Below are 539,264 nucleotides of genomic sequence, written 5' to 3' on the forward strand. Positions count from 1 at the left end.
CCTCCACTCCTTTTCTACCCACTTTCATTCACTATTGTTCCCGTTCTCGGGGGATTTTTTATTTTTTTTATTTTTTCTGTGGGCCTCTGCTGTGGAATACTTCTTCTGTTACTACAACTCTGATCCCTGCATTATTGGAGGATACAGCTCTTTGGTGGAACCCAGGGGCCCCACGTGTATTTAAAATAAGGCAACTGGGGTTATTTTTGATCTTTCCTGAAAACACGTAAGATGAAGCAGAGATAGACGAATGTAAAGCAATTGATAATATTTCTGTTCTCTAGAAAGGAACAGCCTGAAATTGGAAGCATGTTTAGATTTCAGAAGATCATAGTTTAAAAAAAAAAAAGTTGAAAATAATAATGTTCTCTGGGCTGTTATACTGGATGATGATGATGTCTGAAGAAGGCACTAAACTTGGTGTAACAACCACTGGAATTAAGTTTAAAGGAATTAATTTCTATCAAGTACTTTGCAGCCTGGCCATTCTTGGATATTTAAGTGCAAGCAGCTAGTGTTCAAGTCGGAGTATCTACATGGAAAAAATGTTGCCTGAACTTCAGATAGCTGCTTCACCAAGTATCACTGCATGATTAGCACTTCATATCCCTTACCCATTTGAAAGGTAATTGTGTTTGATAGATAATTCCCATGTATAAGGTAACCATAGCCTCAAACAAGCATGGCTTGGATCCAGCAAAGCACTTAAGTACATGTTTAAACTTAAGCATGAGCCAATCCCATTGACATAGGTTGAGTTCAATAATGCTACTCACAGGCTTAAGTACTTTGCTGGATTGGGGCCTGAAGTCAAACTCCAAAGGATGCCTTATCCCTGGAGATGCTTATTATGGAAAGTTTTTATTGTTAATGCTGAGGTTTTAGTATTCATATTGAATTTCAATCCCTTTTCATTTTCTCAAAAAATCTTTAAAAGCTGTTCCTTCTCCCAGCTGCCTGTTTTTCTGACTTGACCTCCTGTTATCTTTTCTCACATTTTCTCTTCCAGGCATCAGTAGAACTCATTACTTTTAAACAGCTACAGCAGTTTTGTTTATATGGTGCTTAAAAGAAAGTTTGGGAGAAAGAAACCAAGACCATCCCAGCATACACCGAGTACAGATGGAAATCAGGCAATTTCTCTGAGGTCAAGGACTTTTCTGAACAATAGGGAAGTGAGAAGAAAGATGCTAAGAGTTATTCTTCATGTAGACCTTCCCACTAACCCTCTTGAAAGCTTCAAGTCACTTTTATCTGACTTGGTTCTCTTCGCTCTCTCTTTCCCCTAAACTGTTGTGGATGCTGTAGCACGAGGGGTACCGAGATTAGATGTTGATGCTGGCAAACAGCTCGAGGCTTTTGAGTGTTACTGCCACTCAGCAGAGAGAGCGTAAATAAGAACAGAGGGAGAATGTGCCCACTGTTACTAAGGCACCAAAATTAAGCTTTGATCAAACTCTTGTGGTAACTATTTGCTTGATAGGATGAAATAGCTTTTGAAAGTTATCCTTTGAAACTAAGTTTTTCAAGTAATGGTGTTTGTTTTTTTGTTGTTTTTTGTTTTTTTTTTTTTTTGTAACCCTTATTTCCCAGCATAAAAATTAAAATTTTCAGAGGAGGGAGAACCAAGAACACTGTCTGATCAGTAGCAATTCCAGCAGCCAGGGGGAACAGAGAAAGAGAGAGGAGGAGAGCTGCGTTTTCCATTTTCATTATTCAGAAAGAATTGTGGTTAAGCAGATCCCTAAATGTGAAGTTATCAGCCAGGTAAGACGGAAAGAATTGCGTACTGTTCCTTAGTAAAAGTCAGACAGCTGGGTCTTAGAGCACAGGAGTGGCACACAGAGCAGGAATGAAGAACTGAAGAGCTCTTCAAGCTGGACGGGGTGATTCCAGTTCAGAGTAGTCACTTATAGTCACTTATAGTAGACAGCAACCCCTTCGTATAGGCATGGTGGTTGGTTAAGAGAATAGAAGAAACTGAGATGATTGAGGTGTGACCATTGTGCTCTGGGTTTCTTTTTCTTCACACGGGGGAAGTCAGCTTCCCCATAACATAGCTCATGCATCTGGCTATGTGCAAATTTTCCATTTTCCAATAAATAAACATTCTTATAAATAAGTCAGTGCATGTGGCACGCTGTGGTCTGACACTAGCTGTGAATAACAAAGACAAAAATAAAGTTGAGACTGAGAGAATATCCTCAGAAACAAGTCTAACCAACGTAAATCTCAACAGTGATTTCAGGATTAACAGGTGGGTACAGTGTGATCTTGTAAGGTTGTTTTTCCTCTTCAAATAGATAACGTGATTGCAACAAATTTGGTTTAATACTCATAAAAGAGATTAAAATGGAGTGTGTGAGTATATTCTGTGGTTGGATAGTTCACAGGCCAAAGCCATTTGAATGTATTAAGTTGCCTGGTTTACTCGTAATGATTTCATCCTACATTGCACTGTTGCAGTCAAGCTGTATTTTATTTTTTTAAGCTATGTGAACATTCACATTTCATACCTCTAGCCAGATAAAAACAGATGCAGAGAAGTGTTTTCTGTTGTGTTAGTGCAATGATTTAAGAATGTCATACCTTCTCAGTCGTATAATTAGCAAGTGGTGCCTTTTCTAATGGTGTATCTAAACCCATTTGTAAATGAACAGGCATGTTTGAAACAGCATAGTAACTAAACTGAGAAAAGCACCCACCTCTATAAATGACACAAAGGAACAAAACACTGCCCCTTCCTTTCTCTCGGACAATGCAAGTGATGTATATGAGGCATGTCACCATTTTGCTAGAAAGCAAATAATGCTCAAACATTCTATTCTAACTATTCCTTAGTCATTATTGATGTATGCCCTTAATCATGGGGCAGTGATCTGTGTTGCCAAGCAGTTGGTGAGGGCCGAGTTTTAATCTAATTCTAGCACAAACCATTCTTCAACTGACAGTATCTTTAGCCTTCATGTCCCAAAAATGCAAGTAAATGAGAAAACGGCCAGTGCTCTGTTAAGATGTGGTGATATCCTGTATCATATGCTAGGCAGGTTTGCAACTGTTAAAGAAGCCATGGACAGTTTGTGGGATTGGGAATACATAGAAATCTGTTCCTTGTTCTGGTCAATTACACTGAGCCTGTGCTGAGGATGCATCCTGGGCACGTGTGAGAAAATAATTGCTTATTGGTGCTCTCCAGCTGGATGTGGCTGTTCTTCTTTTGCTCACTTAATTGCTGCTTCTCTGTAGATGAAAATCAGACCGCAGATGATTGTACACGAAAAACTTTTATGGCTGTTTCAGGGCACAATGTCTCCCTTCACATTTGGACTGCTAAAGGGAAGACATGCAGAAAGTTTCCACTCTTACATTGCCTTCTTATCACAAAAGACAAATATAGCCTGGGGAAAGCATTCCGAGACAGGCTACTTACAACCACAAGAAAGCATTGGGAATGATTTCAAATAGGAAGGGAAACTTGAGTCTGGGAATTGTGCCCTGTGTAGATGGTCATGACATGCTTGTAAGTGATATTAAGTAGGAAGGCAAAGCATTTGTGCCCGCATGCAGCTGACCAGGTGCCTACTGAGGAGCCATGGACTAGGCTGAGAGGTACCTGGCACTGTATGAGTATCATAGAATGGCCTGGGTTGGAAAGGATCTTAAAGATCACCTAGTTTCAACCCCCCTGCTCTGGGCAGGGTTACCAACCACTACAGCAGGCTGCCCAGAGCTGCATCCAGCCTGACTTCGAATGCCTCAAGGGATGAGGCATGCACAGCCTCTGGGCAACCTGTTCCGGTGCCTCACCACCCTCTGAGTGAAAAACTTCCTCCTAATTTCTAACCTAAATCTCCCCTGTCTTACTTGAAAACCCTTCCCCCTTGTCCTATCACTACCAGCACATGTAAACAGGCATTCCCCCTCCAGTCTATACACTCTCTTCAAGTACTGGAAGGCCGCAATGAGGTCTCCCCGGAGTCTTCTCTTCTCCAAGCCAAAAAAGTCCAATTCCCTCCACCTTTCTTCATAGGAGTCACAGAATCACAGAATTATAGGGGTTGGAAGGGACCTCAAGAGATGATCAGATCCAGCCCCACTGCCACAGCAGGTTCCCTAGAGCAGGTTGCCCAAGTAGGCATCCAGACAGGAGAAGGTAGGTGTCCAGGCATCCAGAGAAGGAGACTCCACAACCTCCCTGGGCAGCTTGTCCCAGTGCTCCGTCACTCTCACCACGAAGAAGTTCTTTCTCATGTTGGTGTGGAACTTCCTTGGCTCCATCTTGTGGCTATTGCCCCTTGTCCTGTCCCCACACACCACTGAGAAGAGGTTGGCCAAATCCCTCTGTCTCCCACACCTCAGGTATTTATATACATTGATGAGATCCCCTCTCAGTCTTCTCCAGGCTGAACAGCCCCAGGTCTCTCAGCCTTTCCTCACAGGGAAGATGCTCCAGGCCCCGTATAATCTTTGTGGCCCTCTGCTGGACTCTTTCCAGGAGATCCCTGTCTTTCTTGTACCGGGGAGCCCAGAACTGGACACAGTACTCCAGGTAAGGCCTGACCAGGGCAGAGTAGAGGGGGAGGATCACCTCGGATCACCTCCCTTGACCTGCTGGCCATGCTCCTTTTAATGCATGCCAGGATCCCACTGGCCCTCTTGGCCACCAGGGCACACTGCTGGCTCATGGCCAACCCGTTGTCCACCAGGACCCCCAGGTCCTTCTCCTCAGAGCTCCTCTCCAGCAGGTCGTCCCCCAGCCTGAGGGTGGGCACTATTCCCTCATCGAGGTCGTCGATGAAGATGTTGAACAAGACCAGACCAGCACCAACCCCTGGGGAACACCGCCAGTCACAGGTCTCCAGCCGGACTCTGCGCCGCCAATCACCACCCTCTGAGCTCAGCCAGTCAGCCAGTTCCCAACCCACCTCACTGTCCACTCCTCTATCCCACACTTTCTCAGCTTTGCTATCAGGATATCATGGGAGACAGTATCAAAAGCCTTGCTGTGAAGTCAAGGTAGATGACATCCACTGCTCTCCCCCCATCTACCCAGCTGGTGATGCCATCATAGAAGGCAAGGAGGTTGGTCAAGCATGACTTCGCCTTGGTGACTCCATGCTGACTTCTCATAACCTTCTTCACTTCCAATTGCTTGGAGATGGCCTCCAGAACAAGCTGCTCCAACACCTTTCCATGGACAGAGGTGAGACTGACTGGCCTGTAGTTTTCCAGATCCTCCTTCTTGCCCTTTTTGAAGACCAGAGTGACACTGGCTATCCTGCAGTCCTCAGGCATCTCTCCTCTTCTCCAGGACCTTTCAAAGATGATAGAGAACGGTTTGGCGATCACCTCTGCCAGCTCCCTCAGCACATGTGGATGCATCCCCTCAGGGCCCATGGATTTGTGTGCATTGACCCCACTCAGATTCTCCCAAACCACTCCCTCGTCAAGCAGGGGGGAGCCCTCCATTTCCCAGACTCTTTCTCTTTCCTCCAGGGTCCAGGAGTCCTGGGAGGTAGTCTTTGAAGCAAAGACTGAAGCAAAGAAAGCATTTGATATCTCCACCTTCTCAGCATCCCCCATTACTAGGACACCCTCCTCCTTCAGCAGGGGACCCACATTATCCCTAGTCTTCCTTTTACTTTTTGCATACTTAAAACCTTATTATCCTTTATCTCCTTTGCCAGCTACATCTCCAGGTGGGCCTTCCTCGTCACATCCCTGCAGACCCTAACAACACTCCTATACTCCTCCCAAGGGGACAGGCCCTTTTTCCACATTTCATAGACCTTCTTCTTCCTTTTGATCTTCTCGATGAGCTCCTTGCTCATCCACGCAGGTCTCCTGCCCTCCTTCCCCAATTTCCTACTCTGCACCGATCCTGAGCATGGAAGAAGTGCTGTTTAAATGTAGCCCAGCTCTCACAAGCACCCTTGCCTTTTCGCAGTCTAGCCCATGAGATATCCCCAGGTAGGTCCTGGAAGAGGTCAAAGTTGGCTCTCTGAAAGCCCAGGGTAGCAATCCTACTTTTTCCCTTACTCTTCCACCAAATTCCATCTTAAACTCCACCATTTCATGGTCACTGCATCCCAAGCTGCCCCCAACCTTCACATCCCTAACAAGCCCATGCCTGTTGGTAACAACAAGGTCCAGAAGCACCCCCCACCTCGTTGGCTCCTCCACCGCTTGTGTCAGAAAATTATCTTCAACGCATTGTAGGAACTGTTAGGAAAGGTGCTGCAGCCCTCTGATCATCTTAGTGGCCCTCCTCTGGACCTGTTCCAAGAGTTTCCAGAATTACAGCACAGAGTTTTGTTGCGGACCCCATCATTAGTTAGAAGCTCCAAAATTAAAATTTTCAAGGAGCAACCCTGTGAGGAGTCAGTTGTTTGCTGTATGGAGATACCTATATTGTTGCTTTAATTTCTTGTTGACTCCTATTAAGCATCCTGCCATTTTTCTTTCCCCATGGTCCTCACACAGTTCCCATTTTTGGGCATGTTGAGCTGCTTTTTTCTAGTGGTTTGTGGGTTTTTTGGTGCAGTTCAAGTGGAGCTCTGCTGCAAAGTTGGTGTTTAATTCTCGAATTAACTAATCCTCTTCTCAGGAACTCTAGGGGGGCGCTGAGCATGTCTGTCAGATGGCAGTTTGTTTTCCTGTGACACAAGGACAAATCCTAGGTGTTGACTACATTATTTTTTTTTTCTAGTTCAGTGGCTGGACTGCTTAATGGAGTCAGTGGGAGTTAATGTGAAAAGAAAATGTTTTCCATAGAAAAATGTCAAATCCCAGGTGGGGAGGGAAATGTTACTGAATGAAAAGATTCATTTATTTCATTCCCTCAAAAACAAATCAAAACAGAACACACTATATTTAGATTATTTTCCTCTTTGTTTTGGCAAAAAAAAATAGTGATTGAATGTGACCCGAATATGCAAATAGTTTTAGTTCCCTTGATGCTGCATGTTTTTTGCCCAATTTTAGTATTGTTAGCGTACACTGATTTAAGGGTTTGATATTCAGGTTTTTTATAAATTTGTGGGCAGGATCTATGGACATTTAATGGCAAAAAATATTTTTTTTCCTGCTGTTGAGGGCAGAAAGTAGTACAAAGTTTCATTAACAGAGGAAAGTTTTGAAGCTATCATTTTTTCAAAGTTATCTTTTTTTCTTTGCCAAAAAAAACGCTTGATCCTCTCAAAAGAGTGAGAGCATGAAGATTCCCTACCCAAAGCACAGATCTCTGGCTTTGATCTGGCATCTGGATTTGATGGCTGAGCCTGTGGAACCATTTGGCATAAGTGAGGACACCCAGGACTTTTCTGCCCCGTAACACTGACACAGAGCACGGTTAATTCCATGCATAGCCTTCAAACCTATGGGTGTAGGTACAGTGCTTTGCTATGTGTAATCGAAATGTATTACTCCAAGAAATAATGAGCTTCGGTTTAAAATCATAGAATGATAAAGGTTGTAAAAGACCTTCAGGATCATCTGGTCCAACCATCATCCTACTACCAATGTCAACCACTAAACCATGGTCCTAAGAAATACGTCCAACCTTGCCTTGAATACCCCCAGGGACGGTGATGCCACCACCTCACTGGGCAACCCGTCCCAATGCCCGACTGCTCTTTCTAAGATATTTTCTCCTAAGATAATTTCTCCTAATCCTTTCTAAGATATATTCTCCTAATTTCCAACCTAAACCACCCTTGGCAGAACTTGAGGCCGTTCCCTCTTGTCTTGTCAATAGTTATATGTGAGAAGAGGCCAACCCCCAGCTCCCCACACCTTCCTTTCAGGCAGTTGTAGAGAGCAATAAGGACTGCCCTGAGCCTCCTCTTCTCCAGACCAAAAAAAAAAAACAGCTCCCTCAGCTGCTCCTCATAGGACTTGTGTTCCAAGGGCCCTTCAGCAGCTTCGTAGCCCTTCTCTGGGCACACAAAATCTTCATGGAAAAAATGCAAAACAATAGGAAAGATTCTTATTAGCTTGGGAGTTAAATTACTAACTAAAAAGTAATTTTTTTTTTTTATTTTTTTTTGTATTGTTCAACTCCCTCGAGCCTCTTAAAATACAAAATGTAGTCTGCATGTGTGCTGAACTGAAGAGGAAGGCTTTCTGAAATGTGACTTGTAGGCCCTTGGCAATTAATTAGCGGTATGATAAAACACAGTGGGGAATAAAGTCTTGGCTTTACAGGATCAAGCTTTTCTGTGCATACTTGTGATTTATTTAAACAAATCCACAGCAGGATTTGTTGCTGTTTTAAGAGCTAGAATAAATGCCGTATTGCAGCATATTCAAAGGGAACAGTGCAAAACCTCATTAAACTCCAATGCAGTTTTTTCTTTTCATTATTTTCTCATACATTTGTCAAATAGCTGCACAAGAGCAATTCCAAACCCAAGTCTGAATCAATAGGTCTAAGTTTTTCTCTGATCGTTGTGTCAGTTTTACTGGATAAATCTAGGATAACCTGGGCCAGTTCCCAGGTGGTAGATAAACAAAACTACTAACTACAACTTGAATGTGCATAACAAAACAAAAAATGTTTTCTAGTCTAAAAAGTCAAGAGGGGAACTTCATTTTGTTTTCTAAAATCTTTAAAAAACAATTTAAAATTTCAGAGTAGTTTCCGGGTTTGGAAGAGTTTCTAGAAAGGCCACTGACTTTTAGCCCTATTATCTTTCAGAAATTAACACAGTTTATGTATTTATTTGTCACTGCATGTGATTCTTGTCGTATAAGCAGGCAAAAAAAAAATCTTTTATATACAAGCATCACAAAGGTGCTTAACTAAATCAGTAACTAAAATAACATTTACTAAAGAATACCACATCAGAGCCAATACGTGAGTTGTTTATTGGCATGAGATACTTCACGGCACTAAACTTATTCTCCTGAGGAAAACACAACACTTGTATTACAAGCACAATACGGGGACAACTAAAAATATTAACTGCTTAAACGCTGGAAAATAAGTTACAATGTGATCAATGAGACCATGTGGAAATTCTACACTTACATCAGATTCAGTATTTTTTAGCTCAATTTAAAATATTTTCAAGTGTTGAGCACCAACCAAGCTAACTGAAGCTGAGGTACTTGGTTACTCTCCAAAAAAAAGTACAGGAAGAATCAGAGCTGTAGGTGGAGTAACGAAGTGGGCAGGTAAAAGGAAAAGCAAACCTTTTATTGAAAATGTTGGCTTTTTTTTTTTTTTGGAATGAGAAGTGGATGACCATGATAGAGAAAAAATACGTGCAGCTACAGCTACAAGATGCTGGAAGAGTATCGAAGATCTGGTGTATGTTGTATTGCAATAATAGAGTATGGGTTCCTAAATAATTGGTAAAGAAAATGGCATCCTGTGAAGATCAGATGGAGAGAAGTAGCGTTAACTGTCCTTGCCATGTAGAAGATTGGAAACAAAATGAATGTTTGAGTCAGTAATATGTACACCACTGTTTTTGGTGATGTAACAAGTGGGCACAGGAGAGTACCCATTCAGTAATTTAAATGGAACTTCATGGCATACGCATAAAAATAAGCTGTTATAAAACAGGTATCTGAGTATTTCCCTAACGTCTGAAGCTCATTGTCCAAAAATGCTTGTGCTTTGTTTTCATTCTGAGATAGATCTGCTTACTCATACATTCTTTCTTCATTTTTAATGACAGCCAGCAATTAAAAATTAATAAGGTTTATTTAGGGAAAAACAACTGTTTCTGTGAACTTCTGCACTATTACTATTATGCCAATACACTATTTTTAATAGCAGTACCTTAGACAATTTTTACAATTTCATTTGCTTTGTTAAATGGTGTCTTCTATGAAATAATAGAATGGAGTTCTTTGTTCCACAAGAATAACATAACAGTTTTCTCTGAAGGCAATTTTTTCTATTTTTTTCCCCCTCTTAACCTTTCCAAATGCCTTTGTGAAAGGGATTATTAGTTTCATCCTATCCATGTAAATCATTTTTCTTCTCTATTTCTAAGAGCATAATTTAATAGCAAACAGAAGTCATAGATCAGTACATCTTGCTTAGCAGATCTGAATTGACAATAAGAACGTTCTGTAATTAGTTTTTTTCTGAGTAAGATTTCCTCTTGATACTTGGTCCCATTTAGGCCTTTGAAACACACAGGAAACTAAAACTTTGCTGCCTGATGCTGAACTTCTATGCCTAACTAACTAATTTCAAATATGGACTCAGAACTTTCAAAAGTTTTTTTGTTTTGTTTTGTTTTGTGTGTGTGTGTGTGTATCTGCTTCTAGATGCAAACAAAAGCAAAAGCCTGCACAATGTTCTGAAATTGTAAAGCACAATTTTTAGGGATAGACCACTTCTGCTACATAGCACTATTGACAAAGAGAGGTCATTTCAAACCAGCTGAATAAGAGAAGCAAAAAACAAATGACAAAGGTAGGAAAGAAAAAGGAAAACTTTCTCTCCAATGAATATTCTCATTTGATAAAAAACAAGTATCAATTTAATGGTTGAAAACTATTAACTTATAAATTCTAAAGTGTCAATAATTAGCTGGAAAAAAAAAAAAAAATACCTGTCTGCATCTTGCAGACAAATTCAAATTCCAGGGCAAGCATAAAACCATATTTTTCCTTTAATTGAAAATATTGCCATGTCTGTCTGGAATTCAAATAATCAAGGTGTTTCCAAAGTATTTCCAGACACCTACTGAATATGCTGGTTGCTGCCAAGATCTAACTTGATTTCTCATTTCTAATAGATGTGTTGAAACCCTGAAGTAGAAAACTGACTTATTGTAGTGTTGTAATAGGCAGAAATGCGGGGAAAGGTCTAATGCTTTTTTTTAGAAAAATAAGGTTGCATTTGCAATGTGCATGACAACACCGTATGCCTATGGTCTAGGTTTGGATTTCTCATAAATACAGTTGTCTACCTCTGGGTCTCTTGTTCCTTTGCCTTTTCTGTACTTGGAGAAATACTTCTGCTCACAATGAGCTTCACAAAATTGCAACTTTAAGAAGCAACCCATTGCTCTGTAACCTGCTCCAAGGCTCAATGGACATGGGACTGAGAAAGATACCTGGGCTAAGTAGATTCAGTCACAGAATCATAGAATAGCCTGGGTTGGAAAGGATCTTAAAGATCATCTAGTTTCAAGCCCCCTGCTCTGGGCAGGGTTACCAACCACTACAGCAGGCTGCCCAGAGCTGCATCCAGCCTGGCTTCGAATGCCTCAAGGGATGAGGTCAGTCTCTGGGCAACCTGTTCCGGTGCCTCACCACCCTCTGAGTGAAAAACTTCCTCCTAATTTCTAACCTAAATCTCCCCTGTCTTACTTGAAAACCCTTCCCCCTTGTCCTATCACTACCAAAACATGTAAACAGGCATTCCCCCTCCAGTTTATACGCTCCCTTCAAGTACTGGGAGGCCACAATGAGGTCTCCCCGAAGCCTTCTCTTCTTCAGCTAAACAAGCCCAGTTCCCTCTACCTTTCTTATAGGAGAGGTGCTCCAGCCCTCTGACCATCTTAGTGGCCCTCCTCTGGACCTGTTTCAAGAGCTCCACATCCTTCTTGTGCTGGGGTCCCCAGGCCTGTACACAGTATTTCAGGTGGGGTCTCACAAGAACAGAGTAGAGGGGGACAATCCCCTCCCTCTGCCTGCTGGCCACCCCTTTTTAAATGCACCCAGGACATAGGTGGCCTTCCAGGCTGCAAGTCCTTCTCCACAGGGCTGCTCTTAAGTTCCTCTCCCAGTTTATATAAATACCTGGGATTGCCCCAGCTCAAGGGCAACACCTTGCACTTGGCCTTGTTGAACCTCATGAGGTTCTCATGGGCCCACTCCTCCAGCCTGTCCAGGTCCCTCTGGATGGTGGGATGGTGTCCCTTCCCTCTGTTGTATTGACTGCACCTCCCAGCTTGGTGCCATCTGCAAACTTGCAGAGAGTGCATTCAATTCCGTTGTCTATGTCATTGATAGAGATGTTGAAGAGCACTGGTCCCAAGACTGAGCCCTGAGGGACACCACTTGTGACAGGCCTCCACCCAGACATAGAGCTGTTGACCACAACACTTTGGCTGTGACCAGCCAACCAATTCTTTATCCACCTAACAGTCCAAATCCATACCTTTCCATACCAAAACCATACCAAAACAGTTCAAATCCATACCTTTCCCATGCAGAGAGAAGAATTCAGCGAGGGACTATATCAAAGGCTTTGCTCAAGTCCAGGTAGATGATATCCATCGCCCTTCTTTTGTCCAACGATGCCATCACTCCATCACAGGAGGCCAACAGATCGGTTAGGCAAGATCTGCCTTTGGTGAAGCCATGCTGGCTGTCTCAGGTCACCTCTTTATCTCGTGCATGCCTTAATATGTCTTCCAGGAGGACGTACTCCATGATCTTCCTATGCACAGAGGTGAGGCTCACTGGCCTCTAGTTCCCCTTTCTCCCTTTCTTAAAAATGGAAGTGATGTTTCCCTTTTTCCAGTCACCAGGGACTTCACCTGACAGCCATGATTTTTCAAATATGATGGAGAGTGGCTCGGCAACCACATCTTCAGCAACCACTAAACTTAAAAAAAAAAATCAAACTTTTAGAAGTAATTTCTGAAGTCAGTGAATAGTTCTTTCACTATTTGTGAGTCAAAAAGTAATTGGCATTTGATGCTATAGTGAGCAAAAACAATATTAGTCCAAATTCACAATTCTTAGATTTCACTGTTGTTAGAGCAGGCACAAAATTGAGGTACTCCTTTCATTTTTGTTTGTTTGTTTGTTTGTTTTGTGTTTTTTTTGTTTGTTTTGTTCTTGTTTTTTGTTTTTTTGTTTGGTTGGTTTTTTTGTTTTTTTTTTGTTTGGTTGGTTGTTTTTGTTTTTAATGTGTGCACATCCGTGTTTGTTGCTAAAAATTTTCAGTTTACCAATTTCAGTTTACCAAAAGTTTTGATTTTTTTTTCACTGTTGGTTTGTTTGTTTGTTTTTTCCAGGATTTCATAAGTACTTAATTGTAATCCGAGACTCTTCCCCATTTCATCCATCACCTGTCTGCTCAGGTTGCCAACACATTTCTGATGCCGTTAGTTCTTTGGTTGGTGCACGTCTGTTGTAGGACCTGGATTTGAGACCGTTAAATACTTAACTACCATACTAATTACTTAATTTATGCTGCATTTGAAATCCATTTCAAATTCCAAGCTATAGAGTCTCCTCGTGGTTTGTTGTTCAAGAAATACGTTTTTAAAATATTGTTACTGACACTTTGCAGTAAAGGAAGATGATCCCAAGGTTCAGAGAGAGTGCAGAGGCTATGGATCTGAGTTCTGTTCCTGCATTCCTTTGGAGACTTCAGCAAACCATTCGGTTTCTGTTTTTAGCTCTCCAGCCCCAAGTAAAGGTGATGATGAGTCGTCCCCCCAGATCTAACCCCATTATTTCAGCCTAGAGTGTAAACTGTCACGAGAAACTATTTGTTTCTCTGTAATACAGAGCCCTTGCATTGCTTAGGGCCTCAGGAAATACTAAAATACACATAATTTAAAAACTATCTGCATGTAAACTGCACATGCTGTTTCATTTATTAAATAACTGTTAGTATAACAGAGATAAGCTTCACCAGAAGCTGAGATATAGAATGGGTTTCATCCAAAACTTAAAATAATTATAGTCTTTCCAGTGTGGGTGCAACTTTGTTTGAAATGATTTAAAAATACATGTACACATTATTTGGCTTGGGATTTGGCTTTTAATTATTATTCTTAATCAAAATGCTGTAGCCCAAAAAGACCCTATATGCTGCATGCAGACAATTATTTTTTCTTCCCTCTTGTCTGACAGCAAGATCAATAAAAGCAGCATGATGAAAATACAGTAATTTTTAGGTCTATTAACGGAGCTGTCTGTCTTAGAAATCAGATGGTCTATCTTTTCTGTTGAGCATTCACAGCTAGATCATTAAAAGAAAGACAAGGGAACTGTACATTCCCTAAAGGAAAATGTTTACATTTATGGGGTCATTTCCCTAAGAGCATAATGTTGATGTTGAGCCAACATGTAGCTTTTGCACTTTGAAGAGTTAGGCCTGGATATATGGATACATATGGATATATATTTATCCACCCGAGGGTGTTGAGGGAGCTGGTGGATGTGGTTGCTGAGCTGTTTTCCATCATCTATCAGTGGTCATGGTCATCTGGAGCAGTCCCAGATGACTGGAGACTTGCCAATGTGATGCCCATCTATAAGAAGGGTCGTAAGGAGGACCTGGGGAACTGCAGGCCTATCAGCATGACCTCAGTGCCAGGAAAGGTGGTGGAACAGGTCATCTTCAATGCAATCACACAGCATGTGAGGGACAACCTGGGAGTCAGGGCCAGTCGGCATGGGTTCATAAAACGCAAGTCCTGCCTGATCAACCTCATCTCCTTCTACGACCAGGTGACCCCCCGGTGGATGAGGGAAAGGCTGTTGATGTAGTCTTTCTAGAATTCAGCAAGGCCTTTGACACGGTCTCCCAGAGTATTCTCCTGGAGAAGCTGGAGGCCCATGGCTTGGACAGGTACACTCTTTGCTGGGTTTAAAACTGTCTGGCGGCCAGGCTCAGAGAGTAGTAGTGAATGGAGTGAAATCTAGCTGGTGTCCAGTCACCAGTGGTGTTCCCCAGGGGTCGGTGTTGGGGCCCACCCTCTGTAATATCTTTACTGATGATTTAGATGAGGGAATTGAGTTCACCTTCAGTAAATTTGCAGACAACACCAAGTTGAGGGGAAGTGTCAATCTGCTGGAGGGTAGGAAGGCCCTGCAGAGGGACTTGGCCAGGTTGGATTGATGACAGTGGGATGAGGTTCAACATGGCTAAGTGCCAGGTCCTGTACTCTGGTCACAACAACCCCATGTAATGCGACAGGCTTGGAGCAGAGTGGCTCAAAAGCTGTGCAGAAAAAAAGGATCTGGGGGTGTTGGTCAATGGCCACCTGAACTTGAGCTGTCAGCATGTCCAAGTGGCCAAGAAGGCCAACAGCATCCTGGCTTGTGTCAGGAATAGTGTAGCCAGCAGGGAGGTGATCGTCCCCCTGTACTCTGCTCTGGTGAGGCCGCACCTCGAGTGCCGTGTTCAGTTTTGGGCCCCTCACTCCCAGAAGGACATCAAGGCCCTGGATTGTGTCCAGAGAAGGGCTACGAAGCTGGTGAAGGGCCTGGAGCACAAGTCCTGTGAGGGGAGGCTGAGGGAACTGGGGGTGTTTAGTCTGGAGATCTCAGATCATAGATCATAGATCATAGATCTCCTCAGCCTATGCTTAGAAGCGTAAGCCAGGTGCAGACAGCACACTGCATTTTTCTTCTCAGTATTATCCCCCAGAATTATGTTATTTAATTTGTTTTTGTTTAGCCTTGGCTCAACTGAGTCTAACTTCTACTCAGTGAAAAAAAAAAAAGTTAGATTTGAACTCATCATGGGGGGGAGAAGGTGAAGTATAAACGTAACAGCAGTTTTGGTTATGATGCTGAAATCTCTGCTGAGGACAGTGTGGCAGCTCTTTACAAGACTTAATCCCATAACATCTTCACCATAATGAGGAAAAGGCCGAGCTGACGAGGCTTAAAACCAGATCTGCTCCTCGCAGCCCGCGGTTTCTGTCAGCCCTGAGGCAGCGCCCGCTCGGACGCGGCTCCAACCCTCCGAGGGCTCTGCCCAGAGGGGCACCGAGCCTGAGGGGACAGCCCTGAGGGGAAAGCCCGGAGGTGGAAGCCCTGAGGTGAGAGCCCCTTGGCGGCCGCCTCGGCGTCCTCCGAGCCCTCCCAGGCGAGGAGGGGCGATGGCGGCGGGGCGGGGCCGGGGCGGGCCGGGCCGTGAGGGCAGGGCCGGGCTGGGGCCGCTCGGCGGCCGCCGCCAGGTGCGGGCAGAGCCGCGGCCGGGCAGCCCCCGCCGGCCCCGGCTGGATGTGCGCGGAGGCGGCGCTGGGCTGCGCGCAGGGTCCCGCCATGGCCCTGGCTTTCTGCGGCGACGAGGGCAACTCCACCGCCTACAACGTGGACCACGGCGTGCTCAACAACGGCTGCTTCGTGGACGCGCTCAACGTGGTGCCGCACGTCTTCCTGCTCTTCATCACCTTCCCCATCCTCTTCATCGGTGAGTGCCGAAACCCGCCCGGGGGGGCGCAGGGCGAATCTTCAGCAGGAGCCGGGGGAGAGGGAGGAGATGCTCGGCAAATCCCCGCTGCGGCTCCCGGGGAGGCGGAGCGGGGCTGAGGGAGGCTGCCCGGCTGCTGGGGCTCGCTGCCTGCAGTGGGTTCGGCTTGGGAGCCCGAAACTGGGGCTGCCGGTAGGTGGCCCCGTGGGTTAATGCATCCTGCAGCCGCCTGTGGGCTTCGCTCAGCCCGTGCCACAGCTTCACGGGGGGTGGAGGAATGTAAGGTTGTCCCCTGGTTTGTTGGCTTTGCTCTGTGTGGCAGTGAAGCTTCAGGGACACGGCTCTGAAAGGATGTAACAACCGTGTGTAACAACGCGGCACGCTCCTTTGTTACACCTGGTTTTCCTGCGTGTGTCGGTTTTGTTGTAAAGGCAGATCTCACTAATTTTCTGTTCCCGTTTAGGATGGGGAAGTCAGAGTTCCAAAGTGCACATCCATCACAGCACGTGGCTGCATTTTCCCGGCCACAACCTCCGCTGGATACTAACTTTTATCCTCTTGTTTGTGCTGGTGTGTGAGATCGCAGAGGGCATAGTGTCTGATGGGTGAGTGCATGTCCGCTTTCCAATATTACTGAGCGTTTCGAAACGATTTCAGTCTGGGTATTGTCTCCTTGTTTAAATTGCCGTCTCGGCTATATTCCTTGTGGCTATAAACATGTATTCTGTATTTCTGGTGATTAACCTACTGACCTTGTATCAAAAATTCCACAGACCTTGCCAAGTACGCACAATTGACCTTAATCATTTTTAGTTCAGCTTAATGACAATATCTTTCCAAAGAGTAATCAGAGTTAAATCCTAACAACTCAAGCAGATGGTGACATTTTCATGATACATTTCATGTCCAAGGACCCAGTCCCACAGTCCTTACTCAGGCAGAACTCCCATGTGCACAGTGGGTCATGACATTTCCCTGCAAGTTCAGCTCTGCCCCTCTTACAAAAAGGAGTAGATTTGATGGGTATCATCGTCTCACCTGATAGTTTCTTCTGAGGTACCATTGATGTTTGTGCAGTACATCTAGTCTGTAATTTCAAGCCGGGCAGCTCACAGTTTTGATGGAAAAGATTTGGCTACCCAAGAATTAAAATGTGTTAGAGCCTTCAATGGATCTGGTCAGTACTGATGGTGGCTTGATTTGAGTTATAAAGTTGAAGCTCTTCATTATATAGAACAAAATCTCTCTGTTAAGCCACCTATATAACAAGTATCCACCAACCAGTGTGAGAGGCACTGCAGAATTCTGTCGTAGAACCTGATATCATTATTATGACTTATCTTAAATATATATAAATAGAATGTTTCTCAGTGCCAGGTTTTTAAGAGTTTTTCTCATGCTTATTTGGGATTATCAGGGTGTGGGAGGCTCAAAGCAGCATCTCCTGCCTTGAGTTTTCTGTTTTATTTTGTTCTTTAGCAAACTCTCACATTATGTTTATTTGCTATTTAAATTGGCTCAGAACACTGTTGTTAAGTGTCACCTGACAAGAATCAAAGCTCCTAGCTATACAGGGGGAGTGCCAACCCACAACTGTGCTTCCCGAGCACTCAGCAGGCTAGCAAGTGCAGCAGTGGATAAAAACAGGTTTTGAGACTCGCCAGCTTTCTAAGACCAAAATGTGTCATGTTGGTAAGACCTTTTGACAGTGACTGGTTGTCAAAGTCTTTTGTACCTCTGCAAAAGTCTTTTTGCAGGAATACGTGCAGTCTGCTGCAGATAAGCTCATATAGGGGAACTCTAGCAACTTAATTCTTGTCTGTGAAATAAATTTAAAACTAAACCAAAACAACAACAGCAAAACACCTCCCACTCCTGCAGTGTTACCTTCTGAAGCCTAGGGTGTCTGAGCTGTTCTTGTTACTTGTTTTTGCCTGCCAAGAATTCAACCCTGTTGTACAAAGAAACCTGTCGTTACTAGGAATTCAGAGACTGGAGAGTCTTTTCTCATTTTTCTGTATCCTCGTTAAGTCAATCCTCACTGTTAATAAGAGGAGTTAAGTGTTTATGCCACAGGTTGTCAGCATGGCTCCAGCCAACTGTGTGGAATTCGCTCTAGTGTTCATGTGAGGAAAGTCTTCCCTTTCCTAGGTACAGACACAGGAGGTGGCCCTTCTGAGCTCCGGTGGATTTGATGTTTGGGATATTCAGCTGTAAGTCAGGTGAAGTGCTGTGATGGTCTCCAGCTCCCTGACTGCACAGCCCATTTTATCTTTACAGGCTACACAAAAGCAGCTTTTGCTGCAGCATGAGCTTAGCCAGGGATGCTAATTTATTTTCCATCAGGCTCAGAGGACAAGGTGTGAATTTCCCCAGGTGTTTGTGCCCTACAGACTTCCTCTTGGTGCTTCTTCTCACTGAGATGGATGGGAGATGGAAGAAATTGTACCTCTTGACAGCACAAGACGCTCTATTAATTTTGTGAAAGGTGGAAAATGGGAGGAGGGAAGAGGAAGAAAGCATGATTTTTATCCCCCAAACTTTTTTATTTCTTGCCTAATCCAACAACACTGGCAAAGAGTACCCCCAAAGGGCTTAGTTGGAAAGGTCCCATCTATTGCTTCCTGGAAAAAAATGTCAGAGGTTTTGCTTTATAGGATAAAACTTCAAGGTATATGATTTTTGTTGTAGGTTTTATTTGTTGGCTAGTAGTTACTGAAAACAGAACTCACTGTAAGTTCCTTGCTGTTGTGCTGTTTTTTCCCTAAACTGGAAAAAGAAAAACATTTTCACCAAATGTTTCTATAGAAAATCTTGAGCTCTACTGTTGGTTGTGTTATCTATGTATTTTGATGGACAGCTCCCAAACTAGTTTAGCTGAAATTAACTTTCCTCATTTTGGAGCTGAGCTGCTTATTCTAATTTAAACAATGTTCCAGTTGATTTCTGTAGGAAATAAGAGTATGCACTTTTCATTTTTAGCACAGGGGAAGAATTCAATATTTAAGTAGGTGATTTAAGAGCTTAAATCCCATTGAAAATTGGAGAACTTTACTTCCCTAACTTCCCTAAAACATTTTAGAAAATCCGATCTCAGTGCTGCATACAGGAAAAAAATAATAAATTAAAAGGTAGACATTTAAGTAGCAAATATTTGATTTCAATTGATGTTCACTTTTTTTCTTCTTTAAGGGTTTCGGAGTCCCGTCATTTACACCTGTATATGCCGGCTGGGATGGCATTCTTGGCAGCCATCACGTCTGTTGTCTATTACCACAATATCGAAACATCCAATTTCCCAAAGTTACTGATTGGTACGTTTTGCAGCTTACTAGATGTGGAAGTGTGACTGTGGTGGTGTTGTGCATGTCTTCATTCTGTGACAGCTCACTGCGGTCTCGGCACTAACTTGTATGGGGAAAAGCTACATCTGTGTGCTGGCCTGCTAATTGCCGTGGCCAGACTCAGTTCTGAATAATAATGGAGATTTCCTGAAGCAGCTCATTATTTACAGTACTTCTAGCTTCTTATAGGGTGGTCTGATTTTGTTGATAACGAATAACACAACTACAAGAAAAACAATTTCTATGCAGGTGTAGCAACTTTTGTGGTTTCTCATTGGAGACTTTTTTCCTTGCACTTTTCTCTTAAGTAGCATCCTTTTTGTCTTTTATGACCAAGTGGGGTTAAACAGTCACGTTTTGATTAGTCAGCAGAGCCCATTTAATGCCTTATCAAAGCTTTAGATGTTACTTTTCAGGGAAGCCTTGCTAGCATGTTACAGTTAAGTACAGAAAGCAAGCAGGCTTTCTGTTGTGTTTTGTGGTGTTTTTTTTTTGTTTGTTTCAGATGTATAATGCAGTGTTTAATAATTTAGTGTCACGTTCCTGCTGTTAGATCACTGTGAAGAGTAGCACAAATGTAGAGTTGGTAGTTGATTACCCCTTTTTACATAATCTCTTCCCTTTAGAGATCTCTCTTGTGATAATTCTGTTCTTTATTTAGAGTGCTGATGCTGGATGAGCTCTGGACAAGGTTGGAATAATAATCAGAAATACCAATGAATACTAACACTCAGGTGTTATTGGTGCTATGTAACTATGGTACTAAAGTTAATCGTTAGGAATTTTCATTTTGCAAGAATTTCCAAGGAATAGACTCCTTTAGAAAATCTAATCTTAGTAGTTTACTCTTAGGCAAAAAAGAAATCTAACTACATTATTTACTATTTAGTTAATCTGATTTGAAATTTAATCCAGGGTCCTCATAAGATGAGGGTCTTAATTATTTTTTTTTTTTGCTTTTCGCTGTCATTTGTTTGTGAGAATACTGAACAAGCATGTTTTTAAGTCTCCATTGTCTTTTCTGGACTGTACAAATTTTTGTTATGTAACCCTGAGGATCACCATCTTTCAGTGTTAATTGCAACTACTTTGTGTTGACAGTTGAGACCAGGCAATGACAACTTTATATAAATTAGTCCAGAATGAGATAGTTTCAATTATTCTCGGCTATTAAGTGACTCGAGTGCAGCTTAGCCCTGAAGTAGCTTTCTCATAGAGCCTAATATGAATAAAGTAAATGGAAATCATGAGGAAAAGTTTAAGGAAACTGAAAGAGGTTTCTTCCTTAGTAAAATGTTGCAGAGATCTAATATTCCACACCCACACAGAAAATGACCTGGTGTGGCATCTGCTGCTGCTTCAAGCATTAGTGAAGTTCCACCTAATTGCAGGGCATCATGTGCCTCAGCTGGAGGATTGATGCCTACAGCTGCAGATGGTAGCAGTATAAAGCAGCAGGCTAACTGGAAGTGGCATAAAACTAAGGCTCTTTGACAAACAAGCCTCATCCAAAAATTACTAAATTCAGTGGAGAAACTCTTTGTTGATGCAATGCAGAAGGTCCTCAAAGGTCTGTTCAGTAACTTTAGTCAGTATAAAGTTTCTGATCCTGTGAAACTTTTGTATTTTTTGTTTGTTTTTGAAATCTTTTTCACTCTCTGTCTTAAAGAAATCAAGACCATTTGTAACTCTTCTTAAACAAGCAAGGGACGGATACCATAACAACTTTGGGGATTAGAACGTTCCTTTGGGGTATGTGAGAAAAGGGTGCAAAGTTCCTATGCTGATCCCACCTCGCAACTTTATGCCCAGGCTGTTGGCTATTTTGAAGTAGTCATTCTCGTTATCTCATATCAGAAAAGCTGACAAGGTTTAGAGTTATGCTTTGAAGTGAATGATTGAGTCCAGGATCCCAACTGAGTGTCCATTCCAACTACTGTAACACTGTTGATATGATCTGAGTCAGGCTTTCTCTGTACGGTTTTGAACTATGAAATAACAATGGGACTGAGTTTTTAAGCTGACAGGGATAGTAGTGTGGGAACACTACTTTTTTCTTTTTTTTTTTTTTTTACCAATTTTAATTAGAACACTGACTCAACATTCATGACAGTAATCTAGTTTGCTAATTTAAATGCATCTTAGTATTATAGTGAATGCCTTTGGAATCTGTTTAAAGTGGAACTTTGTGTTATAATGCTCAGTGCACAAAATTTTTCTCTGAACATACACAAAGATTAGTTAGCAAATCCCACGTGGGATTTTCCACATCTTGGGCTTAATCCAATAAAGGTATAAAACAGTGAGTTTTACATTGCCAGATTTTCGGCAATCTGGCACCCAGGTGAGAACCTTCAAACAGGTGGTATGGGTTGAGGTCACTTACAGAGTCCAAGAAAAAGAGAGGTCTGTTAGGCTGCAGACATCTATAATAGATCCAACTTGATGAAATAAACTGAAGTATACCCCGTGTGCTGATCTCTAGGTAGCATGGGTCAGTGGAAGTTATCAGTGACAATTTTTAGGAACTCTCAGCCAATACGCATGCATCAGTGAGATGATAAAAACTCAGCTTAAAAGAAAGTGGTGCCATACGTATATTTTTGGAGGAACCTTATCTTGAAGAGCCTGTGAACATTCACCACGTTGGGTTGTATGTACCTTCAGTTGAAACAGAGAAGGTAGTTAGGGCCAAATGCTTTTAGGAGGTAGGACAGTGGGAGATCTGTTGTCACCCAAGGATGTTGCATTTGGCACCTTCCAACACTGATTAGACAAGTAGTCATTTCTAAATGAATTCTCTAATCAAAACCCTTGGTCATACAGACACTTATTTAAATTCCAAATAGGAGAATGGATCCGCTAGTTCTTACTTCTTCATCCAAGAGCTCTACGTTGGAATCACTTGGCCTGATTGGCTTTTAGGTATCCTCTGCTGGTGCAAATTTTTAGCATTTGTACAAGTAATACCCAACAGGAACTCCAGTACTGTTCCTTTTACTGTCCTCATTTAAGTGAGAGTTTTGCAACAGATTTCCATAGAAACAGAATTAGAAGACCCCCCGCAACCCAAATCCCATGAGGACTGTCCATGCTGAATTTGGTTTGGCTTGGAAAGGGTAGCCCTGCTCTACATCCCCACAGGGCTTCCTAGGGTACCTTAGAGTAGCTGGAACACCACACATCATTTGGGGTTGTGCAGGCTGTTGACAGTTATCCAAATTTGTAATCTAGACTTGTAATTGCTAGTGTCTTGGCTGAAGACTTTCCCTGGTGTTGCAGCAAGACACTGAGAAAGCATATCAATGTTTTTCTTGGCAGTTGGAGCACATTCCATCTGTAGCGCCATGGCAAGTACAGCAGCAACAAAAAATTCATGTGAAAGAGCATAACCCTATAAGCTATTTCCTTAAGAACTGGGGATGTGAGGTGGCTTACAGTGTGGTGGACGACATGGAATGCGTTCCCAATCACCAGAGCTTGCTGCAGGGATAACTTATCTATAACTGACAGTAGCACGAGCACTTCTAGGCCTCCACTGAACTTCTTGTCTAAGAGTACTGCATTCAGCTCTAATGTTCAGGACCTCGAACATAAGGAGAACATGGACCTGTTGGACCTCGTGGACCAGAGGAGGTCCACGAGGATGATCAGAGGGCTGGAGCACCTCTCCTGTGATGACAGGCTGGCAGAGTTAATGTTCAGCCTGGAGAAGAGAAGACTGCAGGGAGACCTATTGCAATCACAAATAAAGGGGACCTTCGAGAAAGCTGGGGAGGGACTCTTTGTCATGGGGTGTAGTGATAGGAGAAGGGGTAGATGGCTTTAAACTAAAAGGGTATATTTAGACTACTCATAAGGAAAAAAAAATCTTCACTCAGAGGGTGGTGAGGCCCTGGAAGAGCCTGCTCAGAGAAGCTGTGGATGCCCCATCCTCAGAAGTGCTCAAGGCCAGGCTGGATGGGGCTTTGTGCAGCCTGGTCTGGTGGAAGGTGTTCCTGGCCGTGGCAGGGGGATTGGAAGTAGATGGTCTTTAAGATCCCTTCCAACCCAAACCACTCTAGGAGGAACTATAAAAAAGTAGAATTTTAAGAACATGACTTCTTCCTTGTGCTTTTGTATCAGCATTATAAGTTACATATATGGAGTTTTTGTGGTACAATAGAAATGAAGAGCAGCAGTAGTTTGGAGAAGATATTTGTATGTCTGTTCCTGCATACACACCAGAGGTCTGTAGGGGGAATAAGGTCGATTTTCCCTCAAGCCAAATTTGCAGCAGTCTTGTAGTGTTAACCCAGTTTGAATTGAAGAACATCATTCAGACCCACCTTCCCTTGCGAGACAGCTCTCTCCCATGAACTCATCATGTGGATGCATGTTTACAACAGATGGAAATTTCCTTCAGCAGATAGCACTTTGTGAAACTTACCAAAGATCACCGAATCTAATGGGAAAGGAATTTGGAACAAACATTGTCTTAATGTTTTTGTGTCGGCAGAATTGAATTAGGCTTCTGTTTTGACAAGAGAAAGGCCACTCTAGTTCTACATATTCATGTTGCATTCTTTTTGAATGACTATTTATTAAATATAACTATTGTATATTTGTGCAAATGTGGAGCTGATTGACTTTTTTTTTCCCTCTTTACAGCATTGTTATTCTACTGGACTTTAGCTTTCATAACTAAAACCATCAAATTTGTAAAGTTCTGTGATAATGGGGTTGGATTTTCTCAGCTTCGATTTTGCCTCACAGGACTCCTGGTTGTTCTATACGGAATGCTACTAGCTGTAGAAATAAATGTCATCAGAGTGAGGGTAAGTTAGTACTGTAAGTCCCTGTTCTTTTTTTCATCTTACTGGGTACTTAGTATGAAATTCATCTCTAAAGGAGAGGGAGAAAATCCAATTAGAAATATATTTGAGAATTAAAGATTAACCTAATTTTCTTAGGTCATAACTTAAGAATGTCAGACTCCACTGTAGATAAATTAAGATGAATTACATGTGTTTTTAAATGTCTATTATGATTCACAGTTTCAGTCATCAGAAATTAGTGTTTTTGAAGCAAGGAAAGACTGGGTGAAAGTAATCATCTGCTCAAAGAGATAGCCTTAAACACAAATAGCATCTCTCATTTTCCAGGAGACAATCACAGTAACTGATTTACTGGAGCAAATAAGATTGCTATTTAGCCTCCCAGCTATGTACACTTCTGCCTCTACAGTGCCTTTAGTCATAATCCGGACTGAGAGGTGGCTTTGGAACCTGCTGGATGGATAATTGTCCAAGTTCTTGCCTTCACCTGTCCCTTGCTTAATTGTGTGCGTAAAATAAACTTAGTCTCAGGAGGGAAAGAATTTTTTCCATGTAAACCTTATTGCTCCTTTCTTGATAGTAGTATATGATTTGTTTCCAGTGATGCATTAAGAGACATAAATTGCATGTGTCATATACTTGTTCTTTTGTGATTTTTGTGTGTGTTTGTGCCTGTATGTTTATTTGGTAACTTAGGACAAAAATAGGGCTAATAGCAGTTTTTTTGTTTTTTTTTTTTGCTATAATACTTTTGAAATAAGTGCAGTGAAAGCCTCAGTGCTGGAAGTTCAATATTTGTCTCATAAATGAAGAACAATGGACTGTCTTGTGGGAAAAGTGAAACAAATACAGCATCCCAGAGAATTGCTCATAAACCTCCTTATAATAAAACTGCAAAATTAAATGAGGTTAGACCATTGTGGAGTTATAGGCCACAAAGAAGAATAAAAAAGCTCAGTGCCTACTGTCATCTTTCTTATTTTCTGTTTGTTTGGATTTAATTCTTAAAGGATGTCTTCGGTGCATAAAATAAAATAGCCAGAAGTATGGATTTTTTTCCTGCATCTTGTGTCTGTGCCAGACGTAGGAGACACAGGCTTGTTGCTTCAGCTGCTACTGTAAGGGACTGGGATAAATGGAGAGCTGGCCACTGCTGTAACAGGTGGGGGAAGAGGCAGAGTTGGGGGAAAAAGTAAAAGAAAATAAAGGGGAAGGCCTCTATGCAGCAGAAATGGAAGACATTGGCCTCAGCTTTTTTTTCATAAATCAGACTGATTTATGTGACTCTGAGTTCCAGCTCTGCTTTCTCCTTTCCATCCCTTGTTCCTCTAAATGTTTGTTCCCAAACACATCACTGTTTTTCCAGGATACGAGAACTATTTCTCCAGCTATGGATGGAGGGAAGATAGCATTGAAGTATATCCAGAAATCTTACTAATATCAGTATGGTTTAGGTACAGTCATGAGTAGACATTGAGTGAAGTATGTGACTGAGCCTCACCTCTGTGCCCAGCAAGATCAGGGAATAGATTGTGGATGAGGCATTGAGCAACCTGGTCTAGTAGGTAGTGTCCTTTCAGTGGGGTTGGAACTATAGGTGATCTTCAAGCCCCTTTCCAACCCAAAATGTTCTCTGATTTTATGTCCTGTGTTGTGCTGTCTGGCACAGAACGAGAGGCAGGGTCAGTACTATGCAAAACGTAAGGTGATTTTTTTTTTTCCTGAAGTATAAAAGTTTGTGCCCTTAAACAAAATGATATGAAACGTTTAGGATTATATATTTTTATGCTGGATGCTTCTTATCCCCCAGTACCTCAGGAAACTGGATTGCTGTATTAGTCGAATTTGAATGCTGAAATTCCTTGAGTACTTCTGAGAAAGCAGTTCTCAATTCACTGATTATCTGCTGTGTCCTTATCTCTTATCTATACTTTGCGGACTTATTTTCTACATGTTTAGTGTGATTCTTTTGGGGGATTTTTCTGAATTTCAGAGATATGTTTTCTTCAAAAGTCCTAAAGAAGTTAAACCTCCTGAGGATCTCCAGGACCTTGGTGTTCGATTCCTACAGCCGTTTGTGAACCTGTTATCCAAAGGAACATATTGGTGGATGAATACATTCATCAAGACTGCCCACAAAAAACCAATAGATTTGAAAACCATAGGCAAGCTTCCCATTGCCATGAGAGCTCTGACCAATTATATTCGCCTTAATGAGGCTTTTGAAGCACAGAAGGTATGCAAAGCATGGAATTATGTCACTCTGTTTTCTCACTATTTACATTTTTCATTGCTTCTTTATGCTATGAGCGTGATATAAAATTGAGCAAGCAGATATGCAAACCAAGTAACCAGTAACAGAGTTTTCCACAAAGAGATCAAACCATTTTACAAATAATGAATTTTCTCTAAGCATGCAGATCAAACACATTACTAGTTAAAGGCATGTAAAATCCATATGGTCTCTATTATGATGTGGAAAGTAATTATGGACTGTACTCACTAAACACCATTATCATTCTTCCTAATAAGACCCTGGAACCATTCAATTACGGAGTCAATATTAATGAGGTCTCGCAGGACTATTTTTCAATGTTATTTCAGTTACAGTTTGTCCGTAAGAGAATTCAAGGTCTGAAACTACTTCAGCTCAGATTCTGCTTAGTTTTCAGGTAGGAACTTAGTGAGAAGCCTTTTGCAGCCTATCTAAAAGAGTATAGCTTTTCAGTCTCCGTGTTCAAAAGAAAACAAAATCAGTCAGTTCCCTTCCTTTTTTTTTTCCTTGTTCCCCCAGCAAACCACAAACAACACACTTAACTTGATCCCTACTAAAGATAGGAAAGAAGTAACAGTTTCTTCTTGTGAAATGGAGGAGAGTACAAACTAATGCTTTGTTCTGACTCTATAAAAACAAATGGAAGAAAAATTGTAGTTCCTGAGTTCTAGCTCAAAGATTGCAATTACTGTCAATGAACCAAAGCAAGGGAAAAATAATTTCTCATACCTGAGGTTTATACATAATATAATCCTTTTACTATATCTGCTTTTTGTATTCTGGACAGAACAAAAGGTCACCATCTCCACAAGGATCCAGATCAATTTGGCGTGCTCTTTGCTGTGCTTTTGGAAGACCCTTACTTCTCAGCAGCACGTTCCGTATTCTTGCTGACTTGCTTGGATTTGCTGGTCCCCTCTGCATCTCTGGGATTGTTCACAATGTTGGGAAAGAAAACAACACCATCCGCCCACAGGTACTGTCTGTACTGGGTCTGGATGAGACAGAGTTAACTTTCCCCACAGCGGCTCCTATAGTGCTGTGCTTTGCACTTGTAGCTAGAACAGCACTGATATCACACTAATAATAGACATTGAGCAGTGCTGCCATAGTGGCAAGATTAACCGTTTCCTCCTTTTGCTTCCACATGCCCTTATCTCAACCCATGAGCCTTTTTTCATCATTTTTTCCCCTCTGTTCTTTTGTGGGGGGGGGAGTGAGAATGGTCTGGTAGAGCTTAGTTGCCTGTATGAAACCACCACACTGTCAAAATGCTGTTACAAAAGGAGTCAAAAGAAGCAGTACTAAAACTATGTATTATCTTTCCTCAGTAAAGAAAGAAAGCAACTGCAATGTATTTTTGAATGCTGGAAGAGATAGCACGTGTGTCACCTACTGCTGACAGTCATACCTGGGTGATGAACAAAATGTGTTACCTACGCATGTGGTCAGGCTTGGGGTTATTCAGGAATATAACCTTGTTCAAGGTAGTGGTGAAACATGTTCAGAATCTCACTAGTATCGTAAGTAGTTTACGTACAGCTGTGACTAGAGATTTAATCAAGTATGTGAGTAAGTGCTTTTCAAAAAAGGCAAAGTGTATTTTTAAGAGGCTTGGCTTTTCATTTCCAGAAATGAGGGATGTCTAAGAGGATTAAAGTAGGCTTTTATTATCATGATACTGATTTAGCCTGGACAAAGAATTTCCACTTGTGTCTCTGGGCAGATTGGTTTCAAAAGATCAGCTGAAACAATTATTATAAAGGTGCTATTTAATTGAAGGCTCCACAAGAAACTTCTTGATTAATAACAAATTAAAAGCATTTAAAAAAAAGTTCAGGAAGCCTCTTCTCAAAAAGTAAAGTCACTCAGGCCTCATTTTTATGAAAATTATCACTTTATTTTTGCAACTCACTTATTGTTTGATGTAAGATTGATCTCTGAAGTCTGTTGACACCAGTGGAAAGATGCCCATTCACCCAGGTACACTTTGGGTGAGGTCCGTTGAAGTAAATATTGAAAGGTGTTGAATACATTGCAGAAAAATTAACAAAAGCTTCAAGCTGAAATGAATTATTTATACATTTTGCAATCTTTATCCTAATATTTGGAGACTTCAATATAGCAAGTAGATCTTATGGAAACTAGTTAAAGCAGGAAATTAAAAAAAAAAAAAAAAAAGACTCTGTAGGCTAGAGGCTACACTGTGGCAAAGTACTACGGAAACTTTTGAGCTGCTTCTTAATAATTTGTTTGGCATGCTTATTGTTTCAAATGAATTTGTACCAAATCTCTACTAACAGATTACCCTGTTATATTTTTCTATTGAAGCATCAGCTAGTGTTCCCCTGTTAGAAATGCTCAGGTCTGGTCCAGATAGGCCCTGAAAGGAGCCTCATCCTGCCGTGGCATTGCCACCATGTCTAGCTAAGTGGTAGCCTCATGGTTGGTGTAATTGATACCATTTGGGGATCGCTTAACAGTATTTGGTGGTGGTGACAGTCCCTGAGTGACAGTTAAGGGTGTATTTTCCTTTGGATAGGAGGACTCTGGAAAGGCATTTTCTTCTGTTTTGACCTGACTTACATACAACATTTTCCTGTTAAAAGGCTAATACAATTTTATACCTGAAAGGCTTTGTTGAATTAGATGAAATATCTTTCTGTAATTTGCAGAGGCTTTCTATTTGAACTGCTTGTAAATCGAGTGGAGAGAAGTCATAATGAATTTGTATCTCTCAAACAGAAATTCTGCCTATGAAACTGAAGGCAAAGAGATAAATCATAAGATATATTTGTTTTATCCTTCGGGTCCTTTGTGACAGATAAAAACTGTCATGGAGCTGGAACTCAGATCATGTGGGTGTCGCAGGCAGTATTAACTGCTTTAGTTAGTGCCACAATTAGTCAGAGCACGACAGCATCTTAAATTCTGTCACTCTCTTCATGTATATTTATAACTCCAGTATCAATATTTATGGCCACCCCTGGAACATTCCCATGGCATTAACTTCTGAGTGTCAACCATTTCACACCGAATAAGAGACTGACAGAATGATTACGTTTTGCTGGTAACATCTTCCATGTCACAGTGTTAGGATTGGTCATTTTAGCATTAGGTATCTGCTGACATAACAGATTCAAAGGATACAACAAACCTGCAGAATCATTTAAAAAGCTCTAGAAGGCATAGGTCCCAGTGTATCAACACTTTAGACTGTGGGAATGAAGGGTCTGTAAGTATTTATAATAGTGGCCTTCACTCAGCCGTTTACTGGCTAGAGCCTGCTGGTACTTTAAGAAGTGATATTGTCCTGAAGTCACCAGGAAGGTGGGATACTGAATGTCCCCAAAACCATTTTTTTGAAAACAAAATGTAGTTCCATCAACTTCTCGTGTTTTTTGTCTTCTGTTTGAAAGGTTCAGTAGATGTTCTGTTATCTCCTTATGTTTGCTGCAAGTGTGCTTAGCCTGTTATTGTAGCCTAGTCACAAAATGTTCATCGATTTTGTAAACTATAATGGCCTAATGCTGCATGTGAAACTTTGTAGATGTCTTGGGGAAATGTGTCCCTGCCTGTGTGATGGTTATGTGTATATGTGCCAGTCTTCATTTTCTTTCAAGCTGTATACTAGGATAACAAGTTCGTTTCAATTTTCATCCCTGCTCCTTTATTGTGTAATGTTTTAGTGTGAATCAGCACTGCACCAAAATCTCACTGCTAGAAGAACATGTTTTGTCAAAATCTGATCATATAAAAAATGTTTTTTTAATATACAGTAAAAAAAAAAAAGGCAGTATTAGCTGAAGTAATTAGCAGTACTAGCTACATGCATATGTAGGACAGCATTAAAATTGTGCTGGGTTAGTCTCTGCCCTTGATACAATACTACACTTACTAACATGACAGCAAAGAGAGAGGATATCTATCAGTCTTCCAGTGTTGCAGTGATATATGTTGTTCTTATGTTGTATGCCACTCTCCTCAACGAGCCTGTGTTGAATTATAAAGAAATCCCAGTGAAGGACAACTGAAATAATAGTTGGCCTGAGAAAGGGTAACTCAGAGGAGAGATTCTCACTGTTGAAAGTTAAGATATGATATGGCCCCAGGCATAAATTTACATCATGAATGCAAATGATGTCATGTTAATCCCTAATGTCCTTTTTTTTTCCCCAAAACTCTTGACTTTGCAGTTGTATTTTGTCTTTCAGTATCTACATGCTGCACAAGAAACAACAGGTGGCTTTTGAAATCGTGCAGTATACAGCCATCAAGATGCCTCCTAATGTAAATAGGAAGCATTTGCATGAAGAAAGACAGAAATGCAGTCATAATTACTTGCTTTATTTTGTGTACAGCCTTGGTCTGAATCTCAGCAGTTTGTAACAAATAGCACATAACCAGGAAAATAGATACTACGCACATCTGTGCTGCATAATAGAAGTCCCTTAATAACTTTTTAGTTTCTCCAGTGTTATAAGAGTTGACTGCAGTTCATTTTGAAGTGCCCAGATGTTTATGGAGAGGGACTGCTTGGTGTCCATGGATGATCTCCTATGCACCTCAGCAGGCCGTTAAGGTGATGTGGAGACAGGTCAGAGTAGTTTGTTCTTATGAGAAGTGATATTCTTGTGTGAGGTGGGAAACACCGTCAGGAAATTTGTGCTGATTGTGTTCTTTAAAGTGTGCACTCTTCTCACAGAGGAAAAACAAGGGATCTTTCTAAAAACTGTTTTGTTTATTATCTCATTTACTTGTTGCAAAGGCAAGCATACATTTCTCTTCTTTTAAGACTGTCAATTACCATACTGTTGTCAAGGGGATAGATAGTGTCTGTCTTGCAGCAATGGCAGCAGCCATCACGAATATCAAAAGATGGAGTAAAAAGACATGGAAAAAGTACCCTAAAGCTCTGTCTTCTGAGGAAGATGAAGTGATGTGTTACCACTGCAAAAAGAACTTGCCCTTCCTCCTTTTACGTTTGTCATTTGCCCTGCTCCCATTCCCTCCTTTGATTTAGCTCTGGCACGCACCAGACACTTGTGGTCTGACTTGGCCCATTAAACTAAAAGCTCTCAGTGCGTGCTTTTTTGTTGTGTTGTTTTGTTTTTCTGGACTGATTTTCTTGTCAGTAATTTGAATTGGCTCTGGGATAGATCCAATAAACTCCCAAGCTAGCAAACAGTAAGCAACAGAAGTGTGCAGCCTGGAGCAACCCAGGTGCAGTTAAGGGTAAGGAGAAGCCCATTTCTCTTTGAGCTGGCTCACCTCGTCTTGCAAAACCACAACTTTTAAAACTAGGTTTAGCCTCTGTATTAATTTGTCATGTGGGATTTCTATAAAGAGTTGATAGCAAGGTCGGTTCTGATAAAATGTACAGGCAGCGAGTGTTTGTGAAATGTGATCTATTAAATGTTATAGCAGTCTTAAAACATTCAACAGCAAAGAAACTGTCTAGGCTAGAAGTGTGCTCAGCAGGAAAGTAAATTGCAAAGAAGCCCTCTGAGAGGGAATAGAAAGAGATGGCTTACACCTTTTGCCTTTAATGGCAGCATAAGCAAACAAAGTTTTGAAGGAACCAAGTGGAAAAAGGGGAAGGTAGAGACCTTTTTATTTCAGAAAGCTTCCCCAGGTGAGCCAGGCTCTGAACTAATTGTTGCACGGAAGGTGTCTGCTTGTTAAATATAACTTGGAATAAATGCATTGCTGTCCTAGGGAACTATTGACATGCTTCAAAATGCACTCCAGCGATCTCATGAAATTCCTAGGAGGTAAAGACCACGAATAAACCAATGCTGAACAAACCTGTTAGATGCTGCAAACCAAAATAATGTGTGTAGTTACAGAAGAATGGAAGGATGAGTTTTCCACCAAGCTGTGAAGGTCATTTTAGTGTTCTGTATCTTGAGATGTAAAAATAAGGAGACAGATTTCCCTGAATGAATGTTAACTAGTCCTTTCTGACAATTGGCAGTGCATGGCATTAGCAAATGATGATACTGAGTTACTCAGTGACCTAGAATTTTGGAAGGATATCAAAAATCCTATAAATGTAATTTTGCATTTAAATGAAGCTTACCGAGTTGGCACATTATATGGCTGTCTCATTGAACTGATAAATGGTGAGGTTTCAGATCACGTTTGAGAGTGTTTTCAAAGTAATAAACTGTGGTTGTCGCTGTTTATTAATTATGCAAAACTGGTAATTAAATTACAATTGCACGTAATCCTAATTTTTCTCTCTCTCTTTTTTTTTTTTTTTTTAGACTAAAATTCTTGGTGTTTTCTTTATTTCATCTCAAGAGTTCCTGTCCAATGCATATGTTTTGGCTGTACTCCTATTTTTTGCCCTTCTGTTGCAAAGGACATTTCTCCAAGCATCGTACTATGTTGCTATTGAAACAGGAATCAACTTGAGAGGTGCAATACAGGTAGCCAATATATTAACTAGCCAGTTTTCTTACGCTCACACGTGTATTTGTGAATATATAACTGTAGTAGTTCAATTCTGTTACAGAAACTGGAAGAGTTCTCCTGAAATAAATTCAATGTAGACGTTATCATTAAAGATTGCATTAATGTAGACCTAATTTCTCTTTCATATGAATCTTATTTGAAGTTTTTGTAATTACTTACTAATATTTAACTGTACTTTGGGCAAAGGATAGGTTGAATTTTGAGTGCTTGGAGTAGTGACTTGTTCTATGGGTCATGCCCTAGAATAACCAGGCACTGAAGAGTTTGTAATTACTGAATATAAGATTGGTAAAATGGAGCCTGTAATTCTTCCCCAACCACAAACAGATCAAAGTATGTAGTATACAAAGATCTGTGCCTGAAAGATGAATAAATAAGAGAATTAGGTGTTAGGTTATAATGCAGTACTGCCAAGTGCACTGGCTGAAATCTATCCTTTGACAGCTTGAAAGCTAGCTGCATGTTAGCAGGGTTTACCCCCTGAACTGCATAAATCCTGTGAGAGTCTTGAGATGGCTGGATGCTTCCAATAGCATAATTATTTAATCATCTTTTGATCATACGCTTGGAAACAGTTGTCAGCTGCCAGACTTCTAAATTATGTCCGTTGGTTGCCTCTATTAGAGTGAGGTAGAAAATTTCTAAAGAAATAAAAATTTGACCTAAGATATACACAGCACAAAACATATCAAGCAGAAGTGCTGCAACTAACTGAAAAATACATGGACCACAGCAACTAGAAAATGGTAAAAGGGGAATTGCAAGAAAATGGTGTTACATTCCCATCAGTTTTGCTTAGGCGAAGCTGTGTGTTCTGTGCCCTGTGTATTAGATAGAGGCTCAGTTGTACCATTCAAATCAGAAAATTTCTAGCCATCGTTCTAAGCAGAAGAATTAATGTTAATAGCAGTCTTAGCGCCAGCATTTATAGGCAAATTCTTTTTTCCTAATTTTTTTCAGTTTTCTTTAAACCTTTTTACCTGTTTTACCCCCTTGTATACACCTGCACCTTTTCCATGTGCCCAGTATGACTTTATGCATCGTGAGGGCTGGTTGATATTTACCAGAAGACCCTTAATCAGGGTGCCTCCTATCAGTTGTCTCATGACTGTAAAGCATTGCTGGGCAGCCTTTTCCCAAACAAGCTGGTAATAGCACCCCTTCATTATTGCATATTGTGTAATTAAGTTATTTTTTTACATGGTGCCTGTTCTGTACTGAGGTAAGTAATTCAGTATAAAATCAGTGCTGTTAACGTTATTTGCCTGTGAATTAATATTTGCAATGGGACTGGGCTTTCTAGCCAAAATGTTACAACACTCTCAGCCAGGAATATAGTTTTGAAGTTGGATGAGGCCTAAATCAATTGCCAGAGAAAAATAAAAAGGATTATAATATATTGACTATTAAATATTGAATATAATTATATAATGTTATTTTATTAACACACAGCAAGTGCACTCTGTGGCATAAGTTATGGGTATTGTTCTTGGGCCAATTGGGGAATAAAGTCACTATACTAACAATTTTTGATTCATCTTCCAGACGAAAATATACAACAAAATTATGCAGCTTTCAACTTCAAACATGTCTATGGGGGAGATGACTGCAGGCCAGATCTGTAACCTGGTTGCCATAGACACCAACCAGCTGATGTGGTTCTTTTTCCTCTGCCCTAACCTTTGGGCTATGCCAGTACAGGTAAGGAGACTGAGCGGTGTACCTTTTTGTTGTTAATGTGCATAAATCTGTAATGATGGTTTGCTTAAGAATTTTAGGAAAGTAAATATATCAGAGAACTTAAAGAACAGATATAAATATCTAGAAACACATGCAACAAACTTCATATTTTTGACAGAACTCTAAGTATTTAAGATTGTATTACAGTACTGATCTTGACTGCTGCCAAACATAGTTTACATTTTTAACAGGAATTTATAATAGTTCATATTATTCCAGTTCATTTTGCTTCATTTGCTCAGAGGAGTTAACTGGAATATATTACAGTTGTTTGTCCTCTGAATCCCAGTAGAAGAGGTAACAGAAACAGTAGTAGATTTAAAGATAGGATCATTTAGAGATGGTCCTTTGGACCAAGTGGAAGAAGAAAAAAAAAAAAAACACAACGCAACAACCTCTTTTAATTATTTTCCCTGGATTTGGCTTTTTCCTTAATGAGGAAAATGCAGGGTAAGTGGCAAAACAGGACCTTCTTCATCGTCAGTGACTGAGTTTTTGAACATGTCATTTTCTTTTGTGTAGCTTCAATCTTTGGAGAGTATTCTCTGCAAAACCAGATAGTGTCCTCTTTCCACCTGGAAGTACTAGACAATGACTTCTTTTTAAACTGTGCTTTTTTAGCCTACAGTTTGCATTCACTCTACATGTGTGAGCTATATATCACTATACCCATTAGAGTAGAAGATTCAGATTACAGTCATATTTTTACAAGTCATAGTGTGCCTGCATTTATACAATAAATGCATGTATTTTTCTTTCTTGTGCAGAATTAACTGCGTTGGGGCATAGACCTGGAGACACATTTCCTGGAGACACTCATATTTTTTTTTAATACGGCAGTTCAAAACGTTTTAATACGGCAGTTCAAAACGTTTGACTTTCTAGAGTTGAAAGAGGCCGATGAATATAGCAATTACCAGCAGATGTTTTTCAGAAAGAGATTTGATCTAGGTTTTTAGCATCAGGATGCTTTCCCCGAAATCATGAAGGGGAAAAAAAAATAAAAGGAACCAGTTTATTTTACAGTGGGGAAGTGAGTGAAAAAAAGCGATATTCAAGTAACATATGCTAATATTAATTTCTAATTGCAAAAGAGAAGACAAGTATAATGAAAAGAAACTGATATGAAATGTGGCTACAAGCTGACAGCTTGTTAGTACTAATCTTGTTATCAGGCTATTTTTTGTCCCTTTACTATAAGTCCCATGCAGTAAGAAGTCGGTGAGTTACATGTATATACTGAAAAAATGCTAGGAGGTATTTAGAGGAGTCCACCCCTTTAAAGGTAATATTTAGTGTCCAGTTATCCCCTGTGCTTTGTATCCCTTGTAAAGATGTTAATCAAACAACCTATATGGGAGGTACCAATGTCATATGGGCTTCTTCCAAGATCACTAGCAGTTCAGTGCAGGGAGAGCTTCAGTGTAACTGAGAATTAAGCCAGTTTCATTGCATATTCTCTAACAACATTTTGCTCTAATGTGCCAGAAGTCACGGACTCATAAAGATTTCATGACAGTCTTGTGAAAATATGATTATATTCGCATTAAAATTCACCCTGCAATGCTCTTCAGCAGATCAAGATAATCAGTGTCAGAGTACGCTCCTGTTTTGCGGATGGCGTATGCATTGCAAGATACAAATCAATGAGTCATGTTGTTTGCAAAGTTTTCTCCCAAACACACTTCTGCAGCATTCATTCAGTACCCTGTTTCATGAGGCAGTGAAATTACTGGAATTACTGGATATTTCATAGATGGTAAATAAAAAGTTGAACAAGCTTCAGTATTATTTAAAACAGACTTAAAATGGTTTTGTAGCTCATCACCTATTAGTATTTCATCATCTGGTGTGAATTTTGTATTTGTCCTTGACTAGAAGACTTAGTCATTGATCACATTTCTATGCAGTCCAGATAATTTGAATCCCATCTTTGCCGTGGCTGGAGTCAATAGGAACTTGATCATTGCCTTAAGTTTCTGTTTGAAGGTCATTGAAAACAATGAAAAGGGGCCCGGGGATGCCTATGAATTGAAAGATGTCCTCGTTAGGTTTGGCTCAAACCCTGAGAGCAAAATGAGGCACTGTAAAGGCTTTTCCCCTCTCCATTTTATAAACACCTGTGTTTGATTCCATTGTGATCATTTTTTTAAAGGTCCAATGTTCTGATGTCTTGGGTTCATTGGCAGGGACAGTGCACAGTGGTAATGAAAGGACATCTGTCAAAACTGGCCACAGAGCAGTTTGTCTGACAGTATTTGCCACCTTCAATTAAACAAAAATCTACTGTCTAGTGACTTTTTTTATTTTTAACAACAAACAGGTATCAGTGAGTTTCTTGTTCCAGATATATTTCTGGCAGATAAGAGCATTTGGGATTTTGATGAAAAGGAAGCAAAATGTTTAATTGCACAGTTGTTTAAAAATACAGTCATTACCTTCTCAGAAATATTAATTTAGAGCCTTCCCATCTGTCAGTTACTGTCCTCTAGCAGTTAGAATATTACCACTTACTGGTTATTCTTGACTGCTGTGTGCATCTGACAAATACGGAATCATTTGCAGAAATGTTTATAGGTTTTGGCAATTTTCAGATATTTCTATCTCTGTACTTCTGTTGAGAATACATTTTTGTCCCACACATGATGAATATATTACAAAGGCTTTCCCTTTTCACTATATGAAAAAAGATGCAAATGCGATCATTTATAAGCTATTGAGAACGGATTTTTTATTGCAAAGATTGATCCTTTCAATAGCCAGGATGGAGAAAACTAAAGCCAAGTGCTAGCAAGTCCCTCCAAATCCAGTTGCCAGAGTAGCTTTATCCTTGTTTTTGTGAGAAGCTGAGATTCTGTTGAAACAGCTAGTGTGTCCCATAATGACCTTGGCAATCAACCAGCAGTGGGGTAGCAGTAAAGCAGAGAGTCACTGTTCCATGTTGACTTTGTGTTTTTGAGCATCTGTTAGCTGCACACTGTTCAGTGCTTTCCTGAATTTTGAGTGCCTGAGTTGTCTGCCCGTGGCAAAGCAGTTGGGAATGAATATCTTGATCTGTAAAGACAATTCCTGTTCTGGAGGGGAGCTCTGCCAGGGCTCTCTGGTGGAGGCCTTGCATGTGTTCATTGGCTTTACACATTCATGAATTTCCTAACTTCACGTGGAAGCAGATTGCTCACTCACTCGTTACAAAGGGATCTTTAAATTACTGTTTAACCTTTGCTCTTCCTAGATCTGCACTGTATGTACAGTAGGACTTTGCTTTCATGATGCCTCATATTTCCTAAATAAATACTGTGACTCATTGTAAGAGTCACATTTCAGTTTAGTTCATCTGCAGATAGTCATCAAAGGATTGTTAAGAAAAAATAGCTTTCTCTGTTCTTTTTGAATTCACAAAAATGTTGACATAGAAGTGGGTAAACTATGGACTCTGGTTTTCTTCATGGAAGCACGCAGTTCCCATGAACATCTGTGGGAATGGGTGACTGCTGAACTTGATGACGGAAGGTAGTGTTTCTGGGAGTGTTATGTGAGTATGCAAATGTAGCAAGAGTAGTAGATAATACTTTAAGGAAATTCTGTAACTTACCTTATTTTTAATTAAATTAAGGGAAACAATATATGAAATTAGTTTTCTATTGCTGTATCTTGTCTAATTTATTAGCTTATACTATATTTTACATAATAGTGTCAATGCTTTAGGTCATTCAGGAGTCAGATGTTAGGATAGTTAACATCAGTAGTTTGCACATCTTGTTTGCTGCTTATATTCACTCTTTCCACCCAGGCTCTGACCTGCTGTCTAAATTATGTATTCAAAGTCAAAATTTTTTTCTCAAACTGCTTTTCTAGCCTTCTTTAACATTCATTGCCTGTCTGGTGCTGTGTGTCCTTGAAACAGTTTCTTTCGAGTTTGTTGGTGTTTATTTGAAGTGGAGGTTCTTACTGATATAATTATGATGTTCCTTTTTTTTTCTCCTCCGCAATAATGTCATGAACGTTGAAGAAAGTTAACATTTACAAAATATCAGTTGCATTTCTAATGGTATTTCATATCAATTTTTGTAGTAAGCAAAGAACATTCCTCTGTGGAATTCCAGTGTGTTGTAGACAAGTGTGTTCTGATCAAACTGGGAGAGGTATTTGCTTGTCTTGGTGTAAAAATACTTAAATGTCAAAGAAGGGAATAAAACAAATCAAAGCAAATGCATGCGATGTCATCTGGTCAATGGGGAAGAATATTTAATAGCAGCTGCGGAAGGAGTAGCCCAATGGCTTACTTGGAAGCATCTTAAAAATAAATTTTATTTCAAGTTTTCTTATAAACATACTTATTTTTAAAATAAAGTTACTTCACTTAGTTGTGGGAGTTGTTATTGAAGGTAAATAGAAGGGTGTATACAAACCTGTACACCCTTGTCTGCTATTCATCGTCATGGGGATTCCATGAAACAGAAAATCCCAGCTAGCAGTTCACTAAATCCCTTGCAGTGTGATTCAAGTCACAGAATCCACAAGATGAGGAGGAACACTCTAGGTGTATTTGATCCTTTGACAGAATATCCTGGCTGATCAAACCACACTGTGGCAGTGATGCAGAGCATATGAGGTTTTGGGGTAGGGTTGGCTGCAGTGGTTGTTCTTGAACGTGCTGCACAGTTACCCTGTGATTGCTTTTTGTGGTGCATACACAAAGTGAAGTCATCCCAAGTCTTCCTCTCACTTTTTCTCCCAACAGATAATTGTAGGAGTTCTTCTGCTCTACTATCTTCTAGGAATCAGTGCCTTAATTGGAGCAGCAGTAATCATAGTACTTGCACCTGTTCAGTACTTCGTAGCGACAAAACTCTCACAGGCCCAGAGAAGCACATTGGTAAGTGTCTTCACACTCACACATGATATTAACATCACCTCTGATATTTATGCATTGGCTTGTGTTTAGAATTGAAATGATATCAAAGCCAAATTACAAAGCCAAAAACTGGTTCTCAAATGCTTGATGATGCTCAAGAATGTCAAATGAAAGAATGTGTAAACATGATAAGCTTAAGCAGTAAAGATCCAATTTGGGGTTTATATTTTTCAGCTAGTTTATGTTTCCTTAACAGGAAAAAACTTAAGATCTTTCTAACTTACAAGTGTAAATGGTCAGTAATCGTTGACTGAAATGGCCATGTGCAGCCAAATGATGCAGAAATAAATGAGTCATGCAGGGCAGTCTGTCCAAGTAAGTATGAAGTAGAAAAGCTGCATCTGACCTCAGATCACAGATACGTCACAGATGTGGATATCTATGGAAGTGGCTCATTTAATAACTCTGGACAGTCCTAGCTGTCCCACAGCATGCTGGTGAACTTTGAGGTCCACTAAGTCATGAGCTGTTCCTTGATCCCTCACTTGACTTGTCTGTAACTTGTAGAATTGCCTGTAGCAGTGCTGAGAAAGTTGCCTTGTCCAGCTGCTCCGAACCTTTTCCTCATGCTCAGCAATTGTTGCACTGCCCAGGAAGCTGTACAAACCTGTAATGATGCTGGACAACAGGTTTTGCTTGCTGAAATCTCTTCTTAAATAGATCATGGGTGGCAATGTGAAATTTGTACGCCATCCTGGGGGGAAAGTATTGCCTTCACAGGTATGCACCCTTCTAGACATTTAGACAGCATTCATTCTTGTAGCATCCAAGCAGACAGTCAGCATCACCTAGAAATTCCTGTAGATGGGAGCAGTGCATTTTGGTTGGACTGTCTCTGCTCTGCAGGAAAGCACAGCACAAAGATCATTGCATTAACCTGAAAACTGGAAGGAGGATCACTTCACCAGTGCTCTGTAGTGCCAGAGCCAACTGGCCCTGCGCAGTCGAGGCTTCTTATAGGATCCCAGTTTCTTGCTATTGCAGCCTTGCTGCTTTGGAGCCTGACACCATTGTTTCCACATCATGGTAACTGGGGTAGAGCAGTGTGTCCAGTTGTACCTTGTCTGCTTGTTCTGATCTCCTCTGTACATATTGAGTGTGCCTATTAAAAATCAATGTGCTGAGCTGTAGAAGTCACGAGAGGCTTCTTTGCAAGTGATCAGAAAGCTGACAGGAATAACATTTTCGGTATAAGTTATGTGATTTAGAAGGAGGTGATTACAGACCAACTGGCTTTTCACTCAGCCTCCTGCCTTTGCAAGGTGAGATTCACCAAAGAAGTGTAACCCTTGCAAAAAACATCAAAGCATCTTGAATGGACAGAGCATCTCTCCATAGTAGAGAACACTTGACTGATTACAAGGGGCTGCATGCAATTTTTGTGTGATCATTACGTTTAATGGCCAGGTGCTCTTCAACTAAATGTGTATGTAAATGTTGCAGGAGTACTCCAATGAGAGACTGAAGAAAACGAATGAGATGCTCCGAGGCATTAAGCTCCTTAAACTCTATGCTTGGGAACACATCTTTCACAGCAGTGTAGAAGAAACCAGACAAAAAGAAATGACTAGCCTAAAGTCGTTTGCCCTTTATACCTCCATATCCAGTAAGTCTCCTCCCTCTTTCTAATCCACTGTTCAGCTGAAGTGCCACTGCATTATTAGGTGCTAATGAGTTTACCATTTCTCTGTTGCGATTGTTTCAGTTGCTCTAGGCTCTGATTCCATACTCCTCACTTTCCATTTAGTCAGACGCTCCATTTAATTCAGTAGAATTTTGCCTGTATAGGAAATACGCCTAAAAGGGAAGGTCAGATTAATGTTTCATAGTATTAGCTTTCTCAAGAGAAGCTTTTAAGTAACAAGTGTTTTACAGGCTAGCTCCACCCAGCGATCTTCTCCTCTATAACAAAGCATTCAGGAAGAAGCCTTTGCTGATATTTATCTTTTTACCCTCCTCCTGCATTTTGCACCATACTATATAGCACAAAATCATGTGATAGAAAATGTCTTTGCGTTGAAGCTCCAGCAGATGGTACTTACAACTTGTTACTCAAAATTCGGATTTCTTATGAAAACAAGTGATTCTTAAGGCCATTACTATGTACTAGAAAGGAAAATATGACAGTGCTGGCAATTTCATCTTTCCAAAACTAGATTTCTTCCTTTGTCTAATTTCAAGCTGCTTCAAGGCATTTATCTTCCCTTTTAAAAACATCTAAGGCCAGTTGAACTCTGTAATTCAGCAGATCAAATGCAATACCTCTATAGTTTCTATTGCAGTACTTCAGAAATAATTAGTCAAGTCATACTGAAGAACACTGTTGATATCTTCTATAAGTTACTAATGCACTGGAAACTTTAACAAGAAGTATCAAATGCTATAAGCTACCTGTACAAATACCTTCTAGACTAATAAAGGAGATTTTTCCTTAGAAAAGTAACTTCCAGTCTGGTTAGTATTATTTGATTACATTCACCCAAGAGGTATGTAGCTGACTTCCTTTCCTGCCAAACAGTCACATGAGTAATGTACTCTGAGGGCAAGATCCTGTACCTGCTGAATTTGACTGAGAATAAGTTGAGGTTTTCATTGACTTCTGAGACCAGATTTTCTCTCTGGGGAACCTGAGCTTTCTGTGCTTGTGGAGTATTTAAGCATAAAAGAGAATTTAGCTGAAGTAGATTATACATGTATAACGGTAAACTGTGTTCTACACCCAGAGCAGGGTACATGGGCTCCTTTTGTTTGCAGGGCTTCACATTGCATTAAATCCTATTTATAGTCAAAGCCACAGGTTCAGCTGTAGGACCAAAGGAGCTGTACAGTCTTATTTGTTTTTTAAATCCTCAGAGTTTCATTTGTAACAGCTAGGAAAAGGCATATTTATCCTAACTGTACTGAATATTCTGTAAAGAAATAGTGACATGATAAATAAGAAACTGTATTATTCTACACAATTCTGAATACATACTATTTGAAACTATTGAAACATTCTACGTTTACATTTGCATTTTTATTTGTAATATTTACGTGTCTGTAAGGCACCACAGTTTTTCAGCTGGGGTAAACCAGTACTACTTTATCATATGCACATCATTTTGGCTTTTAAAGGTTTTCTCTAATGTCAGCCTAGGAGTTCTTTGCACCCTTTTGTCTGTAGCAGAAGATTGACTGGTGCTTACAAACTTGCATGTTAGTGTAGATTTGTAGAAACTTGCAGATTAGTGTAGAGATCATAAATACAGGAGAATGTGCTGTTATTATTATCATAAGTATAAATGGAACGATAGGCATAATCAGCACAATGTGTGCTTGTTGATATAATAGTAAATTTAAGATTTCTTTTTTGTGATTAAGATAATGCCAGAAGGTGACCAAGATTTTGCAGGAAGGCAGACGTCCTAGAAGAGTAAGAAAACAGGAGAACTTTATGTATTTTTAAGTGCCATTTTGAATGGGCTCTGGAAATCTTTTTAAGTATATTTAGCTATTAGCATGAATGGAAGAATGTGGTTGGATCTGCTTCTATTCATGAGGAACAGATTTGTATTGGATTACCGAAAATATACCTACAAATTTCAGAGCACTGTTGGCTAGACCACAAGAAAATTCCATTTCAAGACAGCATGAAATTTGGATCTCATCTGCCTCGCCCTTGTGCCTGAATAGAGATTGTAGGTGTATAAATTGTTCATATGTACTAAAAGAGCTGTTATAGAAATTTGCAGTCATTTTAATGAAATGTACCCATCGGAATCAAAACCGGATTACAAAATTGATAGTGATAACCTCTTGAGTTTCAACAGTGTATTCTTTAACTGTGGCCAAGAAGACTTTCATTTTTTTTGCAGTTATTATTAAGATTATCTTATGTTCAGCTCTGTAGGTTTATGTGTAAGGGTATATATTCAGGAAAGGCAGAGAAAGCAAGGAATGGTTTTCCTATTTCTGTAAATTTTTGTCTAATCTGTCAGAAAGTAAGGAAATCCAGGCTTTCTCACAGGAAATTGACAGTAGTTACTATTCTAAATGGTTCACATATCTTACAGATTTTTTTTCTAGTTTTCTATCTGCCTTTTCTAATAACAAAGTACTTTGGACAGAATCTAATTGGGGAAAAAAAAATTTAGCTGCAAAATCAATCCATTTTAGAAATTATTTTATTATACTAGACACTTCCATAATTGAAAACAAACAAACAAAAAACTAACTAATAAACCAGAAATTCCAGTGGCTCAGTCAGTGCTTGTTTACTTAAAATAAGATGTCCTTGGATGTGCCTGTGATCTCACATAACAGCAAGATTCAGATCAACTTCTGGGGAGCCACCAACTGACCCATGCTGTCATAACCACAGCAGTCTTTGCCAACCCTACAGTATGTTTAATCCCTCCAACTTCATCTTTGGAAGGTATAATCTCATACTGCCAGCAGAAGAGCAGGGTCCTTCTCTTGGCAAGTTTATCAGCTTTGGGGTTTTCTCTTATTTGATACACACATAAAAGAGAAATCATGTACTGCAGCAGCCTCAAAGGCAAACCACAAATGCAAGGATTTAGTAGAATTAAGAATTCCACAGGTACAGGCAGAGAGTTTTTGTTTTCCAATCTTCCTATGCTGTAACTACTTAAAGTTTATACGACGTGTGACAACTCTGCAGGAGAAGCTGCTTTGTATTCCAACACAGAAAAGAACATTTTTCTCAGAAAATTATTAACATTTTTCTAAGGTGGGTAGTAAACTATGAGTTTTTAGGCTTTAATACATGTTTGTCATTCATAGAATGGCTCAGGTTGGGAGAAACCTTAAAGGTCATCTAACTCCAAGCCCTCTGCCATGGGCAGGGATGCCACCCACTAGTCAGGTTGGCCAGGGACCCATCCTGCCTGGGCTTGAACACCTCCAGGATGGGGCATCCACAGCTTCTCTGGGCAACCCATTCCAGTGCCTCACTACTCTTACAGTGAAGAATTTCCTCCTAATATCTACTCTAAATCTATCCTCTTTTAGTTTAAGATCATTCACCCTTGTCATATCATTATATACCCGAGTAAAGAGTCATCCTTCATCCTACATCTTTTTTATAAGACCCCTTTAAGTATTGAAAGGTCACAATGGGGTCTCCTCAGAGCCTTCTCTTCTCCAGGCTGAACATCCCCAGATCTCCCAACCTTAAAAGTTTTCAAAAGGGAAGCTTTTACCTCAGGAACCTATGTATAAATACACCTGTGTTTTCAGTCCCATCCGTCAAGGAATTAGAGCTACATGAAATAACAGACCTATTGTATTTATACTTGAATTGAGTTTACAACTACACTACAGGATTTATTAATAATATTCAAAACGTAGGAAGAAGGAGTCTTTGACAGTATGTTAAGTTATTTGTGGAGTTTGTGCCCAGAGAAGGATGGTCATACATTCCACTAGAAGTATTTGTGGGCCAAATGATGGCACTCCACTTCAGATGAAGAAACCAGCAAGTGCTTTTCCTGCCTGACCTTTGGCTATATCTGACAGCAAAAGAAGAACAGGCAAAGGTGGTTTGTTTGTTTTAAAAAGTGACTAGTCTCTTTCTTTTCTGCTAAACATGTACTGATCTTTTAATTCTGTCTTATCTATATATTCCGTAGTCTTTCTCTGTATTGTTCACTTCGTGGAATAAAATTGAGCAAAGGTCAAAATGAAAGGATGGATGGTTAGATAATATTCTCACAATGTGACTGAGTGGACAGCAGTGTGGGACAAGACCATGATTCGGGTTCTGAGTCAGGCTTCTACTGGGGGAGCTGTTTATTTTTGTATTGTCAACCCATATTCCTGCCCCATCTCAAAGAGATCCCTGTACACAAATTTTATTTGCTTCCTTCTCCCCCCTCCATCTGTTTAATAAACTTGAAATGCAATAGTGTATGAAGAGCTATAGTAGTGAATCCAGGGCACTGTAACAAATGCTGTTCAAGGGCAGGGAGGAAACTGGCTCGTTGTCTGCATTTTAATAACACAAGGCCCAGCTGAAATTGAAATCAAAGCTCTGTCACACTTAGAGTTAGAACCTGTATCAGTCTCATGAAGGTATTAATAATCTAAGTAGCCAAGCCTGACAAAGCAAGTGTAATTATGCCTAACTAAATGGAATAAACCACCTAGTTCAACTCTCTATAGCCTCAGTGTGTAGAAGCGCAAGGTCCTGCACAGGTTTCCAGCTTGAAGTGTGCTAGTGTGCTCGGAGTTTCAGCCTTCTGAGCTAATGTGCTTAGACTGATACCTAGTTAGCAGCTTGAATTAGCTACCTTAAAACCAGCCTAAATGTGGCTATCTCACAATCTGTTAGGTCCTTCTAACAAAATAAGTTACGCGCACAAGGTCAAAAAATAACTTGGTGGAGACTGATGTGCAAGCCCCTGCAGCTTTGCCCTTACCACAAGCCCATCTGTTCCTTAGCTGAACTGGACTCTAGCTCTATCTCTGTAGCTGTGGATCCATTTTCTCTTCTGGAATAAACAGTCCAAGTTGTCTGCCAGACCTCGTATCAGCTCAGCATTTTTGTCCGCCGTGAGACAGAGACTTGTGAGTGCCCCACGCCTGATCTCTATGTGAGCTGAGCACACTTTAAAATGCATAGGTTGGTCATCTCTTCTAGGGTGCATTGCTGGGTTCTGAGTAACTGAAGAGCAGTTGGGTTTTGAGGTAACTGGAGAATCAAACTGTAGGTATTTAAAAGAATGCTGTGTGTAAATAGTTGTGCATTTTTGCTATGTTAAGCATAGAAAATATCATTATAAGACAGTGTTAGTTAGTAGTATTTTAATCTTTATCTTGGCTGAATGGGAATTGTGTCTAAATGTTCCTACATGTTTTCCTTCACAGTCTTTATGAATGCAGCAATACCAATTGCAGCTGTACTTATAGTAAGTATGGATTTTTCTAAGTAACTTTAATTACAACCATGCTTCCAAGTGTAAGTGATGTGGAAATGAGGAAGAAGAAGGAAGGGATGCAAAGCTCCTGCACGTTTGCAATTCCTCTGGGAGAGAATGGAAAAAGCCTGTCTGCAACCAGTAACAGCAAGGAGCATGAAGCGCTTCTCCAGACTGTTAAGAGAACAAAAATTGCAGTTCTTAAATAAGAGACATTGAATGAAATGCTTGTGAAATGCAAGGTCTTTGTGCATTTCCTTTATGGCTAAATGCTGATGATAACGTCTGTATCTTTGTAGACATTTGTAGTCCACGCTCATCTGACAAGAAAGGCTGACTTCACCCCAGCTGTGGCATTTGCCTCTATCTCCCTGTTTCACATTCTTGTGTCTCCGTTGTTCCTGCTCTCCAGTGTGGTCAGATCCACTGTCAAAGCATTAGTAAGGTGAGAACTGTAAAATGAATGTCTTTGTTCCCATCTCTCTGACTTTTGAAGCTATGGCTATTGTTCCGTCATCCAATTAAAAATTTAGAAATAACATGGCACCTATTTATCAGTGGGTTTTGTAATTTGCTTCCCTAGCTTTTGCCATGTGCGTTGCCCTTGGTTGTAGCATGCAGGCTGGTTTCTTTTGCTGGTGCAGTTGTCACAACCAATGTTTTATGGCCTATGGCTACTGCTTTGTTACGTGGAACAGGCTGAGATGTGCCGGTACCACATGCAATGCGTACGTGGTAACAAAAAAGGAGGTGAAAGCTTACTGAAGATTTCATTTTGTAACTTACCCAAATGTTTCCACCCACATGAAGCATGTAGAAAGGAAAAAAGATAATCCTAGAAGAACCTGTATTTCAGTGTTCAGCAGTGCTCTCCCACCAACTGTCTATGTGAGAGATGGCCTCTTGGTCGAGAGTTAGACTTAAAAAAACAAAAACAAAAACAACAGAAGCCAAGCCACAATGCTGTAGACACAAAAATTGCAATGTTAAGTGTAGGAGTAAGCTGATGACTAAATGTCTCTTCCAGACTGGATGAATTTTGACTCTCTTATGAGCACATTAGCCTGCGCATACAAAACCTGAAATAATAACCAGTACTTGAGTCTTTTTTTTGGTATAACTCATGTTTCACTGGAAGTTTTTCTTTGAATATCAGCAAATCTGTGTTTAAAAAAAGAAAAAAATCCAATACTTTCCTTATTCAGTGTAACCCTACACAACTGATAAGGAATGAGGAGAGAGTATGGGCTTCTTACTTTATTATACCTACTTGTGATCTCAGATATAGCTTGTCCAAAGTATGGGGCAGATAGCTGTATTAATTGCCTAGCTTAATTGCGTTTGTGTCACTTTGGAGATGTAAAGGAGACTACAGCAGGAAGCTGATATTGCCCTCACTGTCTAGAAATTCCCTGACGGTGCAAAGTCACAGCTGCATCCTCTCTCATAACACGTGTGAAACCTGAGAGCATCAGTGGCTGGCAGGAAACATTTTGCAGGCACCACGGTTGTCCCTAGAGCCATGGCAAATTGTCAGGCAAAGATTGCAGCCAGTAAAGTATCTGGGGGCCAATACTGGTAATGGGCATTTATTTTGGCTTGTGTAAGGATTTTTATTTTTTTTTGTCAACCAGTTCTGTGCCTGTTAATGCCACAGTATCAATGCCAGAACAATTAGTATCAATCAAGTATTAATTGTTGCTAGCCATGAGTGATTCTGCACTTAGTTTCTTGTAAGCAGGCTATTGCCCTGGCATTTGGAATGCAGGCAGGAGCCCCCTAGTTAAATTTGTGTGACAAAGCTGACACGAGCCCTGTCTTCTTGGCTATCTGTACCTGAGTAGTTCACTTAGTGTTCAGAGTGCATTGCTCCCAAGTGCTACTGGTGCTGCTCTGCATGGGTCTTCTGCATACCCCAACCTTCGGTGCAGTCCTTTGGAAGCACGCGTCAGATACTTTCAACCTGTGCAAACACGTGCTTGCTTAAATAGCTTGGGAAATGTGAAAAAGCAAACAGATACTAAAAAGCTGTGTTTGGGCCAGTTGAGTACAATTAATGTTATACCTGTTGTTACACCTTGCTGCTAATAACTAGCTGATCAATAGGATCAGATAAAGGTAATCTAACTTTACAAAGCCATAACTGAGCTTTTGTTAGGCTGAGATATTCTAATTGGTTTTAGCAAGCGTTCAAGACAACTTACCCTGTGCTGACAGAAAGGAAGCAACTAAGTGAAGCAGCAGATGAACCAGAAGTGGAACCCGCATGCAAAAGGATGTTGAGAGTGTGTTGCTGGCTTTGCATCTCAGGCACTTCACAATCACTGCTCTGTTACCGTTGGCCAGAATCTCTGATGCCAGCTGCTCATAAAGAGAAGAATCTCTACAAATAAACTTGTCAGTGTCTTTTTATCCATACATATGTGCCCAATTGAAAAGCATCATCATGGATTGCCACTGACACTATTGGAACAACACTGGGATTCTTTCCAGTGATAGAAGAGACTTAAAGCTTATGTTCTACATAGGGTCACTATAAAATTTCCAAGTTATGGGGTTAGGGTGTTCGCTTCTGTTGAGAGAGGGAACTGCTGAAAAGCCTTTATGAAGGTAAGAAATTCTGTTCTCTCTGAAAAGTACTTTTAATACATATTTGTGCTACTGAAAATTTCAGCAGCCAATTGATGTATTTCTTAAATGTGAGGTCTTCAAGGACAAAGACTACAGTGTACAATTTCCCATCAGCAAAGGTCAAGTAGCGAGAGTGGCATTATATATTTTACTGGCTTTAATATGAAACTGCTTTTTCAGTCAGCTGTGCAAATAACTGTGTTTTAATCAATACCTCTAGTGGGTGAGTTAAAAATAAGTTCCTCAGTGGAGATACTGGAATTCTGGTGAAACTGCTGTGTCAGCTGGAGTTCTGCAGAGAACATACTTGTTTTTTAATTATTATTCTGTAAGAGTGTAGAACGGTGTGACACCCTGAAGTGCGAGCTGGTGCCTCTAACAAACAGTTCTCTCTCGCAGCTGTAAGTCACTGCATTCCTTCAGTGATAGCTACAGGAGCAGCAATATTGGATTTAAGCAGAGAATTAGGCAGAGTGCTTGCAGGGAAACGTCTTGGCGTTTTGAGTACAGCCACCTTGCTGCACAAATCAAACTATCCTGCGGCTTAATAAAGGTATTTATTAAGGTGTTATAAAGGTGTTTAGGTATGCATGTTGCAAGAATATGTTGGATGTCTTTTCTTCTTCCTTTTCTAGATCCTGGAGCAGATACAGAGAGGGCTTTTGTATCTGATCTTTACAACTTTAGAGCAATTATTCAAATGTCAATGTAGTTTGCCTGTAAAGAAAGTAGGTGCAGCTGCATTCCAATCCCGTGTAGGCAATAGCTAAACCATCATTTGGTCCATTTAAAGACACTCAAAATGTTCTGTTAAATGTCTGGCTCGTTGAACAAAGAAAGTCAAGATCATTCCTATCCCCATGTCCTAGAGCTTTGTGCAAATAGGTAAGAGTATCTCTGAGGCTTCTCATTTCTTCTTTTAACAGACCTTAACATTAAGAATTTGTGGTCCAACATTGGGCCTGAATTACTTACTCCTTACTTAATCCTCGGCAAATCCACCCGCAGTGGATTGACAGAAAACCTGATGAACAAATTCTTCCCCAGGAAGGCCCTTGCTGCCCTCAGTCTCTGCTTACAGTGCTGTGGTCCAAGCACTGCTTTTGCACCAGCAGAGCATCCCGTGAGGCTCTCAAAAGAAATTAAATCTCCTTCGGAAGAAGGAATTCCCAGTAGAGGAAAATAAATGCTGATTATTAACTATTATTTTTTAACTCGCATACAGACAGGCAGGCAGATTGCACTGTGCTGCGGTGGCATAGGCTGCCTGTTGCTTTCCAATTAGCTGTAGGCTAAATATTGAAATCAGTTATTTCAGTCATCCTCTATAAATTTATTCTTTAAAATTTTGGGCCTTCCATCACTTTATAGTTTTGAATACTGATAGTTAACTTATTTGCAGCTAATTGAGCCTCTTTGACACTAAGTTCAGTGTTCAATCCACTTTACAAATTTCATTTGCTTGCCCTGTGAGTAGATTAGACATAAATTTTATAAAGTCGGGTAAAGAGATGAAAGTGATGTTATACTCTGTTAAATATCATTAAAAAGGCACATTATCTCTTAGTTAATTAAATGTTAAACAGCTTGGGAAGATTTTGTACATTCTTCTTTGGGGCTGCTGTTAGCATTCCTTTTCTATCTCATGTGTTGAATACTCTTCTGTTAAGGTATGCTCCTTTTTCATGTTATCTCATACACTTCATATTCCTTGTAAAGGATTGATTTCAGCTCATGGCATACAGATTTCTTCAGATTCCTAGTGTTTGTTCAGGAGAAATGGCTGTGCAGTACTTTGGTAACATAAATGACATTAATTCTACTTCTGCACATCCACTGCACTCCACTTCTTCAAAACCATCTTTGGCTGGGGCTAGTCTTTGTCACACCAAATACCTGACAAAATCTTGTGTAATTTATCTGGTGGCATCAGAAGAGGAAAGACCTGAGAAGCATTTGCATAAACCATGGAAGAATCATAGTCCTTAGTAGGCAACAGAGCATGTTTTGTCAACTTCTATGCAGTAACATCTCATGAAACATTTTCATAGACCTGTAACAAAATGGAAACAGATAAACCACACAGCAGACAATGGCTGAAGTACTTGAAGGGATTCTCTGCAATAAACATTAGAGTGAACAAAAGTTTTGCATTCTGGATTGAGCTGTAATTCTGTTTCCCTCTCAGTGTGCAGAAACTGAGTGAATTCCTGTCAAGTGAAGAGATTGGAGAAGAGCATGATAAATGTCCAGAGCTAAGAAGTGCAGATAATCACAGCAAATACCAGGCAGTGGTGAGTAATAATGTCTAATTGCAGGTGAAGTGGGTAGTCGTGTGTACCCAGAGTAGTTTTTCTGCTTTTCTACTTCCTTCTGATTATTTTATGCAATTGCAAAAACTCATTTCAGTACCCTGTACTACATAGGTGATAACATGACTGCTCATGTTTAGGGCACTTTGCTGGTACCGCCACCACTTACTGTGTATTTTTGTCTTTCTGGTTTTTCACAGCCACTCAAAGTTGTTAACCGCAAGAGGCCTGCCAGGGAGGACTGGAACAGTTACAGCTCTCATACGAGAAGACCAATTAATATCACAGAAGCAGATGATTTTTGTGTAAAGGTGATATGAAGGTCACTCTAATAACAGTTACTATGGCTCATTAATAGTCACTTTTGTATTCTGATAGCCGAGTTTCAAATTCAAGAAGGAACTTCTGACGTGAAGCTGTCAGACGCTTGTACCAAAGATTAATCTCACCTTTCTTTCTATGCTTTCCATTCTCAGAACTGCCTGCTGGCCTTTATGTTGTGATTAGTTATGTATATCCCTCTAGATTTCACTCAGCAAATTTACACTGGCAATGTTCACATTATTAGCCGTGTTTTCATGACAAGAATTTCCAGCTTCTTTGAGGAAAAGTTAAAATTGTCGATGCCAGTTGGAAGACTGATATTTTTGATTATCTGTAGAAATGGCCAGAAATAATAAAAATCCTGATGGCTGTTATACAGATGATGCTGTTTATTTAGGAAGTCTACTATTACATTTGCATTTCTGGCACAAAAGAATGAATAATTCAGTTTCGTGGGTCTAAGTGGGACAACTGGTTAGTGTTTCCAGGGTTCTTTGGAGGCTGTTGTCTAACATCCTGCTTTGGTGCGGGAAAGTGTAAGGGCTATTGATGTTGGGTGGGGAGGAGGAATAGACAGGTAGATCAAAAGATCAGCCTGGAGTGATGACAAAGGAGGGCCAGAGCAGTAAGCTCTGAGGATGGTATTTTTAAGACCTTGAATATCTGAGGACCAGATATAATCTTTGGCTCCATCTGCTGACATCATTGTCACCGGCTGCACTTGGGGCCAGCAATTCTGCAGTTATTGGGTGCTGTCTGTCTGCAGTTTATTGCCCCTGAGGGGGCACTTTTTGAGAGGGGATTCTCTGGCTGGTTTCGTTAATCTAGAGGGAGCAGTGCAATATTTTCTTCTGCTTATTCTTTCAAGTTTGTTTGTTTGTTTATTTTTTCCAAGATAAAGCCATCATTTTTTTCTCCAGTGGAAGTTAGCTCCAGGGTAGGATAGAAGTGTCCCATTCCACTCTTTTCTCATGTCAAAAAATGTTGTACCTTATGTTGCTGGAAGGCTTTGAGAGCTTCAGTGCTTCTGAAAAAGCGAGAGAAGAGAATGCTGTATAAATACAGATCTGTAAAATTGTCTCCTCTCCCATTTTTCACAGTATCCAGTGGAAATCTCCAGTTAAAATCCTGAACAGACCTGTGCCTTGTTGGTAGTCTTTTTAAATAAAAAGATGGCTTATATCCAAAGAATACTACATCATCTGAGAATCGTATCAGAAATATAAAGGAAAATATTGTAATAGGCAACAACATGCAATTTTTGAGGACAATTCTGCAAATCAACTCAGAATGCAGACCATATAATTGTGTTATATACTGCGACGTGTCTAGACTGACATTCAGTGCTTTGCAGAGTGCAAACCGTGGTCCTGTATGTAATTTAGTCATCATTTCACTTATTTTATGTGCCCACCTTATGAATGACAAAACAAACACTAAAGATCAACTTTTTCCCCCTTTTCCACAATTATCTTATTGCTGTGCTTTCTTGAGTTCAGAGATTGTTGCACAGAATACAGACCTCTAGAAAATCAGTCACTTGAAAACCTGTTTCCTTCACTGAGTAAAGGCTAACTGCTCATAATAGATGTGTCTTTATACCTTTACTAAAAGAAAAAAAAAGTCAGTCTAACGCTGGTTTTCTGTTTCTTATTTCTCGCCATCTTGGCATAGATCACAAATGGATTTTTCACTTGGACGCCTGAAGGTCCTCCAGCATTGTCCAACATTGATATCCGAATCCCCCAAGGTACAAAATGACATCAGATATACAGAGTAAGATGCTTTTTCACAAGCATTTGGAAAATCCGAAGCTTATGTGTGTTCCCCTCTCTTGCAGGTCAGCTAACGATGATTGTAGGACAGGTTGGCTGTGGTAAGTCATCTCTCTTGCTAGCCATACTTGGTGAGATGCAGAAGATCTCTGGCAACATATTCTGGAGCAGGTAGTACTATTTAAAAATTCAAACTTGAGTTGAGTAGTAATGCACAAAAGACCAAAATTCTGTCCTGGGAACCTGGTTTGGGGATCCAGGATTTTATAGGTGCACAGGCAAGAGGAAAACAACTTACCCTAATAGTAGGAGAGCACATCAGAAAGAACCCCCTGCCAGGCTCAAATGATCCACCCTTTCCTCTTGGTGGAATAGATGCGCATTTGGCACTCCAGCAATGTTACGTGCATGAAATCATACTTCAGAAACAGAATTAAGTATCTGAAATGTTGTGCTGCTACAGAATGGCATTTCTACTTTAAGGCTTGAGCAGCAAGATTTTGAACAGCACTGTTAAGAGGCACCTCCTCACTAGGAGAGGTCCTTGGCTGTGCCTCTAGATGTGTGCTCCATCCCAGCACAGGTCTAATACGTGAGAAATGGAGAACATTTTATAAGTGGCAGTGATCTCAGGATATACCCCCCACAGGATCATCCTGCTTAATTTGACAAGAGGGAGATGGTCACGTCCTTCTCTCCTTCCTCAAGGGGACACAGCAGCTGTGCTCCAACAGGCAGATATAGTCTGTACTTCTGTCTAACTTTTGTCCTGGCCATGAAGGGAGGAAAAATGCGACTAAACTCCAACAGCTGTGCTGCTAGGGCTTGCTCTTTTAACCCTTACACTAAATGGCAGATTGTATAATGTATTGCAACTCCTGTATGTATTTTCTGGGAATTGCTGCCATCTCTAGCCCATTGTCTGATCTTTACCTTCTGGGATACAATTATTTGTTGATAAAGCTTGACATAATCTGCTTGAATAATCTGAAATTTATGGGTAATCAGCAATTATTTGTTGGTAAAGCTTGACGAGGTGCAGACGAATCTAGAAAAAGAATTTTATTTCAAAATGAATGGGAAAGAAGGAATGGCAACAATACAACCCATAGTTACTCTGATGGACAGAGGGGTATTGTCACCTAATGTTTTCTGCACTGATTTTGAAACAATTCTCAAAAAATTCCTGGAATGCTTGTAAAGATATTATTTATATTCAGCCTTCATGGCTAAGTCAGTCACCCAGCTCAGAACTACGCACAGTTTACTAGTACAAGGGAGGAGGGTCTCCCGTTTTATAGGTGGGGGAAATGAAATGTAGGAAGGTGACCCCTGTGGCTTGCGAAAGAGAGAAGAACAGATGCCAAAGTTCTGGAATAGGGAGATGTACCCATTAAAACAAACATCCCTAAACAGAAAATCAGAATATGGCTAGGAACAGTACAGAATCCCTGCAGCCTTATTAAGTGAACTAATTTCATTTCAGCAAGGCTGCAATTTTTTATAGATGACATAACATGATTAAGAAGTGTAATTTGAATGTCTGATGCTAAACTAAAACAGATGACATGATAGTTCTGATCAGACTGTGTTTTTAAATAGCATTTGTTTAGAAGCATGTGTTTCACAACAGCGTAAAGGTCAGAATGGGTTTTCCTATCTTCTGTGTGTGCCAAAGTATCACAAGGTAAAATTCAGTTCTTATCACATTTGCTTTGCTATCTGTCAGATAAGTGTAAAGGGACTTGCAGCTGAAACAATCTTAGCACTGTAACTGCTGGCTGCACTGGGACAGATTATTTTTGTCACTTTCCAGAGCTGCTGTGATGTGTAGTGGTCTAATCAGAGTGATGGATGTATTCAGTGTAGGCTGCACACCTGTGTTGTAAAGCTGCCAGATGAGAGCTCCCTAATTTGATAAGAAAATACAAATGCCTGACCAGGTACATGCAACATTATCCCAGATCCAAGGCGAGTGATTTTATCAAGTAATCACCAAACCTTGTAGCCTTAGCTCATCCAGTAACATGTATCACCAAAATCAGTAAAATCTTTGTTATGTTTATTTCCTCAGGATGAGATAAGTGCTTAGATGTTACAGAATAGTCCCGAATTATTTCATTTCACATTTCCTTCCCCTTCCTTTCCTCCAAGGTCACAGCTATGAATGTGAAGGATATATCCTGCTGACATGTCACTCAGTGCTCAGGAAATCTGGGTTCTATTCCTGGCCCTTCCCTTGGTCTAATGGATAACCTTGGACAAGTCATTTCCCTCCTCTGTGCTTCCATGCTCTATCGATAAAATAGGATTAACTGTATATCATCTTTATTTGCTTCCTGTAAAATGGTTTATTTCAAAACCTTTAAAAATTACAGTAATAATTTGTTTCTGGACTAGGAAGTGGCTAATTGAAAGTTAGCAGTGGCTCATTTTTTATTGTATTTAGTTATTTGTATTGTAGTGTGTGCCTAGAAGATCCAACTCAGATTACTGCCCACTTCCCAAAGCAGGCTGAGAGCATCTGTGGCATAAATATTTTATAATACTGCTAGAGATTATAAAAATAGAGAAATCATTATTTACATTCTGAACGCATAGTAAATAGTATCGATTTGACTGGTTACTGAGTAAATAGTAGTGTACCCCATGCTGATTTCTTCTGGGTAGTATCACACTTTAAATAGTGCTAGTTCGAGTAGTATAAGATACTAGTCTTTTTGGAGTAAATAATATCAGAAGGTGGACCTAAGGGAGAAATATTTTGCTCAACATTATGTCATTTGTTTCTAAACAAAACATATGCACTCAAGTGAATCTGGAGTCCTTATAATGTGAGAGAAGTAGTAGATTCATCAAGGTTGTTCACAGTAGATGAACAACCTTCTTCCTTCTGTACTCAATGTGCAGTTGACTGTTTCCATCAAATGACAACATATTGAAGTGATCTTGATGCCTAAAAAGAACATAGATTTTTATAAAGATGCATCTGTTGGCGTTTTCAAAAACTTAATTTGATTTTATTTAAATGAATAGCTTGGTTCAGTACTCTAACCTTCAGAGCAAAGGTACTAGTGTGAGCTGGCTCTCATATTCTACAGTGAATTGAATTTAGATACAGTCACTGCTTTACTATGCATTAACTTTTTGGAAGTGTCTCAAACTGACTTTTTAAACTGTGGGTATAATTCTCCTGCCTGGGGATTTATGAGCAAGTAGTGCTAGCATAAAGTTAATGAGACTGTTCCCTTTAAAGCATGAAGAGCTGTGCTCCTCCTCATTTTGTTTATATCATTCAAGACAGATTTTTCATTCTTTTTCAATGGAAGCGATTTTAGCTTCAGTAATAAGGACGGTCAGTCATCCTGTCAAAGAGCTGCGTCTGTGAGCATCTTGGCACATGCCGAAAAGCAGCAAAACCAAAAACTGTTCATCCCTCAGACCTGCCCACGCTTCCTCACACAGACACAGCTCCAAAGACTAGTGCTGCTACAGCGTGCAGCATGCTGAAGTCATCTGATTTGGGCTTCAAACTAACCTGTTATAGGAACTGCAAAGGTGCAGCTACTGTCATGGAAAAACAGTATCACAAATTATCTGTTGGTTTTACTTGAAAATGTCATCTTTTTTAATGGAACTCCATTCTTATCACGTCTGAATTTTTCAGGTCTGTCAGCACTTCTAGGAAAGCACTTCTAGAGGTGATTTTATTTGTTGAGTCAAGTTAACAAGTTTATAAGGAAAAAAATCTGCCAAGTTTTTGACTGCTAAAATCAAGGCAATTTCTGAAAAAGGAACAGATGCTGTGCTGCAGCTCTGTGATAAATACTGTTTGCAGTCTGTGCACTAAGTGGAATATAATAGTTTTTCTTTCAGGGGCAGATTGCTTTTGCTTACTTAAGTAAACAATCTTTGCTTTCTGTTTGTGATGCAGCTGTACTTCTGACAGCGAGACGGGGGAAGATGTCAGGTATGGTATTATATGCAATTATTGGGCTTTCTACTAAGTCAATCACAGTAGAATCATAGAATGGTTTGGGTTGGAAGGGACCTTAAAACTCATCCATTTCCAACCCCCTGCCGTGGGAAGGGATGCCTTCCACTAGATCACATTGCTCAAAGTCCCATCCAACCTGGCCTTGAACATCTTCAGGGATGGGGCATCCACAGCAACTTTGTGCAAACTGTGCCAGTGCCTCAGATTAAAGACTTTCCTCTTAACATCTAATCTCAGCCTCCCCTCTTTTAGTTTCAAACCATTCTCCCTGCTGAAATCAGCAGAGGAAAAAATGTCATCTGGTGGTCTTTTTATTAACTTGATGCTAAAGTGCATGTCTTCTGGCCAGAATATTTTCTTGTGAAGCGCCAACTATTTTACTGCCTTTTCTTTGGATTTATCATCTCTTCTGTCCTGCTTAGCATGCTTTTCAGATTTGTTACCTGGCTGTCAGACTGAGTCCTGCAAAATTTTGTTCCCATCTGCCTGTAGACAGAGGGACTTTCATATGCCTAACAGCAAAATGTCATGGTAAAGGGTTCTTGGAAATCTCATAGTTCTTCCTGCATAAGAGAGACTACAGTTCATGGGCTGAGTAAAAGTGAAACTGTTTGAACCCATTAAGCTATAAAAGGAATATGATCAGAATTAGACATTCACGTGAAACCATTATGAGGATGTAAAACAAACAGTAAGATAACATAGAAAACAGTGTGGTAATCATATTAAAAAAAGAAAGGAAATATCAGACTATATGAAACAATTGCTTGCATTATCATAGAATCTGGGAGTCTTAGTCATGTTTGTTATATGCACTAGGATAGTGGTTTTGTTGCACTACCATCCTATAGAATATTTTGGTGCCCTCAGAATAGAGCATTTCGAGCCAAAATGTTGTGAGGTCTGGAGCATTTTCTCATAGGTGCTGAATACTTGCTGCAGTATTGTTTAAAACACTTGTCAAAACTGGAGCTTTAACTATGCTGGTTTTAGATCAATATCACGTAGTACAGAGCTTCAGCATACTTAGCAGAGCTTTATTTTTGTTACGCAGTTATATTGTTGTATTTTTACTTACAGCAATAATAACCTGTGTTTATCTTCTGTAGCCCAGAGAAAGAATCTCCTGTTGAGATGGAATTCAGGTATAACTCTTTAAAAACTAATGTGAATAGTCTTCAAAAGTGTCTGCTTGTAATGAGTTGCTCCTCTTTAGAAGCCAAATGGTTTGTCTCTGTCTCTGTGTACGCAGCTGCCATGAGATTTGGGAGAAGTAAAAACAAGCAGGTGACCCTTGCCATTTAATACTGGCAAAAACATATGATTTTGAGTCATTGTTTGATACCAGAAATTCATGAACTGTGCAAAATAATCATGATAAAACTGTAGTCATCAATCCAGCACACATAGGAATGGCTTTGCAGTGTACTATTTCCTCCATCATTGTAACTTCATTGAAGTGTGTCTGTTTTCCTTTAGAAATTACCAACATTTCAGCCTCGTTGCTAGGTTTATTAAGGCACCAAGATACACACCCGAATGTCCAATTACTAGTCTTTTTTCAGTGATCTTGAATACATACCGAGCCTCCTGGACTTACAAAGTGAAACGTGAAGATAGATCAGTAGCTTCAAACAAGCAACCTTAACAATGTTGTCTAAATTAATTGTAACAATGTTGTTCTAAATTAATGAACTGGGTTGATCCCATCAAAACACTAATTCTCCAGGGAGCTTAGGGAAGGTTTCCTTGCTTATTCTAAGGTTGGATTTTGCCATCCGTCTCTTTGTGATAATTAAGAGGCTATGGTCATTTTATCATTTGTTATCAAAGGAGAACAATTACAGTCCACTGATAAAAATATGTTTGTTTATGCAGCCCAGAGGTAAGAGACTATTACTTGCACCCGCATAATAAATTCCTTGTAAGTCTTTGTCTGCTAAGCCATTTATTTGCATGAAGTCTTCTGAGCGCAAAATCTTCGGTAGATTCATGGCAGGCTTTCAGAGAAAGCGTTGCACACTCCATTTCAGAATGTTTTGTTCTCTGGACGTTTGACACTGTTTATTGTACTGTTTCAGTAGAAATATTGTTTGGCTGCCTGTTTACTGTACGAAGCACTGTAGATGTGCTGTGTATTCCTTATACAACCAAGCACTTGCAAGCTCCCTATTTATGCCAAAATATGACCTGCCCTGATTATCCAATTTGCACCTAAGATTATGCTAGATGGGTTTACTAAATTCTAAATTTTTAAACAAATTCTGGCAAGTTCATTGCTTGTTCCCAAATTCCTAACAGTAATTAATTCTCACTGATTGCCTAAAAGCAGAATTTTAGCCCAAGTGTGAATGATGTTCCCAGCCATTGTGCTGGTTCTCAGCAGGGAGTGCATCTTACAGGTAGTACCTGTATCTTTGCTGAAAGGAAGAACACATTTTACAAAACTTTAAAAACTTTTTCCTCAAAACTTTGCTAATATTTTTCAAAAAAAAAAATTAGATGTAACTTTTCAATCACTTTGAGAATTAATAGTAGCAAAGGCACGGTTTCAAGCAATAAAAAGAAGGACAAGGGAATACATGTTCGTCTTGGAATGCTCAAAGCAATTTTTTCTCAATCACTGAGATGAGAATTTCATACTAATTGAAAAAATGCTTTCCTCCTGGGGCAGAAATGAATGCTCTTTGAATTAGATTTTGAGACTACAGGCTGGGCTGCATAGGGGATTTTTTTTTGTTTGTTTGTGTTTCGTTCTCCTGTAAGAGAATTTATAAAGCATAATTAAATTCTAATGAGCGATTGGATATTTGAACTTGGAAGCACGCTACCAGGATAGCATAACTGTGTGTTCTTTCAGGTCATCAAAGAAAATTGGATCCTATAATGGTTTCTAAGCAAACTTGGTGAAAACCTGAAAAAATGAGCAGGGCAAGTGACCTTAACTCCTGATTTAAAAAAAAAAAAAAAAAAAAGATAAATAAAGCACCCGGTTTGTTTTGTCAGCTCCTTGTTTGAATTGCATTCTGGTCCAACTAGACAGAGGCTGCTGTAATTAATGGCTGTCTAGCAGACAAAGGCTATGTTTGGGTGAGAGGTCGTATCTTTTATTGGATTAGCTGATATAGCTGGAAAGAAACGGGATACACTTTAAGGCATATGATCCCTCTTTTGGCCCGTTTATTTGAGAAACAGTGATATGCCAATGGGTTTGTCCATTTTGTCCAACAGTATCAGTTGCTCTAATTAAAAAATCATGCCTTTCTCCCAGCTCTGCCGTTAGAGGTCCTTGGTAGCATAGATAGCCACAAAAGCACTGCTACCTCAGGAGTAGGCAGATACTTCCTAAGTAGCAATAAGAATAACACATACGAAATAAAACGTGCATGGGGAGATCCTGTTGGCCATTCTCTGGTAAGTTGTTCCTTTTCATGGTACATGATGGGGGCAATTCCACAAGGGTAAATAGCAAACTTTTTTTTTCCTGTGCTCTCTTTACTTGTCTTCACATAGACATAGAAAAGTGTTGTACATGGAATCCTTCTGACTCAAGTTCTCCTCGTAGTGGGGAAAAGAAATGTGTTTTGGGGGAGAATTGCCTTTGCGAATGTGTGGAGTTGTTATATTTTTTTAAATACCTTAAAATATCTTTTTTAAACACTTCTCCTGAAAGGTGTTGCCTAAGTAGTGATTTTTATTAGTCTATCCAAAAAGAGCTGGGATTTAATTTTTTTGTCCTGCCATCTGCATTGCTCAAGAAGCAGGTTTATGGAGCTGGCCTCTGCAAAGCCCACTTCAGAGCAGAAAATGGGGGAACAAACTGAAATTCAAAAGAACCAACTCTTGAGATAGGTGAACAATTGCAGTATTGTTCGAAATTGTCCTAAAGAACAGAACAGAAAGGCAGCGTTTTTAAAGATTTAGTACAAATTTCTTCCTTTACAAGAAGAATGGTTTCTAATTACCCCTACTGCACTGTTAAGCTGGGAACTCCTGGTTTGTTTGTTTTTCCAGGAAACGAGGATCGGTAGCGTATGCATCACAGAAGCCTTGGTTGCTCAATGCAACAGTGGAAGAGAATATCACATTTGAAAGCTCTTTTAACAAACAGAGGTAACAGGTTTCAGCACTGTTATGTGCTTTACTTTTCTTTTAGCTAAATAATGGTGTTGCATACTCCTCCATTCACACGTGGGTCTCCATCTCACTCCAGCATCCAACATAATCCACCTGCTGGAACACAACAGAAGACCCTGAGGCCTGGGTGGTCCCCCTTTGACTGTGCTTTTCTTAAAGGACACAAGAGAGAGGGTTGAGACTCACTTGACCTTAAGCATGGAAGTGTTTTCATTTCCATATTTGCGCAGCATGCAGTATTTTCTTTTTATCCCAAATTGACAAATTTTAACTTAGAAGAATATTAATGGTGTGAGAGTGGGAATATTGTTCCTTAAGATTTCTACATCTGGTGTATCACGAAGGACTGATGGGTTATCTTTTTATTTGTAATTGACCAAAACCATTCTAAAGGATTCAAAAGTTCTTGCTGGTATTCCATTCCGTGCCCCCACCCACCACCCTAGAAAGAAGTTGGTTACTGTGTATTCACATCCTACGCACATTTTTGTTTGTTTCTGTCGTCCTTGGACATAGAAGCAAGAAAGGCTCTGGGCAGAAAGAAAGTTAAATGCTAAACAATAAAAATTCACTATGGGAGAAGTTGTTCTTGTTTTGCCTGGTTTTAGCTATTAAATGTATTCAGCTGGGAAGCTGACCTAAGATGCTTTTTCTTAGCCGAAATGGTATTTACTTGCCTGCGATTGAAAGAGATCCCATTAGAACAATTAGTGGCTAACAAACACGTTTTCCACTGTGTGATTTTTCCAGCTGGTTAATTTTTGTTCCTTTGCAGGTAGGAAATGTGCTTCTTTAGCAGTATCTGTGTGGATTTTGTGTTACCTTTTTTGTTTCCGCAGGTACAAAGCAGTAATTGATGCTTGTTCCCTCCAGCCTGATATTGACATTCTCCCTCACGGAGACCAAACCCAGATTGGAGAGAGGGTCAGTAAACAACTACGGGCTTCTATTTTTGTTTTAAATATGTAGAGTTTTTTTATTATTTTGTCAAGTTCTTAAAATCTTACCGGTTATTTGGCAACAAAGGTAATCTTTTAGCTAAGTGTACGTTTGGGTCATTAGTCTGAAAGCTTGTTGCTTGGTAAACATAGAAACACTGTCATTTATGTGAGATGCCATGATTTAAATGTGCTGCTATCAGAATGTTTGACTAGTTCTGCAGACAGTGCATATTTTGGTTTCTTTGTGAATAACCTAAAAATAAATAATTCATCGATTTTTTAGAGCACCTTCATTTTAAAAATGGCAAATTGTTTAATAAAGAGCAAACCAAGCCTTATCGCGTTGGGGAAACTAGAGCGTGACGAGAAGGGAACCAGAAGTCACAATTCCATAAGCAATGTGCTCTAACATTTAGCGGCACTTGCACACACACAGAACCAAACCTAACCAACAGCAACCACCAAGGATACGTTTCCATGAGTAATCTCCACACTGGCTACCATGTTGATTTGCCTTAGTTCTAACAAATTAATTGTGTCACTAAACAAATGTGGGTTTTGGCAAAAAGGGTAAAATAGAGGGGTGAGAAAAAGAGGCAGGGAGCAGAGGTGGTAGCTTCTTTAGCAACAGTATTGGCATATGAGAGCTTAAGGTGCTTGTGAAGCTGCGCCCGGATCATAGGAAGGATAAGTAACTTTTAGCAGGGTGGTAGCAGGACTAAGGGGACAAAACAAGTGCAGTAGCAAGCACATAATGTTCATCGCAGCGTGGCCTGATCTCACAGCTCACAATGACTGGCCATAGTAGCTGTGGTACACATACGGTATACAATGGAACTAATACAGTGTGGTGAAATAGAAGCATAAATTAAAAATAGGTTAGTCAGACTTCAGACTGGAACTTTTGAGTAGAAGGTTAGTTTAGACTGCCTACAGAACATCTATGCTGCCTACACCATTGTGTCACCGCAAGCCATTACACATTTCCCACCCCCTGTTATGTATGGAGCTCACAGTCCTCTGGCTTCTTTAACAATTAGTATACTGTGCTCCTAGCTGAATTGCAGGCCCACATTTCTGAAAAAAAAAATCTATTTTTTTTCCTAGATAATTCAATCAGAATATGAAAATTTTGTTGATGTTTTTATAATTGATTGATTGTGGTTTTTTTTCTTGCTTATCTCCAGGGAATTAATCTGTCTGGAGGGCAGCGCCAACGTATCAGCGTAGCGAGAGCACTTTACCAGCAGACAAATGTTGTGTTCTTGGTGAGTAGGTGCCAGTATGCTTATGCTGCAAACAGAAGCACAAGATGTAAGCATTTAGAGTATTTCATGGATAACACACACTGAACATTGTGCTTCACTGAGCTGAGCTAAATGCCCCCTGTTTATTTTATAGCTGTTGTTAGCTAGACTGCAGGTAAGAAGAATTTTGCAAATGCTGCAGACAGGTGGATATTATCATATAAATTGAAATGTTGATGCTTTCCCTCTCAGTCTGTTGAAGTTTCTTTTTGAGCCTTGTGCTTATTTTTTGTTACCAAAAATTTAGTAGTCTCAGCAGTATTTATAAAATTCCTAAACCGTCTCAGGCGTAAATTAATGTTGGCCTGTGTCAAAGGTGTTTCCTTTCTGCAACAAACTAAGCTTTATTCCCACCCTGAACTGCTCTTCGTATATCCTGCCCAAACTTCAATAGAAGTACTAGGGAAAAAGGAGTGAGAGCAGTCTCTAAAAGGTAGGTAGGAAAACAGATGCATCCTACGCAGTCTCTACTAGTGAGCTTGCTGGCTTTCCAATTAAGACTTCCTTCTTTAAACACTGTTTTCAAGGAGCTTTGAATCCAGCTTTTATGACAACCAGACATGAGAGTTACATGGGATTAGTTAGAAAAGCCACGCACATTTGAAGTCATACCTAAAAGTCTGGGAGGTTACGTAGAGCTTTCCCTGTAATTGGGGTGATCATGATGTGGTGTTTCACAGGCAGGGCATTTCAGGCAGTGATGAGAACGCAGAGGCAGAGAGCAGCTGGGTGCTGCAAGGGCTGGCATTGGACCCTAACTTATTTTTTTCCATTGTTGCTTTACAACAGAACTTCTGTACAGGACACTCAATAATATCATAGTAGCAGACTCTCTGATGGTTTGACAATATAAAAGCATTTACAAATAAGCTTATTTTTCCAGTTAATCGTTCAAAAATAATCAGGAATCCTGTATATTAGTACTTAAAAACATGTAGTTATTTTAAGTCATCATCATTTTGATGATGTCAGTCAATGAAAGAAGAATTTATCCAAATTCAACCCTACATTTTCAACAAACACCTGGACAAAAGAAAACAACAATTGATTTTTAATAAATTCTAGTATTAGCATAACATAACATGAAATACTAATACTAAGTAAATCCTACAGCCATTATCAGTAGTGCAAGCAGAAACAATGTCTTTATAATTTCATATAAATAGGATTAAGTAAAAAAAAAGTTTTATAAAATGTAGTACAGATTCGTTTATTCCTAAATTAATTGCATATTCATTGCTTTAATAAGATGAGGGTAATATAGGCAGAAATCAAGTATCTGAGCAGGATCATCAAAGAGACCAAGGTTTTTCCTTTTGCGATGCTTTGTTAATAGATTTCAATTATATGGATTAAAAAAAAAAAAGTAATCAGAAGGAAATACGTATAAAGAAAATAAAAATCTGCTGTTTGTCACTGTCCCTGAAGCAGTTTGGGTAATATCAGGGCATGTTGCTCCATTGTCTTCAGTCTAACAGAAATCACATACTGCAGTTACGTGGGCATTTGAGAGGAGCAGTTCCCAGAAGGGCTCAGGAAATCATGGCATTTACACAGCCAACGTTACTGTATGTCATTGTGCAGTACTTGCTGTGAAAAGGACAGCTCAAGGTCTGTTGTTAGGTATCTTAAGAAAACTGCTCCAAAGAACAGTTTTGATCTTTTGATAACCTCTTAAAATTTCCTATATTGATCTAACTGGTTTTACTGGTATTAAAATCCATAAGATCCCTTAAATCCTATAAACGTTGACTCCAAAAGCTGGCCTGTTTTCCTCATGACAGGATGATCCATTTTCTGCACTGGATATCCACCTGAGTGACCATCTCATGCAAGAAGGGATCCTGAAAATGCTACGGGAAGACAAGCGCACTGTCGTGCTAGTAACTCACAAGCTGCAGTACTTGCCCCATGCTGACTGGGTAAGAATGCTTTTCCCTTTTCTTTTTTTTTTTTTTTTTTTTTAGGAGGCAGGAAAGTGTCACAAATATTTCTGCTACACACAAGGCTCTCACTTCCACTTTCTACCAAGTGGTAGTTTAGTGAGAAGATGTCTTGGTATAACCCAGGTCTTTTGAAAGTTAGCCAGGGGGGTTGGGGTGCCATAATTTTGGAATTCCCATTTTACAGAACACCTAAACAGGTCTGATTTTCCTCAAACTGATACTTAATAATCTCATGAAAATGGGCCACATTTAAAATACATCAAGTATCCAAAAGCAATTCTTATATTGGAAAACTTTTCATCTCAAAACGGTGAAATGTTGTAGTAACATAATGAACTGCCTCTGGCTGCGATGTTACTATGAAGTTGTCTGCGGTGTCACAGAAAAAGGTGCTCTGATGGTCAGTGTGCTGTTAGGGAAATTCAAGGAAAAAGAGTACTTCCATGCATTTGGTAGCAGTAGATAACAGTAACGACTACTTGCCTTTTTGTATGTTGACAAACTTTTAAGAAATGGTTATTCCTCAGGTGTTCTGTTAGGTTTCTTTGTTGTATGTTGTAGTTTACAGAAAAAAATGAGGGTATGCTTTCTTAACACTTTGCTGTTGCAAATGTCTAAGATGAAGTAAATCAGATAGGATAAGGCTGTTTGGTTTGTTGGATTTTTTTTAGTTCTTTGGTTCACACTGGCCTTGTACTTACTTCCCCTGCAGTTATCTAGCCCATATCAGAGGTTTTCTTGCCCACAAGGATTGATTACTGCAGTTATGCCTCCTAGCAAGGATTCTCTGTCATCTGCAGCTTGCACAGACTATAGCAGCAGTTATTCTGTCTCAAGCAATAATCATATTTCAGCTGCTTTCTGTTCTTCATATTGGCTTGCTGTAAAGTTGCAGATAGACATTAATCTTGCTCTCGTCATGTTTTTGGTGGGAAGCATTTATCCTTTATGGTGTCTTCTGTGACCTTGTCCCTCAGAATGAGAATTCCCTGTAAGAATTACTGCTGTTCTCAACACAGTTCTGCTTTTGCTGTTAGCATCTCTCAGAATAAAGGAATTTTCTGTCTTCCTCCCCTGCATTTCAGGTTCTGGCTTAGCTTCCTCTTTTTTAATTGTCAGCATTCTTTTTTTCAATATGCACAACTGGGGTATTGTGTCAGCATAATCTTTTTAATTTTCTTTTCCAAATGTCAGATTTATTTCTAGGTGCTCTTGTTATATGATATACTCAATGAGAATGTTGTTGTATCTTCTAACTGGGTTTCAGTAATGTGTTACGAAATAAACTGTTCCAAACAGCTTGTAGGATAGGAAAGGTTTGCAGTAATCAAGTTTATAATTAATAATTGCTTATTAAGAGAGAGTTCGGTGTTTTTTTTCCAAAGCAAAGATCTCATTAAGCCTTAGAAAGTTTTACGCAATGTGGTGCAGGAGGAATAATTTATTCTGTTTTATTTTAAGGAATTCTAAATAAAAATATCATCTGAAATATGTGTGATGGCCTCCCTAAAGCTTCATAGCAAAATCCTCAGAAGAATTTAGGGTCCTATTCAATCAGGGGGTTCCTGAATAAACAGACCACAAAAAGATCCATTTGCTTTTCTTCCTTTCCTCTGGTGCAAATTCTCAGCAATAAATGGAATATATTTCCTTTTTTTTTTTTCTTCCATTGAAATTTCTGAGTTTCCAGGGAGAGAGAAAAATAAACACTGTATTAAACATTTTCTAATGATGTCACATGAGTTTACAATCCACACGCCTCATTTTCCAATTCTCCTTGTCAGATCTAAAGTTAAGTCAGTTACATTACGTGTATAATGTGGTTGCACTGATATAAACCTGGAAACCACACCCTTCAGACTTTGTCTTGCATATATAATTATTTTTTTTTCAGACTGTGTCTACCATTTATGCTTTTAAAAGCTTTAGGGATTCAAAATCCCTAGCTTTTCCTTATCAAGTCCATGATATCAAACAGACGGTGGAGCCAGCATGCTCATATCTAATTGCCTGAACGAGGGCAAAATTTATTGCACACAGCGTGTTGCTAAAAGCCTTTTCCTTTTAGGAGGTAAGAGAACTCTAAAATCTTATCTTGCTAATGACTTGTATTTAGAAAGAGTAATGGATTCTCCTGTCTGCTGAAGAGGACACCATTCTTCTTTTTTCTTACTTAAAAGCAACCTTCCTTTCAGAAAGTCTGGAGCGCAGGAAGCTTCTGGTTTTGCAGCACCTTAAGTAAAAGGGGTAAAGTTGAAAGATAACTATCTGTTTTTAAAAGACTGATTTGTTCGTAGAAGTATTCTTATAAAAGAGAAACTCTGTCCACGCACAACATATCCTTAAAAGAAATAGAGATATATGTGACTCCACAACTTCTGTTTTTAACTTTTTAGATAATTGCAATGAAGGATGGCAACATCCAGAGAGAAGGAACGCTCAAGGACATTCAGAAATCTGAGACTGAACTTTTTGAACACTGGAAGACACTAATGAATCGGCAAGACCAGGAGCTGGAGAAGGTTTTTGATGAGCTAGGCAATTAACATTTGTGAAAAAATGTGACAGGTTTTTTTTTAGGTTGAAAACATTAGTCAGGATTGACATTCTGTGTGTGATTTCTAACTTAGTATGAATGTACTATTACTGTTACCGTTTCCTTTATCTTTTATTTAGTAAGATAAAATTCCTGCATCTGGACTTCTCACACTTCCTTGATATTTTTGACTCTGGCCTATTCTTATAGTGAAGTCCTACCAAAATATTCCTGTCTAAGGAATACTAAATTGGGCTATTTTAGGGGAAAAGCATTGGTAATGTGTGATACTGACAACTGTTTCTATAAAATACACTTGAATTTATGTTATTAGGTGAAATTTTTCCAGATGTGCTTGTAATAGGCCCTCCAAATCCCAAATCTCTTTAATACTACAACACAAAATTAATTAGATGTTCATCTTAGTTCTTTTAATGCAGGGATATCTGTCCAAGTTAGGAACCCAAGACTCTGAGAGTGCTGGGACTGACAACGTGAAATTAATGTCAGTTATATAATTTATGCCCTTTGGTTTTACATAGCGGTGGGATATCAGTCACTTATGACTGCCTTCTGTAAGATTCTCACTACTTTTAGCTGATGTTCTGATTGAAAAGCTTTTTCACGGTTAGTAATTTTTTGATTAATTCTCTGGTTGAAAGCACACTAGCCCTTCCTTTTTTAGGAGACTATAATTGAAAGCAAAACTGTTCTGGAAAGAACGAATCTCCGGAGGACTATGTATTCCCGGGAAGCTCTGCTGAAAGACGATGAAGAAGATGAAGGTAAAAGGCCATTTAGGCCCAGTACCAATTTGTTACTGTTTTACAGTTAAATTATATTGGAATGAATTAACAACTTGTAAACTGGCAAGAGAATTGTTTTTTAGGTGGGTCATGAATTGTAAGAGTGCTGTATCCATTGAGTTTACGTCTAGACTACAGTGTTTCGAACATTCAGAAGTTGTAGCTTCTGTCAAACTTCTGAGGGTTTTTTATTGTACTTGAACACAATTTGGTAACAAGAGATGAATTAACATTGAATAATTTATGTTGGTATGTTGGGTGAGCACCAAACCTATCAGTAGCTGAGCACACTTGTTTAAGATTTTACCTAGAAAAAAAAATGCATTTCTTTAATCAAGTTAACAGTTTTAAACTGAAAAAACGTTTTTTTGTGTCTTGTTACCATGTATTACTACTAACTTTAGCAAAGTCATATGTGTTTGCCTGAGTAAATAATTTCATTTTAAGCCATTCTTTATCTTTTATTATAACTCATCTTCTGTGGCTGCCACTTGCCAGTTCCAATGAAAGGTCTGTGAGAGTAAATAAGTGAGGTTGTACTTTTTTTTCCGGCATGTTGCAGAAGAAGTAACAGAAAGTGATGATGAAGACAACCTGTCCTCTGTGCTTCATCAGAGAGCAAAGATGCCCTGGAGAGCCTGTGGAAAATACCTCAGTGCAGCTGGAATCCTCCTTCTGCCACTGCTGGTTCTGTCCCAGCTGCTGAAGCACACGGTGATGGTGGCCATTGACTACTGCCTGGCACAATGGACCTCAGACGCCATTTCTGAGGAAAAGAACCCAGAGATGAAAAACTGCTCTCAGTGTGAGGTATGTCAAGTCTCTTTCACCTTTCTTCTGTGACTTAACCAGTGGTGATCTCCCACTGTCAGAATCTACTCCAAGGTTTGTATGCAACACGCTATATTCCACACTGGAGTGGCTTTATTGCTCAAAATCATTTTGAAGGTTAATGCATGTTTGGGAACACAGTGCAATAAAGCTAACAATTAAGTTTTGTTCATTGTTGTTCTTCTGTTCTCCTACGTTTTCATCATTTGACTGATTTGCCTAGACCTTGGACTCTAAAGTGATTTTGATATTGCAGCTCTTTTATCTTTCTCCTGTACTGCAGCATTCTCCCTGCTATTCGAGTTTTGGAATATATGGTAAACCAGATTTTTATGATAAGCACACTATTTTGGTTATTCTTTGTGTGAATTTCACATGGAACTGATTCTGGTGTTACCTAGCAGGGTACTCTGTATTTACAAAGTAATAGCAGAGGGTTTTTATTAGAACTGGGATTGCTTTCTTTACAGGAAATTAGTGCCTCCAGTAATCTCGCATGAATGTTTGGAGGTTTTTGTTTGATTTCACTGGAATCATTCTTTTCATCTCTAAAAGATGTTTTATTGATGTTGGGTTTGAATATGAAATTAATATTTCAAAATAAAACCTATTGTATTCTATTTTCTTTCAAAGATGAGACCCAATCCCCAAGCTGTAATAAATGCTTCGAAGATGTGTTTTGTTCCTTCAGATGAAATTACCAAAAAAAATCTCAATCTTTTTTATAGTATTCTGTGATTTTAAATTTCTAATTTCTCTCATTTTTCATTCAAGCACTCCCCTCTCTGAAGGATTAACAAATTGTGGTTTAACATGGGTGAAAATCATTGGCAACTTAATTTAGGGAAGATTTGGGGAAGGTAGAAGTTTTTACTGCTTGCATTATTTTTCAGTTCTGCATTTGTGTTTTTACAGTAATTTTAAAGCATAATTTACATTGAATAATTGGTAGTTCTTTCTTTGTTTTTTAGATTTTCAACCATTCTCCTTATTCAAAAATTTTCAGCATTCTCTGTTGTCTTGGAATTGTACTATGTCTTGTCACATCCATAGCAGTGGAGTGGACTGGCTTGAAAGTCACCAAAAAGCTGCACTCTTCTTTACTAAATAAGATCATTTTGGCACCAATGAGGTATTCTTCTGATTATAATACAAACTGTATTGTAGACGTTCTGTATTCCTTAGTTCAAGGCAATCTTTCTAAGCACCATTTTTAGTATGAAGCGACTCTGAATCACATGTTATAATGCATCATTGATAATCACCAGGTACCAAACTACGGAGCAGTTTTGGAAAATGGTTCCCAGGCTGTTCAAGTTCCTGGACAATAAGTCAAGTGCCTCTCCTGTCTGACTGTGACTTCAGATACTAACTTCCTAGCATCTTTCATTTCTCTTTGCTGTTTTTAATTAGGGAGAAAACACAATTATTGATGAATATGTTGTACAGTTCACACGGAGTGTGCGTCATAATCTTAATCACTGGAAATATTTACTGCCAGGCAATGATTGTGCAAGCCCATGAAAGATAATGAGCTAGACAAGTGTCATCACAGGCATCAGTAGTGTACGCTGGGATTGCACAGATAGCAGTAAAGGCCTTTGTTGTCCTGCATAAGTTTTATTTCTAATGCTGTCACATTAAAGTTTTAGCTTGATTCAAACCTGCAACTGTTACTGAACATTAGGAAAAAGACCTTCTTATTTTTAAGCTACCAATATTTGACCCAGAATTCATGAAGGAAGTATAAATATGGAGAATTTTATTGCTTTTTAAAAAACCTTCCTTTTTTTTTTTTTTTTTTTTTTTTTTTCAAACTTCAGATTCAGCATAAGCTATTGGACAGTTAACTATAGAGCAATAATGAAGTTTGTGTTTTGCATATGCAAATGTAAAGGAAAGGCCTTTTAATGTATTATGCCAGGAGTTGTTCTTATGCATTTCTGTTCCCAGAAAAATGCAAGACTTGCAATTGAATTTTGCTTGTGCTTTTCATGAACTGAAGAGTGTTCAGATTGCAAATCTGAAAGTATTCTGTTCTATGCAAATCACACGATTACAGCTCTTAGGCAGTAAAGGGAGCTGAGGCGATGTTTGCTGTTGTTGGGGTACAGTAAAACTGCCATTTTATTGGAAACCCATGGTTAACATCGAAAAATAAGTAACTTGACTGATTGATTGATTGTGTCTGTGGCACAGTGCACAGCTTAAAAGAGAGAAAAAAAATATTTTCATGTCAGTACTGTAACCTTTCCCGTTCATTGTCTCATTTCAGGTTTTTTGAAACAACACCTCTGGGAAGTATACTGAACAGATTTTCAGCTGATTGCAACACCATTGACCAGGTACTGAATAAAAAATTCAAGCTCCCAAGGTATCTTATTTTTCTCAGTTTGAAAGATTGGATTTTCATTTCTTAAGCTGCTGAAGTGAAGTTTACTGATGATCTGTAATTTTTAATATTATATCAGTTTGCATCACAACTTTCTAGGTTCAGGATGAATTCCTCATCTTTAAATGCACATAATAAGTGGAAAAAACACTTATTTGATTAAGATGCCCTGCAGGGGCCTTGCTTAATTTTTTTCAATCTCAGTGAAAAGGGAAGAGAAAGTAGATCAATATTAATATCCTCAAATTAAGAGCATCTACTTTTTTAATGAGTGGGTAAACATATTAATTTGAGACATATGAGAAAATGAAATGAGAAAAAGGTCTGAAATATTAATGAGTAAAATTCTAATTGCCCATATTTACCGCAGACTGCACTGCTTTCCCAAAGCCAGCAGTCAATTCAGAAGCAGACCTGTGTGTTCAGTGTTTCAGATCCTTTTTTTTTCCTTGTGTTATTAGGAGACCAGTACATGAAATAATGTTAGTTGATATCTTGATATGTTATGCGTTTATTTCTCTGTGTGCTTCTTTATCTATCTAGCATATCCCTGCTACCCTGGAGTGCTTGAGTCGCTCCACCTTGCTGTGTGTATCTGCTCTTGCTGTCATTTCATACGTCACACCGATGTTTCTCATTGCCCTGGTTCCCCTTGCAATCATGTGTTACTTCATCCAGAAGTACTTCCGAGTCGCATCACGGTAAGGGCACAGACCATTGTCCTTCTGGGAACTGAAACGTCTGCAATGCACAGTTGCAGAATTGCAGTGCTAAGGAACTTTACATGTATTTTTACATTTGGTCCTGTCAAAGACATGGCCCTGTCTGAATGCAAGCCAAATCCACTGTAGTGAAAACATGTCATTGTACAAGTGCCTTCTGTCTGCAGCTCTTCCAGCAAACCTTCTGGTAGGCAGGGGCAGGGTCTTCGTCCATGTTCAAAGTTTCTTAGATTTCATGGAACACAAAACAAACAAAAAATAACGAAACAAAAAATACAAAATATTCTGTCCTCCCCAAGGGCTGCATGATGGACACGTCCAAGGAAATGTGGTGACAGAGCAGAGAACGTGGTGTTCCACCTGCCCATCCAGGTGGAAACAGAGGTCTATAGAGCCAGGGAGAGAGGCTGGAGAATGGAGCATTACCTTACCCTGCTAGTAGTACTGCCCATGGTTCCCAGTGGCTCCTGCATGTAGGAACATCCTCACTTGTTCTTGGAGTCTTTGAGTTTTTAACAAGTTGAAAATTTTCTGACATATCTGTGAGTTTCTCCTCCTATGGTTGTGCTACTCCCCACATGGTAGTGCTCAACAAGCCTTTGCAGCAACACTGCGTTTTTTCCTTCATCTCTGCATTGATCAAGAGGGAGTCTTTGCAACCAATTCTACTTGCTGCTAGAAGGACTTGAGACCAAATAGAATTTCACCCAACATGTGCTTCCAGTGATTTGATGGAAAAACATGAAATTGAGGAGCAAGTTCAGTGCAGGTTCTTATTTACTGAGTGTGTAAGTTCTGTTGTTAGCTCAGTGTGAAGTTGTGCTGTCATTTGAGGACAGAGAAGGAACAGTGAGGAATTTGCATTCTGCCTTCTTCTTAACTGGAGCTGTCCCATTAAATTCATATTCAGCGTAGAACCAGAATCGTGTTTAAATGAATAAACAACTGAATGTAAGACATAGTAATATAGGAGAAAGGAGGGAAGGCGGTGAAGGAAAAGACCTGTTCAGAACTCCAGGGTCATGTGCATTAAAATTTAAACAGAAAAGTCCTCCTGGGGACTTCATTTCCTGCTGAGACCTGTAGCACTTTCCTTCAAGGCATCTGAGTGTTACATATATAATTACAGTGCTGATGTTGTTCCCTCTCACTTTCTGAAACTGCTCCGGGAGAATAACTGCACAACAAGACTGATTTTTACAAAATTATTTTCATAACCCTTTCCAGGGATCTGCAGCAGCTGGATGACAGCACGCAGCTACCATTACTCTCCCATTTCTCAGAGACTGTTGAAGGCCTGACCACCATCCGAGCCTTCAGGTATAGTTGTATAAGAAAACATCTATCACCTCACTTCTGAATATCCATCTCTGAGGCTGTTCTGCGAGTGTGTAGCTACAAGAATCTGTCATTTGGATCATCTGGAAATCCACAGTCCCAAAAGCACTAGTAATGGAAACTGTGAAATGCTAAGGACCTTTACCACTAAGCATTTTGCATGTAGAGGAGTTACTGTAGGACAACAAACTAATGTGTGTCAGCTGCCCTGCAGTAAATCTCCACACAGTCGCACGCAGCCTGAAAAAAACTTTGTGGGCAAATGTGATTTAAGAAGCTAAATTGGCTTGCAATTACCGCAGCATGCGGTGTGGCAGACCTTGTGTTTGGACAGTTTCCATGGAACAACTAATATGCAGCAACGTGTTATGCCAGAATAATTTGTGTATGGGTCGATGTCCTGGTAAGATAAACTGTGCAGGCTAGCAACTTCAGAAGCCACAGGCACACCTTAAGTTATTTTCCAGGTTGCTAGCTGAAAATGTGGTTGTTTATATCTGTTTTGAAAATATGTGACTCGGAGACACGGTCTTTTATCATCCGTTTTGATTCATTTTTCTGTCTACATAAGATCACAGGAGCAGCCTACGAATACCCGATGACATGCCTGGGTTGTGGATCTGAGTTACAAAAACGGCAGTCACACTGACACCAGTACTGCTGAGCTAACCAGATGCTTTCTTTGCACTAGTGCTATTCTCGTCTTTTCCAGTTGACTCAAATGCAGTCAACTGTCTTCCACACCCATCTCATCTAGATGTCTACACATTCTGCCAGTTAATACTGTTACTGTTCTCTCTGTGAAACAGGAATATTTATTCTTTTTAACCTATAGATCTTATTTTATAATAGAAGTCATGCACAAAGTTATACTATTCTTAAACAATTCCAACTGGGATATCAGGAGCTCAATAAAAGAATAACCGGTGTAAAATCTTGTTTCTTTTTGGCTGAAGATAGCTGCCTAAAGAGTGGTAGAACAGCAAAATTCCAATTTTAATTGCTATTATTATACATTTAACTTAAGTGCCAACATTATTCTCTAGTTTGCAGCTATGTCTGTGTTCACTTTTAAAGATACTTAATTTATATTTTAATTGTTGCTTTTCTCATTTACCCATATAAGCTTTTACTTTATCAAAAGGATCTTTAGGGTATTACGGCTGTATATTTTCAATTTTTAATATAATAATACTTAATGCTATCTAGCTAATATTTTCAGCCATTTGGACCTCTTGATTCTTCCTGTCACCTTCAGATGAATTCCTCTGTCAAAGAATTGTATTCAGTGCCTCTTTTTTTCTAAAACCCTGCACTAAGCCATGCGTCTGACCCAAACAGCTACGTGCTTTCAGTAGGTTCTGTATTCCATCTGCCTGCCAGCCTCCTGCATCAGCTGGTAACCTAGCTATTTTTAGGACTGTGAAGCTTTTGAGCTGCCTAACATATTAGCAGGAGTGGAGTTCAGACTTGCTAGCTTGAGCATCCCTAAAAATAACACTAATTCAGGAATCTAGTCGTACAGTTAGGAGGTGCCAGTTGTTCCTGAAGTGTCCTTACTCTTGGCAATTCTCCATCCTGCACTTACTCAGAATGCATAAGGGAAGAAATGTACCAAAAAATCCAGAGGGAGATCAGAAAGACAGCTACTGCTGCAGCTATAAATACACCTCACGCAGATGCCCAGGCCTGATTTATAGTTTGCAGGTGCTCTGTGGCATTTCAGAAAGTACTGGTTGGTGCCAAGTAATTGATAAATGTAGATGTGCAAGTTTCTGCACAGACTGGGTTGTATTCGGAGAGACTGGTAATCTGGGGATGTTTTCTGAAGAGAAACACTGATATTTCTGCAGTACCCCCCCAACAGTGGTAACTCTGCCTGCACTGCCTTTCCACGTGCATGCTGATGCCTGACTCATAGCGCATACCTCGCATCCTTTAGGGCATACCTACACCATGTCACGTCTCATGGTGTGGAGATCCCAAAGTTAAACATGACCGAATGGGTTCTGGAAGCAGTACAGCCATTTCTACATGGGAGAGTAATTAGTCCTGAGGAAAGGCAGGGATCGCTAGCTCTGCACTGGGTGATGCTAGTGCATCACTTTCAGGAGCAACCATTCTACGCCGTGCAAACACACCAGCATGGTCAGAGCCAGCCCTGGCTTCTCAGAGCCATTTTCTATTGCATACAGCAGACATGGCTGTTATGTCTTGGCACATAACTGAGTTGTCAGCAGCTAAATTATTTCCACAAAGTTGCACTTCCTCTTCTGAAAAGCATAAATGATTTATGTCAGAACTTTATTATACTGTACTCAAAAGAAGGATTAAGATACTTTGTAGTGGACAAATCGGAAAGCATCTCTAAGCTGCGTAGTTCATATTAAAACATTGTCACATCTTTCTTTCATACCAGTATACAGGGAGCTGAGTTTATAAATAAGTACTGCTTGCTGCAAGCACAGTATCAAAGGATGTAAGTAGGGCAAAGTTTATAGAGAGGTTAACAAGTTCTTTTAAATTTTCTAACGTAATAGAGGGGGGAAAGGGCAAGCTTCTGGGTGCATAAATTAGATCTTCAGGCCTTCGAGCTTCTGTTGCTACCCTGAAAAAGGTTTCTGTGCCACCCTTCTCCTTTATTATTAGGCATAATTATTGACACACTTTATTAACATCACATTAATTCACACCTGTACAAATAAATAGGCTCAGCTAAAGGAGTGACTTGTATGCCTGCCAAGATCTCAGTCTAAATACATGTAGCTGGGAATCACTTTCCTTATCTGTTATGTTCAAGGCAGAATTCATTCATGCAGTTTTTATCATGAGTATAAGTGGGTGCAGATCCTCTATAATAAACTGTAAACAGAAGTTTTTACCATTAATCTTATGTTGTGTTTTGTGGCTAGCTCATTTGTGAAGAAAAAAAAAAATGGTTCTTTCCACTCTGTTACTTTTTGTTGCACCGTATGCTTGGCCTTTTGTTTTCCAAAGGGCTCCAGTCATTAGTAAGAAGGACAAACATGTAATTAACACTAGGGCTGCCATTACCAGAGGTACTCTGAGTTTATGCTTTTAAAATGGTTACAATTTCTAGGCACTACAGTAGTATACATTTTAAAACCTTAGCTTATATGATAAACTGAGAAGAGGAACTACGTTCTGCACGTGCTAATACTTCTTTTCACAAGTACACGCATGTGTTGCTTCTCTTGGTTTTTGGTTTGGTTTGGTTTGATTTGTCTTTCTTACAGTTAGTACGTAGTAAAAAGCAATTAGAAACTGCCCCCTGTGAATCAGAAGTCCTACACAGAGTTTCATCAGCACAATAACTTCCTTTTACTTCTGAGGGCACTTTACATGTGTCTAATACAAATCTGTGAGCAATGTCACTCCGAACTACTGACAGGCTGACTTAAACCTGTGTCAAACTCCCCATGAACACAGGCCCCCCAGAATTAAATATTATTTTTCCAATATTCTAAGGCCTGACTGTTTTCTGTTGTTTTTGTTTGTTTGTTTTTTCTTCTTTCAGGTATGAAGCTAAATTTCGACAAAAGCTTCTTGAATACACAGATTCCAACAACATTGCTTCCCTTTTCCTTACAGCTGCTAATCGATGGCTAGAAGTTCGCATGGCAAGTATTATTTATTTTTTTTTGTATACACTGTGAATTGATTTAACTTCATTCCAAGCAATCTGATGAATTTACCCATAGTTATCCAGCCTCATCTGTGTTCTGAGGCTATACCTTTGCCATGGATGGATGGATGGATGGATGGATGGATAGATAGATAGATAGATAGATAGATATCTGTACTGATCATATGCCCAAACCATCCAGAAAACTGAATGCAGTATGAATTTTTCCTGTAGCCTGCAACTGTTCCTCCAAGACAGGAATAATTATTAAAGGTCATATTTCTTCCTTTGTGCATGGAGGAGCGATCGGAGAGTTGCTCTGGCTGTGTTGCCAGCCAGAATGCATTTGTGAGACTGTTAGTCACTGCAGGCCTTTGTGTTGTCAGTCCCCCAGGAACATTTCAACATCGCAGAAGCTCCCTTAATAAGCAGAAGGATGCAGACAGGTTTTTGCCTGTTTTGGGTCATCTGAAGGATGCTAAACATACTCAGTTGCTCATTTCCTCAGAATGCTTAGAAAAATGGACTGGCATAAAATAATATTTAATAAATATAATTATTTGAAATTCAGTCAAAGAGTTTTATCTTGTAGATGATGACGTTTGTACCAGGCTTTGATAGCTACAGGTGCAGTACTGCTGCTAATGGTAATGTGGGCTCTTTTTATGTGCGCTCAGAGTAAGTCACAGTTTGTGTTACTCCACCTCATTTTGGACTCCATGTTAGCTGATGTCTTTTGCTACTTGAATTCTGCTAGTGAACATAATCAGATTTTACTAGTCTTACATGTTCAGTCACAGATGATCTGAAGTCTCAAATTCTAATACCTGTGTCACAAAACAGTACAAACATAGCAGAATAACAACTTCCCTCCAACAAAGTTCATTTTCTAGTCTGTTACATAATTTTACTCAAAGTCTTGTCTTTGAGAAGTGAAATCACTAAAGATTTTAATTAAAGTGACAAAAGTCCATCCTTAGTAGACACAATCCAACTAGTAGTTACGTGCTGTGCAAGAGCAGCTTGTCTGAATAAATGTGATGGGAGCCACCCAGAAGCAACTGCAGGGTCAGAGGAGTTATGTAGTGTCTTCTGCCTCTATTTTCAAACTGTGCAATGGGTTTGGGTTTTGGTATGCAAAGTTATGAGAACATTTTGATCATTTGTAGACTTACAGTGATGGAGCTTGTTCATATTCCTTCAGGAGTACATTGGAGCATGTGTGGTACTCATAGCAGCTGTCACTTCTATTACCAGTTGCCTGTATAAAACACTCTCTTCAGGACTTGTAGGCTTGGGACTAACCTATGCTCTTATGGTAAGAATCTCAGGACCCTTCTTGTCTCTCCCAAACATTTTTTTGTAATTCTTCAGGGCGCAAAGATGAACACGAAGATCGAAGGTGTCTGTGTATCTATCCATGGGTACCGTAACATCACTGAAACCAAGTGTTAACTTCAATTTCCATTCAGTGGTTGACATATTTGAGAGTACTCTTTTTCATTTTCTAGATAAAATATTCACAGAAGCAGTAGTTCAACTATGTCATCCACATATTGCCAAGTTGCATCATATTTTTATAACGTCTTCCATTGTGAATAACAATATTGTTTCAGTGCATCAGTCATAATTATGACCAAATACATCATTCCAGATTGTCAAACCTTTTTAGTTACCAAACGATGTCTTTCTGCTTGTCTTACTGTTTTCTTTCCTCTTTGCTGTTGGTAGATCTCCATAGTATCAATCTCTCTGTGCTTTGCAGTCAGGAAATGTAACCTGAAGTCATTGCTGTCACCCTGTTGATGTGTACCACACAGTTCTTTCATGACTTCAGCTTACTAAGGCTGAACAAGTGTTCGGGAATATAAGGTGCATGCTGGTCGAATGATGCAAACTGCTAAAAACCTGGAATTTAGGAGTTTGTTTGCTTTACATCAGGTGTCTAACTATCTGAATTGGATGGTTCGTAACCTGGCTGATATGGAGATCCAGCTGGGTGCAGTGAAAAGAATCCATGGCCTTCTCAAAACAGAAGCTGAAAATTATGAAGGGCTCCTTTGTAAGTGCAGTTTTGTGCAGCATGCAGAGAGAGCTTGCTGAAATACTAATGATTTTGCAGTCTATTACCATGAATAACTCAGTAAATTACTTAATGAGATGATGAATTCATCACGAGAGGGTGGTTGTATTTGTTCTTCTGTGCTCCTGGTACAGCTTCCTCGCAGATTCCCCAGAACTGGCCAGACAGAGGCGAGATCCAAATCCAGAACCTGAGTGTCCGATATGACAGCAACTTAAAGCCAGTGCTGAAGCATGTCAATGCCCACATTTCTCCAGGACAAAAGGTAAATAACTGAATTGATTTTGAAAAGCTTTATAGACTAGCTTATCATAGAAACCACAGACTAAGGAAAAAAAAAATAAAAAAAAACCAATATTATATTTTAATGACTGAATTACAGATTTTTTTTCTCTAAAAGAATGTATTGCAGTGGAGAGGGATCTGTGGGTTTTTTAGTTTGTTGTGCTTAGGAGTCTGTTACAATGTGAAGTTAGAACTACACACCACTTCTTAGTATCCCAGCACTCTGCTGTCAGCACACAGTGATGAAAGAAGTGACAATGACCCCTTATGTTAGATCTACTTTCCATCATTCCCATGTGGCTCCCCTGCAGTTATTCCCATCTTTGCTCTTCTGCCTGGTTGTGTCTCTGTTCTATCAGTTTTTCTCCTCCCTAATCCTGTTTGCCTGTGTCCTTCCTGCTCAACAAGGCCAATTCCAGATCCTAAGCTTTGCTGACCGCACTGACCAGCCCTCCTGCTGCTCCTCCGTGTCACTCTCTGCTTGTTTCTGTACATAGGACTGGCCTTGATTTATCCCTAAATGCTCAGACCTTTAAAGACAAAGACTGTAATTTGGGATGCTGTTATGGCCAGTACAGTTTGACTGAACTGTCAGGAGTGCGGGATGATCACGTAGATTTGAATAGTATCTCCATCCTAAATGTCGAATACAAACACTGTCCATTTCCACTCACCTGATGTTCATCTTCTTTCTGTGTCACAGATCGGGATCTGCGGCCGAACAGGCAGTGGAAAATCCTCCTTCTCTCTTGCATTTTTCAGAATGGTTGACACTTTTGAGGGTAAGATTACACTTTTTTGTGTTGCTCAAGCTTAGCTCCTGAAGGTGCGTTGATACTCCTTTCCTGAATAGCAGCAGCTTTGAAGTGCACTTCTTGAATCGGAGAGATGCTCTCTGGCCTTGTTTAAGTACGGTGTCATCTAACAGCTGTGCCATTGACTCGCTGGATCAATAAAAATTCTCACTCTACATAACAGAAGCAAGAGTTCAGGAGTGACAGGAGACAGCCTTTTGTGCTGCTAAATCACAGCAGTAGGAGCAAAGTATAAAAGGAGAAAAGCGTTCAAGGATAAGCAAGGATCTGCACACAAGGCATAGAGAGGATTCACTGGGTCTGGAAGACTCCTCCACTGGGGATGACAAAGCCAGACAGTTGTACTTGAAGATAAACTTTCAAAGTGCTCAACAGTAATTTGGCTTTCTGAAATGACCGTTTCCCTTGGTAACAAGTCCTTAATCAAAGTAACCTCTTACCTTGTTGTTTGCTACATTTTTATTAATGGTCAAGCAGATAAGTGGTGTGTCTAACCATTCCTTAACATAGTACAGGTCTACCTCACATTCTTCACAGCTGAGCCTTAGTCTTTGGAGAATTGTGCCAATTGTGCCAAACAAAACTTGTTTCATTAGTGAATAAAGGGATTTGCAATTCAAGGCCTGTTCCTGCTGTAATGTATTGCAAGCTGAAAGTGAGCCATGTCTTTGCCAGCAGCTGTGTGGCATGATAAACAGTCCAGCAGACTCTCCATTTTCTTTTGAATAGGAAGAATTATCATTGATGGTATAGATATCGCCAAGCTCCCCTTACAGACGTTGAGATCCAGGCTGTCAATCATTCTCCAAGATCCTATTTTATTCAGCGGAACAATCCGGTAAGCACTGAGCCCTAGCAATAGAAAAATAATGACGATCTGCATCATCCCACGTCATGACTTTTACAAAACTGCTGATGCAAACTGTTTGGTTTTGGTTGCCTCAGTTGGAGTAGGCAGGATCGCTGCTTTCTGTCTGTGCTTTCCACCTGCCACTAGTGGGGTGCTCCTTCCCAGTGCCTGCGCCTGGGCAGCACGCTGTCAGCAGAAGGAACCAGGGAGCAGAACCACTGCGTCAGGACTGGGTTGTCAGTTTAGCCCACCAACAAACACCCCATCAAACACCCACTCTGCACTTACTGAAACCGTTTTTCTCCTATGTGTTTTCGCTTCTGTCTGCCTTAAAAAATGAGATGGAGAAAATGCAGACTCAAAATAATAATAATAATGAATAAAATAAATAAAAATTAAAAAAGTAGAAAAAGAGGAAGCAGCAGAACTACATGAGAAGTACTGCAGGACTTCTAGAGTGTTTCATCTTGGAGCCTCTATCCTCTGTTGCTTTTCTAGTCTTTGAGATATTCTTTCATCTATGAGATCAAACGCCTTGTTTATGCTTTACTTTTTTTTTCCACCTCTACCTTCTTCTTTGAGAAGATGATGTAGTAAAAACCATGGAAAAAAGCTCCGTGGTTTCCAATAAATGTCACTCCCTATCTCAGTGTCACTTACCTTAGAAAGGAACAGTACATGTATAATCTTCAGTACAGTTTCATCACCTGCAGCTATGGTTTCTATAAGAAAAGTCATTAGAGTTCACTGAAAATGATAGAGGTTTCTGCAGTTTGCTGACTTGAAACTAATACAGATCCCAAGATTATCTCCTGAACTTCCCTGAATAAAGCATGATTCATTTATGTCAGATGACAAGGTGACTGTGTGCCTTTGTTTTAATAATTTACCTATTCAAAAATTTATTTCAGGGCCATCATTGGTTACTCAGAGCACATACAGTAGCAGTAAGCATTAAAAACAGTGTCCCATACCACTGAATCTTTTATTTCTGATGATCATTCTGTGTATTAATATGATATGAGATTCATTGCTATCAATTTGGGGCCCCAGCAAGCACAAATAACATTCATCTGTTCATAAATCCAAGATCTGTTCAGTCGTAGTGAAGACTTGCATTTCATAAGTCATTATGAAGCTTGACTCTTCTGTTTAGCACTTCCTTGTCACTAAGGGGCAAAGGGACACAGTGGATTTAAAAGGAGAGATGGCAGAATGAGAGATGTTAAACGCTGCCCAAGTCTGCTAAATTCAGTGGATTTATACCAGGAAGAGATGGCAGGTCATTAGTGTGTGATTCCTGTTATTAGTGGGTTTGTTTCTGGGCACACCAAAAGAAGAAATACATTGCAGAGGTTGATACTAATTAATTGTCTTGAATTGCATCTAACTGTAGGTTTAACTTGGACCCGGAGAAGAAGTGCACTGACAGCATGCTGTGGGAAGCACTGGAAATAGCACAGCTCAAGCATGTGGTGAAAGCGCTACCTGGGGGCCTAGGTAATGAGACTTCCTTCTTGCGAAGATCACATCTGCTGTTCACAACAGAACAGCGTTTCACACTGCCTATTTATTAAAAGGCAGTTGCTGAAGGGAAACCCTCTGAGGTTTATGGGAGGTGACAAAAAGTGCTTGCCTGCAGGCAAAGGCGCTAGATCCATCGAATTCCCTTACCAACTGCACCCGCAGGGCATAATCCTGTTTCTGTTTCAAATTAATGGTAAAATGGTTTTATTTCAGTATGTCTTTGCTATGATTTATTGTGGCTCATGAGTCTGGTGAACTCAGATAAGACGTCAGCAAGTCAGGTGTTATCTAGAATATGTTCTTCTGCATTTTGCGATATTCCATTGCATAGAGAGGAATTCAAAGGGGGAATGAAAGTTTAAAGGTATGAATTATTTGGTTATGCAAAAGCAAGCAAAAACTTGCCAATGAAGATGCACACACACAAAACCGAAAACCACAGCCCCTTAAAATGCTAAGTTAGAAAGCCTGAGAGTAAAGAAATGATGGCTGCCCCTTGGACGGTGATGCAGTGCCCTAGACTGCACGCATCTCAGAGACACTCGCTCTTGAACATCCTTAGCTACTTTGATGTCTAGTAGGTATAAAGAACATAGCGAGAGAATTGCTGGTTATTTTGAGCAGCAGATATAAGGAGACAAAACTGGGCCATCAGCAGCTTCAGAGGGTAGGAAATGTTACTTTGAAAATCTTTATGCTGAAGGCGAGAGAGATGCTCCGCTCTGATCCATCCCTCTCATCCACACCTCACAAATGATGTTTTTGCTGTATCCTTTCCAGACGCTATCGTTACAGAAGGGGGTGAAAATTTTAGCCAGGGCCAAAGGCAGCTCTTCTGCTTAGCAAGGGCCTTTGTGCGGAAGACCAGCATCTTCATCATGGACGAAGCCACAGCATCCATTGACATGGCAACGGTGAGTTTGGAATGTTTCCAATTTCTTTTTTTCTTTGAGGGGGAGACAAATGTTAATAGGAAAAGAAAACTGGAGAAGATGATTGTCTGTGCTGTAACACGCTTATACAATATTTATTGTAGACTTGTTTGTAAGTCCAAGTAGTTGTGCATCATTGCAAACTAGTCTAAAGTGCTCTTAAATTCCCAGAAAAAAAAAATATTTAAAAGTTATTATGGCATTGTTTGCTTAAGGAAAATGAAGTGTGTTATTTTCATTGGCAGTTTGATTTCCTAAAGCAAACAAAGCTTTGGAAGGTCAGCTGCAATGGTCACTGAAGGGTAAACTGGCAAGCAGACAAGTTTGCCCAGCATGGTGGACAGGACAAGTCAGGAAGTTGGAAGTCTTGAAAGCAGGGTCAAAGACATAAACAAAGACATACTGGTTTATTGCATTAATTGCCTGAAATTGCTAGACAGAGGTTAAACCACACAATAATAGCACACTGCCTGGATTTTAGCCAAACAGAACAGTACGTTCTTAGGATTTTTTACTTGGTTATGTTGTTATGAGAAATGTTTCGGTGTTCTTCATGATGACAGTAGCCTATGAGTGAATAATGTAATTGGAGGGCAGTTATTAAAACAGTTATGATTTTTAATTCTGTAAAATGTTAGTGTGGTAAATGTCAGCACAGTTGGGAATTACACTGTACACAGCCCAGTTAAAACGCATTTTGAATTTTGATGTAGTAAGGATATGGTTCATCCCTTGGGATATGTGTCTAAAGAACAGATGACAGCAAACGAAGGTGTCTGTGCTAGTGGCTTGTAAGCAGTCTGGTACACAACATGTTTCCTAAACAGGAATGGATGAGTACTGCTTGAGTGAGAACTACACGTTAAAACTATCATAAAATCTCCTTCGCTGTTAAATATGCCAGGATCAGCACACTCCCATGCTTATCCCTGCCACCCCATGGGATTAGAAGTCCCCAGTGTGCGGGGACATGCCTGGACTTCCAGCAGAGCGAAGAATGTACTGCAGAGGTGTCAGCAAGCATGCAGCCTGGCAGCTCCCTGAATTTGTCTTTAATTTACTAAACTGTAAAACTGAGATCAGGATCGTGGGGCTTTGGGAGCCAGAGTGCAGCTCATGAGCACACAGCACAATGGCACAGAAGCCCAGAGGCAACGCAGGTGGCAGGAGCAAGCAGGGCTAACTGGGGACCACTGACTTAAGTTCTGATATGGGGTTGATTTTTCATTTCTGCAACAAAGGATGTAATAATCGGTGGTTATTTAAGCCTTCTTCAGAGTATCTGTGTGCCTACTGGGTAACTTCTGTTCTATGAAAAGCAACAAATGGTTTCCTTTTTGTAGGAGAACATCCTCCAGAAGGTAGTCATGACTGCGTTTGCTGACCGTACTGTGGTTACAATAGCAGTAAGTACAGTCTCTGTGAATTTGGCCATTAATCTTTTTTTTTTTTCGTTGCAGTGTTTAAGCTTTCTTTTCCATTCTAAACTACTTTCTTATTTAAAGATACATAAAAACAGTTTCCTAAATGTGCTGCTGGGTGCTAATTCTGATTACCTGCAAAGGCATACGAGTTTGTGCTCTATTTTCGTTTACCCATTTTAGGCTAATTTCTAATATAACGCAACTTTGACTATTGTGAAATATAAGTTTTCTCAAGCTAAAATAATGATTTAACTAAGAAAGAGTAAAATTACGTGATTAGTTTGTCACAGGATAGAGCAATTTTGTTTCAGTATTTAAACAAATGAAGGAGAATTTTACTGACTTCTAAAAACCACTCCATCCCTGTTGACAGTGACTGAATTGTGTTATCATTTCTTGAAATGATAACACAAAGATCTCAAGTATTTATAAATAAAACTGTTTATTGACCTGAATCAAAGCAGTTGACTTGACAGATATGTCAGAAGTAATACATCTCATTGTCCTCTATTTTGTAAAAATACACATCTCAGGGAGCTGAAATACAGTAATTTTGCTTCTTACTATTTAAAGATCAAGCATAATGCCAAAAATGTATGGTCAAGAATAGTACAGCATCTTTTCCTTTACACTTAGCAGCAGTCTAACAGAAAACCTGATTTACCTCATGGTATCCATTCATTGTGTCTTTGCAAGAAAAGCAAAGGAATAATAAGCACAAAATTTCCTTGTTTCTCTGCATGAAAATACTGAGTTGCACTGCATTTTGCATTTGCGTATCTTTTTGTTTAGGGATGGGCTGAGGAAGTTTTGTTTATTAGCCTTTCGTTCTCTTAGTTTTAAACCACACAATTCAAGCAAACAGCATTTTGGAGTAAAATTGAAATGCAGAAGGTGGGTTTGTATTTGAAATGTTCTTTGGTAGAAAGAACATTTGTTGTTTGTCCTTAGGAACAAAAGTAGTATTGGGTCTATGTTACCATCTATGTTACTCTACCAGGATGGCAGCACTGATTGTGCTCCGACAAGGGCAGTGAGTATAACAGGAATGTGACATTTCGGTCCCCTCCCCCTGCCTGTGGTCTGGATAAATGTCACATAGAGACTGCAGCAGCCGTGTGACTTGTAGATGCCATCAGTGATTATTTTATAGAACACTTGGCTAGAAAGCCACAGAAGGAAATGGAAGACTTGTTTTGATCCTGAGAGTGCCCAAAATCAGATTGAGAACCTTATGGGTGAAGAGTTATTGTGTAACAGGCACCATAGCATTCTGAGATTAAGTATCCCTGCAGGAGTAATACAGACCAAGAAATGCAGTGCAGTTACACTCACCTTTAAAAAGTGGAATTCTGTAAAATGAGGAGGCTTGCTATAATTTACTTTAAAAAAAAAAAAAGAAAAAAAGGAAGCAAATGATATGATGGGGATCATGAAAATTACTGAAGGATTTTCTTCAAAACTCCTAGAGCCAATGCATGCTTTTTATTAGGACAGGCTTGAGTAAGGGTAGAAAGAAGCAGATATGGCTAAACAAATAAAGAAGGCTATGAGAACCAAGGAGACATTCTTGTAAAACCTGAACTCCTAGCCAAATGAAGAAAACAGAAATGATCAAAAGCATTATTACATAACAGATAACAGTACATAGCAATTGCAATAAGGCAGGCCAACAAAACAAAAAAAAAAGCATATGAAAGCAAGAAGGCATTAAAAATGATAGCGAATCCCTTAAGCACATCAGGAGCAAGAAACCCATTGGTTTGTAGGGCCATTTGATGTTGAGTACATGAAAGGAACACACGGGAAAGAGAAAGATATTGCAGAAAAACTAAATGAATTATTTGTAGTATTCACTGTGGAAGAAACTGGGGAGGTTTCTTCCCAATCAAGTAAGTTAATCAAATGTTAGGGCTTACTTGAAAAAGGATAAAGAAGAAAAAAAAGGGGGGGAAAATATCATACGCTGTATAAATTCATAGTTTGCACATACCTTGAATACTGTTTGTAGTTCCAGCCCCTTCATCCTCAGATCGACACATTGCAACTGAATAACGTTGAGAATTGCAGCAGCAGGGATGATCAGAGGTGTGGAGCTGCTCCTGAAGGGGAGCAGCTGAGTAAACCAGGCCTCTTCTGCCTTGAAAAAGGACAATGTAAGGAAATGTAAGAGAGAGGTCTGCAAAACAGTGAGGCAGGAGGGGGCATGACTTTTTTCCAGGCTCTTTTCAGTGGTGCCCAGTGCCAGAACAAGAGGCAATGGGCACCAACTGCAAAGGGCAGGAGAGGTTGTCTGGACGTAGGAAACTCTTTACTATGGGGGTGCCAGGGCAGGGATGTGGATGGAAAATCTTTCCAAGGGATGTGGATGGAAAATCTTTATGAAAATTCAAGGGGAAACATGGGCAAGGTCTTAGGAGAGACATCCCTTCAGCTTTACAAATGGACAAACCACTCCGGGCTCAGGAAAACCCTTGATCTAGAAGCACTCTGGGACTGGGAGAGTACTTGAGAGCAGTAACCCATATGCTTGCCCTGTTCCCACTCCTCCTGGCTGCCTTATATGTGTATTTGAATATCTACATGGATCTTGATCTTTGTATTTGGCTGCAATATTTGCAGAGTAAATCAGGATGTAAGGCAGGATAAAGTCATCTTAATCAAACTTGATGGGAAGATTAATTTCTGGAAGGCTGTCTTATCCTGAAATGTGCATGTGGTAGGTACACTGAACTGGCATTTTATTTGTTTTCAGCACCGCGTGCACACGATCCTGAATGCAGATTTGGTTATTGTCATGAAGAGAGGGGTTATTTTGGAATACGACAAGCCTGAGGTTCTGCTAGAACGAGAAGACAGTGTATTTGCTTCTTTTGTACAAGCAGATAAGTAGTAAAAATAAGCATTTTAAAGTAAAATTGTATTACCTATTTTCTAAAAGTGTAAAATACCTGTAAATAAATACTATTTCATAATAAAACAGAGGTTTTCCTTTTTTAATAAAATGAGCTATTTCTCCATCTAAAGTATTAATGAATTATCCATGTACTCTCCTCTTTTGTATAGTACTATTTTTTTTTATTTTGCTGCCAAAGAATCCTGAAATATGGTTAACAGAACCTCATGTATGAAATACGAGAGGATACACGTCAAACAAAAACCTAGCCAGCATGGACTTTCTGTGTAACTCATAAATCTCTCTTGTCATTTTATTACCATGTTATTTTTTACGCATCGTAGCCCTGCTGTGGATAATGCTTATTACTGACTAATGCAGAAAGAAATTATATACCAAAGGTATTTCTGGAAAGCCTGTATCTCTTTTAATCATATGACTATGTAAAGCTTTAATATCTAAATATAAAGTCTATAAAACTTTTTATTGCAGTTTATTGATACTGCTTGTGTCTCTTGGTCTCTTCTTTAATACCTCTAAGAAATTAATCGCACCCTAACTCCCTTAGTCTTTCTTAGGCTGCCTTGCCTCTCCCCCAGCTGAATCACGTATTGATTCCCGAGGGCCAGACTCCCTCCCACATAGTGAGGAAGGGAAGAGGCCGGAGGCTGTGATAACGTATCAGTATTTAATGCACACTATTTCCAAAGCGCTGCAGACAACAACAATTCATCTAGAAATTATCCTTCCAAGTCTGGTAAACAAAAGGTATTAAACCTTGTCCTGTAGCTCAGAGCCACGGGGCCTCGACTCATTCTCTCCTAATTTGACATAATTCACCCACTGTCACGCTGTTTCTAGATTCACTGTGATCCTCACCCACATATAAGATAACTTTTAAGCACTGAAATTATCCTAATTTAGCTGGACAACTACTTATTCCCGTCCAATCAATTAACTGTGGCAATCATTCTAGGAGTAATTAATGACTAAGCAGTGAGAACGTCAGTGACCCAGTGGAAGATTAAGATCAATTTTTCACTGGTATTCTTTTTATAGCATTTTCTTTCACATCCCTTTTTGCCTTCCCCTATTTGAAGAACTCAAAGCATTTGGGGAAAGTACTTTGTGGTGTTTTGTTTTTTTTTCTCCTCTCTTTAGCCAGCTAAATTAATTTGAAATCTATTTTTAAGAATTTAGTTCCTAGAGGCAGACATCTCCATGTTCTCATGGGGTACCAGATATTTTTAATGCGTTACTTCTCTTCTAGCACTGCAGCAGAAAGCAGAGGAGAGAAGAACTGCTGCTGTTTAAGCAGTGTTACCACTTCTCCGGGGGGGAAACAGTTTAGTGATGGGACTGAGTAGCTCAGGTTGGGCTCGGTGACCTTGAAGGCCTTTTCCAACCGAGATGATTCTGTGATGCTGTCACTTGCACAACACCTAAGGGCATTAAACTCGGGCCAGAGAGCGGTTGACCACCAGGAGAGTGTAGCTCGTGCTACACTCCTGGTTAAAGTGCAGACGGAAAATCTGTTCACGCAGATAAAATGCATAAACGCTTGTCACGGCCAGCTAAAGAGAGAACAGGGGTAGCTGGAGACGTCTGGGAATTGTTTTGCTGAGTAGCTTTAAAGAAAAAATAGCTGCCCCAGTATCAGTGTATGTTCACCCTGAGACACCAGGCATCTTGTGAAAGCTAGGAAAGGAGAAATTCGACACAGGTGACTGTATCCTTCCAGAGCAGCAGAAGGGCACAGTGAGCGCCAAATAGGTTCCTACTGCAGCCACTGCGTGTGCTGCCTCCTAGCTGCCCAGCACCAGCCTAATGCAAGAACTCATCCCATAAAGACTTAGGAAATCACCACTCCACAGGACTTACCTGGAAAGGGCTGCAAGGGAGCAAAAGACACAGCGCATCATGATTTTTGGAAGACCATATTAGATCTTGAAGTTATAAAACATGATTGCAAAGCGCAAGTGACTTTGTAATTGGAGGTAGGTTTCCATTGTAAATGGGGCTTACATTTCATAAGGCATCACTGCAGGACAGCAGGGTATGAGAGTTGGTTGGTAGCCAAAGATTATACATCTTTTTCACGGCATCACACCACCAGATAAATGTGTGAACGCAGAGGCCTCTTAGCTGCCACTTGGACAGAAGATATTTTATGTTTCCTCGGTGTATTTTTATCTGTTTATGTGGGGCCAAATCCCAGAGAGTTTGTGCTCCCTAACTCCAAAGGCTTGGCGTCTCAACAGGGAGCAGAAGCCATATCTAAAAAGATTATTCAGTGGTGGGAGGTGTAAAGTCAGAGAAGGTGGAAGGCTCGCTGCTGTTCCTGAGTCATTAAACCTGCTACTTCGGGTTGGCTGGTCCAGAAGTCCCTGTTGAATCAGGCTCACGAACATACAAAGCACGGCAATACCACGTTACTAAGCAAAGTGTTGCACTAGATGAGAAGAAGACAGCCCAAGAGCAGCCACGTGAGGATGGGGAGCTGTCACATCCAGACCCTATTTCTCCTCTAGCACAGGGCTTGGCTCAGTCCCCAGGATGTCGGCAGGATAGGCTGCCCCTGGCAATGCAACCATGGCTTGTTGCACCCTGCTGCCTTCTATAAAGGCTTCCACTACACAAACATCTTTTTGTCTTTATCCCCTTATCTCACCACAGCCACTTCATCCTGGTGCACTCATTTCTACGGGAGTGCTGTTTTCTTGGAAGGCCAAGAAGCACAGTGTGCCTGCTACGTTAGCCCTCTTCCAGCTCTGCTCATGCCTTCCCCTGCAATTCTGACTGGCCAGCTCTGAGCTCTGCTCTGTTTCCCTGCTCATACAGCGAGGGCATTTGAGAGGCTTAGCTCAGGTTAGGCTAGCACTACATAACCCTTGAAACAAAGGTCTACTTACACAGGTGCCAAACAAATTTTAAGTTTATAGCTATAGTAATATCTTCTTGGTAGTCTTTAAATTAGGGAAAAGCAGAAGAAAAAAAGTTTTGAAATGTAAAAACTATTTCATGGGTGGACAAAATGTACCCCGCATGATTCCACACTACAGCCTTCAAGTGTGGGTTTGTTCCTGTGAGCCCAATTTGCTCAGCAGCTCTTAACACAAATATGTTGGCTCACACCAAAGATCTGTCACTTTTCTCCTTTAAGTATCTGTCACTTGATCCACAAAGACAGGGCTTCTTTTTGTTCTGCTTTAGAAATCCTCCAGCAGAAGCCACTTGCTTTCCTGTTCTATCTAAGCTAACAACTGCTGGATAGGAAATGGCGAAGGAAAAGAACGTAAGTGGAAGATGACAGCCCCAATAAAGAACAGAAGGGGAAACAAGGAAACACCCTTCTAGCACTATAGAGTTCAGGATTCCTAAAACCAACAGGGTGAACATGTTCATGCAGCACTCCTTGCTGCAGTAGGCTGCACAGGTCATTCCTAGCACCAGCCCAGGAGGCAATTCACCTTGCTGATACATGTGCTTTAAAACACACTGCCACCTTAATGCATTTTTTTCATTCTACACTCACGTAGTTGCCGCCCTCTGGAGGAAGAGGTACAGAATAAGACAACATCGAGAGAAAAGTAAGAAAAAAATTGCAGCAAAGGCATGTCTATTTCCATCTCTGTAATAGAATGACGTGCTACCAGCAAGTACTACTACCTGATGGTGCAGAGCCTCTTTATGATCACTTCGGAAATGCTGGAGCTGCCCTCAGGTGGAGAACTGCACTTTTCAGAAGTAACGTTTCAGATTTCTTTCTAAAAATTAAAGTACAAAAGATCATCTTTAAAGTTAAATTGTATATACAAACCATGTACTTGGAGCATTTAAATTTTAGCCTTTTGTTTTGTTTGGTGCAGGTGGCATATTCACAGCAAGAACACACACAGTGTCCAGCAGAGAAGACAATACAGAGAAGTATCTTTGGGCAAGTTCAGCAGCCTGGCAGCCAGGTTCCAGGACACCTTGTTGTCATTTCAGTATTATTTATCAAAGCAGCAAGAAAGGTGACCCAGAACAAGAGAAAAAGTGGAGTATTGGGAAATCAATCCTGTCAGGAAGAACGTTAAGTGTCCAAGGACACGCAACTAGTCATAGCAAATAGTAGTAGTGGAAATAGCCTCAAATAACAGTGAGCAATTAATTACAAGCCCTACAATGCCTGCTTAGAGACCTCAGAATGATTGTGTAGAAAACACTAATTCTGATATCCCTTAGGTAGGCTACAGTTCGCAGCTGGTGGTGGTAAAAGTTGATTCCAACCTCCTCACCTGGCTAAAAACGTTATCCAGAATATGCCAGGATGCTTTAGCAAACCTACAGCTTTGGTGCCTAGGCTGAAATAGAAAGAAAATACTTAAATTAGAGCAAGTAAACATGATGGAGAATATTGATATTTAAACAGCATGACAACAACATCGGAGTGTTTTTAGATAAACGATCTTGACCCAAAGACGTATCACGTCAGTCCATCAGCTCTTTGGTTCGGAAAAACCTGTCTTTAGTAGGGCTGAACAGCAGATTTCATGAGTGGGAACGAGCCCTTTACCCCCAGGTCTCTTTAACCATTACACCCCCAGCCTCGGCCCCTTCAGGCAAGTTTCTTCCCACTCCCTGCCCGAATCTCTCATTAGCCAGAAGCTCACCGCACAACGCATGGGCAAACCGCAGGAACCCCAAACCTTTTTTTTTTTTCCTTTCTGAAGAAGATTTCACCTCACAGAGCTTCCCCCGACCCCCTTCCCCCCTCAGCTCCCGCTCCCGACCCGCCATCGCGGCGCCCTGAGACAAACACTGACAGAAACGTCTTTGGCGGGGGGGAGGGGGGAACCGCCCGCGCCGCCCTTCCCTGAAGTAAACCTGAGGTAAACCTGAGGTAAACCTGAGGTAAAACCTGGCGGGGGGCGCCCCCGAGGCCGCCACCGACCGAGCCCGGCCCCACACGCCGAGGTCCCCTCGGCGTGTGGGGCCGGGCTCGACCGGTGGCGGCCTCGGGGGCGCCGCCTGGCGGCCCCGGTGCCCTCCCCGCTGCGGCGGCGCCGTGCGAGCCCGTTCGTCCCCCGCCCCCGGCGGCTGCGGGAGCGGGGCCGGGGCCGGGGAGGCGCCGAGCGGCGGCTGGGCGCTGCGGGAGCCATGCTGTCGAGGAAGGGGATCATCCCCGAGGAGTACGTGCTGACCCGGCTGGCCGAGGATGTGCCGGAGCACGCCCGGTACCGAGCCCGGGAGCGGCGGGCGCGCTTCGTGGGGAAGAACGGAGCCTGCAACGTGGCCCACAAGAACATCCGCGAGCAGGGCAGGTTCCTGCAGGACGTCTTCACCACGCTGGTGGACCTCAAGTGGCCGCACACGCTGCTCATCTTCACCATGTCGTTCCTCTGCAGCTGGCTGCTCTTCGGCATGGTCTGGTGGCTCATCGCCTTCGCCCACGGGGACCTGGACCACAGCACCCGGCTGCAGCGGGACCCGGCCAGGGAGGGGGCGTCGGACGGCTTCGTGCCCTGCGTGACCAGCATCCACTCCTTCACCTCCGCCTTCCTCTTCTCCATCGAGGTGCAGGTGACCATCGGCTTCGGGGGCCGCATGGTGACGGAGGAGTGCCCGGCCGCCATCCTGGTGCTGATCGTGCAGAACATCGTGGGGCTGGTGATCAACGCCATCATGCTGGGCTGCATCTTCATGAAGACCTCGCAGGCGCACCGCCGCGCCGAGACCCTCATCTTCAGCAAGCACGCGGTCATCGCCCTGCGGGAGGGCAAGCTCTGCTTCATGCTGCGGGTGGGCGACCTCCGCAAGAGCATGATCATCAGCGCCACCATCCGCATGCAGGTGGTGAAGAAGACGGCCAGCCTGGAGGGGGAGGTGGTGCCCCTCAACCAGATCGACATCCAGATGGAGAACCCCGTGGGGGGCAACAGCATCTTCCTCGTCTCCCCACTCATCATCTACCACGTGATAGACAAGAACAGCCCCCTCTACGACATCTCCCCGGTGAACCTGCACCACCATGAGGATCTGGAGATCATCGTCATCTTGGAAGGGGTGGTGGAGACCACCGGCATCACCACGCAAGCCAGAACCTCCTACCTGGCAGATGAAATCCTCTGGGGCCAAAGGTTTGTGCCCATAGTGGCGGAGGAAGATGGGCGATACTCCGTGGACTATTCTAAATTTGGCAACACGGTGAAAGTGCCCACCCCTTCGTGCACGGCCAGGCAGCTGGAGGAGGACAGGAGCATTATGGACACCATGCCGTTATCCCCAAAAGGCACCATAAGGAAGAGGTCCGTCAAGCTAAAGCCCAAGTTCACCATCACCGATGAGCCTTCCTGATGCCTCTTGTGACTGGGAAACTCTGTTAGGGCTTTGTGTCTGAAAGATCTCATAAACTCAAAACACTGAGGTGGCCTCTGTTGCTTTTTTTAAAATTCAGGTTGGTAGAACAAGGTATGTTCTGGTGTTATTTATTGCGGGATAAATCTAAAGCTAATTATATTTTTTTAAAGGTGCAAGAGATTTCAAGCAGCACTGTATGAGTAGGAAAATCATGATCTGCAGCTTTAAATTTCAGTTCAGACTGTCATATTCAGTTGCACGATCATTTTGTATTGATTAATCTGTGGGTAATTACACATTTTCTCAAAAAATAAATGTATATTTATTCTCGGAGATTGCAGTACTTAGGGTCTTGCAGTGTATGTCCTACAGTCGGTAGATTTCAACTGTATTTTTCTAACTTGAACAATCAATATAGCAAAATAAAATAATTAATAAAGTCAGCTGAATTTAAATGACAACAAAAAGGTCAGGCAGTGCTATGTATGACATAAGACCAGATCTAGGAATGATCGTGCTATTACACTCTATGTCTTAAAGAAATTAAGTGCCGGATTTACTTCATCCATATTGTATTGTATGGAGCCACTCCTACCACATGCAATATGAAATGTATTTGAATATTTCATTTTGTTTATTTTAAAACCCTTTACACTTCCCGAATAAAACATTCAAGAATACCTTTCTGGACTGTATATTTCTGATAGTAAGCAATGAGTTGCCTTTAAAAAGAGCAGCAGAACTGAGATTAATTATAAATAGGAAAAAATCTGTATTGTAATTGTCTAAAGGGAGAGGTGGAATGTCCCCTCCTTCCACACACCGAGCCACACAGCAGTAGGATACCCAGTAAAAAAATTAATCTCTGCTTTAGGTCAGAGTGAATTCTGTTAGATAATCAGGGAATATAAATAGATATTTTAGCTGAAAGGGCAGAGCTGTATGCTGGAATATAGCTGCATTCAGTAGCAAAACTGCTGTGTCCTTTCCCTTTTGTGAAAGAAGCAGAGGTTTTCTGCTTAGGGACAGGAGGGATGTGCGAGACAACGTGGTCACTTCAGAGATGCTGTGTCACAAAAAACTACTGCAGAGGAAATGGTTTCCTCGTTTAACATCCTGACCTCTACACAGCTGGTGCCTGCCGTGGTTTTTAGTTGAATTCAAGAGCAGGTGATTACTGGCAAAGGTAAACGAGCCATGTTCAGCCCATCAGTTCCACTAGGGCAATAGGAGCGATTGCCCTTAACAAACTACAGCAAAAAAAATTAGGTTGGATATTAGGAAGAACTTCTTTACCAAAAGGGTTGTGAGGCATTGGAACGGGCTGCCCTGGGAAGTGGTGGAGTCACCATCCCTGCAGGACTTTAAAAGATGTTTAGATGTAGAGCTCAGTGATCTGGTTTAGTGGAGGGCTGGTTAGTGGTAGGTCAGAGGTTGGACTCAGTTATCTTGGAGGCCTCTTCCAACCTAGATGATTCTGTGATTCTGTGAAATCCTCTATCTGGGGATGTTTGTAACAGCAGCAATTTTATTTCTGTGTTATTAGGGGACAGCAGCAGCCTTACCTACATTATGCTATTAACAGGGCAAGCTGCCACTCAGGTAAAAAAAGATACTGTCCAAATAAAACCTAAATAAGCTTTACAGAACTGATCTAACAGCTGGTTACACAAGTTGTGCAGAGATGGTCACCAAATCACCACTGAACTGCATTTATTTAAGTAGTTCCTAGTATCAAATTCTTGTGTGTTAAGCAGTTCATAACACACTCCTGGTTTGTAGGAGCAGTAATATGGATGCTTTTTTAATGCCTCATCAGTGTAAAAATACAACAAACATTCAAAAAAATCACAAAAATCCTTTCTGACTATAGAATATTTACAGGCATCTATAATCAAATGAATATTGGGGTAAAATTACAGATTGTTTTGAAATGATAAAATAGCAGTTATATTGTCAATATTTACCTATTTCAGTTTTATGAAGGCCTGTGTCAGCATTATCAGGCTGCCAGTTAAGTGAAGAAATGTCTGGTTTCCAAATGCCCAACGTGCTATTCTGTGTACAGCTCTTAAAATGTGCTTTGTGTTTCCCAGCAGAAGGGCACTGAAACTAGCATTAGCAAGTAGTTAGCAAGGAAAATGGAGAAAGGCATATTTTACATTTGTAATAGTAAAAAATCCTTTTTTTAAAAAAAAATAAATAAGGAATTATGCAATGCCTTTGATTACTAAATTTCTTCTCTGAGTCCAATTGACACATTATTTTCCAGCTTTCCCTTTTTCTGCCTCTGTTCCATCACCCACCCAAGGAGCACTTAAAGTAGAGCTAATTGCTTCTCCTAGACACCTTTGTTCCTCTGAAAGTTCGTTGTTCTTTATCAGCTGTCACAATACTACTGTTCTGTTCTTACAGTCATCATAGATAAAATTTTAGAGGTGGCTTTCCAAGGACTTGAAATCATTGGCTTCTCCTTAGTCTCATTAGTGCCTTCTATCAGTGTGTAAGATATATTCGATGTTGTCACCTAAAACCTCTTCAGATCTGATAGTGTTTTAAAGCTCTCTTCAAGATTTGACCTATATGTGAAGCAATTTCAGCAGCACTGCCACGCGACTATTTTCAGGAACTGATGCAAGCCTCCTTTTCCCTGAGGGAGATCTGTGCTACAGAGAGGTAGACAATTTTTGTTCACTGTGAGATGGGAAGGGGAAAGATGGAAGGAAACAGCCTGTATTCGTTGGGCTGGTTTCAGGACTACCTTTTAAGTCACTTCTTTGACAAGAATCTGCCTAATTTTCTGAAGTCTTGCAATAAAAAGGCACCGCAATATTATGAAGAAGGCAGGGTTTGTTCTGTTAACATCACGGTAGCTAATTATCTCAGTCAGTTTGTTGGTGACTTTGAATCTCAGGATTCTTGTCATTTTAAATTGACAACAAATTCCGTTCCTTCATTGTTTCAATATTCAAAAGTATTTCAGGGGCAGAACAAAGAAGAAAAGGGAATGGTACTTCTTTGTACCCTTCGTTTTGCCATTTACAAAGCATTTAGGAATCTGAAAATTTTCTTAAAGTTGCATTTATGCTGACCACCCACAAGCTCTGTGGGAAGTGTTCTGAAGAACTTGCTAGCTTCTGACGTGGAAAAACCCTCATTCTTAGCTGTGAGTGAATGCTTCATTTTCTGTAGGTGAAGTTCAAAGTGAGTGCTTGTGAATTCACTCTCCTAGACTCACTGGTCCCTTATTTAGGGTTTGGTGAAGCCAACTGTGTCCATAAAAATTGCTTTTCATGTGCTCTGCAGTCTGGAGACTGTTATCAATTTATACTCACGATTCACACTGTTTGGTGCATTCAGATTGGAGGCTGATAAGGTGTTTGGATGGACAAAAGGATCACAGAGCTCATTAATGAGAAATAGAGGCTGAAGAACACTGATGTTATTTGCCATAGTTTTAACATACATGCAGTGACTTCTGGTGAGAACATAGCCACTGAGCTTATCAGTTTCATGTTGCATTTCCTAATGAAATGAAGCAACATACGGGTAGGAAATTAGAGGATAACAAGGGCTGATTTGCACTCTTTATCCCCCAAGGCGTATGATAAATACAGTATTACAGCAGTGCATTTCAGCAGGAAAGCCTCGCTGCAAAACAGATGAAAACCAGAAGCGAACTCAACAGGCTGCAAACCGAGGCAAAGGAGGGTCAGGGACACAAAGTAAATACACCTGAAATCCACCAGTGACGTGGTGGGAAGACGGCAGAGACCTAAAAGGTAGATGTGTGAGGCTCATATAAAAGCGTTTAACAAGACCAGGGCTTCCATACCAGGCAACAAGGTCAATGTCAAAATTCAGGCTGCCCTGTAAGGCAAGAGTGCAGGCCGGGCACGATGGGCATTGCTCAAGCTGGTGGGTAAATATTGCTGTGTGTCGGGCAAGGTACCAGCCACGCCACAGCCCTTCTGGGAGCAGTGTCAGGAGGGCTTTCTGGTGCCCGATCCTTGTGGTTAGTTACTTATTAACAGTTAATAATATCAAATTAATGAGTAATTAATTGTCCTCTGAAAGTTCAGTTTGTTTCCTCATGTTTTCCTTCCTCTTCCACTCTTCATGTCAGGCACCCCTACTTGATAATGCTTGCAGGCCAGCTGGCACCAATTGCTTCTGAGAAGAAGGTTCAGAAATCTTGAAATCAAAAAGATTGAAGAGAAGAAGATTCAGAAATGCTGCATTTTAGGCTTCCTGGTTACTGTTGGCACACACCTTTCCCTCTTCCCGCCCTCAGAGTCACACTGGTGTTGCCACTGAAAGGGGAAGAAGGATCGATGCTCTTTGCAGTTGATGCTGCTGTGCTGCCCTGCGTTCATCCAGGGCCAGCTGCCACATTCCAAGCCGGCATCTCAAACTCAACAGCCCTGACCCAAAGCTCCTGGCAGGTAACAGAAAAACAGTGGGTTTTTGGGTCAAAGGCTGTAATCTGCTGACCTGCTAAAAGCACATGCCGCAGCAGCAAGGTGGATTCAGTCAGTACTGCAGGCCTCACTCAGACAAAGTTGCTGTAGAGGTGAGGAGACCCTTGTGTAAGGAGGCCTTGGGTAAGCTGGAGCAGGGCGGTTGGTGGGACGTGTGCTTGGCGTGGCTGGTGGCTTTCTAGCTGCCTGTAACAAATGACTCAGTGTACTATTTTTGATTCAGCAACGGGAGAAAGATACGTGATACAAACCTCCACACCACACCCCCCCTCCCAAGAACTATTAAAAGAGCAGAAGACATTCTTGAGAGGCTGAAGATACCGCTGCATCCATCCTGCTCACAGCCCCAATTTAAAAGTTTTCTTCCAAATACTAAAACCCCTGCAGCTTAATGTCCCTGACTTACTGAGTTTAAATACTGATTGCAGCTCCATGAGAGGTTTTCTAATCAGCTCCTCTACTGTAGCAGCCCTAAACCAGCAACCCCATATGAACTGGAGTGGAGCCAGAGGCCTCAAAACAGTGGCCCTACAGCAGGAGATCTCCATTTTCCTGTAGTTGGCAAAGAGAGGGTTGGCACAATGTATAAGTGTTGCTATAATAACCAGTTATTGAGCAGAGCCAAGGCATAGAGAGGGCCACTGACTACCAGTGGTAGCAGTATGAGTCCTTGACTTGAGGAAGTCTCAAATCAGGCTCCCCTGTTACATCATGAGCCTTTAAATCTGAAAGAGTTTGTCAGGGAGTTCATTAGCACCAGGATTTCCTTCTTGGTGTTGAGCACTATTAAATTGGTGGGAGTATGCAGCTGACCCAAACAGGCCTTGATGGTGTTTCTACTGCTACAGCTGTGCTGTTCCCCAGGGTCTGGGTTAAAAGTTTGCTTCCCATCCAGCAGCTCCTGAGATCTTCTTGCTGTGTCTTGTAAGTAAAAAAATATATATATATTTTTTGTTCATTTCTTTTTTTTCTAATGTGAGTAAATATGGATATTATACTGCTTGTATAAGTCTGTTTGTTGAGGTATTTGAATGCTCATGACCTGGTCTGAGATCTGTTTGTTGAGCTCCTGCTGTCTCCCAGAGAGGTTGGGTGATGGGAACAGTTTTTTCAACATCTTGCTTTTTCCCCTGATGTTCTTTTCAGCTGTTGGTAGCTCTATTTTAGCCTTAAAATTTGAGGGGAAAAACTGCCATTTTTCCCCTCAAATTTTGAGGGGAAAAACTGTGACCACAATCATGCAGCTTATAAGGCGTGTTCTTGTTTTTTATTTATTATTACTCTTGATAAATTCTTATTCCTCGGTTTGATTTTTCTGCTTATTTTGTTCATTACTGTATGGACCTACAAAGTATGTCATTTCTGCTGTGTTCTTGAATAGCTTAAGGGGGGGAAAAACAAGTTCCAAGGTGTGTCGTAGGCCTGTGGCCTGCAGTCAGAACTTGACCAATACTACCATTCAAGATATTTCTGTGGTATCACAGGTCTTCCTACAACAGTATCACAGAATTTCTAGGTTGGAAGAGACCTCAAGATCATCGAGTCCAACCTCTGACCTAACACTAACAGTCCCCACTAAACCATATCCCTAAGCTCTACATCTAAACGTCTTTTAAAGACTTCCAGGGATGGTGACTCCACCACCTCCCTGGGCAGCCTGTTCCAGTGTCTAACAACCCTTTCGGTAAAGAAGTTCTTCGCTGGAGGGAGTCTGCTTCCTTTGTTAAGTGGAGATAGTCAACTTTATATATAGACTTCATCCAAAGCTTGATCATCAGTAAAAACGTCATATTTGAGACTACATGTATATCTCTTGCTCTGCTTTTTTGCTGTGAAAATTGCCCAGGAGATGAAACTAGATCTGTCCTCATAGTCCTTATTTGTTACTTCCTTCTGAGTTGGGAATGGCTCCTTAAACCAGCTACCAAAACCCATGCTGTTTCTGTTCCTGCCAGATATGCAGCGCTGCAGTGTAATACACTCACCAGCCTTTGGATATGTAATGACATATGGTATCTCTGAAGTGCTTGATGCTTCTTGGCTAGAAGGACCAGAATTTATGTTTTTCTAATCCCTTTTTTAAGAAAGGGGGGAAGGAGGGGAATAAGAGAACTTGGGGGGGGAAAAAAGGCAATCAAGAAAAAAGGAATATTTTATCTTGTCTCTTGTGTCTCTGGTAGTATTTGCCTTGTGAGAAGAAAATCATGCTCTGGACTGATCTTATTGAAATGGCCTTTTCAAACTTTGTTCCATTTTAAAGCTAATACTTGTTCTTTACATGCTCAGTGTGACCCTGATCCACAATCAGAGATAGTTTATTAGTAGCTTGTTAAGAACCTTTTAAGTGCTTCTACAAAGCAGGAGGAACTGTAATGATTTACAGTAGCAATAGTCTCTTACTGAGCTATTGTAAAGGGAGTTAATGTGTTCATAGAAAAATCTCCAATCATGCTTTAAAAAGTAGTGCCAAATTACCACCAGGCCACAAAATATTGAATAGTATTTTCTCATTCCCCAGGTTTCAGTCATCGCTGTTTTTCACATAGACTCACAGAGAAACTACGCTGAAGTATGTTAAATTCAACAGATGTCTACTGACTAAAAACCTGGATGCAGTTCAGAGAATGCCTGCTTAAAACGGTGTGCTGGCACTTGCAATTCATTCATTTTCTGAAAGGGGCTTAAGTGAAACCAATACCGATAGGCATTAATGGAGAGGTTTGATTTGATCCTTTATGAGCTATAGGGGAAAAGCTCCATCAGTTTCATTCCTTGAAGTTTAAGGAGTGGCTCTACATCATTTGGTACATAACTGTGAGATGGAAAGTTCAATGATTTCCACATTATTATGACATTATAGAAATACTTGAAAATGTGATCTTTTTTAAGTAAGACGCCAATACCTTTAATAACTCTGGGGAGCGCTTCATCCCCTTATCCAACTGCTTTAAAAGAAGTTTAAGTATTTGCAAACTAGAATCTAGATTTAAACTAACCTTTGAAAGATAGCAAATAATAAAACAGCTTACCTGCAAACTTGAGCTTTCTTTGTAGTATTATTTCACTGGATGAATAACCTCTCACCCTAAGGTAACAGCTGTATGCCTTTGGAGGGAGCTGTAGTTTACTCATCTTTAAAAATGCAATCCACTTTCTCTGGTGTAACATTATGAATCTTCTGGCAACACAAGCACTCATCTCGGGCAGGCTGTTTCCAGCCTATTCGCCATCAGCTCCTCCAACTAAAATATTCTGTTCCTTACCTTGCTGTGAAGTCACAGTCAGAGAGCGCTCTATTGTTTAGTGCCAAAGTAGCTGAGAAGTAACCCCAAGACAAGGGCATGATGCTAACGCTTCTCAAGTATAAAATCTAAAACCAATATTATTTTCTCAATACTAGAATATTACAGCAGGGTAAACGTGAAATTAGGTATTGGACTTGAGAGGGAAAACTGAAATTGTTTCTATGAGATGGGGTATCTTGCAGAAAGCCAACTGGTGGTGGAATGGCTGATTTAAAGATATCAGAACATCAATTTTTGGCTCTTTTACGTGTTTTTGTTTGTTTTTTAATCAGCCACTTTACCCAAATTTAATAGTGGTAAGTAAACCACTTTGAAATATAGCAATTTGCAGAAATAAAAAAAAAAATCCAAGCTTAAATTCAACCGTTGTTTATAGCTGTTCATTGGAACTTCTGTGAAGTCTCAGTGGCAAAATAACACACCAAGAGAACAGGTCTGCTGGAGCTCTGTATGGACTAATTCAATAGCTACAGCTGAGGTCTTGAATCACACTTGCACAGTGACTCATAAGTTATACTCTCCTGTCCCAAATGGTTCTTTGCACCTGAAACAAAATTACTTCCCTTCAAGTTAAATCAAATAAAATTCCTTTACAGGGAAAGGAGGCAAAGATGTATGATACATACCTGGAAGTCTTAGCAATATCTTTTTTTCGTTTTTCTTTTTTTGTGATGGTTTTTCCAGGGTTTTATACATTACTTGTACATGACTTTGAAAGCGACAGTTTTTGCCAAGCATAAAAGCTGTAGGAGCTATCTGAAGCACAGGTTTTAAGTGGAAACAGCCATCTGAGTTGCCTGGTAGCTCCTGGCTGACGTTATCCTTGATTATATCCTCCTCCAGTAACCGCTGGGTTGGAATCACTTCACAAAGACAGGTGTTTTTTGGACTCCGGCTCACTCAGCCTAAGAACAGTATCTGTGGCTTTTAGAAAACCTACATAATCAAAAGAACCAGATACAGTGTTTGCTAGTGCTAGATAAGCAGATAAGAATGTGAAAAGGAGGTCAAACTCATTTATCAAGCTCTTCACAGCCTTGGTGTTTATATATTTGAGTATTTATACAGGAAGCACGTTGCGGTCTCACTGAGGAATACAATAAGCATGAGATGTGATGTTCTTTAGACAGCTTAAATACTAACGTCTAGTCCTCTATATAAGAGCATGAGATGTGATGTTCTTTAGACAGCTTAAATACTAACGTCTAGTCCTCTATATAAGAAAGTGTACGTGTAATTTAGTAACTAAACAGCTAGAGGGCTTCTGTAACAAAATGTGTAATTACATGTTTTCCTTGGAATTTAATCTGACTTATGACATTTGTCAGCTAGTCCTTCTCACGGTCCCCCAAGCAGCTACACCAGCACAACTGAAAAGGTGCTGAATTATGGAGTGTGAGCACTTTCTCTGCAAACAATCTACTTTCTGGTAAAGTATCAGTGTCACACTATTCAAGATATCTCCTCAGGAAAATACTTCATAAACTCCAATAACTATGCCTTTCCCATATTTTGTAAGTTTCTTAAAAACTCTTAAATCTTTTCAAGTCTGGTGAAGGGATCTGGCTCCGTGATTTCAAGGGGAAATACCGATACTGCAGACACTTGAACTTCCCAAGCTAGCTCTAGTTCACAAACTCAATCTGGACCTCCAGCTAGATTTAAATATGCATCTGGATTTTATTTATTTATTTATTTTTGCATGCATTGGCTTGCAAGTGCAGAGCTGTGTAGGTGTTTCAAATCGGGAGAAAATGTGAATCAGACCTGGGTGGGATGACTTTTTATTTTTTAACGCTTAATTAAGATAGCTTGTGACAAAGCCTGTGAAACTTCACCAGGAGTAGCGCTTTTGCTCTTCCTTAGCATCAGCCATCTTAAAACTCTGTGCTTCTATGGATGTAAAGCTGGATGGCCAGGACATAGCCACCTTCTCTGGGGAAGTGGTTTCCAAATGTCTTAAATAGCATCTACCAAAATGTTTTGCATCCTCTTAGTTTCTGAGGAAAATGACCATCTGTTAGAGAATTGAGTGTGTGTGCTATGATGATCATGTAGAAAAATTCCTAGTGTTACTAGGAGCTATCCTGTGTGATCACACAGGTACAGTTGTGTATTCATGTGAGGGTGTCTGAGGTAGAAGAAAGGATTGTCACAACTCTGGGCTGAAGAAACACCCACCCTTGTCACAGCAAGATAAAAATTTGGGAGTCCTAAAGTGGACCATGGGGCAGGAAAAAAACTTGTTTTAACACAAGCTGTAGTCCTACCAATTTGTAAATCCAGACAGCTACTGTCTTCCAGAAATTAAATGATCTCTTTCACATGTATCTGTGGATCCTTCTGATCTTTTAGCAGAACTGCTGCTGCTCTTTTCAGCATTACATTGCATGTTACTCGGAAAGTAACCCTGCGCCCTTCTCTCTCGGGGATAACTTTTCATAAAATGACTTACTTGTTTAGGATGAAAGCCCAAAATCTGGAAATTCAAAGCAGCTTCTTCCAAATGCTTCATTTCTACACTTCCTTTGAATGCTACTGTTTTTGGAGTAACTGTAAGGGGATTGAGGGGAAGAAGAAAGCCATTTATTTCTAGATGCACGTGCTATTACAATGAATAGCAAAGAGAAATAAAGGCTCAGTGTTGTCCCTCTCCACAGGAGCTACCTGCACCCTGCATGCTGCTGGCAGGGCTTGGGAACTGAAGCGAGGTCTAAATCAACAGAAATCTTAAGTATCCGTAAACACTGTGAAGACAACGTGGCTTATCAGTGAGGAAATGAAGTTGTTACAAGCCAAGGCAAAAGCTTCCTAAAAGTTCTCTACTTGCTCAGCGTAATTTTTCTCACTTCAGCCATCTTTTTTTTTTTTTTTTTTTAAGTGCTATGTTCCATAAGAAACAGACGGCTGCATGTCAGCCCTTGCTTTCTACAATTTCTCTAGCTGTGGGCAGAAAAAAGGAAGTGTGTTCTGGCCGGTTTGCTGTTAAGCCATGCCCCCCACAAGGACTGCTGTGGCACCTGCTCTCCAGCTTGTCTGGAACATCAGCCCTTTGGGGAAGGACATCCAGGCTGACATACATGCACTTAAATGGTTTGGCTTCCTAACAGCTGAGTTGTGTCTGTGAATAGCAGAAGGTGTGGGGAACAGCACTGGGGAGTGGGAATACCCATGGCTGTCAAGGTAGCACCCAGCAGCATGCTATTAGTCAGTGCCGTGGCTCACACCACCTCTAATAAACACTGCTGCTGTTTTGCAAAGACAGCTGAACCCTTAACTTGCTGAGAGGCCTCTCGGGAGATATTTTCTCCTGTCACAGTTGTAACCTGACTGTCCTTGGAAACCTGGAAACCTTAATCCCCCTGAAGTCAGGTGAACGTGGCTAGTATTTTCTGACTTTGCATGTCAAGGTCACCTTGCTGCTCTCTATTGTGACTTCCTTGTTATGGCCGAGTTGCATGGAAATAAGAGTCAGTGAGCCTGTTCCTCTTCACGGGCAGGTGGTGTTTTTGTTGCATTAGTGGTCTGTAGATGTGTGCATATGCTAACTGAATCTTGGATTCATGCAATGATGACGTAGGAGTTTTTACATTTAACACTTTCTTATATGTGAGAACATAGCAAAAAAATACACACTAAGACTATAAATAGCATATGCAATTAAGTTCTTGATAATTTTGTAATGCTCGGTCAATATGAATAAGTGAACACTTACAGCAGGTTTTCCTTCTTCCTTGCTAAAAAAATGCATAGAGTGCACTTAGATAAATGTAAAACAATTGTAGTTGAAAATGAGCTGCAGTCTTATGTGTACTAAGTAGCACAACACTAACCAGAGATGATTAAACTAGAGAAACAGGAAAACTGATCATAAACAAAAGGCAGGCTTTGATCACAACAGCCTACTCTTCTATCCCAGTTCTTATATTTAACATAATGATTTTACTGGTTGGCTTTGCTGCCCGTTGGTAACTGTTCTTCCATGGGAGCTTCTGAGCCTGAATGAACTAGCTGGCTCTGACATATACAGCTCTTAAGTTCAGAATTCCTGAAGGGAAAAACAAAAGCCAATATGGAGAGAAATAAAAACCTTACCAACTACCTCCAAAGCTATTCCTTAAGCAGCGTCAGGAGTGACAATGACTTGGCATCTGTTTACTCCTGCTGTATTTTTGGCAGAAATAGTGCAGCATTGGATGTTATATTTATATATTTATATTGCACTGTCTGATGTGTAGGCTTCTCCTCTGGAAGGACTCCGGTTTTTAGCTGTAAATGTAAACAGTATCTTCTCCTGGCTGCTCTCTTGGGGTGTCTAAAACACTAAGTGACTCTCATATTGTTGATATCCAGCTATGGTGTACTGCACTTGGAGATCAAGCACAGCATGGAGATGTCTGTTTTCAGGAAGAACATCATTATCTCCGTGCTCATTTCCACTTTCAGGGGCTCTTCGTAAAGGAAATAGCATATTGTAAGAGATGCATCCTCAGAAAAGGGCAAAACAAAAAGCCCTTTAGAAACGCAGCATTTTTTATTTGGCTCTTGAGGGATCATTCAGTTCTCAACATCCTATTTTATTATGCCACCAGTCTGCTCTACAGCTTGTTTTTAGGAGTGCTCAGTAATCCTTGTCTTAGACTCCCTCTAGCGAGGAAATGGTGTGCAACTGTAAGCACTGATCATGTGAGAAAGCGTTCTGCTTTCTAACAGATGTTGTGGCACTTCCCCCTGGCACTAAATGCACTGGCAAGGTCTGTGCAGTCTCTAGTATAGATGCAGGCTCAGGAGCTTCACTCATTGCTACTAAAGTACCTAGTGTCTCTGTGTGGCTGTGGAAATATCCGTACATACAGGTTTGTGTAGAGTTCTATGCCATGGCTGAATAATTCATCCTCTCCTGCTAGATGGGCTCTGAATTCATGCAGCAGGGTTTCCTGGTGTGATGCACAGGGTGGAGGGCTGCCTGCATCTATCTCCAGCCTACTTTTTCCAGTGTCATCGGTGTTATGGAGCACAGAAACTGAAGTCCTCTTCTTAGTGCTCTACTGACAACGGTTCTAGGCTAATGAGAAGGTGTGAAATGAGGTATTAGAGAGGAAAATCTTATACACACTGTCACTTCCTGTAACACAGAAATGGCTCCGTAGGCAGATTCCTAGAAGATAACTCCTGTGAGCTATTGTGTGTTAAAGGAATGCATACCTGAATGAACAGAAGCTGTTTGAAACGGAGGCTGAACAGCAGGCACTGTGTAGGCATTCAGACTGACAGCCTCTTGAAATGATGGAGAAAGTGCAAAGAGTGGAGAGGTCAGCACTGTAGTGCTGCTCCCTCTCCGTATTTGTCACTGAAAAATGTACAGTATTTTTGTGGAGGGAAAAAAGTCCTTTTCATCATTATTTTTTTACTTTACCACACAAGCAAGCATGCAGGCTGTTGAACACAACATCAGATAGTGTAATTTCAAAAAGTTACTTTTGAACACAAAGGGATTCTGACAAGTATCACTTTTAAGGCATTAAAAACATAGGGGTAACTGTAAATTGTTTTGGTAGTTGCTATCTGTGGATGCGTAAATTATGGGACTCAAGCTAGTTCCCCATTTTGTAGTTGTAGCAAGTTCATTTTTAGAAAACACTTATCATAATTTGGCTACTTACTCTATTTTCAGATTATTTTCAGGACTAACTTAACTGTTATGATATGACTGCCTCTTAATAAGTAAGTAGCAGATATTGAGAATGCAAACAAAAACGTACCTCTAGGGCCAACCTTGATGACAGTTCCTGTTATCTGCTACCTCCTTTTTCCATATATTACGAAAGGACGGTCCTTAGCTCAGAGCTTCACTTCCTGGCAGAATGCCACCCTGCTTTTTTTTTTTATTATTATTATTATTCAAAATACATTTACAGAATGGAAGTTTCGTATGGTTGCATGTAGCATTGTGTCCCAGGCATCTCCCCAAAATACACATTGCTACAGCCATTCTGACATCCTGAAATGGCTGACACCTGGCTTTGAAAGCAAAATGTGATAGCAAAGAAAAAAATCTACAACAAAATCTGCTCTTAAACATTTGAACTTCTCTGGGCTTTCTTTGGAACAAATCAGATGTATGAGGTGTTCATAGCTAGAGTTTCTCATGACGTTACAGTTTTACTTGTTGGTTTTCTGTTTGTATGAATATAGAAAATTGAGCATTTAAATACATAATCAGTGAGTGAATAGATATTGCAGTGACACAGCTGGTACCCGTAAGAACAAAAAGTACTTAACTTCTTATAAAATCTTTTTTACATCTTTCCAGAAAGGAAAATGTGGGACAAGCAGGAAAGGCAAGTTGATCATACAGGCAAGATCTAAGCCACCAAAAGACTTTGTACCATTGCCCACAGACCAAAGCCTGCCCAGCCACGGCTGCCTGGCTGGATGTGCTCACCCCCTACACAAACCCTGTAACAGGAAAGGGAAACCATGCACAGTGTCAGCACCTTGAACCACCACCTGTTTTCCATTGGGAACAGTGTTGGGACTGTCTCAAGTCCTGCACTGGCAGATTTCCCCAAGCGGGCATGGGGCTGGCACAGCCCCTCCCTGGTCCCCAAACCCTTTTATCCCATAGGAGGAGGCAGGGCAGAGTGCTCCCTGTCCTGGTCACCACCTGCCCAGCAGCAGATGCCCATTTCTCACCCTTTGAAAATAAAACATTAGACGTCTGTCACTGCGCTGAGTTTCAGTTTAATCCAGTTAAAAACTAATCAATACAAAGTATTGAGTGGGGCTTTTTTCTACATATATTGCACTGAAAAATATGAATTTGTACACCACTGACTAAATCTTACCCCTTCATCCTCCTAGTGAAATCCCAGCCAAGTACAAAACCAACTCTTTGCATCTTTGTCTTGGAACTGGTGCCTGTATGAAGTTACATTCAGTTTTCTTCTAATCACCTCCTAAATGAAAAGTAGAGTACAGGTGAAAGCGCTGGTGCCCAAGGTATTCCAGTCCCTTGTTTCCGTGATTATAGCTTTCTATTTCCTGACTTCACTGTATTTTTTTTTTTTAACTTGAAACAGCTCCTGAGAAATCAGTACCATGGCAGAAACATGTTTTAAGTGAATAATACAACACTTTTAGTCTCTTTCATAAAAGAGAGAACCTAATTAAAAGAAGAAATCATCATTGAAAACAAGACATTTTAAAAAGCATCAAATCAGTTAAACATTTCGTGTGTAGGTGTGACTTTAACACACTGCATAACCTCTATGGCAGATGTTCCTTACAGTGAGATAACTCTTAGTTAAACTGTATTTCAGAATGAATCCACAAAACCAGTTTGACTGTATTGTGCTCAACCAGAGACACATTTTAGCTTGGGCCTGAAGAATGATGTCCTTCCTTCACACAGGAGGACTAGATAGGCAGTATCAGGTCAAGGTTGGCTGCTGATAGAGCAGACCTGGTGGACCATCTTCTGAGAGGATGTCCACTCAGTTCTCGCTATCTATGCAGACCTGTGGAAGAGGTAACAATGCATATGAAACTCTGAATTGGGCAAACAAACATGAAGCTGTAATTTGGGCTCTCATCTCAAAACCATCTAGGCAGCAAAATTAAAGTCTATTCAGTTAGGAGTTAAGTCACGTAAGTGCTATTGAGGACTAAGGCGTTGACTTCCACATAATTTTAGGGCAAATAGTTGGACTAGAACTTTGATTATTGTTAGAGATGAATCCAATCAAGAATTCTGAAGTTTAAAAAATGGACTGCTTCTACTTCTAAAAAAAAAAAAAAAACAAGGAGAAAGACTACATGTTTTGTTAAAATGCAAGCCTATTACTAAAATTAACACTGACAAGAACATTTAGGTACCAGACAGCAGTTGAAGGAAAGCTGAGCATTGCTTTGTGCTGAATGCACCTCTGTGGTTAGTTGAAATGTAAAACCAGAAACTCACTAACTCATGAAATGACAAATGAAAGCTCTGGCTTCTCGTAAGCAGCTGCTTCAATCCCCACCAACACAACACTGCAGCAAGCAGAAGATGAGTTCAGCACCAATGTTACAATGGTTCTGGGCAAAGCTCTCTGGATGTTTCAAAATAAACAGGGTAAGGGGAATATAATGCTCTTCTCCTATATCAGGGAGAGTCAAGTTTTTAATGATAGAAATGTAACAGATACTATGCTGAAATTGAAGCCTGAGCTGTGGCAAGCACTTAAGAGCATATACTGCATCACATATAGCCGCCTTCATTTATGAGGCAGTTGTAACATGAAGGAATAATTTGTATGGTAGAAATGGTCTCAGATCAAAGTTCTTAGTCCTTCATTCTCTACAAACGTCTGTGGCTGTATCACTCTTCCTTTGTGAACTTCCATGTGGGACAGGAAGAAAAAATTCCCTTCACCTTTTCCATGATGTTTGAGTAACTCACCCTTTTTTCCTTCCTTGCGCTGCTCCTAACTGTCGGGCTACAACCCCAAAGCCAGGGCCCTGCACTGAGAAGCGCTGTTACTCTGGCTATAGCTGTAACTATATCTGGGCCTCTTAGCAAACAGATAAAGTTGTTGAAAGGTATTTCAGTCTCCTGGCAAAGACATAATTAAACTGGTATTAGAATTACATGGAAGTAACAAACTGTGGAGATAGTGTTTTGTTTGTTTTTTAAACTAAATTAAAATGTGAACTATTTGCAAATAGAACAGCAGCAAAAAAAAAGTTAAAATCTAATTGCTTGAGTGGTATAAATAAAGGAAATGTGACATAGCAATTAAGATGAAACAGATAAAGAAACCTAATCTATTCTAGCAGTGAGTTCTATTACATTGTGTGAAAATCATGAATGTGCTCAATCCTGATGGAAGTATTAAATGTGTATGGAACATGACTAGCCTCTATCAGTCACAACTCTTTAGTGAAAAACTTCTCAAATGACAATACAAAATGTTAGTAATTGCTGCCCATCTCTTTTGAGTTTGCTTAAAATGTTTGAGTCTTATTCTGAAAGGAACATCTCTTCATAGTTTTCATAACACAGGCTTGGCCTCCGCTTCTTTGCTCAAAACCCCAATGATCTCTTTGACTGACGCTTGCTGTTAACAGGAAGGGAATTCAAAGGACGCTTGCTTAAGTGTGTGTACATGAGTTCAAAGCCAGCGTTATACAATCAGAACAATTCATGTTTAAAAAAAGACAGGGTTTATACCTTAGGGTAGTCTCAATAGATGACAATCGCATAGTTTTTCAACATTATAGTAAAACCCCCAGGTAAATCAACTTTTACAGTGGTTTTGTAGTGGCATAATGTTTTTTTGTTGTTTTTGTTTTTGTTTTTTTTGTTGGTTTTTGAAAAATTCTGGCTTACAATATGAGGGAGCTATCCTGGTTAAATACCAAAATCATACAATCTAGTAGCACCCTTGGTTCAGGACGTTTCATAAACTTATATCAGCTAACTGCTTAAAGACTAATAAGCGTTAATAGACTCTTACCAAGTCAAAAACTCATGTCTGAGAAGAGCTTTTTGAAGCATATGGTTCATTCTGAAAAAATCTGGTATTATCATAGGAGGTAGGATAATCTGCACAGAAGAAGACAGTGAGTCGTCTTCTGTTTTGCACAATATTTCCATCAACATAAAAAGCTTATGTAATAGCATGCAAAATTTTGAGATCAGCTGGCACCTGATGAAAGAAACAGGGACAAAAGCACTGTCCCGAGAGCCAGTTCAGTATACAACTGCCACACAGAATTAATCTTAACAAGGACGGTTCAGACCAATACACCCGAAGTTGAGTATTTCTTTTGAAGGCTTACAGTGAAATTTTCAGGCTTCTGTAAACATGAAAAATATTCAGTATTCCATGCATTTTTGTGGTGGTTGGATTTTAGAAAGTGCAAGTTTTCTAAAGGTTAGGCGTAAGTTTGATTTTTATTTGGTCTCAAGAAAGTAGTTGGTAGTACTGGAAATGGTAGACCTTCACCTATGGTCTCTGTTTCTCCCTACTTTGCTTCTCAGCATTTCCGGAAGGAGTTTCTACATAAAACAAGACTTAGCTTGATATTCAGCCCAATTCCTGTTTCTTCTCTGAAAAGATTCTGATTTGTGTCTAAACACACAATGGCAGATATCTCCGTTTTTAAGAGAAGAGTGCAACAGCTCTCTTGGTCACAAAAACCTTTAAAATTGTTTCCTCCTCCATTATATCCTCTGAAGGATCCCATTGTTGCCTTTCTCACTGATGGATCAGGAAGAAAATTAGTTTAATTTATGATTCAAGTCTGATTGATATTTAACCTATAATATTCTTAATGACTTTATAATCTGGGGAAAAAAATGGAGTTTGTTTCACTGATTATTTTTCCCCTCCCTCCCTACCTTTTACCCTCCCCCCAAAATAATAAAGATGCTATAAAGTTGAGGCACGAGTGGTTAAGGGTGAACTTGATCAGTTCTAGCAGCTGGTTCTTGAACATGTCCTGGTGGTAAAGGCTGATCATCTCCTGCAGGATGTTTTGGTGCATCTCCAACTTTGTGCTCCCCAGCTGTAAAACAAGAATAAAACTACTTACAACTCTTCAATTAAACTGGCCCCATATGTTGAAAGTATCAAAGAAAATGTTTCTAGTATTGTAACAATCAAATAAAACCTTATTTTTTGTTTGTAAATGGAAGCCAGAATTTTGTATGTGACTTAAAGCAAAATCAGATTGAGATTACACAATAGACTGCAAAATTACAATATTCAGTTTACTCTTAAATAGGTAGTTGTTTCTATTTTCTGTAAAGTGCTTATATTTGCATAACGCTTCAGCTTTTGGGAGATTAAATTGTTATTTCTAAAACATTACATGTTTATGAAACCTTTATTCCCAACGTTGGAAGCTTGGGAAAATATATAAATGACTTGTTCCTATATTTTACCCATCACGACACTGACAATCCTTACAATTTTCACCTTTTGCCCACCTTGGAATAAGGCTAACTTTCATAGTTTGGATTTCCTTAATTCAGTGAATGTGTACTGACTAGTTCTGGCTAAAGCAATGAAAGCTTAGGATACCTAACTAAATGTCTCTGCAAAAAGTTTTTACATAAAATAATACAGGTATTAAGAACAGTATCTGTTACAATACTGCCCTTTTTTTAAGCTTTATCACTATAGGAAGTCCCTGGGCATCTGCTATTACACAGTGAAATGTTAATGAAAGGGAGGCAAGGGGATGAGAGGCTCTCATAACTAAGGGTCATAAATTGAAATTAGCCACAGGCAGCTTTGAAACAAATCAAGATAAAATGGAATTGGTACTCAAACTCAATTATTTCTTGCTCTGCTCACAAAACTGTGTAACTTAGGGGTAGAATTTCAGGGTATTCAGCCAAGTGAGCTGTAATCACTGAATGTAGCATTTAAGGTTTTAAGTCTCACTGTTGGCCCTGCAGGACCAGTTAAGACCATCCAGTATTCAAAAGGCTGTCTGGATATAACCCAAAGCCTTATGTTTGAGATGACTATTAATTCCTTGAGCTGTACTTACAATATTAACATATGAACACGGAAGCCAAAAAGATGTTATTTTCAACCTTTCTCAAGGGGGAGGAAAAAGTTAGGATGCATACGAAAGCAGAGGATAAGAAGTGTTAAAATATACCTGACCACTTCTTTAGTCATCCATGATTGTATGCAACGATTTATGACTTTATCATCCTCTATAGGTGTTGAAGTAATTGGTTGCTCATGCTATCTAAAACTTGTCGTGTCATATTGTGCCCAACTGCAGCTAAATTGACCACAGAAGACAGACACATTGAAAGCATTTAAATGCTTTTTTTTTTTCCCTGCAGGCTTAGCCTGGGATTGCAATTCTGGATTACAATCTCAAATTTCAAGAGCTAGCAGAAGAGCAGGCAGCTTTCATCTGGCTGCCTAACTAGATAGCCATGAAATGATAGCTGCATCAACATCAGTTCTTGTGTAAACATCCAAGATCAACAGCAGGGTTGTACAATAACAGTGGAACTTAAATCACTGTAACTTCACATTCTTGCATGCTGTAATATACTTGATTTGAGTGGCATACACGAGGCGAACTACCTTTAGCACACCTATTTCTGCACTGGTAATGCAGCTATGGGATATCAGACAGACCTGGTCATTTTCGTGTCCCTATTCTACTCTGCACACTCAAATCTGAGCCTAAAAATAACATTATCTAGGATAACTAACAGGCAAAACACTCCAGTGAACTGCAATCCTTCCTCTCTGTCCATTTTATGCTGTTAATTAAAACTTCTGTAAAGCAGTTTCCCCCTTAAAGACAGTTTAATGAATCTCCCAATGCAGATCATTAAAACTCAGTATATTGAGTTTCAACAGAAAATATATTAATGACTCATATTGGAGATCTTAAATTTTGTGTGTCTGCATAGAAAGATACATACGGGGCTGGAACTTCAGTTCTCCAGCTGGTCCTGCAGGTGGATTGCCTTGCTGTAGTTTCTTTTGTTCCATCTGCTTTACAACCTGGTGAAAAAATACAAAACAAAGTTAAAAACTTCACTCTGACATCATTTTCTCTGATGTGACATAAGTGATTTACACTTCAGAGAAATATGCACAGTCGTCATGTAAAATCTTGGTTAATGGGCAAACTACTGAGGTGCGACACTTGCACTGTTTCACAGAAGGGTTTGGATTAGAAGGGATCTTAAAGATCATCTAATTCCAACCCCTCTGCCATGGGCAGGGATGCCTTCCCATTGACCAGGCTGCTCAAAGCACCATCTAGCCTGGCCTTAAACACAGGAATGGGGTACCCACAGCTTCTCTGGGTAACCTGCTTAAGTGCCCCACTGTCCTTGTATTAAAGAATTTCTTTGCAACATCTCATCTAAATCTACCCTTTTTTTCAGTTTAAAACCATTACTCCTCATCCTATCACTACATGCCCTGACATAGAGTCCCTTTCCTGCTTTCTTGTAGGCCCCCTTTAGGTACTGGAAGGCTACACTGAGGTCTCCCTGGAGCCTTCTCTTCTCCAGGCTGAACAATCCCAACTCCCTCAGCCTATCTTCATAGGAGAAGCACTCCAGCCCTTTGATTACCTTTGTGGCTCTCTGCTGCACTTGTTCTAATATATCCCTGTCCTTCTTGTGCTGGGGGCCTCAGAGCTGGATGCAGTACTATAGGTGGGGTCTCACAAGAGCAGCTGAGGGGGAGAATCTCCTCCCTTGCCCTGCTGCCAGTGTTGCTTTTGATGCAGCCCAGGATGTGGTTGGCTTCCTGGGCTGCAAGCACACATTGCTGGCTCATGTCAAGCTTCTCCTCAACCAATGCCCCCAGGTCCTCCTCCTCAGGGCTGTTCTCAGTCCATTCTCTGCTCACAAAGTACTTGTGCTTTGGATTGCCCCAGCCCAGATCCAGGACCTTGCACCTGGCCTTGCTGAACTTCATGAGGCTTGGCACAGGTCTACCTCTCAAGCCTGTCAAGGTCCCCCTGGATAGCATCCTTTCCTTCCTGCCTGAGCAAGTGACTGTTTACTTTTACAGTTTGCTATAATCTGAAATAATAGACTATGATGTGCTGCAGTACCAGTGTTATTTAGAACTCAGATGAGATTCATATGAGAAATCAATGTAGAGGATGCTCCAGAGCTGGGGATTGTCATTACCTGTTACAGTGTCCGTATAAGTATAAAGAAAAGGGAAAAAAAACTGTTCTCCTAAGTGTACCTGCTGAAGCTCTTGTTTCTGAGCCTGAAGCTGGTCATGTTGCCTCTGTAGCTCTTCCTTCTGTTTCTGAAGATCTTCTGCCTTCTTTCTAAGTTCATCTTCCTGCTGAGAAATGTGACTTTCAAATTCCTTCAGCTCATCCTCAGTGAAAAGCTGCTGTTGATCTAGTGTCTGCAAGAAAATACAAACATGAATACCTAGGCAGGAATGCACATCTATTTTGATTACATTATCACTGAAATTATTAGCTGAATCGTATAACTTACTGGATGTCACTAAATGACAATGCAAAGGGTTAGTATGCTTACTCAAACAGTAAAAATTGTTATTTCTCAGCTATTTTCCTCACACAACTCTACGACATATTTAGAGTTAGGAGAAAAAGATCATCTTGCTTCCAGCTGAGCTCTAATCCTCCCTCAGAATTGATTCATATCTTAAATGCCCATTTAACGTTTGAAAAAGCAAGTAGAAAATTTTTTAGACTCCACGAGGTGGCGTAAGACTTCCTCTTTGTATGTGGACCACAAAGATTACATCTGCATTAAATTAGTGTGTTACATTTTGTACATTACATTTTGCTAAGGCAAAACCACACACACATACTAAAACAAGACTGAAAAAAGGCAAAGGTCACAGACGTGCCATTTGGTTTCCTGGTTAGAGTGATGGTAATAATGCAGCATGTTGCACTTGGAACACATTCTCATTACCTCCCAACTATCTGGCTCCAAGAATTCTTTCTTCTCTGTAGCTCGCAGGAACTCTTCCAAAGTCACTAGTCGGTCCTTGTTGATGTCAACCTATTAGAAGAAGAAAAGTCATGCTCAACCTAAAGGATGAGTTTTGCTGGAGACAACGTCTAAAATCATTATGTAAATATCTTCACATTTAAAATCATTATGTAAATACCTTCAAGTACAACCATTTTATTTTTAAACTGTCCAATATTCAAATGAATGCCTACAACAACTTCTAAAAACTTTCCTCACACTCACACGTGGTTTAAAAAAATGGAAATAAGACTTTCTTATTTTACTTCAAAATTGATTGGAAATATATGTGTGGTTGTAGCCCCAGCACTAATAGCAGGATGTCTGACTTTTTTGAGAAAATGGTTTGTAGTTTTCTGGTAATAATTTTTTGATTCTGAGTCAGAGTAATCTCCACTGTTGGACAGGATAAAAACAAAAATGTCAGAAACCTTTAAGGGTAAGGGAGGAAATTACTCCCTTCACAAATAATAGGAGTCCAGGCTTGCTCCATTCCTCAGCCTTAAGGAATATAGTTGAATAGAGAAAAATACAAGTGGAAAAAACGGTAGATCAAAACATCCTTTTCCCTTTCCTCTGTTTCCTGAGCTTTAAAAAGAGAGAGAACCAACACTGGTATTCACTGCCATAAGTAATGCTTTTAGCGCTCTGGCTTCTGAAGGGATGAAGGCCAGCCATGTGAAAGAAGATATTGCTTTACTTGTTCTTCCCACAAAATCTTACCCTATTGCTAGGTGTAAGAGCATGTTTAGAGTGTTTGCTGTTTGAGAAAATTCACAAGGAATTTCTATTCTAATTTATCTGCAATGATGGAAGCTACAGCACAGTTTTTCCTCTGGAACTTCTTAAATAAAAATAAATCTAATCTGCAAGCATTTACATCAACATCTAGACATAGGACTTGAGAACTGTAGCTTTGTGAATCCTAGCAACAATAGTTTCATGTCCTTGCACTGTACTTAGACAACCTGTTACATCAGGAGTTCTATTCAGTGTAGCAGGAAAATATCAGATCTATTAAGTGTTAGTTCATACCTCATTCATAACGTGTTCTCTCATTCTCAGCCTCTCTTCTTCCATTTCAACCATGTCATCCTCTTCATTTTTCGGGTCATAAACTTTTTCTAGCTGAAATTCAAATGTATCAAATATTACTTTGGAGAAAGGGCTGCTCATTCAAATCACTGAGCATGTTTGGAACAGTAGTATGAAACACTGCTGAAAACATGAGTTCACTATTTTCCAAGTGTCTCTATAGGTATAAATCTCTTTTATGATAGTATTTAAGCAACAAGTAAGCCTGTCGTTATTGCTAAGGATTAAGTTTTCAGTGAATTCATGTGGTCTGTTGTAATTCAGTGCTTCAGACATCACGGTAAAATTGACCTCAGTATGCACAGACATCCTATATTTGACTCAAAGCAGGCAGAGTTTAGAGAACAGGGCAGAGAAGCTTTTTTTTTAATTGGAGAATGCCACTCACACTGTAAGCATTCAGGATATCACAAGACATATTGAGTGCCTAGCTTAATGGTCCATTTTAATTTGTGCACGCTGTCCTTCTGGTGAGTTCATGCTTATTTGCTTCTACTTATTTCTTATCTTTCCTAGCCCTAAGTAGTAAGTCCCCAGACTACTTATTTTTAAATTACAACACTGTAAAATGCTGGGGCATACCGGTCAAAAAGACTGCCATATAGTAGTATTGAAAAGTATTATGGAAGCGTACTATTAGAAATCTGTATCTTCAAATTTCACGTCTTCTACAATTTAGAGTAGGTTGAATTTATCACCTCGTATATACAGTGTATAGTATATTTACTCCCTGATTTGTGAAATCTAGAAAAAAATCTTTAGTTAGTTGCAGCTATAATGATGGATCTCTGAATGGGAAGCTGTGTTTTTTTTTTTGTCCTGCCATAACATGACAGAACCTACTGAAAAAATTAAGCCAAGGACCTTTTTTCACACAATGTTCCTTCAGGTCTCATCACTGTAGAATCTCAGTACATTGCTGCTACTCTGGGAGGCAAAGTACCATTAATACTTGTATTTTTACAGAGAAGGAACCAAGGCCTAAAGATGCTAACAGCTTGCCTACTTTATTAGGTGTCCATGTGCTCCAAACTAGCTAGACAGAAGTGAGGTGAAATCCCTGTATCCACTTCTGTAGTGCACAAGAGTCCTTCACTGGATGTATACATCTGATGAGGCAAATGAATTCATTTCAACTTTGTCAAAAATTTCAGCTTAAGTATTTAAGCGTGTGACCCTCTTTCTCTCTATAGGCTTATGACTAGCACTGAGCATGCACAGCTACTCAGCTTCAGAACCTCTACCAGGCTACAACTAGCCAAAGCACATGTGTAGTTCAGCACTGCAAACTGTACAGGTACAGCTGTTCTGCAGATTAATTACGAAATCTCATAACTAACAAGCTTGTAGCAGAGGAATACATGAGCAATACATCTCTGGTGTCAGAGTCCTATCTTTGAACTACTTTATTTTCCCTGCTCATATGTTTTTACAGTTGTGTAGAAACACGTAGGGTTCATACATTTCAACCTGAGTATTCTAATTCGTAGTCCAACGGCCCTATATGTACTTGGGGAAAATACAGACATTCTTGCAAGCGTTTTTTGAAACAAGTAAAGTTCCTGTACTTTTTTTTTTTTTACCTCTTTAGTAAACAGGGCTTCTAATTCTTGCTCATCCAGGAAGCCATCATTATTGACATCTAAAATAAGAAGTGTTGAAAATACAAACTGAGTATGTACAGAAAGTAATATATCTAATAGTTCTCTATGGATTTGAATATGTATCACCATATACATCCTATATAGATTAAAAATCACATTTAACAAGGTGCTGTTTTCGTATGTCAGTTTTTCTCTTCAGGTTTTTATCAGACACTGGCGGAACTGTATTGCTGGTTTTGGATACCTGTTAACCATTGGTTAAATACTGGCACATTCTCCCTAGTTGTTAGATTAGCAAACTGAAATAGGTCACAACAGGACTGCAACCAGTGTAATTGCCAGAAAATATTGCGGAGAACAACTTGTCCCAATTTTACAACTACAATGGTAAACAGATCCAGGAATAACATAAGTCAGTAGATAAACACTGTTAACAAGAAGGAGGACTCTCCAAAAACCAACAAAATGTTGTGCAAAATTTATATAAAGGTGCAGTGCTTAAGAAAAGATCACTAAAGTTTGTTTTGATGAACAATCCAAGAGGAGAATACTTGGCAACAATCCACCTTGTATGCTATGTTCTACTCTGAATAGCTATATTGTTACTGCTATCTGAAATTGAAAGGGAATGTCTATTTCAAGTAAGTGCTATTATGCAATATTTTTGTTTAATTGCTTCAAAGTTTTTGATACACTCAGCTTTAAGGCAAAAGGTTATTTTACCTACTGCTGTTTTATTAAGACTTGCATAAAATAGCAAAATTTTTCAAAAAACTACATTTCAAGATCTTTCTAGAAAGAAGGAATAAGGTTGAATATCTAAATATAATAAATATATAAATAAAAGAAGATAAAAGGTTAGACTCAAGCTAGACCATTCCTTCAATTGATTTCTCATTGGCATTAGTCAAATTCTTTGTACTGTTCAACCCTTCAGAGTCCAGTGCCAGGCAGGTTCTGCTTAAGGATACTTTATTATGAAGCATTTAACAAGGTCAGAATATAAGGTTACAATTTATACAATCGTATTTAAAACAAAACGCCTATTGAGATGCATACTTTTCCCTCCTATCATTTCATTGTTCTAATAGCAGACTGCTCAGAAACGCAGAGCAAGTATCAGGGAACATTTGGAGTTGTGCTTTTTAGGGAGGTCTTGAAACTACTTAAGAGGTTTGGCGCTTCTATAACCATTCCAAAGATAAGGGGTGTCTGGCACTCATCTGCTGAGGTGTTGAGAAAGCAGGTTTTCCCAAACACACCTCTGAAGACTTATTCCTAGAGCACAGCATGTGAATGTTTTAGTTATTGAGAGATCTGTGAATACCCAGAATTCCCTGAGCAATTACTTCTGGTTATTTGCTCTCTGCTTTTATGAGTACTTCAAGATTTCATTTTCAGCATTTAGACCCCACAGTAAACTTTCACACAATAACATAGCTATCTTCTCTATACATTTTGGATTCATTCAAATTGCTTGAGTTTTAAGACTTCTTATAATAATACAAACATGCCGGATAAATATCTTCAGCAGAATATAACAGCGACAACATTTGCTAATTAAATTAAACTAAACCTCTTACCATGTAATTTGAAGAATGTTTTGGGGTCGAATTCATTAGGATCTAGTCCATCTGCTTCTTCCCATACCTCTTTCAGTTGATCTTTGCTTCCCTGTAGATTGGTTACAAAGAAAACTATTCAAAAGATGATTAAGTGTAATTTTACTGCCTTAGCTTTGCAATACAGTTTCTCTGAAAGGCTCTTTTTTTTTCCCTGACTAGTCATGGTCCAAATAGAATTAATGGAACTTACTTCAATTTCCTTTTACACAAGTCACATACTTCCTTTAGACAGAAAGGCCCAGGGAAGTGGCAAGAAAGTGCATATTCTGGGGAAAGGAATGCTTGTATAATTAGCTATGGCCACACTGACTTATCTGCAAGCAACAGCTCAAGGGGGCTCAATCGGTTTGCCATTTCTAGAGAAAATGATGCTCTGAGTTAGTTCCTTGCAGGCCAAGTATATCATGAAGGCATTCCTACTGTTTCGAATACCCTTCTTGCCTCTTCCTTGTACATTTTAGTTTCTTTGTAAATAATAATTCTGCCAGCAAAGACTACCTATATAGGGAAAAAAAAGCAAGTACATATAGTGGGTTTTGTAATGTTCTCGGTGCTCTTCCCAAACTCTGCTCCCACATCAATAAGAAAAAAATCCTGCGAATAAAGAGGATTTTTCCTGTTACCTGCTTCCTGTTATTAGCTTTTTCTTACTGGAAAGGAAAGCTTCCTTACAAATATTTAAGGACAGACTGTAGCCTTACAGGATGGTGAACTTTAGGGTGATCTCCATGTTTTTTTTTCATCTCTTCAAATTTGGATTCTTCTCGCTGCCTCTTTTCTTCATCCAGTGTTTTTAAATACTCTCTCCTCTCGTGTTCTTTCATCATCTCATATTTCTTGAATTCTTCATGGCGGGTTTTATCATAATTCTCCAGGTCACTTGTAGCCTAAAAATATAGATATGTACACATGATTACGCCACATAATTACATTAACACATTATATAAGATTATGTAAAAACCCTGCATTGTTCAGGTCTGGGGACACAGCTGGTAATATTGCCATTTCCCTTTTAAACACAAGGTAGACCAGTCTGTGGTCCCCTTTCACACAACAGTGAAACATAAACATCTCTCTTCACTCCCTCTATTACTTTCACAGCATTTAATTTGCAAAGGTTCAATTGCTTAGACAACTTTTGCATCAAGGTATCCTTTCTCAATTAATAATAAATTAACTCAAGTTAAGTATGTGCTAATTAAGTACAGCTTCAAGTAGTATCATTAAGTCCTTGTTTACTGCAGCATAACAACATTCATAGCTTCCCCTAGAACTTAACGAGAACAGTGCCTCCATTAATAATGGGAGTTACTCTGCAGTAGTTTATTAAAGATTAAATCAACAAAGCCATTTATATAGAGAGAAAGGAGTGAGGGGAGAACTTCCAACAAGTACTTGTATGGGATTTAGAGTTGCACTACTTTCAGATAGGTCAAGGTATTAAAGGATGCAAAATTTAGGCTCTTTCTAGTGTAATGTACGCTGACAATAGTTTTCAAGTGTGCAATGGAGACAACTGACTTTTCTCTGAAACTGAAAACTGCATATCACCTTTACCAACAAAAAAAGTAGTACAGAAGAAAAAACACAATACCAATAAAAAACAGCCCAGAGTAGGTTATGTCTAGCACTTACGGCTTTGATCAGCATATCTAAGTCTTTAGGTTCAAATGTGTCAGGATTCTGATGGTTCAGGTGCTCAAATTGTTTAAGGAGAGCCTGATGGTCTATGCCAGTGTCTGAAAGAACAAGGTACAAATGTAAAACATTAAAATAAGGTTGAAAGCAAACAAGATCAGGAAGTTAAATACATTCACAAAGGAGCTTGTGCTTTGTAAGTACCTCAAGCTCCTTGAGGACTGAATTTTTTCATTATAAAAGTGTGGCTGCTACCAAGGTTTTTAACTGGTAAAGCTAGATAATAGTGTTATCTTAAACAGTGTATATTTTGATATGTTCTGGGCAACAATGTTGGCAAGCTTTTCCCAGATGTCTTAGTAAAGAATATTTGTTTTTTAAAAAAATGGAAAATATCATTTTGAACTTGTTATCCCTTGGTAAACTGTTTCTCTCACACTCAGTGCTGTATTTGTATTATCATAAAACAGTACACACTGTCTGGGGCATATTTCAAACATCATTCCTCCCTGGTGAGATCATATTTTTTTCTGAAATATATGCAACTTAGCCTGTTTATGAAACACTTTCTGGAAGTGTAATTTTAAGCTTTTTTTTTTTTTATTAAAAAAAAGCCCCAAAACCTGTTTTCCTTCATTCCTTATAAAGACAGAGAAACAACTCATTCTGTTTGACAGCATTTCCTTGCCACAGTACTGTAATATCTAAGAGTTGTCCTTGAATAAAGTCACCCAACCCCTAACATTCTTGCATCCTGTACTGGTCAGTTCAGCAAATTCTTGGTGCAAATGTTTCAAAATACATCTGGATCAAGACACAACATAGACAGGGCATATGTTCAAGTCTTGTGATTATTTTTTTTTTTTAAACCTAATCCATCTGAGAAGAAAGTTTTTTGTATTTTAACAGATAGAAGGCTAAGATATTACACGGTATTACATGGAGAAGATTTTTGCATAGGTGTGTAGATACAGCTGTATTTTATAAATAATCTGAGCATACAGTTATGCATGATGTGAAGTAGTCACATCATGTATACCTGTAGTTATAACTATAGTTATAACAGTAGTAGGGCCCACTACAAACTTCATGAAATATTTTCCCATTTTTGTTCTTTCACATTAGTAGTCATCTGAATATTTTGAACTGGTATAATCTGTTCTTGTTCTTTCTAAATGTAAGCTCTGTGACGGCAACAGAATGTATTTATATGCTTGATCTGCTGTAGGAAAGAACTATTTTTCAAAGCATGCTCTGTTAGTTACTCTTGATTTATGGAAATAGGGCTAGAACTACTTAGTTGATTAAATCACTAAAAAAATAAAGTATACAGTTACTACCAATATAACTAGGTATCATGAGCTGCTGTCAACTAGCTCACCGTGTCAACATGATGTTGCTGGACTACTTGCTTGCAATAGGAGCACGAGACCAAGCTCTCAGCAGCTAAAAGACCTCCTGAGAATGACAAAGCATGGGGGCTGACAGGTACGTGAGGCAATGCACTGACTCCTGTGGAGGTCTGGTCTGCACTGTCTAGCTACTGGTGGACTGCACTCTCTGCACTAGAACTTCCAGGAAGAGAAAACAAAGAACACAAAGGTTATCCTGAAGCTCTCGAGTAACTCTGTATCATTATTCATTAATTGTACTACAGCTGCACCAAAAAAAAAAAAACACTGGAAAGGTAGTAGTATTCTAAAAATACCTTCTTTCCCAAATTAATCACTTTTTTCCTGACATCCCCATAGACACAAATTTGTATACACATACTTTTTTGGCCTATTTACCATCTCTAAATTTGACTCAATGGAATTAGCCTAGAAGACAGATCCTTTTTCTTACAGTAGTTTAGATTGACACATTACCTATTCCATTCAGTGGGAGATCCCTTCCTCCTACTTGACAGCATTTTTTATGAGCAAGAAAATAATCTGCACAGACAAATTAAGTCCTATTTATTCAAGCTTCATTGTGAAAAAGTTTTGGATACAAGATCATGCAATCCATTATGATCTTTATTTAAGGACAACCAATTATCTTCAAAAAGTAATACCCAATAAGAATCTTAGATTTAGTTCTAGATGAAAACTTTAAAATTCTTCAGCAATGAAAACAGATAGCGCCATTTCCCAAACAAACATATACCAATCAGATTCTTGAGAAACCTGTATACTTTATTCTTTAAAAAGACATTGCATATGTTCAATCAATTTCATTAGCAAGTTAAAAAATATGTATTTTTTCAACCCAAATGTTCTTCTTTCATCCAAAACCTTAAAAAAGTCCTCAAAAACAAGAAAAATCATCTTCTGAATTTAAATGTTTAATGTCTGTTATAAACCTGTAATATAGTTCTTATTGGTGGAAAAAGGATTTTAAAAGAGAAAATGAAAACTTAACATTAACTGACTACAAAAAAAAATCATTTTCCACCTTGCAAAAACATTAAACATTCTGTCTTGTATTCTGAAACAGCCTAGTTAGTATATGTTGCTAGTTCTCAGTGAGTGATCTATAAATTGATGTGCTATAAAAGACTGAGAAAGGATTAGAAGTATCTGAAAAATCCACTGCCAAAATAAAGTTGTTATTTATTTAAATAGATGGCTTTTTTCTCCAGTTTCCTATCAAGATATATATTTACTGTCCCTTGGCCTGGTCAGAAAGGACACTCTTACTTTCAGATTATGTTTGTTATGTTGTCAACAAAGAAAGCATAGCTGTTACATTTTGGACACCTGTCCAATGCAACCTCATCTGTTAACCCACCTAGTTAAAATTTGTATTCTTACCTTGAACAGAATCCATTTTAGCTTTAATTAACATTCTTAATCTTGCCACCTCTTGTCGTTTCAGTTCATCCAGCCGTGTTCTCACATGGTGGCTCACTAAGTCAAGTTCTCTGCTTAGTTTTCCACTCTGTCAAAAAAAAAAAGTTATCAGTTATCGTTAAAACTAGAAGTAGCCTTCACAATTCCCATTAATCAGCAAGACAGCAGACTACTGTCAGTCTTTGCCAGTACTGTAGCCCATGCTATTAGAATCTCAAGTTCTTTTCAAAGAGCATATTCAATTTTTTTAAGCTTATAGTTGTAGAAACAGAGAATCCCAGAAGCTTTCTGAGAAGAGAATTTATAAACATTTTGCTCCCCTGAAGAGCAGAAGTGTGACCTTTCAGCAACTTGATGAGGTATTGCTGCTGCAGTGACAAATTGCTTGATCAAATGTTCTCAAATTGGTTCAAAAGGGCTGTGAGATAAACACACAATGCTGTATTCTCCATACATTTTATAACAGCTGAAAGACTTGGGAGATGATACAAGCGCAATGACAGCTGCCAGCATGTACTGCAAGAATATTTATCAGTCTCTGGAAATGGTTAGTAACCTTCAAGAGCTGCACTAGATGTAACACAGAAGAAAGAAGAGTCAAGAACTGCCAACGGCACCATGAGAAATTAAAAGAAATGCAGAAAGCAGTCCTCTCTGTCTGTCACTTCAGACTATGTCCCACCTGTCCCTTGCAGAATTTCTAGCTCAGAAATGGGAAAGTAGAACAACCACCACCTAGAGCTAGAAATTGAAACCCGTAAGACAAAAATGAACTGGAGTTTTGGAGATAGTGCTATTTGAATTGGCACAGAAGAAAGGACAGCAGTGGAGAATGCCAGAAGTCTGTTATTCTGGAATTTACACACAATGACTTTACCTCTAGTACAACTCTTCAACTTCCCCAGACTTCAAAATCAGACTTTCTTTTAATTCTTTTCCACAGTGTATCACTAATCAACATGACAATATCTTAATCTCAGAAGGCATATAAATCCCTGTCTGAATTAGTGTTCCAAATTGCTCAGCAGGAAAAAGCAAGTGATAGTTAGGCTTGCAGAGGTAAATGAACATACATCCTGGATGGAGTCTGAAACTGGATTTTTAGTGGATAGGCAGAAGGCAGAAACCATGCATTCAAGTCTAGATTTCATTTTATACTACGGAATATTCTTGAAGGAATAGAACACCTGCTGTCTCTTTACTAAAGGAAAAGCTCTAGCAAGAGCTGAATATCTCGGTAAATGGAAAAATGAGAGGAAATTTAAGCTCACAAAAACTAAGAGGAGTATGAAGGAAAAAGCAAAGAAAGATTACATCTGTCTTGCACAGTTCATGATTACGGATTTAATTAGACTCACTTAACATTATGTACCTACCTTTATTTCTTCTATGTCAGCAGTCTGGAGTTTTTCCCTGAAATGCTTATCTGTTTCCAAGACATCTATTACTTGCCTGAGATATTCATCATAATAAAGCCCTGTATCCTTCAAAAAAGAAGGTTACAGTTAGAAAAGAAAGAATACGCTACCAAGTATCTTACTTCATTCAAATACAATTATTAAACTAAACTCCAATTCTCAGCTACACAGGGATTAAGCTGTCCTAAATATCTTTCACTTTTCTGATCTGCATCGTTGCCCTATAGCAACTTACTCTTATGATTCATTTGTCAGTAACTGATGACAGAGGAGGAAGATATTTAACAATCCATGTCATATGCAAGCATCTGTCATGTTAATATAGCATTGTTTTCTTTTTTTTAAACAGTGCAATTAATTCATTACATGATTTCAAGAGCAGTTCAGAATAGTGCCTATTCTTTTCCCTCAGATGCAAAAGAAAATAGAGACTATTTGCTGCATTTCCTAGAAATCTTTTTAGAAAGACAGCCACCCCCAGTCTGCCAGAATCAACGACGAGAAGTTATACTTGGCTTTAATCAGCGTATCTGTCAAAAAGTAAGCAGATATTATGTCTGGGAAACATTTAACGTTAGTATGAGATTACTGAACCTGCACAGCTGAGGGCAGATGAACCAGAACTACAACCAGGACTTAACCTATTAGGTAAACTTTACACTAGGTCAGTTTATCTTCCTGTGGCATGCGCTCTCTTTATGCATTTTCCTGTGATGCTGTGGTACAAAAAAAAAAAACCACTCTCAGTAAGGGTAATCCAGTGGAAATAGAACTGCTAGACTCAATAATTTCATTTTGGAAAAAAAATCTGCTTCAACAAGAGTTTATTTGGCTTTCAGGGAACAACGGTATTGTTCAGTTATTAAAAGCTGAAACCGGAGATTTGTTTCTTGGAAAAACAAAAAAAAAAAAAAAAACTGCAAGTACATTACTGTAGTACATTGCGAAGTACTTTAGCAAGTACAAGATCTCCAATGTGTTTTCATTGAAGACGCTTGTAGCACTTACAAACACAGTATGTCTGTTGTTGAAAAAACTTCATACTTGCAAAAGCTAACTGTGTTCCCCTGATCAAACATTTTCCTGTTCTATTTGAAGCACTGAACTGGAAACATTGAATGGAATTTCCTAAGCCACCACTTTGAAAGAAGTCTCTGTGGAAAAATAAGCAGCGCTTCCTGTTGTAAACTGGGGAATTCATTCACTTTGCTACCTCACCTTTAGCAGCTCACAGAAAATAACTAAGAAAAGAGAACAAATTTAAATGGAGCCCCGCTACAGCAGATGGTAGACTGTTTGAAAATATCAGCTAATATTCATTTCTTTCCTGCATATAGCTCCAGTAAAAAACATCTAAATTTCAAGACAGAGGGCTGCTATAACCAGATTACTAACAATTAGTACAAACAACTTCAGAGGTTGGACTCGATGATCTTGAGGTCTCTTCCAACTTAGAAATTCTGTGATTCTGTGAACTTAGATTAATTTCATTATACTTACTGGATTTTCTATCTTCTCTCCTTCTACATGGCCTTCTCCTTTGACTTTTGTCTTATCTATGTCTATAGGCACAGCTTCCAAAGCCACTAAGAGACATGACATCAGCAGAATACATTGCTGGGGCAGGAGAGATAGCCTCTTCATCTGAAACGAGACCAAGTCACAAAAATAACATAAGTGATGTTATCATACTGTGCTGATTAGAATTCTTTGACATTCCTACATAGATACCTATAATAACATACTTCTCACGTGTTCTACTGCTCTCAGGGAACACTGGAACTCAAAGAATTAGATAGTGTTAATTGTTGATATGCTTTATTCATAAAAGTAGTATATGAAAGAAGAAAAAAATAAAAGGGAAAAATAGAGATAATATTCTCTCTTTTATTGGAGACTAGGCAATAGTTGAAGGTAAAAATACACCTACTTATCCAGCTTTTGTTTTATAGGCTTGAGAATGACAAGGATTCTCTGAAGCTCTTTTATTAATCATATCCTCAGCAAAAAGAATGTGAATGGATTCTGTTCAGTTATAGCACATACCGGTTGCTTTCAATTTAAAAAAACAACATCTGATCACTACCAGATGGGATGGCAGGATCTAGTGTTGCTGCCCCATTGAGTGTATTGGATTCAATGTCAGCGCTTGTCAGCTCCCCACTGGAAACTCAGATCAACTTGGCTTAGGTCGTTCCTAGGGACTTCTAGGGACATGTGAATTGTCGAGATGGGGATCAGCAGTTCAAGATGAGAGGAGTACACAAGTTCTGAGGAATTCTTCCCCTTGCTGCTCAAGAAAACTGATATGTAACGTGTTCAAATGGAACTGAAACTAAGGAATAAGCAAATATGTTGTTCTGCCAACCCTCATATGAGGGATCAGTAACCCCTAACAGAGATTTAGGATAGGCAACTGGAACTGTATCATCTTAAACTACAGTAGTCACAGAGCTTATAGAACAACAGCACTAATCAGACTGAATGCCACTGGATCTGCTGGCTTTCAGTGGGATTCATGCTTACAGGCAATTTGGGTTTCTTTGAAAATACCAGTCGTTGTAACTTCATGCTGTTATATGTAATTGGAGAGACTGGATGGTACCACAAATTGTTTTTGACATCTATTTGATGTGAGACACTGCTCTGGAAAAAAAGGCTATCTACTGCCCATCCAGCAATTTTGTTTCAGGTTGTACACCGGATGTTTGTATTGTGGCCACGTTGATACAACAGGCAAAAATAAATAAATAAAAATCTACAAGTACCATAAAAAATTAAGAGCAGAGAAGACAAAGTGGATAAACAAAAACATCTCCATCATCACAGCTGACTTTACAGACTACTTTGCCTAACACAGGCTTTCCAGTAGCACTTTGAGGAACCCACCTGTTTATACAGCCTGTGCTATAATGAGTACATTGGAAATACATTTATTAAAATAAAAAATTACCTAGTGAAGACAGAGTTACTGTATTTAGGTATCTTATAGTCCAAGACTATAAAAAAAAGTATCAAAACTTACCTCTATAAAAGCAGGTGACTAACACAAGTCAACCTTTAGACCGTCACAGTGACAGTCCAAACTGACTCACTGAACACGTTACTCTGACACGTACTAGTAAAGAGAAACCAGGCCCCTTGCAAAGTCAGCTGCAGGAGAAAACTGAGCATGATTCTCAAACTCAGCAACTAGAGAGAAGTGATGAGAGGCAGGATGAGAGAAAAATGGGACTCTGTTTTTTGTTCCCCGAAGTACTTTGTTATTAAGAGTTCATCCAAGGCCCAGCCTGTTATCAACTACCTTCAGCAGTTCCTGACTCTTGATAAACCCATTCCAAGGTGCCCATCCCTTTCCCGGCATTTTAGAGTAGATCTACTGATGACTGATGCTGACTCAAAGATGGGGTTTCCCCTGCAAGGACCAGGAGCCAACAAGTCAACAGCCAATCACAGTGCGCAGAAGGGGAGCGATGTCAATTTGGGCACTGCCATCAGCAGTACTTAAAGCACAGCAAAGATCTTCCTGCCCGGCCATGGTGGCCTTGCTCTGGCCTATCGTTACTGCTACTCTTCCTACTGCTATTTCACAGTTTAAGAGAAATTTAAATTTTACCAGCTGACTTTAATAATTCAATGGTTACTATCTTAAAGATAAACGGACAGAGCTATTGTTATGATTTGCATTTGGAAATTAAGTGATTCTAGTAAAAGACACATAGCCCACCAATATTAAAAGGCAGCAAAACTCTAGTCTGCTTGCATCACAAACAAGAAAACTCATCTTTCCAAATTAACTAAATTCTAAAATGATAAAGACATAAACAAATATTTATACTTGTAACACACAGAGAGAACTAACAATAAATGTAGTGCTCCAGAACTGACAAATACTGTAGTTTATAAACAAAGCCAGTATTTGGGAAGAAAACCAAGTAAAAACTTCTCTGAGTAGGAAGCGTTCAAAAAAAAAACAAAAAACAACTCTCTCTTAGTGAGAACTAAAAGAATGAGGTAATGAGCAGGAAAAAGAGCCACCAATGTACTTGTCTGAACAAAAAAATCCAATTGGAAAAGACAAGGAGTAGGATGTCTGCCAGCAACCTTGATCTCCCACTAAATTCAATCACAAATTCCTATCAACTCCAGTGGAAAAGAATCGGACATTTGGATCATTAACAGCTATTAGCTTTGAAAGAGAAGTACAAAATGCAGCTTCTAAAGCTTTACATGCTACTTCCAGCCACATTAACGCAAGCAGCAAAGCATGGCATTAGCACACCTATTTTACACAGCTGTTGGGTGATTATAATACATCTACTTTTTTACAAAATTTACTTTTCATTCACCTAACAACTCTTGCCCAGGAAACAGCATAGTTCTGGTACTGATATCTCCGTTGCTTTCCTGGCAAAGCAACAAATATGTTTTAAGAAGTTATGCCCACAGTCTGAAATAGGCAAACACAGTGATAGCAGTGTACAGTGCCTGTATATCTAGAAACTCAGCAGATAAGAAGCAGATGATAAGCACCGTAAATGTTACATTGCATGTTTGCACTTGCCACACCAGCGTGTACCATGATGGGTAGTGTAATCATAAATCCAGACCTGCAGAAAAAGCCTACCTATTCACAAAATCTGCTGCACGCCTGCTGTATCTGATATGGAAGTAATTAAACTTGGGTGAGAAATGGCGCATACATAAAAGATGATTGCAATATTCTCTACAGTCACAGCTATTCTATGGCTTCCTATTTTAATACTGGATTGTTGGAAATGTCAACAATCCTCATAGGAAGTGCTGCTTTAAAAAAAAAAAAAAGAAAGATACAATAACCCATTGATCCAATCCACTAATCCTCGTGTTTTTAAGAATGTTCTGAACTCAGTACTAGAATATTATTATATTACAAATATATCTGAAGGAGACAAAGCGCTCCTAGCAGTTTCAGCTAGCTGTCACCTCTGAGTGATATACCTGCATATCATTTAAGTACATAAAGACAGGGGAGTCCTTCCTTCTCACCATGCTTACTTAAATTCTTTTCTTTTGACTCTTGCATTTATTTTTCTCACTTCTAAATGAAGTTTTCCTGCTTCATCCTTTTTACATTTAGAAGTTGGGTGATAGAACAGCTTCTTTTTTCAGCTTCTCAGAAAAGACAGCATGCCTCAGCTGTGTGTAGTACAACATTTGCTGATAGAACCTTTTTTTTTTAAGAAAAAAAAAAAATGCTAAAAATACTGTTCGGCTGTTTTATTAAATGAGTCACTGAAATGCTGGGAGATCCTATGTAGTAACACAAAATATGAATGTTCAAGTGAGAAAGAACCACATACTGTTTTCAATGGAACTAGAGTTTTCTCTCCAGAAATAAGGATGGCACAGAAGCAAAACATATACAGACTGCTCCTACACATGCTTAGCTCTGTCAGAAGCAAAGCCTGAGAAGACAACTGTTTTTAATTCTAGTGGCAATATATTTAAAAACCTGTGTGCACGCAAATACACATGCATATTTATATAACACCCATCTCCAAGAAGCTAACATCATTGTTTTAGAAAACTAAATATCAGTGTCTATAAAGACACGTTACAAACTGAAGAATACCGAGTGTTAGTCTTGTTTTTAAAACTTGGTTGATTTTATCAATCCTTTACGTAAAGTTGTCCCAGAAAAAAAGATTTCTGAAACTAACATGCAAGCATAAACTTGTATTGAATTCAGTACATATCAGATAAAAATTCTTATCAGCTTAAAAGGCATATTTGAAATCGAGAAACAGTATAAAACGTAGCTTCCCATACTACAACTACATACATGGAACAAATACGACAGCAAACCTGGAATCTCACAAATTCATTTTGGATAAGTGCAAGCAACAATTTTGTCACTGCTGGCATAAAAACCAACCTCATTTCAAACATGCTACCACCTGCAACAGAAAGATTGCTTGTAAAAGTCTGCTTTTACTCTAACTTCAAAAGTTATTTCAGTTATTCTATGTGATCACCCACTAGTACACATTTTGCTCTAGTCAGCAAGAGATGACCATGCTAGAGTAAGCCTTGATTGCATCAGGACCTCAATAGCCTTTTTCTCCCCTTTGGTAAGAGAACAGAATATGGCTAACAGGATCAAATTTACATCTAATAGTACGGAGCCAGATTTAAAAATGTTTGGGCACTTAATGATAATTGCCTAATGAGATTTATTTCCATAACCTAATTCATGTTGATTTCTACACTTTTAGAAGCACAAGTGTACAAAAACATCTCACTCATATTATAAAGAACATAAAGCACAAGAAATGGAATCACAAAAATAGACTACACATTGCCTGAATTACCTATGAGGAAGACAAATATTTACAACTGTTCTAATAGGATGCAATTTCTTTCATTCTTCCAACTGCCAAACCATGCCTACTGCAGAACAAGAACTGTCCTTGTTGAAATTAACGTGAATTTTGCCTGTAATTTGCTTTGATTTGGCTTAAGTAGCTGGCAGTGGTTTCAGCTACAGATAAGCATAACCCCATCTGGAAGGCTTGTGTCCGGTACGCATCTTACAGGAGCTTCACAGAGATCTCTTCTGCTCACTGAGCAAACGAAAGGATGAGAGCACAATAATTTACTAGGAAAGCACCACTGTTGCAAAGGCGTTCAGATCAAGGCAACACTGATACAGGCTTTCAAGTTAACAGTATGGGATGTTATCTCTCCTTCTTAAAGCACGTTTGTTTAGTCAGTATATCACTATAAGCACGGGTCAATATTTTCACACCTCTGACATTTGAGTCGGTATTATAACATTTTACATTTTTTCTTACCTCAGAGAGCTACCGCTTTCCCTTTCATGATTACAGGTTAAGTTATGTACACATCACTTGGAGGCAGCTTTTGAAATAAAACTTTTAAGTACGCTTAAAATGTGTACTTAAGTACACTTTAAGTATGCTTAAAATACAAGCTTATGTTCAGCACCACTGCCACACAGCCAAATTATGGAAACTTTTTCTGGCTCTTATTCAAAAGCAAATCTTTTTGTTGTTGTTGCAGAGTTTCTGTTTCCTCAGTGAGCTTTTCTGAACACACCACAATAACCACCTGCCGCCCTGTGTTCCAGCATTAAGCCACATGCAAGTTTACATCGGCTGCCTACGCCAGATGCCTGCTCATCTAACAGCTGATGAAGTTTTAAGCAGACCAGCGGCCGGTATTAGTTTGAAACTCTGCGCTACCTCCCGTTTCAACGCCAATTAACCCGGTTAGAGGCCAACGAGACTCACGCTGCTCCCAGCTGCAGCACCCTGCGGCCCGACAGCCCCACAACAAGCCCCAGGCCGAGCTCGCCGCCGGGGGGCCGCGATGCTGAGCACGGGTCCCCCCCTCCCTGCCCGGGGGCCGTTTCAGGAGGCCGGGGGAAGGCGCCCTCCGCCTCACGCGGCCTGGCGGAGCCGAGGGGAACCGAGGGGAACCGAGGGCCCCTCAGCGGCCCCACCAGGAGCCCCCGGCACAGCCTGAGGGGAGGCGCGGCCGTTGAGCCGTTGGGCACGGCCGTTACCTGTGGCCGTTACCCGCGGCCCCTGACAGGAGCTGCCCCGCGCCGAGGCCCCCGCCCGCCCCCACCCCCCGGTACCTTGCAGGTGGCCGGCTGCTTCCGTGGTGATCAGGGGGGATCCCGGGAGGCTCCTCAGGGGCTGCGGGGCGCGGCGAGGCCCGGCACGGCGCGATACGGCGCGACAGAGCGCGATAGAGCGCGACACCGCCAGGCCCGGCACGGCGCGACACGGCGCGGGGTGGCGGCCCGACCGGCCCCGTTGCCATGGGCACAGGTCCCGCCCCCTCGGCGCGCGGTGATTGGCTGCGCCCGACCCCAGCCCGGCCGTCGCGGAGGGCTCCGATTGGACAACGCGATCCGGAGGGAGGGGGGGTGGGAGGGGGAGCAGGAACGTGGCGGCCGGCGCGAGGCGGGGCGGGTGGCGGGAGGCGGGAACGCGGGGGGGGGGGGGAGGGGGCGGGGCTGATGGCTGCCTCAGGCAGCGCGGGGTGCGCAGCCCCTTCGTGTTTTTTTTTTTTTTAATAATTTCTCACAGCATTTCACAGAAATGAGGAAAAATAAACTGTGTAGGGATTCGAGGAGTTCACGAGTGGTTCTTGGTAGCCGCTGGGTTACGCGTGTGGGAGGGGAGCGGGCTGCTCGCGCCTTGCCCCTCTGCCCAGGCAGCACTTACTGCTCCATGCTATGAAGTTAGGTTTTCCCACAACGTTTTCCACTTCAGAAACGGTTTTGTGGTTAGTTAATGTCCTTCAGTAGCTTGCAGAGCGTTGGTGTGGCACCTGGAAGCCCTGGACTCGACTGTGCATGAGGTCATGGGAGCGGTTCAGTAATCACAAATAATCACAAGCAACTTACTGTAAAAATGTAAGCAGCCTTTTTTGATGGCACAGCTGAAACAAGCGCACGATGACGCTTAAAAGTCCAGTTGAAAACGTGCCAAAAATCTGTGCAAAAAGAACCCGCAAGCTTGCTGCTCCGTGGTCTGTCTGGGAATACCTCAGTGCTGCAGGAGGAGAGCTTTGATTTCTTGCTTTCTTGCTTAAATATATATAAATATACACACGCACACAAAGGTCAAAGGTGCCGACTCCGTGGCAGAGGCCCAGTGTCGTCACCTGCGTGCTGTGGGGAGCGTTTGTGTTACGTGTTCTGGTGCCCTGCCATGGTGTCCCTGAGTGACATGGAGCTGCTGAGGACGCAGTCGTCCTTGCCTCGTGCAGCTTGGCTGAGTGTTACAGCACAGCTAGGCTCCTATCACTACTGACTTTATCAATATGGGATATGCCGTGCCTGAATGCAGGAAAATGCATCTTGGTGTATTCTTTGAGATTAAAATACATTCCTTCGCTTTGATGCAGTGACTAAGTTTGTTCTGTTATGCTTTCCTGCTTTGTGTCTATTTAGTTTCTTCCTCTGTTACAATTTACAAGATGTCAATGCCTTTAAGATCAATTCTACTTTTTCTGGCTTTTGCTTTTTAACCTTTTCTCTTTTTATTTAATTCCTTTGGGTTTGTGGGTGGGGGGATTTTGGGGTCTGTTTAGATCTGAGCTCCCCTGGGGTTGGCTACATATCATCTAAAGCTGTTTGATTGCTGTTTTAGGTGGTTTAAGAAATAGCCTTTGGGTGTTTAACCGTTACTTCAGTTTAAGCAGTCAGGAAGCTGCAAGGTCTGAAAACCACTTAGGATTTCGGTGTTGCAAGGGAAGTAGTTGATTTAATCTGAAATTGAGAAACTCTGTTCTTTGCGCTGGACATAGCATGGCAGAGCAGGACTGTCTTTGGCTATCAGTTTGTTGTGTTTTCCAGTATGGTAGTAAAAATAGGGAGAATTTGAAGAGGACTTCTGTACACAAGAATGCCCTCGATACTTTTTTGGTGTTATTCTTTTATTATCTTGTGGAAGGTTATTGATACTACGACTCCCACCGGTAGAGCATTAGGTAGTGAGATGTCTCTGATGCAGGAGTCCTAACTTCTGCATCCTGAGCCTTGCTCTGCTGTCTCCCTTGCCATTAACAGCAGAAAGTTTTACTGCTTCGGAGTAAAAGTGTGTAGAAAGGCTAACTTTTTAGCACTAGTTTCTGTTTCGGCCACAAAGTCAGATGGTAACTTCAAGGCTGTCCTGAGTAACTGTTGGTGCTGAGGATTTTTCTTCCCCACGCAGTTCTGTCCACCACAAGCAGCAGCAGTGACAGAAACTGTATTAAAACCATATCACTTCCCAACTGAACTGGGGAAAAAACACCTAGAAATGAAGGGCTGGGGTAATGCCTGTTCTCCGTGCCTTTCTGCCCGTGGTGGTGGTGTTATTGGGAAAGGCATGTTTAGCTAGCACAGCGTGTGGTTTCCTGTGACGTGTACAGGTACCTGCTAGCCACTGAGCTGCGGCTGCTGAAGTAATTCGCTCTGTTTCACAACAGCAGAGAGTTAAGAGACATAACCACAGGCCCGAAATGGCAATGAAGTAGTGATGGTAAATGTAAGAGTGTCATGGTTAAATGCCTAATTTATCTAGAATGGGGGGGGAGGTTTCTGTTAGCTTAGCGTATGGCCCATGCGTTTTCTTCCTGTGATAAACGTGTGCCTCGAATCTTTCCCAAGTTTGAACAAGTACAGTTCATGTTCTCAGTGATTAATACTACCCAGGTTTATTTATATGTGTGCACAGTTGGAAAGTCTGTGTCTAAATGTAGTTATTGGCTTAATTAGTTGATCAGTTATGGCCATATCCCGGCTTTCTGGATGCTTGCTCCGTTCCAGTTACGTATTTTGTTGGGTGTTGGCCCCTGCTGTAACAAGGCTAGACTTTCTCTCAACAAAATCACTTCCTTACATTCAGGCTGTGGTAGGAGGTTCTGACTAATGTGGGTGTAGAGGACTTATGGATTTACGGAGGAGTTCAGCAGGATTCCTAGGTGAAAATTCAGTGACCTTCAGGCTGTTAGTGGGACCTCACGGCTCTAAAAGGGTGCAATTACAGGGTTGCGGGTTTTTGTTTGTAATTGCTCATTCTGTCTTCTCGTCAGGGAGAAATATTTGCCTCCAAGTGTGCCAGATTTTCTGTTTTTAACGGATATGTAAGTTGTCTTACCCTAGTAGTTGATATATAGGTCTGATTTATTAATCCCCGTACAACTGAGGTGAATTTACTGGTGTAAGATACCTCTTTCTGCTGCAGAACTGCAGCAGCATTATATATTAATTTTGGCTACTACAAACCTAATGACATCTGGAGCAAAAGGCTTTGGATAGAGCTAGCCCAAAAGTTGCTAAAAGTTGCCCAGAAGCCCACATCATGGCAGCTGTTCTGCACAAAGCTTGAGATCTCAGCTCTCAGTAGGAAAAAAAGCAGAAAGCTTTTGAGGTTCTAGAAACAACAAGATCTTTCGTTTTTCTTCTTGCAGGTCCCGTGTTGTCGTAAATCCTGATGCTTGAAGTGGAGAAGGCGTCCATCATAGGTTTGACTTTTTCAGGATAGTTTTCACGCTCAGTTTGGCAAGGTGACAGGTACTTCAGCTTAGTTGTGCTGAGTATTTTTCTTCACACACCGTGGCTGTTTCACTTCAGGCTGGAACCTGCTTTAACTCAGGGGTGGAGGGGTTTAACTGTAGGGTGTCTCCTTGGTTTCCTGGGGCTGCCCCAATGCCCCCTCACACATCTGGCAGCACAACCACAGCCGTGGGCTGGGACGTGTGGCTGTCTTGTGACTGGGAGTGCCTGCAGTTTGGTCTCTTGGTGGGTCTGCTTCTGGTCATGTCCTGTGATTAACTGGAACAAAAAAACAGGTGGATTGTTCTGGTTAGCTATTAGATACCTCTTTGACCTGTTCTGGTGTTAGTTATAATTACATTACATATAACAAGAATGTATTTATTGCATTGCTTGAGGAAAATTTCATTACGCTAGTTAATTTAGAGAGGTAGAAATGAAATTTATCTTCTCACACTGACCAAAATGAAATAAAATTATAGAATAAAGAAGAGTTATCCTTATTACTGCTATTTATTTTGCAGTAGTAGGAACTCTGGGACCTCTTTCTATTACGTGCTGAACAGTTCAGACACAGAACAAGAAACCTGTGTCTGTGCAAGTTGTAAGTCCAAAGCTATCCTGTCATCTTCTGCCTGTACTTTCTTGTCCTATCTAGTTGGCCTTCTGCTGTAGATTTTGCTGAATGATGCGTTCATTGTGAGACTGATTATCTAAGGTTAAAAATGTTTCTGTGTATTCTCAGGGAAAAGAAAAACGAAATACTGTGAACTTAGGGTTGAAAAGTGTGAGGATAAAGAAATGCTTTCATAATATAAAATTTAACTTACTGAATTTTAATAAGATGGCTCCTCTAGAATAAAAATAATAATTTTTGATCTGATCAAAGAGGATTCTGTTGCAGTTGGATGTGTTTTATGGAGGTAAACATGCTTAACCAGATGCAGCTTTTAAATTCAACAACTCTTAAATTTAGCAGCCAAATAACTTAATCTGAAAACAGGAATATATAGGTTACAGTGCAGCAAAACATTCAAGCATTTGTTTAGATCTAGGACTGCTTTTTTTGTAAATATCTCTTTGTTTCTCCGAAACTTAAAACATATTTTTCAAAACAAGCAAGCCAGTGACTCAGGGCTTACAGTTAGAAATAGGGGGAGGAAGCCTTCTTGGGTAATTTTAGTTTTACATTGACAAAGACGGTTTTCTCTATGTAGAGGAAGCTTTACATGCATGTTTAACAAAATCTGGTAAAAATGCAGGGTATTCTAGAAACAAAGAAGGGAATGTGGTCAGAGAAACAGGTGCAATCTTGCCGCCTAAATATTTATAGCTGAGGCTAGAGCTATAATGTGTTCTCGAGGGAAGGACAGAGAGAGCTGAGGAAGATAGCTTAGTTTCAAAAAAAAGTTTCACTCTTTAAGGTGGAGGGAAAATCAAATGAATACTGCTACAGCGCATGAGGATAACTTGAGATTGCATCAACATGGGAATGTTGCAAAAAGACGAGGAATGATATCTTGTTTAAGAAGGAGGTAAGACCTCCTAGCTTGTAAAAGCTCAAATGGGGGAGGCTTGGAAATAACGTAAATTGTAAGAGAAACAAGAAATAAATGGCAGGGTACTGTGGTTGCAACACGTGTGTTGCTTACACCACTTTATGGGGTTCCCATTTCCATCAAGGGATAGACTAAAAAGTAGAAGAAAGGGTTTGTGGTAAAGCATGCATCTCATAACAGTTTCATGTTGAGCAAGAAGTACTATGGTAATAGTCTCATTAAATGTCTCATTAAAAGAAAATCTACTTCTTTATTCATGATACAGTCTTTATTTTATTTCCCAGGTAAATCAGCATTTTATTATGTATTTTTCAAGTCACCTGAGGTTTATATATTGCCTTTCTAGTCATAATGAATATGAGTAACACCTGAAAATCAGGAAAAAGCTGGCATTATTCCAGATATTTATAAGATTGTGGCAGTCATTTAAAAAAAAAAAAAAACAAAACTGTTCTTTAAAATTGTATCTACTTTTTTTCCTGTCATAATTACATGCTTTTAATTATTGTTGTTATTGCAGGAAACATCAGGGCTAAATAGAGGGCTTTATGCTCATGGTGTTTAGGTTTCTTGTTGTATTTACGTATTTTTAATAAACTTGAGATTAAGGGAGTGCAGTCAGTTGTAGTGTTTCCCAGGAACTTTTATCAGGCTGCTCTGCTTCAAAGTTATCATAGGCGATCCCAAAAAGGGTAGAAAATGATGTGAGAAAGCTTGCTGGTGAAAGGGAATTACTTGGTTATAAAACTGAAGGCTGACCTTTACTTCCAGAGCAGCAGAGGCTATCATGATACTCAGCTGGGTGACAAGCAGCAAATAATGCATCAGTAATGTAAATGATTTGCCTTGAGGAAAAGGTAGTCTTAATGGTTCATCCCAAACAGTAGGCTTCAGACCCTCTCTGCTGTTCCTCCAGTTGTGGATGCGTAAAAAGAAAGTTCTGTGAAAATATCAATGCTCAGCAGTGGCCAAAATAGGAAGTAGCAGAACGGATGGAACTGCTAGGAAAATGAGGGCACAAAATGCCACAAGGATTGGTATGGTACTGTGTAAAGCCCTTGTGTACCTGCATCTCAAAAAGGCCACCAGATAAACAGTGGGCTGGCAGGTTCAGCAGTGTGTGGTGAGCACGGCTGTCTGTGTTTTGCTGGCTTGGCGTGTTCCAAGCTGGCTCTTCTAGGAAATTATCCAACCTTATGGGCTGGGTTGCAAGTCAGAGTTAAAATATAAGCTTAACTGCTCCGTGGGGAGAGATGTGGTAGGATCTGGTGGATCCCAGAGTAAAGTTCAGCACACACTTGTCACTTCCCTGTGTGTTGTGCAAAGTACAGGTCTGCTCCTACGGGTGAAAAGCGCTGTTACCTTGCATCATGAGTTGTACAAGCCAAAGGTCTTCATTTCCTTTTAGGCTTTTCAATTAGCGGTGCTTAGTTCCCGATGAATTTAATTACAGGCAAAATAATTAGTGCTATTAGCAAAACTTAGTGTTGAAAATACAAAATGCATAGCTGATGAGTTACCAGCTCTGGTAAGAAAATCTCAAGAGGAGGGGGGGGCACTTCTCAGTGCAAGGAGGTGCAGCTGTGTCAGTAGGTGTGTGAGTACACCAGAGTGTGTGTGACAGCAGGACTAAGTGTGCATGAGCAAACAGCCACGTGGGAGGTGTGTGTGAGGGTAGAGTCATCAGTACGAGTGCGTACTTGTGAGTGTAAGCATGCACGAGTGTGAGCCAACATGCAGGTGGGTGTGTATTTTAATCATATTTTTCAGGAAGTTGAAGATTTAAGTGAGAAGTTATCACCTTTCCTTTTTGTGCTTTGCAGCCATGCTCGTGGAGAAGTAGTCGTCACTCCCCTGCATCCCCTGTGCATCCGCAGTCTGTTCTTTCCCCTGCTACCATTCCACGGGGAGTGTGTGGAGACTGAGCCTACTCATGAAACCATCACAGGAACATTTCTGGTTTGGAGACTGTTTCCCTGATCTTTCTCGACATTCCACAGTGTGAAGCAATCCCCCTTTTGTCCACGCTGCTTCTGGTTACGCTGGAGTGAAACATGCATATTTGTCAGCACTGCTCTACAGATGTCCACAGTATTTACAGGTTTGGAAGTCAGAAATAAAACAAGGGGATACATTGGTGTGCTCATCAAAACAATCAGACGGGAGGTGTGTGTTTCCTCACACTGGAAAAAATAGAATCATAGAATCATAGAATCATAGAATATCCTGAGTTGGAAGGGACCCTTAAGGATCATCAAGTCCAACTCTTGACACCGCACAGGTCTACCCAAAAGTTCAGACCATGTGACTAAGTACACAGTCCAATCTCTTCTTAAATTCAGTCAGGCTCGGTGCAGTGACCACTTCCCTGGGGAGCCTGTTCCAGTGTGCAGGAATGGTATTTAGCAAAAAGCATTACTGGTGTCTTTGTTGGACCCCTATATTATCCTGTTCCTGAAAAACTTGCTGAGGAAATGTGAATGTTACAATAAGGGGAGGATATGGCTTGTTCCATCCTGCATTGGTTTGGACCCTGGCCATCAGGAAACATTTTGTCTACATCAGAGATGAAACACTTACTCTTTAGTAGTAGCCTGAGCAAGAGGTGCAAATACTCTGGAGCAAAGGCACTTTATTACAGAAGAGGAAACCATCCCAACTCTTCCTTTCTTTGAAGCTTTAAAAGGGGACATCTGCAAGAGGTGTCAGAGGGAACTTGCATGTTTTGTATTGACCTGTATAAACCCTAGCTAAACATGCAATAGTTTAGAAGTAGTTTCATGCTTTCTGTCACAGGTTGCACTTTATCAACCACAGTTCTTTATTCTTTGTCTTTTTTAATACTGCACTGCAAATATCTTTCCTTACCTCAAAAGCAAAGAAATGTCACAAAAATCAGACTGGGTAAGAACATCTGAAAGAGTGTTGCCTGTAATTTGCTTGTCTCTGCCAAGGTGGGTGTTTAGAAAATGAAAATGCAGACTTGTACCTACTGCAGAGGAATAGACATAAATCATAATTCAAGACTGTTCTAATGAAGTGAGCTGTCCTGGAGCAGGCCAGTTGCATAGCTTGAGCTTTATTTCAACAGACAATCTGTACAGACACTTGCTTTGATATCTAGCTGTTAATTTTATTGGATATCAGCTTTGGATGGGAAGTTGTAGTCGACCTAAACGGTCTGTTTATTGAGATGCAAGAAATGTTGGGAGCAAGCACCATGCTGGAAACGAAAACCAGAAGCTTTCATTCTGAAATGGTTGGTACAGCTTGAAAGTGCAAAAACTGCACCGTGACCCAATGCCTTTGTGCTTCCTAGACTCGCTTAGCTGCAAGCTGCTTACCTTTCTGGTGTTTATGCTGGAATAAGAGGTACCTAATGCCATGTACCTCTGTGGGACTTGCTGCAGCTGCTGGAAATGTTTACAGAAAGGTGCAGGTGGGAGGGTTTGTCAGACAGGCTGACCTGCAAAAATAGATCAGGACAGCAACACTTCTGGGCTTTATTTCACTTTCTCTTATTTCTCCTGACATAACTTTCCCAGCATTGCCCTTCCAAATTCAAATGTTCCCCCAACAAAAATGTAAAACACAACGTAGGAGATGTAAGAGCTTCTGTCAGCGTGTCTGAACGCTCCCCGCAGTTGTTCCTTGTCTCACAACGCCGCGGTTAGATAATGCCCATTTGGCAGGCTGGTGAGCCGAAGCCAAGGCAAACTGGTTTGCCTAAGCAAACCCTGTCTGTTGTAACCGTGTTATCAAACTCTTTCAACAAGCCTGCTACTGCAAGGGTACAGCTTCATCTAGGAAATGGTTCAGGTTCAGTTGTCTCATTAGCAGAGGATGACAAGCCTTAAACAGCAACAATTCATTTTCTTCTGTTCTTCTCTAGCTTGTCTGAGCCTTCCCTCAAAACTTTTCGTGCAAAGGGACATGTGCAGCCCCTGCCAGTCCCCCCCGAGAGACATCCTTCCCCCGGCTACAGCAAAGGACGTGGGTGCCATATATTGAGTGAAATTGCTGTCCTTGCAGAGATAGAAACACATATTGCTGCTTATATCCTCCTCATGGCAATAGTATTTCCTGAGGCTTTAAGGAGCTTTACCAATTGAAGTGACCGGATAAAGGTGTTGGATTTATTTATTTATTTTTAAGATACTCGAATACAGCCTTCAGGCCTCATTGTAGCATCCTAAGGCAAAACTACTTAAATTAATGACTCTGGTCATAGGGTTCCTCACAGGACCCAAGTTCTAGGCAAGAACTGATGTTTTCCATGCATCAAAATGTTTTGACTTCTGTGTCGCTACGGGTTAGTAGTAACTGCCATCAGATTATTTAATTGTTTGAGGGTTTGCAAAGCCAGTAGAGATACTGGCACCAGATTTTTGCAAATCCTCTTTCACAGCAATAGCCTAAAGCTTTTATTCCTAGTGCTTAATGATTACAGGGCAGCGTACAGCTTAAGCATGGGTTTCATAAAATAAAAAAGCTTTCAATATAAGCTCCACCTCTGTCATTGCATCTGTCTGCCTTTTGCCATTAGGCAGGCACGGGGTTTGTCTGTCAAGCCCTTTATTTGCAAAGGTGCAAGCCATGCTCTAGCAGTGCTCTCAGGTTTCCATGTGTGGGCCATTCTGTGTGCACTTCATTGAGAGCATTCGTTCTCTATTAACGAATTAATGGTTCCCAATGAGTTGCAGAGTTTTCATTGTTACAAAAGTGCATTTTGGCCCTTACTGACTTGGCCCAGGTCACTGGCTGCAATGTGAAGTGGTGAAATAACTGCGTGCTTGTGTAAGGAGGGGGAAAAAAGGAAAAGAAATACCACAGTGGAAAAATGGGTTTGGTGATTATGCTCAGAAAGGATACTGCCTTCTTAAAAGTAGGGCATTTGAAATGAGATTCAAAGGTGATGAGGATTTCTGAAGTTATTTAGGGCTCAGGGGGAGTTTCTGGAAGAGCTGGTGGGAAGTGGGATGCCCGTGCTCTGGTCTCAGCCACATGCTACCTACCGTGTGGGGTGCTTGTCAGAGGCTGGTTGAACTCTAGGGTTTGCTGCAAATCGCCTGTATGGAGGCGTGGGATGAAGCCTTGTCAAACTGCATTACGATACGTGCTGTTACAGAAGCAGCTTCAGCTTTTTGCTTTATGGTTCTTTATTTTTTTCCTATGAATCCAAGGTGATAATAACTTCTGAGACCGCATGTAACTGATTCCAGACTTTCAGGGAATGTTTTAGTTATCTGTGAGATCAACCCTGTTAATTTTGGTGCAAAGAGAAAGTGAGTAAAGCTTAATTTCCATTAAAATCAGATTAAAGAAGAATTCTTTAAATGCTTTCGGCTAAAGCCCTCTGCAGCTGTCAGGCTACATTGCCATTTTCCTTTGAAAGCTGTGTGGTGACTGCAGAATTTATGAATCTGGTATTTAAATTTTTTTTCTAAGTTATACAGTTGAGACCAGGATTAGGCCTGACTATTCCAAAATCTGGAATTTGTGATAGCAATAATTTTAGGAAAGGGAAAAAAAAAATCTTGGCCTTTTAGTGAACGCTGTAAGAACTTACTGAATGCATACTCAAAGACATCCAAATAATTCTCTAAAAGCCTTGGAAGATGATAGCTGTTGTTTCCTGTATTTGTGAGGTGAAAAAAGTCCACTTCTGTCTTTTGAAGAAGCTACTAAAGTCTCTTAACCAAAGACAGAGATCAGTGATGATCAGTATTGCATGTTCTTTGCTGCTTTAGGAAGTGTAGTAGTCAGGAACTACATTTATAATACTTGATTGCATGGCTGGCCATTTTATAAGACTAGAGTATTAATCTTTATGCAGGTTTTGAATCTCAGGATATATTTTTTAAAGAAAAAAATACTTTTCTCACTTGCACCTTGCAGAATTTAAAAGACTTTTAATATCAGATAGGAGATAGGCATTTTACTTCAAAATCTAATGACCAAGAATTATTGTCAGATTTGTTTCTAATTATGTGAGACTAGGAAGGACAGGATGACCTTGGTACCAGAGTACGAACAAATAGCTGGAGGAGCTACCTTTTCATTAGTTTGGTATTTAAATAAGTAGTTTCCCACAGGTCAAAGATTCAGCTAGGTACCTCTGGGGGTTGCCAAAATGTTGCAGGTGGAATCAACCATCGATTTCAGTTGAACAAAGCAAAGATAATTTTGTTCTTAGGCTCTGCTTTAAATGAAAGCAGAGAAAAATATCAAATACAAAAATATTATATACAAAATTAAGATCAGGCTTAATGCTACTGTGATGTGATTCCTGACTTGGGTGAGGAATTTCTGCTCTTCCAAAGGGCTATGCACTATGCTAATGGAAGTAGTATTTATATATCTTTTTTTCCCTGAAATGTTTGGGATTTAGTTAAAATACGTAGCGAAAATTTTTTCCACTTTATAGTGGAAAACTTCTTTTTTTATTATTTTTCCACTTTCCAAGCTTTAGAAAGCTTTAAGGAGTCACTAGACCACCCTGTACTTTCACCACACACAAGCATAAACTTAAATACTTGCTGCACTGTGTCACAGGTAGTGTGTCACAGGCAGAATTAGCCTTTGACACTCCACTGAAGTGCCAGGCTTTCACCCGTACGGTCTTCTGTATCTTTCAGCTACCCTACAGTGAGTTTCTCAAGCAAAGGCCTACTATTTCTTAATATTACATTTATAGTTAGAAAAAAAGTAATTTTCTTAATGTTGATACTCCGTTTGCAAATGCTTCAACACTGCTTGAGCGATGCTTTTAATTAGGGTGAGTGCTGTAATTCTTTATCACCTGATGTGTCACTGCTTCATTGCAGAGGAATGACTGTGGATCCTGAGAAGCTTTGCTGACCAGGCGATTCCTCTGACACCTTGGAAGGTAAGCGGTGTTCGTGATATATTCTGCATACACATTCTTGGGTGCATAAACCTGGCTCTGACAGAATTGCAGGTAGATTTGGTAGGATTCCTCTGGTGGGTGAGGAGTATCCGTGAAGACAGGGTTTGTAACGAGGCCAGGACTGCGTGGCGTGCTGATGAGTACTCCTCCCTGAAGCTTCCCAGGAGGTGTGTATGTGAACACACGCTACTTCTCTCCTCCCACACACACATGAACTCTATCTCCAGTTGTTCAGGTGCATTGCAACATGTATTAATGACGTTAGCTTCTTTTTGTTGGGTGCTGACTGCTGCTGTCTTACCTGAAAAGTCTTCCACTGACCTCGGAGATCGCTTTTATTAAAACAATATTCAGTTTTGTCCTCCAGATGTAAAATAATAAAGTAAATAATAAAATAACAAAGTAAATTGTGAAATAACAAAGTAAATAAGAAATGCAAGCAGTAAGTCCCTTCGAATAATGTGCCAGTACTCTGCTCTTCCATCACTGTCGTTCCTAAGCCTGAGATTTACCAACTAAAGCATCTTGGCAAGGATTTCAAGCATTTTAAATCGATTCTGCTGCTTCCAGAGCATCCATTAGTTAAAATCTTGAATTTGAATCGTTGACCCTTAACCTGATAACCAGTTTTTCTAATGTCCTCCAGGAAACACATTGTGTGCTTAACTTCCCTTGTGGAAACTACAAAAAAAAAAAAATGTGTACCAGAATACAAGGATTAAGGGCCAAGCCATGATAGAATTAGACTTGCACAGGGGCATGAAAACTGCCCCACTGAATGCATTTGGTTTGAGCATTGCTTCTCAGCATTGTGTACTGTGTGATTATGAACAAACGTATGACATAAGAAATTGTTCCTTTTTCTTCAGGGTAGAGTATCTCCATTGACTTGCAACGCTTGGAGACCTGAGAAGTCACGTTGCTGATGAACCCGGGGTTACTACGAGACTACAGGAAGCCTCAGGCGGTTAGCTCATGCTGGAAAGGAATATCAGATTGTGCTGGTGAGGGCTGGGATTGTCCACAGGGCTGCAGGGTTTGGGGCAGCTGGGAGAAGTCCCTGTAGCCTTTTTCTCAACAACCTGATAAAGATCGCTGTGGAAGTCTCATACTGTATAGGATTGCTATGGCTGTTTCTGGTTTTGTTTTCTTTTAATCCTTCAGTAAAGGGCAATTCCGGTGAGCAGTCAATATGAAGATTTATCATCCTCTGTCTTCAGATGTCTGATTAAGCATGACTTGCTGTGATTGGGATTTCAAGCACCTACTTTGCCAGAAGTCTTCCCAATTACCTCAATTACCTTTACCCAAGGAATGATTGCTATTTCCAGGTACGCATCCTGTTGTCCACAGTTTCTCCCTCGGGTTTTTCTGGCATCGTTCTTACATTAATTGCCCTTACCAATGCATACTGTAGGCTATAAACTATCCCGTGGTGCCTCCCGATCATGTTGCAGCACTGACACACCTTCTGCTTGTGTTTTCTAACTTTTCCGCTTCCACTCCATTTGAGTGGAAGCTTCTTTTTATTTAAAGCCTTCAAATGACAAAAATCGTGCATGTCTTCAGTTGAGCACAGTCATTCCTATCCAAAACCATTTCATACAATTTCCTCTCTATGCAAGCAATCTATAAAAAGTTATGCGGAAAAGAAAAATTATCACAATATTTACAGTAAAACCAGTAGTAAAATATATTCAATTGTTTATGTTCTTAGGTTTCCTGGTCCAACAGCTCTTCTAGACATAATTTGCTTGAAGAAAATTGGGGTAAATATAAGAAATTTTTTATGAATTTCAAATGTGTGCCCTGTCATGCTATGCCATAACATGTTATTTAAATTGTGCAGGGAATACCTAATTCTCTGTGCCAAGATCTGTAATAGTGTTTTGGCTTTTAGTGCCTAAATTCTCGCTTTCTGAAACAGGACCTGGGTCCTAAGAAATTAACCGAAGATTTTACTTGCACTTGTACCTACTAGTGTTTTTTCTTTTTTTGTTGTTGGTTTTGGTTGTTGGCTTTTTTTTTTTTTTCTCTTTTGGTTTGCAAAGGGGAACTTTCTTATGTTTGAGCTTAAATGTAACTCATACGTAGCTGAAACTATTGTGTAGATTTTAAGAGCTATATATAAACCTCACCCAGTGAAAACACATGATCTATTGCATAACAGTGAAACAATAAAAACAACCATGGCCCATTTATCGTTTTCATTCATTACCAACACTGATATCCCATTTTTTCCTGAAAGAACTTCACAATGAATTATTAATAACAACATACTACTGAATAAACATCTGTAGATGTAAGCAGTTGGTATTTAAGCTTGAATAAACAGAGCAAGCAAAATGAGTATTAATAACAAAATTCAAAATTAACAAGAAAAGGCATTGTGAGACTAATAGAGGAAGTTGTAGTGAAAATTCAACTCGGCATGTTTTTGAGGAAATAAGACTTGTTTTGGAGTAAAAAAGAACCTGTCTCCCTCTGCTGGTTTTAGGGGGAAAAAAATGTGTAAAACAGAACAAAACAAAACAAAGAAGACAACAAAGATAAAACTAGCTAAAACTTTGATGCAAATTACCAAAACAACTTAAAACTGTTGCTTTTAAGTAAGGAATAGTCACCTCGAGAACATTAGATCTGTCTTGGTTACTGAAGACTGGTAGATTTGTGTAGCAGTCACTCTCTCAAACCTAATGGATTCTAAGTATATTTTAAAATTATAATTTAAGATTAATTTAAACTGTTTAGCTCCTAAGTCAAACATCACTGAATGCTATAGCTTTCCTGAAAAGCAGCCTAACATTGGAGTCATAAACATAGATGAATAACTTTCAATTCCTGCATAGTCTTAGTGTGTATCACAGTTAAGCTTTTTTCTTTCAAACTTGAGTTCCTAAGCTGCTCCATACGTGTAAGTCACAGGCCATAAGGCCTTTGAGGGCCACATTCCCAAGAACAGGTAGAGCCCCAAGCACAGCTTGCCAGCTATAACTGCACGGGGCTTCCTTGAATTGCACAAGCCCTGTGATGTTGAGGCTGGCAGCTTTGGGATGGGTGCTGGGCACCAGCCCCAAATGCATCTGTGGGGTCCCACACTGCTCCAGCAGGCAGCAAGGAGCCCTGATGGAGTGAATTTCATGTTGCAGTCCCCACCCTGATGAACAAATGTTTGGGAATTTCCTTGGAATACATGTTTGGGGATTTCCTGCACAAAGTAAGCACCATATTCTGATACTTGTCACCGCGTTTGCAAAGAGGTTTTCGTCCTTGGCATAATGTGCTCCATCTTCCTATTTTCAGAGGAAACATATTTGTCCTGCTAAAATCCCCGTGCTCTTACTAGCAATGTCTCATTCACAAAAAGGATGCTCTAACAATAGGCATCAAGTTTATTGCTTCCAATTAGTACAGGGCGAGTGGCAATTCCAGTAGTTAAATTAAGGCATTCATCTGTTAAATTTGGAAGGCTTACATAAAATGTGTTTCAGGCTGAGAGGAAAATTAAGGCATTTTTTCTTCTAAAAGTTTTTATTTGTATTTTTAACTTCCAGATGTTACCTTCACCAAAACACTTTTTTGTTGTTGCTTTTGGTTGGGTATAGCTGTGCTTTTAATCTGGGTCTACATCAAGCTTTCTTGTACCCTAAGTATTGTTTTAAAAGGCATCTGCCAGCTGCAGTTTATCAGATTGCCAGTTAATCCCAGTATTAGTATGGTTATTTACACAGGGTGATTTGTTTTTCTGCATGTGTTACGTTGGAATTATTTTGTGAAGTTTGAGTATTAGCGCTACTGAGCACAGCACTTTGTCCAAACATTTAAACAAATTCTCTCATGTTTCTTCTGCCTCTAATTTACAATTTAAATGTCAGTAAAAACACTACTCCATAAAATTATATGGATTTCTTAGTGCTCGTCCATCTTCAATACACTTTTTTTTTTTTTTTTTTTTTTTTTTTTTTCCACGAGATGTATTTCTACAAGGTGTTTCCTGAGAACTCCTGGGGCAGCTGCGATGCTTGGTGGCTGTCCCGGCCACCACAGAGAGTAAGGAGGCAGCGAGGCTGCTGAGACACGCACCTCGCGCGCTGCTCTGACAGCAACACGTCAGTGACTTCCTGTGTAAGTCATACTTGGGAGCTGGCGTCATGTTTTCATGCGGTAATGTGTAACTTGTAATTACCCGTTCGTAAGGCAGTCTGCAGGCTATGTCATTGTTCCCTGTATTGACTCCACTGGAGTCAGCGCCATTCTGCTCCGAAGCTGGGCTTTGATGCCGAGCAGTTCTCTCTTGAAGCAGAACCATTTTGGCTCCCCATTAGTAAAGGCTTGTTGGCATTGGGTATAGAGATGCTGTTTCCAAAAGCTGGGTGGTACTGCTTCTAGCCCATACCTGATAATTGGTGTACGTTTAATGAGAATGTCACTGAGAAACTATGAAAGCACAGGCAAGAATATTGGTGTTGCAGTTGCTCTTCAGTGCAAGGGGTGAAAGCTAAGGAAGGAATAGCATATTCAGTTTGAATTTAGTGTGATAAAAGGAAATTGGTGCCTGTTTAACATGAAGTACCTTAAGAATATTTTGCAAGAATGACATCACTAAAAAGGGTGGGCTTAAATTATTAAAATCCATGCTAAATAGCAGGAAAAATTCCTGGCAAGAAGGAAATAATTTCTAAGGGAAAGTCCCAGAAGGTTCTAGTTATCATGGGACTTGTAGGCAAGCATGAAAATGGCCTTCTACGGTTGTGCATTAATCAGCAGAATGAACCAAATCAGCTTTCCTTTCTCAGCTTCTGGTTCACATTTGACCCACTTGTGCTGTCACACATTGACCAATATTATGGTGGTGGTTGGTCAACCAAACAGTCATGGCCTCGTTGGAATTTGGGGGGATGATAGCTGCCTTTTATTCAAGCCAAGCAGATTAACACGCCGTTGTTTAGTGATGGGTGAAATATAGAAAAATGGTTGTCCCAGGACTAAACCCCGTGGCCAGTGACTAGGAGGTGAAATCCAGGGTGGTTTCCTTTTTGGAGAAGAAAGCAGCAAACACACCACAGGTTCTGCTTTGTACCAGGACGTGCTGGCCCATCTGTAAGAAAGGCACTCATGCCCTAAAAAGTGACCTTCTAAATGTCATTTATTAGAGCCAACACTACACAGAAAGGGCAGATAGCATAATCTCACCTCCCTTTCGAAGGTGGAAAACCTCATTTGTGCAGCAGGATGAGCCCATGTGCAGCGTGCTATGCAGACCCTCCTCATAGGAAAGGGTTTCCCATGTCAGTCTTTATAGGATTTTCTTACAAGAAAGCAACTTTTCAAGGACAGACTGCTGCCTAGCAGGAAATCTGCACCTTTGGGAGCCAAGCAGATGTCTCCTGTTGGTGGTTTGGTGTTCGCAAAGCGGGATTTTGTGCTCATTGATAGCAAATAGCGGTCTGCTGTTAGAAAGCGTCGGTTTCTTTTCTGAAGAACCGACAGCCTGAAACTTCCTCGATGGCTTAAATGGCAGTAAGAACTTCGTTAATCTGCCTAATTAAAGATTCACGGTATGATGCTCCTACAGGAACATCCTTTGAGTTAACACTTCCCAGTGCTGGCCTCGCAAGGGCTTTGCTGGTGCCCGGTCAGGATTTCCCCTACAGAAGATGCTTGGATTTGGAAGCGACAGGGTTTAACTATAATCGCGTGGAAAATGGCAGTCGGGGACGTGCTTGGGACTCGGCCTCATCAATTCCTTTTCGGCTGCAGCTTCTGCTTTAGGCGCTGTTTGGCACCGTCTGGGGCTCGTCCCCACAGGGGACGAAATGGCGGGGGGGGGGAGGGAGGGAGGCGGCCCGGATGTGAGCGCATGGCGGGCGGGAGGGAAGGAGGGAGGAGCGGGGAATGGGGAGGGCCGCAGGGGAGGCAGGCAGGGAGCCGAGCAGGGAGGGAAGGAGCGGAGGAAGGAGCGGAGGGCGGCTGCGAGCCCGGCGGCGGGCGGCAGGAAGCGGAATGGCCGCGGCCGCGGGGCGGCGGCGCTGCGAGGTAGGCGCCGCGTGTGGGGACGGGGCCCCGCGGGGGTCGCGGCTCCCACACCCTCGGCCTCCGGGGAAGCTCCGGGACCCCTCCGGGAACCCTCCGGGGAGCCTCCGGGGGAGGTGAAGGCAACGCCGCGGTGCCTCAGGGGGCTGCCGGGGGGGAGTCCCCCGCCTTCAGCCAAAAAGCCGAGGGAGACTCGGGCAAATCTGCTGAGAATATGTGGAAGGTGGGAGGGAGCTGTGGAGAGGGTAAAGCCAAGGGGAGAAGGCGAATAAAGCCTTTGGAGGCAAGTGGCCTTGTGTTGAGAAGTCCATAAAGTGACCACAGCCTGTGCCTCCGCGGTGCTGCGCGCCCCTCGGTGATCTTTCACCTGAAGGTGGCTGTTGGTCTAAAAAAATACACATCCAAAGTCTCAAAAAGACTCGAAAACTTTCTTTCTTCCTGCTTGTTTATGTAAGTAAACTCCTCCTGCTTGATCATGGTTGTAGTAATCCCGCTTTGAAGACTTGAAGTTCCTCTTTCCTTGGGGAGCGTTGCTTGAGGCCAGCCAGGCTCCTCAGGACAGATGCATGAGTACGCGTTGGTGACCCCGATGCTCTTATTTATTTGTCCCTGCTGTGTAGCTGGAGAGACTTGAATTAAAACTTTGCTGACAAACATGAAAATGCTGAGATGGTGTTTTCTTGTTGCTGGTTTGTTTTGGTGTTGTTGGACCAAACCAGGCTAGAATAGGACTAGCTAGAAAAAACTAATCCCATGGAGAGCTTGAATTTGAGCAGAGCAGGGTTGCACATTGTGTGTTTTAAAAGTCTTGATCAATGGGAAGGGCGTCCTGTGGAAGCTTTAAGAAAGGAAAATGAAGTAGCATTGATTGGTAGGGCACTGTGAGGATAACATGAGTAAAATTCGTAACACAGCGTGTGTTTGGAGGTCAGCCTTGATGATGTTAAGATAGAGCTCTTTCACTTTTATTTTCAAGCATTGCATCTCAGTGTCTGCAGTTAGTGTAGAAATAACCGCGGGGTGGATTTGTTTATTTTTAGAGTAATGCAACCAATTGAAAAATGAATGAGAGCGGTACAAACGTAAATCGCTTGCTTCACAGCAACATAACTGTAAAAATGTTCCTGTGATGGGGATGTGACGTGTAATTACTTACCAGAAGCAGAGTTCAGTTTTTATCGGCCATGGTCAGTAACATCAGTCATCTCCCGGAGCATTCATCCAGCCCTTTGTGCATGGAGAGGCTGCTGGGGTGTCGGTTTCTGCAGAAGAATGCAGAAGCTGTTTCCAGACTGGGCAAGTAAGTGAAGGAGGAAATGTTTTTAAGCACGCCAGTAATGGTGAACCTCATTTATTCTATAAGTGATTTTGAATAAAATGCTTTCCTCAAAGGTCACATTAAAAAAAAAAAAAAAAAAAAAAGTTATGAGAAGTGCTGCTTTGATCTCTACTTTTCAGTAGAAATGCAGTCTGCAGTTGTTTAGAGTAAATTCGGTTTGTTCCAAGTGGTGGTCACTCAGGAATGCTTTCATTCAGAAATTGAAGGAGAGAGAGAGATGCCTGCGCATATTGTGTACCTCCTAGTTTTTAGGTGCTTGGTGTTAAAATTCTGACACCCCTTTTGTCGATCCATTTAAAAAAATTAAAAATGGGACACTCAGGTGGTGTTGAGACTGTCGCTTGTTCTGATCTACAGGTTGGTTAGCACAGGATAACCTGGAAGAAACAACTTAGTCTGCACAGAGGTTGCAGCTGGTAGGTCTCAGTGCTGCTGGTGATGTTAGGAGTTGTCAAAGATGCATCAAGAACAGGTTGGTGATAGCTGATCTGCTCTCCTGCTCAGGTTGATGACAGTGTTGAGTTACAAGGTAGGTGGTCCGAGCCCGACATGCAGTTGGACAAATTCCTGGAGGAAGAACCCATCACGGTTGTTAAATATTAGACAAGTTAACTGAGGAATTCCTTCAGCAGACTATTAGTGGAGTCTGGAGGAGGATTTTGAGGAAACGTCATTGCTTGCTTGTCCTGGTTTAACTTTTTTTCACCTATGCCCTTCTGAAACCACCCACAGACAGGTTAAGAACGAGATGAACCTGTGGCCTGACCCAGTATAGCCGTCCTGTTACTTTTCTACTAGTGCGCTGTAGTGGATTTTGTTTATTTTTTAAAAAGCTCTTTGCTTCAAATAATCTCATAAGCATTTTAATATGTAAAGCTAAGAGGTCCATGTAAACAGTGCATTTGTTTTGTCAGTAATTAACAAGTGTTTAATACTTCCATGCATACCAGGTTGGTGACTGAGAAGCATCTGCTGGTTGTAACTGAAACTGTGCAAGTTTCCTGCCCAAGGGGAGACTTGTCTGCTGGAGCAAGTGGTAGAAATAATTCGGCTACTGCAGCAGAATTGCATTTGTTAGGCCAGCAGGTTGGTGCTAATACAGTGATGCAGAGGTAAGCCTAGGACAGAGCTGCGGTGACATGGGTTTCTCTCCATATTTTGTTAATGGTTTTGGTATGTTAAAGGAATATCCTGTGCACTGATGCAGAGCCAGTGAACAGAATAACAGGATAGGAACTTTGCAGGGGAGTTTTCTCCCTAAATAATAGCTACTGAACTCCGCATCGTGAACTTCCTGCATTTTGCTGCGTTTTTTCTGTTTTGTGAAAGTAGGAGGATATTTGGAGGGCTGACTTCAGGCATATAAATTAAGAAACTTTTTTTTTTTTTTTTTAACTCTGTGTTGTAAAGCTGTACGTGGCTCTATGGTGTTTGGGTATCTTTTTTCAAGTAATTGGATGGCACAAACATTTCTTTCCTCTTTTACCCTGTCCTTCCCACCCCTAGAGACTTTGTATATTTTTGGTGGAAGAGGATATTTGGCTTCTTCAAACCACTGCTACGAGGGTTAGTGGAAGTGCTTCTACAGGTGGATGCTGGGGATGGTTTGTCGTGCCCCACTGTGAGCAGGCCTGTGCTTTATGAATAACTTAAACTTTGTGCTGTTGCTGTCTGGGTAGAGCCTGAGCACTCTTCTCATAACTGACCCTATTTTGAGCAGGAGGTTGAGGTAGGGACCATCTGAGGCCCTCTGCAATCCGAATTGCTCTATGCTGCTTTGAAAGTGATGCTTTGAAGTAAAATTACTTTGCAAATCGTGGATTACTGGGCGAATTATTCAGGTGGGGAATCCAAGTATTTGGGGCGCTGGCATTGCTTAAAAGGAAGCTATACCTTAAACCAGCAGCTCATGCTGACTCTGTGTGGAGTATTTTGCATCATGTGTGGGTTTTCAGGTGTGCTTTGAAAAGAGAGACATGGAAAAGCGTGTGAAAAATATGGGTGAACTGGAGAAAAAAGTGCAACTTGGTTGAAAAGCAGAAGAGTCAGTAAAAAGTTTTTAAAAACAAACTTCTGAAATAAGCAGAGGGGGTGGGTATGAAAGCATTATTCTGCAAGGAGCAACATTGCAACAGAACCAAAATTCTTAGCCTTTGTCAAACAATGCTGGTAATAGGCTTGGCTGTGAGGGATGGAAAAAATCTTGGCCAAGTGCATCGGAGTGAAATCGCCTGGGATGCCATCGGTTTCATTACTGCTTTTTCTGGTATCTGCATTCAGCAAATGCTGTGCAGCAGGAGCGGGATTGCAGGTGTGGTGGCAGGGAGCTGGGAACGAAACAGGGCAAAATACGGAGATGCAGGAGGTGGTTCTACAGCCAGTGAAAGCAACGTCGTGTTTCTTGTTGATTTGTGCCTTCAGCTGGCTGGCTTTAAGGGCATCTCGAGGTGATTTGAGTATTTATAAAGATTCTTCTGGTGATAAATCTTCCATGTCCCGTATCATGAGCTCACGCTGCTGTTGTCTCCAGCCGCAGCACCCACTGTTGGCTGTGTTGGGTGGCACGTTTTTATGCAACTTATGCACAATAATTTAATTCTCTTTAAGACCTGTGACTCTTTAACAGACAGCTGAAATGGTTATTGGGTTCAGAACTTGAAGGGAGGAGTGTGACAGCACAGACATTTACGAGAAGCTGGCAGATGTGCTGGACCCAGTCTGCAGGTACCTACTGGTGGAGTGGGTTGCAGCGGCTGAGGGTGCGGGCCACTGGTTTGAGAAGGGGAAGAAAAACTTTGTGGCAGCAGAAAACCCGTGCAGGTAGCTACAGCTGCCTGAAATGTGCTGAAATTTGGCTGGACCACTGTGCTGGACTCTTTCTTGGAGCGCTGTCTGGGAAAGTTGATCCAAGATCAAGAATCTGCATTTAGAAAGTGTGCCTTACCGAGAGTCTTTGCACAGTGGCGTGGATGAAAATAGTTTGAAGTCGTGGAGTTCCTAAGTGTTCCTATAAACACTGAAGCAGCTGAGGCTGGGATTTTTGGGAAACTTGTTGCCAGTACCGAAAGTCCTTGAAGTATTCCTGGAAGTTTCTGGTTCTGGTATTAGAAACACCCTATTCTTATCCAGCTCTCAAAATCAAAAGCTTTGTGATGAAATTGTACTTCCTGGATGTAAATGAGTTTTTAAAATCTCAGCTAAGAGGCGCAGTTGTTGGTCTCAGTGCAGCTGGTGAGGTGTTTAGAGGCTCTCCTGGATGACTCGAGTGAAATAGGAAAGTGCTGGGTCAGAGTTTGCATCCAATTAAAATTGTACCTTTATTTAAACTAGTGGAAGTGGCTTCAAAAATTCTATAGATACGATCTGAACTGAGATGGATTTGACCTTTCAGTTAACTGTTAATCTCATCCATGAGCAGGTATCTTCTCATTTGGCTACGAGTGTGTTAAAGAAGCTGTTGAGTGTCAATGGAAAGGTAGCAGGATAGAAGAGTAGCTGAAACATGAACCTTTGGCTGCTTGTGCACACGTTATTGAACAGCTTGCAATCTAAATCTAAAAGTATTTAAAAAGAAAAAAAGGACTTACTGTCTGAAAGGATTGTTGTGGAACTTGCATGGCTGTCAGCAAATTCTTTACAATTTGTTTGCCATAATTTATTTGCATTTCTTAGCAGGTGTAGCTGCAGTCCATTAAGTTCTTCCAAATTGAAACAGAAAAGGTAAATGAGTGGATTGATGCTGGAAGCATTTTATGACTTTAAGCAGCTGCTGTTTATATATATATATATATATATATATATATATATATATATATATATATATATATATATATATAAAAAATGTATTTATTTATTCTGCAAGAAGATGGGTCTGATTATATCCTTATTGCTTAGGTTATTTGACCTTTCTAACAAGTAACTTGTTCCCGTACTGTGTGGAGAGTGATGATGTAAAAGGAAGGAGTATAAGCTCAGGGCAGGAGTGATAAACCACGTAATAGCAACGTTGTGCTCGGTGCACAGTCCATCACGCAGCTGAAGAATCTGTTTATTTCCTAATTTACAAGGTACCTGGGAATAATTATTTTATTAGATGCATGGAGGGGTAAACAGTCATACCCCAGCTTAATGCATATTCCAGAATTAAAGTATCTGCTTCGTTGGTTGCTGCGTGAATGTGAATTAAAATAAAGCCTTTGTTCTCTTGAGCATTGCTGGGATGATTTCTCTGCTTCTTCTGTCTCTTCTGTTTTCGCTTCATGCGTGGTGATGACATTGTCAGGATCTCTTCTCTGCTAACGTTTTGTCCTAGTTCCTTCGAGCCTCTTTCTGCCCCCCTCCGAAATGCACACACTGCCTTGGCAAGCCTGTAAGTAATCCATCTGATTTACTTGACAAAGTATGGGTGCAGTTTTCTCTCTTAGTAGCAATCTGAATGCACCTGGCAGGGAGGCTTTTGAATGACCAAGTTCCTGTGTGTTTTTTTTCTTGCTAAGGAGTTTTCCTGCTGTGGCAAATGCCTGGCTATGAATTCCTTTCCAGCTGACTAGTACTTTCCGTAGTATATTACTCCTGTCTTATTTTGCAGAAGTTTCCCCTTCTATCCCACAAAACTGCTACTGTCTCTGGTATGCAGGCAAGATAGGTTAATTTTTAAGTTAGCTGTTCTTCAGGATCAGGCAAATGCCTTACATCTATTTATTTATTTTTTTAACAGGGAGTCACTGTGAAAATTGGGCTTGTTTGGAGGAAGCTCTGCCTACAATATGTGAAGGCTTTACTTTATAAGGAATTTAGGAAATGGTCTGACATGTTATCATTGCTTCTGTATTTAGTGCTGGAACTCCAGGGAGTTTTTGAACTGATTTGTGATGGCTATAAAGTGTCTCTTAAGGGTGAATTGCAAGTAGTATGAACTCTGTGCTTGTTTAGCACTAGAACAAATTACAAATAGCTTGCTAAAAACAAACAAACAAAACTTGATTGGCTTTCATTTGCTTTTTTTGTTTTTGAGGAGAAAATCGTTGTGCAACTCAGCTGAAGTAGAGGAGAATGTTAATGTGGGCAGGAGCAGATGGTGAGATTACCTCTGCTCCAGGTGCTGGGATTTGTCTCTAATGAAATGGTCCTTGCTTATTAAGGTAGGAAACTGAGTTAGACTCTCTGAGTCTCTCTCCTGGTGAAGTTGTGACATCCCCTACATCATTCTCATCATTTTTCTTACCAAAAAATCTTCGAATTCCTCATTAGAAAGACCTGCTTCCTGGTTCATTTTTGTACGTGTGCTGGAGTGGTCCGCAGGTAAATGTATTCTGTTTTTATGTAAGCCTCTGCAAGTGAGAATCTGCTCTAAAATTAATTTTCATCCCGTTCAGAGGCTTTGATATGAAGGAGATTGTCAGACGTCTGCTGCTGCTTGGCTCTTGTTTATGAAGTTTTGCTGCTGTACACTTGATAAGCGTTGTGCTGTTAAATAAGTTTGCATGGCAATAAACGGGTACATGGCTGAGCAAACGGACATTGCACTCTGAACACATGCACTCAAAACTGCGGCCGAGGAATTGTTGCTTTTAGGGAAACTCAGCCTGACGCGAGCCAGAGAAAGGCCTGTGGATTTCTGCTTTCCTGCAGCTGGTGGAAAACTTCCAGCAAATACTGCTTCGAGGTACCCTGTCTCACTGCAAGAGAGGGATTTGCCTTCAATCAGGAAGCCGTAAGAAGTCATAAATCAGCTGTTGAGGTTTTTAGACCTCCTTGTAAAGAGATGTTGGAGCAGGCAGTATTGATCAGTGACCACTAGGGCCAGGCAGGCGTGGTGATGTTACACAAAGTATGGATGCATGTGTTTTGCTGCGAATTTTGGGAAAAGCAAGGCGTGGAGGGGATTGTTTTATTGCTTTCAAACTTCCATTGGAATCCCTCCAGGCGTTCCTAGGTTTTTGGTTTTGTTTTGGGAAGCGTTTGACCCGTTCCTTAAGGATTTCGAAAGAGCATTGTGCCTTTGAAGGTGAGAACCTCTTTTTGCTGAGAACCTCTTTTCTTACCGTGGCTTAAAATAGAGTGTGCCGTAGTTGAGATGAGAACAATCTTGACTCTAAGGATTACTTTCAGGTCTTTCGATGCCTCCCGGTTGTTGCAAGCTCCCACGACTTCTCACAGCGTGGCTCAGGGATCCCTTTCCCACCTCTGGGATTTGAACCGAAACCTTCGGAGTGTCTGGGGAGTTCCTGCTGGTGGTGCGGGTGAAATTTGCCCTTCTCCTTTTAAGTGTTGGAGAAGTTTACGTTTTGCTTTCTGTCTGCCTTTGAATTTACATGGCTGCAAATTCAGAAGTTCAAAGTGAAGCTCATCTTTTTATGGGAAAATGTTAACCGAGACGCCGTGTCATTAGCATTTAAAGTAGGCTTGCCTTTATTTTAATGATCCTCAAGTCTAGGGAGCTTTTCTTCTGATCTTTTATCATGTGATGAATTCATTGTTTAAAACCGGTGTGCAGGATCAGGTCTTGCTAAAACTCTTGCAGTGTTATCAGATGCTTTTAATTTTGAAGCGTTTGAAAGCTGCAGTCTGCTTATCGAGTGGGACAGAGATTTACACACCGGTTTGGTTAAGAATTGTCCTGAGGACAAGGCTCAAATAAAGTGATCAAACTCGAGGGGGTACGTGGTGGCAGAGTCTGCCTTGAAAAAATAAAAGCCCTGTGCAGATTTCTAGATAACAAGCGATGGTCCTAATCTTCAGATCAGCACTCCAGGTTTCTCCCGGTGCAAGCATGCAATCAAACCGAGGGAAATGCAGCACTGCCAAGTGAGCTTGTAAAAGAAACGAGCAGTTGTGGAGGGAGTGGGATTCCCTGGGTGTAGGGCGGCTGTGCTGCAGTCGCTGTGCGCCGAGGAATGCGTGTCCGTCTGCAGGCTCAAACACTGCCTCGTTGTGAGGGGGAGACGGCCTGGCGAGGAGGGAGATCAAAGCTGTCGAGTTCAGCAGAAAAATAAGGCTTCCTCCTTCGTCAGGAGCCAAAGCTACTGTTCCTGGGTTTATATATAGCTGCTTTGAAGGCCGTACGGTCTCGGTGTTTTTTCTCCTTCGGAAAAACGACTCGCTGGTGCTGCTGCAGTTATCAGGCAGCACCAGAGCGCGCTGATAATGCGCTGCCGAGTTGTTGCCCAAATAGCTCCCAGTAGGCCTGGAGGCTGCAGAAACTGCCCTTCGTGCTCCCGCTTCTTGCAAAAGCCAGGTAGGAACAGCTGGGGAAACTTCATGAATTGATCAGCACATCATTGTGCTGATTTTGAGCTACGTTGTACACGTTGGTCTTAACCATTTGTTCTGTTTGAGCCTTTCAGTGCTCAGCACCAAAATATTCCTCATTTCTAGGGGACATCACAGTGCTTGACCTGGGAGCGTGTTGTAGGCATTACAAATCCGAATGTCTCTCTTGTTTTCGTCACCTTTTTGGTACAGTTTATCTCTAGAGGGTGGTTAGAAATGGTTTTTGAGGGGTTTGGCCTGAATCAGGCTTCACTGAAATGTATGTAAGACCTTTTGTGAGGAGGTCTGTCCTTCACAGCACAAGCCACTGCAGTCAAGTAGATGAAACAAAAGCTTGGCCAGAGTCCTCAAGAATTTAAAGAATCTGTTAGAAATCTGCGAAGAGTCTCGCTGTCTGTGCGGCGGGTCGGCAGAAGTGCAGCGTTGTGGTTGAAGCATGTATCTCTGGCCTGATTCAAGGAGAAAAAACTTCTGATGGGTATGAACAGCAAGGGAGCACAATGGCAGCTTTTATCTGTCTTTTCTGCAAATAATTTATTTGTCTTTTACTTTGTCTGATTTGCTTGTTGCCCGCCTTAAAGCCATGATGATTTACATTGAGAGGGCACATCTAGTTCAGCGAAACTGTGTCGTACTGAGGATTGCTGTTTGTGTAAGCCTCCTGGCAGAAACTCATTATTCATGATTTCTGTCTCGCTACTTGATATGCGTACGAGCTGCTGCTGGAAGACAGCTTATCTCGTGGAGTCAAGGCTAAGCCGGCTGTGTGTGACAGCTGTAGAATACAGCAAAAATAAGAAGGAAAACGAACAAACTTCTTGTGATGATCTGCTGTAAGGTTGTTTTAATACAGAGGCATAGATATTGTGGTGGATATGGGGAGTAGTATCACGGTACCAAGCACCAGGGTGGAACTGGAGGAATGAATGTTAGATGGCGTTTTCTTGGAGCTGGCCTTGAGCAAAAGCACCCTTCCAGAATTTCTTCCCTTGCATAAGTGAATGACTCTTCCTTCAAGGGGCCATTAAAGCAATTACTTAATGAGTAGCTGCACTTAAATTATTTATCTTGCTTGTCCAAGGAATAGCACTTCATAAGTGCTGTTTGCAGGTTGAGGGGGTAAAGTACAACTCAATTTTCCAGACGAAGTAAGGTCATTGAGCATCGTAACCATGAGCATTGTATTCGTGGTACAGGGACCAGTTTGCCAATTCTGTTGTTGTGATACACTGAAATAAACTGGAAGTCCTCCAGATTGTGCTTTGTCACTACTAGCATCTCTGTGGTTTTCAGAACAATTCCTATTTTTCCAGGATTGAAGCTGGCTAAGGGAACAGAATTGCTTCAAATCTGAAGTCCGCTAGGTACCTGAATACGCCTTCTCCTTGTCTGAGGTTTAGTGGTGCAGAAAGAAACTAAGTAATTCTCTACCTACTGGGAAGAGCTAGTAAGAAAAACAGATGCGTCCTTCAAAATGCTAAGGCCGTGAGCTTAATTGTGTGGCTTCTCTTACCTTGGATCAAAAAATCTGTTCTCTTTCAAGATTTTCTGCTCTAGGTTTCTGAATTACATGTGCAACCTTGTAATTTGGTGGTGTATGGCTTAGTAGTTCTCTGCATATGATTTCTTGCATGGTTTTCTAATGTTTCATTTCCTTTGCAGAGCTGCTGAATCTATTCCGAAGCCAAGGGTAGCCAAGCAGTACAAGGGAAGTGTTGCTTCTTTCAATGGACATCTGCTCTCGCGGCATGGCCCAGATATCCAGCAGCAATGGATTTAAACAGCGCTCGTCACCTTCTTTGGCAACTGCAAGGTCAAAAGATGTGGACAAAGAGGAGGCGTTGCAGATGGAAGCTGAGGCATTAGCTAAGATGCAGAAGGAAAGAGGTATAGCTGGTAACAAACAAGCTTTTCATTCGGTAAGCAGCACCAGGCAAACAGCACAGACACACAGCAAACAGGACCACGATCTCATGGTGTTCCCAGAGTCTGATGCCAAGAGAATGGAAGATAAACTCAGTACCATTGACATCGAGAAGCTCACTCATGCAGAGCTAGAGAAACTGCTGCTGGATGACAGTTTTGAAGCTAGTAAAGCCCCCACGTTACCAGTAACTCCTATTTTGAGCCCATCACTGTCTTCACAATTTTATCTTGGGCCTGCTGGTCAGCGAGGACAGTGGACGCCTGGGATACCAGCACCTGTGACATGCACTTTACCTCCTATTTACCCCTCAGCTTCTTACACAAAACAGACTGGTGTGTTTCAGAACGGATTCCATCCAAGTATGTCCTCCTATCACTCTAGAGAACCTCTTTATCTTGGTCTTCCAAGGCAGTCACAATACATTTCATATCCATTGGCAGCTACTACACCTTTCCATCCACAAGGAAGCCTACCTATATATCCTCCAGTACTTACACCAGAAATGGCAAAAGTGTTTGACAAAATTGCAAGCACCTCGGAGTTTCTGAAAAATGGGAAGTCAAGCACGGACTTAGAAATGACTGCTATAAAGTCTGCAGTTTCCGACCTCCCAGCCTCGGAAAGCTGCAGGGACATCAGTAAATTTGACTGGTTAGATTTGGATCCCCTAAGTAAACCAAAAGTGGACAGTGTGGAGACTTTATATAAGGCAGAGGATGATGGAGAGACGGCTTCAAGTTTGACAGCTGAAGATCCATGGGACGCTGTGTTGTTGGAAGAAAAGTTGTTAGTAACGTGTCATCTGGAAAGAAAAATTAATGGGAAATCTGCTGGAGCAACAGTTACAAGGAGCCAGTCCTTAAACATGAGAACAACTCAGCTTGCAAAGTTACAGGGCCAAACATCACAGGTGAGTGAATCAGTGTTTTTAGGTAGTGGTATGATGTTAAATATTAATCACAGTACTTGAAGATACTTTAAGTTCTGTTGTTAAGTATTACTGGGCTTGTGTGTCCAAATAATGTGATGTTACTGACATATGCATACGGATACTCAGAAAATTGAATGTTCCTACTGAACTAAATCCAAAAATAACTGGGATTGTGTGTAATCTTTCCAAATTTACCAGGGAAACTGCTGGTATTCAACGCACTACAGAAAAGAAATAGCCCGTAGAGCAAAGTATTTAGATTACATAAATTCTTAAATTCATGAGTGAATCAGACAAGGCTACAAAATAAAGACAGTGAGCTAGATGTTGAGAGCTTTCATCTTGAGCAGGGTTTATCTTAAGGTTTGAATAGCAGGTTTTCCACCTTATATTTCACCTTATATTTTGAAGCTGTGGGTTTTTTTTCTTTTTTTTTTGTTTGTTTGTTTTGTTTGTTTTTGTTTTTTGCTGTCGTTAGCTTTGACTATACTGCCTTTGTTTTAAAACAGTTCTCTGCTCTCCCACTATGACTTGCAATCTTTCGCAGGACCAGTGTAATTCTCTTTCGTAGGCATAAATCTTTCCTTTCGTGCAGGAATGCTGGAGAGATGGTAACCAAACCTTTTGGATGTGCTGTTGTTGAAGGTGGGATGCCTGATGGGGGCTGTTGGGTCACAAACCCTGTAGCTCTGTGCTGGAAGAGGGAAGGCCTCCTTGGTGTGAGGTTGTTTGCCTTAAGCAGGGCAAAAAGGTCATCTCCGCTTTAGAATCGCAGTCATTTGCATTAAAATTTCAAGATAAAAATGTCAACACTACCTTTGGTTGTAGCACTTTTCTTTTTGGACAAAGAGCACGTGCAGCTTCTATTTAAATTATATAGCAGTGATAAACAGTCCAGCAATCATAACTTTGTAGGTTGTCTCTTCTGCTAATTTGTGCCCTCAAAAGTACGTCCTACCCTATCCCAGTAAGAGTCCAGTCAGTGGCTGCAGATTACTTCATTTTTCTACATTTTTTAATTCCTGTTTTTGCGATAATTCCACCATAAAATAGGATGTAGCTTTATAAAATATTAGTCACCTCACTAGAAAGTGAGTATGAATACTTGTGGGCATTTTTATTATTTTTTTTGGTAGAGAGAGTGCAGAGGCAGAAGGAGAAGTCTTCAGTGGAAAAGTCTACACCCTGGCAAGGGTGGTGGTGGCAGGAAAAATCCCGTTTGGAGAAACTGGCTGAAAGTGGGGGTGGGAGTAAAAGGTTTGTTTGCCTGGTAGATTCAGGCTTGCAGATGTTTTGAATCTTACGTATTGTCTTTCTAAGTGTTTTTAGCAGACTGGGGGCAAGCTGGAAAACCAACTGCTGCCAGTCAAGGTCGTTTTCCAAATTGCTCCTTTATTTCCCACCCCTCCCACCCCAAACTGGGCCATTTCTTCCCCCCAGGAAAAGGAATATCCACTGGGCTGGAGCTTCATGTCTGAATTTCCATTGAGGTGAAATTGCTGGCTGCTGACTTGGAGTATTTCCTGTTTTTCTGGGCTAGTTGTCAGTGTTCTGGCAGAAGTCTAAGAGAGCCAGTGGAGAAAGACAAAAAAAGAAAAATAAAAAACTAAACCTTTACTTTTTTTTTTTCTTTCACATTTTTAAAATGATGTGTGTGAAGATCGCAGGTCTAAGTTTGTTTGTGCTTTTTTTTCTTTTTTTTGTCCCCCCTCAGTGTTAAGCTTCAGGTGGTTGTCATGTAACTTCTGCCCAGATCGGTGCTTCTGAGGCGCTGTCTGTAGGAGGTAATATCGGCGTGATGGTTGCTGAATGAAATCTTTTTTTCTACCAATTCCATTTCCCATAAATTCTTTCAAGAGCGTAGGATTTAAAAGGGTCTTCCCTGTTCATCAGGTCCAGTCCCATGCTGTTTACAAATATTATCCAGCTCATCAAATTCTCAAACATGTTTTATTTTCCTGCTGCTACTTCTGATTTAAAGGCTGTTCCAAAGGAACTTCTGATTTAAAGGCTTTTTAGTCATCTGATTTTCATCAGAAAGACATTTATAACTAGTTCCTAGCAAATTTTCTTCTTAACAGGGTGGAACAGCAGCAACTTGAGATGAAGATCCATTTTGGTGTCAACCCTTGCCCCTCAATGTGTTATTAAGAAATTTCTGACAGCTTTCAGTGCAGTCTCCTGTGTGGTAGCTTCTTTCCTGTTTTTTCCTTTTTGAAGATGGTTTGTGGGAATTTTAATTCTGTGTATGTACCTTAATGCCTTGTACAGTGGCATGAATAAATTCATCACTGGGAGAAGCATCCTGCTTCGTATATTTATTGTGTTTGCTTTATTCTTGATGGCATCACATGAGCATATATTGATCCTGTGGTCAGCTAATGTACCTGAATCTTGTTAAGCCAACGTTATGGTATAATATGCCAGTTCTAGTCTGTATTATAATGTTGGCTGGCAAACAAAGCTATAAATTACCAGCGGGGCTGTGTCTGTCTCATGTTTAATGACAAGCCCCTCAACCTGATATCCTTTCCACCTAACCTGTTGCTTTAGCTTGGCCTGTGCATTGTCACTTTTTCCAGTTTAAATAACTTTCCTTCTGATGTAGTATGAAGCTGAGCTCTCTAGATAGCCCCTATTTTTGGCAATTCTCTTGTATTTTAACCCATTTCCTCCAGATATGTATTTCCTTCAAAGTACTTTTTGAAGTCTTCTATCCTAACTGAATCACTTTTTTCTTGCATCACCTCATAGTTTCACTGCTCCTTTAACCAAATCTACTAGTCAAAATTTCTAGTCATATATTTTGATTCCACTGTGTACTTAATATCCTAAACCAATAGAAGGATTTGAGTTTTGCTTCGTATTTGGTAAAGTATCAATGTGTTTGGTATTTGCCCTTTAAATACTTCAGTGCTCATCTCTCTCCTTGCTGAAAGCAGAGGTGTTTTGTCCTAGTGTAGATGTTGTCTTCTCTACCATTCCTCTCCACAGAACCTTTAAGCTTTATATACTTGTGGGATCTAACTTAACTTGACTTTTGGCCATTTACTGAATGGTGGGATTTTTTTTGAATGCTAAGAGAAATTGTGTTTGCAGAGCACTTCTATTTTTGCAGGCTGTGCTGATAAGAGGCCTCTGTGTCAGGTAGCTATTTGTTTAGCTTGGCCTGAAGTCCTACCTTCGGAGTTATTTCCTGGCTGACTGATAGCTTTTGCACCTCTGAAATTTGCTCGTCTGGAACGTAAAGAAATTCACATCCTGCTGGTAGCCCAAGAACCTAGTCACCCACCTCGTGACTTCAGTGGGCTTTAACAAATTTTGTGGTTTACCAAAGCTTGTCTTCCTGACACTATTTTCCAAGAAAATGATCAAAATCAAGTATTGAAATTTAACTAAAGATGCAAGTGGGTATTTAATGTTCTCAAAGGTAAGTACGAGGTCGTTCCCAACAAGGCCTGTCTGTGATAACTTCAGATCTTTCTCCTCATCCAGATGTGCCCCTGAGGTGAACTATGGATAACCAAATGAACTTTTTTTTCCCTTTGCTCATTATGTTTGAATTTCCTTTTTTTAAGGAATCTCTTTGTGTGGTGCTTTTGTACTCTGGTGTTGAGTTGCCAAGTGCTCTGGGTGCTTCCTTGGTATCCCTGAACTTCTCACAGAAAATCCCACGTTTGTAACAGAAAATGCACTGCTTGTGTAGCAGCTGCTGGGTTTGGACCTGGGGAGCTTTGTGCTGAGTTCTGCCCAGCAGTTCCCTGGCTCTTTATCGAGGGTGTTTACCTTTGGCTTGGTGTGTTGGCTTCCTGTTTCCGTGTGGGGCTTTTTGTTGTTATTGTGCGATTGCATAAAGGATACGTGTGCTGGAAACAATAGCACAGGTTTGTCAGCGGCCTTACGCAGTTGGCCAGAAGTTATTTTTGTGTGCTACAACTCATCCATGATGTTAGGACGAAGCTTTCTAAACTTAAGGCCTGCTCCTGAATCTCTTTCCAGGCTTTGTAGCTTTCCTGCTCTTGTCACTTGCCACAGTCCAACTAATGCCCGCTCTCGCAGAATTGATCCTTTTGCTCATAAACCCAGCATTTCAGCTGGAATAACAAGATGGAAATGCCATTCAGATGACACATATTGGTTGTGTATATGGTCATGTTTAAGTGAATGCTGTAATACGTAAACATGAAGTTGCTGAGCAAAACCCAGTCTACGGGTGGTCCAGGCGTGAGGCCTTACCTCAGCCTGACATGGCTCCGTCAGGTACCTGGTACTGTCTAGTGAAATGAGATGCTAAGCTCATGGTGTCAGCTTGTAATAAATAACCCATGTACTGGTTAAGTAGTTGTTCACTATTTCAACTAGTTAATTCCCTTCTAGATGCGTTCTAGTTTGCACCTTTGGGAGCTGCTGGTGGCTCGTGGGGCGTAAGGGATTAAAACAGCGCTAATTCGATACCCCTGGATGAGCCCTCAGTTTGTGTTCTGCATGCTGCTTCCCTCCAGGGTATGATTTATCTTTTCCTGCTTTGTAGGAGAAGGCGGTAGTAGTCAGAACTGGTGTGTCATGGTTCTTTGTGGGGCTCCTTGCTGAAGGCTGAATGGCAGAAGTGGAGGAAAAACGATTGCCTTCCTCATCACGTCCAGCAAAGTGTGGCCAAGTGCCTGTTGTAATTGCTTGCTGCTGAGAGCTCAGGAGCTGTTTTGCTTGCAACTTACTCTTAACTAGTATTGATACTGTCACATAAATCAATTTCTTTAAGGAGCTCTTTAGTTCAGTGAATCTTTACTTTTCAAGTTGATAATGATGCATTTTTTTCACTATGTAAATAGACAAAACTAATAATAAACCCCAGGTATCTGAAATTCTGTCTGCTACATGTGACTCTGTAGGCTTTAGGAATATGTTAGCAGTTATTTAAACACTGTATTTTCTTTGACTTGCAGAAAGACAATGGGACCACTGGTTTGCTGACAGAAAATGCACTTCTCCAAGAAATTGAAGGGCAGAATGAAGAACTGTCAGCTTTCTCTCAAACAGTTACAAAGTAAGAAATTGCTGAAATTAAATTAACTTTCAGAAGAAGAAAAAGAAGTTAAATAAATCATTATTACTTCTGTGTTGGAAAAATCAAATTCAGTCAGAAGTTTTCAGTTTGACAGGGTCAGTACCAGGTTTTGGGGTTATTTTTGCTTGATGAGGCAGGTTTTTGGTATGTGTTTTTTTTTTCCCTCTGCTTGTTCCAGTTTCTCTGGTTTTTATCATGGTTTTCAAAAATGCAACAAAATTCTTAAGGTGTTCAGTAGTATGAAGTTTTCTTGAGTGATCCTGTCTCCTTTTGATTCTTTTGGTCCTATTACCTTCTACAGTTGTAGATTTTCCTCTCATTTTTTTCCTTGTTTTTATAATGCTTATTATTTTTACACTTAAAATATATATATATTTTTTGTATCTGCATAAATCTTTATATCCTTCTATATTACTGTTTTTCAATATAAGTTATTTGGAAAGAACTCTGTCTTTTTCTTTACTGATATACCTCAGCAAATCCTACAACTCAAATGGCTTTCTAAATCTTAAATACCCATTTTTGATTTATTTTTTTTTTCTGTTTGTTTGGTTGGTTTGGTTTGTTTGTTTTGTTGTTGTTGTTGTTTTTTTTTGCTTCCACAAGTGGAGCTCTGTAAGAAAAATCTGACAACAACAAATACGAACCCTAAACTTGTTCGTGCTTTGATGGGGTAGTGGAACGTCTTAAATAAGATACCAAGGAAGATAAAAAGCAGTTATCACAATACTGTCTATTCATTACTAGGTGAACATGTTTTATGTTGTTTGTGTCCTAAAGAACAGCCTTTCCCCTAATTTAAGCCTCTTTATCAAATTCTACGGTTTAATCTGAACTTCTGAGTAGTATTTAGACTTGGACAAATTTAACATGTAAAGAGTTCTTGTGGTCTTTTGTACGTGAAAGAAATTAGCCTTTTTTTTTTTTAAACTCAGTTTTAGGCAAAAGTTGTAGATTAGCTTTTTCAAAACTGTTTTAGAGCTAAGCTTCTACAGAATCTGGGTATGTCCTGTAAGCGTTGACCTATTAAGTATTTTAAGCTATATGAAAACCCTGCCTAATTAAAAACTATTTTTTTCCCCTCTAACCACTGACACATAATTATTGTGGGCAGTGTTCTGTTGGGAGTAGAAAAATTAAATGTTTTTGTATATACAGTTTAGGTAAGAGCAATAGGCATTCTTTACTGCTTTGGTTTGAGGTTATTATAATGTTCTTTTGCTTTAGTCATAAACAATTGCAATGCTTTATAAACTTTTTCTATTTACAGATTGAGGACCAAGTTTCCATATGCTGATCAGCAAACAAATCCAGGCTTTGTGCTGAGTCCAATCATGCTGCAAAGAAATATAAGTGGGGAGAGTGCCAGTATCAAGGTTTCTATAGAAATCCAAGGATTCCAGCAACCAGTAACTTTTACATGCGATGGTACGTTTCTACTTCCTGAACTGGAACTTGCTTGTAAGGCTCAGAATGGTGGGCTGAGACTGCACGCCCAGTCTAGGCTTTCAGTTTTTATAATCCCTAGGTCTCAGGTGCGTGGATTGTTTGTGGGGAATGTGGAAAAAGGTAATTGAAGAAAGAACCTACATGTGGGTCACTGCTTCCATCCATCAGAAGATATTTAGAAGCTGACAAAATGAAACGTTTTTTTAAAAAAGTAAAACAGCCAAACAGGAGCACAGTTCTATCCAAAATGAGGAATATTAAAACCAGCTTTTCTAGGGTTTGACCTAACAAACCAAATTACCTACTTCATGGTAATTTGGGGGGCGGGCAGAGGGGAAATGAGCTGTTAAGTTTCATCAAGTTTGTATTGAAATGTATGCTGGAATGCTGGAATAAAGCTATGTCAGGTTATCTGGAAATTCAGACGAATGGCTGTTGGGAAATGAGAATAAACACTGAAATTATACTAGCTACCATGCGAGTTCAGTATGTACTTATGAACATAAATACTAAAGTAATACTTGCTTGTTGTGCTGCAACTAGCTGGCCAAGTTCCTGGGTAACCAGGCATATTATCTTGGAATGGAACTTTTAGGTTTGCCTTGTACAAAAATTCACATTCTCTGTGCAGTCAACACTGCACGGCCTGTCTGTATTAAGGCTGTAACTCTGGATGCCATCAGCTTCGGGTAGCTCTTGGTGATAACTGATACTGCTAAACAACAAAAAGAACCACTGAGGGTCCTGCTGAAAAAATAAAATGCCTCCGTATAGTGTTTTTAGGGAATATCGAAGCATTTAATATTGTTGGCAGATGATTTAAAGATGATCAGAAAGTAGGTAGGGAGGTGTAGGGAGCATTGTGCACTTAAACCTTCTGTGTTAAAACATACAACTTGATGAATAAGGCCATCTTATTAATAAAATAACACACTTTTCTCGTGTAAAAACTGCAAAGCATGTTGCAAATTAGCTGGTTTTGTACTTTTAGTCAAGTGACTACACTGTATCATAACGGGATTGATTCATTTCTGGCAGGCTTTAGAATATACCTTTGTTTGCAGTAGAACGTGAAGATTTCAAACGCTGAAATTTAGGAGATTATAAAAGCATAAGTCTTCTACGAGTATAAAAATAAATTTAAATAACGAACAGCTACAACTTGTTGGTGAACTATGCTTAAATTCATTTGCAGTACACCTATATTTAACTTGTAGATGTAATTTCTTTGAACAGTGAGTTCCCCTGTTGAGCTTATAATAATGCAGGCACTTTGCTGGGTGCATGATGACTTGAGTGAAGTGGACATTGGCAGCTATATCCTGAAAGTCTGTGGCCAAGAAGAAGTCTTACAGAAGTAAGCAAACCCTTTTTCATTAATGTTTAACTTCGTACTTTTTCATGGCACAGTTATTGGCAAGTATATTTTTAATGATTAAATGTGTGAGAGCAGAAATCTTCAAAATGTTTTGCACAAAGATCAGAAGTCCTTAGAGTTGCTGTGGTATACAGCAAATTAGGTTCTTAACATCTTCCTAGAAGTCTATTCTAATCTGCCATCTGTTGTGTTGAACACAATTGTTTTTTTCAGATGCAGATTTCTAGATCTTTTCTATAGATTAATGTTATAGTTTTCAGCTGCTCTTTAAATCCCAACAGTCAGGGGGAAAAAAATCTGCTGACAACTTCTAATCTGAAATAATCTGAATTCTTTCAAAACTAATGGCTTGCAAATCCCCATTGGTTTTCTGGATTTGAATATTTGCTTTCAATGTTAACCATAGTAGTTCAGACCTTTAGCAAAAATGTATTCTAGAACTTCCACAGAAGTGAAAAACTCCATGAAGAAGTATGATGTGGAGACTGATTTACCATTTTCTTATTGTGAGCCCAACAGGTGGTCTTAAATATTCCATGTCAGATCTCTGAGAAACAGTGAATATTTTTGGTGTAAATAACTTTTGCTTTCATTTGTTTAACAGTAAGCACTGTGTAGGAAGCCATGAATATATTCAGAACTGTCGGAAATGGGATACAGAAATTAAACTGCAGCTCGTGACTCACAGCGTAATGTGCAGGGGTCTGGCGCGAACAGTAAGTACCTCCTAAAAGGCAGCAGCAGTATAAACCTTGAAGAGTATGGGAGCTTGTGTCAGAGTTGATGGATCCACTTTCCCCCCGTGTCAATGTGTACACCTTTCTTAGGCTACCAGCTAGTTATTTCTTTTTGTCTTTAAGAGACCACTTTGCATCCTTCCCCTTCCGCAGGTATTAGCAATGAGATTGCTAAAACAGTGTTAGGAATTTTAGGAAGTTGGGAACTGGACTGAATATCTAATATCTTACTGCAGGAAGAAGATGACAGAACACCCATACACCTAACCAAACACCTTTACAAAGTAGAAAAGCCTTTCAGAGAACCTATTATAAGGTAATAATATTATGTGTTTGTTTTTTTTCATTACCAAGCGCACTGCTGAATTTCTGTCTTGAGGTTATGTTACAGTCTTGCAGTGGTGTTCAACAATGATTATTTCTTGCAGGTGTTCTCTTGAAGAGCTTCTTGAAGTCTATCATAAGCAAACTGAAATAGCTCTTAAAAATGAGGTAAGTTCGTTTTAAATTATTGCTGAACCAAAAGTAGCGTGAGAACATTTACAGATAAGATAGTTGGAGGAAATAGACTTTCTTGTCTTGGGGAAACTGTAGACCTGAACAAGCTGTCAGAAATTTGGAATCAAGGATTTTTGCATTGCTTTTCAGTTTTCTTTCTAGCTTTTCTTGCAAAGTAATCATTACCTAATCATCACGACTATCAAGGTGTCTTCCAAGTTCTGGAATGCAAAACCTTTTCCTCAAAAATGTTGGAAGAGATTAATTTAGGGAAAAAGGTCTGAATCTTGACTATCAGTTGTTATTCATGAAGGGTATATTGGTATCATAAAAATTTACACAAGTTAGCAGTAATGCTTGTGCACAATGGGAGTTATAGGTGAAGCTTTTTTGGAACAGCGAAGTTGGTTATGCTTCACGTAAGACTATTGAGTTCATTTAAAATACAATGTCAAAATCAGTGGCTATTTCACTGTATCACAAGTAACCTAAAGCAAGTCGATGTGCAATAATTTGGAGTAATTTCCCAAATGCAAAAGGTAGCTGAAGATGATAACCTACTTTGCTCATTTCTGGAAGGACTGTCTTTGTTTAACTCCTGAGAGTAATGTAAACTGGAGACTGAAACCTCAGATAGCTTCTATAAGAAGTATGTTTCTTAAACGGTTTTTGTAAGGAAGAGTCTTAAAATGAGTGCCTTGGTGGAAATGAAAAACATCGTGAGGAAGTCTGTTTTATTGCCTTTCCAGGAGTGCAGGTCTCAACAAGCTTTTGTCTGCTATTTGCATATCCCCTTAATACCATTCAATCATAGGATTTTCTAATGCCTTTGGTGATTCACCACATTTTCAGGGGCAGTTCTGAACACAGTTTTGTTGTAGAATAATGAGATATTAGAGCTCCTTGAGGTGGTGGTGTTTTTGTTGCTTTGCTCTTGCAGCTGCCTCAGCTTGGTTGTTTAACTGCAATTTCACAGGCTGAGATGAGGAATGCAAAACATCACGATTCAGACTTAGTTTCTACTATAACCACAAGGTAGTTCCGAAGGTGGGAGATGGATCTTGTAGGTGATGACTAGGTCCAGATACCAGCAGTTACTGCATTTGACTTTAATACTTCCTGAAGTGAATTTATGTACGTACTCAGTAGCTGAAGCTTGCTAATCAAAGAGAAGCAGGGTAAAAGTGATCTGCAAATCACTTGTATTTAGCCTTTGATTTCACATCTGTGGACATATTAAAAGTTAGCTACTGCATTTTTATGAATTTGAGATCCTGTGAGGAAGATAACAGTGGAGACTTCGCTTTGCATGTGCCAAACAGCCATTATCTTCAAAGTGTTAGTTTTCAAAGTAGGCTTAAATATTTGCATTGTTTTCCAACTTTCATGGTTATTTTCAAACCAGGACGAAGTTAATTGTTGCCAGGTAACTGCCAATCCCATTTTTTTTAATTCAAATGGCTGCTTTGTTATCCATTTGCAGGAATGTTGGAGGAGAAAGTGTGTGTGGGGGGGGGTATAAGGAACCAGTTTACGTCTTAAGAAGAGAATATTACACTAACTGCTCAAAAGTGATTGTGGAAGGTCCCTATACCTTAAGCCTTTTAAAAGTAAAGAGATTTCATTCTGAAGACTTTGCTTAGATTAAAAGAAAATCTAAGATTCTTTGGATTTAAATTAGGCATTTTTTATTCTCTCTGGAGAAGAGGAGGGAGGCGATATTAGGAGATTCCAGATAAGTGTACAATCGTGTACAATCTGCCTTCCTTTCCTTCTCCAGGATGGCAGTTTGCCATTGCTTCACCTGTAAGAACTATTTAAGCTTTGTGATATGCAAGGCAACAGTTGGAACAAACATTTTTCAAACAATGTGTTAAAGTGAAGTCAAAAACGGAAATGTTCCATTATGGAAGTTATACTGTAGCGTAAGTGTATCTTGAATCTACCTGGTTAAGAGGGCTGAAATTGAAAAGCTGCTGCTTTAGCATGATTCCTTCCTCACACTAATTGAATATTCTTCAACTATGCTTTTTTTAAACATCATGTGGGAATTTGAGCTTAGTATCTCATTAGACAATACTTACCTGCTTAGAACTTAATGGAAAAATGATTGGAAACCATATGTTTCTAGGGACACCATGCTGGAATCTGTACTAGTCCTGGTTTTATGGCACTGGTAACCGAGCTACAAGAAAATTTTCAGTACTGAGACTTTTTGTTTAACCACATTGTTACATCGTTTTATTTAATTGAGAAGTGGGTCTCATAATAAAATTGTCTTGGCGATTCATTCTAAAAAAAAAAAGTTTAAAGAAACACTGGCTTGAACAATTGTGATCAGCTCAATCTGTTCTTTCATATGTTCCTTGTTAGAACCAGCATAAAGCAGTGGATCAATTAATTAAGACTGTCAGAAAAATCTGTTCCACATTGGACGGCGTAGAGACTCCTGCAATAACAGAATCAGTAAAGAAGCTAAGGAGGGCTGTTAATCTTCCAAGGACTAAAAACACCGAGGTAAACTTTTAACACTATAAATTGTGTTCTGAGGTATGCCTTCTAACAGCAATGAATATTACTTCATAATCTCCAGTAGCTGCAAATATTGACAACAGTTCAGTCAGGGTTATGTTTTTGTTTGTGTTTTTTATTTATTTCATTTGGTGACATCAATTTATTTTAACAATTTGCTATTAATGCATTAATCACCTGGTCTTGAAATCCCTTCTTGTTCCAAACAGCAACTTTAGCCTAGTTTTAAAGTCACAGCAGATGCTGTTAAATCTGACCAGGGAAACTGACAGCTAGCTCATGCTCTCTGAAATCAATGCAGTTACACTTAGATGAGGAATTCACGTGTTGTACTTTTGGTGCAGTATTTATGTGAATAGTAACAATGTTTTAAAACTCTAGCAGTCCATGTTCCTGCATTCCTGAGCATGTGGGCAAAAATAAAATTTCTCGAGTAGTGCAGAATGTGATAAAACTGGCTTACCACGAGCAGGTGATTTGAGCAGAATTGGCCTCCCATCACTTTTTCATAAAGTCACTAAAGCAAAAAGTATGCAAATAAAAAAGCTAAGTAGTCTTGTAATGCCATTTCTGCTTTCTTGCTGTCGTATTAGAGAGAGTGGTGATTCCTGTGCTTTTTTTTTTGCTTTTTTTGGCTTCATCAGTATAGTGATATATTTGGAATACTGAGCTGAATTTTTGCAAAATGCAGTCTGAATAAATATAGCTGTCACCAGCACTAAAATTCTTGCAGACGAATACAGGAAATTGGTGTAAAAGACTAGGGAAATACAACATGTATTTCTCCAGTGTTTGTTTTTTTGATAGGAGAAAACTGTACAAATAATCAGACTGCATTGTAAAAATCCACAAGAAATGCTATCCCAGCAGAATTTGAAAAAAGTACCTCTTTATAAATAAAAACCTTCAATTTTCTTGTGATGAAAACTGGCTTGAATGGCAATGTATATGAAGGATTACTTTCAGAAACCTATCAAAACCTTTTGTAAGATACTGTTTGTGTGTGTTTTTTCTTTAGTAATTGGTTTGTGGGTCAATGTAGTGGCCAAAAATGTAAAAGAAAATAGTAGATTCTCAAGTAGAAAATGACATCTGTAGCACTGTTCCACCAGTGTTCAGCACCTTGCAAAGTACTTGGATTACTTCAAGTGTGGTGGAGACAAAGCAGTTCTTCTGAGGGGGGGAAAAAGATGTGATCCCGTTAACCTCACACCTCTAGGTTTATTTTTTTTATTTTAGCAGAATTTTTTGCCAGTTGAAACTTAATGTTGACAAGGTGCTCAGTTAATGCATGGAAGGTGTAAGGAGAGCTTTCATTCTGCAAGTCGAGGAATTCATTACGTTTTGCTTTTAAATCACCAGCTTAGTTTTCATTAAAAGTTTCAGTTGTATCAAAGTTGGGCTTGGCATGAAATCCTTTCTTGTTTGAAGGGAGTAAGTTCCCATAATTTGTTTGTCAGCTGTAGACTGCAGTGTCCTTGCTGAGACTGGACACTGCTGTGATACTGTATTGTGTTTAGACTTCCATTTGAGCAGACCAAGAAGCAAACACGGCAGATAGGGGCAGTACTTACTCCTCGATTTGCTCCGGTTAACTTTCTTTTTAGTTCAGAAATCTTACGGTAACTGTGCCTACAAAGATGCCTTAACAAATGCCACAAAACAGCTGTTAGACTTAAATTGTTGGTAATGGAGCTACCAGCTTCTGCTTTCATCTGCAACAGCCCTGAGTTTCCTCTTTGCTCGGGGAAGATAGAGTATCCTGAGCAATATTCCAACGCAGCTTGTTTTTTTGAAGTTCATAAGGGATGTCGGGATAGTTGTGACTTGACAAAACATATGCTTTTGAACTTAGTGTGTGGTTACTACATGATAGGGAAATTTTGACACTACCTGTTAGCTCTTGAGGAACTGTAATTAAATAAAAGGTACGGTGCATAAACCCAGATATGGCCCTAATTTAGATATTTTGTAATTTCTGGAGAAGATAGATTTAAGGGCAATGGCAAATGAGTATAGGCTTCTTGTTACTGAAATTTACTCTAATTTACTGTGTAGGTATCCTTAAAATGTGGCGATGACCCTAGCAAGAGTTCGTCTGGTGAGTAAAGTTCTTTAATTTTACTTAAAAATTGCTCTAAGGTGGCTATTTTAGGCAGATACACATTAAAGGTAACTTATAAATTAGGTTCACTACAGCCTGAAAGCCCTCTGAAAGTGAGTATAGACCAGTTAACAAGAGCAGTTGAGGCCCTTCTGCAACTCCACATGAATTCGTGTAGCAGCAGTTCGGCAGCAATTTCTCCAAAAGATAAGAGTACGAAGGAAGCATGGACTGCCACGGAGCATCTCCAGTTCACAGTGTTTGCTGCACATGGAATTTTTCCTGGTTGGGTAGCAAAGTAAGTAATTCATTAGTTGTAAAATTCATCCTTTTTATTTTGTGGAGTTACTTTTTGTTTACTTTTTGTTTATTTTCTTTTCCTTGTTCAGTTATGAAAAATACTACTTGATTTGTTCTCTGACACACAATGGAAAAGATCTGTTCAAACCTGTTCAGTCCAAGAAGGTTGGCACATACAAGAACTTCTTCTACTTGATTAAATGGGATGAACTGTAAGTGATTTTAGAATGCTAACCACCACTCCCTCCACAAAATACTTTGTTTTAGGTAATACCTACCTAGCTGGCTGCTGAGTATGCTAACTGAATCAGCTCTTGCTTCCAAAGTGTTGAAAGAACTATGTGTGAGACTTGAGAGCCAAATCAGAAATATTATTCTGAATGGTATTTTGCCCTGCGTTTTAAAACTGGGAATGGAAATTCTGGATAGGCGCCCCGTGCTAATTTATTTATAGTATACAACTATAATGAGTTGGGAAGGTCATAGCATTCTTTGTAATGGGAACAGCTTGCACTGCTTAAAGAAGGATGAATAAAGCTTGCTTTTAAGCAGTGCTCAGATTATCTAAATGGGGAGGGAAAGCAGCTGACTTTTATTGACATTAATGCTGAATAGTTTTTTGTTCCAAATATGTCACAACAACTTCGTATCTAATTAATAAATCTAATTGAGGATTGTTTCTATAAAGCGATCAGATGCATAAGTACTTAGAGCATCTGTCTATAGCTTATGAGAATGTCTGGATTGAGCTACTAAAGTTAGGGCTCTTTTTATGGGGCAGGGGAAAAGGGTAGGAAAGGAGGAAGCAGGAGGATGCAGAGAAAGAGGATGGCAGGTGATATCTGAGAGGGGAAAACACTTTTCATGATCTACACACAAGTTACTCTTTTTGACTTCGTAGTTACCAGGCAGTCTGCATAACTGAGGTGTCAGATGAGCTCCCATGTTTCCTTATTTCTCTTTCCCTGACTATTTTTAAAGGTCAGAGATGATGGACTCCAATAAACACTCCAGAAGTCTACAGTGACAAATTATTTCAGGCCAGGAATGAAAGTTTCAGGTTCTGGAATACATGCCTCCAGAGAGTACTCTGGCCACTTTTTTTTTTTTTTTTTTTTTCTGATATTGCAATGAATTAATTGTCAGGTCTTTTGCTGACAAGTGACAGTGTATTACAGGGAAAGATGTTAAACAGGCTGCTTATAAGGTGCTTAGTACAATTGTGGTCTTTTATATTGTAACTGGCTTAGTAGTGTGCTCTCATACCGCACCAAAATACAATTCAAAAAATTACAGAAAATCACAGAACGCTTTAAGCAGTGAAAACCCTGTAAACAAAAATCAAGTTGTCCAGTGGGGTGTGTGATCTTCAGCTGCTTTCGATGGGATTGCTGGGTTTGTTCTGGTGAATTTAAATTTCAGTAGTTCTTAAGAGGTTAATACATTGGGATGGGAAACTGTTGTCAGCTGCCTCTTCAGTAAGATCTGAGAGATGAGGAGGCAGCTAACCTGGAATTGTGTGTCCTGGTAGTGAGTAGAGTGGGAAGACTGGTTAGGCTGGACTGTGCAGTTCTGAGCAAGGAATGTGATTTAAGAGACAAAGATTAAAGAGGGTTGTTCTACTGCCAATTAAAAGGGTTGTTCTAAATCTATCTCCAGTGCAGAATTGTAACTTAGTTTTTATAAACTATCGGTGTGGGAGATAGTGGAGTGAACTATAATTGCACGGAAACATTTGTCCTTCCATGTTAATTGCCTTTTTGAAAGCCAAAGGCAGCAACAGATTATATGGATGACAAGCCTGTAATTTACTAACAATTGTTTTTCCTTCTATGTCTGACTTACTTTAATACTTTTATTTTATAGAATAATTTTCCCCATCCAGATTTCACAACTGCCTTTGGAATCAGTCTTGTGTCTGACTTTGTTTGGAATTCTGAATCAAAGCAGTGGAAGTTCACCTGATTCAAATAAGCAGAGAAAGGGCCCAGAAATGTTGGGTCAGGTTTCTCTACCTCTTTTTGATTTTAGGCGGTAAGTATCCAAAATATGGGTAAGTTTGTTAATGCGATTTATTCTATATAAAGTTTAGTACACCTAACTACAGAAACTGCTTCTCTGCTGCTGAATGTAGCAGGAAGTAACAAAGGTAAGAGTCTTCAACTGTATTGTTACGGAAATAATGCCTTCAATTAAATTCATGGGGATGGCCCATGGTAGTGTAGGCCAAAAGAGATCAAGGGAGCGGCAACAGTTTGTAAGTATGCAGCAGCTGAGGATGTAAGCGCAACACCACCACAAGTGGTCCTTTGAGGAATTAATTCACTGACATTTAGATCTGGATCTGTTGCTGCATAAGTCAGATGCAGTTAAAGTATCTGCAGGTGTCACCGTCTGCTGAACTGAAAGCCTCCCTTCTGCACTGAGAGAGCCTGGTCTTGATGGGTGGCATTGCATGAGGTCTGAAAGTGTATCATGTTGGCTAGAGATAGTTCAGTTGGCATTTGGGTATATTTTAGCACATGAAGTGCAGACAGCCACTTCTCAGCCAATTCATGAGCTATGGTGATAGAGAATGCAATTTGCAAAAGAAAGAATTTGCAGCAAGTGATGGATTCAGCAGGAACAGTGTCTAGTGCAATACAAAAGAGAACGGAATCCTGACAGCAGGTGAATAATGTACTATCCTTCCATGCCACTAGCTAAGGGGGCCTTTTATCTTAACACTGTATTAAGATAGGAAAGAATAACTCTTCATCCAGTTCTTTTTGTAGAGCTAAATATGGCAATGGCTCTATCTTGTAACTAGACCACCTTTAATTCAAAGTTTGCAGTATTTCTAAGTACTGTTATTCTTTAGAGGCATCTTTGCCTTGGCTGTAAAATAATCAGTGCTGTGTGTTTCTTTAAGTTTACATATACAGCAGCAAAACTGGAGAATTAAATTTGATTAAATATCTTACCTTTTGCATGGATTGATTTTCTTTAATACTCTTAAATTTCTAAGCCCATTAATAGGGTGACAATAAATAAGCCAGCAAGAGAATGGAAATAGTGTTCTAAAACACATGTATCTTTTAAAATACATGTGTAGTTTCTTAGCAGAAATGGCTCATTTAGCTTATTAACCTGTTTGAGTAATAGAGATCACAGGATACTCTGAAGTATCCTTTTGATTCAAAGCTGGGTTTCTTTAAAAAATAAAAATTAAAAATTCTGTTTAATTCTGTTACGCTTCTGGAGTACTTCTAGTTTCAATTGATCTTTCTTCAAATACAGTTGCTGGATCCTGTTAAACTTCTTATATGACTAGGAATGAAAAGCCTACTGTAATGTTCCTCAAATAATGTTCCTGCATTTTCCTGCTCCTTGAAACTTTCATCACTAGGTGATGAATATTCCAAAATGCTAATCATTCTGATGACGTGTGTTTGGAATGGCTTAAAATATCTTTGCTTGTGGATGAGACAGGAGGCTATAGCAAGTATATTAAACTGGGAAACTATTGAAAAGAACAAGCTGTTCAGTTACACTTTGTGGCATGATCTAGTAATTTTTATTGGCACCACAAACTCCTAGTTAATCAATATTGACATAAATAAAGAACTGTTCTTTAAAACGTATGAATACTAAACCATTTCTTGAAATACACTGAAAGCTTGGCCGTTGAGCAGTCTTTTGAGAGATGTCATTTTCATTTTTAAAGGTGGACAGAAGTCTGCTGTTCTTAGGATTACAATGCTTCTTGCTTTATGAAATACCTTAGTTGTGCCTCATTACAGTTGGAAACTACTAACATTGGAAATAAATGGGCAAATATCAATGTCACACGATATGCCCTAGCAGAGCCTAGTAATGGGGAAAGTCCAGACAAGTGATAATTTCTATAATATTCATATGCCTCTATCTTTCTTCTGAGAGGGTAAGGAGGTTCTTGTGTTTAGTTTATTCCTCAGAGGCAGAAATATTTGTTTTTTCTTTGAGAAGTTGGGAACGCTTAATTTAGCTGGGTCAACCATGTCGGCACCGGATTTTACCTCTGCCTTTTTCAATAACAGCTGTATGCAGGCATACTGAGGGATTTTAATTATAAAACATGTCCAGTGAAAGTTAAAAATGGAAGTGACACTTGATGGACGCAATCACCTTTTTTAAGCTGATGTTATTTTAATAACTAATACTCCGTTGAAGTAAACAGATTGTGACACTAACGCCTGTACATGCTTTTTCTCTCAGATTGCTAACTTGTGGGACAAAGCTCTTGCAACTCTGGACCTCATCGCATCCAAATCATGCATCAGGGACGGCCAGTAAGAAGGGAAATATGGAAAGAATAGTATTGCAGGTTATATATATGCTTCTGACTTAACCTGACTACATTTTGTGTGAATGTTGTGACTAACTCATACAAGAGTGGTAGTAGGTTGTTTTAGGGAGAGTGTAAATCTTTTCACATATGAAGGCCAGCATAGAACAGCAATTACTATCCTTTAAGGGCAAAGGATGGAAAGCTGTGTTAAATATATTAAACTCAGATACAGAATCACTGTGTTGAAATTGGAGACATTGGAAATGCCTTAACAATACATGCTATCAGTACTGGGAGAGAAGACCTTTGAAAAGCAATCTGTAGAAACGTGTGCTGAAAGGGGAGTTGTCTAGACTCAAGTGATAGCAATTCCAGTTTCTTCACAGAACATGAATGCCTCTCATTCTCAATTCAGTGTCCAAACTTTGGTCCCAAGGGGAGGTACTTTGTTAGGCATGGCTTAGAAGTCCCAAAATATGGTTAGAGTTGATGGTTTGGTTGATACCACTGGATATGGTTTTTTAATAGTTCCATGTTTAGGCTAAGCTCTAAGCATCCTCATTTCACTTCAGAGGAGTACTCCAACTACTGCTTTGTACGTCACCACAGTTGTCCTACGGTTAAGGACCACAATTCTGTGGAATAATTGAGATGGGGCGGGCAATATTCTGGAAGCAATGCCTGAAAACCGTTACGTGTATAGAACTGAAGAGTTTAAATGCCTAAACACTTGATGCTGCTGGAAAGGGGAGCCTCCTGCACAGTTCTTAAGAACTTTTTTTTTTTAGGTTGACTTTCCATCCCATGCTTTTGATATTGAATATAAAATTCCTCAGGCTGCAAAGACTACTGTGCAACATTCCATAGAAACATTAGAGAAACCAATGAGAGAACGTCTCCTCGCCATTCTCGCTAAGGATAACACCATTGGGTATGTTCACCTCTTTGTAGCTGTGATCTCTTTGTGCATGACAGTTTCACAGCTAGGGTGTGGAATGTTAATTTATGCTTAAGCTTCTTTAATGTGCTTCTAGTGTATTTTGAAGACCTGTGGAGTTCTAGACGAGATTGAATGAAACCTGCAAAATAATGGTGCTGACTTAATAAATTCACTTGTGTTTTCTGTAGCCAGTGTCATAATATTCTCCTGTTAGAAAATGGCTACTCTGCCTCGCTGTTGTATATGCCTGTTCCTGCTTGGTATTTCTTCAGTTACAAGGGGCAGTGACAATTTCAGCAGTGGCTGTTTATATGCCATGAAAGCATTTCTGGCAGGCAATCCTAGTCATCTGCACCAAACTAGCATGAACGTTTTGGTTTATTTCAGATTGCACTAAAACCTATTCTTGTCCTCTTAAATTTATAACTTTGAACAACTGTTTCCATAACAGTTGAGTCTTGTTTTGCACCTGTTTTAGATTTTTATGGAGGAAATAGCCATTTTACATGTCATTCTATTTTGTGTGCAAGGTTATCTGTACATATACTATGACCAGTAGCACTGGGGATATGCGGGTGATGTTCTGTAACTTGCATTATGACCTAAAATGCTTTTGTCTGCAGGCTGTCAAAAGAAGATAAAGAATTTTTGTGGGAGAAGAGACATTATTGTCATACTCATACTAATAGCTTACCAAAAATACTGGCTAGTGCCCCTCACTGGGACTGGGCAAGTCTTCCAGAAATATATTCGTTACTTCAGCAGTGGCCTCCTTTATCACCCTTAGCTGCACTGGAACTACTTGATTCAAAGTAAGAAAACAAAATAAAGCTTTGTGTGTGTCACACAAATGACTTTTCTTCAGTAGAAGATGAGCTAAATAAAATTTCTCATACCTAACTTTATTCCGATAGGCTTAACCAAGTCATGTAGTCAAGACTAGCAGTTAGGGTTAGGATTCTGAAATCTAATTTGTAACAGGAAGCAAGGTATATAGCAAAGTTGTCAAGACTGAAATTTTGAGAAGTTGGTATGCTTGTCTTAAACACTCCTGTTTGTATCTTACGTAATGCCTTTGAAGCATCTGAAACTTGTAGGCCCTTTGTCAAGCTGTTACAGACTTTATCTTGATTCTTTTCTATCTAGCTAATTTTAAAAAAGGAAGTTAAGTCCTACACAAACAGAACAAACTTGATGTGGATTTGTGATGACTTTCTAGGTTTGCTGATCAGGAAGTGCGAAATACAGCTATGAATTGGATAGAGACATTAAGTGATGATGAATTAACAGACTTCCTCCCTCAATTTGTGCAGGTAAGATTTACTGTTTACGCTGAAGTTAGAATTTTTTGCTCTTGAAAATTTGAAGGAGTCTCTGACTACTTGTCATGGAAATGCAACTGCCTACCTCTATACTTAATAACCTTAATTATTGCATCAGGTGGAAAACAGTTTAAGTAGGTAGCTGCTCTGTGACTGTCCTCTGGATTTGTAGTGGTTCTATCAGTGTGCCAGTCATAAAATGTCTTCATCTAGAAGTAAATCTATATCCCATTTATTTCATTTTCTTTGTATTTAGGCATTGAAGTATGAAACTTACCTGGACAGTGCTCTTGTCCAATTTCTTTTGGCACGGGCATTGGGAAGTATCCGAATAGCACACTACCTTTACTGGTAAGATGTTCTCTGTTCCATTGTTCACATATGATAATTATAAGATTACTATTTCCAGAAAAAATGCTGTCTTAATAGCACAGTTCATAACAGTATTACATCAGATGAAGAGGAGACAAAATCTACATCCTGCTTTTTTCTATGAAAAAACACAGTGCTTCTATGAGGCGCCAATTTCTTGCCTTTTAAAGCAAGATACTGATCATATGTGTATATTATGTATATACAAAGCATCTGTTCACTAAAATATTTCTATGTTTGACTATTGCATTATTCGCAGTATTTCCTTGATGAAAATTGAATTTAAATCTGTTATTTCAGGCTTCTTAAGGATACGCTCTATGATTCAAAGTTTGGTGTAAGATATGAGCAAATTCTTGGAGCCTTTTTTTCCGTCTGTGGAAAAGGGCTGAGGGAAGAGCTGGAGAAGCAGACCAGACTGGTTCAGCTTTTTGGAATGGTAGCAGAAAAAGTCAAGCAAACAAGTGTATCAGGTCGACAGGTGTGTAGATTAAATTTTTAATATGCTTTAAGAAGTTTACCTTCAAAGCAGTCCACTCAATTACCTTTTTAGTCTAAGTTCAGTCAAATGATATACATATAGGAAGACTGAATCTGTTGCTCTGCATTGTAGCAAGCTAATGACTTAAAGAAATCAATGTCTTTGTCAAATTTGTTGTCAAGTGCAGCATGGCTTTGTGTGAGGTGATAAGGTAAGGAAGAGGGATGCTGTCTGTGTACAGTAAGCTTAGATTTAAATTTAGATTTAAAGCTATTACTGCTGAAGAGTGATGCCCTTCTGCAAAAGAATGGGATATCGATGTGATAAGAATGTAAGAGTTTACAGTTTGATAGAGTGGGATGCTATTATCTGATTCAGTTAGAAAATTTTAACAAAAAGCGATATTAGTATCGCACTGCTAAGTACATGCAATTTTTTTAGTAGCCAAAACAATTGTTGGAACTTATATTTGGTATTCCTTTGACACTGGGGAGTTAAAGCAGTGGCTATGGTATATTTTGGGATAACTTGGTCCAGAATTTTCCTGTAGATGCTCCAGTTAGGAGAATATCAGATGAACTTTCTCTCTCTCTCTCTCTCTCTCTCTCTCTCTCTCTCTGCAGGCTGCTTTACAAAGTGGTATGGAACGTGTGCAGTCATTTTTCTTGAAGAACAAGTGCCGTTTGCCTCTCAATCCCAGTCTTGTGGCAAAAGAACTGAATATTAAGGTACAGCACATTCATAGTTTGAGTCTTTTTGTCACAATGACACATAGGCAAAGCTTTTACAAATAGGAAAATCAAGTTCTTGAAAGCTCTTTGCACTAGTTGGGGAGGGTTTTATTAAAAATATAGATGGAAGGAGGGAGTAACTTTAGCTAAGAAAAGGCTAAAAGGAAAAAGTAGTAGTTTATTACTACTTCAGACCCTGTCTGCTTTGAGACCAGCAATTCTGGCTGTAGTAAAGTAGAGAAATACTCGAAGTACATGAAAAAAATCTTGTTTGCAGTGGTAATCAAAACAGAAAAGCGAACAATGCTTTTAAATCAATGAGTAACCAAAGTGAAATCAGTGCAGCTACCTTTTACTGGTTATGTCCAAGAGATATATTAAATCAAGGAAGGCAAACAATAGCTTTATTTCATTATGAAGATCCAATGAATGATAGTGTAGGAGAAGCATTGTGCGTGACTAGGAACCTAAAGGTCTCTATCGCTGGATTTATTCCTATGTAGAGAGTTCCTTTGCTTTCCTTCTCAATTATATCTATTAATTAAATCAGAAGTATGAACTTGATAGCAGATAACTGAGAATATAGCAAGAGATGCAAATGACCACTTTTTATAATTCAAATTTAAAATACGATAAAATATTTATTCATATTTTACTCACTTTTCAAAATGTATAAAGCATTACTGTTTTGCACTGTCAGCTTTCATACAAGAACTAAACAAATATCAGCAGAAGAGGTCTTTATTCAGAAGAAGCACGCATTCCCCACAATCGCGATGTTAGAAATCTGAATTTTCACACTGTGTGTCATTTGTGCTTGTTGTCAGAATGTCTTGTTTTCTGGGCTCGTGGGAGTAGTCCTTTTCGAGTATTAACACTAAATCTACTTGTAGGCGTGTTCTTTCTTCAGCTCTAATGCAGTACCACTGAAAGTTGCACTGATAAATGCAGACCCTCTGGGAGAAGAAATTAATGTGATGTTTAAGGTAGGCCTTATGTGTGTGGTGGAGAGAAAAATGTTAATTGATAACTGATACCATTGAAACAGTGATTAAATTTACTGTAGATCAGTAAGCTTAGTTACTTTGTGAGTTTGCTCCTGTGCATCTAGAAACCATCCCTTCAGCTTAACAATTAGGAACGGATGTCTGAAAATGGTTAATTTTCACTAAACAGCTAATTTTCACAATTGTAAAACTGGAAACTCTCCCCTTAGTGCTGGCGTGACACCATGTAAATGAACACCTCAGAATCTTGAAAGTATCCATAGAACTTCCCTGCTAGGCAGGAGAGTATGTATATCACAGATGATATGCACATCTGACATAACTGCTACGAGCTTTCTAAAGCTGCATGAGATAACAGGTAGTGCTTGGAGTTACTGCACTCTTTCAAGGACAAATACAGTTTCCCTTGGAACAGCTATTCCCTAGCATCTTCTCAGAGACACGTCATAAAGCCTTAATGATAAAAAGGAATAAGAAAGGATGTAGTATTTTTGTAAAATTTCTCTAAATATTACAACTTCAAAAGTTAACCAATATTTGAACATGTGGTACAATATGAAAGTCAGTCTACTGCATGCGCAAAATGTTATGTGTAGTTTCTCTTATTAAATCTGTAGCTGTAAGGAAATAAGTAGCATAATGCATTCCTTACTAGAAATGTAAAGCAATCAAAATCTGAAACTTAGTTTTGCTGAAAGCATTTTATGTCTCCACTTAACATTTATATTTCCATTCAAGGTTGGAGAAGATCTGCGACAAGATATGTTGGCTTTACAAATGATTAAGATTATGGATAAGATCTGGCTGCAGGAGGGACTGGATCTACGGATGGTTATCTTCAAATGTCTCTCAACTGGAAAAGATCGAGGTGCAAAACCGGATGCTGTTTATGATCTATAATCCAGTTGTGTCTTCCCTCCTGTCTCTCTCTCCCCCCACACACAACTTTTTGTCATGCTCATAGAGAAAATTTCTACTCAAAGGCAGGCTCAAGAAACGGTGGAAAGCCAAAAGCCTTCTTTACAGGGAACTTCCATACTCAAAAGTAGAGAAAGTTGAATTGTTAGGAATTTCCTGGTGGCTGAGTTGCATTTCAGTTTGTTTCTTCTCTCGAGTCCTGAGGCTTATACATTCTGCTATTGATGAACTGTGATACAAATGAATAAATGTAACAATAAAAGCTTAATGCTTCTGGTGTTCATACTGCAACACAGGAAACTAATGGTGCCTTGGCAGTCCTGATTCTGGAAGTTAGTTATGGTGAAAGAATGTATTCAAGTCCAAACTGACATTATAAGGTATTTGGAGTCTGCTGAAGTTGAGTCAAGGAGTATTGAAACATGCAAAAAGTAGAAAAATTAAACGCTGCATTCATCTTCTAGCCCTCCTGGAATTATTGTGATATGCTTCTCCAAATTCCTTGGGAATATGAGGCCTTTAGGTTTGAAACTTAAATCACAGACCACCTTTAAGATTGCCTTGCACCCTGAACGTGCCTTTTGCTAGTTTAGTTGCTAATTCTCTAGAGGTAGCCAGTAGGAAACATATCTTTAAGAGTATGTGTAGAAACATATTTTTTCAGCCAGACCCTAGAACAACATGATGAAAACTCCCAAATAAAGAAAATAGAAATTCAGGTTTGCAAAACTAAGCAAGAAAGTTCAATTTTTGTAAGACTTTGCTTTTTTTTTCAAGAAACAGATAACATTTCTTCCTACTTTAAGCAATGACTTGATGGCATAGCATGTTACATTTTTGTTGCTGCTCATATTAGTATTCTTAAAGCATGTGAAGGATTAATGTAAAAAATAAAAAAGATGTAAGTTGCAGATTTCCCTGTAGTAGCTCTCACCAGCATAGAAGTAAAATTACTTTAATCACGTCAGCGTTTTCCTTTTATGATCTAGCTATACAAATATTTTTAGTAAATGGTGTCTCCAAAATAAGGCCATATGTAAATCCCACTCTGCCTTATTTCTGAAGCAATAGTCTGGTCTATTTTGACGCTCAACAGCCATTAAAAGTTGTTAGATTGTGTCTGAGAAATGTCAGTATCAACATATTTTACAGTTACAGACCAATACTAGTTTATGTAGTAGAAAGTAAATTACACAGTAATGCTTTCAGTCAGAAAATAATTTGTATGTGCATTGTAGCATCTGAAGCTAGTTGTAAAGCAAGGCTGACTTGGATCTCTACACATGCTTCATGGCATGCCTTGTAAGAAGTCCTTTATAATTAGAAGTCAGTTTTGAAAGAAGCAAATCTGAACTTATAAAATTCATCACTGTTAAGAGACTTTCTACTAAATGGTGAGAGCACGATACAATGTAAGGAGATAATAAATATATTCTGTTCTATTTTACATGAAGGCATGGTAGAACTCGTTCCTGCTTCAGAAACTCTTAGGAAAATTCAAGTGGAATATGGAGTGACGGGTTCTTTTAAAGACAAACCTCTGGCAGAATGGTTGCGGAAATATAATCCTACCGAGGAAGAATATGAAAAGGTAACTTTTTCAGTGTTCTTTTGAAGATCTTTTAAAAGGGATGTATGAATGCTGTTTTCCCATTAATACTTGTTCTCAAGTGACTTTTTTTTCCTCTCTCCTTCCCAGGCTTCAGAAAACTTCATTTATTCTTGTGCAGGATGCTGTGTAGCTACTTATGTGTTGGGAATTTGTGACCGCCACAATGATAACATAATGCTTCGAAACACAGGGCATATGTTTCACATCGACTTCGGAAAATTTTTGGGTCACGCACAAATGTTTGGTAGCTTTAAAAGGTATTTTCTGTGGCTAAGCAATGTAGAGAATGAAGTGATTTTTTATAGTATATTTTTATAGGCTTTATAAGCATTAACATTTAAATTCCTGATGAGTGATGTTCTCAGTTAGAAGCCAATATCTTCCACTTTAACCCCTAAGTTTCCAGAATGCATTCAAACTTGCTTGTATAGAATGAATTCTGTGAAGTCTTCAGCTTTTTATTTCCATGTTCTACCTCTGGAACTGTTTTAAGCCGAAGCATATAGGTGTATCTTTCAAATAAAATGCTTATTACGTAAATTTTATCAATGAATGAATAATGGAGTGCCAGAAATGTTACGTAATCCAAATACCTCTGAGTGTGGAACAAATGAAAACAGACCCTGGCTTCTAAAACAGTAGCAAATGCCAACATTAGAGACAAGAGCGAGCAGCAAGTTTGTCTTTACTACTTCTCTGCATAGGGGAAGATGATTTATATCATCAGTTCAGGTGACAGTATATTCATTGCGTTTTTATCAGTGTGTTATGGTTTCTAGAAATGAGGGACAAAGGGCACTGAAAGGTAACCTGGCTTCCAAGTATTGCTCTGGGCAATCTGTCAGTCCGGTACTGTGTTAATGTGCTGGGAATCAAAGGTGGCAGTAAGCAGCTGATTCCCAAACTAGGAGAGTAATCTGGTATTAATGGATTATTTGATACCGAATACCTGGGGGTGGAGGGAAGCAGGAGACAAAGTGAATGGACCTTATAATCAACATGGAAATTCTGTGCTTTTTGGACAGGGATCGGGCTCCTTTTGTGCTAACGTCAGATATGGCTTATGTCATTAACGGTGGTGAAAAACCGACTATTCGCTTCCAGTTGTTTGTGGATCTCTGTTGTCAAGCTTACAATTCGATAAGGAAACATGCAAACCTCTTCCTTAACCTACTTTCCCTGGTAAGCACTGTATCAAATTCAGTTGAAACGTGATAGATCTATAATGTTGGCTCATATTACATTCTAAGCTTTTCATGGTGCCAGAACTCTTGCACATCTTTAGAAACCAGAAATATCAGATGTACTTCTTGGGCAGGTTTTATGTGGTGAATTTCTTTAGGCTCCTTTTTAATTACTTACCTATTTCCTGAGAATTTAAAACTTAAGAAATACCATAAATTACACTGCAAAGCTCTGCTAGGTGCTTTTAACTTAGCAGAGGTAAGACAAGGGAGTAAATGCTGATTGGAAGCGATTGTTTGGCTATATCTGTTAGCATTTAGCAATTTATTGCAGCTTCACTGAAGTTTGAAGGTCTAAGAGTTTTAATTATTTCCACGTTAAATTGTTTACTATATTAAAACTGCAAATGGAATTTCCTACAGATGCTTTCTTCTGGATTACCAGAACTAAGTAGTACTCAGGACTTGAAGTATGTCCAGGATGCTCTCCAGCCCCAAACAACAGATGCAGAAGCCACCATTTTCTTTACAAGGTACTGGATAAGTGAAAGAACTGAAATAACCACCAGCATCATCCTTCTGATGGGAGCTTCCTGCTCTGGTGAAAATTTATTGAGGATGTTCACAAGCATGTCTGTAGAAGTTGAGTTAGTTGCATCGTACAATCGCAGGATGCCAATCAGTGGACCAGTGAACTGCATAAATAAGACCAGTTTCATACCTGATTAATGCTTGTGCTAAAATACTTGGCATTTATGAGTAACCTCGTGCAAAAGAATGGTTTGGAAGAGTGAGAGCAAGCAATTCTGTTCTGCTGCTTGAGACTTGCATTTTGAACACATCCAAGTTCCTTAATAGCAGCGTGTGTGTTGGGATCCTTGAAATGCGTGCAGTGTAAAGAAGCTTTCCAAAAAGTGCTTCTGTGTGCTGGGGAGGGAAGGATGACACTGCAATATAGCAAGTGGGTGCGTGCATGTAGTATAACTGAGTTGTTGTTTTGTGTTACAAAATGTGTTATTGGAATGTGTTTTAAATACATGGGGGGGAGAGGGGAACAGACTGCAGTAGTATGCACGTATTTTTTGTATTTTTTAGCTCATCGGTCAATTTGAATTTAAAAACTGTTTCCCTGTCATTAAGAACTTGCTTTTTTATTTTTCTTAAATACTTAAAATTTGCCTGATTCATTGACAGATCAATTTTGGTGTGTTCTGACATGCGCTTGAGTGTTTGAAGTTGTTTTTTTGTTCTGTAGGTTGATTGAATCCAGTCTAGGAAGCGTTGCCACAAAGTTTAACTTTTTCATTCACAACCTGGCTCAGCTGCGTTTCTCAGGCCTGCCATCCAATGATGAACCCATCCTCTCGTTTTCTGCGAAGACATACTCTCTGAAACAAGACGGCCGGATCAAACACGTGTCTGTGTTTACGTACCAGAAGAGGTATAATCCAGATAAACATTATGTAAGTATGTAGAATCCCTATGTAGAACATAAAGTTAACTTTCCTTTCTTCATGGGAGCCAATCTGGTGCTGTTTTGGATTTATGGCCCTTGGTTTGGCTGTTGCTGAACAGCACAGTGTCAAGGCTTTCTCTTTTTGACCCCATCCCACAGCTGCCTCCTGCAGGGAGTGGGTGAGGAGCTGGGAGGGGACACAGCAGCTGCCTGGAGCTGACCAGAGATGTTCCATACCCTGGAATATCATGCTTAGCTTAAAAAATAAAAGGGGAGAAGAGGGGCTGGGGGGTGGGAGAAGAAGTGGGTGGGAAATCATCTTCCAAGGAGGCTGTTGCTTGGAGACTGACTGGTTGTGGGTCTGCATATGGGAGGTGGTGCGAAACAGCATTTGCATCACCTCCTGCCTTTCCACCCCGAGGACTGTCTTTTTGTCTCAACCCGTGAGTCTTCGTACTTCGCTTTTATTCTCTCCCCTGTTCCCACAGTTGGAGTGTGGGAGTCAGCAAGCAGCGGTGTGACTGCTTAGCTGCTGGCCAGGCTAAACCCACAGCTTGGCTGCTAGAGTAGAGATGGGTATTTTTGACATCAAAGAATATTCTTCAAAATGAAGGCACGCCTTGAAAAAAGCATAAAGGGCAGAAGTAACAGCAAACAATACAATTCAGGATTTTGATAGACCTGGGTTACACTTTAAGACTTTTATTGGTAATCATACCCCTATGGAGATGTGCAACAATGTTGTTTCCTTCCTTATTATCATTATTTCACTATGGCTGTTCACTGGCCTAGACTAGTTTAGCCCAAATTACTTTTTCCTCAAATTGATTTTAAAAGTGCTATGCTAATATGGTTACCTGTATCTGTTTCCAAGTTGCCATTCCAAGCTGTGAATGACTTAATCTCCTAGACACCACCTAGGTAAGTTAGAGTAAAGATAAATAATTCAGAGATGAAGAAAAGCTTTGCAGTGAATCACTGTATTACAAATGCATATGAATACTCCTGATCTAAGCCAAGGTAGCCTTTTATTTTCCAGGAAATTGCTAAGGTGATGTAATCTGCTTCTGTTAAAAACAAACAAACAAAATTGAATTGGAGGCAGAAGTCATTAGGTTCCTCCATAGTCTGTACCTGTAAATTTTCACAGTAGTTCTGGCTGCATAGGTATATGGCTAGATAAAACCTTGCACTGATCTATTAAAAGTTCGTTCACCTGCTGTACGGTATGAACTTGGAATGAGGCTTCAAAGGGAGAATGCTGACAGCTGAGCTTTAACTACTTTTATCCTACTGTCAGATGTGGACCTACATTATGGGAAAATCACGCGATGTTACTTTGCCTTAGAGTAGGGCTATTAATGATTCTAACTTTAAAATTCAAACAGTGTTACTGGGAAATGTGTGCAGGAGAAAGATGACCATAGTTGGAGGAGTTAATTGTTAAAATACAATCACACAAAGTCAGTTCTGTAACATTACTCCTACTGTCTCTTTTTTTCTGTGTTTCTGACAGATATATGTAGTGAGAGTTTTGAGAGAAGGGCAAGCTGAGCCAACGTTTGTTTTCCGAACGTTTGATGAGTTCCAGGAGCTCCACAACAAACTTGGCATTCTCTTTCCTCTCTGGAAGTTACCAGGGTATGTTCCTCACTCACTCATCGCTGTTAGAATGAGCAAAATATAATGCACTGTTTAATATAATACAGTGCAGCAAAAAATGATTCCAACTGGGTGGAGGTAAAGATCGCTTCTCAGCAGTTTTGCCTCCGTTTCAAGCTAAGTAGACCTCAGAGATGGCAATTAAGGGAGAAAATTGTCATCTTGAAGTTTTACGGAGGAGAGCCAGAGGACCAACACGGTATCTGTAGTTTGTGATGTATCATTTGTAACAGTTACCTATAAATGTTTCTTTGCCTTTTTAAAACATCATTACCTATAAGCATGCTATGCTTCCACTCACTGTAAAAAGGGGTGTTAATGCTTCAGGATGGAAACTGCAATGACATTTTTACTGTACTAACCTCAAGGAAATTAACTAAAACCTTTATGTTGTTCTTCCCGTACAGCTTTCCTAACAAGATGGTCCTGGGAAGAACACACATAAAAGATGTAGCTGCTAAAAGAAAAGTCGAGCTCAACAGCTACATCCAGAGTCTGATGAACAGTTCTTCAGAGGTGTCAGAAGTGAGTTCAAGTAACTTGAGCAAATCCAATGAAAGCTTTCAAATTTTAGTGCTCATTACCATTTAATCTAATATGTAACATTTCTTCCAAATCTAGTGTGATCTTGTCTATACGTTTTTCCATCCACTGCTTCGTGATGACAAAGTGGAAGGAATAGACGGAATCGCCAGATCTACAGGTAGGTACTATTTTCAGGGCAGGAGTTGTGATATTTATAAATTGGGTGATGGTAGTATGACACCTTTTTCATGTGGTTTATAAGGAATCTTTTATAATTAACTGCAGTTTTGCCTCCTTGAGAATTTTGTGGAGTTTTCCTTCTTTACAGACGTGCTTGCGTACAGTTTCTAGGAAATGAGAAAGCATACCAAAAATTGCAACAGTATGTGTCATCACTTAGGCTTGCTTGTGGCTTGAATAAATTATTCAAGTTCTTACTCTAAACTTCCAGGTTGGTTCTTACTAGAGAATGCAAAAATCTTTTAAATAATTGGTAAATAATTAGTGTAAATAATTCATGTAGTACTGATGATGATATGCAAATATTACAAAGGGAATAATTATATTTTTTTTCAGATGCAAGTCCATCAAGTCCTACCTCAGGCAAAGTGGGAGGAGAAGTGAAGCTATCTATATCATACAGAAACAGCACTCTGTTCATCATGGTGATGCACATTAAAGATCTGGTAAGTAAGAGATCAGCTCCCTGCCAAAAACTATTCTATTTATTTTTTGTCAGTTACCTTCTTGAACTGGATTGATGTAGAGATGATGGAAGTGTATCTCTTCCTACAAATTCTCCAACTGCTAACCTAAATCAGCTGCTGGTTTTGGCTAGGTTGATGGCTAAGACTAGCAATTTGAAAGTAATCAAATGGGCACGCACTACTTAGTTTTCTAACTTGACTTGGTTTTGGATTGTAGGTTACAGAAGATGGTGCAGATCCAAATCCCTATGTAAAAACTTACTTATTGCCAGACACGCACAAAACATCCAAACGCAAAACCAAAATTTCCCGGAAGACGAGAAATCCAACTTTCAACGAAATGGCAAGTTAAGATTTATGTAACATCTCCCTGTAGTTACAGTCTTCTATTCTAAGCAGTAATTAAAATAATGTCTAAATAAATTTGTGAAGATATATAAATTTGAAAGGAACTTGTTTCAAAAACTTCACCCTGTTTAAAAAATAAATCAGAATAGGTAAATGTACTGTTAAAAATGAAATTTCTGACTCTGACTTTGAGGAGTGATGGAGAGAAGTAAAGGAATCTTAAACGTTGTCTCCCACCCCTGATTCATTGATTCAGGATGAGGAAAAGAATCAGTTCAGAACTTTTGGCATGTAAAAAGTACTTGCATCTGAAAACACTGGTCCTCTTAAAGGCTTCAGAGCACAAAATAGAATATGCGTGTGCTTCAGCCTAGTCTCTGAGAAACAGATATACTGCATGGTCATAATGTGCAGTTAAAATGTCAGTGGCTAGGCGGTCAGAAAAAAGGGAGTAATCAGTGTAATTTCATTTGGATAACCAAAACATTCTTGACTTCTTACCCTCTAGCTTGTGTACAGTGGATATAGCATGGAGACTCTGAAACAGAGAGAACTTCAGTTAAGTGTGCTCAGCGCGGAATCATTACGAGAGAACTTCTTCCTGGGTGGAATTACACTCTCTCTAAAGGACTTCAACTTGAGCAAGGAGACTGTTAACTGGTATCGACTAACTGCTGTACCCTATCTATGAACTTTTTCCAGCACCTGAGTAAGAACAGAACAGATGTATTCACTTATGCTTTGTGCATCTTCCTACTTGAAAACGACTTGTACATCTTAAAACAAGAAACTCTGCATTTCAACAGACATGTTGGACCAACCTTCATGAAGCCTAATTTGAAGGATTTCTAGAAATCCATTGCTGGAATATTCTTATGCAATGTTATCAAAGCATTATTACAAGTCTTTCTTAAGAGCTGCAGGTAAAGGAAGGTGTTTTTAAACCATCCACAACAGTAAGATGAACAGTTTGACCATGCCGGCTGGTTAAACCATAACTTAATCGATAGGCTTGGGGATATAATGCTATTTTGCTTTATAATTTTTTTTGTAATCCGTTTTATGTCATTCACGGCATAATGCTGGAGGATATCAAAGAAACTATGTACGTTTAGGATTACACTCATGCTATTAACTAAACATCACAGAAGCAGTGACGGGTAAAATTTCTGTGGCTTCACACATGCCTGTAGAAATTAAGGTTGAAGGGCTGGAAAAATTCTTTAGCAATGCATTTATTTCCAGATGCATGCTTCTCAAAGATTTATTGGAGCGAGTGCCAATAATGGAAGTTGTAAATAATGGTGCCTTATAATTCAAATGCTTCTCTTTTACCTCATTCCTGGTATTTAAATATGTATACACGTTAACTTTCTGTTCCTTAAAGAGGGGTGACGTTCTCATATTTGATAACTTGCAGATTCTAGTAGAAGTCTTTTCCTGAGATGTGTTAATTACAGATAAAATCACTTATACTGATCTTCATAATTAGTGCCACCTAAAATGTTGTACCCCGTCTTCTAGCCATGATCTCCAAAGCCAGTGAAGACTGGCAGAAGATGATGCTGTAGGAAATGCATCCAGCTTCTCAGTGTTTTACAACACTGCAAAATTTCTAGAACTTAAATACGGCAGTGATTAAACGTATAACAGATTTGGACACTAAATCAAAGTGGCACTTGCACCTACGTTACCCGTACCTCCATGTAAATGATGGCCTCTAGGTAAAAAGCACAATGGATGGGTATTTGCAGGCCAGAAATAAGCGGCATTAACAGAACTTCTTGAGAGGAATTTGGTTGCACTTTTTTTCTCTTTCCATTTGACGGCAACAGTGATTCTCATCCCTGGTAAGAATTCCACTAAAAATATATATATATGTATAATTTCAAGCAGCCTTAGATCTGAAATATACTGTGATAGCAGAGTATAAATACGACTTACTGTCTCCTGTTAATACCACTGGTTACTTAATTAGGTAGTTTCTGCACTACAGCTATAGGGTTCTTGCTCACCTTACTTGGTGTTTAGGGTGATTGTTCTGTCTGGACAAAGCGATAGAGTAAAGTTGCACACTTTAATGGTAAATGTTGAAGCGTGTTTGAGAAAGGGTGACGGGCTCTCAGCGCTGAGTAGGACTGGAAATAAAACTTACGATGATGAATGAAGACTCGATGCAGGACACAGGACACTAAAAAGCTTGTTCAGAATCGGATTTTACTCCCCTGCTACTGACCAATCTCCCTCCAGTACAGAAGCAAGAAGTAAACTTGAATCTCTTGGTGCCTAAAATAGTCATGGTCCAATCTCTTAGGAGTTACTACAATTAAGAAACTAAGAATATCTTGAATGTTAGAAACTGGGTTGATGCTAATGGACACTAACACCTCCCAACTCCCAGTTTTATTAAGTATCTTCTGCGTATCCTTCATTTAGTACATAGCCTGTAAATAGTATTCTGTGTAACTGACTAGGTATATTATTTCCTGCTCACTTGATGCTTTTGAGACTTACTCCATTCCATCACTAGAATCACGAGTCACTTAAAAAAAAAAAACACAGGAAAGTAGACTACTGTTTTTGTGAAACGTTCCCTTGTGAAATACGCCGACAGCAATACGTACTGCCTTTTTCGCAGTGGGCTCCCGAGGAGGAAGAAAAAAGAAAAAAAAGAAAAAAAAAAAAAAGCACAGCGTCTTAACAGCACAAAACACGAATAAACCGTAATTTTAAAACGCTTTATTTTATCGTCGTGTGCTCTCTGGGGGAGGAGCGGGATGGGGGGGGGGGGGGGCGCTGAGGCGGGCGCTGAGGCGGGCGCTGAGGCGGGCGCTGAGGCGGCTTCCGGCGGCCATCGGGCGGGAAGCGCCGCCCCCCCGCGCCGCTCCCTTCTCTTCCGCCGCCGCCATCATGGGTCGCATGCACGCTCCCGGGTGCGGGGCCGGGGTGGCGCTGAGGGGGGACACGGAGGGGCCGTGAGGGGACCGGGGGGGACGGGGAGGGCCGGTGGGGGGCTGCCGGGCGGCGCTGAGCCTGTGCTGTGCTTCCTCCCGCAGAAAGGGCCTGTCCCAGTCGGCGCTGCCCTACCGCCGCAGCGTGCCCACGGTAAGGAGCCCGCGGCTGAGGCGAGGTGGAGGGGTGGGGAGCCCGCCTGACTGATTTCGCTTGAAATTCAGGCTTATTAGCGCGCTGAACTAAAGCAGCGTGGACTTAACTCGCCTCGTTTTGCGAGACGGGGGTGGGGGACGGAAGGATCGGTCTGTGGGGTGTGGAGGGAGCCATGCGCTGAAAAAATAGCTCAAAATAGCTCGTCAGAAGCGCGAGGCTAGAGCACAGGGAGATAGCCGAAAATAAAACGTTGTGAAACTGCCTGAAGCAACATCAAGTTGCTTTTCAAGCGTTTGGGTAACGATTGGGATGCTCAGATGCTGTGTTGGCGAGGAACCCTGTGGGTTTTACTTGTTTTCTGAACTGTAATCAACAGCGTTTCCAAATCCATCTTTCCACCGTTTCTATTTTATAACTTCACGATGTTAAAAAGGAAGGGGGGTGGAAGAAAAACTCCTGGGAGCTGTTGCAGCTTGTGGAAGGAGCCGGGATTGCCGAGCTCATTGCTGTTTTTCCTCTAATAACCAGAGAGCAGTGGCTCCATTAGCACAATTTAATGCATAAAAGAATAGAAAAGACAGAGTTTTATCTGGGTAGAGATCAAGTTCTTTCATGTTCAATTAATTTGTGTACCTCGAGTCTGACTTCCACTGATCTCTGTAGGTAGCACAGCAGGGAATGGATGGCTGAAGGGTCCTCAGCTTTGCCTTTCTGCCCAAGGCCCAGTTAAAGAGTTCCTTCTTTAACATGCAGCGATTTTCTCTATAAATTTGTATTTATGGGTCAAATCTGGCAGCTAATGATAAATGCTGTTTGGAGGCAGCATGGGGTATTTTAAACAGTCTTCCTTTGTTCACCTCTGTCTTCCTCCACCATTTTGGCTAGCACTATGGACTCACAGAATCTAAATAAAGTTTCTGTGTCATTAAAAGTGTAATTTCTCAGCTGTTTTCTCAAACATTACAAAACGGTTATTTCCATCACATATCATAGGCGTTCATAGAAAGTCTGTGCCTCTGTGCTAATCAGCGTTCATCAGTTGTTGTTCGTTTTTTTCCTAATTTTCTTTAGTGGCTGAAACTTACTTCTGATGACGTGAAGGAGCAGATCTACAAGCTTGCAAAGAAAGGCCTGACTCCCTCACAAATTGGTAAGGTTCATGAATAGCAGCTAAATGTAGGCAAAACACATCTTTCTGACCGTGAAAATGTACTAATTACCTCAACGTGGGTTAAATGTATTAAGAAAACACAGGTTTTCTTTGGTGTGTATGTATTCACTGTGCGAATACCTCTGGAAGTATGCAGTGTGTCTCTTTCTTGGAAGAAGCATATTTGATGAAGCAGCTATTTTTTCAGTCAGAAACTGTGAGGTATCTTTTTAATTCTAGAACCTCTTTAAGAATATTGGTGTGTGCTGTTGGGAAGCTTAGTTTCTTCAGTTTACCAGTTTCTATTTTGACTTTACTGTTAACTCTTAGCTTAGAGCTCCTGAGCAGAGTGTTCTAATAGAACACGCTTCCTGGCCTCCAGAGGTTTAATTCCAAAGTAGTCCCTGAAATCTTTGTTAACCCCAGAGCAAAGGGTGTTTGCATACCTTGCTTTTACAAGTTCTGCTGAAGATCTCCGTGCAGTATTGTAGCACTTACTGTATTACCTGCCTGTGTGTGATGTGTGGATCAATTGCCTGTTACGTGCTCTCTGATAGCATTTCAGTTTCTGTGAGTAGTATTTTGCTCACTCTCTGTCTACTGCTGTTCATGGTTTCTACCAGAAAGGTTTAACCGATATTTAGAGAGAATGTTTTTTTGGATGTCTGGTGAAATGGACCTTAAAGTAATAACATCCATTTGGGTAAAGTTTTTCTCTTCAGTGCAGTATGTAAATGTTTGTTTCAGGTGTGATCCTGAGGGATTCTCACGGTGTTGCCCAGGTTCGCTTTGTTACTGGCAACAAAATTTTGAGAATCCTTAAATCAAAGGGACTGGCCCCAGACCTCCCAGAGGATCTTTATCACTTGATCAAGAAAGCTGTTGCTGTTCGCAAGCATCTTGAGAGAAACAGAAAGGTGAGTGCTAATCAAAATAGGAACTCCACTTGTGTTTTTTTGTTTTGTTTTGTTTTTTTTTTTCAAATAATACAGGAGTTCCCTTATCGCTTCTTAGAACAGATTCTAAAACTTTATGCAATCCCGATCCCAGGCACCTGGGGAGAACCCCTTCGCTGTCCTATACCTTGGTTTGGATCACTTTCAACTCTCACGTTTTCTGATTTTTCAGTATCACGTTAGGCAGGGGTTTATGAATTTACCACACGTGATTTTATTTTCTAGGATAAAGATGCCAAGTTCCGCCTGATTCTGATTGAAAGCAGAATCCATCGTCTGGCTCGCTACTACAAGACGAAGAGGGTGCTGCCACCCAACTGGAAGTAGTAAGTCCTCTATTTTATGTTTCTGTTTTCACTGCAGTCTTCTAGGTCTAGTAAGCAATGTGCTGGGTCTGTTATTGAAAGGATCAAATGCTTTGTAATCTGACATACAGGTAAATCAGCCTGCAAAGAACAGGTGTTTTCATACTTAATAACTGATAAACTCATGGAACTCATTGCTGGGTAAAACAACTGCCACCACACTTGGAAAAAGAGAATTGTCTCAACAAGCGAAGCCTCTGTGTACTAGACAACTTCTCTAACACTTTACACAAAGTCCACTCTGTTCTTACTGAGATACTTTTATAATTCGTGTTGGTCTGAAAATCTGTTGAGAAATGGCTCCGTAGCTGTGGCAACAAGTGATAGTCATTTGTAGTTGTCGTTTCTCTAGGAAAAAATAGCCAACATTGCAGAATTCCTGTAGAAGCCTTAGGTAGACTTTTCTTTCTGAAGAGGCTGAAGTGCAGCTAGCCAGGTTATTGAAAATGGGGTTTAGTTCTGTTGTCCTATTTGTATTTTAAGAGGAAGGGCAAAGTCTGTCTTTATCCTATATAGAATTTTAAAAGAAGTTGTGATTAAGCTCAGGGCTGGTAGTTAAAGCTTTGAACTGAAGTAGTGGTTTTTGGCGACTGGTTTGTAATAATTGTCCCTGCAATTAATATTTCTCTCTCTCTTCCCCTCTTTTTCTCTCTTTTTAGTGAATCATCGACAGCTTCTGCCCTGGTCGCATAAGAGCTGGCTATGACTTACTGAAAGAATAAATTCCCATTGACTACGTTTGTGCTGTGTCTCTAAGTGGTTGGTGTCTTACAAAGATGGGGCAGTTTCAGGAAGCTGGAAGTAAACGGGCAGTGCTCAGACTGAAGCACAAATGTGGTGGTTTCCACGGTGCTGCCCTACATTTGTAAATCTCGGTAGTGGCTGTTGCTGGTCTGGATTCGCTGTAGAGTTTGTGACTGCTAGAACTTGATTTTGGATCTGGTAGATTCAAGTTAGACAAGTAACCTAGCCATTCACAGCAAGTGCATTTTCTTAATATGGTACCGTTCTGTGTGTGCCCTGCAGGAAGAACTGGGGAAGGAACCAAGGACAGGAGGAAAAATTGGGAACTTAAAGGTGGAGAGGAAAGAATTGGGGTGATGGAGGGAAACAAAACTGGAAGGGTAGATGGGATCATCGTAGGTTAATGTGGATCCATTCCTCTTGAAGAATGGGTGCAGAAAGCTTAAACAGATGTGAAACAGTTCCTGACAGCTGGGGGAAAGAGCGTGCCTCTGTGTGTGTGTCCATTTCAGGGCTCCTTGCCCCGTGGATGCCAGCAGGAACTCCTTTGTGGAATGCAGCTCCCTGCTCCTGGGGCTCCTGGGGCTTCCCTCTGTAGCTGCGCTTGCAAATAGTTCAGATGTTCTGGGTAACTGCTGGTGTCATTTGTAAGGGATTTTAAGAATCATCTTTGAGGTTTGGGTAAATAGAACCATTTAGCACTCCTCAGAGGTCATGGCTTTGCCGAGGCAGTTCCCCTAAACCCCAAGGGCAGTGGCTGCTCTACAGTCTTACTGGAGTTGTGCCTCCAGGTTTGAGGTAGTTGTGACCCAAGGAGTCAGCTTGCTGCTAAAATGGAGAGGACAGGCTTTTGTCTTTCATAGGAGAAAATTTTAAATGGAGGTTTTACTGAGCTGTTGTGACAGGTACTTCTTAAGTATTGGTGCACTACTTAAATTTTGCCATATTAAAAAGCATTTAAGTAAATTTAAAATAGACATAACATTTTTTTTAGGTGTAGTAACTACTTGCTAAGTTGTAAAAAATGGTGCCCAGTGCCTTTTTGATCCAGTTTCGCAGAAAGACAGGTTTCCTGTACTCTGATCACGAAGCTAAGCTTAATCCCATAGCATTTGGGATTAAGACAGTTTTAAAAGAAGAGCACTGCACTCCAGCTGAACTCTGTGAAGCACTGCTGTCTGGTCCGTCTTCAAGTTAGATTGCCAGCTTCCACACTCTGTCAAGGTACCTGCTGTTCTTTCTGCATAACTCGAAATTGGTGAGCTGGAGAAGATCTCTCTGTTTGCAGCTGATGTGGCAATACGGGTCAATCTTTTCCTTGCTGTTCATTAGTGGTAACGGCCAGCATTTAAAAAAAGTCCGTAAGCTTTCAGTCAGGTGTTTACAAGTGTGAATTTTTGCTTCAGTATTGAAATGAAAGAGGAGGCAGAGCTGACAGCACACAAAGCATCATTTTTCAGTACAAGGCAGTACAAGGGTAGCTCTCGCAGAGCTTGGAAGCAGGCAACCTTCCACGAGTCCAAGTATAAACGGCTGTCAGATCCTCTTAGTGTAGCAACAGCTTTTCCTAAGAGCCTTTGCTGGGGGTTTTCCTTTAGTGCTCCTGGTGTCTGCCTGCCAGGCTCTTGTAATTATCTCTTAAGTGTTCTGGGATGTAGTTGCAATAAACTCTGAGAATAGCAAAAAAAAAACAAACCCCAAGTGCTGTGGGTCTTTGGGGTTGAGGTACAGCTAACTCCGTCTGCAGTCCCTCCCAGTGCTCCTGACTGAACCAGCTCTGTGTAAGTAGTTGGAGTACCGGCAGGTGGCACTTTGAAACGCCAGTTTTACAAAGTTTGGTGTTATGAACAGTGCCACCTAGAGATGCGGTGTGAAGGCCAGCAGTCTGCTCACACCGGTGAGCAGGTTGTGTTTCATGGTGTAAATGCACACAGTGCCAGGTGACATCGTGGCTTTGAGGGAATGGTGGGGTGTTGTGCCTCCCAGGAGCAGAGGAGAGCACTGTGTAAATGCTGTGCTGTAACATCAGGAGCCAAGTTATAAAGGGGCAGATCCTGCAGAAGATCAAATCCGGGTGTCCAGAATTTGGCATGGGGAGGAGGCAGTCCTGCAGCGTGCCTCCGGAGAGAGGAGCCTGGTGCTGTGGAAACACGAGGTGAGTTCTGAGTTGGGGGCAGGACTGCGCCTGGCTGATGGTGAAACTCCAGGTAGTGTCCTACCCCCCAGCCACGCACCCACCGGGGCTGTCCCAGGGCTTGTGCTCCAGCTGCCAACGTGTCACACGGGTCATGGCTGTGTGGGGGGATGGTGGAGCCTCTCCTGCCCCTCTGGGTGAAGGTACGATCGCCTCCCTGGGCTGGAGGGACGTAATAGCAGGAATAAACGCAGGTGAAATGCAACAAGCCATCTCTGTCCCGTGGTTAGCTCCAGGCACCTCTCTGGCCCACTCCTACGCAGCAGTCTGGAGTGTTCTGTGGGCTCTGGGCCACGCTGCGTTCTTGCTTCCTCTTGTCAAAAAAATTGTCAAAAAACCTTCGTGGTTTCTTCTGGCTTGGCTTGAGTTTCACAAGCTGCGTTTGTTTCAGCCTCGTACCTGGCAGCTTTGCTGAATCTTCACCGGTCTTTGTGTCCTGCTGTCTTTTTGCTCTCCCAGTCAGTAGAAATCGGAGCAATTATGGTTGTCTTCCCTATCCCAGAGTCATTTTTTTCCTGCATTGTGGCAGCACTTGCCTCAGAAAGGAGCACTCTGTTCTTGTGGGCCTTGGCACACGGCTTGCCCAGCTGCCTTTGCCTCTCTGTTGCTGCGAGGCCTGTCCTCAGGAGAAACAGCTTGCTGGGCCGTGGGGTTTGTGACAGAGGCTGCTTTCCTTTGGCTCAGAAGCAACCGCTTTTGAAGCTTGGCTGCTAAGGCCCCCTGCCCTCTTCCAGAGCTGCTGGTAACTGGCATTATTCAACATTCCCATGAGTTAGGGAATGGATGGTTTTCCTTCTGAAGCAATCTGTTTTTTCTAGGGGGCATGAAGTTCTTCCCTCTGGTGCCTTTCTTTGGCCTCACTCTGATAACTCTGTAGTTTGTCCTGAAATGTTAAGTCCAGAAAGGTGAGTCTTTATTCCTATTCTTAAAATAACGTGTGGTTGCCACACGCAAATTCTACATGTGTTTTTAGAGAGAGATTGGAAGGTAACTGTTAAGGATGGGGAAGGGTTAACCCTGACAGGAGCTTAAGGAAAAGCTTTGATTTGGCCACATCCAGAGGAGTCGCTCAGAGCTAATTACTCGTTCCTCATTGCGGATTTTGTGACTAGTTTCCTTGTGGATGCAAAAAAATAATAATAAAAATGTCTTACCTCTGTCACTTTTTCTAATCAATAGTTCTATTCACAAGTGTTTCTGTGAAAACTAGGCAGCTCTTCTTGTAATAATTTGTTTCAAGTAAGGAAAATTAAATACCAGTTATTCTGGTAAGTCCACTGCTGAAAATAGATTTCTGAACCTGAAAAGGGAAAAAAAAAAAAAGTATCATCCAATACAATCATTACAAGAAAAAAAAAATTGTATGGCTGCACGTGTATGTTCTACTTTTTCTGGAAAACAGCTTTTCAAGTGCTTGAGTTTCTGCCTGTGAGATTTTTACAGCTTTCAACCCAAAATCACAGCGTGTGAGTTAATCCCAAATAGCCCGGTGTGGGTGAAACATATGTTCTGATGCTTCTGTGCGAAGGGCTGTGCGTTAACTTTCTGCCACTGTTTTCGGTGTCACTTAAGTTCATGAAAAACAATGTAGTTAAAAAGCAGCGCACGTGTTTCTCCAAGCTCAGGGGCCTGTTTCTCTCCGTGTTCCCATTTAAATAACGAGCAGTAGGGCCCACTGAAATCCCCAAAGGCAGGTTCGGTGCTCCCCCAGCTCTGGGGTAGCTGGTGGTTCTGGTTGAAGCCAGTGTTGCTCCGTGTTCACGCGGTTGTTTTGTTTCCTTTTCAATGCTAGGATCAAGCTAGTGAAAAAATGCGCTCTGTTGCTGGGAAGTCCCTTCAATGCCCGCATCATTTGCATGACAATCGTCGAGCTCCTACCGTGGCAACAGGAAAGGGTTCAGCACTGGTCGCTGCGCAAATGGGATGTCTGTGAATGTCCCTGCCTTGCTTCCCCAGGATTTCTAGACATGCTTGCAGCTGGATAAATGGCTTCCCTCAGTCCTCTCCACCGCCTCCTGCTTTTAGGATAAATTTTCCTTCTGGTTAGAAACCCGTAAGCCTTAATATGATCGGTGTTGCTGACTAGCACAAGTTCCTTCTGCCACCACAGTGTGTAGTGAAGACACTGAATAACCAGAGCTGCATCGTTCCCAAGGTTAATGTTAGCAGCACAGCAGCGTGTTCTGGCTGTGAGGGTGAATGGTGGTGCTGTCTGCAGGATGTGGTCACTACAGGAGAAGTTGTGGTGGTTCTGGGAGCTCGCTCAGTACTGAGGACAAAAGGAGGCGAGGTACAGAGTGTTTCATCAACCTGCGAGCTGGAGCTAGTGTGGCAAGTAATTGCGTTGGCTGTGCCTGAGGCAAGTGGTGTTCCTACATTAAAAGATCACCTGAGTTTTCTAGTGAGTGCTGGTTTTACAGGCTGATATTTTATTCCCTTTGAGGCTGCTCGCTCAAGACCCCTTTTCAGGTCAGAATTCTCCTTCTTCAGAGCCAAGAAGGGGCTTTCAAGTTTAGTGCAGCTGTCAGGGATCAATCTCTTGTACAGCTCCTTCAAGTTCTTTCTGATGCAGATGAATAATTTCTGCAGATCCTGAGCCCTGTGTTACGCCAGAGCGGGAAGAGGGTGGCTGGCGTTTTGAACTGCAGAAGCTGCTGACTGACTGGGTGAAGTAACCAGTGACAGCCATTAAAAATTGATCAGGTTAAATGAACTTGGGAAGGATCCAAATCCCAGAGCATCGGTTCTGATGGTGAAGGCGTTTGAGATTTGCAGGGAAGAGGATGGAAACACATTTCTCAGTGTAACGTACGCTGTTGGATGCCAGGACACACCACATTCCTTGTGGTATTTCTTGTGGTGGTTTTAGTTTTTTTTTTTTTTTTAACAATGGAAGAATTGTAGCATCTTTTTCCTTGAAATCAAGCCCACCCCACCTTGCTCAGCTCTGACATTCTTGGAAAAACGAGGGCTCTAAATCAGTGACTCTTCAGATACTGCTAACATAGCAGCACTTATTTTCTGTGTTGGGTATTCCATGTAAAACTCAAACTCTTCCTACAGATAAGTCCTTGGGCTTCGCTTCAGTAGTGATTCCTGATAACTTTCTTCAACAATGAAGTCAGATCTGGGTTCTCCTTGTTTTGGTATTTTGCCATTCAAATCTTTGTATTCGGAAAGCACGATGAGACTAATATCTGAAATTTGGCTTTTGGTAGCTCCTGTCAACCATGGATCTCCAAAACCTGTATGATTACCAAATACAGCTGACATCCTGGGATGCAGAGGGAGGTAACTCTGAGTGGTACCAAGTACTATGCTTACCCTTGATCGTGTTGTGTAACGTTCAGGACATCTTTTGGAGGAAGCATTTGGTTTTCTGCAGCTCCCCAGATGTGAGTGCAGCCTCGGTGCTGCTCTAACACCATTTTACCAGTGCCTAGCTCTTGCACCGTGCTTTTGACCCGTGCGTGTCGGTGCTTTGTGTGGGGATGGAGTACTGCTCGCCATTCCTCACCCTTTGCAGTGAGACAGGCACTAAGCAGAGAAATAGCTTGCCTGGGGGGTCTCAGAGCAAGCCATGACGTGGCTTAGTCCTTAGTCCTGCTGTACAGCTCTCTCTTAGCAAACCTCTTAGCAAACATCAGTACCTTCTGCAGCTGTGTAATAAAAATCTGAGGGCTGCAAACTGGCCTAGTGAGAGGCTCTATTTCAGGTAAGGGTGCCCATCAGCCTTGCTTCTGATCCGAAGATCAAACTTAACAGGACCGAATACCCTCTTCCAGAAGGCAGCAGTGACAGCGGTGAGCATCAGGCAAAACACCACCAATAAAGCAGAAGAGCTGGGGGGTTTCACAGACTTTACGTGGCTGGATTTGATTCAGCTGCTGGACTCGGCATGGGAACTTTCACAAGAGCTGCTTCATGGATTGCGGAGTGCTCCATCTGAGTCTTTATCAGAAACAGCGGTGCCTGGCTCCGCAGCATCTATCCCCAGAGGGCATGAGGATGGCCTGTCTGGTTACTGCTCACACGGACCCCTGCATCAGGCACGCAGGCAGCATCCCGTTCAAACGCAGTTTCCCTTGCTGCAGTCCTTTTAACACTCAAGCTAAGAGTCAGCTTACACAGAAGCCTTCTGCTTAAGTTTGCATTTACTTCTCGTGGCCAGGAATCTTGTTCTGCTGTCAAACCAGAAACCACAAGCCATTTATCCATTTGGGGGTAGGACAAAATGACTGTCTGGCCAATCACTCAAGGAGCTGGTGAATGACGCTGGTGTAGATCGGTAGCTGGACTTGACTGAATCAGTGCAAACCTCTGTCATGCTGTAAGTTGCTGTCTGTGTTCAGTTCTTTCCCGGCAATCCTGACGTATTTTGCCCTTTCAGTACCTCCTGCCCTCCTCCTTTTTCTTTTTCCACAAAAAGTCTGGTTCTCTCTGTGCTTTTCTTCAGCATCTCTAGGTGGCATGACCATGCTGCAAATGGAGTCGTGCCAGCAGGGAGTTCTGGTGGCGATGATTTAGCTCAGTGACGGTCCCACAGCCTGGGACCCTGGCAGGGAGCTCACTGCCTTCCTTTGCTGCTCCAGCTGTGGTCCCTCTGGATAAAGCAGATTCAAGCTAACCTTAACTATCACTGCCCATCTTAAATTGCAGGTATCTCTTTGTGGAGGAGGAAGGGGAATCATACTGCCTAGTTTTTTGTTTCCCAAACGCAGGAACGGGCTCTCTCCCAGCTACCAGCATCCAGGCTGGCTCCTGATGGTGGGAGCCTTCGTGGATCCCATGGCTCAGGAAGTTAGTTTTTCAGGATAATTGAGCAGTCGTTGGTTCTGCTTTTATTTTTTCCCTTCCCTTTTGTCTTTTAAATGCCTACCATGCTGTTACAGCAGTGTTGTCATCTTTAAAATAATGTTTTTATGAACCACAGGTCTTTAAAAGTTCAAGCTTGCTACAAAAGTGAAATCCAAATGGCACTGTACTGCAGGGAGAATCATGAGCATGTTAGGTAAGGCTGGGGCTTCTGTTCTCACTGCAATAACTCCGGTCACAAGACCTCTCTCTCCAAAGCAGCATCCCTCGATTACCTTGTTGTTACTGCTAACATTAATAATTCAGTGCGTGGAAGCAAAGCCTTATGAGGGACATGGACGCTTCGTGTCCTGACAGGTGCGATGGACGTGCTGATTTTCAGTTCCCTTGACAGTTCCCTCGAGCATTGAACCAGTTCAGCACTTCCCTCCCCACCTGGAGGAGCGCTCTGGCTGGGAGCTTGGGATGGCCAGCGGCTGAGGGGAAGGCCTGAGCTCAGTGTTGTTCCTGTTTGGTGCTCGGCCTCTGCCACACGGTTTTGCCTCGAGCTGGTTGTTTTCGTAGGGTATAAGCTAAGAGCATTTTGGCCCCTATTGTTTAGTTTGTCCTTGGGTTGGCCCGCTCCTAATTACCGCCTGGTTACTATTGCTATTATTCTTGTTTAATGAGATAACCCAAATAATCTCATTTCAGTTTCACAGATCATTAGATCCAGCACACTTATTAATAAGGCACTTGTGAGTTCTTTGCGTCCACTCAGCTGTTTTCAGCCCTCCTCTTACCCTCTGTAAGGAAGGGAAGAGATGCGCCAAGCACTTAGGAGTGGAATACGTTCCTTTAAACTATCAGCACCTGTCACTGCCCATTGGTTAAACACCAGCTTCACTTTGTCAGTGGAGGTAGGAAAAACATTTTGCGTTGCTGCAGCCCCCTCCTGCTGAGCAGGGTCACCTTCCCCTGCAGACGGGATCGCGCAGCAGGTGCAGGGCCATTTGGCTCCACTGCCAGCAGGATGAGAGGGAGCAGGGACACTCTCGTGCCTGCTTTGCAATGGCAATGAGAGGCAGGGAGACACGAGGGGCACCAGCCAGTTGGTTGCTTCCCCACCTTGTAAGCGGTGCGTTTCGCGAGTCTCCCCAGGGCATGGCAGCCGCAGCTGTGTGCCCCATGCCTCATTTGCTGTTTGTAAGATCCTCGCCGGTGAGATGCGCCTCGGAAGCAGGGAGTGTGGGTCAGGCACAGCTGGCAGGATGGCAGGGAGCACAGGTGCGTGCCCTTGGTTAAAATATTTGCAGTCCTCTGTCACATTTCCCATTCAACGATAGACCCACGCCGTTGACTCAGAACAGCAACCAAGCAGTGAAATGACAAAAGGAGAAAGGTTAGAGAAATCAGCCCTGTTTCATGGTTAAATAAACTGGCACGGGCTGTCTGAGCAGCTGTGGGTGCTTTGATGAGTTGTACCAAGGCTTCTCCCTGCTGTGCGACCTGCGGGTGTCTGTGGCAGAAATGGAAAGAGCTGCTGGAAACGGCTGGGGGCTGGAGGCCTCCATTCACCTGCAGAAGTCTTCAGCTTGGTTAAGTGCTAGCTCTTCAAGGAAACGTTGCCTCGAGGCTTGCTTGATGTTGGGGACGCTTAAGCAGGATTTAGCAGTCTCTCGGCTCTTGTTCCTGTCTTTTCACCGCCCTTTCTTTAGTGATGGCAAGGTTACTGATGCAGCAGGGTGCTTGGCTGGAGTGAGAACTCATCGTCTGGGAAGAAAAAAAATCATTGTAAAACATGTTGGGGTCAATTCGGTGTGTTTCTCTTCTTTGGCACTGCAAAAAATAGCGTTGACAGAGAGCGGTGCGAAGGTAGGAGCAAATCCCTGCCCAAGGAGAGACGGGATGGCGTGAGGTTGACTTTCCTGTTTGGTATGGGCATCTGTGTGAGAAGTCTCTTCTTTCCTCAAGATTTGCTACATTGCTGCACAGTTTTTTTCTCTTAATTAATTTCTTTCAGCTCTGTCAGTGTACAGGATAATTAAATGCTTCAGTATCTTGTCATAAAAATGCCACTTTTCAGAGGAATTGTCTTAATGAGCCTGTTTTTCAGCCTAGCAGAAGCCCATTTATTAGCCCAGTGTGTATTTTTAGAGCGTGGCATTAGTCAGAAAAGCCCGTTAGATCGTTATACAAGTGGCTGAATCAGCAAACTGTATCTGCTGCTACCCTGTCAAAGCAATAACGTGAACATTATCAAAGTGATTAAAAGCCATTCATTCATTTTGCATTTGAGTTGACAAGTTCATTCCTGTCGAGGCACACAGTACGAAGCTGCAAGAAAGGCAATCTGAAAGCTCATCATATATCTCAACCTGAAGATCTACCGGCGTGTGACAGATGCAATCAAAATATGACAATTGAGTGAAATATTGGACGCCTCTGTTCTGCCGCGTGGCAGGTTGTCAGTGGCAGAGCAAAACCAGCCTTAGCCTGGGACACTTTTTTTGTTGAGGACGTGCGTCTTTATGCTGTGACTTTAAAAACAAAGTTGTGTGTGCTTGAATAGGGCAGGGTTTCCCTGAAAGTCACCAGCCTTCATCTCTGGGTCATCCTCCTGGAGCTCTGGAGCCGCAGCAGTGCCGCTGGTCTTTCCTCGAGGGGTGCTATGGGGTGCGTTTGGCTGGTGGGTGCCCCAGCTCCTCAGGCTCCCAGGGTGGCTGTTGAGGGCCGGGTGTTTTAGATGCAGTTCTCGGCCATGGCAGGGGGCTATTGTTTGTCCAGGGTTGTTCATATTTAGAGGGGAAGGTACAGGAAGGATTGACATTGATGCCGTGACCTTTCTGAAAAAGCAGAGTGGACAGAAAGGTTCAATTTCCAGGGAGACGGCTCAATTAACTTGTTTGTAACAGGTGCAGGATTTCATTTGCTAAAATGAGGAGGATGGGACCCGTTTGGAACCTCCTTTTCTGAAAAGAGCTCTAAACATTAAATCAAGACCCAGGAACCTCAAGGGCATTTTAATCAGATTTTAAAGGGAATAGCTCAGCTTCTTTTGGCTAACCAAAAATTTTACAGTAGGAAGTAAAATGAAGTCACAAAACACCTACTGGCTGGAGTGGGAGATTTGCATGCAGCCGTCTGTTTTTCAGGAACAAATGTAAAGCAGCTTTGACTTCTGCAAGTCAAATTATGCCTCAAGAACGGAAAAGGCAGTGGATGGGAAGCACAAGTCACTCCTTTGTAAAAATCCAACACCTGCTTTCACTGGTGGTCTCACCTACTCTGTGCTGATCGGGATACATGAAGGAATTGATGTCCCCAAGTCCTTTGACAATGATCCACCCAGCTATCACAGCACCCGTTTGAAGGGTATTCGCCCTTTTAATGGCTATTGTGTGTGCTATGCACAATTGATTCTACCACGATGAAGAAAAAACATGATTTATTTTGGCATTTATACCAGGCAAAGAAAAAGTAGAAAACCTGCTGGTGGGTGTTTATCCAGGGAAGAGGTTATCCAGTAGCTTTTCTAGCAGGGAACCGGTGGTGTTTTCAGAGCCCATGGAGATGATGCTCCACAGACACTGGTGGTGATTTAGACAAGTTAGGTACCCAACTGTGAATTGTACACTGGCAATCTCACATTTGTAGGCACATTTCTAGTCATTAGGTGGAGTCTTCCTGCTTAAATGTGTTTGTCCCCTCGTTGGCACTCTCCGAATCAAGAAAATGAATGCTTGAAGCTGTTTACTAAATTATCTTCACTAGCTTGCTAATCTGAATCATGCCTGGGATATGATCGTTTGTACTGATTTTGAGGAAGAAAAGGAGGAAGTGGCTGATTTACAAATGAAGTGTAAATTCGAATGATGAGATAGCTGAGGCCTGACAGATAGAACTAAAGATAGTCCTTCATTTTGAGGAGCAAAATCTGAATTTCTGGAAGGCATTCGAAAACTCACAGGAAGACTGTAAGCCTTGGACTGATAAATGCATCCCAGAACATGCTGGAGAAGGGAATTGCAGTAGCACTGCACAAAATCTTGGCATTGATATAGGCATGGGGATGAACAGCTGAATGTTTTGCATCTGAGAAGGCAACGTCTAATGATCTGTCATTGCTTTTCATCTCTTATCTATCAAAAATCTGAGCATTCATTTCTATTGGTGATTTGTTATTGTCGGCACCCTTTGCCAACAGGACTGTGTTACAGCTAAATTGTGGTACGTGGAGCATCAACATTCACTTTAAGCATTTGCCACAAGAGAGCAGTGTTGGTGTGATGTGCTAGGGGAGCGTGAGCCTCTGCTAGCCTAATTCTTCCATCAAAATGTGCATTGAAGTAATGCTAGAGAAGTTCGCATACAGTACGGCAAATCTCCTGGGAGTTCAGCAGGGTTAAGGGATGAAAATGATGTCTGGTGCTTCATTTGAGGTGCTGAGTTTTTTAGAGACGTAATTGAATTGACTGTGGGATCTTTCTTTGTGGAATTTCGAGGAATTGATGTACATTTTTATCGCACTGTGCTGCTAATCCAGAGATGTTTGCTCCTACATTCACTGGCGCAAGTCAGTGCAATCAGTGCTGTTTCTATGCTCAGAGTATGATTGCTGATGCACACAGGTTTGCGTACTGTATAGCCAGTTCTTCAGACCCACAGACCTGCTTCTGCCGACTGCACTGCGAGGTGAGATTCCTCCTCCGTGGAACCGCAAAACAGGAGCTCTCTGTGCGTACATCCTGGGCATCCATCAGCACCCAGACTTTGCCTCATTTACAGACACTGAAATGAATCAGCTGAACTGCCTGCTGCTGGGGAAACCCGAAACTACTGCTCCTCTGCAGGTGCCCAGGTGCCCCGTACACAAACCATTACAGCTGTGCCAGCAGACTCGCTGCTCCCTGCCCCTTTCTGGCTGGGGACCAGAGCTGCAGCACTAACTGAAACATTACTGCCAGCCTGCCCCATTTTCCGAATTTCTATCAACAGAACTCGATGCAAATTTTTGGAAGCGTGGATACTGCAGTTTCTGAGTTGAAAGCCCGGAGTCTGATTTTAAAACTACCACTACGACTTGACTTGGAGCTGCCAACGATCTAGCCCATGTGACAGAAAAGTTGCTGTCTGAAAATGACAAGGGAAGTATGTGTCAAAATGAGATCCGACTGAAGGTGGGCTGAGAAAGCAGGGAGGATTACTTCAGGATGACAGGTGCCTAATGGAGGGATAGATAGATATCTATCTGCTGTCAGCAGATCTTGAAGTACCTCCTGTTGGATGTTGAGGAAAGGGAAATGGCAAATTTGGTTACTGTTCTCTTGCTTTACCTGTTAGTTTTCAGAAGACTGATATGCAGAGGTAGTCACAGTATGTGCTAGCTTGTCAACAAGGATGAGAGCTGGCATAAAGTCTATCTGAACTGATTAGATGAATTAGTGCATTTCCTAAAGTAGCCAAAACTGAGCATCGTTTTGCCTAAAAATAGTTATCTTTCCTTATCTGAATGTCATGTATCTACTATGCCTTCCACTTCCGAAATGTTATCGCAGCTGCAGTGTCCTGCATCCTAAATTTAGAACCATTCATCCTACTGAATTTTCCACTACAGCACGTGGGTGCAGAACAGCAGCTTTTTTTAGACAATAAAAAAATAAAAACAAGGTAAGAATAATGTAATGCAGTGCTGCTAAACTGAACTGCCTCTACTTAACCTTCAGCAGCTGCCACTGGCTTGACTTCAGCCGTTCTATTAAGTAATGGCTGTACAGAATGGGTAGGGATTTTCCTGGGTCTTGATTGTCAGTGGTGCTTCTGTTTATTTTTTTTTTTTCCTGGTGTACTTAGGAGTGTCCTTGCCAGCCCTTCTGTAAAACATCGGCTATAGCAAGCGAAGTCACACAGGACACAAATTGTGCTGGCTAACTGCACCTCTGCAAAAGAGGTCAGGCCATGATGCTGCTTGTTGCTGCAGCTTTGATTTGAACGTGAAGTACACACCTAACATGCAGGGAGATGAGGCCAGAGGTTTCTAGAGCTTTATCAATTTATGGCATTTTATGAACCCTCAGAAGCAGAGGTATTTTTTTCACCGGTACATGCAGAGGCAAGGACACAATCTACTTTCTTCTATTCATACAGAGTCGCCAGGACAATAGCCCCTGTAATACCTTACACCGATTTATTTTCATATTTTAGGACTTCCCAGAATACCTTTGACTAAGTCCAGGCTTAAATTAAGGGCATGTACTACTTCATAGCTTTCTGCTGTTAAATGCTTGTAAACTTCCCTTTTGTCTTCTGTCTAATCAAAACATCTCCCAGAGGCTGAACCATCTGTTGACAGAGCAGGTGAGTGAGCCTGTATGCTTGATGAGAAGGGTGCCCTTCTGCTGATAAAATGAGCACAGCGCTTCATACATTCTGAATTGCTGTTGGGTCCAGCAAATGTTGATTTTGTTGAAAGGTTTTGCTAGTTCTTTTCTGATTACCAGTTAAAGAAAATGGTTTAAAAAATAAAAACCGTAAAAAATGTGTTATGTAAAGTGTGAATTTGTAGAACAAAGTTGCTTTTTCATTCCTGACAAAGGATGCAGAAATCTCAAGGGGCCTGTAGATTAACAGAAAAGTACTTCTCTGTAATCTTCACCTCTGTTTTCCTTTGCAAACTCTGTAAACTCCAGTGACGGCAAGAATCAAGTTCTTTGGCTGGATTCTTCAGGTGACATCGATGGAACACAAAAATCCTATGAATGATGGGAAAAAGAAGGGAAAAAAAAAAAGTTATTTCCTGACATTTTGAACATCAGAATGCAGCTCCTCACAGTGGCCAAGCCGAAGCAGCCTTTAGACGCAGCTCTGCAGGGTGAGCAGTGCTCAAAGTGGATTTCATGCTCACGCGTCCTCCTTTGTGTGGCTGAAAAGAGCGGCTCCTGCCCAGCGCGGGGCTCGGATGCCATTCCCAAAGCAAGCTGGCTGCGGGGCCACCCTTCTCCCTGCACTGCCTGCTCCCAGAGAGACACAATTCTGTAGTCAGCCACAGTTTCAGCGCTGCAAATCCCTTGTTAGAAGAGTTGTCAGAAGTCGGTTTTACAGGGAATGGCCGTAAGAGCTTGCAGGCGCGCTGCGGTTTTGGTTTGCAGGGGCTGAATGGGGCTCCCACCTCAGCTGGTTTGTTTGTGCATTCTTTTTAGAATTCAGAATTTGATGTTATTTTTTCAACGTTTCTTATCTTTCAGAAGAAATAGAGAGAGAGAGGTGGATTTGTGCGTCTTCCCTCGGAAGCAATGCAAATTTTGTCTGAAGCCAAACTGTTCTCATCAAAAATGGATTTAATGGTGATCTGCTTTCTGCGGGGCCAGATCAGCCTGATGTGTATCTGAGCTCTCATTACCTTCTACACCTCCAGACATCACCTCTGACCCTTCTGCTACGCGTCTCTTCACTGACAAACCTGCAATCTCAGCTCTCAGCTTCCTCACCCAAGCTGTGTTCGGTTCTCGTCCCCTAGCTTTTGGGATAAGCCAGTAAAGCCTAGGTCCACGCTGCTGTTTTCAGTTGAGAAGGGCACGGTGCCACTGCTCGACGATTTGGCATTCTTGCAGAGCTCTCTTTTGTAATCATCCAGGGTAACTGTCTGGAAAACAGACTTAGTCATTTCTTACTTAAAAAGCAGCTCGGTCCCTTAACACAACTACCTCAAACAGTCCTGTGGCAGTTTTGCAGTTAGGGCAATCAGTGGGAATGTTCATTATTTCGTCCTTTATCGTGGTTATGTTTAGTCAGACACTAAATACATACCACGCACTGCAGCTCTGTGGCTCTCTTTGTGCATTGTGTGACCCCATACCTGGACCTTTAATCAGCCTGTGGGAGTGCTCTTGTATCGCACTTCCTGAGATTAAGAACGGGTTTCTGTAAGAGAAAGTGACTCAGGATCAAAGATTAATAATCACCCTTTTGTTGCTTTTGCCTTTTGTCCATTTCAGAATAAAAGGCATAGGATACAAGGGGAGGGAAGGTGGAATTTCAGGCAGCACGGTTTATTCCTACTGTATTTTTAGGTTGCTTTAAGTATTTTAGTCAAAAAGCTGAAGGCTGGTGGAAGAAGGACTGCGGGATGCCTGCTTATGACTGGCTCCAAGGGAGGAGTCCAGTTACAACAGAAATGTTCCTGTTCCTAAAGGCAGATCCAGATCTGAACTTCTGCAAAGCTCTGAGATGGGCTTCGGTTCAGGTTTCTCCCCAGTTGTTATTTGCTCTCACAGTGCCTGAGGGCTCCTGGTGAGATCAGGACTTCCTTTCGCTGAATGGTTTATAAGAGAGAGGTTCACGAGATGAAGAAAAAGGACAGAACCAGCGCGCAGGAGAGGAAACATTATTTTCCTTTGTATATTTGTAAGATGACAACTGAGTCACAGGGTCCCTCTGAAAGTCTATGAAATATTTGGGAACTGAGCTCGGGTGTCCCCAGGTCAGCGTTCCAACACAAGATATCCTTCCTCTGTTTTTCGTGGTTGTCGCATGGTCGGGATGAGAGTAGAGCGCAACAAACTCTTGGAAGCTACTCGGGAGCGTTTGGCAGCACTTCCCTGAGCTTCCTTCGGTACGTGTTTTTCTTTGCCCTTAGTCCCTGTTCCCATACGTTGAAATTTCACTGCAGCAAAATTTCAGTGCTCCAATAAGAAAGACATTCTGAAAAATGACAAAGCACAGGCCTCTGCCCGGCCTTTCACCCTGCCAGAATTCATCGGTTTTGTCCTTAAGTAAAGCGCAAACCTGCGAGCTTTTATCAGACATTGTGCTCTGCTGTGTTGGAGCAGCTCTTAGCAGAAGAATGCTTTTGGCTGTTAGCTTTATCAAATATAATCCTGAATTGAGCATCACTAATTTTTGTGCTTTATTATGCACTTCACAGTTGTTGTTTTTTGTTTGTTTGTTTGTTTGTTTTTTGAGGCCTTCAGTCATGTTATTTGAAGGTGTAAAGCTTCCAGTTCTTACTGGGGTGGGTGGGGCCTCAAGCGTGTGAACCTAGGGTTTAGAAAACAGAGAAAACACAAGCTTCTTTATTAATATTATTTAATCAAAAGCTTCCTGAACTGTTGTTGTTTTTTAGGGTCTGACTCAGGCTTGACAGCACGGGGCTGGCAATGCTGTGTTGCACGTCGCTGTGGGAATCGGGGTATGGATCACGCTGCAGATATCAGTGGGAATTATGTCCGTGTATCAGAGGGAAAACTTCAAAATGCTAGAAACAGGGACGTTCGTGATCTCCAGTACGTAAAAGGTGCATTGTGTTTCCTTTAAGTGTTCATCTCGCATCGCCCTCGCATCCTCCCAGCCTCAGTGAGGGACAAACTCTCCTTTCCCATAGACCAGAGTAAAGTCAGAGGAGCTGTGCTGAATGTGCATGGAGCTTGACCTAGAATACCTGCCAGCATCGTGTCTCCATTAGCACAAGCTATCATCTGAGTGCTGTATGTGACAGGAACCGTGGGGTTACAGCCTTGCGACAGGGGAACTTTGCATAGAAAAGATTTAAATAGCGCTAGCCTTTTTTTCCTGCTGCTCCAAACTTTCCCTGGGGCTATTATCATGGATTGTTAGAGTACAGTGAATTTGTGTCACGTGTGCCAGCAGGTAAACCTGCTTCATTTCAACAAATTGGCTTCGATGAGCAACAGCAGCAGGCAGTATCCTTTGCTAACCTTGGAGCTGATGACTATGGAAGCTGTGTGTTCATCTCAGAAGGTGCCTGATAACTCCAAAAGAAGTCATGCCAGCGCCATTAAGCAGAAAGTAAGATCCTGAAGAGACGTTCTGGGAGAGTCACGGGTAGGATCATTCAGCCCCGCCATCAGTTGTCCCTCCAGTTTTATGTACACGCACCAAAAAGCTCCACGTTACCTCTTCCTCTGACTTGGTGGTGTGGCCGTTCAGTCAGCACGTGGCAATGACATCTCCTGACCAGGACAACAGCAGGCCCTGCTCCTTCCCCCAGGGTTTGGAGCAGAGTTTTGTGCTCTCCCCTCCCCAGCACTCACTGACGGAGCCGGTGATGCTCTGATCCTGCTGCCTCTGGAGCTGGGATGCTCCGGGCCTTGCCAGAGGTGAGAGCTGGTAGGAGGCTGAGTGCTGCATGGGGGGAAGACTTCAGCAGAGGGCACAATAAATCCTCACAGCGAAGTCATCTCATCCAGATGTCAAGTTTTTTCACATAAAACCACTTTCCGTGGACTTGTGAGAAGCTGTACTTCACAACCTCCTTGTTTAGGCAAAGAGGATATAAAAACTAAAGCGAGGAGCGGACCGGGCTCTCCGGACTCTGCTCTGTGAGGATCAGTGTGTTCCTTTAACCACAGATATTGTGAACTCAGGGCATAGGAAACTGGGAAAGCTGCCAGCGCAGGATAGAATGAAGATTAATGCAGGCAGGTCGTAGGCAAGTTTTCCACATTTCCTTCACAGGATGTCAATACATTAAGATTATTTATGAATTTATATAGGATATGATCATAAAGGCTGCCAATAAAAGGCCCTCCTTCCTAGCCTGAGCTGTAGCACTTCTTCTGTTCAGTCTGTGGCTTCTCCTGTACAAAGCTGCTACTGTGCCGAGCCGTGTGCGTTGGGGGAGAATACATTTCTGAAGGGATTATGTTGAAACCGCCCAACTTGTTTCCATTTAGGCTTAGGCTAGATTTAAATTTTGGCTTCTGGATGTGAATAACAAACGCATTGATTTGCGGAATTGCTTCCCGTTCCCAGGAAACGCTTCCAAAAAGTCAAGATGAGATTCTCCTGATTTTTTTTTCTTACACCCTTAATATAGGAGTGAACTCCAGATCTGTCCAGAGACAAACCTGCCCCATTAGGATCAATATTAGCACCTCACGCAGACCATGTCCCAGTTTCTTGTGGATGCTCCAGTTTTACAGTGGTAGCCAATTATGTCGGAGCTGAGCGGTTTGTCCCAGTTTCCCTAAAATAACACGTCGCATTGACAAAGTGCCTATTATCTCAAGTTATTGCAGCATTTTACCAATGACAAAAATATCTCTTAATACCTGTACAAGCCTCTGGGAGGTGGAGGTGGCAATTGGAAAAGGAATAACAACGACAATATTAACAAGAGACAAAACAGCAAAGCATCATGCTTCGAATTCTTAGAATTAAGAATTTGGAAGCTATTTGCATTTTTGCGGTGTCCGAAATCAAATGCTGAATCAAAGTCTAGGAGAGCAGAAAATATTAAGATCCTTTCTTTACATTTGTCAGAAATACCTTAGATTTCAGCACAAAACCCTCGTGAACGTTGCCAGGATTCCCTGTGGATTTCTATGACGTCTCCTAGTAAAAAATCCGTTGTTGAGATGCTTTTTAGCTATGGGATTGCTTCACTTTTGGTCGATTTTTACCAGCTTAATAAAAAAGCTACTGTTCTGTCTTGATTTGGAGGACTGTGTCTGCCAAAAGAAAGTTCCTCACAAATTAATTAAAGATTATTTCCTGCTTTGCCTGGCATTCCTCGGTAATAATGCCAGTTTTTTCTTTTTCTTTCCCCAGAGTTCATGCATGACCTTCTCAGTGAAGCTCTGTTGGGGAGGGGGGTGAGGGTCACAAAACAAAACAACCACAATAAGCTCGTCAGAAGTGTATCTTTGACTCAGTGCTGTTCACCGTAACGCAGTCCCAGTTTCTTATTTTCTTTCTTCATCGGTGAGACAGGATTACACCCAATCCTCTCCACAGCCTCCCAGTTGCGATGTGCTGGCGTCTCTCCTCTGTATTGTGTTCTGTCAATTATTAGAGGCTATTAGAGAGATGTGTATAAGACATTTCAAGTTGTTGAGCTGGCAAATGTTTATTCGAAGTGGCTTTTGATTCCTGAGGAAATTCCAAGGGGGGGTGGATTAGTCCTTTGCTGTTTGCCTTGTGTGTTAATTTTCTGGGGTGATTTTTTTTTTTTTTTTTGGGGGGGGGGGAGTGCTGAATATTTATGTCAATGAAACCGTTAGGTTAAAAATGCCACCAAATGTAAATCAAAATGTTTTGTGAGGCATGCTGAGTAAACCACAGGCAGCCTTGATAAATAATCCACAGTGCGACCATTCTTGTAGCTAAATTTCCCTCTTGCCCACGCAGGAATTGTGTTATCCCACTTCAGAGATGCTAGCCATTGGAAAAAATTCTTCATTGTTCCACGTCTGCCTCTGGCTCCTGATACCCACCAAGCTCAGTCAAAGTGGGCTTCCGCTGGATGGGTTTTGGCCTGAAGATCTGGAGGTAGGAGGCAGGCAAGTGAGATGGGAGTTGTTGAGCAGACGGGGCACTGGCCTCACACTCAGGAGACCGCTTGCCTCTTAAAGTCCGTGACTTTAGCTAAGTTTTGTCATGTTTTCTCTTGCCTTGCTTTTTGTCTTTTTAAAGGCATTACTCTCCTGAGCAGGAAGGCTCTCTTAGCACACGTTTGCATGGCACGGCGTAGAGGCACCTTGGTTCTGGTTAAGTTCTCTAGTGCCACCACAGTTTCTTTCTTGCTTTGTGTTTGCTTCTCTTCCGGGGCGCAGGAGCTTTTGGGTGGCCGGGGCTGTGCCAGCCCTGCTGGGTCATGCGCTCCTCTCTGGGAGGCTCAACACTCCGGCCATGGAAGCCACACAGAAGCACGTATGTTAGCTAATGTGTAACTAGCTCCTTTTTATTGCTGGTCATTTTTTTTTTTTTTTTTTCCTTGTCTCCTGCCAGCACTTCAGTACTTTCGTTTTCTTCTTTGTGCAGAAATATTGGACTTCTTGGATCATTGGATCCAGCCTACTGCTATCATGGGTAGAACAGCATTCAGTCCCTTTCCAAAATCTGACAAGCTCTGTCTTAAAAACAGTTAAAAATATTCCCACTGGAAGGCTGTTTTAAAACCTGCACCTTTCACACTTGTAAGCATGATTTGAGTCTGTGGTTGTGCACCCAGGATAGCAGAGTCCCATACTTGAAGAGGCACCGTGTGACGGAGGGAAGTTTTCCTGCTGGATTTATTTCCCCCCTTTCCTGAAAGCGACACAGCAAAGCAACAAAATATTCTGCAGTTTTTCCAGTTTTATAGCATAGACCAAGCCTTATCTGCAGGTTCCATATCTTGTCCCCGTCGCTACGCTGCTGGCGTGGGCACGTTGACCAGATGAGACCGGCACCAGGCTGTAGCTGTGTGCTCGTGGCTTGCCTCAGCTGTAGATTGCTTTGCTGTCATAACCAGATCCTGCTCGGTCGTGTGCCTTTGCTCTTGGTCAAAACAACACATCTGTTTTTTTTCTGACTGTCTTAAATAATCTGACATGGCCCTCACAAGAGGAGGGTAACGCTGCTCCAAAGACGTTGCTAAACGCATTTAGTTGCATTGACAATTTATGTGAATAGAAGCCTTAGTAACATTTTACGTTTAAAAAAGAAAAAAAAAAAAGACCGTGACCTTTGGTTTGGTATGCATCTGATTTTTCTTGTCCCTTGAAGAAGCCTTTCAGTGCTCGTTGCTTCAGGGAATGGGAAAGCAGGAAGCTGATCAACAGCAGCTTTCCGACAGTGATTTGCTGCCTCTTTAGATGACGGCAGCTTTCACTGAGAGACTTTCCTGCAGCAGCTCAAAATTAGGTTCTGGGAATGACATTTCTACTTAGGCAAATAACGAGACGAGAGGATTTTCAAATTGCAAAACAAATTCATGACACGTAAAACCAGCAAAAATCAAAGAACACCAAAAAGCTGCCTGAATCCCCGCAGTGTTAGGCAGGAGCTACCTTTCTTGTCCTGCTCCCCCATGCCTGTCTGTTCCTCATTTCTCACTCTGTACCTGCTCTTTGCTCTCGGGTCATGAGGCACCCCTGGGGAGACATGATTACAAATATTTGCACTCGTTGTATACTGACATACATTGCACCGGTCACTTCAGACAGCTCGGCTTGGGTATGAGTTTGAGGAGGCTGCATCCCAGCCTCCTAGGAGAGTGGGAAGTCCTAGTGCCCTTTTTTTATGTCCTTACTAGGGAGACAACGGAGAGGGAGACACGGGTGCTGGAGGCACCTCTAGGCCCCTGTGCTGGCAGGGTGACTCAATGACTTCAGTGGCTGTAGGTACGTAAGTTCAAGATGCACTTAAATGTCTGCAGGACTGGCTGTAATTTTAGTTGTCCTGACAATAAATTTGGAAGGACTGGGTCATGCTGGGTGTTGAGACGACAGATAACTCCCTTTGGTCCAATCTCTCCATGTGCTTGGGTCACTAACGTGATGAATTACTATTATTTAGAAGAGTTTGAGATTTACTGTTGGAACGTGCTGCGTGTTACGTGCTCCTGCTACTGGCAGTATTGGGTACAGGCACATTCTGGAGATCCATGCCAAATCATTGCCTTTTATTTAAGCAGCTAAATTGATCTTATCTTTGTCTCCCTGCCTATCTGGTTAATCACGCTGATGTTCTTCACAGTTTCTGCATGTTTCCAAAATATTTTAAAGGATGGGATATTGAGATACTTTCGTCACAGTGGTCACGGTGTTCCCACCCCTCAAGGAACTAAAGTGAAGGTGGTGGTTATTTTTTAATTCGTGTCTCCTTCATCTAGAGCACTTTGAATACAAGTCTCTGAAAATGCCATGCATACTTTAATATGCATTTACAGTGTAATTCAACAGTAAGTCCTCACAAGAAATTGTATGTCTGTCACAGCTGTGGTGCAATTGAGAATTATATTGGGCTGTTTATAGCAATTTATACTGGGAATGCTGGAGTGTACTGGTTGTCTGCATGCCTGGCTTTTATTCTGGGCTGATGCAGAATTAATTACAGCTGCTGATGATCTATGTGAAGTTGTCATCCCTTGAGAATACGAGAATCACACTGGGGCAAAAACTAAAAATGAAGACTGAAAGGTCAAGGTGTTGGCACTGGAGTTTGCAACAATCTGCGTAACTCTGCGGGTAGAATCAAAATCTTCAGTGATCCAAGTGCAAAAAACAGTGACTCCCAAAGAAAATCGTTAGACATAGTCTTCTTGCAAACTGGAATTGATAAAATGTAATCTTAGGCTACCACACGTTTTAATTAATGCCTCTGTCAGATGGATGGTGGTTTCTATAAGTCCTATTTGCATATACAGCACTGCCAGAGGAGCTGGTGTAATCGAGAATTCCGGTCATCTTTCTCCTTCCCAGCAGAACAGTCTTCACAGTGACCCCTAATATTCAGATTATATTTCAGCCAAACTACTTTCCATGCTTGGCTAATGACAAAAAATGATATTTGACTTTAAAGTTGGCTATTTAAAAAAAAAAAAAAAAGAGTTTTATATTTGTATTTACCCATGCGGCTAAGATACAGCAGGAACTATGTATGAGGGAAGTCAGAGCAGCTATAAAAAAATTCACCATTTACAGGTGTAAGAAAGACAAATTAATATTCAGAAAAGTAAAATTATAGCCAAAGTTTTGCCTTTCGTGAGTTCTCATTTATTGTCCAGAGCACAAATTCCCATAATGTAGAAAAAAAATGCTTGAGAAATAGATGGTTAATGTGGGAAGAAAGACTACTTAATTCCACACTGTTTATTGTACCTGATGTACCTCTTTTTGTACTAAAACCTGCTCTTACAAAGTCGTAGTCTGCCTCTACAATTAATGGAACTATTCATCATCATAATTACCATTATGTCAACTTTTATTACCGGGAATAATATGTAATTATCACAGTGTACGGATAACGTTAAAAAAAAAGTTTAAGAGAATTACTATTTTGGAAGTCTTCATTTCTCCAGCAGACATACAAGTGCTTAAAATTGCCCAGAGCATCTTTAGCAGACGCAGCGGTACTGCAACAGTGGGCAAGAGACCTGCATCTTCGTGCAGGTCCTGCCTGGAAACGAGAGCATCTTGTTTGCCATTTCTGCAGACAGAAGTCGGTGGCATGTTATGCACTTTCAGAAGTGTCTGTTTCAGAAAGCTGGTCTCCTAAGGAGAGCCATGGCTGGGCAAGAATTGGCAGCTGACTTCGTTAGTGTGCCAAGGTGGGCCGAAAGAGCTCAGCTGTCCGGGTGTGCCATCGCTCTTCTCTTAATGTCATTGATAGTGATAAAAGTGCTGAAATTCACAAAGCATTGAGAAGAGCTCCAGGCCACATCAGTAAGACAGTTATTGTCTTTAGAAATGAAGGAAAGCTGTTCCCAAAGGCAGTGATAGAGCTGTTTAACCTCGTTGGTAATTCTCGCAGCTGTTCTTTAAGACATGCCATGGCATTGCCCCCGATGGGGAAAATAAGGGTGGAATGGGATGAAAATAAGAAAAGAGACCACGTTACCCAACTTCTTTCTCTGTGCACTTCAGAGAGGACTCGGTTGGAAGGAAGCACACGTAGCCTTTCAGGCGGATGGGATGGTAGCAGAGGGCTTTCCTCGCCTGTGAAGTAAAATACCCTTCAAATGCACATGCTCATGAGCTTCGGTGGCTTTTCTGAACCAGTAATCTACCCTCCTTCATTCATTGTAAAGGCTGTAATGTTTTGCATTTAGAGAGTGCATTTCAGCCAGAGCTTTACAAATAGTTGTTAAGCCCTGAAACACTGCTCTGGAATAGATGAATAAATTATATGGGGAAAGGAATCATTAGAAACCAGTGTTGTTTTGTCAAATGGTGTACAGTTTTCATGTAACCAAGGACTTAAGTGCAGCAAGTCCTTGACACCTATTTTCACTTTCCTATATGAATATTCATTTGGCCTAAGTTAACATTTCATCCCTGCATCTTACCAGGATTCAAATTCATCCTCCTCTAATGGAAGCTGTGCTGTTGCACTGCTGCAGACAATGGTTGGCATCAAATAAAATTGCTCTTTGTTCCACAACCATGGTTAGGATTCAGTGGTTAATCAGATGCTGACAGCAAACACTCAGGGCTTCCTTTACATCCACGTGACGATACAAAAGACAATTGATATGTGGCTAACATGAGACTAACTCTTGACATTCCAGGCAAAGTGGGTTTTGTCAATATACCAATACACAGCTTGTCATTACACGTCTCCTTATTTTGAGCTGTATTTCTTTCCCCTGGTGTGAAACTGTTGTGTGCTGGATGCTTGTACAGATACATCTTACATTCTGCAAGTAGTCTTGTGCTTGGCAAGTGCTACAGTTGATTCTCAACATCTTTCCAGGATGTTAAAACCCATAAAAAGAATGCTTCCAGGGACATATGGTGGGCTTTTCAACAGTTTCTCGTACATATCCACCCCAAATCTGACCCACTTTGTTAATCGCCAGGTGCTTCGCATTACATTAGCATCGACTTGAATGAAAAAAGTTTAGTCGGGGTGCTCGTGCCCTTTTTGCTAGTCTTGTCACCAAAGCTGATGTTTGAAGGACTGGAGCTGGAGCTGTACTTGATGCTGCCTGGTCTCAGATGCTTGCTGAGCCCAGGGTAAAAGCCTGAAACATCCTAACTCTCCTTGTGACTGCTTTATGTGAGGTAGGATACCTCTTGTTCCTGAGCTTGATTTACAATCTCAGAACAATCTTAGAAAAACACTCTCAAAATAACAACTGGAAATGATAAAGCTGATTTCCCATGCACCAAACTTTGATTATTTTCAAGAGTTTATAGGACAGCACCTTCATTAACAGCGGCTGTTTGTCTGCAGTCCTGGTGGAGGTAATGCTGATAAAAAATAGGGTTTTTAATGTTTTTATCTGATTTGCTTTAGCAGCAACAACAGCTTCAAAAGCAGGGTTAATTGTAAGAATGACCTTCAGTTGAGGCATTTCTTTGGAAATTAGTCTGAAAGTGGAGAGAATGGCCTGAAGTGAAAATGTTAGCTTGTTTTGTCTCTGGAAATACCTCAGCCTGCTGCTGCCGTTACTGCAGCAAAGCTGTACCCTCCGCTTGGGAATCAGCACGTCCCTGACAGATTTGCATACAGTGGAAGAGTGGTTGTGATGTTTTCTCAAAAAAGTCTTTGTTTTCACCATGCCTTTGCCAAATCTGAGCCAGACACGTGTCATGTGAGGACTCATTTATGTATTTAAGAAGAGTGATGCTTTTACACTGTTGCCATGGGACAGCTATGGCAGGAAAGGAGCAAAACACCCACGTAATTATTGTTGACAGAATACAGTTCCAATTTTATCAAGTGTAACCCCTGTGTGGTACGTTGTTAAGGCAGCCATCAACGTCTCAGTGAATGAAATACTCATTTGCAAAGTATGCAGTGCCCAAAAGAAGCGTACAGTGGTTATGCTTGAAAAACAGAACGTGTGAAAGACATCAGCTTGACTGAGATGACAGGGGAGTAATTATTGCTAAATCTCTGAAGAACAATTAGAGTTGTTCTTTTTATTAATTTTTTTGTTATGATTGACATAGAAACTGAATGAATCAATATGCAAATCCAGATTACGCTGACCTGAGAAGATGCCGCAGAAGATGATACTTTACAAAATCATCTGTGGAAAAATTACAGAGCTGAGCCAAAAACCTAAATTTATCATTTTGTGAACTGCTTTTTTTTTTTTTTTTTTTTTTGTATTTAATCTGCTTAGCTACTATTTAAATTAGATTTCAGGGGACTGTGTAATTAAGAAGTGGGATATAATTCATCATTTGTAGAGATTACATCCGTCAGATATCTAAATAATAGAGGTTATTTATAACGGTGTCTTGTAACAGCCAGAGAGGTTTTTAGCTATTATTCGATAACAATGGGAAGATGTCAAAGTATAAAACTGATTCAGGTATAACAATATTCCAGTTGTTAGGATGTAACTTGCTGAAACACCTAATTCTTTCTCCTTAATTGCATGGTAACTTACTTCAGTGATTAAAAGGAAATCTATTTCGGGTGGGTTTTATTGAAAATACATGTACGAGCACATTTATGTGTATTTCATAGATGTATGGAACAATCTTAGTCCCTCAGAAAGGGAATATCAAATAAAAATGAATAATTTGTTGAAAGGTGACACTGCAGTAAATAAAAAACCGTTTCATTACTTGTAATTTGTGTAAAATATGGAGTTCACTAAACGTCTTTTTTTGTTCGAATTGAGCCTGCATTGCTTATCTCTTTCCACAGGTATATTTTAAAAAGAGAGAATGGAAAGGTGTGACATGTACAAATGCAGTAAATTACTGAACAGCGTTTTGCAGCCTGCTGACCTGTAAAGCACTGAGGCACCAGGTCTATTTTGGTCCTTTCTGCGGAAGGCCACCTACACAGGCTCTAGAGGAGTGGAGAAGGTATGAGTGCTGAAAAAAAGCACCTTTTCTTTAATACCTTGATTGGTGGAGGTTCAGGAGCTCTTCTCAAAAACTCACAGAAAGCTTTTCTGGTTCTTTTTCTGTTTTAAGCGATTTCTATTTAAAATTTTTGAATTCTCTGAAACTGTGCTGTGTCACCAGCATCAGCAGGCAGCCTTCCTACTTTGGGATGCAAACAGATGTCTCCAGACAGAGCAGCACCACTGTGCTGTGGAAAACGTCCTCTCCCAAACCCAGGTTAACCTCCCAGCCTCCTCCTGGGACTCCCTGGTGAGGCCATTGCCCTTAAACTAGGGGGGAGAAAAGTTTTATTTCTGTCTCACCCTGTTTTGGGCTAGGGAGGAGATATGGTTAAGGAAAGATACGTAGGAGTTGATTTAGGGAACCCTGCAATATTTGGGGATAGGGGGAAGATGGGAGACCTCTCCTGGATTTTATTTCTGGTTCATTTGTGTTTAAAGTATGCTTTTCTGTTACTATAGCTACTGGCTCTGTCATGCTCACACAGAGATGCTTTATCACATTGCCTTTAGAAACTGACCAATTGCTGTTCCAAACCATCAAAGCCCGGGGTGAAGGGGATCTAGCTGCGTAGCAGAGAACTGGAAAATCACAGAAGGACCAGAGTCCAGCATAGAAAGAGGAAAAAAAAAAATGGGTGCAGAGGATTGGCAAAAAGTCATGGTTGCTAGGCTTGTAACAGAAAGATGGAAGAAACAGAAAAGAAGTAGGGTATTGGGAAATCTGCGATGGAGTATTTACAGTGTGAGAAAAATCATGAACTGGGAGATCTCAGCGAGAAGAGATTCTCTGCCAGGCAAAACTCATTTAGAAGGAGGGCTGAGACCTCGGTGAGTTATGAGCCTGCTGAGAAAAGAACATTTCTGGAAAGATTGGGCAGAAGACACTAAAACTGAATTTTGTCTGGAGATTTGTGTGAGGTTTGTTATTGAGGGGACTCCAGGGAGGGGTCTCGAGTCTTACAGCGCAGATGAGAAACAAACTTCAGGAAGGAGCCTGGGTATTGAATTCAGTGACGTTTAGTTTCTTTAGAAAACAAGTCAGAATGAAGATTGCAAAAAGGCAAATACGGTAATGGCAGCTGCCAGAGGTCCTGGAAAAGGGTAATGCCAGCCAGGAGCTATTACACAGGGTGGAGGGCTTGAAGCTGGGAAAAAAGCTTTGACCAAGAAGAGAAAAGAGAGGTCTCTAATTCTGGGGAAAGGAGCAGGAGGAAAGTGCATAGTCAGTGAGGAAACTTGAGAAAATTCAATAGTTGGATTTCAAACTCTAAGCTCTTACTCTTAGATGGTCAGTTAGAGATGTCCATCTTCTATTTCATCCCTTTTCTTACAAAAGGATCTCCTCTTCACACCCATGTGCACATGGCTGTGGGATGACACATGTGAAACCGGCTTCAGGTCTCTGCTTTGAAAAAAAAAACAAATGTTGACAGACACAGACGTGTAAATGTTGAACTGAGTGCTTCTCAGCGTTGTCAGGCCTACAGCACCCTTTGCCAAAGAAAGTAAGAAAAAGACCCTGAACTGTTCATTATAAATCTTGTTTAAATCTCTGGAAATGATCCTGTACTTTGACATGTAATTGTTCTTTCGTGTTTTTAATGTGTTTCTCCCTTCTACAAATAACTCGAACACTGTGCACCCTGATAGCTATAGGCACCTGTGCTATTTTGGAATGATATGTAGACAAAATTATGACTGTTTTTAGTTTAATTATTGATTATGAAATATAACTTAGTTCAAGGATTCTAGGCATGAGGTATGTAAATTATTGGGACTTTGGGAATTGAAAAAGAGAAAAATATTGAAGAGAACTGATAGGACCGCGTTAAATATAGTAACTATAAAAGTTTGTGTGACAGAAAACTGTAAATTGACGTAGTCATTAGGCAATGTATTCATTCATTTTTGCTTTCACATGCATTTCTGTGCATTTCAGGGGACAAGCTTAACTTGGTTCCTGAAATAAAAATCTTCTAGGCAATAGGGTATTCAGCAGAGTAAAGTAATTGGATATATATTCAGATATTAGCGTCTAAAAGGTAAATCAGCTGGATAAAAATGAAGATTTGTATGGGAAACACAAACAGGTAGAATTATTTTGAAGTTACCTTCTGGATTCCACAAAGGTGCTTTTAGCATGAACACAATTCTAAACACTGACAGCACTTTGGAATGGAAAACCATCTGACTAAAAATAGTTACCTTGTTTTTTGATGTTTTGTTTTACTCCTAGGAATGTTCAGCATGTTTTGGAAGGAGAAGTTCGGATTTGTTATGCAGCACGAGTGTTGCCTTCTCAATGTCATTTTCCCATCTGTCTTGCTCAGCAGTGTTACAGACTCAGCTGATCCGTGTGTGCAGTCATCAGTCAGCTCATACTGCGTAGAGATACAGTAAGCCTGAATAATACCCTTGTGCAACGCCTGTCGTGCTCCATAATGTTCTCAAAGGAAACGCAGTTACAATCTGAGCTTGTTTATATTCTTTCCAGTGGCCAGGAAAATGAATAATTCCTTTTTCCGTATTTGGAATTCCCTCAATAATAGATTTTACATTATTTAATCTTCTTTGCTTTATGAGCTCTATTTATCTTCTGGCACTCTTGCCTGACACTAGTCCCATGGAAATTTAGGGTAACCTCTTAATCTATTGCAAGGGAAGCAGGCTCTAAAAATCTTTCCTTTGCTAATATTTGCCATCACTTTCCCCATGGCATAAATTGCACTGTCCACAAAGTGCAAAAGATCTGTTTCATTTAATATCAGTGATTACAAAAAGATGAAATGCAATCCATCGGTGACAATACCTTTCTGTTTCTCTTCAACATTTATTTGGAATTGCAATTATTAATATCTTTTTGAAACAGAGTGCTTTCTAATATCCTTCATGAAAAGGCCACCGTTATCATTTTGCTTTGGATAGTGGTTTTGGATATATATTAACCCTGTCCTGAAAAATACTTAGGCTGGAAACAGGCAACATCTTGCAGATGTTTTGCCTGACTTTCGTCCATACCTTCTGACTCTTGCCACCCCTTCCTTGTGTCCAGCTCTTTTATTTTCTGTGGATCATGTGGTTACCACATGTTCTTTCTGTAAGCTCGGAAGCCACTTGATAACAATGCTCTTCAGTAGGCAGCAGGTGATGAAATTTTTTTTACGTCCACTTATTTCTAAAAAACTTCTCATTTTGAATCAGCTTCTGTTTTCCTGGAAAGGTAGGCTAAGAGGGATCTTGTGAGATCATCTGCTCATCCTGATCTGGAAAACAACAACAACAAACAATAATACTTAGAATCTCTCTGACAGAAATTTTGTCTGGACCAGCCTTTAAAAAATGGTGCTAAAGGGAATATCATGACATATTCCTACTTAATCTTTTTTATTGAAAACTACATTTGGGAAATTTTCTATGTAGTACCTATCTTCAAATTTATCCTCGTATAAATCAAGATAATTAATTTTCACCCTGAAATGGGTGAACAGGGAATACAATTGAATGATATGTATTTAAAAAAAATTACTATATTTTTATTTTGGAAAAAAAAGGTGTTTTTGTTTTCTTATTTGCTTCTCATACGTAATAGGGTAGTATTTTGTCTGTGTTTAATGTAAATATTTTTTAATTGGCCATCTTCTTGATGAAAACAATTTTTGTATCTCGGACTTGAAAAAATAAACAAACTGTCAGCATGCTTGATCTTTTTCTTTATGGTATTCTGTAGTCATATGGCATGGCATGGGTTCTAACTTTGCATGATCTTTTTTGATTTTTCGGGTTATTGAAGAGCCCCATTGATGTCACTACTATTTTTATTCTGCACTGAGATACCAACATTAGGTAATCAGTGGCAAACGTTCTCCTTTTTTCTTTATAATTCTTTTTGAAGAGACCCTACCAGGAAGTGCCTTTAAGTGTTTGAAGCCTACCATTTCTGTGGGTTCCAACTTGTAATAATCAGGGACCTCAGCATGTTTCCTTGAGCTGCCTAGAGATAGGCAAAGCTGGTATTCTTATTATGCTATTTTTGGGATCATTAATGCTGTTATCAGGGATGACTTTCCCGTGCTGTTTGAGAGTTTAACAGTGAAGTTGTTTTCCTTAATTTGAATGAACAAACCTGATCTGTTCCTTAGTGAAGTTCCTCCATCAGCTGACACAATGTGTTGCAATGTTGGCAAAACAGTATCAGAAATGTTCCTGGAGTACGGGTTTGCCAAAATTCCTCCAAGATCTTTCACATTTTCCCTATTGTCTGATTAACATATTCTTCTACCTGTAAGAACTTAGGTTTTGATTTCTGGTCTTTTAAGCAATTGTCGCCTCTGGATGGAAATTTCGCTGCACAATCTTGAAGAACAATTCACTTGCACACCCTATATTTGAGTGTAATGAGAAAAAGAATTGGGCATGCTGCTCCAAAATGGTCTTCCAAATTAATCTTTATCACTACGTAACTTATTGTCATTTTAATTCTCAGCTGTCATGAGCAGAGCAGGCAAATCATGCTAAAAGGCATGTTATACATTTTACAACACGGGTCGTGAGCTTTCTTAATCGGAATTCATTAATTTGAATTCATTGCTTCTCAAATGCTCTGCTTCTGTCTGGCCTCTCACCTTTCAGAGGTTGTCTTTGTCCTTTAAAAAATGTTCAGACCATGAAAAAGCCTGAAAAAGCCATAACTAGAAGGTTTTTCTATGTATTTTAGCTCACTTCAGTTAAGTTTTCCCAAAACAGCAGCAGCTCTTGACCTCTAAGACCATTCAATTATGCTCAATTTTTAGAAAAAATAGAAAATAGATCATTAGAGTACACAGCCAACTGTGTGAAATCCAGCTGTGATTCTGTAACCTCCTAGACACTGAATCTAACTGTGACTGATGGAAATCATACTTCCAGATTTTTTTGGTTGGAGATTCTTGCAAAAAGCATTTCCAGTGTTATTTCTAGAATTGTCTGTATACTTTGTTGAGAAGTTATATGAAGGGTTGAAAAAGTGCAGGAAAATATGCTGACCTCAGTGGGACAGGGGAAATAATACAGAATTGGGAAAAAAAACAAAACAGAAATGAGAGTGAGATATTGGTGATCAGTAAAGGTGGATTGTAAAGCAAAGGGCTGAAAAGAAAGGAAAAGGATGCTCATATTTGGTTGTTTGATTTTATCCTGGAAGTAGCAAAATGTAGATAAAGATTTTGGTGTACCTTTTTAAAATATATTACTGTCCTCCCTAGGCAAAAGAAACTTAACAAAAACTATCCAAGAAAGTGTTTCTTAGGATGCAGACAGAACAAATAACCTAGTAATGCGTTCAGATGGAGCTGCCAAATGTGGGTTCAAACCCACAGCATTTGGGGACATGAACTCCTTTGGTTATCCAGTTATCAACAAAGGGAACCTAGAAACTTAACTTTTATTAGACTCTAGATCTTGTTGAATAGCACATTGCATTCCCATTACCTGAATTCCTGATACTGTGGCCTGAAACTCCTGATTTAACTCTGAATAACTTATTCCAGACAAGATACAAGAGCAATAAATGATATGTAAAAGAAAATAAAAGTGGCTGAGGTCAGCCAGGGACAACTGAAACTAGAGCTTTAGCACCAGCTATAAACAGGAAAAACAGTCAAAAAAAAAAAAATAATCAGATGAATTTGATAAACTTATTAATGAATGATGGAGGCATTCTTTCTCCACTGCTCTAAGTCATAAACCTGTCTCCTGATGATGAACGAAACGCAAGTTAGCTTGTGAACTTTTGTAAATTTAGATTGTTTTCATCTTGATCTTAATTTTAGAATAGAGCTCTGCATGTTACTACAATAGAACACAGCTTTTAGATACTGCATTTATCTGAAATTAACTGAGGTATGTATTCTAATGCTGCAGGCACTACGATAGATCAGCTCAAGATTTGGTAATATGACAAGGGTCACAAATTGATAAAAGGGAGCTTTGAACTTGATGCAAAGAAAGAATCTGCTAAATTTAACGTTGGCCCTGCATAAATTGGACTCTTCCATTGTCAGCGCTGAGGGGAATCAGTGAAATCGGAGCTGGGTTCAAAGCAACCAAAAGGAGGCGATTCTGCATACACACTTCAGGTAAGGTGAGCATCGGGAAGAGTTCGCCACTGGCTGTTTTGGTGTGGGCTCTAGGGTAGTCTGGACACATTCAGAGGAGAGATCCATTTGGCCAAAGGGTGGTGGAATTACCTGCTAACTTGAATGAGTTCACACAGCTGACAGAGAATGAAATACTTGCTCCATGGCATCAGGATACATTAATCTCTCCAGAGCAGGAGATTCTTCTCTCTTCTGTGCAGATATCGCATGTAATGACGCTAAGCAGCTAGTATTTGATTTACTGTATAATTGCATGAGAACCCAACTTACCGCAAGTACTTTGTGATGTATGTGATAATTCACTTCTAATATCATGGGGCTTCAAGGAAAAGCAGCACAGAAGTTTCAGTTTTGGAAGCTGTGATCAAAACTGTGAGGGGGTAAGGGGCCAGAAGTCATCCTCTGCTGCTTTGTGGTCAGGCAGGAGCAGTGAGAATTCTGTCAATTGTTGGAAGACGGGAAAATTGAGAAAGAACTAGATGATAGCGTAACGTCAAGGAAGTTATTAGGATAGCGTAATGTCTGTAGAGGTTAGAAACACTTCAGCAGCTGTGAAACCCCGCTACATTTCCACAAAATCCCCACCAAACCCGCGAGGCGGGGCGCAGCCCCCCCTCCCTGCATCGCTGCCGCTTTCCACACCTCCCTTTAACGCTTTTTGGCTCTTTAGGAGCCGAAAAATCTCCTGCGCGTTGCTTAAACCAGCACTTTCCCCCTTGTTTCTTGACACCTCACCCGGCTTCCCCCTCACAGCCGCCGGGCGCGGCGCTGACCGCGGCCACTTCCCCAGCCACCTGCGCGCCGCTCCCTGCCGCCCCTCACGCCTCGCAGGCGCTCCCCTCAGCCCTTCATCCCCTCAGGGTGGCCCTCCTCCTCCTCCTCCTCCTGCTGCTGCTGCTGCTGCCGGGGCCGGGCCGTGCCTCCGGCGGCCGCGGGGGCGCTGCCGGGCGCTGCGCGTCCCGCACCCCCTCCTCTCCTCTCCTCTCCCCTCCTCCCGGCCGGCCGGCGAAGATGGCGGCGGCGGTGGGGCGGGAGGCGCTGCCCCAGCACTGGTCCTACGGCGTCTGCAGGGACGGCCGCGTCTTCTTCATCGAGTGAGGGGGCGGCAGCGGCGGGAGGGAGGGAGGGAGGGACAGGGACGGGGACGGGGATGGGAACGGGGACGGGGAGAAGGCGGGGAGGAGCAGCCCGCTGCTAACAGGTGCGTCTTATCCGCTTCTCCCCCCCTTTCCCTTCCCCGCAGCGACCTGACCCGCAGCACCACCTGGCTGCACCCGCGCACCGGGGAGCCCGTCAACTCCGGCCACATGATCCGCTCAGGTGGGTCCTTCCTCCTCCTCCTCCTCCTCCTCCTCTGCTTCACACTGCGAGGAGCCTAGCCCTCACCCCTCTTCCCTTTTTTTTTTTTTTTAATTTTTTTTCTCTCGCTGCCTCCCACAGACCTGCCCCGCGGCTGGGAGGAGGGCTTCTCTGAGGAGGGCGCCAGCTACTTCATCGAGTGAGTGAGGCGGCGGGGGCGCGACCCTCCCCTCCCCACCCCATCGCATCCACCCCATAACGTCCCAACCCAGCCCAACTCACCCCATCCCGACCCGGGGGGCTCTCCTCAGCCCTTAGGGGGCGACCCGAGCCCGGCACTGAGCGGCAACAGGTTGGGGGTGTGTGTGTGTGTGTCCCGCTGCCCGCCCGGGGCTTTGTTCGCTGAGATGTGCTGTAGGAAACGGGGTGCTGCAGGGAGCCTCCTTGGGAAAGGCAAACGCCACCTTACAAGTGCGTGTGCTGAGGTGAAAGTCGGGGTTTTTGGTCAAGTTGAAGTAAAACGCGGAGGCGCTGTGGGGAAGTGGGTGTGTGGCACCTGCGGTGCCTCAGCGTCTCCCTTGGGAAGGCTCAAAGGGAGAGGAGCTCCAGGAAACTGGCCCGAACGGGCTGGAAAATGCTCGGAGAGCCTTGCTGCTTCGGTAATCCAGGCCACCCGTGTGGCAGAGGTTTGGTTGTGATAAGCCAGAGCGTGCCCCGAAAGCCGTGACAAGCCCGTGGCTTACAGCGAAGGTCAAACTTCGAAACCGCCCTGTGCCGGGAGCAGGAGGGGTTGGCCGACCAAAAGCACCTGGAATACCTCCAGTGTTGGGATGTTTGTCAAACAGCAGCCCGGGGGATCCAAAAACACTCATCCAGGAAGCAGGAAAGCGCCAGGCAGCGCCTGTGTGGCTGCCCCGAGGAGCCCTCAGGGTGCCGGGTGGTTAGGTTTGCCCTCAGCTTGTGCATGTGAGATAGCAGCACGGCACCGGGGCGGCCGCTCTTACCCTGCAGGCAATGCCTGGTGCCTCGAAAGCAACGAATTAAAAGTCCTCCTGGTCCCACAGGTGGCCAGTGGAACCCTAAATCACGGTACCTGTCCAGGCTGTCAGCGCAGTGTAAACACATCCTTCACTCAAATACAGAAGCACAAGCTCCTGCTTCTCAGGAATACACCCATTTGTTTCTCTGTCCCGTCCAAAAATTTACTCAGGCAATTTTTAGATCGGCTTATGGTTCCTTTTCCCAGCTGCTCTGTTTGGAAGAGCGTTCTTGTATCTTGTTTGTCAGGCAATTACAAAACTTTTAATTTCAGATCCATTAAATTATGCTCACGTGCAGTCGTTGTCGTAACTTGCGCTAATAGCATTCTTTAGCTTGAGGAGGAATCGCTGCGGGTAATGAAATAGGGAAAGGAGCGTGTATTTTAGAGATAAATGAAAGTTGAAGTTGGTCCTCTGCAGTCAAGAAAATGTTTTGTGAGGGGCAGTAGCAATTTTTGGCAGAAATGAGTGCAACGCTGCTATTTCAGACCAACGATTCACCTGATGCAGTATCCTTGTCAGCAGTGATACTTCCCCCAGGACAGCTCCAGCCTCTCTGTTTCCATCTCAGAGTGGAATTTCTCTGGAGTTTTTTTTTTACGTGGACGTGTTGAGTTCCTCTTTTGCTTGTGTAAGCATCAGCATCCTTATACAGGGATTTCCACAGTTCATTGCTCTGTGCGTTCCTACTATGTTGCTTCCAGGTGATGAGTTCTCAGCTTACAGAAAAGGTTACTGGTCCCTAAACGCATGATTTCACATCATGCTATTATCCCATTTCCTGGCATTCCAGTCCACAAAACCCACGGGCTCTTCTTTATCCAGTTCTCTGTATCCTGATAGTTTGCAGTTTGGTGTCATCCACAGAAATTTCATGAGCACGTACTTAACTCTCGCTCCTTGATTACTAATTAAATGAATGGGGCTAGGAGGAGTGCTACAAGTACCTCTCTCTCCTGTGACAGTTTCCACTTTGGTGCAACTTGTTGTAACTTCCTCATTGATCGATTTCTGTATGTATCTTTTAAGTCTGATTCCTATTTTGAACGATTTCCTGTGGGACATGTTGCTAAACATTTAAATACACGTAGGCTAACTTCACTTTCATAACTAATTCCTGGAGCATTAGTAGTCAAAATGCCAGACAAACTGTTGGATGTGAGCTGTCTTTCATTTTAAAAATCAACAATTTCTGCGTCCATTTACTTCCACGTGTTTATTCTTTCCTTCAGTACTCTGGACAGTCTCAAGACATCACGTAGTAAAACAAAGGCTTATAATTATAAGCTGGTCAAGTTTAATGAAACCAGTTAAGCTGCTTCTCCCCTTTCCCCATGCTGGAAGCTCTGAAATTTCCAGAACTCCACTTCTGATGGGTAGGAGCTTTCTGAATCCATGTGCTCTGGTTTATAATCTGGTTTTTGTTTGTTTTGTACCAGTGCTGTTTGATAGTTTAGCAGCTGTCCTGTACATTGGGGTGGGGGAAAGGGGGCTGTTTTCCCTTTGGTTATTTATAGAAGATGTTTGTATGAAACTGCATGCCTTCTTAGCCTTGTTTTGCTCATCTAAGCACGCCAGGTTCTTTGTCCAGTCCCCTAAAAAGGGCTCTCCGTCTGGTGAATTAGCTGTGGTCCTTCTCTTGTGGTATGAAGTCATCCTTGCTGCATGTGCGTGAGCAGAGTTGTATACCGGAATGAGCTTTTGTGAGTCTCAAACAACAAAAGTGCTTTCTTGGCTTTACAAATTTCTCAGCTTTCTGTGTTTGAGCTTGCTTGCCTTTTCGGGGCAGACACCCACACTGACAGCACATGTGAATGCTGCCAACTGACTGATGCATCTAGAGCCTTCCTTTCCTTTGCTGCTTTTACTTTTAGGACTGTAATTTCTGTTGGGAAGCCATGTATGAAGCTTCATGCTAGTTCTTCCCAGAGCTGCACGTCCAGGTCTTCCTGAATGACTGTACTGAGTGTTTTCCAGGTTTTCTTGATAGTGGCAAGCCCTGTCGGGGTAGTCCTGCCTTTTATACTGGAATCACTAAATCATCAAATAAATGACGTGTACACTGATCTTTCTGAATCTCCATGTGGTAGTTTCAGTAAAATCATACTTTTGCAGTTTATTTGCAACTTTTACAGCTTGCCCTAAGGAGAAAATGGGATAACTTTATGAAGCTTTATGTGTCTTTCTGTATACATCACCTCAATGTCTTTGCTAATCAAATAGTCATGGCATGCTCAGCTCTGCTCAGTACAGGTACCTGTTATGAAAGTTGGCAATTTTGTCACCTTTGCCTGAACTGTGAGACTTTTTTTTTGTCTGCATGACTTATTTCCTTTGGATGGCAAGAATGTATGAAAAACAACAATTTAACTTTTTTTTTTTTTTTAATTTTATTTTTAACCCCAGAAACAGAGTATTCAATTTGCTTGGCTTGCATTACTTTCTCACCTCTCTCTTTGTCCTGTTTTGTTTTCTCTGCTGATGTTTCTGAAATATGTTGTGCGTGTTGGGCAACTGCTTTATGCTGGAGTTGCTACAGAAAGAACATTGCTGAATATAAATGGGATTGAATGACGATTTACAGCCCTTGCTAGGGTTGTTTCAGGTGGCTGGGTTGCTGATGTGAAGCACGGCCAGCAGATGCTTTTGGGGAAGGAGTTGTGACATGCAGGGAAAAATACAGGTGATAGAAACGCAGCACATGTGTGCATTATAGTTCAAGCTTTTGTTTCAATTTGCTTGTTGTCTTTTTCTGATCACCCAAAAGACTTTGGGAAGTTGAGAAGCACTGAAAATCTAGAATCCCTTTTTGTTACTTTCTTACAGTTTTGAAAGATTGAGATGTCTATGGATGGAACAGGATCTGTTCTGCCACTGTTAATAGCTAGCAGACTTGTATTAAAATACGTTTAAAAAGCATACTGCAAGCTGTGGAGGTTGTTCTAGGCTGCTAAAATAATACTGCGTGTCACAAAGGTAATACTGCATTCAAAGCGTAGCTTGAAGTTAGGCACAAGCACGTGGAAATCAGCACTTAAATAACCGAAGTTAGCCCTTTGACTGCTGAAATCAGTTTTGAGGTGTATCCAATTTGGGATCTTCCTCAGGTAGCAGTGGATGTACAAGAGACAAAAATTTTAAGGGCCATTGTTCATAGCAGAAGTCTGTAACTGTTTGCATAATGAGCCTTTTTTTTTTTTTTTTTTAAGCTTTTATCATGTATAGGAAGGTACCCGGTATGTGGTTTCAAGCATTTGGACGTATTAAAAAGGGGAATTGGTGAGCACCCAGCTGAAGCCTGTCTTTGTAGCTGTGGTTCTGTTCTCCAAACGCATCCGTTCAGGTACCTTGTCACTGGAAACCGTCCCGGAGCCTGGGTTTGCTTCATGCGGGCTGTAGATGATACCCAGGTGATGATTATTTAATCGTAGAAGGCGGGAGGGGAGGAGACCATCTGGAGGGAGTTCAGCCGTTGTGATTATCTGAGAAGATTGTTTTATAAGCTCATTAATAAATGCACCCAACGTGTTTCTTTTGCCCTACAGAAGTTGATGTCTTCCCAGTTCCTAGCAGAATGTCAAAGGCTGCTGCTTTTTAGGGGTTGTCTAGGTGGGCTAAGGCGCTACTTACTGCACAGATGCCATGGCCAGCTCTAAATGCGTTTGTTTTTTTCTTACCATGTTTCCCGTGGTGGCTCTTGCTATTGAAGTAGAAGGTCCTGGGGCACTTAACTCCTGTGCGGAGGAGCAGTGACATCCCTCGTGACGAGATCTTTGAAGCAGAAGATGTTCTTTGTGGTTTGTGGACCCGTGCTTACATTAAAGGTTTCAATTAGCATGTAAGTACAGAGTGGTGTGAAATCCACCTGCGAGGAGCTGGCCAGGGTGAAGCACCTCGCTCTGTCCTTGCTCTGCGTTGCCAGTTTGAGTTGCGTGGAGCTCCTGGAGTGGACTGAGAATGCTGTAGCTGGGACCCCCTGCTCACTTACCCAACCAAAGCATGAGTTGCCACCACCATTAGAGCATTGGAGGGTAGGCTCTGGCAAAGTGAAGGGGCTGTGCATGTTCTGAAGTGTTGTGGAGAAGCTTTTGTGGAAGGAAAAGTCTGGTTGCACATCACCAGCTGAGGCTCTGGTTCGGATAAACCTTGGTAAGGAGTGTATGCAGCTCTCTGTAGGTCATGAGCAGCTCCTAGAGCTCAGAGTTGCTCTTGAGGGGACTGGACCTCATCGGAGTAATTTGTATATGGGAGGAGAAACAGAGCATAAATTTACAAGTGGAAGAAAAAAGCTAGAACTCGGTTTTGCTGTGGAATGTGAGGGTAGGAAAAGCTGTCCCATCCTGCAGCTCTGCAGGAGCAGAGATGGTCTTCAGCGGCCTCTGCTGGCTCACTGGCAGGGAAAATTTCCAGGTGAGGGTGGACCCGTGGTGGCTTTTGTGATATTTTTGTTTTGTTTTAAATTTATGATTGGAAAAGTGATCTGTTCGGACAGTGAGGCAAAAAAGACCTGTATAAAAAAGGAAATTGTATTGCTTGCAACTGTTCCTCTGTATCCTGTAGTCCTTTGCTCTCCAACTCCCAGCTTGATCATGCAGCTAGTTTTATTAAACTGTGTTCTCCTGGGTGGGGAACAAGACAAAGGACTGCTGGACCTGCTGGGTGTTCCCAGAGGAACATCACGTGCGTTCCTGGGGGGGCAAGGAGTGGACGGGGGAGGCCCCAGGGTTTGTTTGTTTTTAAACAAGGCTGCACCAGAGCTGCCTGGCTGGGTTTGGCCAGCACCGTTTGCCCTTCTTCCAAAAGCCACGCTCAATTGTGGGGAAAACTGAATGTTGGCTACCTGAGGACACCAGCAAGACCTCCTTTAAATGACATTTCCAGCATAATTCCCACTTAGCTGAGGTGTTGTTTTGGTGTTGAGTGCTTCTGACAGGTAAAGTTTGTCTGGGAAGCAGAGGGATGTTCTTTTGTCCTGGTTGGGGTTGTTTGACTGATGCATTGTAGCTCAGAAAGCAGGTTAAGATTTGGCTCTCCAGAGCTGCTGGCATCCTCATTACTTGTGAAATCATTCTTCTAAAATCCCCGCCTATTTTGGCACGCGTTCAGCTCCTTTAGCATGAATCTGTCAAAACCAAACTTGAGTCATTCAGCCTGATTCCTGCAGCAGGATCAACTTCTGCACTTGCTGAGCCCGTGGGCACCTGAAGATGTGCATGTGTTTGAGGTAGGTTGCAGGGAGGCTTTCAGTGCTTCAGAAAGTCTCACTAAAGACTAAAAATAAACACAATTGTAACATGTAGGTTTAGCTTTAGCCTTAAAAAAAATGTTTTTGTCATCTTGTGCTACATTTTAGACTGCTGTTAGAAGGGTGTAGTATGTCTGCTGCATCAGGCGAGGAAATAGGTGAGCTATCCAACGCTTCTAATTTTGTTTAGTTACTCAGTTTGCCATCATCTCAAACATTTCCATTTCATTGGTGCAGACTAAGTGTACTGCTTTAGCATTGTTATGCTGCATTCCCGTGAGGACCAGCTGGAGTGATGTAGTGTCAGGTGTCCTTACCATCATGCCTGATGCTCTCCAATATGACTCTACATTCAAATTCACTGCTAAATCTAATTTGCTTTGACTCTGCCTTCCAGATGTGCTTTTTAATTTCTTTTATGACCTTGGCTTGGATAATGATAAAAGATGGGGCTACAACCTCATTTTATTTGTAGCTTAATTGTCTTTTCCTGCAGCATTGTTTGACAGTTCTAAACCTTCTGCTTTGAGACATTGTCCTGAGAAGCAAATTTCTAATTAAAGAAGTTAGAAACCAAAAAGAATCTGGTTAAGCTCCCAACCCGTCTTTTTTTGGGTGTCTGCCACGTAGTACTTGGCAAGAACATCACTGACTTGCCTAGACAGGTGCAAAAGCTTGTTGCCAGTAGGTAGTAGCTAGGTGCTTTTCTTCCTGAAGGTTTCTTCCTTTACGCCTTTGTTTTCCTTGTTGCCTATCTGTATCTGATGGATTTATCTGTAGCTTTTGAAAAAAATACAACCACAAATGCCAAAAAGTTTTGAATGAGTTTTGGATACACTGCTGAAACGAAGGCTTTGAGTAATACTAAATCATATTTACAATGCTGTGTCAAGCCAAGACATTCATCATTACTCTGTATTCACTTCCTAGAGGCCAAATATCCTGACCTGAGAAGAGAGCACTGAGCACTCCCTAAACATGCATTGGTGTTGCAACACGCAGGTGATTTACCAGCAGCTCTGTTTAGACCGGGACTGTCAAATATGACTAAGCAGCAAAGCTGCCCATAAGTTTCTGCTTTATTTTATCAGAAAAAAATGTAGGGCTACCGGCTTTTTGCAAGCCACATATTTCTTTCAAAGTGTCATGGTTTCACAGCAGGCTCCAAACTGGCCAAATGCTTGAGCAGGAACTTGCTTTTCACTGCAGTGTTTCTCTGCCCTTTTTCTGGGTGGAAGGCTGACTCATTTTGGTGACTTCAGATGTTGGTGTTAACATCACAGAGAGCACAGAAAAGCTGGAGGGACTGTCTGTTTGTTTATCAGCCTGTGTAGATCAGAAGTCAAAAGGCCAATGTATAATTATTATTATTATTATATATATATATATTTTTAATAGATATTAAAAGGTGCTTTTTTAAGATGTTTTAGATGTGGGCTCTGCGGGTTAATTTCGTAGTGCTCAAGTTCAATGCCTACTTTGGATCAAAGGGAAGGAAAATGGGACTTATCCAAATACTTAGAATAAGAAATTTGCTATTTTATCAGTGCCTGCACTAACTGTACTACTGAGTGTGGCTCACTATATGTAGTTTTCACCGACTGGGAAAGCAGCATTAATATTTTCTTCATATTTTTCTGATTGGGAGTCATAACATCGGCTGTTTGTATGGGGAGATGAGACTAACAAAATCTTGTCATAAAGAGTTGTTCCGCAGTGGATGTGGTGGTTCAAAATCTTGTTGAATTGCCTACACTGAATTAAAATTAAAAGCTGCAAAATAGCAAAACCCACTTTTATTAGCTGACAGTTCCCAGTTAGTTGGTACTTATTGTTGCCATCTCAGAATATCAGCCCTTGTAAACATCACCGATTTTTTAACTGTTCTTAAGGATTTTTTTTTATTTTGTAAAAAGAGTTTCTATTATCTATATTCCATTTTTATGTGATTTTTTTTTTTTTTGCTTGTTTTCCAGTTAAAATGTTCTTCCAGTTAGGACAATGGTCTTGTCAAGTGGCTTAGGCCAAAGTTTTGTTATCCTTCCTTGCAAATCTTTGGAAGATGAAGCTCTTTAAGTGCTACTTTTGTGCTTTTCTTTTTTATCATGGGAGTCCTTGAATATCTGAAACTTTTTCAGGGAGTGATGAGACTTATTCCTTCAACACTGTGCATGTTGTCTCAGTGTTTAGTTTTGAGTAGCCTGATCCCCTTCCTTTTGCTGGTCCAGTTAGTTGTGGAGGGAGTCTCAGTTCAAGTTCATTTATATATATAAATAAATTTTTTTTTAAAGACCAGTGAAATCACCCTATGAAACTATTTTAATAAATAGATTACAGGCATCAAATCAGGTTTTGATGCATTTGTTTGACAGCGTACTCAGTTCTCAGTTAAAATGCGAAGTGGTTCATCTTTACTCAAGTGTTAATATCAAATGTTTACTCTTTAGGGTCTCTACCTTGTTTGTTTTGCTCTTAAAGCTGAGTTGAGTGGGGGAAAGAAAAGTTAATTACTGAGCTGTCCGGCAGTGCCATGTGATGAAGCCAGTACTTGTGTTTTTGACCATCAGTTCTTCTTTAAAGTGGTTTCAGGGAAAAAAAAGACAAAACAGCCATCACCTAAGCAATTTTCTGCAGCTTTTGCTGCATCAGTATTGCTTGTAAGGAATCCCAGTGGTTGATTGTTTCTGTAGATGCAGCAGGCAGCTCTTGTGCTTGGCATGCTCGTCGTTTCACTGGTCAAATCTGTGGTTCTGGTAGCTTGAGAACAAATTCTTGCCTGGTGGACAGGATGCAAAATGTAATGGTGTGAGAGGGTTGGAAAGCTTTCTTTTGTAATAGTTGCAAATAACCAGTTCTATGGTATTGATAAATAAAGAGGGCTGAAGAGAGAAACCACGGGGGAAGTTGAAGTTTCTTTATGAGAATAACGTGACTTTTCTATTCCCTCACAACAAAAGCAGCAGTCACAGGGAAAGGATCTACAGATGCCAACAGGAGTCCAATTTTTACAGCTCGTCTTCCTTGACAGACCTAATTAGGGAACTGCAGTTAGCACTTTAAGGGGTGTCTGATTACTAGTGTGCTCCTCCTGTGGCTCTGTGGTAGGAAGACAGCAGAAGTTCAAGAAGAAGGTGATGTAGAAGTTGAATTAAGCACTGCCTGAAACCTTTTTTTAAAAAAAGCAGATGCAGATTGTGTTTTTAAGTGATGTAAGGAATAAAGCAACAAGACTTTGAATTATTAATGTACAGAAGAGAATTTTGTTTGTGTAGGGAGATGAGAAGGCTTGGAGATTTGTTGAGGCTGTCACACAGCTCTTTCCAGAGTGGTTTCTGTAACTATGATGAGGTACGTTGTAAATAAGCCTATTACATTTTTTATGTGGGCGTAGGAAAAAATACATTTTTATTGTTAATGGCCTGTTAGCGAGTATTATGTTTGTTTCCTGTAGAAAGAAATTTTCAGATGGCTTATTCTTGATGAATTTTCAAGATTTACATGATCAGAAGCACAATAGGAAGCTCTATTAATGGGCTGAATAAACTGTGATGACTCAAACTGGGCAATGCAGACAGTCAGATTAGGAATAAAGTTCAATGTGGACAATTTTTTTTTGTTTGTTTGTTTAAAGTTAATGCTAAATTAACCTTTTGTCATTTCATCTCACCTTTAGGAGTTGTGGTACTGATGACGAACATGTTTTCCACCTGTTATCAGGTCTGCTTAATGGTTTTGGGTGAAACCAATTGAGAGAAACATGCTGAGAATGCTGTTCTTAGGGAATTTCAGCATTTTGTAAAACACATAGGTGAAAAGATAAAATAAGGACAATTTTATGCTTGATTAATTTAGCCAAGTTCTTCAGTATTCTGTCACACGGTTTCTTGGTTCTGCAGATACGTAGAAATCTGCTGACCTCTGCAAATATATCAAAACTCACACTTCTGTTGTATTACTTATTTCGGTGTTTTGTTCACTCAGCTCAGCAGCTTCCATGCCAATTAACTTGACGTCCCATTTACTTGGGCTGCTGAAGTTTTCAGCGAAAATGCTAAATTGGTGTACGAGGCTTGTTTACCAGGGAGGTGACTGGAATTTGGAAGAAGGTAGGAATTCGGAGTGCCAGTCTGTGAAGAGTGCCCATGTGAAGATTTAGAGTAGAACAGCAGTGTTAAAAAAAAGCCTTTGTGTTGCCAGCTGGTTTGAAGGTAGTTAACCTGTTCTTCCAAAGTTTTGGGGTCGAGCCCTGTTCAAAAGGTATGAAATAAATGGTTAGGAAAGATTTGGACCTGCCATGTAGGAATGGAGTTGTGTACAAGCAACCAATCTGCCTGGAAGCTTTTAACTACTTGTGAGGTAGACAAAAACAGTTTCTGTCTAATAATCAAAGAAACTTATTTTTTGTGCAAAGTGGGGTCTAACATGTAGCATTAGGTGCAACTTCTGACTTCAGAAGTGAAATTACTTCCAGCTGTTAACCTTACCCTTCTTAACAACTGGAGTAGCTTTCTTTATTTGTAGTTGTTTGTGTGTCACATTTTGGATTTTTCTGAATATAGTATAAGAAATCTTTCAGAGGTTATTGCATGCTGCACCCGTGTTTCCAGAAATGAATGTTTGGTGATGTGGAGTAGAGGTCCCAAAACAGCTTAAGTCATGGCAACAGATATGTGGGTCCCACTTGAATTTCATTTCTGAGTTGAGCCGAAATAAATCGTTTCTTATGGCTACATTACAGAAATAGGCTTGGGAATTTCTTGATCGACTCTTTATGAATGCCTCAGATCACGGTAAGCAGTAGATCTTGATGTCATGTTCTAATTTCAGACTGCTTTTAATCTCAGTCTGTGAATTTGTTCTTCTGTTCCTACCTGGTAATAAATTGCAAAAAGAACAGGAGTGGAAGTGTTTTCCCATAGTTTTTCTCAGCTTCTGTCATAGCTGTTGACTAAATTAGCTGAATAAGAAGAGGAAATATTTTCTCTGTGCCTGCCAGGAAACTAAAGCATTAAACAAACTTTGCAAAGTAGCACAGAGGTACAAGAATTATTTTATCGCCGTGTGTTATGGGCAAGTTAAATTAACTCATTAAAATGTGAAGTTTCTGATAGTGTAGGAAAGATTTGTGCAGTATTGTTGTGCTTAAAGAATCCTAACTGCATACATTTTGGACAGCTCTTGATCACATCAGGCTCTTGAAAGCAAGCCTTTGCGCTTCGTTTGCTATTAGGGGAAAAAAACAACAACACAAAACCAACCAAACACAAACCCAGAATTTTAAATTCTGCATGTATGAAAACTAAAAATCACGTGACTTATTTTTTTCTTCATGTTATTCCATCTAAGATAGCAAATGCATTTATAATGGCTTCCGTTCTTTAAGAAAGATGCAGAGCTCTGATCTTGGAAGATTTGAACAGTGAAATTATTTTCACTACCTAATCAGGTGGTGTTTAAATGTGGTTATGTTAAAATACATTTATGATGATGTACTTAACCTCCTCCTCATCCTTTAAAGAAAGTATTCTTCAGAAAGCTCAAGCAGGTCCAAGACTCTAAGGATTTGTGTAGTGAAAGCTTTTTTTGTATCTCATACTAGGAAAATCTTCTGAGAAGTGAGCACTTGCCATCTTTGTAGAACAAGATCATCAAAAAACACTGCTTATTGAGACAAACGGGTTTAAGGAAACGTTTGTGTTTTGGGTATTTTTCTTGATGCTGAGAAAAAAAAAAAAAAGATCCCAAAGCTTTGGTAAACCGTAGGAAGAATTCTGTCTGTCTTACCTTTTTTCCTATTTCAGCTGTTAGAAGGTCAGTAAACTTCTAGCTTGTAGAATTGTCCTGTAAATTTTCCTTTGTTGTTTCAAGCGTGGTTCACCAACCTGATATTCACATAGACTCGGGCAACTCTTGAAGCATTTATTTAAGCTGATAAACCATGAGGATGGATGCTTGCTTCTCAACAGGTGGTTAGAGGGGAAGGAGTTTACACCTAATCTGAAATGCCAGGGCAGAGGAATGGCCTTTTAAGTTTTCTAGCTCTAGATTGTCCCTCCGCCCTGCCTTCCCCAGAGGTGTTAAGAAGCAGTTTCTACAGGGCATGAAAAACAGGTTTATATTTAGGTAATGCTTCTCTTTTTTAAAAAAAAAAAAGGAGGTAAAAAATAAGATAAATCAAGCAGCGCGGTGCTGAGCTGATGGGTGTTATGGGCTGAATGCTTGTTGCCGGATGTACCAGGAAAGCTGCTTGAAGAGGAAGCCGTGCGAAGCTGCAACACCACGGATCGGAGTCTGAGGTGTGGCTTCACAGCTGTTTCGAGGCAATAAGGAAACTCAGTGATTTCTTTTTCTCTTCTTTCCTGACGCAGACCACTCCTTTTATATGGGCGTGCGTGCGTGTGCGTGAGTTCCTTATATTCCGCAAGCAATGAAGGGGAGAGAGCTAAAACTATATGAAAGGCTTTGGCTTTGGTAGCTTGGGGTTTTGACCAGGTAACTGTTTTTTTTTTCCTATGGGATGGTTTTACTCAGTGTCTGGTTGTTAACACTTCCTTTCAGGTAGCAGGACTGCGATGTAGAAAACAGACACAAGCTAGGATAGCGGTGAAAGAGAACATTGGTTTATTGATTTCAAAAGGGTGGAAAAAATCGATTAATCTCGGAAACAAAAGAGCTGTTGAACTTGTACACCTAGAAGAGCGCGGCTTCGTGATTCTTGATCCTCGTCTCTTTGAGAATCTTTCCCAAAAATGCAGCATGAGCACAGCGATCAGAACCACCCTGAGACCTTCAGATCCCCGGTGTGGGCGTGCTGGGTTGGTACGTGGTCTCCCCATTCTCCTGCGGAGCTCCCCTGACCCCTCGGAGGAGCTTTGCAGTGTGCTCAGCGGGCTTTGTCCCCCGGAACCTGCTTGTGTGCTCCGTGTCAGCCGTGTGCGTTTGTGTGTTTCCATGACCACTGCTTCAGTGGATCTGTGATTTGGGCTGGGAGGCGCTCCCGGGCTGCAGCAGGACACAAGGCAGCCCGCTGAACAGTGCACGCATCCCGCTCCTTGCACCACAGCTCCACACAAACCAGCTCAAAGAAAATGCTTAGTGATGCCTGTCCAATTGTTTTTTTTTTTATTTTTATTTTTACGTCCATGGTCTACTAAAGTAACAAAGTAATTTTGCTGATGTTTAAGTAAAAACTTTATTACAAACATTTTTTAATAAGTATTTTTAGAAGGGATTTTCCCCTCTCAGGCTTGCCCCTTCGCTCATCCTTTCCACTGAGCAGTGCTGCGTGTGGCTTCTCGAGGGTGGTCGGGGGAAATGCGACCATGGTCTGGGTTGTCACAAATTCCCTGGCAGCTGAAATCTGGTGCTCCTGTGCTGACGAGCAGGGAGGAACAGAGCAGCACCTTTGGCGGCTGACTGCCCCCATAGGAGCAGGGCTGTGGAAAGGGGCTGCTGGTGACTTCTCTCAGCAATAATCCGGCGTGCTGCCAAGTGTGGGAGGAGAGGAGGAGACCCCTCCTCAGATAAAGGACCTGAGGCCTGCCCGGTCACTCCTGACTTGCAGAGAAGCCAGTTTCCTTTCAGGAATCTGTCAAAGGAGCAGTGCTCAGCTCCCGGAGCAGCTTTCCCAAGGACTTTGATTATCCTTAGATTTACAGGAGGGACCAAATGCTCCCGCTACTTACGGTAACACTCAAAAGAACCACGTAGAGAAACCAAGTTCAACCATTTCTTCAGACACTAGACAATGTCTGCAGTTGAAGCTGAGTTTTTTACATGCTTTCCTATTTCATTTTAGCTTCAAAACAAGACCTGAGAAATACGTGCTTGTTTTAAGCTGTTCTTTGCAAGAATCGAGTACAAACTCTGCAGGCTTCTGCTGGGCCACAAGAGGGCATTTTTGGTGCCAATGCTGCTGCTGCTGCTAAGGAATAAATGTGCTTTTAAATGTCTCACTTTGGGTGGATTCTAGAAAAATAGAATTGACACGATGCTGCTTTTCTCCAGGCTCCTTAGTTTCATAACTAAAAAGGAATAGTTTGAGGTCTTTGTACTCCTTGTTAGCGTTGAATTGTTCAGTGCTTTTTGTAATTACATCAAGCCCAAGTATTCAGAGTAGGTTCTTTCAGATTCTGTCTTCTGTGCCCGGTTAATAAATAAATGATTAAATAAATGATCTGCCAGGTGGCGATTACAAAGAATTAAATGGGACGTGGAGAAAATAGGATGCTGTGGGTCTTTCTGCAACAAGTAACTTCAGTAAGGTGATTCAGTGTGGACGATTGTCCTCAATCTGAGTTGGAGAGCTTATCCAACGTGAAACCCCTTGGGTTCTGTGCATCCCTTAGGAAATATGGCAGTGAGGAAGGGCGCAGAAGGCAGATGAATTGTTCTGGCGGGTTGGATTTGTTATGCCAGCACAACTAATCTGCAGGGGCTTTCCGATCTCACTGAGCATAATTGTGGTAGGATTTAGTGTGTTTGTTTTTTTTAAATGTGTTGATTTAAGCCTTGCAAACCATTGCTCATGCTCTGGGGCTGGTGGGAAGGCATTTACAAATACTGCAAAAACAACAGCGGAAATGTGAGGCAACAAGTCTGTCTGCAGCTAAACACAGATAGGTTGTTTAACAGAGCTTTTGCTCAACCAAATTCACAAGGGAAGTGAAACAAACAAACAACGCCCGTCCTATGCCTCTTCTAATCAACCCATGCATTATTAGTCTCAAAGCTTTAAAGTGCTCTACAGGCAGACATGATATTTATTTTCAATGTCCATGAAAATTAAGTTACAGGAAGACCTTCAGCTTTATTTACTTCAATCTCTGGCATTTTTTACTGTTGAGCTGGCATTCTGAAATACACAGGGTCACGAACCCAATTCATTCTGAAGTTGTGCCTCTAAAAGTCAGTGGTCAACCTGGACAGACCGGAGAGCTGGGCGATCACCAACCACATGAAGTTTAACAAAGGCAAGTGCTGGGTCCTGCATTTGGGATGGGGCAGCCCTGGCTGTACGCACAGGTTGGGCGATGAGACGCTGGAGAGCAGCCCCGCAGAGAGGGGCTGAATGAAGCTTCTGAATGCTTCTTCTGGAGGGGTCCATTGGCACTAATAATTTTCTTCCATCAGCTGAATAACACGGTTGCTAACTTTTAATAATGCTATTCTGTAAGATTTGCCATGGTCCATTATGAAAAGCATTCGTTCTCCTGCTGATGTGGTTCTCTCTTGGGATTTTATTTTATCGCGCTGTATATTTTTCCTGAAATTTATGTGCTTTTGCACTCGGCGTGCCTGCTTTTGTAGCTTGCTTGCATATAATGAGATTATTTCTTTGCTTGTTTTATTCCTAAGAAAACCTACTTTATTGGCTTAAAAAAAAAAAAGAAGTATGTGAAAACACTGTTGTAATGTACGTGCTTTGCGAAAAGAAATAGCAAACTGGATGCGTGCTGAGAGCAAGGCTGTCCCGAGCAGCGTGTTCAGCCGGGCCGTGCAGCGCTCCCGTGCCTTCTGACAGCTCCACTCGAGGCTGCTGTGGGATGTTAATCCCCTTGGAACGAGCAAGTGCGTGTGCTGGTGGCTCGCCGTGTTTACTCCCTGGGAACAATGTTGTAGTCATTAGGAAGTATTTATTAATGCTAGGGTGGTGATTGCAAACATTTGGTGTATTCCTCGTTTCCCGGTTTTAGATCTTTTTGCCTTGGTTCTGCACAGAGGTGCAAAAAGAGCCGGTTCTGAACTAACGCTGGGTTCTTTGCACAGTGTCAGGGGCAACGATAGGAAACACAGAAAGCTGCTGCAGATCGGGGTTTGCCACGTGCTTTTAAAGAAAATGTGTCTGAATAAAAGTGAGTAAAGGCTAATCAGTGCTTGGCTTCCTGGATTCGTAAAGTGTGTTCATGGAAGAAGTGCTGTCATAATTGGCACCGAGTAATTATCATTTTGACAGTGTTAATTGAGGCTTTGCTTGCATTACTCACAGAATCTGTGTTGTCCCCCTGTACAAATTCTGCTAGAAACTGGTGCTAAACTGCAGGGGAGGTTGGTGGAGGTCCAGAGCCGTACACCTCTGCAACAGATGTCCGTGCCCACACACAGACGCGTGGCTCGGATCTCAGGCTGCCAATGAAGCTCTCCGTCAGCAGCCCTTCTGCTCTCAGTCTCGGGCTGGGAACGATGACAAGTTGTGCTTGCTGTATTTAAAAACAAACATACCTTCCCTCTTCCCACACACGTGCGTGTGGGAATGACAGGGCTTCCCATCAGCATCGGCGTAGAACTAGAGGATTTGTATCCGTACACGTGAGGAAAAACCACGTGGGGTTTGTAGAAAGTGAGGCACCTTCCCTTCTGGGATTACTGTATCACTTCTGGTGGGAAATAAAATAGAGGAGCCACCAAAATAATCAATATGGCCTTACAGGACATAACAAGCACGCCTGCTTTGTGGTTTAAAGCCAGGGCCAGGTCCTGGGCACGTTCATTTGGCCATGGTGTACGTGTTGCTACTTGCGGTGCTCTTCAATATATCATGTGCTGCTCTTTTATTGCAGACAAAATTGTTCGGTGTACAGAGCAGAGTGCCTCACCGAAGGCATTGTACTTTAATAAAATCCTCTATATGTGACGTTCCAGGGTTTTGAGAAGGAGGAAGCAGGGGAAAATAATTGTATTTGCCCTGGACAAAAATAGCCTTTTGACTTGAGTTCCGTGTCTTTATTCCTTAAAATGTATCAGTGGCTTCCAATTCCTGCGCTTAGAGTAGCTGAACAATTAATAACAGCATGTATATCAAAGCTTTGCTTGTTTACAAAGTCTCTCCTACAAATATTTAATAATATGGTGTTAAACATTTCCTTATTCTGTTTATTTATGATATTTGGCACAAAATAAGGTGTCTGTGCTGTCTGTACAGGAGGTGTATGTACTGTGACAGATAAGGGCAGTTGCATTTGCTGGCCTATTTCCTCGATGGTTGCAGGGGGGTGTGCTGCTATCTTCAACTACAATGGATGGTGTCTTGGTTCGTTAATGAATATCAACATTTTTTGGTGGTGATTCAGCTGACGAGATGACCTCAGCGGTGCCTTTTTAGAAAATGGAATTTCTTCAGCAGTTAATGTTCAAACTTGTCGTGCGTTTTCTGGCATTTCTTTAGGCCTCTTGTGGCAGACTTGTTGCTTTGGGCACGAGGCTTTGCCAGGTCTGCACGGCTGTTACTGTAGCTGAGATGTTGTGTGCCCACAGCTTCAGTTGCATCACGTCAATGTAATTAACTCTCATTATGTGTGCCTCGTAAGTTCCATTCAGTTATCCGAGCTGTAATCATCTGAAAAAGCAGGGGAGATGCTGTTGTGTTCTGCAGCCACGCAGAAGAAACGCAGGAATGTGTACACAGCGCTCTGGTTTGTGCTGGGCAGTGCTGGAGCTCGGCAGGCAGCACGGCAGCCTCCAGGACAAGGACACCGAGAGTCTTGCAACGAAGACAAAGGTGTTGGTAAGCCACAAGAGTATTGACCATGGCCACATGTAGAAGGAAACACAGAGGGAAATGCTTCACAGTAGAGGAACTGAAGGTACTGGATTGTTTTATATTAATTCTGTAGATAGAGGTGCATCCATTGCTCCTACAGTGATCGCCGAAACAGCCCTCTCTTGAACCAGAAGTCAAAGTTGGCAGTTCAAGAGCTTTGTGTGTTGCCTGTAAGCAAGGTACTGATCTTGAAACTACGCTTTTCAGATCCCACCACCCTTCTCACCAGCGTTGCAAAGCCGGTGAGTTCTCCATGCCTACAATGTTTATCCAGGATGTGCGTGTCATCCTTTCGGATATTTCTGCCCCACTACACGTCAGTAGTGAGTACTAGTGACTATATGGACAGAAAGAAGGAAAAAATGGCGTGGGAAACAGAGCAAAACTTTTAAGAAGTATACGTTTGTTTGCTTGCACACTAGAGATTAGCATACTTGAATGAAGTGCTGAATAAAAACTAAAGGTTTTATTCTGTTATTTTCTATCCCATGCCTTGACTTTTTCTAGAAACTGTTTCCATTCTCTGAGGTAAGCCCACAATCTCTCTCCCTTTTCCTTTTAACGAGCTTTTAGTTATATTCTTCAAAGTAAGCTGAGTGTGCTGATGGTTGTGAGAATTCCTAAGTGAAGTTTTAAGCAGTGGAGAACGAGGAAGGACAAATAATGTTCTGCTGAAGTGAAAAAACTAAATTTATTGACAATTAATGTATTTATAATTACATAAACATCGGGCATGTTGCAGATTCATTTCTGTGCATTGTCACACTCTTGACATGCATTTCTACTGCAGTTTAACTCTTGAGGTGTTTGAAGGAATGTATTAAAACTGGGAAAACTCGACTCTCAGATTTTAAAATTGAATGTTTTTATGAAGGAAACATCATTTCTGCCTGTACAGAAAATATCTTATCTTAACATAGACAAGCATTTAGTAAAAGAGTTATGTTTTTAGGCTCTGTGGAAGTCCTTTGAGTGCCAGTGTACAGCTTTGGACTTCTGTACAAGTCCTTAATGAATGGAATAAGTGACAAAAGTTGTTTTTAAGATGGTTTTCCACATAGCTTTCTGTCCATTTTTAACTAAGCTTTGAAAAAATGTTATTTGTGCTTGTTAAGATGTTTTTATGCATCTTTGAAAATGGGAAACTAAAGTGAAAAGCAGTTTGTAAGGTAATGTTTATTATCAGATGGAGTACTTGTTACTCTGTGTGTTGCTTCCCCCTGTCACAGCCTACAGATTTCTCTTCTCCATCCCCAGTATTTTGATTAGTAATGTTTTAAAATTGTCACTCTGAAGAGCTAGTTATGGTTGGTGATGCTTTCCCTTCATGTGGTGACTAAGTAATTTTTTTTCAACTTTGGAGTACGAGTACGACCAACTACTTTAAATGGTCTGGGCGATTTTGTTACAGATAGAATCAAGTAGTCAAATTACAAGTCAGTGTATTCTCCCCATGTATGTGTGTGTGGGAGTTGTATACTGTCTAATGCCTTCCTTTGAAAAATTATTTCCATATCTAATCTAGCGCAAGCTGCAGTCCTGCCTTAGAAAATGGTTCAATGCTTCTTTGCTAGGCGTTCTTGTGATATTAATTCAACCTTTTAAATGAGCTTTGAGATTTGGCAGAGCTTAGTGTTCAGTGTCTCCTTCCTTCCTTTATGTTGCTGGCTGTTCCCAACGTAATCGGATCCTGAAGGCTCTCGGTAACTGGCCGATCTCACTTACACTCTCCAGTATCTCTATAACCCTCCTCAACAGCATCATTTGGTTGGCAAAGTAGTCTGCTGCAGCATTTTCTCAGTCGCATTTAATCTACAGACATGCACATTTATTTATTTTCAAATGTTTATACCGTATATATAGCTGTTGATTTGATAACTCATTAAGTTTAAATGAATAATTAAAAACGGGCAAGTTTTAGAAGAGAGAAGCTTCCTGGTGCTGAGCGAATGCTGTGTGGTTGGATCTGTCAGAATAAACACTGCGTGACCTGAGGGGACTCAACAGTACGCTGGTCTTGGCTGAAGAGCATTTGGCTGTTGATTTAATAAATTATTTTGGTATTTAATATTTCAGCTTATACAACTCTTCATTGCAGTCTGAGAATAAGCACCTTTGGTAGAATACTTATGTTTGTTTCTGCATTTCAGGACAGGTTTGCATACACGTGTATGTATATAAAGCCTGTTAATACAGTTAGATTAAGAATGTAAATGGAGAAGATTAAGGATAAATTTGATCCAGTCTTGAAGCCATGAGCTAGAAATCATGCACTTTTTCTTTTTATCCAGCTGTAGACATCTGTAGCATTGAGATGGTCGCTTTCAGGTTCATTTGTGGGCAGCAGAAGAAAGGCATTTCTAGGGCAAGTTCATCTGTCTTAAAGTGTCTACTCTATAAAATAGATAAATTGTTCTTCCCAGTTCCCTTTCCTTCCTCTGTGAAGTGCAGTGCATGACTGGCTCAGCTGCTGACGTGCAGAGCTGTAGAGGCAAATCCCCTGCTCTGTCTTAGGTGAAAACTGAAGGTGCAGCTGCTTTCTACCAACTTCTGCAGCCAGTGCAGGTACAGGGCTAGCAAAGTCACGTACTGCTCTCACTGTTCTGGGTAAACAGCTTTTCTTTCCCAAATGCTTTCAACGAACCTCCTAAAATTGGTACCCACTCGTCAGTTCTGGGGCTTGTTGAGTTGGGTCCGGAGAGGAGAACTTCATCCTTGTTTTAGCCAGTGCTTGCAGCTTCCCCTTGCCATGGGACTGATGGAGGAACGAGTATTTATGAAAGAACACAGTAGTGTTGACCATTTAAAATTCATGTTATTCTTTCAAAGCGAGTGTTTGCTTCTGTGTTGTAACATTTCCTATTATTTTCTTGTTCAGCTAAGATACTCTCTGGGATTAATCAAGGTTTTGATTCTAAACAGATTGAGATATCTTGCTGGTTTTCAGTGGTTGGGCTGGCTCTAAAATGCATTTTGCCTGCATACAATTAGGCTCCTCAATGAAGTCCCCACTTTTGCTTCTCATTTATGACAATAGCTGTTGTGAGCTTTCAAATTCCAAAGCAGTGGCAAAATACTGTCAGCACAGCGAAGTGAAAGATGAGGAACAAGAGTGACTGCGGTCAGAAAATCCATGAAGAAAGCATTGGGGGTAGTACAGTACCTATTTTGAAAGCAAGATGATGATAAAGCTCTTCTTCAGCTTGTAAAGCATATGGGGAGAAGAAACAAGGCTTTTGGAAACAACTGCCCTTGAGTTGTTTTATACTTTTGGTTTCTCTTCTTGCTCAGCCTGCTCTCCTCATCCCACCAGAAGCGTGTGCGTGGTGTTTTATGAGGAGCTTTAAATGGTGCCCTGAAAAAAAATCTTGTTGCTTCTAAAAACTTGGCAGGAATTTCTTTCTTGTGGTGCTGTTTTTATTAGGGGGATGCTACGTGCTTGGGCCACCAGACAGAGGGCTATTTATATCCAGCACGTGGAAGTGTCAAAGGAATTAATATGCTCCAGTTTCTCAGCATTCCTATAGAAGCAAAGGACAAAAATAGTAAATCACATGCTTTTGCAACTCCAGGTCATTAAAGGTACAATCTCAAGCTTGCTGACTTTGGTGGGCTTTGGAGTATTGTATGACTGAGTTATGGACGCCGATTAATTCAACTTCTCCACCATCATTAGAGGAGAAAGGTGTGAAGTCCCATCCTGGCTGCTGTGGGTGAGAAGAAGGCAGACGAGCTAGCTAGTAAATCTCAGGACGGACTCAAACTGGTCTAAAACTGAGCTGTCAGTGAAGGGGATGCTAACATTTCCTTTACAGCCTGATGCTCCAGCTCACTTCTTTGATCTAGGTGAAAACTAAATCCTCTGAGAGGTGAGTTTCAGCCGAATCATTTGCTCCTCACCTCACTGGAGGGCTGCACAAGCCCCAGTGGGGGTGCTGAGCAAGCACTGGGAGCACAGGAGGTGGGACTGCTCTTTTCAGTAGCGATGGGACCTTTGGTGGACTCGAGCCCTTCACAAAATGCCCATTTAGTGGGAGTGCACGGCAGGTGAGAATTAAGTAGCAGAGATTTAGAGTACCCAAGAGACTAGGCGTTCCTTGAGGTTTGGCAGCTGTCCTTGAACAGCTGCTTTATATACTTCCCATTTGAAGCCATTAATTTGATGATCTTTTTACACTCGTTTTCTGAAATATCTCTTGCCTAACCATAGCTTTTTACACCTGTCGCATCACTGAGCCAAACTGAAACAGTTTCAAGTAAATAAAAACAATGTAGAAGTAAAACAAAATAGTTTACCTGTGAAAGCCTACCTTGGTTTTCATGTGAGCTTTGAAATGAATTTGGTATGGCAAAAATCCTCTGACAGAGATAGGAAAAATTAACCATTTTTTAAGTGACGTTTATGTTTATGAGAAGAGCTTTAAGCTCTTGAGTGTTTTTTTTTTTTTTTTTTTTTTTTTTTTTTTAATAAATGGGCACTTTACAAATGCTTTCAGTTAATGGATTCCTTGTGCAGTTTTGAATACAGATATGCGTGGTTTCAAAATAGCTTAGGCTTTAAAGTACCATTTACAGAGTCTCATTGTTATGTAAGGATGCTCAGACACTCCGCCTAGGTCACTGATGGGTTCGGATCCGTAGTTTGGGTTACAGGCTTCCCTGAAGAGAGATGTGGTAGTGCTGGTGTTCGATTTTTTGCTCCCTTTGAGATTGGGAAACTGAGTTTGTTTCTTCTAGAACTTTGCAAAATGCCAAACCATTGTTTTGGTGTGGAGAGGGTTACTTCTGTGAAAGTTGGATGTTTTGGTCCTTTCTTCCAAACAAGAAATACAAAGGGACACTGAGATCTCCAGCCGTGGTGGGTGTCTGTGGTTGCTGCAGGGACACCACGTACATTCCTTCCCGTGGAATGCACTTGGCGTGGCATTTCACAAAATGGGCTGCCAAACAGCTTCAGACAAGAGCAGCTTATTTCCAGGGATGGCCATCCTGCGAGGCAACACGTCTTTCCTACAGCTGGAGAGAAGGGTGTGCTTCTAGGTATCCCGGCAAGCAGGAGGATTGCCTGGCTGTGCGTGGTTCCTGGTGAGCAAACTGGAGGGATTTCTCTGCACATGTACCAAGGATTGGTTTGGGTTTGTTAAATATTTCTGTAGTCACGTTGAAAATCGCAGGTAATTTGCAGTCTGCTGCAGTCTGCTTCTTATGCTAATACAATTCTGTTTGCAGGGGTGTAAGAGGGAAGCCTGTTGTTGGGTTTATTGATCTTTGGGGTATCGACAAGCTGCAAAATAGTTTTCACAGATGGCAAAACAAACTCGGGTGTCTAAGGTAAGGTGGTGAATTTGGATGATCTACTTCTGTAACTCAGTGAAATCCAACAAGGAGCATAGGTTTTGTCACTTGTTGTAGTTGCAGAACAAATCTTACCAGAACACTTGGTAAGGAGTTGTATCTGACAAAGCCTGCCTGTTTTCCTGTTTGGGGAGGGAGAGTTGGTGTTTATCTCCAGAAAGAAACCCCTTGGGTTGCATGAGGTGCTGACTGTGGCCTGTGATCACTGGGAGATTACAAACTAAGCTCCATGGTGTCGGTTGTGAGGATCTGTAAGTGATACAGTACTGTTTAATGTAAAAGTTTGTGATTTTTCTTTTTTTTTATAGGACAGACTGCCTAAAAATGTTTCTATCATGCACTCCATTTCTTCCTCACTGGAAGCATCAGATTTTAATTAAGGCAAGATCAAAACGATGTTTGGTTAGCCCCTTTCTGATGAGGGGCTAGGATTTTCAATATTACAAAAAATAGTTCAGCAAGAATAAAGTTACAGAAGCAAATTAGATACTCAAATTTAGACAAAAATATACTTACAGATTTGGCAGTGAAGCAGAGTATAAAAATAGATGTTTCTGGATACGTTTTACAGAATATGTTTAAGCCAAGAAAATTTCTTGATGACTGTGTGAATTGGAATGGTAGATGGTTATATATGGCCTCAAGTGTTCTTCAGACATCGAGAGAACAGCAGTACTGAAATAAAGTGTAATAAAATTCTTATCTGAGCCCGTTTTAGAGAGACATCCTATTTTACAAGTAGAAATAACTTTGAAATCTTCGTGCATCAAAGGGCTCACTCTTTCAGATAGGTCACGAGCATTAATGCTTCTGACAAAGTCTTCTTTTGCATGTTCTGGATTCAGAAGAAGGTGGGTTCTCTGGATTTTTAAAGGATTGCCAAATGTTCTGGAGCTGGAGAAGCTGAATTTCTAAGGGTGTGCTGATATTAGTGGCATGCTGTTTTGAAATAGTCTTTTTTTTTTTTTTTTTTTTTCCTTTTCTTTACTGAGTTCCATTTCTATGGAAACAGATACACTGTAAGATGCTTGTAGAGAGGTACTTAAAATTGCCAAGTAGTAATAGCAGCATCTGAAGAAAAGATGGAGGTAGCTAAATTAAGCACTCCTTTAACTTTCTTGTGTTAACACAGGATGTTGCAGCCTTGTTGATTCTTGTTTGATTCTTAGTTTCATTTGCCATCCCCTCATTCCTGTACCCAGTTATGTTCTCTGAGCTGCGGAGTTGGGAATAATCTTGGTGAGACGGTGGGTAGCAGAGGACTGTAAGCCTCTGGAGCCAGTAGAAGAGCTACGAGACTGCAAATATAGCTGCAGGGCTAAATATTTTAACCAGAGAACCAAAGCCACCTGGAGTCATTGTGCGGGAGGCTTGGCAGGGACATTGGTGTGCATGTTGTGCTCGTAGCTAGCTAAAAAGTTTTCCAGGAAAATAATAATATTAATTTTTAAAAGCTCTGAAACTACATTTTAATTGAGAATGCAAAAAAAGTTAATAGGAGACTATTGTAATCAGTTATACCTGGCTCAAACTTCTAAGTCCTTTAAACTTTTAAGTCCTTGATACTATTGAGGCTTCTGACCACATTATCAAAAGAGAATTGAATCCTTATTCATGTTGATGCTAATGCAGGCACATGTCAGATATGCTGTCGGTAACTCTGCTTTCTATCAGCGTATTGATTGTAATAACCTCTTTGCTTCCACTTGAAATTTTTCTCCGAGCATGAGCTCGTGGCTTTCCTGCAGCACCGTAGAAGACAAAAGCAAATAAAAATACCGTGGTTCTGTCACCGCTTTCTTCTTGACTTGCTAATTAATATTCTGATTGCTTGTTTTGTTAAGTGATGGCTGCCAATGGCATTTGTTGGTAATTTGAGTGAGAAATGAAGTCAAGGAGCAGCTTCATGACAAAAGGATGGTTTCCTCCTTGCAAGGTGTGCTGTGAGATTACACGGTTCTTTTTTCATAATCTTGCCTGTCATGAAAACAGTGAGTGAGCAGTACTAGACCTATGCGGCTGAGCTTCACCAAATGGATTGGATGCTCATGTAAATTGCATTTATGTTATTTCCCCGAGCCATGTCAGTGACAGCTTTCAGACTTGGATTCGGTATTGCTTTGCTATTTCAGAAACGTTGCGGGAGAGCTATTTGGCAGAGAAGATGGAGTTTCATGGCCACGTTACTCACCAATCTTCAATCAACAATAAATACTTTTAAAGGGTTTGGGCTTGAGAATTATCACTCTTCATCCTTTGATGTACAATACAGGTGTCTACAGTAATAGCTGGCATTCACTGATAAAGGCCAACATCCAACCCCATACGTGAAAGGCTGACTGTAGTCCATGGATAAGTCCAAGTAATAAATTTTGCCATAGAAACTTGTTCCTAGATTTGTTGTCCTTTAGAGAGCAGAGCCTGTTTATTCATCTTTAAAACAAACCAGCAGTTGCCAGTCCTTTCTAAAATTTATCCAGTCTGCTTCATTGAGCAAACACAAGAAAAAGGTTTCTTTGTTAGGGACTGGGGTATTTAGTTTTTCTTATTGATTAAGCTGTTTCATGTTATCTCGAGAGAAAAATCTTCCAATTTTCTTAAACTGTTCCTGTCAATGGAAAATTTTTGCCTTTTAAGGATTGAGATGCTCTTTGTAAGATCTGACAGCAATGTTTGAAATACTCGCGGGTTGATCGCAACTTGAAATAACAATTAAAAATTGGGGTTACCAGTGGCCTTCAGTAGCCTGTACGTGGGTGGCTGGGTGATATTACTGTCTGAAAAGCGAAGCTTCTTGCTCTGTCTCTTAGGGTTTAATTCAAATCTTGGAATTGATTTGATTTCAGAAACCATTATGCCATTTCTTGAGCCTTCTCAGATCCCTTGTACTGGCTTACTCAGACAACGCAAAGACAGACACGTGAGAAGCTGCAATGGGAAGGTTAGAAAGGCTATTGAACTCCTTTTGGCATCCCTTGGCTCCTCTACCAAGTGGAGGAATGGCTCTAGCTGGGCTTCTGCATGAAGTGAAGCAGGTTCGCGCTCCTGCATGTGATTCTTAGGATTCCTGTGTTGATAGCTTGCCATTTTCTAAGCAGGGCACAGGCACTGTGGTGTATTTAAACTCCTACAGAAGGCAACTTTTCAACAAAAGGAAACAGATTTTGCAGAACGAAGTATGGTTATGCACTAATAAAATACTTTAAAAATACTTCACCCTTTCACTTAAGCTTCTATCCTGCCTGAGCTTGCTCACGCTGGCTAAATAGGATGCTGCTGCTGCTGCATCTCAGCTCACAGGGCGGTTGTGTGGTGTTCTGCTTTGAGTAGTTTGGAGCTGTTTTAACAGAAGTGCCTGAAGTAAATGAACGTTATCCCTTTTCCAGTGAACGCTGGGTCCGGTCACTTCTTCCCACGGGCTGCCTGTTCGTTTTGTTACGGCGCTGCCTGGCTGAGGTCTGGCAGCTGGGAAGGCGCTTACGGGACTTCTGTCATTCCCCGCTGACCTCGGGGTACGTGGGGCGGTGGTGCTCACACAGAAAGATCAGGGGAGTGGCAAAGAAACAAGATCTTTATTTCTCCTCACTTCTTCTGCTGATATTTAATCAGCAAAACATTACTTAAGCGTGTGCCCTCTGCCTTTGGATGGACTGGTTTCTGCTACTGGTTATGTAGCAAGACAGCAGCGCTGGCTCGCTGTGCTAGAAGCAAAGCCACGACCGTCTGGCGTATCTGATGGCTCTTGGTTCAAACCCACTAAAATTGCAGCTGGGTTCCTCTCCCTGCACTTACCAGTCCCGTAATACGTTTAGAGAAGTTTTGTGGCTTCGGAGGTGCAAGATGATCCAAAATATTTATCTCCTTAATGAACAGTCACGAGTTCTTTGCGTGAGCAGCGTTATGAAGTACAAGTACCTACACGAGGTCGCTTTTGCTTCTGGTATTTGCAGGCGAGAGGCTGGTGGCTGCAGGCACCTACTGGCTCAGTTGAGCTCTCTGATTTTCACCACATCACTTGAACTCCCTGGTGGACTGATTACCTGGCATCTGTTTTGTTTTGTTTTCCCTTGGAAGGGCGAGGGTGTTTGTTTGTTTCCATTTTCCTCTACCTGCCAGATTGTGTTAGAACAGCATTCCCAACATTTCTTTGTTTCTAAGCCCTGGCTTGTACCGACGAGTGGCAATCTAGCATCTGTTGGGCTTCTGCCATCCCTGCTGTCTGAGGGAGGCAATTTTCCCTCCTCTGCTATTTGTGTTGGTTGGTTTGTTTTCAGACAGAGCAGCCCTACACCCTACAAAATACGGGGCTGAACGAGGTGCGTGTTAATGCTTGTCTTCAGCGTGCAGTGCATCGACCACAGCCCGTTGGACCCGATGCCACTTGGGGTCACACCAGGTACACCAAGTCCCACCGAGCCCTTCTTCCTACATGCTCCTGTTTGACGTTTTCTAAACCTGGATGATCTCGAGTGGCGCATGATCTGCGCCATTAACCGTGAGTGTTTCAGCAAGACTTGGAGACTCTTTAAAACATTTCCATGACCTTTCAGGCAATACCTGCCGTGATGTACGTTGAGTTTTTGTCTTTTTCTCTTCCATGTCCAATGCTTGGGTGCCTGCTGCTTCCAGAGTTGGATGTACGTTAGGTGTCATCTCTGCATTTATCTAGTTCAGTTGTTAGCTCGTGCTTTGGATCTAATTTTGAATGTTTTTCCCTTGCTTTGTAAGCCTGTACATTTCTTTACTTAAAGTTGTTTGAATTACGTCCTTCATATGGAACTCTTTGTTCGATAAGTAACAAAATTTTGTTTGTGCAATATTAGTTACATGCTTCCACCTCTATTTAAAAAAAAATAAAAAGCAACAACAATGAAACATTCTGCTAATCTGTAACAGTGGGATGTAAGACTGGAAGAAAAATAACTTGGGAATGAAAGCTTGTCTTGCTCAGTTCACTTTTTTACCAGATTTTTTTTCCCCTCAAGCTGTCGTGCAGTTACTCCTGTGTCTTTTAAGTTGACTTTAGGCTCTCAACACGGCCATGACTATTTCATTACATGTTTGAAGAATTGCTTTGTTGAAAGTGGTGGAAGTCGTGGTTTCTAATAGCTTCTGGGTAATTATTTTATATAGCCTCAACTGACCTCATCACGGTTCTTAAACCAAACATTACTTAAGAGTCCTGCAGTTTGTTGTTCCTTTACTATTACATTGTCATTATTACATAGTAATGCACGCAAATGGATGTCGCACAGAGTTTTAAACCTAATAAATTTCCTTTTAGATGAAGAGCTTGGCTTTTTCCTCTACCCTGTTCTGGTTCTGGCTGCTTGTAATGAGGCAATCCTTTTCTGGAGCTCCAGCTGTTCCCAGCTTGTGCTGCTCATCGAAAAACCCTGCTAGCAGAGGAAATGTGGTAAAGCCCTGTTTCTGTCTTGGCCAGGCTAGGTGCACGGGGAGGAAGAAAAGGTGAGGTTTCTGGAAGAATAATAATTCTGTTAGAAACCATAAACGTTCAGGAGATGGGCTTTGACTTTACAGCTACTTTGATGTGGTAAGTGTCTGTTTGCTATGCAGCGAGTATAGTGCTTAAAAACAAGGATGCTGCTGGTTTGTTTTAATCTTCTTATTGTAAACCCTCAAATTAAGATAGGGTCAGTCTTTCCATTCAGCGTAATCTGAGGCTGATTTGAGAAGATTTGAGAAAATTGTTGTTACCCACCCTTCTTACCATAGCGGAGGTCGAGTTGCCAAGACGTGGTTAAGAAGAGTCTAACTACATCCAGAAAGCCTTGGTTACTGCTTTTGGCTGGTGTTGGTGTGCACGCACATTGCTGGGCTCTGTCCTGAAGCACCGTGCCACTGGGGCTGCCAAGGCATGCAGGGTGCACTACACCAAAACAAACTGCACGTTAACCTTCTGGCGTATCTGTTCCGCATTTTGTGGGTTAAAGGGAATAAGGAATAAATAAAGATGCACTTCTGATGTTCTGCGTAGGTGTCCTCAAAGAGAAAAGAGTGAAGGGCTTAGTGCACTTCTAAAGGCCGTGTACAGGGACAAATCTCTTGCAGCTGAGCAGGAGGCGGTGACGGCATTGCTCTCGGGCTTTTGGCACTCCTTAATACCTGTCTGCTCTCTGCTGAGAGCTGACTGTCCCCGTGGCTCTGCCACATAGAGGCATTACGTGGTCCCTTCCTAACCTGGGCTGGCAGTGGTCTGGGCTACCTTATGCTCTCCAGCATAGTTTTCAAAAACCAAGATGATTTCGATGCAGCCATGCCTGCATTGCAGCACAGTCTGAAAAATGCGAGAACAAACAAAACTTCTTGGAAATCCTTTCTTTGCAAGAGTTTCATAGACCTTGAGTGAAGCCTCAGCTCAGGGATTCAGGCTGCCGCGTAGATCCTGCAGTTGTCGTCGACTTTTCAAAATGCAGTATGGAAATGATACACAGCCTGAGCATACGGGGTAGGTGCATAAACTTGTATATCGCTTGTATAAGTGCTCATTAGCGTGCTACTTCTTGAAAAATTATCTGTGTGATGTAGTATAATTCTCCTATGAAACTCTGGGGACCAAATAAGACTGGGAAGTAGTGTAGGAATGCTAATGTGAAGGGGGTGGAAATGAACAGCAGCAATGGCTCGCTCCAGAGCAGCTGGGATCTCCCTGTTTTGTATGAATAGCAATGAGCATTGTCACTTAGCCCTTGATCAGAATGGGTTGTGCTGCCATCATGAGGAAACTCATTACAAGTAGCTGCTTCTACAATGCCGTTCTCGTTCATCATTTAAACGGTTTTAAGACAAGACTGGTGAAGCTCCTTCAAGTTTCCTTGAGTATGCCTACAGAATTAAAAGCATATCTTGGATAATTAAATTACTTTAAAAAAAAAAAAATCTTTAAAAATATTTCAAGCACCAGGATTTGGAAAATACAGGGTAAAATGTAACAGTGAATCTGGGCAGCTCTGGTGGTTGGGTTTCTGCACTTCTGGTGATTTTTTTTTTTTTTTTTTTAAGATATCCAGTGAAGCCTGCAATATACTTTTCTTCTGAAATTTTGAAGAAAAAAGCATAGGACACCTTCTGTAGCATTCTGGATCCATTATGCTGCTTTTAGCCTGCAAAGAAGGAAAAATCATATAAAATAACCCATCATTTATGATGTGAAGCTTATGACGTATGTTTAATCTGAACAACCACTTGGAAGCTCCTGTAATGGGATTACAGTGGCTCTCTCTATGTTAGATGGCAAAATTTGTTGGAACAAAGATAAACTGGGAATGACTTTGTCTTTAGGAAGTTTTTCACAAAACTGACTCAGGAATATATCAAAATTTCAAGTCTTGTGTAGGATCTTAGAGAGTAATAGCTTACAGGGCCTCTGGTATTCCCTCTGCAATTTCTCTATAGCACCAAATGTTTACCGTGTGTGGGAAACGTTACCTTGGGTCTAAAGAAGTCCTTTGGGCAGTTTTTTGTTTGTTTTTAAGTATTTCTAGAGCCATGAGCATTTTGAGTTTCTTGCATAATTTTTCTTTCTTTGCCAAAAGCAGAAAACTTAGGCAAGCTTTTCACGAGGCTTCATGTGGCTTCAAAGGCTTTCTCTATGCAGAAAAGCAGTTCAGCTTGTTGGTGCTTCCTTCTTCTACATTCTTTTCTGGATGACATAGCCAAATTGGAAAACAGGTCCAAAAATCATCACGTGCATCTTCTCTGTGGTCTTGTTCTTTGCTCTTTAAGGGACATCAGTATCACGGATGCCATAGTTTAATGTTCCCTTCTATTAACTTATAAAGCATAAAAGCTGATGCAGTTGTATTGCTTTTTTCATCATCCTAGTTTGAAGACTAATCTATCTCCCTTTCCTCCTTTTTAAGTGAGAAAACCACTGAAGTGTAATAGAGCAGCCTTGAAGTACATTTGAGATTTTTAATTTGTTGAATTTAAATGCTGGGGGAAAAGAGTGCTCACTCGTCTGAGGCAGAAGTGGTCCTGTAAGATTTCGGTAGTGTATTTATCAACCATTCCCTTTTAGAATTAAAAATTGACGTTAAAACAATGTGTACTTCTAGGTAAGGAGACGATTATGGTTTTTGAAGAATGGTAAAAATGCAAACTTCTAGGCAAAACAGCTTTGTTTTTTGCAAATGCCCGAATATGATGAGCAGACTTGATGTGGCAAATGGATCCCAACTTCTGAAGGTGTCACGGACAGAAGCAGCAGCAAAGAAATCATCATGGAGATGACAAGAAATGTCTGAAAAGGGAGCAGAACAGAAATGAGTGAGTGACCAGGATGGGGAGGCTGTGACAGGGAGAGCTCGGAGCCTCTAGGGTGGGAAGTGGGTGCTTGAATATCTAAAATAAACGGATAGGGCAATCTAAAAAATATCTCTTAGCAGGTGTATTCATGAAAAATTCCTATAGGCAAAAAAATAAAATAAAATTCCTTGCAGTCAGGGCTTGTGGGAATTGATTTTTCTGATAGCTCAGTGTGGAGAAAGCATCTGCGGCATCTTCTGAGAAGTGGCTGGAAGGATGGGAAACCAGGATTTCAGCAGTCGCATGTAGCTGGGGCACCGCAGGAAGAAATTCCTCTTCTTCCACCTCGTGCAGTTTGTGGGAATGAACAATGTGGGAACCGGTGTCAGGTTGTGCAGGTAACCAGTGAGACTTTTGTATGAAGTAGGAGAGCGAGAGCCTGTCAGCACCGTGCAGCCGAGGTGGAGCAGCTCCCTTCTGACATTGCTCTGAGCCCTTTGTGTGCCTGTTTCTATTTTTAATGCACCCCTAGGAAGGCCCGTCTGGGACGTGTTTGTGGATGGAACATTATGTAAATCTCATCTCAAAGCACAAATAAGGTACCGTTGACTAATTAACATGATGATTCCAGCTTAAAATAGCTTATACAAAGCAGAGAGCGGTATTAGCTTGTAAACTTCACAAGCACCTGCAGTGAAATGTAGAGTAATTAAAAACAAGTGTTGAGCTATGATGGACTGTGGCTTTCCTAGCTCCTGTCATCTGGTCGGTGTCAATGCAGCCCCTTGCATGGCCTTTACTCCTGGAACCGCTTCTTTGCATGGATTTGCAAATCTCATTTATTAGGTAAATCAGAAGAAATGGGCGTATTTCCAAACCTTGAAGTTTTTGATCCTGCATTGACGAGGAAAATAAAAGCTTGGAGAAAAGTTTAATTTCTCACATGCATATTTGGTGACCTGGAAGGGAAACAGAAGCCTTGCAGTTCCCCAAATTTTTATCGTTTCCCTTAAGAAAAAGAGCATGGTAGTTTTGCCTTGTATTTTTTACATCGCATTTTATTGCAGTCAAAAGAACTGAATTTTAAAAAATAATCTGTCTGTGAATATAGCAAATATATGCTTATGCTATAAAGACAGACCTCTTTCAATTTTACCTTGAAAAATTTTATCCTGTGCAGACCCCTTGCCCGCTTCAGCTCCTAAACCTGGTAAGCACGGCGCACGTGGGAGAGAGGCCGTGCCCTGCACCTGCAGCATAACAACTACACTCACCCTGAACACATCTCCTTCGCTGTGATGGGACTGGCAGAGAGCGTGGTGAGCCTCTTGGAGAAAGTGGGCTGCAGAATGTGTAATATCACACAAACAACTTCTTTGAGAAAAAAGGCACAACTTTTCGGGCAGCCGGGTGTAGTAGGAAGAGCTTTAAGGCAAATTTAATAGAAGCAGCGTGGCCTACTCCAATTAGCGTGAAACACTCGGTAATTATTTTAATGCCGGGTGTTGCTGAGACAGAAGAACTCGGCTACCAAGAGCAGTTCGGGTGAGTTTTTTGGTTGGTCTGTGAGGAAGTTTGTTCCAGAAGATTTAGGAGCAGGTTGAAGTGATCGGAGCAGTCCTGAAGGCAGCATTAAAACAAAGTGTAACAACTCCCGATAATGTAGTTCTTTACAGTAGGAGTCAGTGGGACATGTCAGGGCTCTTTCAACACATTGAATACCTTGCAAAATTGAAGAGATTTTGGATTCGTGTCTGAGGAGAAATTTACAGATTCAAGCCACCCATCCCCAAGTGCTCCTGTTTCAGAAGAACACGCGCTGAAATCGTGCCTGCAAGAACTGTTTCTGCTCTGCCTAGAGGAATTGATCTGAGGTGGGATATTTTCTTCAGAGATGGTATTTAATTTGGCTTTGCATAACAAGATGATTAACTTGTTCTAGATGGGATGAAACCCAGAAAGCGATCGTCTGCAAATGTAGTTTGGCAAAGCCGCTGTCATCGCTGCAAGAGAAGTGTGAACGAGGCCTAACGTAACACATCCAAATAATGCAACTCTCCTAAAACATCCACTGCCAGGGGTTGGCAGCTATCTGGGGTACAGTATCTTGATGATAGTTTGTTTGGTATTGAACTTAATTTCCTTTCTCTTGAAACAGAAAGCGGATCTCCAGCAGGGAGTGGTTCTACCAGCAGTGCAAAATCAACTAACATGACACGCACAGATTTATCTTGAGCTGATCACGTTTTGTTTCTCTTAACCTACAGCACCAAGGCACCTTTAGTCCGCTGGCTGCGTGCTGCTGGCCTGCTGGGGGGAGACAGCGAGGGCAGTGAGGTGGGCAGCCTCTGCCCTGGGCTTCGTCCCTCCCCTTTCTTTCTTCCCTAGGCAGAAGGAGGGCAGTGGCGGCGTTAATGAATTTTTCAGCAAATGGGGAGAGAGGAGGCATGGTCCTTTTTAATGACCGTGTTTCACTTTTGAATCCTTCTGAATGCTTCTGCTTAATCATGAGCATGGTTAATGGCTGACTGAAGCTGATGGTCTGTAAACACTGCTATGCAAAAATATTATCTTAGGTATGTGTTGGTGTTCAGCCCTGGCAAATAGCTTGTAATGCTCTGTTTGAAACCCTCTGTTTTTTCCTGCGTTTTGTGTGCTGAATGCCTCAGATAACGCCTGGGGTTTGTACCGCTCTCTTGCGAGCCCTTTGGGCTTTTCCATGCTGTCACTTTAAAAGCACGGTGTTGATTCAGTGCCACGTTTTCCAAAGTTTGTTTTGTGATTAGTTGTGATTAGAATACCTGCCTGGGAGCTGAGTGCTGCTATCTGAAATAGTTGGGGCGATGTGTGCTGGGCACTCCTGGCGCACGCTGCTAGCGCCCAGTCTCCGCCTGTGCTCACTTTCCACCCCGTGAAGGACCCCGATGCGAAGGGTAGGATCGTTTCTCCATCGTTGTGGACTTTGCCTTCAAATCGATGATTGCTTCTTATCAAAGTGAATAAATATTGTCATTATTTCAAAAAGTTTAAGTAGATTTTATTAGGAGGGATGAAGATTGGAAGTATTTGTAATGCCTTCTGAAGTCATTACGTTGCTCTAGCAGTCGGAAGCTGAGCTATGAATGAAATCAGGCCTTATCTCAGAAAATATCTTGCTCTTTCTGACAGTGGGAAGTCAGAGATGTTATTCAGGTTTGAGTCTACTTTTTTGTGTTTTTATCCTTTTAGTTCTTAAGAAGGAAAATGAAGCTTTTTTGGTGAATATCCGAGGTTCCTGAGGTTTTGTAAGCATGAATCATTTCCCAGCCTTGAGGAGATGATCCAGACATAATCAATTATTTTATTTGTGTATGCACGTCAGCGTATGGCTTAAGGGACATCCTGGCTGTGTGCTTTATTTTTGCACAGAGCTGCATTTTGTGTCCTCGCCAAGCATATGCCTTTCTTCTTTTGCACACAGCCACCCAAGCTGGGAAGGTAGGTGCCTGCAGGTATTTCATTGTTTGGCTTTCCATAAATCCCAGTTCTCGCACAGTTCTGTGCAGCCTATTCGGTCCTTAACAGCCTGACTGTGATTAAAATGTATATTGTATGTTGTATGATTTCATGCTTAATCTTAGTTTCTTCCATTTCAAGGTAGTGTACGATAATGGAAACCAAAATAGCATAACTGAATTAAAAGGATTCCTTAGCATTATTTTTTTTTCCTGAGATCAAAGTGACATGTGCCAAAGTTAAATAAATAAAATAAGTTCTGACGCCAGTACAGAATGGGGAGTTTAAACAGCTGAATGTTTAAAAAGACTAGTGTGAATATTTGAGATTCAGAGGAGGGAATAGATTTATCTTGTTCAGTCTGTAGTGCCCAGTTGCCGTTTAGAGGCACGTGAATGCACCTAGCAAATGGAAAAGTTAGGCTAAGCAAATGAAAATTCTTGAGTGTACCGAATAAATAAAAGTACAGTAAGAAGCACCACCTGCCTAATTAAGCAAATGAAATATTTCTACAAGGAGGCTGGGGTGACAAAAGCTTGATTAAAACTTCTTGCACAGCATTTCTGTCTTCTAAGCAAAAGGCAGCTCCCTGCCTGTAGCAGTCCAGGTGTGCCTGTGGGGACGAGTAAGTAGAACCGAACGATGTGTTTGGTGTCTTTCTTTTTTACTGCTCAGATTGTAATGTATTAAGACAACAGTTACAAACAAACACTTAACCTTGGACTGATTTAAATATGGAGTTCTCCATTTTTTTTTTTGCGGGTTTAGTGATGAATTTACTATCCATCCCGTGTCTGAGCTTGAATTTTTTTCATTCCTTAGCGACCTTGAACTGATTTTAATATGCTGGAGTCAATACTAAAAATAGTTTATCGAGAATATTTCAGATTACTTGCAACAGTGATATTAACTGAATGCAAGCCAGCTCTGGCTTAGACGCCTTAATTAGGAGAGCTTATTTTGGAAGTGCTTTCATTTATCACCCTGACCTCAGGAGTTTGTACACCCTACGGTCTCTTTCTACCCTTGCACTTTTGAGCCATGCCGAATTAAAGAAATTGCAGACTACGAAGCGAAACACCAGTGCTTCATTTTTCTCCGTAAGACTTCTCCGTGAGCTGGTATTTCATCCGAACGATTGTCAAGGCATTAGCCACAGCTGATTTGTTGGTAAGAATTATGAATAGGTCATCCGTATCGCTATGAATTTACCGGGGCTGTTGCCATAAAATTCCTTGCAGATACAAAGGATGCTGTGTGACAGTTCTCTGGTTTACAGGACTTTGTCTGGTTTACCCTGAAGCCCAAAGATAGACTCGGCCCGCCTTATTTGCAGTCCTGGGAGAGGCCCAGCAGATACCCTGCAGCTCCGTGCAGGGGTAGCAAAGCAACGTTTGGATGCCATTAGGCAGGCATCTGGTTAGTGGGTATTAATGAGGGGTGTAGCTGTTGGAGAGACAAACTTAGTGCGTTCTGGTAGCTCAAATAAATTAAAATTCATGTGGGTCATGGGAGAGGGAAACCAGGGGCTCTCTTCTAAATGACAAGTTATTTTAAAACCCGCTGTAATATCAGCATTCTGGCTCCTACATATGTTCCTGGTGGCTCTATTTACTTAATCACTTCAGTGCAATTTGCATGCATCCGTACTCGATTAAATATTACATTTCCTGTTAGCTTTTATTAGAAATCTGTTCTTTTAAAGTTTCTTTCTGTCTCATTTTTTTTTTTTTTATTCAATTATTTTCCTTGGTTCTCTGTTCAGTGTTTTAATGTCACCTGGAGGCAGGTTTTCATCTCGATCCAGTATAACTCATTTTTATGTAAGAATCCCATTTCAGGTGCTGGTTTATTTATTTATTTATGTATATATGTGTATATAATAATGCCTTCAGAAACGTGTGGTTGTTATTTAGGAGAGTTATTTGCGATGTAAGAATCAGGAATTATTTCGTGCAGCGCGAGAATGGAATTGGATTCTGTCATTCTCTTGGAACAGAAATGTGGGATAGCTGCTGAATCTGCAGCACACAGGATTTACACTCTTCTTTTTTAAATGCAGAGCCCAGAAAATGCAGTGCTCGCTCCCAAATTGTGTTTGAAGATGCTCAGTACCTGGTGCGTGTCTTAAAAATCTTTGCCACCCGGAGCTGGCACAGATCGGTCAATTTTGGTGAAGTTCTGCCAGGAGCGGGCTGGGGCTCTGCTTTGCTTTGGGCCACCTGAGGGGTTTTTGTTCATTTTTGCTGGCTTTATTTTGGAACTCTCTCCCCTTTTTCCGGGCAGCCGCGGTGCTGGCTCAGATTCTCAGCCTTGCAGCGCCGAGAGCCCCGGCTTTCAGGCGCGGGAGTGCTGCAGCCTTCCCGTGCCAGGCTGCTGCGCCCGACCTGAGCTCTCGCGGCGCATTGCAGGCGGCAGCCCCTGGGCTCGGTGCGGTGCCGAGTCCTTCAGCCACCTCCTCCCAAGGCCAGGCTGAACAGACGGGGCTGATGAAATGCTGTGTCACCGGTGCCTGCTGCTGCAGCTGTGAAGCCCTGACCCTCTCACTTTCCAGCAGCAGCTGCAGGCTGTCTGTTCTGCTCTGAGGGCTGGTAACCAGCAAGGCTGCGTGGCCAGGCGGTGGTGAATGGCTCCTTAGGGACATGGGTTTAGTGACACTGGAGGTACGGCGATGGCTGGGCCAGATGAGCTGGGATCTTTTCCAGCCTCACTGATGCTGTGCTCCTCAGCAGCGTGAGTGGTGCAGGGGCAGCTGAAAGCTGAGCCCTGTTCCAGGCTCTCACATCTAGAAAATGAAGTTTTGGGAACACGTTTTTCCCTCTTTAAACTGTGTGAAAGGAATAAAAAAGTGGGCATTTTGCCCCTGAGAGGCTTCGTTATCAGCAGCTTTTCCTTTCCCAGCTGGTGCTGGGCTCCTCCTCTGCTGCTGGCTGGGGGGAGCGAAGACGGGCTCGTGGGGATAGGTGACGGGGGGCTGCGTGCTGTCTGGGGACTCAAACTCATGTGTTGTTTCTTTGCTAGTATTTGCTCGCAGGCAGGGGAGTGTTCATCTCGTGCCAAGGAAGGAGTAAATTTCTCATTTTTTTTTAGTACTTTTCCATCTGATCTCTAGCCTTTCAATGGCTAACACGGGGCCAGCTGTGAATCTAAGGCTCCTTCTAAAGGAGATTTCACTTCTTTTTATGTCAGGAGAGATGCCAAGGTTGTGTTCCAGTTTGAGAAAGCGGCTTTACACTCCATGCTTCCTTCTAAAAATAAACAACAAATGGACAAGCTTGAGAAACTAAGAGGATATCCTTGCTTTCCTTATGAATTTTGCCTGTTGAGTCAGTTCTGCATCGCGATCACTGGGCATACTCGGGGAACAGCAGCATATGGACAGGGAGGGTATGGAGAAATCAAGGGGAACCTCCTGTTTCTTTGCGAAGACCACAAAGTAGCTGTTCAGCCAGCTGCTGCTTGCTCTCTGACCTCTGGATGTTGGCGTACAGATGTTGCTGGGAGCGATGCGGAGCTGCCGGAGGCTGAGGCCGGGTAGCAGGCATCCGTCTGCTTGCTGGCCAAAGGGACTGTCGAGCTGAATAAGCTTGTAAATAGGCTTCTGGGGCTACCAGGAGACAGCATGATGGAAATAGGCCGTGGGGGCTGCAGGGATGGGAAGCTACTGAAAGGTAAGCTCTTTGTTTTTCACGGGGTGACCTGCCTGAAAGCAGCAAGAAGCCCGCGTGTTCTGCTCCTCCTCGTGTGGCAGGGATCCCCTCAGTGCTCTGAGGAAACCGGGCTGCAAATACCTTTAGTTGAGTTATTTCAACAAGAAGGTAGGAGTCCAGAGCTGCGTTACCACTGAACCCGCTGGTCTGCCTCAGGAAGAAGAGAAAGCCATGTTTCTGGATGAGGTTGGGGTTTTGGGCCATAGTGTCCTTCATCAGTTCTGAATTTACCATTCTTCTGCAGTGTTGGTGAATGTTTCCCTATCACTGTGTTTTGTACAGAAAGGGAAAAAAAAAAATCCATTCTTTTAAGTACCATTCATTATATCAGATATCTTTGTAATATTTTCTTTGTAAGGGTTTTTCTAATTTCAAACTCTGTGTGAGGGTTTTTCCTACATTTCCTTTAATATTTTTTTCGTCTATTTTAGTGTCTGTAATATATTTCTTATCAGATGGGGAAAATATGGAATAAAACAGTTTGTCCGGGGGTAAATTAGTCATTTATGATATTGGCATTACAGTAATTTCTGCATGACACTTCATTCAGCTTTTTCACAAATCTGACCATTTTATATGCCTTTTGATATATCGCCACATAACTGCGTGCAGCGTGTCGAGGTTTGATGAAGCTTCTGATCTAGATTTTATGAAGTTAATTTAGATTCCAGTAATGAGGTTGGTTTCAGTTTCTCCTTCAATCTGCCTTTTCAAATTGCAATAATTTGGTCGGTTTACCAAGGATGGCACTTGTCTGAAGTACCAGAAACCAGTCGCGACCTTTTTAATGTGTTTTTTTTTTTTCTTATATATTTTTTTAATCGAGTACTTCCTCTCCTCCAGTCTTTCAGACTGTCCCTGCTTTTTTAGCTGCAGTCACACCTCAGTTCTTGCATTGCAGCCATTTTCACCCAGCAGCATTAAATGCTGCAGCAGGTGAGGGCTCCCAGCTGTAACCCAGCTGCACGTGCCAAGAAGCCAAAGGGGCAGCTGGTAACTGTGGGTATCACTCTCCGGAGGTTTTCCCTGTGGTCTTCACCAGTTTTTCTCATCTCCCCTCCCTGCTCCCTCTTGTGCCACACATTCCCTTCCCGTTTCCCAATCGCCAGCTGCTGTGTGATGCTTACAAATGGGTTCTGCTCCTGGAAATCCAGTTTTGCCTGCCTATTTGCCTCAAATATTGCCATGTTTAAATGCTACTTAATGCTGTCCACCTGCTTAAAAACTCAGTAGGTTCTACTGCGTTTTAAAATGTAAATGGCTTTTATATTGAAATAGAAATCTCAGCCCAAAAACGCTTCTGTTGTGTCGGAGCTAGGAGGAGGGGACGAGAAGAAACCTCTGTTCCCAAGATTCCCACGCATCTTTTCCCTCAAATACAACAGCTGTATTATCCCTTCATAACACTTTAATCAAGGGATTTCAGTACTTAATTACAAAAAAATGCAGCCTCCCATCATTCCTCTGCTGTCAGCGAGGATTTTCCTTATTGTGTGGACAAGCCGGGCATTCGGTGGCACGGTGACTCCTGCGGGGTGGCGTAGCAGGCCGGGAGCACGTCCTTCTTCAGGAGCTGGCTTGATGTTACCCTGCTGGTCAGCTGGCAAAGCAAATGGACACCCCCTGAAATCCTGCTTGGGGCTACCAAAAGCTATTCTGAGATGAGAAATTTTGGCTGACCGCATTAATGCAGGCATTATTGCTGCTAAGCAGGCACCGAATGAGTGGAGAAGAAAGAAACTGAAGCGCTTTGGGATGGGGCAGCTGGCGGCAGCCTTGCGCAGGGGTGCAGCAGGACGGCTTGGTGGCAGTGGTTTGTCCTCCCAGGGAAGAAGTTTTCAGAAGGAAGTTCGCAGTTTCCAGAAGGCCTGTTTGTGAAATGCAAATACTGTGTTTAAAAAAAGTAGAGTGCCCTTTTTTACACCTTGACAAATACTGGTTAGCAATGGAAAGCATCACAGCGCTGTTCAAACCCTATGAAAATAGCGGGGTTACACGAAACAAGAAACTGAAGGTTTCACTGAGATCAGATTTACTTCAAAATTTCAGGCACATTTAGGGTAGGAGAACCAGTTCCCATTCCCCTGTGCCAGATTGTAGAAGTTACCTTGAACGGTGACAGATTTTTGCGCTGTTTTCCTAACAACTGAGATATTTATGGGAAACTTGTGACAAACCAAGTGAAACTGGTTCAGTTTGAGAACGTAAATAACGTGTCGTGGTGAGGATGTATTAAATGCCCCTTGTTCATGTTCTCCCATGCACTTAGCACAGATAACAAAACAGATTTTAAACCCGTCCTATATAATGTGTTGCCAAAAGTTAGCAAGCCTTCATGTGAGGGCAGTGCATGCCTTCCCTGCTCCAGGAGCTGTGCAGGTAGGTAATCATGTAATTCTCTTTGGCATTTGCCATGCACTAGGCTGCTGTGGCTCCTCACACATCTTCCTGCTTGTTAATTGTCTTTGCCCTTCCTGAGGAAGTCGTGCACAAAATCAACTTTCATGTCACTTAGTGCTGTTTATCAAAAGAAATCTTGCTTTTGATTATTTTTTTTTGATTTGAACTGTGGTAAAACAGTAGGGAAACACATGCACAGAATTTTATTTCTGTATTCGGTAGCTTAAGTAATGTGGTTTAAGATCCCAGCTCCCATCCTTCCCGTGGTCAAGGGGCTGGTGGGATCGTCCTTTATTAGCAGGGGACGCTCGGTGTGCTTTTCCTGACTCCTGTGAAGTGCAGAAACACAGGCTGATGTTGCTTCACAAACAATGGGACTCATCGCTTCACACATTTCACTGAAAATCGCAGAGGAAATCCTTGGCGCTGAGCTGAAGGTCACGGATCTGCATTTCCAAGGGAATTCTTACCCGGGCAATGCTCCTCGTTAGCTGATAGAGGGATTTGCGGCGGTGGCACCAAGTTGTGCTGCCTGCTGGCCGCCCGCCAGCCAGCGCGGGGCTGCTGCTGCTGCCCGAAACGCCTTGCAGCTCCGGCTGCCTTGCAGCTCCGGCTGCTTTGCTCCAACGCAGGCAGCTGCGTGAGGGTGGGTTTGGAGTACGTGATGTCACGAGGGTGTTGGCTCCGAGGAATTGCACGGCCGAGGAAGCAGTTGGATCCGCAGGCAGGATTTCTCAGCCCTTCGAAGGCGCCTGGGGTTTTCTTTTGAGTCAGCTTTTGGGCAGAGGCGCGGATGGCTGCGAGCACGTGTGGGTTTTTGGTAAGGGCTTGACATGTGGAATACAGAAGGGAATTAAGCGGATACGAGACCTGAAGGCGATGTCAAGTCAGTCTGGGTTTTCAAACTCTCTTCCTCCACCAGGATATCCATTCTACCAGGTGTCATGCAGGTATGTCGTGTCTTACATTGCACTTTCAGTGCTCTGGCATATGAAGCTGTAGCAGATTGTCAAGATATTTGTGCTCCTGTCTGTTTGCTGTCTGAGGGAAGAAAAAAAAAGAAAAGAAAAGGAAGCAGACAAATAAGGTGATGAAAAATACAAATGCATTTTGAAGTGCTTTGTGCTGGACTTTGTAACCAGGGTGGCATTTATTTCAAGCCAGTATTTTCTTATGTCTAAACATACTGAATGTTTTGTGAGTTTTTTCTGACTGGGAGAATGAAGTTGTAACCTTGGAGATTTTGAAAGTGAGTTATGTATGCTGATTGCTCAGGCATTTGCTAGGAACTGGGCATCTACGTTGCTGAGAATCAGAAATTACGCAGGTTTCTAGAAAACATGAATCATTTTAAGTGTTCTCCTGCAGAATGGTGAAAAGTGAATAAACAGAGGGCTTAGCTGTCATTATGCTTTTAAGACCACAGTTCACAAAATGTATGCACGTGTGGACAGGTGCTAAATAATGCCAGTGTTATGATACAGCTTAACCACGCAGGGGTCTTGCTGCTGTAGCTTTTTGATTCTGAAACAAAAACCTTTCCTGCCAAGGGTGCTAGAGAGCAGGGGTTGGCTTCTCACCGTGAAATTGCCCTGCCCGCCCTGGAAGACTGTAATGTTGCATAATAATGAGGGGGAATGTGTTACAATACTTCTTTGGCTGGGAGGTCTGGGGTTTCTGGCACACCTTGGTGTTGGAATGTGGTCTCTGTTTATTGTGTCTCAGCCTGGAGTCCTGCCTCCCCTGCTGCAACAACAGAGGGAGGGGAAAGCAAATCTGAGTCGGAGCAGGAGTTTTGCTCTATTACTCACCTTTCTGCAATGCATGTGAAGAGCAGGGTCAGAGAATGAGTTAATGATTAACGTGTTCGTATGCGGAGACTGTACCTGGCAAATAATCCCTGTAAACCGTAGAATATGCGGCAGCGTGGGTTAGCTTTGTAAGGCTGGAGTGATAAAGAGTCCTTGGTGAGCAGAAGCAACAGCAGTGCTGCAAATCCTTCATTTAACCACCTTTCTGTGCGTTTCTTGGAATAAAGTCCTGCACTCGCTTGCTGATTTATCTCCTTGCAGCACTGCTAGGTTGCCTGGTCAAAGGTACCAGCAGGGTTTTATTGAAACCAGAGTTAGCCATTTAAGGTCAACCCCAGTGACTGCTCGTGCCTGCTGTTCTTTGGCCTAACTATGGAGGATGCTGAAGTCTAGCTTTTTTCTTCCTTTTTTTTTTTTTTTTTTCCTTGTCCTTTTTATGATAATAGGCATGAATAAGCTAGAAACAGGCATCCAGTCAGTGGCAGCTGCTGTGAAAGCCTTCTCATCCCAGCAATACGGTAGATGCTCAGTCAAAGTGCTTGCATTTTCGGTTCTGCTCTGTGAGATCGAGATGAGCGTAGCCTGCCAGCCAGCTCCTTGGTTTCCACAGCTACCTTCAGGACAGGACGAGGGCCTGGGAGTGAGCTCCGAGTCCTCACTTCCATCGCGAAAAGACAGCAACTGAAGCTACCCAACTTTTGTCTCCCTGTTGTTTACCTGCATTTTGAGTTTTTAATTTGCTCCTCCCTCTTTCTGGCATGGCTTTTAAATAGTCATTCTGCATTTCAGTAAATCTGGCGTTTGATAATGTTCAGATAAGATGATTTCTGTGATATGCAACAGAGATGATTCAATCCTGTTTCATGTATGTGGAATCGCATGGATTTATTTGTTTTCATCGCTGGGTTATCCTTCAGCAGAGGCCTGGAGAAGCTCTGTCTTCACGAAACTTTGTCTTTTGTGTAGACGAGCTTCGTTTTCGAGAGGTGTTGGGAATTAGTTATGTTTCCTGTTGCACATAAGGAGTGATGGTATCGGTATGATACTTGTGACACCCGTGCGGTGCAGAACTGGGGTTTCTGAAGAACATTTCCATGTTTCAGGAAAAAAAAAAAAGTATTTATATCGAGTTTAACATAATCTTCTTGATTCTTTCATGGCACGATATAAGAGAGCTGAACTGGACAGCAGCTGTAGAAAATATTTCGCGTGACTGAAAAACTTCCGCAAGGAACTAATCTTACTTTATAGATTTGCTGTTTAATATAGAAAATATTACAAAGAAAGTATTGCCACCTATGATTGCTGTAGCTTTTAAAGAAACAAAGCAATTACTGAGCTTCCTTTGTAGCATAATCTGACAAGCTTAGTGGAGCTAAAATCTCTGAGAAATAACGAGGTCAGGCAAAGAGCAATCAAGAATAAAGTGAAGGACAAAAATTATATTAAAATATTTGCTTGCTTGGTAGCATGAACCAAGCTCCTGGGTAACTATTTAACGCAACTGTTCTGAATGTTTGGAAGCATGCATGCATATGACCAGGATTTACAGTTGCATTTTCTTGGAATAATTAAATCAGTTCAGCAAAACTTCCTCTATTTTTTGTTCTTTGCTTGCGCAGAGCCATTCCCTTTCCCTGTAGGAGGAATAGGAGTTGAAAGGGGAGGGCAAAGTTATTGACAAAATAAATGCAAGAACATGGTGTGCTACATTCTAGCTGGCTGTAGAAGCTGTTTCCCCATAGAATTTGATTTTTATATATGCCTACGGTACCAGCAGCTTTCCTACTCGAGAGAGGGAGATGGGTGGCTGCTTTTTAGGTAGCTAATCCTTCTTCAGGACTTGGAAAGAACTGATGAAGAAAGCTGGTGCTGCTCACAGTAGCTATCTCATTCACGTCAAAAAAGAAAGGTTAAATTCACATTTGAGAGGTAATAAAGTATGAAGAAGAAAGTTTGATATATTGTACGCTCTACAGTATTTAAAATGCAAGCAGGCTATTTCTATATTAAAACGGTTTAAATGTTATATAGGTGCTTTGCAGACAAGTATAAAGATTGCTTTTAAACAAATCACACCAAACCAAACCAAAAAAAAATTTCCAAGGAGCCCTATGATTAGGATGTCAGCAGTTACTTGGGCTTGACAGAACAAACAACGCATTAAAAAGCTTCACGTAATAAAAAGTAACTCATTAAGCAAGATTGAACTTGAAAAAGAGTTTTGCTTGCAGGGAATAAATCTTAAGTACAGGCTGCTCTCTGAGAAGACAAGATAGTAGGAAAACTTAAAGACGTGGCAGGTTGTAAGATCACCACCTCTAACTTTTGTCCGGGAGATACAAGCACAAAACTGGGAGCAGGAGATGGTGATTAAGGTACAGGCTGCAGCTCCTGTACCACTTTCAAGTGCTTCCTTTGAAAAGTGCTGCAAGGTAAGAGTGTTTTTCTTATAAAACGGCTTTGTTATGGGAAGTCTCTTCTCTCTTCTTCATCTCCTGCTCCCCGTTTTTTCCCCTAGTGTATTTTATTCGCTTCTTTTAATCGCCCCTCTGCTGTCAGATCTCGATGGGAAATGAAAACCCTCAGCTCCTTGCCAGTGGCCGGCAGGTCGATGATCCCAAATGCGGCTCCCTTGTGATCTACAGGACGGACCTGGAAACTGCAAGGGTCTTGATGCTGTACCAGTGTTGAACTGGGCACCTGCAAGCCTGTTTGCAGCGGAAGGCTGCTGGTTTCATCTCTGTTGCAGTGTCCTGGGTCCTGCCTTCCGTGGGCATGCCTGTCACTTGCTCAACCCGCGTTACTTTCTGGCTCCTCAGGTCTCTTTCCACATTCCTAGCGTGGCTCCGGTTACACTTGGCGGTAAGGGTGTAATCAGCTGAATGCGGCTGCAGATTGCAACAATTCATTATAAAGCCTTCTGTCAGAAAAGAGGAACTCTGAAGGAAAATGGGAGCATTATAATAATGCCATCTGGTAGCCTCCTTAAAAGAAGGCAACAGTGCAAACTGCATGTGATTCAACGTAATAGCTCTGGTTTTAATTCTTACTTTCTGAATTAATTCTTACTGAAACTTTGAATATTCTTTGTATTTATTTTGTGATATCTGGTATTTCAGGCTCTTGTGCACAGAAGTGCAATGGTAATTCTTCTAATGACATTGATATTTGGCCAGCAGAACCAGTTACAACAAGTTCTGTGTTACTTCTTCTAACAGCTATTTCCTAGCATATCCTTCAGTACATATATATATATTAAAAAAAATCTAGTGTAAAGAGAATGTCTTGAGATTCTGATGTAACATTCTTTATTTTCATTATTCTGGGGGATTTAAGCATGGAAAGGCAGTTTATTTCTTGAAAAAAAATTGGAAAATTTCTCTGTAGGTGCAGATATCTACCACCTTGTTCTTCGGAATGATACCGGCTGTTCCGAATTCTGTTCAGTTCTTCTCTTCTTTCCAGTAACATTTCTGTCTCAGCAGTTGACTGATTTACTTACAGAACTGAGCTAAGGAATTGCAGTTCTCACTTCAATAGCACGCTTCCCAGGAGTTACGCTGTGATTACTTCTCTTAGAGGAGAAGACTGCCTGGGTACCTCTTGGATCCCTTAGAAAACCTTGCAGGGATGCGCCGTGAGCTTTTCTGAGATTTACTTGGTGTGTTCAGGGGTCCTTATGCAGCAAAATGAACATCAAAGAGCCGTCCTACAAAGCTGAGAGTTTATGCTCTTAATACAGTATTTTTGAACCTAAATATTGAAAGTGACATTGAGCGTGTTTTGGAAACTGCATCTGGAGAGAAGTGACCCTTCTTCCCAGTACGAATCAAGGAGACACTGACTTGTGATAAGCATACAATTTAAAAGATGGTCCTTGAAGAGTCCTGCTTCGTGCGGCACTCCAGTTGGTCGTTAGGGAAATGTGAAGTGTAGGCTTTGGTTGCAGTTTGGTTTGGAGTTGAAGCACTGGTAGAACATTTCTGAGGCATAAATTTGCAAGTTTCTTCCTAGTGCAAATTCAAAGCTTCTTATTAAATCAGAAATGAGGACATTGCAGTAGTTAAATGTGTTATTTTTAAAACAATTATCCATAGGAACATTATTACCAATGTAGTGATTTGTGTTTAAACTTTAATAAGTGTCAGCTAATATTTGCATTATAACAAATTGTTAAATACAGATAGTATCTATTCAAATAAGGCATAGATTATATTTAGTCTCACTTTTTATGCTGTTATTTTGACAGGTGTCTGATATACAACATTGTTAATCCAGTTCTGTGAGTCCCGCAATTCATTTGAAGGACATTTTCCTGCAGAAAATAAGTGTAAATTCGAGCACTCACTAAATGGATACTTACGCATTCCCTTTTTAGATATTTTTTGTCAAAAATAGCCTACTGCTTTCTCATGCGCTGAGGAGAAATTGGTAAATTAAAGACACTTGAAGCAGACGGTCAGTGCTGTCGACACGCAAATGTGCAAATGCCTCTGTACCCTGAAGAGAGGACTGCAATGCAGATAATACCGATGCTGCTAACGTTTTTAAAATTTACATCAGGTTTTCAGCTCTCTCAGTGGTTTCATTTATTCATAACTTTAGGTAAGGAATAATAATCCGCTGAAGACGTGCCATGGTAGCGGGGAGGCTTGTGGTGGCTGAGAGTGTGACCTGATGTGGAGAGGTGCCAGGCAGTCCATCATCGTGCCCAAGGTTGTTCCTGCTTCCCCAGCATGTCTGCCTCAGATATGACTTGCCCCAAGTGAACAAACAGACTTCTGGCAGAAATTAAGACCCGGGTCATTTCCAGACATCTCTCTGCATTAGTCCTCTTTCCTTGGAAACTCTTGGGTGCTTTACTGTTACGTTTTGCTTGCTGTGACATTCGTGATGTTAGTTGTGTATTCCCTGTGTCTATCACCGTCTTTGGATGGGGTAAATCCTCCCTCCTGTTCCCTTTTACTCCCCAAATTCCAACCGTGCCCGCATGTTGCTGCCCCTTTCTTTGCTGAAGTTGTGTCCCTGTTTCCGAAGGATTTACAGAGCCTCCTGGTAGAGGCCTGATCGCTCTGCTGGGTGATTGCAGCTTCTCCGTGCTCTCCAGCACTCCCTCCCTACCCTCTTCTCCTTATTCCCATGCGAGTAATCCCCATTTTACCTGCTGCTTTAACTGCATCACCCATTTTAGAAAATCCGTTTCTTGGCTCTCCTGTTATACAGCATCAAGTTGAAGCTTGTCTTCCTTGCTTTAAAGACATGTCATTAGCTCTGTCCCTACTCTGCTTTCTTGCCAGGTTACTCCCTCCCTTTAAGTCTATTCAAATGGGGCTGTAGTAAAAATGATTTTTACATTTGTCTGCTGTTGGGTAGGTAAGACTTCTAGACTTGCAGTATACCATGGTCTGTGGTACTTGTAACTCTCGGTGTGTAAGAGTAATTATTCACTTATTACTGTTCTGAAAAGTTAATTAGCTTTTGTCTTTCTCAGCCAGATTTGTTTTTTACTGATTTCCTTTCCCTCCTCCTCTCCCCTTAGAGGTAAAAGCTCGAATGTTCCCCTTCATTTTCTTACAGCCTTTCTGTTCCATTGCTTGAAAAGATGCCTGAGGGAAAATACGAGACAATGTTAGAGCTTTGCCTGTCATTACGAAGTCTTTTAGTTCTGCCTCTGATTTCTGTTGGCATGATGCAAGGGAAGATGGGTTCCAGGTGATGTCAGAGATCAAGAAACATTTTTTCGCAAGGCTTTCTCCATGGCAAGTTGCTCACACTATTGAAAAGAGTCCGTGGGTGTACATGGATTAGAGAAACGAATGTATATTATTTTGCAGGTCAACTGGCTTTTAATGAGAATGATTTTCAGATGTGTTGGCTGTGTGCCCCTCTGCTTTATCTCTGGGCTGGTGTGAGCTGCTGTGGGATGTCTGAAGAGCGGTGACGATTTTGGTGTTGCTTTTGGGCAGGGAAAGATGCAGGCAAATTGTTGTTCAGATCCCGACCACAAAGAAAATCACGTGGCAAGCTTGCAAGCGGATTTATTTTCTCCCTTCATTGTGCTACCATAGGTGGATAATAAATCTCGTAAAATGCAGAATATTCAGTATGTGGCCTGTGTCAACTTGTAATCCTAAAATCTTGGCTCACATTTCAGAATTGTTCAAATTGACGAAAAGCAGCCCTGATCTATTAATACCTGCCGAGAGTCTTTTGTTTTCCTTCACTGGCAGAATGTTTTTCTTTTATGGATTTATTGCGTCTGTCTTTCAGGTCTGCCTTATTTCCATGTGCTGAAAACGTTAGACAAATCTGCAGTAGATTTGCTAATGTAAACTTTTCTATCGCTATGCACCGTGGCCCTTAATTTCACTCCATTGTGCTTTCTCTCTCTGTTTTTTCTGCCCACTCTCACCCCGCTGGGTCATGGTTTTGCTGTATTTCAGATGCTAAAAGCTCCTAGAGACAAGCCCCTTCTTTTTAAGCACGAGCTGTTCACAAACCCTCAGTTGCTTAAATGTCATAATTTTCCAGGTTTTAAACCCAAATTTTCCTGAAGCCTAAGCTGTTGGATGTTTGCAAGTAGTAAGTTTGGGTAGTTTACATAGGAAGTTTCTTTCAAATCATTGCAGCACGTGGCTTACCAATATTAGCATCCCTTAATGGTCTGGCATCCTTCTGTATTCACCTGAAACCTAGGTAGAGTTTGGTTTCTCCAGGTTCACAAGCTTACCCCCATAACCTCTGTTTTTTTATTATGACTGGGAATTTCCAGAAGTTAGAAGCGTTACAGATGTGCCCTAAGTGGTGGGTTTTCTTCTCTACATCAGTCCTGGATGGGCCAGGAGCTGCCAAGCGTTTGAAGCAATGCTCTTGCCCTGCTAGTTAGTCCTGTTAGTAAGTGGTAAGTTAGTAAGTAGTAAGTTAGTAAGTGGTGCTATTTTTTATTTTATTTTTTTTAAAGCCAAGGAAGTGTAGTTCCAATAGACGAACCCATTCTCTGCTGTGTTATTTTTAAACTATTGCATCTTGCTGGTTGTTTTTCCAGTTGTGCATGCCCACGTGTTGTTTGTTTCTCTTGACAGTTTATTCAGCTTCTCATTGCATCACGCCGAGCGTGTTAAGCCCGGTTTAATATGGAAGTGGAGATCTGCAAGTGTTAGGACATGCCTTGGACCCCAGCCATACATGTTGATGTACTTCATAACAGCCTGACGAAACATTGGCAGCTTTGACTGGAGCCCAGCTGGCAGCACTGTGTGTTGTGCAGGGGTTTGTGATTCGAGATTAGAAGTTTGAGTTAGTTTTCAAAGAAAGGTTTCCCTTTCTGGACAGCGTAAAGCTATTAATACACTGCCCAGCCTTCCCTTAAATAATAATAATAAAAAAAAAGTACCTGGGACCACACTGTTAAGATCTGATGCTCTGAATTCTGCAGCTGACAGTGTCCATCCTTACAAGTTGGATGTCCAAGCTATGCCCTTAGTACTAAGGCCGTAGTTCTTGAAACATCACCCTTTGTGTCCAAATAGCATCTGTTGCTTCCTTTCTGCTGTCGATTTATTCTGAATTCGCAGTCGTCATGATAGGGTTCAGATTCATCCTGTGCACGTCTTGCTGTGTTCTTGTATGGGCAATTCTCACCTATGCAGGATCTAAGGAAGTTTTGTTTATAAAGAAAGGGCAGAAAGTGAAACAGGAGACACCTTTAAGACTGGGCTGACTTCGCAGTCCTTGTATCAGATGTCTGTAAAGCTGCGGCATGGCCTTGAATGAATATTTTCAGAAAATATCCCATGTAACGTCCTTGCAGGGCACTGGTGCTTTGCAGAGGTGAAGTATGTTTCAGAGATTGTGCAGTCTTCTTCACTGCCCTTCGGGATCTCTAAGTTGCAGTGGGGATATATGGAAACACATAGAAGTTGAATCTGGCAGTAAATGTCTGTGTGGTCATCTGGTCAATCACTAGGAGCTCTCCTACAGAGAGGATCTTCAGGTTAACTCCTTGAGGATTTCTTTTTGTTTGTTTGTTTTCTTTGATTAGTAACAAGAAAACTATTTTTTTTTTAACTACAGTTTATTGTGACTGTACAGGCAAAAAGGACTTCTACAGGAAAAAGAGGGAAACGAATAGTATGTCTGGATAAATGTTTGAGGCAAATAATTTTGTGATGTAAATAAGTGAATACTTCTTTCTTTAAATCTGAGATACACTAAGTACAGAACACACCTTAAAAACGTGGCATTTCTCTGTTTGCTACTTTGAAAGACCTGGTTATAATTTTAACATGGAGCTTACTTTAACCAAAATTATAACTCATGCTGCAATTTTGCACCCTGTTAAATCGAGTATTTGTAATTTGCTCAAATATACTCTTTGCCTTGTATAACCTATCCCGATGTTAGTGAATTTGGAAGTTCTTCTGGAATACCAGGTAACGATTGAAATCGTTTCCGTAACCCTTGGGCCAGAGGTAGGTAGCCTGGTTAATATTCATATCACTGGCATCTGGGAGCTGTTGTTTCTGAGACACTGCTCCTTTCCCGTAGTAAAACTAGCATTTTGCTTTCTGACACCACAGAAGTTTCATCTTCTGTCCATAGTACAAATTGCAGCATTTATACGATCAGATGGATTGCCAAATGTAAGGGCTTTAGAAGTGAAATCCCCTACTGGCACATTTTTTTAGTTTAATATTACGAATGTGCATTGGAAGTTGATACTAGCTTCCATCACTTTGTACTTTTATCGGTAAACTTTACAATTTAAAGAATCTGACGTAAAAGTGAGGCAGAGCACAAATACAGTCCACTATTGTTAGTAGAGAAGCTCTGTTTCCTGGAGCCCAGGAGAGCTGAAGGTTACAGGAACCAAATCCCTCTTCTTACACCATCTGCATGTCCTGCAGCCAGTAGATGTTAAAATGGGAGTCCAGGTGCTGAAGATAGCCAGCAAAATGTTTAGAATGATTTAAGCTAATAATGAAGAGTTGGCAGGATGGAAGAGTTATTCCTCTATTTCAGATGTGGCTTTTGGGAATGCTTCATTTTTAGTTAGGTAAAGGTACAGTAAATCTCGCTGGAACTAAGAGCACCACTTTCTCACCTGGCTTTTAATGCTGCTGGTTAAGCCTTAAACAGGAACAAATTTTAGTATCAACAGGAAAATACGGCTATGAAATATGTGTATAAATCTCATTACTTTTAGTACCACTCTAATGGCTACAGATAGCTCTAATGCCAGTATCACAATGTGGATTTTTCATCTTGAATTCTAGCTTTGCTTATCTGTTATGCTAGAAAATCTTACCCATTGTTGAAGTGAAATGTCCTATATCTAGCAGATTTGGTATCGCATAACACAAGTAACTTGAGCATCTATGTATTTCTTCCTGATAGAGCCTGCTATGAGTGATAAGCTGTTAGATAAATAGCAAATTCTGACACTTCTTTAAAAGGCTTGGATTTCTCAAGTGATACTGGCAACTTGTATCACTGGAGGCTTTTGTGGTAAGGATTGATTACATTAATATTTCATAAAACCCTCTATCCAGGTGCTATATGCTAGTGATTTACTGTCCTTACCAGCCCCATCTGGATTCAAGATACTGATTTCAATAATCCCATTAGTCCCCCGGAGTCATTTGGTCCCTGTAGGAAATTTGACTTAAATCACTGCGCATGATAAAGACTTCACAGCTTTTGACCACCATAGCATGATGGTTTAAACAAAGTAAATACAGGTTATTAGTGCTATAGATTTATATTTATATCATTTTCTTTTTAATCACCATACGTGGCAGAGTTTGTGTGTGTGTGTGTGTGTACTGATTGAGAACACTCTTCCTGTAGAAGCCTCTAAATTGCATGGATAAAGTTGTGTCACGACTTGCCTTTGTTAAATGTGCATTTCAGAAAGGCAGTCGGTGCTCAGCATTGTTTGGTCATGACTTGGAAAAATATGCAGAAATAAAGGGCTTTGACTCACTACCACTTCTTGCCCTCATAATAATAAGTCATTTAACACTAACTCTGCACAGAAGGACATTTATAGTAGAAAAATAGGTTTGTGTTTTCTGAGAGTAGTCAAGTCTACTCTTTGTCCTTTCTACTGGATTGAGGCCTTTCTACTTCACTAAGTATCCTTGGAGAATACAGGATGACAATAGACACGATGTCCTTGATCAAGAATTTCAGGTGAGTAGAAATCCAATTTGTAAAAATTAAATACCGAGACTGGAAATTATTTATTAAGTACTATATGTAGCAGCAGTAGACCATTCGGCATGCACTGTGTTTTTTTCCACCTGTGCCTCTTCTTTTAGTGGTTTAAATCACTTCCTGCACAGAAATTGTTGAGCTGCTAGCTCTAGACAGATTTGAGGCTTCTGAAATACTTCTGAAGTACTTTGTTCAGTGTGACATTTTTCAGTAAGTTTGGCCAGGTTCATTAAGTATTTATGGTATTAATGAAACTGTATTTAATTTGGAGTGCAATTCTTCCAACACTGAGTTTAATGCTGCCTTCCAAAATTTTAAGTTTCCTTTCATCCTTTTTGCTTTTTTAAGACCAGTGGTTAATTTGTCTTTCTCCACATAATACCATCTTTTCCTTGATATGAAGATCTTTCTCACTGTGTTGCAAATGAGGTTTTGTTCTCCACGTTGAACTGGAAACCTCTCAGTATTAAAGCTTCCCAAGCGTTCTCCTTGGATGTTGGTTTTGGAACTTTTTCCCTGGCCGACTCTTCTAGGTTGAATATAGATTTCCTACTCAGGACATCCTGTAATATCAGAATAAGGAACTTTATTCCTCTACACATTTGTTCTGTTGGTGTTTTTTTTTTTTTTTTTGCGTGTGTGTGTGTTACAGTTCATCATGATGTTGGTAATCCACACTCCAAGTTTTCATTTAGGCTTCATGTCCTGGGACAGGAGATCATTCTCATTTGTTGTGCCTTATTCTTCTGTGAACTTTTTTATTTTATTTGTTCAAGCATGGGATTTAAAATGTCATCTATTCACGTATTCTGTGAAGACTCCTATTGTATTATTGATACGTATATTCTGTATGAATTTATTTGCATAACCTAAACTTCCATGCCTAGTGGTCCATTTTTTTCCTTGTGCCATAAGCCAGCATCCTTAATATTAAAAGGAAGAAGTTTTTGTCGTTGTGGCTGGGAAATCTAACTGCATTTCCAATTGATTCATATCCCTTATTTGTCTACGATAAAATTTCTGAGCAAAGTGATTACTCTGAAATCTATCCAAATACATTTTTCTGCCATTTTGGATTTTAGTGTACGTATTCTTCTATTGCATGAGTTTCTTTTTTCACATTTCCTGATATGACATTTCATGATGGATGGGTATCAAAAGAGGAATGATCTCTTTGCTCAGATATCCAACCTGATGTTCCAAATGTGCTGTAACTAAGGGCAAACTATGAGATTATCAAGCTGTATCCATTTGCCAGCTGGTTGGAGAAAAACATTGCTATGTGGTTACACTAAATAACTCCTGTGGTCTGTGTGTTGTAGTAGCATCAGGAAGAATTACCACCAAGTGTTCCTCTTTTTATCGTCTCATGCATTTTTATCAGGGAACTGAAAATATTTTCTGATCCCCAGGCTCGTTTCTGCACCCTGTGACTAATGAACGGCCTTGAGATGTTTCAGAATCTGCAGGATCAGAAACACGATTATTCTTCTCAAAACAGCATGCAGAATACTATTTAAACAAAACCAAAACCCAGTCACTTAAAAGAACATTGTCTTTATTTTCCTCCAAGACTAAAATCTTGTATGCTGTTGGGAGCAGCTGGAAAAGAGATGAGAAACCACGTCTGCAGCTTTGCCTACAGGTATTTGCAGTTAACTCTCTGGGATGAGACTTGGCTAAGCTAGTCCCTGACAAATATCTGAGATTCCCCACTGAGGTGACTTGCAAAACTCGCTCTGCACTTACGTGGAGAGAGTTCCAATGGCCATCTTATAACCCGTGCTCACAAATGTAGCTGGGAAATAGCAAGGGTTAAATATAAATGTAGGAAAAAAATGTAAAGATGCGTGAGGGAAAACTCGTTCTTGAAATCTTAAGTCGGCATCTGTACTTCTTTAGAGGAGAACTTTGTTGCACTCGAGGTGTCAGCAGAATGAATGGCAGTAATTAAAATTCCCGTTATCTTCTCCAGGGGAGCAGAGGGGCTTGCTGTCGTCACAGGGACAGCTGAGCGACAGCTCCGAGCTGAGCAATTGCTGCTCAGAGCTCTAGCGTTGACGTTTGTGATCTTTCAGAGGGACAAATGGAATTTCAGTATTGGGCTTTCAAAACATCTTTCTTGAACCTGATCTTTTTGTATGAGGAAGTACTGTCTAGATTACTTTAATTCAGAAGCTTCTTTTAAATAACTGTGTGAACTATCATTGCTAGTGGCTGTTTCTCGGTCTGCTTTCATCAGAAGGACCAAATTCCTGGAAGTGCCACCTGGTACTGTTAGAATTTTCAATGTCCCACGAGTCCTTTATATTGATTTTTTTTTTTTCCTCTCTAACACTCTTTCCTTTCACAGCATGGCTATGGAAGCATTTTATCCTAGACGATTCACGTCCTATGCCTGCACGTACAGTCTGTGTATATAATGTTACTGCATTTTAGTGATGTGTCATGTGTTCCAGGTGGCAAGTTTTAATGGACCATTTGTCATAGAGTAGTGTTGGATTATAAAAACTTCACTGCGTGTACGAATGTTTTATAAATTCATTTTTGTAGGATTTTGCTGGAAAAGTTGCCTTAGGGTTGTACTTGCTTTTAGAAGCCTGAAGAGTTTCTGCAAATCCCATTTCTGAATAGTGGACGTTACCCATTTAGTGAGAAGAGCTGTATTCTTCATTTTGCAGTCTCTATGTGACTTTTTACCTCCATTAATTCCATGATTTTAAGAATGGCAAGGAAGTAAAACATGCAAGTTGTCAGGGTGCTTGTAAACTGTGCTTTGCCTTAGGTAGTGCTGTGCTAACAAGGGCCTTGGTCTCACATGTGGAGCAGGAACCTGGTTACACGCACCCTGTGTTTCCAACTTCAAATTGCGATTATTTTCTTAAATTCTGGGAGTTGTTTCAGGAAAAAATATTTTAAATATAGCTTGCATTTCAAATGCACAGAATGTAGTGACATCAGGTTAGTTCAGGATCCCTCGAAATAAGAATTGCACGTGATCGTTGTGGTGCCTGGCTGCCTGACTTTGTGGTCTTCTAAACGCTGGCAAGCACAAATTAACTCACAGGACTTTCTGATATCTCAGTAGTTTATTAAATAAGATGAATTTCGGGTCTGTTGGATTTTAACTCCTCCTTTCTGCCTTGATAGTGCTGCTTGGCTTCATGTGTCTTCCTCCTGTGTCTGGTCTCACAACGAAAACCTCAAGTACGTGCACTTGTGCATACACATGCATGCCCACGTGCTCACTCTTTAAAACTGTGTGTATGTCTATATTTATATAACAGTACGAGTCAATATTTATTAAATCAGTATTACACGTAAATATGTACTAATTATTAAATATTTATGTGAATATTGTTTATTGTTAGTAAAAAGCAGCAGGAAAAGGGAGTCATTTTAATTTTCTTTTTTGGCCACGTTAGTTCAGGAAACCTAGTTAGCTGTACTTTAAGCAGACTGTGAACTGGAACAACATGAGAGCTAAAGGACTGCCGTGTGTGTCAAGGAGAGGTCTTCAAGAGTATGCTGTGGAATTTTCTTCACAACTATGAATTCAGTCAAATTTGGTCAGACTTCTCTTAGTGATTGTGAAGCATCTTGGATCTGAGCTGTCATTCTACCCTTGGTAAGCCCTGCCAGATTTCTCTTCTGGTTGCCAAGGAATAAGTGAAGGAAGGGTGTTCGAAGTACTCGTCTGTTTGTGTCTAGTATGGACCTTCATGAGCTCAGTGATTTAGAGTAAATTCTCACATGAAAAGCGATGTTTAAAAATGAGGCCCAATACATTAAGAGCACTGAAGTATTTTTTCCCTTTATTGCAATCTATAAAAGTCATTGTTTCCTATGTGTTTTAGAAGGAGACTTTCATCTTCTAAGTTTATCTCTCTGTTTTGATCATCCTGGGAGAATATTTAAGTATTGATTTTTTAAGATGTCTTTTTACAAAAATTCTTCACATACAGACGAAAGAAGAGGTGCTGCTTTGTCCATTGATCCTAGTGCTGCAAACACTGGGCAATGCGAGTTGTCCTCTTCAGTGTTTATAAATTAAGCTTTTAAACAGTTTTTAGATTGTAGAAGGCACGTGAAATTTCCTTTTTTCATGTTCCATTTTTACTGTTCTGTTTGTCTCTTAAGTACTTTAAATAGTATCAGTGCTGTAATTTAGGCTTTCAAATGGCACTTTTAGCAGGTCGAAGCTATGCAAAGGACATCACTGTGCTGTGTTGTAGAAGCCTCGCTGTTCCTTGGAACTTGTGGCTTCTGTCAATGCATGATTTTGTCCTTACTGATGAAGGTAATATGGTTTCTGGTTAATCTTTTAAACACGGTGTTGTTTGTTTTTACAACTGTTTTGTACATGTGTTTCATTTGCTTACTAGCAAAACCTGCCCTCAAACTATAGACATAGGATGTGGTAAAATTAGTGTTGAGTTGTTCTAGTGTGAGGAGTCATTTCTAGACACTTTAATTGAAATAATGTATGGTGTACTGGTTCAGAAAAAATAATGGGTGATGTTAGTCTTCTTGTCTTGGAGAAAGAGAAAAAGAATGTGTGCAGAAGTTTGTCACTTAAAGAGACAAATGGAAGGAAAGATTTCAAAACAAGGCTCCTTTTAACATGGGGAATATATGCAGGATGAAGCACGCCTGCTTTTTGATCCCATCAGGAGGTGATGCAGTCTTTGCTTTTCACATAAAACACCCATATTTCCCATCAGATAGTGCTATTACCCCACCTCCTTCATCAGTCCTCCGTAGGAAAACATGCTTTTTGCCAGTTCAAATAAATACAAAATACTCAGTGGACAAAAGCATACACAAGCCAAGAAAAGTTGGCATCTTCTAAGTTCTACCATAGTCTGTAGTTTGCTACTTGCATTGTAGTAATTCTGAACTTATGATCTGGAGGTGTTATCTACTCTAATTCATGTGTTTGAGGACATGTAAGTAACTTAGGTGGGTTCAGTTGTAATACCCTTTATTCATGCTTTTTAGAAGGACGGGCTGTTGAAGTTTGCTGTAGTTGAGAAATTCTACAATGGAAGTCCTGAGATGCTTTAATACGGTTTTCCCTCTGTGGTCATTACGAACTTCCAGCAACAAGAAGAAAAAAAAAAAAGGTATTTCTGACAAAAGTGAAGGAAACAGACAAGGGAAGGGAAACTGTGCAAGAGCAATGTTATTCTGTCACTCAAGGGTCTGCATTCTCTTTATCTTTGTGTGTTTTGGTGCCAGCTTGTTACAGACGCCTGATAGCAGTGAATGAAGACTGGGGAAAGGTGGTGTAAAATATTCTTTAGAAAGCTTGATATGGATGCGTCTTGAACTTCAGCTGTTTTTTTGGGAGATAAAATACATCTGTGCAGTCTGTCTGAGCCTAATTCAGGATTTCTGTCGTGCTCACAGTGGTATGACAGACTAGCTGAACTAAAAGGAGTGCAAAGGGAAAATCCTGCTTGGAGGTGAAGAGTGTACAGAGAATGGGGGTGGGGGAGCCTGGAGCAATACGTGCACAGCATTGTTACGATATTTGGAGATACCAGTGTCTGAAGCTTCTCATTTACAAAATAATACAGCAAATGCAGGCTCTCAGAAAATGAAACAGGAAAAGTTTTCTAAACATCTATTGTGTGACGGAGGTTGCAATAGAAACAGCATTGTAAAGACTGAATTGAGAATCCCTTTTTAATTATTTCCTGAGAAATCTGCTAATTGATACCACTGAGATTTAATTTGTAGAAAAAACTGCTGTGAATGCCCCACATTCAGAGCTCTGAACATCTTCATTTTAGAAAGTGTTCTCCATTTGGAATCTCATAGGCCAGTCAATTTTTGATTCTTGAATTTAGGGCTGTCTACGGATCATGATTATTGACGTTGTGTAATTATACGTGCATATAACAGACGTGGTTGTAATACGATTATAATGCAGTTATATGCTAGTTATTGTGTGAAGAAGAGGACAGGATATTTCTTTGGTGAGCCGGAATAACCTGTACTCCAGCCCCAGGGAACAGCTGGGATCAGAAGATAACATCTCACGGGTGGAGGCTTAGGACACAAGGAAAATCCCCGTAGCGCTTACATAACTTTTTGTAGTTGCTGGAATTTGGCTGCCTGTGGTTTGCCTTAGGAAAAGGCCCGTGGCTTGTGCTGTGTGTACTGCGTTGTCACTTGCCTGTTGAAGGACGATGTGCAATTTCTTGCCAGTCCCATTATTTTTACTGAACGCAAACTGAATGTGATGGGTAGAAGTGAAACGTGTGGCCTCCACCTTATCAATAAGCTGCTTGTGGTGCTAGGTTAGTAATTATCTTATGGATTGAGGTAGTTTGTGAGCTGCAAGTACTTTTAAAGAAGTATGTAAGATGACATGAGAAATAATGTATGTTTTGGGTGTTTCCAGTGCCCTTTTTATATATTCCCACCAAATACATGGACGTGTCAATTCTACAGGCATGTAGTGGGGTTGAGTTGTATAAACTGTCAGTGCAACTTAATGGAAAAACAGTCCTTTAAAAAGTTGCTCATTCCCTTGTATGTACTTATTGGTTGGCTTATTATTGATTTCATGAAAGGCTTTCCTGAAGTTTTTCCCTCTTCTGTTGGTAAGCAGTTGGAAGACTGGCTTCAGGCACAGACCTTTGATACGTGCCACTTGGCATTAGATGAAGGTTCTGTGCTTCCAAAAATAGTTGGCGTTGTGTATCATCGATGTGAATTTTCCTCTCTGCTTAAGAATCTGCTCTGAACTGTAGCAAGAAATAACCTTAAGATGGAATTCCGATCCTTAGGTGCACAATCCTGTGGGTTGGGTACCGTCACTTGGTTAAAATGCTGTGCCTCTTCTTTCTTCTCTCCTTCCTTCAGATAAACTTCCAGGGAAGGCTGCTAACAAACATAACATGATTCCTGGTCCTGCTGTCGAGGCTATTTTTGGTTTCCCCCCCCATGAGTGTTCCCTGTACAATGCAGGAGCTGGTCTCACAGTCCACAGCAGTGTGTCGCCGCAGCTCGCTTGGTGCAGCGGGGTGCTTGGGGTCTTCTGCCCATGGGGGGACTCGGGGTTCCCTCAGCTGATGGGGAGTACTCGCAGGCTATCACTGCTAACAGCTAATAGTAAAATATTTCTATCTAAGTCATGGGAATCCAGGTTCAGTAACATAGCTCTTTACAATGTCTGCTAAAGAGTAAGCTATCTGTGGTTTCCTAATGGAAGTAGGAGTGTGCGTTGGAGTCTGGATGGATGAAGGCAGACCCCTTTCAGTTGCATCTCAGAAGGTGAGATTGTGAGGCTTTTTATTTCCCCCCCCCTCCTTTCTAAATTTTCTTGTCCTTCACTGCATGGCATGCTGACTAATCAAGAACATTACTATTCAAACTTCAATCAATTATATTGCTAATTTTCTTTGAACCATATTATTTAAAAGAAAAATATTGAAAGCTGCTGTAGTCTGTCCCTAAAATGTGATTGACTCCTTCCAAACAGTACTATGCAACTTTGGTGGTAGGGGTTTTCTCTTTTTACTTTTTCTCACAGTAATTCTCATCTGTCATTTTCTAAAGCATCAACAGAATAGCTTTCATGTCTATCTGCTTGTTCTCAGGCAGATAAAATTAGCATTCATGTCAATATAAATATGTGAGAGTGCAGACGGGAAGGTATGTAGGACCAGAAATTCCAAGGTGTCAGAAAGTTTGAGTTGCTTTTTCTTACTGTCCTGAGAACACAGCAGCTTACTCTGCAACCTGTTTGTGTCAAAGGAATGCAAAATATGCAGATGGTATTTGCAGAATTTGAGAGCTGTCTGAAAACAGTTCAGTTCAGAGGTATTAAAACTTAAAGTAACGATGTATAATATGTATAACATGCAAGTCCCAGAATGCCGGGCATAAAACAGAGATGTCTGCATCACACAGGATGAGAAGAATTCATTATCTTATTTTTCCTAGAGAGAGCCTCGTTATTCAGAAGCAGGGCATTTTCTGGCCTTTTATTCTGACTTGACATTAGTTTGCATTAGAATGTAGTTGTCTTTACAGTGCTGTACTTCGAGATGAATGAATATTGCCACTCATTGCTTTTGGAATTTAATTTACTGTATTAACATGGCTAATTTAGATTCTTAGATTGTTTTAAAGAAGTTGACAGCACCAAGAAGACGGTATGTGATACCACAAAAGCAAACATTCAGAGGCATCTTAGGCTCAACGTGATGTTTTGGTGCAGTTACTTTTAAGTCATACGTGCGGGAATTAAGTTAACAGTGACTGGGAAGGAAGTAATGGAGCAGAAAGATTTTGCTGAAGTAGTACTGGAAAGGTAATCTTAGTGGATTTAATTTTGGAAACTTGCATACAAAGGTGCAAGTTTCAGATGACGTTGTTGCTTGAGTTTTGTAGAACCTCTCTGGCAATTTAATCATGACAAATAACTTTTAAATTTGCTTTCTGGTTATTACAATGCATTAGGCTTTATTGTATTTGTACAGAGTTGTATTCTACTGCACAGTGTTTTACCTCATAGCTCTGATAAAGTATGCTAGTGGAAAAAAAAAAGCAATAATCTTCTTCCTGCATCCATACACCTAGTACTGAAAATAAAAAGGCTATCAATAGATAGCTGAAATACTGCCTTCATACTAAGGAAGGCTTTGTGATGGCTACAAATATTATAAGGAAGAAACTTCCGTGCACTGGAAGAGATTTGCTGTCCATCAGTGAACAGTTTAACTTGGAAGACAGTAATGTGGCGTGTTCAGCTCGATGCAGCATTTCCAGTCTGACTGACCTCTGAGGTTTGCTGGAATTATTTGGGAAGGCCGAGGTAGTTCTTTTTGCTGTTGAAAACAATGAATGATTTTTGCATTTCTGTCCTGTGCCCAGAAAGCTGCAAACGAGGTTAAAGACTCTAAACTGGCAGGCACTTGTCTGTCTTTTCAGGGTCTTAAATGTTAATAAAACAGTGATTTTACAGAAATAGGATTACTCAAGGTCATACAAGAAATCTGCTTCAGAGCTAAGATCTGAATCCCAATCTTCTGAATCCTGATGTGGTAGTGCCCAGACCATTAACTTTTTTCTGTTACGGATCCAGAAAAACTTCCTGCACTAAAGATTTTTACAGACGTAGATACTTCTTCCTCTCTTCTTGTGGCAGAAACACACTTCTGTGTAAAGGACAGACTCCGAAGTCCTGCTTCAGTGTCCAAAATAACTGAAGTGCCATCACTCAATGAATCCAATTGTTTCAACTTTCTAATGCAAAATGAATTTAACCATTAAGCAGAACTCTGTGAGTCAGCGATGACTCAGAAACTGCCACTCTGAAGTTTTTCTCTTTTCCGTGCTTCTAGCAGATTGATTTTTTTTTTTAATTTTGTTTTATTAGTGTAACTAAAATGTCTAAAGTAAAAAGCAGAGAAACTTAAGTACGTCTTATGGAGTTAAAGCTAAACAAAATTTATTGCAGTGTGGCACACCTTCCCAGAAGGTGGAAATAGCTTTGGTTTCCATTGCAGTAGCATCCGATATAGTTTTAAAGAAGACGGGAAGATCCTAAGAGTAACTGAGAAAATTGTTGCAATGTTAGTGTCTGGAGGTGCTTTAGTTGTACGCAGTTTTCATTATGTAATGTATACAGTGAATCTTCTTTTGAAAATAATTGAAGTGCTAAATTATATACCTCAGCAATTTTTATAATGTGTGTTTGCTGTAGTTAGTAAATTAAAATGCGACTGAAACACTGAAAGCTTGAAAAGGTACCGTGCTGCTTGCAGTCCTCTTGATCAAATGTATATGCATATAATGTATATATAATGTTCATTGTGTTGCCTTTTTTTTTTCTTTATTTTTTTTTTCATTTTAGAGCTTAGGTATGAATAAAACCATTTTTGCTGCAGTGCTGGCCTGGACTTACCTGGTGTGTGGAGCGCTCTGTTCTGGCACGGCTCAGTCAGGTGCTTTGGAGCACTTCAAACTTAATGCATTTTAACGGGGACAAAGCCTTTTTAATTCCCCAAATAGCGAAGGGTTATTTAATAACTGTATTTTTGAGAGGTAACAAAGTTTTCCCTAAGTGGAAGATGTACGGCTTTCTAAGTCGTTCAGTCATTGTAAGTGTCGTTAAATAATTACCCAAAGAACAAACATTTCACGTCGAGTTACTTCACCTTCCTAGCTGCCAAGTTTCAGTCACATGCTTGACAGAGGCTTACTTGGCATCGAGCGGAGTTAACGCAGGATCTGAAAAAGTTTTTTGGAATTTCTTTCGATCCCTAATCCTGCCCAGCTCTCCCTGTCCTCACCCCAGGCCTCGTCAGCAGCGTGAGAGCTTGCTCGCTGCCAGTTTCCCTCACCTCAGCTGCGGGCCGGTTTGGGGAAGTGGCGGGGAGCTTGTCCTTGCCGTGTGAGGGTGAGAGGCTGTTCCAGCCTCACCGGTGGCAATGCTCTGGGTCTTTTGGCCACAGTCTTATGTCAGGGCATGTTTCTTTGATGTTCAGCTGTGCAAGCTCTCCTACGGAGCCCTAGGGGCAGTGAAGGTCCTGGGGATACAGCTGCAGGAGTCATACTCCCCGAGGCGTTACCACACCAGCTTTGTCTTGGTGGCGAAGGAGGGCTTGGCTGCGGGTTCAGCATGATAGAGCTATAGGACAAGAACCAGACGAGACTGCTCAAGTGGTGCAGGAGGAATGTAGCTGATAGCTCCGCTATATTTAGTGACGTGCTAAGAGCTTTTGGGTTTTGCTGCGGCCTTGCTCCCCGAACCAAAGTCAAGGAGCTTGATTTTATGTCTCCTCAGCCAGTTTTTCTTTTGGCTGTTACATTTGGCTGTTGATTTCCAGGCTTATTGTGAAAGGTTGTAGTTGCTTCATCCTTCCAGTTAATTTGAAAAATAATAGCACTGTTCATGTATTTAAGGAAGGATTTTTCATCTTTCCCAATGGGATAATGTGGTTTCACACAGAGTCTAATTCAGAGCTGATTGTAAAGATGCATGCTGTCCCCAAATGACATTGCTACCAACAGTGTGTTGACATTGGTTGATATAAATGTAAGCTCCTTACCACTGCATACAAAACCAACAAAGGAGTTTTTAAAATGTCTTTGCCAGATAAATCTTTGAGACTGAAAGAGCACAAATGTTTCTTTCTACATTGCTTGTGCTATTTTTCTTAGCCACTAGCTCTTCTTGTTGGCATCACCTTTGTCTTCTAGGGACTTACTCAGAGCTGGCTGTTTGGGCACCACTGGTGTGTCTGCTTAGAGGCGTTAAGAAAATCCAAATGTGTCTTCCACTGCTGCCTTGTTTTCAGTGCCACTCTTCTCACATCTGTCCTTTTTGTATTTTATTGTAATGTTTTATTCTCAAATTTTCACCTTCTGATAGTGCAATGTGAGTGTTGATTCAAGAAATTAAACACAATGTCATTATACAAGAGCTTTCATATTTGATTTACATTTGATTCACATACATAGACATAAAATATCCTAACTTCAGCACCGTTACATTATGCCAATAATATAAATCATTATTAACTTGTTATAGGTTATATTGTGACTCAACGTGCTTCGATTACATAGCAGTTGAGAAGGAAACACAGCTTGACCAAAAATAAGTCATTCTCTTTCTTTGGATTTATTTTGTTGGTTTATGTTTAGTAAAGGAAATTCTGGCATTGCATACACCAAAATAGTTCATTTTCAAAACAATTTGCTTGGGTTTCTGCATCAAATAAAGTGGTGAGTATTAAAAACAGAAAAGTTGTACAGAGTTCAGAACTGTTTAGTATGTTGTTGTAATTCCTTTTACTAATGCTACTTTATTGGTGTGTTGGTTGTATAAAGTTTTATCTAGCGTTAGTATGTATATCTTACCATATTTTCCATCGTGTAAATGCCATAAAGAATTTAATTCCATGGCAATATTTCTGTGATTACTTGGAAGTGTCTCAGAATTTCTCTGCTTGTCTGACTGGGAGCCATTGAGCATTTCAACATCTCCGTAAGGATGAGTTTTGGTCTAGGTTATTTTTTTGACTTCATTTTACTGAATTCCTGTGAACTGATAGACCTATAAATCTTTTTTTAATGCCAAAGAGCTTTTGTTGAATTAAAAATAAATTTCTGGGTAATTTTATAAACTCTGTATAATCTAAAAAGAAAATCTTCCACGTCTGTTTTATGATTTTAATTCCTAAAATATTAATCTGGGATTAGTTTTAGGCTATGAAACATAATGTGTCTCTCGCTACGCAGTGGGGGATATATTTGAGTAACGGTATGATGGAAACATTTGGGTAAATAACATTTTAGTACAGTTTTATCAGCTTTATAGCCTTGGCTTCAGAACCATTTTCTATGAGGCATGAAAGACCATGATTAATACACAGTAACTTGTCATACTGTACCGACTGACTGGAATTTGTGTGCGTGGAGTGTTTTTTTTTCTAAAATGGTATTACTCTTTGACAAGGCACCCCTTTTTGTCATGCTTGAAGCCGCATTGCCCAGCGGTGGCAGCTCTGAAGTGCTTTTCTCTTCTGGCCAGCGGGACCCCTGCCCACATGGGCCTGCTGCAGGCCAGGCTTCGGCCCTCACCGCCCCAGCTCACGAGCCTTTGGTCGGTATAAATCCAGAGACATTCGGCTCTGGGTTAAAACAGGATCATGTATGACTTGTGCCAGTGGTCTGTGAATTGATACTAACGTCATGTCTTTCGTATGTCAGAGCTTTTCATTTCTGGGTGTGCCAGGCCTGTGGAGAGCGGGCCTGACAGAATTCGTCAGTTTGCCCTTGGTACCTGAGGAAGTTCTTTTGTTCTTTTATTACCAGTCTTCTCCCAAGCAAAAGCTTGATGTTAAGGGCCTTGCAGGAGTACTGCAGTCCTCTTTATACTTAAGATTTGATAGGGGAAAAATACTTCTCTTCTCCAAATGCATTTACGTCTGGAGGAGTCGCAGCATGTTTAATCCACCTGTGAGATGAGTGAGGAACTCCTTTAAAGCAGCCAAGAGTTAAACCAAAGGAAGCAACTTCACTGCTGTCATTTTTCACTTTGTGGCTTAAGCCTGTCCTTACAGTATATGTATAGAGTCCGAAGCATTTCCGAATTAACCGCCAGACACGCTGGAACAGCTTGTTGCTAATGAAGGCACTTTCTGAAGTGCATGTGCTGATGAACACCACCAGCCAACCCACAAGAATAGGTGTGTGCTGTGAGAATTGTGGTTTGTTCCTATTAAACTGTACTCCAGGGAATGTGACGCTCATATCCTTGTTTATTCTTCCGCCTGATGTCTGAAGGAGCTGGAGTTTGTAGGATTGCCTTTCATGCCTCGAGAGGACTGTCAAGTGGCAGAGAACAGGGGTGGGGATGGAGAAGGGAGTGAGACAAAGCCACGAGCATTTTGTATGTCCTTAACTACAGGAAAACCTTTGGCAGGGACGTGTGCCCTACTAGATAAAAAGCATGCAGCCACAGGAACCCAGGCTGAATAAATTCTCATCTTTCATGGAATTTGTATTAGAGGAAATTAAATGGACTCAAATAGGTGTCAGCTGTGAGGTCAGGCCAGCTTGCTCAGCTCTTTCTGAGTTCTGGGGTTGAGAAATTCCAAGGGCAGAGACTGCGCAGCCCATGTGGGCAGCCATGTCAGTGCCCTGCCATCTGCTCCATCCATCCTTGTATCCTTCAGGTAAAAAACTGTAGCCCGAACTTCTTTCCGTTCAGTGTATGCCTGTTTTCTCCTGCTCTCCTGTCAGGCCCTGCTGTGAAGAGCCTTCTCACCAGCTCCTTGCAGAAGGCCGCTGGTGGGTCCCCTTGAAACTATCTTTCTCCAGGCTGAACAAGCCTGGCTCCCTCGGCCTCTCCTTGCAGGTCGGGTGCTCCTGAACATCTTGCTGCTTCTCTGCTAAATTTGCTTCGGTTCGTTGTTGTCTTTCCTGTAGTGGGGTTGAGAATTGAACGCAGTAGGCTGTATCTTTGAGAGAAGTTCATCGATAACAGCTATAATTCTTTAATCCTGTTCTGAACTCTTGTGATTGTGTAAGAAAACAGTATTTGGGTAAAGCTTTGTTCTTCTGATACAGGTTATGGATAAAGTGCTTCCATGCTATGGAGGGAGGAGAAGGGCAATGTCTTTCTGCAGTCTGTCAGAGGTCACACACAGCAGCCAAGCAAGGTCTCTTAATCTGCAGTGCTGTCCTCTGACGATTGCTTAGTCACATTATGCATTAAAATCAATATATCAGAAGTGTGCAAGACTTAAGTTGAAATCTTCATTCAACATTAAAAACCTGGTAAAGAGCAACCTGAGTTGCTCTCTACGTGTTTCTTTCATTGTGGAATGATTGGTTTATAGCAGCATTTTGTGTATAACTATTCTACAGCTTGGCTACTGTAATACAATTGTGTCATGTCTGTATTATAGTTTTCTTCTGTATGGCAGTCTATCAGGAAAATACTGCTTCATGTATGGTATAGAATTGACTAGTGATAAAAGGTGCTGCTTCCCTGTCCCGTCAATGACCCCAGTGCAAAACAAACAAGCAAACAACAACAAAAAAACAAATCCATGCTACCCAAAAATATTTGATTAAAAGAATACTTGCCTCTTAAGTGAGCATCCATTTTCAGAGTTCCTGAATCTAATTGGACCGTTGGGACCATTTGTAGGAAGGAGGGATAAAAATTAAACCCAGAGGAGCCAGTCATCTACATCATTGAAGAAACAGCTGTGCCAGCATTGGAGATGATGACCGGGAGAAATACATTTATATATATTTTTATAGATCAATATTCATCTCATAGATACACATTTATATGCACGTATGTTTGTGTATGTGTATGCATTCAAATATATGTATGCATATATAATTGTTACATGTATTTAACTGCTGAACCTACTCCTGTTTCCATTTCAGACTGTCAGAATTTGGCATAGCTGTTCACATGGTTTCCGTAAAGTACTGTACAAGCAGTTAGGTCTGTTGCTCACAATGCGATATTGGTGACATTTCATTGTCACTCTTTGTCACTCATTGTCCAAACTCTTTTCTTCAGGTCACAAGGTTCCAAATTCTTTTAGATGTTTTTGAAGGTACTACATTTTGTTTGTGGAGACATCACCTGACTAACTTCAAATACTTGAGTGGGAAAGAAAGCAAGGAACAGTCCTAAGTGAGTTACAAGCCTGTATTATTAAGATGATGTGATATAATAAGGTGGTCTTTTGCTTTTCTAATTTTATTTTGGTATGATCAGAGATTTATTTTTTTTCAGCTGAAATTTTGAAGGCAAGGAGTGTAGTTTTTCTTAAACTGGGAAAGTAAGGAAATAAAATCAGATTTGACTCTTCAGGAATGTCCCCTTTTCTGAGGATTTTCTTCTCTTAAAAACTTTAACTAGCATACTTTTTTTCAAATACAAAGAAAAGTGTGAATAAGTGATAGAATCTGATGTCATGCATCCCCTTCTCTGTCTTTGGGCTTTTGTGTTGGTTGTAGTCGCAGACAGAGCTGCTCGAGCTAGTTACAGAACTCTGTTCTGACTAGCAGCTAAAAGCTTGTGATGTTCTAAGGAGGATATGAGATTTGAGACAATCACATCTACTCTGATTCTCACCTAAAAGTTAATGGGCTAAGATGTTAGATAAACTATCCTATGATTCTATAGGAGAGGGTGATGGTTTTGACCTTATTAAATCTACTGGACACTGATTTCAGTGGAGCAAGGATTCTACTGCTACTCTGAAGAGGCACCTAGCTATTTTAAACTAAAATCCTGAAAAGATGTTTGTGGTGTGCGTCTAGCTTGTAGTAGTGGGTACTATTAGTATTGATTAAAAATCTTCTAAATTATGTCAGTATTACACTGTGTTTTTCTTAGAAAAATATTCTTGACAGCACTTCTGTGGCACTGAGTTTCTTGGAATATCTTAGATATTCTTCCCAACCAATTCTCAAAGCTGAAATGAAAATACAAACAGAAACCCCTCAGCAATGCTTAAGCTGTTTTGACGCTATTTGTGTATTTCAGCAATACGTTGTGAAGGAAAGCAACCCATACCTGAGCGGTTGCCTAGCTAGATGCAAGCACTTGATCCTTTTGGAGAACTCACTCTCACTACAGACCAGAAGCTCTTCACCACTCAAGCTTTTCTGTCTTCTGCCCTCCCAGCAGGGTCTCCCTTAGAAGCAGAGGTGCTCACCCCAAAGTCTCACCGCCATTTGGGACTTTCAGCGTAAAGTTGTTGGTGCTTGTCTGCTCTTGAAGCATAACGGAGTCAGCCAGCAGCAGAAGTAAATACCATAGAAATGGCTCGTAATAATTTATAGAGCAGTCCACCCAATGACAGCATGATTACTTCTGCAATCTGTGCATTTGTTGTTAAGGTGAGGAGGTAGACTCGATCAGGAGTTGATTTACACATTTCAAGATTCATCTGTCTGGGCATTTAAATGTCTCTAGAGGCAATATATAAACTTGCTTGACTTCAAATGCAAGGTCATCAACATAAGTCATGGCCAAAAGTTAATTATTAAAATCTGGCTTCGCTTCAAATGCAAAATGAACCGAAAGATAAAAATAGGTGAAGTTGTGCTGATTATCAGTGAGTGAGGAAAAGGGCCTGCCCTTGTGACTTACACTGCAGGACTGTATTGCAGTTGTGAGGTTTTTCAGTATTTAAATTGGTTAAATTTCAGGATACTACAGGTTACGTTAGTGCAAACAAACAGGAGGCAATGCTAAACTGGCAGACTCGTTTAATCAGTAATACTGGAGAAATCTCGTCGGCTGTACTCTGACGGCAAGCAGCGAGGTGTCAGCAAAGGCTATGGGGCTGGCACGCTCCCACCCCCCAGGAGGAAGATAAATGGCATTTAGGATGCAGGAAGTTAGCTGCTTCCAGCCCGTAGCCCAGGGCCAGCTTGGAGGTTATGTCGGGTGTTCAAGCAGCCAGCTTGCAAATGGGGCTAATATTAGCCAGGTGAGTGAATCTACCGTTACACACGGTAGATTTCTGAACAAGAGAAACTCTGCAGTTGCTATTCGGAGGAAATACAGGTGGTATTTCTGCTAAGCCAATGGCTGAAAAACACGAGCACGAGAAATACTGTGAGCTAAGTCTAAAAATCTAATGCCACTTCGGGATTTCTTTATTTCATTCTAATCAGAGAGGCTGATATGCCTGGGCTGCGTCTATTTAAACACCAAAGATTCACAGGGACTGTGAGATCTGGATGCTATTTGCAGAGTGACAGCCCGGAATAACTTGGGTGGGAAGAACCTCAGGACCCCTTCAGATCCCGCCCCTCCTGTGCAGAGCAGCTTCACAGACAGAAGCAACCTCGAAGTCTGATGAGCTTGCTTGGGGCCTTCTCTGGCCACGTTTTGAGCATTTCCAAGGAGGGAGATTCCACAGCCTCGCTAGGCAACCTCCTCCAGTGTCTGACTGCTCTCATTGTGGGCAAAAATCGCCCTGCTCTCTAATTCCTTGGTGCAAGGCATTAGCCATCTGTTGTATGGATTGTTTTGAACGGTATTGCTTATTCTTTATGAGTCCTGTGAGGCAAAACATTTAAATTCTCACTTTTCAGATTCAAATAAAGCCCTGTGTTCCGCAGAACTGCCTGTGGTGCTGCTTCTCTCTTCCTAGCCAAGTGCTGCGTATTGAACTTGCAGGTTTGCAGGAAGTTTTGGCCTGGTATGTGTCTTTGTCTGTGAAATTGCTAACTGTGCTTTCTCTAGGAACATATCTGTGCTTCTCTTTCTCTGCTCTTCCCCTTCAAAATGGAAAACTCCTCCAAAATGCAGCTGCTCAAACACTGAAGAGGTGTTTGCTTTCTGGCTGAAACCTTTATCATTAGCAAGTAGTATTTAGCCTGTTACTAACGAACTTGCTCTGTAATTACAGCAACAGAACCGATTCCTATTCCAAAGGCCTGGAGAATTTATTTCATGGGAAATAATAGAAGATTTGTAAAAGTACGAGGCTGGTATAATGGATAACTTCATTTCCCAAATGGCCCCGGAGCACTTCTGGAATAGAGTCCTTTTTCTTAGTCGTAATTACAGAGTTATTAATGACTAAAAGCCTGCAGATGAAAACTTGTTGACAGTTTGTCAGCCTCTGGAGAATGAAGCTGACAAAGTGCTTTCACTCTTAGGGCTGACAGTGTAATTGCGTTTCTGGTTGTACTCCTAGCCTGCGTATCAAAGGTTAAACAGACTGCTCCAGTCCTGATTTGAAAGGAAGTGCTTTCGGCTTAAAACTGCTTGGACTGTGTGATGAAAAGGGAACTTTGTTGTTACTGTTACCGTTTATTTATTAATTTCTTTGAAAACAGCTGCAAGTCCATATTCCTTTCTTGGGATGTATTCCCAGACCTAGAATACAAACCGAGGTTGAAGTGCTGCCTCTTCAGAAAACCATGCTTCTCCATCCTCTCGGGAGAAAAAGACCGTGGCTGCTTTGTAGGTATTTGCACTGCAGGGTTACTGCAACTGCTTGCTCCCCATCTCTGGTGTCAGGAGCAAGCTGAGGAGGTAGAAACTGCCAACTTCTATCACAGAGCTGGGGCTTGGACAAGCCCTTTTAGTGCAATAGCAGTTGTCACTGCTCTTGTTTTATCACTGCTGTGTATTATATTAGTCCCTTATTTATGGCATTCTGTAGCCAGGCAGATTGGAAGAGGGGTGAAAGGTTTCCAGTACAGACAGCATCCTCTGCCGCTCGTGGTTTACACGAGACTTTGTGGGAGCAAGGATCAGTAAGAACTGAGAGGAGACTCAACTGCATCTTTTTTTAATCCAGGCATGTCCCGAGCTATTGACATTTGAATGTTATGTTTGCGTGGGCTGTATGATTTTCAGCTGTCCTGTGTGCTGTAGAAAGGCTGTAACCTTTTGGGAATATATTTATTTTGAAACCCAAGAATACCTAAGGAAGTATATACCCTATTCTGTTTCTGGGTGGGCATCCTGCTGTGCTGGACCACCAGGTCAAATCTGTAAGACCTGAAATAGCTGGTCATTACAGGAGTCCAAACTTTAAAATAGAAGAACAGAGAAGTATTTATTTCTGAATCTTTGAGGTATAAATCACTCAACAGCCTTATTTTTTATAGTTTTGTTTCATTGTTTTTGGTAACATTTTGCTGCATTTGATGGGAATTCTACTTTGGGGTATTGTTCACCTAAACATTGTTAACTACTAGCATGGAAATTCAGAACATTAAATAAGTGAAGTGCCTCATTACTTGCTCAGTCTAAGGCTCCCTAGCAGTGAGTCAGTCACAGTCTTTGTAATTAGGAATTAAGATCTTAAATATCATATTTCTTTAAGATTTGTAATTTGTATATGGCCCTGCTTTGGGAGGTGGAAAGACAACCTGAAATAAACTTTCTTCACTCCACATTTTGGCATTATATGAGTACAGTTATATGGGTAGATAAAGTAATTGCCTTTAATGGACAGTAATAATTTATAAAGGGTGTTAAAACAGATAGTAGTCTGAGGGGGGGGAAGGTTGATTAAAAAACAATTTTAATTCAACTCAGCTGCAATACTAAGTTATGTTGCTTTATATAGGCTGTGTATCTAAACAGTTAAAGTTAAACATAATCTTATGTGTAGAGGTACAAAGAAAAAGCACTGATGATATACTAAGGAGGAAAACAACATTTAATAAATGGCTTCCACAAAACATCTCTCAGTGATCTCATTAAATATTTACAAATCGTGTGGGACTGTGAACTGTCCAGCAGCATTTTAACTTATTTGACCAGTTTGCTGGGTGAAATTTACAGAAATATGAATCAATAATTTATGTTGTGTAGATTTTATGTTAGTGTCTAAATAACACAGTAATAGTTGGGTATAAATAATCATAAATTCAAGAGTGTCTCCCTAGCTAGGCTTTGTAACTAGTTTACTTTTAAAACATTAACCTCCTTAATAATTAAAAGGCGTAGTATGCCACTGGCAGTCAACAAGAATGCAGCAAGAAGCTTGAAAAGTACCTAAGAGATACATTAGAGTGGCAGAAGCTAAGCGTCAATATAAAACATTCCGCCTTTTTAGGTATCATCGGTATATTTTACTGAGTTTAGCACTTCAATATTAATTTTTTTTTCTTATTTTTTCTTTTTGTTTTCCTTTCAGCCATAATCAGCAGACCACGTCATTTAGACATCCTGTGACAGGACAGGTTTCTCCAGAAAATATTGAATTTATTTTGCATGAAGAGTAAGTAGTTCTATACCTATGGCAAGAGATCTAAAATGATAACACATTTAATCACGGTGATTTAGTAGTTTGACAATTCTTCTGGTACTGTAGCAAAAATGTCATACAGCTTGATGCTTAAAAATGTAATTCTCATGGAGATAGTAGCATGGTTTTGAGTCTAGCACTGTTCTGCATAAGGGCTGGAGAGGAAAACTCTACCAGTTCTTTATTTAAAGAAAAAGAAAAAAGAGGCATTTAAATAGGATGTTTACATAAACTGTCATTGTTTATGTGTCACATGTAACAAAGCTTTCACATGTCTTTCCAGGAAACTGAAAGGTTTGTACTGAAACTGAAATATACGGAAATATCACTATTTTATGTTGTAATTCATTGCGTTTCTTACGTTTTAGTTTTTCTATGGTGATTGTGTCTTGGGGCTGTTTTTTATTCAAAATTTTTTGTTCATTCATTCTTCAATTTATTCTAAAGCAATAAAATCACCTATATTTCCAATGTATTTCCTACTTCTGTCATCCATGCTGCATGTTAGGTTGGAATAGGTAGGAGATCCTGGAATCCCTCCTGTAATTGGATGGCTGGGTATCCCATCAGTGCTACGTCACTTCTAAAACTACCCCAAAGAGCAAGAGGCAGAGGACAACACCAGATCTCTTTCCCTGTTCCAGCTTCATCTTACAACACTGCTTCAGCAGCCTCCAGCCCTCACGTGCCCCTCTTCACACATGACCGGGCTCAGACACCATGTTGCAACACCCTGCACGTGGTGGTTTGTATGGTTGCCCTCATGATTTTGAGCACTTTATATTTCAAATTACGTGGCATTTTAATCTGTTTTGCATTTAATTTAAAGCAGTATTGCATTAAGGGTGGTGAGGTGGTATTGAATCCACAGGCCTAGAGAAGGGCCTCATGAGGCTCCCAGGAGATTGAGCCTTTTGTGGCAATGCCTTCTGCTGTGGGCCTGGAGAGGAAAGAAGAGCACGACGGTACAGCTGTCTGCTCAGGGCTTCTGATACAGCCCTGAGAAGAGCCTGGTTTAATGGTTTTTAAAAAAGCCAAGCACTATACAAGCTTCTCTCCCAAAAGCCCAAAGCAAATCCAAGGGCCAATCCTCTGTTAAGGCCCATGCTAAGAACCAGCACAAAGTAGGATGATGGCCACATTTTGCTGTGATTAGGTGTGAAGAGCATGGAAATGCTGCTGAGCCAGAGGTTCAGCACTGAACACCCCAAGTGTTCAGTGGTATGTGTGTGGCTTGCTGCTTGGGTGGGGGTTGGCTTGTTACAGGCATGCACACGAGCTGTTCCCAGTCATTTAGCGAGAACGGGAGCAAATCTCCAAAGCAATACAGACAACAGCCACTGTCCATCTGTGTTCTGGCTTCCAGCCATTAATAGATCTTTAATCTGCTGGACGGTTTCAATCAGATTTAGGATGGAGAAAATTCATACACGTGTCAAGGGAAATAGGTGTTTGGACAGAAGTCCTTGGAGTGCTTCCCCGAGTTACACACACTTCCTTGGGTTGTTTCTGGTTTTGTAATCGTGGTAGCAGAAAAAATGCTGTAAGAATTGAAAGACTAACTGGCTGATGGCATGTGGCTTTATTGATCTTCTGTATCTATCTGAAGCATTTTTAGAAGAGAAATTTAGGTGTTTATTGAGAGGGCAAACAGATGAGCAGGCGTAACTTGTCACCTGCAGAGTTCAATTACTCATACTGAGATGATATCAGAAGCGAAAAAAAATAATCTTGCAATGCAGTAGAATTACTAGAGACACGTGGTTTTTATTCCAAGTGAAGAGGGAATGGCTGGAGGGATATAGAGGGGGGTGTTTGTAGTAACTGCTCAGGAAACAGTCTTTGCAAGAACATTGTTCTGAGCTTTGTTATTGACCTGAAGTACAAACAGAATGTTTTGAACATTAGATATTTTTAATACACCAGTTAAAATTGCTCAAAGGATAGCATTAAGTGCCTGAGGTGCTCTGATTTCCTTAGTTTTGTACTTCTGCTTGCAGCAGGGTAGGTTCTATACAGACGTGTTTGTTGCCATCACATCTGAGTTTCTGGCAGATGACACTGTTGACATAGGTGGATGTCTCTGCTGAAAGCAAGGGAGCTGTCAGCACCTCCCGGTCTTTAGATGTAGGAATTGCAGTGGGGCTGTGACGCTTTTTGTTCTTTTCTGTCAGGCATCCAGGACTTGTACGGAATCCGTGTTGTAGGTTGTATGTTCATTTGGAATCAGTTTGGTAGATCGTATCCTGTAATGAAATGAATTTCACAAACAGGACGCAGTTGAAAAGGAAGTCCCTGGGTTTGCACGATCTGTGGAAACTGCTTCCATTGTAAGATCCTTTGGACCAAGAATACTCTTTTTCTTTTTTAGTCAAGCATTCTATCTGAAGGAGCAGCTCTCTTAAGGGTTTCTTCTACATCAATTTCTTCTTCAGTGCTGTTGTGATGTGATTTATTACTTAAAGGTTGATTTTAATTTCAGATTAGGGTCAAAGCCGGGAGTCGATGGGACTAGTGGGGAGACATAGGCACAAGCTTGTTCAAGCTGCAACAAACACATCTGTTAAGAGGACACATTTAACATCAGGAAATTAATTTACAGTAATCTAGAGATGATGAATGTATGGCCTGTTCAGGCCATTTCTTACCCGGGAAGCAATGTACTGGGAAAAAGATTCGAAAAGAAGAGTTTTGAGAAACGGTGAATGATTTCATCCTAATGTACGTATGATTGGTTATGAACCAGAAACCCTTGCCTCACTTGATCAAATGAGATTAAAAAAGCCCAGAAAGCCATCTGTACCTTGGGCTGCCCCAAAAGCAGTGTGGCCAGCGAGGCGAGGGAGGGGATTCTGCCCCTCTGCTCTGCTCCTGTGGGACCCCACCTGGAGCCCTGCATTCAGCTCTGGGGTTTAGTTTTCTATCGTTTTTCTATAAATAGCAGTTCTGAACTGTATACGGGAAGGAATAAGCAGGCACTTAAAGGGACGTATATAGGTGCATCTGTTGCTAAACACTAGTAGTTGTGTATTGGAAATGTTACAGTATTTTTGTGATAGCCTTATGCTTGCGAATGAGAAAACAGCACACTAAAAAGGATAAAACTTCAACCTAAATGTAGAAATACAGAAAATACGTTCTGTATTTAATGCAATTACTGTTCTCCTTTTTTGCCTCTGTTTTTGTGCACCTGATAAAGCCTGTGGATTATCTCTGGAGAGAGAGACATCCTATTTTTTCTATTGCATATGGTTACTATAGCAGCAAAAATATCAGGTGGATAGGCAGGAGGAAACCTAAGCAGCCCCAAAATAAACATCTGGCATGTTTACGTGTATAGAAATACAAAGACAGTTCATTTTTATCTAACTGAATAGGAGATTTAGTAGTATGAGAACTAGATGAACATGATGTTATTTTGTTCCAACAAAATAAACTTTTTAAGTTGTTGGTACGAACGTGGATCTTTTTAGTCGACTAATCTTTATGATCCTTTAGAGAAAAGGAATTGCTTCTCTCATGAGTATTGCATTTTTGATACGGACTACTGGTGTAAAATCCTTTTTTTTTTTTTTTTTTAAATAAACTAAATACTGGCCACGTGATTCTTTTAGGTAGTAAAATGTGTTTTCTTTAGACATCCCAGCATGGCTTAAGTAGAGCAGGGAGTTGCTAGACAGGAGATATATTATGTCGAGAGTTATTTTCAAGTATTTCAGAAAGATTTACAAGGGACTGGAGCACTGAATGCACGCGCTGCCATTTTGTGTGTGTATGCACGCCCCTGGGGGAAGCAGCAAGAAAACTGTCCAGAACACAGAGAAAACCCAGCGCTGTGAAGACAAAATGCAGTATCTTGAATAACAAACATTATGAAACGTATTTGGTAATAGTGAGTCTGACCTAATGCTTCTGAATGCACAGGGTTAATGCTTTATTCGCTTATTGGTGAAGATGAATCTGTAAATACTGTTAAGATGGTCTTAACTCCATTAAGCATGCTGGGCTGTTGCAGGTAATTCGGATATTCTCTGTTTTTTTCTTTGCAATTTAAAACAGACTGAGAATATCAATTAGCTATTAAGAGACTTGAGCTTGAGTTTGGTTTAATGCAAATCTGTTACAGGATTTTATAAGTGAAATGTTACATTTGAATATTTTAAATTCATTGTCAATGCTGTTTTGTGTTTTCTGTTACATCTCGGGTACAAAAAGGTCGGATCACCAGTGTTTGCTACCAAAGGCTTTGTTTTAGGGGAATTATAATGTTTTTGTTTTTTTTTTTCCTGTTTCAGTCGACTTAATGTTCCTTGTGCTGGCTATGTGAGTTCTTCCATGGCAACAACCTTGCTCTTTTATTGTTTATTTATTTTTTTAGTTCTGTTCTTTTTCCAGTTGAAGTTCATCGTTAATCTTGGTACTGCTAACAAATGAAAGCTTTGTTTATTGACAAGTGATTGTTTTCAGTGAGAAGTGGAAGAGAAATCATCAAATAGCAAAATTATCAGTTCTTTGAAATTGTGCACTTGTTGTCCTGTATTGCACCGCAGTTTTCTGGTAGTGCTAGTGATTTTCTGATAAATCTCATTAAATGTGTAAAGCTTATCTTTGTAGTTCTGAACCTTGTTCTGTTACTCCTTTTTTTTTTTTTTTTTTTTTTATATATCTACACAAAGCTTGACCTACAGTAAAACAGCATCTTGATGAACAGTGGGCATGTTTCAATTTGAGTTTATCTACTCTGATTTGTAATTAAAGGCATTCCTCTGGGGTAATTTATTTTTCCATATCAATGTTTTTTATTGCAAAAATTAATTCCTAATATGTTAAAACGTTAGTTTTTATTCTTCGTTGTTCTCTTTCCTGAGACAATTGGTGTGCTCTCTCTCTCTATGAAATAGCTACTCTATAAAATGAAGAAACATCATCTAGGCAGATTTACATTTACACGCGTTAAGTGACTCTTCTACCCAATAGCTTGTGGGGTGGGAATTGTAGAGAATCTAGAGGAAATACTAGGAAAAGGCAAGTACCTTGCTTTTGCAAGAAAAATGCAGACAGTGTAGCTTCGTGTTTACTACCTGTTCTGAAAGTTTATAGAGCAGGTGATAATAAGACTGGTTGATAACAGAAAGCGTGGTCAGGCTGCGTTATATGTGGGAGCTGTCTTAATCCACTCCTTGCTGTGACTGGGGATTCCTAAAGCTGGTAAATGCTAAAATAGGGAGCCTGGTCCCTAGGAGGTAAGACAGATTGGCTCAAACTGAGGAGATGAAGCTATCACAAATTGGGGACTGGTCTGGGACTTTTGGGACTTGCTGTGGTTTGTTCTTGTATCTGGGACCTGAATTTATGTACAAAAGCTAGAAAGAGAGAATTTAGGCCAGGTAAGTGATGCGTAAGGGAAATGGGATTAAAGTTGTGGTATTGCTTCCTGGCAAGCTTAATTTAAACTGTGGTCACAAATGGAAAAATGTGCTTCCTCTGACATAACTCTAAATGCTTTTGGAGAGGTAACTGCTCAGGTTTCAACTGAGAGAGAGCAGTGGTGGCAAGCACCTCGTCCTCCTCAGTTAAGCCATGCATTGGTCTGCTGCAGCCAGCAACCTCTCTGGTCTTCTGAGCGAGACCACTCCCAGTTACTGGTCTGTGCCACATTCAGAATTGGGTGGAATTTTAGTGGCAGCAGCAAGAATACTTGGTGTGGTTTGGATCATGTTTTGGTTTGGTTTAGTTTTGTTCATTTGTTTTATTTGAAATAAATGCTTCAGCAACTTACTGAAAGGCAAAAAGGAGTTGATTTGTTAACAGTGGTTTTGGGTGTGATTGTATCGATACCTCCTAATGATTTGATGTTTCTCAAAGGTAATTTACTAAACAGCTCGTAATGATTTTTGAAAATACCACCTGTTGATTTAATTCACAAGCTTGGCTGCTGAGAATTACACTAACAGTCCGCATGTGCAATTCCCCAAAAGTCTGCACTTGCATTTGTCCTCTCGTTCCTCCGTCTGGGCAGCTGTACTGAACTCTTACTTGTTGAACAGGTTCCTACAGTAGGATTCATCTCACTGTGATTTAAATGGGTATCTCTATCTGAGCTACTTATCTCGATTTCTTGTATCCTAGTATGACTTGGAGGCTATTTCTAACAATATCTGCCATGAGTTGAATCATTTCCCTTAGAAGACGTTTTTATTTTAACAATTCATATTGTAGTGTGGCTTGTATTTTGGGCAGAATGGAAGGTCAAACATTAGGGTATCCACACTTTTAGTTTAAACAATAAATCTGTAATTGCAAAGTGTGCTGACTCCTAGCCCTCCCTTCCCACTACTGTCTCTTCCACACGTCTGTGGTCAAACCTCTAGACTGGGCACGGTTCAGTTTCTGTGCAGGAGCATTACCTTCTGAGTGCTCTTTGTTGTATCTCCATTCTCTGTTGGGTTTGCAATTTGGGAGGTTTCTGCCTCCCGATTCATTGGCAAAGACTAATTACCAGATGTCACTGACAGAATCTGCTTGAAAAATACCTGAAATCAAAATAGTAGGGGTAATACAATGGAAGTGGGAAATGGGAAATGTTTGCCTTGTGTTTGACTAGCCCGTCATTCATTTGCTCACTGTGAGTCTTAAATATAAAAAGGCAAAGCTCAGTGTTCAAAAACCGATGTGCTTTAGAGTATCTGTTTGTTTTTGTTTTCTAGACTAAATTCACCTATGTCCAAGCAACAAATAAACCAAAGACCTTCAAGCATGGTCAGCGAATCATCCACTGCAGTAACGATGTCTGCTGTTGATACAAAGCCTGGTTCTAAGGTAAGGGAAACAGACTGTTGTTTGAACCTGATGAACTTCTCTTGCTTTAAGGCCAATGCTGTTTTAGTGTTGATTTTAATCGCTCCATGAATTAAACCAGAAGACTAGGACTTAACAAGGTACTTGTGCATTTGAGTTTACTGTTTTTATGCTCACTGTCTTTTTTTTTTTTTTAATGCCAGCATGAGAGAGAAAAGGTTCATTTTTTCACTCTTAAAAATTGATTAACTTAATGGGGACCTGGTACTCTGCTTAGAGATGAGGAATTTTTCCAGTGATGCAGTTGGCTTTAACTTATTTTTAATCACACTTTTGCCAGTAAGTGTGCACCCTTGTCACCTGCTCCTGCTGCTTTCCTTTGTCATGTAATTGCACTGATCTAATCAGGCTTTGCAAAACACAGAGAACGGTAATGATGATGACTGGATACAACTTAGAGGCCCACCCATGAGAAAGAACTAATTCACAGGAAACATGAGAACTGCACAGCTAAATGTGATAGTAATGCTCTTTCCATCACAACTTGGAGAATATCCAGAATCTCCTCCCAAAACTTCAGCTGATCTCTTTCTGGTCTCTGCTGTTATTTTGTTTGCTGTCCAGCAGAACTGTGCCAGTGTGTGCTCCTGCCAGGCTCCTAGATGTGACATTTTTTTAAATACTCTGCAGCTTTAGACTTCAAATAGACATCTCAGAGAGGACTTGCTTGTACTTTCCTTCTCCACCAAATTTGTTTATATGAGATCTGTCCAGCTGTGGACCCTTGATAAATACTTTACTGGAGTTAAAATTAGAATAGAGAACCACAGTCTTTCTCATATACACTTTGGTTCATCACTGCGTGTGTTTCCAAGCTTGAAAACACTCCCCATGTTCTGTAAAGTCAGAAGGAGATCTGTTAAATTCCTTCACAAGCTACCATATCAGAATTTTTTCAAGTTAACCAGCACCAAGAACAAAGGCTGTAAAGTGAATAACCGGTGTCCTCCATCTTGACGTTGTTTTGTAGCATTCCAAGAGTAGATTTTAAGAACCTTTCTTCTATTTTCTAAACGTTTTCTTCCATGAATTCTATAATCATTCTTTCTGAAGAGCGAGTTCCCAGACACAGATCTGGGAGACAAGCATGAAGCCCGAGGTACATTCTGTTTATTGTGGCAAGTTCCCGCAGCTACCCATAGCTAGTTATTACCTTGCATGAAATGCTTTCACTGTTTTGTCCTGCAAATGCTATCACAAAACTGACACTGTGTAGGTGTAGGGTTGGAATCCTGGCCAAATTCAAACTGATTTTTATAGAGAGCTATGTGCACTGGAATTGTACCAAATCTGAAAGTGTAGGAGCAGGTACAGGGCTTTCAGCTTGATTCTTCTGCAAAAAGCTGACAGCTAACAATTGGTGTGTTTGGGGTGGAGAGAGAAGGTAGGCTGCCAGCTGCATGATAGATTTGTCATTCTCGGTTCAAGATGAAAGAACCAAAGCCTGCTGGCTTGCTTGCTGCAGTATTCAAGTCTGAACTTGGACCGAATAAAACTTCTGAAATAAGAAGTGATTGTTTGGAAAGAGAATTTCACAGGCACTCTCCAACAGTGTCAGTTGCACGCTGCACAAGGGAAGGAGAGTGTTGGAAACAAAACAAACAAAACCGCTACCAACTAAAACTAAGGCTTCTGCTTATTAACCTCTCATTCTGTTTTACTGATATACATAGAAATCAATTATCCCTCATTTTCCAAGACACCTAAGATGGGCAGTTGCCGAAATGTGCGTAGATTCTTGGGGTGGGCCTCACCACTTACATGCTGGCACTGTCTGAATAAGTCGTCTCAAGACTGCATTTAAACCGCTGCAGTCATTACAGATGGGGATTTTCACCCATTATGAACCATGTTAAAAGTCATTCATACTGATTATGAATAAAGGATGTGGAGAAATAATGGTCTGGTTCAGTTCGAGAATAATTTGGAATTTAGTCTTTCTAAAGCATCTAACAGTGTGAATGGAAGCTTGCAAATGTTACTGTGTTCCCCTGTACTTTGATCCCTTCCAACTGAAATATTCTGTTCTGTGTATCTCTGGAGTGTTGTATGATGATGTGTCCTGTCTTCTGGTCCAGACGTTGTCTGACAGGCAGAAGCAGTACACTCAGGTATCTTTATGATACCATCCCTTGCATATGACAGATGTGTTCATTTTCCAGAGCAGCTGAGGCAACATCAGAACCGGTCGATTCCCTGACCTGTTGAGAGATGAGAACGAATGAGGCACTGCAGGGACGTGGTGGGAGGGAGACAGGGCCTGGATCCGGACAGCTCTTCCCTTGTGGGGATCGGGTGCAGCTGCAAGGGTGGTTTGTGCCCCTCAGGTTCCTGAAGCAGTTGCAGTAGCAAACTGTGCTGAGGCTGGAAAAGAATAGGCAGATCAGTTATGAGGTTCTTGCTGTTCTTTTCACAGACTAGTAGGCTTTCCCTTCTTGTTTTTGAACTCATTTTGCCACTGTGAGTCAAAACCAAGGTTGCAGTAATGCAAACCATTATGCAGCCCTCATGTTTGCCACTTACTGCCATCTAGGTCTCTTCCTTAGCAGTCACGCTGCATCTTCTCCTTTTGTTTGCAGGGTCAAAGTCCAAGCATGTTATTAAACTGCTGATGTTATTTGAATTTAAACAGGAAAAACAAATGAACAAAAAACGAGCAACAAAGAGCAAGATTAGGATTCATGCATACACAGTTCTGTTTGTGTGTAAGACTTGAGCCACGTTGCAGAGAGAGACTTGCATGTAGTGCACTCAGAAATACTTGCCAAGCGTGATCAAACTGCAGCAGTTCTGCCTTTCAGACTCGAGCCACACCAGCCTAGCACTGATATGTTGATGAGAGTGGGAAATTGACTTTGCTGTGTTGTAAATATTATTGTCTATTTACTTGCCCTTGAGAATGCTATAAATGCTTTGTTACTGTGTAATGAATTACTGCAGTGAAGTTATTTAAAACATGAAGTGTGTGTCAGCGCAGTTTCAAAAACACTGCTTTGTTCTACTTCCTTACAGGTAGTGAAGACTGGGAGCAAAGTTCATAGCTTTGGAAAGAGGGAGCAAGCTATCAGAAGGAACCCCAATGTTCCTGTTATAGTAAGAGGCTGGCTACACAAACAGGTAAGTATGTGATCATCTGTTTCCGTCCATATGCAATCATCAAGTAGAAGCTAGCACCTTTCAGACCACTGAAAAAGCAGAAGCTGGAATGGTGGTGGTGGTGGGAACACTCCTGGGCTTCTGTACTGAGGGGATTGTGCTCAGCAAGTATCAGAACTAAGATTTACATGCAGGTTTGATTCAGAAGAGGAAACAAGGATAAACGGACGCAGTTATCCTGGTTAAATGCTGAGGCTGTAACTTTGTTGTCCAATTCCGGTTATTTTGCCTGTTTTATCCCACCTGCTTGTTGCTGTGCTGATTTCAGCCTCCCTCAGAACACACCACTAACCTGAGGTTGGCTACGAAGGTCACCAGTTTGCTCACACCCTTATACCCTAGATCAAAGGCTCAATTCCAACTCATTTTCATTTTGTTCTCCAGAAGCAGGAGGGAGAAGATGAAGGGAGAGACAGGGACCCATTCACCACACACTCTGTCACCAAGGCCAGTGTCCAAGCAATGAGGGGATTATAGAATTTCTTTCAACACACAGAATTTTAAAGCTGATGCATCTTGAACTCTTGAGCTAGCGAAAGCACGTCCTTGAGTGCAAAAAGTAAAGAAATCTGGGTGTTCTATGAGAGGATTTCCCTGCTTTTAATTTGGCACTCAGTGTCTACCAGATCATTATCGGAGATTTAGCTGCTAAATTAAGGAATGAGTAGGAGAAAGCTGAAATCTAAGGCTTGAAGTTATGATTCTAGATACAAAGGAAATTTAAATTGCTGAGAGCCATTCACTTCCTCCTGTGTGGAGGTCTGTCTTCCATGATCAGCTCTGTTGACATCCGCTATCTGAGTCCATTAGTTTTAAGGACAGAACTGGAGGTCAGACACTATGTGTGTTGGCAGCATTGCAGCATGAAAAAAGAAAGGAAATAAAGTCCTTGCGTACTTAATATGACTGCAAAACGAAGGAAAATAAATTGTATGTCCCATGTTCCTCAGCTATTTCCTTCTGTCTGCCTACCTCTACTCGCAAGCGCTTAAACACCGAAGATGCTTTCTCTACTGTTGGTGTCATCAAAGCCTACTTCAGTTTAATGAGTTGTACTTGCTGACGTTACAGTTTGGCAATTTTACAAGCTTCTAAAATTAATTTCAATGTAAATATTACTCATTTTGACAAGGTGATGTATATTATACAGAGAGAGATATATCTCTACAGGCATATTGAATTATACTTCATTAAAGTTTGCACATTATGCACCCTGTATTATTTCATAAGGAACATTTGATTAAATTACATTTTGAGCAAGGGTAACATATGGGAAATTGACTGTAGAATTACAGGAGATCATTGTCTGAAATGTGAGGTCATACTTCACAGCTGTGTAGTGACTTTCATCTTGGTGCACGGGCAATCTTTGTTGGAGCTTGTGCCATCAGGATGCATACATTTGTTTCTTTATTGTGGGACAAAGCTGTCTAGTAAAAATATTAATTGATTGTGTATAAGGTTAATCCGAATGCTATGTGGAGGCGAGTTTAATTACTTAATGAAAGTCAGCAGTTTGAATATTCTAAGCTGATTATTTTATAGTTGGATGTTTCGGCTCTTATTCTGTGCCTCTTATGTATGTAGTATTTCACTAAAATATAAAATGCATATTTTTGCAGTTAGTACCACATGCAGACGTCTGGTAAGCTACTCATTGATAGAGCATTGCATGATAAACTGTTATTCTCGTTAGGTGAAAAGTCTGTCACCTTTCTTGCATTTCAGGATAGCTCTGGTATGCGGTTATGGAAAAGACGATGGTTTGTGCTTGCTGATTATTGTTTGTTTTACTACAAAGGTGAGTAGATAACAATAGCTCTTTTGAGTTAGTCTGTTAACAGTTTACCTCCTCAAATCACACTGCAATTGAATTTTTCAGATATATTGAGGTGTTCTGAGATGCATCATGAATCAATGACTTACCTGTCCGTCTTCAGTGTGCGACAAATTTCAAGGCAGGGTTGGGGACTGAGTGGGTGCTGTATGATCTTTTGTCATGCAACTTGTCTTTGGTACATGCCAAGATTTACATTACAAAATATTTGGCAGCAATTCCTGTGTAAGATTTTTCTTATCCCTGTTCTGTGTACCTACTTAATTGTGATTGCATACTTGATTTTGGGAATGCACTTTGGCCCTATCAGGGCAGCTTTAATCCGAGTGATAATATAAGAGTGAGAAACCCAGAAGCTTGCATTTCTACCAAAAAAGGCTAGATGTAGTCTTCCTCTGAATAGGAATAATGGCATAATGGTTACATAAGGTTATTTGGAAGTTTTGAATGTTGTATATAGCATGTTACAATTTTTGGAAAGCATTGTAGAATGTGGAGCTCAAATTCATGTTTGTAGGCACAGCACTTCTCCTGCTGATTGCTTTAGAGCCAGTGGTAATAGAGGTTTCTTAATTATAGTAATTAGGCTCCATGTAGAATGCTAAATGGAAGGTCTATTGTGTTACACAGCCTATCAGAGTTCATTTGTCAAAATAAGCTTTATTCAGGAAGTGTGTTCTTTTGTGTAAACCAACAGAAAACAAAACAAAGTAAAACAAAAAAATAAAAAAAAATTCCAAAATGTCAATATTACTTTCTTAAAAATAAAACATTTTTCTGAATTATTACTGTTGAGTTGTAAGAAAATTGAGACTTCAGGAAGAGCCCTGTCCAACCTCCTGGTCAAATCTGGGCCCGAAAAAAGAGGTCAGACCAATTTGCTCAGGGGTTAATCCTGTCGCACACTGAAAACCTCCAAGGATGGAGATGGCAAAGCCTCCCTGGTCAGCCTGTTTCATTGCTGCTTTGTCCTCACGGAGAAATTTCTTCTCCTTATATGCAGCCTGAGCTGCTTTTCTTTCACCTTCACGCCTGCTGTCTGTTGTCCCTCTGTAGTATGCCACTGTGTGTCCATAAGGGAGAATGTATTTATTACCCTATTGAAAAGTGCAATTAATTAGATTTTTTTTTTTCTTTTTACTTTACAGACAGCAGGGAAGAATCTGTGTTGGGTAGCATACCATTGCCCAGTTATGTAATATCTCCAGTTGGACCTGAAGATCGCATAAATCGCAAATTTTCCTTCAAGGTACAGTTAAAAAAGCCTTATTACCTCATCATATTTTAAAATACTCATTTGCATTAGAAAAGATACCATTGTAAGCAGAAGCATCTGCTTTCCTATATGTTTTAATTTATTTTTGAAAAGCAGACAGGTTTATTGATGGGCTATTGAAATGTCACATAGCGGTTTTGTTAGTTATAAATGGATTTTCATATATCTGTTACTACGTAAGTGTCTTCAGAGCTTAATTATGAGGCTGTGAGTAAGGAGACTTTCTAAAATTAGAAATTAATGCTGATAAGTTGTTCCAGTACTCTTTTTTCATATTGAAAGAAAAGTTGACTTTTTTTTTCTTTATGGGATACTTAACCTTGTAGCAGACTGACGGCCTTTTTTTTTGATAATAAAATAACCAGCTCAGTTTTCACAGTGAGAAAATGACAATACCTTGGCTTTTGACATATAATTTCCTCCTTTCAAGGAAAGAAAGAGTAACCAATTTATTCTCCTTTTTTATTTGGGAGCAATAATTGTCCTAAGTGACAATGAGTAATTTTCTAAGGTACAAATACTCTTGTTTGAGACAGCTCACATTTTTTTTCCCCATGTATTTGTATCGTTTACAGTTCTATTCATTGTTATAAAAAACTAGGAAAACGTAATAAAATATGCATTCCTTCATGACAGTGGAAAAACCTGCCTCTCCTACTGATTGTTTGAGCTGCAGCACTCAGACAAAGTTTAGAAATGTCCGCATTTGTTTGCAAATTTAAATTATACTGATACTTGGAGCAGAACCTGGTCTTATAGCAAGCAAAAAACTACTAAAAAAGAAACAAACGAAAACTCAGTTTTCAGTCGGGTATAGGTTGAGATATAGAAGAAAACTGTTTAAATCTTTGCTGAAATTACAAAGAATGTCTTCTCGGTTTACACTTCTCTATGCTTCTGTTGTGTTTTGGTTCTTGGGGTGTTTTAAAGTCACAGACTGTCCTTTGTTGCATTAGGATTTATTTTGAAATGGGTAATGGCTTGAAATGTATTAAACAAATATTAACCTGGGAGATGTGTTTTAAAAAAGACCTGGTGCTCTTTATGGAAATATTTGTTATACTTTCTCAAATACATTGAATGTGAGATAGCAGGACCAGCTACAAAAGAACCTTTGTTAAAAAAAAATCAGTTCACTCTAATATTTATTAAGTGTGATTCATGAAGTTTGTTTCCAAGCCTTTTCTTAGGCAGAAGCAGGTACTAAAAAAGAAGGGTCCAAAGTATATTTAGGCTTCTACATGTCTTAGGGTAGGCTGGGGAAGGAGATGAAGAAACTAGCAATAGGATCTACTTAAACCATGTTGCTTTGGTGTTTTAAAAATATCTTTTTAATTTCATGGAAGGATGTTTGCAAATGTTCAAGTGCGCATTAGGATTGTTAACCAGTTTAAGACATCAGTGATAAAAGGAAAAGAAGCCTGGTACATGAATGTGTATGTACGTACACCCACACACATATATATGCACACATACACATATTTTTGTATATGAACGTCCATATGCACACGTAGTTCCTATGTGACCTGTTCTGTAGTCACTGCTGCCTCTCTCTTCCTGCAGAACAGAGCCCATGGTTGTGATCGTGGTTAAACATTTCAGAAGCAGTTGCAAGTTTTCTGAGTTCTGAATATTATACCCATACAAGCTCTACTACGTCTTTAATCTGAATCTTCTCTGAAAATTAGCACGAGCCAGTAACCTGGAATTTTCAGTGTAAGGTTGTCGGTAAAAAGTTGACAGAGAAATAAGGAGTTGTTGGTAAAAACAAACTCTATGCTAGAAAACTGGTGTAAAAAGTCCACATCATACACTTCAGGTTTGGAAGTTCATTGGGCCAGTCTTGAGGTGTTTGATGATTGACTGCAGGCTTGACATTGCAGTTTCATGCTTTTAGAACCAGCTCCTAGGGCCGTAGGAGGATTTTGTGTGGTTCCTGTCACCAAGACCCAATCCAACGCTGGCGGCAGCGGCTGTGGGTGCAGCGTGGCAGGAGCCGGGCCGTGCTGGCATTCCAGCACTCACCAGCCATTACCTTTATCTAATCTGCTTCGATAGCTGGAGCATGGATGGACATTCTGTCTCACAGTGTAGCACAGCCAGAAATAGAAAACACGAGGAGATGAAGCCCAAAATAAAGATAGGACTTTTTCACTTGTAAGTCCTGAATGAGGAGGAGAATGTGCCACGTCGCTTCTTGCATTTGGCCTGTCATTTACTCCAGCTGTTGTAAGCTGTTTGGTACCACAGAGGCCTCCATTTTCAATGTCTTTTTTATGTAGCAGTGACTTTTTAAAGCCAGGTAAGCAGTCAAACTCTGAACGTTTTATTTTGTAAAACTAAAAGCAGGAAATTTACTTAGCAAACACATAGATGCTTTTTGTATGATTCAGTTAGAAGACTGTTTGCAACGTACATGCTTAGTAGGATATATGCTAAGCCCTGTGACAGATAAAATGCACCCTGTTGATATTCTCAAACTTGTGTTCCTTCCATCACCTCCTAAAGTCCAGTTTAGGATTTTTTTAAATGCTTGACAGTGACAGGCCTATAGAATAGTGTATGGGCTGTTCAAATCCCATCAAGATTGAAGTGGAGGAGTTCGCATATTAAATTGTTTTGTTTAGAAACTGTGCTTCTTTGTCCTTGACAACCTTTTCCCATTGTTCATTTGTCCCAAGCAAAGTCCTGTGATTAGCTACAAGCTACTCACTGTAAGCTGTGCCTTTAGGCTGTAAGATCTTGGCTGCACATTTACTTCTGCAGCTAACACGGGTATTTAATGAACTGCTCTATTTCTTCATATAGTAATTTTGTGCTGATGCAGATGTGAGGGATCACGAATCCTTTGTCTGGGCTGTACTGTGAAAAAGGGTGCACAACATTAATATATGACTGAAAATACTCCCTGTGACAGAGAATTTACTGTACTTAGTGTCACCGTTGTAAACAGTATTAGCAATTTATGGACGTTAAAGTCATTGCAGTCTCTTCAGAAGCCTCACTATCCTCAGTTAAGATTATTTTAATTGATCTTGTGTGTTAAAAATATGAGAGAATACTCAAAGTAAATTCATTAAAAAAAATCTGACTTTGATATAAATTGAGAAAATTGGAAGGCGTATTTGTGTCTGCTGTAAGAAAAGCAAGAAAACTTAAAGAAAGCTATTGTATACAAGTATTTATATATAAAGTTGTATTGTTTTTAAACATCTTTTCGTTATTGATACTGAAGACACACTGATGCAAGTATCTGTTCATTGCCTAGTCCTGATGGCACCAGGACAGACTTACTTCTATGCCTGTGATCTCACTGCTTTTCTTAAAAAATAATAAAAAAATATTTTATTCCTTTGTGTTCTCACCACCATTTTTGGTTCCTTAGGCTCCCATATTACTTACAGAGCTTCAGTGGGTCTGGGGAGTCATTTAAGAATTTGAAAGAGAGGAGGGAAGGTACCAGCATCCAGAAGTTCTGAAAAAGCTCAGTATTACTTGAGGGGGAAAGACAAGTTGGACTGTAGTGTGTTGTGTTTATAGCAAAGGGACAGAGTATTGTTCCAATTTTTGTTCATAAATGCTTTGTAAATATCAAACGTAAGAAGAAGGGTGGGTTTCTGGTATTTTATAGCTTATTGGGAGCACTAAACTTGAAGGTTGCAATTATTATAAAGTAGTTCCTTTCTCTGTTCAGTAAACTCTGCCTTTTCTCTGGTAGGAATTGTAAATTAATGGGAGTGAACATAACAGCTGTAGACTTTAGCTACTGCTTACTTTTATTACTACAGTCTTTTGTTAAATATTTTCTTTGGATACATGAATCTTTATGCAATTTAAACATGTTTATCTTTTTGTCCTTGTCTTGTTCTATCAATATGCTCTTGGGGTTTACTCTCCATTTCTCCTTCTGTGCATTATGGGAGAGAGACTGCTTCTCTTCTCAATCTATCCACATTAAGGCATCTGAATGCATGAATAGGTACCAATATTATTTTTTCCCTGTTGTGTATGTGTGCGCATGTGCTGTGTTTTTGGCTTTTTTTGTATGCTGTAGCCATCCTAATAGCTTTTGCTTGAAAAACAAACAAAACCCCACCAGCTTCTGTGTCTGCTAGCAGTGACAGCTACAGGACGTTAGCACAAAGTGGCTTTCTTGCATATTAGACATGCTGTTAATAAATAACTACAAGGTATATGGATTTCCCTTTAACTGGTTTTATACATGAGAAACTTCCAAATGTCAGGTTTGTTGATAATAAAAGACCATCTCCATTACCCCTTCTGAAGCTATGAATGTTTATAGCTCCGTTAGCTTCAGTCTCTTGGGAATGGTGCAACATGCCTTGTGTTTTTATTCCCTTTTACCTGTAGCCTCTTAGGCAATGCTTTCAGCCGTGTTCATCATTCACCACTGAAAAGAGAAGGTGAAAGGCACGCTGAGCATGTTGAGCAGGACATACAGGTGAATTAAATCCGTTTCTTGATGCGGTATGCAGGCTGCACGGTTAGTTATCCAAGGTTGTGCTGCTTTCTTTTTTAATACAGCAGGTGAACAACCAATGGAAGGCTAAGGTCCTGCTGCATTACCTGCAGTGGGGCATACGCAGTCTGCTTTTGGCAGAAGTTGATTCACGTCCATATTCTAGCATCTTCTTCCATAGACTCAACATGGTGCGTATAGGCACGCTGTAGTCAGAAGATCTGGTTTTAAAGTTACTGATTTCTTTTCCAGCTCTTGCCCTGGACACTGCTCATAAATCACAGTGAATTAAATTCTTCTAAACCATATTTGTTTCTGTAGTAGTTTCAAGGTCAATAAAAAAAAAAAAAAAGACAGACCCCCAACAGCAAAGAAAACTGAAAACCCAATAAACTCAACCAGTCGAACACAAAAACAAACCCTTTGATTCCTAAAATCCTTTGATTCCTAAATATGCAACTGATCAGAGCTATTACTTCACATATCTAAATCCTGCTTTGCTGTGTCAAGGTAGATGATGGTGGGAAGGAAAACACCCCCTTGCATTGGGTTGGCAGCCAGTGCTGGTAGGAAGCAGAGGAAAGTCCGTGCAGGAGAGCCTTGGAGTTGTATCAGCCCTTCCTCTTCCTCCTCCTCCTTCTGGCTGGCTCTTGGGCTGCAGTCTCAGCCTTGCCTCTGTGAGCACAGTGGCATTCCTGAGAAAACTCTGTACTGCCAGAGTTTTCAAAAGAAATTTCCATGCTTAAGACCTGCATCAGAGAGGCCACATCGCACACGTTTTGTAAGAACAGGATGCAGTAGAAAGGGAGGCAATTTTCTGCAAACGTTAAAGCTGTAAGAACAAGCAAATATTGTGCTTGTCAAAATTGTTGGTAAGACTCTCTAAGATTACAATATTAGTGTAAACAGCTGAAAATACATCTTTTAGGGAAGGCTTCAACAGATTAAATAGCCTGGGTTTTGGCAAAACTATTGCTGTTTCCAAATCCAGCTGTGTTGTAGAGAAGTTTTTAATTTGCCATAAGGAAAGGGAGGAGATTTCATCAAAATACAAGGACCAGTCCTTTAGGGAAAGCTCATGAAATATGCTTAACCTTCAAAGGAAGATGTATCCTCATAAAAAGCTTGAGAGAAGTTTTTTTCCTTTTAAAAACAAACCAAACGCCTGCCTCAGCAGTGTTTTGTGCCACTGGCTTTCGTATGTGACAGCAGTCTTAGTTTTACCGAAAGCAGTTTAAATTATTAATTTAGTTTTAATATTGTTACAAGAGCTTTCATGTTGAATATACTCGCTTCAGTTTTTTTTTTGCAAAGAAGGAAACGAGTCTTTTCCTACCAATTGTAAGGTAAGAAGGAGGAAATATTAGTCCTGAAGCACTTCACGGGAGGATTTAGTAGTATCTATACCATCACTTAGACAAAGGTGGGTAAGATTTGATTAAATTCAACTGGCCTGGAGTTATAAAGACGTTTCAGTTTGAATATTTTTTTTGAGCGTGACATTAATACATTAATAAATGTATTATGCTTATAGAGGAAATTTTGAATACCTCTAGTTTTCTAGGTGTGTTGGTCTGAGGAGGTGGTTGGCAGTATTTGAGGCACTTTGATAACCCCATCAGTACTACTAACTCGCAGTAAGACGTGTGATTTTGCAGCTAATATATAGAGGCTCAAGTGCACACTAATTTAACTGAAAGATCTTAACGTGCATTATAATCAGTTCTTAAGTAAGCATTTTAATTGCTTGAATTTGTAAAGTTTTTGTCTGCGTTTTGTCTGACTAAATTGCTTTATGAAACGAGCTGGGAAAATCCACTCACTCACACATGTCTCAGAATTAATTTGTTTTGTATGGTATTTATGGTAAATGAAACACAGCAGCTAAGAGAAAACGAAAAGCTGAAAATTCCTACTCTGAAAAACAGAAGTGCCGTTGGAGTTGGCTGCACAACTGCCAGATGTGGCAGGTTAATAATTTTCCCCTAAATTCAAGAAACAGTCAGAGAATCTTGAAAATTGTATTTATTTATTCATTTTTAAGGTATCAGGAAAAGTTGCAATAAACTTTCTGGGAAGAAACATGGAAGTGACGTCTGATTCCGATTTCTTTTATTTCTGTTCTTTATTTTGGTGACAGGCTGTTCATACAGGAATGCGGGCATATATTTATAATAAGAATTCTGTTATTGGCTCTCAGGCAGAGCATTCAGGGATGCGGACATACTACTTCAGTGCAGATACCCAGGAGGATATGAATGGCTGGATCCGGGCTATGAACCAAGCTGCTCTCATGCAAACACGCTCTTCACTGAAGAGGCAAGTTCAACACACCAATTCCTAGCTTAAAAACAAACTAATTCTGCTCAAACTCAGAATGATGATGATTTCTCAAAGCGGTATTTGTAAACGTGTGCTATGAAACTTATTCCAGTTTTAAAGAAATAGTTCTGTGTAGTTTACTGTCTGCAATGATTTCTCCCTGTTGCAAATCAGTTAGCTAACAGTTAATTAAGGCTGGCATTCAGTATTTATTTTCACATACAAACTATATGCCCACATGGAATGACAGATTTATTTATATATATATATGTGTGTGTATATTTAGGGAAATTCAGTTAAAGGATTACATATTTTCTTAGCAAATTCATGCACCTGCAACAGCCACGTGACAGCCTGAAGGAAAGTAAATGTGAGGGAAATGACAGAAGGGTAAAGAGTTGTTTCAAACGAGTGGTTGGAACAAGGATCAATTGCTGTTGTGCAGGAGAAGAATGTTAAAGTTGGGGAAACTGCAAATGCATGGTTAAAGATAGCAACTAATTTATCCATGTATTAACTGCTTGGTTTTGGCTTACTTTGGTGGCCTTTTGTACTTGTAAGAGTTTTACGTTTCCTTGGTGTAGAAAAAAGCACTGTTAAAAAAGGAGGATGTCCTTTTGGTGCATTGTTCCTAACCAGTGCTTGAAGCAAACACATTCAGCTGTGCCTTCGTGTGCTTCCAGTTATTCCTTTTTATTAAACTGGATGTAGCCTTCTCGATGGTTTGACTTTGGGAATGTGATTCTTTCCCTAAAACCCCTTGTGAAAGAAGTCTCTGTACTGTGAGGTAGCCCAGCTTTTAACCCTTGGGTCTCTGCGAATTAAAATGTCAGGGTGCAGTTTCTCAGAGCATCTTGCTGGAGTGCTTGCTTCTGGTAAATTTAATCTAATACAAGCAGAGATCCAGGATCTCTTCCAGACTTTTCATTCTATATGATTTTGTCTTAGGGTTTTATGGGTTTAATTTTAACTTCAAGTAATATGTAACCTGCTACTTGTTCTTCTTTATCTTCTTTATAAGGATAGGAGTAATTGGGAAAAAAAAAAAAAAAGTCAAGGAAGCCTGCTAAGTTAGATGTACTGCTATAGTGTCCTTGGTCCTAGTGGACTGTTCACTTTGAGACACTAAATAGACTAAAGATAAAATATTTGTTTTGTGGTGCATGCTTGCTTGGAATCCACCTCCTGTAAAGCTTTAAAGAAACTGAACTTAGTTTCAGAGAAAATGAGGCACTACCCACAATGATACTATTAAATTGAAGCTTGTAGCTATAAGTAGATGAACAAAATTGCAAATGAAGTGTGTTATGTGTCAAAAGCAACATAAAGCTCTTAGGACTGTAATATGTTCTGTATCAAGAATTCTGATACGGAATTTTTCAAATATTTAGATGATACGGCAAATTAGTAAACTAGTGTGTATGGCATCTCTTCGGAGCAATGTAGGTGTAACTTTTTACATTTTGTTTTTTTAGGAATTGCAAAATTACAAAGTTAGAGATTCCCTAGACAGTGATTGTATTGACTCAAGTGTAGATGTTCTGTTTTCGTGGCCAGAAATAACTAGTCCTTAGGACATCTATGAAGATATGAAATACTTGTTTGACTTTGAAATATGTACTTGGCAGTTCAATTTCTGTTTTTTGGCTTCCAGTGCTTCCAATGATTGGAAGATGACTTAGATGACTTTTTTTTTTTTTTTTTTTTTACAGTTGTATGTACACAATATTATGAAAGTTCAACACTTTTCATACAGTCTTAATATTTTCAGTCATTTTTACAGCTGCATATAAATGATTCGTGCTTACTTGCTAGCACTGTAAAAGTAGCTTTTGTCTGACTGGGATAACAGCTCGAGTTTTGGTGACCATATTTATCTTAGCATACTTCAGCTGGATTCATCACAGCCTGGAGAAGGTGCTTTAGTAGCTATCTTTTCTGAAATACTAACAAGACAACATCAACTTCTGACAATTAAGCAGTGTTCATTACCAACACTTTTTCTTTTTTTTTTTTTTTTTTTTTCCCCTCTCAGGGAAAATGAAAAAGTGGATCAGCAGGCTGTTCCCCAGGTCAATCACGTGGATGCCTGTAAAGTGTGTGTGAAGTCAGAGAGTACGGATACAAAAGAAAACTATCAAAAATCTGCTGAAATGCTTGGTTATGATAAGCGTGAAGAAACGAGAAGAGAAAAAGAGGAGGAGGAGCGTTATATTCTCAGAAAAGAAGCTCTGGACACTAAGAAGGGAAAGGCTAAGCATGCGTTAACAGAAGTTGATTCATTATTTCCAGATTTAACGAATGCACCGCGGTCTCAAGCAGCTCAGCCTCTGCCCGTTGAGAAGAATGGAACGCTTCCGAGTTCATTAAGTATGAGTGCTGGCCTAGTGGAGCAGAATGGTACCGGCTCATATAAAAGAGGGTTTGTTCCCAGAACAAATCCAGATAAACAGATTCAAAGAAAAAGTAATATGGCTCAAGTGGAGCACTGGGTAAAAGTCCAAAAAGGAGATACAAAAAGGTTAGTAACAAGCCCGTCTTTAAATGGACTGCCAGACAGAGTGTTCTGAAATTAAAGGAGGATGCATTTGGAATTATGCTTTGTGCAAATTGGAACAATATTTTACGGAGACAATACATTACAAAACTTGCTTTCTCCTTCCCCAGTACAGAAAGGTATTTTTCAGGTGTTTATCTCATGAGAAAGTCAATATGGGATTGGCTAATCAAATTCCTTCAGTGTTGTCACTACATTGCAAATAGAAAAAGTGAGATTAGAGTGCTACTTTTTTTTTTTTTTAATGTTTTAATCAGCGTAGATGCTTAAAACCTTTTAAAATTTGCTAACGCAAGGGAGGCAGAAAGTGAAGTGGAGCCCTCAGTTACCTCTTACTCAAAAACAACTCAAAAATGTAAACTATAGATAATCATTCCTCCTAAAAGTAAAAAAATAAAGAGCACTGTTTTTATTTTTTCTGCTGCTCCTCTTCCCAACATCCATTCACTTCTATACATAATGTGACTGCATTCAAAGTCACCATGTGTGCATCACGTATTGAAAGGTCTCTGGATATTCATTTAATTAATTAAGAGGTCCTAGGATGTTCCCATGGTCTCCAGGATTCTCTTTTCCCTTTTCAGTCCCTGAAAATTACATAAATCTTACCAGGAGCTGGAATGCATGCCGGAATGCTTTTGTAATTTGAAAATCTCATAATTGCTTTGCTTTCAAAACGTGCAGCCAGATTATGAAGCAGTTTGAGAGAATGAAGTGATGGCTCTGTGTGCCTGGTGTCACCTTGGGTCAAGTGGCAGGAAAGGCAGCTGCGCTCTCTGCTGAGCACGAGGGGTTTTCAGATGTGGGTAGCTGGCTGAGTTAGTACCTTACAGATTTGCTAAAATCTAATTGTAACGTAGAACAATGGGAGACGTTAATGTGGTTTTTAGGAGGATTTTTTTTTTTTTAAATGCTTCTTGAAGCTAACATTTCTCACCGTAGACACAGTGAGAAATTTAAGGTTAATTCTGGTTAAGGTTTAAGGCTCATTCTGTTTGGAAAACCTTTGCTGAGGTTTTTCACATCACAAATAGAGGCAGTGAGCACGCTTGACTTATACCTAAAGAAGTGCTCTTTTCTTCCTGATTACTCTTGCCAGTAAGTGAGCTTCAGGCGTAGCGTCAAGGTAGTGCTGTTGCAGGTGCCAGCCTTTGCTCGAGGTAGGAGCAGCTCCCTCAGCTGCCAAGTATGCAGCGAAACCTCCCAATAGTTAGCTAACTGCAGTGCTGTAACCAAAATCTAACTACACGTGTATTTGAGTTATTTGCTTCTTACCTTAAGAACTTTCTTCATGTTCTGTTCTAGCTCAGGTGACCTTGTTTTTCTCGTCTTCCCCTGACAAATGCTTTCTTTGCATTCGGAGTGAATTGCATGCTGCCTTTCCAAGGAGCAATGGCTCAGGCTTTGAAATGGCACCTTCTCCCAACCTGCTGAGGCTGTTGCAGTGCACTTAACTGGTAGATAAAAGTGATATGATCGTGTCAGCTGTGCTATTGATTTCGGGATATGGACATTTAAAGTAGAGATGATCATTTGATTGACTTTCCCTTTTCATTTGAGTATGAGCGGAGCACTCAATTACTTGTTGCTCCATGGTTATTCCACCTGAAATGCTACAAACAAAGAACCGCTTAGGATGGAGAAGCCTTTAAATTTGGAAGACAGTAGGAGTACAGTTTTTCTCCTGGCTCAGGTGTATAAAGATGTGCCAGCAAGTGGGTTACGACAAGAAAGAGCTCTTTCAGCGAGTTGCCTCACACAAATGTAGCAGTAGTTTGTATGATTATTTGCCCGCATTACACCCTTTTTATAGGTATTTAGATCTCTCCAATAAGTATTTTACTTTCTCTTTTTGTAAAGCACTCGGCACTGTTTGCTAACTAGCAAATGTTAGCTGTCAGGCACTGGGGAGATTCGTCTCTCTGAGACAGCTCACTGCTGGATGCACTGCGGGCCAGGGGAGCCACTTAAACCCTCTCCCCTCTCAGCAGAGGGGAGTAGCTACTTCAGTAAGGTTCATCTCAGCCTTTGAGAGAAATCTAGAGCCTGGAAGGCAGCTTGAAGGGAATTTCAAGTATTTAAAGGTTGGGACCATCCGCCAGCAGCTGTCCAGAAATTATTTGTCTTTGATCTGGTTTCAGTGCCTGGATAGACACAGTGAATGCACAGTTTATTCACACTAACCAAAAAAATCAGTCTGATAAAAATCAGCCGAATATTTTCCCAGCTAAATAATGTCGTGTTGAGGAATTTCCTTTCTTGCAAATACAGTGTTAAACATATTTATTTTCCTACCATGCAGAAATCTTCCTGAGTTGGATAGGAAGAGACTTTACTTGTCTTTGTTAGCTTCTGTGTGTTGCCAGGAATGGACATCATGTTTCCAATAATTGCATTTGTTTTCTTTTGAACAATTAACTGCTCTCTCTACAATACCTTGCGTGTAGCTGCTCACCATTGCAGGTCCTGAATGACTTTTGTGGTAAATAATCATATGGCATAGGCCATTTTTTTCACTCTTCACCGTCTGCTTTCCTTTTTATATTCGTTATACCTCATCATTTAAAAGAGGGAGAGTCTCAAGAACATCTACTTCTGTTCATTTTCCTCTTGATTTCTGAGAAAAGCAAGTGTCCACAGTTCACTAGGGCCTGATTGGAGTCATTCGGGATGCTGTCCCTTTCCTGTTCTAGATATTGGCACATTGTCATAGTGGCTGTTTTTCCATAACACAAATTACTTTTAAGGGTCTGAAACCTCGTGTGGTAGGAGGTGCCACCCGATTGCAGCCTGTTGTCTTAGCTGGAGGTTTCTCCTTACTTCATACACAGAGGAATTGCAACCTGCCTGTACCTAGGCAATTGCATCAAAGTTTCCTGGCTTTCCCTGTGTGATATAATTTTTATGTTCATGTAAACAAAGCACGAAGTGTGTAAGATGCTCATTCTGCAATGGGTGAGATTGCTTCCTTTCTTCAAGGGAATTGTTTGCGATGAGCGTGGATTTGTGCTTCGCAAACTGCACCACCTGGTGGTGAACAGACTTCCAGAAAAAATGCATATTCATTTACAGATCGCTCTTTAAATCTTACAATGATGCCTTTCTTCGCGTTCTTCGCGCTTTTTTTGGTCTAAGTACTGGTAATCTGTCCCTTAAGATTATTTCTAGTAGGTCCTTCTAGGGCAGACACTAAATGAATAGCCTCTGCTTAGAGGTATTATTATCAGTCCACGAATACAACGTAGTATTTTTGTGCAGGGTCGGTTTCATCAATATTACTTTGTTAATGTTGTTGTAAGTTCCTTTTTAAAGGAATCCTGTGTGGTGTTTCCTGTAGCTGATGTTATTAGAGGCTTTATATTGTTTTATTTTAATCACCCACTCTTACTCACCAATATATGCTTAATTTTTACCCTTCCCCCCATCCCTTTGCAGCCTTGCTTCTGATCAGACTCTTACCCGTCAGGGCCCCAATCCACCTTTTCCTGAGAACTATCACACTTTGCCAAAGAATACCAGGCAGCCTTCAGGGAGCTCACCGCCGCCACCAAACCGCAACTTGCCGAGTGACTACAAGTACGCACAAGACCGTGTCAGCCACTTGAAGATGTCCCAGGAGGAAAGGAAAGCAAATAAGGACGGAACTGTTTGGCAGCTCTATGAGTGGCAGCAGAGACAGCAATTTAAGCATGGCAGCCCCACTGCCCCGCTGTACGTAGGCTCTTCGGATTTTATGGATCGGGGTAAGTCAAAAAGTTCGCTGGATGTCCCACGCTCGATATCCGTTCCACCCTCTCCATCTGATATTCCTCCACCTGGGCCACCGAAAGGCTTTCCCCCAAGGAGACCACACACTCCTGCAGAAAGGCTTACGGTTAAACCATCTGATGAGAGGCAGACTGCAGACAGCCCTTTCTCTGGATCCCCCAGGAAGATACGAAGTCACGCTGTAAAGGTTTGTATGCAGTATAACAATAATTTCAAACTACTTTACATGTAGCATCATGAATTATTTCATTTAGTAATTCATTTAGTAATTCACATTGCATCCTGCCTTGTGTATGAAAGATGGTGCAAGTTGTAAGGGTTAATACAATGAGCAGTTTTCTCCTAAAATTCATGTCTTTGGGATCATTTCAGATTTATTAATTTGCCTTTCCAAACAACAAATACTTGTGGCACATCACATGGATTTGGAATATTGTTATTCAAAAGCTGGAGATTTACATGTGTGTCTATAAAACATGCACATTATAGAATTTTAATTTATAGAGTACATAGGCAAGAATATAAAAGACAGCAGGGTGAACTCTTCCTTGATTGTATACTTATGGCCGTGGCCTGAAGTGTTTGCCATATCTACTTTCTCTTAACCTTTTGCTAGTGTAGTTAGTCTTGGAGCTGATTGAGTTTTTAGTTATTAGTTTTTAGTCATACTTTCTCATACATTTGATGGTTTATGCCCTTTGTGGAGTTGATAGCACTGGGCTAACCAAAGTCAAATTGTGTTGGTCCGAAACATTAACCTCCTGCAGAATTGCAGAGCAGTTGATTGTACTCACTAAACTCTTATCTGGAGGTTTTCTAACTCAGTACTCCACGTGGCTCTCCTTGCCTGAGGAAATTAGGGAAATTCAGGATTCAATCAATGTAGAACTTGCCTTGGTAGCTTTTACACCGGAATAAGTGGGAATGAAAGCCTCTGTATTCAGCCAATTCTTTAACTTCATCCGTGGGCTCAGCTGGGGAAAGTATTTGCAGAGTCTTGCACATGCACATCCAGCGTGGCTGTTCAGGACCATGAACTGAGGTTGCATGCCAGCTTCATGCACAGCTGAGATTTTTCCTAGTAGATGCTGTGTAGCTGTCAGATGTCTTTCAGCATCTCTAGATTTATAACATTCTGTCAGAGAATGAAGTAGTCCGGTGATGTGCAGCACTGAAAATTATTGCTATTTTTTTAACTCCTGATTATGTTATACCAGGCATTGGTTTCTCCACGTGTAAGTTGAAGCAGCATTACATCCCTTACGAAGGAATGTGCAGAAGGCTCTTCCCTTCCTGTGTAATGTAGCTGCATAAATTTTACTCACAGAATAAAACGTTTTTATGTCACATTGGTTTTACCAATGTATGAAAACAAAATCTTCGTTGTCTGTAAAACTTTTCCATAGACATTTCTGGAGAAAAACACTCATGTTCATGTAAACACACAGCATCATTTTATATTTAAATGCATGTGTCCACAGAAATCTGTGATGCTTCCCCCTCCCTGGCATGCTTTACTTAATTCTATTCAGTTACACCTTAAAAAAAAAAGGGGGGAGGGTTGGGGCAGAACAAAACAGCATACAGTAAAATTCAGAGGAACAAAAATAAATCATCAGACGTTTAGTCTGTGTTGAAGATAACCGAAGAGTCTGAGGAAAAGATGAAAGAATGGATGTGAAGCAGGTTTTTGTATTATAAGCAGAAAGAGGCGTATCAAATGTGATTATTTAATAAAACCTGGTATTAATGGGACCCGTTGCCACAAGGTGTCACTCACGTCAGGAGCTTAGCGTGGAGAACTGTTCCGTGGCTAAAGGAGGGCATTCACAATTGTTACTGTCTGGAGTACAAGCCTGCTATTTAAGGGCATCAGCCAGGCTGATTTCTCTGGGAGACATTACGTGTGTGTGTGTGTTTGTGTGCGAGACATTTTATGAATATATATATTTTTTAACTTGCTGAAAAGCACTTTGCACAAGCTTCTGAGGTATCTTGCACTGCCAGAATCCACTGCTCTGTCCAGCATCACAGGTCCTACGCCGGTTGCATTTGTTCTTTTATAAGTTCTTAATCCTCAAGGATCTGGCTGGCCCATGAATGTTCCCTGATCTAAGCATGGCTTGAGTTCAAACAGAAAATTTCTGGCAGAGGTGCATATCTTCTGAATTTCCCCTCAAGTGTAGCATACCTCTCACCTGAGACAATCCTCACAGTTCTGCCTGTGGCTTCTTACAGAGCTCAGCTCACGTTGATCGACGCTCCATGCCAGCTATGGGCTACATGACCCATACTGTGAGTGCGCCCAGCTTGCATGGCAAGTCGGTAAGTTGAAAGAGCAATTTCTTCTCCTTTTTTTTTTTTGGTCATCCTAATATCGTAAATTTTTAAAATTCTGCTTATTCCATAGTGGTTATTTTTATTAGCTTAAACATAAATAGCCTGAATCTGAAACTTGATCTTAGCCAACCTGTAGGAATAATAAAGCCTGTAGGAATTTTGCTGGTACTCCCAATGAGAATGGGAGCGAGCTGTCTGTTATTACAGGATTCCACTTTTATTATGTTTATTTGACCAAATGTGAAGTTAATGAAATAATTGCTTAATCATGTCAAGTAACTGCTTTCTGGGCACTGAGGTGAAAAATGTAATTACAGTTACTCTCCCTGAAGACTGCTAATTTCCTCTTTACAATGTGTCTAAATACCTGCAGCCTGAAGAGCTAACATTGCTTCTCATTCGATTAAGGAGACATCAGGCTAAGTTGGCTAGTATACGAAATTACACAATCGCACAATTGCTGCAGCACTTGCCAACTAATTCCACCTATCAGGTCAGCTGCTGCTTGGCTCTTCTGTGCTCTATGACATTTTGTGACTCTGCAAACGCTTCGTCGGTGGCATGCTCGAGTCTGTGCTTTCTTGCCCATTCTTCGGAGCTCTACAGTTCCCAGGTTGTTTGCAGTTTTTCTTTGCTGCTGTACTCACTCTGAGATAAGCATTTTAAGCTACAGGGTGCCAGTGCATATGCTACAAAGTGTTACGTGTCCTTCCTCTTTATATTATTTCTGAAAATGCTGCATCTTCAGAAATGTGGGTTAAAAGACTATGCTCACTCGGAGGCAAAACCATTTCTTTGTGCTGCTTTCATGATGGGTTTGGCTCCTTGTCCTACATGCTGTGTCACCTGCAAGTCGAAACGCATCAGCCAGTTTGTACATCCATACGAGCTTGTAACTGTGTCAGTTCTGCAGGTGAACATTAGCTCATAAAAAGTTTGTGGGCATCTTGAGTCATAAACAAAGCAAACAGTGCTCTTGATTGCACTGATGTTTGAAACGTTACTGTGAGATGAAACAAATGTACTTGTTGAGCTCTCTGGCCTGTATTAGAGCTGCAAAAATAGGGATAAAACATTTGTAATTGGTGGAGGCCATGTATTGGCCTAAACTTGAAGGCTTTTTATTTTTAAATTTGGAAAAGTTTATTTTCTCTACTTACCCTCACCTACAGAACAATTTCACTAAGGTGGGCTATGACAACAGGGATTTCTCCTTAAAAATGGGCATACTTTCTAGCCAAGTCCTCAGCCAGATTTGCAAGGATATTGGACATAATTGTAAGCGAACACCTCTGAAGAAATGCAAATGTGATGTAGTGATTTTATGGAAAAAAAAAAAAAGTTTTCTTTCCTTCTTTAAATACACAGTCTGATTGGTTCAAAACTTGAATAAGGTATAGTTGTATATTTCTTTTATTCTGAAGTTTAATGAATCAAGGATATAAAATTATAACATACAACAGTTTCAGCAAAAAAGTAGGAATTTTGGCTAATTAAAAATCAATTTGCAACAGTTAAGTTTTACTTTGTTACGTGTTGCAAATACCCCTTATATCAAAAAAAGAAAAAAGAAGAAGTAATTCTGTTACGACTCGTATGCACGCTTTTCATGAAGTGACTCTCATGAAGATGTTGCTAGATGAACATAACCATAGCATTAAGCTGACAGCAGCTAGGAGTTAGCCACTGAGAAATAAGGACCAAGTTGAATGCTATCACTTAACAAGTGAAGTGGCTTCTCCAATCGCATGAGTGAGATCTTACTCAGTATTTTATTAATGAAGCGTATTTCTTATATTCCTTAAATAAAGGAATGAGTATCTAACAATATAACATGTGCTCAGACGTATTCCAATGATTTGATACATAGAGGCATCTGAGAGGCATTTAGAGGCATTTATATCTGACATTCGGTTAGGTAAAGTCTTCTCCTGAAGGGACATACTGTGCTGGAGGACAACCCCATAAGTTTTTTGAAGAAGGAATAGTCAGCAAAAAAAGTCTTGAAAAAATAACTTTTGAAAATCTGTTGTTTAAGGTAGCTATGTGCCTTGTTGGAGCTGGAGGATTCAAATCCATATCTTCAGAGGGTGGGCGTGAGGTAGTAATGTACTCAGGAAATATTTTGCCCATCTTTCAGCTGTAAATAGCAATATGCTGGTGGAGCAAATATGCTTTTCATGTACTTCCTACTCTGTTATTTTGGTTCCTCTTTCATCATTTTCGTATACATAGCCAATCCAAGTATTCTGAATTATTTTTCAAACCTTCAAATATATTGTTTTTTTTTTTTTTTTTCTATGTAATTACCTCAAGGCTGATGACACTTATATCCAGCTCAAAAAGGATTTGGAGTATTTGGATCTGAAGGTAAGACTTTGAGTCTACTTCCATTGTCTTTAACCCAGCAACCTATTATGTATCGTCTTTGTTCCTTCAGGTTTTCAAATCACTTTGGGTCCAGAGACAGAAACTCTGTCTTTTGCCATCACTTTTGTGCTTAAAATGTTGAGTGTGTTCATATTAGTGGCTTTAGAACTAATGTGCAAACTCAAAAAATACAGGTGCTTCAGTTTGTAGGTAGAATTTGTATTATTGCTACTCCAGATGAATGGTATTTTGTGGTTTTAGAGAAACCAGATTAAAAAATAGATTCAAAATGCTTTTTTGCTGTAGCATTAGAACCAATATGAAGTCAACTCCTCTAAGCTAAAATAAGATGTTTTTTCAATTCAGCTGTTCCCTTTAAATCTACTTGAGCTTTTTCCTTGTTTTTAAAATATCCTGTATTTATAAGCTCTTACTTTTTTGGGGTGAAAATGCGGTGATTAATTGGCACCTTTCATTTATTTTCATGTTATTATAGCTAAGAGATATAAAATCTATCTATTTACCCATGCACAAATATGTTTGTGTAATATTAAGTCATCTTTCCTAATAATAACAAAATACAGCACTGAGCATCAAAACATCCATCTAAACTGAATTAGGTGTTCCATATCTGGTACACCTGATCGTTGGCAATTCAAAAGCAAATTTAGATTTACTAATACCAGGTTTTGAAGGAGAAAAAAAAAACAAAAACAAAAAAACAAACAACAACAAACTGCATAATCATTTTGCTTAGTGAAGCAGTCTACCACTTTCCATGCTGTTTAGCATGTCTCACCCTATATAAATCCTATGGTGTTTCTGCAAATCAAGGTGGAGTGAAACGGGACACATTATTATTATCCGTACTGTTTGTATGCCCGTGGTTCTCCCTGATGCCGAGGGAGCGTGGTGGATGTGCCACTAGTAAGCTACCTGGACCAGTGTTGCGTGAATTTCCACCAACCAAAAGCAGCCAGAAAGAACAATGTATGGGGACAACCTGCTCTTTCTGTGGAAAGATAACGTTAGTTCGAACTCCCTTATGAAAAATCTTGACAGCCAAAGTGTCGAGCATGGTTCTGTAAGAGCGATCTGGTTTTTCAAGGTGGTCGTGTCTTTCTCAGCTAAATATCCTCAAGCTCGGAAGAAGAATAACCTTCTTTCAGTTGTGGGCCAGAAATGTGAAATTCAGGTCAGGGTGCTGAGAGAATAAAGAGACCTTGTGAAAACTGAGGAGGTATCTTTGTTGTGCTTCAATTTGTGTTTTGCTGCTTAATAGAAATTACTGAAGAGAGACTTTGTTTAGCAGCATGAGGAAAACAGAGTGCTCAATGAAACAAAGCAAATTACATATTGATTTGGTAAAGGTAGAATATGGCAAATTCACAGTTAATATACGTGGTATCTTGCATTTAAGACAGTGAAGGCTTAGATATAATGCCTTTTATTTCAAGTCTGTCTTTTGAGTTCATTGGGCTTTGAGTTAGCCCCACTCTGATTAAACAATTTCAAATAGGATTAAAGACTTTGGAACTGAAGCTAAACATTTTTTTACTTCATCCATTATCTCTGAAGATACTTCTTCCTAGAGGTTTTGAAATATAACTCTTCAACAAGGCGTAGTTATTAAACATTTAATTAACTGCATAATTCATGCCACAGTATTAAAACAGATCGCAGTAACTGGTTACATGGTATTTAGTAATTTATCATAACTCAGATGTTTTGTCCTCAGAGAAGCGTTCTTATCCTTACTTTATCAGTCTATTTTTGAGTATTATTTAAAAGCTTTAAAGTGTTAAGAAATATTCTGATGTTGATACCACCGTGGTATTGTTCAGTATTACAGTGCGTTGTCCTGACAGTTGTCTAAATGAAATAGATGAACTTGACAAATATTAATCAATTTCAATATTTTTCTCCTGCAAGCAAGATACTTCTGACATTTAAAAAGGATAAAGAATAAACCAATGACTCTCTATTCCTTTTCACTCATTAAAAAGAGGTATATGGGGCATGAAAGAGATGTTGTGTCTCTATGCTATATATATAACCATGCCTTTTCTGCAAATGGATTTCCACAGTGACGTGTTACAGCTTTTTCTATCCCAAAAACGGAGGTGAAAAAGTGCGACCCTGTATTAGAAAAGCAGTAAGGAATAGTAAGGGATAGAAGCTTATAGGAAAATGTATTTTTCTATGTGAAACAGAAACAGGGAAGGAGGCCTGCAGAGGTAGAGCAAAGTTTGTGCTGTTAGGTATAAATTGTGCAACCAATTTAAGCAAATCTGGGGCCTTCTCAGTGGTTTAGCAGTGGTCCTGCTTCATTCTTCTGCAGTCACACTCTAATTTCTGAAGCTGTTTTGTTTCTGCTGCAGTTGAAAGAGGCTGCTAGTGCAAGGTTGTGCCACGCGGGTAATACTTGTTATGGGAGTAGTGGTTAAGTGTGATTGGAGGGACTTGGGTCACTAAGGTCTGAACTGGGTTGCTCCAGTTAGCAGCACGGAGCTCATGGTGCAGGCGTTACGGTGCATTACACACCAGAAAACGTCTTGCTGTGAGTCCTGGAGCTTCTTAAGCTGCAGCTGGACAACTCTGAATCAATCCTAGGTTGTGCTGTGTGTTTATACGTGTGCTTTGTGAAAGGAAAGAAGTCTTAGGGTTGAAGACAACCTGTCCAAAATATAACAAGATAGATGAATAGCCAGTTACAGCTTCTGTGATGGGAGATTATATAGATCCTAAACCTCGAGGATGCGTGTGGAAGGAGAGCATGAGATTGCTGCTGCTCATGGAGTTTTGTGTGCTAAGGTTGTGTTTCTTTGATCTGTAACAAGTTGTTACTACACTTTTGTTTGAAACAGATAGAAAATAACGGACCTCTGATCAACATGATTTACAAAGTGCTGAAGAACTCAGCACAGGGGTTACTTTCCAGTATACATGTAAGACTGCTTGCATCTGAACTGCGCTCATCCCATTGCTTTTCAACTTAGCAGTCGATGTTTACATATTCTGGCTTTTACAGGTGTCTTGGAGTAAACAGTAGAGCTTTCTGTAAGATTTTCTTCCTTTTTTTTTTTTTTTTTTTTCTTTTTGGTTTCTCCCCGCCTCCCCACTTTGCAGTCTGTATGCAAAGTTATGGCTGACTTTGGTTTCATTTTATCATGGTTTGAAAATGGTTGTGTCAAGCAGCGACTCCTCTGTGCAGTTCTGAAAATGTGAAAGCATGCTGAATCTTCATTATGTCCTCATGTTCACTGCTTGAAAATTAGCAAAATCCTTACAGCTGTGATTATGTAATTTTAAATATCCCCCAAATCTGTAGACTATGTCTTTGTGTTAATTTCATGGCTTTGAAAAAGGCTTTTGCATCCTGTTAATTTGCAGGTAATTAAATGTGCAAAATTAATATTTGGATATGCTAAAGTTCTGTTTCTATGCAATTATTTCTTGCTGTTATACATAGGAGTTAGTATTTAAATAATTTCCTTAATGCCTTTAAAAGATGGGGGTTTCTTAGATAAAGCATAACACTGTTGAAGATGAAAATATTTGAAAATGGAAATGTTTCTTGGGAGATAGTAAATGCTTTTGATTTTGGTAGTGGGGAAGTAGCAGACGTGTAACTTTCCCCACGTGAAATCCCATGATAAGTATGTGAAGGGAGACCACAGTTGGAGGAGAGGAGACCTTAAACATAAATGAACGTAATCTTCTGTCTTAAATGTAGTTTCTTTGCAAATATTATCTATAGCTGTCAAACTTCATGCACCATGTTAAAGGAGAAACTGAGGTTGTATCAAAGATTTATTTAGACTTGCTGTAAAATTCAATTACTTTAAAGAAAGGTAGTGTGATCCTGTAGGACCCTGGTAGCTTGACCAGTAAACTGTGTCGCTTGAAATCTGTACCAGAGTCAGCAAATGGCAAACGGCCCCTTCTCTCCCACTAAAAAAAAAAAATAAGTAAAACAAAACAAAACCACCACAAACAACAACAACAAAAAAACTTTTGGTTTTATATTATTGAGTACAATAATTAGGTGAACATTTATTCATAAATCCTTTCCTGTATGAAAGAATACAAGATATACGAGCGCTATACTGAACGCCAGCTGTTTCTTTCATAAGATAATATTTGCTTTAACAAAATATAAAAGTGCTCTAATTGAGTACCATTTAGCCTTTTGATTTTAAAGCTCACAAAACCCATGTGATTTGTGAGCTGTATTCTGTGACAATTCTCTTAGCCTTATTTATTCGCCAAAAGGGTCGAATATAAACAGTGGAAGTAATAAACTTTTCTGCGGGGCCAGACATACCTTTCTTTTAAGATTGCTGGGAGTATCATATAGTATAGTTTCTGTACTGATGTAAAAACTGCGTTACGTGAGAAGATGATAATCTCACCAGAAATGGCATGTGGAAGCAGTAATTTATGGAATGAGAGATTTGGTATGTTATAAGCATGTCAAAATAGATTAATTACATTTAAATTCCACCCTAGCACTCTTTTAGCAGTCTATCTTTAATAAAATTCACCTTGTACTATGGAAGAGACTGTCCTTTGCAGAATGAAACAGTTGCCAGAAAGATATATTTTTAGTCATTAATTAATGCTGTTATTCTTGCAATCACACATTTAAAGGAGCTATTCAGGTCCTTCGGGTTCAAGAAAGGTATTAAAGGTGAACAGTTAAAACTCTGAGGTTTTTCAGGAACAGGACCGTCATAACCATAGACAGAGGGGATTATGCTATTCTCTACAGAATTTTAAGCTACTCTAAGAGTAATTAAATAACCTAATATAACTAATAATCCTTTCTGATTACCTCCCTGAAAAAATAGTGGCATTTTTGAAAAGCCTTGTATCCAAAATTTTGTCTATCTCTGTTGATAAACTTGAATATTCAACAAAACTTTTTTTTTTTTTCATTGCTGAAGCATAGTGAAGTTTTAGTTTGAAACAAATTTCTCAGATCTTTAAAAACTTTTCCTCTTAGGTGACAGGGCGTGACACATTAAAAGAACGAAGTACAAAACCTGTCAAGATTGCAGAAAGTGATATTGATGTAAGTATCAAATACCACTTTGGAACCTCTTGCATTGTTTTGGCTATTTGTACTGTTAATTGTTCGCATTTCTTATGCTTGTTGGGGTAAGTTATTGTTAGTGGAGGCTGTTCTTCTTTTTAGAAATTTAATATTATTATATTAATTTAATATTATATGTAATATATAAATGATTTTATTTTAAGGTCAAGCTGAGCATTTTCTGTGAGCAGGACAGAATTCTGCAGGACTTGGAGGACAAAATAAGAGCTCTGAAGGAAAATAAAGTGAGTAGATGAAAAAGATTTTTATAAAATAAATCGTTATAAACTACAGAATTGCAAACAAAAAATCAAATTACCGGATGCTGTTTGCATTGCAGTATTTTTCTTTGTATATATAAATATATGGAAAAATACAATGTTACACAATGTAAGGATTGAGTTACGTTGTTTTAGAAAATGAGTTTTTGTAAGTGAATGTTTTAAAACTACATATATTTCATTTTCTGGCATTTTTCAAAAATTGGGGTGCATACACATTTCTGTATGCTTCTGCTTAATGCCTCAATACGCCTGTGGTGGGAGGCAGAATCACGTTTCATTTGCACTTCTTCCCACCTGCGCAAACATTGTTTGCATTAACAGCAGCGTGCTTCTGTGTGCGAGCAAGAGCCATACTGAACACTCTCTGTAACTTCACAGAATCACAGAATTTCTAGGTTGGAAGAGACCTCAAGATCATCGAGTCCAACTTGTATGGTCTTTATTTAAAGAAAAAAAAAAGAAAAAACGAGCTACTGGTCTGTAGTGATTTGAGACCTATGCTTGTTTATCGATAGTATAGTGAGCCTTATTCTGAGGTTTAAGACTGAAATGCTGGAATATTTTCTGTGACAAGTTTAGTTGGAACCCTCCTTCTTTCCTCCATGCCCATTCAGGTCACAAGTGGAGCTGTGAACAGTAACAAAAGGTTTTTTTTTTTTTTTTTTTTGTACAGGCTTGGCTATCAAAGCAGATATAGTGGAAAATACCAGAGAATTTTGGTTATAGTGATTAATTAAAGCTCTTGCAGGTTTTCATTCACATCCTAGTCTCCACAGTAGGAGGTCAATGCTAACGTAGTGGCTTAGAGGAAATACTGTGGGCATGAAAAACAGCTGTTGTATTCACACAGGTAATTTAGTGAAGTTTGCTGTAAATGCTTACTGCTGCCTGCTTCTCTGTTAGGATCAGCTGGAGTCAGTTTTGGAGGTTTTACACAGGCAGATGGAACAGTACAAAGACCAACCACAGCATGCAGAAAAAATTTCCTACCAGCAGAGACTTTTGCAAGAGGACCTCATACATATTCGGGCTGAAATATCCAAAGTTTCGACGGTATGTGGTTTTGGTTGTTTCAAGGAAACAGTAACTAAAATGCCAGTTAAACTGTATTTTTCCCCTTTGGATGGGGAAATTAAGTCCTATTGTGAACGGATTTTGTTAAGGTACAGGACGCTAAATCAGAACAATTTAAACTACGTCTCTAGCTTTCCTCTTCAATGCACCCATCTCGTTCTGCCCTCCCCACCCCCAAAAAGTGCGTGAAGATTTCTTTATAGTTCTGCCATTCATGTATGGGGCTTACACTGCAAATCTTTCAGGTAGCCCTTTTCGCAGTGGAAATATAAGCATGATTCCATGGTATTTTTCCAAGGGAAAAGGGCTTGGAAATGTCTGTTTATATTTCAGTCAAAATGTACTGTTAATATTATGACTTAATCGAAACATTTAAAAGCAAAAATATTTGTAAGAATTGGCTGTGAAAGAGAACATTTTAAGCCTGGGTGTTATGCACTCACTGTATTATTCTTATCTCTTAATGAATGTGGGAACATCTCTTTGTACGATTGTTTCTAGAACGCCTTTTCTATACTAAGATCTGAACATTAAGATGCCAGTAGTATTTAAACGTATTTAAATACTATTTAAATATAAAATATATTTTTTATCTCTTCAACAATCCTCAGTATATCTTATACCAGAGTATCTGTCCGAGACTCCTATTAAATTCTGTGAACCTTTTGCATCCAAAACATCACTTGGCAAAGTATTGCACAGAACTGTTCCCGACTGTGTGGACAGCCACTTGATTTGTTTAGAGCCTGACTCACGCTTGTTTGATGTGGTAGACCCATATTGTTGTGTGAGAAAGGATGGGGAACAGCCAGTCAATTTCTCTGTGCAACTCAGGGTTTTGTAAACCTCCATTATTTCTCCCCCTCAAGTCCCGAGTTATGTCTTTGCCAGACTACAGAGAAAAACAAACAAACAAAAACCCTACTCCGTCCCTCCTTACATAGAAACTACTCCAGACTTCAGATTTTTTGCAGGCCTGGGTCAGAAGGCAGGCTGTGGTGCCAGGGGCGTTGGAAGTAGTCTAAGTAACGTAAGGATGATTAGGATAGCTTTATTTTCCAAGTATCTGCTTGTTTATTTGCTTATAATGACATTGCAGTACAGTCAGTAGAGCTTTTAAAGAATATCCTGCTTTGTGTTTCATAATACGAATTCTGGTTTAGGTGACTGTTTGAATTCTAATTGCAAATTTATTTTAAATAGAGGGGGAAGGTTCAAGGAAATAGAACTGGAGTAGACTTTCTTCCTTCATAGCATGGTAGAGTCAGTTCAAGTGTTAAACACCAGTTTTATGCTTAAGAAATGGATAGAGTGATATCCAGGTTTATCATAACATTGCATTAGAATATTTCATTTGTCATTAGGAAATGGAAAATGCCTGGAATGAATATCTGAAACTAGAAAACGATGTGAGCCAGCTGAAAAAAGCCTTACAGGAACAGATGAATAGTTCTTTGGTATCTCAGGTGAGTCTGTTTCCCAACGCTGGCTTGCTTGTGAGAAGATTTTATCTGAACTTGAAAGCTATCATCTCGTGAGAGAACCTCTGCAATTTTGGCACTGTATTCATCTGTCATGTCTTAAGTTTGCAAAGTTCAGAAATGGTAACAGCATAGCTGCACAGTAACTAGCTAGCTTCCAGCCTAATAGTTTCTCATGAGTTGTCTCTGCAAATTTGTCATTATTTTATTATGTTTTTATTACATGCTGACATCTCGACATTGATAACGTATTTAATTTATAAGACTGTGCAGGACTTCTTAGTCTTCCATTTATTTGATCTGACATTGGCTTCTTTATCCATTTTTAAGAACCTCAGCCTCTAGCTTGTTATTGTAGTTACTTGTTCTTTGTCATGTTCTTCTACTTATGGGAGACTTACCTCTGCGGCTTGTTTTGTGAAGTGGAATAAGTGTTTAAAAGCCATCAGTAATTGAAAGGCATCTCAGTTTTAAATCAGTTCTTCTGTTTTGAATCTTACCAAGAAGCTTTGTTTGAAGCTAAGCTATTCTGCTTGCTGAACTGGATGTGGTGTATGAGGTTATTTCTACAAATCTGCTAACGACTGATGATTTTTTTCACAGAGAAAGGAATACAGTCCAGATTGCTTTTCCTGTGTCAAAGCAGAATAGTTTTCTTTTAAAGCACAAGGAACAAGCTCAATGTATATAACTTGGTTAACTCTTAGTCTACTTTTCCAAGTATTCTGGAATAAAACAGCTCTCTAGTTGAGTTTTTAAATGTATATATTTGCAACAAACATCTGGTCGGATGTGAGTTAGTCTGGTTTTGCAATTAATGTATAAACCTGTATCAGAACAAAAGAGGTGTAAAACCTTTTTAGATTTCGTCTATCTTAAAATTCCATTTTCAGCCGCTTTTCATTTTGGGCTGTGTTTGTGCTTAGTTTTTGGAGCCAGAGTGTTACACATTTCAGATCAGCTGTAGAATACATCCCTCCAAAAAATCCCAGGAGTAGAATAAGATCATCCCTGTATGAAGTCATTTTGATTAGCAAAGGGAAATTACAGGTTTACATGGAACATACTTTAAAAAAGTACTTTAACAAACAGTTTTCAGTTCTGCATTGAACGTGCTTAAAATACTGGCTGTATGGCATGTGACTTAGCAGTACACGTGGAAGGGAAAATGGCTTGCACTGAAAAAAATGTGAACTTAGTTTAACATCTCATATCATGTACATACATGCATACACATGCCTGCACACAGACCTACACATGGGACGTGTTTTTATGTGTCTATACTTAAATATGTACATGCACATTTAAATATATGCAGAGATAAGTTTGTCTTTGGCTAAGACTTTAAAAAATGTTTCTGAATATCCATTTTGGAGATATTAAGGGGAGCTGATTTTTCTGGAAAGTACAGAATATTATTAAAATCACAGTCTTTCAAAGAAGGCTGATTTTTAAGTGCCCATAATCACTGGGGTCTTTAGGTGTCTGCCCAAGCGTGCATAGGCTCAAGACTATTTACCTAGCATTTTACAATAGCATTAAATACATGTTGTACTTAAAAACAACAACAACAAAAAGCAAACAAAACCACACACACAAAAGCAACAAACCAAGTCAAACCAAAACAAACAAACCAAAAAAAACAACCCACAACACCACACACACAAAAAAGCCTGTAGTCTTCATGGAATATTACTGAAAAATCAATAAAATTGCAGGCTCAAGCTGCCATAGGAAATGGCTAATACTGTTTTTATATATCATTAATTAAGAGGTAAAAATCTAAATGGTTTGAGCAGCTTGGTTGAAGTAAATCTTGCTTTCAAGATTGTAGCTTCATTGTCTTTTGCTTAAGGGTTGGGATCTGGTCATGCTGAAATTAACTTTGAAGTTCTATTTTGTCAGTGATGACTTCTCAGTTGTTAAGTGTTTCTGCTCTGGTTTTATAAATCATGCTAAATTATGTTTCTGTGTGAAGGAAGTTAGAGAAATTAATTTCTCTCTCCAAGCTAACTTTTCATGCTTGCCCATAAAGTATATTTATACCCTCTGGTAAACAGCAGTCCTGGTTTTCATAATTTAAAAATAAATTCATCTGTTTATCTTTTGGACTTATTCCATTTTTGGTTTAAAATATTGTCTTCACATAAAGAGTTAAGTAGCGGGAAGAAATAATATTAAAAGATCTTTTTTTTTGTATATTACTGATCCAACATTTTTCTGAGTGGTTTCAGGGAAAGAATTTTTTGTATGTGTATGTTGTTTTTTGTGACCAATCTTGAGGTTTGATTATTGTAAATCCATCATTTTGTGCCTTGTGGGATGATTAATCTCAGAAAAATGAAATGAAATTTGTAAATTTATGGTTTTCTTCCTGACAATCTTTCAAGTTATGTCCCATCTATCGAGTGAGTTTACTACAGGCAAATAACGTTCTCCATCATTTAAATGTTGGTGTTCTTGGCACCCTGTTTCCTGATCTGTTACTTTGCTGGACATATTTTCTAATGTAAGACAGAAAGTAGAAAGCAATTGATATGTTTTCCCTAGTTCTACGAGGTTTAAGAGCTTTTACTGAAGTTTTTCTCTTTCAGGTTTATAGGATTAATTAGCGGTTATTTTGCAGCTCCTGGCAAGTGATGGATTTCTGGGGTTCTTAAGGAGGTTGTATGCAATTCCTGACTAAAGTGTTGCAGTGCCTTCAGCTTTCGTTATAAAACCACAAGGAAAACAATATCATTAAGTTTATTCTTAACGCCGATTTTTGAAGGAAGATTTATCAGGCATTAATTCCATAGGAAATAATAATGGCTTACCATAAAGTATCAAGATTACTCCCAACCTGGGGAAAAAAATAAAAACCCACAAACAGAGGGGAAAACAGCTATTTATGGTGATTGCAATAAATGCATGGCTGAAGTGGTGGCTTCAGCAGCCAGGGCTTCCAGCCACAAGATAGAGTCAGGGGCAGGATCTGGACTGTGGACAAAGCTTCCCGGTCTTGCCTGTGGGAAAGAATCAGTAGAGCAAATAGGGTACCAGATGGGACTGAATCCTGGGAGAACAGAGGGATGTTGTTTCAATCTGTAACACATCATGTCCAGTAGTTTTGTGACACCGCCTTATCAGCCTGAAAGGTGTTCGAAAGATGTGAGAATTTAATTTGGGGTCAAATTAAAAGGTTCTGTAAGCTCACTGTATGTAGAATATGAAATTAGGTTTTTGCAGTCTGAATAATAATGTAGGGAACAGTATGGTGATGTCCCATTCCCTATCTATTCTCTAGAAAGTCTTCCCTGACTCAGAAAATGCTCTAAATGTTATGGGCCTACGTGTGAGATATGTTGGTTGAGGTGGTTTGTTTGTTTGTTAAATGTTAAAATAAACATTTAACCCGTTTCTAGACTCCTAGGTTCTCATGTAAGTTCTGGAAAATCAGTTTGGTTCTGGTATCAAAAACAGGATAACCCCATTATAAATTAAAATGGGTTTTATATGTATATATATCTTCTCTTTTATTATAAACAATCAGGAGAAAGCACAAATACAAAAAGACTTGTGGAGGATTGAAGACGTTACAGCTGGCTTGAGTGCAAATAAAGCAAATTACAAAACCATAGTAGACTCTATCAAGAATCCAGGTAAGGAGAACATAATTAAAATGTTAGAAATATACAAATGCTGGTGAATCTTTGGGTCTGTGGGAATTGTCTAGAAATACGCTCTAACACAGAAAATGCAGGTAATTCTGCACTGCAGCAGAAATCTCTGTAGCTTGAGCACATTATCTTGGTGTTTCTTCGATTGAGGTCTTAAAATGTTTTTCATTTGGTTTAACATACTAAAATGTAACAAGCCATAGAAAAGGCAACAACAACAATAATAATACTAGTGGGGTAAGCTGTGCAAGATGCAGGAAGAGCTTCTCTCACATAACAAGCTCATACCATAGCAGTATCCACATTACATCCCGTCCAGGAGCTCCTCTCTGCACTCATCTGTTATTTTTCCCTTGGATGCTGCCCAGCTGCCCTTGTCATAGTTACCTTCCCCCTCCCTCTTCAGGCAGGTGTTTGGTGGGCAGAGCAACAACATCAGCTATGGAAAAGAGGAAGGGAAAGTGTGTGTGGTCTGCATTTCAATTGCTTTATTATATTTCAAAGAAAAGACCTGACACGTTGGGATAGCAAGAGGCTGTTAATGCCTCCTGTAAACTCACTTCATACTTAAAGTATCTTTGCTTACCTTGTATGCACAGAGATAAAATTGTTCTTAGATGGTGAGATTTTATTTTATTTGAGGTATGGCTATTGTGCTTAGCTGTGTCTAGATCTAGAGGCATCTTAAGGAATCTGTTGAGTGGGGCCATATCCAGCTGGTGAACTGCCTGCATGTGACTCGCGGGCTTTTCCTTCCTTCTCACCCTCTCTCCATTGCCAGGGGATTTCACTGGCTGATATTAAAGTGTAGGTTTTTATTTTTAGCCTGAAGGGCATGTTTGATCCTCATCAAGAAAATGTTGCCCATCCTATAATCTGCCAATCATAGATTTTTGTATTCAAAAAAAAAACCAAAACAAACCATTTGTGTTGAAAATAACATGCAGTGTTAAGGCTGTTTTTTAAAGCCTAAGGAAGTTAATTTCTATTCCTATGAACATAGTTGATAGCTACAAGAAGCACACATGTAACAGTGTCTAACATCTGTTCATATTTCTCCCCTAGAGAGAAAAACAGTGCCTTCATTTTCTCAGTCTACAGTGCCTTCCTTACCAGCTTCTCTTACAACCGTGGATAGCAAACCCTCCATTCCACAGAGCCCTCCACCCAGCCCGGTCAAACCTTCTTTGGAGGTTAGGCTGTATCCACAGCCTTATTTCCAGGCCAGAACGCAGCACCAAGCACCGCAGCTGAAGAAAATCGAGCCGCCTCTTCAGTCACCAGTTAGGCTAAAGCCAAAGGTTGTAAGTACTGCTGTTGTGAGACTCCTTCACCACTGTTTCCATTTGCTTCTGGCTGAAACACTGAAAGCTTTCATGGTTACTAAGTGCACGCAGTGTGGAGGCATAACAAGGAGACGCTTAAGGGGTTTGTAATGAAACTGAGCTATAACAAATACAGGAGAATGTCTCTAACTGGGAGGTTTATGCACAGGGGCCATATACTGCTGTACAGCATACCAAGGCAGAGCCTTCCTTGCTCTTCTTTGGAAATGCTTTTTGGTTGATTGGTTGTTAGCTTTCTTGGGTCTCGTTTGCTTTTAACACCTCAAGACCTGGAGGACAGTGAAGAGCATGCTAAAGCAGTCATAAATAACTCATGCAATGTAATGAAATTTCAGACAGTTTATGCCAGACGGTTTGCAGACTGTTTGCCAAATACCTGTGTTTTCCCATTACCAGGAAGATGAAGCACCACCCAGACCTCCTCTCCCTCAGTTATACAGTCCTGAAGATCAGCCACCAGCCGTTCCACCTCTCCCAAGAGAAGCCACTGTCATCAGGCACACGTCGGTGCGGGGCCTGAAACGGCAGTCAGATGAAAGAAAGAGAGACAGAGAACTAGGACAGTATGTAAATGGAGATTATAGGGTGAGCACTCACAGATTTATAAACCTGCACTTTAAGATTGTGTGAACCTATAATGCAAGATACTGTTTTGTAACAAAGAGACAGAGAATGGATCTATGCTGTATAGTAAGGGCAGAGAGATTCACTAATCCGTAAACAAAACCTACTGGGATTTGTTTTAAGACTATTAAGACTTGCTGTCTGTGATTCCATTTGAGCCAGTAAGTATTTTTCCACACAGGTAGAGCTGCGTTCATATGTGAGTGAGCCAGAACTAGCAACGATAGGCGGTGACCTCAGCCAACCTGCCAGCGGTTTAATAAGCTCTGATAGTGGATACCAGACATTACCTACCCGTGGTAAGCCAGGATTTTACACGGCTGATTTGTAACGGTGCTTTCTGTATAGGAGCTTTACTCTCCTAGGATTTTCTGGAAGTGGTCTTTATTTTAAGATCATTATTTTTCGGTTAACTGTGTAATGCTATGGAATTCTAGAAATTTTATGTTTCTTAATGGTGCCATTATAGATAACCAGCCTTTTACAAAGCAGCTTCATATATAATGCTTTAAAAAATAGCAAAACATGAAGTTAGCTGTTAGAATGTCTCCTGTATTCAGAATTATTCTTCGTCATAATTTCTGTATTGTATTTACAAAGTCAAGTATTTTTAAACACTTTAATTGCCTGTGGAAGTTAATTAAATGGAAGTGCTAAAGAATAATAACATAATGCCATCAAACACTACACACGACTTGCCACTACGTTCCGCTGTGCTACAGTTCTGTAATAGTTTAACAAATGACGATAGAGAGGATATTTTGGAAAAAGGGGTACATTTTTTATTTATTTTCTTCTTGTTTCTTACCCCTCTAACTGCAAATGTTGTTAAGATTTGACTTTCTTCACAGATACCTTCATTCTGTCTGTCATTTAGTTTTAAAGCATTCTCTTTTTCTTTATGAAGGTTTATCTGGATCAACTTCCAGATTGCACCAATCATCTACCATTTCATCATATGCAACGCTTCGAAGGGATAGGTCCAAGGTAAGTTTTAATTGAACGTCTGAAAGCAAATGCTTGGATCGTTCAAAACATACGTAAGCCCAGAGTATATTTTGCCTAGCAGGAGATAGGTTTCTAATAGCGTGGGAGAGGACCCAACACCTGTGATCTAATCAAATTTTTCTCACTTTCTTAAATGAATCAGGGAGTAGACAGACAGTGTATTGTATTTGTAATAGATTTATAAAGCAAAGTTTAGAATCAAAAATCACCACTACTAATAGAAATTTAAGAGTTTAAATATGCAAATTAATACAAAGTAATAGAGCAAAATCATCTTAATTTAGTAATAAGGCAGGAGAAAGTTATTTTTTGTATACTACTTATGAACTATTGATTCCCACACATGTTTTGTGTGCCTTGTGCCTTCTTCAGGAGAGACCAAAGAGTGCCTTGGAACGTTTATACTCTGGAGACCACCAAAGAGGCAAGATGAGTGCAGAGGAGCAACTAGAAAGAATGAAACGACATCAGAAGGCGTTAGTTCGGGAACGCAAGAGAACTCTTAGCCAAGGAGAAAGGCAGTCTGTTTCATCTCGGTCTTTCGTCAGGCCCATTTCTGCAGACATAGGCTCAGTATGTTAGATATGCCTTAAAAGGACTAAGCTAAAAATATCTTTGGATTTTTTTTCCTAGCAAGCACTTTCACTTGAGCGTGTGTGATGCTTCTAGTCTAATTAAATTAGTATTATACAGTATAAAATGAGGTCAGAGAGTGTGAGTAACAGATGATCATTTTTTACTAGTAGTTAACAGTATATGTAGCAGGTTCAGCAGGTAAGTTGGTCAGAGGTTAGTGTGCTGAGTGGAGATGAGAGCATATTGGAGTGATTCCGGAGACATGGTTTTGTTTTTTATTGGAATTGTATTTAGAAAGTGTAAGAAGCTTGTATGGTTTTAAAACTGCTTCATAATGGAATGGGCCTTTTAGAATGTTCTTATTCTCCAAGGTTATTTTTTCTTTTAAATTCATAAATTAGGCTGCAAGATAGTAATGTTAATATCAGGCCATGCAGTTTGTATATTTGTTTGGTTGGTTTTTGTGTGTGTGTGTGTGTTTGGTTTTGGTTGTTGTTTTTTTTTTGTTTGTTTGTTTATTTTTTTTTTTAAAGTGAAATGGATAATCAGTTTTGAAACCTAATAACACTTATTAGAAAATTTTCTAAGAGCGAATGTCTTTCAGTTGGCACAAATTCTTCTTTAAAACTCAGAATGTAGAATATTCTAATAAGGCTCAAATTCAAGCTGCTGAAGAAAAGGACTTCTGTTGCATTCTGAGATTAAATGCTGTACAGAATATAAGTTTGTAGTTATATGGTTTGGATACTAACCAAAGCAATTCTAATTGGTGAAGCTACCCAGTTTCTCACTTGGTGCTAAACCAAGATTGTACTGTAATTGCACTTATGCTGTAGTCTTTTAATTTATTTTTCATTTGGTCCACTAGAGCTTTAGAATGATCACCTTGTTTTACCTAATTCATTGCACAAGATCTCTTGCTTTTAGATTTGTCACTCATCATACCTAATGCCTCTTTTTTTTTTCTTTTGTTTGCTTGTTTTTAATTTGCAAAATTTCGTAGTTATTTTACAATTTCTAACTGGACTACTCAATTTTTACCAGGCTTAATTGCATTTAGTACGTGTGTGTCAATTGCTAGCATTTTAAAAACCCTATAATATTCAGCCTTTCATTCCCACCGCTCAGTAACACACTTTTACAGCCAATTATTTATATTTACTTTCCCAGTAAATGAGTGCACTACTTGGAGACATTCATCTATTTTGTCTTCTATTTTGCAATCACAAATTTATTAAAGATAGTGCATAATATTTGGGAATTGTAGAACTATAGGAGAACTGTTACTTTCATATTTTAATTAGAAGTAAATCAGAGCTGCTAATATTTCCTGAGTCTAACATAACATACACGAGCTGAATTTAAACATTTTTGTGACACTCCTTATTAACATTTGTGGCAAATACTTTGTCTATAAATTTGGGTGCCATCTTAGTCTTTTTCCTTGCTGTGAAGAATTGAAATTGAATTCAGCCCTAGCAGTGTTCTGTAGAGGTCATCTCTTGTACCTACGGGGCTTCAACACGCAAAAAGCATGTTTGATAGCACAATTACTTACAGCATTGCAATTATTTAGCAGCCAAAATGGCAGACAGTTAAATGTATAATTGAAATGCTGCTCAGTATGTAACATTTGCTTTAAACATACATTGTATATGTAACTCGAATTTTTAATTGGTCAGCTCGCAAATGTAGAATGACGTTTTAAGTATTGATCACAGTACATGAATTCGTTTGTTATATAAAATGCCTTTTTAATGTAAAAGTTGCAACATCAAAGCCAATAAAAACTCTGCTTTGTAATAATGGTTTGATGTTTTTCTTAATTACATTTAATAATTTGAAACTGATAATGTGTATTTGAAATATATGATGTCAATCAGGCCTGGTTTGAATATGAGTAGAATAAGAAGTTTGGAGTATTAGAATGAGAAAAACATTTCTTCTCTTTTGAATTCTGGAAAAAAAAAATCTTAATTTTTGAGATGTAATTGCCTTTTAGCTATTTAACTTTTTAAATACATATGGAAGACATTTTTTGAGTGAAGATTGAGAGCTTGTGCATGAATAGGTTTCAAGTAGATTTCATAATGCAGGTAGTGGAATGGAGGCTAAGGACTTCAAATAGAGCTCAAAATTCAACCAAAACAAGCTAGAGATTTGTAATAGGAATGTTAGACATGTTCATAATATAATATAATATAATATAATATAATGACATGTTCTCCTGTTGATAGCCTCAAATACTTGAGGGGATAATTTGGTTGTTGATTTTGTCCCTTTTCTTTCTCACTGCTTTTAATACAGTGTTTCAGCTCTGTATGGTAAAGTTGCTGAGATGGAATAGTGCTGCAGCAGAACTTAGTTTTTTGATACTTATGAACAAAAATGTGTTGGTAGGGTTTTTAAGTGTGAGTTTATATGCAGCTGTATTGTAGCTGTGAAGGGGCTACTATGCAATAATTTGGGAACTCTAAAAGATGCTGTTTAATTTAAATATGCTCTGAATTTATTATTGCTCAGCCTTTCTCTTGTAAAGGCAATATGAAAGATTTTTAATCTTTGCAGGTAACTAGTTGAACACAATGGCTTTAAGCAAAGTCATAAGAGCTTAGAAGTTATGAAAATTACTACGAATTCAAGACAAGTTAAGGCTAGTATGCAAAATACCAACTTTAATCACCAAGTCTTTTTCTAGCATACAATTTACGAATTGCAATTATCAATCTGCAGCATAAATGTCCTTTCTGTGGGGCCATTCAAGTTCACACAGCATTGCCTGGTTGGTTATAATGCCTAGGGCAAGGCTGTCACTCCACAGATTCACTTGTACTGACATCTGTGCTTCTGTGGATGTAGGTGCTAGTGCCATGTTAATCAGCATACGTGGATTGTGGTTATTATATTTGTTAGAATTTAATACAGCTGAACATTGTCTGTAGAATTCAACACCACTCTGAAATCCATGCAGCACAGCTAGAGATCAAATCTCACAGCCAAATGTTCCAGGAAATGCAGTAGCGTATTCGTTTTCCTGTCAGTTAAGGAGTTTGCTCTGTGGATTCTTTCAGCAATATAGCATTTGCAGCCGTAGTTATGTACATTGCTAAATGGTGAATTTGTCAGTATGGTTGAATGCTATTAATTGTTTTGTATCTATTACCAGTGGAAACGAGAGCAAGAATTTGATTTGCAGCTACTTGAGAGGGCCATTCGTGGAGAAGACAAGGATGAAAATGAATGGCTAAAAGTTCAGCCAATAGCAGTAACAGTAACAGAGACAGACCTGGAGCCTCAAGACTATGATTTAGATATCAGCAGAGAGGTAACACTCATTATGTGCTTCCTTTCTATCTCTTCCATCTCCCAACATATTAACCTTTCTCTAAGTTCTAGGTAGTGAATTCTTGTCTTTTGTTTCAAAAATGAGCCACAAGTTCCAACAAAAAGGAGTCATTTGGGTATTGAAAAGGAAGCATATTTATGGCCTGGCTTCTAGAGTTTTTGTAAGGTTTGTGTTCGTATGGTGTTCTAGTGGAGAGAACAAACTGAAAGGTTGGCTTTACTGTCTGAAACACATCATGCCTTATACAGAAAAAGTTATTAAGTTAGGCAATGTTATGTAAAAATTAGGGGGGGTAAAAATAATGAGACGGCAACATGAAGAGTATTTAAGAAACTGCTAGGAAGTAGAAGTTCGTTCCACGGAATATGTTACTCTTCATTTGATCTGGCTAAACATATTAGAGAAGAGGGAGCACTGCTTTATCCTGGTCAGAACAGAAAAAGCTTTTTTGGTGGCTTTCCAAGTGATTTTGTGTTCTGGAACACGAGGTTTGTTTCCAGTCCACTAACTGAGTTAAGTATTTGTTTGAAATGCGATTGAGCCATCTGGTGGAAAGGAAAGAGTAGAACAAGTGGAAAGATAGAAGCATGCATTGTGTAAAATGCCATGATAGATGGAAAGTCGATGAAATTGTTAATGATACTTAGACTAGTAAGCACCTCTACTCTGCTTAAAGCAGCTGCCAGTGTGCCATTTAGGGAGACATTTTTAAGAGGATGAACGTGAGCCATTATCTGTTGATCGCTCTGTACAAATGCGTCATTCATTAATCTTTCAATATGTTCTACAGAAAACGTAGTGCTCCTGTAAACTTCAGAAATACAATAAATGCTCTTACTGCATTGCCTTTCCTTGTTGCACTCTATTAAAATCTTTTCCAGAAGGCCTTCAGGGCTTCTTGAATCACTACATCCAAACTAGCACCTCCAGCCTAAGATAGGACACGTTTGTGTGTAGGCATTTTTGTCTACATACATACAGGCATACCTGAGAGTGACTGAAATGGGCCTGAAGATCTGGATTTAAAGCTTCTTTCTCAGGTTACCCATGTTGTCCTTTTCCATTTCATTTACCCGTCCTCTTCACCTGACTACTTCCGTACCTCATAAGGCAAGGTACTCAGTTGTGTCTTTACGGGCACCATTTAAAACTTTGAATTTTGGAAACTCATGGCCTTATGAGTGTTTTACAGAAATCCAATGGGGATGGGGAGGGATAGTTCTCCTTCTATCACTTTCGTTTATCCATGCATTTGCTGTTTGTGCATTTTGAAAGTAGTCTGTTCTACTAAGCATTCATTTTCTAAGTCCATTTCATGTTCTGAGCATTCATTTTCAATGTCCATTTGTAAACTGGATTTTCATTAGGTGGTTTAGAAGCAAAATTTTTCTGCAAAGAAACTGATCCTGACAACAACTTGTTGCTAGCTTTTGTGCAATCAGTTTGGTTATTAAAATTTTCAGTCTACGTAATTGTGTGTATTCAACATGTTGTAATTGTGTGTATGCAACATGTTGTTAAATGCCCGGTGTAAGTGTATTTCTGGGTCAGTTCCCTAGACAACTTTTGAACACCTAAGGTTTCAAAATCTACAGTCAAGGAATTTCCAGCAATGATTATAAACTGTTGGTTTGGGGATTTTTTTTTTCTTTTCTGCTGCTCACAGGGAAAGATAGTGTGGTTTGAAAAGAGTGGTACCCTGGATTAAAACTTCAGGTGATGTCTTCTTTCAGTTATAGGAAATCCTCACTGGCATAACACAAATATTTTCCAGTGTTCTTTTAAAAAGTCTGTCCATTCACTCTTGTATACGGTTTCTTCTTTCTAGTGCAGCAACTTGAGGTAGTGCCTTACTTTGGGGTCTAAACTGAGCTGAAGAAAAGGTTACCTATTGATTCTAATTTCTTTTGTAATCCCCTTTAATATTTGTTTGATCTATCTTCTAAAGGAAGGAAAAAGACACTGTTAAAAGGGCATCAGCTTATGTCCAACGGGAATGTTTAGCATTGGCTACGTGTACTGGCTGTGAAGACCTCTGCTGTATTGTTTCTACTGTGTTCTCACATTTGAGGAGAATATATCTCAAAGTTTAAGTCCTTGTTATTAAAACTTGATGCTTGCTTTCTTTCCACAGCTTTCAAAACCTGAGAAGGTTGCAATTCCAGAACGTTATGTTGAATTGGAGCCAGAAGAACCTCTTTCTACAGAAGAACTGGCAGCAAGGCAGCGTAAAGCAGAGAAGATAAAGAGTATTCTTACTAAATCGAGGTCAGTTATTTTTCAGATCATATATGTAGTTTGGTGTTAAACATTGGAATCTGACTTTATGTAACAGTCTATTTCCTGTTCAATTTAATTATCTGAGTGTGGTGGCTTTTTTTTAAATCTAAGTGTGGTGGAAAATGCATACAGTGTAATATACTTAGTACACTAAGAGATCCTTTATAGAACAGGATACAGGAGAGAGAATAATGACAGGTTTTGTGTATGTCCATTTTCTTGTTCAGAGCATCCTAAAATAGGAGTGAGTCTTTACCAAACGGCTAGTAGATGAGGGTGAGGAGGAAGGAAAGGCACAGAGCAGAATATAAATCAATGTGAGAGCAAGCTTCTGTTGTCTGCAGAGAGGTAGAGTTCTAAAAGAACTCTTTTGGATACTTAGAGCTAATGTAGAGTCAGCTGAAATGTTCAGTTTCAATAATTTGGTTACCTCAGATGCCTGCAAATATAGTTTTGTTGTAAGATTGTAGAATTGTCTGCATCTGAGGACCACCAGGTTACATCTCTTCCTCTGAGCTCTAACAAGAAATTTTATTAACAACTTCAAATAAATAGCATTTTTATAGTGCTTTCATGTAAACAACCCATTTACAAAGGACTTTCAGATGTACTTGAGAGATGCAGATACTGTAACTGAATTTGTAATGGCTGCAACATTTGTCTTTGCTGTGGTCATTTACATACAATATCTAACACTACTTCAAAGAACTTAAATGAAATACGGAGTTTGATGTGTGAGATCCGAAAGTTGCTGTAGGTATTGAAGCTTGTTCTCATCTGCAGAGTGGATTTTTCTTTATCTTTGTAAATGTTAATGTTGTTTTGCACTTTCCTGCTAGTATGCACAATCTACAGCCTGCCATTGCCCAGGACAAGCACAACTCAGTTGATTTAGATTCACAGCTGCAAGAGCAGGAACGCATCATTACCATATCATACGCTTTGGCTTCTGAAGCCTCTCAGAGGAGCAAGGAGGTAGCAGGTAATACTTAGTTATTTACAAAATAACAGCTATTTCTTACTTGCTTCTAAAGTTGTGTGTGGTTGTTGCTGAACTTCTGGCAAAAGAGAGAATTTTAGCCATTCACATTCAAAATAGTGAGAAGTGTGTATAGGTAACAAATTCAGAGAAGCTAAAGGTTTACATTGAGTAGTGTCTGGTATTCAGTGAACAGGGTGAATGGGAGAAAATAGTGTGATCAGAAAGTTCAGAACTTGGAAACTCGCTGTTACTAACAGCACAAAACATTTTCTTTGAATGCGAACTATATCTGAAGTGAGCTATATCAGTAATCACTTTTAAAAGTAAAATGGTTGATGATGTATAAAATGAAGGGAAATTATTTATTTTTAACAGAAAGATTCAGTAGCCTGATGATTGAAACTATAGTGTAATCATTTGCAGCTTGAGCTATGTAACAACAGGCTGAAAAAGACATTGTAAAATGGGTATTGGTATGTTTCTGTCTGGTGACCAAGATTAGAGATCAGAGCAAGACAACCATGCATGAATTCTGCTTGATGCCTGGAAATCAGTAGACCCTCTGTAATATGTTATTAAAGATGACAATTTCACTCTTGATTGCTTTATAGTTGAAATAAGTTAAAAAAAAAAAAAAGAAAAAAAGTTAACAGATTTGTATGGCATATTAATACATTAATACATACAGCAGCTATTCTAGCAAGTACTTGACCAGCCATTTATAACTTCCACAGTTCACTGTTCCAGTGGAGAGTGGAAATAATGGAAGCTTTAACTATGATGGAGGAAAAAATATGCACGTTCCTCATCTGAAGTTGTCAGTTTAAACATATGGTACTTGCCACAGAAGCTTTCAAGGCCTTTCCCTTAAAGACAGATTATTCCAATACTCAGATGCGTACCACACATCTGGAGTAACAGACTGTGGATTGAGTGTGGCTGCATACTCAGATGTGGTGGCAGCGAAATCTAAGGGGAATGTGATTTTTTCAGAGGAAAGGATGCATTTTCAGGTTATCAAACTTGAGATTTTGGAGGGTTTCTGTGAGAAATTAACAGACTTGAAGGAATAATAAGGATTCACTGAGGAGGCTAGATATTATAAATAAACACAATTGGAAGGTGTTGGGAGCATTTCAGGGAAAACCTCTTGGAACTTCAGGCGTCTCTGCCTAGAAACAGCTTCTCCTCAGGCTGTCTGGTCCCAGTTTGAGTAAGCAGGTCCTCAGTACTGTAACGCTGACTTGCACGCTTTGGTCATGGAGCAGGACTTTGTGTTTGCGAGGTAGGAACCAACACAGCATTTTGCCACCTGAGTTTTGGCTGCTTCTGGGAAAAGATGGCACCAAAACTAAGACCAGCAAGGGTGAGCACAGTCCTTTCTTGAAATTATTCCCATGGCCGTACAGCAAGAGCAGAGAGGCTGCCATAGTAAACAGTCTTCATGTGGACAGATAACATACTTCTTGGTGTGTGTGAGGGTGCAGTAATGGCACGGCACTGAAATCTGTTTGATCTGTTTGTATTTTATAGTTAACGTCGTAGTTGTGAGGTAGCTTGTAATAGCTATGTAGCACAATAGCTATGTAAAAGCAATTTTTTGCTTTTACGTTTTAAAGTTTTTATGATAATTATTTCAAAGTGAGATTAACACATATTCTGGGGTATCTACCTAAAATCTGCTTAATTCTTTACTTCTCCCTAAAAAGAGAATTAAAATGTGTCTTCCCTGAAATGTTTAACTGCTGCTTGAAAAATACATTTGCAGTCAGTTGTGAGAAGTTTGTTTTAATATTAGCTTAATACCTTTGTGAAGCATAGCACCCGGCTTATTTTTCTTTCAGACACTTAACAAACAAAACCAAAAAAAGTTAGGTAATAGTAAAGGAATTGATTGTTAAGGAAGTCCTCATGTTTCCATCTGTGCCCAGTTTTCTTTACCACATTTCTACCTCAAAGACTCATTTCTTACACAATGATTGCAAATATTACTTTCTCATTTAAAAGCAAACAAGAATGAAAATGTGGATAATTCTTAAAAAAAAAAAAAAAAAAAAAAGTGGTTAAAAAAGAAAATTATGTAACATGTTGAGCATCTGATGGCACATTCTGATTTATTTTAATTTTACAGATTCCTTCACATTCTTATTTTTGTAGTTTGAATTTAAAATATGTATTGCCAAAGTTGCTTCTTGTTGATGAAGCGGACCGTATCTGAAAATCCAACCCTAAATGTCCAGATCTAGTAAAAAAGATTTGCTTTGAAATAACTAAAGCTTAACTTTTCCTATTTTATTTTTGTAAAGCAGATAACTTGTGTTAGGAAGCTGTGATAATATAGAATCATAGAATCATAGAATATCCTGAGTTGGAAGGGACCCTTAAGGATCATCAAGTCCAACTCTTGACACCGCACAGGTCTACCCAAGTTCAGACCATGTGACTAAGTGCACAGTCCAATCTCTTCTTAAATTCAGTCAGGCTCGGTGCAGAGCCTGAGCCAATATAAATCACTTTTAATAGAAATTGTGCATTTATCTAACTCCTGTAGTGCAGCATGTTGAAAATCTGCCTTGTAAACAGAAATCATGCCAAGAGTCTGAAAGATTAAAGTCTTTCTTAAAGTACACGTCTCAAGAAGTCAGTTCCCAGTACCTCTCTGTTTTTTTGGAACCAGGTCCACCTCTGGCCTTCCAAAATGAAAAGGCAGAATTTAAGATTGAGTGTCAGTCTCTGTAGTTTCAAGATTGTCTTCTAACCATTGCTCTAGTTTATAAACAAGTATACTTACAATGTTGTATTTTTTTTTTATTCTGATATTTCAAATGTATTTTTCATGCTCTGTAGTAAGAAAAATGTTTAGATGCATCTATATTTGTGTGTGTGTGATTTTCTATATAGCACCTTTATATCTGTTTTTTGGCATGTAACAAATGAAATGTTGTACAATTGCAGGAAAATCTTGAAACCAAGTTAGTAAATTTGGGTGCTATTCCAGAACTGTGGTGTTAAAAGCAGAATTTGATTAAGATATGTCAGTATCGTGTGCCTTAGTAGTTAAGGCAACTAATAGAAAAAAATAGCAAGTAGAAATGTCGTTTAAATTGTGTTCCATGTAACTAAAATAATGTAACACCTCATTGCTGTTGCTAATCGGGTTTCCTATCCACGTGGTAGAAAATTGAGGTGGCTCTGTTTTGAGACGGATGTTTGATTGTGCAGCCTAATTGGTGTATGTGATCCCTTCTAGCTCAGCAGTTGACCTTTCCACCTAAAGCACCCTCACCTTCTGTACCACAGCCACCTCACTCCCCCTTAAGCAATGGATTTCACTACACATTTGTTTAAACACCTTAAAAGTAAGAACTAACTGCTCTTGGCATGTCTGATTTGCCATTGTATCTTTGCTGTGGCTTGCTGAATTTTAACAAGTTTTACTAAAATCGGATCCAAATGAACGCATGCATCCGTTTTTCAGAAACCTTTCATTCCTGTGTAACAAATATTGCTACTAATAAGCTAACGTGTGGGCTAATCAAGTCTTCAAATGACTGCTGGAGCTTTACAGATAAGAAACTTCCATAATCTTACCGTGGTGAAGGAAGGAGACATCTCTGCTCTTGGTAGCATGGGGCCAGATTTTCAGCCGCAGTTTGCCCTCCCATGGCTGGCGTTGGCTACAGCTGGCCCGTGTAGGGCTGTTTGCCTGCACGTGGCATGTATGTTTGCTTCACGAGAGAATCCAACGTGCAAACAAAGTTGTGTAAGCAGGGGGGTTCATTTTTGGGGCTGATGTCTAAAAGCACATGGACTCAAATCCGAGTCTTAATTGAGGTGAGCTGAAAATTTGGCCCTACGTAACTAATTCTGCAATAGTGTTGGACTGTTTTGTGCCTTGGGTGTGTTTTTCACTGAATTGTGCTAACAGAAGAATTAATTTTTGTCTCTGATTAGGTAATTTTGACGTTTCAAGTATTCAGTTAATTTTGTTGCCCTTATAAAGAAGCGGGGATCATCTCTTCCCAGTAGTATTTACGGTGTTTTCCCTATTTCAAATAGGGAAATGTAAATATTATAATACTTGCCTGCTAGAAGTGCCCTAGTTGTAGCACTCACCATGTGTCCCTGGTTCCCTTTGAAATTATGTTCATCCTTCCGATTTCCTTTGGCCAAATTTTATTGCCTGATGCTGGACAAAGTCATCAAAACACAGGTGAAGCAGTAAAGAGGACTGATTGAGTGAACACCTCAAGTGGTGTTTATCTTCAGTGAATCTGAAAACAAAGGTATTTAAAGTAAGAGTCAAATACCTGTAAAAAATATATAAAAATGTAAATAAAAGAGCCCCTTTGGGCCTTTCACGAATGTTTCCAGTGACCTGTCATCAGAAAGGCCTGGGATAAAAGCTACACACAGAGCGAGAGAGAACGTGCGCAGGCATTTGGAGCACATATCCCGAGCTTGGCAGAAATAGCTGGTTTTGTCCTGGTGCAGTTTATCTTTCTGAGAACTAAATTCTCAGAAAGAACTAAATTCTACCTTTGCTGTATCTGAGTAACATTTGACAACTAGTGAATATGCTAGTTGGTTATCACTATTTGTGACACGGCATCTTTGCACATGGATAGGGTACCCGTGTTTGGCCTCACGAACCCAAAAACGTAGTGTGGTGCCAGGATATTGTTTGATGTGAGCAGGGGTTGGGCAGGGTGACTTTCCAACCTCTTCAGCCTCAACCATTCTGTGATTGCAGGCAGACTTAACGCATGTTGTATGTTTGTATAAGCATACATACATACACGTGGATGTGGAAAATTGCTAGGCAAGTAACTGCAATAACCAGCAATATGCAGGGGACCCAAGAGCTTGAGCTTGCGCTCGGCGATGCCATGTGATGGCTGTTTGCTTAATGTGTCTCTATTAATTGTTCATTCTGTCAAACTGCAGGAGGCTTTGACACAAAAGTACATTTCCTGAAAGCGCTTGCTGCTCGGCGTCGGTTTGCTCGCTTTCATGTCTAACCGTGTTTCGTTTTACTTCACGCCAGCCAAAGCAGTAAGCGAGCACTGACGTAAGACTCAAAGCAAATCCCACCTACTGACACCGCAGAGAAGAAAGAGGAGGTTCGTTACCTGCTTTCTGTGGAGATGCTCATCGGCTGATCACGCCTTCTGTCGGAAATACGTTCAGAGAATAATGGGGGGATTTTCTATGAAAATGAAGAGAATTGCAAAGCATTTTATTCTGAATTCAGCTTAGTTCAGACTTTTTTTATATGAATAAATGGCACTTTTAATAAACTCTGTAAAATACTGACAATGTATTTTTAGAACAGAATGTATTTTAGAAATTGTTTAAATCAAGGGCTGCATTCATTTTAAGAGGAACTACTTAGGTAGTTGTTACAGGATGCTGTTACTTCCCCCTCAGGCTCAGATGCACAATGTAAAGTTTCATGAAAAAGATGAAAATTGAACAATCTTAGATGCACATCCATAGGGTATGGGTACGGCTAACTCAAGTGAGAGGTTTAATGAAAGGGTGTTTTGGATCGAATATTTTTGTAGAGTTAATCACCCACCCTTTTGCCCATGAAATGATATTTTGCAAGGAACTTTTAGTTTGATTTTCTAAATATTAATAAATATTAATAACCACTGTATAGATGAAATTTTCCATGAAAGCCATAATGATAACCAGTTTTATCTCCTGTCTGCTTTCTTGATTGCGTATGATTAACTTGGTGGTATCGATATACAGTCTGGTAGGTTGCTCTTGACAGTAGTAACAAACAGCTAACAAATTATATATATTTTTTGAAAGTTGAGATGTGGAAGAAGAAAACTTTAAATTACAATATGTGAAGCAATAAAAAATAGGGCATGCCATTTCACTAGAAAATATATTTTTTCTTTTGATTTTTTTTCAGTAAACAGTATAGTACGATGTATTGACTACTATTTATCCTGGAAACGGTAAAACTAACATAACGTGGCACCTGCTAATTTTGTACGTAAGTTCTTCTGGTGCTTTACTTTGCCAAACTTTGAAATTCAGTGTTTTACGTACTTACAGGGCAAAGGGTGAGGTGGTTATATACGGAGGAAATACGATTAAATGAATGGCTGCAACTGCTTTACTTGAAGAAAACAAAACAGAACTGAGTGCAAGATATGCAAAAATTGCCCAATACTGCGTAATGGTTAGTTGAGTTCAGCTCTAGATGAGAAATGGCTGAGAAATACTTCTGCAGTATTTTGTGAAACCACTAACTTGTTTATTTGCTATATCCAAGTGATAGATATAGTCCCCTGGAAACTGACTGACCTTCAAGTTTCAGATTTTGACAGAAATCATATTATATTAACACTGTACTCTGAAATACTCTTAAAAATATGTATTTAGCTAATGTAATCTATTTTACCTCAATACTGCCAGTATCAACTTCAAAGCCTTTTGCCAAAATAATGATTTATTTTTGCCTTTATAAAAAGTTTTGAAAGCATAAATGACTATTTTGCAAGAAAACATTAATTTAAATAAAATGTAACAGTTTGGAAAATGGTATATGTACAGATTAAAATATTAACATAACTGCCTCCTTTCGCCTCTGTTTTATCTGCTCTCTTACCAGCATCCTTCCAGTTGGAAATCCAGAGTTGCTCGTGTTGCTGCCACGTTTTGCTCTTCTTTGGTTCAAATCCCATTGAAGCTCCCAGATTTTGCACTTGTATTGTTAGGATGTGAGTCAAGTTCCCCCCTACATAAAAGCTTCATTTTTGTAAGAAATGTTTCTTACCATCTGATTAAATCTGTTTATTCTTGAATAGAAAGATTGTTCAGGGTAGTGACGTAAATACAACTACTACGATGCTGTCCTTTCTGTTTTGCAGAACTTTCTGTGTTTGTCTGACACTTCCTTGGTCCTTTAGTGAAATGAAGTACTAGAAGTAACTCCCACGTAATCACCCACTCATCACCTAAACGTGGAGGTGAAAGTGGCATTGGCCACAGAGCTGCCTGGTGGTCACTGGCCCTGCAGATTGCACTTAGCTACTGACCAATGCTGATTTCTGCTGTAACTCAGGTGACAAGAGTTTGGTGGAGGCCACTGGAAATGTTTGCTTTAGACTTGCAGGAGTATTTCTGTGGCTTTGCATCGACTCTGTGACCTCAAGAGCAGGCATGTAACAAGGGGAGTAGCTGAGCTCCAGGCCCACGAAGCAGAACTCAGAGTTGAGCTGCTTAGGACGTGCTCCTCCTGTTTCTCAGACACTGGGGCTGGAAACACAAAGGAGCCTTTGACCACATGTTTTGTGGTTGAGTGAAGCTGCATTCTTTCTCCAGAAGCTTTGTTATGCAGGCTGGAAGAGGACGGGGCTGTGGCTGGTGGGTGAGGAGCGCAGTCCTCTAGCTCTGGCAGTGAAGGGGAAGGGCTGCGGGCAGTTTTGCTCTGCAGGTTGCAGGAGATGTTCCTCTTCTTTCCTTCAGTCGTGCACACAAAATCTGCTTACTCAAGCTTGCATGAAAGAGGAGGATTTTGCCCTAAATGGCTATACCATGAATGTTTGCAGTGAGATGAGCCTCTCTAAAGATTTTGCTCTGTGTCCGCAGCAAATTCCATACTTTGAGGGGGAAAAAAAAAAAAAAAAAGTTAAGCTGATTTTCTTCTAAAACTTTTTATTAAATAAAACTTTTTTATTAAATATGTGAAATGTTATTCTTCAGTGACTATCCTTTTACAGGGATGGGTGTAGTCCTTAAATAATTACAGCTAAGTTTCATTTGTATCCAGTGTTTGCTTTGGGACGATTTCCTTTTTCAGTTGTTTCCATCAAAATGTTATTTTGTAGGTCTTCTGATATCAAGACTAGAAAACATGATGACTACTTGCAGACTACTGTTCAATATCATTTCAGTCAGAAGGTAACGCTTTTCCTCTGCCTATTAAGAAGCTTAAGTGTAATTAGAATTAAACAGAAGTGTAAGTAGAAAGCAGTTCTTTTGAAGTTACTGTTTTCTAACTAGCGTTTTGTGATGTTAGACTAAGCAAAAATTATGCAGAGTGCATTCTTTCCCCTTCTACGTTTTCCATTTCTTATACTAACATTATTAGTGTTTCATTTATTACACGGCTGGGTTTATAACACTGCCTAATAGCTCTAAGTAGCACAGCTTGCACCTGTCTGAACCTGTGTGACACCCCCTCGGCCCCCCTGTTTTTCACCATTGTATGTGTGGATAGGCTGTTAGGAAATCCTGCTGAGCTGTTCCTGCCTTTGTATGAGCGTATGGAGCTGTGTGTTTGGAAGGGCCGGGCAGTGACTACTTGGAGGCATCCAGGCTGTTTTGGGACAAAACCAAACCAAAACAAACACACTTTCGCTAGAGAGAGATTTTTCAGGAAACAATCGTATTGAGGGATGCTACTCTGGAAAGTTGTGTATAGCTGTAACTAGAAGGTACTGAAAGATACCCACCCCTAAGCTTGTGCGTTGCTATTTCAAAAAAATTGCCAAAGGTCAAATGAGGTGGCCTGAGGCTCCCCCTCGGGAGGTCAGGTTGGTGCTGGGCACAGGCAGAGCACACCCAGCACGATCACAGGGGTGTTTTTGCACCAGCCTCCCTTGCCCATCCGATTTCCAGTCCTTGAAATCTGTGTATTTATTTCATATTGTTGGGTTTTGCTCTCTGTATAACCACACGTTTCCCACGTGTCTCAGCAATTAACTTCTGGATGTGATATGAAGGAAAGCCTGGATTTACTGAGTGTCAAAACGTGGGAGATACGGAAGGCACAATCTGATGTTACTCCTCTGATTTATGTCTGTCTTCGGGTATTTTAAAGTGTTTGCTTGTGGTGTGTGTGTGTATGCCTTGCGTAGTTATAAAAAGAACAAAGATGAGCACAGGAAAGACATGAAAACCAGCTCTATTTTCCACACCTAGTAAACATTCCCATTGGTTATTTGGCTGTATTCAAAAGGCTAAGACTTTTATTGCTCTACTAGCAAAAGCAACCTTTCTTCATAGTGGAGCAGTACAAAGAAAGAGCACAAAAAGTACACACATCACAGTGCCTGAAATTCTGTTTGAACAAGTGTATTGATTGGGTCTGACCCCTTTACATTTTTTTTTTTTCCATTATTTGAAAAGGTGCATCTAACTGTGGCTGAATTGAACCAACGGAGATGAACTTTCCATGAAAACTTCTTGAGATATTTCTTTAGTTCAAAGCTTTGGAATTTTAAAGAGCATTTTTAATACAAGCCTGTCGAGGTATTCTGTGCAACAACCATACTTTGAATGTAAAACTACAGGTATACCGAAGGGGAAGGTAAAATTACAAAGCTTACTGTGATATTACGGGGAGGTGACAGAATAACTCGGAGTGCTAATTATAAAAGAAAATAAAACCAGAAGGCATTGCGTATGCACAGAGTTGTGCCCTGCTTACCTGTTATTTACTTGTAAGTGCTCCCAGTTGCTTTACAGAGTGTAAAACAGCCTGCAGACAAAACATTATGAATTAGCTTTTTTTTTGTTTTGTTTTGTTTTTCAGCCAGCAATTATTGATGAAACTGTTATAAGATGTAAGCTTAAAGAATTATGTGATTTTTTTTTTCCTCTTCCCACTAAAAGAAACCTTTTACCAGGAGCTAAGCATAAGAAAGCACTGAAGGATGAAAGAAATTAAGAAAACAAGGGTGAATAGTGAGTTGTAGGAAATAATGGCAGAGACACGTCTGCAAACAAGACTAAGAGGTGAGAGAGGGGAACAGCCTGGTGGTTTGGAGGGAGATACCTGGAAAAAGCTTGAAGGAGCTGCAATACATTGGCTGTTGCAAGGTGTGGTGCTGCGGTAGTCTCAGGCTGGGCATGTTTTCATCTCCAGAGCCAGAATGGAGAAAAGCCTTCATGTTGTTTCCTGGTTCATCCCTTGATACACGAGAGGCTTTTTGGAAACGCTGGCTGATGGGTTATGCAAGATGCAACCCGGGTGGAGTGAAGCAGTTGGCTTTTTAGTTGCACTGAGCTGTACTGTGCTGGGGGGAAAGCTAGCTGACCGCAGAAACACCACTTCAAATTCTGTGTGTCTCCTTGTATTGTCTCTGTTTTTGGGTTTTCTGGCCACTCGTTCATGCTGAGCAGTTCGTCGGTGTCCTTGCTCTGCTTCTTCCACACAGGGCCTTTGAGGATCTTCTTCTCCCCCCCCCACCACGGAGCAGGGTTTTGTCTTCTGCCCCGCAGAGGTTTGCGGTGGCTTTGTGCACGTGTCCGCGTGGTGCTCCCATTTCTCTTTTTTTTTTTACTTGGGCTTTGAGTAGTGTGGCCTCTTCAGTTCACTACTGAGTAAATTGGGTCTTTTTTTTCTTTTCTCTATCACGTATTGACTTCTTATGTTAAGATTGTCACTTTTTTAACAAAAAAATCCTCTTTGGAAAGAGAGGTGCTGATGGCATCCTTACAAACAGTTCACAATCACTAGATTTTAGTGGCTGAGAAGAAGGGGACTTGGCCCCAAACATTTGAGGATCAAAGCTTCACCTGCATTTGGTGCAATTCATTTAGCAATAAATCTGTGGGTGAACAGAAAAGGTTCAGATTGTCTAACTTTTTTTCTGCAGTCTTGAATATGGCTTGATACACCTTTGATGAGCACACGTCCTTCAGTGGTTTAAGAGAATTTCCCTGTAGGTCAAGGTGGACAGTAGTGTAAAAACTCAAAGTGAGGAAGTTGTTTTTATATGAGCTCTTGTATTGCTTGACTGATGATATAAAAAAAACCCTCTCTTCTATTACATGTTAGTTTCCATTCTTCTGGTCGTTTGTTTTTTTTTCTTCTTTTTTTTTTTTTTCTCTGTACTAGATCTTCCTGGGCTATGGACACCATAAATGGTACTGGATTTAGACAGATAATAGCACAAATTGTTGGTGCGATCTCATTCTGCACCTGCACTTCAAACCCATGTCAAATGAGATTAAATCACTGAGCACTTTGCTTCTTTAATGCTGTGCAAAAAGTGAGGAAACTTTTATTTCTCCATCATGATACTGAACACCTGTGTACTACTCAGATATTTTGCTCAGGAAAAAGTGTACTTGAGGTGACAGTCTTAAAAAACAAAGCCAACTTCCACTTGTCCCTTCAGTGAGGGTACCTTGACACATGTCCCTTCTCTTAATCCCCTGACAGTTTCCAAGAGACCGATGGAAATAACTGTGCCAGGCTTTGATTATGAGGTATCGCACTGCCACTTATTCTCTTTGTCTCCTGCAGTTTACAGAGGCAGCTTCAGTGCATAATTTAATCCCTGTTCGGGGGACTGTAGTAAATCCACAGAGATTTCTGCCAGCCGTCCTCTCTGACATCAGAACAACATGTGCACATCATCTTTGATGTGAATTCCCCAACCAGCGCCTCAGAAGGACCTATAGCTTTGAAGCTGGCCTATAAATTGTGCTTTCAGGAATCAAGTTGTCAGCCTCCTCTTCGGGAAAAAAAAGGAGAGTAAACTGTAAAGCAGTTGCATAAAGCTACAGGGCACCTTACAGATCAGGTTTTCTTGGCCTTGAAGAATCCCTGTAAGTTGGTGAGAAGACAGAGCCCTTTCTACTTGGCTCAGAAGCATTCTGGTTTGTGAGTGCAGGGCCTTGCGGGCAGCGGGGCTGTGACGGTGCTCATCGTGAGGGGCTCCCTGCTGCAGGGCAGGTGGAGGGGGAACGGGAACGGGCACACGGCTTCTTCCCAGCTGCTCAGGTGTTCTCGGTCCTCGAGAGCCAGATGCTGGGCCTGCACCTGCATTAACCTTTGTGTCAGTGTGGGTTAGAGACTGCACCAGCTGTGGTGGTCGCTCTGTGGCAGATCTTCCTTCAGTTGTTTCCAAAGGCCTCTACCAGTATGGGCAGACTTCTGCCTTTCTACTGAGATAGTCTTGGAGTTGAGGAATTTCAGTGGCCAAATCTTGTCTGAAAAGACAAATGCGGTTGGCCTCTTTGATTCGGGATCTGTGTGCGTGTTCTGCTGTCATCTTTGGGAGCAATTCCCACCTCAGCCTGAAAAGGCAGAGAACTAACTACAGAAGCAGCCAAAACACAACCTCGATTTTCATCTCAGTTCCCTCTCTGCTGGGAGCTGAAAGTGTTCTGCTGCTCTAAGTCTCTCATCCTGGTGCTTTTATACCAAATACTGCTAAATCTGACTGTTGAGATAAAAATTGCAGTATTTACACCAAACTAAATCATCTTTTCTCAGCATGTAAGGAATCGCTTAGAGGTGCTGATTCGCAGATGCAAGTGCAGGTGCTGACATAACGTGTGTCACCCAGCAATGGGTACGGTTGTGTTCTGAGCAGGTTCGTCTTGGCTCAGCATTAGAAACGCGTTGCCCCAAACCGCATCAGATGTTCGCTGTATTACTGGCTGTGTGCTTCAGGAATGGAGGCTACGCTGTGCTGGCTCTTCCTGGCAACAGCTTTTATCAGAAATGCTTAATTTTGGCTTACTTTTTATTCTTTGGTGATCTATTCATTTGTATTTGGGACCGATGCCTAAATCTTAGTACGGCCTTCCTTCAAGGCTAGTGGGAAAGCAGCAGGGCCTGCAGGGGTGGATTCCCTCACTTCCCGAGTCCCTGTCTAAATGCATGGTGGTGTTAAGGCACAAGATCCCTGTGGATGCTGAGCAGCTGCAGAAGAAAAGGTTGCAGCCTGCCCTTTAATTTTGTGATTGCACTCCACGTGAGGCAATAAATAGTAGGTAGCAGCCAAATCTAAAAGAATTTAGAAGTGAAATGTTGGTTTAAATGTAGCCAGTGTCCAAATAGGAGGAAACTGATCTCAGGCTGATAAGGAGAGTTAATCAATCAGCTCGACTGGAGGATGGAGGGGAGAGCGTGACCTAGGCAGAGACGGCCTCACTGGTCTGGTTTCTGTCTTGAGGATCTCACAGAAATGGGACACGTCTGGGCTGGCACTTTTGATACAGCCTCTTCTGCAATGAGGTTGCTCAGTGAAAAAAATCCAAAATTGAGAAAAAAATCCCAAAGATATGGTAACAACATGGGTGTTCCTACACTTGTATTCCCTAGCATCTTTCTCCAATTTCTTATCTCTGTTAATTTAGGCCTTGGCCAAAGTTGCATCTTGATGAAGATATGAAAGGCTTCTATGAAAATAGGTTGTCTGCAAAGTTGTCTATATAGTGGGAGTTCAAAGCCTGCATTCAAATAGAAATAACAGTTCTTCAACTTGTCTGCTTGTCTTAGGCATGTTAAGTGTCTTAGACATTAGCTGCTCCATCATTAGGAAAATTAAGTCATGGAGAGGTCTTCTTAACCGTGTACAAGCAACTTTAATTTCTGTCTACATATTAGAATCTTGGAATAGTGGGAAAACAAAAAGAATCCATACAAGTCAAGTACAAATCTCTGAACTTGAGTGGCTGCTGCTCAGAATTGTTCTTAAAAGTTAATGACTTAAAAAATTGGGATTAAGCACAACTATAGTGAAATAGCTACCTTAAACTTTTTATTTACAGTCGTATTGCTTTTATCTTTTCCATAATGTATCTTAGTCCAAGTCCTCCCCCAACAATTGATGCTGCACTGTTTATGTTTTATTCAGTAACCCTATATGATAGCACGTACTGTTGCTTTCGTGTAAGCCATGTGGCTTGCAAATTTTATCTGCATGTAATAAATAGCATACAGAAAATTCCCCACAAGCATCTGGAGTGTTTCTTAAAACACTATTGTAAAAGAATGAAGCTGCGCTACACATACGGGTGTGCTGTTCTGTTCTCCCAGCAAAGAGGCAGTTCGTTCATTCATGAGGAAATTAAGTTCTGTTATTTTACTGATAACCTTAGTATGATAAGCTATACATTTGCAAAGGAACGGCTACGCTTAATTCTTGTTGGAAGGAGTTACCAGAAGTCCTGACTCTTTATGCACATCAGCTTAACTTGCAAGGTACAACCTTTTTGTGGTAATTTACATAGACATCCAAACGATGTGTGTATGGCAAGGGAAGGAAGAAAGGCTCGCATGAAACTCTGTACTCTATATATTAAAGAGCTAAATGATTTTCATATTCTTTTTATTATTAAATTATATTTTCTCTTCCAAAGTAAAGTGATTTCTTCAGGCGGTGTTATTAAAAATAACAGCTTAGTGTTATAACCAGGTGCCAATCATTCAAAATCTTTTTTTTTTCTAATGAAAGTTATAAAGGACTACAAATTACCCTCCCTACAGTTTATTTTCCCCATCCTTATTATAAACTGAAAAAAAGAAGCAACCCATCTCCTATTGTATAAAGGATTTCAAACCATCTTTTCCCAACAGCTGTTGTAGGACTTCAGATGGATAGTGATTAATGCTGCTACAAAAGTGAGCGATTTCTGTTCTTAGCCCTGTCAACACTAGCATCTCTAGACAAAATCATTGTTTAAAGCTCTAGCACATCACAAAATAGTGCTGATATTGGTATTTTACAACTACTGCAACATCCAATAATTCACATGTAATCTTATAGTTAAAAATTCAAGACTAGGGTGCTAACTGAAGAAGCCACTAAGAGGAATTTTCCTTTTCTGGCATGAAATAAAGGGAAGGGTAGTTTAGATAACATATAGTACAGATTGGGCAGGAACAAAAAGAATTTATTTCTTCATCCAGTATTTTATACACTTTACAAAAACCAGGATTCTCACTGTGCCCATAAAAACATTATCCATGGCAACTGAAAGCAACTACTACTTTTGTCATCTAACAGGGTCTTTTTAAAATCATAATACAAAGATTTGTGCTGTAGCAGTCCTCCACTTCGCACTGTAACAATAAGGCTTACTGTACTTTAAATACGAAGCTGTTACATCTGCAGTTATGAACCACTAGCTTTAACAAACATCATCTTATAATTGCTTTTTGCTTCTTTTTTGTTTTCTGGAACCTCAGCTTCATCATGCTTCTCAGCAGCTTGCAGCTCCTCTGCAGACTCGTCTTGCTCTGACTCAGAGCCACTTTCGGAGTCGTCTGAACTCTCGTGTTCAGAGGAGTGTCCAGCTGCCTCTTCTTCACCCTCCTGAAACTAGAAGTTCAGATTATGAGACAGAGAAACCCTAATTTCCTGGCAACTCCATCGCGGCTCTTAGATGTGCCCAGTGAGAACATTGTGCTAAATGGCTCCTTTCCTATCAGTTCTGAAGCGGGCTAGCTTGCTACCCACAGGTCTTTGATGTACAAATTATTAGACAGAAAGGAACCCCACAGGACTGCTTAACAGGACTGACTGCGATAGCCAAAGATTCTTCGGCCACTTTCCTATTTAGTTAGAGCAGAAACCCTAAAGACTGCATTAAATGAGCTTGAAAAGTTTCAGTTTCCATCGCTTCAGTGATTCTTTACTTTTGTGCATAGGGTACACAACACTTAAATGCTTGTCAGGGAATGAGACATGCTGACACTAACTGATAGATCATCAAGACTTCTGATGATTAGTCATGACTGATCTTTGAAAATAAATTTAGCACAGCATTACAAAGCAGCGTTAGGAGTGCTGAAGTAATCCAATGCTACTGCTAAAAGGAATGATCCAAAAGTTGAATTTTGTTCATGCACCTAAGGAGCAATGCATCCATGTTTGAATATTAAGAACTCGAAGCATGAGTTGTTTTACTCTCTCTGGAAACATTATCCATGTTTTCATGCCATAATAGGTGCCAACAGGAGGGGAAAAAAAAAAAAAAAAAAGACATGTCAACTGGCAAATAAGGACAGCTTCCTAATAACCCAATGTGCTTGTTCTTTTTTTTTTTTGGTCACATTCCTCTTTCTGCTCATCCCTATGCAATCGCTTGCAAGTACAAGACCAGGTGGGTGTCACCCCACGGAAGGCCACGTTTCCCTCATCTGACCCCTCTCTTTCTGCTTAGTTTTCAGGGCCATGGGGAGGTATGCACCTCACAGCAGCAAGAAGCCAAAATAGATTAATTAGCTCTCTGTGAGAATGCAGATGGTTACATACACTCCCTCCTTTTGTGTGTTCCGTGACAACACTCATTTGATGTATTTGCAACTTTGTCCTAATCGGTCTTGCCTACTATGGAGTACGTCATAGCACTGCTCAGAACAATGGAAAGCATCCATCATTTCCAGGCACCTACACGGCTGCAACAGCGCACACAAATAAGGGTCAAGTGACTCCAGCCAGTTTCTCGTTTAACCCAAACTGTGCAAGTTCAGCACCGTGCACGGTTATCAGGTTTTTAACCCATGGATCATCTCGTCTTACTGAAGCGACAGCCAAATCATCAGAGAAATAATTAAACTTACTACCTCACTGAAACCAAGTCCACAATGGCGCCGGTTTCGTCCAGACATGGTGCTGTCCATGCTCTGTTGGTACTGCGACTCCAGTTCTTCATTCATTTTCTTGTCTTCTTCCCCTGCATGTCCAGTGTACTTTGGTTATGGTTCATTCAAATTAACAAAGACATCAAATTACACAAAGTCACCAGGTTTTTCAAAGCTTATCACAATATAGGTGAAAAAGTTTAGATTAAGCCACCTTCCTTAGAAACTACCAGATTACTGTACAAAAATGTATTAGTTACAAACTGCAATTAGTACATTGCATTAGCAATTAGAACAATACTACCACGCTTGTTTATCGAGCTGCATCTGAAATTATTTCATGCAGCCTGAATTATCAGGAGCAGTTACTTTCTACTCTTGCCCACCTTTAGGAATTAGCAGGAAAACTGATCTAATTAACAGAACATGAGCCACTACTTCTACACGCCCTTTACTACCATTTGCTTGTGTAAGTAAATCAAGGAGCACTTCTGCTGGCGGGAAAAATATGATCCGAAATAGTTGAGTATCCTCTGTTCTTGTGAAAAGTTGAAACCTCTAAATCTTCCCCCCAAAAAGGCCTACAACACTAGTTTTTAACCTGTATCACTGTAAACCACGGATGTATTACAAACTTTTCCTTGTTTAGAAGGTAGAGTCATCTGTTACTCTACAAGGAGGAAAACCTTATGTTGGAAAAGGAAGTAAAGTGTTAAGAAAATAGCTGCCGTGATTTTTTTTTTGTGAAAAAGCAGCACTTCTTGCTAATAACAGTGCAGTTCTGAGTATTTATGATTCCTTAAGAAGCAGCATCCTAGGAAATTCAGGTCCCAGGAGGTGATTCACAGTCGCTCTGCAGGCTAATAGCAGAGCCTGGAAACAATCCCCAGGCTTCCTTTGGTGTTTTGGCCTGCACATCGCTTTTCATCAACTGAAGAATGACTTGTGGGGCGTATCAGGTACCAGTAAGCTTTCTGAACCTCTCGACAGTTGCTCTTCTATACAGTTTTATTACAGCTTCTGTCAGACATTCCAGCCCAGCTTCGTTTCGGTGTACTTTGAGCGAGTCTGATAAGGAGCTGTATGTTATATAACATCAAGTCAGTGCTAATTCCAAGATGACCTTGCATATCTTCCCTTCTTCTATTTTGTGCTTTAAGGCAGAGATATTTCCATTCGGTAGGTAATCAGGTTGGAGGAGAAATCAACCCTGTTTTTCTGTTGTTCTCTCCCCCCCCAACACACGCACTGCGTTAGAGGTGTGGATATCCACACCTGGCAGCACGGAAGCAGCGTAATGCTGCTGTGTACTAAAAGTAGGAATATTTCACTTTCTTATTGTGATAAGAAACTACGACACGGACCTGTAGAGCCTGGCTTACACGCGTTTCCCTGACCACCAGGTCCTTTATTGACCCTGGCCTTCAGAAGGCCAGAAAAGCCGAGGAATCCCCAACTGTGCAGCCGGATCTGCCCTCACCCCCAGCCCCAAACCTGCCCCTGCGGCACTGACCTGTCCTGAAGTGCGACGTGGAGCGGTGGTCCCCGATGACGAGGCGCCCGGTGTGCTCCTTCTGCGGACAGACAGCGCGGGGGGGGCTGGGGGCGCTGCCAGGCACCGCCAGCCCTGCCCACACCCCGCCGATCTCGTCAGTATTTTTTATTATTTTTTATTTATTTTTTGCCGGCCTCACCTTGGCGGCGCCCATCAGCCGCAGGAACTTCTGCTTGCGCTCCTCGTTGCCCAGGTCGGCCGCCTCCCAGCTGCTGGAGCCCTGCGGGGGGGAGCACACGCTGGTTGCGCCCACCCCAGCCCAACCCCATCCCGCTCCCGCTCCCCGCTCCCGACCCCGCTCCCCGTTACATCGGGCGAGGCCGCTCGCTTGAGGCCGTGCTGAGGCTGCGAGTCCCGCGCCGAGCTCATGGCCGCGGCCGCCACCGCCGCCTTCCTGAGGGAGCCGCTCCGCACCCACCGCGCCGGGTCGCGGCCGCGCGGGGGGAGCTGGGAGATGGAGTTCTCCCCGCTGCCCGCGCCGCGCGGAGCCTGGTAGGGAGGACTACAACCCCCAGAAGCCTCCGCGGCGGCGGGGACGGCCCCGCGCGCTGATTGGCGGAGGGGATGCGAGGCGGGACGGTGGTGCCAGGCTCTGAGGCGCGGCGCCCCGCCCCCCGCTCTGGGACCGCCTCAGGCGCCGCCTCAGCGCCTCAGCCCGCTGTTACACGCCCCCCTCGGCTTTAATACCCAGATGGCTCGCCCAGAGCTGTGGCAGAGCAGCCAGAGAGTTGGGTTACAGCTTCTCGACACGGAGCTGAAACAAACCGCCCCGGCTGAGAGCAGCCGTGAATGTGCTCAGCCCCGCTGTAGCCTCCCTCACGCCCGGTGCAAAACGAGTGCTTGCGATTTTCCTGTGCAGCGTCTTGTTTCAGTAGGTTCAGCCACAAACTTTCCATCTACCCTCAAATACCCTCAAATGCGTACCTGTACCCTCAGATCTCCTCACACGCATGCAGCACAGGTGGTCGGGACGCGCCTCACACCCACCGCCCTGCTCAGCAGTTGGGGTGAGCCTGGACTTCTTTTTAACTTGCAGAGATCTGAGCTGTTTCATTGCATCTACTTGTCTTTAGCAGCCTGTTTTGGCTTGGTTTCTTCTATTCCCAAGTTGTGATTCACACTTTTGTTGTTTTTCTTTGTCACTGCAACAGTGAAACATTTCAGGCTTGAGGCAGTAAGTCTGCCCCCTCACCCCTCTATCTATCTCTGTGCTAAATCAAGGAAATTTTGGGATTTTGAAGGTTAGAGACAAGGCAGGATGAAGTAGGCTATGACTGCAAACACCACGTGCAGTCACCTGCAGGGCAAAGGGATGTGGACCACACTGTAGAGACTGACTAAAGGTGAAGAGCCCGTAACACACGGTGTAAAGATGCTGACGGACAACTTACCTCATAAAGGGTGCTCAATTCCTTGCAAGTGGATGAAAAGTTCCTACAGAAGTCTATAGGGCTTCTACATTTAGGCTTCTGCTCTGAACTCTGTGAGAGGATTCTCTATGCTTAGACGATGACCTGCTCTCAGTTCAGATGGTCTTTATGAGTATCTTCTTTGCAGAGGAGGAAAAATAGAGGAGGTTAAAAACGTGTCGTTACAATGCACTGTTTGTTCCTTTGTTTGAGTATGGCCTTTAAAATATTTGGTCGTTTTGATATTTTTTAACATCTTTCCTGAGCCTTGTTACTCAGATGTCACCCATCATTCCTTTGTAGGACTGAAGTACAGTGAAAGAAGAGTTGATAAGAACATATTCTGGAAGATGGAGCACAAAAACCCAGCAGATCTAGTAATGTAGAGACGTGCTGATAGAGCCCTGCCACTCCTGGGTAGGTAGATTTAGTTACAGATATTTGTAGATTGTCATTATTTTCAATTTTTTTTTTCTTTTAATCCAAAACAACACTAGGATAGTAATATTTAAATTAATGTTCACGTGTATTGTACCACCTGAGTGTGCAAAATCAAACAGAAAGGCACAGCTGTTACGCCTGTTTTCTAAAACTTCCATAATTGTTGTTTGACAATGATAAAGAGCAGAAGGGAGCATTAATATGAGAGAATGTTGTATTTACAACTTTAACATCATTTTAATGTATCTCAGTGTATAATTATATAATGACTGTAATTGTGGCTGAATTGAAATTCTGGTACTTTAATAAATGATTTCTCATGGAAGGGGTGCAAAATGTAAAAAATAACATCACTATCAGTATTTTTTTTTGTAGTATCTAGCAGCATTTTTAGTCTGTTAATAGGAATTGTGATTATCTAATACTAGTGAAATTGTATCTTTTCCCTTTTTTTTTTAGTTAAGTTTTTATTATGGTTTGTGTGCTTCTATGCTTAAAAGACCTATTCCTTAAGAAAAACAAGTGCAAAATTTGAACTTCATGGTTGTGGTTTCCTTCCGGGACAAACGGAGAAGGATTGCCATTGGAAAAAAAGGTGCAAGAAAATCAGGCTTTGCTAAAGTTGAAATGAGTTTTTTTAATTGGGTCCAAGTTGTGGGTTACAGTTAACTTCAGGTTCTTTTCAGGATGACTGAAATATACGATTCTTTATATGGCTGCAATGGTTTGGTGTTTTGTTTACATTTTGAATAAGATGTGCTAATAACAGAACTAATAAGTAAGGGGATTTTAGAAGTATTTGTCTTCCTTACCTTATTGCTCTTTTGGAATAAAAATGCTCTGGTTTTGCAGAAAAGTGTTACCTTAATTAAAAAAAAAAAAAAAAGACAAATATATCCCTAGTATTATATGGCGTATGTCTACATATGGGGGAACTTAAAATGGAGTGATCAAGCTGCTAGCAAAAATGTGAATTGTCTCAGTAGAAGACTGATTATGCAAAGGTTTCATTTATCTTTATGGAGATATTACAGATAATTCTAAGGATGTGTGAATAAGGAGCTAGATTTAATTCCAGTAATAATAGAAAACAGTAAGAAAGGGCAGAGTTAAGAAAATCCTGTCATGCTAAAATCCAGTGTTGCATTTGCTGTAGTCTTTGAACAACTGTAAAATATAATCATTCACAGGATAACAAGACAGATTGGCTTTTAACAAGAAGCATGTCTTGAGTGTGTGTGAGACTGTTTTAGTATATAAACAAAACAATGGTAAGGATGCGGGGCAACATTTGTGTGAATTTTACACAGTTCTTTACATAGTCCCTCGGAAGAGACTATCTGGAAATTAGCGTTCCAGTCACCGGAGCTAAGGTTTTGCTGTGGAGTAGAAACTGGCTGTGATGCAGAAATCAGACTTGGATTAACTGTCTGTCCGTCCATATAGCTAAGGAACAGTAGGGAGGAGTGAAAAGGCTTCTGCTTAGAATGGCAAACAGAGAGAGGCAGATGATACAGCGAGAGTGTGACGGGGTGTAATGACCAGTAAGATGACAAAGTTATTCGCTGTTATGTACAGTTACCATCTCAGGCTTTTCTGTGTAACTCTGCTTTGGTGGTGAGCTCCAGTCTCTGGATGGGAACCATCTTTGGGGGTGGAGGGAAGCCAGCCCTATTACAGGAAAAAACCTACCTCAGTGAAGATTTTCTGCACTAGTCCAATTCTAAGTTTTGAACCTCAGCAATAAAAACTTCCAGGCAGACAACAACTTAGGATAGCTAGGTATGGGAAAGCAGAAGCTTAACTAGGTCTGGCAGAAGTAGTTCTATCTTTGAAGAATCTGATGTACAATCTTTGGAAAAAAAATAAAATATATATATATATATATATATATACACATATATATTTGAGATGTCTGTGTCGAGGTAGGGTAGATTAAAGCACAGCTAGGTCTGACAGCCAGAAGGCTTTTTTCATTGTGTGATGTGATAAGGATGTCTTTGCTGTGCAGTCATTGACTGAGCTGCAGTAATGAGACAGGACAGACCTGGCTTGGTTGCAGAGCTGAATCTTCTCCTGTAATGGTCCTGGCTCTGCCCAAGAACAAGTGGCCTTTGGCATATCTCACCTTTCTGCTTTATCTACAAAATGCAGACAATATATCTCATTTCCAGCCTTTCGATTTAATTAATGGTTGCACAGTCTGTTCAAAGCAATGTGTAAGTGCTAAATATTAGCTACAGTGTAATTGGACTACTGTAATTTATAATGTGCTAACTGACTTTGGCATATAAAATAGGATCAACCTCTTCTCAAGTGCTGTAGAATTTTTAATTGTTACTAATGAACTTCTGATATTCAAAGTACCTATCACTGTGAGACAGGGAATGCTGCCAGGATTTGTCTGTAGGAAAGCTTAGCAAGGCAACCACTGATTTTTTTAAGCTTGAAATAAAAAAAAAGTACATATCATATGTACACACACACGCCTACATTAAGTGCACAGTTTAAATTACATTCCCTTTTAACAGAAAGCTCTATTTCTTTTTAAATGGAAACAGGACATTGCCCTCGCGTTTCAAAAATGTTTCATCTCTTTCAGCATATATTAAGATTAAAATGCTTCTTGATTTCTAACCCGCTTTGCTTAGTAGTTGTCAGTGCAATATATAGAGGTTACCACAGAGAAGAGTGGAAAATATTCTGTATATCACTGGAGGTGGGGAAAGATTTTATTTTTGTTTTTTAATTGAAATCTGACTTACGCAACATACTTATTCAGTACGTTTTAGTGTCACGGTGTCTGCCAAAAATTCAATTCCAAGCTCTTGCTAAGTTTTGTTTTAAGGAGTTGGGAAGAAGGAGAGACAAGCTAAGAGCAAAAAAGAGACGTCAACAAAAGGATTGCTGAGAAGGGAGCATCAGTTGAGGGAAGGCAGTCATAGCTGTTAACATTTAAAAAGCCCTTTCAAGGCCTAACAAAATAAAGGATAGAGATGTCCTCATCCTGAAATGGCTTTTATATTTCTGAACCTGTTATAAAAGCTTTTCTTAGAACACTTCCTTTCTAAAAACAAAATAGTTTCTGTCGTAAACAAGACAGGCAGCACATCAATACAAAGACTATCTTCACTTACTTTTATTTCTACTCTAGCAGAGCAGGCCATTATTCAATACCACAGCAAAAAGAATTGTTGCCCCTGTTTAACAAATGACGAAAACAAAGAATGAAGAAATTATGTCCTTGAACCTAGCACTGTGCAGGCTTCCACTACTATTGTATGTATTAGGCTTTGTTCTCAGCACAAAGATTTAAAAATCCCCATTTTTAACATGATAAAAGGTAAGTTAGTCCAGCTTTCTCTGGGTACAGTCCTGGTGGAGACAGGACCCAGGTAGTTTTTATATCTGTGTAGCCAGTCAAGGCCAGGCATGTATCTCTTACTTGGAGTTGATTTGAACAAGCTACATCAAAATAAGAAAACATAGTGCTTTGCTTCCACTAAGATTTTACATCCTATTAGACTGACTGGGCTTCATTGTTTACCACTGTAAACAATGCATAGTGCTAGAATAATGTACCCAAGTAAAAAAAAATATATATATATTTTAATTGCAATGAAGATATAGCTTTATATATCTCACTTCTTTTTCTTCTTTTGTGCTTGCTAACACATAAAAGCACTAATAAAGACAAGGCATTTTGCAGAAAGCATCTCCCAAATTCAGTTATACTACTGTGAGTCGGAATGATGAGACAAAATCTTCAGCATTATCAAAATGAATTGTTTTTGTTTAGAGTGAAAACTCAGTAGTTCCTCCGTTTGGTGTATCTTTTGTTTCATCCATCTGTAGTAAAGCAGAATATTTCAAGGAGAATTGAAAAACCTCATGGGAATCTAACATTTCCATCTGTTTCTATTAGGGAATTTAAATTATTGGGTAATTTGAAAATGGCATGGACAAACCACTCCTTTACATACTTCAGTGAAAATTCTCTGGAAAAAGTTGAACAAAATCAACATTGTACTTTTTTGAGTCATGTAGCGCTGTGAAAGCCAAAGTCTCTGAAGTCAGTTGAAAGTTGTCTGCATACAGAATTTGTCTTTTCATATAATTATGCCTCTTCCTAATACCTTTGAATCTTTTACTGTATGGGCAAAGAGAAACTAGAAAGAAATGTAATTGGTAGGGGAGAAACCGTGGCTCTGCATGCTCTCCTTCCTCACCCTGTGTGACTGTAGTAGTTGCTCCTCCTTAGGGTCAGTAACACTTGTGGACGAGTCAGTAGAAAAGTACAAAAAATAACACCAGCTATCTTTATATGTAGAATTTTAATTCAATACAAAATGACTTGGAAAAGATTCTAAAGGTTTGAAAAAAGGGGTGCGTTAAAGCTCTGATATATTTGCATAGCTCCCGAGTCAGAGTCCTTTTTGAAAAGAAATGTTTCTGTTTGACTTTCATGCTCAGGGGAACACACAGGCTTTTCATATGCACCCAACGTCCAAATAAACTTTGAAGATTGACAATAATCTGCTTCTCCATGTTAGAGCTTTACCACAGTACTGTCTGTGGCCACTGCATCACTTTTTTTTTTTTTTTCCTCCTGCAAAAGTCTTTTCATTAATTTGTGTCCCAATTGTGTTAGCTCCACATATGTGCTCATTCACTACCTCTCTTATTTACAGGAGCCTGTAAGTTGCATCAGGTTGATTGCAGCCGGTTTGTCTGTGTTTTGGTGACTTGTGCTACTTCACGTGTAGACAGCCTGTCTCCTTGGCAGCGCTGAGGTTTGCTACTGTAAGATTTTCACTGTACGAAAAGACATACAAATAGATAATTGCTCTTTCACTTTGTCCGTGTACTGGGCCCATGGATTATTAATTGGGTATCAGTCACAGCCTGTTGGTTTTGAGTGACTGTAATAAATACAAAAATAAAAGTGAAATTCATTACCCTCTTTTACCTGCTTAACACCAACATCTTATTTCTTCCATCAGGTCTTTAAAATTAATGTAGTGAACTTTTCAAGCTATACACAGTATTAATAAACTATAAACTATCTGTCAACTTTGCCAAGAACCTACTGTGCATTCTGCCTTACGCTGCAGCTGACTTTAACATTTTGGAATGCATTCTCTTATAATAAACAACATTAAGTTGCAGGTGCAGGACTGCAGCAATTTATGTACATTTTGACTTTGAGCGTAGGAATTTGTAGCCCAGGGATCAGGGTATTTTTAAGTGTTTGAAATAATAAATCTTAAATTAACCTAGGCATGAAAGATTATGTCCTTCTTTATGTCATGATGTTTATGACAGGCCTGAGACTGTAGTGGTATCCTGCCTAGAAAGCAGCTTTACATCAGGACACAGGCACAATGTGCCAGGAAGAAAAATACGCTTTTCTACTGACTTTAGGCCATTGTCCTTGTTTTCTCTGGGGACATACCAGGTGCCTTTTCCTATTTTAAATAATCCGTTATTCCTAAAGCATTTGGGAAGGCTTTGTAAAAATGCCCCATATGATGCTGTTAATTTACTAGAAGTATGTTTGGCACAGAAGACTGAGATGTTTTGTTTGTTTGAGTGGAAGGCTGAAAAAGAGCAAATGTAAGTCTGTATGCTGGCCCTAAATAGCTTAGTGAATGCCTCGAGTGTGGTACTAAGAAATACCTCGGTCTAAGGCACTGTCAAAACTGGTAGGTGTCTCTCACAAACCCATGTGTATCACAGAAGCAGAGAATCGTGTAGGCTGGAGGGGATGGCCAGAGCTCGTCTTGTCCTGCCTCCTGCCCAACGCAGGCCCCATTTCAGCAGGTTGCCCAGGCCACCTCCCGCCAGGTTGGGAGTATCTCCAAGGATGGTGATGCCACGTTGTTTCTTGGCAACCTGGCCTAATGTTTGACCACCCTCAATGGTATTTTTTTTCCTTTCTATTGAATTGGAATTTCCCATAATTACCCTTGCATCCCATTGCCTCTTGTCATTTCACGGTGCACCTCTGTGAGGGTCTGTGTTTCATCTTCCCTGCTCTCTCTCGTTCAGCAGTTGCAGGCAGCAATAAGCTCTCCCTTTCGTCGGCTGTTCCCCAGGCAGTGCAGACCCAGCTATCTCGGCTCCTCCTTGTATGTCTTACCTATTGCCTCGGTGCCTGCGCTGATGCGCTCCACTCTTTCAACATCTTTCTTGAACTGGGGAGAGCAGAGCTGGAGATGCTGCTCCCGATGCAGTCTGACAAGTGCCAGGAAGAGGGGACTTGTCAGGTCCCTCAGGCTGCCAGCAGTGTTTCTGGTAAAACAGCCCAGGGTGCTGTTGGCCTTCCTTGCTGCCAGGGCGCACTGCTGGTTCACGATGAACTCGAACTCGTCGTCCACAGGAACCTCCAGGTTTTTTTTTCTTGCAAATAGGCTTTCCAGCCAGTTGGCCCCCAGCCCGTCCTGCTGCGTGGGGTTATTCTATCTCAGATGCAGGGCTCTGCATCTTAATGTATTGAATTAAAATTATAGAATTCAACGTATTGGATTATAATTTTGTGCTAGTGAGAACTAATAGCTTTGAGTTTGCCATTGGGGAATAGCAGTGGCATACTCTCAGCATAGTCTAAATAATGCAGAATTGTGCATAACGACTCTCATTTGTGGATAATCAGTTTAACAAAATCACCTAAAGCTGCTAATATATCAGGTGCATCCTGGGATAAATAAATTACAGAAATCATAATAAATTGCCAAAGAAGGGAAAATGAGTTGTTTCCGGAAAGGAGGTGGTTTTTTTTTTTTAGACTAACAGTGCTTTGATTTTGTTGTGTAGATTTATGTATCAAGTGAGCTAAGCTAATTTAAAAGCAAAACCGATACTATTTTTGGGTTATTCTGTTTATCGATCAAGTGAATATTTAATTTTTCTTTTTAGATTACAGAGTGTGGAATGTTTTCGTTAAAGAAGGAGTTTGAAACATACTTTATTCTGAGGATATTGAGATACTGTTTAATATTCACCAGTATTTTCATTGTATATCAAATAGTTTTCATTCAATGGCTGTTCATTACTAGTGTGCTTTCACGTCTATGTAAATTCTCAAACTAAAAGCTAATTTTTTTTTTTTTTTTTTTTTTTGTATTTTATGTCAAATTTTCTTATAGAAACATCTGGTTCTCTCTTAAGAATTTTAGGATTATGTGAGTACTTTGGTGGTTAACAAGTGTTGTTGTCTTGTTTTTTGTTTTTTTGCCAGTCATAATAAAGGTAGCTTTCTTTGTGTTGCCAGCAGACCCCCTTAAAGATAACCCAAGTCTTTACTTATGCTTTTCCCTCACTGTTAATTCACCTTCCCTTTTTAAGAGTCCTGGAATTTGTCAGAATTGAATTTTGGGGGATGAATTCAACTTCTCTCTGCCCATGGTCTATTGCAGCTTTCTCAAAAGCTCTGTATGTCCGCGATGTTAGGAAAATCTGGTGTCTTGTAAATGAAGCCTCAGAAGCTGAAGACTCTCAGCTAGAAGATATTACAGAGAAAAGCAGCATTTCTGGTGCTGCCTATGATTTTCAGAAGATGACCCCCTTTGTTAATGAGGCATGCAATCCTATTTGGCATGGGTCAGAGGTAGGACGATCTTCTTGCAGGTGAAATGTCGTTTGCCGCATTTTGCAGAGTATTAGCCTGAACCTATATTTGGTTGGCACCTGTGCTCCAAAACTGGCATCCCACCTTGTGAGAAGGCAGGATGCCACTCTGACAGATGGGGAGGAATGCAAGCATGCCAGCAAAGCAGTGTATGCATCAAGGGGTCACATTTCTCTCCAGGAATGTTGAAATACCGGTACATGCAGAGCTTCTGTATCTGAGGCACACGTGTTTCTTGGCAAGGACCAAAGTTCCTGCTGAATATCTTGGCACTGTACGTAAGGAAGCTTAGTGAATTTTCATGGCTTTCATGGGGTTTCTACACCATGGGAGCCTACATATAATTTCTGCTAAGAATGGCCCTGTGAATATAAACAGAAGAGGGAATATCTCTTGCAAATTATTCTTTCTTATTAATAGATTAAGAACTGTTAAAATGCCATCATAGCTTTCATGGATGATGATTCTTTTGATTAGTTAATGGTTGGTTTATCCTGGTCTGAGAGCAATAGAACGTGTGGTTTGGCAATCAACCCTAAGTGAGAATATCACAGCTTAAACTTCTACCATTTCTTTTCCATAATATCTTTTATTTTAACTTAAAAGTAAATTATGGAATCCCCTCACACTTTTGGACTTCATCAATAATTTTTTTCCCGTGTTCCCCAAAATGATATAATGTATTAAAATTAACCCTAGGGCACTCCTTTCTTTTGCCGAAGGTAATTCTGAATGGTTTATTTCAATGTTTTTACTTTTTTTTTTTTTTTTCCTCCAGAATTACTGTAAAGCTTTTCTATTTCATCCATTACAGCACAGTGTTTTTCACATTTGAATAGCTGCATCAACATGAATCCTTTATAAGGACCTTAAAAACAAACTTTGCCAAGTCCCAGAATACAGAAGCTAATTCACATCCCAATACTCAGCTGCCTCATGAATAAAGGAGAGTCTGTGCCTGACACTTTGAAGCTGTAGCTGTTAAACCATACAGACTATTTACCTCAATAAATCATTATAAGAAACTAAGGTACAATTATACCCACAGAGAAATAGAATTCAAAACACTGATTTATGTGGTTCAGTGCCTGTTCCCTTTTCCATCATGTTTTGAATTTTATGCATGTTTGTCATCTTTGGCTGCTTCCATGTATCTTTAAACTAATGGGTCTTGCTTTTTTAACATTCCTCATTAGGTTTGTTATTTTACTTTGACATACAGACATGATTTGCACGCTGTACAAAGTTTTGCATTTAAAATTAACTATCTAATTTCTTATGGTATAGTGCAAAAATGGAAAATGTGAGTAATTTGTTTAAACTAACCTATATCCCTCTCTGGTTAATTTGTGACCATCTAAGCTGAAATTCCGTATTATAAATATATATACATTTTTTGGTGCTTATTTGTGGGATCTGGAGAAAGATTAGCATACAAAGGAGTGTATCATTGTACTTTTAATAATGTCCGTACTTATCTAGAGGGCTGGCACAAAGAGATGGGCGACATGCGAATTTACAATTGCAGTTAGTTCCTCCCTTTCTTTATCCCTTGAAGAGACAAAATGAAACTAAAAGACAAAAATTAAGCAAAATGAAAGCTCTGGCTCAGAGGAAGGAATGGCACTGAAACTGACAGATAATTCCATATGAAATGGCAGAAGTAAGGTAAATATATCTAGCAAGTGGAGTTTGCGACCAGCCACAGACTCTGTTAGGCCACCCAAGCCTTGAAGAGGATGAATGAGCACGCAGTGTTGTCCTCTAGAGCAACAGGGTGGGAAGTGATTTAATAACCAATAAATGTTCCTTAATAAAACTTCAGAAAGTTTCAAAATATTTAAATTGAGATTTTGAATATGAACAATGGTAAATATACTGCAGTTCCAAAAGCCTCATGCCGTGCTAATAACTTTGAGAGCTCTTGGATCTAAACAATACTGAATGAGGGTATATCATGCAACCTTCCTGGTCTTGAAGTTGTTTCTGTTATTGAGAGGGAGTTATAAATCCATTGTTATTTCAGAAGGGATATGAGACAAGAAAGTTTTTAGACCGTGTATCACATCTGGATACCTAGTTAAAAACATATCTGTTTAAGACAAGTTTGACCATTTCAGACAGCTTTTGCTTCACAGTGGACATCAGAAATTAGAGGGGAAAAGCCTAAATGCTTATCTGTAAGTGTTTCTACGTTTTTGTTACCTTACGCTAAATTTCATGAGAGCTTCAATTCAGACATGAATATGCATATATAAGGTGTATGATGCTCATATGATAGCCATTATAAATAACATACAAAAAACAAAAATATGAGTAACAGCACACAACCTTTTGCATCCACCATGTCATTCACATACACATCTAACTCTTATGCTTCTGTGTGTGTTTGCATCTCTGAATCTACAGGCATTTTGTGAGGAAACAATATAGTACCTAAAAGTTTCCATATTATAAACAATGTTATCTATCCATAATTGAAAACTCATCTATGGATATTCCATGTCCTGTTGCCCAATATTCTGGAATCCTAAACTTCCCAAGTTTTTGCAAGCTTCAGGAAAATTGGTGACTAGCTAGGAAAAAGAGAGTGATCCCAAGTGTTCCTCTGGACTGGAGGGAATGAAGCAGGCATGCAGCAGGACCTGCAGCCAGCCAGGCAGCTTGTCATCGTTTCTGTCCGAAACGCGTGCTGTGTGTTGCCCTGCTGAGTACCCAGCTGCATGCCCTGGTGAAGGGCTGAAAGGAACCAGAGCTCCTGGTATTACCGCGGTCAGGGGAAACTGGAGGGGAGGCCACAGGAGATACAAGCAGAAAATGGAAGTTATTGTGGTCGGACCCATGGGAGTGTGACAGAGTGCAGATCTGGTAACTCCTCTCTGAACCTTTCCGTTGCTTACAGAGCAATTTGTTCATTAAAACTGTTTACGTCTGTTGAAATTCTGTTAATGAAATTGCATTTTATAGGAGCTTTGTAGTACCTAAATATTTGTTGTTTACCCCCCTATCCCCATGCTTAGTGCCCCAGAATGGAGGTTCCTGCTCATTTATAAAAACATTAATGCCATCAACAATTGAAATCTCTTATCAGATATTTCCATTTAATAAAATTTAAAATTATTTAATATTTCACATTGCTATGTGATAGCACTGGCTCTGAACTATAAAAATGAAGAGGCATTATATTCTGCAAAATGCTGAAATCTCATCCTTAATTTAAAGAAATTCTGGGACGTTTTCAACACTTTCTGAAATTTCAAATATTTACTAGGATTTGATAGATAACCTGGCATCTTCAGCCTCTCATTTCCTAGGCAACAAATATAAATACGTACATACAAATGCTATTTAAAAGCGTTCAAAGTTAGTGGTTGTTTGCCACGTAAATGGAAACACCATCTCAGCCATTGGGATGACACAGAAACTGAGGGAAATGGGTCTCCTAGTACTCATTCCATTTTCTCTTCCACCAGAGACTCGTGTATCTGGAACTTTCCTTCAGCACTAAAATGGTACACATCAAAAATAATAGTGTCTTACTTCCTAATGAAATCTCTTCCCAAAACTTCTGAGGAGCATCTGCTCTTTCAGGTTTATGTTTTGTCCTAAACACAGGTTCTAGAGAAGTGTAAGTGCTTTGGCTACGTACTAGGTTTACTGAAATAGTTGTGCAGGTGTCACCTGGATGGGGCTGCAGCTACAGTAGCAGGAAAGGGCCACGTCTTTCTTCCATAACACGAGGAACTTCACACGTAGAAAACAGTTTTAGGTCTCATCACAGTACAGGACCTGAGCTGATTAAGTTAAATCAGCATAGTTAAGCATAACGTTTATATGTAGACAAATCTCAAGCATTGCATGAACACAAATAGACTTGCATGGTTTACAAAACAGCCTGTTAGTTGCAGCCTCTCACACAAATAGGGTGAAAAGTTTTTAAATAAACTTAATGAGATAATGATGCAACTCTGGCAGTGCTAAGGAGGGCAAGATATGTCCCAGGAAAGCCCTGTGAATCCTAACCTGGGGCACCTGAACCAATTTGGTGATGTTACCATAGCACACTTTTTTAATGGCTTGTTTGTAAAAAGTGGTAGGAGTAAGGAGGCACAGTCTTCTGCAGGTTTTTTGTTACTTTTCTTCTAATGGCGCATGCCTTTCAGTCACCAAAACTTCAAGTTCAAACAAAAGGTCTTTAATTTTAGCAATGATTTTTCAGAACATCCCAGGATTACCTATAATAGATAGTGTGTATAGCAAGAACAAACAAAACATCAATAATAACCTTCTAGCATGGCTTTATCTGGGTGTACTGAATTACAAGGAAAACAGTTCTGGATTTTTTCTGAAGTCTTATGGTCACAGATTGCGTGTTTAAAAGTGAAAAAGGAGTAGCCAGACAAAGAAATAACATAAAAAGCCTTAAGTTTGCATGAGGTACACTATGCTGAAATCCTGGCCTCAAATCAATAAGGAACCCTTTATCTGTCACATACTGAGGGATTATAGACTCAACATTTTCGAAGATGTGTTTGAATAGCATTGACATCAAAACCTTCTGAAAACTCCAGGTGGATTACGCACTGTGTACTGTTTGTATCTGTAAGTATAAGCAGCTGAACAGCTGTTTCGGGCTTATCTGTGCTGCAGTTTTCAAGTATGCTATGCTTATTTCTTAGGAAATAATTAGTAAGGAGCAGTGCAGTGTTTATGTTGGTGGAGTGGTTAAGGCATAAGGATTCAAGAAGTCAGGGTTTTCCTTGCAGTTATGCTACAGACATTCTTTGTGAATGGGCTCAATTAAGGCCTCCTTCTATAGCTCTGTTTCTCTATAGGTGCAGTGGAGATGGTACTTACAGCGTGTGATGGGGTATTACTGTATTATTGTTGAAAAGTGCACGCATTTACTTTTAGAGGTACAATACAGCAACTTTAGGTGGTGGGATTTGGAAAATATTTCGTAGCAGGCAAAGTCACTCTTCCAAAAAAGTAGTCTCGGGAAAACAAGCAGTTATAGCTTTCAGTAATCTCGGCTTGGTGAATCTGAAAACCACATTGAGGGCACTTTGCTTAAGCAGTTGTAATTTAGATGTACCAATATAGGCTGATCTCTCCATTTTAAACTGTTGAAACAAGCTTGTTTTGCTGTGAAGATGCTGAACACCTCAGTGCAACAGCTATTTATCTGAGGAGGAGTTGTGAGTTATGCAACATACCTTAGGACATTTAGAAAATTGTTTATTAGATAAGTTCTTACCACAAATTCTGGGATTTAAGAAAGGCGATAGACCCAAATGGGTACTAGAGACAAAAACAAACAAAAAACAACCCCCCAAACGTGAAAACAGAAGGGAGGGAAAAAGACTGTAATGAACAAGTCATTGGGCTGTATCTCACACATTATAAACTCAGAGAAAAGCTTAATATTAGATTTAGAAGATACCCATACAAGAAAGCTTCTTGGAGTCTGCACATCAATTATTTTAAGTGTTTCAACCTGCTGCTCCATACCGATGCCCAGCTCTCTTTAAATGTGGAGAAATGAGGGGGCTGGCCTTTTAAAAATGAATCAGATAATCAGTATCAATTACCTCCTTGATATTTATGAGGAAAATGTTTTTGTTTATTGGGAAAAAAATTAATAACTGAGTGTGTGTGGGGGGTACTTCTACCATGATGCTTACATTATTCCTAAAATTAGCTTTATGTTTGCATTCAAGTGACATGCGTTAGCAAAAAGACTGTCAATGGCAGCAATCTAGTTAATATAAATCAGGAGAATTGTGGACGAGTGAAAGTGAAGAGCCGAAGATCTGCTTTTGTTTGACAAGTCTATGCACTTTATTTCATAAGCTTGCTTTCTGTATTTAAACAAACATCCAGAGCATTCTTCTGGAGGGCTACCGAGAAATAGGACATTTAGTTCTGTTTTACAGTGATGAGGCTTTTTTTTAATTTTTTTTTTTTTTTAAATCCAAATTTCATCAAGTTTATGTCAGAACAAGTAAAAACGTTTTGTTTTGAGGACTGATAAAATTCAAGCACCCTTCACTTGTGATCAGGCTTTAGGAGGTAAATTTTGAGCATGCCCACAGCTGCGCAAGAGGAGCTTACTTGGAACTGTTTGTTGTTCTGCTTGTTGCTTTAGGCAACAAAACCAACCAAATCTCTGCAGGATAAAACAAAGAATAAAACATGCAATAATTTGGTGATAGACAAAGTGCTGTGCTGGATAAATATGCCTGCAGAAATACAGCTTAAGAATAAGGACAGGTTAAACTGAAAATGAAATCTTACCTTTGGTTGAAAGGTGGTTCTGAATTTCCAGGCAGGGGAAGCAAGCATGGCCCTGTGACTTCTTCCAGGGCATCGGTGCCTCTGGTACTATGCAGAGCTCCGCAGAATACGTTCTCTGCTAAACAGCATTCCCATTATTTTAATCTATTATTTTGTGAAAACCTGGCCTCAAAAGCAGTTAGATGATACCCATGCGAGTTGGAAGCAGAGCAAAGGTGTTGGTCAGAGACTCTGGAGGCCAGAAGGGAAGTTTTGCCTGAAGTCATGTTAAGGCATGGTGCTGGAGATGGAGGTGGGCTATTTCTTTTCCAAAGAAAAGCCTGAACAAATGGCTCATTAACAGGTCATGACTGTGGTCAACATTTTCTTTCAAATATTTTGATTTAATCCAGAAGTACATATATATATGTCTGTCTGTGTACTATACATGTACTGGTCTTCGTGTGTCGCTGTGCATGTAAATATACGTACGTACACGGGTATGAATGGTTAAGAATGTGAAGGCGTGTACTCTCCTATGATTATTATACCGTAATGGAACGATGTACGTTCTAGCTCTTGGATTTCTTGTTAGGTGAATGGATGAGCTAAGAATTAGGACCGTCATGAGGAGATGGGGATAACGCTAGCAATTAAATTCCCCAGTCATACTTGTGTAATTATATTCTAAGATGGCAAAGGAAAGTTTCAGGTGACAGTTTCTTCCTTTACTCACTAGAGGAAAACTTGTTGCTTCGAGCCTTCTTCCATAGACCTTGAGTGAAAGGAAGTTGTTAGCAGCAAGTAAGGGACAAGCTCACATTGTGGTCTTGACAGGTGATGCTTGAAACTTGCTGTTTAGCATGTTAATTTTAATTTGAAGATTTTAATTAGAAGAAGAGCATAGAGGTCCTAAATATCTTGCTTGTCTTGCTCTGAGTTTTAATAATTCGTGAGTTTGGTGGAAAGGCAAGGAAAGCCTCGTGTATGCAGATACCAAGGAAGGAATTCTGTGTTAGAAGGCAGCATGAGATCTGGTGTAATATTTAGCTGTGCCGTGGTCTTCCCATGTGAGTAGAAAATGCTTACTTTCAGCTCTACAATCTGTATTTTTATTTATGTGCTACATTCTTTCTTCTCTTTTCTGTCACTGTTCAGGACAGAATCTCCCATTTACTGTATATCTCCTGTCTATATAAGTACTGCCTGATATAATGGGATGCAGTTGGGGGTCTCAGTGTTATCAAAATGACAGAATTTTGTAACACAGTTAAAAATGATTTATTTATTTATTTTTTTTTGTGTGTAGGGGACGTTCAAATGGGTTGCCAATGTTGAACTATTGAGCAATTGAACAGAGATAACAGTCTTACATATATAGTGAAATTAACATGAAGTTGAAGTCCATTCTTATGTTTGGTGGTTTTGTTGTTTGAAACTTACATTGTTCTTGGATAGCAATATAATTAATTTCATTTTATTTGTAATGAAGCTAATATTTGCGGTGTTATTAAAGAAACAATTGTTTTTGAAATACTTGAATGTTTTTGTTGCTGAAAAATAGGTAAGGAATTTCAAATATAAGGTTACTGATTACTGATTTTGAAGTATGTGATAATACACTGAAGTAAATTAAAACTGCAACAAGTAAGGTGAATGTTATTGTGTAACTTCTTTTTTGCAGTCCAGTTCAATGAAGTCTCTGTGCAATAGATACTTTGAAGCAAGAGAGAAAGTCATTAATAGCGAAATTCTTTGCCTGATTTATAGATCAACTTTCCAACTAGTTCATAAACTTCTGGTAAAGAAAAATTGTCTTTTTTTTTTTTTTTTTTTTAATGCTAATATAATAAAGTGCGGTGCCCACCAGAATTATGCATAACTGATATTTTTGTATGTTATGAGAAGCAGATTGGAACCATAACCATTTCCATTTTAACATGTAAATATGCAACTACTGTGTTTTTAAAATCACTTTAAAATTGTGAGAGACCAGGAGGCAATCTGTAACTACAAGTAATTTAGTTAAGAAGTCAGAACTTCAAATGTTCAAACTTATAATTCTTGAGAAATGTACACTGTGTACACATACTTGAAAGCACTTTAATAGTTGTGCAGGGAAAGCTACTTAAGCCTAGTACAGGACAGCATGCCTGAAAAGTGAACCTTCAGTGCAGTATCGTTTTAAGTTTACATGTTACGTTACCAATAAGCAACCTAGCTAATATTTGTGCATTGTAATTAATCGATTTGTACATCCTGGTGACAGTTTAGGATGGAGGACTTTGGTTTTTTCTTTGTTGTCTAGGGATTGAGCCTTTTTACGTCTTTCCACAGGAGTATCTAAATTTTAAGAGTGAGTTGAACATAGCTTCAGTTTGTTTAAAAACAATAAAATTAAATACAACCTTGGTATCTGGCATCTTGGCATACTGATTATCTACTTCACAGTTTTTATAATGCAATTTATACCTGCTGCACTCATAAGCATTTGCAAACCTTTACTTTCTAAAATTTTATTTTTATTTTTTATTATTTTTTTTAAGACTTGCCTTTTTTGTGTGAGTGTACCAAAATGTCAAATCAAGAAACATCATATTTAGTGTATTAGAGGAGGTGAGTGACAATCCATCAGACTTTAAAAGATCGTCGATTCACCCATGAATTCTCCTAATGGCTGCCATTTGATAAAGAGGCCATTTGGTATCAAGATCCTGAAGGGAGACCAGTGATCTCCCCTCAGTAGTGACGTTGTTTAAAAATGTCAGGTAGGAAATGTGGCTTGGTTTTGGAATACTTTGTGTGATCTAGTAATTTCGGGTGGGTACTTCCTAATGGTGTTATTGCAATGTTTTCTGCATGCATGCCGTAATTCAGTGTGACGGTAGGACTGTGAGGAGGTGTGCTGGTGGGTACTCCTGTGGTACACAGCATGGGGAACTGCAAAACCTTGCCTGAAGCATCCAAAGTGAAGGAAGCAGTTCCAGGCTTTCCTCAAAGGTGCACAGCTGCAATCTCTGGACTCTGTGATGGCTTAGACAAGAGGTATAGTTTGTACATTAAAATACTGTAGATAGGAAAGACATTCTGTGGTTTTTATATTCTTATTCATATCTTTTACTATCTTTCCACTAAGATGAAACTGTGCCTTTTTTTTAAAAAAAAAAAAAAAAAAAAGTGTCCTGTCTCTGTGACAAATTCCTTTAGGAAAAATGGTCAGATGCTGAATCTAATTAAGTCTAGCCACTAAGTGTGGTTGAATCCTCAAGCTGTGCTCCTACAGGCAGTTTAAGCAAAACTGACTTGATCTGCTTGACAAATGAGAACTCCGTTGTGAGGACTGCTACCAAATCTGCATAAAGAAAACAGGCTGGAAAGGCATGGGAATTGCAGGTGGTTTTGCATTCGTATCATCAAAGTCCATGTTTCCTTTTCCCCCTTTCAGAGATGCTGTCCTATTCTCCTGGTGGCTATATATTTTCCCTTCCCAGGATGCTTTCTGCTCGCTAACCAAAATAAATAAAAAAATAAAAAAATAAATTAGATTAAGTCAACTAAACTTTGTTTTTATGGCCTCTCCCAGGACAGGCCAGTAAGCAAAGCTTCATAAGGCGACTTCCTTTCCTCTCCTCTCCTCAACATCTGTACATTGGTCCAAGGAAAGTCACACATGAAAAGGCTTCAGGGAAACTTTCATTTCTAGAAAACTGTAATCCTAGAATTCTCCAAATCCGAAAACAGACTGATTGCACGTGAATTACTTCTGATCCCTTTTCTCTTCTCTGAATTCATTCGACAGCTCTTTTCCATCATTTCCCCTTGAAGTATCCTTTACGCTCTTTCCCCAATATTCTACTGCCATTCTCCAGAAGGAGGCATTTTTATCCCATCTTGTGTTCAAATCTTTGTGTTCACCTTTAATGTACCTTGACCCTTGTAGTGACCTTTCTGAAATCTTTTTACGCTGTCATATAATTAATACAGAGTTACTAATTCTTTAGTTTTCAGGGGAGGACCTAGAGCGTTTGTAATTCAGTACAGGAAAATACTACAACAGTGAGAGTACAAATGGATATGTAAATGCAGCTTTAACCTACGTAGATGTAGAGACCTGTCTGCTCGTCGATATGTATGCTTGGGACCAGAGGTTTCAGGATGCTAAGTGTCACTTTGGTGTCTGTTACAGTCCTTCATTCTGGGCCTTTGTGGCGAGTCAGGTGGTCAATAGCATTTTTTTTAATATTTTCATATGTGTTTTCCTCTAAATCGGTGATAGGTTTTAGCTTCCTTCCAACTAGTACAGGCTGCAGATAGAAAAAAGAAACCTACTAACTAATACCTGTTTATTTACATACCTTGCATACATAAACTAATGAAATACCTCAGTGGTCTGAGCCAGTCTCCATGTAATTGGCTTACTGATCTAATCAAAGTTATTTTCAAAGAGCTTGCTCTCCTTCAGGAGTTAACATGCCAATCCTTTATAGCTTCCCTTCAGCTTTTGTCTACTTCCAATGCTTTAAGAAAATTTATCTCTTACAGAGATTTTGATATTTTTCTTAGCATTGCTACCATAGCCACCATAGGAGATGTTGCTTTTTTATTTACAGGGAATGCAATACTAGAAATCTTCTTGTTGTTGATTATTATTTCCCCATAAATAAAGATTTTTCTCCTTTCTTCTAAATTCATTTTTCCAGCACTTGATCACATCTTACATAGTGGCCGTTGCAAACTTAAGCTAGGGTAAATTTGTTTGTACTGAAAAGCTATGCATCCTGAAATAACAAAAGCTTCACATTTCTGTGTTTGCGGGCAGGCAGAGTTAAGATCCCTGCGTAGAGAAAAGAAGTCCTGTCTTGAGCACCATTAATTTTCTAAATGCTGGCTTTTGGCTTCTCAGTCTCAGGCTTTTCCAGTCTTTCTGAAGCTGTCTCTGCCTTATCTTCTCATCTCAGTGATGAGTGCACTGCACACATTTGTTTTGGTTATCTAAAAAATAGTCTGTGGAATAATATGTCCTATAATGATGGTGTTACGGAGTCCTGCAAACTGTAAGTAATGCTTTCTGAAGTCACTGCTAATGTCTTCCTGTCAGCCCCAAACTACACAATGACAGCTTAGAAAGTGGAAACTCACTGAAAAGTGTGGTCTGTATTGCTCCAGGACTTGAGTCAGGAATGATTTGTCCTTGCTTAGTACATTCTACAGAAACTGTGCTAGACAACTTTAAGACCATGGTGTTTTTTTCTTGTTTCTTGTCTCATTCGGTGTATAAGTAAGCTTCCTGATTTTATTTCTTGTTTTTCTTTGGCATCTTGGTGATTCAGACTCCATATACTTACTCATTCTATCACAGTGTTTTATAAAAAAAAAAAAAGTGCAGAGGTTTTAGAGGAAGCTTGTAAGTGGTCAGGCTGGCTCTGGCTCCGGGTCCATCACAGCTGGAGTTGATCTAAGTTTGGGCTGCTTTGTCGTCTCCTCTATTGCCTCTGGCTCTGTGTTTCCACCTTCTCCATTGTGCTGGCACTAGCCCTAGTGTGATCATTCTGTGAATTGCTCCTTGGAGCAGATCTGGTTGAAAGTTTTTTTTTGTTTGTTTTGTTTTTTGGTCTCTTTTTTTCTTTTTTTTCTCTTCACTGCTGTGGGGTTAGCTTCCAGACAAGTCACCTCCCTGAATTGGCTCCTGCGCACTTGTGTGGGTGTTAGTGCTGATGCAAGGGAAAGAATAGAAATGCTTAGTTGGTACAGAAAGGATGGGAGGCAGCACTGTGTCAACTGACTGTTTGTCTGTTTAATGGGCCACAGGATCGCATCCTCAGGCTGTGGTTCCACTCTTCCTTTAAGCTCACAGCAGTGGCATGATCTCCGCACCAGCACCCAGACACTCAGCTCTGTCTCCCATTGTGCCAGCACTGCTTTTTTTGTAGCTGCTTCCTCATCACAACAGCCCCTCTCCCCTAGCCCAGAGCTGTTTCTTCAGCTGACTTAAGATGGTAGTAGGATGGGAGCGATGAAGGTGATCTCTCTGATGCCAGCCAGTAAGCCACAGAAGTAACCATGGAACTGCAGCTTGTGAAGTACAGAGATTACATTTTACAAAGGAAACCAGTCCGCTTAGTCTTGATATTACTTTCAAGAAGGCTTTTCTTGAACAGAAGATTGTTCCCCCCACCTTCTCCTTCAACACACAACTCCCAGTTCAAGTCTTTTTGCAGGCACTTGTAGGTCTGTGTCGATGTACAGCCCAGCTCTGACATCTCTCATATTCCAAAAGTTTTTGATGTGTTTTTATGCAGAGAATACAGAAACAATAGGGTTAAGTGATTTAATCAACTTTCATTGAAATGTTCATAAATGGTGAGACTAGACAAGGGCTGCAATAGTCTTGCAAGGTAGAATTCATCTCAACTGCTGTAGTCACTAAAAGATAGCTTTCGCCTAAATTAATTGTTTCGAAGTCCTTCTTCAGGGGAAAGGGGCAGACTCCTCCAGTGGCCGGTTTTTCCTTTTCTATATCAGTTTCTTATGGGCAAAGCAGGGCAATTCTGAAACATGTCATGGAGATACCTCTCTGCATGTATGTATTTGATTATAAAGGAATTCTACACAATTAGCTTAGACTAGACAGCTACTTTTAATTTCCTGAAGTTATACGAGTTATAATTGAGTCTCAATGTTAGTTTATCATACGCACAATTTTTTTCCACCCTTAAGTGCAGAAAACCTTTGTAAGACCAGCAGCTTTTTTGTATTAAGAAACTTAAATTATTTCATCAACTTATCAGCTACTCTTTACATAGACAGAATTACATCCACTTTAAAGAAGCTCTGAATTTTTGTGAAGTGTAGTGATTCAACCCAGAAAGAATTTTTAAGCAAACATCTGAGAAATCACATTATTTCTGAATTTTTCATTCAAAAATCTGAACGTCATGCTGGAAACTTCATTATAGGTTGGAAATAACTTGGTTATTGAATGCAGGGCTGTTTATTTTGTCCAGTAACTATGTTCACGAAATTTTGGTAAATGTTTGAAGTCAAATAGCAAATTTGAAAGTAGCATAAAGCTCTACCTGGCTAATAATATGACATGCTCTGCATAACTGTAGTGTAAAAAAAAAAAAAAAAAAGTCTTCAAATCTTAAGGAGTAGTATCTCTGCATCTTAAGGGCAAGAGTCTAAATCTGAATGTAAGTATAAAAGCTGGAAAAGATTGAACATATGTTATTTCCCACCAGCACAATATTAAATGCAATTATTTTCTTTCTGCTAAAATCTTGAATATATCTTGCAACACAACCTCAAAGAGTCCCCTGCTGCTGTTGATTATAGTGAATCCCACTTCCTGCCACCCAGTAAGTCTTTGCAATTTTCTCTTTTTCGCCACCCTGTGGAGATAAATAATGTATATTAATGTGAAAATATCAACAGTAAAATCCCTTAATATTCTCCACAAAATAAAACTTCTCTCTAAATCAAAGGATTCCTATCTTTCATTAATTTCTTGAGCAAAAAGAAACAAGTTCCTCATGTAAAGGCTTTGAAAAGTTTGAATCCCACTCTTAGAAAACAAGTGTGCCAAACGCACTATAGGAGAGGACTGGGCATTTCAGAATCTGAAATTCAAGAACTGAAAAAAAAGATTCAGTATGGGATACTACATTTAAAGCACCAATTTTAGTCTTTTCCTATCTCCCTTTTTCACTGACTTGGCCTTAACAAATCCTTATGTGACGCAGAACCTTAGAAAGCATGTCTGCATTTTTTAGGCGTTGCTACCTGTGCCAAACACAACGATTATGCAGGATATATTATAGAATTTTCATCATTTGTGGTCACAATAGATGTGTGCATTCAAGCCTAATACGTTGTTAATTCCGTGCTGAACTCTCCCTAGTTTTGTACATTGCAAACCATAACATGACAATTTTTCCTTACAGCTGTGAGATCTAGAAAGGGCAGAAAAAGCAAAAGCAGAAGCTGTGACCCCTTGAAAATATCTTTACAATCCACTCTGGGTTTCAATGCTTAAATGGAAAATTACCACACTAATAATATTTTATACTTTCTGATCATAAGAGCTGGGGATTTGAGGGTGGTGGTGCTGACCATACTGATTGTAAAGTGCTCTCCTTTTGCTCACCATAATTTTGTTATTTTGTTTAAAATTCTAACTTCCACGAGCATGGGCTCCTTTGCTGAAGACTGTGAACATGTTAAAAAACGAAAAGGAAAGAGGAAAGGAAAAAAAAAAAAAAAAAAGAAACCTTAGTCACAGACATTTTAGATGTCTGAGAAATCTAACCAGTCCGTATTATTAAAATGCCATCAAATTAAAATCATGGCAAAATCCTGAGACAGAGGCAAATCGTGGCCCCCTTGCCCAGGGTTGTGGCAGACCAGAAGTCAAGGAGGCAACCAGGAGTATAATTTCTGGGGGAAGCAGGGGAGGGAGAAGGGATGGTACCTGCCGTATCTCAGCGCTGAGGAAGCTGGCAGTGCTGAAAACAGGCAGTTACACGATGCATTGTGTTGGCTGCTACACGATTTGGCATTAGTGCGGGCTCTTACAGACCGAGGCAGAAGTTTCCTCCTTTTGTCCCCATCTCCCCTACCAATAACTGCTTCTGAGAAGGTATTTTCCCCATGGTGTTCTTTAAAAAGTATACAAAATATTTTCAATAATGCCTTGCTGTTAGATTTCTGTGTAAATAATTTGTGTTATTTATAATTTGTGTAAAAATCCATCTAAATCAGGAAGACTGTTTGCTACTTTCTGCCCCAATTCTGTAAACATTGATATTCATGTTTAGTTTAAACCATAAGCAGTCCCCATTTGGGTGAAGTTAAGTATGGCTGTATCTGCAAATTGGGAACTTGACCTACTTTGCATATCATTATATATGTAGCATAATTTTACTCCAAGAGAGTAGCCTATAGATGGGAATTCTGAGTTGTTTTAGAGTCCATCAAAGAAATTAAATCTGGCCAACTAATATGAATTAAATATTGTTGTGCTTCAGTGCAATATATTCATTTATAACAGAGTAAATAGTAGGAAGAACATAAGCATTAACAGGAATTGGAATTTATTCAGTGTCTGAGGTAAAATAAAAACCAGCTTGGATGGTGGTAACTCACAGGTGATTTATGAGTATCTCTTACGATTAGAACTAAAGTGGTTTTTTTTTTTTTTTTTGAAATTTTTTATATGGCACAAAGAGGTTTTTGTTTGTTTTGAAAGTGTAGATGCGATAAGATAGGCAACATTTTTAATGTCAAGTTGGCTGTGCATCCTCTTGCTTCTGTTAGGCCATGATAATAGCAATAGCTAAAGAATCCTGCCGTAGAATGTGATGCAGGACTTCAAGGATGTGAAGTCTGAGCCTCATTACTAACTTGTATGAGTATTTTTACACGTTATCTATTCCATTAAGCTAGTTCCTGATACTGCAGAAGTTTATATGCCTAGAATTATACAGAGTGAATAATTCTATTAGAGTAAATTGGACTACCACAAATGTGTGAAGTGAAACGTGCATGTGAGTCTTTGCAGGACTGGGACTTTTAATGGTGCTCTCGTTACACATAAATATAATTGATGTGAGCAGTCTTTTATGAATTACGTTTCCCAACAAAGAAATAGGATAAGAAGATGAAAAGTCCAGAAAGGATAGGCCCCAGCTTTTCAGAGACAGATGCCTACATTTGCATGCATCCGATATAAGCAGATAGGGATCTGTCTAAATCGAGCTTGAGGCATGCATTCTTTGAATTTTTTTTTTTTTTTTTTTTTTTTGCTCAAGTGACTTGGTGTAAGTGACTTGTTCAAAAACACTCTGTAGGTTTGTAGCACAGCCAGGAATAGAACCCACATCTCCTGACTCACACTTGTAGACCAGACTTCTTCTGTAATTTGTGTGAAAAGTGAATTTGCCATATTTTGATAGGAGAGTGAACTGGTTCGTATTATTGCTACCATCCAGTGTTCCGTAATTTCCTTGCTATGATGACATTCAGTGAAGGTGTAGAATTGAATGTGGGCTTATCCTGTGTGGATGCAGAGCATCTGGCTGATACAGACAAATGGTTTGCCACCAAAAAGAAAAACTTGGAACTGTAGATTTTTAATGCACAGATCTTGTGCTGTTGCAGTGTTAAGAAGTCCTTGTTGTTATGAATGTGCATTATGAGTATATTGTACACAGTCCTGGTATGCAAATGTGTAGCATTCAGAGAAGTGAAATAATTCTGTGTTATTATTATCTTTGTAAATTGCATCTTAAGAGTTTGCTGAGGACTTTATGACGGCAGTTTTCTATAGTCACAGCCATACAGCACAAAGTGTTTCTTTCATTATTAACAATAACTGAGCCAATGAAAATGCTTTTAAATATACACCAGACAAGCAGTTATCCAGCTCTTCCTTCTTACCATCCACAAACCATCTTTTAGCATCTTATAAACCAGCATGTAAAATAGCTTTGTAAACATCTGCTTTTCATTGTTAATTGTCAGGGAAAACTAGAGATTTAAATGCTTTTGTAGCATTCCTTAATCCTATCAGAAAGGATAGCTCTAGATGCTTCTCCTTTCTCGCTTCAGATAGCTTCTTTAGGCTGCTGTTTTTTTTTTTTTTTTGCTTTTGCTTTCCTTTTTTTTTTTCTTTTCTTTGGTTTTGTTTTCAATATTGGTAGTTTCCATCTACTTACAAACAGCTTGTTTCATGTCTCAGTTTGAAAGGTCTTGCATATTCTACTCTATGTGACAACTCCGTAAATTTAAACAAAATATACTGTGTAATTATTGATTACTGTGTAAAACGTGTTGAAAACCTACATTCTGTCTCACTAGGATCTGCTCAGCATTTTCTTTCATGTATAAACTATTGGATTAGGTATTGTATCTTATATATGCAATACAAAACCAAGACTATATGCTGATGCTTTCCTGTAACAGTAAAAAAAATAAAAATTAAAAAAAAAATCATACCACTAAAACACAATTATTTTTAAAAAAAGCAAAACAACAACAACAACAAGAAAAACATTGCCTTTATTTTGGTTAGCTTTTCTGTTCTAATAATCAAGTCATTAATGTCAGTTGAGTGTGGCTGGCAATAATTTACTTAAGGTAGCATTCATAACACACAGTAGCTGCATTATACAGGAAAAATAAATCTATTCATGTTACATTTCCTACCTTTAAAGCTTTTTTTTTATTATTATTGTATTTGGTTCTGGATTTGTAACATTTGACTTTTTGCTTCTTACACACATAAAGGGACCATTCATGGTTTAAAACTATTTAATATTTTATATTTCTTAGAGGAATAAATCTTTTTTTTTCTTTTTTTTTTTCTTTTTTTTCCCGTATTTTGTCAAATCTGCTTCATTGGGAAATGATACTATTTTCAATTAGAGTTTGAATGTTTCTGTCTTTTCTCTTTTAACTTCAGTGGTTTTGAAGTGAAAGTCTACTAGTCTACATAACTAGTTTCTCCAGCTATGTGCTGAATTACAGTTTTAACAATATTTAGATTTCTTCCTGTTTTCTTAATTAAATAATAGTTTAAGGGAACTGTTACCTATTCATATTTTTATTCCTGCTTTTCAATATTTACTTCAATAACTTCTTAAAAAAAAATTGTTACACAGACCTCAGCATCACTGCATGTAAAAATAATTGAAATGACATATTGTTGCAGTTTCTATGACAACCATATCATGATGGCGATGCTCTCAAAAATTTATAAACTGCGATTTCAACTATGCTAATACTGAGCAGAGTTAACATTTATTTACTTAGTATTCTTGTTAGAATTAAGATTTCAATACTTCATTAAATAAAAGAGTGAACAAGGTGTATTTTGGTGTTTTTCGTTTGCTTGATGTTGGTGTTTTTGTAAAGGAGTTCTAATTTTTATAAGAACATTAAAAAAATCTAACTGTACTATATGCAATGCTGATGAAGAGCTTATGCAATCAGACAAAGAAAATATGTATCATCAGTCACAAACTTTTAAATACGACATTCCAAAATAACTCCTACACCGTAATCCACCTTAACTGAGTTACAAATAGCCTTGTTTTGCTAGTGGATTATTTAAAGCCCATTTATTCCTATTTCTTTTGTCTTAGATGCTAAACCACAAATGTTTGTGACACGAGTGTACCGATTCACTTTCATAAATAAAGTCACAAGCATAAGAGTCTGTATGACCAGGCACAGAATTATAAACCGCCTTAAAATATCTGCGTAGATTACCACTTTATTTTATTGTAAATGTTAAAAAGCCTTTGCCTGGTAGCTTGAATTATTTTTTCTGTATTAAATACATACCTTCTGTATAATCATGCTATTCCATCAATCCGCAGGCTTTTTAGAAGTTAGCTGATTTTAACAGTTTGACAGGGAACTCTATTACTCAGGCAACACTCACATTGGAATCAATGAGTGTTTTACTTGAGTAAAAAATTTAGGACCAATGTAAGATGCCTTATTCAAGTTACTTCATAATTACGGACTGCAGTGACTTAGAAAATAGTGAGTTTTGCTCTAAAAACATAGTTATTTTATTCAGTTTAACTTACACATATTAGAAAAGTGTGTTTTATATTCCAAATTCATGATTCTCGTGTAGAAGACTTATTGATCATTGATTCAAATAGGAAATAAAACACCTTTCTCTTCCAGTCATTTGTCTTAGGAAGATTCCAAAGCAGTCAAGTCACATTTACTTTACTTCAGTCTTAAATTTGATATTATGTTGGAAAAAAAAAATCATATAATTGAATGTTCACATATGTTGAGATCATGTCGCATTTTAGTTTTTAACAGTCTGAATAGTTTCAGCAGTTTCTGCCCAGTGGTCCCAGTTCAGTAAGCTATATTTAAACATGTTTTGAAAGATTTATACAGTGCTTTGCTTCTTAGTCAACTTTGGTGCGAGAAGTTACTACTGCCTATTTTGGTTAGAAAATGTGAGGTGTTCTTAGGGGTGATCAAAGAGAGGAGACAGCCATAGTGCCCATTCAGTGTGCCACCAGCTTCATAAGCGTTGTGCAAAATGGGACCGTCCAAAACAACTTCGTACCCCCAAATTTCTTTGTAGGCATCTTCACCTTTTTTCTTGATATTTTCTAAACCATTTCTCCATTTTGGCATGGTCATCTTGACCCTCATGACCAGAAGCATGCACTTCACATGCACAGCATTTGGGCTTGTGGGTGAAACAATTGACAATGACACAGGCCTACAAGTTTAGGCTGGATTATCACAAAATCACAGGAACATCTTAAAACCGATGCCGTTTAGAAGTGCACGGCAGTAGTGATACAAAATACCAAATCATTGGCCTACCCTGAGCACTTTTATTTCTGTTCATGCGGCATACGTATGTGGCTTAGTGGCAGTGCATTTGTTTGTCATGTGGGCCAGTCCCCAGGTCAAAGACAGCTTTGTGTATTTATTCTGGCCTTTGGGGTTTTTTGGTTTTTACATAGTATCTTGTTTGTAACATGTTAGTTAGGTCAGGAACTTTAAAAATTGTGCTTTGTTGTTGGGATTTTTCTTTTTTTTGATGTACAAAACAAAAATAAACGGATAGGTACGGTGCTATACTATAGAATTGATACCTCTCCAGCTGAATTCCAGCAGGCACTGTCAGGATTGGACGTAGCCAGTAAGGAGAAGAAAAGCCCCGTGGTGCACTGATAACCCCTTACAGTAGCCCGCAGGGACTGCAATAATCACGGTGAGCCAAGGCTTCTCTGTGAATGAGATTCTAGGGAAAAATATTCAGCAGCCTGCACATTCGTATCGTGACCTACGATTTGCTCGGGGCTGTAATACAAAATAGGAGCAGCGTGGGCTGTAAGGGGTCTTGTAGCGTGCGTGCCCTCCCAGCTCCTCAAACGTGGGGGGCACGGAGGTGCCAGTATTTGTCTGTCTGTCCTTCCTCCTTCACAAAGCACAGCCCGTGAGCCTTGAGGCTGGGGGCTCTGGTCCAGCAGGGGCCCCCCAGGTGTGTGCTCGGGGCAGAGGTGCCTTGGTGTGAGTGCCGTGCTCGCTGCTCGTATCATCTGGGTGGCCCTGACTTGCTTCTGAAAGGGACTTTTGATGTGATCGTTCATCTTGAAGTGCTTTTTTATATGATAACAGCGTTCGGTGGTCATAATGGTGTACTGAGGTGGCAGTAGAAAAATCATCAAGGTGACAACTGGACAAGTCCTGCTGTTAGCTGAAACACCCAGACTGGGAAGAGCAAATGCTTTTCGGTGGAAGAAGCACCTTCCCCACACAGTTACCTACACCACTGCTTCTCTTGCTTTACTCCATACCTGCACAGGGCCAGGTATGCAGTCCTCCTGTCATTCCTAACCACATCTGAATGTACCTGCCTCTTTTTTTTTTTCTTTTTTAACTTGTCAGCGTTCTCCAGATTCAGAGCAGCGCTTGGTTTGCCGCTGCAACTTGTGACCAGGAGTTGGGTGACGGGGCTGGGGCCGGGCCCCCCGCCGCGCTGGGGGGGCAGCAGCGTCCCCCTGCTGGCAGTGCCCCGGGAGGGTCCCTGCGGGCCCTCAGCCTTTTGGTGGCGGTGGGGACGGCATCACCGTGTCCTGCCGCTCAGCCGCCGCCACGGCTCCCGTGTGCCCGGAGCGTGCCTCAGCCCCCCTGCGCTGAGCCCTGCCACAGCGGGAGGCGCTGTCCGTGGGGCACCGCAGCCCCTTGTTTTTTGCAAAAATCCCCCTTCTGTTGCAAAAAAAAGACTCAAACGTAGGTGATAAACTTAGGCTCTGACCTGCGAGCACCCGGAGGGCTGGGGAAGCCCCGGCCCCGGGCGAAGCCCCGCAGCGCTCCCCGGCGCCGGGAGCCGCCCCGCACCAGCGGCCGGGGGTGGCGGGGGGCAGCGCAGGGGGACGCGGGGCGGCCGGCTCGGGAGAACTCCTCCTTCTCCTTCTCCTTCTCCTTCTCCTTCTCCTTCTCCTTCTCCTTCTCCTTCTCCTTCTCCTTCTCCTTCTCCTTCTCCTTCTCCTTCTCCTTCTCCTTCTCCTTCCATTCCGCCCCCTTCCCTCCCTCCCGCGGCCCCGCGCGTTGCCGGGCCCGGCGGCGCTCCCCCCGCGGAGCCGCCCGGCCGCCGGCAGCGGGCTGCGCGCTGACTTTCGCGCTGCCGCTGTTTGTTTTGCTTCGCCAAGTGCTAATCCGAGAGCTCCTTGGCAGGCGGCTGCTCTCGCTGCTGTATGTGCGCCGGCCTCACGGTGGCGTTTGAAGCACGTAAACAAAGCCCGAGCGAGCGGAGAGGCAAGCGTGTTTGCTAGTTTACCTTTATTAGAATAACAGTTCCGTTAATGTTTTGGAGAAATCAAACCTGCCCGTGCAAGCGGCTCAGGCGGCGGAGATGCGCTGCCCGGCGTCGGGGGAAGGTGCTCGCATCTTCCCGGCCGGCGCGGAGCCGCGCAGGGGTAGAGCGAGAGCGCGCCTCGTCCTGCCGGCAAGGTCTCACCTGGGGCTGTTTTTCTTCCCCTTCTCTCTCTCCTCCCCTAGCCCCCCAGGAGAAGTTTACAAAGAACGTGATTGAAAGTGCAAAGCAGCAGATGCCGACGTTAAACTCCGGCTTGATTTGAGTGTAACGATCTGAGGAGACGCAGCCCTGAGCCGCCGCCCTCATTAATCCCGAAGCATGCCCCTGGGAGCCGAGTTCCCCGGCGAGAATAAACCCAATATAGAGTCATCTTACCTCCGAGCCGGGAGCGCAGCGTTAGAGGTAGGAGAGGGCAGAGCGCGGCTCTCCGCCGGCCCAGCCCGGCCGCTCTGTGGCAGGGCTCCGGCAGCGCTGCCGCCTGCCCAGCTGGGATCCGCTCCCCAGCGTGCTCCCCCCGCCCCCCGGCAGGCAGTCCCCAAACTCAGCCCAGCGCGAATCCCGAAGTCTGGGGCAGCGTTTCGAGTCAATCCTCGCTGGTGCAAATCCCCCGTGGCTTCTCTCCGCCAGAGCGTGGAACAGACTTGCCGGTTAGCCTGAGTTTTTGTCAGGCTTTCTTGGCAATCTGGGAGCAGGTAAGGCGGCTGCTGGCTGCCAGCGATTCCCGCTGCACTTGCAGAGAGCAGCAGGAGCCGGTGGAAGTGGGAGTGTGGTCTGCTCTTCATTAGGGAGGGGGGAACGGACCCTGGAGGTGATGCGGTGAAACACTTCTACTTCCTTGCATTGTGTTTGTTACAGATCACGGGCGCTGTGCTTTTATAACATTCACTTCAAGCATTCTCAAAGCCAACCGGAATAAGTTCTGATCCTCCCCTTTAGTTTACATTGGGGTTGTCAAAGGATTAAATAAATGAAACTTTATTTGACCGTGGAGTTTACAGACCCTGGGATCCCTGCGCGCTCTGGCCTTATTCTAATTCTATAGCGGTAATTACCCTTCGTTTCTTTAAGTGCAATAGATTTATTGCCTTAGAGACTATGCACAGTTTGATTGAATTATTCATTTTTTTTTCTTTGGTGTAGACTGCATCTGGGGACTGATGTGACGTGTAGATTTTTTTTTTTTTTTCAGGAACAAAGGGAATGTGGAAATGAAAGAGAGAGGGAGAGAGAGGCTGGCAGATGTGATGAGATGCGGTGAAGGTGTATCCAGCTTGGCACTCCCACTCCTCTCTTCTCCTCTCATTGCAGCCCTGGGTGACTCTCAGGCTAACACAAACAGCTTTTCTTCCGCAGCCTGCCCTCTGTCACTGTAAGTACAACAGCCTTCTCTTATCAGCATGCAAATTCCAGCCACTCACTACCTTAGCCTGGTGTTTGCACTTTAGATTTACAGAGGGGACCTTTAAAATGAACTTTCCGAGACAGGAAGGGGTTTTCATATTAAACTTGCTTTTATTTTCTTTGTAAAAGTTTATGTGTTTTTTCCATTTTTCTCTTTTTTTTTTTTTTTTAATATATCTTTTTTATTTTTTTGGAACGGGGGAGGGGGGGACTGGGGAGGTTGTTGCTGCGGCTTTTTGCTTTACTGTCAAGATGATGCACAGTTTCAAATGAAATTAAAGTCTCCTTGATCCTGTTTCTGCCAGGACAATACACTGTGTTGGCAGATGACGCTCTAAAGAATTCAGAGGTTTTTGTTTTCAGTCAGATCTTTAGCTTTGGGCGTTACAAAATGCAAACGTCCCCTAAATTTTGAGGAGATCGCCAGAGGTTCTGGTTCTAGGGGAGCTCGCATCAGCTGATGGGGCTGCTTGTGAAAAAACGTGCAGTGATCTGCTTTTATCTTGTCTAGCAAAACTTTCTCCCAATCGGATGATGAGGCTTTAACTTCTTTTCCTTTAGCTTTCTCTCAGATGATGTTGATTATTTTGCAAAAGTTTCTCTGAACATCTTTAACGTGCCTGTGAACAGTCTTCATTGTCGGGGAGTGTCAGGAGAGGGAATTTTGAAACGTGCCTGTTAATTGCCCGGCATTAACTGGGGAGAGGGGGGAGTTTAGAATTGTGTGAATGACTTTTAAGGCGGAATTTCTTGCTCTTTGAATCAAAACTTCAGAGACTGTTCCACCAACTCTACAGGAGTTGTAGGTTTGTTCATCTGTTTAAAGACGGGCTGTGTAAAACTTAACGCACAGACAGGTTGCTTTGCTTGTTGAACATCGCTTTACTTTTGTGTATTTAATGAGAGAGACGGCGCAAAATGCGCTGACAGCTGCGACCAGGTAAGTGCCCCGACGTGAACTGAGAGGCTCCGATTCCTTCCCGCTGCGGGGACCCAGAGCAGCCCAGCAGCCCCCAACATCTGCCCGCGCTGGCTGCTCTGGCTGTCTTTACCCTTCCTGAAGAAAAAGCTAGAGAAGTAACTTAAAATGCAGTCTAGTCTCTAAGCGCATGGCAACGCTAGAAGTAAAAGCGTTTTCTTGTTTCTCTGCACGTGTGTACGTATCCGCACGGCGGATGTTCCCTTATGCAAACAAAGAGGGAAACGCAATTATTCCTGTGCAGCGCACATACACGCAGATTTGCATACAATGCCCACGGAGTCCTCGTTTTCTACCGCGGAGAAGTTGAAGCGCTCTGGCAGTGTGCGCTGCATCTGGAACTTAATTGATCACACAGGGGAAGCAACAAGCTAGAGAGTATTACTCGCGCTCCGCCTGGGAATGCGGGCGCATCCCTGCGCTGTCCTGCCCCAGCTGAGTGTCATTCCCTGCACGGGATTTTCGGGAGTGCAGAGGGATGCTCCTCTGATTTGGACCTAGGTGGGCGGTTAATTTTTTTCGGATGCCTTCATTATCTCTTGTCCCATTACCGCCTCGTACTTTATAAGTTGTTCGAAGGAGGAGGCTGCGTTTGAGGATGTAGGTGGTGGTTTTTTTTTTTTTTTCTTTTGTTTTTCTTGAAAGAAAAACACTTCCAGCAATAAATTGGTGGGGTAGTGAACTCGGATAGGACGGGTCGTCCTTGTGTTCTGCTTACATCTGCTTCCTTGCAGAACTCCTTTTTTTTGTGCGCCAAAGCCACTAGTTATGCGTAAAGTCAGGTTGTTTCCTTTACTTGCAGCAGGTCGAAATGTATTACAAGGAAAGTGTTACTGACCTATCGCAGGAATTCTTACAATTAAAGACTAAAAAGGACGTAGCGATATCTGGAAGGGAAGCTGCTTCCTGTTGTTAAATCCATACCTTAGATAACTGCAGCAAGATGAATAGTTTGAATTAGCTGAACGCAGGTGAATACACACTCAGCAGCTGCAGTCGAACAATTTACCCTGTCTCCGAATTACAGGTTTTTAGTATCTTTCATTAAAATTGAAAGAATGCATGGAAATTAGCTGCTATGCCCTCGGCCAGCTAATTTGACGGTAAAGCCTTCCTAGATAAATTTCAAGTTCTGTTTCAAGGTGTTTGTTGCTTGCCGGGTAGGACTCGATTGCTCCTGTTACCGCAGCGGAATCGCCACAAATACTTTATGAACTAGGTCCGTTATTCCACGAGCTTCTGACTTAAAACTTATTTTCCCTGGACTGGACTAGAGAGGGACGATGGCACGGCGGGTAGCAAGGTAGAGGCTGCAGCGTGCCCGACTCTCGTCGTGCTTTGAGTTTTACAGCTGGGGAACAAAATGAAACGGAGCCAGAGCAGATCAGTTCTGTGCCATCACGTTGCTGCTCGGTTTTCAGCACGTCCTTAGAAAGCAAGGTTCATTTGCGGGAGGGCTGAGCAGACCTCTGGCTCTAACCTATTCTGCACATTTCTACTTGAGAGAGGAGGAAAGCGAAATGAGGCTTTCTCCTCGTCTTTTTGGCCTCTATAAGTTAGGAAGCTATTTTAAAATTAAAAAGTTTCTCTGTTACTAACTGTTCCAGGCGCCTTCTGGAAAATGGGGAGAAAGTGCCAAAAATACAGAGATGAATCAACAACTTCTCTCTCTCTCTCATTTTGTGGGCTTGAGGTTGCTTTCCGCACTCCCATCTTAACAACAGTTTAGCCTAGGTGTGAATAATATCAAAAGAGGGAGACGCTGGCTTTGCAGCGCTGTTTGCCCACCTGATCTGCGGGCCCCTGCCAGTTTGAAAGGCTCTTTTATGTTTACCTTTGGCATGTAAAAATACAGGGGAGAGACTTGCTGGGCTTTGCATTACTCCGTGCCTTCGGTTGGTTCTCTCCTCAGAGTTTTCCCCGTCTTTCTCCCGGATTTCCCCCCCCCTCCCCTCCCAATTAGCACTTCCAGAGGAGCGTGAGTTCCTAAATTGGCGTTCCCGTCCCTGTCTGTTGCCTTTAGCTAAGGGAGAGGGAGCGAGATGTGCGTGGTGCCGCTGCTGCAAGCTCGCCCAGCTGCGGCTCCGGCCGTGCCCGTGCCCGGCCCGGGGGTGCCCGTGCCCGGCTTCCCCCGCCCCGGGGCCGCCTCCCCGGAGGGAGCGGGCTTCTCCGTGCTCCCGTCCCGTGTGCTCCCGGAGCCAGCCCCCCCCCCCCCCCTCGGCTGGGCTTCACCCTCTGTTTCATCTGCTTTTTCCCCCGAGCGGGCTGCTCAGAGCCCCGCTCAGCAGCTGTCAGTCAGCGCTCCTCCAGCGCCTTCCTCCTGCGTCCCCGCCGGCCCAGCCCGCGTCCTGCGGACCGGCTCCCCCCCCCTCCTTTCCCCCCCCGCCCCCTTCTTCTTCTTTTCTTTCTGTCCGGCCGTCTGTCCGTCCTCTCCTCCTCCGGGAGGCTCGGCGGCGTGTGCCCGCCTCCCTGCCCGGCCGGGGGGCGCCGGGGGGGCCGCGCCGGGAGCTCCGCGCCGCTCGCCCCGCGCAGCCCCGGCCCCGCAGCGGCTCCCCCGGCCCCCCCCGGCCGCCCTCCCCCTCTTCCGGCCCCCGGCCGCCTCCCCCTCCCCGCCCTTCGCCCCCCCTCCGCCCGGTAACTTTCTGGTACCTTTCCTCACCACTCCGGGCAATCAGTGGTCATTAGAGGAGAGAGGTTTTAGGTTTCATTTGTCTAATAGCAATGTGAGTGGTGATAGCTTCTCGGGGATGCGGCTGGCAGCCTGGGGTGATTTCACTTTCTGTTTTGTGCTCACTTTCTCTGCAGTTGTTGCTTTCCCCGCTCACTCGCTCTGAGCCTCCCTCTCCCTCTCTGCCTTTCCCTCTCTCTCTCTCTCTCTCTCCCTCTCTCTCTCTCTCTCTGTGTTGTCTCATCTTGCCTGTGCTGTCTGGGCGGGGGAGCCCTGCCTCCTTTTGCCTTCCTCAGATCAATGCCCTGGCCACTCACTTTCTGATGTTGCACGACGGGAAATGCTTTGAATACTTACGACATGGCCGCTCACATTGATTGCCAAGATTGACAGCAGTAACCATCGCCTTCACTTGTTTCAGGAGGAAAAAAAAATAATAATGAACCTGATTGTAACCAAATCTCCAGGCAACCCATCCGCAAACTTCTAACGATCGGGATCCTGCACATCCATGGCCCGGAGAAACACCAGCAGACTCTAGTTTTTTTGTTTTATTTTACCGAATTACTACCCATTTATTCTCCCTTCCCTCCCCCCTTTCACCTCCTGCTCTCTCTCTTTTTTTTTTTTTTTTTTTTTTTTTTTTTTTAAATGAAAATTACCGAAGCGCGTTGCAAAAAAAAAAGGAGGCTCTCCCAGTGCTTTGTGCCACACTGGATCCCGAGGAGGTAACCAGGAAAAAAAAGCCCTATTGTGTTGTATACCTGTTGTTTGCTGTGGTGTGTAGTGCTGCGTTGCTTGGTGGCGGCGGTGGTGGTTTAATGGGTTTTCGCTGGATTTATGTCGCTTTGCAGGAGAGAATCCGGTTCCCCCTGCGCTGTCTTTAATGGGTTGTTAGTTGCAATTGAGTAAAGGAGCAGCGTCCGGAGGTAGATGTGTTGTTTAGCTTTTAACGTTGCTGAATTCACCCCTTCCCCCCGCCTCCCCCTGCACGATTATTTACTTTTGTACCACGAGGTTTTTTTTTTCCCCCTTTATTTTTTTTCTTTTTCCCCCTTAGGAAAAAGTAGTTATAGTCTCGTCCCCGGGAGAGTTTCCGGGGCTGTTTGAATCCCGAGGTTTCAGAGACATTAAGGGACCTCAGTGCCTCGAAATCACAACACTTTCTCATCCTCCCCGAGTAGAGTTTATTTTAAAATGTAGTGACAGATCAGCGCTGTATTTTAAGATCACCCACGGCAGGCGAACACATGGTGCTGGGAAGATATTGTACGTAAGGAACTAACACGAGAGGGAGAAAGAGAGAGAGAGAGGAAAAATAAAATCCGAAATAAATCTTTGAGAGCAGAGCGCTGCTGTCACTGCTCCCAAGTGTTGGCGTGGGCTTCTCTTCGCGGCTCACCCCGAAAGACGCGGGCTGGAGCAAGGCGAAGGGAGCTTAGTGGTGCTTTTAAATTCTCCGTTAAGTTCGAGGTGGGTGACTGCTTTGAAGTTGGCCACAAATGAGTGCTGTGCGCGGAGCGGGGAACCCTACAAAGCTCCGGGACCCGCCGGCGGCGATGCCGGGTTCGGCCACAGCGGGGCACTGTCCCGAGGAGCTGCGCTTCTGCGGCGGCGCCTTATCTCTCCAAGCAGGGGGCTTGGATAAAGTTATACGGAAAACTTTAAAATTGATATCGCACCCGAATTCGTGATACACGAGGGAGGAGGGGGGGGGGCAGTCCATCATCTGCGAGCTCTGTCTGCACCCGGAGAAGGGGCGATGTGTGCCGCTTTGTGGCAACGTTCGGCTTGGGATTTCTTGCTGCCGTAGCTCTTTGCCGGAGGTCATGCAAATCGACCTTAAAAGAATGCATAAGCCATAAATTAAAATAAACCCTTAGCCAGAGGCTGATCCATAAGTAGACAATACCTAACCTGGACAAAACGGCTTCCTTTGCGAGCTGAAAAAAAGAATAGTGCCTAAACTAAATGCGAAGTAAGTTTCCAGGAAGTATTTCACTTATTATTATAACTCTTCTTCTTCTTCTTCTTTTAAAACGAAGCAGTGACAGTTGCGAGAGCACAGCGCAGCTGGTTGTAGACAGTGCTGTAGGATCCGAGGAAGGCAAGGTGTGTCTGGCGGAGAGCTTGCTCGTTTCCTGGCTTTCCCTGCCTCCGAAGCTGTTTGTTTTTTGATCGGGGATAAGCAGCCTCTTTAACCGTATAAGCAATGTAAGGTTTTATCTCGAATAACGCTCAAGAGTTTACGAACAGATCTGGCTTGCCTGCAAATGTCACATGCGCGCACACAAGCCGCGTCTGTGGCTAGGAGTCTCAGGGCTTGTTGTTTTTTCCCGCAGTTTTTGACAATTGTTCCATTCACGATCCTGAAAGGACTCATCAGTGGGAGCTAATGAGCGCGCCTCCGCGGCTCGCCCTGGCGCGGGAGGAGCGGGCACCGCTCGTGTAATGCATGCACGGGGGGACCGCCGGCGGCAGCCGGCCGGGGAAGGCAGAGGCGCGATGCGAGCAGGAGCAGGGAGCAGGAGCAGGGAGCAGGAGCAGGTACCTCCCGGCGGCCGCTCGGCACCGGCTGCCCCTCTGCCCCCGGCTCCCGCTCCGCTGCCTCCCGGCGCTCCCCAGCAGCGCGCAGTTAACCCGCTTTGCAGCAGGGGCTGCGTGCTGCCGCAGAGCAGGGCCTTGAGGTCACTCGGAGGCACTGATCATATCGATTTGATTGCTGGCTTTGCTCTCGGCAGGCCGTTTCGCAGCGCGTTTTTTTTTTTTTTTCTTTTCTCTATTTTTTTTTTTTTTTTAAGGACGGGAAGGAGGGAAAGTGGCAACGTGAGGAGACAATTAGTGTTGTGTCTGAGGGTCGGGAGGTTGCGGGGAAAGCCAGCGTGTTGGGAGCCTGGGGACGACAGATTACTTCTGTCCTAGGGGTGTTTCCCAAAAACACAGCCGGCGAAACTTTCTGTGATAAAGTAATATATCTTCGCCTGCTGTTTGGAGATAAGGTATATGTTTATTAAGCTAATTTAAATAGCCTGCGGCACATGAGCGGCACTTTGTTCCTGCTGGTTTCTTTTTCCCTCATTTTAACACTTTTGGTGTTTCCATCCTCAGCACTGCTGCTGATCGTGAGGGCAAGAGAAGAGTTTCATCCAGTCCTCAATAGGATTTCAAGTCCAAAAATTAACGAATTTCCCTTTCTGTATTCGTGTAATGGAGTAATTTTGAAACCTGTTTTGAGACTTCTACTTGACTTGACTTGTTTTATTGACGTGCTTGTGCCCACTCATTTAATTAAGCCATTATACCATAAAGTAAATAATAAGAATGAATGTGAGATATGTGCGTGCAGTCTGCCATTATATACAAATATTTCCCTGGAAAAGACACTTTAAAAACTTTTTCAGCACACCGTGAGCTCTTTGGCAAAATCTCACTGCAGGTTTTTGCTCTGAGCCAGGATATTTCGCGTGTTTCTGTTCTCGCAGTGTTATACGCGCTCTCTACTCGGAATATAAACAGCGAGCGTACCTAGCTGCTCATTCTAGTAAAACTAAGAAATAATCTATTTATAGTGAGTACATTTAAAGGAAAATCATGAGGTCATTTGGAGTATGCTGCAGTTTGAAGTAGCTCGACACCTGGCACAAACCACATACGCGTTTTCTTCAGACTCTGCGCTCTCCATAACTTTTCCTTATAATACATTCTTGTGTTAAGTGAGAAAGGCTGTTTGTAAAACAATCCCCTGGCTGGTTCCAGTGTTGGGTGAAGCTGATCCTGTAATGGCATTTTGTTTTGAACAGTTGCTGTAGTTGAAGTTCCCTCATAAGGTAAGGTGGCACTGGGTCTGAAAGGAGGTCCAAATGCCACATTTATAATTAGACTGCCAATTCAGCACATTGTATCTATTGCTATACAGGGATATACTGCTGTGTCTGGTCTCTCAATAGACTGTATTCAGAATTAGCCAATTCAACCGCTTCAACTTCGGAGTCAAATTTAGAATAGGCAATGAGAGAAGGAAAGAAAGAAAACAATAATGCTTTCTTTTTTCCTCGGCTAGCTATTAAAAGCCAAAGAATATACGGAAACCGAAGCAGGCACACACAGCGCCCGGTCCCAAGCGCAGCCGGGCAGCCTCGCCTGCAGCCCGCTCCCAGGCGCGCTCCGCCGGGGGGAGGGGAGGGGAAGGGGAAGGGGAAGGGGAAGGGAAGCGAATGGAAAGGGAAGGGAAAGGGAAGGGGAAGGAGAGCCCCGGCCGCCGCCGCCGGGCCCCGGAGGCGCTCGGCCCTGCCCCGGCCGGCGGGAGGGGCCCGGCTGCCCCGCAGCAGCGCCCCGGCCCCCGGCGGCGCCCCCCGGGCTCCCGGAGCCCCGCGGGGGTTGGGGGGCCCGCGGCACCCCGCGGCTCCCCGCTGCTCCCAGGGCAGCCGGACTGCGGCTGCTGGCGGCTCCCCGCGCTGCCCCGGCTGTGCTGCGCCTGGCCCCTTGGCTCCTGTCATGCCTCTCGCTTCGCTCCCTGCGATCGCCCCGGCCTCCTCCCCCAGAACTTTAATTCATTCTGCGACGGGAGTGCGAGAGGCCCGCTGCTCTGCAAGCTCGCATCCTCTGCTAAACGCATTATTTTCTCTCTCCTCCTTCCAGTTCCACACCGCTTGGGTACTGCTGCGAGCCCTAGCTGGGCTGCCTCGAAGCTCGCTTCGTTCCCTGCTGTGTCGCAGGGTGCAAACTAGTGGCATGTCTACTGCACGTAGCGGGAGGGGAGCGAGACGGACGGCTGCCTCCCCCTCCTCCTCACTGCTTCTCTGCTCAACTTATGTAACGCTCCGCTTCTTTTTTTCCTGCTTCGCGTTTACACGCTGATGAAAGCGGGAAGAGGAACAGAGTGGAGCCCGTCTGTTTCCTTCGTTAGGTCATCAGTGCCTGACCTGTAGGAAATAGTAACTGATGTCCAAAGTTAGTTGCCTCGCCTGCACGTTGATTTTGTTCCCAAGCGGGCACTGCCAGTGCTTGTTCCCTAGCCGGTGGTTTTTAATACGTGGCCAACAATTGCTAGTGGTCACTTCCAGCTGAACTTCTTTTGCACAGTGGGGAAAAAATCCCTTCAGACATGTTTTTGCATCTTTGATCATATTTTTAGTCGAAAGTATCCGTGTATGTCTGCTGTTCTTAAAGGCCTTGAAATATCTCGTGGTAATAGAGGCCCGAGCTTGGCATGATGATAGCAAAAACAAATATTTTGTTCTCAGTGGGCATTAGAAAGTTTCTTTAGTCACGACCTTATGTCTGCTAAACACTGTAATCACCTTGGGAGATATCACTTCAGGAAGCATATCCATTAATCTTTTACACTTGGTTTGATTTCCCCCTTAAAAGTGTATGGATCGCACTTAAAAGGCTTCAGCCTATTTATTTATTTATTTAATGGAACAAAAATTACTAAAGGAAGAGAAGCAGCGATGCTCTTTTCTCTATACCCCATACAATGGGGTGATGTATATTTCTCTTTCCATAGTGTGACTTGCAAGATCAGTGGGCTTGTTTGGCAGAGGTGGTGTGTAATGACTAACGTTTTAAAAGTTATGTAAATAGGGGTGTTTGTGTATATATAAGCTATGTCAACTGAAGTGATACAGCGACATATTTTTAAAACATTTCAGTTAATATAGTAAATCAAGGAGACAGGGCTTTGAAACATTTCTACATGATGAACCTGCGAGCGAAGTACCGCTGTATGATGTGTTCGGTAGTTCACATATAGCTTATTCGTCAAGTAGCAGCAAAACACAAAGGTGCATGTTTCCAGTTTTTGCCATAGTAAGCTGATTTCTATTTGTCTGTTTTCACTGCCTTTCTGTGTGTTTTTTATATATGCATTTTTATTTTTATTTTTTTTAATTTTTATTTTTTGCCTTAGGTAGAACAGCAAGGATGGGAACTTTAGGGGACTTCTTACCAAAACATAGAAACCTTTTATTTTCTATAAGCTATTCAAAAATTTTTAGATGCACAATTCTGTAGCAGTATTTGTTGATGTATCATTGCAAGGTGTGATACCATATTTTAAAAACAACAAAATACGTTAAGATCTTATCACTAGTAAGTCTGTGTACTAGGTTGGTGTGATGTCTATGTGAAATACGTGTATATTTATTTAGATATAGTTCTGTGCTGAAGGGAGAGAGCTGATAGACGGATTTGCTGGAAAGCGGCCGATTTCTACAGTGATAAAACTGGATAATTACATGTTCCCAAAGCCTATTCAGCACAGAAGTAGGTGTTCTTTTAAAACATTATTCTGTGGCAACAACAAATATTTGTGACATCATTGTAAGAGATTTCCTGCCAATTTTTAGTTTACTGTCTTTCAGAAAGTCTAGAGTTCTTTGGCACTGGTGAAACTGCTGCACATACCCATCGTATATTCAAGTATTCAGTGAAGTTTTAAATAATTCTCTTTCAATTAGTACAACAGGAACCTGAAAAATGGATTTTCTCTTAAAGAAACAAGAATCAGTACATAGACATTTCTTTCCTCCTCTTGTATATTTTAAAATCCTCGTATCAGTTTTATGTTTACTGTTTTGTCTCCTTAAATTAAGAAGAAAGAAAACAGTAGCATGAGTTTGAAAATCATTGCTTGGAAATTATTTTAATCAAATATTTCTTGAGCTTTGTGAATTGGAAGAGTAATATAAAATTAGATGCATTGGTAAACTAGGTTAATCGGAGTCATCCATTTGTAGTGGAGAATAAATATCAATCAATTGATTTTTTTTTCTTTTTCTTTTTTTTTTGAAGTCGGGTGAAACATTCCATCAAGTTAATGTGTTTAAGAGTATCATATCAGGCACAGACAGGTACTAGAAGTGATAAAAAACAGATAACTTGCAACAAAATGATTTACAGATGGGTCATTATCTTCTGTACAGAGGTTACGCAGATCATATTCTTTATAAAAAGAGAATGTAATTCTGTAGAGCTAGGAGAATTATCTAAATAGGTCTGAATATTTAATGTTTTCTGAGCAACTGGTAGAATTTGTCAAAGCAAAAATTTTCAGCCTTCTTGCAGACAGCATATTAATATGAAATACGGAGAAGTACTGCTTTTGTATTTTAAATATTCCTTATGTGTTTATTTTACCTATTTGATAAAGTAAAGCTTGGGAAACATTTTGCTTCTTTCCATGTGAACCTCACTGCATACCTTTAAAATATACAGAAACATGTTATGTCCAAATTAAAACAAAAAGGCTGGAAAGTTGCATATTAGGGATTTATTAGATTTTAGGGCCTATTTCATACACTGAATGCCCAAGCTGCATTTTTTCTATAGGCAGTAAGATGGGAAGTCATTTAAATATCGTCTTCTTTTTTTTCTTGAGCGAGACAGAAAGGTGTAGTCAATTGTTTCTCCAGTCTCTGGTAGACTGACATGAGGCAACAGGAAACTCTAAAACCTCAGAGGTGCGTGCAGTATTGATTTGATTCCTAACTGTAAATCCTTCTTATCATTGCTCGAAATATCTAACTTTACACCAATATTATCCATTCTTTTTATAGTGACACCATGCTTAGTAAAAAACTTCTAAGCACTGAGGTCAGGTGTTGAGATTGGATTCTAGTTTATTTTTTATGAATCAGATAAAGATTTCTGTGCATGAGACCGTATGTGAAGATGAGAGAACAAGAACATTTCCATATCAAAGGCAATATATCTGAGGCTGCATAGTAATTAAAATGCAGTGGTTTGGACTCTGTGCACTAGCACTTACGCAGAGCGTTGTTGGGACCTTGTGCAGCATGCAGGCGGTTGTCTCTTGCATACTTCTAGAAATATACTTATAATTTTGTACAAACATTTATGCCAGTCCACACTTTTCTGTGGATAATTTGTATTTCATCCAAACCATTCAAAGTAGAAGTTATTTTTTGAGCAACCCCCTCATTATGGCTTTTGTGCATCAACTATTTTTATTCTGGTTGTTTGTATTTCTTCTTACCAGAATGATGGCTTGTTTATAGTCATTTTTTTTGTGTGTGTGTGTGTGCGCGCTTCTCTAAGACCCCTTCCATATACCACTGAAATTTTACTACTTGCTTGAAATATCTTTTATTGGAAACAAAAATGATGATATCTTTCAGATTTACTGAAGATAGCATGATTTCCTATGTACCATACTTTATGGTAAATTAAATGCATGTGCTGGAACGTAATCTTTTTAATGATACGGTATGTATTTACTAATTCCAACTAACTGTTACACAACATAACGAGAATTAATACATTCCTCCAAAGACCTGCTGATGCAGTGTGGGGGGGAATCAGCCAAAAATATTGCAGGGTGCTCCCTATCTGGATACTCTGTTTTTGGAATAAATGTGACTTTAATTCCAGAGTAGATCGCCCTGGTGAGGAGCTGTTCCGAAAGGGCTGCTGTTGAATTGTTTACTTCATAAACTGTATTGGTCAGTGTCCCAGTGCGGAGGAGGCAGTAAGTGCTGCAAATTTCCTCATTACTCATAGATCCTTGTTCTGCAGAGCGTCTATCTGTTAATGCTCCAGAACTATCGAGGTGAAGCTTTTGGAGTCTTTATATTTAAACAGATGTTTGTACTGTGAAAGTATTGCATTCAGGTAATCATGCAATCTCGCTTCATTTTACCTAGTTTTAGATTACATTTGGTGTATGAATACGTGGGTACTTTGAGCTGTAATACCACACTTTCAGATGATGTTCTGCATGCTTTTTACATCTGTATTGTTGTTGTGGATGGGCTTGTTAAACTGAGATCCTGACCATTTGTGGTTAGTAAAAACCCATGGTATTTTTGCACAAGTAGGGGGGTTAACCTCAATGTCATGGCCTAATTCCAGCCAAGATAGGATGTATTTGCCCATCTACATTCTTCTTATAGTTTTAACCGTCTCAGTTAATCCTCATTTCCTCTCCTAAATGCAGGAGAGTAGCGTGCTAAGGACGTTGCTGCATTTTGCCTCAGAAGTACCAAATCCAAATACTGAAGTAATATGTGGAACTAGATAATCATGTTTTGGGAGCTTTCTGAATAAGAAGGGTTTCATGTGCCTGACTGGCTTATTGTTATCAGAGTGAACATTTTGAAGGATTTAATCCACACAGCGTTTGAATCTCGAGTTATTTAAGAGGAATATTTTAGACACACAGAGACATTCTCAGCAGCCATAAGCCAGCGTAACTCCATTTACTTAAGTTGAAGGGTTCCGTTTTACTCCAGCCATGAGTGCACACCTTAGGACATGACTGAGTTCCTCCTGAATTCAATCAAAAGATCATTCTGACTGTGAAGGGAGGCAGGGGTTGCATCTGAAGATATTGCACTGAATCCAGTGTAGAAAGTAACTTGTTTTGGTTTCAGTTAGGGTGGAGTCAGGTTCACCTACATGATGGTGTTACGGCTTTCAGCTGACATTAACAGGAATTCATCTCATGTAAACTATGTACTAGATCATCTGTCTCTCCATATCTACTTTTCCAAGCAGGACTTCTGCTATAGTATGTGCAGTGCGTGGGCATTCTGACTGTTGACTTCCTGTAACTGTGGAGGCTGTGCCAGTGCATTTTCTTTTTTTCTTTCCATCACAGCTGATTTGTTGAGGGCACACTATCTTCCTTTCATTTTTTTTTTTTTCTACTGCTGAGGGACTCATGTAGGTCACTACATTAAGAATGTACTTTACTCAACCTTTACTGCAAGTATATGGTAGGTGTGCACATGACATTTTTTAATGTACACAGGTAGGCATGTTTAGGCATGTTTCAACATATTTTTAGTAGTATTTTTGTTACGGTATCTATATCTATTCTCATAGCTTGCCCAAAATGTCAGTGATGAATTCTAGTAAAACTCTGTCATGCTTTTCTGATTCCATAGGCTTTAGTTCCATTTATACTGCCTGTTTAGGCTATGTCAAAATTATGGTACTTTCGATATTTCTTTCTGAAAGTAACAGCGGACTCTCTTCATTTATTTCAAAACAAGTTAGATATGATCAGCTTTTCATCATGATTTCATGGGCTGTAAGGTGGTTAACTGGTGTTGGGTTGGAATGAGGGCGACCTAGGCTGTGAGGAGCAGGTTTAGAGACGTGTAATGAGATGGAAAAATGTGAAACTGAAGAGAGGTCAGGAAAGAAACATATTGCCACCTTATGTTCTAGAAAAAGGAGTAAGGTAAAACTTCCTCCTTTCTGCTGAACAGTAGGACAACAGATTTTTATTTTTTTTTTGTATTTTTCTTAATGGTATTTTTTATGTGTTTTGATTGCTCTCAGAGTACTGCAAGTTACAAAACTGTCAGCATACCTTCCTGAGAGGAAAGGAGCATTCCCATGCTGGAGGATCTGCCTACATTGGGAGTGCTGAGTGGGCAATCCCTTTGATACCTCAAGGCAGAAGTCTGAGCTAATGCTGGCTATTCTGGTATCTGGGTACCTTGGACTTGGAGAGCAGATGCCCTTCTAATTCAAAGTTATATATTGTTGCTGCAGATAAATAAATCACAGACTTGCTGTATTCTTCAAAAATGGCTTACACAGTTTGGAGGTAGATTAGATTGTGCTTTTTAATGCCCTTGGACATCTGCACCATATACACAATGCTCTTGGGGGATGGCAAGTTTCAAGCAGCCCCCGTTAGGTGCAGCAGTGTCTGGCTTTTCATCCCTTGCTGCCTCTGTATGCAAACTCCTACAGGCATGGCCAAGCCATTGCAGGCTCGTCTCTATGTTCACCCACAGTGCTCACCCTCAATTTCCAGGCACAGTGTGAGTATTCAAGCAGTTACATGGGCCTGTCTTCCCAGCTTTGCAGATCTTCCTTCAGCCTTTGCAGAAAGCCTGGAGAAGTCTTTTCTTTCCTTGCTTGTGTTCAAAGCCTTTTCTCATGATTCCACTTTTTTTTTTTTTTTCCTTTACTCAGTGAAAACTCTCTGTATTATTTTAAACATCATTATTGGCTCTAAAAGGTAATGATTCAATCTGTAATGTTTATTTTAAGAATGTAACAAAAACTCTTATCAGTGATTTTAGTGGAAATAATGCCATGTATTGTATGGGGTGAGTGGGTGTGTCCACTAACAGTTGATATTAAAACACCATTGCAGGGCAGGCTGATGGGAATGGGATTAAATTACAGACCTGAGGTCAAGATGATGCCCTAAAAATAAAAGGCTTTGAATCTTTTGAGCGTTATACAGTGTTTCCTCCCACCCCCAGGGAAAGGAGAAAAAAAAAAAAAGGTAGATGAAAGAAAAATTGAAAAGTAAAAAAGAAAATTGAAGAGTAATTCCTGAAAATTAGGTTTAATTCCTGATTTTCTAATTTATGGAGTCCTGCCTTGGACAGGCTGAATTCAGGTGCAAATGTTAAGGCATAAACTGTTTCTTCTTCTACTTCTGATGTCTTTTATTTTATGAAAGTGACACAGAAATGACTAGGATAACAAACATTAAGAGAAAAATCCAACCCCAAATTGTGTTTGATTACTGTGTTCCTTTTGTGGAAGACTTTCCATTTCATTATTTCAGCGTGGGATGATTAGATAAAGGTGAATACTTGTTTCCCGTCAGACTGTTAAAGCATGGCTCCCACATGATACTTCCTGTCTTTCTTATATTGTCTCTTTAGTATCAATAGCAACTAGATGCAAATCAGCATGGCATCTGCTAGTTTGTTTTCAACTGACCGGGCTAAACAGCAGATATGGAATTTATCACCAGGAGGCTGTGACCTCATCACAGACAAGTGGCATTCCCACAAGTAGGTAATGAAGCACCCCTATTGAGTGTAGCTAAAGTCCAGATCCTCAGTAGAGTTATTACATATTCAATTTAAAAAGCTCTCCCTAACTTTAAAGCTGTCCCTTGATTTTTTTTTTTTTTTATATGTTATTTAAAATCCACTCACTGTTGTGGCTGGAACAGCAGCTGTTGCTGGTCTCTGCTGATGCCACACTGTGCTGAACCGGGCCCTCCTGAGAGTGTGTGGGAGAAAAAGAAGGGATGAAAAAAACAAAGGGAGAGGAAGAGGAGGGGAAGGGATATGAAAGGACAAAGATGGGAGGGAAGAGTGAATGCGTTGAACTGAATAATAACTGCAATTCTCTTACTGCGGTTGAGCGTGCATAGAGAATTTCTAAAATCAGTATTTGGTGATAGGTTAATACATTTATATGGTTACAACTTCTCTGTATATCTGGTGTAACGCTGTCTTTCAAAGAAGATAGCATGCATTGATCAAAGAAGTCCTCCTTAGTGCTTACTGAAGACTAGGCCCATATTCGTTTTCTGTAGCTCATAAAGTTGTTCGCAACAAATACTTTGAAACGCACATTACATCTCTTTGCTCTCTGAGAAAAGGAAGGTTCAAGTGGACCAGTTTGGTCATTTTTGTATATTTTAGTCAGTCTTGGATGTATGCATAAATATTATACTGTATGCATGAAAAGCCTGTGGATAATGAGCACTTTTTGTTTTCCTTCTGGTAACTGATTGATAGCAAATATTTTTGAAAGACTTCACAAATTCTAAATGATCAGTATAAATTAGTAATCTGGTACACTTATTGTGGTCTGAATGTTGAATTTGAAATTAAATTGTATTTTATGTTTTTAGAATAGTTGTGAGTAGGAAGCGTGGTAGCTTTTTGATTATGTCAGTAAGGAATGCTTGAGAGTAGTTAAAAGCAAAGCAGAAATGAAATAGGTGCTTTGGAACCCAAAGTAGGTAGTTTCTGTGGATAGGAAAAGAGGGAAAATGTTTGAATGAGAGGAAAGAAGAGGGGAAAAATGGAAGAAAGAGGATGGGGCAAGAAGCAAAGAGAGGAAGCTAGGATGTTTAGGAGCAGATCAGCATTAGTGGATACAGCCTATCAAGGGATATTTAATACCTTCGTCTTCTTCTTCACCTCTGCTCTTCCACTTTCCAAGAAACTGAGAAGATACGAAGAGCATTGTTTCTGACACTCACAATCAAATGGGGTATTGGTTGAGCTTAGAGTGTGAGTAATGACTGAACAGTTGTTGGTAACTGGGATGTGTAAGCTCCAGAACTGGGAATACATTGTTAAATTAAAGGGAAAATTGCTTTTCTGTTTTCTTAGTTTTCTGGGAGATTGTGCAGTTCCTTCATCCATAACACTGTTTTCAGGGTGGGGAATTTTTTGCTCTTCCTGTGATAGACAATTTGTTTAGAAGATCTAGTCCATGGCCTGCAGTCTTCCAGCTGTGCGTGTTAGGCTCAGCTGGACCCACGGCACCATGTTTAAATAAGAGCTGCAGACTAGCCAGCCAGTTGTGTTGGAGAGGTAACAAATAGGGAACCAGTCTATAAATGAAAGAACTATGAAGCTTCATCATGAGAGGCACTGAGCTACTAAAACTTCCAGAGAAGGACCTGTAGATCATCCATGTCTCTCCTAAGAGTATCCATGTTTAGTGGGATCACCTGTTTCTGGGGCTCGATTGGAATTCTTCAGTGTGTAAAAATATGTTGTGATGCATGGCAGCTTCTTTTCTTGGTGAATGCTGTATACCAGGGTTCCCCGTAGTAATCTTCAGTCTAGGTAGAACTGCTAGATCATACCAGTTGACTGTCTGACGAATTTATTCATTTCTATGCCACAATGTAATATAGATGTCCACACGAGGCACAGCAGCCAATGCTCTTCCACAGCTTGTTTCAAATCTTGTTTCAGACCTGAAGGTGCAAGTGATTCTATTTCCTTTAAGTTTCTCTGTGCAAATTCTCACTTGACTAATGTGTCAATATCTTACTAAGCTGGTTGAAAATTTGTATTCTAATAAAATGCCTTTAATTGTGTTTAAAAATATTTGGTATATCTTTTTTTTTTTTTTCCTTTTTAATGAATATGGTTCTGAAATTAAAAAAAAAAAGGCAGAACAAAACCAACCCTGTTTGCACATAGATAAAAGGCTGTTTTAACATTAGCCATTACTTGTTTGATGTGAGAAATTAATTTATTTGCATTTTGCTGTTTTGCTTGTTTGAAAGCGTGCTATGTGTCAAAGCCAGTTCTCATAGGTCACGCTTGGGCCTCAGTCCCCTCATAGTGAATTCCAGAGCTGTGGCAAAGGCAGTCACTGGGAAAGAGACTCTTGTATGCCAGAAGGCACTGACAGCCATGGGCTGCCAGTTCTCCGGTGCTGGAGACATACGAATAACATCAGATATGTGACGAGCATTTTGCTGTTTATTACAATTTTTGTATTAAAATAAATGCCAACGATGAATTGGATAGTTGTCATTTATTCCCAATAATCGAGGCAGTGATGATTCTTGCCATTAAATTCAGCAGCATGTGTTTAGTATTATGTTTTTTTTTTTTTTTTTTTTTTTCTCAGCCAGAGAAGCTGATGGGCTTTGGTCCATGAGCTTTGGTCCTTTTTTAGGCCTAAGGTAAAACCATTTGGATGTTTTATTGTTGTTGTTGACATCCCCTGTCCCCCCCAAACCAAAAGAAAATGCTGCAGTGGAGTACTGGAATGGATGGTGAGCCCTTGTTCTCCTACTTGTGGTTGTGGAAGAAGGGTGGTTGGAGCTTGTAATCTCTGAATGGTTCAAACCTTGGGAAGGAAGGTTCAGAGTTACTGACTAAGACAGGTAGGAAATTCATTTGCTTGAATTGTTCCAGGTCCAGCTGATAAAACTCAAGAGTTTAAGTCCACAAGATACCAAGTGCTCTGGTCCCAGTTCAACACACAATATAAGCACATGCTGAGCTTTAAAGCCCGTGAATAATCTCAGTGGGAATGAGACTATGTATGTGCTTAAAATTCAGCATGTAGTTAAGTACGTTTCTGGATCGGAGCCAACATGCTTAGCACTTTGGAGGACTGAATCCTCATTCACTAGTGGTGGTTTATGTATTTTTTTGGCTTATGAATTTCCGCACTGACCTGGTCCTTTGTTTAATGGTCAGCCTTCAACATGGTCAGGATTAAAAACTTCTGGGGCTTGTTTTGTCTAGAAGGCTATGGATAATCTCCAGAGGGAATGGCTCATTTTACATAATTACTGATGCTAAATAAATATGTTCTTTATAATCAACTTACGTTTAATGTGAAATTGCTAAGATTTTTGATCAAGAGACTGGTCTTTGACCCACATTTTATTTCTTCCCTTGTTTAGAACTATGTTGTTTATCTGCAGAAATTAATAATGCCTGTCTACAATTAGTACATCGAATTCTGAAGTTATATTTTGTTTATAATGACTTTTTCTGTTTCCAAGTTCTCATTGCTTCCTACCAGCTTTTTTCTCATTCTGAAAGAATGCTTTTCAGGCAGTAATTAAAGTGGGCTTTATTGGAACTGAGTTCTCCAAGCAGTTCTGTCAGATATTTGGTCTTCTTTCAGAATGCCTGGGCCAAGTAGGGTGGTGATTCTAATTGTCTTCTTCCCCCCTTTCCTCACCTGTTCTGCTACAAAGCATCATCTTGGCATTACCTTAATGTTGCTGGAATTAAAGAAGCCAGGGGATCTCTTTCTGTTATGGTCTAATTATTCCCAATTATACTTTTAAAATTTCACCTACCTATGTGGCTGTTGTTCTTTCTACATTTATGAGCAAGCATAATAAAGCACCAATTGAACAAATGAAATTAAAAATATATCAGGAAAATCTTAGATGTTCCAGGCAAAGGTAGCGGATGCAGTTTTTCCACAGTAGGAACAAACTTTTTTTTTTTTCAGGTCACTGAGGAAAGAGAATTTCATTGTGTCTGTAAAAGTTTTTGCTTGCTCCCATCAAGACAGAAGAGGGGTATGGTTAAGTGCTATCTTAAACCTTGATTGTTTTTCTTTTTGTGCTCCATCTTTAAAATAGCTGAGGTAAAGTGTGTGTGTGTGTATATATTTATATATATATTTATTTATTAGCCTAGGTTAGAGTGTAGAGAGGCATGTTGTTGCACGTTTAGCTGGAGGGACAGAAGAAATCATACTTCTAGGTCTTTCCTGCCTCTCAGCTGAGGTGCAGTAAATGACTGTGAATGCTTCCAATGGCACTGTGTAGCAAAGGGAGTTAAGCAGAAACCACACCTCAAACCATCCAGCGTCTTAGCAGAGGGACAGTAGGTTCTAACAGGGAGAGTGGTGGCTTCTTGAGCAATTCCAGTGAAATTCGTAAGAGGAGGAACAAAATAAGCCCTTCAGGGAGCAGTGGGTGCGATTGCTCATGGTGCCGAACTGGAAGAGAGGAGAACTTGGCACTAACTGTTGTTGTGATGCTGCCGTGTACACATTGCTTTACTCCCAGTCCCTTCTTTGCTCTCTTGTGTAAGCTACTTAGGCTATAAGGTAAGGGCTGTCTAACTCAGTGTTTACACCGTGCGTGTTGTATTCAAGTATGTTCTAGGAACAAATACTAGGAGTTGCAAATCTATGAGCATGTTGTTTTTAATGCCATTGTATGGATATGTGCTTGGAATCCATAAGAAGAATCCACAGGAAGAATCACATTTTCGGTACAGTGTCAGTAAGGTCCAACACGATTAAAGCATTACAGGTTATTTTTGCCAACTACCAGAGATTCATTGAGAGAGAATGCTGATACACAGATACTTCTAAAAAGCATTCATTGCTTCATGACTCTCAAAATTAGATGGCCCAACAATGCTTTTGAGAAATTTGGAATGATACACATGGTCACAGCTATATATGTACTTGTAAAATATATAAAAATTGTGCCACTGATGTTTTTGTCTCAATCAGAGTTCAATTTTCTGTTAATGATGACTTTTTTTTTTTTTTTTGTATTTTTACTATTATTCTAAAGGTTTATTCAGCTTGACAGTTGTAGGATTAAGCTTTACAAACAAAAGGATAATATATCCTATGTTTACAAGTTAGCCAGAGGCCAGGTTTTATAAACTTTAAAAATACAGCTATTGCTAGTTTATAAAATACCAGTCAGCTTTCCAAGAGAGAAAATAAATCCAGCAATTGAGCTGATTTCTATGGGAGCTTGGTGCCCTCATGTATAATAATATATTTTGACCTAAAGCAATGTTACAAATGCGTCTTAAAAATGTTTTGAAAGAGGTCAAAAAATGGAGCACAAAACAGAGACATATGGGGTCAGATCCTGTAGGGATCTTATACTTCCCGTGAGAGCCTTTAGTTCCACTGAAAGGGGCACTCGGCAGGTGACATTCGGTGCCATTCAGAACAGGGGCCACGCAAGGTTTTGGAAACTGATCTTTCTAATGCTTTCCATCAGACACAATATTTTTCATTAGTTAAAATCTGTTATTAAGTTAAAAAGTGGGCCCATAATCACCTGTGTTAGCACCGGGAAAGATACATGTTTTCTGCTGAAGACCATCTAGTAATACCTCAAATCTTAAAATTTCAACTCAAAATACAAGAGATCCAAAGGTTACAGCAAGGAAAAATATAAATTCTGGAAAAGAATTTTGGATTCATCAGGCAACATGGGCACTGTTATTTACAAGTGTGAAATTTAAAGAAATTCCACATAAATGCAGATTCCTGTTGTATCATTTGCAGCATAGCAATAATTGTTTTTTGTGCCAGAACATTTGAATTTACAACAGATGAAGAGAACATCTCAGATGAGCCACGACTGTAGTGCTGGGCATTTTATTTAGTTTTTAAGTAATGGTGCTACATTTAAAGTGATGAAATTGGATTTGCCAGAGGCTCTGGTGCACAGGTCTCCTGTAGCACTGAGGAGGTGCTGCCCTGTTAGTTCTCAATCTTGTCACTTCTGGGGAACAGCAGTGAAACTGTTTGTTCCTGACAGCAGACAGCCCCACTGCAGGGCCCTGGTTTCATGTTACATTAAGTATTAGTGCTGTTCTTTCAGGAGCTATTATGCTGTGACATCAAAGATTTTCTGACAGGGCAGTTGTAGGTTAGCACTGAAGTTGTCTACTGAAATTTTTAAGAATGGAATTAAATATATATGATCAGAGTTAATATCAGAGATCGGAAACTGCGTATAAAGTGGAGTTAGTGGTTAGAGAAAGCTGCAAGAATAATTGTTTGGTTTGGCCTATTTGTCCTTTCTTGTCCAAGGCAATTTTTATTGCCTTTAATTTCTACAACACTTTCAGAAATGCTGCCATATGTTAGCATTTTTGTGCAACTGATTATTTTCTGAAAAATGTTGTGTGAACAGAAGGAAAAGGGCTTTCATAAAATAAGTGTTCAGTATAGACCTTGCAGTGCATGTATAAAATAAGTCTTCAACAATAATTGTAATAGCCTTTTTTTTTTTTTTTTTTACTGATTGTCTAATTACTTAACAGGATCAAGATACAAAATTTAAATAGTAAGAAAGACCTTTGAGTGCCATGCAGAAGCATAATAGTGATTTCTGAGACTTGCATCTTTTTGTAAGAGAGAAACTGTAAGTATGTATAGATTGTGATTTAGACTAGTGTTCTTTGGAAGTTCTGAATCCAGTTTCTGGCTGGCTTAAAGGGAAGACGATAGGGATTTGAGGCAAACTAACTGTGTAACTGTTCTGGACAAAAATATTTCTTGAACGTGTGCGACTTCAAATGTTCCTGTAGATTCTTGTGTGGTGAAATCAGCGTTGCTACAGCTATGAAATTACTATTATGCTCTGATGAGACAAGTTCAGTGACAGGAAATATCAAAATTAATTTTGGAAACACGTCTGCATATTTTTGATTACGTTACTAAGGCATTTGTTCCATTTAGCATCAAGCAAGTGAATCATCTATTAAAAATGAAAATGTGTACAATAGAGTAATACTTTTCCAGCAAAAAAAAAAAGCTAGTAAAAAGTTGAATAATGCTGTTTAGTCATAAACAAGGGACTGGCATAATTTTGCTTATTGAGATTAAGGATGAGATTACTAACATCTGAACCACATGTAGTGGAGTTTTTTTTAAGTAAGAAGCCAAGAAGTTACACTTATGTGCAAATCAGCCCTTAAAATGCATATGTTAAAGAATCGTCTGTATGTTTAATATTTACTTTCAGTCATAAGAGAAATTGCATACAGAATAATACCTCTTTCTTTGAGATGATTTTTTTTTCTTGATGTAGCCAGAAATAAGAGGAGTGATTCTGAAGTCCTTGCTCAGGCAACGATCAAACAGATCATTTTGATTGTTTTGAGGCTGCTCTGTTAACTAAAAGCTTGTAGGATCAATTTTGAAGTTTATATTGCAGTAAAACTTGCTATTTATACTATGCTAATTGACCAAAAACTAGCTGTATGATAACTTTGATCAGGCATAATGATTTTACTTTTTGGATAGCATTGCTTCACTTCTTTGGTTTCCCTGCATTGCAACACGCTTACTGGCAAACCAGAATCTTTATGACCGAACAGTCAGAGGCAGCCAGTGTAGAATAAAAGCCCGTCCCTTTATCCAGATGTGTGAAATTCTGGCAATAGTGGCACTACCCTTGGGAAATCTCTCTGTCTGGTGGGAACAGTGAAATACGTAATTATCCCTTAGCTCTATAGTTTCAGATCCAAGCATTTGAAGTATATACAAAGAAAGAAGAATGTGGGTAATACAGCTGGGTGCGGCAGAGAATTGTTTAAGTGGTTACAGAGGTGCACGACAAGATCTGGTTAGCTACTGAATCTACTGCATCGTTGGTTGGCCAATAGCTCTAATGCCATCAAGAGTGTGAGACTGATTACAACTAGATTTTTTTTTCCCTTTCTTCCGTATTTTAAAAAGTGCCAGGTATAACTGTGTTTTAGAAAAAAAAATAGTCAGCCACGTGTACTATCTAGAATGCATTTGAGTATTTTACTATTTTGGACAGAGTATCCTTTCATTTAGCCTGTAATCACAGAGCCTAAGGATGCTGTTAAATCCAGGTAATGATACTTACCAGTATATCTGCCCTGTGTCTATCCTGGCAGCAGTTTTTGTATTGCAGCTTCACTATCTCTTTTCTTGACGATTAATGAGAAATGTTACTTCAGAACAGCAAACTGTTCTGGGAGGACTTGTCAAAAGTTCCCTCATTATAGGAGGGTCTAGAATCCTTTCAATTTCCTGCACAGAATGCCTGGGGTTTATTGAGCAGCCAATATTTCAATTTCTATTTAAATAAACAGCAACAGAACTGACTTGATAAGTGTACCACTAAGTAGATCATGTTACTACTTAACTTAGGGCTAATGCCTAACAGTCTGTTTTGTTCCATTTTGGTGGCAATGTTCATGTAAATGCCAGGCAGTTTCATAGAAGAAACGAACTGTAGTATTATACTGAATCGCAGCAGTAATTATATTTGGTTGGCTGCAAGTGAAAAGTTGGAAATAACAACAAAAAAGTGTAGCATGTGAATGTATTTTAAGCACAATTTTAATTATTTAGAAGTAGCAAAGACATATTATTCTAAATCTAAAATATATTTAGTGTTATTGCACAGGCGTCACGTAACAAACTAGGAAATCTAATTTTCTCATAGGTCAGTCTTTCACTGTTTTTTTCTGCCATAAAATGAAGAAGTACTAAGTAATTAATTGAAGGTGTGGTATGTACATACATAGACAGTATCCCTTGAAAGCTTCAGATAGATTGCTCCAGACTTTCCTGGCTTTGTTAGACTCCACAGTACTTAAACACTTCTGAGAAGTCTCTTCTCATGTGCCTAAAATTTATAAATACAACGAAGAAATAATCAGTGGAAAGTGATAAGGTTTCTTCTCTCAGCCATTCAGTCTTGTTTTGGTAAATTCATAATGAATCACGATGTGAATCCTGTATTATATTTTCAGGACTCAGTAAGGCCTTTGAGAAAACAGAATCAAAATCTGGGGGCCTGATTCTGTAGGTGAGAAATGTTTGCATGTATATTGTGCTTTAGTTACACTGGTGTGCTTGGACAATTCAGAAGACCAGCAAACCTTATGGATTGCAATTTAAATGATAATAGGGAGACATTTTTCTCCTTCCAGTGAAACCCAGTAAGGGTCCTTTTTTTCTCTTTTTACTCTTTTTTTTTCCTTTTTTTTTTTTTTTTCTTCATTTGTTAAAGAGATCATTGAGGCACTACCGAAATCTTAGCTGTCTTAGCTTCTCGTTCTTATTTAACATCTCACCTGTGCTTAGAGTCTGGATTCTTTCTTTGTAACAGTTCTGTTTCAGAGTTGTCTGCCAGAAATGAAGTCAATGGAGAATGGCCACTTAAGGGCTCCCATTTTTGGAGATGCCAGAGACACTGGAGACACTGTAGGCAAGTCCCAAAAGGAGGGCATGGAAAGTTATGTATGCCATCTCCCACAGCTGAGTCTGAATGGGATCTTTAGCTCTGTACTGGTACAGGGGGAACTGCTCCTGATTCAGGCCTTAACATTTTTGTTTAGCTGCTGAGTAAACTTGAGTAGTTCAGCCCTGATGGAATTGCAGTAAGTCAGTAGTCGATATCTAATAAGGTACTATTTTTATAACTTAACAGGACTTCTCCATCTGATCTCAAAGCCCAAAGAACTGGCAAGGCATTGTTTGCTATATAAACCAGGCAAGAAGCTGTCTTTGGGCTATCGGGGATTGCTGTGCAACCTAAATGACCAAAACGCAGAGACAGAAGAAGCCTGGCTTACCTTACTGTGCTGGGAAAATGACAAATTGTTTCACTCACATTTGCTACCAAGTTCCAGGTTAGTTTGTCACATAAAATATAAAGTCCTGGTGGCTTCGGTGAGACATTCCTGGGCATTTCTGATGACACACATGTTCCTCCAGGTTTAGAAGTACTTTCGTAAGACTCAGAAGAAAATTAATGTGAACGTTGGAGGAGCTTTCCTTTTAGTTCTCCGTGCATTTTCCATGCAGTATTTTTCAGTCACTCTTTTTCTCTAAATCGTCTACCCAGCAATGTCTAAACTCTCTTGAAGGTTAGAAAGTGAATGTATATAAGGGAGAATATGCACAATTGCTACGTGTCTTCTGAATTGGTATGGAGATGATAAGGGACACTAGTGCATCTAAATAAGCAAGATAGTAGTACACTGTGTTTAATTAATCCTCCACTCTTGAGAGAGAAATACTGTAGGCAAGTATGTTTATTCTCACTTTTCCAGTTGGGAAACTGAAGCAGGAAGGTTTCAAGATGGTTTGAGTCCTAGCCAGAATTCAAACTCAGAAGATATGGCTCATTTCCAGGCCTGTGCTTAAATTGCAGACCATCTCTCTTTCTTATGCAGTATTTTGTAATAAAGATAAGATTTTTTTATACCATTACATATGTGGTTAGAGGTAGCTCTTTCTGTACTTAGAGTTGCCTTTTCTCCATGGCTTTCAATGGAGCATATGTCTGCTTGATCCATGCTCTAGCAAGGACGCAGACAGCTCATAACAAATCTGTCGTTTATTCCGGTTTTCTTCCTGCTGGAAGGGGGCTGCTCTCTTATGTAGCAGGCAGTACCGCTTTATAACATCAGTAGCTCTGTTGCAGTGAATTTGAGATTACCGCAGGCCCTGGCAGGCTGCGGGGTTCACCCATCCTGCTCTTAGTGAACCAGCCATGAGCTCCCGCCATGTGTATGGCTGCACATCTGTGTCTCTCGGATTTGTCATTGTGGCTACGGCAAGTGAGGCCTGAAATCCAAACCCACTTCTTCCTAGCACAGTGAAGAAGGAAGTTAAGTTAAACAACCAGAAACTTTCTTTTAATTCATTTTGTCCTTGAATTTTTCTGCATATGTTTCATCCTGTCTTTCTGTTTTACAACTCAGCAATATATTCTGTCTTGAAAACAACATTAAGTGTAGCTACGCGCACACACACTGAGAGGAGAATATCCCCCCACAGTGTTTACAGCAACACCTCTAGGTGACGGCAGGCAGTAAGCTTTCTTTTTATAGAGCTCCAGACTACAGATCATTAGCTTGATATGGTAGCTCAGTGGTGCAAAGTCATTTGAATATTTATTACCCTGCTTAAGACTTTCTCTTTTCAAGTGGGAAATAAATGTGATAAGACCCCCTTTCTGTCCTCTTGCTTGATATGCTAAAGCACAAATATGTGAAATGGATTTTAATTGTATTCCCTTGAACCTCTGTGTTAGATACCAGCAACTTGGATATTTTTTTTTTTTAAACCAAAAAGTATGTGGAACAACTGCTCAAGTCTGCAAAGTCTTTTCTTACAACCTTTTCTCAAAGTTTGATAGGATATTTGGCTCCAGAAATAAGTTGGATTTTCAAAATTTAATATATAAATATTAATCATGACATATAAAAAGGCAGCTTTATACATGTATATTTGAATGGGGCACTGTTACTTAACTGAAGCACAGATGTAAAGGCCCCTTAAAACTGGACTTGGCCAACAGTCATAGATTTTGAGAAATAGCAACAAACCAAACACTGTGTAAATGAAGGTGTCTGTGGAAAAAACAACAACCCTATTACAATACGATCAGCAAGACATGAAAGCCAGCAGCAGGCAACAGAAAGGCAGAGGCAGGCTCCTGAATATATTTTAAAGGTAGAATGTTGTCAGGGTGTTTTCATTTAGCTATTTTAAGATGTCTGTGTTTCACTTGCTACAGTCACAAATTCTAACTGTGAATAATAGGAATCATTATATGGGTGTAAATGCTATATTGACTACATTTTTCAGGCTCAAACACACCTTCCTTGTTGGCAGTGGAAAGCAATGAATGAGGCATTTTATTAAAACTGGTGCTTGTGGTTCTAATCAAAGGTCACTGGTTAGCTCTCAGTTTTCAGTCTCAGATTTGTCTAGATGTTTGATCAGGGGGCTGCAATGAAATTATTATGACAAAGACTTTGTACTAGGCGGTATCTGTCTGCTGAAACTTGAAAGTCTTTGCCACAGTGATGCTGACAGCATGTGAATGCTGAAAGAATGTGCAAGAAATGTTATGTCTTAAAGAAACCTTTATTAAGTATCATCTTCCCTTTGTGTTACGTTTGAAATCATTTCAGTTGCTATTAAGGTACGAATGAAAAGGTGTTTCATTGATTAAAGGTGGCGTGTTTTTTTTTTTTTTAAGTGTACTGTATGCTTTAAGACAGTCTTCCCATTACTTACACTGTTCAGTCCCTGCTGCACACAGCAAGTTCATTAACATGCAGATATGCAGTGATTGAAGTCGGGTTGCCTTTTACATTGGAGTTGTCTTGATATAATGAGCTTCTCTTTAATGTTCAAAAAACTGTTGTTACTTTCTAAAAGGGGTTTGTTTGTGAATGTCATTAAATTTAATTCCATCTTCAAACAATTTCAGTATTGTTCATTTTACTACAATTAACATGCTTGCCGGTACTAAAAGAAAACAATTTATTTATTTATTTTTTAACAGATACATTTTAACTTTTAGGCAATGTGTGGTGGTGGTGAGGTGCTGTTAATGTTGAATGAGGGACCTGCTACTTAACACATGGATTCAATATTTTAATTGGTGCCCACGTGCAAAAATACTAGAGTAAAAGTAGGTTAGGGTTATTCTTACTGTTTTTCCTCTTGGGCTGGGATAGGCAGCGTGTTGTCAGGGATTGAGAGAAGAAACATTTGTACTACGACCCTATCTGCGCCAGCCTCAGGTTGTTTGTTAAATTAGGCCAGACAAATGGAGAAGGAGATGCACTGGTCAGGTAACCTGTCTTTGCTAATGAGAGGATAACGGGATGTAAACCTAAAAAACCCCACAAACCTGGTTTGTAGTTTTCTGCTCAGTGTTTCTGATGTGAAAAGATTTCGTCACCCAGGTAGAAACTTCCTTGCTGTGAGGTCAACAGACAGGGAACATCCTGTTGCTGAGATTTTGAGTCTGAGTCTTCTGTGTAGTTTCACAGCCCATTCAGTGCCAGTGCCTCCTGGAAAATGCGCCTTTAAAAATAAAACGAAGCCTAGCATTTAAGAAATGATTTGCTTGGACTGGGGAGAAAAAAAAAAAAAAGTGATACAAGACTGAAGGTGGGGTGGGAAGCAAAACTAGGCTGGAAGTAATTTTACTTATCAATAAAAGCCATTTTAGCACTCTAAGATACAGTATCATAGTCCTGGAAGTCTCTTTTGGATTTGGAAACCATCTGACATTATTTATTTTAAGGATGGATTATGACAGAAATGGCGCAGAAGCAATTTAACTGGAGCAAGTAGAACAGGGAAAGAGGAAATAATTTTATATCTTTTTTTTTTTTTTTTTTTTAAATAAACTCCGCAACTTTTAAAGCTATGTTTCTGGGACAATTTTGTATGAACAATCTCTACCTGTAAAGTGGTGGTATGGACAACTGGTCTTGATATGAAGGAACCTGCTTTGGCAGGGGGTTTGGACCCGATGATCTTTCCAGGTCCCTTCCAACCCCTACAGATCTGTGTGATTCTGTGTGTGATACGAAGGAAATGTGATCTTTGTTTTAACTTTCAGATCTCCATAAGGAAGGAAGGTTTAATTATGGATAACCCAGGTTACAATGGTATAGTTTGGTCTGTGGTCTTGTGAAGAATGCACAGAATGTGAGACACAGAAGTGTTAAATCTGTTCTGGTCAACCAGAAAACCTCCAGTACTGGCTCTGGTGCTACTAAATGGAAAAGGTTTAAGTTTATTGTCACAGCTAGCAGGAAGCCTGGGTACAGATGACAAATGACACCATTTTGTATGCACGTGAAATTGAAAGTAGCCTGTATTTGTAGGAGGACGGAATACTACCTTGTTGCTATTCAGTTACTGTTGGAACACTATTGTTAAAGAAACATTTTTTCCATTTGTATTTATTAATAGAAACATTTCTTCATTATCACGGCAATTCTAAAGTATCTTTTTCTTATCATCTCCACTGTATTTTTAAATGCTCCATGGAGTATTTGGACTTTCACTGCTATCTGTGAGAAAACATTCCCTACTTTGATAGACTTATTACAATCTGTTTCATCACTATCAAGTTAATTTCCTCTACCTAATTTATTTTGCCAGTGGTGAATCTTCAGTAATGATTTGAACATCCTATGATGAGAATCAACATTTAAAACTTACCAAAACTTCCAAGACTAACTTCCCTCAAAATGTAATTCTGAAACATAATCCTGAAACATAATCAAGTGCATGGATTTTCCCTCTATATTACATTAGATATATTACATGAAATATTACACTTATTTAACCTGAGATTTAAGAGCTTATTGAAGAAGCTTTATTGTTTTCCAAATAAAGATACTGTGTAGTATGCACGGTTTATCTAACTTCAGGTTCTTTTGTGAAGGGAGGAGAGAGGGATGGTCTCCTGTCTCTGCTGCATTTATGGTTTTAGAAACATCAATAACGGTACAGAAAACCCTAGCTCCTGATGTAGGTGTTTAGGCTAGATATCTGAAATTAGGTGGTGTGAATATTGCCTGATAAGAATTTCTCGATTTTCCTGGTAATGACACAGTGTAAGAGTAGCTTTATTGGTGCTAGTGAAGTTGATATTAGTTGTTCCCGGCAAGTAGGAGTAGCAAAATGGCCATCTTTAGAAGTAGAAATTCAGCTTCATTAAAGGCATTTGTTGCAAATGAAGGACTTGATCCTCGTGAATGTCCTCCTTATATGTTCCAGGCCCTTAGGCACATTATGGAGCCCCATTAAAGTCAAATAAGACTTTTCTTGGGATCATGACATAACTGTAGTGTAGCTCCAATTACAAAATCAGACCTTAAATGAGCCTCGCCTCGCTGATTTATGTTCTTATTCTTTTTTCTTTTTAAGAAATTTTTCCATAATCTTGTCCCTCAAAAGCAGAGTCATTGACACATTGGTCAGATGAGCAATTACTTGTTTTGCCTTTTTTGGATTATCACCATAATGTTTAATTTTATTTATTTATTTATTTATTTTATTTTAAATTTTTATCTTTAAGTCTTAAAAATATTTAAATGCCTGCATATGAAAATTGTGTTGAAATAAACTAGAGACTCCAAGCAGACCGGTAACTGCAAGTGTATACAGTGCCTGCCTGAAATGACTTTATAGTTTGTTAAAATCAAATGACATTCAGTACGGATACTATGAAGAGAAAAATCAAAATAGACACCTAATTATAATTACATTTTTTCCTGTCATTATATCCGTACGTGCAGAACAACTGATTTGAGATCACAACAGCTCAATTTGGTAGGTACAAAGGTTTTTCCTTCCTTTTTTCATCATCTGCAGGATGTAATATAATTTCTTATACTGACCAGAGTCTGAAATTTCCTCAAGTCAATGTGTATGTTACCTAAATTAGTGGAATTAATTAATAGTATATGAATACTACCAAGGTTATAGACACTACAGATTAATCATACAAGAAAATCCAGAGGCTAAGGCTCTGATTTGGCCTCGCTGTACATAGATGGCTTTGCCAGCCGAAGTTGTGTTAGTGTGCATTCTCATTGCTATTGAAGAAATATCATTGAGAACTAAGAACAAGTTAAATGAGAGGGAGGAAGATACATTTGTGAGATGGGTTTTGCAGTTTATGAATGCAGAATGCATTGGTTTTCTTCCAGATTTTTATGACCTTTTTGAAATTTTAGTCCCAACTGCCAGCTGCTTTGTTAGATGAAAAATAATCTCTATTTATGAACGTAGCCATTCTGCCTGCAGCTCCTAGTGTACAAGGGGACAGACAAACAGGAAAAATACAGAAGCACTTCCTTCTGTATCTTACATACTACAGAAGGAGTGAATGCAACAGGTGTCTCAGTCATCTGTTTTCATACATTTTTGAAGGGAGTTAGTCCTCCCTGGAAAGGGCTATATGGTACATATACGTTAAAATATGTGTGTGAGTGGGCACATGCGTTTGTGTGATACCGAAGGAATGTTAGGTTTGTTGTTAGGGAGCAGCTTGTTTCAAGGCTGAGCCGAGAAAAAGCCAATTAGTGGCAGTGTCAGAAACCTGCCAACTTCAGGGGTGTGTCAGCCCCTGTACGAAATGGGGGAGGCTGGGGTGGGTGGTGGCAGCTAGTCAGTGATAAGTATTGATCAGGGAAGGTCTTGGGGTGGGGAGGGATACGACAAGAACACAACAAACGACAGACACACAAAAACCAACCCACAAGCGTATGTTGCAAATGCTGGCTGGGGAAATTTTACTAAAATGGTCCCACTGACACTAGGGTGATGTTTTCAGGGTAGGAATGCCTTAAGTTAGAGGTTTGATTCACATCAAGGCTTCACAGTGGCTGTGGTCTCCTTCTGAAAGGTGCTTGCCCTTAGAATCAGGAAGGAAGTGGTGTTTGCCAAGCGCCTCTCAACATCAGGCCACCTCTGATTTGGTGGCTAAAACTGGAAATTAGGAGCCTTGCTTTAAATGCTCATGTTTCAGCTGTTTTATCAGTTATGTTTTAGGAACAGCTACCATAGGTGCCAGTCTTACCATATCGTTATCTATAATTCACCCTAAATTTATAACAAATCTGATTCCTCACGGATTCCTAGGGAAGCAGTGTATAGTGCAGATGGGACTCTGTCTGATTATGAGCCATTTTGTACATAGGTCCCCCATTTTAACTGTAACGTAGATTATACCTTGGTATGAACAGGAAAGAAACTAAGTTTAGTGTGCCAATACCTTAAAAGATGCAGAAATAGCTGGATTGTAAATGTTGTAATTTTTTCAAAAGATTGTCCAGAAGTAAGACCGACCTTTAGAAATCATATAAATCAGGGTATTGACTTTGAAAACTTTCCTTCCATGTTCTTATTTTATTATTATTTTTTTTACACTAGGCTTTCTTTACAAAATGTCACTTAAGTAGCATGTTTTAGATCAGGTTGATTTTTCTTTAAGCTTTCCTGTGATATGGGAGACAAAAAGCCATTTTACTACTTTATCACTGTAGTTTTGTATTTGTCAAAAAGTACTAATATATTCTAAAGTTCACAGAGACAATTAGAGGAGTTGTTTTTTTACTTTTCTTTTTGAAAATTGCTTTCAGTACAGTGCACACAAAAATGTAAGCAAAATGTGAAATACAAATTTGGTTATCTAAATTGATTGGAATAATTTCAATAACTCCTTGGAATTTTTAGCTTCAGCAGAAAGAGAATAAGAGACATTCTGTTTTTATCAAACTGCTTTCAAGGCACATTTTTTTCCAGGTCTAAATTATTTACCTGCCACTGCTTTTACTTTAGCACTTTATAGATAAAGATTTTGGCATTGCCTGTAAACTGGAGAATACCACACAGTATGCATCTTTATCGGATATACTGTAACTGAGGAGACTTTTCTTTAACCTAATATGCAGGAGATCTTCCTAATCCTTGCCTCACCCACCATGGAAATATACTTACTGATGTATGTTCTGGGGTTTTTAATATTAGCACATCAGACTGTTAGAGGGGGAGGAGTAAGGTGTGAAAAAGTGTGAAGCTGTAGTGTTTAGTAGTTTCCAATTGTGAGAAGGAGTTTTTTTAAACCTCTTCAAGAAGCCCATGATAAGTCAGCTTGTCAGAAATGCCAGCAGGTGAGGCTCTGAAAAAAATATGCTTTGTCCTAAAACTTGTAGGAATGAGGGGCTCAGGAGAGTGAGCTGCTGCTGCTGCCTCACAGCCTGAACCAAGTGGCTCTGCAGACACAACATGCCCCAAGATGAGCTTTCCACAGTTAGGTTGCAGGCTGATAAGCAGCTCGTTTTTTTTGGAGCAGGGGTATTTTGCATTTACAGATAGCTGCACATTGTTACATGCATTTGCTGTTTCCAATAACGTGTTGCTTTCTGATAACAAGATACTGCGTTCAAGAGCAGGTCTTTGTTGCTGTAGTATCAACAGGAAGGCACTGGACTTACTGCCACTGCCTAGAACCCCTATTGTACTGGGAAGTAAAGCTTTAGGCAAATGCAAACTCATTTTATACTTTTAAATTTCAATTCTATGCTGTTTTCGGGCATTTTTATCCTGAGATGTGGATGCATACCAGCATAAGCAGACGCTGGAGAATAGTCTAGCTAGAAAAACCTAGGGAGAAAATCCAATTCACTGAAGATCCTTCAGCCTAGAATTATTTAGGCATCATTCAGAAATTAATAAATGTATAATTTAAGTAAAAGTAAAAAAAAAAAAAAAAAAAAAGTATCAGGGGAAAAAACAAAAACATTAACCATTTTCTCTGATGTTAGGAGAGATTTACTGAAATTCTTTAAGATACAGGCTTGCTAAAATTAGTTTACACTGAAGTGTATTTAAGATGGATAAAATACATACAAGGACTGTAGTTAACAAATATGAACTGCTAGTTTTGGTTGAAGCAAGAATATGTTACATTTACTTTAAGTGATAAATCTTTGTTGACTGTGCTGGGGTGCAGTGTGAGAGCACTGGGTGTGTGCGTATGTGTTGGAGGGAGAATGGAGCTGGTCAACTGGTTTGTCCTGAAGACTGTTGTGAAAGTATCTAATAGGTTTTGACTTCTTTACACCATCTCTGAGTTATAACTCTACTCTTGGTTAGCATCAGGATTTGAACAAGGTGCCTAGCTACTCCTAGGTCATCATGATTTGCTATTACGCTAATGACAGGAATTACTAAAAATCTTTCCCACCTTATTGACCGTTTAAAGTGCTTAATATGTCTAAGTGAACGTGTGCTTTGAGGAGGTTTGTCCAGAAAAACATTTCAAAAAGCAGTTCAAAAGAACAGCATAGAAATTTGCAAGTCAAACTATGATTTATAGTATTATTTTTATAAGTAGCAACCGCAAAAATAATCGTGCTGCTGGAGCCAACAGCAGTATTTTGAAATGGTAGGACCTAATGTATGAGGTTATTGCATATGAATGGAGAGATACGTTATTGCAATGATATATTTTATTACTTGCTTCTGTTTTTATTAGGGATAATGAAAACCTTCTGTTTGGCCCTGTGAACAAAACTAATGTGACCTTTCATGTGACCCACCTGTTGTGCTTTCACAATCGATAATAGTTACCTCATGTTAGGGTGATCTGGAAAATAACAGTGTGCCAGCACCACAGAAAATAACATTTGTGTTTCTGTATTTTAAATTCGTATTTGCCTCAGATCTGAAATTAAGGAAAATACAGGTTATGTAACAAAATGCTTAAAAGGCAAAATATTACTGTAAGAGCATTGTCTCTATTACTAACAGATCCATTTCCAAAGGCATTCAGCTGTTGAATCATAGCTGTAAATTTGCAGAATTGGCTTAAAATCTGTGATTTTTAGTGGTATCAAAGATGGTAGGAAATCCAATGAGTTGTTTTTACAGTGTGGAGAGTACAAAAATTCAAAAAGTCAGTGTACAGAAATGCAAGTTTTCACACTTACTAATTAAAAAAAATTGCAATCTCCAATGTAATATTTATTTTTAAGGGAAAACCTTAAAGGGCTTGATTATTTCTATTCTTCCAATTGTATTTTGGTCTTGATTCTGGAAACAAACATATTTAACGTGAATAGCTCAATGTTGTTTTTGTAAGGGTGTCTGATAAGTATATTAGACTTGCATTGGGATGATTTATAGATTATGGGCATAAGTATTTGCAGGATCAGGACCTTCATTTCAAAGAGGTTTTCACATGTGAATTTGAAGTACGTGTGCTACTGCTGAATTTGCTCAACAGACCAGAAAGGCTCTTTCCCTTTGGAGCCCTTATGGTTTATCTGGTCAATGGCTTGCAAGCTAAGAAGGATTTACACATTGGATCAATGATCCATGAAATAAGGGGGATTTCCACAATGTCTCTCAGTGACAAGTTACAGTGTGGCCACACAGTCTGCACTTTCAGAATTAATATGTAGGCAGAGATATGTAACTGTTGAAATACAGTATAAATGATTATTACATGACTCTGCCTAATGGTCAGGGAAGTACATAAAGTTCCCTCTAAGAGGTATAATACATTATTTGTCATTCCTTCACCTCTTGCCTTTGGATTGGAAAATCTTTGTACATTCTGTAATCTGTGCCAACAGCCTATGTTGTGGTACCTGCATAGATCAACCCAATTCAGACCTGGGCCTTCCTTGTGCAGTTAACCCAAGAGGTCTCAGTACTGACATTTTCCTTGAGGTATGTCAATGAATTCTTTATCTTCTGACCAAGTAGGTGTCCTCAGTACTGAAGCTCAGCACTCGTCTGGAGTTAAAAAACAGGGTCAAATGTCCTTAAATGAAAGTGTCCTCTTGCCAGCCCCGTTGCGGCTGAGCGGTGAGACTGTCAAGTTGAGTGCCTCCTGATGGCAACTGCAAAGTCATGACATGGGGAGAGAGGTGTCTTACTAAGTAGGCAGGGATTGATCAACAGCTCCTTTGATGTCAATAAGAAGATTCCTATTGACTTAAGCAGGTTTTGGAACAAATCCTTAATTATGAGGTACTCAATCAGGCAAGTAATAAGCTTCTTATTACCTAATTATGTAGAGTGGTAACCTTAGACCTATGACCCTTGTGTGGGTTGGACTCCTTGTCTTCCAGAGGTTCCATACGACAGACAGACCCTCTGGCAAGAGCAGCGAGTGTCCTACGTCCTCATCCTCGGTTTCTTCTCTTGCCTTAGGGGTCTGACCCTAAGCTGCAGTTCAGCGCTTCCTCATGGAGTCTGCCAGCTGGCTCATACCTTGTGTTCCCCATTATGTCACTGGAATAACGAGAGCATTGCTGTACAGAGACCCTGTATGTCTGGATCTGAGCTCTGTCAGTGTGCCTGTTTCAGCCCCACTAGCAAGAAAGCTTTGGTGTCAGTGAGACTTCTTCATTACAGAGGAGGTTGCATGGTGCAAGAGATGCAGCCTGGAGCCCTACCGTCTTCTGTAAAGAGTCTCCCTGGGACCCTTATCCAGGGAGGAGGTAGAGACTGCTTTGGTCTTTTCCCTCTTCAGCCCATTTGTTGACCACTTCATTTGTGTAAGAAAGCCTCCAGGGGATACATTGCAATGGAACGCAAGTGTCACTAAGAAAGGCAAATGAATCCTAAAGAAGACACTTAACAAACACAGTTTTACTACAGTTTACCTTGAGCAGTATACAGAGGATCACAGAGTATTCCTTGGAAATAGAGTATTAGCAGTGCAGTGAACAAGTTCAAGATTGAAAAGGCAGTTTGTAGGGCTCCTCACACAGCTGTTTTTAAGTCCGCAGGATTTCAGTACTCCTATTTATTCTTCTGAGGCTTCTTTTAAAAATATTTGTTGTTGAGATAATTTAAGTAGTTGAACTGGCAGCCATGTCATATTAAAGAAAAAACAACATCTACAGTAAGGTGTCTTTCACCTGTTTTTCAGTAATGGTGTATGTGTGTGACTTTATGTTAGCTCTTTGCCATGACTGCTAGCAGTAGTGTTCTTAATCACACTGTTAAACAAGTTAGAGCTTGGAAGAGGGGAGCATGTGAAACAACCATTTCCACAAGCTTTTGATGGGTATCTATTTGGGTATGTTCTTTCTGTCTGTGAGGTTTGAGGTTAGGGTCAGAAAAAACAGACAAAGTTGGAGATTCATACTCTGCTTTTAGCCTCTGTATTTTTTTTTTTTTTTTTTTTTTTTTTTTTTCCTCTGCTTTTCTTATCAACATCTATTTTAGGTTCTGAGTTGCTTAGGTTCTAAGCAATTTGTGTCAGGACTTTTGTCTGAAATTTTTAACAGACAAGCCAGAGTGAAAATACTCTGTTCTCTGTTTGGTTATTAGGCCAAGACACCAAAAGCAGCCTCGTTTTTAAATGGTGGATGGGCAGGGTTTTCGGACAGTCCGGTCGGTCCCTAAGTCTTTGTACCAGTAGTGGCTTTTTAAATGCTGAAAAGACCCGTATCTTTAATTTATCTATGAAGCACCCAGTCCGTGCTGAAGATAACTGAAGAGGAGTGTGCAGATTGACATTTTCACTTAAGAAAGATAAGCAGAATTAGTTTTTATGCTTAACAAAATAATAGTAATACTTGGTTTAAAAAAAATACCACAGTGGTTTTCATATACTAGAAATATTTCTGCCAGCCATTCATCTAGCACGTGTTACTCTTCCCAGATCTTTTCCCTGTTGTGTCCTTATTGCAGCAATCATCAAAACCATTTGAAGAGTTTAATTTAGACTGAAATGATTCTCCATAGAATAAACAGAATATCTCACCTGTGAAGGATGATTACATTTTCTAAATTTGTTTAAAAAGGAAGGACCTTCGTAATTCACAAGTGTTCTGCTTGCAAGTTTTTATGTGGAAAAAGTTTACCTACTTCAGGTCTCAAAATAAAACTGTTGTATGTGAGTGCTATCAGCAATTAAATCTTTCACATTATTGGTACTGAAAAGGTAAGGATCAGTGTTTTGATTTGAGCCATCACCTGGGCTTATATTGCTATTCTTTCACTGTGAAAATATTTTTTTTTCTGGTTATTTGTTGAGTAACGGTGATGTGCTGTGTTGAATAAGGGCACTTAAAATGTCTTTAACAAATTATACATTAAAAGGCAGTTGTGGTACAGGCATAGGTAAGACTAGGCAAAACATGAGAGAGCTTGTGAAAGTATCAGCTTAGAGTTGTGATGTATGTGTGTGATGTATGTTCTTCGGTATGTGTGAATACTCATCTGCTTCTGCATACAGCTCAGGCTATTGACTTGGTGTTTAAGCAGCTTGTTTTTGGTGACTAGTTTATCCAGGTACTTAATTTGCACACATCTAATTAAATACATTTAAAGATGGAGAGTTGGATTCTTCACCTGCATTCTCCCCAACAGCCATGCTCCTGCAGATTTGCCTTGCAAATGGGAGCAGGCTTGCTATGAACTGTGCAAATGCATTTCCGTGCCATTCACAGCAAGAGCAGAGCCAGAGGATCTACTGTGGTGTGCCCCTTACCTGTCAATTGCAGCCTGTACAGAAGTTGTATGGCATTGGTAGCCACCAAAGCTGTAGCTCCTCAGTGACAGCTTGCACTCAGGTCTGTGGCCATACCAACCCTGCTGCTCCTCCAGATCATCTCAAACTGTGTGGCATACAGACAGCTGATGCATACCCGCAGCATCTAGATAGCTCAGATTTCCAGTAAGAATGGGGTCTGAAACTGGCCAGATATGGTACCGTTGCTGTTTCTTAGGGCTCTTCTGTGACCCAGCTGTATCCTGTTATGTCCTTCTCTCTATCTGATCTCATTCACTGCAAAGATATGTATTTGCTTTCTTTAGAACAGGTTATATTTTTCTGCCTTTAAAGCTATGTGAGAATTGCATACTTGATTTGTTACTGGCTGATTGTTCCTTATAGCCATTACCTAGCTTGCAAGTTCAAAGAGTTTGTTCAGTATATTTTCAGTATCTCAGAAGATATGAAATGCCAACATTTTCAATGCAAAATTAGTTCTGTGTCCTTTCACTCTTAGGGTTAAACTTCAGACTCCGTAGAACCAGTTTTCAGCAACATCTTTGGGAAAATTAGGGTCATCTCTATCTGGAGCCTTGAAAAGTGAGTGGCTACTTTAAGAGACGATTTACTTTACATATTTTTAAATACCTCCTGCAATTGGGTACAGTTGTGTGCTTTCTTTTCCTGGAAGGCTTTGGCCATCTTTTTCGTATTCAGTATTTCCTCCTTTCCTGCTTCAGGGCATTGTCTTCCCCCTTTCAACAGGAACAGACTTCTGTTCATCCTGTCATATTTGTTCTGTATTAAAAACAGTATCTGAAAATCAAAGGGCAGTTCGGCACACATCAGTCTGGCCAAAAATATGTTGGTGGCAGGTTTGGTTTTCAAAAAAAAAGTTGAGGGGAAGATTGAGCTTATAGATTCCCTTGGTATTTTGTAAGTTGAAGAAAGGTAAGTGGTTGTGTTCTCGTTTTTCTTGAATATCTCTCCGTTAGCAGTATTTGGCTAGCTGTGAATGTAGATATATGTGTATGAGTTCATGAAAACATGTTTTATAATTTAAAGTTATGTAGTGTCTTAACTAAAATAATATCTCCAAAAGTAGTTCGTGTGTCATAGAAGACATAGCTTAGCTTTTATATCCTCAGTTTTTCAAAAGAAACAATGAAAGGGTAATTCTGACAATAGCTTAAAATTAAAAAAGTAAAAACTGCTGAAGCCAAAAGATGTGTGACACAATAATTTGCTAAGTCTTACATGGCTAGCTCTAGGTTAATTTACCATGTGACTGGCTTGCAGTTATAAATTCCAGGAAAATAGCTACATTGAGTTTAGTGAAAATAGCATTTTTAGTTCAATACAGATGTTGTGTAGCCAGACAGGTGTTCTCATTTATCTTAATTTTATATTATAGTTAATTATTAAACAAAGAGGATCCTCAAGTGCATTCAGAATTAAATAGAACAGAATAGTTTTTGACCAGACCCTGGAAAAAATTACCCTTTTTGGCTATTCTCTTAAGGATTTCTTTCCTTATCCTTTCTTCCCTGTTTCTTCTTTGCTCCTTCCCTGTTCCTTGTCATTACATCACAGTATCATCTTCATTAGTTAAAGATGGGACTGTAGACACTTCTGGAGTGTCAGCTTCTGTACCTAAGCCTCGCTGGCTTACTGAGCTTTTCCAGCTCAATGATGCAAGCGTTGAATGGTTCATAAACAGCTCTAATTCCAGCTTGCTGGGCAGTTATTTCTTGAGTGGCCTAATTTTACATATGATTAATTTTCAATTCTTAAATCACAACACAAACTGTGTATTGTATTTCTATAAAAGTATGCTAATACATAGGCTATGATTAACTTGAAGCATGAGTTCTATTTTTGCTGGTAGGCCAGTGTGCAATGACCGCAGCTTCTGGGGATCTCCTGGTTTGCAGCTGAAGGCAACACGCATCCTGAACCAAAAAAAAAAAAAAAAAAAGCGATGCAGGTATTTTGGGTGAGACAAGAATAACGTTACACATACATAACTAGAGCAAGATGTAACAACAAAATCATATTTCAGTGAAAAGCAGACTGCAGCTATTTCCAGGCTGATTCTAGTTTCAGCCTCACAGTAGTGAAGGCCAAAGCATATAGAAATGCATATATTTGTACACTGGGAGAACTTGGGAGATCTGTGCCATGGCCTGGTCCCATTTGGGTAGGCAGAAATAGGGCCAGCAAGATGTATCGATATGTACATCTTGCCCTGATTAAGTCCACCAGCTTCTCCTCACTTTCATTAGAGCAAAACTGTAGAAGCTGCCATGCTCTGGGCTCACACCTAGCATATCCGCCGTGCAAAACCTGTTTTCCAGAGCTGGCAACTCAGTGTGCTAGAACCATTTAGGTCTACTGCTGTCTGTTTTCAATGTTTGTACAGAGTTTGCACCAAAAATGTGTCAAAACATATCACTTTATAAATGGCGAACTACTAGTTTTATTGGAAAAAGAAAAAAAAAGTGTTACATGGATTTTTTTTTTTTTTAAATGAGTTGGAGTTGGTTGAATGTTTTTAATGTTGACATAAGACCTAAATCTTTGTCTCATAGCAGATGAGACTCCACTGTTCCTGTGAAGTTAGTGTGTAATAAAACTGATGTAACGCATTAATGAATCTGCTCCATTGTGTCTGGCCTTTTCTAGATGCTGTGAAATTTAAACCAAAATACATGTATAAATTCCTCAGCCCAAAAGCACTGTCCTCTTTCCCTGTGAAAGATTTTCTGTAGTTATAGCAAACGCTCAGGATTCTAAGGTGGGAGTTGAATCATTTCTCTTTTAATTTTTATACATTTTGATTCAATTGTTCCTTTAGGTGATGATGTAAATCATCACATTGTCATTGTTACATGTCACTGTGGTGGCACTAATTAAAATAAAAGCAACCCCCCGTTGTGCTTTTGTAAGGTGATGTTAAACTGATTATCGTGTAAATATTTTCCTTCTTTTCACTTAATGGCAGAGAAGAAAGTCATGCTGATGCTCAAAAAACATCACAATATAATTAGATAGCAATATGCTATTTGTTATGGTATTGTTAGCCATGATAAAAATAAAGGAAAAAAAAAACAACACACCAACAACAAACTGTGGGAAATAAACGAGCCATATTTGTTTGTTAGATTTCTGATGTTGGGAAATCTGCTCTGAGATTCTGTATAAAAATAAGGATGTAATGTGCAGTTTGTTTTTTGCCAACAGATGAGATAGATACTCTTTGGAGTGTCACCCAATGAGAATGACACTCTGTGTAGTCAAATCTTTATTTTCTTGCTCATATATTACATTTAGTCTGTTTGACGGCCTGTCTTATAAGGATGAACATGTTGCAATTCTTCATGTGCACCCAAATGACGGTTTCTAATTTCTCACTTTCATTAGTTTTGCTGCCATTTATTATTGTGCAGATAAATTTTGGTGTGATTACATATTTTCTCCATCTCTTCTTTATATCTTATTAATATAATTTCATTCGGCTTATTTCTTCAGAATGATTTTTGTTGAGCGACTAACCTTGCAAAGTTATTTGTAATGAAAGCTTGTTTAGTTTCTATTCCATTTTTAATATAACTTTCTTACTAATTTTATATATATTTCTTTCAGTTCTCTATGTCCACTGTTACCCGGTCTGTTATTCTGTCACTGGGCCACTTGAATTTATATTTGTGAAAATCCATGTCCTGCTTGGATCATTTTGATTTTAAGATCTTTGTTTTCTGTTTTATACAGTACTTGTGGAGCTTGAAATGTTCCTGTACCATATGGAGTGCAGGAGCGCATTTGTTTGGTGTGGAACTTCTGTTTTCTGATGTTGTTGTTTCACTTTTTGTTTTCTCCCACATATTTTCACTAATTGCAGATTCTGTTTGAATACTAACCAAACAGATACTATGTATGTTTAATAAGCAGAAGTCTTTGAGAGAAACAACTTTTTTTTTCCCCCCTCAGGTTACTACATAAACTACATTCCTTGGAGAATAATAGTCCCATAGGTTTGCATCATTTTGTGTCCCTGAATATGGTATGTTTGTTTACAAGGGTCATTAAATGTCCTAATCTCAGAGTTCCCAAAGGTAATGGAAATATCTAGATTTGAGAATTATTAATCATCACTTCAAATAGGCTCTTTGCTTTTTATTTTCTTGCCCTCTGTACTGTCCTGAGAAGTCTTAGGGTAACATTGCTGCATGTATTTTTCACCTTTTGCCACAAATCTTACTGACGGAATTAGCAAAATAAGTTAATTAGAAGCAACTTGCTAATGCTCCTGGAATTATGTTCAGTGTTCTCATCACGTTTTCTTTCATGTGGATCTTAAAAGTCATGAGCCCAAAAGGAGCCTGGTGTCATTCAAGCATAGTCCATGTTCTCACCATATCTGTTTGCTTTTCAGACTTCCCTGCATTTATAGCTGTGATCGTATTATTACTGTATTTGTAGGCACTGTAAAAGAAATGTAGTGGTAGAGTGAGGCAAAATATTCTTGATATTGTCCTTCAGAGCATTGTTGTACAATGGTGTTGGTTCCTTTTACTTCTAACAGTTTAATTTCTGGTGGATCATTAATTTCAAAGCCAGACATCTTAAAATAAATTGAGTCTCGGATGAAGGCAATTCGCTTTACCCTATGTATTAGATAATGGTCTGAATCATCAACATACAGAGAGAGCAAAGTAACGAAGCCACTAAGTGGTGTTTTGTCCTGCGAGTGAGGACATTGGTGGAGGTAGAGATGTTCCTTCTTTCTCTACTGGCAGAACTCACTAGGATGGAAGTCAGAGTGCGGTGTGTTGAAATTTCTTTTTGAGGCCATGCATTGGCAAGATGCAGTCTTGTCACTTATAAAATGAGTAAAGTGTCTACCAAATGCAAGTGCCAAGTCAAAATATGTTCTATATTTTGGTAATTGTGCAGAAAGAACACCAGATGGTTCTGATGATGAAACTCTTTGGGTGGGATCCCCAAGTTTTAATGGATGGCAAACTCAAAATGCTTAATTACTGGCCTCTTGAGCAGCACACTTTGTATTCAAGCGGACAAGGTATTTTCAGACACAGAAAAGAAAGAGCCATCTATTTCCTTACATAGAAATACAGAGCTTACATAAAAAAGAGCTTCTTTGTAGGAATATCTGAAACTTAGAGTATTTGAGCCTAATTGAAAAGGTGCCAAATCGTGTTTCCAAAGTGAAAAAAAAATATTATGAACAGTATTGTTTTTGTTTTAGTAGTTTCATATTTTCCAAGCATGCTCAACTTTCTACAGGGTGCTGTTAATGTATAACTCTGTTGTCCATCATTCTCTTGCAGTATGAATATTTTCTGCATTTGGGGTTTAAATGTATAGTGACGACAGTCTGAGATGGCTGAATAGTGGTTTGCTCTTTTAGACGATTTTCACATCAAAAGAATTTGGGCAGGCAACATTTAGAGAATAGAGAAATTAAGAAATTAAATAGTAAGTCACAGAGGCAGCACATTTTGTAACTCCCACCACATAACTTGCTCTCATAAAGTAAGTCCACGCAAGTTTAAAGCATTGATTGATTTGTTTCTGCAAAGTTAACACTGGACTTTTAATAAATTCCAGCCAGACCCTAATAACGGCATACCAGTCATTTGTGTGCTGTAATCACGGAGGACTTTGTATGTATTTGAGTGAGGTGTTCTGTAATTTTTTTTTTCTTTCATTTGTGTGATGTATTTGCTAAATTCTAGTGATGTTAAAGAATCTAGGGTAGTATTTTCTTCCAGCCTTTACACAAGGACAGTATTACACTTGCCTGAAACTCTAGTAGTTATTGTCATAGAAATCAATGAAAGTTTCACTGTATTTTGTAGTGCAGTAATATGGTCAGTTTTTTGAAATACATCTTACATGAGGCATAGTTTAGATAAGGAGAGCCCAGCCATCATCCAACATCATCAAGTTTTGTGACTTCTGCAGGATTGGGCTGGTACAACTGTGGGAAAGAATCCAGTTTGTTAGGTCATGTAACCACAATGGAGATTTCTTTTTTTTTTTTTTTTTTTTTTTTTTTTCCCCCTGTGAAATTTGAGTTTTATAAAATGTGATTATCCTGCTTCATATGCAGTCATATAGCAGGGAACAAAACGAAGAGGCCCTAGCTCTAGCAGGTCATGTTTTCAGACCCTCTTACTGTGTCTGTGGGAATGAGGTTTTAAAGATTGTTGGGACTTGCTACAGAGCACAGCTGTTTCTCCAGGTAGGGAGAAGTATCAAGAAAAGTATCATGTATGATTGATGGGAGACTGTCTTGTTGGCATTGAGCCACTTTGTACATTTTTTTATATAATTATCTCTTAATTCTTGTACATGCACTTAAGCAACTTGTGATTAGTTCATCTTAAAATCGGAGTCAGCATGCTTACAGAGAGGATTCATCTGACAGAGTAATGTATTTTTTTTATGCTTATGACTTTTAAAATGTTCTAATAGTATCTTTACTTTTTTCTCCAAAGATCTGCATGGCATAGACTGGGATTCAACTTTCCCTGATCTTACTGAGTAGAATCTTATTCCCAGATTTTTGAGAGGTGACTTGGGATTAAGGTGTTGCTTAATTGCACAAATTACTCCAGTACAGGGTGTCAGTATTAGAAGTGTGTGTTGCTCGATCTTCCTCTAAGATCTTCAAATTATGACTTGATTGTTTTATGAACTTTGATGGCCCTTTTGACAGAGGAAAATATCATTCAGCTATAGTAATCTTAAATATCTATTTTCTTGTACTGAACTTTAAAATTTTGCCTGGAAAAGCCGTATAGGTACCCAATATATTCTTCTGATATTAGTCGTGTGTGTATGTCAGTATTTTCAAAACGCATATCCTCCTATAACTGCATACTCTTAAGATCCATTAGGGTTATATGTGTAGCACTGAGAACAATGTGGTCTTGAACATGGCTGCAGTACCACCTTAAAGGAATGAGTTGGAAGCGAAGTGAAGGATAAAGTTATTTGGAAGCAAGGAGTAGTTAGCAGTAAAATAATAATGAAGTTATAAATGTAATCATTAGAGCCATAACTAATATCTTAGTCTCTTAAATGAAGACATAACAGAATAAGGATTTAAAAACTTTTTCAAGTGAGAAAAAACTTTTATTAATAAGTTCTGAATTCTTGAGAACGTAATTGACTAAAATTTAAAACCATTTTTCTCTTCTTGTTTTTCCCCAAAGTTTTCTTCTTATACACAAGTAGTTAATTCTGCACTGCATTCCAAAGGGTACATACGCCAGAAAAAGAGGGCAGGGTCACCTGGAAAAAGAGATATTTCTAGCTCAAAGAAGTGAAGTATGCCTACGTAGAGCATAATAGAAAAATCAGAAAAAAATACAAAAAAAAAAAAAAAAAGAAAGAAAAACCCACATACTTTATAGTTGCCTGGGAGTAGTTACAACTTGTGCTCTAATGATTTCTGATGGATGTTGCTGTAATGTTCATTCTAGTGTTCGTTAAAAAGAAAACGGAGAAAACAACACCCTAAAATTCCACAGAAATAGCTGCTTCATTTAGCACAAGGCAGAAAGATATCTGAAGTTCTTCCTAAAGAACTTTCTTTCTAAAGAAACTCAAGTTTTTTCCCCTATATATTTTTCTTTCCTCCTTCATTTTCTCTTGTTTAGTCAAATAGTGATAAGATCTTATAATGAGACATGTCAGGCTGATGAGTTAATTTGCTGAAACTTTTAGGTTTGCTATCCAGATTAATGCCATTTTTTTGAGTGTGACTGCGTGTGTGTTTAAAATCAGTATTCCTCTTACATTTCTGAAATATCATATGCAAAGCACCTAGTAGCCACCCCTCTAGCCATCAGCTTTTCATTGCTGCCTGTCAGTATCATGCTGAGGACAGGTGCAGATAGCCTGAGGCTCATAGATATTGAGCAATGCTTGTAAGTGCCTGGAGATATGTTTTTATATGATTACCTAAGGAGGCTAGGAAATTATTGCCCAAATAATTTTCAGCCTGTGAAAAAACAGAACCCATCCCCCAAACCTGACTTTACAGTTGTAGTTCAGGACAATTTGTCCTAAAGTGCAGGGCACCTCTGGCTCCAAGATGAAGAGTTTACTAATATGTGATCTCTATATGCATTATAAAAAAAAAAAACAAAACAGGCTAAGAACATATAACTGTTCTGTATAGACTGATATTTCTATAGCACTTCAGCATTTTAACCTGCTTGACTGTTACCCCCAACTGGACTTAACATAAATTAGTGCTAAGAGTGGTTGTATCATTTGATGGGCTGTATTGCCTACAAAGGTTGTTGTGCATGGGAAGATGCTTCAATTCTGCTTTTTAAAATATCTTGCAGAGGTAAATAGCACAGAAGAGAGAGAGGAAAAAAAAAAAAAAGGAAATCAAAATCTTTAGATGATAGGTAACAGGAATAAATACGATTTTAACAGTGGTATCATAGGTGAAATTCAGTAGAAACTAAGGCTTCATCTGGTTAAGTCTCCAAAGCTTGAATTCTTGTAAACTGAGCCCTACCACTGAAGGCAGATCTCTGTTTCAAGGTGTAATCTTTCCATACTCAAGCATGATTTTTTGCTTGCTTGATTTTTTTTTTTTAAACCAATTAAGTAGTCCAGCTTTAGGAAGACTGAAGGGAGTCTAAGAAGTTTTTATTTTGAGGTAACATCAACTTGTTCATTTTTTTTCACATGGGATTTATTTGTCCAGCAGGTGAGAATTATTTGTCTTCAAGACAGATTATTGTAAAAAATCACAAATAGAAGGGTGCCTTGGGCAGAGGACAAAAGCATTTCTTTGCTGGTGTTACTCTGTGCTGCACACCTGGAGAATTGCCTTCTACCTATGTTGTAGTAAATGGCACATTTTTATTATAAGGATACAAAATAAATTTGTCAGAAAAAAAAAAAAGCATGACTTTGAGTACAGCTGGCTTAGGTCCTGGTGTTTGGCTCACAACCTGCTTGCCTTACATTTTGCTGAAGGTAAGGGTGCGTTGTTGCTTTGTTGTTGTGTATCAGTTGTGACAGGTTGAATCTCCAGTTTTCAAGGGAATTTTCCCATCTGATTGCTATATGGTATGTTTATGCTGGAATTTTAGATGATGAAATATGTACCCATGCACTATTATTTGCATTATTATTGATATCTCTAATATGTCAGCCATGTCAGCTGTTTTTACTATTTGTAGCTCTTGGAAATAATGATAAAATTGGGCTTTCCTAATTAACACTTGTCTGTGCCCACCACCCAAATATCTCTTTGCTCGACGGCTTCAGTTTCCTGTTTAAGAGGTTTCTTGTTACTATTACAAGCTTTGTTATGCATACCACACTATCCAAAATTGTGCCAAAGATCTTGAATCTGGTAAATGTAGCACCAGTACAATTTCATAGTGTTTGAGTCAAAGTCCAGCCTGCTGAAGACTTGTCCTAAACCCTGTTTGTATTGTGTTGTGTACCACAGCTTCATACCTGGAGCAGGAGTAGGCAAGGAACTGAAGCCTCCTTTATTATTTAACTGATCACACATGTGCATAATTCTCTATGCTTTGTCTAGCAAGGAAGACACAGTCACAGAACTTGTTTTTATTTTTGTTTCCAAAGAGAGAATTTATTTGCTTAGACAAAGTCACCGATTGAAGATATTAGTATATAAATGTGCAAGTAAAATGAGTATCTACCTGTAAATATAGACAGTTGATTTGAAGCAGAGGCAAATCAATGAGATTCCATTATTTTGTGTAATTGAATTTCAATTTAGCCCAATTCAGATCTTGTGAAGTTCATTAAAAAGACTTAACTGCATGCTAAATACAGGCTAGAGTAATGTTTTATACTATGTATACTGTCTTTTTCTGTCATACAGCTGAGTTGTAAGAATGTACCCTTTTTTAGACAAAGTAAGCCGATTCTTCAGTAAACTTTCTTTAAACATGGTTCTGAATATGAAATAGCAGGGAACCTGACAGTGTATTTTGTAGTCAAAAGATAAAGTGAACTAAAACCTACTAATGGTATTGTTAATTTTAATTCTTTTTTTTTTTTTAATTGAATTAAATTTCAAAATATGCCATCGTGGTGTACATTTTCTTCTCATATAATGCAATATTACACAATGATAATATTATATAATAAAGGAAAACATTGTTATTATTTTGTGTTAAAGTTGTATCCAGAAAACTCATTTGGGATTATATTACAGTAGTGCCCTGAGGCTCCGTTACTGTTGCAAGTCCCTGTAAGCACATATGAAGAGATTAAAAAGCTATCGTTCCAAACAGAGAAAGTACATTTGGGGCACAGAGAGAGAAAAGAGCAAAAATTTGCTTAATGTTACAATACAGGTCAATGCCAGAGCTGCACTTACAGCTTTCACGTGTTTGATTTCCACGGCTGTCACAAATGTAAATCTCCAAAGGGTGACCCTGGGTGCTGCCTCAGAGCCATGTCCTCTGCACACTGCTGACTCTAGGTATAGAGAGTAGCTTCCCAAGCGCAGTTCAAGTTTGCTGTAAAACTCTGGCTTTGGTATGTCTTTCCAGCAGTCTCACACATTGGAAGTGTTTCTGGTAATACCAGTCATATTTCTTAGGGCTTGTAATGCTCTAACTTTTCATTCTGGGCTTAACTTGCCTTGCGTTACCTCAGTGCACAGACCTATACGTACAAACACTACAGAAACATACCAGTTTTGAAAGCTTTCTCTGGTGTCATGAATTCAATCATATTGATTAGGAACGACCCTGCCTGCGGGTATTAAAACAGTGTGTGGCTCACAAGAAGCTCAGAATTGGGTTTTGTGTCATAGCTACATCATGCGAGTGGCAGTGGGCTGGTGCAGGCACTGCCAGGAAATCCGAGGCCCTTGATGTGGCAGCAGGCAGCCAGCAGTGCTTCGCAGCCTACCCCAGGCCACTGTGGAGGCTTTTGCTGTCTCTGATCCATGAGTTATAACCGGAGTTCCTCCTCTCCCTTCAGCCTTCCAAGTAGTGTGGTATATGTCTTGTGGTTCTTATCTGCTTGAAAGCATGAGTGCAGAGCTTATCAGATCTGGAATGCTAGCCTCCTTCCTTGTATGTGAAAGGAGAAATACGTATTTAGGTATTTCTTTCATCTGCGGAGTGAATTAGACATTTTTGCTATTTTCAAGTATGATTTTAGTGGCATGTATAACAATGCATTGAAATTAGTTGTTGGACACGTATGGTGCTTTTTTTTTTTTTTTTTTAATTCCTTTTTTAATCGATGCCAAGCTACAAAACGATAGAGCCAACAGACCTTGATTTTGTATTCCGTGCTCAGGCCCTGTAGTGATTGCATGCTTTATAGATACGCAGGCACACAGCAGAGAAATCTTCACGAGCTGCCTGTTGAAGACAGCGCACACTTTGCAAATGCGTGTGCCTTTACAGAAGAGCCCATAAGGAGTGCTTGCAGCTAGTTATATAATAGGATGCTGCAAGATCACGTGCCACTACCGGGTAATGCCCTCCTGGGAGAGACAGTGCAACGACTGTCTTGTGAACCACGCTGTGGGGTTTGGCAAAAGTGGCGGTGGGGTTCCTTTTTTTAAGAGGTAGTTTACAGAAGCACCATCGATTGTATGCGTATGTTGACACGCTTTTTGTAGGCAGATGTGAGGTTGCTCTAAACTGGAAGTCATGTAGTTTACGTAAGTGCTAACCATAGCTAAACTGGATTAGAGTGGGTTTGTGGCCAGTCGTCTCCCAGTGTGGGCAGTGAGCTCACATCTCCCTGCAGAGCTCTGTGGAGTTGCATCCTATTTTAGGCATTCCTTTGAGTCTCATTTCTGTAATAACAACATCATGGCTTCTGATACACGGAATAGTAGAGTATCGCTGTTATGGAAGGAAGAAGTAGTAGTTCGTTTTTATGAATAAGGGAATATGAAGTACAGAGAAACTCCTCTGCTGAAGGTTGTGCAGAAAATCTGTGGCAAAGAAGTGGCTGAGTCCAGAGGTCTGGAGATGAGTGTTTACCTCGTGTGCACCACGTTCTTCTTACCTCGCTATGATGCAACAAGTTTTAAAGTGACCAGTGGTGTAACAGGTGGTGTGCTCTGATTCCTCTTTTGATAGATCATTTGGCTGTGATCTCTGTTGCAGGGTGCAAAAATTGAAACGAGGATCATTGCAGACTATTATAAAATGAGAAGTAGTAGGTATACAACCCCCTTTTCACTTTTTCCCATTGAAGAGAAATAACCAAAAAAAAAAAAAAAAACAACACAAAAAGGAATTCCCTTGTCTTCTGTAGAAAGTGGTTAATTACTGTGCTTACTTTCTTGTTTCAAAATGGTTGTGTACGAAGAATTTTCTGCGTGCCAGTAAACCATTCTTCAAGGAATCATCTTGAAACTGTGCCCTTTACCTCAATTAAGTAAAATTTTTTAGAAATCGAACTCAAAGGATCTCATCATAATCAACCTTCTGCCCCTTCATTTCTATGATTGTGGCTTGCAGGTCATTAATGTTGTTTTAATTGTGGAATTTTGCACATTCAGGGTGTGAAATTGAGATGTGATTCAGGCCCTAAATGTATAACTTCATTTCCGTATTATTCCTTCTTCTCATTTCCCATCATACTATAATTCTGAAAATAGTTTTTTAACTTGTTGAACGGTACGTATTTTAGTCCTAGCAGCCCACAATGATAGGCCACATTCTCAAATGATATAACATGATGCCATGCTTTTTACTAAATAACTGCTTCCATTTTTTACTTGCCGGCTTCGTTCACTTTTGACTGTGCACAGAAAATACAGACTACCTGTAGAAGCTGTATCTTAGAAGAATCAGAAAATTTTAATGAAAGATTTTATAGAATGAACATTTTTTTCTGCTGTTCAAAGGTGGTAAAATCTTTTATTGTGCAAACTGAAATCTCTTGGAATTATTAGAGCTGACTGTTTAGGAGGATAGAAGACTATTTTATAAATGACTGCATAAATGAATAAATTCTGCTATTTATGGAATTTTCTTTGGTTCATAACAGTTAGAGCACCCAAGATCCTGTGGTCACCTACTGATGTTCCTAAACTGTTTTATGTCTAGGGTTCTCTTGATCTCAATATGCATTTGCAAGACAAGCAAAAGGTGCCTGAAATCATTGCATAGGCTGTTCTTACAGCTTTGTTTTTCTCCTTTCATAGTGGGACTAGGAGATAAGGATGATAAGGATGCCAGAAACTTTCCAAACAAGCATCTAAAATAGCTGCGGAAATTGCAGGTACTGAGGATGTTTTGAGAGCATTCTGACTGCAAAATAGCTGAGGAAAGTTTCTGGTGAGACTTGTACCAATTGAATCAGCAGAATATTTTAAAGAAAACTTTGTTCTTGTATATATTTCTGCAGCAACTCTTTACTTGTGTAGTTGCTTGAAGCTCAGCTTCAGACATCAAAAGTGAATATAAAAGTGGTTTAAGCTAATAGAACAAGAGCTAGGCTTCCGAACGGGGTAGGTCTTTCTTCTCAACGTCAGTGGGAGCTGGCCTCCCAGACACCTTTAAAAGCATGGTGTGAGTCTTTTATTGATTGCAGGGACAGGTGCAAAAATCTACATGGCACAGCTGCTGACCTGTATAATAGGCATTGGTTTATCTTACTTATAGCATACATTTATATTTAATTATACACGTTGTGTAGAATATAACTGATAGAAATTTTATGGTGTTAATGTTTGGTGGACAAAGAGCTTTTTATATGAAAAAGGAAAGAGTTATTTACTAAGTTAAAAACAAAAAAAGCACAAAATTGGAAATCTGAAATAAGAACTAAATGATACAAGGTTCATTCATAGAGTATAGAACTGCAGATATTTAAAAAAAAAAAAGAAGTGTATTTCATCTAATTAGGTCATGAGGGTTTGTGTGTGAATGTCTGTTTTAGCTATATTGTCTGTCTTTTGAGCCAGGAACTGTGCAAGGTAAAGCGAGTCAAGGTGTAGTAAAAAACAGGTGTCATTTTCCTCCCTATAAACCTTAAGTATCTCATACTTGAATTTTCACTGTAAGTAACTGTTTTCAATCAATCAGTGTTTCCATAATTTTCCTTACATTCTGGTTGTGCTGGCAGAATACTCTTTTTACTGAACTCTTACTTGATTTCTTTTGAATGCGCTACACAAAATGCACTATTTTATTACATTTACCAAGGAAATGTGGTTGAAAGAAAAGTCATTTTTGATAGTTCTGTATGATTTACTAAATACAACAGTCTAGCTCAGATGAGTCTATTTTGAGAAGAATGCTGTTTGGGGTTGGGTTTTTGTTTTCCCACCCTGACCAGCTGCATATTGGCTAAGTCCACAGCTGATTCCCAGTTCCTAGGTGTTATCTGAGCAAAAAGCCCTAATTTACTCACAATCATCAGGCATGGTTAGCCCTGTGCTGTCTGTCGTATTCACATTGTTGCTTTAAGAATCAAGGCTTCACATACATAATATTCTGCCTTTTTTTTTTTTTTTTTTTCTTAAACCAAGCTGAAGTTCTTCCTGATAGATTAACAGAATGCTAAAGCTAAATTTTAAATTTTGTATATTTAACCTTTCCCCCTAATTGCTTGCCCAGAATAAAGGTTTGGTGCTTTGTTCCTAAATTCTCTACATGAGGTGGTGTGCATTAAAGTGTATTTATACTCTTTCAGATTAATTAACTGTGACCTTATGAACCACTGTCCTTGTTTAATTGGTGGCTCCAAAGCACACTAATGGCATAAATCAGCTGATAATGAGATTCAGGCTTGCTTTTAAAATATATAATAACACAGCATTGATACAGCAAATGAGATTTGTTGACTTTCTGTTGGTATTACAGGAGAGAAGACACAATTAAATGTGTACTTTTGGGATGGGGGAGGGCTTGGTTGGAATGAATAATATGCACTTCAGGGTGGGTGTATTAAATAAGGAGGATATTCTACATCAAGATAAGTTTGGTATTCTCTCCTTGTCTCTAGGCAATGCACAGTACTGGCTGGTGCACTTTAGGATACAGAAATGTTGTGGGAAGGTGTTTCTTAAAGATTACTGGAGGCTAACAAAAACGATGATTTCATCTTAAATATAGTTACATGTTTTTAAACTAAGCTTACACCCACTGTTTTATGAACTGCAAATTAATCAGATAGCTCCTGGAGAACAAAAAGGTTTTGACCTAAACTAGTTGCCCAGGCTCCATTACTATTTTCAGTTTAATGTTACCCATATCCATCCTCACATTTTGGAAGGAAAACAAGGGCTCTGCAACAAAGTTTCTTTGTTTTCCTAAGAACTAAAAATGTGCTGTATGTAGACCAAACAATAAAAATAAACTACTGAACTACCTTCTAATGCATGGGGGTTCTGGAGAGAGGAAACCATGGATATTTAGAGGCATAAAGTGAGTCATTGTGCTAGTTAAAGAATTTTATAAGGCAAGCTCTGTGGGTTTGAGTTGCATCTGTTACCTTTCCAGCTAGAACTGAGGGGTATGCAGGAAAAAGAATGTTGGATTTAATCATGCCTTATAGTGAACGCATTGTACTTAGACTAAGCTTCTAACCAGGATCTAGACCATAGGAGAACAAAATTGTCAGTCTGTCTTTTTGTATGAATTTTGCCTCAGAGGGGTTCCAGTTAAACATACCCAAACAGTAACAATTTAAACCACTTGAGCTGCAAAATGCTGCTAACAAAATACTTTTTAAAAGTAATGAATGTTCTGTAACATGTAAAACAACAACAAAAAACACCAACCAACCAAAAAAAAAAAGCCTCAAAGCTATTTTCCTTATTAAAAGATAACCATGCTTGCATTTATGACAGTTTGTAGAAGCTGTAATGGACTGGTTGCTATGGTGTGAGATGTAGAACAATGAAATAATTGTTTCTCTTGGTATTGGCTTCCTGGAAACAAATTCTGTGTAAATTACTTGGCTGAAATAGTGACAACAGTCTTGTGTACTGCTTTATTTAGTTCATAGTTAAAAATCACAACTATTCAATAGTAATAAAAAAGTAAAATTTATCAGTTCTCTGCTTTCTTTTAACTTCTTTTTTCCTTTTAATTTTTCAGGTCAGTTTCATGAATTCAAAAGCAACTTACCAGTGATTTCTGGGAGCTGGGGCTGATTTTTTTGCGTATTTGTAAGTATTTATTGATTAATTTTCCTATTGTGTGTGTCTTTATAATACTGTTTTCATGCAAAGGATGGAAACTATTTTAAAATGCCATCGTAATATCAGAAATTTAGATTCTTCATTCATTAATAACATACCCAGCTACTTAGAAACTTTTTGTAGTTTTTTGCTACCAACTTAATTCAGCTGTTTGCAGGGGCTTACAGATACTTAAATTAACAGTGCATATTCCTGTTTGTCTTTTTTTTTTTTTTTTTTTATGATGATAATGAGAGAACAGTGTTGCTTACAGCAACACATTAGTAATGACTGTTGCTAACAGTGTCAGTGCATCTTCCTGTTGTGATTAAAATTGTTTCTGGTAGTGAATTGGGGCAGTGATTCAAGAGTGACAGGACTTTTAGAGGAAATATTACATGGGTTAATGGAGGAAATGCTAGGACAACCAGTATCTGTTGAACTGGGAATGTATTTGTATTTACCCTGGAGAAAGCTGACCTTTATGACTGCAGCAAAATGACTGAGAGTGTAGTCATTTAGGCCATGGCCCAAGAATATGTTTCAGCATATGCCCAAGTTCAAACAGAACAAATGGGACTAGGCCTCTACATAAATGCTTTGAGAAAGGGAAGGTTAGAGGAGAGGATGTGGGAGTAAGACACTTATTTACACAACGAATAGAAAGCTTTCAGAATTGCTGTTTTGGATAGTCTTCAGCTTCAGTCAAGTATAATAAGGAAAATCTAATGGGACTTAGACTTGGCATGATATAAATTATTGCAATACCTCTTGTATGATGTAGTATAAATGAAACCAATCTATGCAGCCTGTTCTCTTAAGTCACAAATATAGTTTATGAATAAATATTTATTCAATCATTTGTGGAAAAAGATGTTCACAGAACTACATTCATCAGGGAAAAATATGGCTGTTTCTCCTCTCAATATGGAAATGCATTCAATTTGTACTAACCCTTCCTCTTTACAAATGTTCATTTTCATACATGCTTTTGCTATTATATTTGCAGTTTCCTTCACTTACAGGTCAGTAGACATCTGCATCTTTTTAATGAATGTTGTCAGTCGTATTTAAAGAAAATATTGTTATCAAATAAAATGAACAAATTTTAAAAAAGTATTACCTTTGAAAAGCTATTTTGAGATGGCAGTGTAAGGTTATGGGGTGATTACTGAATCAATAGTGAGGCGTTTGCTGTAACTTTTCCACGCTTTGCCACTTCATGTTTTCTTCAAGTTATCACTTCAGTTTTCTGTGCCTCATTTTTTCTCATCTATAAATAGAAGCAGTAATATATCAGTCAATACAAATAATACCTATTTATACCTCAGTATTGAGTGTGCTTTCTTGTCAAAGCAGTGGAATAAATACTATTGTAGATTCACAGTGAATGTCGTTGTGTGTACCAAGCTAATTGGATGAGAAGTTGTAAGTATTGTTTAATATATGTGGTAGAATAAACTTATGAAGTGCTTTAGTAATTGTATTATAGAAACCAGAATATCCCAAGTTGTAAGGGACCCACAAAGATCATCAAGTCCAACTCCTGGCTTCACACAATCACCCAAAAATCAGATCACACGTCTGAGAGCTTTTGTCCAATCTCTTCTTGAGCTCTGGAAGGCTCAGTGCTGTGACCACTTCCCTGGGCAGCTCCCAGCTCCATGCTGTTCCCTTGGGTCCTGTCGCTGTCCCCAGAGAGCAGAGCTCAGCGCCTGCCCCTCCGCTCCCCTTGTGAGGAAGCTGCAGGCCACCATGAGGCCTCCCCTCAGTCTGCTCTGCTATGGGCTAAGCAATCTGAGTGACCTCAGCTGCTCCTCATATGTCTTCCACTCTAAACCCTTCACCATCTTTGATCCACCATCCAAAGGAGGATTTCACCCTCCTTTGGACACACACTAATAGTTTTCTATGGACTTGTGATCTGAGTCTTGCCTGTCTTGGTTAACAGTGGCAATGTTCTCTGGTGAGAACAGGACAAAAATTGACATAAAATATACTTTGAAAACAATGTTCGTGTTTAGGTTAACCAAATATGTAGTTAAACTATGATGCAAAATATGGACTATTTTGGTATCACACAACTGTACGCTGGCTTTTGCAGAAAAAAGTTAATACAGTTAAGGCACCTTACATATCGTGACCATTAGAGCTGGAACACAGTTCAGCAGTCTTTCCAGAGAGGACAAGTAAATGACTGTACAAAATGACTATGAAATGAACTACAGTCTAGTCTTTTATAGGTATTCTCTGCAAATTAGAGCAGAATCATATTAACAGGAATATCTGGAGAAGCTAATACTACAGCTGACTGATCGTGTTCTTTGATTAAAGGATTTATTTTGGTATTTAGCACTGTATATCTGGGAACATACACATCCTACATTCACATAAGTTGAAAATAAAATGTAGGATGTACAACTAAGTGATACAGCCCAGTGTTTCCTCACATAATGAAAACAGGATTGAAGTATACATTCTACATTAATACAGGTTTAGATCTTCTTAAATCGTGTATATTGTACCTCTCCAAAGTGGAAAATATTCTTTACGTAATATACATCAGTTCAGCAGATACAGACTTGTAGTATTCAGCAACAGGAGTAAGTATAGTGTCATAAATTTTCACTGTGCTCTGTAGACTAGTAGGGCATGCTGTTATTTCAAGTTTCTTTCAATTCAAAGGCTTGATTTCTGCAAATACTTATTCATGTGAGGTGACTCTGGAAGCTGAGGAGAACAGGATCAGAACTTGAGGACGAACAAAAAGGCCCTAAGGAGATGATAAGATGGGAGCCTTGGGGGTTGGTGTGGAAGACAAAAGGTTTGCATATATAAAGAGTTTTGAGAAGATTCAATTTAAAGCAACACTTTAAAAATGCTAATGAGAAGTGTATACCATTTTCAATGTTACACTATAGCACTTGGGTGTGTTTTTGTAGTGTATTTATTTGATCTATACTCCAAAGGGAAGGAGAGTAAGCTGACACTAGGAAGATTGATTTTCGAAACTTCGTATTTTTTATAAAGGAATACAGCAAGATCAGCAAAATAGTACTATAGGTCTATACCAAAGCTATTTCAACCAGGGGCTATAATAACTTTTTCCTCAAATTTTTGAAAGTTTTGTCATAAATGCATTCTGCTGTAACATGTAATTACTTGGATCATCCAGTTCAGACAACTTTTTTTGTTGTCATATTTGGCTACTTTTGTTCAGGAGAAAACAGGATTGATGATTCATACAAAAGTAAATTTCATGGAAAATGTGACATTTGTGCTTTTGTGTTATGCCCACAGAGTAATTGTGCTAACTGAAGGTTACTTTTTTCAAGAATGTGGGTTTAATTTATTTAACTGTCCTTCTGAAGTAGGTTTGTCCAGTAGTAAACTGCAATGGTTATTTAAAGTTACAGAAGGTAAAATAAATATCCTCTAATAACTGCATGTAAAATGAATTCTACTTGTAGATCAGCAGTTGTACATGTATATACCTCTTTATTAGCAGTTCAGGTTGTGTGCAAATATTTTATTTTGACTTGTGTGTAAAGTGAAAACAGTGACAAAAGGGGGGAAAAACTCTGAAATGAATGGTGGTAAAGCCCATAAAACTTCAGTGTCTTGCTAGAACTGCTCTTCATTGAAAAGCCTGTGTTGAAAATATGGTGAAAATAATATCATTGGATTTGAAACTAAAATCAAATCACTTTAAAAACAAACAGCAGCATTTTTTGGAAAGGTTTAACAACAAAAATAGAAATGCTTAAGGGGCATGCACAAGCACACACATCATAACATAAAAAAGCTGGTAGTGTAAGTAGGTAAACAGTCTTTTCAAGCACTTCATCTGATAGCACGTGGTCAGAAGGTACATTTTGATTCAAACTCAGTATTTAACGTTTTTCCTCAATTTTATTTTAAAGGCAATTTTTATGGTTGGTTTACTTGGAATGGTTCTATTTAAAACTTAGGAACTGTGTTCAGTTACAGCGTGGAGCATCTGACCAAATAGACTCGTGCTTGTTTTTTGTAACAGTTTAGATAAGGATAAAAATGATAATAAAAAAAAAGCCTACTAATTTGTGACTATTTACATGATAAAGTGAAAGAAGGCATAGCTTATTTGGGGCAAGTAAAGGCGTGTGGCTTTGGCACTATTTAGCTTTACAGGTTTAATTGGTAATATCTGATGTTATTCTGAAGTCCAGTTTATTTGGGAGAATACTGTCTCTATACTTGCTAGCTGAGCAATATGGTGGACTCAATTTTTCTCTTCTTAATATCTAGTTGTTCATTTTGGTCAAGGAGGTGTGTATCAGAGTATCATCTCTTTATGGACAGAACTCATTCAAAATTCCTATTAAGGAAACAAAGTGGTGCCTTGCTGGAAGCTCTCTTTGCTGCAACGTCCAGAGGTGCTCTGTCTCGGTGTGCTGGTGGAGGTACCAGAGATCTTTTTCCTCTTCTGTCTGCTTTCCAGCTAACGTTTGTGACATAACAATGTAAAATGATATGGTCATACCATGAAGTAGCCTCTCAGCAATTTGAAGCTTTGTTTTCCTGGGATTATTTTACAAATGGCGAATATAAAATCTGCTATAGTGGGAAACTATCTTACTGATTTTATGCAATGCCTACAGTACAGCAGCACACAAATTTTCTAATATACAAAGTTCCAGTATATAACATAAGGTATAAATAAATACAAAAGCAAGACAACTGCACTGAAGATTTTTCTAGTCTGAAAAAGTTTCTGTATAAAATACACATATTTTAGACATTTTAAAGAGATAGTCAGTTGTGTAGAAACAAAATGGAAAGGAGAAGGACACTTCTTTACACTTGAGTAATGCTGTCCGCCTGGATGCCCAAGCACATTTGCCAGTGTGGGTCAAATGGGAGCATACTTTCATCCTTCCAATGCTATGTAGTTTCACCTGAAGAGCAGAAGGTGTAAGAAAAAAGGACTGAAGGAGAGAGGTGACTGGAATAAACTTCTCACTTTTTGTGAGAACAGGACAGAAGTCCAAGCAAAACTACCACTCATTTTATTTTGTTTTCAGTTTCTAAGACTCTCATGCCCCTCCCACCTTTGCTTCTAGATGGGATGTCTCATGGACTCCCTGTATGTGTTTTTCCAAAGCTGTGTGGTTATGGTAGGTCATCCAGGGACTTCCCTTAGTGGAAGGAGTGCCTGATACATGGCAGCACGTTCCTATCTGAGTTCCCGTTTACCTTCTAAGTGCAGCAGATGTTATTTTGGCTGTTGCTTTATTGACTGGACAGACTGTTTCTTTGTAGTAAGTAAAAAAAAAATAAATAATAATGAATAGGTATACAGTATACTCATGTTGTGGGAGCAATATGCATTGTATTCATTTTAGCCAGATTTTCTTATAATAAGCAAATAGCATACCCAGACTACTATTTTGATTTTTAACATAGAACGGAAACTTTGTTCAGTTTCTTACAAATAATGGAATGCACGCCACAAGAGAAAACATACAACATAACAATTTGCATTCACATAAATCCAAAGGGCTTATCATGCTGTCATGCTTATCAGAGCCTTTAGAACTGCTAAAATAAGGACACCACTGAGGGGGCGAGAGCCATCCAACCAGCTTTTGACGTACTGCACAGGGATGTGTGGTCTTTGCCTACTTTTTGATTAAGTTTAACCATTTAAAGAAGCTGCTGCTGGAAATGCAGCATTGCCATGCTTTGAATGTGAGGATCTCCTCGTTCCATTGCTGCTCCATACGTGTGCTGCATGAGATACATCTGCTGTCTAAAAAAACCTTTGCAAAATCACTAAGCAAAAAAATGGAAATCCTCATCTAAACACTTCTATTTTTGCAAGAATGTAATATGCCATTCAAGTTGCATGCAATCTTGAGAGAGAGGAATCTGTTAGGAAATATTTGTGCTAACAAGCTGAAATAAGAACATAGAAGCTAAGTATTTGTACAAGTCCATACCTGGACAGAGTCCTAGAGGTTTTCTGCAAGTGATTGGCATTTACAGAATATTATTGGAAGAAATGATAGTTTGTCAGAAAACCAAAGCCTTAGGTCACTTAATAGTTAGATCTTAGAAAACCTGTAAAGAAAACTTTGTTCCAGCCACACTGAGTGGTAAATTATACAGGGTATTTCTTATTCTTCGTAAATGACACAAAGGATTTCTTATTCTGTGGTGTGGATGGGGAATACTAACAGTTGATGTGAGCATTAACTTTTTGAATCGCATTACTTAAAAGGGTAGGGGTTATAAAGTGCCCACAGACAGCTTCATTTTCTCGCTGTCTTCCTAATGCACACATACCAATGGCTGTTTGATTCATTTATTGACATAAAACAGAATTGCTTAGAACTAACCACTCATTCATCATAATCACAGTTACAGGAGGGTGTGGGGTAAGAGGTTAACTGCTTGCTAGATATACCAAAACCTGACTTGATAGAAATCTGATAATGGGCTGTTGAAGGTAAAATGTAAGTGTTAATAGCTAAATAATAAAAAAAAGAAAAAGATATAGACTATATTGTAAAACACTCACATTTCTAAAGTTAATTAAAAAGAGCTGATCAAAGTGAAACCCCTTTAAAAATGTTACTTTAAGATATTAAAGATAAGATAGAGCACAAAGGTCAATTTTAAAAATCAGTGCGTTTTTTTAAAATTCATTTTCCACGAAATGGGTAGGCTTCTTGACAGCACTTTAATTAATAATGAAAATATAAATAATGTGAAAAACTTCATTTTTTACCTTAGTAGTATATCTCTGTTCATGCACAGAGATGATGAACTAATATTTGGGGTATCTAAATTAACAAGGCATTTGACAAAATCAATTTGAACTAACTGGGGACAGCTTGCTGTTCTTAATATGTCTGATGGATTCCGTACTGTGCATCATAAAATATTCAAAGACTACACTTAATTGTGTAAATACCATATTATCTTTATGGGTTTATTAGAGATTACAGTATAATCTTGGCTCTGAAAGTTAGTCTGAAGGATGCTCCCTGAAGGAGCCAAGAAGCCCCAGGGAGTAATTAATCCAATTCCCCAGTGCTAAAACAAAGCAGGTTATGTGGTGGTTTTATTTTTTTTGAAGTTTCACCTCTCCTGCCTTCACTGATGAAACAGTTCACAAAATCTAAGACTTCATTCAAAGTTCTTATTTTTGTATTAAAATAAAAGCGCGATCTAGAAAAGGACGTGACTTCTGTCTGGAAATTGGCAGGAATTAAGGTCTGACTGAAACACGTGGTCCTGTAGAAAGACCTGAAGTACTGTAGGGCACCAGAAGGAAAATAGATGCCTAGCTAGTAAACTGGCCATGTAATTGGAATTCTTACTGCTTTACTATCTATTTTCTCTGAAATGCTTTAGTATTCAATACTTTTCTGTTTGAGAACTGCCTGGTCTCAAACAGAAGTGGGAGGGCACTTCTTTACTGTGAGGGAGACAGAGCACTGCAACATGTTGCCCAGAGAGATTGTGGAGTCTCCTTCTCAAAACCCATCCGGATGCCCTGCTCAGCAGCAGGGTTGGACTAGATGCTCTTCAGAGGTCCCTTCCAAACTTGGCCATTCTGTGATTCTGTGGTCAGTGACTGAACCCATCATTTATTTCCCTAGTAGCACTGAATTACAGTTAGATTTGCTGAAGTGATCAGAGTAAAGTGCAGGAATTTGGAACCTAAATTCTTAGCATTATGAAAGTGAAGTAAAAATTTCATTCCCCAAAAATATCATTGCTAACCGTCTAAAACTTGAGAGGCATTCTTACAGCAGGCACACGGGATTGGAGATGTGCTTAAGTTGGAGTGTGTGGTATCACTCCTTGCTCCTATTTCAGCAAAATAATTTTATGAACATCGTGTCAGGCTCGTGATTAGCCAATCCATCAGTGGAAAGCTGGCAGCACTTTACATTTCAGAGACAAAGAAAAATTCCAGAACGTACCTGGTATATTAAACAATTCTGTGAAGTTCATTGAACTCGTTTTTATTTCTCTTGTATTTCAGAGATATTATTTAGAATTGAGCATGCTATCTTAATAGAACATGCACTATTGATTTATTTAAAGATATAATATTTTCTGTCTTTTTATGTCTTTGGGGGCTGTTTGTACTATTGGCATTTTATTTCATTGTTCCATTTTTACCAAGTGATTACAGTTTGTATAAAATCCAGCAGCAAAAATAAAAAGCTGAAATTATTCTTTCTAAAATGCAATGTTCTGTATTTGTCAACACTAGGTTTCATGTTGCTCTGCTGCTTCTTAACCCAGTATTTTTAAAGTATGATTAGAAAGTCTTAATTTTATGGAACATTTCCTTCTTCAAATCATGATGCAGATTTTAACATAAATTTTGGAAAAGCCATTTCCCCTACAACTGTGTTGAACTCCCCCCACACCCCATATCCGCTAAAGAACAGTTATATATGAGAGCTCGTTTATCCTATATTGCTTGGGCAAGTTTTTATCGTTGTGAGGTTATTGGCCTTCTTTCATTGCTTATATATTAAGGTAACATCCCACCCAAGCAAGTAGTCCTTAAGCGTCCTCGCTAATTTCATTAAAGCCTGACAGTATATCCATATTTGTAAGAAGTATGAGCAGGCCAGAAGGAAATCTTTTGCCCAGGGGTTTCTTTGCTAAGAATGGAACCATATTCGCTTGCCTCCACAATACTAGGTATTGGTTGCTGCCCACTCCAGGATTCATCAGATCCAGTATGGGAACCTAGTTTGTGAAATACGGTCAAGGAATGAACAAACTGCATATCACAGAATTTCTAGGTTGGAAGAGACCTCCAAGATTACCCAGTCCAACCTCTGACCTAACACTAACCAGCCCTCCACTAAACCATATCGCTGAGCTCTACATCTAAACGTCTTTTAAAGACCTCCAGGGATGGTGACTCCACCACTTCCCTGGGCAGCCCCTTCCAATGCCCCTTTTCATAAAGAAGATCTTCCTAATATCTCCAACCTAAACCTCCCCTGGTGCAACTTTAGCCCATTCCCCCTCATCCTGTCACCAGGCACATGGGGGAATAGACTAATCCCCACCTTGCTACAGCCTTCTTTAAGGTACCTGTAGAGAGCAATAAGGTCACCCCTGAGCCTCCCCTTTTCCAGGCTGAACAAGCCCAGCTCCCTCAGCCGCTCCTCGTAGGACTTGTTCTTCAGGCTCCAGCTTCATCGCCCTTCTCTGGACCCGCTCAAGCACCTCGATGTCCTTCTTGTAGCGAGGGGCCCAAAACTGAACACAGTACTCGAGGTGCGGCCTCACCAGAGCCGAGTACAGGGGGACAATCACCTCCCTAGCCCTGCTGGCCACACTGCTTCTTATGCAAGCCAGGATGCTGTTGGCCTTCTTGGCCACCTGAGCACACTGCTGGCTCATATTCAGCCAACTATCAACCAGTACTCCCAGGTCCTTCTGACCCTTCATAGCCCCAGCCCTAGACAATCATAGCTATGACGTGACTACTATTACCACATCTGTCTACAACTTTTCTGTAATTTCTTTACTTGCTTATTAATCTCTTGTTTGTAAAGATTTTTTAATGGACTTCAGCATAACTTCTGGAGAACAATAAGGGGAACGCAACAATGTTCATCCTGTTACCCCCTTTTGCTGTATTTGTTAAAACAGCTGCAGGACGTGTGTAATCTTCCTCTAGATTTCTCGAGTTGTGTGTTAGGTAACATATACATCCTTTTCATAGGCCAATTTACTGGAATAGTTATACAGTTATTGAAACAAATGATCATGATAATTTATTCTTTTCCATTCTTTTTTTTTTTTTTTTTTAAATGAATTTATATATTCTGATTACCACAGGTTCCATTATAGATTTGTTTCTCACTGTGGTATTCAGCAGTATTTTTTTTTTAAAGGCTATATAGATTCTTGTAGGTTATGCCAGGAATATGACAGCCTCTTTTTTCCTCTTTTCCCTTTCCCTCTCTGGTAACTTGTTTCTGGGTGTCAATGAACTCCTTCATTCCCCCAAAACAGCCTTCCCCTTGAGATAGCTGTTTTTTATGGTTTTTGCCTCACCCACCCACCCACCTGCCATTAACTATTTGGTTACCACTCAAGTACTTCATCATCGAGATTCAAACCTCATTGTCCTGTGGCCATTGTTGCTTAGCAGAACACCCATGCTTGCTTCCTACACAAACACACACAAATAAATTAATAACTGAGTGGAACTCCTCCTCCTCTATGCTCCAGAAGGAGCTGCTCCAAAAAGAAGCCATTTATAGTATCAATAAGCTGCTTCTCCAAACCATGTACAGATGTGTTATTCAACCAGTTAATATTGGGGTAGTTAAAATCACCCATTATTATTTTTCTGGCAGATTTTGCCACTTCATTAATATCTTTCAACATACTGAGTTGCTTGGCTGTTCCTTCTTTTACATGGCTTATATCATATCATGCCATCACAGCATATTCTGTAGTTTCGAGTTAATTGCCCAATTAACAGTGGTATTCATGAAGTGCTAGGAAAATTCCACAACTAATGATTTGGACAATTTCAAAATAGGTTGGTATTTCATAGTTTAAAATGTCAAACATGCCAATAGCTGCAAGCATAAGACCGTGCAGGCTTAGAACCCAATAGCTTAAAAATTCTGTATTGCAAAAATCATAATCCAGCCCTCAGAAATGTGTTTCCCAGCCCCCAGTGTTTCCACGTAGGGAAGTTCTGTGCTACCCTAATTTCTCCTCAGGCTGGTGAGGTGGGAGCAGGAAGCAGGGCCTCCTTAGCTTCTCATTATTTTGTGGAGATGGGGAATAAAAATCTTCTGGCGGTGGTGAATGCACCCTTACCCCAGCCTGGCCACAGAGGATGTGCGTGGTAGCATTGGGAACACTGCTGTAGCAGTGGAATATGCTGTATGTACTTATAGGAATCTGGAAACTGGGGATGTGAGTGGCTGGAAGGTTGCAAGATTTGCTAGAGGACTTTGTACTTTTCTTTCCCACTGCCTGGATTAGGTAGGGATATTAACAATGCGTAGTTAGCTTTGATGGGCCATTGTTCCCAGATGCGACTGAGAGTTGCCAATAGACTCTCTAGGCAGTGATCTGATTTTTGTTTTGTCTCACCAGCTGCCATGCAGAGATGCCAGGGGATACACTGCCTACCCTTTTTGCCATTTCCCCACACCTTCTGTGCCATTTTGGAGTTGTAGGACTGAGGTGATGCCATGGACTTAATTCTACAGAATCTGGCGATGGGCTGGGGTTGTAAAGTAATTTCACTGTTGTTATCCAAGAAAGAAGTTATGCCTTTTTAGCCTTAACATTCAGAGTCAGAAGCTTGGGTACAGTGAAGTGGTCCACCTCCTAAAAGCTAAAGGATCACAGAGTCAAGGTTTATTTCTAACATTTACATTGTTAGAACGCTTGACTTTCACTGCTTATCCAGTCCATTGGAACGGTATTGGTGATCTAATGCAAACTTCTTAGAGATAAATGTATATGTGATTAAAGTCCTAATTCAGCAAGGTGCTTTAAGCATTTTGAGGTACTTCACTGCAATTGGCAGGACTTTGGAGGAGTTCAAAATCCTGTGAATACTGAGATCTGTGCTGGAATGGTACCGATTATATAAATGTGGCTGCTGGGTAGGTCTGTTTTTAATTAAATTACTGAAATATAATGTTGTTTAGATCTCTCTTTCCTTCTCTTGTCCTTCTTGGAGATATATAGATTCTTTAAGGACATTATAATTTACATTTTATAACAAAAATATAGTGAATTATCTCTTTCCTCATGACATCTCAGCAAGCTATCATTAACATTTTTCATCAGTATTCTGTTTAGTTTTCTAAACTGAACAGTGTAGAGGTAACAGCTCATTTTTAGATGCTATTACAGTTCTTTCACATCTTTATAGTACTGTAGTAAAGCTGAATTTACTAGCTACCTTGAAAGCGGAGTAAGGCAGCATTAGAATCTACATTAAAGTGATTCAGTACTCTTTAGAGAAAAGCCTTCTTAACTTGAGATCAGATACAGTATGTATTTTGGGGGCAGCTTTATAAGGATTGCCGATAAACTTGAACGCTACCAACAACAGCTGCTTTTTGAAATATTGCTCTGTCCAGCCCATTGAAATTTAAAGGAATTTGCTTTGCTTTGTAAGCACATGTGATCGACATTAGCATTCAGGGGAGCTGCACCTGCAAACGGAAGGGAGGCTATATTCTAGAGACTAATTTTATGGCTAGAATTAGTAAAGATGGGAGGGATCAACTTGCACGCACTTGTTTCTCCTTGGGAGTAAGTGCAAATCTTCAGTCTACTTAGGTGAGTACCATGATCTGATGTATTTTTCCTAAATGTTCTTCACCATGGCTGTTCATATTCTTTCAAGCTTGAGCACATGGAGAGGATATTTTTTCATAAGCATTCAGGAATTAAAAAATGTGTGTCCAAATAAGTTGATCTGCAGTAGGTCCAGTAGTTACTGCTCCTGGCTTTGGTTCTGAGCAGCTCACTTCATCTTGGTTTCCTTTCTCAATCTTTGACTAACTATTTTACATTTTTAAACTATGCTCTTACAGAAGGCAAAAGCATAGTTTAAAAGAGCATGGTGCCCAGAAGAGGGATTAGTGGGGGCCTCCAGGAATGGCTGTAATACTGATTCCAATAATTACAGTTCTTATTACACTTATAAACACAGCATTAGTAGTAATAACGACTACTTGCAGTGCAGTTCAGTAAGTGCAGTTCTACACTATTGAGATTCTGAGCCCATTGAGACTCTAAACCCATTTACAGCCACTAGAATGTGTCTTGCTGCTTGTAAGAGGTCCAGGATTCTGCATGTTCTAATTTATACAAAAGTTTTGTTATTTGTTATCTTATTTGTTATCTTTTTACCTTTGTTCATAATTTTTGCGTTAAAAACTGGTTAGGTTATGTCTGTGTAAGATTTGTTCCGATAGTTGGTCAGCTGTAGAACAATAGAGCATTTAGTGTTCGTGAAAGAAACGACTTCAGTACTTTGAATGCAGCAGCTTAATGTTGTTTCTCTTAAAATACGATAGCTTATTGAAAATATTTTTCCAGATCAAATACACTAAGTTTATTAAATTATAGCCTTAATAAAACCTGAGAATATAACCAATAAATGCAGATATCAAATAGAAAAAAAAAATATTAAAAAGATTTTTTTTTTTTTTTCAAATGGTAATCTCTGATTCTATAGACATTTTGTTTTGGACATGAAAATAAGATCCTTATATTATGAAATGGTTACACAAATTCTACAAACTGAGGAACAGCAGTAATGTAAGTGATGTGAGCGTTCATTGTTAGCTGAATAGTGACCGTAGTGGTGATTGCTGTATTGCAAACTGAACAGAATGGAAGAGGTTTTTTTCTTTTATTTTTTTTCATTAAAGAAAAAATAATTAAGTTAACTATAAATAGTAATATAGCTAGAATAATTTAAGACGTAGATCTGGAAGTAGTTCTGCATTTTATCCAGTTGTAAAGTAAACAATAATAAAAAATTGAGGGAAACAGTATTTACAATAAATATATTAAACTTTGTCTTAATTATTTAAATATGTGTTGTTGAACGTGGCCTAGAATGCTCAAGCATTTTGGGAATTGGTATTTAACCATGACGGTAGGAGCTCCCAAATAAGTTATGGCCACAGGTATCCCACTCCCTACTCTCATCCCCAACAGTGCACGAGAAAAGACATTGAAATATGTCATAAATATGTAATTCTGTTCAGGGAAGTTCTAAGCAATGTTATTAAGAGGAGCAGTTATAGCCTTTAGCTCTTTGATTCAGCTAAGTAAATTTTCAGTCCAAATTTACCTTCTCATTCCTCTCCCAGATTTGACCATCCTAAAGATGTCTTTGACAGTGCTGCAAGTCTGTTTGCACAACCCCATTCTTCCCCCTAATCATCAATGCCAAAAGAAGTCTTGAATTCTGCTGTCCTAAACTGTTCTAAGTGAAAAGCTAGGACTACAAAGTTAGGATTACAGTTTTTAGTATTACTATTTCTATGAGTTAAGTGGGAAAATAAGCTGATACTAGGGAAGGCAGCATTTTTATTTTTTAAAAAATGTTTCTCACCAGACCCATCTTGTGGAATAGCCCCTTATGCAGTACTTATGGCTAGTACATCCAAAACAACAGTTCTAAATCCAGGGAAAAAAATTCCCCAAAAGGACGATTCCTAATTGCAGCTATCCACAGGACACCGTCTCTGTTTTACTGACACGTTTCTAGCAAACCAAAGAGTTTGCAAACTTTAAAGACGAAAGGTGATTCCAGAGGCATCCTGTTCCTGGTTAAAGGTTCTGCTATATCACTGCTAGGACAAAAAAGTGAAGTGCCTCTCCACCAGCTGCAGAGAAAGAAGGTGATTTGAATGTTAATGAAGGATAGAAGTTTCATAGTAACAGAAAAACAGAGGCTCTATAGATAAGAAAATATTTTCCCAGGATGTCTCAGTCTGCAGTTGTTGTAACCAGAGGAAGTAATATTACTAAGGAAGTATTTAAATGTCTTTAACAGATATTAGATGATGAAGTGGAGTAGTCATTATATTCCTATCCAACCTCCAATGCATGAGAGGTCTATTGAAATACAATCTTTTGAGAATATCCACTTAGTCCTGTTTCTAGACTTCCAGATTAGTTTGGGCATCCTGTTAATCTACAGAGCTCCAAACACAAAAGATTTCTCAGAGAGTTAAAAAAAAATAATAAAAATGTTGTTTAATGCAGCAATAAAGATCTTAAGGATCATTGTCTTTGTAAATTTAAATGCAACCCCTCTAGCCCTTCTGGTCTGAAATACTTCCTGGATTCAACAGCATTGAACTTCTTTTCTGATATTTCCACCTTATTTTTTTGAGCATCTTTTGGACCTGGCAGTGCCCTCGAGTGGTTCATAGGTTTTGATGTGAACATGAGAATTCCTTTTTACTCCTGCTTACTTTTTAGTTCTGTTTATTCCTTGCCGTGTTTCACGAGCCCCTGTTTCTAAATATCTGATCCACTGGTAGTCCTGCAAACATAAACTGGCGCTTACGGCCTTCCTTGCAGTTCCTGTTAAGAACAAAAGTCAAAGACATCAGTGTCTTTTAGACACAACCTACTTAAATTCTAATGTATTTGAATGTATGGTTATTATTAGGAGCACTGTCACTGTGTTGTGGGGAAGGTTTTTATTATTATTATTATTGTTGTTGTTGTTGTTATTTTCCTTGTTTGTTTTTGAGCAAATTAACAGAAAAGTAGTGATGAGTTCACAATAGTACCACTGAATTGCTTGAATCCTGAGACCTGCAGTTGGGTTCTGAGCCTGTAAAGGTACAATATTTGTCATTCTGATGAATGACTTTTCCTGCCCGTAAAATAGGGGAAGTAATCCATCCTCATTCTGCTCAGTGCTCTCTAAGCAGAGACGTATTTGGTTGCCAAACTCTCCTTCCCATTATTCAACTAATCCCAGGAAAAAATGGAAATATGTTGGAAAGCCTGTGACACATGGTGGATGACTACTTCTTTGCTCCCAGAACTCTCATCTGTAGTGCTTGACAACTTTATGCTTTTTCTTGCTCCTATTTAGTATCTTGATGGAATTGCTGTGGGATCCATTGAGATTAAATTTCTGCCATACACAGAAGGTGTGTGGCTTTCTGGAATGGTAACACCCACTTCTGCAGCTCTGAATACCCAGTAGAGAGCAGAATGAAGATTGGCTGGCTTAAACCAAAACATGCAACAAGGGATTTTCCTCCGGAACGTCTTTTGTTCTTGGTTGAATAGATCTAGAATTTACTTGCTAGATTTTGGTTAAGTATCAAATAATTAATTTCCAAGACAAAAGATATATCTAGATGTGAGTGTCATTTCAAAATGTTGATATTGGAAGGATAATAGAACAATCAGTTAAAACAATTCTCTTTACACCTCAGAGTCTGACTTTTTTTTGTTTCTTGATAATCTCATTTGTGTGAGATGAGTGATACAAAACACTAATGTAAGAATCCATCAGCTTACTGAACTTTGTTAGCTTTCTTTGGGTGCCTGCTGTGGCCATCATCACTGTGATATCTGAATGTCTTAATTTTTGTAGTAGTAGTTTGAAATGCTAGGTTTGATATCATTAAAAAAAAAAGAAGAAATGATAATTTTATTCAAGGTTCTCTAGAAACTTGTATATACAGTTCTGAGAATCCTTTTTTTGAGTCCTATTTTGACTCTGGTCAAGGACAGTATCATGACAGTTAAGGCTAAACTTGTAAAAACTTGAATTTTGAGTGACAAAACTCCTTTGCAACAGTCACAGGCTGAAGACTGTTAAATGATGATGTTCTAGAAACCCAGAATAACTAATGTGCATTCATTGGGTCCCTGATAAAAGGGAAATATTCAAAACAATAACTTATTGCCAAGGGAACAGTAGGGTAAAAAAAAAAAAAGAAATATATGTAGAGATTATAAGCTAGTTGCTTTTATTTTATTTTTTATTTTTCTTTTTTTAATTTATTTTTTTTTTTTTGTATCAGAATAATAATATTCAACAGCCAGGGTGAATTAGCCACTGCTGTGTGTTTACAGTATTACCAGTACAAGTACAGTAGAATTGATTTAATTCTACTAGTCTAAACTTAGCTTTACTACCTCTAAATTATATGCAAGTGTCTTTTGTGAAGTCACCCTTTGTGTTAATTGATTTCAGAAAATTGATAAAAATGTCAGCTTTGTCATGGGATAGGATATGCAGATGCTCCTTATTTTTCCTCTGTTTTTACACTTTCATGGGGAGATGCCTAAGGTTAATTCAAGATGGTTATAGGAGCTAAGTGAGAAAATCTCCTGCATGATGAGCTTTGGAAGCTGAGACATGTTGTACTGGTTCTTATCTTTAAATATAATGCAGTCTGTTGTCATGTGCTAGTGATGTCAAATATCATCTGAGCATTCTTTGGGCTATCTGTCTCCACGTGCTACTGGCACATGTACATATTTCTGTCCATTTTTTAGCAGTACGTATTGGGCTTATTCCTGTGTTAGCATTCCTTCCATCAATCCTGAACGCAAGCCAGCTCTACCAGCAGGAGAATTTTATATCTGTTTCATACGTTAGTATGATGACTTAAAAGGCCACTCCTTAATTCCTTCCAGCTAAGGTTTCTTCATTTATTGTATCTTACAGTGCAAGGGTTTCTTCTTTTGAGGCAATTGATTTCAAACTGTTTTACCTCTTTGATTTCTTCTGTCAAGCAGTATGGGACACACAAAAACCAGGAAGCCAGGATGTTCCTTGGTATAACCATTAGCAGTGCTTCTGTACAATTATTGTGTTAGGAGGAGGAAAAAAAAAAAAAAGAAAAAAGAAAAAAAAAGGGTATTAATTCTCAATGCTTGTTTTCTTACAATAGCAGATATGTGTGTAAATCAGATATGGACTATAAATCAGAGTTATTTTCATTAATTCTGTAGTTAAGCTTTTGTTCATTATTTACATCTTGGAAAGATCTAATTCTGGAGAACAGCTGAGTGGGAGGATCCTTCTCTGTAGTCAGCTCTGACTGATAGCTTTGGAGCAGTCTCCCCTTCTGTCTGTGAAAATATATCATTCTATAGTATATGGGATTTGCTGGACATGCTCTTCTCGAAGAAATAGACAAGTTAGCAACATTTTCCATTGGCAAATCTCCAGGGCAAAATGTTTGTTATAGCTCTTGTATATCTTTATGCTTTATCTGCATGCTTTAATTTTTGTCTCTTAGTAACATAAGAGTTTTAACCTGTTACAGGGTAGAAGTAGTTGCAGAGTTAAAAGTGGTCTCAGTTTTTGGCTGCAGAAGTATATTATTCCAGAACACTTCTAAAGCATCTGAAGACTTGAGAACTGCAGTATCAATTTCAAAATACCAGTTTCACTGTACATGTCTAGGGAATGCTTCAGATACCTGCTGCAGGCAACTTGACAATAGACCCTCCCAGGATTCTTCATGACCAGGAATTTCTGCAAGAAATCTCAGCAGGTTTCTGTCAGAGTTTTGCTTTAGGTTTGGCAAAACTTTGCAGGCAGAGCAGACAGAATTGTAGCTGTAATACATTTGCTTATAGTATGCTAGTTTAGTTGAAAATTTCCAATCAATTCAGTATAAATCCTACTGAAAGTTTATAGCAACTGTTCTTATAAGTATCCAGGCCACTATTTAAGATATGAATGAGAATTCTTATTCACTGATGCAATCGAAAGTTTTCTTTAGGGTCTTTAAAAATACATTACAAAATTTCTGTTGAAAATAGGACAAACAAAGCTTTTCTAGCTGACTGATTAAAAGTTCAATCAGATAACTACTTTTTGCGTAGTTTTTTTTTTTCTGAAGCCTAATGCACTAGTCAAGATCAGATCACTCTTTAGAAATCTGTTTGTGCAATAATTCCATTTCCTTCTCTTTTAACTGTTTTGAACACAGTCAATATGACGATGGAATAGAGGGGTGGAGCTGGTTTGCCCTGTGAACAAATAGCTGAATCCAGGAAATGTTGTCTTCAGTGGTAATCTTATGGGATGGGAACAAATGTGTTCTGGAGGATAGTAAAGGTAGGGAAAGATAATGTTTCATTTATAAATTCATAATGGGAAGTGGAAAAATTACCTTTGCACTAGCTTGTTCCTTTGGATTCTGAGCTGGCTGCCAAGTTGCCACTTGTTTGTTTTATTCGTGGTGTGCTCTTACAGCCTATAGGATATTAGTTCCTGAAGATTTTATGTACTAGTCTGTACTGCTACATCTAAGCACTAGGTTTCTGTCAATGGAGTACGTTAAATTCATGTGACAGAGACACACAAAAAATAATGGAGACACTAAACTGGAAAATGAAATTTGTTGCATGTAGAGAATTTTCCTCTAATTAAGGACATCAGATATATGTCTGGTATACTCTATCAAATAGTCCTCTCTGAGACCTACTGTAAGATTTTTTTTTTTTTTCTGCTGAATATTAGACGTAAAAAAACAAACCCTGCCTTCTGACATTACTGTGGACTTGCCATTGGTTTACATTTGTTGACTCAAGCTAAACAACTTTGATTCTAAACTTGATTTTTTGCTTCTTAAAGAAAAAAAGACACACACACCTTTTTATCAGAGGTATTCCCAGCATATCATGAAGACAAATTGTGTCAGTCCATATATGTCTTCCAGTTTGTGCTGTAGTCTACTGAGGTTCTACAGGAAGAGTGTGTTCAAAACAATAGACTGAAATAGAAGAGAAGAAATGTCACAGCTTTTTGGAAGCTAAATGTAAAATGTTGCAATACCTTCATTTTTTCCTTCTTAAAATCTTAGTTACTTGCCAATGAAGTTTACTACATTTTAATGGTTTTATGCCTTTACACAACTGCAGTCTGCTACACTCCAAAGCCAAGGCAGAATTAATAAAATGAGCAGTGTCTTCTGAAGGAAGGCCAGAGAGCCTAGCAGACAGTGCTAAAAGGCATAGGTAGAGTTGGTTAGCAAATGCAAAGAACCCAGTCTAAGAATTGTCACATTGCATATACCATAAATAGTTAAAATAATAATAATAAAAAAGATGCTGTTGGCCTTCTTGGCCACCTGAGCACACTGCTGGCTCATATTCAGCCGACTATCAACCATCACTCCCAGGTCTTTCTCCGCCAGGCAGCTCTCCAACCACTCATCTCCAAGCCTGTAGCTCTGCTTGGGGTTGTTGTGCCCCAGGTGCAGGACCCGGCACTTGGCCTTGTTGAACTTCATACGGTTGACCTCAGCCCATAGGTGCAGCCTACCCAGATCCTCCTGCAGAGCCTTCCTACCCTCGAGCAGGTCGACACACACACCTAACTTGGTGTCATCTGCAAACTTACTGGAGGTGCACTCGATCCCCTCATCCAGATCATCGATAAAGATATTAAAGAGGACTGGCCCCAGCACTGAGCCCTGGGGGACGCCACTAGTGACCGGCCTCCAGCTGGATTTGGCTCCATTCACCACAACTCTTTGAGCCCAGCTATCCAACCAGTTTTTAGCCCAATGAAGCATGCGCCAGTTGAAGTTGTGAGCAGCCAGTTTCTTGAGGAGAATGCTGTGGGAAACGGTGTCAAAAGCCTTACTGAAGTCAAGGTAGTCCACATCCACAGCCTTTCCCCCATCCCTCATCCACTAAGTGCATCACTTTGTCATGGAAGGAGATCAGGTTCGTCAAGCAGGACCTGCCTTTCATAAACCCATGCTGACTGGGCCTGATTGCCTGCTTGCCCTGCAAGTGCCATGTGATGACACTCAACATCTAAGTGCTGTAGCAGGTCGCCAACCATTTCCTCATGGATTGTGAGGGCCAAATTCTGCTCCCCATTCCCTTCCACCAGCTCAGGGTACTGGGTAAAGACACAAGACAGGCCTAACCCTAAATCATATATTCAGACAAATCTGTAATTAATTAGATGAAGCTTGTGGTCCTAAATGAATACATATTTCAGAACTTCAGTCTGCATTGAGTAAGCAGAAATTAGTGGTCTTGATGTTCTGAGGTAACATGCATATCAGTCCAACTGAAGTTTGAGAATTAACTTATGCTAGAGTGCTATAGTGAATGAGTAAAAAGTCAAAGTATTCAAACCATGTGTTCTGCTGTAGGCTTCTAAATTACGTATGTCAACAGAATTACAATGCCTTGCTTAGAAATGATGAGCTTATGCAAATGATCTGAGGTTAATATCTATAATTTGCAACTTGGAAACCTTTTTGGTTCTTGTATAGTTTTCCTAGATTATTTTGCATAGACCTATGACATTTTGAAATCACAACATAAATTGAAAGGATACAGAGAGAGCAAGGAAACTGATCCTTACCTAAATTCTAAAAATAGGAACCAAATGGTTTAAAAGTAACCAGCCATCTCAGGTGAGTGAGTCTGCAAGAGTTGCTTTGTGCAACCACTATGTGCAGTAGGTTGTGAAAGCTGACAGAAGTGACATGAGCATAAGGTTAGCTCAGTAGCTCCAGTTTCAGCATCCTCACATGAAGTGTAGTACATCTCTATGAATGGTCTGATTTCCTTTTGCCCTGCAAGGTCATAAAGCCCGACTTGGCTTTCTGACACTGGCTAAACGATGTGGATTAGGTATAGCTGATCTTAAAAGAGAAAAATTGGACAGTTGGCAAATCTAGCAGATACTTTGACGTGCTTTTGGAGCTGATAAGAATCACCATAAATTTAAACATTACCTTGCCTTGCACGGAAACCAGACTTAACAAATGGCTTTGAATTTTTCATGAATGACTGAGTACCCTGTTTTACTATTAAGACCAAGGATTTTGGGTGGGGGAGCTGGAGAGGAACAGGGATACAAAGGATGCTATAAGGCTACTGATGGAGTGTCATATAATTTTACTAGTTGCATAACTGCTTTTAACTACTAAACTCTCTCTGATTAAAATAACAATCGAGCTTGTAATTTTTCTGAACAGCTGCTGCTACAGGGGGTCATTACCTTGGAGAGCTTTGAAATAATCGTACTCCTAATACATGAGTTATGTAGCCTCATGTTTTACAGCAATGCACAAAGTTTAAAGTCTATAGTAGAATGTTATTTGAAAGCTGTCAAACCATGTTAAAAAAGACTGCATCGTCAAAGGCCCTTGTGGCCAGGATTCAACATGTAGCCTTGTCTTACTCATTATAAAATGCATGTTTATAAAGTTCCACAGAGCATCCAATTCCCAATTCACTTATATCAGCAAGACTTAACTTGCTCATTAATCTAAATTCTTTTGCAACTTTAATCTACATGTTTAATTAATCATAAAATGAGGCGGTAAGTAATTTCAGCAATGTGTGGCTTGTTATCAGATGCATTTAATCACTCTTCTGTGAGCTCATTTGGAAACACCTGAAGATGTCGAGAGCAGTTTGAATAAGCATAAATTATTCTTTGTCAGTGTACTTCACTCAACTAATAAGACATTAATTTAAAAGGCACTGTTCGTCATTTTTAGATCTTCACCAATATTTTTAGCTTAGCAGTATAAATCTAATTGTACATACTGTACGATTCCCAACATAGTGCCCAACATTGGAAAGGGTAAGAGTTTTATTGAATTCATTTTTCTTATTTACATGTAATTATATCATGTAATCGTAATTTTAATGAGGATTAACCATAGTTATCAAATCTGTTAACTATTCAAATGTTTTTGGAATAAGCTGCTAATTACTTGAAATGCTAAAGAATATTAGATGATACAAAGAGTTATAGATTCTGTTTTTTTTAAAAAAGATAATAATTCTTGTAATTTTTGGAACACTTGTCACATACTAACTTGCAATAGATATGCCTGGGTACCTCAAACATTGGTAGAATTGGCTTTTGAAAATACAGAAACAAAGACAACATTTCTGGGTACTTTATATGAATAGCTACTCTGCGCTTTCAGATACTTGCACAGGATTATATTGAATGGAAAATAATATTCCCATTTTTCCTAGTCACTTAACTATTATGTAGTCAGTGATGGCATTCCTAAAAAAAAAAAAAAAAAAAAAAAGACATGACCTCAGAGCATATAATTCAAAGGAAATGAGTAAGTCATATATCTCTTCATGTCAAGAAAATGGGAATAAAAATCACATTTTATTGGAAGTCATCACCTGTGTCTTTATGCTGCGAGAGGGGATGACATTCTGTAAGAATAATTATTTCACTGTAAACAAATTTATTTGCTTGCCATGAAGCATCTCAGTTAATCTTGCTTTTGAACACTGGACCACATTTTCCAGTTGTCTGGTATGTTCTAGTGTGGATCATAACAGGAAAGGGGAGGATATACCATTTTGCCATGAAGTACAAATCACTTCCCCACATTTTCTCTACTGCGTTTAATGTCTGTGAATGAGCTCTTGTTTTCTCTGACAGTGCAGTGCTCTAATAAGAATAATATTGCTGAAAGTGCCCTGCCTCTGCTACCATGTTAAAGTTGCAGCACCATTTAAACTATAGCAATAAATTGTGGCAGTTGATCCTTTTCCCCTGCTGTCTATGTGTTCCTTTCTACCACAATTTAGTTTTTATTTTTATTTGGCTCCCTATTGCAGATGGAAGCGATTGTTTGTTTCTGAAACGCTGAGGGTTTGAGAACAGTAAACCTTTTGCAGCATCATATAGTACCTATCACCAGGCTGGACAGTTTAACAACATTTTATGAAACCACAAAAAAACTATGTACAGCTTACATTTAGGGTCTGACTAAAACGCATACAAACGAGGAAATATGAGCTGCTTCTAGGCCTTCCTCCATGTAAACGTTTATTCTGACTTATTTACTCTGTAGGCAGTAATGAATCCTTCACATGTGTTATTTGGCCTATTTTTCCCTGCAAAATATCTTTTGAAACATCTGTGGTCAAGTTTCAAGATTTAGAATCATAGAATATCCTGAGTTGGAAGGGACCCTTAAGGATCATCAAGTCCAACTCTTGACACCACAGTGTGTCAAGAGTTATTATTTTTTAATATAAAAATCTTAGTATTCAAGATCAAGTATTATTTTTTTAATATAAAAATCTTCAATTCAGTAGACTAAAAAGTGACCAGTCTGACTTTTCTGTATTTGCTCCTATTTTAAAGAGTGTTATGAGTGCTCATCATTAAGTACTTTGGTGTGCACAAATGGAGGATTTTTGAAGTCTTTCAGCCTGTTGCCATGTCCATAGTTTGAGCCATTGGTATCTATACTCAAGTGGTTCATTTTTTTAGTGGATAATGCAAGATAATAACCTCTCTCCCTCCCTCCCTCTCTTTCTTATATCCAGAAAACCATAGCTAAAATATATAGGTGCTCTAAGATTTTCTAGATCAAAATGCATCATTCAATTCTTTATTGTTTATGGTTAACTAACATATTACTTGCGATAACTCTCAGCAAAAATACTTGTACTTCATTAGGCAGTAGGTGAATTTGTGAAGTTTTTGTGTTAATCACATTGGCCTTTGCAGGGAACACTCTAATCACTTGTTTATATAGAAATTGCAGGTAGTTCATGCTAAATACATCCAATTTGCATAATATATTTTGGCCTTTTCTAATCGTTTGGATGTATCTGTTATCTGCTTCAAGCCAAAAATATTTATTGACTTTATAGATTCATCTGGAATGTTTTAAGTGGGGATTGTTCAGAAAGATAAAACTTCTACATTTGCAAAGCCTATGCATTTAGTACTACCTGAACCATGAGTACTGCTATAAAGCTAAACTTCTAGAGATTGTGAGACACTGTAATAGCAAAGATTTCCCTAGCACAGTGTGCTTGTATTACGGCACCTGATTCATAGTACTCAAACTGATGCAGGTATTCTAAAACAGAGAATAAATTTCTGTTCTTTGTTTTGCTCTATATAGCAAAAGATAAAAATGCTCAACCCTTGTTCATTCCTTTCATTTTGTCTCATAGTGCAAATTCAAGCAGCTAAGGAGGAATTGTGCCTAAAATAAAAATATTAGAAAAAAAATATTAAAATAGCCAAGTTTTTCCCCTCAAGTGAGAAATAATCAAAAGATGCTGTAGACATGAGCTAGATCCCATTGAGTGGTATGGTACCAGATCACATCTGCAATAGAGAAGACATTGAGACGATAATAATGCCTTGAAAAACAATTCTATTTATTAGCTGAAAACTTTCTTATAAGGGAGGAAAAACAATAACAATTTTATATATGTATATATATATATATATATATTTTTTTTTTTCTGATAAAACACTACTGTGAAATGTTTCGTTTTGAAAATGTTCAGCTAGAGTGAACTACTAATCTATTATTCCCAGAAACATACTTGAGGTTTTTAGCTACCTTTGAATGGTCAGGCCTCATAGTTAGAAAGCAGAGGGTCTGACTGCCAAGCACGACTTCCAGTTTTGAAGTGAAACTGAAGAAGGTAAATCCCCTAGCTGAAGGATACGAACACTACAGATTCTTGCTCATTCAGTGTATTTAACAGACTGTTCCCTATTTTCCCCAAATGTGAATCTAACTTTTTTTGCTTTTGTCAAAATAGCTGTATTCATTAGAAAGAATGGAATCTTTCTGTTTCTAAAGAAAGTGTCCCAGACTGTGCTTTACTTTTGGTCTTTGTGGGATACGAGACCTCTGTCTGTTATATGAAGAATGGATCTTGTGTTACGTTCACTGTTCTATGCACTGATGAGATTTTAATGCTCACTACTGGTCACTTGGAGCAAAATGCAAGTCAGTAACAGGGACATATAACAATTTAAACCAATGTTATATTTAGTGTACATGTATCCATACATTCACAATTTTTTAAGATGCCTATGTTGCAAAAGGTCCAGATGAATGAGTAATGATGTAAGGTACGAGGAGAATTGTGAATGACTTGAACATTGTGAATGGCCAATGGGTGTTCTTTCTGACATAAAATGAGCTCAGTGTGAGATTTCCATGGTGCTTTTTGGATCACGAAATACAGCTTGTGAGCATTATGTTCTGCATGATGTCCCAAGGTGAGAGAGGAAATACAGCTGAGTATCAAAGGAAATTAATAACTTCCTGAAAATTCCTAGACATTAAACGGGAAAATTCTTAGTACTAGCAAACCAGGCTTTCTTACATTTGGGTGATAGAAAAGCAAAAGATTTACTCAAAAAGGAAAGATATATTGTATTTTTGTTATCTGTAAATGTGTAAAAGAATGTCCAGAGACATCTTCTTAATACTCTAAGAATTTGGAAACAGATGATGTCTTCCTAACGAGCATGTGACAGGCCACAAGTTTCCATCAGAAGCTATGCATGATGAAAAGAAATCACATATAATAGTAAGATTTTAAAATACTAGCTATTTACCCTTGAGGACATACCGTTCACCAGCGTTGTAGCCAATTTGCAAAGATGTAAATCTATCAAGTCTAGGAGAATACCTCACTGAATTTTGGACCAACATTTTCCAGTGGGTAGTGCAGTGCAGTATTATAAAATTGCTCCCCCATAAATAAAATATCGACAAGACCCTTGCTTTGGCAGGGTGTCCTGATTCACAGTCAGGCTAGTATTTTGTAGAAACTTGACATATGTAAAATCTTCTGTCATTCACCTAAACAGACCACACCATATGTGCAAAGTACATTTTGTTCCTACATGAATTAACAAATGATAAATAAAAATCTATGTGTTAGACATAATGCAGGAAGTCAGTTTTATAACGATACTAAACACTAAACAATATTTTGGGAAAACAGACTCTTCTCTAAAGGAAATGAAATCTTTGTACTTAAGAATCTAGTTTTCTGCTTAAAACTTGGTTTGACAGACTTTTCAACAAACCCAGGGAAGAATACATTTGAAAGGCTCTCAAGCAGAAAGTGGATGGTATTCCAGAGATTTATAAGGTGCCTGCTGAGCAGTTGGTCCCTAATACTTCAAACTAGTGATTTAACTGCTTATTAAAAGCAGCTGTTAATTATTTTATTATGCTAAAGTTACTTATTAACAAACTATTAATATTCAATATGAGCTATCAAATACAAGGTAGTCTTTGGGAGATCTGAAATATTGGCAAGTGTATGTGGTGTTTATAGTTTTTCCCCATGACTTGCAAAGCACTGTGGTGGAACCTCAGTGCAGGAAGGAATTTGCTGATCAAGGACAGGTCAACGTGTACTCTTGAGGCATCTCACAAACTGTGTGTTCTTCACCAGTTGCCTGAATGCCTTGTTATTTATTCTGCTAGTTGAAAATGAATGCAAAATGATGATCTTTGGTTTACTAATGTGCTCTATTTTGTTGATGTTCTTACTGCTTGGGGAACTGCTACTTACCATTACTTTCTGTTAATTAAGTAGCCACATAGATGCAGAATTTTTTTTATTGCGTGGTCTATGTTAAAATTGTCCTTTCATCTACATGGCATCAAAATGGCACTGTGTAGCATATATCATCCTTAAAATAACCTTTATTCTTAATTAACCAGATATATTCTTTTTGGCTTTTAGTCCTTTATGGTGAAGAGTTCTGAGGTAACCGAGAACTTGTTTTCTATGATACAGATTTTTTTTTTATTGTGCATTAATGAAAAGTGTCAAATGATAACGTGACATTTGAAATTTCATTCTGAGTCATACCATGTCTTTTGTATCATCTTGGCTTTGTAAGTAGGAGAGCCTGCTTGGTATAAATTTTTCCATGGGGAAAAATTCTGACTAAAAAGGCTGAGAGCAGTTGACAGATTGGCTTGTGTATTCAATTATATAAGGCTAAAAGAAAACAAAATCTTATTGAAAATAAGGTTGTGAAGGTTCCTTGATGCTTCAGTTATTCAAAGAAACATAACATCGGTGGAGGTGAAAGAATACTGACTGGAGAACTTGTTGGAGGAGCTCTGTTTTACAGAGCAAGGTTAAAGCCCAACTATAATTCCTAGATCTAAAATTATTAGGTATTATATTTTATTTCAAAATTATACCCTTAACTGAGCATCTGATGTAAAGCAGAAACTAACTACTGTTCTAAAATAATAAAGACCACAAAATCAGTGTAGTCTATTGAAAAGACAAAGAACAGCAACACTAGAAAACAACAAACTAATCTCTGCTCTTTTGCTCTATTTTCTATGTAACTGTGGCTGCGTCTCTGAAAGCTGTAATTTAAACAAGTTTGGACTTTTGATTTTGATTCAGATGGTCACCTGAATTGTTGGGAATTCTTGTTTCTTACCACTTTACTTTCCAAGATGGTAGAGATCTCTATCAGTGCTCACTTATCTTTAGACTTGCAAGTTCCTCAGTGCTCTCTAGAGCTGGTTAGGCAAGTAGCAGTGCTTTCTGTTGATCTCAAGAAAGCGCTTTTCCTTTTATACCAGTTCAATAAATTAAATAAACCCTTCCTCATTTTTGGTTGAGTTCTGCAGATGTCTTCATAGAAAGAAATCTAGGATTTTGAAAAACTGTAAGTATAGGGACTGCTCACTGCTGCTTGGATTTGAAACTATATCATAAGCTTGCATAGAGAGGAGTTTGTGTTGGACCAAAATAGAATAACTCATGTTCAAATATGTACTTAATGTTTTTTAATAGGGCCCTGAGAGATGGTCTGATGAGTATTTAGCAATGGATTCACAACATTACCATTCCATATGAATCACCAAAAGGGCTTCTGATTCACATAATATTTTCTACTTCCTATTCTACTTCAGAGTCTGTTAGGTGGTATATTTAGAAAGCAATTTCTTGATAAAAAGGAGGAAGATGATGAAGATTAAATAACTAGGATTGCTGAATAATTGCTCTAAAGTATGTGGTACCCTATGGTCTGCTGCATAGTTGGAAAACTAGTCATATTTTTTTTTAATTAAAAAAATGATATATATATATATAAACCTGATTTTAAAGCACAGCAGGTCCTCTTATTTCAGTTCTTAAACATGAAAATATAATTTTTTTCATGATGCTAACTTAAACATGAAGACAAGTACAAAATCTATTTTACTTATTTCTCTTTTCATTATCATTTTTTTTTTGTGTCTGTGCTAGTATCTAATTACTCTTTACTCTTTTGAAAATCATTTTAGTTTAGTGTATTTAGGATAAATGAAGTTCCTATGCTGATTGAAGAGGGCAGGCTTTGCTTTGTTTGTTTATAGGATCATGAATTAGAAACTAATTGATCCAAATACTGAAACATAATTTGTGGTATTTGTCAAACATATTGGGAGTGAGACAATATTTTGGAAAATTGGTTTCACCTACTACAAATAAAATCTTTCTTATTCTGTCATTTAAAAATACCAATTGCCATACTGATTAAAATCAGATATCTCATTCCTAGTGCATGAAAGTATCTGTATGGCAGTATAAAAATGCAACATGGACTAAATCTGGTGTAGCAGACTAAGAAGCAGGACTTCTAAATTTGCCTGGTATTGCCATTCCTTTGTAATTGAGTGAGCTGTTTAACACATCTGTGTCTTGATTTCCCTATCACTAAATGTCCATAAAATGACTTTACCCTCATGTCGTAAGAATGAAAAGCTGCAAAGTGTTTTCCCCAAAAGTGACAGAGATAATTGAAATGGGCATTACTGGTTTTCTATTGTTATTATTTTATTTGTGTTACAGTATGTAGAGACTGCAGATAAAAGCAAGGTTCCTTTGAGCAGAAGGCCTCTCTGCTATATTTACTTTCTGAATGGGCAATGCAGATTACAGGTGGACAGAAAATATTTAAATCCTCACACAATGACAGTGAATTTGGACCAAATTCATCCAGACTGATTGCTACCTTAAATCAGTCTCTGCATTTATTATAAGCTGTGAGCTTTCAGGGGTTTAGATGTCCTTCCTTCAGGAAAACTAAGTAAAGGAGCATTGATTATGTGAGTATGGGCAAGAGATTAATCGCGGTGTTTCTCTGAGTGCTTACGTGAAACTCCAATGGCCGAAGTCCACAAGCGTGTTTGAAAAACATTGGCTTTCATAGTTCATGAAAAACGGTGCCCCTATTCATTCACATAGATCCTCCTCTAAAACTCAAGGGACCATAGTTGTCATTAAGTGTGACTGGCATAATGCAGGCCACAGATATCCCTGTAAACTCCCCCAGCCATGGCTAGCCTAGTGCATGTATCTTTGTGGGATGTAGCCTGACTGGAAAATGTACAGTGATAGGCGATGTACCACAACCTTTTGTCAGTTTGTCTTAGTGTTAACTTTATCTTATTTATTAAACTGTGTGCCATAATTTTCTCTGAATTCATTTAAGTTTACAGCCATGGATTTCTGCATGGGTGAAAAATCCTGTTATCAGGTTTTCCTTTCCTGTGTAAATACTGTTAGATTCTGATAAAGTCTTTTTCTTCAACACATTTGATAGAGTAGGCCACTTGGCTGCCTCAGTGCCGGATGTTTTCCATTGTTTTAACCGTTGTCAGGATTCACTACTGGCCTCGCACAACCATAATGGTTCGATGGAGAGGTAGTGGTTCTGCTGTCACTGTGTCACTTCTAATGAAAGTTTTCCCTCTTTCCCTCTTTACTGTGTGCTTTGCAAATGCTTCTCCTCCTACAATGCTGATGCATTTCTCATGTAAATGTTGCAGCTTCCTTACATATTAGTTATTAACTATGCTAAAAGTAAGGAAATTCAATAATGAGTGAATTATTTTGGTCTCAGTTATGCCTGTTTTTCTGGAAAGTATATTTAATCCCCATTTGAATATCATTATTTTTATTTTCTATTAAGTCCAAAGGAATATGGGTAACTACATCATATCTGGTGCTGCATAGTTATACTTGATTCTACAGTATCTACGTTTTTCTTCTTGCATGGGAATTGTATAAACTAATTTTGAGCATTTTGAGTTTAAAACAGCTTTAGAAGGCTATGGATGTAAAATGCTTATAAAAACTGAAAAGTTTTCCACTAAGCAGAGAAAATTGTCAGAGAAACAACTAATTGATCTCTGCTCCTTTACAGCTGTGTAATGCTATGCATAACTAAAAGCTCCTGTTAAATTAATTAATGATTTCAATTATGAACTTTTCTCCAAAATGTTATGATTCGTATCAAGCTGATAATGCAATGACCTGGGAGTGTGAAATCTGTGTTATGTAGAGAGTCGCCAGTTAATTGATTCACAAATTATTTAAAGTTTGTTGCACCCAAGGGAGTGCTCAGATCCATGACAGCTATTTCTTAAAGTGTACAAACTCTTTTCTTTTTAAGATTGTCTTGAGCTAACAAGCATGATAAAATGCTTGTAAGTCAGATATTGGCAGTTCATAGTGTGCCTGTTAATGTATTGGAAGGATTTCTTTATAATTTTTTTATTATTTCCTCCTGTGTCACAGTGAATGAATATATGAAAAAAGAAACTTCACAGGTATCAATAAGAAAAGATCAATGCCTTGCCCAGAAACGAATTTTTGTCTACCTGTTTAGGCCAATTACTTCTGTCATATTGAATATTTCTGCTCACTTCCCTTATTACCTGCTATCACACGTTTCATTTCTGATGATTGTTGAGTAACTCTTGCTTCCTGCTACGGGAAATAATACAGTTTCTGAAAAAGCTTCTGATATTTAAAATGAAGGATATTTCATAGAGTGTTATGGCAGGAATCAGTTCACAGTACAAAAAGTAGTAATTATGCCAACCTGTATTTCAGAATTTACTGTTGCGAAATACTGGATTTCATTGACTTTGCCATGCCTCTGTATGTACAGAAGCTTGAACGACAAGTCTCATTCGCTAGAGATGCACGTAGACGGGAGGGGATGTTCAGTGTAATTTGGTCTGATTCTGACATCTTTGTGCATAAGTTTCACAACAATTAAAAATTGAAATGTACAAAGAATAATATAGAAGGAGGTATTAAAATAACTTAAAGTACTGTTAATATTTTATAAAGCTTTATTAATCTTTTATAAATGTTATTAAAGTGCAGTTGGGTTGGCTTCAGCTTTGTATGAAATGACAGCTTCTACAGATCCTTCTGTGAGTGCGAGGCTCTTGCTGAAGGGGCAGAAGGACCTTGTGTCTGTTCTGGGGAGAGACCCAGAAACCTGAGTCATGTTAGGACGGATAAGTCTTGCTCTGAAGTTCAGGTTGTTGCAGTATTAGCAAGCAGCAATGTTGCATTGACTTGTTGCACTGTCGAAACATTTGGGATTGCTTCTAAGTCCAGAATGATTTTAGATCCTGGCAGTTAAATACTGTGTCAGATGAAATCATGGTGGAAACTGCCCATCAGCTTTCTCACTCTTGGAATATTCTGCCTACCCAGAGATTTAGGTTTCTCAGTTATCGGATGCTTTTTCTGCTTTTGTATGTCTGTTAAATTTTCCAGTGTCAACTCTCTCCTCGGTTACTAAGACAGAACAATTAAAAGCACACCTCTTGTTATGAAGTTGCACATTGCTGCAGGGCCATGAGAAGCTGCCTTGAAAGGGAGCGAATATAAACCAGTATCTGTATTGTTGGAAAAAAATACCATTTCAAATACTGAGTGACTGCTTCTGTTTCCTAAAATTAAGGAGCCTATAATCTCAGCACCATTAACAAGTGCTGTCATTCAGATACACAGTGTCTGGCTGATTTAAATAAAATGAAATGAAGATAGTTGTTTCTGGTCCCTTGGCTTCACTCATTGCCATAAACATATGCTCTGCGTCCCGCTTCTTTCCATCTTATTTATGACTTTAATTTGTTGTGTGGGCTGCGCTAGAAATTAAATTTAATACAATTCTCCAAGGGACCCTGTCATATAATAACATGGTAATTTCTGTGTATCCTTTTGAAAAATGAGGAAATTAATTCTTCCTGACATGTTCTAATTATTCCAGTGTGAACGGCAAATCCGTTTTTCCCAGCCCCTGAAGTGTTATAGGCAAATGGCTGCTGTTCAAAGCTGAGGTGCTAATGCTGACCAGCAGTGCGTTTAATTTGAAACATGAGCAGACACCTTTCAACACACCTTTGTAATATTGGAGTACTTTACAGAAATTAATTCACTACTTATTTGGCAGCTTAGCCTGGGGGTTATGGTTTCTATTCATCAATACTATAGTCGTGTTAGCACAATGTTTCCTGTTTCCTCTAGTGCTCTGTGCCTGTGCTGCAAAATACAAATTCAGGAGGGTGCAATGGTTGGTTATAATGTACATATTTTTAAAGCGGGGACGTGGGTACCGTAGCACTAATGATTCTGTGCCATGGCATATTTATGGGAGGGAGGTACTACAAGGTCTTCAGGGTTGAGTTAATTACATATGGTGGTTAACATGTTCAGCTGAAGTTACAGGGAAGAAATTACTTAGAGCAACTTCCTGTGAGACAGCTCTTCTGCTCAGGTGCTGGCCTCTGTTCTGACAGTCCCTTGCCTGCTTCCATTTCTGCTGTAACATTGAGGCCTAACTAAACCGGCATGTATATGCTGTAACTTTAAAATTCCAAGATACACTTGGCATAGGTAGATTTTTGCTAAGGTGAAGGCAATGAATTAATCACACTAATGATTCTGGGCATTTATGACTTTCAATATGTTGCATTTGGGAATTTCTATTTCAGTATGTTAGCTTTGTGCAGGACTGCCAAGTGAAGTCCTTCAAGAGTCCCAGCTTTGTAATACACAGATGTTGTCTTTGTTAAGTGTTCTTTCAGAATTCAGATGCATGGAAGTATAAAAGAAATTTTAACTATTCCAAGAAACAGAATTTGACAGAAGGCACCAAGAGGAAGAGTCTGGAATCGCTGAGACTTCATTTACAGCTTTTCAGCCATAGGCACAGAGAAGAAAGAATAGTTTTCAGAAATGTTGCTGAAGAGCTGGAGTGAAGAAGTGTCTAAAATGCTTGCTAAGTGCCTAGCTGTAGGGAGAGATGGGTGAAGTTTTTTGGAGGTGCCAGTTAATACAGGAAAAAAAATGAAATTGGAGTTTCTGCTGAGGGAGGAATGGTGAAAATAATCAGTCTGTGAAAGGGAGTAGTGGTCCTCTAAAATGAGGTGGAGGGAGAGCTGAGAGAAAGCTTTATCAGCTAAGACTCGAGAAGATCAGGTTGAAGGCTATTATGTATTTGAGTGGAGCGGTTGCAGTGGATGTGGAGGACAGAAATGATGTTATGGGGGATCTCAGAAAATAAGAACAGAAACCAAAGGCAGAGTCAGCAATGTCCTGAGGAACCTTGTAAATAAAGTTTAAGCTAATTGATTATCAAGTCATAGGAGATATATGGGAACCAGGAAGGTTTATTTTATGACGAAGAGACCACTGCTGAAGCAAAAAAATTAATCTTCTTTTTACACATGGGATTAGTTTTTGCTGATGAGACAGGGAGCACTGTTAGAGCAATGATTAGACTTACTGGACCACGCCTTAGTCTGAAAGACTTTATATAATGTGGTCTGTAACAAATACTTAAATGAAAAATGTGTTCTTCTCTCTCCAAGTGGTTTACACTGAACTCTCTGAATACAGAAAGAGAAGAAAGAAATCTTATGTATCACTTTGATAAAGAGAGGTTTTGAAACATGGCTGAAACTTTCTTCTGACCAATTCATAAGAGGTTTTAATTTCTTGAGAGGATCCTGTCAGTGATATTTTGTCACAAATACTCCATGCATCCTTGCTCAACCTACTTCGTTCAAGGAGGTTCAAAATGCAATCTAAGTAGTTTGACTACTGAATCTAGTTTTAATTTGAAAAAGTACATTTTGGCATTAAGATTTTCACTATAAAGGCTAAATTCTCCCTGTGGATCCGTGCAATGGAAGAAGAAATTAATTCCAAAAGACTGGCAATCTTGTGAATAACTCCAGTGATAAAATATGTAAGACAGCGGTCTAAGTGTCTGAATAGCAAAATGGAGGAGGGCACAGCTTCCTTCATCAAAAAAACGTTGAGCATGTAAATATTGGGTGTTGTTCCTGGGCAGTCAGGATTCAGTCAAGCCTGTGACCTGCTGAGCAATATTCTCTTAAGAATTGGTAGGTAAGGGGCAGAAACATAAGGCTAGCATGAACTCTGTATGTGTAAAGAAGCAGGACTCCACAAACGAGTGTTATTGATTCAGTGAATCTGGTTTATTCATAGCAGCCACGTGTAGTGTGAGGAGCATTGGTTTAGTCCTCAGAAACATTGCCACTGCATCTTTTTTGCCTGCCAAATGGAGGTGCAAACAAAGCTACATTCTTTTTCACAGGGTTAGATAGAGGGATTATAATCACAGAATCACAGAATTTCTAGGTTGGAAGAGACCTCAAGATCATCGAGTCCAACCTCTGACCTAACACGAACAGTCCCCACTAAACCATATCCCTAAGCTCTACATCTAAACGTCTTTTAAAGACCTCCAGGGATGGGGACTCCACCACTTTCCTGGGCAGCCCGTTCCAATGCCTCACAACCCTTTCGGTAAAGAAGTTCTTCCTAACATCCAACCTAAAACTCCCCTGGCGCAACTTAAGCTCATTCCCCCTCGTTCTGTCACCAGGCACGTGGGAGAACAGACCAACCCCCACCTCACTACAGCCTCCTTTAAGGTACCTGTAGAGAGCAATAAGGTCGCCCCTGAGCTTCCTTTTCTCCAGGCTGAACAAGCCCGGCTCCCTCAGCCACTCCTCATAGGACTTGTTCTCCAGGCCCCTCACCAGCTTCGTCGCCCTTCTCTGGACTCTCTCGAGCACCTCCATGTCCTTCTTGTAGCGAGGGGCCCAAAACTGAACACAGTACTCGAGGTGCGGCCTCACCAGAGCCGAGTACAGGGGGACAATCACCTCCCTAGCCCTGCTGGCCACACTGCTTCTTATGCAAGCCAGGATGCTGTTGGCCTTCTTGGCCACCTGAGCACACTGCTGGCTCATATTCAGCCGACTGTCCACCATCACTCCCAGGTCCTTCTCTGCCTGGCAGCTCTCCAACCACTCATCTCCCAGTCTGTAGCTCTGCTTGGGGTTATTGCATCCCAGGTGGAGGACCCGGCACTTGGCCTTGTTGAACTTCATGCAGTTGACCTCAGCCCATCGGTGCAGCCTATCCAGATCCTCCTGCAGAGCCTTCCTACCCTCAAGCAGATCGACACATGCATAGATCTTATACCACCATCTAGATCTTGTTTCTGCAGCCTGCCTGTGTGTAGCTATTGCAAGCACAGCAGTGGAAGCTGTGGCCAGCTGTCTGAAGTCTTACAACATCTGCTGCTGTCTGAAAGCCCATTTCAACTCCAGTCTACGCACCAGGATTAGCCAAGGCACTCGTCATTCACTGTGCTCTCCTGTGTCCTTCTCTGCATCTAAACCAAAACCTTCAAGACATTGTACACTAATAGTTCTGCAATGGTACATTTACCAGAAAATAGAGAGTATAGTGAAAGGAATATTTTAAATGAATCCATTTTTGCCTTGTCCACTGTGTTTACTATATCCACAGTGGTAATGTTCATAGTACTCGATGCAGAACCTCAGGATAGAAAGCCTCAGCGTTTAGGTAGTGTTTAGTGCCTTGGCTGCTGTGCTTTTATATAAATTTCAGTGTCCAAGTGTTGCTCAGTGACAGGCCTGATAATTTCCTCAAGATGAAGTTCACAGGATAATTTGGTTTGCAAGGGTCTTCAGGAGGTCTCTCGTTCAACCTTCTGTGAGCTCTGATCAGGTTACTCAGTCTTTATCCAGGTGGGTCTTGACAAACCTCCAAGAGACAGCACAACTTCCCTGGGCAGCCTGTCCCACTGCTCGTGTCTCCTTATGGTGAAAAAGGCTTTCCTTATGTCCAGTTTAAACCTCGAGTTGTTTCAGCTTGACTTCTGAAGGAAAGCTTAGAAGAGCTCTAAAATTGGTTATTTAGGTGCTAATGTATGCTAATTCTTCTCAAATCTTGTTGCCTTAGTGACCGACCATATGTAGCAACTTCTCTGCAGTCCTTTCTTGCCTTAGATTTTCAGTTGATAACTGTAGGTATAACTTGTTCTAATCTCTTTTCCCGTAAGGTATCTTTTCAAGGGGAACCCCTCAGCTTGAATTCTGCAGTACCTATTTTGGTTCCCCCTTAAAGTGCATCCTGAGAAAAACACAGATGTAAATTCTAACAATGCACAACAGATGCTTAACAACAAAATTTAGCTGCTGAGGTTGGTGCGGCTGAAAGTTAGCGTATGAAGAGTGGTGCTGTTCCTACTCTATTTCATGGTAAGGTTTCCAGTACTGGATTATGCAGAAAATGAGTGGTTGCATTTGGTCTGAGCTCATGACCTCTAGTTTTTGCGCCCTTTTCTCTCTCTGTACTACTAAATGTTGGTTTCATCATTTGTTAGTTAGGGTGTCTTTTCTCCACCCCTCTCTTCCTCCCCACATCCCCCATAAGATTTGATTTGCAAAGGAAATATTTAATTAGAAATGGAACCTGTAATCTCAAAGGCCGCCCATTTGAGCCCAGCCAAGTAAATAATAACCTGTATTAGTTACAGTTTGATAGTTAGGTTCTCTGTGTTATGTTAATTGATGGCTCAAATCCACACAGGTGTCCACAGGACTGAACCACGGCTAGTGTTTTGGCAGCTTCAGGAAGCGTATCAGGCTTGCAATGGAAATGGCACTTGATTCATCTCCCCATGCCTGACGTTCGCTCCTTTTGGGTCAGGTTTGCAGCAGGTTGGTGGGGTAAGGTGAAGAGGCCTGTGTGGCCCATGGAGCATCCTCTCTGTGGGTAAATGGAGCCCTTTCAGTTTCTGAGGCTATCAGCCTGGTGTGAGCAACAAATTTATGGGCAGAAAACAGAGAGGAAAGCAAGACTACCACATCTGTGTTAAAAGGTCTCTTGTTCGTCAGAAAGAGGAAGCAATGTAGGAAATGGAGGAGGCAAGGTCTGAATAATTTTTTTTTTTTTTTTTTCTGGGCTAGAAATACAGTAACTTCTGTAGCAGATGAATGAAGAGTTGTTTGTCACTTTTTTTTTTCCCCCTCTAATTATCTTGAGTTCATTGTAGATATTTTCTGTGGCAAACCTTTTTTCTGTTTATCCAAGACACATCACTGACTGAATAACCAATAAGCCTTTTTCTCCTTCATCTATTCAAGCATAAGACTGAGATAATTGGCTGAAAGAAGAGGGGGGTCACCATCACAGATATTTTAGGACTACTGACAGTCTCTCTCTTCTAGATACTTGAGGAAAAAATGCTCAAAGGTCTGCTGATATTCTCTTAATGATTAATGCTTTTGATGGTATAAGTTTATAAATATGCTTTGTATACATTTTTAGGAACACTAGTACAGGGATGTCAGAATTAAAACTGATACATTCTAAGATGTGATAAGTATATTCTCATTCTTTTTTTCTTCTTTTCATTCTTAAATTTTGTTCTTTCTCTCGTATAAGTCTGTATCTATGCTGTACTTGTAATCTATTTGGTTCATTTCTTAAGAAGATCTAAAACATTAAAATGAGGGATTTAAAATTGGACAAAAAATGCAACTTGTGCTTTCAGACATTTCAAGCAGAAGAGAGAATTTGTGATTCTTTTTTTTTTTTTCAAAAATATGTAAAAACTTGTAATACAGTTACCAATTCTAAATCTACTCTTAGTCCTAAACTCACCCCTACATTGCATTGGCAGATATTGCAAATAATGAAACTAAAATGCAGAAGAAATTAAATAGCAAACAATTTGGCTTTTTAGACAGTAATTAGATTTTTTTCTTAAAGTAACTATCATTGTCCGTATCACTCAAGTCATTCCAGATTTTGAAAAAACAGAAGTAATATTTAATCATACTGGCATTTTATTCTGTGGAAAAATATTAATGTTTTGCACATTTTAATATAAAAGTATTTTTTATACAATGTTAAAATCAAAAAGGTAGAAAGATTATTTACTCCTGGACATGTTGCTGGGTCTCATCTGCTCTTTCTCTTGCAGCGATATATAGAAGTTGATGGTCTTGCTTTCTTATTACGTTTCCCTGGCTAACACCTGTCTTCACTATGGGGAGCTCGAGGTCCCTCCTTTCCTTGGCCCCTGTACCGGCCAGCCTGACTTCTGCTGCCCTCACTGGAACCTCCCGTCACCAAGTGCCACTTCTCCCCGTGCACACTCAATGGCCTGAACTCGCCTGCTGCTAAAATTATGCCGCTTCTGTGTTACTACCTTTTGGTTGCTGAGTCTGTCAGACTTAGATTTCTGTGAGTCTGAACACACGTGGCCTTTTCTTTAATTCTGTATAATGATCTGGATTTTGTTGCTTGTTTGTTTTTGCATTATTTTAGCAAAGAATTCAATATTAGATGCATGCCACTGGCAACACTGACCTTACTGATGATTAGATATGCTGAAGATATTCTCAAAATCTATGAAATTATACAGTATAAATAGAAGCTGTAGGATACATTAGTTTTATATTGTATTTACTTGGTGAGTGGATAATGCAGAAGTGACTTCATATTTTGCACTGATTGACTTAAAAACAGCATCTCCCTCCCAACCACCAAATAATAGCTAAACAGTCACATGCAGTTTCTTCAGTTTCCTTGGCAAGAGATGTAAAGTAGGTAGAATGCATGGAAAAGTGTTAGGCAAGGGTTTGTAACCTTATGGCAAAACCCTACGCATGTGAATATTCTGCATACCTTCTTCTCAGAGAACATCTGATTCCTCCTCTTCTTAGAGAACTTCATCTTGCCGAAATAATTTTATAGGGCATTAAAATTATCCTACCAGAAATGATTTTCAGAATGCATTGGACTAATGCTTATGGTTATTAGTGTTTATTGTTAATGGTAGAAACAGAAGTTACTAAAGAAAACTGTTAGCATAGCAGAAGAAATTCAAGGAATAAGTCCTGAACCAGACTAGGACCAGCTGAGCTCTCATCTGGAGCTGGGGAAGGCCTTGCAGCATGACTTCCATGGCCCCTGCCAGGCTCAGCATGCTGTCTGTGAGTTGAAGAAGATACCCTAGAGGAAAGGGGAAGGTCGGGGAGAAAAATGTCCTGGCTCTTCCTTTGTTACATTGCTGCTGTGTCAGCCGGTGCACCCTTTCTGCTTGTCTGCTATCGTATGGGAGAGACATGGTGCGGGTCCCACATGAGTTAGTGTCTGAAATCGCATTTAAAATAAATAATCTAGAGGAAATTGGATGCTCTTTAAAATCCAGATGAGAACTTGATAGCAATACTTCTGAAAAACATTGCCAATTGTGGCCATTCACTATGCTCACATGCACCAGGGCATGCGCCTTGAACTGTTTGTGACCCCTCCAAAACTGTGCTAGTGCTGACTAGGTCCTGGGGAAATTCAGCTGCCTAACCAGGCACCCAGAAAGGTATGGGAATGTGAATAGTGTACACCTACAGGACCACTGCCCACACAGACATGGGAGCATGAGTTAAACACATGTGCATAAAGAAATGGTAACTGGGGAGAACATATCCGATACCGGTACAGGATCTGTTTAGCTGTAGGAACGTCTGTGTTTCCTGTGGCAGAAAGTGTGCTGAAATCTTGCAAACAAGTCACCTGGTCAGGAGCTACAATCTAAAAGCAAGTAGAAGGGCTGTAAAATAGCATGATTGTTTGGTTAACATAGTTTTTTTTTTTTTTTTATTTTATTTTTTATAAATAGAGTTTCAAGTCAGCATGACTTTAATGCTGACCCTCCCAGTACATTAAAAAAAAAATTAACACTTGAAACTAACAGCATGTTAGCAGCTAATTCGTGCATTATTTCAGTATCATTCATAAATTACTTTTGAATCCTTTGACTTAAGAAAAAGAAAATCCCACAAATCCTACTTTTGGTCAAAGCATAAGACCATAATTAACTCGGCATGTGCTTTTGAATTAAGAACACAGTGTTCTGAGCTTTCTTAAAAAGCTTTTAAAATGTTGGGGGAATACTTTCATAGAGCCTTATTGACTGAGCTGAGTTTTAAGATTTGTCACATATGAAGTGATGTTAATTAAATATTGTTATTCCTTTCTGTCAATCAAGGAAGGTTAAGCTTTTTTTGTTACTTGAACAAAAAAGGAAGTGAAACAGGTGAAAATATATAAAACAGCTGTGAAGAAAACAAGAGGAATAACGTAGTAGGAATTTAATTAGTCAGAATTTATGGGGGATGCAGGAGGTTTAGGTGCTAATTCCAAAGCATGGCATTTTTTGTAGTCCTAATACCATTTGAATATTTTTGGACTTTCTGCCAATATATCATTTACCTAATAAACGTAGAAAATATATGTAGTGGCAGAAGCCCAGTGTGCGATACAAGCGTATGGTTTATTTGAAGTCATATTTGCAAACTGGCTTTTAATATGACTGTCACTGGAACCTTCTTCATATTAAACCAAAATGTCATTAATCAGAATCCCATTTAAGATTGCTTTAGCTCCTTTGTCACTGCTATGGGCATATTTTTAAGATAAAATGAATTATTGTTTGTATTAGGCATTCAAGCATTGCTGATAATGTCTCCCCAAACCATGAATTTTTACATGACACATGTTTATGTTCATTTGCTTCTGTCAATGTGCATAAGCCTGTGGGTGTGTCACAGGCAAGGCCTTCTTCAGGACAAGGTTTTCTAGAACTTCCCTTTTGGAAGAAATGAAAATTGGATTATAGTTACATGACTTGAAATGCTGGTACTTAAAATCCACTACCAAACATCATATGGTCTTCTATATAACTATTATAATTGCCAGTTCTAAGGATAAAACATAGACATATGGCTATATTATTTCATCAGCGTATAAAGCTTGGACAGTGTATTACTGCCATAGGGCTTTATTAATACTGTCAGTATCGAAACCTTTGAAGGTGTGAAAAGCACCCAGGAAGAAATGCGGAGCTTTTTTTTTTTTCCTTTTTTTTTTTTTCTTTTTTTCCAGTTTCTTGTTTTATGCTTGATGGGGGGGAGGGAGGAGGAGTGGGCCATATTTCTGTGTGAACAGAATTAAATTCATGCGGGGAATTCTGCCCTAAATCTTTAGTTTCATGCTTTCTTGCTGGTCTTTGGGAACTGTGTGGCCCATGGATGATCTAGAGTCATGAAAGGATGCCTCAAAAACTTGAGTACTTTTGAAATTGTGTAGGCGTTGATGTAATATATCATGGAATGAACTTCCTGCACAGCTCCACTTTGGAAAATTCAGTTGTCTGTAGCAAAGTCATGTTTGTATTTTTTTTTCCACTTCCTCTGTCTGACAGAAGAAATACAGGAGCTTGGGTGAGCTGGAATGATTTTGCTTTATGATGTTCTTTTTTTAATCATCTGAATACCAGTTATTAAGAAAAAAAAAAAAGGATAAATTTCCCCAATTTGACTGTTACATGACTTAAAGCAACAGAATTGGCATTGGAAATGTCATTTTAAATAATCAGAATATTTTTCACCGTTGAGGTATGCTTTTTTTTCCTAGTACTTTTTTTTTTTTTTTTTTTTTTTTTTTTTTTTTTTTTTTTTTCCATTTTGTCCTCCATGAAGAAATCCCAAACTTGAGAGAACAAGTCCCTGAGTGACCTGAGTCGCTTTCAGCAGGACATAGGAATCAATGACCTCCAGAGGTCCCTGCCAACTTATGTGACTCTGTGAGGCTGCACCACCCTGGTCAAACCTCTTGGGCTGAGCTGTTGAGTGTAAGAACACGGGTGCCCATAGGTTGAATTAAAGAGAGATGCTGATGAGCTTTAATGGACTGGATAGAAGAGAAGACACAGGATATACTGAGCATCTCATTTTATTTTGGATAAGGAAAAAACATTTTGGTTATAGTTGTATCTTCTTACTTACATCTTCTGGATCTAGCACACATGTATGATTATGAAGTATTCTAGTTTCCTTATGTTGTTAAAGACACAATAACCAACATATTACTGTCCATGAGTATTTTGAAGGGCTTTGAATTTTTATTGGGAAGTGATAGCAATGTTAAGTGCTGCATCTCTAGCCCTTCAGGTAATCTGGGAGAGCAGAAAGCTACTCAGTCCTGAAGCAGTTTTGTTTCACAGTACAAGACGTTACCAATTAGCAATTAAATTAATCGATTTGCCCTGCATTAGCTATTAGTTTTGATACTGACTGGTAAGTAACATATTACACAGCTCTGAAAAAGTCTGTTATACTTTGATCTGCAAATATTTTATTAACAGAGGCTATAAACCACAATGAGTGGCTCAGTTGTGGGTGGTTTTTTCATGCTTATTTTGATGATATAGCAGTATCTGGGGATGACATACTGTAGTGAGTGAGGATAAATATGTGTTGCCAAGGTCTAAACAGCAGCAATATGGAAGTAATTCAGCAGTCAGTTTCACTCAAAGTTTGAAATCTGTGCTGTATTAGAGGTATGCATAGAAGCTGTGTTAATTGCTAGCTTGTTTTCCATATGGTTCTGTTTTAATGGAGCACATTTGTTGCAGATGGTTGGAAAGTGGGTTGGACAGTGTCTAAACTGGCTATGACTAATTCATACAGTGATTATACTATACTTTAATGTTTAACAGTCTTCTTTGTAAACTTCTTTCATTCACAGTTCCCTTGCCATTGAAATGCGGTCCAAGATAACTGAAAACTATTCTTCTTTATTTAAACTTGGCCCTAGAGAAGAGCAAGAGCATGGGGTGTGTAGTCATCTTTTCCCCGATTCAAATTCAAAACCACACCCCAAATTGGTTCCTTCAGATGGGTTATCTCCATCATTATTATGGCTTGCTGAGCATATTTAGCTGAGGTAATGGACTCTAAGAAGAGCCACTTGAGGAACTGAAGTGACCTTAACAAATGCCAAAACTGGCTTTGTTCACACTGTACCTCTTCACTGGTTTGCAACTGACTGCAGCCATGTCAGATACTAATAGCCAGTTCTTCTTTGCAACTTCTGATATTGCTAACTTGGACTTGAGTACATGAAATACTGGCATTGTGGTGAGGTGAAACTGAAGGTCCAAATGCAGAAATATTTTGTTATAGATCAATGTAATGATGACACACACCAAGAATCTTTCATCTATAAACCTGGTGTTTTAACAGATCATCAGTGAATTCATCCTAAGTCCATAGAGGAAATTAAGACACAGCGGATTCTCTAGCACTGATGTAGTAATTTCTGACTATAGTTTATTTGGGTCTCTGATGACAAAGCTTCTCTGACTGACTTTCTTTGTGCTGAAGACTGGAGTGAATGTCACAGGCAAGCTCCAGTTGATGGTTCTTACTGAAGGAAAAAAAAAAAAGAGAGCTACGGTTCAGTGGGTTTTTTACCATTTTTACTGTTGTTTTCTCACATTGTCACTAAAATATTCTCTTTGTTATCTGAATGGGACATCTGCTGACTGGCCTGGCTTTCTTTACCTGATTGTGTGAAAAGTCTTGGTTAAATCTGTTAGGCCTTGGAGGCCCTGTAACCTGCTAAGTGCTATAGAGCCTGAAAGACATTATGTCCTTGGACTAGCTTGTCTCTTCTGCTTACAGCTGAAGAGAACAGATAAAACAAACTCACGTAGAAAGGACTGGGGTAAATGTAATTTTAATACACTTGCGCTAATGAGTAGTTGCATTTTCCTCACCCTAAAGTGTATACAAATCCATATGGAATAAAGTGTATTTTACAGTAAGGCAGAAAAATAAAACAGGCTAAGTTTAAAAGGGAGCTTTGCTCTGGCCATATCGCAAACCTGCTCAATTGGAATTGATAGTTTGTTCAAAGTGGTAGGAAATCCACTTAAGATGGATTGCAACAAAGAATAATGCAGACTGGCAGCTGGCAGTAATATATCTAAACTTCTGCTTTGATGCAATAGTACTTTAACTTAAAGATTCACTGAATTTATAAGTTTTTCTCAAAGCTTTCTTCCGCTCTGTGTAGCACACTGTCTGTGCTAAGTTCAGTCTGAAACACGTTTACGTTTGATTGGTGTTTTTAGGTTTTGATAGCTGCTAGTTCTTCTCTACAGAAGTAACCTTTTAAAATGTCAGTTTTAATGTACAAATTTTATGAGAATAAAAAGACTTTTTTTTTTTAATACTAATTTTAGACTGCTATAGAGCTTGTCGTCAGCTTCTGTTGTCTCAGGCTGAGTCTTGGAAAATTAAGTGAATGCTCACTATAATAAAAGGTGTGCTCTGCACTGCATGAGGAGGAAGAAATAGTTTCCTTTTAAATTCTCTTTCTGTGTCTGTTGCACAACCGCCAAAGTAATCTTCTGTTCTTTTACTCGTTGATATTTACCCTCCTTCCTTCCTTCTTTCCATCTGTCCTTTTGTCTGTCTGTGCGTAACGTGTGTTGGATTTCCTATAAGAGAGAGATCCTCTCCTCTTAGGAGACAGTTTTCCCTTGGAAGAATAGTGTCAGGTGCATAAGAATTGATGTTGGGCTCTGTAACAGAAAAAAACTTATAAATTAGGCGTACTCTATAACAAATATTTAATGTAAAACATGATTTAAAGAGTTTTTCCTCTCACCGTGATAAAACATTGCATTGCTTCTAAAACATTAGATAAACTGTAATCCTAATTGCAGCAGCTTTTCTTGTAATTTGTCATAATGTCTAGGTTGCTGTGTCATATACTTCATTAAGGGGTGACACTGAGATTCAGAAGAAATGGAAGCTTAAGCTTCTCCCCCGGTCCAGTGCCCCTGGTTCTTAAATCAGAAAAGCAGCACTTGGTTTGGCTTCAGGGAGCTGTGGTGCTGCAGCAATGGTCACCAGAGGTGGGAAGGGAAAAGATAACGATTTAAACAAACAAACAAACAAACAAACAAAAAACAACAACAGCAGGAAAAACCCTTGGGATTAAAGGCAAGCACTTTATTCTTTTCTCTCTGAAGCCTCTTGCATAAATTCTGCACGCATATGAAAGAATTATAAAAGAGAAGACATTCAGGTTTTAAATATCAACAAGATGTATTTAGTTGTGATATTACCTCATATGGAAATAGAATTTCTTTATCATCTTCCAGTCATGCTTCTAAAATTGTCTCTTTTTGGTCATGATTCTTTTCAAAGAAGTAACAGAGCTAAGCCTTTTCATTTAATTGTAGTAAAATGTTGCCCTACAGTAGAATAAAAAATTATTTTTTTTACTAGTTCATATAGAAAAACATATAAATGTAATAATATTTTAACTATAGTTTGTATAGGTCTCTCCCATTTAAACACTATGCAAATCTTTCAGACTGCAGGGCAAACAACTGTGAGACTGTAATGTGAGATGTAGCAAGTATACACCATAAATTTGATAATCATACTTGCGAGTTCTTCATATTTCTTACAAAGAATCAGGAGGAAGAAAATTAGAGGGAGAAGAACACAATGGAATCATGAATATGTGTGTGAAAAAAATAAGAATCTCCTTGATCTCCTGCACTTTCGGTGCTAAAGCTATCACGCCGAATGCCAGTCATGTGCTGTGAGTTACAGTGGAATGCGGGGCTATTGTGGAATCAGAATTCCTTTCAGATTCCCTCCATTATTTTTAAAGTCCTATCATCTCCTATCATGTTCTGTCTGATGAAACAAGAAAGGGATCCTCTTAATGAGGGCAGGAGAAGACTTAACTGGGCAGCTTGCATACGCTGTCCAACTGGACTGATGGCCACTGTTTAGGGAAACGGGTGGGAGGCGATTTTAAAAGAAAATGAAAAAAACATTTGTTTAACTGCATGGCAACACAAATATTTTACCAAGTGAGGGCTGGGTATGCATTTCATTACGACAAAAGGTGCAGGCTTGAGGGCAAAAATAAAGCAAAACAACCTCTGTCTAGGATTTAAGATAATCACTTTCTCTGTGATTATCTTAAACTTCTATATAAACTTATGTTTTTAACTCTTTGGTTTCTCACAACCCTTTTCTGATCTGTACTAGTCCATCTCAAGGAACTGTTCACCAGTGTTTCCTGTCAAGTGCAGATGTTAGCAGGAAGTTCCTGGGGTTTGGTAGGGAGTCCTTGAGCTCTCCCAGGCTGTCGCCTCTCTCCTTCTCCTCCTGAGTGCTGCTCCCTCCTCTGGTGCTGAGGCATCTGCTTCCTAAGGCACCTGCTAGTCCTGTGCCTTGTGGTGTCCTCTTTCAGACACCAGAGCTGAGAAATGGCTGCGTGTTTCCATCTGCTCTAACTACTTGGCTTTGAAGAAAAAGCTGAGAACAGACCCTAATGATTTTGCTTAAATGCAAGTGTATAATATGCACGTATATGTGCAGGTATTAGAAACATATCTATGTACGCAAAATTGGAAAACCCATGTTTTCAAAGTCCGTGTTGAATCATCATATTTTTCACAAATGTCAAAGATCAAGTACATTGTACAGCTCATTCTCTGTGATTGTCAGCTAAACTTCATAGCCATACGAAGGAATCTTGTGCTCTGTGTATGTGACTTACTGCTTGGTGAAACACTGAACGATTACAAGAATGTTTAAAAACATTGAATTACTCTGCTTGCTAAACTGCTTTGGTTTCTTTTAGTATGAAAGAGTTTCTGGGTGTGACAGCAGTGGAAATTTCGTAAAAGTTTAGATATACCCCAAAATATTAGTATATGTCGGCAATGATACATTTTCAAAATCTATTAACCTGAACTCTTTGAGAGTGGACTGTAAAGGAGTCTTCGTACCGTATTTACCAGTATTCCCTTCTAGGAGGTTATGTGTTCTAATTCCACTGTTTAGAAAGGAAACAATTAAAGTCCTGATAATTTGACTGCCCAAATGACTGCATACATCGGATGTCTGCAGGTCTAAGCAGCATAATGGAAGCGCACGCTTGCAGCACCTTCCAGGTCTGAAACACCGTGTGGCACAGCTCCAGAGAGATCTGTCAGTCTGAAAGCTGTTGCAGCTGGAGCTGGATTTCAGTCTGGACCTAGGAAAGATAACGTACAGGATATAGCATGTAAACACAGTGCACTCACTGTTCTGACCTGATTAATTTGTCTGTTCTGATCCACATTATAATAAAACATTGCAATTTTAGGACAGGTTGACTGCATATTGAAAACTTTAACAGTAGAGAAAAAAAAAAGAAACAAGAACTGTTTTTTTTTTTTTTTTTTTTTTTTTTTTTTTTTTAAGTGGTACCTGTTTCAGACTGCTTAGCAATTCATTTTCCCTCGTATGCCTCATTTTATCAGCAAATCTTAAAGCAGTTTAGAAAGGTGATTTATACAGGTATTGTTTCTCCTGTTTTACACATGGGTAAACCAAGGCATAAAAAGGTAATTGGCATGCCAGGTACAGAGTCAAAAATAGTCTTTATTGTTCTGTATGCCTCCTTCTTAGGCAACGCTGATTGAGAGGTTTCGACTAGTAGGAAAATTGTTAAATGCTTCAAGGTGCCTCGTGAATTGTCTTCTGAGAAGACCCATGGCTATCTTTTGTATGGGACTGTGAAACTACATAATTATACGTGTATATGCACGTGCCCTGTATCGGCTAGGTCATGTTGTGTCCACCACCAAACTTAAAACCTGTAACAGTTACATTTGGCCAATTTCCCCCTTAAGCTTAGCCCATGTTTCTGAACTGATACTAAAGGCAAGTTTGCATATGGATAGTTTTCCATAATTTGTGCAGGCTACTTAGGTGTGCTAGCATGCAACAATGTTTTTTGAAATGTTCATTGAGTGTATCATCTGCATATGAAAGTGTATGGGTAACATTGCTATTCCTTATAATATGAAATAGTTTATCAACTTAATTTCTGCCCCTCCCTGTAAATTCAGTTATGAATTGCATAAACCAGTATTTTCTTGCAGGAAACAGCTTGGAATACAATAGCCCTACCATTTATTGAAATTAAATGGTAGCAGCCAGAAGAGCGGGAGCTGACTGCTTGTGTGATTTATTTGTTTAGTTTATTTTAATGAATGAAAAAATTAGCAAACACAAAAATAGGAAGACTACAATTGTGAAGAGAGTTTAGGGCGTTAGTTCAAAAGTTCATTGGTATGTTCGTAGCGGCAACGGTTCCAAAACCAAGTAAGAAATGTAAAAGATATTGCATGCTGTTTTGTACATTATATCAGGAACCAGATGGGAATGAAGTTTTGGAATGAGATGGAGTATCTAGGATTGCAATAAGGTTTAAATTGTAATAAGAATTTCTGGTGGTGAATATGGTAATCTGATAAGTGACTTTAAATCAAATATGTAAGTTGCTTGCTGCTGTAGTTCCTAGGGCTGACAAAAGCTACTTTGTATGACCCAAACGCAGCATTCTGGAAACCCGAAGAGCAGACAGCTCTGCTTTCTCTTATCTGACAGATGCACAAAGCTGTGCATACACTAGGGACTGACCAGGTGGAATAGGAGGCAGAGAACCTGTAGAGAAGGGTACGTGGAAAAAAAAAAAGAGAGAGGTTGTGCATAATGGGACAAACCAAAGAGCTGTTACTGGTGCTTAGAGATGAGCGCTACTCCTGTTTCACAGTATATGATGATAGAGAAAATTGCCGTTTTGTATAATCCCTGGTCGTGATGGGGGGTACAAGCTGGTAATTTGAAGAACAAGATTGGGTTTCATTATATGACTGTTATATGGGTTCCATTATATACATAGTGCCATGCTATATGGGTTCTATTATACGTGTGTGTGTGTATACACACATATGTGTATAGTGATTAATCTGTTGGGCAACTTGAGTGAAAAGCATTTTTAGAAGGATCCAACTCTTTTTCTTCTTTGTGTTAAAACTACTTACATTGTTATGCACAAAATCTCAATGAGCTGATTTTCTTTTTTTTCCTAGAAATGCATTTTATTCTGCTTCCAGTCAGTGCAGAGCATATTGTGACCTTTGCTTGTGTGCCTTAGAACTATGTTCAGACAGGTGAAACAGTAAATTGTCTTTTATGCTGTGAAAACTCTGATCCCAGAGTTTCTGGGATCAGCATAACAGAGCACTGGAGTTACTTTGAGACGTATGTTGATGGGCCCAATTGAACTCCTAATGTACATGTATGAAAGCCCAATCAATGTCTTGTTCTGCACCACACTGGCATGATTACTGCTTTGCTAGGATTTCCACTGTGCCATGCCACTAGTTGCTGCTCTGCCAGCCCAAGTCTTGTCTGACTCCTACCCTGAAGTCTCAGATTACTGGATTACTGATGTTCTTTGACACATATTTCTATTTTCTGTGTTCTATTCAGCAAAATCCACAGAATGCAAAGTGCTGCATTTGTGTAGGTGCTGATTGTTCTAATGCTGCCTGTACGCGGGCTGTACCTGGACAGCTCTCTAGCTGGTAAATGTGAAATGATGCAGATAATTTGCTATCTAAGCAGCTCTGATCTTAAAGCATGAATTCATGTTCTGTGTAGGATACTAATGCGGATTTTATTACTTGTTCACTAAAAGAGCCATAGCATATGCCGTACATTTTAAGGAACAAACAGAACTTTTGGGGAACGGTGTATTTGCATGGTGAATATCAATATGGTAGCTGTCACAAGACGCCTTTCAAATACTTTGTTATGATGAATTCTACAAACACAGTATGTTTACAGCCACAAATGAAAATAAAGGGAATTTCCTGGCTGTGAGTTTTACAGGATGGAGCCACCTATCACTTCGCACAAAGTCTGTTTTTCCTTAGAAGCTACTGCATTTGTTTTCTAAATAAACTTAGCAGTGTGTTTTCTGTCGCAGAGGTGGTTTTAGTCAAGAAAAAATAACAGCGAAGAGGCAGCCAAGGAACACTAGTGGATGATGCATGTGTCTGTGGAAACAGGTCTCTTATCTCAAGATTTGGTTATGTTGGCAGACCGGCGGTTAAATTTAAATAAAGAGTGGCAGTAGCTAATGGCAGTGATATCTCTGGGTTGCAGGACACTGTTGTGAAGTTCAGCATATTTTCAAACAGGTAGAGTACCACCGTGTAGTTAATTTTATTAACATTTTGTTTACCAGGATTCATTTGCCACCTTTTAAACAGCCGAAGTGCTTGAGTTGAAATTCTCAGCTGAAATTACTATTTTTGCACTTAAGCATATTTTCCTTTTTGACGTAGGTCGTTTCAGTGACTTACATGTTATTGTGTTAATATTTTTAAGGGCGAGTTTCCACCCCTCCACCCCCAGGATTGGGACTATACTCTGAGGGAGCGTAGTGGCAAAGAAGTGGTAGAAGCTGGCCTGTGCCGTGTAAAATAGAGAACAGTAGTAGTGTGTTGATGCATGGGTTTGAGATGAAACCACACCCATGGTCATCTATATCTATTTTATTTGATAACCTGTCTGTTTTGCGATTTATCTGGAGAAGAACTGAGCTGTGGTTTCTGTTACGCTCTGCTTTTGTGGCCGTTGGAAGTTGAAATCCCACCGTACCTTGCCTCTGGACAACTGAATGTAATTAAGTACAACGGAATGTAATAAGGGACAAAAATGACTGGAAATCCCTTCTACAGCCATTTTTGTCTCTTGCCGGTCAGTTAGGGATCACTTGAAATGTGGGAGACTTCTGCGAATGAACAGGCATCAAGGCCAGCTCAGCTTCTCAACATCTCGTCCAACTTCCTACTCCAGTGACCTCAGAAGAACGCTGTCACGCTGTGCTGGTATGTTTGGAGGCAGCTGGACCGGGATCCTTATAGCAATGTCGGCAAGTTACACAGAGAAAGCTTTTTTTTTTTTTTTTTTTTTAAATACAAAAAACCAAAACCAACTGTTGGTTAAAAAAGAAAAAAAAAAAAAAGCCAATCAAACAAAAAAACAGGTCAAGTGGGGTTAATCCTGGCTGCCCAGCTAATCATTCAGGGCTTTTCAGGAAGTTATTCTCTGTGGTGCCGGACAGCAGCCACTGCTGCTGCTGTTTGGACCCAGCATTGGCACTGTCAGCAAGGCTTGGCTTCGTTGCCGGTATCATGTTTTGTATCTCTAGGTTCTGTGTGACATTTCGGCTTGCCAGAGAGGTGGTCTCTGTGACCGGAGAAAGGTTGGTTCTGTGCTCAGCTTATGTGGTGCAGAAGACCAAATAAATATTTTTGCAGCTACGATTTCATGAAGTCGTGACACATTTTGTCACTGCGTGATGAGAGTTCTTTTCTTTAAAATTTAGTGTGAAATGTGTAAGTTTGCTAAAACTCAAGGATTCAAAAATAAAATCAAGTACTACGAGGCTTCTTCCTACTCCCAGTTTGCATTGTCAGACATTCTCCTGTAACATATTTCAGAGAAAATATTCCAAGGTTTGCAGAAAACATTTGATATTTTGCAGTTCTAGCTTGATTTTTTGTCCAATGAATTCTTACAATAAATAGCAAACTGGGAAGGGATGAAACTGTATCTGTCTTTTTGTTGTTGTTTTTGTGTTTGTTTTCTAATGTGTTGCCTTTTGAAAACAAAGCACAAAAGCAGCAAGTTGGGTCTGGCTTCTTGAGTTTTCCAGAAATGCATCTGTCATTTCTGTCTGAGAGTGTAAGAATTTTCCATTCCGTGCTCTCTCTGCGCCTGGTCCAAGTATCACCTGGCCCTTGGCAGTTTCAGATGTTTTTCTCTTCCCTTATGGTGCCTGAATGGGCGCAGACTTCTGTCCAGTTAACATACAACAATCTCTTGTGCTGACTGCTGAACTCTGATCTTTGGCTGGATGTGTACTTGTTTCTTTAAGCACATGTGGTGCAGAGCAGACCTGGAGTTGGGTAATTCATAAGAGCTGGGCATTATTATTATTATTACTACTACTACTACTTGAAAGGGTCTGTATTATTTTGCACAGCAGTGTGGTCACCTGGCAGCAGGTCATTAGCATTTTAGGTTTCTTTCCTTCACAACAATGCACAACATGCTAATTAGAGGGCTTTGAAAGCTAAGCAACCTGTTTTAAAATCAGACATTTTAATTTGCAGCATTAATGGCTGTATTATAATAACTGGCTTGGCTCGGGGGAGAAGGAGAGAGAAGCACTTCTCGTGTTCCAGTAGCAAGGCCCAATATAACAGAGGCTGACAAAATTAAAAACCTCATAATGTGACCTTTGCGTGGGATAAAAGGCTGTTTCATAACAATTTCCTTTTGTTCTTTGTTTAAGCCATTACTCCAAAAGGAGCCTCCGATTAATCTAAGTAAATGCATCATTACAGTCCTAATCCATGTCCTTCTGTCAGTGTCTGTTTTAATTAAATAAGAAACACTAGCAGAAAGATATCACGCACAAAGCTGTGATTGGAGAAAGAGGGCTGTTTGATCAGGGTGAGATTAAAAAAGGCTTTACTGTTTTGTCCTTTTGCTCTAGATGCTATAATGTAGGTTAAAGGAAGAAAACTTGCCTAATAGTTTAGCACATTGCTTCCCATTACAGTATTAAAATACCCAGATTTACGAATGAAACCATTCTAGCCATCCAATTAATTACGTACCAAACATTCACTGACAAATGGCACAGCAACATGGTTTGAGTAATTTGACACTTTAATGTATTTGAGACTGTATACACAGTTGGCCAGAAATTGTAGTCAAGTGCAGGTTTTTACATTAAAGAAAGCACCGAGTAAAACTATTTATGAATTTATGTACTTTTCTTTTTTTTTTTTAGTGACTTGTGGCTCCCAAATTGTAGCACGATCTATTGCAAGCCTCTGAGTTTTTAAAAATGTTTTTTATTTCTCACAAAATCAGAATCATTATTTTAAAGCAATGAGGAACCCGTTTAATAAATGTTGTAACATCTAGCTAGTTAATATTGCTAAAGCAATACATATGTAACAGACTCTTCCTCAAGGTAGCATTTCAAGATCCCTGTGGTGAGGGTTTTCTCCCATATCCAGGCCATTATCTGATGTAATGAAAAGAGAAAGTGTGCAACACAGAGATTGTTAATTAATTTAGCCTAACAAGATGAAGATAAATGAAGCAAAGCATGGATTGAATGAAGCAAGAGGTCTTATTTACAATTTAATACTTCTTTATATTAGGCATTTTTCAATTTACAAAAGAAAAGACCCTGAGTTTAAAGAAAATGTGTTCTGTGAGTGCATGCAAGACAACTCTGCATTACATGAGCAGTTCTAAGGACTGCTGAAAATTCCTTGTGGGTTAACCTTTAACTTTGTTTTCTCCCTTTGTTTTTTTCTTCCCTTTTAACTTTTGTTCTGATTTTGATTTAATTTTTTCTTATTCTTATCAATATATTTTAAATTCTAAACTTTTTCCCCTTGAATTAAATAACAGTTCCCGTGGGTATTCTTTCAAGCCCTAATCCACTTGTTTCTGGTTGTTCATATTAACCTAGAGTCATAACCTATTTCTGAGCAATCTGTATGTAGGAGGGTTCATTGAGAGCTAACTATTTAAAAAAAAAAAAAAGAAAAAAAAAGAAAAAAAAGACACAATTTCACTTTCTGTTCCAAAATGTAAATATTTTACTGCTTATGTAGTATTACTTAATAATGATTTGATGTAATAAAATTATGATTTTTGATTTGCAGGATTATTTTCCCCTTAAGATCATGTTTAGCTTAAACAATTTGTGACAAACCATACATTTCACTTCTTATCAATAAAAATAGGAAAAAGAAAAAAAAAGACAGTCCAAAGATTTTACGTATCTTTTCTTCTCAGCCCCAATTTTAAATAAAGATTGTCCAAAGCTAAAAGTAAATTGCAATTTACATCAGTTGAGTTGCTTCATCTCAAGGTATGTTATTCAGTTTCCCAATGGCAAAGTTTATGATATAATTCCATAGAACATGCAAAGAAAAAACAAAGACAGTCATTCTTAATATCTAAGCCATTAAGCAAACAAAAAAGTCCCATGTTGTGGCTGATTTAGGCGTACCTTTATCAGTTTGATCTAGACCCCAAATTCTAAGCTGTGACCAAATATACTAGGTCTTTTTTTTTTTTTTTTTAATAAAACCTCTTCCTTTTTAGAGATGAATTGGATCTGTCCACTATTTGACCTTCTGTCATTATTTCTGTCTGCAAAGGAAATGCCTTCCTTCCTTTTACAGTAGCTAGACAGGACAGTGTTATCTCGTGTCACTGCAAGCAGTGGTCTCTACAAATAGCATTATTATGGTCCCTATGTTTTTGTCCTGGGGGTCATGAACAAATCCATGCAACTGCTTCTAAAGATTTCAATAAATAGGACTTTTTATCCAGACAATTGCCTTTTATATTACTTTTAAACAAAACTACTAGTCCATCAAGAGTTTCAAAAGGAAAACAATTCTACAGAGTGCTGGTATGGCAGCACAGACTAATCATTATGGCACCCATTCTCCAGTCCTTTATTTTTCAAGTCCACAACAATAGGTTGTTGATTCAATGGACAAGACCAGAACAATTAAGTTCTCTGTTTAGCAGCAGTGCAGCATTTTAATGCCCTCCTCTAATAATGGTCTCATTATTGTTATTCTAAGACTGGGCCTCAGGAGGAGGAATATTTGCTGGAGGTACGTCATTATTTTGCAAATTTCGATTAGCTCATCATGTTGTCTGTACTGTGAAAATCGTAGCTAATTAGGGCAGTCAGTTAGACTACCAGCTTTTGAGCTTATGAGTTAAAAGGTAGCACACTTGATAGGCCAGCGATGTGAAAAAGGTGGTAAAAAGGGGGATTAGAGCTGTTGCCTTAGTAACTCTAACTTCCATCTGTGCGGGAACAATGGACCTGTGTTTCTCCTCCACCTTGGTGTAAAAATTGGTTTTGTTTCGAAAGGACAGGGCTTTTTATGACAATCTGGAATTCAGCCTGAGTCTAGTTTTAGTTGTTAGGAGAGACCATTGGAGGCTAGGAGAGATGAAAGGTCATGGCAAGCTTCAAGGACATGAAAGGTCATTGTCTCTTGGAACAATGGAGGATTGTTCCGTCCCATTATTTCTAGCCAGCCACGAAGTCAGGTGATGGAAGAGATACCACCAGCTTAGTCAGGTGAAATAGGAGAGGAAGATAATGCCCTGTCTGAAGAACAAAAGATAACTATAATTTGCCTTTATTAAACAAAGTTGCACTTATTTGTGACCATCCTCTGAAAAGGCTTGTTTACTGACTTACTATTCCAGCCTGCTTTGTTCAGTACAGCCTCTGTAGGCCATCACATCTCTGGGAAGCAGTCCAACGTGTTAGAAAATGTTGTTTAAGCTTTCTTCCCATGAAGAGGAGCCCCCAGGAGTACCACTGATGTGATACTTAACAATAAATTTAGTTGTTGTAGCTTTCTCACATTATTGGTGTTCCTAAAAGGTTTTCCTTCAAACGCACACAGAATAAAATTAACTATAAATATGAAATAAATTTGCTTCAACACTTTATAGCATTTTATCATAAATTCTAAAGCACATATCAGATGAAGTTTACAGCAAACTTTATTAGTTCTTACAGTAAAGAGAGCGGTAGAGAGAGCAGAGACCTACAGTTGTGTAAAAATGGATTTGTTATAGGACTTCTCTTACAAAAAAGGAAATAGCCAAAGTCTGTTCTGTGCCATGCAGTAACTTTAGGTGATTCTGTCCCTTTGTCTAAGGGAAAAAATAAAAATACTGCAGTATTATTTAATAAAACAAATGTAGCACAATTTATGAGGAAAGCAATTCTGTTAGTAGACCAAACTGTTGTCTCTTATATTTTCCCTAGAGCATCCGAAAGCCCCAAGTAATTGGTTTCCAGGAACAACAACAAAAAAAGAAAAGCAAGTCTTTTTGTATGATTTCTCTGTTTTTTGCAGCATGATGCATGTCAGCCATGCAACAAGTTTATTTTTCTCTTCCTCTTCCCTCTGTCCCCAACCGAAGCACATCCCAAGGTCCATCTTATATCTAGTTTCTTCAGGTTCAGACTTCCAGATTGTTTCACCTTCCTGTACTAGACCTCTAATACCCTTTACTTGGTTTGTTTTATAATCTTTTTACTTATTCCACTACAGAGCTACCGAAATATATCGAATTCTTATGAAACTGATAAAATGTATGGAATTCACTCCTATTACTTTGAAAAAATAAAATTACATATAATTACTAAGTATCCCATCTTAAACTGTTCTGACCTTATTTGAACTCCCCTTTTTAGCTATTCTGGGCCTCTCTTATCTCATTTTTACTCCTGGCCACTCTTGCTCTTGCTTTCTGACAACACAGATGGACGGCCTTGCACAAGCTGATAACTGTGGTAATTTCTCAGCACGGTATTCAATAATAAAAGATGTTATTTTCGGAGTTCAGCAGGCGTGTGTCATATTTACACGTACACTAAAGAGGCGAGTTTGAGCAGTAGCTTCATGGGAGCATGCTGTCTTCCAAGCCGCTGGACTTCCTAGCTTTCAGTTTGTTGATGCTTTGGTTTACTGGGCTCCTAGGTTTAGTAAGTACAGTCTGTAAGAAAAAGAAAGTCTTATTTTAAGAATTATTTTTTTTTGAATATTCTTAAGCTTTCTCTTTATATCTTTACTTAGTTGTCGTGTGTGTGCTATGAAATATGTTGTTACTTTCATATTAAAATGAACTGCACAGTGTAGTCTGCTGAGCTCAAAATGGGAGCCATACAAAGGGTTAACCAGCAGAGAATTACAAATGAACTATCAGGAAAGTTGATTATTAATCCAGCAAGAGAGAAAATATCCTTCCAGTTAGCAAGAATTAGTACCTGAAGAGCTGATAATATTGTTCGGGCTGTCGGTGTGGAATGGCAAAGCCAGGTAAGCTAGACATCTTCTCAAAGAAATATTGTTTTTTCCTTTTGTTTTTCATTGAAGGAGAATTCAGTTTTAAAAAGAATCTTTGTCGATTTACTTGAACTGTCAGCAGATGAAACGGCATATGTTGATCCTCAATTTCCTCAAATGAATGAAAGAAATTAAAATTGTGCTTTAGTGTCGGTAAGAGGAAATATATGTTAGCTAAGCAGTGTATTTAACTGTGAAATATCTTAACAATTCTTCACTGGTGTGTGGTTAAATATGAGACCTGATCGCAAAACCTGCAGAGTCCTTTGCAACAGCAAGCTATATATTATGTATTTTTTCTTTAGTCATGCTTGAACATATTGTGGAAGTTTATGGAAATATTTATGTTACAGTGCTCTCTCGTTTACAGGGATATTATAGTTCAGTGTTCACACGATATGAATGATATATTAAAGTTTGTTTTTGAAATATCACGAACGCATTCGTGTTCATTTAAAAAACTTTTTTTTTTTTTTTTTTTTCTGGTGGGGTTTAAAAATCTATGATCTGGAGTTAGAAGGAAATGGATGTTTGGTAAACATACTGCTGTGTTTATACAGAGAAATGAAAACCAAACCATTAGATCAACTGGACAGAATATTCTTATAATTTTACTGATTTTACTAAAGGCTCATAGCTCTATCTTGAGAAAACTCTGAAATTTGTCTGCTATATTTGTGCCAATTTTATTAAACCAAAGTTATGGTGAACATGTATTTTTTTTTCAACAGTCTTCACTAGTTAGCTTATTATGAGATGTGTAAAATGCTTTAAATAATCGTGGTTTAATATTATAGAACTTAGTGTGTTTACAGTGTTTCATTTTTTTTTTTTTTTTTTTTTTTTTTTTCCCTAATTTGTGTGCTGTTACTTAAATTAGTAGCATTAAAAAAAAAAAAAAAGTGATTTGCTTGTAGAATGGCATTAAATACGCTTATAGTGTTACTACCATGTTTCATTTCATAGTGTTTCACCATGACATCTGTCATGGTGAAAAAGTTTACCATCTCTAGATTTTAGCTGCTGCCTATGAAACAGCCTGAAAGCTACCTGGTAGGGGTTGTGATAAGGCAAGAATCAAAAGGCAGATTAAAAGCAAAGCAACCCAAATTTGAAGGCTGAGCCCCTGTAGCAATCTAGCTCTACATGGCAACCTTCCTTGAGCCATACAGAAAGGAAAAAACCTTTTGATTTTGAGAATGAATTGAGATATGGCCTAGGGCAAAGGAGAAAGGGAAAGAAGGGAAGAACAGGCAGTGAGGAAAGTGAAAAGGGAAGTGGCGTTGGTCTGCCAGGCCCTGTTGGTTTGCGTGTGATGTTGTGACGTTGGCCTGCTCAAGAAGAGGTAGCAGGTGCCTGATTCTTCTGAAGAGTGACTCGTCACGTTCGAGTAAACTGAAATCCCAGGATCTGCTGCAGGTGGAGCTTCCAGGGCAATAACTACCGGCCTTTTGGAAGCTATGCTAAACATTCAGGTATAGAGAAGCAAATAGGTTATTGAGGCACATTTTATCCTAGTATCCATTTTATTTATTTATTTATTTGTTTTTTATTTATATTTTTTTTTTTTAGGAGAAGGTGGACAGCATAAATAAGCTGCTTTGCCTGAATTTGAACACTAGGGTCTAGGAAATATATAAAGAGCAAGAAACCCAATGATGCAAAATTATCGCACAGGAAATGATATACGTGAAAAAACAAGATTGTAATTAGTGGAGGAAAGTAAGAAACTGATTAGAGAAATGAAGTTTCCCAGATGTTGAAGGCAAAAATTAAAGTTAAATTAGAGAAGCTCTTTTAACTAGTACTGGAGAAGAATGCTTGCTTCAGAATGAGAAAGTGAATAGTAAAATTAGCAAAGAGCTGGCAACTGAGTCAAGCTCAAATGTTTTCCTGCACGAGTGAATCTTTGGAATGCTCTGCTTGGAACTTCATCAGGAACAACCAGTGTAGTTCTGTTGGAGAAAAAAAAAAAAAAAAAAAGAAACTTGCTGTGTGCTTACTTGGACTGATTAAAGGTGATGTTATTACTTAGGTGTGTGTTAACCCACAAAGTAGACAAATTGGTTGGATTTTGAAGTAGTATTTCAGGATTTATTGCATTTTGTATGTAAATGTAGCTGATACCTGAGCTGACACACTGTATTGGTTCAACTGATAGAATCCTGAATCATCAAATATTACCCACAACTAAAGAGGAACTAAAAAGAAACTAAAGAGTTTTTTCTTGAAAAACTTCCTCAGCTATAAGCCAGTGTAAATTGTCATTTAATTATGTTTTATAGTAACTATTATAAAAGTAATATTGTTAAATATAGAAAGGAAACAAAAGAGCAGAAGCTGTCTTTTCGTGTCCATTCCTGTGACCCATTTCAAACTTACCAGTATCATATAACATAACCTGTGAAAAAAAGTCCCCACAGCCTGTTCTGCAGGGCTCTATGGCTGATATGACCCTTGCTTTTATGCCAGTTGTAGCTTCTCGGTTGTCTATTAAAAAAAAATATGTTTGAAACATCTGGAATGGATTGATAAGAACATCATCTGATTTAGTGGAACTAGTTTGAGCAGAGTTTTCACGTTAAGTAAAGTTGCTGCATTCTCTTCAGTGCAGACCGTGTAGCTCCCCAGTGTGTCTAAAGGTTTGAGGCTGAGAAGTGGTGGATTCCCAGAGGGAGTTCCTGAGGTCTGTGACTAGCCAGCTGTATATCTGGAAACACAGCTGAAATTTAGGGGCGGCTGTTGAAGCGGTTTACCTGCAGAAAGCAAACCGTTCTCGTCACTGCGTGCTAGGGACAGTGAGATGACATGATGGGTGGGGTGGAGCATAAATATCTACACGTCCTTTCATTCTCTATAAAAGCCTGGTAGTAACGAGAAGCTTGTCTACAGAAACAGATGGCTGGGCCAGAAACAGAAGGTTGGGCCAGTGTTTTTTGTTTCTTGGACCACACCTTGTTTGTGACGACAGTGCTGGGGAGAGAATGTGTTTCAGTTCATTAGGAGCTCAGTGAGGCTATATGGATAACACTGAAGTATTTTATAAGATTCAGTGTAAAGCTGCATAGTTCAAGGAAGCTCATGTCTTATTAGCTATGGCTAAGGTCAGTTATCCACACAATGAGGGGGAAACTCTTTCATAAACAAGTAGATAAATATGGTGCAGCTGGTGCTTAGCCACGCTTCAGGACCAAAGGAGCTCATGAACAACTCTGGCTTCTGCAGAGTCCTTGCAGAGCATCATCAGCTTAGAGCAGTCAGATGCAAAACTGCCAGGTTGCATCTTGAAAAAAAGGGTAAATTCAGGGCAATCTTGTGACTTTGTGTGTCGGTATCTATCTCGACAGGAGATTAAATAGAAAATATAGAAACCTGAGAACTCTCCTTCTAGAACAAGAAAAACTGTAACGTTATTTTTTATATAAATATAACATTATTTTTTATATAAAAATAATCTAAACAACTGAATAAAGCAGGTCACTAAGCCTAGTGTCTTGTGGGCTTTGGCTTCCGCACAAGCTACTAAGTGCTCAATGCTTTTTGAAAATGCCACTAAGGATTGTAGGTGTCTATTATCACTTGATCCATCTCAGGTAATATATAGAGAAATCTTTTAAGATTTCATTTTGCCTTTGGGGCTAGCATTTTTAAAGTCTTATGGAAAATAGTATTTTAAACAGCTGCAAAGAGAGAAGAGTGTGAAGAGTTAATTGAATCAAACACAGTTAGAGGAAAACATCTTTTCGTTCCTTTCTTCCTCATTAGAAGCAGGAATTGCATGTGTTCTTTATTATATCCATCATATTTCAATAGTTTTTTTAGAAGACTTGCTCATGAAACAGTGAATTTCTTCAAGACACATTGTTTTATTTTCAGCTGCTAAATCCTGGAGCAATCAAACATGACATTTTTCACTGTCTGAATACCGTTCTGTGGTAGCAGTGGATGATAGTACCTAAGATCCCTAGAAGTGTAAAATGTAATCCCCTCACTGTTTTACTACACAGGCTTTAGCTGTGTTTTCATACATACTAGAGGAGAATCTGTTGGTATTTTTTTCCATCCTTCTAAAGATAGTAAAATCAGTATTTGTATAATTACTAGTTACTAATTATTCTAGAGCTTTTAGACTTTTTTTTTTTTTTAAATAAACTTTCTCAAACTGTATTCACCCAAGTTTCTGAGAGACAAAGGATGGGGGATTGGCTGTTGTCCCACAGACATCTCTGTTTCAGGCTGATGAGACTGGGCCTTGCAGGTGTTCAGTGTAGGAGGCAAGCCGTGCTGCTCCCAACAGAGCGGAGGTTTGTCAGGGCTTCTGATTAAATTGCTCAAACCGACCAACCTCCATTGCCTTGGGAGAAGGCCAAAGTTGGGCACTTCAACAGCCGCTATAATACACGGATGTTGCTGCATCTCTGGGACATCAGCAGACAAGATTCTTGTGGCCTCTCTGCTTCTGGATGGTGTGGCTAATGTGGACTGTATACCCCAGTTTGTCTAATATCTGGTAGTTTCTGTGCAAGTTTCTTACCATTTTACAGCTGGAGAATCATATTTTAAATCTTAGTGAGAATTACCTCAGGCAAATCCTAACTATGTTTAGTTTTTTCAAAACAGACTTTTCATCATAACATTATTAGTTTAATTTAGACTTAATAGGAAAGTAGAACGGTTGTCTGTAACTTGGGAAAAAAAAACCACACACACAACAAGCATATATATAAGCATACTTCCCAATTTTTGCATGAAAAACATGAGCTAAATCACATCTGTCTTTGCTCTTCCTTTACTGTGGTAAGCTTTTAGCATTTATAGAGGTAATATATATGGTCTACTAGTGCTTACACTGAATCTTTCTTCTCTGTGATTTTTCAATAGACTGCTTTTTCTTGGAGAGATATTTTCAGTATGTTGTTGATTATTCTTTCTTCTCTCCACTTCTCCCATCAGTTACAGTCTGTTTAATGCTATCATCACATTAGGTGCACATTTTTGAGGCAAAATAAAAAAGCTGCTGCTGGTGACCCCATGACAACTGTCTGGTAAACCTGATTACTAATCTACTGTATTGTTTAATGTAAAGGCCAAACACTGCAGGAGAGAAAGATTGTTTTGTTTTACATTCTTAGTAAGAAGGGAGCTGCTACATTTCTTCTGAACTTACATAAGAGAATAATAAGCCTTCCTTGCTTGTCAGGATTCAGAACCAGGAGTCGAGTGCACACCTGCCTAGATCTCCTATATCAAAGAAAGAGCTAAGTTTTGGAATTGATGTCAAAGTCAGCTAAAGCAATCAGGAATAGCAGTTTTTGTTCTGGGGAGGATTGGGTTCTGCTTTGAGCTATATCGGTATAAGTCTGAAGTTAGTGTATGGACTTCATTAGGATTACTTGTTCCTGCATCCTTTAGCTGTGACATGTAATCCAGAGTTACATGTCAAATCCAGACAATCTGTCCTCTGTCTTCTGCTACTAGCTGTCTGTACTGTGTGGGTGGAAAGAGTAAAAAGTGACTACTTCTCCTAGTATCAGTAACGACTTCTGTGTTGTGTGAGAAATATCATTTATTCATTTTCCTAAAAGTGATATTTTCAGGGAAAAATTAGAAAGATAAATTGGTACTAGCAAATAAATTACTGAGCCTTTTTCTGAATGCTTTTTTACATTGTCTTTCCACTAGCCTTTAAAGGTATCCCCAACATGCCTTAGTTGGTAGGTGATCATAGAAGTCTTGCAAACAAGATTGCTTGCACACTTTCAACAGCATAGTGGCATATACAGGAAGAATGATTTGCTTCATCTGCAATGGTGAAACACAGCTAATTCGTAGTTGAATTTTAATTCATTAGTGGTGATGTTCTGATTTTACTTCTGCACCTCCAGCAGTGCAGCAACTGTTTTAGTTTAAAAAATGTGCCCATGTATCTGAATACATCTTCATAAATTATTAAAACCATACAAAATGGATTGACTGATGCCAGATGAGTCTAAAGAGACTGAGCCACACAGTAAGCAATTGAAAGAAAAAATCATATTTATTGTTATTTAAAAATATCTCTTTTCATAAACCTGAACTGTGGTTTTGAGATGTAGACTAGGAGGTTATCAATGTAGTAGAACATTTATAGCAAAGACGTTGGTCCTGCAATGTGATGCACGTAATGCAGTAGAACAATGACTACTAAGGCAGTTATTTATTGTAGTCCTCCTAACTAACAATTAGCTTAGTGAATTCCTTCTATATTATGTTTGTATGATGTTGACATTTTTGTCTATGTATTTATGTCTATATAAAAGCATACACAGAAACACATACTTATGTACCTGCATACAAGTCTGTTTTGTCCATTATTTATATATATATATTTGTGTATGCAAAAGTGTATCAGCATATGTATGTGAACATATGCGTACATGTCATTTATGTACATATGCATAATAGTTTCCTATATAATTTTCATATTAATATTAGACACAAAACTTCATACTTGCATATATAAATATGTATGTCTGTCTTGTGCATCATTCTACTTTCAGAGATGCTATTCTAGATTTTAGAGGAGTAAAGCACTATCAGCTAAAATAGTGAGAGTTAGCTGATATAAATTGGTAGTAGATTAGAATAATTCTGAGTCTTACAGGCTATTGGTTGCAATTTTACTTACAAAATGCTTGAATCAGTTCCTGCCTATCAATGGACTTGTAACCATCCTGTTATTCCACCTTGCACTTTCAGGATTTATAATATTAAGCAGATTGGGAATTGAGCTTGTTACGTGAAATATTTAAAAATTTGCTTTTGGAATTTATACAGATCATATCAATGTTCTTTGTCGGCTTTTTTTCTTTCTTTTCTTCCCCAAGGACTTTGAGGAAAAAGGCATCACAGACCATTTTTTGGCCATATTTTTGGAAGTAGAACAGTCACAATCTTGATAAGTCTCACCATGAATGGTTGGTGTGCCCTAATTTTTCTTTCTGCTGCTCTGGAATATGGTTCCTTTTCTCATTGGTTGTGTTGCCTTTTCCTCTGGAATACCATAATCTTTTAACCTGTTGTTACATTGTGAAAACTGTAAAAGAACCTATAAAAAAAAAAACCTTTAGATGCTTAGATTATGATTATTATTAGAATATTAATATATTATTAGAATATAGATTTTGTAATGATTTTTTGGCTTTTATCCATATATGTTTCTTACAAGAATAAGAAAGTATTAATTCTGTTTTCTGTTTTAATCCTACTTTGCTGATCAAACATCTCTTGTTAGAAGGAGTGTTATTTTCTGTCAAATAAAAGATAATAAAGCACACATACTTTACAACTTGAACATACATAAAACCCTTGAAGACAGTGGACAGGTGACAAGCTGAAGTCATTTCTTTTTGTTTATACTCTGGAAGAGACCTTTTCTGCTGAAATATTTGTTCATATGTTTTTTTAAAGTCTTATAGCAGATGGCCTTTAAATAACCTCTATTAGTTTCTAGTCACAGAGAAATATAGTTGAAAAATTAGAGAATTATAATTCCTTGTTACACAAAAAAAATATATTAGAGTTTAGAAGAACATTTGTAAGTTGAAAATCATGTATTAAAAATGTTCCAGCGTGTTGTACTTCAGCTGCTGATGAATACAAGGTACAATATAGACACATACAACAAAGAATCTAAATATATACATTTAATTCTCAGGAAATTTTGTCTGTGTAGGAGAAGATGATCTAAGAGTGCAGATAACCGGGTGCGAATCAAGTTGGCCATTGATTATACTGTTAACCTTATTATAGAAGCTGATTTGGGGGCAAACTACCAAATGTTGTCCTTTTGATGTAAGAAATTTCACTCTCACCAGCTAACCAATTAAGCTGAACATTTCACCTCACAGTATATATACACTTAATACAGTTTTATATACAGAGGCTAAGATTTAAACAATATTTTATTATGGAGCCCTAAGACATGACTCTCCTTTTTCTTCTCATCAGTTTATCCTGCTTTTTTTCCTTCTTATTTTTTTGTGCTACTCTAAGCAACAAACTAAAGGGTGTGAGTTTTTTTCATTTTTTAAATAGTTGTTGCTATTAAATCCTTACCTTACTTAATGCATTGATATTTTTAATAGTGTTTACCTTAATTTACTTATCTTTTTTTTTTTTTTTTTTTTTTTTTTTAATATACAATTTAAGAAAGCACAGATTCCCGTTATATGGAGTTACTGAGTTTTTGTTTTCAATTTGTTCCATGAAAGGTTGCACTGTAAAGAACTGAGCAGCTGAAAAGGCTTTTTTATTCATAAAATAGGTGAGACAACTTGTCTGTATATTCCCAAAATATGTCATGAGCGTGCTCTGAATGAAAGGGCCAGATAGTATCTTTCTTGATGTAATTGCTGGGCTTTGTGCGAGATTGGTAAAGATTTGCTTTTGCCATGAGAGCGTCAACCTGTGTTATTGAACCATTGAGCACTTGCACACTTGTGTTCAGTAGTGACCTGAGAATCCAGGACTAGTTGATAAGGGGACAAAAGAAAGCTATTGTATTCCACTTCGGTTTCAAGAGCTTTATTCCCACCCAGCAGCTTTTTCAAATCAGGTCCATAGACTCACATGGGGAGTCATTTATTTTTTCTACTAGGTGATTGTGGGCACACTGGTAATAGTTAAACAGTTTTACCATTTTAGCTGGCAGATATTCTTTTTGTTTATACTTTAATGCTATTTGATATTACCAGCATATTTGAAGGCCTGAGTATTTTTCTCTAGTCCATGCATTAAGGTTACTTGGATTTTGAGAAATCTCATTAAAATCATTAAGCCCTATACAAGCATCTGCACTTCACTTATAAATTACACACACCAGATTACAAGGTCAAGCACGTCATTTTCATATTTTAAAAATAGTATTGGATCAGTTTTTTTAATACATTGATTTGTCACCTAAAAGTCCTTCTATACTGGCAGTTTTTCTTTCTGCACTGATAACAAGTATGGTATAATTATCCGACCTTTGTTATCCAATTGTTATGGTTTATAGGTTGATAACCATTGCATGAGCTATGAAGTGCAGACCTGCCCCTGCTGCATTCCCTCAAAAAGAGAGAAAAGGAAAAGAAAGAAAGTAGAAAAGAAACCCCTCTCCACTAACCATTAAATTGTATGGTGATCTAGAGATAAAAGCAGAATCTCTTTTTTGCTTTTCAAATATTTGCCTGGCCTTCAAAAGGTATTTGCCTTTTGTGTTTACATTGGATTTATTTTTTTGGCCTACATGCAGACAGAGAATGATACATTAAAGAATAATGAACAATAGAGAGGAAAATGCTCTCAGCTTTCACATCTACCCTGTATTTTGTACTTCAGGTTTATTTTTTTTAATCTTGTCTACTTTTATTTAAATAGAAACTGCTGAGTATTGTAAAGGGTTGTAAATGTGAAAGTATCAGATGAAATCCTGTGCAAGAAGATAATCTACAGGTTGGCAGGCTGTAATGAGAGTTGGTAACGTGCCATTTTCTAGTATGAACCTTTGGGACCTCAAGCTATTCTTGTGTGTGGCAGAACAATGTAAAGTTTCAAAAGCCAGTGCTCTGTCATTTGCAGAATTCTTTTTGCACCTGAATGGGACAGGTGAGGTTTGCTTCTGTAAAGTTTTATAAATTTTCACCAGAGCAAAAGGAAAGATATTTGTTGCAAGCTGAGGTCTGTGTTGTATCACCTTCAGTTCTTTCCTTCTGGATGGCTTCCTTGGAACTTACAGTGTCCCACATGGACTTTTTCCCACCAAAGAAATAGGTTTTAAGCAAGTTTATATCACGTATAATTTGATATAAAAGCTCATATTTGAGGGAAGCACCACTTTGTAATCGTTTGTCCAAACGTTATCTTTGTTGCTGAGGTTGGTCCCCTTGTCCTGTAACATACTATCCCCATCATCAAAAGCCTGTGATTTTGATAGATTGGAATCATGAGATGGAGGTGTTTCCCAAATTTGTTTATTGTAATAATAGATGTTAATAGATGTTTTTGATGCCATTAACTTGAAGACGGATGTGACCCAAGGATTTAACTGAAGTACCTTGAATAACATGCTTAAATAAATATATATTTATAACATATATACATATATTTCACACATGTATGTCATAAAGCTCTTAGTATGTTACAGTTTGTGAAAATTACAGTCAGTTAATAATGTGTCAGCTCCCCACTGTGTGCTTTGTAGGATACTGAATGGGTGTTACATGATTTATTTGCTAGATTTTGCAGGTTTTCTGTAGCGTGTCAGATGCCTTGCTGATTGCTTGGTGAAGCCTAGAGCATGAGCTCCCTCCTGCAATGTTTATTTTAAGTCATTCTACATTTGCTTAAAAGTATGACAGTCTTAAAATCAGAAGATGACTTCCTCCAAACTTCCATAAAAAGCTGAATATGCCTTAGTGAGAGTATTGTCTGTAATTTAGATACACACTTGTGCGGCAATCATAATTTACTTTATAGTTTTTAGTATTGTAGGGAATGGATTCATAATGAAACAAACATACTATAGTGTTGCTAGAATTATTATAATACTGTCAATAATTTATACACTTCTCTGGGATTTTATTTAAAAAAAAAAAAAAAAAAGTATTTATTGACACTGTCCATAAAATAGAAGGTTTCTCTAACAGTTTTAGCAATTCCATTCATACGTGTTTCCTTGACCTCCTCATGTCTTCTCATTCTTTCATTAACAGAGAGAACTAGTAAACCATATTGGTACAGGTGTGTGTTTTTTTTTTTCCACTTCTAGACTTAGGAAGTGGGAAAGCCCAGTTAAGTGTCTCAGTTCTCTTTATTCATTACATTTGTGTAATTTGTAACTTTTTCATGCTGTCTCTTAAGATCACAGTGGAGTGTTTCTTCTCAAATTCTTGCATCCATGCACCGCAGCACACACAGACTTGAAGACTAGTTACAAGGTATAGAAATAGCTCTTCTTACAAAGTATAAAATCCTGAAGACATTTGATGATTAGGTAGAAGTTAATAGAGTCTCAAGGTACAAGCTGCTTGAGCAAGCCATAGGTCTTTATGGTATTCTGTCATACTACAGTAAGTGCAGTAAGTTATGTCAGGATTATCTGGTTTAAAATGAATGGGTAAATTTTTGTGTGTCTTTGAGAGCATCTAACAACAACTTGTATAGCTATAGGATTTAACAGGCAAAGAAATTAAAGGCAGTTTAGAAAATGACAAATTGTGCAAGTTGACAATTTCAGAATTGAGGACCTTGCCTGATGCACATAAAGTGTCTAATGTCATGCTCTTTGTAGTTATAATGTACGTTTCTTGCATGATTAATTCACTTCTGAACTTGGGTGTGCTTTCGTGAATGAAGTACATGTTTATAATTCCTGGCTTTCAAATTTACGTATGTGAATATAGCAAGAGCTCAGTGAGTTCCGGCAATAATAGTCCTAGAATACGGAACTTCTGAGAACTTCTCTGCAAATTGAAGGATTCCTTCATCTAATGAAAATGGTAGAGAGAAACTTGCCAGAGTTGCAAAGAATCATTTCTGCAGAGGTCACATAAGATAGATTAGAATGGAATCAAAATATTTTTAGGTCAGGTTGGAATTCTGAGAAATAGTTAAGAAGGCGTTTTAAGGATGCGCATTTGAGATGTATGCTTCAGATCTACCACTTTGATTTATATCTCATGTCTAGTAAAAATATGCATATGGTGAATTATAGACTTAATTCCTTGTCTGGTTTTCTGATACTATATATTAGGAGAGTGGAGCATAAAAAAATTTCATCTTCTCTAGATACTTATTGATGGAGTTATAACCCTTGTTTTCTTACTGTTCCTCTTTCCCATATAGTGTGTAATTATTTACACAAAGTAGGACTGGTAGCAATTTCTACAATTAACATTGAACAAACATTTATGTTTTATCTTAATTTACAACTTCTCAAAGCTCTCTTTGTTGTTTAAAATCTACCTTTCTTGCCTTCCATATAAACCTGTACTTGTTTTGTGTGTGTGGTTTTATGTGGAAATATTTGAGCATTGTGAGCAGTATTTTATGGAACTGTGCTATAAGGTTTCTTATATGTAGAATGAAATGGATAGTTTCTTTTTGTCTTGTATTTCTCCTTGTTGCTTATATATTCGTAGTCATATTTTGTTGTGGAATGTGAAAGAGCAATTTTCACAAACGGGCTGGATTGGCACACTGCTATTTGTATCCTTCTAGATCAAAATTTGGAATGTTTTTAATATTGAAGTAATAACTGTTCATTTTAATAATGTTTCTGGCAAACATAGAGGAGGTGCTCTTCCCCACATCATCTCACAGTATATTGCAAGTCAGGAACCACTTGTCTGCAACTTTTTAGTTGGTCTTGAACGCTAGTGTCTTGGTAGGTGCTGGGGCAGAGGCTTGCTCCCTGACAGACAAGTTAACCCGTCCCTCACTGCTCTGCATAAAGCCTGGTCCCCGTGCTTGTTTCCCAAGTTCTGGCTTCCTTTTTCCCTTCCTTCCCACTCTCTGGGACCCAAAATGTGGTGTGTGTGTGTGTGACTTTGTACCAAGACGAGTGGGACTTGACATTGTGAAATACATTCTCTGCTAGTTTTATTCTTGCCTTCCTCCAATCTGAATAACTGTAAATGATGTTCTCTGTTAATAAGTGTGTACTTTGTCTAAATTGCATTTATTTTTCTTTTGACATGCATACCTTTTACTATTAATCATCCCCTTCTGCTCTTTACTGTACAATAAGACACTGTTGTGCTGATGGAACATATTTAATCTTCAGCATGTTGTATTTTAGTTCTATTGTTGCTTTCTCATTTCTTTATGGAAAACCTTTCTTTATTGGCTCTTAAATCATGGGTTAAGCCTTATTGAAAACATGTTCTGTATGTACTTCTTGCTGGAGAAAAAAGTTCCTTTGAGGTTATAGGCTAGGCTTATACAAATACTTTACTATACAGTAAAAATTCAGAGGTCTCATATATGTTATCTAAAGCTAGAAATATACCCAATTACTCAGCAACACATCATAAAAGAGATGCATACTATGTTCATGTCTGTCAAGTGCCTTAAGTCATCACTCTACAGCCTTTTTTAAATTCTCTTTTTATTGAAACCAAGAAACAAAACAAAGACAAAAAAAAAAAGCAAAAACAACATCAATTAGATGTCAACATGACATCAAACAGCATAATATATCATAAAAATAAATGTATGATCTGGTGACTCGATGATTTCTGTCCATATGGCATTTACAGAGAAGTAAAGAAAAGGCAAATAGCTATACATCTGCATTGAGAAAAATATCCAATATAAAGCTGGCCATAGTGACAGCACTAGTACATTCACAGCTGAGATTACCTGGAAATAAGTAACATGCTGAAGGGGAATCCAGTTTCCAACAGGCTCACTCATGTATGCATTTACAGATTTGTACAGAGAGCAAAGTGCAGGTTATATATGTTTTTATACAAATACAATAAAATAAAATGTATTAAGGATGGAGGTATTCTATTTGCTGGCAATTGGTCCAGGTTCACAGATGAGTGTGTAGTGCAGCTGCACACAGAGGGACGCAAAAGTGCAATCAAGAAAAAAAAATGAAATCTTTGGAAATAAATGTGACTATCTGTTAAGCTGTAAAAATTAATACTGACCGCAAGCCTATTTCTATATTAGCTGAAATACATATGAAAAAGCCTCTTTGTATAGGTGGTAAGCGCATAAAAACTCTCAGAATCAAGATAAGCCTCTAAAATAATAATCTGGGAATTCCATTCGTTATAGTAAAGAACATCATAACTTCATGCTAAGCATGGAAGGGAGGGAGAGAGGTGAGGCTGTGAGGATGGGAACTAGAGAAAGAAAACCCAGAAAGATCCAGAATCAAACACAGCCTCTGTTATTTGAGTTTGTTGTTCATTTTCAGTGGAGTGATAACTGCAACAGCTCAGCCTGAGCCACTTGACACTTCCCTTTCTAAGGAGCTTGGATGTGTTTCACAGCTTACATCTGGAAAATGGGGTACAGGAGAAAAAACAAAACACAAAACCTCCCTTCCTCTGTACACATATGCACACACCACAGTGAAGCATATACGTATATGCATATATCAGATGCATATATCAGATCG

The 539,264-nt window shown here is 39.9% G+C and overlaps 8 protein-coding genes and 3 long non-coding RNA genes across 48 annotated transcripts in view; 6 read left to right on the top strand and 5 right to left on the bottom strand.

The window, feature by feature from the left end:
• Positions 1-15,848: 15,848 nt before the first annotated feature.
• On the top strand, positions 15,849-89,581 carry ABCC8 (ATP binding cassette subfamily C member 8). Its single transcript, XM_072039289.1, has 39 exons — positions 15,849-16,135; positions 16,599-16,740; positions 19,328-19,449; positions 24,130-24,296; positions 26,290-26,532; positions 27,359-27,547; positions 32,841-33,005; positions 34,597-34,752; positions 39,533-39,667; positions 41,150-41,312; positions 46,577-46,617; positions 46,926-47,071; positions 51,446-51,551; positions 51,770-51,880; positions 53,568-53,643; positions 53,734-53,839; positions 57,603-57,638; positions 58,775-58,810; positions 61,680-61,778; positions 62,642-62,726; positions 63,931-64,011; positions 65,835-65,972; positions 68,393-68,518; positions 69,218-69,317; positions 69,901-70,148; positions 71,141-71,301; positions 72,445-72,514; positions 73,105-73,262; positions 74,511-74,603; positions 78,160-78,262; positions 79,472-79,585; positions 80,209-80,329; positions 80,485-80,615; positions 81,339-81,417; positions 82,180-82,288; positions 83,697-83,800; positions 84,608-84,741; positions 86,103-86,165; positions 88,939-89,581. Exons 1-39 carry the CDS (start codon positions 15,946-15,948, stop codon positions 89,074-89,076), a joined length of 4,785 nt encoding a protein of 1,594 aa, XP_071895390.1. The 5' UTR covers positions 15,849-15,945; the 3' UTR covers positions 89,077-89,581.
• On the bottom strand, positions 76,907-93,935 carry LOC119717010 (uncharacterized). The gene is made up of 6 exons (XR_011809853.1): positions 93,735-93,935; positions 93,360-93,425; positions 92,749-92,846; positions 88,177-88,323; positions 81,310-82,302; positions 76,907-80,540 (listed from the first exon to the last, which is right to left on the bottom strand). It is a non-coding gene; the product is annotated as an uncharacterized lncRNA (long non-coding RNA).
• A 154-nt stretch (positions 93,936-94,089) lies between these two features.
• KCNJ11 (potassium inwardly rectifying channel subfamily J member 11) lies at positions 94,090-96,101 on the top strand. Its single transcript, XM_038179335.2, has one exon. It carries the CDS (start codon positions 94,222-94,224, stop codon positions 95,416-95,418), a length of 1,197 nt encoding a protein of 398 aa, XP_038035263.1. The 5' UTR covers positions 94,090-94,221; the 3' UTR covers positions 95,419-96,101.
• A 13,830-nt stretch (positions 96,102-109,931) lies between these two features.
• On the bottom strand, positions 109,932-135,795 carry NUCB2 (nucleobindin 2). The gene is made up of 13 exons (XM_027462168.3): positions 135,582-135,795; positions 129,437-129,580; positions 127,895-128,002; positions 126,480-126,606; positions 123,682-123,785; positions 122,748-122,933; positions 122,005-122,095; positions 120,401-120,459; positions 118,758-118,850; positions 117,663-117,752; positions 116,950-117,120; positions 115,659-115,740; positions 109,932-113,761 (listed from the first exon to the last, which is right to left on the bottom strand). Exons 2-13 carry the CDS (start codon positions 129,578-129,580, stop codon positions 113,649-113,651), a joined length of 1,368 nt encoding a protein of 455 aa, XP_027317969.1. The 5' UTR covers positions 135,582-135,795; the 3' UTR covers positions 109,932-113,648.
• Positions 135,796-138,928: 3,133 nt separating this feature from the next.
• Positions 138,929-199,345, top strand: PIK3C2A (phosphatidylinositol-4-phosphate 3-kinase catalytic subunit type 2 alpha). Of its 4 annotated transcripts, XM_072039286.1 has the most exons (37): positions 138,929-139,013; positions 142,378-142,655; positions 147,382-147,443; positions 148,334-148,795; positions 149,182-149,233; positions 163,771-164,945; positions 169,910-170,010; positions 171,302-171,459; positions 172,717-172,837; positions 173,463-173,574; positions 173,832-173,911; positions 174,024-174,087; positions 176,467-176,610; positions 178,684-178,726; positions 178,814-179,027; positions 179,119-179,241; positions 180,896-181,063; positions 183,266-183,374; positions 184,127-184,269; positions 184,902-185,090; positions 185,498-185,591; positions 185,857-185,951; positions 186,273-186,453; positions 187,077-187,181; positions 188,078-188,170; positions 188,930-189,059; positions 190,564-190,700; positions 190,809-190,978; positions 191,747-191,903; positions 192,329-192,438; positions 193,161-193,368; positions 194,878-195,002; positions 195,431-195,548; positions 195,645-195,726; positions 196,125-196,234; positions 196,473-196,598; positions 197,112-199,345. In XM_072039286.1, exons 6-37 carry the CDS (start codon positions 163,836-163,838, stop codon positions 197,292-197,294), a joined length of 5,103 nt encoding a protein of 1,700 aa, XP_071895387.1. In that variant the 5' UTR covers positions 138,929-139,013; positions 142,378-142,655; positions 147,382-147,443; positions 148,334-148,795; positions 149,182-149,233; positions 163,771-163,835; the 3' UTR covers positions 197,295-199,345. The 4 variants fall into 4 exon arrangements, with proteins under 4 accessions (XP_071895387.1, XP_071895386.1, XP_071895388.1 ...); XM_072039285.1 differs by lacking the exons at positions 138,929-139,013; positions 142,378-142,655; positions 147,382-147,443; positions 148,334-148,795; positions 149,182-149,233 and adding an exon at positions 153,343-153,500; XM_072039287.1 differs by lacking the exons at positions 138,929-139,013; positions 142,378-142,655; positions 147,382-147,443; positions 148,334-148,795; positions 149,182-149,233 and adding an exon at positions 159,986-160,137.
• An 81-nt stretch (positions 199,346-199,426) lies between these two features.
• RPS13 (ribosomal protein S13) lies at positions 199,427-202,922 on the top strand. Its single transcript, XM_027462169.3, has 6 exons — positions 199,427-199,536; positions 199,660-199,708; positions 200,783-200,861; positions 201,609-201,778; positions 202,043-202,143; positions 202,842-202,922. Exons 1-6 carry the CDS (start codon positions 199,514-199,516, stop codon positions 202,873-202,875), a joined length of 456 nt encoding a protein of 151 aa, XP_027317970.1. The 5' UTR covers positions 199,427-199,513; the 3' UTR covers positions 202,876-202,922.
• Positions 202,923-226,208: 23,286 nt separating this feature from the next.
• On the bottom strand, positions 226,209-236,251 carry LOC106015564 (uncharacterized). 5 transcript variants are annotated; one of them, XR_005265938.2, is made up of 4 exons: positions 235,637-236,248; positions 231,438-232,495; positions 230,512-230,637; positions 226,209-226,353 (listed from the first exon to the last, which is right to left on the bottom strand). It is a non-coding gene; the product is annotated as an uncharacterized lncRNA (long non-coding RNA). The 5 variants fall into 5 exon arrangements; XR_003498356.3 differs by lacking the exon at positions 226,209-226,353 and having other exon boundaries at positions 230,235-230,637; positions 235,637-235,804; positions 236,102-236,251; XR_011809854.1 differs by lacking the exon at positions 226,209-226,353 and having other exon boundaries at positions 230,235-230,637; positions 235,637-235,804; positions 236,161-236,249.
• Positions 236,252-236,303: 52 nt separating this feature from the next.
• PLEKHA7 (pleckstrin homology domain containing A7) lies at positions 236,304-369,350 on the top strand. Of its 14 annotated transcripts, none has more exons than XM_072039294.1 (29): positions 236,304-236,460; positions 236,610-236,686; positions 236,807-236,864; positions 309,924-310,007; positions 316,742-316,853; positions 319,905-320,009; positions 321,777-321,849; positions 323,034-323,134; positions 329,782-329,960; positions 331,999-332,484; positions 335,956-336,475; positions 338,527-338,613; positions 339,002-339,121; positions 340,945-340,998; positions 346,007-346,075; positions 346,261-346,341; positions 347,284-347,433; positions 348,819-348,920; positions 352,468-352,576; positions 353,660-353,898; positions 354,337-354,525; positions 354,746-354,863; positions 355,472-355,551; positions 355,945-356,145; positions 359,315-359,473; positions 361,629-361,762; positions 362,614-362,756; positions 366,007-366,115; positions 367,804-369,350. In XM_072039294.1, the coding sequence occupies exons 1-28, from the start codon at positions 236,378-236,380 to the stop codon at positions 366,102-366,104; spliced, it is 4,011 nt and encodes a 1,336-aa protein (XP_071895395.1). In that variant the 5' UTR covers positions 236,304-236,377; the 3' UTR covers positions 366,105-366,115; positions 367,804-369,350. The 14 variants fall into 14 exon arrangements, with proteins under 14 accessions (XP_071895395.1, XP_071895404.1, XP_038035229.1 ...); XM_072039303.1 differs by having other exon boundaries at positions 329,842-329,960; XM_038179301.2 differs by lacking the exon at positions 339,002-339,121.
• An 8,049-nt stretch (positions 369,351-377,399) lies between these two features.
• C5H11orf58 (chromosome 5 C11orf58 homolog) lies at positions 377,400-381,132 on the bottom strand. Its single transcript, XM_027461940.3, has 5 exons — positions 380,978-381,132; positions 380,808-380,888; positions 380,627-380,687; positions 379,096-379,205; positions 377,400-377,848 (listed from the first exon to the last, which is right to left on the bottom strand). The coding sequence occupies exons 1-5, from the start codon at positions 381,035-381,037 to the stop codon at positions 377,642-377,644; spliced, it is 519 nt and encodes a 172-aa protein (XP_027317741.1). The 5' UTR covers positions 381,038-381,132; the 3' UTR covers positions 377,400-377,641.
• Positions 381,133-411,730: 30,598 nt separating this feature from the next.
• SOX6 (SRY-box transcription factor 6) overlaps positions 411,731-539,264 on the top strand; it is a 380,857-nt gene continuing 253,323 nt past the window's right edge. For 5 of the 18 annotated variants that reach the window (XM_021273352.4, XM_072039311.1, XM_038179322.2 and 2 more), the window contains exons 1-3: positions 412,343-412,483; positions 412,981-413,160; positions 467,807-467,877. The gene's annotated coding sequence lies outside the window, so the exon portion shown is untranslated. Of the gene's footprint in view, positions 412,194-412,342; positions 412,484-412,980; positions 413,161-417,148; positions 417,568-418,674; positions 418,818-419,263; positions 419,387-467,806; positions 467,878-518,882; positions 519,005-524,630; positions 525,080-539,264 lie in introns of those variants that run through there. The other 13 variants (XM_072039306.1, XM_072039325.1, XM_072039308.1 and 10 more) reach the window with 10 other exon arrangements.
• Positions 417,119-419,205, bottom strand: LOC119717011 (uncharacterized). The gene is made up of 3 exons (XR_005265937.2): positions 418,757-419,205; positions 417,604-418,680; positions 417,119-417,250 (listed from the first exon to the last, which is right to left on the bottom strand). It is a non-coding gene; the product is annotated as an uncharacterized lncRNA (long non-coding RNA).

Source organism: Anas platyrhynchos, chromosome 5, assembly GCF_047663525.1.
Source record: "Anas platyrhynchos isolate ZD024472 breed Pekin duck chromosome 5, IASCAAS_PekinDuck_T2T, whole genome shotgun sequence".
Lineage (NCBI taxonomy): Eukaryota > Metazoa > Chordata > Aves > Anseriformes > Anatidae > Anas > Anas platyrhynchos.

What these genes read in the sequence shown, in the direction of transcription:
- ABCC8 (XM_072039289.1), top strand. Translation starts at nt 15,946, where the DNA reads ATGTGCGCGGAGGCGGCGCTGGGCTGCGCGCAGGGTCCCGCCATGGCC. An exon ending in ACTTGCCCCATGCTGACTGG is followed by an intron (nt 65,973 to 68,392) that starts GTAAGAATGCTT and finishes TTAACTTTTTAG; the next exon opens with ATAATTGCAATGAAGGATGG. An exon ending in AAAACTGCTCTCAGTGTGAG is followed by an intron (nt 70,149 to 71,140) that starts GTATGTCAAGTC and finishes TTTGTTTTTTAG; the next exon opens with ATTTTCAACCATTCTCCTTA.
- KCNJ11 (XM_038179335.2), top strand. Translation starts at nt 94,222, where the DNA reads ATGCTGTCGAGGAAGGGGATCATCCCCGAGGAGTACGTGCTGACCCGG.
- NUCB2 (XM_027462168.3), bottom strand. Translation starts at nt 129,580, where the DNA reads ATGAAGAGGCTATCTCTCCTGCCCCAGCAATGTATTCTGCTGATGTCA. An exon ending in GAGAGAAGATAGAAAATCCA is followed by an intron (nt 128,003 to 129,436) that starts GTAAGTATAATG and finishes TCTTTTTTGAAG; the next exon opens with GATACAGGGCTTTATTATGA. An exon ending in AGAAACAAGAGCTTCAGCAG is followed by an intron (nt 115,741 to 116,949) that starts GTACACTTAGGA and finishes TTTTTTCACCAG; the next exon opens with GTTGTAAAGCAGATGGAACA.
- PIK3C2A (XM_072039286.1), top strand. Translation starts at nt 163,836, where the DNA reads ATGGACATCTGCTCTCGCGGCATGGCCCAGATATCCAGCAGCAATGGA. An exon ending in TACAGGGCCAAACATCACAG is followed by an intron (nt 164,946 to 169,909) that starts GTGAGTGAATCA and finishes TTTGACTTGCAG; the next exon opens with AAAGACAATGGGACCACTGG. An exon ending in AAATTAATGTGATGTTTAAG is followed by an intron (nt 188,171 to 188,929) that starts GTAGGCCTTATG and finishes TTTCCATTCAAG; the next exon opens with GTTGGAGAAGATCTGCGACA.
- RPS13 (XM_027462169.3), top strand. Translation starts at nt 199,514, where the DNA reads ATGGGTCGCATGCACGCTCCCGG. An exon ending in CCTGACTCCCTCACAAATTG is followed by an intron (nt 200,862 to 201,608) that starts GTAAGGTTCATG and finishes TGTTTGTTTCAG; the next exon opens with GTGTGATCCTGAGGGATTCT. An exon ending in CTGCCACCCAACTGGAAGTA is followed by an intron (nt 202,144 to 202,841) that starts GTAAGTCCTCTA and finishes CTCTCTTTTTAG; the next exon opens with TGAATCATCGACAGCTTCTG.
- PLEKHA7 (XM_072039294.1), top strand. Translation starts at nt 236,378, where the DNA reads ATGGCGGCGGCGGTGGGGCGGGAGGCGCTGCCCCAGCACTGGTCCTAC. An exon ending in CCAGCTTGCATGGCAAGTCG is followed by an intron (nt 338,614 to 339,001) that starts GTAAGTTGAAAG and finishes AAATACCTGCAG; the next exon opens with CCTGAAGAGCTAACATTGCT. An exon ending in AGACTCTATCAAGAATCCAG is followed by an intron (nt 352,577 to 353,659) that starts GTAAGGAGAACA and finishes TTTCTCCCCTAG; the next exon opens with AGAGAAAAACAGTGCCTTCA.
- C5H11orf58 (XM_027461940.3), bottom strand. Translation starts at nt 381,037, where the DNA reads ATGAGCTCGGCGCGGGACTCGCAGCCTCAGCACGGCCTCAAGCGAGCG. An exon ending in AGCGAGCGGCCTCGCCCGAT is followed by an intron (nt 380,889 to 380,977) that starts GTAACGGGGAGC and finishes TCCCCCCCGCAG; the next exon opens with GGCTCCAGCAGCTGGGAGGC. An exon ending in GGCTGATGGGCGCCGCCAAG is followed by an intron (nt 380,688 to 380,807) that starts GTGAGGCCGGCA and finishes GTCTGTCCGCAG; the next exon opens with AAGGAGCACACCGGGCGCCT.